Here is a 576,716-nt window from a genome sequence, read left to right on the forward strand (position 1 = left end):
CTAGTGTATGGATGAGTGGAGGAATGGGGATAAAAACTAAAGGACAAATGGGGTGGGATGGGGGGATGATTTGGGTGTTCTTTTTTCACTTTATTTTTTATTCTTGTTCTGGTTCTTTCTGATGTAAGGAAAATGTTCAGAGATAGACTGTGATGATGAACGCATAACTATGTTATCATACTGTGGACAGTGGATTGTATATCATGGATGATTGTACGGTGTGTGAATGTATTTCAATAAAACTGAATTTAATAAAAAAAAAACTGATGGCAGAATGCAAAAAAAAAAATAATAATACAGTTTTCATTTGTTTTTAGGCATTTACATAAACCAATTGTGTATTTTTTCTTTTCTCAGATTATGACTGCAAAGAACAAGTTATAAAACCAGATTGCCACAAAGCTGCACAAACACAGTGTATAATTAGATTTAAAATTTATTGAAATTCAAGTTTAGAATTTAACAATTTAAGACAATATTTATTGACTACTTCATATTTTCTAACCAGTATGTTCTCCTACTGTACCTGAGTTCTTGTTATAATTTTCAAGAACTGATGCTTTCTGCCTAACATTCTATGATATGCCAATTATACACTCATTAAAATCTCAGATACTTCCCCAATTATTATTCTAATATAATTTTTAAAAATAAGATCAAATATTGAAAATTTAAGACATCAATTCTATGTTCATGTTAATATGGAAACGAAAAAAATCCACAATCTTAACTGTTTAAAACTGTTATTAACATTTTTTGTTGTAATAGAGTATGAATTTTTATCATAATCAATGAATTTCTCATTAAAATGTTCAAGCATTTCCTACTGGTCTGTCCAAAGTTATAAAAAAATCTTCTGTTTCAAATCATCCTACACTGAATTAGTCCAAAAAATAACTGTGGCACTCTATATAAGACTTTATTCTATTGCATATTTTCAAGTACCTAAGCAACAGCCTGGTCAACAGCAGGTTACTGGGAAGAAAATGCACAGTTTTCTTTAAGGAGTGAGTCGTTTGGGATCACGGGGGAACATTGAGGTCTGACGAACATTGTGTAATCCCAAAAACAGCATAGTCACTCGTTCCAACCCTGGGCAAAATAAAATAATTATTAATTCCTATTCTGAAAACCTCTCAGGTTCTTACTTATTTAGAAGTACCAACATACTATCATTATTGAACAAAATACTCTTCTAGTTATGAAAGAAAATGACATTAATATTTTGAGTTTACTCAAAATGGAATGTTTTCAGTATTGATTTAGAAATTTAGATCATGCTACCTATGGGAAGCACTACATGGCATATACTTAAGTAGAATGCAGTCTGTGAAATGTGAACTACAAATATGTAAAAATCTATATAATATTTGTCCAAAATGTTTAAACAATAGAAAGCACAACTTTATAAGCCTGTATGTTTTCAAATGATACCAGACTCTAATTATATAGTCCAGACCATCAATATTAGTGTCATAAACTTGTCCAAGGAAATGTCAATGCAAGTACCAGAAATTTATTATAACTTCACTGCCATGTAACATGGTGATCCCTAGCATAAAAGGTTCTAAAGTACATAATTATACTAAATGTTTTGAATGTAGAAAACAAAGTCTGATTTTGACATATGACCCAAATACTATATTACTTACCACCTAAACACAACTTAAGAAGCAGAACAGAACCAGTTAATGAAACTTTTGCATGCATTCTGAAATCTATATTTCACTAAAATTGTATAACACTAACATTTAATATATGGAAGGCAAGGTCAAATAATATTTTTATACTGCAACAACTTTTATTTTAAAGACTTTAAAGGAAAGTCTTTAAAATAAAGACTTTCCAAAACAGAAATAGAAATAAGAGAATTAAAAATTTTATTGCTATTACTCACCAAAAACGCTTCAGATGTAAATTCAAACCTTTTACTATAATAATCTAATTTCAGACTAATCTAAAATCACTATATATCTCATCTTCCTCTCAAGCCTTAATTATCAAAAAAGAGATGGTATTTTAAATTTCCCCCTTTTTTTTTTGGCTAAAGCAGGCACATAAAAATCAAGTATTACCATTATAGTTTCCTTTTTCACAATTAAGGTTAAAATTTACAATGTCAGTCACAAAAGTTTATAAAATATTTATGAAAATGCGTATTACTGAATACCCTACAGGAATGTAGACCTAAATTACCCATTAAAATTTAAATTATACATTCAATATAGCACTATTTGTAGTAACGAAAGGCTGATGATAACAACCTGTATTTCCATCAATAGGAAGCTAGTTAACAGTATTATGCTATATCCTTTCAACTGATTCTATACAGAGAGAAAAAAAAAAAGGAATGAAAAAGCTCTTTATAGAGAACAAGGTACAAAATACGTTACATGGTATGCTACAATCTGTGTAACAATATTTAAAAGATGTGTGTATGTGTGTGTTTAAGATTATCTTTGTTAAGGTAAGCAGAAAACTGGAAACAATGGTTTCCTGTAGGGAAGTGAATGAATGTGTACTCTTTTATTCCTTTTTAGTTAGAACTGAAGGATTAATTTATCAAATGAAATCTGAGTTGGAAACCAACATGACATAATATGAAAAGAACATTACCAATGCCTCCACCGGCATGAGGAGGGGCTCCAAAGCGGAAAGAATCAATATAAGCCTTGATTTTCTCCAAATCTACCAACAAAAGAAAACAAAACAGAAAATGTACATAATTTGTCATCTTATTTAGCTGAAAAAATTATAAAAGCAATTATTGTTCAATGATGATAAAATATTGACTATGTTACTGAGAAGTCTTTAAAATAAAAAAAATTCTTATTTTCAGAATATATACTCTACTAAATATATTTAAGTTGTTTACCAATTCCATGATGTAAGGCTCTCTCTGTCAGCAGCTGAGGATCATGTATTCTTTGAGCTCCTGACAGTATTTCTTCCCCTCTCATAAACATATCATAAGAGTTGGACTGTTTCTGCAGGAAAAAACAAACAAAAGCACAACTCTTCATGTGGCTATCATCCTATTTCCCTTACACACAGATGTAAAAACCTGTTGCATGAAAAGCGGGTCTATTTTTTTTTTAGTGATGCAATCTGCTCCAATAAACCTAATTTGTTTCTATAAAGAAGGACTATACTAACTGAGGATTCGACAGTAACTTCTCCCATTTTTGTGTTCCCATTCTCCCACAACCCCCAAAGCAAGTCAGAGCACCACACCTAATTTTTAAGAAGCAGTGCTGATCCTTATTTCACTTTATCATCTGGAATGTTTTTAGTGTCGTATGGTTTTGGGTCAGTTTTGGAACTTAAAGTTTTCAACAGGAGTTAACCTTTTTTAATTTTTAAATTCCTTTTTTAGCAAAGTAAATCGAAAATCAATTTACCACAGTTTAACCTGTTCTGTATCAGGTAACTCATAAAAGCAGTTTTAATTTACTTCCCCTGTCTTTCAATAAACCAGTGGTTCTAAAAGTGCGATTGCTGGACAAGAAGCTTCAGCATTAGTTGGGAACTTGTTAGAAAAGCAAATTCTTGGGCCCCACACCAGACCAGCTAACTAGAAACTCTAGGAGGGGGGGTCCAGCAATCTGTGCTTTAAAAAGGTTTCCAGAAGATTCTCATGTACATAAAGTTTGGAAACCAGTGCGATGAAACAACACTACAGGCCACAAGACATCATTTAGACTATTATCTCCCAGTACAGGAAGTGAATTACCAGTCCAAAGTCAATGCTAAAATGATTTGCTAAAGTTCGTAAATCTAGTAGTATACTATTTATCATTTATATGGCATTTTTTCCTCATTAGTTTTCAGAAAAATGATCCATGAAAAGGAATTTTAATAAGGGTTTTCACAAAAAGTTGCTAGAATATTCAATTTCACAATATCATTTTGATGTGTATTGACAGACACCAGTAATAATCTGCATAGCAATGTGTCCTTTGAAACAGCAAATTATTAATGAAAACCATTATTCCCATTAAACAACTGTTCATAGTAATAATAAAGTTTTCCTTCTCTCCCCAAACAGGTTATTTAAAACCAAATTACTTACAGGATTTCTTGGGTCAGGCATAGTATAGAAAGGTCTTACAGCCAATGGATATTTATCAAGAATATAAAAATCTGTATCATACTATAAAAAGAATAAATGCAATTAAAATAGGTTTTTAAAAGTTTAATACAAGTAAAAAAGAGGGTAACATTTTGGTAATTAACTTTCTTGTTTTTTTTCTTCAAGAAGTACTGTAATCACAATGTACATAAACTGATATTTGCTATTTTCATGTAACATCTGTATCCTAAAGCATTTTGCCATGAAGTCATAAATTCTTCAAATTTTTTGAGGAACTGTTTACTATTCAGTCATGGTTCAAATACCCATTTTTCTAGTTTCTGGACATGTTATCTCTTTCTAAAGTCTCTCCCATCATAAAGTAAGCTGCAATAAACATCTTTGATTTTCTTTCTTTTTTTCATTTCTTAATCTAGCTCATTTAGTCTTTCAAAAGCATTTTATGACTGTTTTGGTAAATTATCCCAACTCCCACAGGGTTTAACCGAAAGTACATTAAATTTATAAATTATTTTGGGAAGAACTGATACCTTTTATGATATTCATTTTCAAAAAACTAGGCATATTTTCCTAGTAACTTAAATTTTTTTTAGATGTCAAAATAAAGTTTGATAAGTTTTCTTCAAATAAAAACTGCAACTGAAATAAAATGCACATAAAATTATGACATTTTTGTTAGAAAAATACTTAAAATGTGACCTAGATTTAGTTAAAAAGAAATCAATCACATTTCAATTGTTTTTGACTTGAAATTCTTTTGCTAATCCTGGAGATTAGAGGGAATGTCAACAGAGTGGACAAACTGGAAATGGTCCTTCTGAAACAACATTTTTAAGGTGTAAACAGAATAGTGAATGATTTCAGAAATAACCTGAGATCCCCCGGTCAGTTTAATAGTTTTGAATGAAACCAGCAGGAGGAGCTCAAGAACTGTTTTCATTTCATTACCTAATTCTTTTAGGTTTCTGGAGAAAAAAAAAAGACCACATTAAGTTTAGCTTTTATCTTCTTTGGACTTTTAGAAAATGAGATAGGAAAGGAGCTTTTACGTAAGAGGCAGAAAGGTGTCTCATTCATCTTCAAGCCCCAGGAGACAGCAGGAGTACCCAGGGGAGACCATTTCCAAATAATTTCAAAGCACCATGGTCCTTTCTCTACCTCATCTGACACAGGTATCACTTTTAAGAGACACCTTATTACAATTTAGTACAAAAATCAAATACTGAGATAATCAAACTGAGCAGAGCCTGATTATCTTTCAATGTTCTAAGAGTTTTAATTTTTTAAAAAAAATACTGTCCTTTGGTTTTTGTTTGTATCATACTAGGAAGATTAGTTGCCTCTGCAATTTTCTGTACTACCAGGATACATTTCAGATTTAGAAAAAGAAATTCCGCACGTACAAGAGTCCTACCTTTTCCTTTACCAAACGACCAAGCAGTTTTTCATTTGGTGTACTAAAAAAGGAACATAAAATCAGGTGTTTAAAGATCAAACAGCAACTTAAAAGGGTTAAGTTTAAAAAGGCACCTCTTCTATATGAAATTCTCAAAGAATAAAAAAATTCAGCCCAAACACATGGTTGTCTATCCCTGCTCTTTTTTTAAAAAGCAAGTGCTATTGAAAGCCTCTCATGAATGTACCTGGTACAGTGACTTAGTGCTTAGTAGGTGCTGCTAAGTAATGTTTAATTAAAACTATATATAGAATTTAGCAACTCAGTGATTCAGAAATATCATGGATGAAATCATGTCCTCTAATTACATATAAATGAAAGTTCACAATATCAATATGGTCTAGTCCTGCCAATAAATGGTTCCACTTCTTAATGGTCTCCCCTTGTTTGTTACTCTTTATCAAGGGTATATAAAATTAAAATCGGTTATTTCCAGGTCTCTAACCCATAATAAGATTTATTTAAACTTAAATTTCTATGGCTAAAAGGTAACTAGTTTAGCTTCTATCTTCTTTAAGAACAATTTAGCCCAACTTAAAGTAATTAGGGAATTTAACGGTTTGCATTAAAATGTCACCTAGCCTTATAGCTAGAGTTTGGCAGCTATGGATGTCAGTATTATCCCATACAGCAGCTGTTAAAAAAGCTGAAAAAGAGTTCAGACTTCAATTAGAGATATGAATGAAGCTGATCTGGTTAGGACTAAGCCAGATCAGACTAAATGGTAAAAGATGATATAGACAGTGTTTTAAAACTTCAACTTCTGTGTGCGACTGAATTATCTGAGGCAAAATCTGTATTTTCTGTAGCACACTATCTAATTTAACATGTATGGTCAGTTTATTCAAACACCATAATTACACGGAACTCTGAATAGAGAGTGAGAACTGGTTGGTTTTTGTACAGGTTAGTACAGGTTAATGTGAAGCCCCAATATACCCCAAAGTAATCTGGGCAGAGAATAAAAATGTATTTGTAAAGCCCCCTTGAGTTGACTGGGGAAAAATGTGGAAATATTAAACTTCCCCATCTGGGGAATTCCTGATATTCTTGCAAGCACTGGGGACTACCTATTTGAGAAGGCCAAGCCCTCAATCTTGGGGCTTGCCCTTACGAAGCTTCTTACTGAAAAGGAGGGCTAAGCCTACTTAGAATTATGCCTAAGATTCACCCCCAAAGAACCTCTTCTGTTGTTCAGATGCGGCCTCTCTCTCTAAACCACCTCGGCAGGTAAAAACTACTGTGCTCCCCACTAAGTGGGGCATGACTCCCAGGGGTGTATATCTCCCTGGCAACGTGGGACATGACTCCCTGGGATGAACGTGGATTAGGCATCATGGCATTGAGAAAGCCTTCCTGACCAAAAGGGGGAAGTGAAATGAGACAAAATAAAGTTTCAGTGGCTGAGAGATTTCAAATGAGGTTATTCTTATGCACTACATAGATATCCCTTTTTAGTCTTTAGTGTGTTGGAATAGCTAGAAGGAAATACCTGAAACTGTTGAACTGCAACACAGTAGCCTTGATTCTTGAAGATGATTATTTAATTACACAGCTTACATGGTGTGACTACGTGATTGTGAAAACCTTCTGGCTCACACTCCCTTTATCCAGTATATAGACAGATGAGTGGAAAAATGGGGATAAAAAGTAGATGAATTATAGGGGGGAATGGGATGTTTTGGGTGTTCTTTTTTACTTCTATTTTACTTTTTTTTCGAGTAATGAAAATTCAAAAAATGATTATGGTGCTGAATGCATAACTGTATGACGGTACTGTGAACAACTGATTTTACACTATGGATGACTGTACGGTATGTGAATGTATCTAACTAAAACTGAATTAAAAAAAAGAAAAAAGTCAGCTAGCATTGTAGGGGCTGCTTAAATTCTTATTATTCCTCCCTTGTTAAACAGACAAAACTAAACAAATAAAAGTTAAGGTTTTAGAATGAAATGTTTTTAAAAATCCCTAAAAAAATGATAATAATCACCCCCCCTTTCCCTCCAATATATAAGTATATTGTTGTGTTTGCTTAAGTATTTTAACCTAGGAATCCCTGAATAAAATACAAGCAGATAATAATTTTAATCTTTATTAAATTACATAATTTGTTTCAGAATTATAGGTCATATGGTATGAATTTAATATAATGTATATCATATGAAGGACAGTGATTTTTATACTTTTTTGGAGCTCTTAACAGTTTTATGCTCTAATCCTGTATGGGGACAGATTTAGATTGTCTATCTTCAAAATCATTGATTTAGAAAGAGATGTAACATATTTAGATGATAAAATCACAGGCAAAATTCCCTGTACATTTTTTAATGGGCTGCAAATATGAGGGGAAAAAATGAAAAATGATACCTATAAATAAAATTATTGAAGTCTGTGCAAACTACATTAAACACAGTATTTTACTTCAGATCACACATCGAACAAAAACAGCATCAGACTATATCCCAAAGTTAATAAAACTGAAGCTTATGAGCTGGGTGATAAAATCATATTTCATTAAAGACAGCTATTCTTTCATACCTTAAATCTAATTACTAAAGTTTTAAAAATCATAAAGACAAACCTCAGATCTTCTTCATCTCCCATTTCAACTCCAGCTTCCCTAAGCATGGCCAAAGCTTCACAATACTCTAGTCTTAAAGTTGGTTCCAAAAATTTGAATGGCTCACATGGGAATTGCTTATTCACCATCTGAATTTCAGTCTGAAACCTATTTGTACAATGAGAATTTAGTTAAAAATGTGGGAGTTAAATGTTTTCCCCACATGAGGTCATTGTGGCAATATATAAAATCATTCTTTGAATCAGTATATGCACCAGGAAAAGCGTTATCAAAAAAATATTTAAGTTAACATTTAAATACTTAAGATATTTAACACCATTTTTCAGTCTCATGTTGTTTGTCATCACAGTGACAACTAATATTGTTAGAAACATAAATGCTCATTTCATGAAACATTAAATATCTGACTTTTTACTTCCTTAACATAACTTGTTATCAAATTAATAAATACCTGCCTTATACTTCCCACTCCCATTACATTGTCAGTTTATTGGGGGAGTGCCAATTTCTTTCTTGTTTTGTAATCCCTACTGTTAGTGCCTACTCTATGTACAGTAGGCACAAGACAAATGTTTACTGCGCTGAATTGAATTTCTGCTGTGGAGGAGATCTTACCAAGATTTAAAAAGTACACTTTTGCTGAAGTATTTATGGATGAAGTAACAGCTAGCATTTGCTTCAAAATAATGGGGGGTTGAAGTGGGGGAAGTGGGTAAAACAAAATTGATCATGGGTTGATAAGAACTGAAACTGGGAGTTCATTAGGCTAGTCTCCCTACTTTCAAATATGCTTTGAAATTTTCCATAATTAACAGAATGAAATGGCATGTTTGTATTCTATGAAAATAATATAAATAAAAACACTATCACTTCCTGACTTGAAGACTTTCATGGAGGCAATAAAGCTTATCCACTGATTTATTCGTAACTTGATATAAGAAGGATTAAGAGCCCAATGATGAGTTTTAGATTGCTTTTCTTTAATTGGGTATTACCATTAACATAAAAATCCAACTATCAATACTTTAAAACAAATTTGTATACTGTTCTTGTATGAGAGATAAATACTAATGATAAACACGAGTGGGACATGACACAAGCCAGGTAACCCAATTTACAGCTGACACAGAAACTGAGACTTCCCATATGACTCAGAATATAGAAAGATTTTATTTCCAAATCACCACCTTCAATCTACTGAAAAAGTCCAGTGATCATGTGTACAGGTCTGAGTGAAGATGTGATTAATCTGAAGGGCCTAATTCATGCTTGGTTTGTTGTTAGAAAAACAAATGTAGAAATTTCATACCTCACTATTAAAAAAGAAGAGCTACCAATACATAAAATTAATAGGTTTCCAAAACTTTCTTGAATTATGAATGGGAAAAGAAAATGTTCCTTCATCATAGTTGCAAAGGATATTCTGTTTTATAAAGAAATGTTATTAGTTTATTCCATGGACTATTTGAATGAAACTTGCTTAAATTAAACTGCTTAAATGTTTCAGAAGACAAAGGTATAAAAAAAAAAGTCTGTTTGTGATTAACGAGTTATCAAAAGTTCAATGGAATGCAGAGAATACCTGGAAAATACTGGTGCTTATGCCACACTCTTTTTATACAGGATCAATGATTAATGTCTGGGTTCTTGCAATGGTGTTAAGAATTATCATATTTTTGAACTGTGTTTAAATATTAACGAAGTGCATCCAAATATATATATGATGAGTAGTTTAATGAGTGGTCTTCAAATAAAAATTTCAAATATGGTCCTTCATCAGTTGTGAAAGAACTAGCTTAGTCTTTTATAGCTTACCTAATATTTGAAAGATAGTCAAATTTATAGAGAAAGAAGTAAAAGAAACTCTCTTGATCCAACTTAATTTGCTTTCCATTTTCTTTTGCTATTTTCTCCATGTTAAACAAAATGACAAGTAAATAACTTTCAATAACCTCCAAGGGAGAAACTATTTGCCGTGTAGATGTAGCTAACGTGGACATTTTACATAATTAAATTTTCTGAACATTCTGAACATGGCTGATTATTTTCTGTAAATGTTCTTTGTCAATTCACCAGACCTAAACAGGTAAAAAGTCCCTTCAGATTACTAGTTTTTAACCTTTACTGAATCTCTCCATGTGTAAATTAACCCTGTGTCAGAAACGGTTAATTCTTAGATTAACATGGAATTGCTCACTACATGCCGGCACAATTTAAGCGCTTTACACCTGTTAATTTATTTAATTCTCACAACAAACCTCTGAGGTGGATATCTCCACTTAATTGTTGAAGGAAGTGAGTCACAGAATTAAATAACTTCTCCAAGGCCCAGACAGATAAAAGTAGCAGAGATGGGATTTGAACATTTGCACATAGCTGAATCCAAGCTCTTAACCACTACACCATACTGCCTCCCAAATACTAAACTGATATAAAAGTAACATATGCTCTATTTCTCGATATTCAGGATTTCGGTATAAAGTGAAAAACAAATATAGCTGGGCTGTTCACAATCTGGTAAACTTCATCACCAAAAAGAGATTAACCAGTTGAAGTCTCAATTGATCCGGATCCAGTAGTACTATTTTGAGTGTGGAGTGTCTTCACTAACTAAAATTGATCATCTGAAAAGTTTTTAAATATATATATATATGCGCAATAGAAATAGAAGCTGAGTTTACATGTCTTAAATCAAGAATTGCTTTTTTGTTTTAAAGAACCCAAACTGATCTAAAATTAAATCTACCTAGGGAATTAAAGACTTTTTACCTTTCTTGAAGTCCTTTGAATATTTGTACCAAGGTGTCAGCAATTTCTTCCACTACTTCATGGTAATGGTAATTAAAAGCCATTTCAATGTCCAAACCAACAAATTCAGTTAGATGTCTGTGAGTGTTGGAGTCTTCAGCTCTGAATACTGTGAAGTTAATAAATGAAATACATAGCAAATGGTGTTTTAAGTTTTGGAGAACCTGGGACTTAAATACAAAATTCTATATAGTAGTACACAAGTGATACTATTTTCATATAATTATAAGGATGGAAGGACCTTTGATAAGCCATCTGTTCTAGCTTCCTCTTGGATAGCAAGTTCATTACAACTCCTATGCTCACATATTAAAAGCAGTACCAAATATAAATTAATAAATGAGACTCACGAGAACTGAGGGAATGCAAGATCCTGAGATGACTTCCCGATAAATTAAAAATAGATTCAATAATGACCAGTATTGTGAGTTCTTCTCATTCTTATTAAAATCTGACTGAAACTAAAAGAAATTCTAAAATGAAGTGACATTATGCATATTCTAGCCATTACCTCAATCTAGCTCTTATTATCCTTACTGTACTTTCCTCCTTCTCAGTCTTCCTGACTCTAGCTCTGCTCCATCACTGGCATCACTGTTGGATTAATATTCCTATAATACATTTCTTGCTCAGTCACTTACAATGGTTCCCAAATGACTACTGTAATAAGACAAAAACTGACAAGAAGTCTAAAATCTTTATGCCTTCACAATTTAATCCTAACTTACATTTCTATCTTCTTCTTACTAACTAGTCTTATTCTTACTTTCTCCCATAGCCCATGTTCTTTATTTACCCTGCTTCCTCTTATTAGAATGCCATCTGCATTGACTATATATCCTACTCTGTCCCTAAAGCCCATTTCAGTTTGAATTTTCTTTTACAGTGATTCTAGCAAACTCTACCTTCTCCCTCTTTTTACACTTACTATCAATACTACGTAATTAACACCAATCTGCTGACTGTACAGCACAATTTGATTATTTGCTGTCAAAATCATTTGATTATTCCCTGTGACTGCTTTATGTATGCAAGGACAGTGTTTATTCCCTTGTCACTCCAAGTGTGGGCTGCCTACCAGCAGCATGGCAGTATTGTGAGAAATGCAGAATCTCGGTCCCACCCCTGATCTACTGATCAGAATCTGCACTTCAACAAGACCCCAAGTGATTTATGTGCACACTAATGTTTGAGAAGTGCTGGTTGATTCTTCTTTTATGTACGTGGTACCTAGCACAAGGCTATATATATGCAGATGTTCAATAAATAACTGGTTAATAAATTCAAAGAATTAAGACACTAAACAATCTTGTCAGTTTCTCTATTAGCAAGTATTTAATTTTTATTATTAAGCTATCAAAAAACTCACATAAATAACTTGGCAAATTTTAAAGAATGAACTAGGCTGATCTTTGCTTATAATTCGCTTCATGAAAGAATTTGCCACTTAATTATGTAGAAGTGCTTGGCTTTTAGCAGATACATCTTTAAAATCACGTTAATATATTACATATCAGACATTTGTTAGTAGTTTCTAACGGATTTTAGCATATTGCCAATACTAAGGATAGTACCAACAATTAACAGAAACAGCAGCTCTGGAATAAAACTAGGAGCAAAGCAGAAGTACAGGGTAAACTTACAACAATAGTTAGGGGCTATAAAGGACAACAAAACACTTTGGAAGACTGCAACTACCTGTTCCTTAACATTGATGGGTACTGAAAAGACAGTCCAAGTGGGAGTTAATTCTGTTCCAATTACACTTAGGTATAATAAATAATATACTTGTACAGTTCAGAGGATGTATATTTCAAAGCATGCATTGTTAAAATGAGATATTCCCAAGATAAAAATTTTTCTTCAGCATTCTTCTGTAGGAATATGTTTATGATTCTATTCTCATGAATCATGCTCAACTGTTTAAAGAGCTGTTGAGCATACTTTTTAAAAAAATTATCTACTCAAGCACATTGTCATTTCTACCTCAAAGTCTAGTATTTATGTAGTCAGCAGACAGAAAAATTTAAGCTTTCAAAATAGCTGTACATTATACATGCAAAAGATGTTTCTGAAACTATAACTACTGTACAATTAATGATTTTCAACAAAATAGTATCTGCCAAAACCTTACCTGGTCCAATACAGAAAACCTTCTCAAAATCAGCACAAATACACATCTGCTTATACAGCTGTGGAGACTGAGCCAGGTATGCATTATTTTTAAAATACGACACTGTAAATACATTGGCTCCTCCTTCACTGGCAGCTGAAATTTAAATATATTATAAATATATAAATATATTTATATATTTATAAATATAAATATAATTATATTATCATAATCAATTTTAAGCTTATCAATGCAAACTTCTAATAAAAAGTTTATACTTTTGATTCAAGTAGTTTACTAAAAAAGAAAAAAAAAGAAAAGAGAATCTGAAAAATCAAGAATTGCAGTCAAATCATATTGGATCAGTTTTGCTCTTTTAATGCCTGATTCTGAATAGTTTATAGTTTTTTAGATATATATTCCTTTTAATTCCATTCCCTCCTTTCTCCATCAATTTCAAATCCATTAGAGCTACTTTGGGGTTGCAAAAATTTAAAAAAAAAAAAAAAAGAAGAAAGAAAAGATATTTTTAACTACTCTTCTAATCATCAAGAATGCAATGCTCAATGTCTTTTTATTTATAACTAAATGCCATTTGTAACACTTTTTAGTGTTACTCTAAAAAGGGTAAATTGATAAAAGCAATGTTCTCACATAAAAATGACAATTAATGAGATTTTCCCATTTAGTGATTTTACAATGCAGTCTGTACAAAACGAAACTGCAGTATCGATTTCAAAAGAAACCTACATAAAATGAAAACAGTTCCTGATGCAACTTATATAAGAGGAATCTTCCTTTGTGTATTACTGCCTCATTTTATAATCATTATCACACAATGACTCCTGAAATAAGATGTAATATTATTGAAGTTAGTGATATGTAACTGCTGCTCTAGTATGGTCTTCAAAATAAGTATTCTCATGGCAATAAACCCTAAGGGTCAGTAGGGATTCTCAAAAAAAAAGAAAAAGAAAAGTGTGTATATAAATAAAATAACTTTGAGTAAATTTATTTTTAAAAACTAAGAGAACTATTTTGAAGCATACCTGAAATAATTTTGGGAGTTTGGATCTCCACAAAATCTTTGTTAATTAAAGTTTCTCGGAAGAGATGGCAGATACCAGACTGGAGACGGAAGACTGCTTGACTAGTTGATGTCTGTAAGATAATAATAAAATACAATTTGTGGTGGTTTGGAGCTATGTACCCCAGAAAAATATGTTCTTAGACTTGGTCCATTCCTGTGGGTATGAACTCTTGTAAATGGGATCTTTTGATGAGGTTACTTTAAGTTGGGGCTCAGCTAAGGCAGGATGGTCTTAATCCTATTACTGAAGGCCTTACAGGAAACGTCACAGAAACAGAGAAGGCCAGAGGGAGCAGCCAGAAGAGGCCATGTGCACTACCATGTGACAGAAAGCCAAGGACAATGGTGGCAGGCAGCTAGCCCCAGAATGCCAGTCTTCTGGGACAAATCATCACCTTGATGACACTTTGATTTGGTCTTCTAGCCTCAAAACTGTAGCCAGTAAGTTCCTGTTGTTTAAGCCAACCCATTACAAGGTATTTGCTTCAGCAACAAGGAAACTAAAACACAATTAAATAAATCTGATACATTTACTGAGCACTTACTATGTGTACTAGGCAATGCTGGCAACCTAAAGGCAAATAAAACTGTTCTTGCTCTCAAAATTTAAAAAACCAAATAGTGAGAAAGAAAAAAAGATACAAATAAATACAATACAAGGAAGGTAATAAGGCATGCTGGAATGTAATGATTATATATGATCATTAAATTCAGTAAGGGAGAGTATAAAACTATTCTCATTAGAGATGCTTAGTGAACAGATATCTTTAATTTGTAAGAATGAAATGAAAAAATATTTTTTAACAATTAATGAAGCACCTTACTTGTGAATTCTCTTAGGGGTTTTTTGTTTTGTGTTTTTTTTTTTGTAAGCCAACCCATTAAGTGAGATATTTCAATGTTTGTGCAATATACCAATGCTGACCTAAGGAAAGTAAAATTTAAGAATTTGGTAATAAAAGAATAAAGCCATCATGTACTTTTTTTAAAAATTTGGTTTTATTGAAATATATATATCATGTACTTTTATCTTAACCATTAGTAACCATAGATTAATTACAGATAGTTAAGTGCTTATTACAATTAAATTTAAAAGTTCAGAGAAAATCAATAAAAGGGGCAGGCATCCTATGACACTGATTTCCCAGAATGGTACATGAATCGACTAATACAGTACTCTCACTTTCTATCACAGTCACCTTTTCTTTCTCAGGTTCTCAATCCCCCTTATTTTACTTTTAGCCTTAGCAAGTTGTGATGACTGACAAAAAGCTCTAGAAGTAATTATCTCTGCTCTACATTAATTTGTCCACTTCCCTGGTCAAAGGAAGTGGCTTATCTTTAGGTTCTTGCTTATCACATTAAAAGAAAAAAAAAAAAAGACAGTTATCTTATGACTGGACAAGTGTTTAGTAAAATACCTGACCTCAAACTATAATTTAGCTGAGCTAGTTGGGCTAGGTGAAGAAGCCCAGTCTTGTGTCTAATCCTATTACAGGAAATTTAATACCTTGCCCCACAGCAAGGGGCTTGCTCCTGACTTAGTGCACAGAACTTCTTCATTTAGACAGCAACACTCTTTGAAAACACTCAGTGATGGGAGGGCTATTCTATATTTCTACTCACTGTAAAGAATGCTATTTAAATAACCTTGAATTTCTGCAATTAGGGTTAAAAATTCATGTAAACTGGGCCATACATATAATTTCAAACTCAAAGATACAAATCAGTTTCTTACAAAACAATGGAGGGCATTTAAAATAGTTTTATAATTTGTTAGACTACTTATATGTTTTCAAGATATCTACATTTTAAACTAGATAGAGATTTGTGGCTTTTCTTTTTAACATTATGTGGTTTAGTGAAACATTTGGTTCATCCAATCAAAACAGACTGCACAATCTTCTGCTTTCAAAAACCTAGCAACCTATTTAAAACAAAAAGTCAGTATCACAGCTACTGAGATACACAGATATATTTTACTTCAGTAAAATATACAAGAGCCAAGAGAGCCACTGAACAAATTTTACTACCTCTTGCCTCTTTTACCCAGTCCAACTAAACTCACTTCCATCCTCTCATCAATGGAAATTAAACTTCTGAATTGGTTGTCACAGCTTATACAGTATTCACAGAAATTTCACTAATTATGCTTTTTAAGAAAACCATACTGTGCCCACATTTTTAGCTTTCTCATTATACAAACAGGCATGTAAATGTGTAGCATTTATTGGAAAAATGGTTCTATGTAATATAAAGAAGCAGCATTTTTTCCCCTTCATTAGGTTCTTCAAGGCACTTGCTAACTGCTAGGAAGACAGGTACTTACTTGACTAGATTAGAGAGTGAACTCTTAGTTACCTGGATGATAATCCCAGTATGTTCTAATTTCTCTCTGGAGAATATTCTCTACCAGGTTCTAACTTTTAAAATGGTTTAATTTGAGAGATGGCAATCATAGAGTAAAGATTCAAGATAGGGAAAACAGTTCATCAAAAAGGAATTAGTAAATATAAGACACTCATTAAAAGCAAATAACAGAGAAGCAAAATATTTCAAAACAATCCTTAACTATTTTAATTACTTATGCTAACAAAATTATACATTACTGCAAACAGAATCACACTGTGCTGGTAAATCAGGACTGGTTAGAGAAAGATAAGGAGATAATATTAGAAAGTTTGACTATCCCTGTAAGCCCTTAAACTTTGCCCAGAGGAAAACATCGTCCTCAAATTCAGGTTGGTCAGTTAATATAGCAGAGGAATAGTACGAAGCAGATAGCATCAGAATCTGAGAAACTTTTATGTTCCTATTGCTGGGTCTTCTTTGAATGTTTAATTCCTCCTTCAAAAAGCATGATCTTTACATGAGAGGACAACACAGAGTGGTTAGAACGTAAGAAATAGCAAAGGAAATTTTTCTTGTTCTGGGCAAATCAAGTCATTCTGGGCAGAATGTATCTAAAGAGAACCAAAATAATTCATTTTACAGACTCATTTTTTAACAGTTTCCCAATTAACATACCGATTGCTACAATCTATCTTTTCTCTACGTATTTACGAATTTGACAGTTAAGATAAAATATAATAATGATCCAACTTCCCAGTAAGATTACAGAATGTGTAACAAAAGCAATATATGTTTAAAAAAGTCTTTGTGCATTTTACCATATTTCAAATTGCTTCAAAAATATTATATAAAGTTAATGCAATGCATAATGTTAATTTCAATGTTCAGTGTATCTAAACTTTTCAGAAATATAAAATACTTTATAGAGTTAATTTCCCATTACTACACTTATCCCTACTTTAAGATACAGAAATGAAAGAGAAAAAAATCTTTCTTTAAAGTTTAAGTCACCAATCATATTAAGGATGAATTGGAACTCTCCATAATGTTTAAATCTAAAAATTGTTTTGGGTCAAGCAAAGATCTTAATAGTAGGTATAAAAATAGTAGTTCCTAATCACTCATTAAACAAGTATTTATTATGTGCCTACTATGTGTCTGGCACAGGGCTAGGTACCAGATACACAGTGGTGAAAACAGTGACATGAGGCAGAAGATAAACTAAATAGAAAATCAGAAAACCAATTTTTCTATACTTAAACAAAATTCATCATGGGAAAAATAAAACAAATCCAGTCTCTGAACTTTAACTCTCAAAAAGCTGACATTTCTTTTATTAAAAACAGTTTTTTAAAAAAGCAAATCTTCCAAAAACATGGTTATTAAAATAAAATGCTGACATTCTGAACAACTTAAAAGACTTGCAGTAAAGAAGAAAACCAATATTCTCTATTTACATAATTCCTTTCCCTGAGGTCTTCATAGTACTAAGAAACAGACATCAAACTTTTTTGGGGGGTAGATGGGGGGAATAGTGTGTGGGAAGAAGTAAGGTTGTTGAGAGGGAGAACTCTAGTAGAAGACAAAAATTCAAACAAATCAAAAATTTATAACTTCATTTTTAATAGTACTCAGCTCCTTCCAATTCTCACAACAAATTACTTTATGCTGTATTGGCCGTGGCTTTTAGAAATACCTATTTACAGTTATCATCTTAATTGTATCTATCTTAGCTTTTGCTTTTAGTGGCCAAAGAAGAAATCCTGTCAGTTTATGGTTTATAGTCAGTTTACAGACATTGTAATATGCTTCCATTAATTGTAACAAAGGCAATATACTGAAGCTAAATGTCTATAAGAGGGTGATATAAGGGAGGGGTATGGGATTCTTGACCTTGGTGGTGTTGTCTGACTTTTTTATTGTATTTACAGTCAGTTTACAGAGACAGTACTGTGAAGCTTCACCAAGGATCAAAAGAGATAGTAGAAAAGGGGGTAGAAATACATTTCTGATGTGAATTCCAAAAAAAATTATTTTAAAAATCAGATTGATACAGAAATTCTAATTAAGCAAAAGCAGTTTCTGTGAGAAATAATCTGAACTATTTGCAACTGCTATTATGACTGTCATGAGAGGATTTCAGTAACATTCCAGTAAACTCTGTGTCAGGGCCTTCCTGCATAGGCCCGTTCTAATGTATGACAAGAATGCTAGCAGATAAAATACACATGTCCTACAGATGAACCCTGTGATACATGCATCCTATTTGGGCATCCCAAAGAGACTTTTATGATTAGACATGTAGTTCTGATGCCTCCTTTGACTATTTCAGACAATCTAAAATCTACTTTTGTGGAACACCTATAGCTGTGGTGATCATACACTTATGATTTTCACAGCATTCCCAAGTTTCCAATATTCTTTTCTACTACTGACACAAACTAGCATTTTTAAAACTTGTCTTTTGCATTCTACTATCATTTCTTCATATTGTCTATTATTTAATTTTTTCTTTAAATCACTTTTTAAAATATGGCTCATCCTAAGCCAATATTATCCATGAAAACATGGATTTTATGAACTGGTTACATTACGTATCTATTAAACTACAAAATGTGTACCTGCACAACATCAAAAAATCATTCGTGTCCCTCAAGTGACCATACTTGGAAAAACATTGGCAAAATCACTGAAATGTCATATAAATTTCAATATGTTGCATTAAAAACTACATTGCTAAGCCAATCCCTTGAACCACAACAGCACGAAAATTCTTTAGGAGTATGGATTTTGATTTTTGGTTTGGAAAAATTTTATTAATAGCAGTGAGCTAGGAATGAGTTAGAAGACAGGCACCCGACTATAAATCATCTAATTGTTCTCTTATTGTTTCAGGATTTTATGACTTTGTTGATGGACTGTGTTGATGGATGGCAAAGAGGCTTATTTTCAATTAATCAGTGGAGGCTGCGTGAAGTGCTGTGCTGCTACTCTAAACTCCTTAGGAGAACATGCTGTGACTGACTACGGATGTTTGCCACGAAATGCAGGGGAAGAACTGTCTCATGTATTTGCCATCTTTGATTTAAGGGATTAATAGTTTGTACAAGTTAAAAGAACTGTGGGTGACTACATGGATAAAGATAAAGGTGACTAATTTCAAAGCAAAAGATACGTAAGATTGATGAGAAGAAATCATAACCATAACAACAGATACTGTCCATATAAAGCCCCTGGGCTCAATGTGGGGTACACTGCTGAGCAATACACATGATCAGACAGTTACTTTCTTAAGGATCTGCTAACTTCGCACATCCTCTCCAAATATACCCAAGCATATAGGAAGGAATATGCTATGTAAATATTCATGGACTATGGTTGGTACTGTGGTCTTCAGAGGTAGCACTGAGGATAACACGGTACTTCAGTGAAGGAAGGCGACTTCGAGATGGGGTCTCTTAAGGGTTAGATTGGCTGTAATTCCTGAATTGCCTATCCCCTTCGCCATGTCAAACCAAGTGGCAAAAAGAGCTAACATGATACACCTTTTAAAATGGGTGTCTTGATGCATACTAGAAATCCAAGGGAGGGCATGACCACTCTAAGAAGACCCAGTACTAATGTTTACCCAATAAAATTAGGAGTTTCCTGAAGGTGGCCAATATAAATTCCACAGTGCTTGCATAGTATGAAATGTATAACATTAACAAAATCAATATTTTGTAGACCAAACTGATAAGCTTTAGTAAAGAGGGTTTAGATAAAGAAATGGATGGTAGTTTTAAACCAACTAAGGTAATCGATTGCTTGTCAGAAAAAGTACTTCCTTGAAGAATGATTCCAAAAGAAAAAAAGACTAAATATCTACTACTTTGTCTACTTTCAGCTGCACCAAATAATGAGGAGAAATAAAGAGAATAATTCTGCTTCAAATGGCTCTTGAACAGGTTCCCAGAAAATCCTCATAATAATCTGCTATCCTACAAGGCTGGGGCTAAATTTGCCTTAGCAATCTACAGAATACTCATAATTAGTGGTGTGTACACAAAGGGTACCAGGTAAACACATTTTAATTCAGATTTTTCTTGGAATGAAAATTGCTTTAATATTTTAACATTCTTGGGAGACAGGAGATGAGATTATTTTCTAATCAGGCCACCTGCAGGGAAAGTTCATAGAGAAAATAATTCATTATGCAAGAGAAATGCTGGGCTACACTGGAAATCAGTTAAAGATATATCTTTGATTTTTTCATATTATAGAATGAGAACGGCAAATAGGCCCTTTATTTCCAACCTCTCCAACTCCTATCTTTGCTAAATGAGTCTATAAAAGAGCTGAGTTTTGGGTCAAATTTGATGGTTTAGACATAAACTAAGGCGCTTAGTTATAAAAATTACTATTGTATACAATACTTCCCAAAATGTAAAGTCAAAGTAGGGGTTAAAAACATGAATGCTTACAAGGGCCAGACAAATAATATAAATAAAATGAATCAATGATATTTCCTAGGAGGTACAGGGTAAAAACGACAACATAATGCCCCATCTAAAGTGCTAGCTGATGGTTGCCATGTGGGCTCAATATTGCCAGGTTATCCTCCAACTTTTCAAAAAAGCCATTTAGATTTTAAGGTGAAAAATGCCGTTTTTGAATGGTAGCAATGAATTTAAATAAAAAACAAAACGTGGGAGGGAAAAAAAACTCGAGCCAAATTCTAGAGGCATAAACCAATAAAAATTTGTGTGAACAAATGGCATGGGCAAAAAAGTATGATGTCTAACTACTGTAGCCAAAATATTTACGAAAAACCTGAGGTTTCTAGGTAGTATATCCAGGGGATTTTTGATTATTGCTAGTCCTTTCTACATACTTCAAGTTAAAATGGAAAAGGCAAAAGCAGGCAAAAAGCAACTCATCAGGAATGACATATGAGTGCATAAAGGCAGACTCACAGGACTGTACAAAAGTTGGTCCTGTACAAAAGTTGGAAAGAACTTTTAAGGTGACAAAGAATTTGAGCTTTAGGTAGAATATTTAAATAAAGGAGGAAGATGTGGTCAAAACATTAAGAAAGAAAGATGACACTGGTTTTACTACAATGATGAAACCACTGAGCTCTTTCACCTGCAACCAAACCAGAGAAGGAAACAAGTCTCACGAAACTCCTGTCTAAACCACTAGGGCCAACTACTTTTTTATTATTAATTCTGAAGTTGGATCCAATATCAAAGGATTGAGGCATTACTTATATCCACCTGGACATTCCAAAATGTCCATATAATTTCTTTCACAATTTTGCAGTGATGTTAATGGTTATGTTCCCACTTGCTGACTAACTTGTCCCAAACAGATGACCTGGAAATAAGCTCATTTATTGGCTTCATGTTCCTCTGTCATTTAAAAATGAATAAAGTCAATAGCCTCAGAACTATTACTTGACTGCCTCTGTTGCCTGTAGTTCTTTTTCAGGGGAAGGATCAGTCAGAAAGGTAAACTGTTTCTTGTATTACCATATTTACACAAAGGTAAATGCCAATTAATTTTATAAGCCTGAAACAGGTATAGCATCCCTGATTATGCTGATTTTGGCACAATCATGTCATTTAATACACATAGAAGGCATACCCTAAGATCAATGACTCTGTTGTCTAATCTTGTATCCTGGTTAACAGTAGCTCTTCCTTCCTAGAAAAAAAAAAAAAGATGAAAAACCAGATTTTACTTTTTTCAAGAACACAAAAAACACTTTTAAGAGCATGTTTACTTTTAAGTGAAAATCAGGGAAGGGTGTGCCAATATTATGTCTCATTCAAATTCCCTATAATCATGTTAATATTTACTCAGTATAACCTCTTCCTGCCACAAGATCAGGGATCCAAGAAAATGGTAGACACAATTAAGAAGCAGGGCCAGAGACTAGTGGTAAAAGAGAGACAGAAGGAAGAGTAATGGGAATGAACAGATGTTAATGGTTCCTCCACCCTAAGCCTTGCCCCATTATTATTGGGACATCAGAATACTGAGAGTAACCATCTGCATTTTTATTGATTCCTGGATTCTACCCACTCTTCCCAGGTTGAAGGGACAGATAAAGGCTGACAAAGAGTAGCAGTTGTCAAAGCATGGTCTGAGGACCCCTGAAGGTCCCTGAGACCCTTTCAAGGAATCCATGAAGTCAAACCTATCTTTTATACTACTACTTTTTCACTCTCATTCTCTCATGAGTACTGATTTCCAGAAACTACATGGTGTATGATATCACTATACAATGAATGCAGAGGTAGACATGAGAATCTAGTTGTCATCTATTAAGACAGACATTACAAAGATTTGTAGAATGTAAAACAATGCCACTCTAAATTATTTTTTGTTTTGGAAAACAGTTATCTTTCATAAAAATGTTATTGTTATTATTATTTATATAAGAATAATATATACAAATAAGTAATATATTATTACTTTAATGGATTACTATTTAAAAATTTCTCAGTTTTAATTTCTAATACTGTGAATACTGATAGATACACCCACAAAAAAACAAAAGCTTGAGGGGCCCTCAATCACTTTTTTTTTTTTTTTTTTTAATCATCATTTTATTGAGATATATTCACATACCACGCAGTCATACAAAACAAATTGTACTTTCGATTGTTTACAGTACCATTACATAGTTGTACATTCATCACCTAAATCAATCCCTGACACCTTCATTAGCACACACACAAAAATAACAAGAATAATAATTAGAGTGAAAAAGAGCAATTGAAGTAAAAAAGAACACTAGGTACCTTTGTCTGTTTGTTTGCTTCCCCTACTTTTCTACACATCCATCCATAAACTAGACAAAGTGGAGTTTGGTCCTTATGGCATTCCCAATCCCACTGTCACCCCTCATAAGCTACATTTTTATACAACTGTCTTCGAGATTCATGGGTTCTGGGTTGTAGTTTAATAGTTTCAGGTATCCACCACCAGCTACCCCAATTCTTTAGAACCTAAAAAAGGTTGTCTAAAGTGTGCGTAAGAGTGCCCACCAGAGTGATCTCTCGGCTCGTTTTGGAATCTCTCTGCCACTGAAGCTTATTTCATTTCCTTTCACATCCCCCTTTTGGTCAAGAAGATGTTCTCCATCCCACGATGCCGGGTCTACATTCCTCCCCGGGAGTCATATTCCACGTTGCCAGGGAGATTCACTTCCCTGGGTGTCTGATCCCACGTAGGGGGGAGGGCAGTGATTTCACCTTTCAAGTTGGCTTAGCCAGACAGAGAGGGCCACATCTGAGCAACAAAGAGGCATTCAGGAGGAGACTCCTAGGCACAAATACAGGGAGGCCTAGCCTCTCCTTTGCAGCAACCGTCTTCCCAAGGGTAAAACTTATGGTAGAGGGCTCAACCCATCAAACCACCAGTCCCCTATGTCTGTGGTCATGTTAGCAACCATGGAGGTGGGGTAGGCGAATACCCCTGCATTCTCCACAGGCTCCTCAAGGGGGCACTACATCTTTTTTTTTTTTTTTTTCCTTGTTTGTCTTTTTCCTTTCTTTTTTTTTTTTTTTTAACTTTCCCTTCTTTCTTCAAATCAACTGTATGAAAAAAAAAGTTAAAAAGAAAACAAACATACAATAAAAGAACATTTCAAAGAGACCATAGCAAGGGAGGAAGAAAAAGACAACTAACCTAAGATAACTGCTTAACTTCCAACATGTTCCTACTTTACCCCAAGAAAGTTACATAATATAGCAACATTTCAGTGAACTTGTTCCTACTACATCCATCAGAAATTAACAGACCATAGTCATTTCTGGGCATCCCCAGAACGTTAAATAGCTTATCTGTTCTTCTTGGATTATTGTTCCCCCTTCCTTAATTGCTCTCTACTGCTAGTTCCCCTACATTCTACATTATAAACCATTTGTTTTACATTTTTCAAAGTTCACATAAGTGGTAGCATATAATATTTCTCTTTTTGTGCCTGGCTTATTTCGCTCAGCATTATGTCTTCAAGGTTCATCCATGTTGTCATATGTTTCACCAGATCGTTCCTTCTTACTGCCGCGTAGTATTCCATCATGTGTATATACCACATTTTATTTATCCACTCATCTGTTGAAGGACATTTGGGTTGTTTCCATCTCTTGGCAATTGTGAATAATGCTGCTATGAACATTGACGTGCAGATATCTGTTCGTGTCACTGCTTTCCGATCTTCCGGGTATATACCGAGAAGTGCAATCGCTGGATCGAATGGTAGCTCTATATCTAGTTTTCTAAGGAACTGCCAGACTGACTTCCAGAGTGGCTGAACCATTATACAGTCCCACCAACAATGAATAAGAGTTCCAATTTCTCCACATCCCCTCCAGCATTTGTAGTTTCCTGTTTGTTTAATGGCAGCCATTCTAACCGGTGTTAGATGGTATCTCATTGTGGTCTTAATTTGCATCTCTCTAATAGCTAGTGAAGCTGAACATTTTTTCATGTGTTTCTTGGCCATTTGTATTTCCTCTTCAGAGAACTGTCTTTTCATATCTTTTGCCCATTTTATAATTGGGCTGTCTGTACTATTGTCATTGAGTTGTAGGATTTCTTTGTATATGCAAGATATCAGTCTTTTGTCAGATACATGGTTTCCAAAATTTTTTCCCATTGAGTTGGCTGCCTCTTTACCTTTTTGAGAAATTCCTTTGAGGTGCAGAAACTTCTAAGCTTGAGGAGTTCCCATTTATCTATTTTCTCTTTTGTTGCTTGTGCTTTGGGTGTAAAGTCTAGGAAGTGGCCTCCTAATACAAGGTCTTGAAGATGTTTTCCTACATTATCTTCTAGGAGTTTTATGGTACTTTTATATTGAGATCTTTGGTCCATTTTGAGTTAATTTTTGTGTAGGGGGTGAGGCAGGGGTCCTCTTTCATTCTTTTGGATATGGATATCCAACTCTCCCAGCCCCATTTGTTGAAAAGACCATTATGGCTCAGTTCGGTGACTTTGGGGGCCTTATCAAAGATCAGTCGGCCATAGATCTGAGGGTCTATCTCTGAATTCTCAATTCGATTCCATTGATCTATATGTCTATCTTTGTGCCAGTACCATGCTGTTTTGGCAACTGTGGCTTTATAATAAGCTTCAAAGTCAGGGAGTGTAAGTCCTCCCACTTCGTTTTTCTTTTTTAGAGTGTCTTTAGCAATTCAAGGCATCTTCCCTTTCCAAATAAATTTGATAACTAGCTTTTCCAAGTCTGCAAAGTAGGTTGTTGGAATTTTGATTGGGATTGCATTGAATCTGTAGATGAGTTTGGGTAGAATTGACATCTTAATGACATTTAGCCTTCCTATCCATGAACATGGAATATTTTTCCATCTTTTAAGGTCCCCTTCTATTTCTTTTAGTAGAGTTATGTAGTTTTCTTTGTATAGGTCTTTTACATCTTTGGTTAAGTTGATTCCTAGGTACTTGATTTTTTTAGTTGCTATTGAAAATGGTATCTTTTTCTTGAGTGTCTCTTCAGTTTGTTCATTTCTAGCATATAGAAACATTACTGACTTATGTGCATTAATCTTGTATCCCGCTACTTTGCTAAATTTGTTTATTAGCTCTAGTAGGTGTATCGTCGATTTCTCAGGGTTTTCTAGATATAAGATCATATCATCTGCAAACAATGACAGTTTTACTTCTTCTTTTCCAATTTGGATGCCTTTTATTTCTTTGTCTTGCCGGACTGCCCTGGCTAGCACTTCCAGCACAATGTTGAATAACAGTGGTGACAGCGGGCATCCTTGTCTTGTTCCTGATCTTAGAGGGAAGGCTTTCAGTCTCTCACCATTGAGTACTATGCTGGCTGTGGGTTTTTCATATATGCTCTTTATCATGTTGAGGAAGTTTCCTTCAATTCCTACCTTTTGAAGTGTTTTTATCAAAAAGGGATGTTGGATTTTGTCAAATGCTTTTTCAGCATCTATTGAGATGATCAATTGATTTTTCCCTTTCGAGTTTTAATGTGTTGTAATACATTGATTGTTTTTCTTATGTTGAACCATCCTTGCATGCCTGGAATGAACCCCACTTGGTCATGGTGTATGATTTTTTTAATGTGTCTTTGGATTCGATTTGCAAGTATTTTGTTGAGGATTTTTGCATCTATATTCATTAGGGAGATTGGCCGGTAGTTTTCCTTTTTTGTAGCATCTTTGCCTGGTTTTGGTATTAGATTGATGTTAGCTTCATAAAATGAGTTAGGTAGTGTTCCATTTTTTTCAATGTTTTGAAAGAGTTTGAGTAAGATTGGTGTCAGTTCTTTCTGGAAAGTTTGGTAGAATTCCCCTGTGAAGCCATCTGGCCCTGGGCATTTATTTGTGGGAAGATTTTTGATGACTGATTGGATCTCTTTGCTTGTGATGGGTTGGTTGAGGTCTTCTATTTCTTCTCTGGTCAGTCTAGGTTGTTCATATGTTTCCAGGAAATTGTCCATTTCTTCTACATTATCCAGTTTGTTGCCATACAGTTGTTCATAATATCCTCTTATAATTTTTTTAATTTCTTCAGGATCTGCAGTTATGTCACCTTTTTCATTCATTATTTTGTTTATATGGGTCTTCTCTCTTTTTGATTTTGTCAGTGTAGCTAGGGGCTTGTTAATCTTGTTGATCTTCTCAAAGAACCAACTTTTGGTGATATTTATCCTTTCTATTGTTTTTTTGTTCTCTATGTCATTTATTTCTGCTTTAATCCTTGTTATTTCTTTTCTTGTACTTGGTTTAGGATTGGTTTGCTGTTCATTTTCTAGCTTCTTCAGTTGATCCATTAGTTCTTTGATTTTGGCTCTTTCTTCCTTTTTAATATATGCGTTTAGTGCTATAAATTTCCCCCTTAGCACTGCTTTTGCTGCATCCCATAGGTTTTGGTATGTTGTGTTCTCATTTTCATTCGTGTCTATATATTTAGCAATTTCTCTTGCTATTTCTTCTTTAACCCACTGATTGTTTAGGAGTGTGTTGTTTAACCTCCAGGTATTTGTGAATTTTCTAAGTCTCTGATGGTTATTGACTTCTAATTGTATTCCATTGTGGTCAGAGAATGTGCTTTGAAGAATTTCAATCTTTTTAAATTTATTGAGGCTTGTTTTATGTCCCAGCATATGATCTATTCTGGAGAAAGTTCCGTGAGCACTAGAAAAGTATGTGTATCCTGGTGATTTGGGATGTAATGTCCTGTAGATGTCTGTTAAATCTAATTCATTTATCAGATTGTTTAGGTTTTCAATTTCCTTATTGGTCTTCTGTCTGGTTGATCTATCTATAGGATAGAGTGATGTGTTGAAGTCTCCCACAATTATTGTGGAAACATCAATTGCTTCCTTTAGTTTTGCCAATGTTTCTCTCATGTATTTTGTGGCACCTTGATTGGGTGCATAGACATTTACGATTGTTATTTCTTCTTGCTGAATTGCCCCTTTTATTAGTATGTAGTGGCCTTCTTTGTCTCTCAAAACATCCGTGCATTTGAAGTCTATTTTATCTGAGATTAATATTGCTACACCTGCTTTCTTTTGGCTGTAGCTTGCATGAAATATTTTTTTCCATCCTTTCACTTTCAGTTTCTTTGTGTCCCTGTGTCTAAGATGAGTCTCTTGTATGCAACATATTGATGGTTCATTTTTTTTGATCCATTCTGCGAATCTATATCTTTTAATTGGGGAGTTTAATCCATTTACATTCAATGTTAAAACCGTGAAGGCATTTCTTGAATCGGCCATCTTATCCTTTGGATTATGTTTGCCATATTTTTCCCTCTCTCTATTAATATCCTTTATTGTACCCATACCGAATCTCTTTAGTACTGAACCTTTCTCCAAGTCTCTCTGTCCTGTCTTTGTTTCTCTGTCTGTAGGGCTCCCTTTAGTATCTCCAGTAGGGCAGGTCTCTTGTTAGCAAATTCTCTCAGCATTTCTTTGTCTGTGAAAAATTTAAGCTCTCCCTCAAATTTGAAGGAGAGCTTTGCTGGATAAAGTATTCTTGGCTGGAAATTCCTCTCACTCAGAATTTTAAATATATCGTGCCACTGCCTTCTCGCCTCCATGGTGGCTGCTGAGTAGTCACTACTTAGTCTTATGCTGTTTCCTTTGTATGTGGTGAATTGCTTTTCTCTTGCTGCTTTCAGAACTTGCTCCTTCTCTTCTATGTTTGACAGTGTGATCAGTATATGTCTCGGAGTGGGTTTTTTTGGATTTATTCTATTTGGAGTTCGCTGAGCATTTATGATTTGTGTATTTATGTTGTTTAGAAGATTTGGGAAGTTTTCCCCAACAATTTCTTTGAATACTCTTCCTAGACCTTTACCCTTTTCTTCCCCTTCTGGGACACCAATGAGTCTTATATTCGGACGTTTCATATTATCTATCATATCCCTGAGGTCCATTTCGAGTTTTTCAATTTTTTTCCCCATTCTTTCTTTTATGCTTTCATTTTCCATTCTGTCATCTTCCAGGTCACTGATTCGTTGTTCAAATTCCTCTAGTCTTGTACTATGAGTGTCCAGAATCTTTTTAATTTGGTCAACAGTTTCTTTAATTTCCATAAGATCATCCATTTTTTTATTTAGTCTTGCAATGTCTTCTTTATGCTCTTCTAGGGTCTTCTTGATTTCCTTCATATCCCGTACTATGGTCTCATTGTTCATCTTTAGTTCTTTGAGTAGCTGCTCTAGGTGTGTCTCTTCTGGTCTTTTGATTTGGGTGCTTGGGCTTGGGTTATCCATATCGTCTGGTTTTTTCATATGCTTTATAATTTTCTGTTGTTTTTGGCCTCGTGGCATTTGCTGAACTTGATAGGGTTCTTTTAGGGTTTGTAGACCAGTTGAAGTCCTTATCTCTAATTTATCAGATCTACAGCTTCGTGGAGTACACTTTCTCTAACTAACCAGCAGGTGGCGTCCACGAGCCACCTGTTCTCCACAAGCCAGATCTCCCCTGCTTAGCCTTTTTGGTGAGTGGGGGAGTGAGTCTTGTGGGGCCCAATTGGTGTACCAAGCTTGCGTGTGTAGTTGGTGTTGCCTGCCCTGTATGTGGGGCGTGTTTCTGGGCAGTCGGGGAGGGGGGGTGGCCCCTAACAATCAAATCTCCCTGATGATCCTAGAGTTTTAAAGCTACTGCAATAGTCTAATCCTTCAGTTCAGTCCTGCCACAGTTTGTCTCTGCTACTGACCCACAAGTCTTTGGTATTGGCGTATGGCTCCTGAGACTTGCAAGTGGGCCCCTCTTCCAGGCTGTGCACCCCGGGTCCTCTGTTGAGGGATGACTGTGCTATGTCACAGGTGAGTGCCGTCCCCCCAGGGCAGTTCTGGGCTGCTGGGCTGTGTTGGGAGGCTCCCAGTCTGCTCAAATGATGGCTGAATGGGGCTCTGTTAACTCACACTGCTCCTCCTTCCCAGCTCTGGGACATTCAGCTGAGGTTTCAGGGAAGGCTAATGTCCACGCCCAGTTTTGTGGTGTGTGCCTGTTATTTGAAGCACTTCCGTCACACTGGGTTGTCTGGGGCAGCTCTGGGCTATGGGGCTGGCGATGGGCAGGAGTGTTTCCTGTCCACCAGGATGGTGGCTGTGAGCGGACACCCCCCTTTTCTTGGGAAGTTGTGTTGTTTAGTGAATTTTCTCAGCCACTGGATTATTGCCTTTTGTCTCAGAGCTCTCTTAGTTCTGCTCTTGACTTGACGTGCCCAAATTTCAATTCTTTGAAGCTTTCTGTATTGAGCTTCTTAGAGTAATTGTTTTAGAAAAAGCAAAAAGGAAAAAAAAAAAAAAAAAAAACGGCCCTCCTCAGAGATCTAATGGGTTATTGAAATGCTAACAGACAAAGCAACCAGGGCCATTAAGGAAAGGTCCACAGGGCAGAGAGATCAGCCTTGCTTCGGGATTTGCATATGCGCCTCAAGGCCTGATCTCCACCCTTCCCCTTTCTGTGTTCACCAGAACTCCAAAAATCCTCTGCTTTTATTTTGGAGTTTTTCGTGTTGTTTTTTTTCTATGCCTGTCTCCTCTCTGCTGGGCTGGCTGCTCTCAGAGTCTCTGGTGTCTGGTCTCGGTCTATCTATGGTTGGAGTTTGAATCAGTAGAATGAGTTTCCGATAAGAGCAGCCACTGCAATTCTCCCTTCTCCTTCCTGGAGCTGACAGCCCCTCCTCCCCCGGGACTGAGCCTGGCAGGGAGGGGCGCAGGTCCCCTGGCCGCAAAAACTTACAGATTTCGCTGATCTCAGCAGTTCCACGTTTTCATGAGTGTTGTATGAAGTATGCCCAAAGACAGATTGCTCTGTGGTGTCCAGTCCACGCAGTTCCTGGCTTTTTACCTACTTTCCTGGAGGAGTAACTAAAACATACAGCTCACCAGTCTGCCATCTTGCCCCGCCTCCCAGTGCATGGTAGCGGGCACGGCAGCCAACGAATCCTGTCGGCCTCCGCGGATCTCCACAGTCAGCGCCGCTCCCCCGCTCGACGTGCGCTTTGCCCGCCGCCTCCCTTCCCCAGTCCAAACAAACACCTCCCCTCAATCACTTTTAAGAATATAAAGGTTCCTGAGACCAAAAAGATTGAGAACTGTTGACATGAGTAAATTTAAATAAAAATGAAGTTCAAATCAACATAGAGGCACTGTTGACACAAAAGCAGAGCATCAACCTCTCTCTCTCTAACTGAGCCATCTCGACAGGTGAACTCGCTGCCCTCCCCTCTACGTGGGACCTGACTCTCAGTGGTGTAAATCTCCCTGGCAATGCAGAATATGACTCCCGGGGATGAATGTGGACCCGGCATCGTGGGACTGAGAGTATCTTCTTGACCAAAAGGGGGATGCAAAATGAGACGAAATAGTTTCAGTGGCTGAGAGATTTCAAATGGAGTCGAGAGGTCACTCTGGTGGACATTCTTATGCACTATATAGATAACACCTCTTAGGTTTTAATGTATTGGAATAGCTAGGAGTAAATACCTGAAACTACCAAACTCCAACCCAGCAGTCTGGACTCCTGAAGACAATTATATAATAATGTAGATTACAAGGGGTGACAGTGTGATTGTGAAGACCTTGTGGATCACACCCCCTTTATCTAGTGTATGGATGAGCAGAAAAATGGGGACTAAAAAAAAAAAAAAAAAAAAGTAGCGCATCAAGTTTTCAAATATTTTGCAAACTAAACATACAGAGGAAGCACAGTATTTCAAAAGTATATTTTTCACCTCTTCTCCTTCTACCTCAGGCCGAATGGCATCATCCAGCTGCAGGGGCAGACGGGGTTCAGCCAAACTGATCACATAAATCTGAAAGGGAGATATTACAAAAAATGGTATGGAAAACACAAAACCTGATACATTTTGTTAAAAAAAATCTAGAAATGACTTAAAAATGAAGCACACTTTATATACATCTTTAACTGAAACTACTTGTTAAAATCAAACAAGATGATACACTTTTTTTTGTTTATAAAACGGGGATTAAAATTACTTCTTGCCTACATCTCGGGGTTGCTGGAACAGTCAAATGAGGTAACACTGATATAAACACTTTTAAAATTCTAAAGTGCACACAAATGTAATAAATAAGTAATAACTGGGGTTAAAGTACTGGGCTTAAAACCTAGTTTGGCACATAAAAGCTGTCCCTAGGCAAATCACTTAACCTTGGCGCGTCAATGTTCCATCCTGTAAAATGAAGTCCGCTGTAAGAATCACATCGGGCAACAATGTGAAAACACTGCTATTTGAAGGGGCCAGTAACATATTAGTTATTGTTATTAACAGCAGTTGGCTATTTGGCCATTTCTGCCACTAGTACCAAATTCAGTCCAACTCTTTATACTTCTTTTTTTTTTTCCATGTATCTCTTCATTGCCTTCTCTCATCAATCTTGTTACATTTCATTTTCTGCTGTTCTCCTGGTTATAAGCTGCCAAAGACAGTGTGTTCCTTTATGTTGTTAAAATCCCTAAACAGTCACTCACACGACTTACATTTTAGTGATAAAAAGTGGATAGGTCATAAAGTCTGGCTAGGGTTTTTGGCTCCCTTAAAAAAAAAAGTTACTCTATTAGTTATCTCCAAATATATCTGGAAAACCTGTGAAGGCACAAAGGGAAAAAAGAAATTATCTATTTAATTCAGGAAAGGAAATTAAATTCTTCTAGCTGGTAGACCATATTTAGCATTCAGCTCACACAACGCTTAAAAAAGTATCAGACAGGGTACTCCAATCCTCCTCACAGTGAAACGAAATTACATGTTACCACCCTATATACCTAAATTATAGGGCTTTTCTCTGATGAGTTCACAAAAACTTGATTTCCAACCCAAGCTGGAGAACTGGACAGCTCTAGTTTTGTAGCTAGTGGAAATTCACCATCTCCTCCTTCAGGTTGTGAGTGTTTTGATCCCTAGAACTTCATATAGTGCCTGGAATGATGTATATATTCAATAACTGTTTGCTGGCTGAATAAATACATGGTAATGGAGAGTCACTGCTTATTTTAAGATTCTAGATAGCATACAATTGTTCATGCTTTGTGACATACACTATGATTATTTTTATTAAGGCAAAATTTGCCTGTAAACTCCTTTGACTTTATAATTATTAACATTTATTAATGCTGTACTGTATGTTGAATAATAAGAATATTTTAGAAGTACTTTTCCTGCTCTATTCACTAAAATTTTATTTATTAAAGTACTGAAAAAGAAATGTTACTTGGAAGATGAGAGGTTGACTTGATCAGCATAAATGGAGTTATTCATTTTTTATCTCTACTCTTATCCTCTGGTTGGTCTGCCTTAAATAGGTTACAGACTTCTGGTGGGTCAGTATGAAATGATACTTATACAAAGAGAACAAAGCATTTGGCGAGCTAGATCAGGAAAACTTACAATATGTTCTAAGCCTTGCATGTGTACATACAGAGGGGTGAAGACAGAAGAGGCCATTCTGCCTTAAAGATTACTCAAGAAAAATTTAATGATGCTTTTTGCAGACACAAACTAGGCCTCAATCTGAGAATTACAGGTTCAAATTTGCAGGGTTATTTCAACAACACTAAATATGTGTAAATTCACTCATGGTTATCTTAAAAGCCATTGATGATGAACACTGCCAGTTTTTATGCCTTTTTAGAAGACAACAGATGGAGGATAAATCTTGTATGAAAAGAAGTTACTGTTGGAATAAAAGACCAACATGGTATTGTCTCTTGTGACTTCTCCATACTATAAAATATCAGCAATATAATGATTATAATGAAATATAGATAAGAATCAGCAAAAATTCACCAACCTTTAGCATTGCATCCTCAGAAGAAAACATATTACGAGTCATGTTTTATTCCTGCAATAATTCCTCCTAACCCTTTATGCATATCCCTTTGCGAAGATGTTGCCTCTCCTCCCATTAAGAGGTGGAATCTATTTTTCCACCCCTTCCATTTGAATTTTGCCATGTGACTTGCTTTGGCCAACAGGATATTTAGCAAGAGTGACAAAAGCAGAAACTTGAAAAGTGCTTACACAGGAAGTCTTCTCTCTCTTGTTGGGAACCCTCTGACATCATGTAAACAAGCCTGGGCTTGCCTACTGGACAAGGAGAAACCACAGGGAGAGACGCCCCAGTATATCGGTGAGCCCAGTCAATGTCACGTGGAACAGAGACGAGCCATCTCAAATGGGTCCAGCCTCAACTGACCAACTCACAGAATCATGAATAAATAAATGAACATTGTTTTTAGCCACTAAGTATTGGGATTGTCTGTTACATAACAAAAGCTAACTGATTTAGTAATCAACTTATAAATCTCAATATTTTACATCAATTCTAATTATTAAGAACACATAGATTTGACATGAAAAAATTATAAGGAACTTTAAAAATCTATTTCTGTGCACAATTTTATATTCTGAAAAAAAGTTACCTTTTGAACATGTAACTCAACATCCTGCTGTGTACAGCTTCCAATTTTCTGATTCACTTTTCTTACAACACCTTCTACATCCACGATGCTCTCTTTGTTGATGCTGTCAAAAAAATTTTTTTTCCAACTTTAATCATCACGTCAGAGCTGTCAGAACTCAATTTGGTTATTTCAGCACTAAAAGCTGAATACTCTTCTTTAATACAGTAAGCCCTTGAGATAAAGCAAGTCTATTTAACCTACTTTCAAGAAGCTGTTAGGTAGCATAACTTGTGAGATTTCTTGAATAGGGATTTTTTAGATGCCATAATTTACTTACCATTTATAAAATACTCGGACATAAAAAGCAACAGTACTGGGACTAAACTGTGAAAACTGGGAATCTTTCAATTATGTATAAAGGAACATTTCCCTCCTCATGTTTGAAATTTACTAAGATCAGCATTTCCTATAACTAGAAACACTGGCTTCAATAAATGCAATTACTGGCATGTAATGGAATTAAATAATACAAGAAGATCAACTGAAAAGATTTCAAGGTATTAAAGATGACATTAGGGTGTTCTTTTACAATTAAATCCTCATCACCTATAGACTATTAGAATGGGTACTCTCACTCATGGATATAGAATGCCTATATAAAGCTTAATATACCCTGAATGTAAAATAAATGCAATCTCCCAGTTTAATTTTGTAACAAACTTGAATTTTTTTAGTGTTCATTTTTTTTAATTAGAGAAGTTGTGAGTTTACAAAACAATCATGCATAAAATACAGGATTCCCATACAGCACCCCACCAAGAACACCTTGCACTGGTGTGGAACATTTATTACTACTGATGATAGCACTTAAAAAAAAAATTGTACTTTTTTTTTTAACAGAAGTTACCTTTGTTACAATTGATGAAAGATTATTAAAATAGTTCTATCATCCATTATTTACATTAGGTGATATTTTTTCCATATACCACTCTACTATTACCACCTTGTATTAGTATCATATATTTGTTAAAACTCATGAAAGAATATTCTTATACATACATTAATTATAGTCCGCCATCTATAATAGGGTTCACAGTGCTGTACAATCCTATGTTTTATCTTTTAATCTTCATTCTAATAATATAGTCACCCTAAAGTTTCCTCTGTTAGCCACATTCACCTATATTTCAGTGCTGACTACACTCACAATAATGTGCTACCAACACTACCACCCATTTCCAAACTTTAACTATCATCCTACATAAGAAATTCTGTACAAGTTAATCATCAACTACCCATTCTCTAAACCCAATCTATCTCCTGGTAACCTATTGTTCTGGTTTGCTAACATGCTGCTGTATGCAAAATACCAGAAATGGATTGGCTTTTATAAAGGGAATTTATTAAGACACAAATTTACAGTTCTAAGGCCATAAAAGTGTCCAAACTAAGGCATCAATAAGATGATACTTTCACTGAAGGATGACTAATGGTGTCCGGAAAACCTGTTAGCTGGGAAGGCATGTGGCTGGCGTCTGCTGATCCCAGGTTGTGTTCCAGCTCCTCTCTCAGCTCCTGTGCGTTCATTATTGGTTCTTTCTCCCAGGATGTTTCTCTCTAAGTGCCTGGGAGTCTGTCTTAGCATATCCTGGGGCATATCAGTGTCAGCTCTTAGCTTCTCTCAAAAGTCCTTCTAAGCTATAGCACTGAGCTCCTCCTGTCTGTGAGGGCTTATAGGACTCCAGTGATTTAATTAAGACCCACCCTGAATGGGCAGGGTTTACATCCCCTTGTAAATATTCAATCAAGAGGTCACACCCTAATCAAAAATATTAATCAATCTGCCCCCACGAGATTGCATTAAAGAATATGGCTTTTTCTAGGGGATATAATATATACAAACGGGCATACCTATATTCTAGATTCTATCTCTACGAGCTTGCTTACTATAATTAGTTCATAACAGTGAGATCATACAGTATTTGCCCTTTTATGTCTGGCTTATTTCACTCAACATGATGTCCTCAAGGTTCATCCATGTCGTCACATGCATCAGGACCTCATTCCTTTTTATGGCTGAATAATATTTCATTGTGTGTATATACCACATTTTGTTTATCCATTCATCAGTGAATGAACATTTGGGTTGCTTCCACCTTTTGGTATTGTGAATAATCCCACATGAACACTGTTGTGCAAATGTCTGCCCAAGTCCCTGCTTTCAGTTCTTCTGAAGATCCGGGACTGCCGGATCATATAGCAATTCCTGAGTTCCTGAGGAACTGCCACACTGTCTTCCAGAGCCGCTGCACCATTGTACATTCCCACCAGCAAAGAATCAGTGTTCCTATTTCTCCACATCTTCTCCCAAAACTTGTAGTTTTGTTTTTTTAACAGTGGTCATTCTAGTAAGTGTGAAATATCTTGTAGTTTTGATTTGCATTTCCTTAATAGCTAGTTATGTTGAATATCTTTTCATGTGCTTTTTAGCCATTTGTATTAGCTCTTTGGAGAAATGTCTATTCAAGTCTTTCGCCTATTTTAAAATTGGGTTGTTTGTCTTTTATTGTCAAGTTGTAGGATTTCTTTATATATTCTGGATAATAAATTCCTATCGGATTTGTGGTTTCCAAATATTTTCTCCCATTGCACAGGCTGCCTTTCCACTTTCTTGACAAAGTCCTTTGAAGCACAAAAGTATTCAATTTTGAGCAGGTTCCATTCATCTATTTTTTCCTTTTGCTGCTTGCACTTTGGGTATAAAGTCTAAGAAGCTATGGCCCAAGACAAAATCTTAAAAATGCTTCCCTACATTTTCTCCTAGGACTTTAATGGTCCTGGTTCTTATATTTAGGTCTTTGATTCGATTTGCATTAATTTTTATATAACGTATGAGATAGGGGCCCTCTTTCATTCTTTTGGATATGGATCAATAGACAGTATTTTTGTGGCAAGAACTGACTAATAAAATCATAAGCTTAAGAAAAGTTGTGAAATCTAAAAAAAAAAATCCTTAAATTCAAAGCTATCACCTGATCATAATAAAGGGATCTGAAATTAGTAAAAGTTTATTTGTACTTCATCACACACATGCTGTAAAGAAATTTTAAAAAACAGACACACAAAATTTGACTATGAAATATTAAAGCTGACTTCAAATGAGTATTGCTCTCTTCAAAGTGACTGCTCTAGGGAGTATCAATATCAGCACTACTCAGAACAATCTGAGCAACAAAAAGGCTCTCTGGGGGGACTCCTAGGCACAATTATAGGTATGCTTAACCTCTTTCTTACAGCAACAAGCCTCACAAGGGGCTCGGCCCACTAAACTGGTAGTTCTCAATGTTTGCGGGAAAACCAGCAAGAGTCCTGGGGAAGTCCAACATTTCCGCATTTCTCCCAGTTCCTCAGGGGGCCCCCAAAATACACTTATACTCTCTGCCCATATCACTCTGGGATGTATCAGGATTTCACTCCAGCCTGTACAAACTCACCAAATCCTACTTGGGACTGTCTTAATTCCTCATTTTTGAAAGACAATTTTGTTGGACATAGAATTATTGGATGACAGTTTTTTGCTTGCAGCACTTTAAGAATGTCATCCCACTGCCTTCTTTCTGATGAGAAATTGGCAATTAATCTTACTGAGGCTCTCTTGTATGTAACACTTTGCTTCTCTCTTGCAGCTTTCAGAATTCTCTTCATTTGGCCCCTGACAATTTCATTATAATATGGCACACTGTGGGTCTATTTGGGTTTATGCTGTTTGGAGTTCACTGAGTATCTTGGGTGTGTATATTCATGTCTTTCATTAATTTTGGAAATTTTCAGTCATTATTTCTTTGAATACTCCCTCTGCCCCTTTCTTTCTTCTCCTTCTGGAACTCCCACAATGCTTATACTGGTACACTTGATGGTGCTCCACAAGTTCCTAAGGCTCTGCTCATTGTTCTTCATTTTCTCTTCTACCCCTCAGCCTGGATAATTTCAATTGTCTTATCTTCAAGTTCATTGATTCTTTCTTCTGCCAGCTCCAATCTGCTGCTGAATCCCCCTATGGAATTTTTAATTTCTGTTACTGTGGTATTCAGCTCTGTCTTTTTTCCATAACTTCCATCTCTCTAATGATATTTTCTTAGTGTTCATCTACTATTTCCTTGATTTCCTTTAGTTCATGTTAGCCTTTAGCTCTTTGAGCACATTTAGACCATTCTAAAAGTCTTTGTAACATCCCAGGTCTGGCCCTCCTCATTTTTATGGTTTCTGATGCTTTAATCTTCTCCTTTGCCTGGGTCATCACTTCCTGTTTCTTTGTAAAATGTCCAAAACCTTTTGATAGTTTAGCTGGTTTTAAGTATGTAAATTTAAACATCACATATCCAACCCCCTCCCTCTTTCTATAATCACTGTTTACTGATTGATCTGTATTTTTCCAGTTTTTCCTCATTCACAGAAAATATAGAATGCTTCATAAATTGTGTGTCATTCTCCTTCTGTTGCACTCAATTTCTCTGTACTGTTTTTAAATTTTTTAAATGCTGAATAAGCTGGCACAGTTTTTCTTAGCTTAAATGCAAATGATCTTAATATTCAAAGTATTATTATTTCCATTATCACTCAGCAATTTCTTTTTATGTTCCATTTCCTGTGTGAAGTGCTTTACACCTATACCACCTCATTTAAACTTCACAAAGGCCTACAAGGTGAGTATTATCACCATTTTACAGATAAGAAAACTGAGATTCTAAAAGGTTAAGTAATTAGTCTAAGATCAGGCAGCTAGTAAGATTATTTAATGATTATTGCATTGGACAGTTCTGTTATGGACAAATTAGTTCCAAATTTTAAACACCCTAAAACACATTATTAACCCATTTTGAAATAACTCATTCTCATTCTTAGAAGCTCACAAGTTTCTACATTCCTTTACAGTTCATGCAAAAGTAACCTAAAATAATAGGCCCATCACTAATTGTTTCCAAAATGCCCAAGAGTTATACTGTCTTCCCCAGTAATGCAAATGATCTTGACTGTGCTGTTGTTTCCAGTCTCAACAGAGATTCAGCAAAATGAAATCACCCATACAATTATATTTAACCTAAAAGAATTCAACCCATAAACCATCTCTGAATTTTTGACACAAGGTTTTAGATCTACTGTTAAGCACATTTTTATCTTTACCCAAGTTTTCAATACATATATTGAATTGGACAGGACTCTAATAGATAAGGACCTCATTCCAAAAAAATCTAGGTACAGTTGTTCAAAGAGTTGCAATACACAGTAGTATAATGACCTAGCCTATGCTTACCAACTTACTCACATGGATGCCCAAGAGGTACCACATGCCCACCTCCCTCAGCACCTCAACCACAGCTAATATACTGGCTAATATACTCCTACCACAACACCTGTAAAATGTCCCTGCATGCAATTATATATCTACATTTTACCCTCACCCAAAATTAAGTTTCTTAAATGACATGCGTCATACATATAACTTTGTATACACAAGTCCAGCAGAGTACCTGGACAATTGAAAGTGCTAAATAAAAGTTTCCTACATAAATGAGACTTCTGAATATCATTTTAATATTTTCCAAGTCTAATAATTAACGTAACAAACTAGGCAATGCAGTTAACCAGGATAACTGACATTTTAACCTACCACCTAGTAAAATATCTATTTTTAGCTAAAAGTTCTAGAAAGGAAAGAAAATAAAAAACCTTGCATGTATCTAGGTGACTCATTAAAGAATGACAAACATACTTGTGACTCACCAGCTACCAACAAATCACTTAACCACAATGACTAATATGAAGAAAAAGAAAATAAAACATGAACTCCAAATACCAGGACTGAATAAGCCTTATATTTGGAATCAAAATATCTCTATGTTTGTGGTGGGGGGTAAGAAGGACATTTAAGAACAAACAGTAAAATATCATTTTAACTTTTAAAACTGATGTTCAAAATAGTTTCAGTGGCTCAGAGATTTTAAATGGAGTCCAGAGGTCACTATATATAGATATCCCTTTTTAGTTTTTAGTGTATTGGAATAGCTAGAAGGAAATACCTGAAACTGTCAAACTGCAGCCCAGTAGCCTTGATTCTTGAAGACGACTGCATGACTGTAGCTTACTTGGTGTGACTGTGTGATTGTGAAAACCTTGTGGCTCACACTCCCTTTATCCAATGTACAGACAGATGAGTAGAAAAATGGGGACAAATACTAAGTGGAAAATAGGGTGGGATGGGGGGGATGAAATGCTTTGGGTGTTCTTTTTTACTTATATTTTTATTCTTATTTTTATTTTTATTTTTTTGAACAAGGAAAATGTTCAAAAATTGTGGTGATGAATGCACAACTATATGATGGTACTCTGAACAGTTGTTTATACACTGTAGATGATTGTATGGTATGTGAATATAGCTCAATAAAACTGGATTTTAAAAAAACAGCTGTTCACAATAATTGCAGCCCTTTTAGTAGGCACCATAAAACTTAAGCTATAAACTTTAAAAACTGGAGTTCACATTCATTGTAGTCTTTTATAGTAGTCAATACAAAAAGGCCTAGAGGCTACCTCTAAAAAATTTTGTCTTTACAATACTCAACCTCAACTAACATACACTATTTTGTTAGTAACTTATTCTGCTTTAAAATACTAAATAAAATTAACTATAAAAAGAAAAAAGGAGTGACTTCTTGCCTAAACTGCAACTAACAGCTACTAAATGTTGGATAAGTAATGTCAATATAAGATGAGAGCTCAGAAACACAGGTCTGCATAGGAATCCTATACTGCTGCTTTTAGACAAATTTCATTTAAAGACCTCAAGCTATTTCATACATACAATTAAGAACCTGTTCTTAAAGAGCTCTAGGGAATGAGATGTGCCAACCTCCCTATGTAACTCATTCAGTTGCTTCATTTTTATATGCATTCAACCATGAGAAAATTGGTCTTTCCAACAAAGTGATTAAAATAATGTGTTGGAGAGTCCTGTGGCACTTAAACCCAATTAATGAGTCAACTTTTTGGACTGGTATATTGATGAATCGGTTATTCTTAGGACAGATAATCTGGAGAAAACAGGTGGCTCCATATTAAACTCCAATGTTGCTTTTAAAGAAAATATTTAAAAGCTAGAAACTGCTTGCAGTACAATCTAGTAAGTATGATCAAAGACAGGCACTGCAGCAGATTTAATATCTAAAGTAAATGGTACGATAGTTATCCACTTAAGATATTAAAAATGACCTCATCTTTTGCGTTTTAAATGATTAGGAAACCCCAGCTGGAATGATCTGACTTGATATTTTTAATAGTGGAGCCCCTGCTTTTTTCCACCTGATATATGGCCAGAGGGATTTGAGTTAAATGTAGGACCTCATGGAATTAACATATAAATGCCACTATTTTTTTCAATTTTGTTGTAAATGATCACATGTTTTAAATGTCCATTCTCTTTGGGTAGTACCACTCAAAATGGAAACAACTTGAGAATAAACAAAGAATCCTAAAGCACTTTCCCAGTACTAAAGATCATTGTAAGTATTTCATATATAAAAACTGATTAAAGAATGAAAATTAAATAAGGATTAGAAGTGGCCTTTTTCTCACAGACACATTTCAATCATACTATTTTCCAAACCAAAGACTCTGGCAGAATGGTTAGTTGGCCCCACTAAGCTGCTTGCTTCCTGAACAGAATTCAAATATTCATTTGAATGACTCCAAGCTTCACTAGTAGTAAAATTTCTAGAGTAAGCTGAAAACATCTATAGGTAAGGATTTTTGTTTTATTTAACAAAAAAATCCACCAGAATTTTAGATCTTGTTATATGTTGTTTTAAATCATAATAGAAGGCTGATAATATATTAAGGAATAGAACTCAGTTTTTTCCAAATTTTTCCTTTCTAGCTCAACTTAGAAACTAAGGGATAAAGAGGAAAGAGATCCTGAAGAGTTCAATGAAACAGTGAAAATGGAGGCACCAGACTTTAACCCTTTATTTTCATTATTACATAGAGTATACTATTGGGCCCAGCTGAGGAATGGAAATCAATCATGGTGTCACAAATAAAAAAATACACTCTCTAACTTCAGTGTTAGATCATGGCATCAGGAGCTTGTAAACCAAGGGAGTTTATAGAGCATTGGTAGGGTAAGAAAAATAAAAAGACAACGCAACAGTGGATAAGAGAATAGTGAGAGCAGTTCTAGGAATGAAACATGGGTTGTGTGCAGTCAAAAGGGGGCTGACCACTTGGCAGGTAAATCCACTGCCCTCCCCACTAGGTGGGACCTGACTCCCAGGGATGTAAATCTCCCTGGCAACGCAGGACATAACTTCCAGGGATGAGCATGGACCCTGCATCACAGGATTGAGAAAATCTCAACCAAAAGGGGGAAGCAAAATGAAACAAAGTTTCAGTGGCTGAGAGACTTCAAACGAAGTCGAAAGGTCACTCTGGAGGATATTCTTATGTGCTACATAGATAACCCTTTTTAGTCTTTAGTGTATTGGAATAGCTAGAAGGAAATACCTGAAACTGTCCAACTGCAACCCAGTAACCTTGATTCTTGAAGACGACTGTAACTATGTAGCTCAAATGGTATGACTTTGTGATTGTGAAAGTCTCATGGCTAAAACGCCCTTTATCCAATGTATGGACATATGAGTAGAAAAATGGGGACAAAAATTAAATGAAAAATAGAGTGGGATGGGGAATGGAATGTTTTGGATGTTCTTTTATACTTTTATTTTTATTCTTGTTTTTATCTTTTTTTTAGAGCAATGAAAATATTTAGAAATTGACTGAGGTGATGAATACACAACTATATGATGGTACTGTGAAATGACTGTACACTGTGCATGATTGCATGGTATGAGAATATATCTCAATAAAACTGAATTTTAAAAGGGGAGGGCTGAAAATACTAGTAGAAAATGGGGAGACTGATTAAAAGACTAGAAGTCTTGATATGTCCAACAGGAGATTAGAAGCCATGGAGAGGTATAAGGGTGGAAGTAATTAGAGAGAATGGCCACTGGAGTTTAAAATGGTGAAGTTCTGAGGAGCAAAATCCAAGCACAGGATGACTGTTAAGAAGGAGTAATAGTGAAGATACAGTGGAGGAAAAGTAAGGAATTGTAAAGCCAGGGTCTTCCATGTGGACACTCGAAAACATTTAGAATGAGGGGACTGGGAATACTGTCAGCCAGAAAAAATAAAGTGGTTTTCAGTAAAACAATCTGTTTCTGGCTTTGAGCTCTCCAACTCAAAGGCTGGAACTTCTGTCCAATTTACTCAACATAGACAAACTTAGCAGATACTGCCAGCTGCCTATCAAAATCCACTCTTCCTTTCTTATTTGCTAACACAGCTCTGCTTCTGTTCAGTATCTACCCTTCATCTGGTCAAGTGCTCTAAGGAAGCCCAGGCCCATTCAAGTTCTAAAGCAGATCATGTTAAATCCCAGCCCATCCTGGAACATGGATCCAGATGGATGGTGTTACTTCTCAAACTAGAAGCTTCCAAGTCATTTTCCCCTTCTTGCAGTCAGCAAACAGGGCTTGTTTTTACCTACTCACTGGGTAAACACCAAGACCTCTACTAGTTCTGCTGTAACACTGGTGAAATTGTTCCAGTGTGACTGCTATATAAGGGAACAATTTGAACATAATGAGAATTTCTTGTTTTCTTATGCCAGAGTTCATCACCAAGAAATACTAGGTGAATGCAGACAACTATATTCAAGTGAACCAAAACACGTAGGAATACAGAAAATGCACAAACCTCAAACATTTACTACAGAGCTATGTTATGAGCCACAGCCATCCACATTTGGTGTTACAACTTTCCTTCCAATTTCAGATAAGCCCTCCTTCTACCATTTCACAATAACTTACAAGCTGCAACTCTTCCAATGTCCATTTCCACAATCAAACTGCAGGTCTTTTTCAGGTAAAGTGTCTTATTTATTGAAGTATTTACGTATTTCTTAACCATTCGACACTAGCTTTTAAAATTAGATGTTTATCTTTTTTTAAAATGTGTCACTGATGAAGTTTTTGAGTGTTCTGCTGATAATACCATTTTTCCTATAAGCCTTGTGGTTTTTATTGCATAATTTTGCATACATGATGATGTTTAGAAATACATGTCATGTTATAGCAGAATTGCATGTATATCAACTCCATTCTTGAAAAAGCTAAAAGGACAACCATATCTGAATGTCCCAAGATTTCTTCTCCCTTGCTGAACATAGAGCAATTCTGTATAAGTGCAAAACAAAGAGCCTGAAATATGATGTGCTAAGGAACAGATTCAGTCATCCAGCCAATCCCTTTCATTTTCTTCCTGTGCCCAGAATCTTAGTAAAGGGTACATTCTTATTCTAAACTTGAGTCTGTGGTCTAATTTTCCACACCAGTGGCATACATCATATGGCTGCTTTGATGAATGACTTCTCATAAAGACAGTGATAGTGTGTAAGAAGCACTGTGTTAATGACAGTTCTGATGATAAGAAAAAGACAGCTTAAATAAAAGTAAATGCAATTAATTATTAGATTTGCCTAGTGATGTTTAGGTTTCCTGTTTATAACCACAGCAAATATTTTTATTATTGAAGTTACCCAGGAAAAATAACTGTCACTGCAAATATGAAACCTCCAGTTTTTAACTCCCTTTCCCCCCACTGTTTTTATAGTGATTTTTAATAATGGGGTGATTCCTTATTTATATCATTTATAAAAGAATAGACAAATTCCTTAGTAACACTAATAGTTAAGATTTTTTTAAAAATTCTTTCTGTAGAACTGTTTTTAGCATCAATGTATGACTCAAACATAAATTTTATTTTATAGTCAGTTATACTTTTTAAACCTAAATTATTTTTTCACCAGTTTTGGCTTTCAATAACTTGTAGTAGTATCTAAAAATCATTATCATGTGCAAGAAACAAAACATTATCCTATTCCTTGAGAATAAGGGCCAGAATGAACTGTACACTCTAAAAAAGACACTTTTGAAGCAGAAAGCAATGGGTTGTCCCTTTCCCAGTCATCAGTACATTTCTCGATATAAAGGTCGTAATCTAAGCAGAGATACATTGTGGAGGGCTTTGAACTAACATCATTATACTATATACTATCTCACAGAGAGGCAGATAATACAGAGGTTAGAGTTGTGTGAGCCCTAGAGTCAAAAAGGCCTTAGTCAAAACACTTAATATTTAAAATTCCAGTTTCCTCATCTTTAAAAAGGAACAGATCAAAAACAGAGAGTAATAGTTAGTTATTAATTTTTATTAAGTTATTACTCCTGAACATAAGGTGGGGAAGATGCTGGATGCTGGCTGTTATAAAGGGGGTTTATTTGATTACAAATTTGGTCTGAAGGCCATGAAACTGTCCAAGGTAAGGCATCAGCAATAGGGTACCTTCACTGACGTATGGCCGATGGCATCCAGAAAACCTCTGTTAGCTGCAAAGGCATGTGGCTGGTGCCTGTTTGCTCCCAGGTTGCATTTCAAATTGGAGCTTTTCAAATTGGTGTTCTCCAAAATGTCAGCATCAGCTTCCAGTGGCCACCTTCAAAATGTCTCTCTAAGCTGCAGCTGTTCTGAGGTCCTTCTGTTTGTGAGCTCTTTTATATGATTCCAGTGATTAAATCAAGACCCACCTTGAATGGCCGGGGTTGACATCTCCATGGAAATAATCAATCAAGCAGTTCACTTGCAGTTGATTGAATCACATCTCCATGGAAACAATCAAAGGATTCCAATCTAATCAACACTAATACGTCTGCCCCCACAAGACTGCATTGAAGAACATGGCATTTTGGGAGAAATAACACATCCAAACTGGCATATCCCTCTACCCTAGGAAACAATTTCCTCAGGGTCCCAGGAATTGTACTGTATGTCCTACAGCCAGCAATCTCTTGTCCCAGGCAGTACGATTTGACTGTTCTCTGAAGTATTCTGTAGAAGAGCTTTGTGAATTGCCTTCTACAGGCAGGGTGAGTTCTGGTACAGGGATTCCCTTAGGCCACCATAAGATAGACTGGGCAAATATATATGCTCTCAGTATGTGCACAAAGGGTACTCTGCTCCCTCTGGAACCGGTACCAGGGATCTACACTGAGAGCACAGGCTGGCAAAGCAATGAACAGGTGAAGGGTGAGGGAGGGACCAGCCAGGGCACCAAGAGATCCTACCGCTTTTTAAGTAACCTTTTTCTTGACTTGGTGCTTGCCCTGTTACTACAGTCCTTTACTTGTTTTCTGGAGCTTTGAGAAAGATGTTTCTGCCAATTCTTGCTGGTTGTTGAAAGCTTCTTTAGGGGATAGAGCCCTGAAGTGTCTCACTCTACCATCTTGATCATGGCAGGGCCTAAATCACCTTTTTTTTTTTTTTTTTTTTTTTTGCAGGAATTTACTTTTTAATTTATTTTTTTTTATTAGAGAAGTTACAGGTTTACAGAAAACTCATGCAGAAAATACTAGGTTCCTATATACCTGCCCTCATTATTAACATTTTGCAATAGTGTGGTACCTTCATTATAACTGATGAGAGAATATTATTATAATTATACTATAAACTATAGCCCATAGTTTACATTAGGGTTCACTGCATGTATTGTACAATCATATGGGTTTTTAAAAAATTCTTACTCTAATAACGTATATACATCCTAAAATTTCCCCCATTTAATTACATTCATACAAATTTTTCATTACTGACATTTTAATTTCTGGCATACGTTTCAGAGTCCCTATGTATCTCTGACTGTGGATTACATAAAACAATCTAGAAAATTTAGAATGGGATAAATTTCAGGATATTAAACGCATGGACCAAGACGGCTTAAATCATAAGACCTCAAGTTCAGGATGTGTTGGTCTGTGCCTCATAGAATGCCTAAGACTTTAGATTAAATCAGTGTCCCTTAGTTTAAGGTGACATTACCACATATCCTTGGCAGAAAAAGAGTAAAAAGGAGTCTTTATTTGCCAGTTTGGTCTTTGTCTTTTGGAAAGACTAAATCACCTTTTGATAATAAAAATTTATATTCCAATTCTAAAGCACAAACTTGGTTTATAAGACTGTTAAGTATCTTCTTTCAATTATACTGAATTAGCATCGTATTACATCTCAGACTTTTATATTTCCTAAGCAAGCAGAAATACAGATATTTTAAGAAGGCCCTTGCCTCTAAAGAAAGAGGTGTGATTAGCAAACAGTAAAGGACTTCTTAAATCATATAACTAGTTAGTGGCAGAGCCAAGGGTGCTGGTTTGGATGTATTATGTCCCCCAAAATGCCATGTTCTTTTATGCAATTTTGTAGGGGCAGATGATTTAGTCTTGATTTGGTTGGCACCTTTGGATTGAGTTGTTTCCATGGAGATGTGACCCACCCAACCGAAGGTGATAACTCTAATTGGATTATTTCCATGGAGGTGTGGCCCTGTGCATTGAGCATGGCTCTTAATTACATCACTGGAGTTCGTGAAGAGCTCAAACATGAGCTCAGTGCTACAAGACAAAAGAGACATTTTCGAGATGATCACTGAAAGCAGACTTTTGCTGACACTTTGCCGGAGAAGCTAAGAGAGGACAAAACACCCCAACAGCAACATTTTGAAGAACGCACAGAAGCTGAGAGATGAGCTGGAACACAACCCGGGATCAGCAGATGCCAGCCACTTGTCTTCCCAGCTAACAGAGGTTTTCCAGACACCACTGGCCTTCCTTCAGTGAAGGTATACTTGTGTTGATGCCTTAATTTGACATTTTCATGGCCTTCAGACTGTAAATTTGTAACCAAATAACCCCTCTTTATAAAAGCCAATCCATTTCTGTTATTTTGCATAATGGCAGCATTAGCAAACCAGAACACCAAGTCTTTAGTTTTATTATATTACTTAAATACTTACAAATATAAAACTAGTATAAATGCCTTATGCTTATAGCCTTTAACTATAAAATCAAAACAAACATATAAAAAACAATAGAATTCAAATTAACAATATTTATTTAAAGTTTTATAAAAACTTTATTGCTGACATTTGGTTTACTACATAAAGCTGTAGCCCCAGACCCAGTTCTATATTTAATGTTTCCATATTTTGACTTCAATACTAGTAATGTGAAAAACACCTTTTCACAATTATATAAAACATTATCTTTGAGGTTGGTTCAGGATAATTAAGCCTCATATTTAACCAAAATTCTGCAAAGAGCAATTCACCAATGATAATTTTAATAAAGTTAACAGTTGATAATTTTATAAAACTATCTTGTTCCTGTAAAAGTTAATAATTAAGCATTGTTAACTGAAATTTGCGTCAAATGGTTACCTAATCTGATAACTGCTGAAAATGGAAATAGAAACATTTTTGCCTGCACAGATGCTATTATACTATTAGTGATCTGCTGCCCCTATACAGACAAAAAAAGGATTCAATATATCTACTTTAATGGTACAGACTTTTTTGAGTTCAGGATGCCTCTAAATTACTAAATACCACCTAGTAACCCAACACATTCTGAATGTTTCTCTATTCAAACTACTGTGAAAACTTCATTTATATAGAATATGGACATCTTTTCTTCTTCAGTTGGCATGAACACATTTGTAAATCAACAGTAAATGTTAACAGAAGCCCTGAATAGACATTGTAGTTGTCAGTTATGTGTTGGCCTTTAAGATGAGGAACTAGCAATAAGACTTTATTGGTTCATGGTTTCAAAGGCTAGAAAGTCTTTTTTAATCCTGGGGTCAGTATCTTCTGGCTGTCTGGCAACCTTTTCCATCACATGGCAATGCACATGGTAGAATCTTCTTTCTCTTCTGGATTCCACTGACTTATCCTATTGACTTCCTGCTTCTGGCTGCTCCCAGGGGCTTCTCTTTCTGAATTCCATTCTGCTCAAAAAGGACTCCAGTAATCTGCACTGAAGCCCAACCTGATTCAGTTAGGCTATACTTTAAGTGAAGTAACATCTTAAAGAGATGTTATTTACAGTGGGTCTACACCCACAGGACCAGGAGCTGCAAACTGAATGTGCCTTTTGTAGGAGACATGATTCAACTCCTAACAAATATATATTTCATAACTTCAAGATTATCGTCAAAATGTACAGCAATATTTTAAAAATATATACAGAAAACTCTCACACTCCTAGGACCATATCTGTGGACACCAAAGAAATGGAAAGTGAACCTATGAATGAAGATCAAGAAGGAAGTGGACTTAAGCTAAGTGATAACAAATGAGGATTCAGTGAATAAAGCCAAAGCCTTTTAAATAAGAAGTAAAGTGAGAAGAGAGGACATTGCAGGCATGAAGAGTCTGCCCAGTCTGAAGAGTGTGTACTGGGAAACAGTGGGAAACAACACTATTAAATAGTCAGGGAACCAGCAGGGAGAATTAAGATTGGACATGGTTGGAAATAGGATACCATTAAAGATTTAGACAAAATTAGCATTTAAAAAGCAATTTCTGGCAAGCATGGACTTAGGGTAGGAGCAGAAAGAATATATATCCCTCAATAAATACTAGTTTAACAAATGTTGGACTATTTTGTTCCAATCCAAATAACATATGGCAGCAATCATAAAGAAGAACGGTAAAAAGAAACAAAACAAAACAAAATAGAAGCCAAATATTTTTAAAAACTCACTTGAAGGAATAAATAAAATACTCTCAGATATTAATCTTAGATTTTTAGTTAATAATGATATTATTACTTTCATTCTGGTGCTATATCTAAAACTGGATTATCTTTTATGCTTAAAAACACAGAAAGTCCATGTGAGCTTATGTTTTTGCTATATGGTATAGCAATAATAAATGATAAATAGATAGACCATAGCAGATAAGAAAAACTCTTATTTTACATCTGTTAATGTTAAATAGAGGAATTTCTTCTTTTCATTGTTATTTATGAGTTAACAATAGCTTTATATGTTAAATTTTTTTTTTTTTTTTTAAACAACCATCTAAAACTTATTTGAAATACGAAGTTTAGTAATCTGGAGCAATACAAAATAAATTTGCAAAGTGAATGGTCTTTACAACAATTATAACCAGTTAGAATATAAAGTGGAACAGACAAACCCCATTCACTAAAATAATAACAAAGTAAAGTAAAATAAAATACAATAAAATAACTAGCATGGAATTAATAAGAAACATGCACATGTAAGACGAAGAGAGCAATGAAATCCAATGAAAGACATTTCAAAGGCCTGAATAAATGATGAGAGAGATATTATTCTCAGATGATGTTACAGAATATTGTTTAATTTCCAAACTCAAGGATTTTCCAGGTATCTTCTCTTGTTGACATCTAGTTTAATTCTGTTATGGTTAGAGAACATACTTTGTATGATTTCAATTCTTTAAATCTGTTGAAATTGTTTTATGATCTGTAATATGGTGACCCCCATACCTTAGATTCTTATTTAAAGTGTCTGTTCACCAGGTGCTTATGTATTACCAAACAGTACTGCCAGAGAAACGATTTGAAGAATGAACGTATGAAAGCTACCTTAATACTTTATATTCACAATGGAGCTAATGCACACCCATTTTAAATAAAGCACACTATTTATACTAAGCCAAGCCAGTAAAGACAATTTTTAGGAAAGGAATTTTAAAGGATGAAGAAAAACAACCACACATCTTTTTCCTAAATAAGTTCCAGAAGTTCTTTAGAATTGGAATTATAACTTCACTTGATTTATTATTACTCATGAAAAGAGCAGGTAAGAATTTTCAAAGTAAACCTGTCCTCTGCTTCATTTCCTTCTTTAAAAAATGTGGTGCTTTGAATATAAACATCATACTACTGGATGCAGGCCTTAGATGTCTATTATCAAGAAAGGTAAACAGTGTAGTCTAAAATCACATTAAAAAAGACAAGCTAACTGACCTATGGGGAGAATGAAATCACGTTCCTAAAATTATCTTACCAACCAACCACAAAAAGTAAAAACGCGTCATTTTTCACCAGTCTTATGTGCATTTTCCTTTTTCACAATGTAGCAAAAGCCATTAACACATGTACTCTTTATTACTCAGACTCAATTTTTAACATATGAGTAGTGCCAAAAGTTCAATAATTATAACCTAAGAATAATATGTTAAGCCTATTGTATAAAACTGCCTCCATTCAACGGTATACAACCTGTCAAAGGCTTTATATTTTTCAACACCTCTATTATGAAACTACGTTTTCCCACACATTACTAATTATAGCAAGCTGAAAATTCTTAAGGGACTAAAAATAACTACACATTCTTTTCTCTTTTTTTAAAAAAAAAGAAAGAAAAAAAGAAAAAAAAAATCCAAGCCACAACATAATTGTTAAGCCTGAGTTAACACATCTTGATTGAATTCCACTTCAGGAATTATATATGGAATCAAGGCAGAATTATCTAAACCCTTGCACTGTCTTACGGAAAGATCACACTTATACCATCCCATTTGGATGAAAGTTGTTCTTTAATTTATATATGATGATGGCATTAGTGAACTAAGTTCTGTTTGGGAGAGACTTGCAAATAGCTGTTTCAGCTAGTGAGCTTTGGTTGACAACTGGCACAGTCAACTACTGTTACTTAGTGAAGTCCTGGGCATTTCTGAAAAGATTCAAATTAATGAGAAATAACTATTTGTGGATTACTTTAATGTGCCTACTTTTAAAGGCATCACATGGATTGACTTCCCTCTTGTCGGCAGAATACCTTTCAGTGAATTTTTTTTTCTTTTTTGAGTGACAACACCACATGCCTTTATAATGGTAGGGGACAAACATGAATAAAGTTTTAAGTCTGTGTTTTTCACACTAATACTATTTCTCAAAGGCTTAAGACACGGAAAAGAATTTAACAAAAACAACAGAATCATCATCTTTGGGTTTTTCTTCATTAGAAAAGAAATTAACTATTCATACTAGAGTCACAAAAGGAAATGAACATAATCTTGCAATTCTAGAATACAAAATAAAACTTCATGGTAAGGGATTCTTAAATTTTCAAAAATTCAATTCTTAAATGAAGAAAAAAATTGAGAACCATTTAGGACAGTGTTTCTCAAATTTACCTCCTTCCACAGACATATTCTTGGGGGAGGGAGCTACAAGACTCCTACGAGAATTTTTAAATTTTGCATTCTGACGATACTTCAAAATAATACACACTCATTCAGGATTACCTGGACAAGCATCTTATATAAGAATATTGCCACATGACTGCAATACCTGTACTTGTGTCTCCAACCTTTGCGGCACCAAGTGAAGAATAACAGTGCTTAACTTTTCCTGCAGTTTCTCAACTTGGGCCCTCAGACGTTTCATGGAATTACTGCATATTTCCCATGAGAACTCTACGTTGTCAAGGTTGTGAACACCGGCTCAGAGCAATGACTCTCAAAATGGGATAAGGTAGGGGGAAGATGGTGAAGGTAGGGGGAAGATGGTGAAGGGAGACATGCATGTAGTTAGAAAAAAGCACATTTAAGAAGCTATTGATTTCATAATGCAAACTCTAGAAAGTCAAGCTCAGGAAAATAACTGGCTGATGGGAAGTACCAAAGGCCAAATATAGATCCATCCTGGGGGCTTGGAATAAACATGGTTGCTGTTGAGAAACACTGGTTTAGAGGTAGAGGAGTACTGGCACATGGAGAACAGTCAGTAAGAAAAACATGTCCAAAAGAACATCTTTTGGGTCAGTGGATGAATCCTAAACCAGCACCTGTCACGGTCTTTTGGAACCCAAAAGGCCAATCCAGAAGAAACCCAAGACGGTCCATCAATCTTTTCAGCCCCATACTGTGGGGACAGTTGGTCTACTTTTTAACACTGATCCAAAAGAAGACAAGCTTTCCCCACTGCCCATATTTCACCACTCCCCCTATCAAAAATAATAATAACTATTATTTTGATAACTGTATTTCATAATAAACAGTTGCTGTAGCTGGGTAAGAATGGCCACAGATCCATCTACCAAGAAGTGTCCATTGGAGTCTGCTCTGAAATTATTTTAGAGCTTCAATTTGCCATAGCTGGGTCTTCAGTTCCCCACTCTTTTGCATACTTATTAGATCAGAGCACCCACCTATACAATCTTTTCCAATGAAGACCCCTGTGAGTGCTTGGAAATAATCTTGAATTGCGTTTGTGTCACTGGTGGCTGTGGTATCGACAAATTCCAGAAGCCCTTGTTTGAAGGGCATTTAACAGAGGATCTACTGGAGCTTTCTGCAGTAGGTGCAGGTGGGCTTGATGAACACAACTACCTTCCCAGGGTGGATTTTGCTATTTACAAATTCCTGAACCATGCTGACAGGCAGCCGTCTTCCCAGGAGGAATCAATTTCAGGTATTGCTCTGGGTGTAAAACACTCTCAACGAATATTAAGACGAAGTGGAATTTTTCAAAAGATTTTGAGACAAGAATCTTTCCTTTAGCAATTCAACACTGAGGTTATAATGGAGTTTAATGGAAAAATACATTCTATATAAAACTGTCAGCTTCATAGATTAGTTTTCAAAATCAAATAAACATAAAGTTTACTTTTCCCCAGTGTTTTTCACTATATTAAATATAATTTAACATACATATCTATTGTTTCCAGGGCAACTTTTTCTCCTTTTATAGAAAGTTCCCTTGTGTAGATACCATTTATTTCTAGGGACTGAGCTCCATTTGTCACAGTTCACAGACTACAGACTGACCTTAAAGGCTAGATGACAAATACATTGCACAAACAGACTCTGTTACAGACTATGAGATGAAAACAAGTAAACTTATTTACCAGAAGATTCTGGTAGAATAGACAAAAGTCTCTAGGCAGCAGGATTAGGAGACAGGGAGAAGTGGGGCTACTGCATTAGTAGTACTGATACCACTGAATTTATCATTGAATTCATGCAATTCATGGCAATGGATTTTTAAAACCTGAGTGCACATGTTACTATGATAAAATATAACACTTTAACAAATAAATCTATAAAGCAGGATGAGTTGTTGAGCATCTACTATTATGTAAGGCATGGTGCTGGGTGGTCAGGGAGGGCCCAAACATAAATTAGGATATTAAATTAGACAATATTTAGTTTTCTTTCAGTTCTAAAAGTCATAATCCATCTATATAAACTCATCTTTGAAAGCATACACCTAAAGAACAGAAATTTAAAAATCAATAGAAAAAATATAACATTTATTCTATACTGAATTTCTCTTAAAAAACATTTATACCTATGATGTACCCCACTACATAAAATGTAAAGACTGTATGTTTTCTCATGTCTGATCAATACCATGGAAATAAAATTCAGATTGAAGAAAATATACAAAAAAAAAAAATGAAACTAAGCAACTATCAAATAAAATCAATCTCATTACTTAGAGCCTACACAATCACACTCCCATTATATCTCTATGCTCTGCCTCTTGCAAACTGAATACACACAAAAAAAGCACTTCCAGGGGAACCCCGAGCCAGAAAGCAAGACTTTTGGGGGGGGGGGGGAGCAAAAGCAATATATTCTTTACTATTTTTTTTAACCCCTTTGGTGTCAAATGTTTAAAGGTTGTAACATGTTATAACATATGTTTTTACTTCCTTCAACAGAGAATCATTTTCCAAACTACATTCTTTTATTTTATATACTTTTATTATTCAGTTAGAAAACTTGTTGCTCATATGCAAATCTCAAACTAAGGAAGGGGAGGAGGAAAGGAAATTCAACAAACAACAAAATAAAGTTGCTCTGCTATGTTGAGGCTGCCAGGCTTTTTGTTACTCTACTTGAAAGTAAATGTGACTTGTCTGTAGAGAGTGCTGCTTCAGCAGTTTCAAATGAATTTGAAGCCTGTGCTCCATATTTTCTCTTTTGTAAGTTTAATGTATTCAGCAACACTGAAATGACAATTTAAAGAACTACATTTTTAAACAAAGGAAGCATTGATGTTAATGTATGAAAATGGTCCAAACCCTTGGGAGTCTTGGTTCCCACCATTGTTTATTCTGACAACAGGATATAATAGCTTACTTGGCAGCAAATTTAACCATCTGCTTGCTTGCATGGTCTCCCACAGCCACAAGAGCCTGGACATTAAACTGCTGCTGGCGTAAGACTAAGAAACACTGCTTTCCTGAAAAAGACAGAAAGAACACAAGTGTATTAAGAACATGCTACTTCAGGTTTTACAAAAATGGAAAATTCTCCTCTACTTCAAAATCAGGCCAAATTTTGCTCTCCTCATCAGGTACATACATGTGTATCCGGCTTCCATAGACAAAATGATCATACTCAAATTAACACTTTAAAGAAACTCACGTTCTTATATGAGTAACAAGACATACTTTTCACATGTTGGTTGGTTGTTACTATAACACAAACAAATCACTTAATTAAAAAATATTATTACAAACCAAGAAAATTATTTTGTCACGGCATTGATTTACCAAACACATTTCAAGTAACTTCAGATCACCTTCAACATTCACTCAACTGCCAGCATATTCTACAGGCAACGGCAGTACTAACTGCCATGGCAGATTCAATCACGTAACGACAAAAGTGCTAATAACAAGAACACAAGCATTCTACGGGGGTGGTCCATCTATAGGGTTCTTATTTCCTATCAAAGTGCATTTAGAATGATAGGCTAAGTTCCTTTTATGTTCCATTTCTTTCATTTGTCCTATGTCATCTTTATAATCCTCCACACTTTATAACAGCTCCACATTTTTTTTTACTCCAAATAATTTACTTTGTCTATAAAAGATCATCCTCTTTATGCCCCATAACCAATTTTTTTTTTTTAATAAATACACCCTGAGCCTTTGCTTCTCCCTTACTCTTATCCTTATTCTTAATCTGCTGACATATTATTCACGACAGATTTTGGTCACTATGTATTCTGTGCTATCCTCTTTCCTCTAAAGCACATCTTTTTAAAGTCTCTGACCTAATTCTGGAAAACTCATAAAATTAGTTAAATCTTTTCAAGACCTCTTCTCATCAGATTGTCTTACAAAATATCAAAAGATTTTGGTTTTTAAACTGAGAATTATCTTTTAAACTGAGAATTGGCCTTGCCAAAAGAAAAGAAAAGAAAAGAAAAAAGAAAAGAAAAGAAAAGCCAAAATGCAAGTGGACATTTATTACTTTCAATGTGTATAGTATTTTGAAATGCAAATCAGTTAGCAATCAGAAGTAAAAAAAAAAAAAAGGCTGCAGATAAACTGTCAACACAGGTAATCTACAAACTTTTGAGTCATATCTGATCAACAAATTTTTACCACTAAACAGACGATTTCTAATTTTCCCTTTTCCTTTAGAGTGTGATCCAGTCATAAAATGAAATCTTAAAAAAGAAAGCTGCAGGACATTAAACATATTCAAAGGGATTTTAAGATCCTGGATGGACAACGTTGTTACCACAGGGAACTTTGCAGATGGATCACAACTGACATTACCCTAGGCACTACTACCACAGCCAGACATTATCCCACTTAGAACAGGATGCTGGTATAACATGGAATGTAACATGCGTTAAAAAGCACCAGGTTAAGCCATGATTTAATAGGAGTATTTTAGTAGCTATCATAATGCAGAAAAGAAGCACAATAGACCTAGCTGCACTATAAGCCATCCTGTGATGAAGATTCTGAACTTCAATGTTCAAAAAGGATCTTGAGAGAGAATGGAGAGCTCTACAAGATTTACAAGGGTAAACACAGGAAAACATCTGTGGGTGAGCAGTGGGGGTAACATTTAGTGTAAGGGTTTGGTAAAGAGTAAAAGTTCCAAAATCAAAAGGCCTGGGATCATTTCCTAACACTTCCAATGAAGGGGCCTACAGGAAAATTATTAAACCACTTAATGCCTCAGTTTCTTCATCTGTAAAATGGAGAAAATGATAAACTCACAGTGTTTTCTTGGTGATTATAAAATATGCTTAGAATCATGCCATGCTATTATTATCAATAGCACCACTACTGCTGGCTACTTACTGAGGATTGGTTATCATCCTATTTTGCAGGTGAACAGCTATGTGCAAAAACTATGCTGGATCCTGGGAACAAAAAGGTAAATATTTGGTAGACACCTATGAAGAACTTTACCTGAAAAAAGTGATAAAATCTCTGAGAACATAATCCTGCTTTTGTTTATGTAAAAAGTGGAAAAGCTGTAGCTGCAAATGGTGAAATTGTAGGGAATTAATTTGTTCTTTGTATTTTTCTGCATTTTTTGAATTTTCTACACTATATCCATATATATATATATATACACACACACAACTTTCCTAAGTGGAAAAAAAACAAAACTTTTTTAAGAGAACAATAGAAGTATGTATAGAAGAAAGGTCAGGACTGAAAAGATATCTTAGCCATGTTCAATATTCAACCAAAGGAGTACACAGAACCTGGGAAGTTCTGAGGCTAAATATAGAAGCAAAATGCACATGCTTGCTATGGAAAAGAATAATGAAACCAATGGTTACAGATGAAATGAACAGAATTTGCAGGCTGCAGCTGCCTAAGAATAAGAATGTTCAATGTTTCCTAATATTTAATGTATTCATTATACATAACTAAAAATTAAACCTCTTATTAAAAAAAAAAAAAAAGCCAACAGATGGAAGAGGATGAAGCAGTAAGACCAGTCCCACAAGCATATCATATCATAAACCTACAGTACATATAAAAATGTTTCACCAGCATTCAAAATGCCAGGTCAGAGCATAAGACATAATTGAGAATAGACCTTATTAGGTAAGAGATTACAATTCTAGATGAATCAGATTTAAAGTTAAAAACCAACTCATAAAAAACTGAGTAAAAAATGGAATTGAATATCAGAAACACTATACAGGAGTAAAGAAATTACCAAGTTTAAAAATGATGGAATGTTTATATAAAAATATTAAAATACTCTGGGGACAATATTTGATTAATAAATGATATATAATCTATATAAAAGTTTATATCTTTCATACATAAAGATGATAAATATTTATGAAATAAGAACATTGAGATCCCAATACACAACTGGACAATGAACCAGAACAGATAATCTGAGCTCATATAAATGAGCTGACAAACACAAGGAAATCAGTGCTGCTGTGAGTGACATTTTGAAGAGGAGCTACAGCCAAGAGGGACACTTTGAAGAAAGCACAAGAGCTGCAGATGAGAGCCTGAAAACGGCCACTGAAAGCAGACTCTTGCTCTGGAGGAGCTAAGAGAGGACAAATACCCCAAGGGCAACTAAGAGTGACATTTTTGAGGAAACTGCTGCCTATAGAGGAACGTCCTGGGAGAAAGCCATTTTGAAACCAGAACTTTGGAGCAGAAGCCAGCCACATGCCTTCCCAGTTAACAGAGGTTTTCTGGATGCCACGGGCGTGTTACCTTGGACACTTTATGGCCTTAAGACTGTAACTGTGTGCTTTTATAAAAGCCAATCCACCTCGGGAGTTTTGCATTCCGGCAGCATTAGCAAACTAGAACAGATGTACTAGTAATAAATGTAATACAGGTTGAAGCAAACAAAGATCACACTTTATTTACCTCTCAAGTTATCAAAGATTTTAAAATAACAATATTGGATGCTTGGGAGAATTAAGTGAAAAATGTTTTCTCATAAATTGCTGATGGCAAGGTAAACTTCCCTTTATACTTCAGGGAACAATGGGCATTAAAAGGCTTACAAAGTTCTCTTTAACTTAATAAACCTACTTCTTAGAATATATTTTAAGGAAGCTAGATTTGGAATAAGTCTTAAGCACAAAGACGTCTGTAACAGCATAATTTATATAAAATAGCTGAAATTCTATTACCACCTACTTAACATTTACGTAGTCTTTACTGGTGGGACAACCCCCAGAGTCTCTACTGTTATAACTCCAAAGCTTTCTGTGTTCAAAGCACACTTTCAAATACTAGAACCTGATGGCCACTTGAAAGGATTTTTAAAACACTCAAAAGCACCTGAAAGGATTTTAAAATACTCAATAGAAAACATTCAGCACTGGCTTCTTAGTAAATAGAATTGTCCACTCAGACTACCTATTTTAAATAATTTTGAGACCATGTTCTTGCTAGGTGTTAGTAAACAAAATTGTCCTTTCTTTGGCTCTGGTTGGTGATAACCGAGCACTGCAGGATCTGCTTAGTTAAATGTTAGGCAACAGACACTGATTACAGGGAGGAGGGTGTGCATGATCCTTTTTGTGTAAATTTTTAAAACAAAGGATAGGATTACATACACCAATACATGCTTATAAATGCAATTTTTTTTTCCTGGAAGGATACAAAAGAAACAATAGTGATAGTTATCTTTGGGGAAGGGGATCGTGGTGGGATGGAGAAGATACGAGTTGTAAGACTTCTATTTTTCATTTTATATCTTTCTGCACTACTGGAATTTTTATTTTTACCCTGTCCATATATGGTTTTTTTATTCTAAGAAACAAAAAATAAATTTCTCAAGTTAGTAAAAAAGTTCTCACTGACAAGTTAATACAGGAACTTTAGAAGACAGATTTATCACCTGCTCAATATTATTCATCTTTCTTCTGCATGGACCTCTCCATAACAGGAGACAGTTTAATGAAAGAAGAACAAAGTCAATGATCAAAACGAGTTAAATGAATTCACCATTTTTAGATATTTTGCATTTCATCTCCAACACAAAATTTACATTACATTTTGATTAAGTTTTTAGAAGAGGCAGTTTACTTCTTAAATTTACACGAGTACTGTTTCAGAAAAATTTCAAGTTGGAAACCTTCCTTTATAGGAGTAACAGGTGCAATCTTTATTTCTGAGCTGAAGAACAAACATGGGAAGTAGTCAAACAAAAGGTTTACTCTTGTCTATTATTCTGACTGCTCAGCAGTGAAGTGGGCTTTGGGACAGATCTAGGTTATCAAAGACATACAGCAATCCTATGTTTTACATCTGTTCCCACCACCTTTTAGGTTGCCAAGCTCCTGAATTCAATATTTAGATAATGTACTTTAACTTAATACTCAAAATTATTACCTTCCCTCATTGTTTACTAGTTGAAATACTACACTAAACATGTACATGTCAGAAACACCTATTTACAAAATAAAATGTATAAATATAATTGAAATGACCAAGCTAAAATTATTTTTTAAAGCTTAATATGTGCAGATGAGAATATCAAATAAAAATATACAAACTATAGGATAAGCATAATTGGCAAATTAATAACAATAGTGGATGATGTTAATCAGAGAATGAAACAACAGAGACCTAAACATTTTTTTTAATCATTTTATTGAGATATATTCACATACCATGCAGTCATACAAAACAAATTGTACTTTCGATTGTCTACAGTACCATTACATAGTTGTACATTCATCACCTAAATCAATCCCTGACACCTTCATTAGCACACACACAAAAATAACAAGAATAATAATTAGAGTGAAAAAGAGCAATTGAAGTAAAAAAGAACACTGGGTACCTTTGTCTGTTTGTTTCGAGACCTAAACATTTTAAAATAGTTTCCATTTACCATTTCATAGTAAATGTTCTTACATGAATGATATGGAGGCAAGCTGGAATTCTGACCTTTGGTGTTGAAAATCCTAAATTATCTGAAAAAACTAGTAATTTTGGAAGTATAAATAAGGTTTAGGAAGAACAGGAGTGCAAGAGAATTATTCTGTGCCAATGACTTCCATGTAGTATGTATAAAACTCAAAAGGAACTACACTCTAATTACTCTTTTAATACGCAGACTTAATTAAGCTCATAAGCTTTCGTGCTTGGAAGAAACTAATTTTAAGTGTTTCAAAAGTTAATTTCTCCTCCCTCCTATCTAAAGATACTTCGTATTTAGGAATGTTACACATTCAGTCTACTGTAAGAAACGTGATTTTGATTTTTAAAAATGTTTAAGGCATTTCCCTTCATCTAGATAAAAAATCTGCACAGGTATTTATTATATAAATAGACATCATACTTTGCATAAAAAGATTCTAACTATCATACTTTTGACACTATAATTTTAAACTTCCATATCCATATCATAGTTTATTCAGAGTGTTGCTCTCCTTGAAATTGCCAACATGGGTTGCTTCCCCAAGCCCAGTTTTCATGTCTTACTATTTCTGGAGTTAAAGCACATAAATGGGTCCAAATAATGTTTATCAATATAAGTTCTTCCTATAAAAGATACAAGAAGGGAGTAGCATCAATCAAGCTCTTGCAACTTCAAAGCACAAGATTCTAATTTATTATTTTTTTAGATAATCTAATTCAGCAGAAATAAAAAGCACTAACAATCACTATAGGCAAGGATATGGAGAAATCAGTACTGTTACATACTTGTGGTAGTATAAGTGAGTATAGCCTTGGGAAGGGTAATCTGGTACCAACAAAATTCTAAATATGCATTTGCATACCCTTCCATCCAGTAGTTCTACTTCTAGGTATCTATTTTGGAGAAATACTTCCTCATATAGATCTATAAATAGTTTCATGAAAGGATCTCCAAGAAACACTATCAACTGAAAATAAGAAAAGTGAAAGGATAGTATGTAAAACATGTCATCTATGTAAAACAAGACAAACTGAAAACTCACAAAAAATAAAACAGTATGTGTGTATGTGTACATGCATGCATTGTTAATAAAGATTTGGAAGGACACTGATCAAATCATTAAGAGACTAGGAAGGGCTGAAGGCAGAGGAGAGGCAGTAGAGAAGAAAAAATGGAGTATCACTATTTTTGTATTCTTTGAAAAACTCACCTGAATGTATTAATATATTTCTTGGGTAATTTATATAAGCATGGAACTTAAAAACAAAATAGGATTTTCCCATTAAAAATTATGAAAACCAGATTACAGATGGAAAGTTAAATATATATATTATCAAGAATTAACCCAACACTGTAATAAAATACCACAGTTTTGCTAAATAGTTTTTATTCAAAGAATAGTTCAATACTATGAAATCCATTAATGTCAGTCATTGCAATTATATATACATACATTTAAAAATTTTTTATTATATGGAAAATTTCAAAATATACATCACTCAATGTGATTATATTTTGAGGGAAAATATGCTGGAAAAGGGTCTGATGAAATTCAATATCTATTCCTGAACAAACAATTAGAAAACCTGGACTAGAAGAAAATTTGTTTTAACCTATTTTTAAGGTTTAGAATTGTTTTCTAATGACACTTTATACAGAACCCCTTAAATCATGGAAGATCAACTGTTTAAATTTCTGTTTGTGAAAAATTCTTAATTGTGTGAATTCCTTAAATACTGGAGAACCTACTAATTTTTGCAAAAGAAACAAGAAATGAGGTACAAATATTTGAAAGCAAAGGACCAAATAATAATTATTTGGAAATATATCACTGTGTCTGGAACCACCATGTTCTACAATAATGGGGCAATAATAATGGCAATTTTTCAGCTTTACCCCAATCTACTTAATCCTCACTTCCTGTACTATTTTGAAGCAAACCCCAGTCACCATATTATTTCATCTGCACATAATTCAGTATGGATCTCTAAAAGATAAGGTCTCACTTTTAAAATGTAACCACAATACCATTATCTCAACTGAAAAAAAGTTACCAATTCTTTACTGTCAAATATCATTCCTCAAATTTCCAGTAGTCTCAAATGTCACAATTTTTATTTTACTGTTTAAATTAGGATTCAAGTAAGTGACTGGTTGAGAGAACCTATTAGTACACAGGTTTCCCCTCTCCTTTCCATTTATTTGTTGAAGACACCAGGTCATTTGCCCAGTGTAGCTGCCTACAGTCTGGATTTCACCAACTGCATTCCCATTATCGCTTAATATGTTCCCCTGTTCTATTTTTTTTTTTTTTTTTTTGTAAATTGATAATTGGATCTATGAGATGAGACTTAGGTATAATTTTTTGATCAAGACTATTTCATAGGCAGACTATTTCATAAGTAGACAAAATGTTTCTAGTGGTCTCTGAGATGTTAATAACTAATGATCAATGCTTAGGGGCAAAAATGGTGATGTTCTAATATTCCTTCTTCATTTTATTAGCTGGAATACTTCTCATTTACCATTTGGTTAGCCAGAGATATACAATTCATATAGAAATGATACTTTCCCTTTATTTACCAATTTTCAAAATAATTAAATGTTTCATTGGTGACAGGTTTTGTTTTAGTATTATTATAAAATAATTTATGGATTTAAACCTATCTATGTTTTGATTCATTGCAGTTATTATCTTTCTTGATACTCAGAATGTCCCATTTTTGGCCTGTGGTATTCCCTTCAAGTTGGTCCCTCAGATCTACTCCTGTAGTTTTTCATAGTTTCCTTGCTACCTGTTAGGACAAGATATTCTAGGTTCATTTGTACAATTTCTTCCCAAGACCTGAAATCTGTTATTTGTCCAAAAAGCCCTGGTTCACTTTAAGGGCAGACAGCATTTCAAAACCACAATAGAAAAAAACCACTTTGGAAAAGTATGGCAGTTTCTTATAAAGTTAAATATATACCTAACCTAGGGCCCAGCAGTTCCACACAAGAAAAATAAAAGCATATGTCCACACAAAGACTTTTACATGAATGTTAACAGCCCCTTTATTTATATCAGCCCCCAAAACTGGAAACCACCAGATTGTCCATCACATGTGTTTGTATAAACAAACTATAGTAGAGCTATACAATGGAATACTACTCAGCAATTAAAATGAAGAAACTACTGATACACTTAAGGTATACAGAAGATGACATACTACGTGATTCACTCATATTAAGTTCTAGAGCAGGCAACCCTAAGCCCATTCCCTCCCCTCCAGAAAACTTAAACACAAACAGGCTAAGAGAAACATATTAGTTCTTATATAATAAAAAGATGAATCACATGACAAGAACACACAATAGACAAAAGAATATTTTTTAAATAGCTAACATATCATGAAAAGTAATCTGACCAGTAACGAATGAAACATAAATTAAAACAACAGGTAAATCTTAATCTTAAAATTAAAAAAGTGGCTAAATAAATATATTATAGTCATACCATGAAATATTAAACCCTTAAAAAACAATGAAATACACAAGAAGTGAACCCTAAGTTAAACCATCAACTATAGTTAAAAGTACAATTAACAAATGTTCCACACCAACACAAGGTGTTAAAAGGGTGGTATATGGGATTCCTGTATTTTATGCATGATTGTTCTGTAAACCCAAAACTTCTCTAACAAAGAGAACAGAACAAACAAGAAACAATGAGGTAGGACTATATAGGTGCATAAATATGTTAAGTTGTACAGAATATATTAAGTGAAAAAAGTTCAGGTTAAAAATAGTACATGGTGGCTTCTGGAAGATGACAGTTAGGAGAGACAGGGCAAAAAAAAAATCTCCGTGAAAAATACTAGATAAAAGATAAAAAGTGACCCAGAACACCAGTTTCAGCGATGCACCAGATGGACAAGATCTGCTAAATCCACAGGGACTGTGCACTTGGTGAAACCTGGAGTCTGCGTTCTGAAACGAGTGAGCCTGCTGGATAACTGGCAGCCATGCTGTGGTCTGGGGAAACCAGGGTTGGCGTTTGGAGTTGGGCTAGTTTTAAAAACCCAAAAGTGGCTGCAGATATGGCAGCAAGAACCACACAGTGAAGTGCAGCGGGAACTGCGTCCCCACAACCCGTGGACACACCTCAATATCTGTTGTGGATGACAGTCTTTCACGCACCTGCTGCTAATTGTCTCACAGCTAGGAAGGCAAGGTTTAGTGAAAAGGGGAAAATAACCATGCCCATACAGCCATCTTTCCAGTGGGCTGGGAACGCCCCTGCCCAGCAATGGCGCCACAGCCCAGAGCTGCGCCAAACAACCCAGTGCGAGGGGATGTATTTCCAGCAACACGCACACATGCCACAGTATCTGGCATGGACAATAGCCTTTCACGCACCTGCAGCTAACTGTCCCAGAGCTAGGAAGGCAGAGGTGTGTGAAAAGGGGGAAATTTACACACCCCATACAGCCATGCTTTCAGCAGGCTGGGAATGCCCCTACATGGCCTGTGGCCCGGAACTTCCCTTGAGGGACAGTGCTCACTTGTAACATAGCACAGTCTTCCCTCAGCAGAGGCCCTAGGAGGGCACGGCTTGGAATAGGGACCCACTCGGAAGTCCCAGGGACCATACACCAATACCAAGGACTAGTGGGTCAGCGGCAGAGACAAACTGTGACGAGACTGAACTGAAGGTTTACACTCTTGGAACAGCTTTAAATCTCCAGGAACATCTGGGAGGTTTGATTATTAAAGCCGCCCTCCCTCCCTAACTGCTCAGACACATGCCCCACATTCAGGGCAGGCAGCACCAACTACACACGCAAACTTGGTGCACCAATTGGACCCCCACAAGATTCAGACCCCCACTCACCACCAAGACAAAGTTGGGGAGAACTGCCTTGAGGGGAATAGGTGGCTCGCAGATGCTACCTCCTGGTTAGTGAAAGAAAGTGTATGCCACCAAACTGTAGATCCGACAAATTAGAGATAAGTGTTTGAATAAGCCTCCATATCCTAAAAGAACCCTATCAAGTTAAGCAAATGCCAAGACGCCAAAAACAACAGAAAATTTTAAAGCATATGAAGAAACCAGACAACATGAATAACCCAAACCAAAACACCCAAATCAAAAGATCAGAGGAGACACAGTACTTGGAGCAATTAATCAAAGAACTAAAGACAAACAATGAGAGCATGGCACAGGATATAAAGGACATGAAGAAGACCCTAGAATAAATTGCAAGAGCAAATAAAAAAATAGACAATCTTATGGAAATAAAAGAAACTGTCAACCAAATTAAAAAAAATTCTGGATACTCACAGTACAAGACTAGGAAGCTGAACAGCGAATCAGTGACCTCGAGGACGACAGAATGGAAAGTGAAAGAACAAAAGAAAGAATGGGGAAAAAAACTGAAAAAATCGAAATGGACCTCAGGGATATGACAGACAAAACGTCTAAATATAAGAGTCATTGGTGTTCCAGAAGGGGAAGAGCAGGGTAAAGGTCTAGGAAGAGTATTCAAAGAAATTGTTGGGGAAAACTTCCCAAACCTTCTAAACAACATAAACACACAATCATAAATGCCCAGTGAACTCCAAATAGAATAAATCCAAATAAAAATAGTACATGGTATTATACAACTTTTGGTTAAAATACATATACACACATACACACACACAATTCCTCACTAATACAAATCTTAACAGAAGGATCAGTTGACTTTCTACTTTATACCTGATTTAATTATGCACTTTGGAGTATTTCACAACAAACTGATATTACCCCTATAATCCAAAAGAACAAAGTGATTCCATTTTGCAAATTAAAAATATTTTAAAGATGACATAGAACTGTATAACTGAAGACACAAGTATGGAGTACTTAGTTTTGTAAAAGAAAAATGTGGAAAGGTTTACTTTAAAACAACTTCTACTATATATTTCAAACTTTTAACAGTGTTTTCCCCCCTTGAGGACTAGAGCAAGAAGTCAATCAAACTTGTTTTATTCTTAAGTTCCTGTTCTGTTTGCATTTCAAATTATTGCATGTGTATTAGTTCTTAATTTAAAAAGATATTTCCATCCAACTCCTCCAAAACTCATAAAACCCATAGATGTAAAAAAATTTTTTTTACTAGAGAGCTAATTTAACACAAATACAATATACAAATAAAAACTGATATGAAATTCCAAAATACTAAAAATTCCTTTAGAGAGCTTTAAATCTTTTGATGTGTTCATTCATACTGACATGCATAGATAAGTCTTTTTTCTTCCTATCAGCTTGTTATCATTCCTATAAAGTCCTTGTAATTGCTAAAGACAGAGTTTTAGGTAGGTACAATCAATTAGAAGGCTAAAATAATTTGTCACTAGAAAAAAAAAAGACTAACAGATTATATGTTTTCACTTATATACAGCTTTATGACTGTCTTTCAATTATTTTTTTACCTTATGCAGAATAATTTATTGTATGTCTTTCCTCCACCTATTATATATCTATTTACCACTCCTGGATTTTTACATGTTGAATTTTAACAAGGCCTGCCTTTGAGGGGTGTATGTACGTGCGTGCGTGCGTGCGTGCGTGCGTGTGTGTGTGTGTGTGTGTTGTTACTGTTGGTATGTTGGGACACAAAGCCAAAGCTGGAGAGGTCCATGAGCAAGGAAGAGGGAAGAGGTGTAAGCCACATCATAAAATCGCAATGTCAGTATTAAAGGGTATTGACTGAGAGCAAAGACCAGGAGGCAGACTGGGCCACAATGTAGTCTCAAATGCCAGGATAAGGAAGCTCTATTTAATTTGGTAAGTCTTGGACAGATTTTAGCAGAGCTTCCAAAGTCCTTCCTGCTCTGCCCTCCACTGGTCTTTCTAGCCTCATTCCTTATCACATCCCCACTTGCAGGCACATGCCAACTGAACTGAACTACCTGCAGTGAGAAACTACTTGCAGTGTACCTCTCGGCCTTTACCTACCCCGCAACCCCTGCATTTCTGATTAACCGCCACTGAAGGAGGGACTGTGACATGTTCACCACAATATTCACTTTGCCTAGCTCTAAAAAAAAATTTATTTACAGAAAAAACATGCAGAAAATATAGTTCCTAATTACTACCTACCGCCCACCCCCCCACCATGCAGAGTTTTCTCTATTATTAACATTTTGCAGAGTGGGGTGCCTTTGTTAAAACTGACACAATATTATTATAATTACACTATTAACTATAGTCCATCATTCACAATAGAGTTCACTCTGTTTTTTACAGTTCTATGGATTTTTTAAAAAATTTTATTCTCATAACTTACATAATCTAAAATTTTCCATTTTAATCACTTTTCAATATACAATACAGTGGTGTTAATTACATTCACAATGTTGTGCTACCATCACCTTCCAATTTTGACAATACATGCTTGATCTTCTCATTCAGAGAGTGAGCTATGGACAGTATATACAAGACCAAGAAGACTGCTCTTTTATATATGAATAAAACACCTAGTTTAGTACTTAATTATTAGTTTAGTACTTAATTATTCATCCACTAGTATTCTTATTAGGAACTGGTAACATAAAAAGAAATAAAATAAGCAGTAATGCCTTTCTAAAGGAAGGGGTCTACAAGAGGAAAAGATATTTACACACAAAAAAACTACAGTAAAAGGCAAGTAAGTAGGTGCCATACTCATTAGTATACTCAATTACTGAGGGCTTATTTGCATGAATCACAAGTGCTAAAGTCTTTACAAATATTATTTCATAACATTCTAAGCTAGGTATTTCATATGAAAGACATCGAGGCCTGCAAATGTCAGGCAATTTGCCAAGGTAACAGATTATAAGCGCAGACTCAGGATTCACTCCAAAATCCCAATTTGTAACCACTGGGAAATATTCACCTACATATTTTAAGTGCTCATTAGAAAGAGACATCAAAGGGATGAAGCAAAGCGAGGATTGTGAAGGGAGTCATTCTTGGTTCAGTCCCAGAAGGTAGCACGCATTCTATCTTTTAATAAATAAATATATTTGGAAGATGGTGGAATAGGAGCAGTGGAGCAAACTTCTCCTCCATGAAAGAAACTAGAGAAAAGGCAGAAAATGCAAGGGACAGCAGTTCCAGCGTACAAGCGGCCAGAGAAGGACCCCTACGATACATAGAGGGGACTTGAATGAAAAAGTGGAGAAACTGTGTCTGAAAGGATGGGGCGAGTTTATTCAGCCGGGACCACTGGGGGCTGGCCAACAGTGAGCTGTTCGTTGAGCAGTGGAGGGAACGGTTCTCTACTCCTACACACCCATGTCAGCAATTAGCTGGGGATATAATCCTCCTTAGCCCCGTGGCCAGGAAATCCCAAGAGAGAACTTGGAAACCAGTGGACCCGTGCTGACTGCATTTACTCTTCCTCCACAGAATTCTGTGGTGTGCACAGGAGAGAGGCGGTGATAGGCAAGGGTGCCATACAGAAGCACAAGGAACACATCCACCACCCCAGAGGCTCACAGGTACACAGAGGGCAGGAAGCAGGGCACGTTTGAGCTACAGGATGAGACATGCAGCTGCATAGCCCAAGAGTGATCCACGTGGAGGCATGGGAATCACCAGCCCCATGGTGCCCTTAAGTGGACTTCCTGCCAAAATGAACAGGACCCAGTGCACACAGAGAACTGGTGCGCCGACTGGATTTCCATCTGGTTTGGACACCACCCAACATGCAGGCACAGGTGGGGGAAAGCTGGATTGAGGATAAGAGGTGGCTCAAGAGAGCCATCTGCTGGGAAGACAGGGAAAGTGCACTCCAACAAGCTGTGGTTCGGCCAAATTTAAAATAAATGTCCAAGTAGTCCTGCATTTCCAAAAGTAACCTTATCAAGATATGCAAATGCCCAAAGTCAAGAGAAAATCACCAATCAGAATCGTCCATGTACTAGCAGGGGCGGGGCTGCAGAGGTAGGAGGAAGATGGCTGCTGGGTTGAGGTATTTACAAAAGAAATAATTCCAGATTGATGTATGAAATTTTAAAACAACAACAGGAACTTCTGGGTTTAGATTGTTCCAAATATTCACCAGAGTTTGCAAATAGTAATGACAAAGATGATCAAGTTTGAAATTGCCAACCCTCAGTGATAGTACTGTCTCCAGAAGATGGAAAAGTAGATATTGTGAGAGATGCAGAGGACTTTTGCCACTCAGTAGCCCAGCAGCAAAAGAAATACACAGATTTGGATGTAGATATGTTAAACAGTTTACTTAGTTCACATTGTTTCTCTGATCCTGATTTAATATTGAAGTTTGGTCCTGTGGACAGCAGGTTAGGGTTTCTTCCCTGGCAAAACAGACTGATTGAGATTGTGTCTTTGCCTTCCCATTTAAACATCAGTTATGAGGACTTTTTCTCTGCCCTTCATCAGTATGCAGCCTGTGAACAGCGTCTGGGAAAGTAGTGATCCCTGGTTGCATAATTTGATTTCAGGCTTTTGGAGAAAAGGACCCAAATGACTCTAATGTTTACAAAGCACCTATGAAACCCTATACACACCCAATTCATGATCCTCATAATTTATCAACAAACACAAAAAGTGTCTTACTTGAGAGTGAGAGAGTGTATGTGTGTAGGTGAGCTTAATGCGCATGCCTATGTACATGTTTGTGCATGTGTATGTACAGAAAAACTTATAAAAATGTGGGAAGCATTAGAGAAGGAAATACACAGACCTGCAGCTTTGAGCTAATGGGAGCAACATTTTAGGAGTTGAAATTTCAAATTTAATGGCTTCAGCCCCAACTACTTCCCTGTTTTTGTGGGGAGAAGTGGGAGGTAATCAGAGCTGTTTATTGTTGTTTTGGAGTGAGGGTAATAATTTTTGTTCAGTCTTTTCTAGTGACCAAACTTTACTTTTTAAGAAATACATTGACTCTATTAAATGCAAACATTCTGAGTTTGAGCAGTGTCCAGAGAAGTGGAGTTCTGTGCTGCTCACATGTTAAAAGCTTGCTCACTTTCAACAGAGGGAATACCTATCTTCAGATGTCTGTCCATTTCATCTCCTAGTTCATTATAGTCAAATGATATGACTTGAGCGTGGTGTTGTGATGTTTATGCTCAGGGTTGTTAAAATCATTAAAAAATAACTCATTACATTGAAATACATAACTTAAAAAATTTAAATATTGAATTTGACAGTCAAGAAAAATGTTGGGGGGAGCTGTAATCTTAAAAGTGGAAAATTTCCTAAAATGAGAAAGTTTTTATTTCTTTTTTTGTTTGGGGATAGTGTGTTAGATAGTATCCAAAGTTGGTTGAAAAGTGATTGCACTAACTTTTTATTTAAAAGAAAAATGAAACAAACAAACAAAAAAAAATTTGAGGAAACTTACCAGTGAGTTCTTTTCCTCAAAAGTAACCTGTTCCACTTTGGAATTGCACATTAGTGCCATGTTAATATCTAGGAATTTTACTCAGTAAATCCTGATGGTGACTATCATAAAAGATCTTAAATAGGATTGAAGCTGTGTTGGGAGTAAAATCTACAAAGTCTACAAAGATAATTTAATTTTACGTGTTCTCTTTTGTAAGGAAAAATATTACAGTTTCTGTTATTTTGAAACCAATAAATGATTTTTTGAAAGGTATTTAATATTTCTTCCCTCCTGATCCTTGGAGAGAAACCATTCTTTATATTTGATGAAATGTTTCGAGAAAACGCTCTTATCAACAAGCATACAATAGCTATCTAAATTCTACATTAAGAATGGAGTAGTTTAAATTTGAGGTCTCTGAAGTTTAGAGTAAAGAAGTAAAGAAGAATGGATAGTAAAGAAATGGATAGTAAAGAAGTATAGATAGTAAAGAAGTATAGATAGTAAAGAAGTATAGAAGTATAGAAGTAAAGAAGTATAGATAGTAAAGAAGTATAGATAGTAAAGAAGTATAGAAGTATAGAAGTAAAGAAGTATAGATAGTAAAGAAGTATAGTAAAGATAGTAAAGAAATATAGTAAAGACAGTAAAGAAATGGACAGTAAAGAAGAATGGATGTGGAAAGCAAGGTCTGGAATTGCTTGTCAGATTCTGAAGAATAAATGTGTTTCAACTTTGGATTATAAAACCCCATTTACGATTTTAAAGATACACTTGCAATAAAAATGATTAAACTAAATTTTGGTCCAGTGATATTACTTTGCACTTCATAGTCCTTTTTACATTGTAAGACTGTTTTTTTTAAGTCTTAATTTATTGCTAAAAGTTTCATGTGAAGCCACAGAATATCTCCAAACTTTACTAGTGAATTTCCAATTTTTCTTCCCTTGAACTGTGATCCACGTTCTGCTGAGGCTTTCTAGCCTTAGGTGAAGTCAAACTTATGGCCTTTATAAATATGATAAATATAAGTCATCTTTTATAAACATTCTGGAGTATGCACGGCTTTTATAATTACTGGGTCCTGTTGAAGTGAAGGGACTTAACATTTGTTAAATGAAATTAGTGAAATAAATTACACATGGCCAATAGTACCCCCCCCCCCCCAAAAAAAGAGAAAATCACAACACACATGAAGACCTAAGGAGATATGGACAAGCCAAAGGACTGAATTAAAAAGCCAGAGGAGATGCAGAATTTAGAGCAATTAATCAAAGAAGTACATACAAATCTCCAAAACAACTTCAATGGGTTGGCTAAAGACATAAAAGGCATCAAGAAGACTCCAGAAGAGCATGAAGAAGAATTTAAAAGAGTAAATTAAAAAATAGCAGATCGGAGGCGGGGCAAGATGGCAGACTGGTGAGCTGTAAGTTTTAGTTACTCCTCCAGGAAAGTAGGTAAAAAGCCAGGAACTGCGTGGACTGGACACCACAGAGCAATCTGTCTTTGGGCATACTTCATACAACACTCATGAAAACGTGGAACTGCTGAGATCAGCGAAATCTGTAAGTTTTTGCGGCCAGGGGACCTGCGCCCCTCCCTGCCAGGCTCAGTCCCGGGGGAGGAGGGGCTGTCAGCTCCGGGAAGGAGAAGGGAGAACTGCAGTGGCTGCTCTTATCGGAAACTCATTCTACTGATTCAAACTCCAACCATAGATAGACTGAGACCAGACACCAGAGACTCTGAGAGCAGCCAGCCCAGCAGAGAGGAGACAGGCATAGAAAAAAAACAACACGAAAAACTCCAAAATAAAAGCAGAGGATTTTTGGAGTTCTGGTGAACACAGAAAGGGGAAGGGCGAAGCTCAGGCCTTGAGGCGCATATGCAAATCCCGAAGCAAAGCTGATCTCTCTGCCCTGTGGACCTTTCCTTAATGGCCCTGGTTGCTTTGTCTATTAGCATTTCAATAACCCATTAGATCTCTGAGGAGGGCCGTTTTTTTTTTTGTTTGTTTGTTTTTGTTTTTGTTTTTAAATCCTTTTTTCTTTTTCTAAAACAATTACTCTAAGAAGCCCAATACAGAAAGCTTCAAAGAATTGCAATTTGGGCACGTCAAGTCAAGAGCAGAACTAAGAGAGCTCTGAGACAAAAGGCAATAATCCAGTGGCTGAGAAAATTCACTAAACAACACAACTTCCCAAGAAAAGGGGGGTGTCCGCTCACAGCCACCATCCTGGTGGACAGGAAACACTCCTGCCCATCGCCAGCCCCATAGCCCAGAGCTGCCCCAGACAACCCAGTGTGACGGAAGTGCTTCAAATAACACGCACACACCACAAAACTGGGCGTGGACATTAGCCTTCCCTGCAACCTCAGCTGAATGTCCCAGAGCTGGGAAGGTGGAGCAGTGTGAATTAACAAAGCCCCATTCAGCCATCATTTGAGCAGACTGGGAGCCTCCCTACACAGCCCAGCAGCCCAGAACTACCCTGGGGGGACGGCACTCACCTGTGACATAGCACAGTCATCCCTCAACAGAGGACCCGGGGTGCACGGCCTGGAAGAGGGGCCCACTTGCAAGTCTCAGGAGCCATATGCCAATACCAAAGACTTGTGGGTCAGTGGCAGAGACAAACTGTGGCAGGACTGAACTGAAGGATTAGACTATTGCAGCAGCTTTAAAACTCTAGGATCATCAGGGAGATTTGATTGTTAGGGCCACCCCCCCTCCCCGACTGCCCAGAAACACGCCCCACATACAGGGCAGGCAACACCAACTACACACGCAAGCTTGGTACACCAATTGGGCCCCACAAGACTCACTCCCCCACTCACCAAAAAGGCTAAGCAGGGGAGAACTGGCTTGTGGAGAACAGGTGGCTCGTGGACACCACCTGCTGGTTAGTTAGAGAAAGTGTACTCCACGAAGCTGTAGATCTGATAAATTACAGATAAGGACTTCAATAGGTCTACAAACCCTAAAACAACCCTATCAAGTTCAGCAAATGCCACGAGGCCAAAAACAACAGAAAATTATAAAGCATATGAAAAAACCAGACGATATGGATAACCCAAGCCCAAGCACCCAAATCAAAAGACCAGAAGAGACACAGCACCTAGAGCAGCTACTCAAAGAACAAAAGATGAACAATGAGACCATAGTACAGGATATGAAGGAAATCAAGAAGACCCTAGAAGAGCATAAAGAAGACATTGCAAGACTAAATAAAAAAATGGATGATCTTATGGAAATTAAAGAAACTGTTGACCAAATTAAAAAGATTCTGGACACTCATAGTACAAGACTAGAGGAATTTGAACAACGAATCAGTGACCTGGAAGATGACAGAATGGAAAATGAAAGCATAAAAGAAAGAATGGGGAAAAAAATTGAAAAACTCGAAATGGACCTCAGGGATATGATAGATAATATGAAACGTCCGAATATAAGACTCATTGGTGTCCCAGAAGGGGAAGAAAAGGGTAAAGGTCTAGGAAGAGTATTCAAAGAAATTGTTGGGGAAAACTTCCCAAATCTTCTAAACAACATAAATACACAAATCATAAATGCTCAGCGAACTCCAAATAGAATAAATCCAAAAAAACCCACTCCGAGACATATACTGATCACACTGTCAAACATAGAAGAGAAGGAGCAAGTTCTGAAAGCAGCAAGAGAAAAGCAATTCACCACATACAAAGGAAACAGCATAAGACTAAGTAGTGACTACTCAGCAGCCACCATGGAGGCGAGAAGGCAGTGGCACGATATATTTAAAATTCTGAGTGAGAGGAATTTCCAGCCAAGAATACTTTATCCAGCAAAGCTCTCCTTCAAATTTGAGGGAGAGCTTAAATTTTTCACAGACAAAGAAATGCTGAGAGAATTTGCTAACAAGAGACCTGCCCTACTGGAGATACTCAAGGGAGCCCTACAGACAGAGAAACAAAGAAAGGACAGAGAGACTTGGAGAAAGGTTCAGTACTAAACAGATTCGGTATGGGTACAATAAAGGATATTAATAGAGAGAGGGAAAAATATGGCAAACATAAACCAAAGGATAAGATGGCCGATTCAAGAAATGCCTTCACGGTTTTAACGTTGAATGTAAATGGATTAAACTCCCCAATTAAAAGATATAGATTCGCAGAATGGATCAAAAAAAATGAACCATCAATATGTTGCATACAAGAGACTCATCTTAGACACAGGGACACAAAGAAACTGAAAGTGAAAGGATGGAAAAAAATATTTCATGCAAGCTACAGCCAAAAGAAAGCAGGTGTAGCAATATTAATCTCAGATAAAATAGACTTCAAATGCACGGATGTTTTGAGAGACAAAGAAGGCCACTACATACTAATAAAAGGGGCAATTCAGCAAGAAGAAATAACAATCGTAAATGTCTATGCACCCAATCAAGGTGCCACAAAATACATGAGAGAAACATTGGCAAAACTAAAGGAAGCAATTGATGTTTCCACAATAATTGTGGGAGACTTCAACACATCACTCTCTCCTATAGATAGATCAACCAGACAGAAGACCAATAAGGAAATTGAAAACCTAAACAATCTCATAAATGAATTAGATTTAACAGACATATACAGGACATTACATCCCAAATCACCAGGATACACATACTTTTCTAGTGCTCACGGAACTTTCTCCAGAATAGATCATATGCTAGGACATAAACAAGCCTCAATAAATTTAAAAAGATTGAAATTATTCAAAGCACATTCTCTGACCACAATGGAATACAATTAGAAGTCAATAACCATCAGAGACTTAGAAAATTCACAAATACCTGGAGGTTAAACAACACACTCCTAAACAATCAGTGGGTTAACGAAGAAATAGCAAGAGAAATCGCTAAATATATAGAGACGAATGAAAATGAGAACACCAACATACCAAAACCTATGGGATGCAGCAAAAGCAGTGCTAAGGGGGAAATTTATAGCACTAAACGCATATATTAAAAAGGAAGAAAGAGCCAAAATCAAAGAACTAATGGATCAACTGAAGAAGCTAGAAAATGAACAGCAAACCAATCCTAAACCAAGTACAAGAAAAGAAATAACAAGGATTAAAGCAGAAATAAATGACATAGAGAACAAAAAAACAATAGAGAGGATAAATATCACCAAAAGTTGGTTCTTTGAGAAGATCAACAAGATTGACAAGCCCCTAGCTAGACTGACAAAATCAAAAAGAGAGAAGACCCATAGAAACAAAATAATGAATGAAAAAGGTGACATAACTGCAGATCCTGAAGAAATTAAAAAAATTATAAGAGGATATTATGAACAACTGTATGGCAACAAACTGGATAATGTAGAAGAAATGGACAATTTCCTGGAAACATATGAACAACCTAGACTGACCAGAGAAGAAATAGAAGACCTCAACCAACCCATCACAAGCAAAGAGATCCAATCAGTCATCAAAAATCTTCCCACAAATAAATGCCCAGGGCCAGATGGCTTCACAGGGGAATTCTACCAAACTTTCCAGAAAGAACTGACACCAATCTTACTCAAACTCTTTCAAAACATTGAAAAAAATGGAACACTACCTAACTCATTTTATGAAGCTAACATCAATCTAATACCAAAACCAGGCAAAGATGCTACAAAAAAGGAAAACTACCGGCCAATCTCCCTAATGAATATAGATGCAAAAATCCTCAACAAAATACTTGCAAATCGAATCCAAAGACACATTAAAAAAATCATACACCATGACCAAGTGGGGTTCATTCCAGGCATGCAAGGATGGTTCAACATAAGAAAAACAATCAATGTATTACAACACATTAAAAACTCGAAAGGGAAAAATCAATTGATCATCTCAATAGATGCTGAAAAAGCATTTGACAAAATCCAACATCCCTTTTTGATAAAAACACTTCAAAAGGTAGGAATTGAAGGAAACTTCCTCAACATGATAAAGAGCATATATGAAAAACCCACAGCCAGCATAGTACTCAACGGTGAGAGACTGAAAGCCTTCCCTCTAAGATCAGGAACAAGACAAGGATGCCCGCTGTCACCACTGCTATTCAACATTGTGCTGGAAGTGCTAGCCAGGGCAATCCGGCAAGACAAAGAAATAAAAGGCATCCAAATTGGAAAAGAAGAAGTAAAACTGTCATTGTTTGCAGATGATATGATCTTATATCTAGAAAACCCTGAGAAATCGACGATACAGCTACTAGAGCTAATAAACAAATTTAGCAAAGTAGCGGGATACAAGATTAATGCACATAAGTCAGTAATGTTTCTATATGCTAGAAATGAACAAACTGAAGAGACACTCAAGAAAAAGATACCATTTTCAATAGCAACTAAAAAAATCAAGTACCTAGGAATCAACTTAACCAAAGATGTAAAAGACCTATACAAAGAAAACTACATAACTCTACTAAAAGAAATAGAAGGGGACCTTAAAAGATGGAAAAATATTCCATGTTCATGGATAGGAAGGCTAAATGTCATTAAGATGTCAATTCTACCCAAACTCATCTACAGATTCAATGCAATCCCAATCAAAATTCCAACAACCTACTTTGCAGACTTGGAAAAGCTAGTTATCAAATTTATTTGGAAAGGGAAGATGCCTTGAATTGCTAAAGACACTCTAAAAAAGAAAAACGAAGTGGGAGGACTTACACTCCCTGACTTTGAAGCTTATTATAAAGCCACAGTTGCCAAAACAGCATGGTACTGGCACAAAGATAGACATATAGATCAATGGAATCGAATTGAGAATTCAGAGATAGACCCTCAGATCTATGGCCGACTGATCTTTGATAAGGCCCCCAAAGTCACCGAACTGAGCCATAATGGTCTTTTCAACAAATGGGGCTGGGAGAGTTGGATATCCATATCCAAAAGAATGAAAGAGGACCCCTACCTCACCCCCTACACAAAAATTAACTCAAAATGGACCAAAGATCTCAATATAAAAGAAAGTACCATTAAACTCCTAGAAGATAATGTAGGAAAACATCTTCAAGACCTTGTATTAGGAGGCCACTTCCTAGACTTTACACCCAAAGCACAAGCAACAAAAGAGAAAATAGATAAATGGGAACTCCTCAAGCTTAGAAGTTTCTGCACCTCAAAGGAATTTCTCAAAAAGGTAAAGAGGCAGCCAACTCAATGGGAAAAAATTTTTGGAAACCATGTATCTGACAAAAGACTGATATCTTGCATATACAAAGAAATCCTACAACTCAATGACAATAGTACAGACAGCCCAATTATAAAATGGGCAAAAGATATGAAAAGACAGTTCTCTGAAGAGGAAATACAAATGGCCAAGAAACACATGAAAAAATGTTCAGCTTCACTAGCTATTAGAGAGATGCAAATTAAGACCACAATGAGATACCATCTAACACCGGTTAGAATGGCTGCCATTAAACAAACAGGAAACTACAAATGCTGGAGGGGATGTGGAGAAATTGGAACTCTTATTCATTGTTGGTGGGACTGTATAATGGTTCAGCCACTCTGGAAGTCAGTCTGGCAGTTCCTTAGAAAACTAGATATAGAGCTACCATTCGATCCAGCGATTGCACTTCTCGGTATATACCCGGAAGATCGGAAAGCAGTGACACGAACAGATATCTGCACGCCAATGTTCATAGCAGCATTATTCACAATTGCCAAGAGATGGAAACAACCCAAATGTCCTTCAACAGATGAGTGGATAAATAAAATGTGGTATATACACACGATGGAATACTACGCGGCAGTAAGAAGGAACGATCTGGTGAAACATATGACAACATGGATGAACCTTGAAGACATAATGCTGAGCGAAATAAGCCAGGCACAAAAAGAGAAATATTATATGCTACCACTAATGTGAACTTTGAAAAATGTAAAACAAATGGTTTATAATGTAGAATGTAGGGGAACTAGCAGTAGAGAGCAATTAAGGAAGGGGGAACAATAATCCAAGAAGAACAGATAAGCTATTTAACGTTCTGGGGATGCCCAGAAATGACTATGGTCTGTTAATTTCTGATGGATGTAGTAGGAACAAGTTCACTGAAATGTTGCTATATTATGTAACTTTCTTGGGGTAAAGTAGGAACATGTTGGAAGTTAAGCAGTTATCTTAGGTTAGTTGTCTTTTTCTTACTCCCTTGTTATGGTCTCTTTGAAATGTTCTTTTATTGTATGTTTGTTTTCTTTTTAACTTTTTTTTTCCATACAGTTGATTTAAAAAAGAAGGGAAAGTTAAAAAAAAAAAAAAGAAAAGAAAAAAGACAAACAAGGAAAAAAAAAAAAAAGATGTAGTGCCCCCTTGAGGAGCCTGTGGAGAATGCAGGGGTATTCGCCTACCCCACCTCCATGGTTGCTAACATGACCACAGACATAGGGGACTGGTGGTTTGATGGGTTGAGCCCTCTACCATAAGTTTTACCCTTGGGAAGACGGTTGCTGAAAAGGAGAGGCTAGGCCTCCCTGTATTTGTGCCTAGGAGTCTCCTCCTGAATGCCTCTTTGTTGCTCAGATGTGGCCCTCTCTGTCTGGCTAAGCCTACTTGAAAGGTGAAATCACTGCCCTCCCCCCTACGTGGGATCAGACACCCAGGGGAGTGAATCTCCCTGGCAACGTGGAATATGACTCCCGGGGAGGAATGTAGACCCGGCATCGTGGGACGGAGAACATCTTCTTGACCAAAAGGGGGATGTGAAAGGAAATGAAATAAGCTTCAGTGGCAGAGAGATTCCAAAACGAGCCGAGAGATCGCTCTGGTGGGCACTCTTACGCACACTTTAGACAACCCTTTTTAGGTTCTAAAGAATTGGGGTAGCTGGTGGTGGATACCTGAAACTATTAAACTACAACCCAGAACCCATGAATCTCGAAGACAGTTGTATAAAAATGTAGCTTATGCGGGGTGACAGTGGGATTGGGAATGCCATAAGGACCAAACTCCACTTTGTCTAGTTTATGGATGGATGTGTAGAAAAGTAGGGGAAGGAAACAAACAGACAAAGGTACCCAGTGTTCTTTTTTACTTCAATTGCTCTTTTTCACTCTAATTATTATTCTTGTTATTTTTGTGTGTGTGCTAATGAAGGTGTCAGGGATTGATTTAGGTGATGAATGTACAACTATGTAATGGTAATGTAAACAATCGAAAGTACAATTTGTTTTGTATGACTGCGTGGTATGTGAATATATCTCAATAAAATGATGATTAAAAAAAAATAGCAGATCTTATGGAAATAAAAGATACTGTTGATCACATTAAAAATATACTGGAGACACATAACAGCAGATTTGCACAGGCAGAAGAAAGAATAAGTGAACTAGAGGACAGAAAAATTGAATGCAAATGCACAAAAGAACTAATGAAAAAACAACTGAAAAATTTGAAATGGATCTCAAGGAAATGGTGAACAACTTGAAGCATACAAACGTAAGAATCACTGGTATCCCAGAAGAAGAAGAAGTTAAAGGGCTAGGAAAAGTATTTGAAGACAACCTTGGGGAAAACTCAATCCTTATAAAAACAAACACGTGAATCAAAGAAGCCCAACAAACTCCAAATAGAATAAATCCAAATAGACCCACTATGAGACACATACTAATGAGACTGTCAAATGCTGAAGAGGAGAAAGTACTGAAAGCAGCAAGAGAGAAGTGATTCACCACAAAAAAGAGAAACAACATAAGAGTAAATACTGACTAATCAGTGGACAACATGGAGGCAACAAGGCAGTGGTACCATATATTTAAGATTCTGAAAGAGAAAGATTGCCAGCGAAGAATTCTTTATTCAGCAAACCTCTCCTTCAATAGTGAGAGAGAGCTGAAAATGTTCACAGACAAAAAACGCTGAGACAATTGGTTAACAACAGATTTGCCCTGCAAGAAATACTACAGGGAGTTCTTTCAGCTGATAAAAAAAGAAAGGAGAGAGAAGTCTGGAGAAAGGCAAAGAACTGAAGAGTATTAGTGAGGGTAATTTAAAGGAAAAGAAGGTGGGGGGGGGAATAGATTTGACAAATAAAAACCAAAGGATAAGATGGTTGATTCAACAATTGCCTACACAGTAATAACTTCAATTGTGACTGGATTAAACTCCCCAATTAAAAGATATAGATTGGCAGAATGGATTTAAAAATATGATCCATCGATATCCTTTTTGCAAGAGACTCATCTTAGAGCCAGCAACACAACGAGACTGAAAGTGAAAGGACGAAAAAAAAATACATATGCAAGCTACAGCAAAAAGAAGGCAGGGATAGCTATACTCATTTCAGACAAAATGCACTTTAAATGCAAAGGACACTATATATATTAATAAAAGGGACACTTCACCAAGAAGAAATAACAATCATAAATGTTTATGTACCCAATCAAGGAGCTCCAAAGTACATGAGACAAACATTGGGAAAACTGAAAGGAGCAATAGACGTTTCTACAATAATAGTGGGAGACTTCAATACACTACTCTTTTCTACAGATAGGACAACCAAACAGAGGACCAATAAGGACACTGAGAAGGAAAACAATGTGATAAATGAATTAGACTTAACAGACATATATAGATCATTATATCCCAAGGTATCAGGGTATACATTCTTCTCTAGCACTCATAGAACGTTCTTCAGGATAAGGCATATGCTGAGGCAAAAAAAGTCTCAGTTAACTTAAAAAGATTGAAATCATCCAAAGCACATTCTCTGACCATAATGGAATGCAACTAGAAAGCAATAACCACCAAAGAACCAGAAAATTCACAAATACGTGGAAGTTAAACAACACACTCCTAAACAAACAGTAGTCAAATAAGAAACTGCAAAAGAATGAAAATGAGAACAGAACATATTAAAACCTATGGAATGCACTGAAGGCACTGCTGAGAGGGATATTTACAGCTCTAAATGCATACGTCAAAAAGCAAGAAAGAGCTAATACTAAAGATCTAAGTGAAAAACTGAGGAGGCTACAGAATGATCAGCAAACTAACCCTAAAGCAAGAAGAAAACAAATAAAAAAAGAAAACAAATAATAAAGATTAAAGAAGAAATAAATGATCTGGAGAACAAAAAGCAAGAGAGAGAAATAAAACCAAAAGGTGGTTCTTTGAGATCAACAAGATTGACAGACCGTTAGTTAGAATGACAAAGTCAAAAAGAAAGAAGACCCAAACAAACAAAATGAGAAACAAGAGGGGGGACCGTGGTTCCTGAAAAATTTTTTAAAAATTTAAAAAATCGTATGAAGATACTATGAACAACTGTATGCCTGTAAACTAGACAACTTAGAGGAAATGGATAATTTCCTGGAAACACATCAACAAACTAGACTGACCCAAGAAGAATAGAAGACCTCAACAAACTAACCACAAGTAGAGATCCAATCAGTCATCAAAAATCTTCCTACAAATTAAGCCCAGGACGAGATGGCTTCACAGGGGAATTTTACCAAACTTTCCAAAAAGAACTGACACCATTCCTACTCAAACTCTTTCAAAAAATTGAAGAAAAAGGAACACTACCTAACATCACTCTAATACCAAAACTACATAAAGATACTAAAAGAAAGGAAAATTACAGGCCAATCTCCCTAATGAACATCGATGCAAAAATTCCCCAAAATACTTGCAAATGGAATCCAAAGGCATAGTAGAAGAATCATACACTATGACCAAGTGGGGTTCATTCCAGGCATGCAAGGTTGGTTCAGCATAAGAAAATCAATCAACATAATACCTAACATTAACAAATCGAAAGGAAAAAATCATGATCATCTCAACAGATGCTGAAAAAGCATCGGAAAAATTGAGCATCCTTTTTTGATAAAAACACTTCAAAAGGTAGGAATTGAAGGAAACTTCCTCAATATGATAAAGGGCAAATATGAAAAACCCATAGCCAGCTTAGTACTCAATGGTGAGAGACTGAAAGCCTTCCTCCTAAGATCAAGGGCAAGACAAGGATGCTCACTATCACCACTACTATTCAATATTGTGCTAGAAGTTCTAGCCAGAGCAATTTGCCAAGACAAAGAAATAAAAAGCATCCAAACTGGAAAGGAGAAGTAAAACTGCCATTATTTGCAGATCATATAATCTTGTATTTCGAAAATCCTGAGAAACTGAAGACAAAGTACCTGAACTAATAAATTCAGCAGAGTGGTAGGATATAAGATTAATGCACTTGACTCCCAGGAATGAGTCTCGCCGTGGCAGTAAGGGTCTGAAAATGCCTACTTGAGAAAAAGGGGGAAAAAGAAAGGTAACATGCTGAGGTTACAGTGGCTGAGAGATACCAAATATAGTCGAGAGGCTATCCTGGAGGTTTCTCTTATGCAAGCTCCAGCTAGACATCCAAATGGCCACAGTATGCCATGCCTTTACCCAAAGGAGTCCCCAAATACCTGGGTCCCTACCTGAGATTCTACAAAAGATTCACTCAATAAGTTTTATCTCTCAGAAACTTAAATCCACCACAGTGTTCCTACACCCGACAAGCCATAAAACCCAGAAACAAAAGCCTCTTTAAGAATGAGATGCAGCTCCCTTCCCCTTATTGTCGATACCCCCTTTCAATTTGAACAAGTTAGGGTGCTTATTGCCTAGACATCCCTGAAAATGGAGAAAGAGATCAAGTGAGAGGAAGGGGTAGCAACAAACAAGAAAAAATTTAACAAAGGTCTATGAATACTGAAACTTTATATAAATACATATATTTGTTTAGATGCTGGGGTATTAGAATAGCTGCAAGGAGGTAAATGATATGATAGAACTGTAACCTATAACATCCTTTGAAATTTGCTCTACAGCTACTCATTGACTTGTGCTTTGAAAGCCTTCACCTTTCTGTATTTACCCTATATTGCAAAATAAGGAAAGAACTGAAACTGTGGAACTGTAACCCGTAACAATTTTTGAAATTACTTATATAACTGTAATAGGTTGAGCTATTACAGTTGAGCTGTACATCGAAAGTTAACACCTTTCTGTATGTACATTATATTTTACAACAATGGAAATGGCTGAAGTTATGGAACTGTGACCCAAGACATTCTTTGCAATTTGCTCTCTAACTACTTGTTAAATCATATTTTGAAAGTTATCACTCTTATGTATACATGGTAAAGTTCACAATAAAAAAATGCATTAAAAAAAAGATTAATGCACTTAAGTCAGTAATGTTCTTACATACTAGTAATAACCTAACCGAAGAGGCAATCAAGAAAAAAATTCCATTAGCAATTGCAACTAAAAAAAAATCAAATACCTTGTAATAAACTTAACCAAGGATGTAAAAGACCTCTACACAAAAAATGACAAAACTTTAATAAAAGAAATCAAAGAAACCTAAATAGGTGGGAAGATATTCCATGTTCATGGATAGGAAAGCTAAATGTCATGAAGACGTTAATTCTACCCAAACTAATCCACAGTTTCAATGCAATTCAAATAAAAATTCCAACAACCTACTTTGTAGACTTGGAAAAGCTAGCTCTCAAATTTATTTGCACAGGAAAGGGGCCCTGAATTGCCAAAAACATTCTAAAAATGAAGAACGAAGTGGGATGACATACTTCCTGAATTTAAAGCCTAATAGAAAGTCATAGTGGTCAAAACAACATGGTACTGGCCCAGAGGCAGACATACCGATCAATGGAATTGAATTGAGAGTTCAAAAGTAGACCCCCAGGATCTATGGTCAACTGATTTTTGCTAAGGTCCCCAAATCCACCGAACTGGGACAGAACAGTCTCTTCAACAAATGGTGATGAGAGAATGGAATATCCATATCTTAAAAAATGAAAGAGAACCCCTATCTCACACCTTACACAAAAATTAACTCAAAGTGGATCAAAGACCTTAATATAAGAGACAGTACCATAAAACTCCCAGAAGATAACACAGGGAAACATCTTTAAGACCTAGTACTAGGAGGTTGCTTCTTAGATCTTACACCTAAAGCACAAGCAATGAAAGAAAAAATAGATAAATGGGAACTCCTCAAAATCAAAAGCTTCTATACCTCAAAGGAATTTGTCAAAAAAGGTATAGGCAGCAAATTCAATGGGAGAAAATATTTGGAAACCACATATCTGATAAAAGACTGATATCTTGCATATATAAAGAAATCCTACAACTCAACAATAGTACAAATAGCCCAATTATAAAATGGGCAAAAGATATGAAAAGACATTTTTCTGAAGAAGAAATATAAATAGCTAAAAAACACATGAAAAGATCTTCATCTTCACTTGCTATTAGGGAGATGCAAATCAAGACCACAATGAGATATCATCTCATACCAATAAGAATGGCTGCCATCAAAGAAACAGGAAACTACAAAATACTGGAAAGGATGTGGAGAAATTGGAACTCTTATTCATTGCTGGTGGGACTGTATAATGGTACAGCCACTCTGGAAGACAGTTTCGTGGTTTCTCAGAAAGCTAGATACTAAATTACCCTATGATCTGGCAATTTCATTCCTTGGTATATACCCAGCAATTCTGAAAGCAGTGACGCGAACAGACATTTGTACACCTATGTTCATAGCAGCACTGTTCACAATTACCAAGAGATGGAAACAATCCAAGCGTCCTTCAACAGACAAGTGAACAAAATGTGGTATATACATACGATGGAATACTATGCAGCAGTAGGAAGCAATGAGGTCTTGAAACATGGCAACATGGATGAACCTTGAAGATATAATTCTGAGTGAAATGTCAGACACAAAAGGAGAGATACTGTATGTTACCACTTCTATGAACTATCTGAACAATGTAAGATCAGTGTCTTATAAGAATATTGAGGATCTAGTGACAGACAGTAGCTAGTGAAGGGGAATGATAATCTAATATGTTCAGATATATTAATGGCAGTGAATTCAAAGGTATGGTAATGGATGGGCTGACAATTATTTGTTAATGGGATTGTAAGTATCAGAGCTGTATTGAAGCCAAATAGGAATGAAAGAGGTTGTTTAAAGGCATGTTTCCTACAGATCAGCACTACAAATATAGATAGGTACTTGCATGATATACTTCTAAGGTATAACACTAGCACAGTTGACAACAGAAGGGTACATGGGAAAAATCTACACACTGCATACTAGGGACTAGAATTAATAGGAATACCATACTAGTATTATACAAATACTAGGGACAAATAATTAAGGGCTGACAAGAGTTATGAGACATTTTGGGTTATGAGAATTGCTTAAACTGGAGAGTGATGAGGACTGTACAACTAAGTGAGGATACTGTGAGATATGGATGGATTATCATGGATATAACAAACGTTATGTGAACCTAGGAACCTCCTACTTTATAAGTCAAGCCCTCAATATTGAGGCTTGCTCTGGGGAAACTTATGGCTGTAAAGAGGAGGCTGAGCCCACCTGTAATTATGCCTGGACATCATCTCCAGAGAACCTCTTTTTTTGCTCAAATGTCGACTCTCTCTCTAAGCCTAACTCTGCAAATAAATTCATCACCCTCCCCCCAACGTAGGACAGGACCCCCAAGATGAATGAGCCTTCCTGGCCATGTGGCACATGGATTCCTGGAATGAGTGTGACCTTGGCATCAAGAGATTGAGAATGCCTTTTTGATCAAAAGGAGGAAAAAGAAAGGCAATAAAATAAGGTTCTAGTAGCTAAGAGGATTCAAATAGAGTTAAGAGGTTATCCTGCAGGTTACTCCTATGCAAGCTTCACCTAGATATGCCAAATGACCACAATGTGATAAGCCCAAGTCAACAGTAGTCCCGAAAACCTTAAAGAATTCCTGGATCCCTATCTGAGACTCTATAAAAGTTTCACTCACTAAGTGTATTCGTCAGAAACTTAAATCCTTCAGAGAGCTCCTATGCCAGCTAAGTCCCAAAACCAAGAGGTAATAGCCTCTTCAAAAACATCAACTAGATATTTCCTTTGCTCATAAAATTGACACACCTTTTCAACATGATCAGGTTAGGATGGTCACTGTCTAGACATCCCTGAAGATCAGGAAAGTGATTAAACTAGAGGAAGGGGTAGCAACAGATAAGATGGAATTTAACAGAAGATTATGAATACTGTATCTTTGTATAATTTTCTTTTTCTTAGTTGCTGGAGTATTAGAAGAGTTAGAAGGAAAGAACTGAAATGGTGGAACTATAACCCATAGCACCCTTTGAAATTTGTTTTACAGCTACTTGTTAAACTGTAATTTGAAAGCTACACCTTTTGTATATACGTTATATTTCATAATAAGGAAATAACTGAAACTGTGGAACTGTAACCTATAATATTCTTTGAAATTTGTTCTCTGCTTGTTAAATTGCATTTAGAAAGTTATCAATTTTATGTAAATATGTTATACTCTACAACAAAAAAAAAATCATAAAAAAATTAACTCAAAGTGGCTCAAAGACCTCAATACAAGAGACAGTACCATAAACTTTTAAAAGATAATATAGGGAAACATCTTCAAGATCTAGTAATGGGGGGTAGCTTCTTAGACCTTACACCAAAGCACAAGCAATGAAAGAAAAAATAGATAAATGGGAATGCCTTGAAATTAAAAGCTTCTGTGCCTCAAAGCACTTTGTGATATAGGTGAAGAGGTAGCCAGTTCAGTGGGAGAAAATATTTGGAAACCATATATCTGATAAGAGACTGATATCCTGCATATATATAAAAAAATCCTACAACTCAACAAGGAACAAACAACCCAATTATAAAATGGGCAAAAGATATAAACAGACATTTTTCCTAAAAGGAAATACAAATGACTAAAAAGCACATGAAAAGATGTTCATCTTCACTAGCTATTAGGGATATGCAAATCAAAACCAGAATGAGATATCATCTCACACCAATAAGAATGGCTGCCATTAAACAAACAGGAAACTAAAAATGTTGGAGAGGATGTGGAGAAATTGGAACTTTTATTCATTGCTGGTGGGAATGTATAATGGTATAGCTGCTGTGGAAGACAGTTTGGCGATTCCTCAGAAAACTAGGTATAGAGTTACCCTACAATGTGGCAATTCCACTTCTCGGTATATACTCAGAGGATCTGAAAGCAGTGACACAAACAGACATTTGCACACTGATGTTCACAGCAGCACTGTTCACAATTGCCAAGAGATGGAAACAATCCAAGAGTCTGTCAATAGATGAGTGCATAAACAAAATATGATATATACATACACTGGAATACTACTATGTAGCAGTGAGAAGGAACTAGGCCCTAAAACATGACAACATGGATGAACCTTGAAGACATAATGCCCAGTGAAATAAGTAAGACACAAAAGGAGAGATATTGTATGTTATCACTGATATGAATTCCCTGAACAATGTAAAATCAGTAACTTATAATGTAAAATATAGAGGACCTAGAGATAGACAGAAGCTAGTGAAGGGGGAATGAGTACCTACTATTTACAGACCCATTAATGAGAGTGAACTTAAAGGTATGGGAATGGACAGGGGTGATGACTGTTCGTTAACGGGATTATAGGTATCAGTGCCACATTGAAGGCGAGCATGATTGAAAGGGGTTGATTAAGGGCATGCATTCCACAGATTAACATTACAAATATAAATAAGTGCTTGTATGATCTACTTCTAAGATGTGACACTGGTACAAAGAGTTAACAACAGATGGTACCTATTGCATATTATAGATCATAATAGGAATACCTTACCAGTACCACACAAATACTAGGGGTAAATAATTAGGGGCTGATAAGAGCTTTGGGGTGTTTTGTGTTATGATACATGTTTAAAATTGAGAGTGCTAATGATTATACAACTAAGTAAAGATAATATGAGACACTGATTGTTTACCGTGGACAGAATATATGCTATGTGAAATCAGGAACCCCCTATTTAATAAGTAAGGCCCTTGATCTTGAGGCTTGCTCTTGTGAAACTTGTAAAAGGGAAGCTACGCCTACCTATAATAATACCTAAGAGGCACCTCCAGAGAACCTCTTTTGTTTCTCAGATGTGACCCTTCTCTCTCTAAGCCCAACTCTGCAAATAAATTCATTACTCTCTCCCCTATGTGGGACATGACTCCCAAGGGAATGAGTCTCCCTGGTGACATGGGACACGACTCCCAGGAATGAGCTTGGCCCTGGCACCGAGGGATTAAAAATGCCTCTTGACCCAAAAGGGGAAAAGAAAGGTAACAAAATAAGGTTACAGTGGCTAAGAGATTTCAAATAGAGTTGAATGGCCACAGTATGCCAAGCCCTAATCAACAGTGAGATATATGTATAAAATGCTGGAATTTTAAAATAATGGCCTATATTAATTCTGTAATAATAAAAAATGCTTTAAAAATATTTTAAAAAATAAAATTAAATAAAAATAAAATAAAACACAATATAAGAAACACTGTAACATGGAAGACATTAAATTCCATGGAAGCAATTAATTCTGCTTAGAAGATAGAAGGCGGATTCTGTTAGTAATTCCACAAATTACTATGTGATCTCGGGCAAGTCACTTTGTCTATCTGTACTTCAGTCTCCTCATTTATAAAGTAGAATAGCAGTACCTGTTCTGCCTACTTCAAAATTTTGTGGGGATGATCAAATGTCAAAAAAATGTGTGAACAATATGAAGTTATAAACTAATAAAAAGTGCTTTCTTCTCTGTTGTTAATACTAAATTCTTAGCTCAGCACTGTCCATTTTAACTTTCAGCAATGATGGAAACATTCACTTAATTGTGATGTCTAATATGGGAGCTAATAGCCATATGCGGCCAATAAGCACCTGAAATACAGCTAGCATAACTGGTGAATTTTAAATTTTATTTAATCTTAATTAATTAAAATTGAAATAGTTATTTGTGACTAGTAGCAATTTTATTGGACAGTCCAGTATTAGCCTTATCTCTCTTTTACCTTTCTCTCATCTAAATAATTGCAAGTAGAAGAATATTAATAAACAAGAAACTTCTCAAAAACACTTTTCACTTAAAATAATTAAACTCTTGAGAGATGCTAGAAAAGTACCTTAAACTCTTAGCTATCACTGAGTTTTCAAGGTCAAATAATTTTTAAGGATGGAACCTAAAACTGAATAACCATGGACTATATACTTTACAATGTTTAAGAAAGAAAATAAAGATTTTTATTTTTAATGTTTACTTTGGTCTATGAGAAATTTGCAAGACCAAAAAATTCACTGAAAGTCCTTACCAAAGGATATCAGGCATTAAGCAAATCTTACCTTTAGCTCTGCTTGTATGAACCCTTGCACGCACCCAAACAACTTCATCAACTTTTTGTACTGTCAAGTCTCTGACCCGAACCAAAACTCGATCTGCAGCAAATAAGTGAAACAATTTTGTAATTCAGAATTTACAAAAAGATATAATTATTTCAGTTTGACACCTACTTTAAGTATTTGGTATTACCTTAAATAATTCTCAATCTTTAACAAAGCCTTCTTCTCCAAAGAATTCCATATGCAATTCACCTCAAGTTTTGTGAATTGTAGATCTAAAAAATTTACTCAATTCTCTACCATCATCACTGCCACTACCCCAAACCCAGATCCTAATATCTGTCGCATAAACTATAGCAATAGCCTCCTGACTGGCCATTGGTCCTCATTTAATTCAGTCTCTATACTGCTGAAAACACTTCAGTAACTTCTAAGGTCAAACACAGCCTGTCCTCACCTGCCTATGCCTGAAGTGGACTTGGTATTTTTGTCTTCATGCCCACAATTTGTAAGTCAGCAGGCCACAGGGGAGGGATGTCTGCCAGGCCTGGACAATCACAGTACCCTACTTCCCACAACAGTTACTGATCCAGGAAGATTGTGTTACTAAAACTGGGCTAATCAAAGTCCTTCACTAGGAATGAAATGCCTTCTCCCCTGGGGACACCAAACTGAGTGGTACAGGCCCAGAGTTGCACCCCCATCTTTCTCACATGAGTTTGCCGGGAGAATGAAAACAATATGCTAAAGGAAACAGGGCCAAGAGGTGGTGACACAGAGTCCTGAAGGTTATTCCTCAGCCCCAACATGCTTGATGCCATCTCACATTTTGCCTCCTAGTCATATAAGGCAATAAATTCTCATTTTGGCTGCAAATGAGCCCCGACTATTATTCTCCCCAATACTTCCAACAAAGCACTACAATCTATCTGGAGCCCTCAAAACAGGAACACTGTGACAAAACAACTATTACATGAAGATAGCAATACAAGGCAAGACCCAGAAATCATTATTTTTCTAAATATGAAAACAACGTGAAAAGTAAGAGAAAAATTTATTTAAGTATTAATTTAAAATACAATAAGACATGACATCACAATATCTAGAATAATAAAAGATCCCTGTTCTCAAGGGTTATGCTGCCTAACCCTATCAATAGCATATCAATGAAACGTAACTAAATACCAAAAATACCTTTTTTGGGTGGGGGGAGGTATTATAATGAAATCTAATTTTACCTTAAATAATTATTTAAATATAAAATATTATATTTTACCTGCTTTATCTAAATGTATTTGTAATTTGTCTCTTGAAAGAAAGACATACCTTAGAGAAAATACAATTTACAGGAAAATACCATGGTTCCCTTTCCAAAAGCAGAGAATGAATTTGAAATGTTAATGCCACTGGGCATCATGAGAAATATTCTTCAAAACACTGCCAAAGACCTCCTTATGAGTTAAACCAATTTCCAAGTCTGCTGTGTAAACCCCAGCAAAACAAAGTGTGAACAAGAAAAGAAAAAGTAACGTAAGATTTTAATAGGTAGATACGAAAATGCCAAGGTTGGAAAACAAACAAACAAAGCAACCAAAACCAGGACAGCATAAATCTGAAAGAGTAGAATTATAAATAATGTGATAATACGGGTAATTTTAAAGCACTTAGGAAAAAAAAAGGTTAACACTCCTTTTTTCTTGGGGCATTCTAACTAATTAGTATAGGAGTTTCAACCTTCAGCACATCCCAGCATAACTGAGGGGTTAATGCCACATCCACCAATGAGTGGCTGAGATGATGACTAATTGTGGTGGGGTTCTAGTTTGAAACACTACGTACTCCACACTTTTAAGAGTCACTGGCATTAGAGGGAAGGAATTTGGAGAAAGATGGAAAAAGAAGCTTTATATGGAACAAAGTGTTAGGATTTTAGCAGAGGTAAAAACCAAAGGCAAAATTTCACTATATTACTGTACTCAGATTAAATACATAGTTATCTTTCCTTAGGATGGAGGGAATTTGTAAGTGGAAGAACACAGTAATCTGTGGATTTGCTTGCAATTATGTCAACAGTTTATTTGGGCCCATGTAAGAGATTCGAACTCCTGTAAGTTTGTTTTAGAACTCAGGGAAGTCCAGTTCAATCAGACCCTGATGCTGAAAACAAAGTCTCAAATGATCCTTCCTGCTTACCCTGGCAGGGAAATGTCATCGCTTTACTACACTACTCATAGCCCATTTTTTTTTTTTTCGGATTTTTTTTTTTTAATCTTCATTTTATTGAGATATATTCACATACCACGCAGTCATACAAAACAAATCATACATTCAATTGTTCACAGTACCATTACATAGTTGTACATTCATCACCTAAATCAATCCCTGACACCATCAATAGCACACACCCAAAAATAACAATAATAATAATTAAAGTGAAAAAGAGCAATTGAAGTAAAAAAGAACACTGGGTACCTTTGTCTGTTTGTTTGTTTCCTTCCCCTATTTTTCTACTCATCCATCCATAAACTAGACAAAGTGGAGTGTGGTCCTTATGGCTTTCCCAATCCCACTGTCACCCCTCATAAGCTACATTTTTATACAATTGTCTTCGAGATTCATGGGTTCTGGGTTGTAGTTTGATAGTTTCAGGTATCCACCACCAGCTACCCCAATTCTTTAGAACCTAAAAAGGGTTGTCTAAAGTGTGCGTAAGAGTGCCCACCAGAGTGACCTCTCAGCTCCTTTTGGAATCTCTCTGCCCCTGAAGCTTATTTCATTTCCTTTCACATCCCCCTTTTGGTCAAGATGTTCTCCGTCCCACGATGCCAGGTCTACATTCCTCCCCGGGAGTCATATTCCACGTTGCCAGGGAGATTCACTCCCCTGGGTGTCTGATCCCACATAGTGGGGAGGGCAGTGATTTCACCTTTCAAGTTGTCATAGCCCATTTTATACGCCAGTATTTTAACTTCACTCTCTTCATCTTTTGGAAAAGGTTTATTTTGAGCAAATTACTTTGGTCTTAAAGTTGGGAAGGAAAAGTTATTTTGTGATCAGGCTGTAAATCAAATTTGAAATGAAAATAAAATTGACCTGGAGGTGTATTATTTCCAAAGCATAAAGTTCACAGGCAGGCCTCTAAATCAGAAGCACTTAGTACTTCCAATAGGCCAGAATTTAAAGATCTGTCATTGTACCAAAGACTGAAAGACATAATTTGGGGTGCCCCAAAAGAAAAAAAATTGTTAAATAGTTGAGTAAGATAAATTTGTTGAAGTTACATATGTAGAATAGAAATAAAGGAGGGTAATGTTTACAAATAGAAAACCTGTAGGTCCTGGAAAAAACAATTAGCATGCAACAAGTCTATTTCAATGAATTATTATAAAGTTTTAAAAATGTATTAATAAAATGGGAGCTGTAATAAGAAAAGGTAGTCTGGTATCTAAGAACAATTAGTTCCATTCCCAGACACTTAGACTTAAGAATAAACAAAATGAGGGGACCTCTACAACCTAAAATACAGTCACTGCCAAAGGAGCCAGAGATGATAGAAAGATCATGGGCTCTGAGGTCAGTTGCTGCAGGCCCAATTCCGAGTCCAATTTTGGCCATGTGCAGCCAATTACTGAGCATGTCTCAACTTCGATTCCATCTAGTTTTCAAAGACGTTGTCATGATTCAATAAGAAAGTGAATGTTTGGAAGAGCCTAGCAGTGTTGCACTTTAATAAATAGCCAAAACAATCAGAGAAGTCAAAAAGGATATGGTTTCATTAAAGCAGGCAAAAAGGAAGCACATGATGATGCCAGTAATTATCAGCCACTCTTCTTTTATCCCCTCAACTAGAGTTAAATCTTTTGCTTACCTAATTACTTAGGAATATTGTTTTTAAAGTTTACCATTTAAAATATACCATTTAATCTACAGTATTTATTTAACATACTTTCTTCTTTTTCTAGCCTAGGGATCCTAAACTGACAATGTTTAGAGAAATGCTGGTATTACTCAGGGTTATAGCATCTACGATTATAAGCGTGATTTAAGCTTTTCAGAGTTAAGCAAGGAATCAAACCTACTTTACAACTTTATGTAGAACTTTTCTGGAATTATATAGGGAAAAAAAGCTTAATTTATTATGACATAGCTACTAACCTGGTTTTTCTTGTGATTGTATCATTGAAGATACTCCATATCTTTCTTTAGCATAATCCTACAAAAAAATTTTTTTGCATTATCACTTTCTATTTAAACACTAAAAGCACAGTATGCACATAAATACAAAAATCAGAGTATAAGGTGAATTTGTTTTAACTTTCAGATCATTTCTTAAATTCAGAGGATCAGTAATTTCACACTGTGAAAATCGGTCACATAGCATTTATTTATGCACTCTGTAGAGAAAAAGTGCCCACATTTTCTGGTTTGTTAGTTTGTTATGAAGATCACCCTCAGATAAAATCTACACACATGTACAAAACGTTTTAACTACCTTCTTCAAAATCTGGGATTAAACTAACTCAAAGCAAGGATATAAATTTCCTCTGTGAAGGGAGAAGGATGAAGTACCACAATTTTATTAACTTCCTATTTCAGGAAGAGATAAGAGAATGAACTTTTTGGGTACCCTTTCTGAGCATCAGCTGTCCATAGTTTTTAGAAATCAGAAATGCAAGATGTAAGTTAACTGTAATTTTGTAAAACATCATCAAAAAATTTACCAGCTTCCAGTTTCTAAAAACTGGCTTCTGCATATTAGGTTACAAGCTGTTCCATATTGACAGCATATAAAATTCCTTGTTATGGATGTTAAAGTTAGGAATAGGAAACAGGAGACCTGGGTCCAGTCTATTATGAATAAACTATACTTGTTAAGGTAAGTGACCTTTTGTCTTAATTTCATTACTTAAAAAATGATCTCTTAAGATCTCTCTCGGTATAAAATAACACAACTCTGCTACAATCTCTACCTTTTATCTAGACCTATGCTATCTCTAAGAGGGCACTTCTAGTTTACATAATTAATCAGATGAAGAATACACAAAAATAAATTTCCTTAGATTTTATAAGGTAACTAAGACCTGCATAAAAAATTAGTTTCTGTTCTTTTACAGCTACCTGCTGGAATCCTCTCCTTTACATATTAAGAATACTGGATTTTGTATTTCACCAAATAGACCTCATGGTGCTGACTGAAGAAGTCATTTTTTTGTTTTGTTTTGATGAATATATACACACACACAACACAAACACCCCTGAAAAAGATACATAGCCCTAGTAGCGATTCAGTCACACTATGTAGCTGAGGGCCCCATAAAAAGGTTCAAGTGTATAAAGAGAAAAATAGTGTCACCCATTCGTATTAATGTTATTATTTCAGCAAACCCTATTCCATTTAGCTTTCTGTGCTAACCTATTTCGTGTGCAGCTTACCTCAAATTCGGAATTCCTCAACAGAAAAAGTAGGAGAGCGGCAGGGATTTAAGGCTCAATATTACTACAGCACACACAACTTGGATGGTTTTAAACTTCCATTTTTGAAAAGCACTCCAGGAGCACTGGGCGTTATGAATGACACTCCTGATTTTGGGTCACTTCATCTCAAATGTATTCTCTGCAACCTTCCCTACCTACTTCACTGGGTCCCTGAGTGGGAGAATGGAAGTAACAAAAACAACAGGTGTTCTTTAAAGCTGTCGTATTGAACAGGATCACCCGGCAGACCGTTCTACGAAGTAATATCACTACTTTAAAAATATTGGGACCACGACGGTTAAGTAGATACGGATATTTAAAATTTTCCAAAGGGAGGGAGGACGGGTGCATTACGTGAAGGACGCGCCGGAGGTTAGGTGTGACCCCGCCGCTCCTACTTCCGGGTCAGTTTGTGCTTCGCTACCACCCCACTCTAGGGACAAACTTCCTGGAGGCCAGAATGCCCAGGCCCAAGAGTCCCTTTTGGAAATGCGAACCAGAGTGGATTTGGCCAAGGTCCTCAAGCCAGACCCTGGAGGCCCCGTGGAGTCTCTGGGCGCCTAGAGCCCAGGCCCGCTGCCTACGGGCAAAGTGTCGATAGGGACCTCAAAGACAGGGCCGCTCACCCTACACCCTCCCTAGGGTCTGTCCTCGCGGGACGGGGGGAAGAAGGAAACCCACTTCCGCCGCGTCCATGATCTCCCGCGGCTTCTCCTGACTCTTGCGGCTGGCGCTGGCGCTGGGCATCTGGACAGCAGAACGTGGTAGCGGTCACCACCCTCCCTCGCAGAGTTCCGAAAGGCAGACCAAAGGCGCTTCTCCCTCCCGCACAGTCTCCGCCCTCCCAGCACTCGGTCTCAACACACGCGCTAACACTCCGCGCGGAGGGTCGGCTCCAAGAAGATCGCGATACCCGCAGCTGTCTCGAGATTCCAGGGCGCGGTAAGACGTGCGGCCACGCGCTGCCGACTCCTCCTCCTCCTGCCTGGCTCCTCCTCCTCTTGCCCCGCCTCTAGGAGTTTTCCCCGAGTTGGAGGGAATCCCTAGGAATTCACTACGATCTCGCGAGGTTGGCTCTGAGGGACGGAATTCCACGGTAAAGGGTAGTGCATACCGTGGCGTTCTGGGTCACGGGGTTGGATTCCGTATCCCTTCAGCCTTATTTCACCTACGGCTTCTGTTTTGCCCTATTTCCATTTCTCCCAAACCCTTCCAGCTTTAATCGTAGTCTATTCAGTAAAACACCCAAGCTCGGGCATTGGCTTTTCCTCCTTTGGACTTTCCGGCATTCACTCTTTCCGGCAGCGGTATCACTGCTGGCGTCTTCGCAAACCGCTCCTCGGTGGGTTGGAATGTGGAGTACTGGGCTTGGGGTAGGTCGCTTGCCAAGGCGAGATGAAATACCGGTACCCAAGTAAGAAATAAGGTCCAAAAAAATGGCAAAAACAAACAAACAAAAACCCCACACCTTTGCGCCGAGTGTCTGGACCTGTTGCATTTGTAGAGGCAGTACATATCGTTGGTTGTTCAGTGTATAGATCTCCCTAACTTCGGCTTTTTTTTTTTTTGGCGGGGGGGGGGGGTCATTCATGAGCCTTTTACCACAATTGAAAGTAATTTGGGGGCTTGGTGAATGCTTCTTCCCATGAAGGACTATCTTAGTACTGTCTTAGCCTGGCCCAAAGGGGTTTTAATCAATTGTTAAAAGAGGACGGGTAGGCCCAACACACATTAAAATCCTTTGGAAATTCCCTCAGTCAGGTCCTGGGATACAATAGTTCGAAAACAGATGTGGTCTCTGCCCTCGTGGAGCTTACTATCTATTTGTGAGTATGGTAAGTGCTATGAAGGAGAAGTATCTTGTGCTATGAAAATGTTTCTTTGGGGCCATTCACCTCAGGCTTCCCTGAGGAAGTGGTATTTCAGCTAAAATCTAAAGCAGGAGTAGGCATCAGCCAGGTGAAGAGGAGCAGAAAGAATATTCAAGGAAGAAGGTTCAGGGAGGGAAAGATCAAGGCTCAGTTTTGAATGTAGCGCGTATGAGAAGCCTTTCACACGTTTGAAGGATATCACTGTCCAAGTAACCGCTGGCCATGTGCAGTCTGGATCTCAGAAGAGAGGTCTGGGCTACAGATAAAGATGAGTGAAACAACCGCAGGTAGATGGTAACTGAAGCCCTGGGCAAGCCTGAGCTTGCCTAAAAAAGAGGGAATAAGATGAGAAGTGAAGGTCTCGGATGAGGCTTCAAGGAACACCAATACTTAAGAGGTCAGGTAGAGAAGCAAAGAGGATTAACTTGAAAAAGTGGCGTAAGAAGCAGATAGGGAGGTACCCGAAAAACCAAAAGCATTTCTTTGTCACAAGCCAGGAAGTAAATGTTTCAAGAAAAGAGTGTTTACATTATCAGCTATTGCTTAGACCTCAAGTAAAGTGATGACTGAAAAATGTCTGTTGAATTTAGCACCATAGAGATCACTGATATACATAGTAAGCACTCTTTATGGTAAAATGACGGGGTCAGAATGGGCTGAGAAGTGAGTCAAGAAATGATAGTTACAATGATAATAGCAAACCCTTATGTGAGAATGAAATTAAGTTTAGCTTTCACACAGAATAGGTGTGCCTTGCAGGGTGGGGCAGTTAAGAAATTGGTAGAAGGTTAAAAAGACAAACTGTAATCCACAGTCAGTCCCCCTGCTTATCCGCCCACTATCTACTATCCTTGCAAGGTGGAGACTCAGGGTAGAGATTCCCAAAATAGCCTCATAACTTGTTACCAGACTAGCCCAGACTGGCTCTAAAGAGGCCTGGGCATAACCATTATAGTCAGGGGTGGAGATTTGTTCCAACTGTTCCTAATGTTGCAAATTTGCGCAGGAAAGGTATTTCAAATGTTTCCAATTTGGGTGGGCTGCCTGTTTCAAATTTGCTGGGCTAGTTAGGCTTGTCAAATAGAATGTAACCTCTGGAGTATCCAGCCAATGGAGAAACAGGGGAGGGACTTGTGGTTAGGTGTAGGGAATAAATACTGCTGGTTCTATTGTTCTGCGCACCAACCCCCACATTTTGTTTGGGCGCCCGTTCTTGCAAGATCGTGAATAAATTCTTTTCTTCTCCACAATCGGGTGAGTGTTTATTCCTTTTAGGAATAGTGCTTGTTTCTCACACTTATATAGCACTTACTCTGTGTCATTGTCAGGGCTTTACATATAATGACTCATTTAATTCTCATAATGCCACTACAAGGGAGATGTTATTATAATCCTTTTATATATGGGGAAATTGAGACATAGAGAGGTTAAATAACTTGCTGGTGGTCTCAGGGCTATTAAATGATATATTTCAATTCAGATAGTATGGTGCCAGAATCCATGTTCTTAACCACTGTACTACACTGCCTTTCTTGTCTTACAGAGACGGAAGGTAGCATGTGAGGTGAAGGAAAGATATAGTTGGTAGCTAACAGGGAATGAGTGAACTGAAGATTTTTTTTCAGGGAGAGAACACTTGAGTGCATTTAAAAGATAATGAGGATGTGTTCAGAAGACAGAGCAATAGCTGATGAATGATAGAGAGGGAGGGAAAGAAAGAAATGGTGGTGTGACAGGATGTTAAAGTTGGTGGATGGGGGAGGGAGGTCAGGGTATGCTGGAGTTCTGTGTATGGGTTTTATATTGTTTTTCCAACTGTTCCTGTAAGTTTGAATTTATTTCAAAATAAAATTAAAAAAAAAAAGATAATGAGGAAGATTCATGCAGAAGATGATGAACATATGAGACAGAGAAGGGTTCAGAGATGGTATTAAATTTTTTATAAGAGTGAGATAGAATTCAAAGCATGGAAGTGGGATAAGGGGGCTCTAATAGAAATTCCACAGCTACAATTGAGGCTACAATGTGATTGAATTTGCATTAGTGCACTGTCAACCTCCTGGATCTGACTCTTGTAGGAGCCAGACTGGTGAAAATAGGGATGTATTGGAGATGATCATCCATTATGTCTTTAAGGGTGGCATGAATCTCTACCGTTTCCCCTTGGGATGTGACATTGTTAGTGATTTACTGTCTTAGTTTGGAGTGGGGAAACAATTGTAGAGACTTCTAGTTAGTTTTAGAAGCCCGATAGCCTTATCCCACAGACCAAGAAACTCCATGGGAGCAGCCCTGCCATGTTGCCCTAGCCACCTTGCACATATCCAAATAGGCCACACAGGTAAAGCTTGAACTGCAGCTAATCTGAGTCTTGGAAGAATGCATTGTGATCTTCCTGGAACGTGAGAGGATGGGAGGCATCTCCCTGTCTCTCCTGGGAGGCTGTCAAGGGATGGTTTCTCATTACCTCCAGATTCTGAGGAGGTGTGAGACTTTGTGCCCTGCCCCACTCAGAGTGGAGCTGGAGAATATAAAACTGCTGAGCTGGGGTCTAGAATTGGCTCCTCAGCAACTGGTGTCCCACAACTCGTGCTGCTGTCATCTGTCCCTACCGGCACTCCTTTTTTTAAAGCATAACTTTTTGAAAAACTTATTTTGAAATATTTTCAAATTTACAGGTCTCTTGAAAACATAATACAGGCATACCTCATTTTATTGTGATTTACTTCATTGTGCTACACAGATACTGTTTTTTTTTTTTACAAATTGAAGGTTTGTGGCAACCCTGAGTCAAGCAAGTCTATTGGCGCCATTTTTCCAACAGCATGTGCTCACTTTGTGTCTCTTTCACATTTTAATTAAGGTATGTACATTTTTTTTAGACATAATGCTATTGCACACTTATTAGACTGTGTATAGTATAAACATAACTTTAATATGCACTGGGAAACCAAAAAATTCATGTGACTTGGCTTTATTGCAAAATTCACTTCATTGCAGTGTCTGGACCAAACCCATATCTCCAAGGTATGCTTGTACAAAAATAATATGGATAACTCCAATAAACCCTTTACCCAAATATCCAGGTTTACCAACTTTTAACATTTTGCATATTAATTGTATCATTCTTTCTATCAACCAATTATTTTCTATACCTTAGAGAGTAGGTTGCATACATCATGTTCCTTTACCATTTAATACTTCCATGATTATTTCTTAAGAACAAGATATTCACTTACATAATCACATTAAGTATAATCATCAAGTTCAAGAAATTTGACATTGATGTAGGACATACAGTCTATATCCCAATTTTTCCAATTGTCCCCACAATGTCCTTTTGGGCATTTTCTCCTCCATTATCAGATCTAGTCCAGGATCATGTACTATATTTAATTTTCATTGTCTCTTTAGTCTCTCTCTTTCTCTTTTTAAATAATAGTGGTTACATATATTCAACATAAACTTTCCAATAGCAACCAGTCTCAAGCATATGGTTCAGTGGCAATAATCACATTCACAATGTTGTGCTACCATCACCACCACCCATTACCAAAACTATTCCATTCTGCCTGCCCTCTTTATTCATTAACTCTCCGTCTTCTCTCCTTCTCCCCAGCCCCCTGCCCATGCCTGCTATCCAGCGAACTACTTTCTGTCTCTATTAATTTGCAATATTCTAGTTATTTCATGTAAGTTGAATCATATAATATCTGTCCTTTCATGTCTGGCTTATTTCACTCAACATGATGTCTTTAAGATTCATCTATTTGTAGCATGTATCAGAATTTCATTCCTCTTTTAAAGCTGAATAATATTCCATTGCTTCTCTATATTGCATTCTGTTTGTCCATTGATCTGTTCATGGACACTTGGGTTGCTTTTACCTTTTGGTTATTATGAACAATATTGCTGTGAAATTGCTGTACAAATATCTGTTCAAATACCCACTTTCAATTTCTTTGGAGTATCTACCTAGAAGTGTGATTGATTGTTGGGTCATATGGCGACTCAATGTTTAACTTTTTGAAGAACCATCAAACTGTTGTCTACAGTGCTGCACAATTTTTCATTCCCACCAGCAATGAAGTGTTCTTGTTTCTCTGCATCTTAGTCAGCACTTGTTATTTTCTAATTTTTTTTAGCAGTAGCCATTCTAGTAGGTGTGAAGTGGTAACTCATTGTGGTTTTGTTTTGCATTTCCCTAATGGCTAATGATGTTGAGTATCATTTCATGTGCTTATTGACCATTTGTGTATCTTCTTTGAGAGATGTCTCTAAAAGTTCTTTGCCCATTTTAAAAATCAGGTTATTTGCCTTTTTGTTGTTGAGTTAGAGGAGTTCTTTCTATATTCTGGATATTAAACCTTATCAGATATGTGGTTTCCAAATCCTTTCTCCCATTCTATAGGTTGTCATTTCACTTTTTTGAGAATGTACTTTTCGCAAAAGTTTTTAATTTTGATGATGTCCCATTTATCTGTTTTTTCTTTTGTTGCTTGTGCTTTTGGTGTGAAGTCTAAGAAATCATTGCCTAATACAAGATCCTGAAGATATTACCCTATGTTTTCTTATAAGAGTTTTATGATATTAGCTTTTGTGTTTAAGTCTTTGATCCATTTTGAGTTCATTTTTGCATTTGGTGAGAGGTAAGGATCTACTTTCATACTTTTGCAAGTTTGCCCAGCACCGTTTGTTAAAGAAACTATTTATTCTCCATTGAATGGACAAACAACCCAATTAAAAATGGGCCAAAGGGGACTACCAGCTTGGTGGGCTGAGCCCTCAATCCTGGAGCTTGCCCTTGTGAAGCTTGTTTCTGCAAAGGAGAAGCTAAGCCTACTCATCATTTTGCCTAAGAGTCACCCACAGAGGGCTTCTTGTTGCTCAGATGTGGCCCTTCTCTCTAAGCCAACTTGGCAGGTAAACTCACTGCTCTCCCCCTCTATGTGGCACGTGACTCCCAGGCGTATAAATCTCCCTGGCAATGTGGAATGTGACTCCTGGGTATGAGCCTGGACCCTGCATCAGTGATTGAGAAAGACTTCTGGACCAAAAAGGGGAAGAGAATTGAAACAGAATAAAGTTCCAGTGGCTGAGAGATTTCAAATGGAGTTGAGAGGTCATTCTGGAGATAACTCTTACACATTATATAGATATCCCTTTTTAGTTTTCAGTTTATTTGAATAGTTAGAAGGAAATATCTGAAACTGTTGAACTGTAATCCAGTATCCTTGATTCTTGAAGGTGATCGTATAAATATATAGCTTATATGGTGTGATCATATGATTGTGAAAACCTTATGGCTCACACTCCCTTTTCCCAGTGTATGAAGAAATGAGTAGAAAAATGGGGATTAAAAAGTAAATGAAGAATATGGAGGAAGGGTTATGGGACATTTTGGGTGTTCTTTTTACTTTTATTTTTATTCTTATTTTTATGTTTCGGAGTAATGACAATGTTAAAAAACTGACTGTGGTGATGAATGTACAACTATATGATGATACTGTGAACAGGTGTGTTATACTTTGGATGATTATATGGTGTTCTAGTTTGCTCATGCTGCCGGAATGCAAAACACCAGAAATGGATTGGCTTTTATAAATGGGGGTTTATTTGGTTACACAGTTACAGTCTTAAGGCCATAAAGTGTCCAAGGTAACATATCAACAATCGGGTACCTTCAATGAAGGATGGCCAATGGTGTCCAGAAAACCTCTGTTAGCTGGGAAAGCATGTGGCTGGTGTCTGCTCCAGAGTTCTGGTTTCAAAATGGCTTTCTCCCAGGACGTTCCTCTCTAGGCTTCAGCTTCTCTCCAAAATGTCACTCTCAGTTGCTCTTGGGGCATTTGTCCTCTCTTAGCTTCTCCAGAGCAAAAGTCTGATTTCAAAGGCCATCTCCAAAATGTCTCTGTAAAGTGCAGTTCCTCTCTCAGTTCCTGTGCATTCTTCAAAGTGTTCCTCTTGGCTGTAGCAGGCTCGCTCCTTCTGTCTGAGCTTATATAGTGCTCTAGTAAACTGATCAAGGCCCATGCTGAATGGGCGGGGCCACACCTCCATGGAAACTGTCCAGTCAGAGTCATCATCCACAGTTGGGTGGGTTGCATCTCCATGGAAACACTCAAAGAATTACAATCTAATCAACACTGATACGTCTGCCCACACAAGATTACATCAAAGATAATGGCGTTTTAGGGGACATAATACATTCAAACTGGCACATATGGTATGTGAATATATTTCAATTAAAAAAAAAGTAAGGTGGGCAGAAGGGGTATGGGATGCTTTGGGTGTTCTCTTTTACTTTTATTTTTATTCTTATTTTCATTTTTATTTTTTTGGAGTGATGAAAATGTTCAAAAATTGATTGTGGTGTTGAATGCACAACTATATGATGAAACTGTGAGTATATTTCAATAAATATATTTCAATAAAATTACATTAAAAATAAAAATAAATAAGAAATTTAAAAAATGGGCAAAAGAACTTAAATAGACATTTCTCCAAAGAAGATATACAAATGGTCAATAAGCACATGAAAAGACGTTCAACTTTATTAGCCATTAGGGAAATGCAAATCAAAACTTCAGTGAGAAACTAATTAGAATGACTTTTATTTAAAAAAAATGGAAAATCATCAGTGCTGGCGAGAATGCGAAGAAATAGGAACCATTGTACGTTGTTGGTAGAAATGTAAAATGGTGCAGCCCCATTGAAAGCAATTTGGCGTTTCCTCAGAAAGTTCAAGTAGAGTACAGGTTACCAGGGAATGGGGGGAATGAGAGTTTTTGTTTAATGAGTACAAAGTTTATATTTGGGGTGATGAAAAATTTTATTAATGGATACTGGTAATGGTAGCACAATACTCTGTGTGTAATTAACAGCACTGTATTATACATGTGAAAATGTTAAAATGAGAAGTTGTGTGTTTATATGTGTTACCACAATAAAAATTTTTTAGAAAAGCTTCCTGATCTTTTGTACATGTATGAAATAGCTTCTCTTATCTCTGAGCATATTAATGAGGATTTTTTTTTTTTAATTTAAGTGTTCTCTCTACACAGTCCATTTCCTACAAGTTGCTTTTATTCCTATTTGTTTTGGTCTCCATCTTCTGTGTTAGTTGGAGACCTAGCTTGGCTGTCTGGTGAATTCTTGACTGTTTACTTATGTTAACAGTAGGGCCTAAAAACCTTATTAGAAGTTCTGAGCATTTGGATGGAGTTTGTCCATTTTGAGTTTTATTGTAGGATGATTTGGGTGGGCCATTTGATGGGTAGCCTCCAGTGTTAGTATCTTGAGATCTTTCCCCTTGGATGATCAGATTGTTCAGAAAAAAAAATGTCTTCTAATTGCCTACCTAAAGAGTAAAGGTCTCACTCCCAGTGGTCTGGGAATATACAGCATTCAACATGTATTTGGTCACTTACTCCCCCCACTTTTAGAACAGTATTCACACTGTCAATTATTGTGGCAGTTTCTGAAGTCCAAAGACCCACTTTTCCATAGAAGAAATCACATCAGGGTGGAGAGGACTCTCCAGTGAGTGGAGTAGGGAGGGGTTGCAGGGATCACACTTCTCAGGTAGCTTTCCTCAAATATTCTTTATGATAACTCCCTCTCCTCACCTCCATTTCCAGATGAGTCTTTTGAAGTTTTTTGGGGCTGAGTCTTTTGAAGTTTCTTTGGTATAATTAGAATGTTTCTCAGCTTTCTTGACTGCTACCTTAGGATTCAGCTTTTCGTATATGCTAAGTAGGATACCACTGTCCGTCTGCTTTCTAGCTTCTCACATTTGGGGGATTTTATTTCCTTTCCTGTTCTTCCAGTTCCCTTGATTGTAGTTTTTGTGGGATTAGGGCCTGGAGTAAAATGAGATCTGCCATTTTAGCTCAGAAGTCACTTTTTATGTTTTATGTTATAATATCTGTGTATACAGATATTTCTAGCAGATGATTTGTAGTTACCTTAATAAACACTAATGTTTATTCATCATTTAACAAATATTTATTGAGGGCCAACTATGAGTCAGGCATTATTCTAGGCATTTGGGGTACATCAGGGAACAAAGTAGGCAAGGATCCCTGCCCTTGTGGATCTTATATTTTAGAGGGGGGATACAGACAATAAATGAAAGATCTAATAAATAAAGTGTTTTAACATGTTAGGAAATTATAGAAAAAAAAAAAAGTGAGGTAAGGGGGACAGAGAATCTGGGTTGCAGAGGGTGGGCTGGGTAGACCTCATTAAAAAAGTGACATTTGAAGATTTTGAAGAAGGTGAGGGATGTGGCCACGTGGATTTCTGGGGAAAGAGCATTCCAGGCAGAGAGAACAGCCAAAGGAAAGTCTTTAAAGTGAGAGAACAATAAGGAGGCCAACATTCTATGTAGAGTCAAGTCATGTCTTCAAGGCCTCTGAAGTACATAGGGTTCTTTGTCTCTATCATCAATGACTCTGGTTTGTCAAGCTTTTTGAATTCTTGTACTGCAAATTGATTGTGTCTCCAGCCTTGCTGTTGTGTCGTCAGCGATTACTTCCCTTATGCTTGCATGTACTTCAAATCTTAGCACCTCTATTTACCAACTGGATCAGAAAGGGTGCCTTTGGCTGCAAGGAAGAGAAACTCTGACTTAGACTGTTTTCAGTCAGTAAAGGAAGGTATTTGTGGGGACCCAGGGCCTCTGGCCCCACCCCCTCCACCATTATGAGCTGCACACAGCCACCTACTACATGACCAGGAAAGACATTAACTCTCTTAATCACTGTTAATAACCAAATCTCATCAGACCTTGTTGTAACCAAATCTCGCAAGTACCTGTTGTAACGAAATCTCAAGAGACCCTGTTGTAACCAAATCTCATGAGACCCTGCTGAAACTCCATTGTCACAAACCTTTATGAGCCCCCTACCCCCACCCCACCCCCTTGGCACTCCTCTCTCTCTTTCTGCGTGGAACGCTGACTTCACTTTCTCAACATGCCACCATGAAGAATCGTCTCCTGTTTTGTATTAAATTAAAATTTGTCTCCTAAACTCATGGGTAACTCCATGCCAGGCGTGTTCTTGTGTCTTGGGGTAATCTGGGTTGGAACAGTGTTGCTAACATATCAGAAGTTTGGAGAAAGGGAGAGTCAAAATTTGGTTAATCCAGCTATTCAACAATGTGTTGAAGGACCAAGAAGTTAATGCTTCTCTCAGCTCTGCAGGCTTCGTCCTCAGGTTGGCAGCAGGATGGCTGTGGCTAATTCAGGCATCACATCTAGTCATGACAATGTCAGGGAAAGAGAGAATCCTTAACTTCTTGTGCCTCTCTCTTAGACCCAAGAAAAATTTCCTCAAAATACCTGCAGCAGGTTTTCTTTCAAATCTCATTGATCAGAATTATATTACATACCTATCCTTGTACTGATAAGGAGAATGGGATCAACCAGGCCTACCCGAAGAATTTAAGGGTGAGGGGAGGGGTATTGTCTTCACTGACACACATGGACACTTGGGAGAAGGGTGGATTCCCAAATAGAATCCTTTCTGTTAGAAAGAAGCAAGACAACTGACAGTATTCTCTATCTGTGTAATTTGGGGAAAGTTATTTAACATCTGAGATCCTCACTTTTCTCTAGACAATGAGGATAATGGTGTATTTATCATGTAAATGAAATAATAATTGAAATGAGAAAACACACATAAAGCAGCCTGGACAGTCCATGACAAATAGTATTGTCTGGTTCAGTGATTGTCAAATTGTGGTCTCTGAACCAACAGTATCAACATCAGCATCCCCTGGGATCTTGCTAGAAATGTAAAGTCTCTGGCCCCACCCCAGACCTTTTGAATTAGAAACTGATTGATGGGGCCCAGCAATCTGTCATAAAAACCCTTTAGGTGATTCAGATGCACACTCAAATTGAGAAGGACTGGTTTCTAGTTATTAAGGATGTAGGAGCCTGACTAGCCTGGGTTCATAGCCCAACTCTATCATTTACTAGCTGTGTGACTTTTGGTACATTTTTTACCTTGTCTGTGTTTTGGTCTCCTCATTTGTAAAGTGGGGATAATCCTTGTCCCTACCTCTTAGGTTGCTATAGTGATTAAAGGAATCCATCCAGATAGAACGTAGAACAGTGCTTAGGGCATAGTTAATGTTCAGTAAGTGAAAGCTATTATTATAGTAGAGTACATGTAAATGCTGAATCTGAGTTTTTTGCCTTTGGAAAAAGAGATAGCCAAACTTATTGGAATTATTTTTAAAGTGAGGACCTGAGGACTTTACCTTAAGTGAAGTTGAATAGTCCAACCCCTATTTTGGCTGCTTGAAATCCTTATTTCCCTTACTTCCTGGTTTCTGATTGTGATGTGGATAATGTCGATGGTGCCAAGTTCTTCTGAGTTTATGCACATAATACATAGCACACATTGTTAAGTTGTTCTTCATCCTCTGTGAAAGCCTATTGTCATCAGTTTTATATCCTGTTCCCATGAGAACTTTACCTTTCCCATTTACATTCTGTTCTTGATGGATTGTCTAGTTTCTCACTTGGACAACTTATTGTCTTTCCCTGATGCCCACTTAAAAGCGCCCTCTATTTAAAAAAAAAGTTTTCCATCAAGGCATCTGGATATTCATTTCTTTTGTTTTTTAATCTGCCTTCTATCTGAGGTGATTCCAATTGTTTTACAGTATGCAGCTGCTACTAGACACTAATGGTATTTTCACTGGGCCAGTTGTATTTCCCAGCCTTGTTTGTGTATATTTGATTGTCTTCAGTATTTTATGTGAGTTGTAAACACACTGGTAGAAACAACTCAATAAATGACAAACAGTAAAATGAATAATAAAAAGTTATAGTCTCATAAAATGAAAATGAGTGGGGCCCCTCTCTCAAATAGAAGTTAACCAGGAATATCAGTGTGTTATGAAAATGCCAGCTGGCTGCTACTTTCCCTTAAAATATTCTTTCAGTCACAAACTCGTTTTTGTAATCCTCCTCTGCAAAACACAATTTTCTTTCCCTTCTACTCACTTTTTTAATCACTCTAGGAAACACAACCATCCACTTATATTCCAGGCCCCAAATCTTGGTGTTATTTCTTATTGCTTTTTCATCTTCCCAACATTCAAAAATCTACTGAAAGCTTTCTGCTTTTATCCTTTTTAACATTCCCTAACTGTAATATCAGAGACCTCCAGTGGGGAATTGGGGATTTCAGGGTAAAGAATAATGCATTTGGCTAGATTATCTCCATTCTTAATTTTTTAATTCCATGTATGACTACACTCTTATCCAGAAATTCTGTAAAGACCTTTAAAAAAAATCCACCCCTAATAAATTTGAAATGTAAAATACAAAGCAAATTTTACTTTTTACGTTGTACTTTTTGAAGGATTGTACATTGGTGTGGAGGTAGAGAAAAATAAAAATATGGCAGTTAAAAGAATGGCCTCTTGCTTCCTAGCTTTTCCTGTTCATTATTCAGGCTCCCTTTTATTAACTGTTGCTTTGCTCGCTTTGACATATTACCCTTGGTTTTTTCACCATAAACTCACTGTTATTGCTCTTCAGGGAATATATGGTTTATCATCTACCTTTTCTTTAAAGAAAAGTTTTACTTTTAGAAATGCACCTTGCAGATAACAATTATTTTCTCTAACCTCATGCCCTTTATCTACTCATTAACAATTTAGACTTTAGACCAGAAGGAACCATTTCCATATTCTGAAAAATAAACCTATTTCAGTCATGTATAAACAAGTTGTGCTAAATTAAAAACATTTAGTTCCATTTTATTCGTCATTTTTAACACATAACCCTATGATCCAAAACTCAAATAAATCTTAGAATCACTCAATCCAAATGTTAAGAAAATCTCGTTCCTCAGTATACCCTTGGATGTGGTAGATCATGTTTTCAAAGATGGCTGCACCAATATCTCCCATCCCGTATGCTCTTTTGCAGTGTGACCATACCACTTCCTCATCAAGAAGTACAGTCTGTTTTCACTCCCTTTGAATCTAGACTAGCCTGTGCCCTATTTCGACCAATAGAAAGCAACAGAAATAACGCTGTGCAACTCCAAAGCTGAGCCTTAAGAAATCTGCAGCTTCTGCCTTCATGTCTTGAAGAATTCTTTCTCAGAATCACCTGCCTTGTTGTGAGGAAGCCCAGGGAGCCATGTAGAGAAGCCACATGGAGGAGAACCAAGGACCCCAGGCAACAAGCCTAGCTGAGTTCCTACCTGGCATATGAATAAGACCATTTTGGACCTTCCAGCCCACTCAGAGTTCCAGCTGATGCTCTGTGAACTAGAATAACTGCCTGATTAACCCATAGAATCATGAGAAATAAAAATTGTGTTGTTTTAAGTCACTATGTTTTGAGGTGATTTGTTATGCAGCAATATCTATTTGGAATAGTAGGGCTCCACTCATCCTATTTTTGAGTCTTTCTACCAAGTTCACCTGCTTACCATATCACCCATCAGGCCTTTAGACCTTTGCAAGGAAGTGTAATTTACTTTTGGGTCTTGAAAATCACCTCTTGCCTTGATAAACAAAATGGCTCACTTTTCAGGGCTTATGAAAATGACCAAATAAGAATCACAATGATGATGAACACTTATGATGTGCCAGGCACTACTCTAAGTATAATATTTTTATTAATACATTTAATACTTAGAAGAACTTTTTGAGCTAGGCACTATTATTATTTTCCTCATTTTGTAGATGAGAAAACTAAGACACAGAGAAGTAAACTAATGTGTACAAAGTCAGACATAAGGGAGAAACACAATCAGAAACAAAGCATCAGACTCCAGAGCTGCATGCTTCTCCACTGCCATGTCCTGCCTCCTGTAAAGAATGACTAATGATAGAGGTACTGCATCCTAAAGTGACCTAGGTGAGTGTCGTGTTATTTCTTTAATTTACGTTGCTTAATCCTCTTACTTTAGTTAAGAAAGTCCTTTAAGGCTTTGATTGCTGCATTCATTTGTTCTAGATTCTGAGCTGTGTCCCATGCTACCAATTACATTTAGAAAAGTTACACCACACTTGGCCAGGTTCATTGTTCATGGTATGATGGGGTCTCCTCAGTTTCCCCATCCCTGTGAGGCCACTGCAGAGGGCAACAGAGTAAAGGCAAGCAATGAGGTGGAAGGGGAGGAGGCAGACTGATTGAGTGGAAGGGGTGGTCCCTGGTGGGCAGAGCTCTTTATACTCCCTCACTCAGATGGTGGGTGAGGGCCTGGTGGGTGTGCAGCGCAAAGCTCCTTATGCCCACTGACGACAGGAGGGAATGCCAAACTTGTGCCAGTCAAACCTAAAGCTAGGAAATTATTATGCAATTGCAGCTTTAAGACTGCTTCTGGTGCCACTTTCCAATTGTACACTGCCTTCACATCCCTCCTAGGCAGCTGTTCTAGAACTGCCACTGCAAGATGGGGGAAAGAGGGAAGGGTGCTTTTGCTTCAAGTAGCTTTGATCCTCCTATTTCCTCTCTGCCTGATGACTGCCTCAGTAACTCCTAGAAAAATATGAAAGCCAATTATAAAATTCAATAGGTCTATGTTCTCTTGCTGTATTAAGATCAAGGTCTTTGGAGACAGACAGACTGCCTGGGTCAGTCCCATCTCTGCATTTTACTAGCTGTGTGGCTTGGTGAAAGTTGCTTTGTTTTCTGAGCTCCACTGTCCTTAGCCATAAAACGTGGGTAAGCATAAATAAGTCATAGGCCTCATGTATCAAGCAAATGTAAGGGTAGCTTATTATTTATGTATAAGGAGTATAGCGTGCATCCATACGATCATTAACGTGCCACGTGGCTTTCAAATGTGAGCTGCAAAAACCCTAATATAGAAATATAGTTTTAAATCTTCTACTAAAAGTAATTTGGAGTCCTTTCCTTGAATTCAGACAAAGCAGGTGCAGCTTTGGAAAGCACTGAAAATGGATCCTGTCTTTTGGCCAAGGACCCCAGTGTGTCCCTAATAGAGTGGGGAGGCTGGCTGTTCCCACTTGCACAGGTAATGCTGTAAAGATGAGAACCACATGGATGAAGAGATACTGTCTTCTTTAATGACAGCTAATGAAGACAAAAGCTCAATCTCAGCTGTACGTTCTGTCTCTGGGAAGTCACTTATGGAGGAGTCCTATAATTGGGGTTTGCTCCCTAAAATAATTCTCAGGTTGATGAGTATCTAAATTGTGTCCCTGGACACATGTCTGAGGCAAAAGCCCTAAGGGCTGATGGCCATAAAGGGAGAAGTATAGTATTTTTCACTCAGTGGGGATTACTAAATGAGGATGATATCACTAAGAATCGCAGAAGGGGCAAGTGTCCAAGAGGCCCTTTTGGCTTCTGCAGTGGGACCTGAGAACTCTGCACTGGGCTCCATAATTTATCTGTTCAGCACAGAACTCACACAAAGCAGGCATGGCTACATCAGCATTTGGGGATTTAAAGCAGGCTTCTCTTATCCACAGACCCTCTCCTCAAATCCTAAGAATGATTCAGCTAATTGATTTCACTTTATTTTTAAAGAAAATTATTGTTGGTGTGTAAACTAGTAAAGTCAATGAAAATGCAGTATTGGGGCTAGGGAGACTCAGAGTAACTTAAAAGTTCAGTGGATAATTACTATTTTTGCATTGTTATTATTACATATTTTTAACAGATAATCCATGAATTATGTAGTGTACAGTATAAGCCTAGTGGAATATATTAGGCAAACATTTTTGATCCATGCAAATATAGATAATCTGTGGTTGCACCTGTTCCTAGTCATGTCCCGGGAATATTTGAAACTCAGGCACAGGATGAACGTCTGTTAGTGTCAATATAACAATAACAAAACAGAGTTGGCAATGGGGTCAGGAAGTCTTTTGTGGGCTGGGAGCCACTGTCTGCAGCCAGAGCCCAGCACGGCTGTGTTTCCGATGCCCATCGACCAGGAAAAGGAGTCTTGGGTTTCCAAATGATTTTCCCCCTTCACAAAGCTGTTGTAAAATAAAATACAAATCCTTCCTGAATGTTCCTAGCTTTCCTTCCTTTAAGAAGTTTTCTGTCAATGGGAAACAAAGCCTTATTCAAAGGATTAAAGCCATAGTCATTGTATTGTTTACAGCTTCAATAATGTGGCTTTCCTTCCAGGGACAAAATTTTCAATTCACAAATCATTTAAAAAACAGGAAATTTTTGGAAAACATGTGCTTGTAACAAACAAGGGATCCATCATGTGGTACAGAAGTTTATACAAAGAGGCGTTTGATTTTAAGATTTTTTTTTTACTGTGTTGGGCTTCTGAATGCATTCTAGGAAGATTATTCCTTAAAAGAAAAAGCCATATGGCTTTTAATGTAAAACTACTCAGTTCCAGCCCCCAGAGGTGGGAGGAGGAAAAAGGGAAGAAGATTCTAGCTATATTTCCATGGCTTCACCCCACACAGTATTGCAGGGGCAACAGTCTTGTGCAATGCCTTCTCCCCCTGTTGTCCTTAGTTTTCTGCTTTTCCTCTCATCCCAGCCAAGTCCTGGGCCCTCACCTGGGGAATGAAGGGAGAAGGGTTGACAGCACTGGTTAGGGGAACTGGAGAGTATGTGCAAGGGGGTCAGTGGCAGCTCTGAGCTCCAGCACTGGGCAGTAACCATAGGGAGCCACAGAAAGTCATGTCTTTTGCCAGCAGGGGGAAAGAGGGCTGATGGAGGGCAAGGATGAAGCAGCAGTGCTAAGCTGTGGGGAAACTCACTTTGGAAATTTGGAAATAAACAACTGAGAATAGTATTTAGATTCCTCCTTTTGGTGACCATCTTTTAGTTCTTTTATCTGTATGCTAAAAGCAACATCATAGATCATCTTGAATTATCATTTTTAGTGTGTGGAATTCCTCAACATCATGATTTTTCTTTAGTTGCTGCCTTCCCCCATTTTCTTTAGCTTTTATCCCATTCCCAGGGAAAACATCACTTTTCCCTAATAGAAGGATGACAAAACCTATTTACTTCCTAGCATTTTCTTCTATGCGCTTGCTACTCAAAGTGAGACCACCACCAGCAGCATCTAGTTTGTTAGAAATGCAGAGTCTCAGGCCCCTTTCCAGAACTGCTGGGTCAGAATCTGCATTTTAACAAGATCCTGAGTGATCAGCATACACATTAAAGCTTGAGAAGCTTTGGCCTATACTATACTACGGACCTGGCTCATTGTCCACACTCCCCAAGGCCCACTTCTGACCCTGCCAACTTCTCTGTCTCATCCCATGTCACTCTACTTCTCATTCACCACTTTCAGCCTCACTAACCCTGCTTGTTCTTGCCTCCAAGCCTTTGCACTTGCTGTTTTCTTTACCTGGAGTACTCGTGCCCCATCTTAGTATGATCGACCCTTTTATTTTATTGCTGTTTCAGCTTAAATGTTACTTCCTTAGAGAAGGCTCTGACTATATGAAGAACCACCCCCACGCCCAGCCACTCCCTATCCCATTACCTTATTTCATATTCCTTTTGGCATTCAACAATATCTGAAATCATTTCATTAATTCATTTTGGGGTCTACTTTATTCAGGGTTATATTCCCAGTGCCAAGAGCAGGGCCTGGCACATAGAAGGTGCTCAGTATATGTTTACTGGATGAATAAAGTTCTGGGGATCATGAATGGTGATTCTGCTCAAGTATTCTCTACTCTGTGAAGCCTTTCCTGAGGACTCCTTTGTACAGTGGACTGTACCTTCCTTTGAGCTCCCAAACTACCATGTACTCTGCCTTCATTATAGTACCTTTCCTACTAGCTTGCTTGCATTTATTTCTTCTTCTTTATCAGAGCATGAACTCGTTGAAAGATGGGAACATATCTTGTTAATCTTTGAATCACCACTGCCTGACATAGAACCTTGCCCATCAGAGATACTCAAACATTTGTTCAGTAACTACCTGGCTAGAACTCTGGATTCCAGAGATGGCTGAGTGTAAGAACTAAAATGTCTTGAGCAACTATTATGTGTGAAGAGCTTAACATCCATTATTTATTTAATTTTTATAGATACTATTTTGAAGTGGGTGTTATTCCAATTATATACATACCCTCGGATTCAAAGTATATTATTTGCTTGAGGTCTCACAGTTAGCAAATGATGGAGCTTGAAGTTGAATCCAGGCTTTTTCTAACTTTAAACTCCATGTTCTTCCCTCCATCCCATGCTGGCCCCCAGCTTTTTAGCTTAGCAGAAGCCATACATTTTAGAATGATTTCACACTCTGCATTATCTATAAAAAGCAGTGGTTGATACCATGTATACTAGGTAGTCTCCAAAAATGGCCCCAATGAATCATGCCTACTGGTATTCATGCCCTTTTATAGTTCTCCACCCAGGTATCTAGGCTGCTACCGTGTAGCTAATAGAATGCAACAGAAGTAATGCTGGTTGGCTATCAAGTTTGGGTCAAAAGAAGCCTTGCAACTTCCACTTGGAACACTTGCTCTGGGGATAGCCAGTGCCATGTTAGAAGTCTGACTCCCTGGAACCACCACACTGTGAGGAAGTGCAAGCGTAGGAGGTATCTGGCTAGCCTCCAGCTGTTCCAGCCATCCCAGGTCAGGCACCAGACTCGGAAGTGAAGAAGCCATCTTGGCTGTCCAGTCCCAGACCTCATCTGACTGCAAATGCATGAGAGATCCTGAGTGAGAACTGCCTAGATGAGCCTACTGTTTTTGTCATTCTCTTTTTGTCATTCTCTGTCATTACAGATAAATTATTGCTTGAAACCACTTCAGTTTTGCAGCAGTTTGATATGCAGCAATAGGAAACTAAAACACTATGGTTTTTTTTAAGAAGAAAATAACCATATATTCATAAACACACACAGCTTTTCAGCTTCCCTTATTATTTTCCCCTCTATATAAGTATACTTTGTGCTATAAGGAGATTCACACTCTGCCTTTAATAAGGTTTATAATCTTGAGCAAGTCTCTATGTAATAATGTCACTGAGCTTCACTTGCCTCAGTTCTAAAATGAAGGGTTGGACTAGTTAATCACCAAGGTCCATTCCAGTTCCAAAATGCTATCATTCCCTTCAAACTATCAGAGAAAAATTGAGTCTTTGTCTGACAAGTTGTAAGTTGCAGTAAATTTTACTGGCCCAAGAATTTTAAGCAAATGCCATAGAAGTGCTGACTCAGCAGCGAGGGCACAGCTCATCAGTGAGGGTAAAAACAGTCAGGAGCAACTGTAAATCCTCTGTTAGCTCCTTCTCCCCGAAGCAAAATTCAAAGAGATGATTATCTGTGACAAAAGACTTGAAAGAGGACTCTTACATTTCTCTTTACAATCAAGTCCTTCGGCTGACTTCAGGAGTTTTAACAGACTAATCAGATTTGTATAGTTGAATCAGTCTCCGGCAGATCCCTACCCCGAAATGCTAAGTTTAGGGCAAGTGTAAAGGGTGATTCCTAGAGGAAGTAAACTCTAGCCTGAGAACAACAGCTGGAGTAAAATCCCATAAGCCAGGAAAACAGCTACACAATCACAGTAACAGGTGGTTGGTTTCAAAACAAATTTCAAGGTCTGACTCGGCCGGCACCTGCTCTAGAAGCACAGGCGGCTGTGTAACTGTGCCCGGTCTGGTTAGGTCATGCCTGCCACGCTGTAACTACCTTTATTAGCAGAGCTAAGTGCTTGGTAGGTTAGATGACCCCCTCTCTGTGGGAGTAACACTTGTGTTCCCTGTTAGAAAGGGAAGAGGGAAAGAGAGAGTTTGGGAACCAGAAGGGAACTTGATGATTAACTAGTTCACTCCCCTGGATAGCTGAGGGAAGTGACGCTCAAACAAGTTAAGAAGATAACTTGCTCAAGGTCACAGGACCTATGGAAATGGTAAATACCCTCTCCCCCATTTTATTAGGAACAATTTCAAACACACAGCAAAGCTGAAAGACAACTTTTGGGGAACTTTATGGGGAACACTGAAATACCAATTACCTAGATTCTATTGTTGACGTTTTATTGAATTTGTCATTTATCTATCCATCCCTCTATGCTGCCATCTTTCCACTTTTTTTTTTTTTTTTGGTGTAGTCTTTCCCTTAAAGTAGCAGTTTATTTTTCTCATTTTTGTCTAATTATTTGATAACTCAGTTTTACACAAATTATAGACCAGAAAAAAGCAAAAAGAAATCACTGGGCCTGATAAATGTAAATGTAAATTAGCATCAGCTAGCCTGAAAGGGAACCCAGCTCTCTAAGCCCCTACCTCCAAACCACTCAAGTATTCTTACTAAGAGCAAATTCCAGAGATAGCAGAAATACTAGTCAAATACTCATCACTGCTATGCTATTCCCTCCATCTGGAATCCTACTCTTTCCCTTCTCCTGCCACCTGCTGAAATTTTCATTCCTTCAAGAATGATTGTAAGTGTTTACAAGGAACATTACTGCTATACATGTACTCTTGTTTTCAGAAAAAAAGTTATTAAAAAATCTGAAATGCTACCTTCTTCCCAATGCCTTTCCTGAACGCTGAGTTTTAATCTTTCTCATTTGAATGCCTACAGGCCTTTGTTGCCACTTTCCTCATCTCATTTTCCCTTGTTTCGGTACCCTGTGTATTTGTTTTATTGGTACCACTTCTATCACTACTACTGCTACTAGTACTTACGGTTAATTCTTTTTAAAGGACTTTATTTTATGACTTATTTCTGTGTCTCCCATAGTTCATTGCACAGAGTCAATGCTGAATATTAAGTAATTTCAAATCTATTTTCCCAATAAAATCATGTTTGAGCAGCTTTCTGAAAGTAAGATGTTAAGGACTCCTGTATCAGAGCCACTTGAGGGGCTTGTTCAATAGTCAGATTCCATCCCCACCCCCCCACTCCCCACCTCTCTCTGGCCCAGTCAGAAATGCTGGATCAGTTGGCATGAGGTTAGCAGGGTCTTGAAAGCTGAAGGTCTAGCAGGCGCCCCTGGTGATTCTGATGCTGGGTGTGCAGGGACCCCCTTGGAGAAATCTGCTCACAGGTCATCAGCATCACTAACCCTACTTTGTGTTAGACCTTTAATCACTTTTAAATCAGTGGCCCTAATCTTTCCAACCCTCCATTGGATCCCAGGTAAAGGCTGGCAACCCAGGGTGCATGTCCTGGTGGGTGTGACAATGCTTGGCTGGCATCACCCCTCACCACATCATGTGCTGCCAGGCACCACTTCTGCTGCTGACACCAACCCTCAAGTTTCCCTTTGTCACTTCCCCCTTGCCACCACCAACCGCCACTACCTCTCTTGCCCATCACCCTCCAAGGCTGAGTCAGATCCAGTGTTTGGAAGACAGGACAAAGGTGTTTCCATTCTACATTCACAATCCCATGTCTGGGAGCAAAGGAACAGCAATTTCTGTGTCTGGTTTCTTAAGAAGCTCTGCAAATCTGTTATTAAGTTGGGTCTGTGGTTTGAAGTTCCTGTCGCCTTTGATTTTACAATGAGTGCAAACTGAAGTTGAGTAACAAGTCTCTTGCCCAAGCATTAAGGGCCACCACAAAATATAGAACTCTCTCGTGGCTGGTTCCCTCATCTAGGCCAGACCCTTGGTATAGGGAATGCCCGCTGTAATCAATTCCACTGTCTGGTCTTACCAAAGTATTTTTATAGATCCTAAAACGTACTCTCTTTTAGGTGCCAAAAGATAATAGTAAGAACTATGGACTAGAAAGTTGTTTCATGAAGCATAACCTGATTTATGTTTAGTGTTAAATATACTTGCAATCATTTTCTCTAAGACATTCACAGCATTGTCATTTTTAGCTCAACCTATTTCTTTATTGTAGGAGTTTCCAAACTTTAGCAGACATCATATTCACCTAGAGGGCTTGTTAAAACACAGATATATGGGTCTCATCTACAGATTTTCTGATTTTGTAGGTCTGGGGAGGGAACGATACTTTGCATTTCTAACAATTGTCAGGTGATGCTGAAGTTGCTTGTCTGGGGACCACACTTTGATAATCGTTGCTTTAAGAGAAAGTGAAATGGTAGAACTTATTAGGCCACCTGCCAATCTCTCCGCCTGTTTCTTTTATCACAATGGCACATAGCAGTGGTTTTCAACCCTGGCTGTCCATTAGAATCACTGGTGAAGCCTTTAAAACATACAGATGCCCAGACCCTATCTTGGATCCAAGTAAATCTGCATCTCTGGGTATTTTTTTAAAAGGATCCCCAGGTGATGCCCCATTAGGGCAACCAGGATTGAGAACCACAGGAGTACAGCAAACTCTGGCCCTGGTTTGTGTTCACATATGATTCTCATTTGACAAATATGTATTGATCATGCAATATATGTTCTAGAAAATGATAAAGTGTATAAGGAATGGTCCTTGATTTCAGGCCAAGATAGATCACATACCTGAACATTTAAACAAAAAGCTGGTGTGTTGTGAGTGCCAGTTAGAGGAACAAACCATTACTGAAAGCAGAACAAGGCTAGATGATCCAAAGTCAATCAGGTCTGTACTTGAGCCTCACATTGTTTGTGATAAGTTGTGTATGCCTCTGCCACATGTGAAACATTTCCCTTTGGTGGGGGAAATTGTTCATTTATTGGTTCATTGTGGATGCTCCAACTGATTCACCATGGTAGGTATGTTTAAACTATGGAAATGATGGAACATTAAATCAATAGCTAGTCAGCTGGTGACTATTCCTTTGCTGAGTATGCTATTAAGGTTCTGTTTCAGAAGCCCTGTGCTCAACAGAAGTGAACCTTTTCACTGGAGAGGAAAAAAAAACAAAAACATGAATTATGTTTAGAAAATACTTCAATATGAGGTTTAAATAAGCATTCCTTAAATATGTTTTAAAAAATCCAAATTCATTCATGAATCAAAAAAATAAAAAAACACAACTGTGTCCAAAAATCAAACAATATTTAATTCACTTTTACGAATGTACTTATTTGCATTCTCTAGAATACAAAATTATTTCATGATTCAATGACAGCTGTCCCATGTAGGGAAATTTCTAGAAAGGAGGAAATATTCTTTGGGTGTTACTTATGTATTAAAGGCATTATTTCATTCATTGCATTATTTAATTTGGTTATATCATTTTTGAGATTTTGTTTTCATATTGGGGAGTTTTTCTATGAATAAGAGATCCCATTGACTATAAAAGAAAATTGTTTTAAAAAAAGGAAATAGATACTTTTAAAACTGTTACATTTATTTCAATTCAAAAATATCAAAGCTATCATGTTAGGCATTGCAAGAGATAACACGTGAATAAGACAAAAGTAACTTACTCTCAAACAAACTTATAATCTAGTAGAGGGGAAAGATAAGTACATATGTAAAGCAAAATATGATACACGCCTTTAAAGAGGAATAAATTTTAATGAGACTTCAAAGATCTGAAGAAGAGGAGGTCAAGGTTCAAAGAGCCTAAGATGAGGCACGGAGCTGTGTTCTGGTGTAATGCACTATTGCATGGCCAATTTTCAAAGGCCAGCTGTTCCCAGTCAAAATGAAGTCGAGGGTAGATGCAATCAATGGGAAAATCAGGCCACCTCCTATATTTTCCTAGAGATGTAGTTTTCAAGATCAATAGTTTTATAATCTCATTTCAGAAAATAAAATGAAAATGAATCTAATGCATTCTTTTTAGTTCACGTCTTAATAATAAAAATACAATTTAAAGGATTTTGTGTGTTGGCAATATGGGTACTAATATTTGATAAAAATGTTTAGTCTCAGTAGTAATTTAGGAATGAATATTGGAAGGTTAATACAATAATTGGTTTTGGTCTATCAAATTGACAAAGATATAAAAATGACTACCAAAACCCAGAAGGGAAAGGAAGAGATGCTGCCATGCGCATTGCCTTGTGACAGAAAAGCCAAGAAAACCCAATTGCCAACAGCCAGCCCCAGAATGCCACAGTCTTCAGGGTGAAAGCAATGCCTTGCTGAAACCTCGATTTTGTACTTCTCCTAGTCTCAAGGCTGTGAGCCAGTAAATTCCCACTGTTTAAGGCCTCCTCCTGCAAAAATGACTACCAAGTGCTGAGGAGGTTGAGAGGAACAGGCCTTCTCATCCTGTGTCTGTGGACCAGCCCTTGGTTCATTATATTGGGAGGGCAATAGACACATCAATTCTTCTTGAAATACACTCCATGAAAATATGGATTTGTTTTAAACTCATGTACAAGAATATTCCCCTCACAGCTTTGGTTATTTATTATTGGAAAAAATCAGTAAAGAAATAAAATGCCCAACAACAGGTTAATAAATATATTAAAGTATTATGCTGGGAAGGGAACAGGGAGGTCCACTATTCCTGGAAACTGTGCCTCATGGCCAAGAAAAATCTTCCTGACTATGTTAGATAAGTCAGGTCAATCTCCTGCACTCCATTTCTTCCCCTTCATATATTATGTAGTCCTGCCAAACAGGACCACCTGCCATTTGTGGCCTGAACTAACCCTGTACACTTTCTTGCAGTCCTTGCTTCTGCCTTTGTCATTCATTTCCTACCGTCTGAATGCCTTCCCTTGACCTCTGAGGTCTCACATCTTCAAGGCCTGGTTTGGTCAGCCACCTCCATGATGTTCTCCTTCATCACCCAAACACAAGGGTTTCCTTTAGAATTATCTGAATGATTTTCCCCCTATTAGATGTGGAGCAACTTGAGGGCTGAGGCCAGTCTTGTTCATATCCCTCGTAGTCATACAGCATTCTGGATAAATGTTTGCTGAATGAATGAAGAATGAGTGAGCACAGAAGAAGTGTACTTGGAGTCAAGTGCTGATGTCCTTCTCAGACATGGAGTAATCTTGACAAGTGCTAATGGTGCTCTTTGGTCCTCTCTTTGAGTGGTGTAGGACTTTCCATCTGAAGAAACCTTCCATCTGATGCCCATGGGAATGAGCATAGTGAAGGCTGGGACTGCAAGGGCATGGTCTGAGAGGGCAGACTAGGAAGATAAAGCAAACTGCAGCTCCTCCCTCCCCCATTTCATGGAAGAGGGGTATACCCGAGAAGGGAACTGCTCAAGACCTTTGCAAAGGAAAATAAGTAATTCTGGTGTGTTATCAGTCCTTTTACCATCCCAACAAAATCTGTTTTAATCAACAGGTCTCAAGGACAGCATATTTGTCAACAAAATGAAGAGATGAGAATTATCTAAATAAACGAAAGGCAAAATAAAAGGTTTGTATTGGGGAAAATGGATTTTGAAAGAATTTTAATGATGCACATTAGTCTAAACATTCTCAGATTTAGTATGCATAAATTCCATTTATGCCAATATTATGCCTTGACACTGTCAATGAGGTATTTAATAAGCTGACAGTTGAACTACTGTTCATACAGTTAAACTTAAGCTTGCTAAGGTGTTTTCTATCCCCCTGTAGTATGACTGTACCTCTGTATCCTATTATACTTAGCAATATACCTGCTGGCTTTCATGAGCTTTCAGGAAATGCCTTTACTTCCTGAAGAATGCAACAAACTGCCGCACAAAACACTATCACAGTCAGATGACACCAAACTGTGAACTGTGATTCCCTTCAGGACAGGCTTAGGTACTTGGGTGATTACTATTTGCAGAGTGTGCTGTGGCCAAGTTCACAGAAGAAATTTATATGTATCGAGAACCCACACAGTATGGATTCTACTATGAATGTATGTATGTATGAATCCATGTATGTGTATATGTATGTATTAATAATTTGGAGGAGGAGGGACGACCATTCTTCTTTTTAAAGCTTCCCAGTGTGGCAAAATTTAGCCTCACAGAAATGAATTATTTTTATCAGTAAACAACAACAAAAACTGTTTTTCACCAAAGGTCCACACCCTCTGCCAAGTTGCCTACGTGTGAATGAATGGGAAATATATTTCCAGGCTCGGGTAATGAATAACCTCTGAGGGACTGCACTTTTCTCCATTCCCACGGATTGTATCTACCAAGCAGTGCACTTGCTCTGAAAGGAAGAATTTGCCCCGGTTTGGAAGGAAGTGGAATAAATAGAACTGGAAGTCGCAAGGTCACCTTTAATATCATATGAACTACCTCCTAACAAGCTTCACAATTGCTTTGTTTCTTCCTCGCCAAGTGCTATAAACAGGCAAAGTCAAAGCAAACTGTTGGAGTACACACAGTGCTTGGAGGAAGCTCCCAGAGCTGTGAGGATGAGGCTGCAGGCCTAATGGGGACCATCAGGCACACCAGGGTTATGATTGTATTATGGTGCGGTGGCCAGAAGGGAGTACTGCTTGTTTTTAAAGCAAGGAATTATATTGTCTTAAATTCCTGTGTATAAAATATAGGGCAAACAAGTTACAGTTGGAAGTTGGAATATTTAGTTGCAGTAGGTACAGTATATGGAATATTTGCTTTTCACTTGGTTTTTCCTTAATAATTTTAAATATTGTATTATCATATGATCACATAAATACAGAAATGCTGTTTTCAAAGCCTTTCACCCTAGGACCCTGTTCAGTTGGTATTTAAAACACAATGCCATGGAACTTTGAATAGGAAGTGAGATACGATAGGTTAGTATAGGCTGGAGTGAAATAGTGACACAACCCAGAGTAATTTGGGCAGATAATAAAAAATATATTTACAGCCTCCCCCTCCCCAGCCCCGAGGATCTGGGGGAAGGTGTGGATGTGTTGGACATCATCACCTGGACTGGTGTTGATGTTGTCACAAACATTGGGACTGGCGATTTGATGTGCTGAGCCCTCAAGCAAGGGACTTGCCCTTATGAAGCTCATTACCACAAAGGAGAGTCTAAAGTTGTATGTAATGGTGCCTAAGAGTCTCCCCCTGAGTACCTCTTTGTTGCTCAGATGTGGTCCTCTCTCTCTCTAACTGAGCCATCTCGACAGGTGAACTCGCTGCCCTCCCCCCTACGTGGGACCCGACTCCCAGGGTTGTAAATCTCCCTGGCAACGCAGAGTATGACTCCCGGGGATGAATGTGGACCCGGCATCGTGGGACTGAGAGTATCTTCTTGACCAAAAAGGGGATGCAAAATGAGACGAGATAGTTTCAGTGGCTGAGAGATTCCAAATGGAGTCGAGAGGTCACTCTGGTGGACATTCTTATGCACTATATAGATAACCCCTCTTAGGCTTTAAAGTATTGGAATAGCTAGAAGTAAATACCTGAAACTACCAAACTCCAACCCAGCAGTCTGGACTCCTGAAGACAATTATATAATAATGTAGATTACAAGGGGTGACAGTGTGATTGTGAAGACCTTGTGGATCACACCCCCTTTATCTAGTGTATGGATGAGTGGAGGAATGGGGATAAAAACTAAAGGACAAATGGGGTGGGATGGGGGCATGATTTGGGTGTTCTTTTTTCACTTTTATTTTTTATTCTTGTTCTGGTTCTTTCTGATGTAAGGAAAATGTTCAGAGATAGATTGTGGTGATGAACGCATAACTATGTTATCATACTGTGGACAGTGGACTGTATACCATGGATGATTGTATGGTGTGTGAATGTATTTCAATAAAACTGAATTTAATTAAAAAAAAAAACAAAAAAAAAAAAACACAATGCCAGCTCTTCACTGGGGGTCTGCTTCCCTGAAAACTTTCTTATTTTCTTTCCAGGCTCCTTCATTCTCATGGTGTTGGGTATCCCCCTGTCTCTCCAATCCATTGTTGCCCAATGCTTGTTTCTGACTGTCTCCCTACTGAGGGGAGAGAAGACTGTCTAGAAGTACAGGAAAGACACTAACAAGTTTGGGATGTCCAGAGGGTTGGCAGCAGACAGGATTGGAATTTCTGTGTACTGGCTTTCAGGAATTCTTAGATACTCTATATGTGACTCACCTTGGAAGAGAGTTTTGTGTGAGCAGCACTGTCATTACCAAATAAAAACAGAACAATTTAGACTGGGCTTCCAGTCTGAGCTAATCCCACATGGTTTAAATGCAGATAATCAAAGAGAGCATAAAACAAAATTGAGTTGGTACTTTGTAGATTGTTACCTATCCTTTGATGTGGATTCTCCACTTTTGCCAAAGTTGTTTAGGAAAACCTTCCCCCTAATATTCTGAAGGTGTCACAGAGCTGTGAATTGTAATTTCAAAAAGTATGATTACAAGGATGTAAGCAACATACAATAAGAGTCTGTAAAGGGAATGTAAAGGGCAGTCCCTGTCTAATCTGAATTTTGGCTACTTCTTTACAATTCCAGAACAATACGAGCCCTCCGCATTGCAGATAATAAATCAGAGCTCAGTGATTGTGGAAACTGCTAGGTGGAGCTAGACTTGTCATGGGGCCGAATATTTTCATCTGTGGCTATCAAGAGATTCCGATCTCTGGTAGGTGTCTTAAGTATCTGGGAGCAGACATTGAGGCATCAGTCTAGAAATTCTAACACATGTGCTCTACTAAAAATGCCATGCCAGCATGGGCCTGACCAAGCTAATCATGCTCTTAAGTGCCTCCTGAGCTGTAAGAAAGCTACAAGACATTTTCTCCCCAACTGCATGAAGGGTGGGGTGGGGGTAAGATGAGCTCTTCCCCTTGTCCTGACCACCTAGAACAGCATGGCTAGTTGGCTTTGTCTAACATTAAGAAATCTCACACTTTATTAAGCAGTGAGTTTGGGTGCTTGGGTGTGCACACATGCAGGCTCACACTTGCTTCATACCTTAACATTTTTCACCTTTTAAAAAAAAATACGAAAGCAGTGAATCCAGATTGAGAAACTTGCCATGCTTTTCAATCAGATATTCCCTTTTCTCTGAGGACCACAAGACTTTATCCAAATGTGTCAACTGTGCGGTGGTGCTGTAATTTCATTTCAGGTGGCAAAATAGCAACACATTCTCCTATGATGATGAAATCCAGTTTTATTTTTATTTTCCCTTCCAGTTCTGCTTCCAGCAGAAATCTGACACCATTTACTCCCTGGGCCCAAAGTCCCTCAAGTCTGAACTATAGTGATTACATGATTGTTCCTCCCTGTTCATTAGGACTGCACCTTTGAAATGGAATTGATGAGTTTTCAGTGGCCATTCTTGAATTTCGAGATCCATAGGCATGAAAGCTTTGATGCATGGCCCTTTTCTCAGTGGGCTCCTGTGCAATAATTCTCATCTGTCTTGGTTAGAAAGTAAATTAATCTTAACCTTGGGCTCTAGGGTGTGGTTCCCTGTCCTCTTACACATCTTTAACTCACTTCTTTAGAAGAAGCACTTCTTGTTTCTTGCCCAGGCTCCTCCAATTTCAATCACTTTCAGCCTTCTATCTTTAAATTGTGTTGCTTTGATTTTAGACAAAATCTATATTTCTAGTATGATATATTGTATTTCTAGAAAATTCTCATTCTGAGCTGTAATTTAATTATATGGATCATAAATTAAAGCTTTGAAGGATACTTTGGGGCAGAAAGGGACTTAACAAAGCAAAAGTTATTATTAGGAATTACAAATCACTTGGCATTTCAACATCACTGTCGGATGTGGGCATTTTGTTGAAAGAGACCTTGTTTTGAACAATGACAGTGCATAAGACCTATGGAAGAAACTAGCTTCCAACTTGATGTCTACCAGTACAGTACAAATAGGAAATCATCAATTATATTAATAAGGCAGTAGGTTTAGAAATACTATTAGCAGAAAACTTGATGTATTAGACAGGGCTATGCCACCTCAATCCAGCTCCTCAACTATACTTATTTCATACACACTTTAGATGCAAATGAAATGGATGTGCTTTTAATGGATATTTCACAATGAAAGTAAACTTGCCAGATATCCTTGTTTACATCTTTGGTGGACTGAAGAGTTAAATTATGGCAGCATACTATTGGTGAGGAAGGTAGTGAAAGCTTCCGTTAGTTTAAGATTATGCTTAGTAGCAGACTTTAGTTAAAAGCTAAATTTAGGGAGAAGTTACCCAACTTAAAAATATTTGAACCTTACCATGCCTCAGAAGGTTAATATTGAAACACTGTAAGATTGCATTTATATTTCCATCATATTTTATTGAGTATACATATTCATTTTTGTGCCTTAGGCAGTGGCATATTGAAAGTAATGCATATCTGAAACCAGGAACAGAACAGTTTTTCAGGTACACAGAGAGTCGACATGACTGGAAAATCATAGGAAAGTGCTTAGTTACTTGTGTCAAATTTAAAGTTCTCTGGTTCTGCTGATAGGCCATGCAGAGCAAATAAGAGTAACAGAATGGTATCTAATAAGGACATTTGCTACCACTGAGCCCCCACCACATGCCCTCCCAGTATGCCCTTACTTCCTAGATGCCCTTCTGTCCAGGAAGAGTTCTGAATAGGAAGGAGAATAAGCTCACCACTACCTGGCCTTCACAATGGCCACCAGTTCCATTTTATATGGCTATAAATTTTGAAAATAATGGGTATCATGGAGATTGTTAATACTGAGTTGCAAGTCAATAGTGGTGTTGTCCATGGAATGACCAAGTTCTGTGATAACGTATCCACAAAGAAAGAATAGAGATAAATGTAATAGTACTTAGAATGTAATGTTGTAATGTTGATTTTGTGCCATCCCAGCAGAGCAGGAAAATGGATTGACAAGGGGAAAAACAAGATAAATTGTAATTGATGGGGGGAAGCATGCAAATAGGGAGTAGAGGAAAAAAAAAGATTTGAGAAGGACCAGTGAAAAAGGGGGAAAGAGGTGTGTGTTGCCAACTCCCAAAGGATAAGTGGAAAAGAAGAGATGTTCTTTTGAATAAAACTTCAGGCACATTCTAAGTATTAAAGAAACAAGAAAAGAGACATAACAAAACATATTGAAAGTTATGGTTATCAAAAAAGAGAGGGAGAGGGTAGAAAGAAGCAAAGTAGGAAAAGACTATATACCAAGTAACTTGTAAATTCATGAAATATTTCTCTTATTTTACTTCTTATAACTCATCCCTTAGAAAAAAAGTCCCTGCCTTATTAATTCAGCCAATTATAGATAGCTGGCTCATAGAAGACTTGAAAAAAAAACAGCTTCTTCCTTTTTCGAGCCTAACCGGACTAATCAGGTTATTTAAAAATTGCACCAGGGTGTATAATTTCCCCTAAATTCTAAGTTCTCCTAAACTACTTCGAGGAACTGAGAGTATATTTTTATGTAATCTGCACACCAGAGTAATTTGTGGAGCCCTGGAAGGGAAATGTGAGTTCTGATGGTATCTCAGCTTGAAACAGTTGAAGCGGAACCAGAGGTCACACTAATAACCTATCAGGAATTAAAGGAAGTGATTCCACTTGAAAGACCCTAATGTATGTGAAGACTGGAGGTGATAGGTCACCCCCAGAAAGGGGAGAAAGGGAGAATATTGATAGAGAGATGACCACGAGGGAAAACAGATCTTTGAATTGTGCCTTTGGAAGTGATTATCCTGTGTGTCCTAAACTCTGGGTCTGGATGTCACTGATACTATGCTCAGAGTTCCTCTGAATCCAGTAAACTGTTAACTGTTGAAGCCACTGCTTGGTTCCTTGCACCAAGCTCACTGTGTAGATCAATAACGTGTTTTTATGGGACCAGGATCTCTATTGCTACCAGAGCTGAAAAGAGCAAGCCGAGGGAAGATGAGACTGACTCCAGCTAACTCCAAACCTTGGGGAATGTTGTGCTGTGCTTTGCATTTGCCACATGCAACTTCCCAGGGTATTTCTTCTCTGGCAGCAAGTCCTTGCTTTTGGTTAATTTTTGGAAGAGCATGGCCTGGATTTGGAACTAGTTGTCCCTCCTCTGCCTCCTTAGATCCCGTGCATAACTCTGATCACTTCTGATGGCATCAGGACCCTGCTAACTTATTAGCAGGCAGATTACCAAAGTGCCTTATTAAGAGTGTGGCTTCTGGAGCCAGACTTCCTTGTTAACATATAGGTTCACTGAGTATTAGACATGTGACTTTGGGCAAGTTACTTAACCTCTCTGAGCTTCAGTTTCCACATCTGCAGAATGGGGATGATCATATCTACCTCCTAGGGTTGTTGTCAGAATTCAGTGAGTTCATATATGTGTAGTATGCTTGGAACAGTTACTAAAACGTTAGTTATTAATATTATTCTAAATCTATCTTTTCCACTAGATTGTGAGAGTCTAAAAGGCAGGGCAAATTTGTATGTCCAATCCCTAGTGTAATAGATATTTAGTGTTTACTGAATGTCACAAGATACTTTAAATAGGTTTGGATATTAGAGATATAACCCACTATTCACTCATTCATTCTTTTTGTCAGTCTCACAACAAATGTTTCTTGAATTCCTGTTAGGTGCCAGGGATCCTGCTAAAATGGAATATAGATGGCAAACCAAAGAAGAAGGTCTCTGCCCTTGGGGAGCTTAGTGGAAGAGACGGTCTTAAAAGAATAAACACAGAAATACCTTTTGTATTACAATTTGTCTTACATGCTTGAAGGAAAGACTAGAGAGCTATGGAAGATGACCAGTGTTTTGTTTTCAGGGCCCCAATCTGAAATACAATGGAGACAAAGAGACCAATACAGATTTTGGAAGATGGAAGAGAATTTATACATGTGTTCCTCATATTATAATATAAATGGATGAGAAATGACTATCTAATTGATCTTCTGCTGGCTCTTCATATGCTTTGGCTTAATCAACACATAATGCTCTCTCATGTCTTGGCTGATTAGCTCATTTGGTTAGCTAATGAGGTCAAGGTCAGAGGTCAGCATGGGTCAGTAAGCTTTTTCTCCTTTCTATGGCCAGATTGTAATCTTAACCTCAGCCATCTTGCAAAAGTGTGTGTTTGGTCACAAGAAGTCTAGGTCAAGAAGGTGTGGATGGATGAGCCCCCAAATTACCCCAAATGCAAGCCTCACTGATCATAGGTCTCTGACGGCATTCTTCATATGTTAATGATAGCATGCTGTTTTTTTTAAATTAAATTCAGTTTTATTGAGACATATTCACATACCATACAATCATCCATGGTGTACAATCAGCTGTTCACAGTACCATCATATAGTTGTGCATTCATCACCCCAATCTATTTTTGAACATTTTCCTTATACCAGAAAGAATCAGAATAAGAATAAAAAGTGAAAATAAAAAAGAACACCCAAATCACAACCCCCATCCCACCCTATTTTTCATTTAGTTTTTGTCCCTATTTTTCTACTCATCCATCCTTGTACTGGATAAAGAGAGTGTGATCCACAAGGTTTTCACAGTCACACTGTCACCTCTTGTAATCTACATTGGAGTTTGGTAGTTTCAGGTATTTACTTCCAGCTATTCCAATACATTAAAACCTAAAAAGTGTTATCAATATAGCATGCTGTTTTTATTGTTCTCTGTCACTAGAGACTAGTCCCATTTTTGACTGATGTGATCAATAATTTCTACAGATTTTTCCCAAGAAAAGAAAACTGCCTTTTCAAAATAAGCAGTCCACTTTTGAACATTATCCCTACTGTATGGATGCTGTAGATCAGAGCAGTGACTGTCCCACAGTAACATGCATACAAATCACCCTGAAGTCTTGTTAAATGCAGAGTCTTAGACAGTAGGACTGTGGGTGTGGGGCTCTAGATCCTACATTTTTACCAAATGCCCAGGAGTTGCTGTTGTTTCTGATCCATGGACCACACTCTGAAGAGCAAGGAACTAAACAAACAATAATGAATCAAAACTAAAAAAAAAAAACTAAAAAAAAAAAAAAAAAAAAGATTTTAAAAGTACAGCAAATACTAAGCTGGTACATAGTGAGGTTTAACTGCTGGTACAAAGTGCTCGAACTGTTTACTATTTCAGGCACATCATTATTTACAGATAAGCTCACCTCATACAATGTTCCTTTCAGTTTTGTTTTTTTTTTTTCTTTAACGGTGTTCTGTTTTCTTGGGAGAAATATATAGGCAAAGTTTAAAGGGCTGGAGCTGGAGCTAATTCCAAGTTATGCAACATAAAAATGTCTTTGAAACACACACAAAGCCTTTTGTTTTATGGAAGAGATTTTAGTTTCATCTTCAGCTTACTCTACCATGTGTGACAAGTGTGGTAAAAATCTTTTGTGCCTTCTGTATTTATTTTTGGTAATAAAAGCAGACAGTTTCTTTTTCCCACTGCCAAGAGAGGCCCATTCTCCTGCTGACATGTCTGCATAATTCCTATTGATACAAAGACAACATGAGCGTGAAGTTGGCAAAGACACTGCTTCTGTGAGGAAATTTCCATGCATGTGAAATCACGGGAATCAAAATTGATGGGAAAGTCTCTCCAAACTTGTGAAAATTGCTAGGATTTTTATAGGAAGAGCCTAGAAATACCACAATTCTCTCTTTTACCATTTAGCAAGTTGCATTTCTACCACCTTTGGAGAAAATCACCAAATCCTTTGGATGGATATACAATTGTAAAATTTGAATTTTCATATTTTACATTATTTAACCCAATCTCAGCATTTAATAGGCAAGAGCACCCAAGTACAGAGAAGCTTAATGATCTTTTCAAGGAGCTACATCCAAATTAGAGGCAGAACCAGGATGCAAACTCATCTCCTGGTCTTTTCCATTGAACCTTGATGCCTTGGGTGCCTATAGATAGTCACAAGAGCAGAAGCTTGAGAACCTATTGATTGGAAGAAAAGTTTAGGATTTGCATGGATATTTATTCCTAAATTTATTTAAGCAGACACACAACAATAAATATTTAATTAGCTTCTGCTATGTGCCTAGCACTATTTTACTTAATGTAAAGTAATTTAGTATTTATTTATTGGTTCATATTTTTTATTGGTAAACTACTTAGGGGTGAGGTAGGCAGTTTTGGTTGCTGAGTTAATTCTTACAGCCCATTTGAAGGCTATTTATTATAACAAGTTTCTACTGTAACTTTGAAAGCTCCATCACTTTTTGCTCTGCTCTGTCTCACATCCCCCACATAAATCAATGGCTAAGATTCTTTCCCAAGTGTCACTTGCATCACTTCTTTCCTTTCTTCATCAGCTTCTCTTGAAGGCCCTATTACCCAATTGCTACCTCCGGCCTGTGGGTGAGGCTTAGGGCCTCTCCTCCTGGAGAGTCCCCATACCCCTGACAGCCTCTTTTCTCTTTTCCCTCAAAACATGCTTACCCTGTATTTTCTCCACTGAGTTTGCCAGGTAAATGAAGCTAGTTTACTTCATCACCCTAACTTCCTTCTTATAATCGTTGACCTAGACTTCTGCAAATGAATCCTATTCAGTGCCCTTAATTGCAGCATTTTTTTTTTTTCAATTTGTCTTGCATATGGCTACCAAAAACATGTTTCTAAAATGTGGTCATTTGTATGCATGACCTTTCTTGACCAGAACCTGAATCACTGTAGGCAGTTAATAAATGCCCCCCTCTTCTTTTTCCCTTTATCCTACATATACAAAAGCTGGAAGGAGTCTAATGATTGTTTAGTTTCCGTATATGTAAACTGGGCATAATAACAGTACCAAATATTACATAGGGTTGTTGGGAAAGTTTGGCTAGTATTATTGCTGAGAAAAATTCCAAACTATGAATAGCTTTATTGTCTTCTATCATTTGGTATCATTTCATGTATGCTAGTTTCACCTTTTTAGTCAATGAGTAAATGTCTCAAGGAAAAGACAATGTTTGACCTTTTGGAATCTCCCGTCTCCCCCGCTCCAATTGCCTGGCATGGTGCTGTGATCCCAGTGGGTGTCAGGAACACTGTTCTGTTGCTTCATAACCATGCCGGCCAGCAGCCAGGCTCCGTTCTCATTGGTGGGGTGTCCTCTACCCCTGGCCTGTGGATGGTGGTGCTGATGGAGCCCACACTTGGGAACTCTAGCTGAACAACAGGCATTTCACATTGATAAAAGTATTTTCAAAAGCCAGGTAGCATAGTGTTGACTTCGTGCCCTTCTCAGCAAATAAGGATTGGTGTCAAATAGCTGAGATAATGCTCTTTGTACACGTTACACTGTTGGAGAAAAATAAGCTCATAGCTTGGGATTTTTCCTTTGGAAAGAGACCTCTTACAGCTTTTTAGTAATTGCTCTTAAATGAGGCTTAAAACTCCTCTTCCCAATTCACCATTGACTCCAGACATGATGGTGACCACTGGGTCATGTGACGGAGAATGTTGAATTAAATGTAACTCTTCAGACTGGAGGACAGGAGAGGGTTGGGGAATCCCAAGGACTTTGCTTTGTCCTCAGCCTCTGAGTTGGGGTTTTTGGCAGGCATCATAGAAAAGCTCCCTTCATTCCTAAAGTTGTTGGCGTTCCATGGCAACCGTGGCCTTAGAAACTTGGGCAGGGATGCGAAGGGGAGCAGGATGGAGAGGGAAAGAGAAGGGGTAGGGGGAAGGGAAAGGGAGGGGGAAAGGAGAAGGAAGGGGAGGGAAGGGAAGGAGAGAGGGAGGGAGGAAGAGAGGTGATTGAGAAAGATAAGAAAAGATGACCGAACAGGCCTGGGATTGCAGCGCTTAACTTGAGGGTGAAGGGAGAGGGTGGGGAGGAGTACCCAAGACCACCGCGGGAGTGATCTCATACCAGCCAAAAGGCAAACGAGGGCTTGGATGCCATCTGAAAGGAACAAAGGCGGGTGGGTGTGTCCAAGGTAGGGAGGGGGACAACTCGCAAACGATTGTGAGGTGCTTGAGTCTGCGTGACAGGCCAGGAGTTCTGGCACTGGGAGGGAACGCATCCCAGCCCACCAAGGCTCCGGCCTTAAGAATGGTCTAACGCATAATTCAGTGCAGACCTCGTGACCACACTGGAGTTGGAGCTTTTTGTGTTAGCTGCAACAATGGAGGGGGAAGAATCGGGCCACAGGCTAGCAGCGCAGACAGGCTGGTGCGGATGTGTCTCGGTCCTGGCGGCGACTGGAGTTACTCTCCGACGGTTGCCGGGCAACCGGACGCCCGCCTGCGCCTGCAGAGCCCATTGAAAGTCCCAGCAGCCGGGACAGAGAGCCACGCTGTTCACAGGCCTGACTGGGGAAGAGCCGGAGGAAACAAAGAGCGAGAGTTGAGACAGGGATTACGTGGGAGCAGGGGAGGACACACACCGTAGGAAGTGTCCTTTTCTGAAGGGGCCGAGTTGGTACGCTGCCTTGGCTCAGGGCATGGACTACTTGAATAAATATAGCTCTTCCTCCACCTTCAAGTGTTCCAGCCCAGATGTTGTATTAAATTGTCTGCCTATTGTGTAAAACATGTAAACAACCGTAAACAAACAACAAAAACAAATGTTCAAGTGGCCAGCTGACTTTGATTTGTTAGATAGGAATATTTTCCAAAACAGGATTATGCACCTGGTGGATAGACAGGCTCACTATACAAAGTGAGCTAAATGCTAAATGCAATGTAGTATCCTGGATTGCATCCTGAAACATTAGTGGAAAAACCAGAAAATTCATATAAAGTCTATAATTTTGTTACTGGTAATGTACCAGTGTTAATTCCTTAGTTTAGACCAAGAGTCAGCATACTTTTTCTGTTAAGAGCCAGATTGTAGAGACTTCCAGTTTCTATTTCAGCCTACTCAGTTCTGCCATTGTAGCGCAAAGGCAGCCATAGGTAATACATAAGCAGATGGGCATGGCTATGTTTCAATAAAACTTTATTTATTGACCCTGAAGTTTGAGTTTTATATAATTCTCACACATCATGAAATATTCTTTTTATTTTTTTAACCACTTCGAAACATAAAAACCCTTCTTTGCTTTCTCGCTTTGCAAAAACAGGTGGCAGGCCAGATTTGTCCTGTGGGACCCTGTAGTTTGCTGTCCCCTGGTTTAAACAAATGGATCGTAGTTATATAAGATGTAACATTAAGAGAAACTGGATAAAGGATTTATGAGAACTCTCTGTACTATCTTTGCAACTTTCCAGTAAATCTAAAATTATTCCAAAATTAAAACTTTATTTTAAAATATTTATGTGTAAAACTCCTCTTCAGATGAAGTGTTTGGAAAGAGTTTTGTTGAGGGGAGGTGGGTAATTCAGAGCTAGTAGTGAGCAAGTGGTATGCTAGAGACATGACAGAATGCTTTTCTTAGTACTTTATTGACTTATGGCACTAAGACCTCCCAAAATGAAACTCCGTGCCATACTGTAATATTGGTTATCAAGCCATTAACATCAAACATCCTGAAAACAAAATGGCATTCCAATAATACAGAATTCTTTGACCCTGAGAACTGAGAGAGTTGTATTTCCAGCTCCCACTGAACCAGGATGGGCGACACCAGGACTAGGAATCAAATCCATTTTGTTCCCAAAGAAAACTAGAAAATTCTTGGCCAGCTCATTTTTAACTGTACATGCATGCATGAACACACACACTCCTTTTTTTTTCTTGCCTAATCTGGCTAACATCTATACCAGTTATAGCATCTACAAAACTTGGCTTTACAAACCAGGATCTGTATTCTTTTCTGGATTTTGCTAGTTGTGGGACTACATTCCAGACTTTCCTTTATATTTTTCTAAAAGTGTTAAAGTTTCATGAGAGTTTTTCACGAAGCTGGTACCAAAAGAAAGAAGGAAACCCCTGCCCCTCCCAAAACCAAAGCCAAAGCAAAGTCTTTGAAAGTCAAGAAGGCAGTACTGAAAGTCATCGACAGCCACAAAAAAAAAAAAGATCCGCAGTTCACCCACATTCCGACAGCCCAAGACACTGCATCTCAGAAGACAGCCTAAATATCCTTCGAAGAGCACCTCCAGGAGAAACAAGCTTGACCACACATCATCAAGTTCCCCCTGACCACTGAGTCAGTCATGAAGAAGATTGAAGACAGCAACACACTTGTGTTCATTGTGGATGTCAAGGCCACCAGCACCAGATCAAACAGACTGTGAAGGAGCTCTATGACATTGACATGGCAAAGGTCAACACCCTGAACAGGTGTGATTGAGAGGAGAGGCATATGTTTGACTGGCTCCTGACTATGATGCTTTGGATGTTGCCGACAAAATTGGGGTCATCTAAACCAAGTCTAGTTGGCCAATTTGAAATATAAGTTTTTTGACCATTAAAAAAAAAAAAGTTCCATGAGACTGTCTCCTTGCATCCTTTCAAACTGAGCTCTAAAACATTCTATCTGAGGCTGAGCACTACCAAATTAAGAATGAATGTTGAGGAAGTACAGAGGAGCATTGAACATATGGCTCATCTTCCTATCTACAATTACAGAAGGATGTGTGATGTAGTATAAAGATGATATAAAAACTCACAAGTTGTTGTAACCCCAAGTGTTCTGGTTTGCTAATGCAGCTGTTATGCAAAACACCAGAAATGGATTGGCATTTATAAAGGGGGTTTATTTGGCCACAAATCTACAGTCTGAAGGCATCAACACAAGTATACCTTCACCGAAGGAAGGCCAATGGCATCCAGAAAACCTCTGTTAGCTGGGAAGGCACATGGCTGGCATCTGCAGAACCCAGATTGTATTCCAGCTCCACTCTCAGCTCCTGTGCGTTCTTCAAAGTGTCTCTCTTGGCTGCAGCACCAAGCTCCTTCTGTATGAGCTCTTAAGACTCACGCTGAATGGGTGGGGCCACACCTACATGGAAATAATCCAAACAGAATTATCACCTACAGTTGGGCAGGTCACTTCTCCATGGAAACAACCCAATCCAAAGGTTCCAAACCTAATCAAGACTAAATATGTCTGCCCCTACAAGAGTGCATCAGAGAACATGGCATTTTAGGGGACATAATACATGCAAACCAGCACACCAAGCATGGTGGGCAGAGGGAAGCTCAGTAATGGAAAGTGATGATGAAAGTGAAGGAGAGATTCACAAGTGTCCCTTGGAAAAATTGGAAGCAATTGGAAATTTGTCTTCTGGGATTTTTCATCACCCCTGCCTTCTAATTCTTTTCCTGGCTTTCCACTCTCAACTGCTCCACATTACAACTTTTTTTGATGTTTGCTTTTTCAGTCAGAGATGTGTCAGGACTCATTCATTCAACTAGTTTTATCAAGCAAAGGCTTACCCTGTGCCAGGTCCTGGAACAAGGCTGGGATATGAAGATGAATTAAAGATGGCTTCTGACCTTAAGTGCTAAGGGTTCAAAGTATAGGCAAATGGGAGTTCTTCAGTGTGGTTGGTGGATACCTGCATCAGAATCACTAGGAAGGTTTTATTTACAAACACAGTCTTCTGGACCTACCTCACACTTAATTGAATCAGAATATCTGTACAGTCCTAGTGAATCCATATTTTTAGCATAATCCTCAAGTGACGATTTTTCCCACTAAACATTTGTGATCCACTGGTAAGGTGACTAGATGTGCAGTTGTCTTAAGTCTAATGATGGTGATATGAACTGGTTATTACAAAAGCATGGAAGAGTGGTGGGGTGGAGTCAAAAGGGCAGTTCCCTAAAAATAACATTTGAGCATAATGTTGAAAAAAGGGAAGACATGAGTGGGGGTGAGGTTGAGGGATTGAGTATTTTCCACTGAGATAACAGCATGATAAAGGCAATGGGGACAGGAAACAGATTCCTAAAGTGTGAAAAACCACACTTCCTTAACATTGCTGGAGTGTAAGGAGCAAGAGGAATGAATGCCTAATGGTGGACCTTCAAGCATTGTGATAAACATTGGAAAACTTATTTTGAGCAAGGAACCCTTCTTTATATCACTCTAATTAGAAGTTTAAGCCCACTCCCCAAATAAGGGTATGTAATTTTTGGTACTGGTTTGGCCTTTTTCCTCTGTGACCCAGGCATCTGGAATGAAATGTGCTCCGTATTAGAGGATGTTACCAGATAAGGACTTATCAGGTCATTAGGCCACCCTGCTTCCAGACTGAAACATTCCTGGAAGTAGAGCTGACTACCTTTTGGCTTCAGTAGGGCAGTCAGCTCTGTGATGTGTAAAGAAGGGAGGATCTGGGCTTTGGCTATCCTTCAGAACTTTTAAAAGAAGGCAGGCATTGCCTCTCTCTCTTAGGGAATGGTTATGAGGTAGTTTTGGCAAAAGAATGTGGTCTCTCTTGCCCCTGCCTCTATTTCTAGTTTGGCCTATCATTGCATCATCAGCATTTCTGTCTTCTTCCAATGTTTAGTTTCTTGAACTTCAGCATGAGGCCTTGGCATTGTATGCCTTTGATTCTTCTGAAAATGAGATGATTAGGTGGGCAGTTTCATGTTTCCTTCCAGGTTGACCTGGTTTCTTTGACTACCCTGTTCTAGGAATGAGGCATTTTGCTTGGTTGAGTGCATGAATTAATGCAGCCAAGGAAGCTAACTCAGACAAAAAATACACAACATACACACCCCTCAACAGCTGCAGAGACCATTATCTATGTTGTTTTTCTTCTCCAGCTAGAGAAGAATCTCAATTCATCAAAATAGTTGAAGAAACTTAAAAAGTTAGCACTTACCATTTGGTTCCTTAAAGAGAGAAGCATTTGTTTTGTGCTAAAAGTGACCCTTTGGGTCTTTCAGTAGGAAGCTGAATGGTGATCAGTTATACAAAGGTAGATTGTTGAGAAGTGGAGAAATAAGGAAGCAAATAAATACATTTCTGTCTCATCCTTACACATCTACATCCATCCTCATTTCCACAGAGCTGTTGTGAAAAAAAAAACAAAAACAAAAACAAAAACACAACTATAGTGCAAGAGTATCTTAATCTTAGCACTATTGACATTTTAGGCAGGATAATTCTTTGTTGTGGGGGGCTGTTCTGTGCATTGAGGGATGCTTAGAAACATCCCTGCCCTCTACCCACTATAAGCCAGTAGCAATACCCCCAATTGTGACAACCAAAAATATTCTCAGATATTGCCAAATGTCCGCTGGCAGGGGTGGGGGTGGGGGGGTGGGTGGGCAAACTGGTTCCTAACTGAGAACCATTGTGCTAGACAAATCCCTTACAGCTTTAATAAAGCCAGCAGAATCCAAAGTGTTTATGGCAGTGTGAGAGGGCAGGATGCTCCAGTGGCTGCATATTTGTGGTTGGTAGCTTTCATGGGCAGATCCGGCGTGAGTGGACATGGAGCATAGCTTCACCCCAAGAATGTGACAGCCACAGCTGTGAGTTGTAGGACAGTGGAAAGAAGCAAATCCTTTTGGATAGAATATCCTGTGAGCATAATATGTGACATTCATTGGTTTTTCAGAAGTAGCTTTAAAGTTTTTTTCTTCTGAGGGTTTGTGTTGTTGCTGTCCTCAAGCATATAATTTCAATTCTTCACAGTTCATAGGAATTGCAGGGGAAAGATTTTCTCTCCTTTTGTGTAGTTGGTGGGTCTCCTTGACAATGTGCTGGTATCCATAAAAAAGAGAAATTCACCTGAACTTCTGACTTGTGGTTTCTTTTTTTACCCAGATTCAGAGAATGTTCCATACCCCAGGTACCATTAATCTTATGGTGAATATTAAGCTATAGTCTGGTACATCTTAAAGTAGGAAATTCCCATGGTTACAGGCCCCCAGGGTGGGTCCCTGTGCTGATTCTGAAGGAAATCCATACTGCCTTCTCCAAACTGTGTTAAGCCTTTCCTTTGCTCTTATCAGGCTCGCCCTGCCCTTTAATACAATAAGACCCAAACAATGAAAAAGTAATGGTGAGATGTAAACCAAAAAAATCACAAAGGAAGGAAATTTTGAATTACTGCTTTCACTCAGGCTCTTATTCACCAGGACCAGTGTTATCAAGAGATCAGGGAATCATGTTATACATTCCCCAACATATAATTATCAACAGATTTACTATTATGGGCTTAGATTCTTACAACATCTCACCCCCTGAATTGTTAAGTAAAAAATTCCAGCTTACTAGCCAGGAAGTCTTTGAAATCCTGGAAACAAATTATGGGTAAATTTGTAATTAAACTTAACAGAATTCAGTTAAGATTGGTAGTTACGGTATCTCTAGTCTTTGATTAAATTTAATTTGGTCTCGACTTTAACACTGGGCTTAGATATCCTGACCTTCTTCCATTTTTATATTGGCATATCCAAATATGCATTGCCATATTGAAATTAAAACGCAGGGATCAAGTTGCTTGCATCTTGTTCTATTTTGACATTAGTTATATGTCCTTTAAAGTGGCAATTTAAGTCTGTGATTTTTATTTGCTGTTAGTTGGCTGTAAATTGGCGATTGTAGTTTTAACTCTATTCTCATGAGGGTAACTTAACACTGTAGGGTTTGCCTTGGCATATGAGATAGTCATAATAAAACTAAACTTCAAAATCTCTAGGACAAAACCTAGGGTTTGAGTTTCCCTAACTCTTTGCAGGGCTGTAACTTAGCTGGAAAATTACATTTCAATTGAACATTCGCTAATGCTCTGAGGTATTGCAATAAATGAGTGTGGAAAAGCAGAGCACGTACCAACTTAGCACTTCTTATTAACCATGTAACATTCTTGAGTGAAAGTAACATTGCAGAATAATTTGATTATTAAGGTAATAATAGCATATCTCGTCCTGGTGATAAAGTTACCTTTTTAAAATAGTTTTCTCTCTCATTTTAACAGCTGAATTGAGAAAGGTGCATAATGAATTTTCTCTAAACAGACAACTGTTCCACATTATTTTCTTCTATCTGATTCTACCACGATGACTAAGGCTAAATGACAGAGTCCCATTCTTAGGGCTAGTAAATCAAAGATTGCACATAAATATTTCATAAACTAAAGGTGTCGTAAGTCAGACCTAGAAGGATATATTCCAAGTGCTTACCCATAGGTGGTAGAAGACTTTTTAAAAACATTTTCTTCTTTGTGTGTATCTGTTCCTTCAAAATTTGCTACAATTAATATGTATGAGTTGTATATTTCAAAAGCTTTATTTTAAGAGGGTTATTAGTAGACTCATTTTCCCAGTTGTTTCAAACTATTCAACCACAGAAATCCAGTATAATTTTTTTCATCTCATGAAGATATTTTAATTTCATTTCATTGCTTGAAAATGCATAAAGACAATATTTTCACTCCTGAAGCTTGTTTAACAAAGAAAAAGCAGGTAATTCTTAGGTTTTTAGTTTGGGATGCTCCTAAGAGGTTGTGAGCATATTATGTATTAATTTAATCATCTCAGGATGATCAAATTGAAACAAAGGAAAAAAGTTCATTATGAATTCAACTGATTTGCTTTTTTAAGATAAATAATGCTTGGAATGTATTTGGATACATTCCTGATAACTATTTCTTATTTGATTAAATATGATTTAAGAAGGTCACATCTATAGAACAGCAGCCTTGTATTATAAGGGTATGGGAAAATGAGTACAGCTACCTGACACATGAAATTTGCTCCCAAGTTTCATGTTCTTTCTCTGCATGTATTATTTTGCAGTTTAAAAAAACCCCACAGGTAGAAAACAAAAATGCATATTTGTAGCCAATTAGTCAACAATGTCTGTTGAGCACTTACCACATAAGAAGTTATCTTAGTGCTGTGGGGAGGTCAACATATAAGTTTCCTACCATCATAGTACCTGACACATAATAGGTGCTTAATACATGTGAGTTGAGTCGATTCATGAATTCATGAAAGATAAATCATGATGATGAATAGATAAATGTAGAAATTCAGAGAAGGGAACTTTGACTATAGTTTGGGAAGTTTCACCCAGGATTGGTACCTCAGCTTAGCCTTGGAATATGGCTGTTTCCTAGATGGAGAAGACAGAGAACAGATGCCTCAACTAAGGCCCTGGATTCACAAAGATCAGATCCTTTCAGAGTAGGAGGGGAAGTTGTATTAGGAAGAAAAAGAGAATGTGGTCAGATGAGGGAGGAGCTGCTCAATTGCAGAGGTGCACCCAGACCTGCTCATTCTATGACCAGGTCAGGTGGGCCACAAATTCCATCTTAGGGGGTATGTGAACTTCCTGGCTGCTAAAACAGATACCATGTGATAGGTTGGCTTAGACAACCAAAATTTATTAGCTCATGGTTTTGAGACTAGGAGAAGTCCAAAATGAAGGCATCATCAAGGCAATTCTTTCTCCCAAAAGACTGGGGCATTCAGGGCTGGCTGCCAGTGATCCTTGGCTTTTCTGTCACATGGCAATGCACATGTAGACTTCTCAGCGGCTTCTCCTGGCCTCTCCATGCTCTTCCGGTTCCACTGGTTGCTGTTTCCTCTGTGGCTTTCTCTCTGTCTGAATTTCATTTTGCTTGTAAAGGACTCTGATAATAGGATTAATATCCACCCTGATTCAGTTGGACCACACCTTAACTGAAATAGCCTCATCAGAAGTTCCTATTTACAATGGGTTCATACTTACAGGAATGGATTAAATTTAAGAACATGTTTTTCTGGGGTACATAGTTCCAAGCCACCACAGTCTACCCTCCGGACCCCAAAAAAACATGTTCTTCCCACATGCAAAATACAGTCATTCTACCACAACATCTGAAAAGCCTTAAGTCATTTCAGTAGCAGTGCAAAGTACAAAGTCTTATCACAATCAGTTATGGGTATGGTTTGTTCTGGGGCACAATTTCCCCCTGCGTGGAGACCTGTTATACCTGGAAAATAAGTTACCAACTTCTAATATACAATGGTGGGACAGGCATAGGATAAACATTCCCATTATAAAAAGGAGAAATTGGAAAGAAAATAGGGGTCACAGGTTCCAGTGCAAATGCCATTAGATTTCAATGTCTGAGAGTCATCTATGAATCTATGTTTTGTCCCCTGGGCCTGATGGGCAGCAGAGTCACCCCTTCCAAGCACTTGCATAATGACTATGCTTTCCTCAAACACTGGAGTGAAGGCACCACCTTCTCAAGTATTGGGATGGTGGCCTGGCTGTTTGTGAATGCTGGGACATAGGCCCCACCATCTTTGAGCACTGGGGTAGCAGCACTCGCCCTGAACTTGGGGCACCAGGTCTGTGTACTGTTATGAATCTATTACGTGCCCCAGAAAAGACTATTCTTTTAATCCAGTCTTGTGGGGGCAGACCTGTTGTAGGTGGGGCCTTTTGATAGATTGTTTCCATGGAGATGTGACCCCATCCATTCAGGGTGGGTGTTAGTTCCCGAGCTGGAGTCCTCTTTGAGAGGATAAAAGGCAGAGACATTCTGAAGAGAGCTCAGAGAAGCTAAGATAAATAATCCAGAGTTTGGCCCCTGGGAGAGCTAAGACAGAAGCCCAGAGACATTTTGGAGAAAGCCACAGAAACCAGAAGCTAAACCCAGAAAAGGACAAGCAGACTCTAGCCATGTGCCTTCCCGTGTGACAGAGGAACCCCAGATGCCCTTGGCCTTTCCTCAGAGAAGGTATCTTACTCTTGATGCCTTAACTGGGACATTTTCATGGCCTTGGAACTGTAAATTTGTGACCCAATAAACCCCCATTGTGAAAGCCAATCCATTTCTGCTATATTGCATTTTGGCAGCTTTAGCAAAATGGAACACCCATCCCCTCCGAGTGCAAGGAGTGGGCCTGCCATCTGTACCCGAGACCTCAGCTTCCAGGTTCTGTCCTTGAAGTCATTCTTTCTTCAATTCATCCCTTCTCTGTCCCTTTCATTTCAGGCTGGCAAGGATGCTGCTCATACATATTTCACAAGAAACCTTGTTGGCTTTGTGAGCGTTTTGTAGGGGTCTAAACAATGAGACAATAGGACTTTACACAGATCCTTCCTGCATAACTGCTTTTCCAATCCTGACTCCCACTGAAATGGCTGACTGGATTCATTCATGTTCAGTTAAACCCTCACATGAACCCTCTTCTCCAGGGGCTTGCTTTCTGGAAGCTCAGGTAAGTCCCTGTTAGAGTCCGCTTCTGTCCCTAGTCTCAGAACACACTATCTGGATAGGCTCAGAATTTTCAAAACCATCAATTTCTGGCTTCTTTGTGCTTAGGAGTTCAGTTCCCAGCTTATCCCTTTCCTCTCACATTTTACTATAAGCTGCAAGTTGAAACCAGGCTGTACCTCCCACACTTAGCTTGAAAATCTCCTCAGTTAAATATCCAAGTTCATGGCTTTCAAGTTCTGCCTTCCCTCCAACATCAGAACTCAATTTTGCCGAGTTCTCTGCCACCGAATAACAAGGATCGCCTTTCTTCCAATTCCCAATAACACATTCATCATTTCTTCTAAGACCTCACCAGAAGTACCTTTAAGGTGCATATGTCTACCAACATTCTGTTCTTGACCAATTACGTATTCTCTAAGATGGTACAAACTTTCTCTGCCACTCTCACTCATTTTTGAGTTCCCACAATTCTTCCAGCCTCAACCCATTACCCAATTCCAAAGGCATTTCTACATATTCATTATCTGTAATAGCAGCACCCCACTCCCAGTACCAAAAACTGTTTTTCTGATTACATAATTTCAAGCTACCACAGGGGGACTCTTGGGCTGGTTTTCAGCAAGTTCATTGAGATTGCTAGCCTTCAGTTCAGTTACTGGTTCTCCTCTAGTGCCTCAGCTCCACACAAATCTAAGTCACTCCTACCTCAGCTGGGCTGACCATTAGGAGGCACGACAGGGTTCTTCTCACAGGTGTGACTTAAAACCTCCTGCTGCTCTGAGCCTAATAAAATTGAGTGGAGAGAAAAAAAAACAAGGGACAGCTGTCTGAGAATTCCTCTAGTTAGTGGTGTTTTGATCAGTGATTCATGGAGTGAAATTATTTTTTGCATATAGATATTCAATTGTTACAGAATTATTTTTTAAAAAACTATCCTTTTCCCACTGAATTGCCATTTCACCTTTATCAAAAATTAGTTGTCCATAAAATGTGTGAGTTTATTTCTGGATTAACTATTCTGTTCCATTGATTTATTTGTATATCTTTATGCCAATACCACACTGTCTTTATTATAGCTTTATAAATAGTCTTGACATCAGGTACTATTAGTCCTCTAATTTTGTTTTTTTTTCAAAATTCTTTTGACTATTCTAGGTCCTTCATGGTTCTATATGAATTTTAGAATCAGCTTGCTAGGATTTTGTTTGGGATCACTTTGAATCTATTTCAATCAGTGTGAGAACTGACATCTTATCAATATGGAGTCTTCTCATCTTGAATATGATACATTCCATTTATTAGGTATTCTTTAATTTTGCTCAGCAGTATCTTGCACGTCTTTTGTGAGCGTTATCCCTAAGTATTTTTATTTTTGATGCTATTGTAAGTAGCATTACTTTTTTTAAATTTCAATTTCTGAATTTTTATTAATAGCATATAGGAATAAAATTGATTTTGGCATATTGATCTTGTATCTTGCAACTTTGAGACACTCGTTCATTAGTTCTAGTAGCTTCTTTGTAGATTACATTGGATTTTCTCCGTAGACAATAATGTTACCTGCAAATAAAGATGATTTTGCTTCTTCTTTTCCAATCTTTATGCCTTTTATTTCTTTTTTTTTGCCTTATTGCAGTGGCTTAGAGCTCACAGTACAGTGTTAAATTAAGGAGTAAGCCCATTCTACTTTTGATCTTATGGAGAAGTCATTCAGTCTTTCATCATTAAGAATGGTATTAGCTGTAGATTTTTTTTGTAGTTGCCCTTGCCATGTTGAGGAAATTCCCTTCTATTACAAGTTTGCTGAGAATTTTTACTAGGAATGGATGTTGGATTTCTTCAAATGCTTTTACTATGTCTATTGAGATGATCATGTGATTTTCTTTTTTAGTTTGTTAGTATGGTGAATTATTTATTTATTTATTTTCAAATGTTAGATCAGCTTTGCATTCCTAGGATAAACATTTAGTTGTGATATATTATCCTCTTTTGTTTACTGTCATATTTTATTTGCTGATAGGCATGGGGTTTCTTTTTGGAGTAATGAAAATGTTCTAAAATTGATTGTGGTGGTATATGTACAACTCTGTGAATATACTAAAAACCATGGAATAACACTTTAAATGGGCGAATTACATGGTATGCAAATTATTATCTCAGTAAAGCTGTTTAGGAAAGGTATATCTATAATTAAGATTCAGAAGAGAAATATACTATTTGAAATATGTAACTTATGAAATGTAAGTGTAAGTAAACTATGTTGACAAAAAATAAAAATCCTTTTCTTTGGGAAAACAATTGGATGGCAAAGCCAGCTCTTTTGGCAAGAAAAAAATTGCTCAAGCTTTTACAAACCTACCTATGTACTAAACAGAAGACTCCTATTAGGATGGAATACCAGTGTTTTTGCTAAGACAGTATCATTTTGGGGACATTGTTATTGAGCTTTAACTGATGACCACTTCCTACAAAATTGGTGGTCTCACCTGAGCACTATCTTTTACTAAATCTTATACTGTTTTATTCAAATATGCATCCAAATCTTGTCTTTCAGTCTTTGCAAATGGCCACAGTAGTCATTACTTCCTGCACTGGAACATGATCATCCCGAGATGGATAAGGTGGACTCTCAACATAAGGAACAAGCGCTTGAGGCAGACGAATCACGAGGCAGGCTTGAAGATCAGATGTGATGAATACTCCCCTCAGTGTTCCACACAGGCTCTCCTGACTATGGCTATCCCCAGTTAAGTGTTAGATGTCCTTTGTGCAAACTGCAGTCGATGTATGCCTTGAGTTTCCTGGATAAAAATACTCAGAGAAATAGGAACTGTTTCAGAGGATTCCAGACCAATTTAAAAGATCATGTTAGTTACATGTTGAAGAAAGCTTTATACTCACAAAGTATGGCAGCGTCAGTTGGTTAAAGTATTGTAAATATACATTTTTGATATTATTACTACCTACACTAGTGCAAGCAACTAGATATTTAACATCTTTTCTCCTTCCACATGTATACCTTATCAGTAGAGTGAAAACATAAGCTGTTTTAACCCTTGCTACTGGGAAGAGTTTAGGGTATGAATTGGGACCTTTTTCAGATACTATACTCAGTAAATAATATATTATCTTATCCAAATTCATTTTTGATGCAAGTGTATTAAAGACTGTAAGTAATATACTGCCGAAATAGAATCATGTTTATTCTAAGAATTTTTATGGAAAAAGTGCACCTTGCTGGAAACCCATCCTGTTTTATTTTATTAATAGTGTACTATGAGGAAGGGTAACTGTTCCCCTCTGAGAGCCAAAAATACAAATGAAAAGAACTTTTATTTTTGTTTTTTTTAAAAAACTAGCTTTATCTTAGGGTGTAAGTAGTAAAAGCAAATCAAAGAGCTGTGTAGCAGGGAACCTCTTGGTAAAGTAATTAGCTTTGATGTTAGTTTTCTGATAACCCTTAAGATTTTGGGTAGAAGAAAGGATAGCTATTCAGGACTTGCTTCTTTTGACCAGGGTCTGATAAACCTGGAAGCTCTAATCTTACGTGGTGACACCTAAAGTCCTAGGGTTTGCCTATGATCAGGCACTTAATAAGCAATGGGGAAAACATACCATATTCTGTTGAAAACATGAAAACAAGGAAAGGAAGTAACAAAAAAATAAAACCTGTGGGAGTAGGACACATTAGAATTTTGGGTTGGAAGAGAGCTTGGAGATAATCTCATTCAAGATTTTAATTTTGATCATGGAGGAAAATGGGTCCCAAAGAAGTTAAGTGAAATACCCAAGTTCAATAGGAAATTCATGCTAGAATCAGAATTGGAAGCCAACTCCGTGCACTGTTTTTTGTTTGTTTGTTTGTTTGTTTGTTTGTTGTTGTTTTTTTTAATGGTCAAAAAACTTATATTTAGAATTTGCTAGCTGGGCTCAGTTTAGATGATTACAACTTTGTTGACAACATCCAAAGCATCATAGTCAGGAGCCAGTCAAACATATGCCTTCTTCCCTCCATCAGGCCTGATCAGGGTGTTGACCTTTGCCATGCCAATGTCATAGAGCTCCCTCACAGCCTGTTTGATCTGGTGCTTGTTGGCCTTGACATCCACAATGAACACAAGTGTGTTGTTGTCTTCAGTCTTCTTCATGGCTCAGTGGTCAGGGGGAACTTGATAATGGCATGGTGGTCAAGCTTGTTTCTCCTGGAGGTGCTCTTCCGAGGATATTTGGGCTGTTTTCTGAGACGCAGTGTCTTGAGCAGCCGGAATGTAGGTGAAGTGTGGATCTTCTTTTTCTTGTGGCTGTGGACACCTTTCAGTACTGCCTTCTTGGCTTTCAAAGCCTTTGCTTTGGCTTTGTTTTTGGGAGGGGCAGGGGCTTCCTTCTTCGCTTTCAGCACCATCTTCCCATGCAGTGTTTTTAATCCTATTAACAGTCATTTATCCATTGAACATTCATTCATTCAGCAAATATGTAAGTTCATGCAATCCTCTAGTGCTGTGGTAGGCACTGGGTTTAAAATAGTGAGTAAAACAGAAAATGGTTCCTCCCTTGTGGAACTTTCAGCTTGGTAGTAGAGACAGATATTAAATATTTTTCTCTGTCTCTCTCATTTGCATGTGTACAAGCACACACACATGCACACACACACAATTACAAACTCTGAAGGGTAGAGGCAGAGTGCTATAAGAACACAAAACAGGAAAGCCTGGCCCAGTGGGAGCAGTTCAGGATTGTCCCCACCTACATATAAATCACCCTATCTTTCTTGTCCTCCATGTCTGTCTCCCTGTTATGGCTTCGATGTCTGATTGCTTCTGTGTTCATGTTCTCTCTACCTGAAACACATTCTCCTCATTTCTTTATGTGGCCAACATCTACTCATCTTCCTTGGCCCCCCTTAAATGTCATTTCCAGAAGTCCTTCCCTGACCCACCAGACTAGGTTTCATACCCCCCGTCACACATTCTTTTAGCACACGTACACTTTTTCATAGGGGCACTTCCCACAATTAATTATATGGGTATTTAATTAAGATCTGGCCTCCTCAATAGATTCACAGCTCCGTGAGGGCAGAGACCATGTCTACCTGTTTACTGCTGTGAGCAGTCCCACCATGTGGTAGACTCTCGATAGCTATTTATTGAATGATTGAATGAATGACTGTCTCTGGGGTGTCACTGACAATGGTGACCACTCTCTTCTGTGAAACCTCGAAAGTCCATGAAGCCAGAAGCAACATGATTCATATGAAGGATGCCTTCCCAATTGGCCTTACCTTTTTCCTTGCTTTTCTCTCTATCCTGAATTTTTGTAGTTCTTGACTAAATAATCCTCTCCCTAGATCTTGTCTTCCTCTTTTGGTCTCTGGAAAGAATCAGTTGAAAGGAGCCAAGGGATCTAATTAGTTTTGGTTGCAAACAAGAAGTTTCTTATTAGAGGTTTATCTGTCTGTCTACACACCTCACCTGTGTGGCTGACAAACATGGTCTGGAATAAAGAAATCTCCAGCTGACAATGTTATGAACATTCCTTCAAAGTGTACATTTCCTTGAAATGCCTGGGCTGGGACATGTTCTGATGATAAGGAAGTTTTGTCAGCCTTATACTTGTCTATGCTTTCCTGAAGTGGCCTGACTTCCTGGTACAGATAGGGACACAGAGGAAAAGTGCAGCAGAACAAAAATAAGTTTTAAAAATGAGAAATATCAAGAATTATATTGTTGGAAAAAGCAACATGCTAAAATAGAAAATGAAATATATATATATGTACTAAAAGTATACATAAACTGATTTTCATAGACTATCCAGACTTATTGGTTATGTTTGTTTAAGGAGAAGGTCTTCATGCCTCTTGTTTTGTTTCTTCAACTCAGTTCCATACATTAATGAACATGTGTTGAGTACAGGATGGTGGAATTGAATAAGACCATGACTCCCTTCAGAAAAACAGCTGTCTAGTGGGGGATATAGATATATGTTTATGACTATAATGCCAGGTAAAAGACAGTGTGCCCCAAATGAGAGGCATAAACAAATGTAATAGGAGCTCAGGAAGGCGCATGGTAATTATGACCAAGAGTAATCAGTGATATTCTTTGTGGAGCATAGCCTTTAATTAGGCTAAAAAAAGTGAGCTTTAATAGTCAGAGATGGTAGAGCAGAGAAGGAATGGTACAGGAGAGTGTCCAAGGAATGGTACAGGGAGAATGGGGATCATGAGGAATGCTGTTCCAGGCAGAGATTGGCTTGACAGATATCACAGAGATAAAAAAGTTATAGTACTTTTGGAAACAGCTGAGTTGACTTGACAGTGTAGGTTATGAAGCTGGAGAGATTTTGTAGGGGACGGGAGTAGAGACCAAACTGTAGATCTTCAATTCCATGCTAAGGTGACTGGACTGGGTTCAAGTAGACTAGGAGCTTTTGAAACTTCATAAAATTTGAAGTGCTTACTCATCCTCGAAACCATAAACTCTATGGACATCTGTTTTAATTTATTTTCAACTGTCCTTCTTAGGTATAATTCATAGGATGAATGTTGTTCACTTCTCCCAGGGTCTTGTTTACTTTAACACCACACATCACCTCACTTTCCTACAAGTGACCAGTTTGGACCATGCAGGCTAAACCAACTTTCTCACTAGCCTGTGTTTCAATCTATCTGGATAATCAAACCAGATCTCTAATTTGTCTTGCATTTCTGGGCATAATCAATTTAAGTTCTTTTGGGATTTTCCTTTGGATTGCCAACATCCTAGACAAAAGGTAAGAAGACAGTTAACCTATATGATTGGAGACAAAAAAGAAAACTTTCCCACCATGAGCAGTTCCTTCAGTTCCTTTTATATTCCTGATAATTGCTTTAACCCTATACTTCAAGTTGCCTAACTTAGTTTCCACATTTCAAGGTCTGATGCACAATTCCTTGGAATTCAATTGACATGTTAACTTTGAACCTTCAAAGAAGAGAAGCTTTCACTCCTGCCTGGTCACATATGCCTGAATGGCTTGTCTCCTTACATATAGAACAGGTTTGGTTGCTTTTACAGAAAATTAAATAACTTATCCTTTTTATGCAAATGCCAAACATCAAAAGGGCCAACTACCTACTGAGTAGTGTTCAAAGACCAGCTTAAAAAAAATCAAGAGAGGAATGAAAGCCAAGGTTTCTGAAAAGCAAATGCTTGCAAGAAACCTCTGGTAGTCATGGAGTAAAATCCCGTTTTCATAGTTTCACTCTCTGCTTTTAGAGGTACTGGACCAGGTTTTCTCATTGCTTCTCCTAGTCCCTTTAGTACTTTTGGAAGTGGTGTTAATTTAGGCCTCTCTGATGAGATGTGTAGTAAAGATTTATGATTACGCTGATGTCAGGGGAAAGGAGATGACAGTCCTAGAGGAAGAATGGAGTAACCCACAGTGTGGCTGAGTCTGTGGAATGCTTTCCATGGATCAGGATTGTACCACAGGAGCCTGTTGGATTAGTCCAGCTTATGCCATCCATTAAAACCTTGTCTTCCATGAAACCATCTCTGTTTCCCATTGGTTCTGGGCTGGGTGGGGAACTGGCTAGGATCTCACTCCCCCATGACTTTGCTTTCTGTCTGCCCTCTCCTGCTAATGTCTTTGTCATCAACACCTGTGTGTGCCTGTCAATGACAATAACCTCTTGTTCCTTTCCCTCCCTCCCTCCCCTCCCTCTCTCCCTTCCCTCCTTCCTTCCTTCTTTCTTTAATACTTTCTTTCATAGCAGTAACCAAAGGCCTTTTTGAAAATACCTTGTATTTTATTTGCATATTTCCAATAATAACAATCAAAACAGACAAAAAATATTTGGTTTGAGGGGGAAGGAGCAGAGAAACTGCTCATGGATTTCTCCATCTTTCTGCTCCCAACAGCTGCGATGCTAAACGTATGTGTCACTGTGCCTGACCAGCTGACTCTTCCATGCATTACTCTGTTGAAGGGACAGCTCTGAATGGTTAGGTTTTATACCACATGACCTTACCCCTCAAGTGTAGTTGATTGGACCAATACTGCTTACTTGTGCCAAAAAAAGACTGCCTTTAGGCTGACCAGTGACCCGTGGTATGGCCTGGCAGGAATAGGTGATCTGGGTCAACTATATCCTCTCTTTGTGGATGTCAACAGAGAAATACTGAGATTTTCTGGTGGGAACAGAAGCTGGAATATCATTAGATTAAGAGAGGCTAAGGATACATTAAGTGAGCCATATTTCTGAGGAAGCTGAAGAGAGAGAAAAGATACAGAATTGAGCACTGAAGTAAAGACCTCTAAAATTACTAGTGAGAGACCCTACAGCTACCTTGGATTTAGGGCTGCTGTTCAATTCAGGCTCTGTGGAACATGGCCCTGTTCTTAAAATTTTATGAGATTCTATCTCCCCTTTAGACCTGTGAATGCTTATAATAAATCCTTTGCTTGTGCTAGCCTTAATGAGTGCATATGTTAGAAGTGCTTTCCACTACAAGTAATGGAAAACTCACTTAGCAGGGTCTTAAACATAAAGACATTTATTATTTACTTTAAAATCTCAATTTTAGTGTTGGTTTGGCAGCTCAATGATGTCATGAAGGATCCAGGATCCTTTGCTCCTTCTTCACAACTTCACAAGACAGTGGCCAAACAGATGGGGAGAGATGTGGGCAAAAAAGGCTTTCTCTTTGATCCTTATGATAACTTTTTATCCCTAGGGAGGAAAATCTTCCCAGAAAGCCCTGGGCAGGCATTCCCTTGTGTCTCATTGGTCAAGATGGTGTCATATGCCCACCCCTGGGTCATTCACTGGCAAACAAGATTGAGATTGCCATATTGGATTTCCCATTACAATTCATGTCCTAAGGTTGGGTCCATTGCTGCCCACAAAAAATTGGGGTGCTGCTAACAAGAAGAAGAGAGAATGGCTGTTGGGTAGGCAACCAGTTGTTGCAGGTTGGGTTCTCTGGAAGTAGATAAGAAGATGGAATTTGGGGTGCAAGATATTAGGAGCAAAACCTGTGAAATGAGGGGAGCCTAAAGAGATATGACAACTAAATGTAATGTGGTGTCCTGGATGGGAACCTAGAATAGGAAAAGGATATAATGTAAAACTAAGGAAATCTGAATAAAGTATGGAGTTTAGTTAATAGTAATATCTCAATATTGCTTCATTCATTGTAACAAATATATCAGACGAATGTAATAGGGGAAACTGAGTGTATATGAGAACCCTCTGTACTATCTTCTCAATTTTTCTATAAATAAAAAACTGTTCTAAAAGATAAAGACTATTATAAAACAAACCAACAAAACCCTGTTTAAGGAAGGACAGGTAAAAGGATTGGGCAGAAGAAAAAGTTAACTGCAATGCAGGCCCAAGAGAATCTCAGCCAACCAGTGGGAGCTCTGGGAAGAGTATTGATTGTCTGAGTTTCCCATGTTACACCAAACTGTCTGGCCCTTTACCCCACTGCTTCACTCTGTCACTAGGTGCAGACTGTGCCAGGAAGGCATGATCTTGGGCTAAGTGGCTGTCTGTAGTGGACGCCAACCCCAAAGGAGTGGACAACTGGAAACCATCTGCTGACCACACACTTTGAGGCTAGGCAGCCTCCCTCCCTGACTAGGGGGTGGTGGGGGTTGTGGTGGATCTGGGTGGGCCATCTCTATGACCACCACACTGGTGGTGTCTACCTCAGTGAATCTCTATGGTGGACATGGAGATGAGCCACCCAGATCCATCTTCAAGAAGAACTCGTTGCCTCAGCTGCTGGAAGTGCAGCCCTTCAGACATTTGTAAGGCCAAAGGTAGGAGAGACCTCAATGAATATAGAAAACACCCTACCATACTGAAAGCCATTGCTTGTACACATTGGATGGATTGTATGGTGGGTGAATAAAGCTGCTTTTAAAAAAACAAACTAAATAGAACCCTAATTAAGGATTTTCAAGATCATCCAAAAGACATTTGTGCATATAATGTAACTGATGTGTGTGATGGTTGGGTTCATGTGTCAACTTGGCTAGGTGACCCAGCTGTCTGGTCAAGCGAGCACTGGCCTGACGATTGCTGTGAGGATATTTGAGGCTGGTTAATAAACCAACAGGCTGGTTTGTTGGATCATCAGTCAATTGACTGCAGCTGACTGATGACTCATCAAGGGGAGTGCCTTCCACAATGAGAGAATGCAATTGGCTGCATTTGGTCCAGGTGATCAGCCGGTTTGTTGGATCATCAGTCAATTGACTGCAGATGACTGATGACTCATCAAGGGGCGTGCCTTCCACAATGAGAGAATGCAATTGGCTGCATTTGGTCTGGGTGATCAGTTGAAGGCTTATAAGCCAGACGGTTAGAGAACCTTCACTTCTTCTTCAGCTGTCCAGTGAAGCATTTCCTGGGGAGCTCGTTGAAGTTGCCGGTTCGTTTCCTGAGGAGTTTGTCGAAGTTGTCGGTTCGTTTCCCAAGGAGTTCATCAGACATCTTCCTTGGAGTTGACAGTTTGTTACATCTCTCATTGATTCTGTCTCCCTAGAAAACCCTAACTAATACAACTTGGTACCAGGAGTGGTTCTTGAGAAACAGAATCTTAAAATGGGCTTTTACAATTTGTTTTCTACTCTGATTAGATTCAGAGGCACTAATGACTCTATTTCCAATAATCAAGAGGGCACTGACAGTCCATGGCAGGAGTTGGCAAAGGAAATACGCAAAATAGCACCATTTGATTCTCCTAATCATACTCTAGTATGAAGCAAGGCTCTGGGTGACAGTGTTTTCGACACCTTCACGGAGTTTTGCAGTATTAAGAGGTATAATGATGTTGGCTGGCTGCTCTTAGATACTTTGGATACAATTGTAAGAGAAAGGGATGAGCTAAAGGCTTCAAATTCAAAACTTAAACACCGTATGGCAGATGTAAAGGGTTCCATGTGTGCCCTGAAAGAAAATCTTATTTCCTGTGCCCGCAGACTGGAAGTTTCTGAAAATCAGACGCAGTCTCTCATTGTGCGAGTAGCACATTTACAACATAAACTAAAATCTCAACCTCTCAGGGTGTCTGCTGTTAAAGTAAAGGCATTGATTGGAAAAGAATGGGATCCGGAAACTTGGGATGGGGACATATGGATTGATAATAATGACAGTGAGGACGTTGGAACCCTGGATTCTGCTGCGTCATTGTTAGATTTACCTGTGGAGGGCTGCCCTGGGGAAACAGCTTCTCTACCTCCAGTCTGCCCTAGGGAGCCTGCCACCCAACCCCCACCTAGGGAGATTAACCCTTCAGTGCCTGCTAATCCTGTAATCACCTCCCCTGAGGAAGCAGCACTCACTCCTTTGTCTGGAGAGATTAATCCTGTTTTAAGAGATGAAAATGGCTTGAGAGATAATTCTAACTCTTTTCATGACCCACCCCCACCACCAGTTTTTGCTTCAAGACCTATAACTAGGCTCAAGTCCCAACAAGCCCCAAAGGGTGAGATACAAAGTGTGACCCATGAGGAGGTACGCTATACTCCAAAAGAACTGTATGAGTTTTCCAACTTATACAGACAGAAACCAGGGGAATATGTGTGGGAATGGATATTACGAGTATGGAATAATGGTGGAAGGAATATAAGGTTGGATCAGGCTGAATTTACTGATATGGGCCCACTAAGCAGAGATTCTGCATTCAATGTTGTAGCTCGAGGGGTTAGAAAGGGTGTTAACAGTTTGGGTGGCTGGCTGAAACATGGATCAAAAGGTGGCCAGCATTACCAGAGATTGAAATGCCAGAACTGCCCTGGTACAATGTGGAGAAGGGGATTCAAAGGCTTAGACAGATTGGAATGTTAGAGTGGATTTATCATGGAAGACCTGCTCACACAGCCCTGGAATGTCCAGAGGACACACCTTTTACCAGGACTATAAGGAATAAATTTGTAAGACTAGCTCCAACATCCCTGAAGAGCTCTGTAGTCACCCTTCTCTGTAGGTCAGATATTACTGTAGGAACTGCTGTCACTGAGCTGGAATCCTTAAACACAATGGGGATAATCGGGTCCCAAGTGGCTGCAGTTAATCGCCACAGACAAGGTGGGCATGGCTTCCATAATGGAAAACAGGCTCAAAGCAGCAATCAAAATAATATGACTCGCAGAGACTTACGGCGTTGGCTAGTGGATCATGGAGTACCAAGTAGTAAAATAGATGGGCAATCGACTAAATTCTTGTTTGAACTATATAAGCAAAAGAATTCTAGGTCACGTGAACAAAAGTCTCCCTTGAATTACAAAAACAGAGAGTCACGGCCCCTTAATCAATTCCCAGACTTGAGACAGTTTACAGACCCAGAGCCCCTTGAATGAAGAGAAGGCCAGGTACCGTTGGGGAAGGACTCTGTTACACTGCCAAAAATTTATACTGTTAATCTTCCTCCCAGCCTTCCCCAGGGGGACCTACGGCCTTTTACCAGGGTGACTGCATTGGGGAAAAGGAAATGATCAGATATTTTGTGGATTATTAGACACTGGGTCAGAAGTGACATTAATTCCCGGAGACCCAAAACGTCACTCTGGTCCACCAGGAAGAGTTGGGGCTTATGGAGGCCAGGTGATTGATGGAGTTTTAGCTCAGGTCCATCTCACAGTGGGTCCAGTGGGTCCCTGGACCCATTCTGTGGTTATTTCCCCAGTGCCGGAATGCATAATTGGAATAGACATATTCAGCAACTGGCAGAATCCTCACATTAGTTCCCTGACTCCTAGAGTGAGGGCTATTATGGTGGGAAAGGCCAAGTGGAAGCCACTAGAACTGCCCCTGCCTAGCAAAATAGTGAACCAGAAGCAATACCGGATTCCTGGAGGGATTGCAGAGATTAATGCTACTCTTAAGGACTTGAAGGATGCAGGGGTGGTGATTCCCACCACATCCCCATTCAACTCTCCTATTTGGCCTGTGCAGAAAACAGATGGGTCTTGGAGGATGACTGTGGATTATCATAAGCTTAACCAGGTGGTGACTCCAATTGCAGCTGCTGTTCCAGATGTGGTATCATTGCTTGAGCAAATCAACACATCCCCTGGTACCTGGTATGCAGCTATTGATCTGGCAAATGTTTTTTTCTCAATTGCTGTCAGCAAGGACCACCAGAAACAGTTTGCATTCAGCTGGCAAGGCCAGCAGTTTACATTCACCGTGCTACCTCAGGGTTATATCAACTCTCCAGCCCTATGTCATAATATTGTCCGCAGGGATCTTGATCGTTTCTCCCTCCCACAAGACATCACACTGGTCCATTATATTGATGATATCATGTTGATTGGACCTAGTGAGCAGGAAGTAGCAACTACTCTAGATTTGTTGGTGAGGTATTTGCGTGGCAGAGGATGGGAGATAAATCCAACAAAAATACAGGGACCTTCCACCTCAGTAAAATTTCTAGGTGTCCAGAGGTGTGGGGCCTGTTGAGATATTCCTTCTAAGGTGAAGGATAAGCTGCTGCATCTGGCCCCTCCTACAACCAAAAAAGAGGCACAACGCTTAGTTGGCCTCTTTGGGTTTTGGAGACAACATATTCCTCATTTAGGTGTGCCACTCCGGCCCATTTACCGAGTGACTAGAAAAGCTTCTAGTTTTGAGTGGGGACCGGAGCAAGATGAGGCTCTGCGACAGGTCCAGGCTGCTGTGCAAGCTGCTCTGCCACTTGGACCATATGATCCAGCAGACCCAATGGTGCTGGAAGTGTCAGTGGCAAATAGAGATGCTGTTTGGAGCCTTTGGCAGGCTCCTATAGGAGAATCACAACGCAGGCCCTTAGGATTTTGGAGTAAAGCTTTACCATCCTCTGCAGATAACTACTCTCCATTTGAGAAACAGCTGTTGGCCTGCTACTGGGCCTTAGTAGAGACAGAACGCTTAACCGTGGGCCACCAAGTTACCATGAGACCTGAGTTACCTATCATGAGCTGGGTGTTGTCTGACCCACCAAGCCATAAAGTTGGGCGTGCACAGCAGCACTCCATCATAAAATGGAAATGGTATATACGAGATAGAGCTCGAGCAGGTCCTGAAGGTACAAGTAAGTTACATGAGGAAGTGGCCCAAATGCCCATGGCCCCCACTCCTTCCACCTTACCTTCTCTTTCCCAGCCCACATCTTGGGGAGTTCCTTACAGTCAGTTGACTGAGGAAGAGAAGACTCGGGCCTGGTTTACGGATGGTTCTGCACGATATGCAGGCACCACCCGAAAGTGGACAGCTGCAGCACTGCAGCCCCTTTCTGGGATGTCCCTGAAGGACAGTGGTGAGGGGAAATCCTCCCAGTGGGCAGAACTTCGAGCAGTGCACCTGGTTGTTCACTTTGCTTGGAAGGAGAACTGGCTAGAGGTGCGTCTGTATACTGATTCCTGGGCTGTTGCTAATGGTTTGGCTGGATGGTCAGGGACTTGGAAGGAACATGATTGGGAGATTGGTGACAAAGAAGTCTGGGGAAGGGGTATGTGGATAGACCTTTCTGAGTGTGCAAACAACATGAAGATATTTGTGTCCCATGTGAATGCTCACCAGAGGGTGACTTCAGCAGAAGAAGGTTTTAATAACCAAGTGGATAAAAGGACCCGTTTGGTGGATAGCAATCAGCCTCTTTCCCCAGCAACTCCTGTCATTGCCCAATGGGCTCATGAACAAAGCGGTCATGGTGGTAGGGATGGAGGTTATGCATGGGCTCAGCAACATGGACTTCCACTCACCAAGGCTGACCTGGCCACGGCCGCTGCTGAGTGTCCAATCTGCCAGCAGCAGAGACCCACACTCAGTCCCCGATATGGCACCATTCCTCGGGGTGATCAGCCTGCTACCTGGTGGCAGGTTGATTACATCGGACCACTTCCATCATGGAAAGGGCAGCGATTTGTTCTTACCGGAATAGACACATACTCCAGATATGGGTTTGCCTTCCCTGCACGGCATGCTTCTGCCAAAACTACGATCCGTGGACTTACAGAATGCCTCATCCACCGTCATGGTATTCCACACAGCATTGCTTCGGACCAAGGAACCCACTTCACAGCAAATGAAATGAGGGAATGGGCACATGCTCATGGAATTCTGTGGTCTTACCATGTTCTCCATCATCCAGAGGCAGCTGGGTTGATAGAACGGTGGAATGGCCTATTGAAGACTCAATTACGGTGCCAACTAGGTGGCAATACCTTGCAGGGTTGGGGCAGTGTTCTCCAGGAAGCTGTGTATGGTCTGAATCAGCATCCACTCTACGGTGCTGTTACTCCCATAGCCAGGATTCATGGGTCCAGGAATCAAGGGGTGGAAACAGGAGTGGCACCACTCACTATCACTCCTAGTGATCCACTAGGGAAATTTTTGCTTCCTGTCCCTGCAAGTTTAAGCTCTGCTGGTCTACAGGTCTTGGTTCCAAAAGGAGGAGTGCTTCCACCAGGAAACACAACAATAATCCCATTGAACTGGAAGTTAAGACTGCCACCTGGCCACTTTGGGCTTCTTATGCCTCTGAATCAACAGGCAAGTAAGGGGATTACTGTACTGGCTGTGGTGATTGATCCTGACTATCAAGGGGAAATAGCACTGCAACTACATAATGGAAGTAAAGAAGAGTTTTCCTGGAATACAGGAGATCCCCTAGGGTGTCTCTTAGTACTACCATGCCCCATGATTCAAGTCAATGGAAAACTGCAACAACCCAATCCGGGCAGGGCTACCAATGGCCAAGAAACTTCAGGAGTGAAGGTTTGGGTCACCCCACCAGGCAAAGAACCACGGCCAGCTGAAGTGCTTGCTGAGGGTAAAGGGAACATGGAATGGGTAGTGGAAGAAGGTCATGATAAATATGAACTACGGCCACGTGACCAGTTACAGAAATGAGGACTATGATGACATGAATATTTCCTCCTCGTTTTGTTATGATTATGTTTGTATTTGTTTGTAAAGCAAATATCTTTGCTTTCTTCTCTGTCTTATCCCCTTATCATATGGCATAAGCTGTAATGTTCATTTTGAAGGTATGGTTTTAGGTGATGTGTACAACTGCCAAGTTGACAAGGGGTGGACTGTGATGGTTGGGTTCATGTGTCAACTTGGCTAGGTGACCCAGCTGTCTGGTCAAGCGAGCACTGGCCTGACGATTGCTGTGAGGATATTTGAGGCTGGTTAATAAACCAACGGGCTGGTTTGTTGGATCATCAGTCAATTGACTGCAGCTGACTGATGACTCATCAAAGGGAGTGCCTTCCACAATGAGAGAATGCAATTGGCTGCATTTGGTCCAGGTGATCAGCCGGTTTGTTGGATCATCAGTCAATTGACTGCAGATGACTGATAACTCATCAAGGGGCGTGCCTTCCACAATGAGAGAATGCAATTGGCTGGATTTGGTCCGGGTGATCAGTTGAAGGCTTATAAGCCAGACGGTTAGAGAACCTTCACTTCTTCTTCGGCTGCCCAGTGAGGCATTTCCTGGGGAGCTCATCAAAGTTGCCGGTTCGTTTCCTGAGGAGTTCATCGAGCACATTTGTCGAAAATCGCAGTTCATTTCCTGAGGAGTTCGTCGAAGTTGCTGGTTCGTTTCCTGAGAAGGTCGTCGAAGTTGTCGGTTCGTTTCCCAAGGAGTTCATCAGACATCTTCCTTGGAGTTGACAGTTTGTTACATCTCTCATTGATTTTGTCTCCCTAGAGAACCCTAACTAATACAATGTGTATCTTAGAAGAAAAGTGTACAAAGATTTTATTTTTTAACTGTAAGTAAATAAAGTTTGTATTTGGATGCCTAAAACAAACAAACAAACAAACAAACAAACAAAAACACCCTAGCAACCAGTGTGGTCACCTCAGAGTCACTAGGAAGCTGTGACTTCACAGAGATGATGCAAAATTTTCCAAGAACTATACTACAGATTCATGGTCTCAGGCTATTTATGAACTGCCTCTGTTCCAAAATTTTGTGTGGAGGTTGGTAGTTTGGAACCCTCAATACATCTTTTCTCTAGAAATAATAAGGAATAATTAGACTTCCTGGCAAGCCAACAAAAGGCCACAGTGTACCTGAAGTATAGTATGACTTCAATTTGACCAATAGCTATTTATAAAACTGTGAGAAATCACATTCTGTATTCCAGGAAGGGACACGTCTCCCATCTCCACTATAGGTGCAGCTCTTTATCTCTTCATTTACATAAGAGAATCAGAGAAGGTTGGATTGGGACTCAGGACCTCTGGATTATAGTTCTTAGCTTGCCTGGTTTGTTAACACTATTAGGTTGTCTTTTTTGTTCTGTCAAAGGGTGGGATCTAAGTTAACCATTTCTAGAGCCCCTTCTGTCCCTAGTATCTATCCATCTCTTTAGGGCAGTCACATAAATAATCTGAATTAGGAAACAAGACATTTGCATTCAACAGGGTAGGACATGGTCACAAATTCACATTTTTTCTGGGACTTCTTCATTTGCACAGTCCGACCCAGTGACATAGTTAGTAAAAATGGGCCTCCATGCTAAATCTAAGGTGGATTCCATTACATATCACAAAAAGGGCTCGGTCTTTCTCCAGAGGACTAGGCTTGGTCAAAACAGAACAGCATCTTAGTCAGGGAACAAGGTGAAAAGAATGACACCCCTCCCCCAACCCTGCCTTCTCTCCAACCTTGCCCATGATTTGAACAATCTTTCCACAGAGTAGAAGGCCATTCCTCAGTGCATAGGAAATGTTGCTTATAATCACTTGCGATATCTTGGGAACTGCCTGAAGTCTGAGGAGAAACTGAGACCCACCCATTTGCTCAGGCCTTAGCCTGGACCCTCCTGGACTTGGTCTTCTTCAGCCCCAGGTCCTCAGCGTGGTGACAGCATCCCCACTCCTGCCTTGGAGTATCTGATATGGGCATTCAGCGCTCATGGGACCTGCGGCAATGCCCTGGATACAGAGACTTATACAATCATTTGTTTAGGATAAAGCTTGTATTGGTAATTTGGGGATATTAATACTCATACTAGAGTATGTAAGCCATAAATTAAACAATTTACAGTTGTCATTTGAAGTTTCCATGTAAGGTTATTTGTAGAACCATGGTTACAGTTATGAATTCCAAAGACAGTTCAGGTTAATATGTCTGCCTTTGCCTGCGTTACCTGGGAAATTAGACAGAGCTGACATGCTTCAGAAAAATAAAATATATACTCTACTTAAACATATGGTCGCAGTTCTACTGCCTGAACTCATATAAAAATTTCACTGATCACTGATCTGTGTGATGTCATTGAGTCTCCTTGAGACTTAACGTGTCAATGATACAACTTTAGCTTCAGCTTCATTCATGACATCAGGGATGATAAAAAGGTTCCAAAACAGTGGAGTGATTTTATATTTTTATTTTTTAGTCTTTTGGATGGTAGACTCAATTCTTTGTGAATACCTGTTATAGTACGAATCTACATCTAAATTTCCCTCCGATTTTACTTTAGCCAGTAGTTTCAAAGTTTCTTCTCTGATGCGTCTTTTTACCAATGCTGATATCTAGTAAAAAAGTGTTTATGTCTATATTATTCAGGAAGAATCAAATGAAAACCCATTTTTTTCAGTTATATCATCTAATGCCAAAATCTCGTTTGATTCTCTCTCCAGTGTGTAATTCTCTTTTCTGTTACTGAACAGAATGTAGTGTGATCTAACACAACATGGAAGGAGCTGGGGGTTCAGGCTGACCCAGCTGATAGGTTTGGCTTTGTCACCAACTAGCTTGTGAATTCAGCACACAGTGGGTGCCCATTTAATGTTAAATGTAAGTTTCTTAAACTTCCTTGGCTTCAGTTTTCTTATTTGTCAAATATGACAGCTTCCATCTGTGGCAGATACTGCTGATTAGCTAACCCTGTAGTTTCAAACCCCCCCTTTCTCTGCCTGCTTCTTGGTATAGAATAGAGGGTAAGAAACGGAAATATGCATTCTCTCAACCTCCTTTGCAACTACACCAGGCTCATGTGACCAAAGGGGCCCTCTCCTGGAGGAATTTTCTGGGAAGGGTTATCTTCTAGGTAAAGTGACAGAGAAGAAAGCTTGCTCCTCTGACTTCTGCTTGCTGCCTTGAAAGAAGTTGCCACAGAGAGATGCCTGGAGTCGTGAGGATCACCTTACCACCATGTGTAAACACGCATGAAGATGGAAAGCCAATAGTCTGAGGATGGCTAGAGCCTAAAGACAGCATGAGCCTGGGTCCCTGGGTCCCAGCACCAGCCTCAGAACTGCTTACCCATTGACTTCTTATTATGTGAAGTCATTACATGTTTTTAGTTCTTCAACAGTCAGATTTTCTCTTCCTTGCAGCCAAAGTCACATCTTCAGGCTTCCTGCTGCTGCATAGTGATCTCTAAAGTCACTTTGTTCTATGATTCTTTTCTCTGCAGCATTGACCTAATCAGATGTTTTCTTAGTATTGTATACTTTTTCAGTTTCCTTTACTTTCTTGTGTTCTCTAAGAGAGGTGCTAATGTGAAGTGAATTAATAATGAAGATGATTTATAAGATTAAAAAATGTAGAGAATTAGGATTTCAACCCACATTTAACTACTCGGGAAATAAGCATTAGGAAAATACACTAAGGAAGCTGGGGTGCCTTTGGAGGATGGGCAATCCCCGTTTCCTTTCCCCCATCCCTGAAGACTTAAGATGCTTCGTGAGCAGGAACATAATAGGAATTCAGCCTATACAACCCTCTTCCCAAGTAATCTCACATAATTCAAGGAAAAGGGCGACTTCAATAAATGGGGTGAAATATCTTGGGAAGAAAATCACATCAGGACAATGCAGAAAAGTCTGGTTTTGGATTTATACCATGTCTCTAATCCTGGTATCTGCCATCCCTTTACAAAGTCCAAGAAAATGGAATTGAAAAGAGACTGTGGAAGCACCTGTTCAAAGCCATCTTTGAGTGGCCCATGTGGGGTACTAGCTAGTGTCTTTTTGGAGGCAAATGCTCCATAGCATAAAGAAGGACAGTGGAGGCCTGCCTGAGAACAGACTTTGCACCCCAGCATCTTTGCCCTATTTGAGTTGCTGAGAATAATAGGGGCTTTCCATACACATACATTATACCCATAGATAACACGTTGACTAATACAACTCAATTGCTCTGGGGTTCTTCCTGTAATCCACCTGACCTGATTCAAAAACTCAGCCTGTGCCTTTTGGTAAGTTCTTAAGTTTGAGTAATCAAAGCCTTTTAAGTCTCACCAAAAAATGTGTCTGTGTGTCTTGATAACTTTTAGATTATAATTTAAAAATTGGATTAGTTGGCAAAATCATTAATAAAACACAATTGTGTTGGAAGAATATTTGTCAACCATGCTGTCTTTTTTTCTCTCTCTAATCTCACCTACACACAAAGGTGTAAATTTTATCTCTTTGGGTGCATGTACATCAGGTCTAACATTTGTCTAAATTTATAGTCAAAGAAGAAATGCAGTAACTCTTGAGGTTGGTGCAAATGTAAGAACTCAAGCCCAGAGAGGTGACCAGTAGAAGGGGCAGCAAATGAAGAGTCCCAGGACTATCAGGCAATTCCACAAAGACTGCTCCTCAGCCAGTTTTATTGCCTCTCTGGACCTGAGTCCAGAGAGGAGCAACTGCCCTAAAATTATCATTAGGATGATTCCTTACAGCTCTAACATGCTGTGATTCTGTTAAGAGTCTTCTGAATATAGCTAAGGCTGTTCATTATTTTTCTTCTAGAAACTTTTTTCAACTCTAAAAATTATTTCAAATGAAAGAATCCCTTGTAACTTCAAAAGAATTTCAAATAATTGCTTTTTTACCAGAGTTTTCCATAGGCATTGTACCTCTTGAACAAGGACTCACTGTATTCCTTTGGTACTCAGTTTCTCTTGTAAAATATTGATGGCTGCTGCTGTTTATAGCATGATAGCCGTTTTTAGGATACTACTGAAGTCAAGCCCTTCTTGTTTGAAAATAGCTTTAAACACGCATTTCAGTGTGTGTATTGATAATGAGACCTAGGTATTTGTTTAAAATATAAACAAGATGCAAAACCGTTTTTCAGCTTTTTCTAGCGTATCATGTTAATTGGTAGGAAGCATTGGAATTACATGATGATATGTTTACAAAGCCCATGTTAGCTTTTATAAGAGAAGCTGGGAATTTTTTTTTGGAAGACCTTATAAATATAAATAAGTACAGTAATAACTATCTTTTAAAAAATTAAGTTCTAGCACTAGGCTAAGTACTCTATAGAACATAGAAGAAACCCAACTCATGATGATGAGAATGATGATGAAAGTTGCTATCACTGAGTTCCTACTACGAGTTGGCTGATTCTTATATACAGCATCATTTCTAATTTCTGTAACAGTAAGGTAAAGAAAGTATTATTAGCCCCATTTTACAGATAAGGAAATTGAGACTCAGAAATGTTAGGGAATCGCACTGGCATTTGTAATCAGGTCTTCCAGATCCTTCCATCATGCCAGGCTGACAGGCTTTTTCACTGATTGCTTTTGTAAAAATCAGATACATTAAGAAGGCCTGTTGGAGCCAAAGCATGGTATGGAAAGCTAAAAGATAAGTGATCTGAATGAAAGCCCTACTTTAGTAGAAAAGAAAACACTAGAGAAGAGGAGAGGGACACAAATAATAATAGCAAACACTTGTATGGTGCCACTGTGTATGAGGTCCTGTTCTAAGTACTTTATGAATATGAACACATTCAGCTTATGGAAGGGGTGTTGTTGTCATCATCCTGGTTTTCCAGGTTAAGAAACAGGCATAGACACCTCGGCAGGTGAACTCACTGCCCTCCCCCCTACTTGGGGCCTGACTCCCAGGGGTGTAAATCTCCCTGGCAACACAGGATATGACTCCTGGGGATGAATCTGGACCTGGCAGTGTGGGATTGAGTACATCTTCTTGACCAAAAGGGGGATGCGAAATGAAACAAAATAGAGTTTCAGTGGCTGAGAGATTCCAAATGGAATCTAGCGGTCACTCTGGTGGACATTCTTATGCACTATATAGATAACACCTCTTAGGTTTTAATGTATTGGAATAGCTAGAAGTAAATACCTGAAACTACCAAACTCCAAACCAGTAGCCTTGACTCTTGAAGACGATAGTATAACAATACAGCTTGCAAGAGGTGACAATGTGATTGTGAAAACCTTGTGGATCACACTCCCTTTATCTAGTGTATGGAAGGATGAGTAGAAAAATGGGGACAAAAACTAAATGAAAAATACGGTGAGTTGGGGGGGATGGTTTGGGTGTTCTTTTTTACTTTTATTTTTTATTCTTATTCTTTCTGATGTAAGGAAAATGTTCAAAAATAGATTGGGGTGATGGATGCATAACTACATGATGGTACTGTGAACAGTTGATTGTACACCATGGATGATTGTATGGTATATGAATATATTTCAATAAAACTGAATTTAATTAAAAAACAAAAAAAGAAACAGGCATAGAGAGGTTAAGTAGCTTGCTCAAGGTCCTCTAACTTGGTCCCAAGCAGCCTGGCTCCAGAGTCCATGTTCTTGACCCCCTTCACTCTGCTGCCTTTGTCTTCTGTTTCATTGCCATTATCAGAATAATCCAATGGCAGATCCTACTGAGCCTCCTGTAAATCAGGGCTAGATGGCATTTGCAGTTCCCTCAGATGTCCACATTATTTCTTGCTTAGAGCTGAGGGAGGCAATACCTCTCCTCCTGGGATTGGAAGATTGCTGTGTCACCAGACAATGTCCCCATACCGTCTGCCTCCTCTGGATGGGCTGGGTGTTGCCATGATCTAATCTCCCTTTCTCTATCCAGTCCCCTCCTGCTCACCTCCACACCCTTCAAGCAGGAAATAACCAGCACCCCACTGAGTTTTGTAGTAGTTGCCATTAGGTATATATAAAAATGAGATATGATCCCTGTCCTCTGGAAGTTCAAACAAAAGCACGGGATACAATTACACAGCATTAAGGGCCAAGAGATGAGAAACCATCAGTGTGGCCCCAGGAGGGTTTCACTGGAGAGGTACCAATAAGCTGGGCCTTGAAGAAAGATTGCAATTTTGTCAGGTCAGTAAGGAAGGGAAGGATGGTTCAAAAGGTGGAATGAAAGAAAGAGGGCAGAGAGGGGCTTGTGGTTGTAGCGACACCCTCTTTCCCACCCCGCCCCTGCTGCTGTTTGTGGCTTGTGTGTAACTGCTGCTAAATGTCTCTGCTTTAGCCTCTCTATAGTCCCCGTCTATCCTTGGGCTCACAAAAATGGATAGCTCACATATTCCTGTGTGCAAAATGGGCGATCTAGGCCCAATGAATCATTCTTTCTTCTAGTGAGTTTTTCCCTACAAGGAAATGAAAACTCTATATTTGAAGAAAGTCAAGGGAGTAACTAAAATACAACTAGGCATTGACACGATGGCTGGATGGATTGCAGCCTTAGGCTATAAAGTCCCAGTAATTACATAGTGCAATAACATGAAATTGTTCAGGGGCTACAGTTTATTCTGCACACAAGAGCTAATGACTACCATGGCATTCCTTCATAGAAGTACACAAAGATGAATAAATTTTGCAGATTAATTTTCTCATCTCTAAAATGGGGATAAGAACTGTATCTACCTAAAGTGTTGTAAAGATTAATTGAGTCCGTATATGTAAAATGTATAGATGAATCCCTGTTGATATTATGTGCTTTGAGAAATGTTCTGGCTAGAAGTGATATAGGCCATATGCGGAAAATGTATATTGAAAGAGGTAACCTTCGGAAATGGACTCCAGAGGGACAGATTCTTTCCAGGGTAAGGGCTCCATTTCTGTTACGCTGTAAAATAAGCGACTTTCTTTCAGAACTGTCATGTGAACCAGATTTGGATCATTCAAATACAATAGGGTATATAGGAAATAAAATTTGCTTAATGTTGCACATATTTTTAACAAACTAGTGGTTGTTTAATGAAGCTTTATTACATTTAACATGAAACAAAAATCAATGAAAGACTGTGAAACAATGATCCCAGTATGATGACTCAGTGGCTCTCATTCTTTTTGAAAATTATCTGCACTTTGGGAAAGGGGGAAAATGAGATCAGAAGGATTACAAAGGGGGCTTCAATTGGATCTATAACATCTAATTTCTTAAAATAAAAGACTTGAAGCAAAAGGCATAATGTTAACATTTGTTTCATCTGGACACTGCTAGATTATTACCTCTACCATTCTGCATGTTTAAAAATTTTCATCTTTCATCTAAAAACATGTATCAGCTCATTTTCCTCTTGCCATGTATACGATTTTGCATCATATTCCCACCACCTCCATCCCCCCTCCCCACTTGGTTCCACAAATCTTTCCATCCTACTAGAAACAGTAGAGTGTTTTTGCATCTTTGTGTTTGGGGATTTCCACTTCATCCTGATCAGTTTCGGTAAATACTCACGCCACTTTTTCCTTTCATCTCAGCCAGCTCACTTGGTAACAACTATTTTCAGGGCTTCATTCGGGGGTAAGGTGTCTCCTCCCGCCTAGCAAATAAGGCAGCTGACCTGAAACCCAGTAAAAACGAAACTTCAAGGGCAGCCTTGACACTAAGGACAGTGATGGGTAGAAGTGTAGTGGGGGGAGCAAGGCAGTCAAGTGGAGGAGGTGAGGGAAATGTCACAAAAGGACAACCCGGCGACTTGAGCAGCTGTGAAAGGGGACAGGAGTAGGAGGACAGGGGCTTCACAGCAGTTCCAGGCCTACCTTGTTGCCGTGGTGACAGGACGGCAAGCCAGGAGGTGACTTGTTGATTGGTTAGGATTTGGTCCGATGACTTGTTAGCCAGCTGGCCTTCTGCCTGATTGATGCTGAGTCAATCTGCAACTTCAACTTGACAGATTCTACAGAACAACGTGGTCCCCCAGTTGCTGGCTCTGAGGCAGCTGCACGGTGCTAGCTAATCTGTGTCCCTAGCATTGAGCCCAGCTCATTGTAGGGCCTCAGAAATGCTTGTTGACCTACTGATTATTATCAATGCTGATGCCCCTATTATGTATAAATATCAAAAATCGTAGCCGTCTTTTGCTGCATACGGACTTACTGATGTCCCTACTTCCCTGTGGGTTATGCTCCCTGACTGAAATGTTAGGCCATGTGAAAACAAGCTTGAAGCTTGTCCTTTCTCCCTCACGATCTCAGTCGTCCCTTAAGTTCTCATGGTGAATCCTTTTTTCAAATATAAGGCCCTGAAAGAGAGGGCCCATATCTTCTGCAAACTCTAGTATGCCCTGCCAGGAATTTGTGGGCTTTCATTAAAAATCACTTGATGAGTTCCAGTTTGTTGGTTGATTAAAAAAACAGCTGTGATTTCCAGAGAAGGATCTCTGTGACTGCTGAAATCTGTTTTCTTTGACTCTGCCTCGCCTTTTTCTCTTGCTTTAGATAACAGGCTTCACCGCTTTGCATTTTACAGGCTAATAAACTAATTAAGGATCACCTTTTGACTGTTTTGCTATCTCAGTGCACTCAATTTGAGTTGCTCCCTTCAAATAGTTTGCTTTCAATACTTTAATTATGAACTCCAAATAGCATCTTAAACTTGCTTGAGAAAAGGGAGTTGAAAAGGAATTTTTGAAAATGTCCAAATTGCTATTCATAGATTTACTCTTTTATTCAGTAAAAATGTAAACAGTTGCTTCCTAGCTGTGCCATCCTGGACCAATCGCTTACTCATCTCTCTGCCTCAATTTCCTAATGGAACCAGTAATAGTACTTATCTTATAAGGTTGCTGGAGGGAGTAAATGCTCAACATAAATTACTTGCCCTCAAGATTGTGACATTCTAGTTGGAGAAACATTGATTATAAATAGATATGAAATGACAATACAGAGATGAGTTCCCAAGTGAGTGTATGGATGGTAAATACTCTGGCACAGTCAGCCCTTCCCTAACCCAAGCCCTTCTCTCTAGCTCAGAAAGGTTATTCTCTTCTCAGTCCCACCCTTGCTCTACTCCCAGCCCAGGCAAAATCTCCTGCAAAGCCCGCACTGGCTGAATTCCCTCCTCATCCATAGATCTCATCTGCTCCCAATTCTGGTTCCCAGCCCTGCCTAAGCAAGCAGCACTCAGGACCAAGCCCTGAGCATCAAGCCAGTGGTGTCCACCTTTCCATCCAACTCGGGCCTCTCCTTCTCTAAAAAAAGGTCCCTCTTCCTCCCATGCTGACCTAAGGCTTCTCTAGTAAGAAAATCTCTGGGTTGTCAGAGGCAATATTCTTTCTTTTTCTCTAGTAAAAACTTGAAAGCAGCTCTAGCCATTAGCACAAGAACACCAACTAGAGAGTGCAGTGCTAGGCAAAAGCAGTGTTATTTGTCCCACTGATGGCACAGGACAATCAGCTTTATATATATATATGTATTTATGTGTGTGTGTGTGTGTGTGTGTGTATGTGTTTAATTATTGTGGTAGCAGTAGCATCTATATAAACACAAAACTTCCAATCTTAACTATTTTAAGTGTACATTTTCAGTGGAATTACATTTACAATGTTGTGCTACCATCACCCCCATCCATTAGTAACACTTTTTCATGACCCCAAACAGTAATTCTGTACCTATTAAGCAATAATTCCCCATTCCCCTCTCCCTGTTGTACCCGGTAACCTCTAATCTACTTTGTCTCTATAAATCTGCTTATTTTAGATATTTTAGATAAGCAGGATTATGTAATATTTGTCCTTTTGGACAATCAGCTTTTGATTAGTCAGGAAATAAGTCCCTCTATAGTCTAAACTTGTTTAACCTAAATTTATTTTAGTCTTTTCTCTTGCACTTTGTACTTGAGGTTGCCAATTTTAGACATTCCTACACTTTGCTCTTTAAACCCAAACTACATTAATTTTCTGCACTTTCATTTTTTTCTTAGCTAGTCATTTTATTCCTTTACATATTCTCAGTAATCTCTAATGCCTACCCCAGGGCACTCTGTACCAATATCTTTATTACTTTCCTTAATGTAGTTCTGCCCCCTCTTTTAGATTGCAAAATGAACAAGCCTAGTTTAGGAGTGAGTTTCTTATTACCACAAAGCATAAAGCATTGGAAAAGTATGGTGAATGACAGCTACAATTTAAAAATTAAATGGCTTGTGGCACTTGTCTTTCCGTTGGAGTTCAGCAAGAGTCCATGGTGTTTCCATGGAGCCTTAGCATCAGGTAGAGGCATAGATCTGTCACTTGACCAGAAGATGACTATGAAACAAACAGGCAGATGAGCTAATTCCTGCCTCTGCTGTAGCCATTGAGATGATGTTTGCTTTCCAGTTTCCCTGGAACTGGGAGGAGCCATCCAGGGAGAGGACGCTATATTTCTCCTTTGATACCACCCCCACCCCCAAATATGGGCAAACTCTGGTTAAAAAAAAAAAAAACAAAAAAACTCAAGAGCAAAAAAGGAAATGCGTCTGAGAAGTATGGGCAAAGGCTCCTACATCCTGCTGCTGAGGAGGGAGCGTGCTGGCAGCGGCCAACATGTGAGCAGTGCTTTCTTTCTTCTTTCTGAGTCTCTGTGGGAGGTCTGGACTCAATTTCCACATATTTTGACAGGGCATGTCTGTTCAAAGGCATATAGTAGAGCTGTAGCACCGGGGGACATTGAGCTCATTAACGTATTCTAGGGCACACATTGGAAAACCCATAAGACGATTTGCATGCCTGATGATGGAGCTCAAGCCCCACTGCCCCAGTGAACCAGTTGAACGCTTCCCCGGTTAACTCCAAGCCTCTCCTGATGTCTCCCATTTCCGATCCCCTGTAGCATCTGCTCTGAATCACATACCCCTACTCTAGTTATCCACAGCCCTGAAAGTGCCCATGTTCAAGTTGAATTAGCTATTGTATATAGTTGCTTGTGTACAGATCACTGCTCCCCAACCAGATTTTAAAATCATTGCGTACAGGCAGGATCCCTATTAGTCTTCGTATTCCTGAAGCACCTAATCCAATGCTCAGGGGAATGAAAGCAGAGTTACAGCATTAATCCCTGTCTCCCAGATAAAACAGCTTAAATGAGAGAAATAGGAAGAAGAAAGAAGGTGTGTTTTCAGGGAGACAGTCTTTCCAGGGCACCCTGCCTGAAAGGTATCCCTTCCAAAGCCATGGTGCTAGGAAAATGTCCTCTCAGTATGGCAAGATAAGATGGCATGGTTCCCAAGGGCCAGGGCAAACCAAAACTGGGACACTGACAGAGCCCATGTATAAGGGTTGCTCAGATCAGAAAGATGTGTGCTCAATGAAAGGTTACTGGTCAGTGTGACTTCAGGCCTTCAGGGGGCCCTTGGTGCTGCCCAGTGATCCCATTACATTTCTGATCAACTCATTCTCCCATTCTCATAGATGTCCATTTTATACCTTCTCTCTCCTCAAACTGCCAACCCCTCCTTAGCCTTCCTTACTCTCAGCCGATGACCCTGTTTCTTATTTCACTACGAAAATAGAAGCACTCAGAAGGAAATTTCCACAAGCTCTCACCACCTTTACTACCCATCCAATCTGTATCTGAGTCCATCTTCCCTGCTTTCCCTCTGGTAACCATGGTGAACTTGCTGTGCTTCTGTTTAAGACCAATCCCTCTCTCCATCCCACATCGTTAATTTTTCTCTCTTTACTGGATCATTCCCATCAGCCTGCAAATCAAAACAAATCTCCCTTGACCCCATGTCCCCTTCTAGCTATCTCCTTGTTTTTCTACTCCTTTTTATAGTAAAACATTCAAAAGAGTTGTATTTCATCCTTGATTCCATTTCCCTGCCTCCCTTCTCTCTCTTGAACCCACTTAAATCAGACTTCATTTCCACCATTCACCAAAACAGCTCCCTTCCAGGTCACCAGTAATCTCCACATTGCTAAATCCAGGTCAGCTCTTTCAGGCCTGTCTGATATCATCTGATAATTCCCTAATTCATATCTCTAATTTATACCTACGTGACATCTCTTGGACGTATAATAATATCTTGACTTAACATTTACAGAAATAAACTTCTGATGTCTTATTCCTTTGTACATTTGTCAAGCCACAATTCTCTCTTCCCTAAACAACTGGAATTGCCTTTTAATGGTTTTCCCTGCTTCCACTTTTGCCTCTACGATGCATTCTCCACACAGCAGTCAGAATAATCCTTTAAAACATGTCAGATTGTGTTATTCCTCTGCTCAATCTCCCCAATGATTTCCCATTTCTTTCACAATAAAATTTGAAGTCCTCACCATGGTCTCCAGCGTCTCTTTTGGTCTGGCCCTCTGCCACTTCTTTGATCTCATTTCCTTTCCCCCTCCCCTCCCCTAACCCCCCATCATCCTCGCTCCACTCTAGGCACCCTGGACCTCTTGCATGAACACTCTAAGCATTCTGCCACCTCAGGACCTTTGCCTTCACTGTCCCCTCTGCTCTTCCCCCTTACATCCTAATGGCTTCCTTCATGTCTTTGCTCAAATGCCATCTTTGCAGAGATACTTTCCCTGTTACCATCCACTCTATATCCACTAGCCCTCCTCTCCTTATTCTGTGTCACTCTCTATCCCTTACCCTGCCTTATGTTTTTTATAGCTCTTATCATCTTTTGGCATTAGTATGGGACAGGATCTCAACTCTAGGAAACAGATGACATGCTCATTGGGATAATTTAATGAAGGAACTATTTTCAAGGATGTGGGTAGATTTAAGAGAACCAAGTATGGATGGTTAAGCATCCAGGATTAGAAATAGCGGGAAGCTATTTTAAGGAAAGCTAGGTGGCCCTTAAGGGGCAAAGGAAGGAAGCTAATATTGAAACCCAGAGAGAGCTATAGCTCTCGTGGAGAGGCCTTCCATCAGGAGATGTGGCCTTCGGTAGAGGAATACAGCCTTTGTCAAACCACAGCCTGGTAGAGAGGAGACCAGGAGAATAAATGCTCTGACCTCTTTCTAGTGCTGACCTCTCATCTCCTGCTGATGCCCCACATTGGCCATATCCAACCAGAAGCCAGAGGTCAAGGAGGGTCAAGTGATGAAGTAGATAAGGTTGGCCTCCTGGGGCATAGAGCAAAGTGGAAAAGGGTGGAAGCAGATCTGGAGCAGCACAGTGAGTCCATCCAGCACACATTATCTATCTGTTTATTTGCTGATGGTCTTTTTCTCTCATCAGATTGGAATGTAAGCTCCATGGGAGCAGGAACTAAAACAGTGCCAGAAAGAGAGTAAGTGCTCAGTAAAAAAATTTTTTATTGTCGTAAAATATATATGACATGAAATTTGCCACTTTAACCATTTTTCAATGTACAGTTTGGTGGCATGAATTACATTCACAATGTTGTGCAACTGTTACTCCTATCTTTTTCCAATTTTTTTTTGTTATTCCAAATAGAAACTCCTCACCTATTAAGCAATAGCTCCCCTAGCACCTGGTGACCCCTTACCTACTTTCTGTCTCTTTGAATTTGCTTGTTCTGGATATTTTATATAAGTGGAAATATATAATATTTGTCATTTTGTGACTGGCTTCTCTAACTCAGCACTATGATTACAAGGTTCATCCATGTTGTAGCATGTATCAGAATTTCATTCCTTTTGATGACTGAGTAATATTCCATTCTGTAGATATACCACATTTTTGTCTATCAATTAATCTGTTCAAGAAATATTTTTCAATTGGAAATGTAGTCATGGTGGGCGACAACGTAATAAGAATGAATGTGATCTGTGGGTCCGTGCCTCCGTGACCATGTAGTTGATGGTGAGAGTCATTTAGAGAACTGGGAAATCTGACACCCATCTTCAGGGGCAAATGATCAAAGAATGGACACAAAGCCAGAGTAGGCATCACAAAGGAAACCGAGCCAAGTACGACATCATGTAGGACACACAAATGTGCTTAGGCTTTGAGAGGCCACCAGCCTTGGCAGCAACAGCAGTTATGGCAGAGAAAGTTTGCAGATAAAAGGGGAAAGTTCTTGCTTTATAATCACTAGAAACTGAAAAGCATAGAGACTCTGAGAGCCCTGTAATCATCCTGGAAGGTTAGCATAAAAAGCCAGAAGCAGGTAAACTGTATCCCTTTTGTGGCACACCATAGTTGGGGTATAGGAGTCCCTTTCATTTACATGGGCTTGGTACTGCAGCAGTGGGTAGACCTGGCCCATTTATAATTTCACACACAAATAAATCGAATTATAATTCATGTCTTTGTGACTTAAAAAAGGTTCTACTGAAAATTTCATAGGGAAAACAGAGGAAGTAATTTATGTTGCATGCTACGTAGCAAACACTTTTGCAAATATGGTCAGTCGACAGGTTCATTTGCCCAAATTCCTTTCTCCTTCTGCACACCTTCCACCTTTTCTACTAGGCAGTTCAGCCAGCTCCCAACTTGCGTACCCTACTCAGGAAAACAAAGGCCCTCTTTGGAGGGTGGTTTAGAGGGTCCCACCCCAAACTCCAAGGAGCAATTTAAATATTTCCTTCAAGTGTCCGCATAGCCTTCCTGACAAGCAGACCATAAATGGGAAGTTCTCCAACTCATTACATACATATGACAAAGTTATCAGGGGACATAAGTTGATTGTTAAACAACCCATACATAGGTCATTCATCCTCTTCTTGTGGTCCTTCCCATCTCATTCCTTTTGTTGCTTCTAAAATCTCAAGTTAAAGAAGTCCTATGGATACTGTCAACCAGATGTCCCAAATTGGGTGGACTTTATGTACCGCCCAGCGCTTATGTATATATTGTGCCAAGGCAGGGCAGTCCTTGAGGCTGCCAGTCCGCCTGTGACACAGATGTCCAGTACAGCTCGGCATCAGTTGTGTTATGTTGGAAACAGCTGGAGGATTCAACAGAGCAAAAGACACTGCCCTGTAAGAACCTTCAGTTCTCTCTTCAACACCAGCATGGAAACAAAAGATTGAGTATCAAAATGCATGATAGAGACAAGATGAGTAATGCTAGGGAAGGGAGATAGCAAGTGAATAAAAATAAACAGGTTGGAACAGACTTCTAGAGTTTGTAAGTAACCAGGGTTGCAAGATGCAGTTTATATGAGAAAGTGTGGTGCAAGGAGGGTGTTCATTTATCCTGTTGGGGAGACATCTGTGCCCCCTGAGTTGCTGAAGAGCTTATTGCGTTCACAAGGCAGAGGAAAGGCTAGTCTGGCTGAGGCAGTGGTCAGGAAACGTCTACCAGAGGGCCAGGTGGTCTGAAGAGGCCAGTGATGAGGATGCTGGGGAAACTGGCAGGACAGAAGGACATTGCTATTCTGACCTGCCTCTGCATGGCCTTGACAGTGGCATCTCATCTGACTTCAAGGGCCACATTCCAGAGGGGCAGCATAACACAAATTTGGGTCAAGTCATACTTCTCTGAAAGCACCCTTAAAAATCCAAACATTTTCTGGTTTTCATGATTTTTTTTTAAAAGACTTTACTGTAGGACCTGTGGTTTTATTTGTTCCCTGTGATATGAATGTACCTTCTTTCAACAAATTCACAATGGCCACTTTTTCCTGTAGGGTCGATACAGATGTGCTGATGTTTCTGTGCTCCAGAGTGTATGACTAGCCATCAAGTCCCTATAACTGGCTTGCATTTTGGGCCTGTGTTGAATCAAAATAACTCTAGAATCAAATCAGTGAGTACTTGTAAGATAGGTGTTGCCACTGGTGGTAGATGGAGGAGCCACAACTGGGTGTAAATTCCTAGGGGAAGCAGCAGTTGTTGGTTTACTCCTGTTGGCTGATATTCCCGAGCACTGGAGGATGGAGGGAAGCTCACATCTATACTGTACTTAGCTGCCTTGAACTGTGAGAGCTGGGGTGTCCCAGGGAGCTAGCCCTTGGAGGGAAGCAGAAGAATCATTCCACAGTTGAGTGACCTTCCCTTAGATGGAGACATAATCTAGATCCACATGTACCATCAGTGAAATGGTAGAGCCACTCATGGGATGGTACATGCTGTGGATGGGTGAATTCATGAAGGCCAAATTCCATTAAGACGCAACACCGCCTCATGCTTCTAAAGCACCGATAACCTGAATTTTGGTCTGGGAGACAGACTCTCAGTGACTGAGTTTCAGCAAACACCTTTGAATTGTTGCAAGTGTCTGAGGCAACTATCAAGGGGAAGCTGTGTGGGCACTCGATGGACTAACTTGACCATGGGAAGCTTTCAAACTCTACCCTGCACACAACTGTTCAGTTCAGTGCAGCTGCTTGGAAAAGAAAAAAGAAAAAAAATAGACACCACAAGGCTCCCTTATGGCTTAAGATTCTCTTTGCCTCCTGATCTGACACAGCTCCCCCACCTCCACCCCGCACTGGTATGCTGTGCTTTGGGGCATGGTTCTTTGAGTTTTCACCCATTCCAGGTATCTTTGAAGCTAACTCAGCATAAGCCAGTCCAGGCAAGGGGGCAGGTTGGAGCTTGATCTTCATTCATATTTACAAAGGTTGCTTAAAAAACAAAAGCTAATTGTGGAGCCCCCTATACCCAGGTGAGGTGAATGCTACTACAGACTGCCTCCTTTGGCACAGTACTGCTGGATGGTCTTCTGTGTTTTATCCTTGTTCCACCTTACCAATTTCTTTAGGCTGTCTTCTTCCCTTCCTCCCTTTCCTTCTTTTGTCCTTTTCCTTGTTCACATATTTTACATTGGGCCTGACCCTGTCACTACCCCAGGTTTGATTAACTTAGACAAACCCTTCCTTTTACCCAGCTGCTGATTTCAGATGCAGAGTCAGGAGATAAAAACTGTCAAAAGGGGAAAATGGATGAGCAGTGGATAAATGGAGGAGCTGCAATTTGCTCAGGCACAGCCTGCCACTTGCCTTGCTTATAATTAAAGGCATAAGAAATGCGTTTTTCCTCCCAGATTTGGGCTCTGTTTTTCTTTTTTTTTTTTTTACAAAAACATCTGAATCCTGTCTTTAGTGTGAGCTTGTGCTATTTTGCTGGCAGAATAGAACAATAGCCACCAACATAGGGGCAGCCTAAAGAAGCCAGATAGTCCTGCCAGAGAAAATGCATTCCTGAACCTGACATCTGGGTCCTGCAGCTGGAGGGAAGGAGGAGACAAAAAGAAACAGTCCTGAGTGTCATCAAAGGCAGTTGATGGTGCCAAGTGAGTACGGAAATTACATACAGTGCAGATGCCATTTTCAACATCAGACAAATAATGCAGCTATTTAGGAAAAACAAAGATGTGCTTAGAAATTGATCATCCTTGTACGTGCGGTGAAAATGTTCTTAGCTTCCAGGGTGTGATAGGTTTGGGCAGCATGTTGGTTTAAACTATTCACAGTTTTCTGACTGTGGTTCTGAAAGGGTAAGGCTGAAGTAGTCAGATTATTCCCCCTTTGTGAAAACAGGAGGGGAACAAAAGTAACCTGAAATTGAGCTTTATGAACACTTTCTACATGGATATTTAAGTTCCTCAGATTTATGCCAGCTTTCCTTCTAGGCAGCATTTTAAGTTGCTGTGTGTGACAGACAAGAGAATATGAAAGCAAAAAAGTTATCTACAGGCCATGATCAATTGCAAAGAATTAGTTCATTGTGCTGAGATTTGAGGGAGGAAGAGTGGTCAAAGAGGAAATTGGAAATGCTAATGAGCATAGAAGCACCTTCTCCCTCTTTCCTTTGTTTCCTCATCAGAGTTAGATCTGTTCAAGATTAGAGGCTCTGGGATGCTTAGAGCGAAGGATAGCCAAGTTAGGGGCACTGTACAGACTCACTGTGTTGGTTTTTGCAGAGTGAAAGTTGGAGGAATTGTGGACTAAATGCCAGCTCCAGTGCCAGAAACAAACATTTCAGAAAAAGAGCTCTATTACCTTGTGTTATTTCAAAACAATAACAGGCAAGAGACCTTTTCTTTCTGAAAGTTTTCTGCAGAGGGGAAGACTGGGAGTAGATAGGATTCTTTTAATGTAAAAGATGATTTGAAACTGGAAATTCCATGCTTCAGTTGGAACAAAGGTTTAAGTGGTTCTTGTTTTTAATTCTAACCCTTTAAAAATCTTATTTTTATTGATGTTTAAAGGGAAATCACAATTTAGCAGTATAAGTGATGTGCCAGAACCGGGAATTAAGCTCCGAGCATGCCCAGTGGCAGCTCTGGAATTTCTTTATAGGGAGGCATGGGGGGTGGGGGTGGGGCAGATTTGTTAGAATAAGGGTGGTTGGGGGACTTGACTTGAAGCTGTGCTTGTGTAGCCAGTACACTGTTGTCACTTAAATGTATAATTATTTGGAGTGGCTTGGAGAACTGTTGGAGCTTATAGGGAGCTAAAGCTTCTAAAACATCCCCTTGACACCACCCTTGATCTTGACCTAAGCCTGTGTTCCTTAATGTGGGCATCACTGGCACTTTGGAAAGGACTGTTCTTAATGTGGGGCTGGTCTGTGCTGCAGGACTTTTAGCATCCCTGGCTTCATTCAGTAAATGCCAGGAAGCAAGGGGTGGCCATTGTGATGACCCCCAAAAAATCACCCCCACATTTCTAGATGCCTTTGTTGAGAACCATTAGGTCTATTTCAATTCTCAGGCAGATAGACTGTTTCTTTAGAGGAGTGTTTGGATGAAAAATGAATAAATGTATGCATGAACAAACCAAGTCACTGGGGAGACAGCTTTATTAGTAACAGTGGTTCTGCATTTTTCCCCACTTCTAGACCGTTCACATGCATAATGCATGTCCTACAGTCAAAGAACTCATTAAAAGAAAATATTTCCAACTTACTTTTTAGGTGGGATGTGCGAGGGTGGGGTGGGGTGGGGTTGCAATATGAAAAAGTCTTTGCTTAGATTCAGTACCCATAGGGGTCTGTACCTACCCACTACTCTGATTGACTGTCCCTGGTCAAGTGAAATAGCATGGACTAGGAAGCCAGTTTGTCATTAAATAGCTTTTATATTATATGAGTATATATTTTTAACCTCTTTATGCCTCAAATCATCTATATCATGGGGGTAACATAATAATCATGTTCTATCTGCATCAAAGGGTTGTGAAGACAAAATTATATATATAAGAGTGCTTGGAGGAGTTGAAAGCATGAGAGAAACAGAAGGTATTGTTAATGATAACAGAGGTAGGGAAATAACAGGGTCACTTACATATTTCCCAAGTTGGTTGAGTTACATTAGTGGGTGCCCTGCCCCTGGATTTCTCCCATGGGTCAGGCATCTCGGAAAGTTTCTAGTTCTGCTTTGTGAAGGTCATAGAGCTTTCCTGGTAGAGCACTTTCAGGGACACAAGCACATGGCAAGTTTAGTTTCAGTTGCTTCCCTGTTTGTGGGGGAGAAAAGATAATGAATGTCTTCCCTTATTTCTAAGTGAACATTCCTTTTTAATTTTATTTACAAAATTTTTATGCAGGTACATATATATAACACAGAACTTCCCATTTTAAACAGTTGCATGTGTACTTCTCAGTGGTATCAGTTACATTCACAATATTGTACCACTATCACCACCATCCATTACCAAAACATTTTCCTTCCTCCAAACAGAAACTCTGTACCCATTAATGACTCCCCATTTCCCCTCCCCTCTTAGCCCTGTCAGCTGTAGCCTGTAATCTATTTTTTGTCTCGCTGAATTTGCTTATTCTAGGTATTTCATATAAGTGAAACCATACATGGTTTGTCCTTTTGTGTCTAGCTTATTTCACTCAACATCATGTCTTCAAGTTTCACCCATGTTGTAGCATGGACATGCCTTTTTTGAGACTTTAGCTCTTCATGACCATTCCAAACCCACCTGCAGCACCAGTGCAGAATTCTGGCTTTTTAACAATCCCAAAAGGACAGTGGTGTTTTGAGCAGGTTGAGATTGTATGTGCCAAGAATCTGCTAGGGTAGTGCTGCTTCAACTGAGGATCTTAATAAAATGCACATTCTCATTCAGTAGGTCGTGGGTGGGGCTGAGATTCTGCATTTCTAACATCCCTAGGTGATCCTAAAGTGCTGGTCCACTTTGAGTAACAGGAGCCTAGGGCACCTGCTGTGACTCCTTGGACTCAGTTTCTGAAGATTTAATATGTGTGGTGTTAGGGGAGACCAACCTTTTGCCTTAGAGGGGTATGGTGAAGGTGCCTCCCCTCCCCCTTATTTAGAAAAGGTCCATTCCCCAGGTGAAGGAGGCAGCTATGATCATAAGGATAAGGAGAGTCAGAGAATTTGTATTCTAGAGTAAAAACTTGGGCTATCTGTTTGGCTTTAGGGAAATTGCTTCATCTCCTGAGACCTTGGTTCTCATGTGGATATTGGATTCGATCAAGCACTCACGATATAGGAAGAACTATTTTGGGTTTTCCAAGCTGGGAAAGTTGTTACCAAAGCAGTCCCAGAATGGAGTAGAGGAGGGTAAAGGTCTACCAGTAGACCTAGGGAACCCATAGGTCAGAATATCTCCAGTGTCATATCTAGCTTTCTAATCTAACAAAAAAAATGACCTTGGGTAACAAAATCACAGATTCTCACTGTTGGAAGGAGGTTAAATGCTACCTAGTCCAACCATGTACAATGGTTGTTAACTGGTTTAGGTTCAGAACCTCTTTGATAATTTGAGGGAAGCTATGGTCCCTCTCCCATAAAACTTTCACATGAACACTCAACATTTTGAATTACAATTTCAGAGATTCATGGGCTCCCTGAAGTTTATCTGTTGACACTGTAAGGTCCCTAGACCCCAGATTTAGAACTGTACAACATCCCCACTAAATGATTATAAAGTCTATAATTAGAAGTCCCTGTTGATGGGAAAGTCAGTACCTCCTAGGGAGATGGAGCATACACTGCTTGTTTTCCATCCAAAAGCCAATCCCTTTTTCTTCTTTGTTGTCAGAGCCCTGATTTTGTTCTAGTATCTGTTTTCTTCACCTATGTGACTTAAGGACAGATGATTCTATCTCCAGCTCCAGGGATAAATTCTGATTGGGCCAAACAATCTTTGTGGCCTTGTTCCCCTTGTCAGGGATTGGTTTTCAGGCATGATCATGTGTCATAATTTTAGCCAATAAATCATGAGGGAAAATCCAGTAGGAAAACATCTGGGAAAGATTTTCTAACTCGTTAAAAAAAGGACACAAGGAAGAGACAGCTGCTTTTCTTCAACTGGAGTTGTTGGGATGCATGGAACTGTGGAAGACGTCTTGTGAGAGAAGGGAACTATCTGGAAGATGATCTGACCTACTGAGAGTGGCAAAGCAAAAGGAACAAAAGAACCTGGTGTCCTTGATGACATTGCTGAGCTGCCAATTTAGCCATTCTTGGAGCTACTTACCTCTGGACTTCTTAATATGTAGAATAATACATTTTTCTTATTTTAAATCCAACTGAATAGAAATATTTTTACCTTATAATTGAAGTCATCCTAAATGATGCGGGAGCCCAATTCTTCATCTCTGATATTTAAAAATCATAGTAATGTTTACCAGAATTCTCTTTCCCTGCTTGTCAATTCCTGAACATCATTTTTTTTTTTTTTCCCCAAATAGGCTGGCATGACAATTGATATCAGAGCTAAGTGAGATAAAAGATGCACTTTTCAAGATTGACACATGTGATTGAAGAGATTTGGTTTACTCTGCTGCATCAATTAGGGACTTCAGAGGTCCTAACCCCCCATTATTGTTAACCTGACAGCTTTTCATAAAGCATAAATGCAATGACATTTTAAAAAATTAAAAGACCATCTCTTTCATGAATATGACCATGGAACACAGTGAGATGATGGGCATGAGGTCCAAGAAAGCAAGAAAGCAAGATTAAGAACTAAGATATGTAAGGTGAAATATCTTAGGGGAAAAAAAACTCTTTTGTAGAGGAATACATGAGAAATAAAGCAGGAAGGAAATTAATTTAGAAAAGTAGTACTTAAGGGGAAATAGACTCGATTCTCCTAGGAGGTCTTTTTCAAAAGACACAGGTCAGGGTTCCAAACTATAGATCACAGAAGCCCCTCTGGTTAGCATAGGCAAAAAGGGAATATACTGAAGGATATCAAGGACCTCATCTAATGTACAGGAAGACTGAGAAACCAGGTTTGAAAATAGGCAGGCCTTGGAGTAGGCTATAGAGTCATTATCCCCAACTCACACTAAACTATAAGGCTCCACTGTCATTGTCACTGCTGCTGGGCCCTGATCCCTGAGCCTGCAGCACTGTCTCTGGCTTTGATGCCCTGATTTCTAAACCCCTCTGGCTCTGATGCCCTGAATTGTAAACCCTTTCTGTGTCATTTGCTTCAAACCCAATGTTCTCAGTAGGAGCACCAGGTTGGCCGAGCTCAGCTCATGTGCCATAGCTATCAGAGGACAGGAAAGTCAGCTCCTGGCATTTTCAGCTTTGTAGTGGAAACCAGGCCCTACTTTCCACCAAGACACACAGTGGGGCATTTCCCAAACAGAGGAAGGGATCTCAGATATTGAGCAGTCAAAGAAATGGCAGAGGTCTGCTACGTATGGTGTTACCCCTAACCCAGCAGAATGTAAGGATAGGGATGCAGGCACGTGATGTCAAAGGAATCCCCCAGGTGATTCTCATATCACTTTCCTTCCATGTCTACTCCCATAATTGTGTATCTTGCAGTTTTAGAGGCAATGGTTTTGGTAATCATTGTATTCTATCTTCTTATATCCAAATAACTATGAAAACATCATCAGGGGCTCTGGCCAATAGTGGGAAAAGCTGCCTAAATTCTGACTTCACTTTCAGACCTGACCTTGTGTGGACTTGAATGAGGATGCTCTCAGATCTAAGAAGCAGAGAACAACTCTAACCATCTTAATTAATTTATTTGGGCTGTATCAGGAGCTTATAGAATCTACAAAAGGACAACAATGTAGGTTTGGGAATGGATGGGAAACAAAGCCAGCCCAAGGACTGAAAAGCTGAAACATGACCCTTGTCATTCAGCAGAAACAATTGGGCCTGGATACTACTTCCAGGGCTGCTGGACTCTGGTGTAGTCAGCTCCACTACCTTGAGAAGATTCTAACAGCGTTGTCTTAATGAAGATTTCAAGTTCATGAGCCTAGGACACTTGCCTGAGCCTTGATTCCTGAGGGTGGCAAGAGGGAAGCTCTGGCCTTAGGCTTTCCCTTCCCCTAAGATTATTTATTTGGGAAATTCCCCCCGGATAGGAAGGGAAACTAGATATGGTACAGTAAAACAAAACAAAACAAAACAAATTAACATAGGACACACACAGGCATACACAGATGGACCTGACTACTCCTCTAGCGAAGGAAGCAGATCCTGCTTTTATTTTGCATTGGCGTCTTTGATCCTGCATTGCCCTGTTTCACTCTAAAATTTAGATGATCTGTCCCTGTCTCTTTTACTGGTTCTTATTCTTCCTCTTGTCCCCTGGGGTAGTTATCAATGGATTTCCATTTCTATCCCTTTTGGGCACATGACTGAATTATTCTTTTGCCTCCTCTTGAGGTTGAGTGTGGACATGTGTTTTATTTGGGCCAATAAAAAGCAAGTGGAAGTGGCTTCCATGTGGGACCTTTCAAAGCCTGAGGATGATTTGTTACTGGAACATAACTTAGATCAGCCTTACTAACCTAGCTGATACATTCCCCTCTTCCCACCCCAACTGGGTTTTTCCCAAGATCCGGGCTCTTCTTCTTTTCCCTTCACACCGCATGTCCTTCTTCCAGCTTCAGCTTTTACCTACCTCCATACATCAGAGTTAAGCTATATTCTTTGCCTCCGACTTCAACTTCTAATTTCTTTTTATAGGCTCTACCTTTTCAAAATGTGCAGAATCGAACTCTTCCCAGAGTTGATTCCTTGTCAAACCTCTCTATCTCTACTATGTCTCCATTAATTTTCTAGCCACTGACTTTTAAATCTAAACAATATCTCTGACTCATTCTTTGCCTTCACTCCCACTTCTAATTAGTCACCAAATTCTCTTGTATTTTCCTTTGAGAGGTCTCTTGATTTCATTCTTAGTGCTACTAATTGCACCCAGGTCTGAGGTGGACAGTTGTCATGTGTTTTTGGCTATCTAGCGTCTGAACCTCTTTTTACATGTTAGAAAAATCCTTCCCATTATGAGTATTGTGGGGAGCAAAGGCCCCCGACCCTTTTAGGAGCTGGAGATGAATGGTACTCACTTCCCAGGCTCCCTTGTAGCTAGGATAAGGGCATATGACTCAGCCTACCAATCAGACATTCTGGGGCCAGGCTTTGACTCAGAAGCTAGTGAGAAAAGGATACAGTTCCAGCAATAGGGGCAGAAGCCAAGATGATATGGGCTTCTGGTTCAGAAGTTACTATGGGGCTGGCAGCACTACTGATTATCATAAATTTGAGTTCTGGGCTCAAAATTTGCTCAGAAATGGCAGTGAAGACTGGAATGCCTGGTGCTTGGTGGTAGTAACTGTGGTTGTCTTGTCAAACCAGTTCTGCAAGGAGGTGTGTATTATTCCAAGAAGTCTAGTCTGGTTATTCTCCAACCTTCTTAACAATTCTATTTTGTCTTATGTATATGATGTTTATGGTACATGAGTAATATAATATGGTTCTTGTTGCTTATTTGGTGTTTTAGTTTGCTAATGCTGCAGAATGCAAAACACCAGAGATGGATAGGCTTTTATAAAACGGGGGTTTATTTTGTTACACAGTTACAGTTTTAAGGCCACAAAGCATCCAAGGTAACACCTCAGCAATCGGGTACCTTCACCGGAGGATGGCCAATGGTGTCCGGAAAACCTCTGTTAGCTAGGAAGGCAGCTGGCATCTGCCCCAAAGCTCCGGCCTCAAAACGGCTTTCTCCCAGGACGTTCCTCTCTAGCAAGCTTGCTCCTCTTCAAAACATCACTCCCAGCTGCACTCAGTTTTCTCCCCCCAAGTTAGCTCATTTATATAGCTCCACCGATCAAGGCCCACCCCAAATGGGCGGGGCCACGCCTCCATGGGAACATCTCATCAGAATCATCTCCCACAGCTGGGTGGGGCACATTCCAAGCAAATCCAACCAGCACCAAAACCTCTGCCCCACACAAGACCACAAAGACAATGGCATTTGGGGGACACAACACACTCAAACCGGCACATTTGCTATAAATGATTAGTGTAGGTATAAACACATCTATAGAAAGTGTTTTGGTCAAAAGGTTTTTGCCTCCTTGAAATAATAGTGATTCTGATACTTTGAAGAACAAGAAAGCATCTTTATAGTTGAGCTTATCTACATCTTAGAAATGGCTTGACCAAGTTGTGGAGCCTGGGTGTCCCATGTCCTTTAAATAAACTCCTTTTCTACTCACTCATTTAGATTCAGCTTCTACTGCTGACAAATCTTCACAAATATTGCCAGATAAATATTGCTAAAACACCGCTGCCATCATGTCTAACCCATAAATTCTTTAGGGATATTTGGCTAGTACTATCTCTTTTTTCCCCCCTCAGATGCAAGTATTGGAAAGCTAATTCAAACTTGATTAAGCAAAAAAGATCATTTAGAAAGAGAGAAACAGATAATTATAGTACAACATGGTATGAGAAAAATGATACAGAGATGTTGGGAAGGTGCTTACATGTGGTAGCCAAAATTAAGAGAACAGTTGATCAAGTGTCATGGTAAAGGTGGTGTCATGTGGTAAGAACAGTAGTCCAAGAAAGAAACCCAGGGAACACAAACATTTAAGGGCAGTGTGAAGGAAAAGAAGCCCAGTAAAGAGACAAGGAAGGAATAATTAAAAAAAAAATCTTTTATTGGCTGACATAGCTATGAAGTCCAAAGGGGTAGATAAAACTTCAGGTATTCAGGTACAGCTATATTCAGGGGCTCAAATTATGTCCTTAGGCTGTGTCTTTCTTCCTCTCCCAACTCCCTCCATGTGGCAGCAGAGATAAACCCTGGCAACTTGACAGTTTGAAGGAGAAAGAGATGGATCTCATCCTTTATGTGTGTGGGGGGATCTCTTTCTCTCTCTGTCTCTCTGCATCTCTCTGTCTTTCCATGTCTCTCTGCCTCTCTAAACAGAACTCTGATTGGGCCTTGGGTGAGTCATGTGTTCTTTACTAGACCATTCAGTGTCCAGAGGGATGAGGGCCTAATTTAGGGGCCAGCCTGAGCTGTGTGCCAGCTGCTAAAGTAGGAGAGGGGGAAAAGTCTCTCAAGGTTAGGGGGAGTCAGTTCCCCAAAGGCAAAAAAATATCTTGATGGAAAGCCCTTGGTGGGTAGTATATTCTCTACCCCTCCAAATCCCACTGGCTGGTTTCCTGTTCGCTGGTGGGAGGTCAGCTCTGGTGTTCTGGCACCAGTGATGACACTGGACTTTTCCCAGTAGAAGCTACTCTGTGCTTGAGGGGAAAAGCTTTCTCTAAAAGTGAGTGAAGATTGTCGTCCTGAAACAGAGAGCTGTCCGCATGGTCTCTGCTCTTCCACCCTAGGCCACTGCTTTTGAAGGGAAACCTAATTCACTTTTCACTAATGCTGAACCCCTTTTTCCACTCACAGCCACCACCACCCCCAACCAGGAGGCCTTATCTATGTGGTCTTTCACAGCCCACTCACTGCACCCAGAGAGAATTGGGCTCATTGTTCCATGGGTTTCCTTTAGGCTAATCTGAGGAGTGTGAAAGAACCTATTTAAAAGGGTCTGATGAATAAGAACAAAATAAAGATCAAACTGAGGCACAATCAAAAGCTATTTGTTAACAGGCAAGATGTTCTTCAAAGCTTTTATCAGGAGTGAGGGGAAACTTATCTTCCAACATATGTGGAGAAAGTAGGCGGGTCTGAGGGCATTCATTTGAAGTTCTAAAGAGATGACTGCTGACCTGGCAGCTGGGCTGAGAATTATCAGTAGTCCTCTTAGGTTAAGTGGGAAGCTGGTAGATAAGAGTCTGGGAAAAATAACAAGTCATCCAGTAATGTGTAATGTTTATTGGAGAAATCCTCCAACCCCACCCCCACCGCCACCCTGTCCTTGCACTCACTCCCACCAAGATGCCGCATGTGCCAATTAGAGAAGTCCCTTCCTAATCTTGGATCCCTGGTTTGGGAAATTGAACTATCCTGGTGTCATATAAGCCTTGGACCTAGTTTTCAGATGGTCAACTAATACACAGAGGCATTAGCTTCCCTACACCAACACAAGATAGAGTGTGATGGTGCTTCCAGGGCTGCTCTCTGAACTGATGGTAATGATTATAGGTAGCATTCTTGAGTGCCCATCACATTCCAGGCTGGCACTGGACTCAAATGATCTCATTTGATCCTCACCACAGCCTGGACTCCTATTATTTCCATTTTACAGATGAAGGACTCTGAGAAATTCATATAATTCACTAACAGTTCCATAGCTAATACATAGTAGAGCTGGGATTTGAACCTTTATGGCTTGCTAGATCTAAAGCCAGTCTTCTTAATCTCTTTTATTTCCATTCTAACTTGAACCATCAAGGACTTCATCTCCTTTTTTCCTAGAAAGTGGGAACTGAGGTATCTCACTCCAGACCTCAGTCCTAGATAGACTACTACACATAGAGTTCTCACCTGGAACTAATAAGTGGTTCATAGAATTGACAATAAAGCATGGATTTTTTTTCTTCTTCTAAAAGACATTAATCAATTAATGGCAGAAAGAGTCACCTAGTGTCAAGGGATACTCAGTTACCCACTTGAGGTAATATATGTCATGGTTCCTATCAGCATACGATGCATCTTAATAGCAACCCTTAAAGCAAACCTTGTTGCCCCAAACAGTAGCCACTCACTACATAATATAAATAAAATAAAATAAATTTAGTTCCTCAGTCCTACTGGCCATTTTCAATAGCAGATTTCCACCATGGTGGAAAATTCTTTTGGAAGGTGTTTCAACAAACCTCCCCTGACCCATGTTCTTTGCCAGTCATTGCCCTATTGCTCTGCTGTTCTCACAGTAAAATTCCTTGAAAGAGTTGGCTCTATTTGTGATCTCTACCTCTTCCCCTCCCTTTCTCTCCTCAGGCTTTCAGCTCAGCCACTTCCCTGGGTTCTCTCTTTTCAGAGTTGCCAATGATCCACATTGTGCCAAAGCCAGAGGCCAATGCCTTCACCTCACTGAACCTCTCAGCTGTATTTGACGCTGTTGGTCACATCTTCCTTCTTCAAAGACTTTCTTCTCTGAGCTTCTAAAAGACCATGCAGCATTGGTTTCCCTTCTACCTAAACGAGACCTAGTCTCCTTTATTTGTTTCCCCTCCTTGACAAGGCCTTTCAATTGTGGGGTCCCCAAGGTCTCAGTCCTCAGATCACCTCTCTCCAGGTGATCCCATCAGCCAGGGTGACTTTTCTAAAGCAGAAAGCACAACACAGAGCTCCCAGGCTTGACGCCTCCCAAAGACTTTCCGTTACAACTACAATGAAATCCAAGGGCTCTAAGTGTGGCCCTCAAGCCCCTGCCTGAGTTAGCCTCTGCCTCCCTCTGTCTCTGCTCTATCCACTTTGGTTTTCTCTCTGTCATTTGGGCAGGCCATTTGTTCCTGGCTCCAGCCTTTGAATTAGACTACTTTCCCTGGTTTCCTGTCATCATTTGGGTCTTAAGTCAAATATCACCTTCTCAAAAAAGTCATCTTTAACCACTTTAGATAAAGCAGCGCCCTCATCACACAGTAAAATATCTTGTCCTATTTTATTTTATTCATGGCACTTATCACCAATTGAACTTTCCTCATTTATTTATGTTTTTATAGTCTGTTTTCCTGATATTAGCATATGAGCTCCTTAGGGGCAGGGCCTCCAGCTCTCTTGCTCACCAGTGTATCCTCAGTACCTATGACAATGGCTGGCACATAGTAGGTGCTCAATAAGGATTTTGTTTGTCTGTTTGTTTTTTTACTTTAAATGTTTGCTGACTAGCAATTTGGCCGGGAGTAAGAGTGAGGATATTAGGACTTCCTTAGGAGTTAGTCAGAAACAGAGGAGGAACCAATTATAATGAGTAGGGAGAAAAGGAGTGTACTGCATGGAATGGAGAACTTCGTTGAATGAGCTTTTTGCCCCTGGCCAGCTGGGCATGACCCAAGTTTTAAATCAATTTCCTTTGTATTAAGTGGCTCTGCCTGTACTTTAAGAATGTCAATTTCCATTTTTGTTGGTTTCCTCTGAAAGATGTTAACTCAACATCAGTATGACTTTGAACAAACCATTCTTGGATCTTGGTTCCCCCATCCACAAAGTGGTTGATAATTCCTAAACTTTCTTTCAGCATGATGTTTCTGATTGTTTGATGTCACTTTAAAGAACATTAAGCTACATCCTTTCTGAAAAGCAATTTAACAATAATTTATAAAAACTTAAAAATAATTTCCACTTCCAGGACTTTATCTTAAAGAAATAGTCATAAATTTGAATAGAAATTTATTCTCAACTATGTTTATCTTAGATTTATTAATAATAATTAAAAAGTCAGAAACGACTTAACAGTTAAGAACAGCTAAATAAATTAAGATACTTATATATGTTTGAATGTTATGCAATATTGCAGATGATTTTTAAAAATGTGATAACAAGGGATAATGTTTACAAAGCCTGTGTTGAATTTTTAGAATTCCCGTTTATAAAATACATATACTCATGGAAAAAAAATGGAGATAATACATCAAAATGTTCATAATTATCTGCAATTTATTTATTTTCTTTATATTTCATTATTTTCCAAGTAATCCTCAATGAATATATACTCCTTTTTGCAGCTAGAGAATTGTACTTCTAGGCAGGAATGGATTCCAGTGCCATAAATGTGGAGTCAGGAGTCTTGGGTTTAGTACAATTTAGTTCGTCAAACATTTACTGAACACCTTGTATGAGTCAGGTGCTGTGCCATGAGTTGGGGATGAAACATGGAGAAGGCAGACTATGGCCCAAGAGACAGACTGGAAGTGATGGAGATAATCCCAGGACACTGTGGAAATACCAGGCAAGGGGGGATGGGGTGTTTGGGAGAGAGGGGTGAATGGAGACAGGGATTCAGAAGCAGTCTCCTAAAGGTACGGGTTTAAGTTCTAGTCCCACTTACTCTTTGCTTGTGACCTTGGATCAATCGTTTGACCTTCAACCTCTCAACTATCCCAACTGTAAAATGGAAATAACACCACCAGCTCTCCCTACTTCACCAAGTTGTGATTTTTAGGATTATATTGAGATAAAGTATAGAAATGCTTTTGGAAACCAGACTTTTAGAAACTGGGAAGTGCTATCAGGGGCTTAGGGACTTAACTTACAGAGGACAGGAAGGAATTGTGGAGAAGCCTCCACAGAATGATTAACAGAGTGCAAGACCTGGGACCAATTGGATAACTATCCTCTTGTGTTCTGGGTGAGGTTGCCATTTCTTCCTTCCTCCTGAGACTAGCAGGTCTTTTGTGGTGTGTTATTGCTCAAAGGAAGTGCAAAAAAGCTTATACCAGGATAAAATGTGTCTCTGTGGGAGATCCTTGGCTTCCACTTTGTGTCCCCACAACCCCTGCCTGGCTTCAGCTCAGGGGGGCTATCTTCTGAAATCACCAAATTTTATGACCCAAAGGAAATTGTGCTGCAATTCAGGAGCCAGTCCCTATTTTGAAATTAACAAACTGGGGTATTGTCTGAAATTAGACTGGGGGACAGGTTGTCTGGGATCACTGATGTTCAGTCTGCAGCTGTTTAAGCTGGATTCTTTTGTGTCTGTAGCATCTCTCTTTGGTCTCAGTGTTCAATCACTGTGCATTTTAGAACAAATGGGAAAGGCTGCAGCTTTTCACTGCATGGCCAGATCTCAGACCTGGTCAGATATCTGCTTACTCAGAAAGGCCGTGACACCAGAGATGGGATTTGGCAGTTCCCTAAAACAGGCGGGTTGCCTGCTTCTTCTTCTGGGGTAGTGCAACTTATTTATTCTTTTCTAGGAATCCTTGCATGTAATAATTGGTTATTCTCTATCAGATTCTCTCTCTCCCTCTCCCCTTTCTCCCTCTTACCTCCTTTCTTTTCCCTCTCTTTCACTTATTCATTTTCAACAAATACTTATTGAATGCCTATTATGCATCTGGCATTGTGTTAGACACTATGAGGAAAACAAGTAAAAATGCCACCAAAAGGTTTAGATAAATACCATGGAACTTTTAGAGAGCTATTACTACTAGGCAAGTTGATCAGGCAAAGCTTCACAGGTGTCTTTTGGATAAGGTTTCAGGCGTCTTCTCAGCTAAGTTTTATAGGAGAGCTAGAAACAGAAGATACAGAAAGAAAGTGCATTCTAGGTGGAGAGGATAGTCCAAACAAGGGCAAGGACTGTAGAATGTGTCTGCAATGGGGTGGAAAGCACAAACAGAAGCCTGCCTGATGTTTTTTCTCTTTTATGTCCTATGGTGTTTTAGTTTCCTACATGCTAAAACAAATACCATACAATAGGTTGGCTTAACCATAAGAATTTATTGGCCCGTGGTTTCAGAAGCTAGAAGGCTTGCTTCCTCTGGGGTCAGTATCTTCTGGCTGGCCAGTCATCTTTGTTGTTCCCTGGCTTTCCCACAACATGGCAATGCCCATGGTGGCATCTTCTCCTTTCTCTTTCAGGTTCTGTTGACTTCCAGCTTCTGACTGCTTCTGTGGTGTCTCCTTCCGTGTTCAATTTTCTTTGCTTATAAGGATTCTAGCAACATTGGATGAAGGCCACCCTCCTCCACTGGGGCATACCCTAACTAACAACATCTTTAAAGATCCTGTTTACAAATGGGCTCATACCCACAGGACCAGTGGTTGGGACCTGAACATGCCTTTTGTGGGGGACATGATTCAATCCCCAGCACAGGGGGTGGATAAAACCTCACCCAGCCATGAGAATTCTTTTGACCTGCCAGCTAAAGAATCTTGGTGAAAAATATGACAATACCAACATTGGTACCTTCAGTTCAAAGAGGGTCTTTTCTTCTAAGTTACAGAAAACATTAAAATCATGGTTAGCAACACCCATGTTTTTTACAATCCTGCTCTGTGTGACACTAAATAAAACTTACATTTTATAATTGCAGCCCCTAACTTTTAAGATTTATTATACACTTCTATAAGAAACAAGTGCCTTGAAGACAGGGACTGGGTCTTATTTATTTATTTTTCTTTTTTATTAGAGCAGTTGCATGTTTATAGAAAAATCATGCAGATAGTACAGAGTTCCTATATACCACCTGCCTGCTACCCCCTCCAGTTTTCCCAATTGTTAGCATTTTGCATTAGTGTGGTACCATTATTACAATGGTCTCATTTATTTTTGTAATCCTATTATTGTGCTTCATAAAAGTTTACTGACTGGCAATACTGATGTGTACAGGCACAGAAGGGCATGGATTCTGAATAAAGTAGAGTTAAGAATAAGATGTTAGCAGCCCCATTTTCCAGGAAGACAAATTGGGACAAAGCACATGAAAAGATTTGCTTAGCCTTACTGCCAGAATTTTCTGGAGCTTCTCTTGGGAATGTCTGGCCCTGTGGCGAGCTCTGCATGGCCTTGGCAGAGTGGGGCCTGTCGTGTCTACCACCTGGCTGCTCTCCTGCAGTGCCGAAGGATGAGGCCGTTTGGAGACAATCACCTTCTGTCCCTGGGCTTTGACATCTGGGAGGTGGACAACCAACAGGCCTTGGCTGGGCCTCCTGGCCCTTCAGCTTGCCGCATGTTTGTTGGAAGCCATTTTTCAAGAGCAAGCCACAGCAACGAAGGCCACCTTCTGGACAAATAATTCTGGTCCATTGGCACCAGATGCAGTAGGGATTCTGAGGCAATGACAAGAGAAAATAAGATTTCGACAGAGCTGTGGTTACCTTTTGCTCAACAGGACTGGCGCTCTGTAGAGAAGAGACTAAGAATGGCTTGGTTAGAATCCAATTTTAGTAATTAGTTCTATTCACAATAAGGCCTGTTAATAGGTCCCACATTGAGCAGGCAGAGTCCCTGTCTTAGGTGCCAAGTGCCAATTAATGAAATCAACATTTGGGTCCCACAGGTAAACAGCCATTCTGTTTTCATTCTCTTAGAGCCATAGGCAGGCATTTCCCTCATCAGTAGCTCGATTATAGATAAATAGACTATAAGCTCTAAGAAGACAGGGGTCATGTCTGTTCTGCTCACCAGTATATTTTCAGTTCCTGGCTTACCCACAGGCACCAATGCCAGATTGCAAAAATGGCCATAATTTCCCCCCTACAATGTCACTGTGCAGTTCCTCCCATCAGATGGTCAGTCTACTGTTCTACCCCCTTGAATCTGAAACAGCCTTGAGTCTTGCTTTGGCCATACAATGTGGCAATTGCTACCTGGTGTCTGTTCTGGCCTAGACTTCAAGAGACCTTATATATTTCTGCTCTTGCTCTTGGACCCTGCAGAGCCTCCATGTGAACAAGCTCAGGCTGGCTGGCTGGAGGGTTGCCCCCGTCGCTCCAACCCCCAGAAAATAGCTGCTGAGATGACCAGGAGCTGACCGTGCATCTGAGTGAGTTTAGCTGAGAACAAAGAATTGTCCAGCTGAGCCCAACCCCAAAGGTCACCCAAGGAATTTGGACTAAAGAAATGTGATAGTTCTAAGCCACTAATATTGGGGTGGTTTATTATACTTCAACAGCTGAGTGATAAAGCCCCCAATAGATATTTATTGAGAGATGGGTGAATTATTGATTAAATGTCACCCAAACTTAAACAGCTTGCTCAGTCACACTTTTTTTTATGTTATTGTTTTATTTTCTTCTTAACTCTTATGACAAACAGAAATTTTCTTGTTCATTTATTGGTTTATTTATTTACAATCTTCCTTTCTAGTATGTAAGCTTCGTGAGGATAGGAAGAGCTCTTGTTTATCTTCATCACCTTTAAATTAATATTTTTGGAATGAAAAAGTGAATGATTTCATTAATATAACTTCTGGAGAAGCTAACTGAGCAAAGATGTTGGAAGGTGGAAATTACATACATTGGTGTGAGGGCCCATGGCCCGGGCCCCACCCCCTCCTCAGTTACTGAAATACATACAGCTGCCTGCATGACCAGGCAACAGGCTTCCCTGCCTGGGGGGAAACATTAAAACTTCACTCCCCTAATCATTGTTAATAATCAAATCTTGGGAGACCTTGTTGTAACCAAATCTCATCAAGATCCTGTTGTAACTAAATCTTGCAAGAAACGCTATTGTCACAAACCTTTATAAGCACCCCTCCTCGGCACTCCTCTCTCTCTCTCTGTGGAATGGCAGAACACTAACTTGACTCTCTCAACCCGTTGTCATCGGGAAAAATTGCCTCCCATTTTGTAAGTCCCTAATTAACCTCATGGTTAACTCCATGCCAGGAATGTTCTTTCGTCTTGGGGCTAATCTGGGTAGAACAATTGGCTTGGGTGCCTTTTTCTCTCTGTGTGTTTTTCTTAATTCCTTTCTTTATAAATTTGCAATTAGATGTCTGGAAGGGAAAATAAAGGACCTTTCATTTGTGGAGTTATTGTTATATTTCCTTTCTTCTACCTTAATTTCTAGGCCTCTGCTTCCCCTTCCCCAATAATTTTTAATTATCTGCATTTAGATGTAGAGGAGACCATTTGTTTTGCTTACATTTTCTCCATTAAAAATACTACTTCCCTAACAGCAACAACAACACACCTTTGTTTCTAGGATTTCCTTTCTCTTCCTTCCCCTACCCTTACTTGAGGTATTTGTCTTGAACTTTCGATATTTACTTTTAACATTTCCTTTACTTATTCATATTTGTTTTCTATTTTAGCTCTAAGAGGATGGTGAAGTTACACACACACACACACACACAAAACAATTGAAACCAGATTTGCATCTTAAAATCAGAATTATATTTATCAGAATTATATTTATATTATTATTGTTAGTCAACAATAAACCTTGAAAACACTCTTTTATAATGTGACTAACACCAAATGCAGTCTTTCTCTTATCTCTCACCAACTATCATTAGCTAATTTCTAGGCTATATAAGGAACAAAATGTATAATTAATATTTTATTATACAACTTCATTTTGAAAAAAAACTACAGCACAGGAAGTGAGTATATCTGGACTAAGGTTGGAGTCTTTTTGTAAAATGGTCAAACAAGGTAGATTTCCTTTTTCCTTTAGGGTCAGGGACTTGAGCATCTAAACACCAATTGGAAGAAAGAGATGAACCTTGGTTTTCCCAGAAAGATTTTGTATATGTTCATCATATCTGTCCTATCATATAGGGCTTAAAACAAATTTCAAGTGTCAAAGGAATGGATGATTTTCTAGTGTAGATATTTCAGATGTTTTCAGCATTGTCACAGATTATATCATTTTTACTTTAGGAAGGGCAAAGGGAGGGGAGGAGAGTCTACCATTTTGCCATCAGATTACCCTCCCAGATAACTGCCAACATGGTTTCTCCTCCAGCCGGCCTCTGACCAGGAGCTACATATGTCATGTGTGGCATAAACTATGTGGCTGGCAGGGTCGGCTAAATCCCTCAAAAAATTTTTAAAGCAGTTTTATTCACACACCGTACAATACATCCAACGTGTACAATCAGTGGCTCTCAGTATAATCACAGTTGTTTTCATCACCACAATCAATTTTAGAACATTTTCATTGCTCCAGAAAGAAAAACCCCTTACTCCTTATGCCCCCCGATTATTGACTCTTAGCATTAGTCTGGTACCTTTGTTAAGCATATTATGATATTGATGGAAGAATATTATAATATTACTGTTAACTATAGTCCATGGTTTGCATTAAGTGTATTTTTTCCCCTATATATCACCCTGTAACACTTTGTAATAGTGACATACATTTGCTCTAGTTCATGGAAGAACATTCTTATATTTATACTATTAACTACCTTTATTGTCCACAACAGGGTTCACTATATTGCACAGTCCCATGTTTCATCCTCTAGCTCTCCTTCTAGTGACATACACGACTCTAAACCTCCCCTTTCAACTGCAATCATACACAGGATTCAGTGCTGTTAATTATACTCACAGTAGTGTGCCACCATCACCTTTATCCATTTCCAAACATTTACAATAAACCTTATTAAACATTCTGCACAAATTAAGCATTGGCTCCCCATTCTCTACCCTCATTCTATCTTCTGGTAACCTATATTCTGGATGTTAAGTCCATGAATTTGCTCATTATATTTAGTTCATATTAGTGAAATCATACAACATTTGTCCTTTTGTGTCTGGCTTATTTCACTCAACATAATGTCCTCAAATTCCTTCAATTTTTAAATGACGTGTGCTGGCAGTGTTGGAAATTTAAAGTTTGCTAGCATCTTTCTTTTTACTCCTCCTTTCCACGTGGGGCTTGCATGTATAGTTTCTATTCTCTGTCGGTGTCTAGGACTGCATCTTTGGCTTTCAAATCAGCCAAATCAAAAATGGGACACTGACTTCAGGAGTGCGTGAGAAGAAAGGAATCTAAAGGAAGGTTCACCTGCACCTCTTTCTGTCATTGACGTCATCAAAAGGGATTTATTAAGCACTGACTTGGGCTTAATCTCCCCCAATCTAATTTATTGTTGAGAAATCTCAGACCTTAATGGGTATCCAAATGTTTAGGATTCATTTACAGATTAACCTTAATGGTGATTCAAGTGTCTGAAGACAGTGTTCCACATATTTTTCTCATGTTTTTATTCAATTCCTACCTGCAATTATGGATTTACAAATTGAGTGCATTAGACTTACACGTGCTGAGTAAATTTTTATAAAGAATTCATTCTAGAAAGATGATGTAGGTGGCATTTTTAAGCTAATTCTTTTCCTCTAGATAGCACACCCAGCCTCTGCATCATTGCCCTGACCTGCTAGTAGCCAAGACATCCAGCTCCTGGAAAGCCCAACAACAGGGATCAAATGTGGATGACAGGAAGCTCAGCAGGAGGATATTACCACTAATTAGAATACTTCTTCCTGACCACAGATAATGATCACTTTCTTTGTTCAGCATCCTAAGTAAATCCCTTCGCTACAGATTTCCACACTCTGAACCAAATCCGAGCATCTGGATGGAACTGCTGTTATGACCGAATTAGTCATTCCAATTAGAGAAAGTAGTGAGTTGCCTCTGTGTTTCGATTCCCCAATCATCTGCATTAACTGAATTTAAAGGGTAGGGGAGGGATGTATGAAGCTCTTCCTAAAAGGTAAAAGCATTAACCATGACAAGACCTATTAAGCATGTGCAGAAGTTATGAGCTCAGGAAGGATAGGGACGCACATAAGTATTTTGAATTGACACTTAATTTTTTTTTCCCTCAATGCTCTGGCTCTGTGCTGAATTAATTCCACTTTTATCTTGCTTTTAAATAAAAATTTATGAATGGCAGCTGAGGTCCTTGTTAGGGTCTTTATGATTTGGGATTAAAATCCTTAAATGCCTGAGCAACTCACTAGCATGAGCACATTAGCCTCTTGGATGTTGTCAGTGGAGGAAAGGAAATGGGGTAGGGGAAGGGGGACAGATTAAAAATAGGTGGCTATTTTCAGATAATAATGATGATGATGATGGTGATTTTGCTGGAGCAATTTAAGAGTCTCCTTTAGGAGCTAAAGATAGCACGCTACCCCAAATATGGCAAAATAAGCATCTTGGCCAAAATTTAAACTCATTTTGGAAGCAGGAATTTAGACATCTAATTTAAATACTAAACTCTGAATTTTTACAAATATTAAGAAAACAATTGAACATACAAAGAGACAATATTTTACCATACAAAATTCCATTGCAACTTAGTTGAGCCCCTAATCAAAACCCATATCCCAAATGCTTGCATGCCAGACAGACTCCTTTCCACCCCCTGCCACTGATGAGGTACCAAAGTGGGTGAGCCTCAGGATGCCCTTTCTTCGGCAGATTCCCTGCCATTGCTGTCTCCTGCTGGAGCAGCCCTGTGCAGAATTGGTCATGTAGATTCATACAGCCATGGAGCACAAGGAGTTTATGTTGGCCTGTCCTTAATATTTGGGGTACTAGATCAAAGTGCAAATGGGGGCTATAGGCCGCCCTTTTCTTTCCACTCTCAGTCCATCCCATGCCTCAAGGGCCTTCTCCCCAGATGCTGGGGACACTCTAGTTGGCATATCCAAGCTCCTTTTTCTTCCCCACCTTCAACAGCTGTCCCTTGGCTGCCATTGGGTCTAAGAATGTGCATATTGATGGTGTGTTCTGTCCCCAGGAGGATGACCCAGGAATGAGGCCCTCCTAAGCCCTGGAAGTAGGTTCAGAGCTGTTAGGACATGGGCTTCAAGGCCCTGGGTCCCAGGTGCATTGTTGAGGCCACCCGAGGCATGGGTTCTGTATGGGCATCTTCCATGGCCCCATGGACTCCTCACCAAAGGAGGGCCACAGTGAGGCCGTCTCCAGGGCAAGGGTCCCAGTTGCCCAAGTGTAAAGGCAGTACTGGGTCTGAGAACTGCCACTCTGTTAGGTAGTTCTCGAACCCATCTGTTGTCCCTGAACTGCACAGCTGGGTCAACATAAGCTAGCACCACACAGTTTTAGAATAGCTTCTTAATAGTGTTCATAAGGATTGCTCCCAAAAGGAGATTCCTTGGCCTTTTCTTGGTACCTTTGTAGTGTTTAGTTTTTCCTCTTCTCTGAGCTGCACCCACCCTGCAGTGATCCTTCCACAGCACTGAAAACAGATACTAAGATGATTGAAAGACAGTTAAGAGCATCTCAGGTTCACAGCAAACATTTATAAATCATCGTTTGGATATTTGACCTATCTCAGTAAGATTCATAGAAGGCTATTCATAGAGAAGAACTTGATAACTCCAAAAAAGTTAAATATACTTATTTACTCAATATAGTTTACACCAAATTTGACATAATTGTTAGTATATGAGCAGAGGGATTGTACTGAGGCAAGTAAAAGTTAGTTCATGCATTGGCAGGTGACCCTATTGCTTTTAAGAACAAGATCAGTCAAGATGAGGCTTCATTTTATTTCTGTGTGTATGCTTCAGTATTTCTTGAAAAACTGGCACATAACTAGACATCAGGAAGGGAGAGATCAATCCAGATTCCAGCTTCTTTATTATAATAAAGTCCCCGAGGACAGGGCCTCATTTTGTTCATAATCATTGAGCCTGACACGAACCAGGTGCTTAATAGATGTTTGATGGGAAACTACAGGAGGAGCTGAAGTAAAGGGATGGTTAGTGAAAAGTGCATTTAGTGAGGCATGTGTTTCAGTGGTGCTCATTGATAAGGATGGTGGTCGAATATTAACTTGCATTCTGTTTTATAACAGAGAAAACATTTTCATGTTTCACTTTAGATTTCTCATGTGAAAATAGGAAATTTGAATCAGATATTCCAAAATGCTAAGAATATATTCCCAATTATTGTACTCAGGCAGTATTATATTTGTACTCAGTCATTAATTATTAGGTGCCCACTGTCTGGCTAACCCTGTCAGCTTATTGGGGTTATGGAACAAGTATAAGATGGTCTCCACCCTTAGGAATTGGAGAGAAAAATAACACACAAAATGCAGTGAAAAAAACAATTTAGTGTTCGATGGTTGGTTCTAAGAGTAAAAAATGGCTTCAAGTATGGGGGTGCTTTGAAGAATGGTCATAACTTTGGTAACTAGATAATGGTCAGAAATGTCAATCAGATTGCAGGAAGAGTATGCTCAAACGTCGGAACCAGTTGACATGTTTGGAGACTCTAAAGACATGAATATGAGTTTGGAATGGGAAATAGATGGGCTAAAAACATTAAGACTTTGAAAGGAAAGCATGAAAGTTCAGACTGGATTTGACAGGAAGAAGGGATACAAAATCAGTTTCTATGTCCTCATTTTACTAAACCTCGGATTAACATTTTATACAACAGGCTGTCTTTCTGGAAATGCTCTCTTCTCTTGGATTCTGTAAGACTACATATTTTTGGCTTCTCTCCACCTTTACTGATCTCTGACTCCCTTGAAAGCTCATCCTCCTCTACCCAACCTCTAAATGTTGGAGTCTGTATTAGTTAGGGTTCTCTAGGGAAACAGAATCAATAAGAGATATCTATCAATATAAGATTTATAAAAGTGTTTCATGCAACTATGGATATGCACAAGTCCAAATTCCATAGGGCAGGCAGAAAACTGGCAACTCCAATGAAGATGTTCAATGAACTCCTCAGGAGACGAACTGGCAACTTCGATGAACGTGTTTGATGAACTCCTCAGGAAACCAACTGGCAGCTTCGACGAACTCCTCAGGAAACATTTTGCTGGTCAGCCTAAGAAGAAGTGAAGGTCCTTTATCTGTCTCACTTAAAAGTCTTCAACTGATTGGATTAAATCCAGCTGACTGCATTCTTTCATTGTGGAAACACGCCCTTCATTGACATCATCAGTCACAGCTGCAGCCAACTAACTGATGATTTAATAAACCAGCCTGTTGGTTTATTAACCAGCCACAAACATCCTCACAGCAACAGTTAGGGCAGTGCTTGCTTGACCAGACAGCTGGGTACCATCACCTGGCCAAGTTGACACATGAACCTAACCACTGCAGAGTCCCTCAGGGCTTATTTCTTGGCTCTCTTCTCTATCTACTGCACTTAATTTTATCTAGACCCATTGCTTTAAATCCTTTGTGCATGAAAATAACTCTCAGATTTGTATTTCTGGCCCCATCCTCTCCCATGAGCTCCTCAGACTCATAACTTCACATCTCCAACTTATGTATCTCGGAAGAACCTCCTACTTACATATTCAGTATTCCCACTTACGTATTGACTATTCCCCAGTGTGGCTGAGGCTTGCTGGCTGTCCACCAATATCTTTTTTTACTCTTCTCCCTTTAATAAAAGAATATTCAAATTTTAGCTTGGTGTATGGCTGCCGAGCCAAAGGCTACATTTCATAGCCTCCATTTCAGGTAGGTGTAGTCGTATGGTTAGGCTATGACAAATACGGTGTAAAGAGAAGAGATGTGTTGTGGCCTTCCAGGTTGTGTGGCCCTAAAAATTGCATTCTCCATGTTGGCTGGGAAGCAGTTGTGAGGGCTGAGGCTGGCACAGCCAAGTTAGATCCAAACCTTGCATATAGGATGGCAGATCTTCCCTGCTAGCCCTGGGCACTCCCTACTGTGGTTTATTACGTGAGTGAAAAATTTCTGTCTCCTTTGAGCTACTGTATTTTGAGACCATTCTGTATGGTAACTTTGATTCTACTCCTAATTAATCCACTCCGTCTTCCCCATGTCAGAAAATGGCATCTTTATTCACCTAATTTCTCAAGCCAGAATGCCTGTTGACCTTATCTTTCTTCAGATTCAATTTATCAGCAAGTCCTGCCAATTGTCCCTAAAAAAAATATATCTCAAATCCATCCAACCCAAATCCATGTACTACCTCCTAACTGGTCATCTCATTTTATTTTTGGCCCCATACAATCCTTCTCCTGGCTACAAACATCTTTAAAAACTTAAATTCATGTGTCATGCTCCTATTTAAACTCTTTCGGTCCTTTCTCATTTCATGCAGATAAAGTCCCAAGTCCAGAACTTGACCCTCTATAATCAGGTCTCTACTTTCTTCCCCAGCTTCCTCTTATGTCAGTTTCTCCATCACCAGGCTTCAGTCATGATGCCCTTCTTTTCATTTTATTTCCTCAAACACTCCAACTTCTTTCCCACCCCCAGCCTCTGCTCGTGTGTTGTTTCTACTTGGGAAGTTCTTTCCTCTGTTGGTTTCTAGTCATCCTTCAGGTGTTGGCTTACCCCCTCTTCTTCAGATCTCTAATTGTATTCATAACAACCTATTCTTTTCACATGGAATACATCACAATTTATAATTATATATTAGAAGGAGGCTCTGTTTAATGTTTGTCTCCTCCTCTAGGCTGTAAGCTCCATGGGGACAGGGCCCCTCCTGGCACTGTTCCCCTCCATCCTGCCAGCATTATCATGGCACCTCTTACATAGCAGTTTCTCAATAAATCAAATACTTCCTGAAATGAAAAAGTAGGAGAGGAACATGATGAAAGCAGAGTCTAAGGAAAATTTATCTGGAGGAAATACGTAAAATGGATTTTAGTTGGAAAGACATTGGAAGTATGAGGAAACCAATTTTCAATGTTCCAGGCAGGGGGTCAAAAAAGCTGAAACTATGTTGGTGGTGATTTTCAAGAGGAAAATGATATTTATGAAATGACAGACCCCAGAATTTTAGGGCTGGAAGAGACTTAGAGATATTTAAGTCTAGTGATTCTCAAGCTAGACTTCTTATCCCCTTCAGATGGGGTGTCTCAGGGTGGCCAGGGAGTGGGAGAGGTTTTCGGGATCTAATACCCCTTGTTTAAGCAGAGCAATTATAACTTTATGTTTTAATACTGGGCATCTACGTAAGATTTTGTTTGAAGACTGGTTTTGCTGTAAATCTCGTCAAATCTCTCATTACATTGATCAGGAAATTGCAGCCAATTAAAGAACAAGACAGTGATTCTGAAACAAATTGTACAGTGTGGATTGTTGGATTTAAAATTTGAGGGGAAGGCAGCCAGAGCAGTAGAGAAAACTTTCATGTAAGAGAAGGCATTTAAACCTAATGGCCACACTTGAGAAATAAAATGAGAAAACAAAGTTCACTTGTCTTTGTTCCTATTAAGCAGAGTTTTTCTGGACAGAGACCAAGATGCAGCCTGTTTCTGGAGGGAAGATGCAGGACATGGTGGAAGGAGCCAGGAGACATGGGTGCAGGTTCTGTCTTGTCCAGGTTACCTAGTGACAGACTGGACAGAGGGACAAAGGAGAGGGAAGTGCCACAGGTGACATCCAGTTTTCTAAAGCTTTAATGAGGAGACAGGGAGGTGTGGAAAATGGGAGAAAGGTGGTTTGAACACAGATCCAGATTATAGAGGACTTCTTTCTGTTTTTTTGACATATTGGGTTTGAGGTGACAGTGGAAAAGTAAAACTCTGGTAAGTAAACCCGGAAGATTAAGTTATTTTATGTGTCTATTTTGTAGCCCCCACAGTGTTCTGTTTTCACTAACAGAGTAGTGTCTGCTATTCCATAGTGTCCTCCCCAGAATGCCCATTTCGGAACACACATTGTGGAGATTAAGAAACATTGTTCCATGACTGACCATCATCTCTCACCTGGACCACACATGTTTTTCCTAATTGGTCTTCCCAAATCTACATTGGCCCTTTTAATTTCTTCAGACTGCAATCAGAGTTACTTCAAAACCCAAATCCTATCCTGTTTCCCACTTCTGCTTAAAACACTGCCCGCCGTGCTTACAGATCAAAATCCTTGATGTGCTGATGAGATTCAGCCAGGTCTGACCCCTGCCTTCATTCTCTGATCTCACCTAGCACCACTTCTTCCTCTGGCCCTGGAGATCTGGCCAAACACTCTTGATTTCTCTGACTTCTTCCCGCCCCAGGGCCTTTGTACATGTCCTTCATGCTGTTGCTTCTTGCACTCCTTACCCTCTCCAAGCACACACTCCTACTCACCCTTAAGATGCCAGAACAGTCAACACTTCTTAGGGATTTCTTCCCTGACTCCTAGTTAAGGTCGCCTTAGGTCAGTTTCCTTTGTTTCTCTTGGAGCACTAAGTTCAGTTCATAAATATGCATTTATTTCCCAGGTTATACATTTAATGTATTTAGCTCTCCTATTCTAGGTTCCATACAGAGCAGGGGCTCTGTATGTTTTGCTGTGTTCAGCACATGGCACCATGCCTGGAATATAGCAAGGAAATTAATGAATGACTCAAAAGCTAAATCTCTAAATAGTTGACTCCTTTAGATTCTGAATCCTATTTTTTTTTTTTAAGCAAACACTGCTTTTGCCTATAGGGACACAACTATACTTCAACAAAAATTTTAAATTTATATCTTTTATCACAGTGTAAAATATTTGGCAAGTTACAATCATATCAGCATTAAAAATATATTTCCTTAACTGAAACTGTGGAACTGTAACCCATAATATTCTTTGAAATTTGCTCTCTAATTACTTGTTAAAGTGCGTTTGGAAAGTTATCACTTCTATGTATATATGTTATATGCTACAATAAAAAATAAGATTTAAAAAATACATTTCCTTAAAGACCTAGATTTTGGTCAAGAGAGCACTTGCTAGGAGATATTTGTATATTTAAAGTATAGAGGAATTGCATGTACTGACTTTGTAAATTGTCTCTAGAAAGCCGGGTCTCTATATTACTTTTCAAAGACTGTGACAATTATGGAGGTATGGCTCAGATCTTCTTTCAAAAAAGAACTTGCTGTTAGCTGGCAGTCTCCAGCTATAAGCGACAGAGAATTGGCCTGGACTTTGGAGCAGAAGCTGTGCAAGCTCATCGTGGGCAGCCCCAGCCAGTGATGCACACGGCCAGTACCAGGGTCTGGTCTTTTCTGCCCAAGTAGGACTTCTCTAACAGGTGCCTTTTGCTCTGGATTAGATGGCCAAAGCTTTGTTGGGTCTGATCTGTGGTCTGAGACTCTCTCTTCTCAAGATTGCACTCTGAAGTCTGTCTCTGCCCAATCCCCCTTCATCTTTCACGGGCGATGCACTCCAGTACCCCTCTTGTGCTCCTAACTCTGTCTCAGCATCTGCTTCCCAGAAGATCCAACTGACTCAGAGACCTTTAAGCAGCATAGTGATATAAAATTAAAATGTTAGGCTTTTATTTATTTTGGGTTTTAAAATTTTCTTTTCCTATTTCCTTCTCTCTCAAGATTTTCAGTTGCCCTGTTTCTCAGGCCTGTTTCTGAACTGAAGAATAATTCCAGAAGAAGGATCATTCCTTTGCTACTAGTATGTAAGCTCCATGGAGTCTGAGACATTATTTTGTTACTGCCATATACCAGCACTTGACACATAATAAATGCTCAATAAATATTCATTGAATGATTATATGTGTAATTTAAGAACTATTTCTTTTTCTTTTTATATTAAGTAGAAGAGACAAGAACAAGATATATTACAGTAACATTTTAGGTGCCATAAAACTGTACCAATAAGCAACTGTTTGGTTTAAAATGTTTTAACTTGTGTTGGACACTACTGGAAATAAAACTGCAATGCAATACAATAAAATGAAAAATAAAAAAAATATGACATAAGGCAAAGAATTAATACCCCTTCCCAAATATCTAATTTATGGGCAAAGAATTACATAAGCATGTCTAAAACACAGAAAATGAAGGCTAACAGCAAAATCTCTTGGTAATTCCTGGGTGGATTTATAATATTCCATGAGGTAACTCATAGGTTATAAAAAAGAAATGAATTTACAACTCATAAATGACTGTAAACTTGAATATATCAGCAGAGATTTACCATGTGGATTTAAAATCTTACATCAAACCAGGTAATATCTTTGTCATTAAACCTATACTTATTTGAGGTGCTTATGTATTTACAGTAGAACAATTTGTTTCCCATAATAATAAAATGGTTAAATTATTTTTTGTTAAAATATTAATATAAAATCATAGAAAAATTTTAATTTTTTTCTTTCTAGACTCAGTTTTCTATCTGACTCCTGAGCCCATCTCAAAATAAGAATAACAGACTTGTGGTATTCTCTCCACAAAAGTGAACACTGGTCTTTTTCTGCTGGCATTTCCCATCTCAGAACCTTGCCTTATGTGACATGCTGTAAACCACCATTGTTGTGGGCTACTGTGCTTGGGGGACCTATTAGAATGAAGGAAGCCTTCCCCAACATGACATTTCCTTTGTAATACAATACAAAAATGGAGTGTTTAGGATTGACCACTTACACATTGTTCCCATTTCAGCCCGCACACCATTGCCGTCATGTATGAATGGCCTAACCCTTTCAGAGATTTCCTTTAGGGTTTTCTAGTATGTTTACCTTCCTGTGTATTTTGAAAGACTTGACCTCTTGGGGAGAAGCCCTGTGAGAGACCCTAGATTCATATCACCTCTACAAAAGCCTTAATGGGCAAGTCTTCTAAAGTTGGTGCCATGACTATGTGTGATTTGGAACAGGTTCACTGGCCATCAGCTCGGTCTGGCCAGTGGCCATTGCCACACAGCCCTGAATTCCATTCTCCTGTACTTTTGGCTTTCTCTAGAATGCTTCCTTGAGAGCATGAGCTTCAGTTCAGAAACACTGGACTCTATCAAAGGCTCTACCAGGAATATAATGGTAAGATTTCTGCTGCTAGTAAACTCTACTACTAGATTCTAAATACTTCGAGAGTATTGTATATGATCTGATATATATGTATATATATCTCCCCCATAAATTCCTAGTTCAGTTCAGTTCAACAATAATTTATTGAGTAGCTACTTGGGCCCTGTCCTATATAAAATAAGCTGATTATCGTTTCATTTCATTATCCACATTCATTATAGTAAGGTTGGAAACTATAGAGAAGTCAAAAGAAAACATTCTTTTTAAATCACCCAAAGACTTAGTACTCAAACAACTACTGCTAATAACATTTTGATTTATCTTCTTTTTAAAGTATGCAAAAACATAAAAATATTTATAATTGATAGTATGCGTAATTGGAACTTGGTTCTTTCATTTCATATATCATAAACATTTTCTAATAGTCTTCATAAACATCATTTAAGAAGCTGGATAATATTCCATTGCATAGATTCATCATAGTTTCCTTAATGCTCATTTTGCTGCCGGATATTTAGGTGATTTCCAGTTTTATGTTATTATAAATGCAAAAGTCAACTTTCTGCATAAAACGTTTTTAATATGAAGGGTTGTTTCCTTTATTTAACTGTCCAGAAATGGTCTCTCTGGGTCAAAGGGAACGAATGTATCAAGGCTTTGAGGGTGTTTGCCAAGTGGTTTCCGCAGGGTATGGCCAGTTTGCACCTGCACCAGCTTACCCTCAGTGATCCTTGATTCACTGGCACATGAGGCATTATTTCTTTGAAAGTATTTGCTAGCTTGATAAGTGAGAAGCAGTGTGTTCTTATGATTGTTATTTATTTGCTTGCCAATGAAGTTGAACATTTCTTCATATTTTTTGTTTATCAGCTTTATTTCCTCTTTTATGAATTGGCTCTTCATGTCCTTTCCCAGTTTGCTTACCATTTCCCCTACATCTCTGCTCTTTTCCACTGCATACTGAAAAGATTTCTATCCTTCAAGGGTTTTTTCCCAGGGCCACTTAGCTGGGATAGCTTGTTTTCTTCCATCCTGGCCCATGGAGACTGAGCAGCCATTCTGGCATTGTCATACAGATAACAGAAAACCCACCTAAAAACAGAAAGCACTTTGCTGTTCCTTCAGCTTCTCTTGTCTTTTGATCTGAGACAGAAGTTGGGCCTCTCTCCTTGGGGAGAGCATTCTGTAATGTAATGAAGTTCACTTGGAGATGTTTTTAGTAAGAAACACAATAGTGGCAGCCTTTGGAGATTAATTTTGACATTCCCAGGAGGGACCTGAAGGCTAAAAGGAAATAGAATTATCATCATTCCCCCAAAAGCTGGGGTCAGGTCCAAAAATGCTTTCTGCTCCATTGATTTTTCTTGGGCTTTTGTGGCTCAGCTTGTGGCTGTGAAACACTATTCACTGCCATGGATTATGGCTTTTTCTTTTGTCCTGTTTACCGACTGTCTAGGGAGCCGCTGCCAAAAGTTGTGAGTGGTGATTATCACTTTGGAGGAGCAGAGCTTATGTTGCTCAGACCCAAGGCAGGCTGGTCAGCTTACCTCAACAACTTGTATTAGAGCACTGTTGCTGTTACTAGTTACAGGAAGTATAAAGAAGATCCGAGAGATAGGGTGGCACAGAGGTGGATAAAAAGGCAACTCACTTATCCCAGAAAGAAAGTCTTCCTGAAATAGTAGATCCAGCAAAGCAGCAGGACCTTGCCAACAACTACAGCATGAACCAGCACACAGACCCACTTTGAGGCCCCACCAAGAAAGCATTAAAAATTTTTTTTTTCTTCTGGTAACATATGGACCACACAAAATTCCCCATTTTAACCTTAACATGTGTAGACCCCCAGTGATATTAATTACATTCACAATATTGAGCTACCGATAGCACTACTTGTTACCAAAACTTCTGAGAAAGCATTTTGTGAATGGTAAAGTGCTTTATGAAAGGTGGGTGGATAGCATACCTAAATGCAAATAGATGAACAAGGCCCCTGGTTCACTGGGGTTCTTGGTGCCCTAAGAGTAAACATTCTTATATTTAGAGTTCTACTTATTCATTCGTGCTTATTGACTCTTAACTATATTTAAACATTGTTCTAGACTAAAATCACCAAACTATGGCCTGCAGGCAAATCTGGCCGGCCACCTGTCTTTGTATAACCTGGGAGCAAAGAATGATTTTTACATATTTAAATGGTTGAAAATAAATCAGAAGAATAATATTTTGTGATGTGAAAATTATGTGAAACTCAAATTTCAGTGTCCGTGAAGTTTTATTGGAACACAGACATGCTCATTCATTTATGTGTTGTCTGTGTCTGCTTTTGTTCCACAAATGGAGAGTTGAGTAGTTGTGATTAAAACAATAAGACCTGCAGAATCTAAAATATATACTCTCTGTAGATTTACAGAAAAAGTTTGTGACTGCTGTTCGAGACATTGTAAATACAGCCGTGAACAAGACATAGTCCTTGCATTCATCAACCTTACATTTCTGTGCAACATTGCTTCGAAGATATCCCCAGCAGGACTCATACCCATGATCCTGGCTTTAGAAATATCAGGTTCTAACAAACTGACTGAACCTTGTATGCTTTTAGCCAGCATTGGCACATCCTTATGGAATCTGATAATTTTTTCATCAAATTAAATTGAGTATCTATTAATTAACTATGTTAGACTACAAAGGTCTCTGCACTTGAGACATTAAACTAGTTGGGAAGCAAAATTTTTGAAAAATGAATACAAGAACGATGATAACAATGCATACAATAACTGCTTTTAACTTTTCAAAAGCCTTTATTTGTATGAGTGTACATGCTGCAGACTTCATGCCCTAGGAATTTAGGAGGAAAAAGCTCACTCAGGGCTGAAAGAGATAGAGTAGGCTTGCCAAAGGAAATGGGATATGGCCCAAAACGATGGTCTTGATTTCCTTTTTCAATCCCAAGGGCCTAACAAGTTGTCTCCTGTGGACAGAAGGCTGAGAAACTGCCTTCAGGGCCTCTTCCCATACCCTATGGTTTGGCAGAATTTCTGCTCTTATCCTCATGATGTAAGCAGCTTCCCCTGGGCTGATGAAATAGGAGGGTAGAGTTGGATTGGAAGCTTCTCACCCAGCCTGCGAGATAGGGAGCAGTATGTTCTCCTTTAAGTGGGGAATCAGTGGAAGTAAGACTGAAGAGGTATTAAGTAATAGGAAAATTGGGTGGGTGGACTGGAGGCTTTGATTTCTTAAAATGTAAGGAAGTTGGAAAGCCTGGGAATCCTTTAACTAACTTTCCAGCATGCCTAGAACCCTAAAAGATTACATCTTCCACTAGACTGTGAGCAGCTTTCACACCTGCCTGGCTTGAAGTATTGTTCATAATAATAAATGGTTGAGGAATGAATGAAAGAATGAAGGAAGGAAGGGAGTCAAATCATATACACCAATCCAACATTAATCAGAATGCTTACAGAATGGTGTACTCTCAGGAATAGAAATTTATGGGAGTTCATTCATTCGCTCATCCAACAAATATTTAATGAGCTAAGTGTTCCAGACACTGTGTATCAGGGTAACTTGAAACCCATTTTATTTCAACCACTAATAGTGAAAATCTTTCTAAAATGTCGGTGTCTTCTTTGTTACTTTCAAAAGTGACAATCAGATGAGTGTTCAATATTGAACCCTGTGGAGTATTGAAAGAGCATGAAGGATCTTTTGACTTCATGGTTATATTTCTGAATTTTGGCTAACATCATAGAAAGCAGTAAAGTTACCGTAGTGCTTGAAAAGGCATACTTGGGTGCCAGAATACCTGGTTCAAAGCCAAGTTTTACTAGTCATTAAATATGTGCTGTTGGGTAAATGTTAAACTGGGCTCTCTGCCTCGGTTTCTCCATTTGTAAAATGGGCATAATAATAGTACCTACTTTACAGGGCTGTTGTGAAGGTGAAATAATCACTGTACCTTGGTGTTCTGGTTTGCTGATGCTGCCGGAATGCAAAATACCTGAGATAGATTGGCTTTTATAAAGGGGGTTTATTTGGTTACAAAGTTACAGTCTTAAGGCCATAAAGTGTCCAAGGTAAGGCATCCACACAGGGTGCCTTCACTGAAGGATGCCGATGGTGTCCGAAAACCTCTGTTAGCTGGGAAGGCACATGACTGGCGTCTGCTCCGGAGTTCTTGTTTCAAAGTGGCTTTCTCCTGGGACATTCCTCTCTAGGCTGCAGCTTCTCTCCAAAATGTCACTCTCAGTTGCTCTGAGTCCCTCTGTGAATTCCTTTATATGACTCCAGTGATCCAATTAACACCTACCCTGAATGGGCAGGGTAACACCTCTGTGGAAATTATCCAATCAAACGGTTCACTCATGGTTGATTTTGAGTCACATCTCCATGGAAACACTCAATCAAGGAATTCCAGTCTAATCAACACCAATAATGTCTGCCCGCACAAGACTGCATCAAAGAACATCGTGTTTTGGAGGACATAATACATCCAAATCGGCGCACTCGGCATATAGTAAGCCTTCAGTAAATGATAACTATTATTGTTACCATGTAGGACTTGATCAAGAAATAAAAAAGAAAAGATTGGAGGGAATATATAGAGAACTTGAGGACATGCCTCAGAACTTGGTGGTTCTGTTTAATGCCATATATAGTTTACATAGTGGAAAGCGCATAACCCCTTCTTTGTTTGTAGTTTGACTTTTTGTCTGAAAATGGAGATAACAATCTTTAACTAGTGGGAGTATTACGAGAATCATGTGTATGAAAGTGCTATTTAGTGAGCTTTTGATAAATATTATTTTCCAACTCACAGAGTCAAACATGAAGAAGCAATTCCATTTAATTGAGTGTTGATGAGTTAGGTTCTAGTTAATTGAAGGGTGATATGTAAATCAACTTTACAGTGGACCAGTTTAGCCAGATAAACACAAAGCACCTGGCATGATTTGGTTGCACACCTTTGTATTTGATTTTGAAAAATTCTTTCTTCTTTGGCTTCTTAACATTTTGGATCCTTCAACTCTGACTACAACCAGCATTTTTAGTTGAAAGGATTTTCAGAAGGTTTTAGAAGATTTTAATTGTTGGCATTAATAGGATCGATTTAAATGAAATCAGTTGCAGACAATGCCACAACAGGGTGGTACCTCATTGCTCCTTGTTTATTTTTTAAATAAAAGGAGAAAAACGGGAAGTGTTCCAAATTGACTCACAGGGCAGTGGAGAGGATTAAATGAGTAAACCTCATGGTTTTTAGATAGACAGATACTTGATGGGAAACTAAGAGAATCCTCAGAGTCATCCTTTTACCATTTCGTTACTTTGTGGGATGACTTCCTAGCATGGTATGTGGAAGTCCATCAGGAACTAGAAAAGAAATGAGAGTCCCTGCCCTTGAGAAGCTGATAATCTATTCAGAGAAGAAAACAAATGAACAAACAGAAAGATGTATTCATGATCACAAGGCAATGATGAATTGAAATAAGAGTGAAAGAGAATTGTGGGTGTTGAATAGGAAGGCACTGAAATGAGACCAGGTAAAGGAGTCTGTAGGAGACCTTGGAACCCTGTCCAGTGATACTGAGCTCTTCATGAATCCACGCTATTTCATAGAGTCATATTGGTTGGATATACCTTTGCTTTGATCATTATTATCACTCCATGGCCCTTTAAAAAAGGAGTTCTCAGCCTTGAGCACTGCTGACATTTTAGGCTGGATAATTCTTTGTTATGGGGGCCGTCCTGTGCACTGTAGGATGTTTAGCAGCATCCCTGGCCCCTACCCACCAGATGCCCCTAGCACCTCATCCTCCCACCCCTTGTAATTCCCCTAAATGTTTCTAAATATTGCCCAATGTTCCCTGGGAGGCAAAATCAGGCCCTGGTTGAGAACCAATTTGCTTTGAAAGAGTGCTTTTCAACTTCTTTGCGGTTCCCTGAGGCACCAACCTCTTTCTTAAGCTGTTCTCAGGGAAGATCAGCTGTTCTAGGGGAAGATCATTCCTCTAGCTACTTAAGTGATCTCCCCAGCACTGATTGGCAACCAGGTAGGGGACCTCCTCAGAGCAGACTGGGTGAATCCTCATGAGGCCAGGCTGCAACACCACATTTCTAAGTACTGGGGGATGTCTGGATTATTTTCTGAGGTGATCTGAATTTTGTCTCCAGAGGTCCTTACCCCTCCTACATGACTATTACATGGGAATAATAATAATTCTATTCTGTTTGTGGACTCTATTAAATATCTGACCATAAGCTAAGAGACAGTCTTGAACACTTAGTTGAATTATTAAAATAAACCTGAAGGGGATCCCCCTAAAAGAGTATCCCAGAATTATCATTTTAATATAAGCACAACCACAAAAGGGGGCTGGGAAGCCCTCAGGGGAAGGTGATTTGCCAAGTGGCATTTTACGAAAACAGAAGCTTTGTAGGATAAAAACATCCACTTTCCTCCCCAGCTACAGGCTTAATGTTATTAATAACTCAGATGTCATTTTTATGCCACTATTGGAAGCATGCATACAATTTAAATATTTTAACTTCCATTATACAACTGGATCTACATTACTGACCTTCAAGGGCCCCATTCATAAGGGACAAGGAGAGGGAACAATCAGCTGCTTCATGCAGGATGGCCTGCAGACTGGGTTTCCCCGGCATTGCTGGAGAAACCATGACACTGGGGACGCTTTGGAGCCGCTGGAACATGGCAGGGTCAGGAGAATGATGGGGGAAGGAGGGAGCAGGACACCCTTTTGGGGCAGAGTAAAGGGTTTTTTCCTTTTGAAAAGAGATCAACCACCTTTGTTCCAAGGGAGAATGAAATATCCATTGAGACTAAAGAGACTGGGAATTTTGTTTCGGCTCAGTTCCTTTTGTTGTGACTCCTCGGCACAGGGAATGGAATCCGGGGCAACCAGGTTTCACACCAAGATGAGAGAGAATGAGAAGTCCTTCCAAGGATTTCTTGTATTGTCTCCTGGAGAATAAATATTTATAGAGAAAGTTCAAGTGAAGTCTTTTACAATGGTCATTGGTTAAAGACTAAGCCTGTGAAAGAGGACATGTAAAACTATGCTTAAATGAAGGGTGATCCAATTAGGCTTCCCAGGGAAAACCAAAAAACCTCAAGATAATTTCCTATCTGAAATCTAATTGTGTTCTCAAGTAGAATAGGAATACCACTCTGAATTATCTCAGATCCATAGACTGCAGCAAAATGTACAGCCAAATTGGATTCTGTTTAAGTAATTAGGTTATTTCCCTCCACAAGATCTATAATTTGCCTTGAATAAATGTGATTTGCCTCAGAAAGATAAGGCATTGCAATTTTTCCTCCAGAATGGATTTTCTATGCCAGAAACAATTACTACAAGTAGCTCAAATATTGCCTTAATTGTATCCTGGTTATTATCTTTGAATGCAAGCCTAGAGTGTCCCATTTGTATTCCAAAGTGAGGTAGGTATGGCTCCTGCAGTTTAGAAATAATCTTGAAATGGAGACTGGAGCTGAAATTTACTCAAGAGCCTAGGGCTTGCACAATGGTGGTGTAAATAGCTATGGGTTATGTTACACAAGATTCCAAAATCTTGTGCAAAATATGGGCGACGTGGAGCTTGCTTCAGGGGCCTTCCCTCTGAGGTTTGATAAATCAGTATTAACTTTTAGCCTCTCCGCTGAGCCCTTGGGGAGGTAGGTTTTGCAACAGATTAAGAATAAAAGTGTTGAGATTTGCATAGATGATATTGCAAGAGGAGTATTTTGGGCATGGTTAATTTTATGAAGAAAACATTCACTTTTGGCTTTATTTTCAATAACAATTCATTTATGACCAGGTGTTCTGGGGGATGATGGTGGGTAATGATTAAAAGCAAGGGCTGGGAGTGAGAAATGGCTCGAGCGTGCATGTAAACTGCTAAATTATTTCAAGTCTTTGAACTTGTTTCCTTGTCTGTGAAAAGGGAGTAATGGTGCCTCTTGGGAGAGGATTAAATGAATAAAGCATACACAATGCCTATCATGGCTGACAAGGATTGTGCAGGAACAGTAATAAAATCTAAAACACTGTATGGCATACCTTTCCTTCTTTACCAAATTTATCCTTCAGAAAGATGATCTTTCATAGAAATGGATATTGGCTGGAAGTTTCTAAACTTCTCAGCCAAAAATGGTAAAACCTTCAGATTCTTGTCACATTCATTACCTGGTCTCAAATATTGGCTCTATTATGATATTACATGGCTTTGACCAAGTCACTTAAGGTTTCTGGTCCCTCAGTTTCCCATCTAAAAAAATGTAATAAAAGAATCAGAACCTATATAGAGTTGTAATAGGGATTAAGTAAAATATTACAACTAAAGGATGTAGGACAGTACACATGGCATGCCATAAACACATCTATTATTGTGGTTTTCTGCCAGCCAAAGTCAAGTCAACAGAAATCAGAACATAACACTAAGTTTATCATGTACTTTTATTAACAACATAATTCAAGACTGTACATTGTAGGTTCCGAAATCAACCCACTTCTGAAAACTGAAAAGCCACCATTTTTATACCACTTTAGGCTTTGGTTATAAGTGCCATCTCCTACAGCAAAATAACATAGTGTAACCAAACACCTGAAGAACAGGAAAAAAAAATGTTCCACTGGAATGGAGACATTATTTATGCACAAACAGCTGAGGATCATTTCTAGCTTTAAGCGATTCACTACACACTCCCGAATGTTCAGTTCCCTTTTCTACAGTCCTACACCCAGACATATAGCAACTAAGAACTTGGCCACAGGTCCTGCCCAGACGCTCAGCAACACGAAACAAAAAAAAATTTATATAAATAAGTCATTAAACCTAACAAAACTAAAGGAACACAAGACAAAATCCAACAGTCAATAAAAACTGTACAGCTTGGTCAGTCTTTTATATCTGAAAAAAGGCGTAACTTAAAAAAAAGTTCCTTATCATATAAAAAAAGTCTTTTAAATCAATGTTAGCTGGAGTGAAAACTTGAAGATTCAGATTCGGTAGAAACAGAAGAATGTCCACCTCGCTTTCCTTTAGAGAGTATCTTGAGGCTGGACCCTCTGCTCACAGAGGTCAGTGTATTCTGGGCAGAGGTTTTAAATTTGGCCCCCAGGAAAGCGTAGAGGATGGGATTCAGGCAACAGTGGAAAAAGGCTAGAGCCTCGGTGATGGAAATCCACATGTGCACAGTGTTCTCGAAGTCACAGCCTTGCTTGATGAATTCCAGGAGGATGAAGGAGTCAATGCTGATGCCAATGTAGTAGGGCAGCCAGCAGGCAAAGAAAGCCAGGATGAGAATGACTGTGGTCTTGAGGGCTTTGCGCTTCTGGTGGCCCTTGGAGTGGGATAGCTTGGAGATGATAATGCAGTAGCAGGACAAGATGATGATGCCTGGTAGAATCAGGCCCACCATGATGTGCTGAAACTGGAACATGACCATCCACAAGTCACTGGGGTAGAAGCGGTCACAGATATACCTCCCTTCCACTTCACTGACATTGGCAAAGATGAAATCAGGAATAGTCAAGAGGAGAGCAGGTAACCAGACGCCAACATAGACCATCTTTTCAGCCAAGAGCTTTCTTGGCTTCTGACTGTTGGTGGCATGAACGATGGCCAGGTACCGGTCCAGACTGATGAAGGCCAGGATGAGGACACTGCCGTACAGGTTGACCGTGTAGATGACATGGACTGCTTTGCATAGAAAATTCCCAAAATACCAGTTTGCCACAGCATCAACTGCCCAGAAGGGAAGTGTGAGGACAAAGAGGAGATCTGCCACTGATAGATGCAGCCTGTACTTGTCTGTCATGCTTCTCAGTTTCTTCTGGTAACCCATGACCAAGATGACCAATCCATTGCCCACTATGCCGGTCAAGAAGATGATGGAGTAGACAGTGGGCAGAAAAATACGGTTGAAGTGGGCATTTTCTTCCCGGAAGCAGGGTTCCTTTATGGAGTCATAGTCACCTGAGCCGCCCAACTCCTCAGTGTCATTTTCTGAAGTATAGAGCTGAAAAAGAGGCAAGGGAAAGGACATTCAGTTCCAAGTTCAGCAAGTATTATTCAAGTTAAAAACTATTTCTGGGGTCAAAAAAAAAAAAAAAAAGGCAATTTATAACACCCAATACAGCCCAGCCTTCTTCAGGAAACTATCCTCCCACTAAAATACTGGGGTAAGGGGACAGAAGAATTATTTAGAGAATCCTACAGTCTTCCCCCCATCTTCATCTTTAGTAGAATCTATTACAAAACTCTCTGTTTAGAACAAAAGGGCGCCGAGACCCTGAGGGTTCCAAATCCACATCTTCGCTAACTCTTCCGCCCCGCCCCCCCCCCCCCCCCCCCCGCCTACTAGAAGAAAAAAAAGCACAAAGGGGCCACGCCCATACGGCGTGGGCAGGGGTGGGGTTGGTGGGGTGCGGGTGAGGGGAGTGGCGCCGGTGAAAGCTAGTGTACGGTGCAGCTGGGATTAACGTTCCCTATGAAGATTCGCCAGGCCAGGGAAAAGGGGAGAGAGGGACACTGGGGGGGGGGGGGTCCCGAAGACTCCTATTTTCCTAAAGCACAAAGCATTGTTTTTCCCACGCTTATCTAAACACAACCCATTGGGTACTTAAAGCAACATGTGGGTGGGGAAGGAGAATGCGGCTTGAAAGTGAAGGACGTTTGGTCTTTGGGGTGGGCGTCAGTATGCGCGAACCTGCACCCATCTTAACCTCCTTCCTCAGAGCTGGCGCTCTTCGGGGGCGTGGGTGTCTCCCTTCCCATACCCATGTTCAACACTTGGGCGTTTTGGGGACGTTAGAGAGCGCGGCATTTCCCTGGGTGGGGAAAGTCACGGCGTCTGGACCCGTGGTCCTCGCCCCAAGTTTCATTTCCTCACTCTCCGGGGTCTCTTCCCACCCCGCGAACGATCCGGTGAATGGGTTCGGAGATCTGCATCTGGAAGACTGCAGGCAGTGGGCTCGCTGGGAACCTGGTCGTCCAGCTCCGGGCCACGCGGCTGCCCACCACGCCCATGCCCACCGCGGGCGGGCAGCGGTCCAGGGATTCGGTCGGGCTAACCCGCTGGCTCAGTCTCGCAGGGTGCTGGCGAGACAGTGGGCGGCTCCGCTCCGAGTGCCTTTGAATTGCGCGCCACGGGAGGAAGCGAAAAGCCTCCCTAGCCAGGGGCTTTCAAAAGGCTCCAGGAAACCACCGACGGTTAAACGGCGCGGTTGGGCTGGGAGGGAGCCAAACAGTCTCCCCACTTGCACCTGCCCGTCTGCCCAGGTGCCCTCCCAATCCCCCCGAGTCCCTCGCTGTGCGCACCTCCCGGCGCGACTGCTCGGTGCCTGCTTATACTCCTTGGACCTCTGCACAATCCCAAACTCCCGGATCCCAGGGTCCACTCGCGGCCGTGGGGAACCGGCACGCTCCGGATGTGCGGGACGACCTCCACTCAATACCAAGGCAGCTCGGGATACTCCCGATCTCCTCCCAGCTGCTGCCACCACTCGGACCCCTGAGGCGAGCAGCGCGGTGGGTCTGGCCGCCTTTCCCGCCTTCTGCCCACTGTGCCCGGGGGACTGACACAGCTTCGCACTTCGCGCAGAGTTTAGCAAATGCGAGCCCAACGGCAGAGCGGTTCCCAGACACCTTTGCCGAAAGTTAACAGTGTTGCAGTCTCCCTCTGGGATTCAGCCCGGGTGCACCGCCCACCGCCTCTAAATTTAGATAATGGAACTTGCTTCAAGAAACGCACGCCTTTCCCGGGGAAGACTTGGTCTGAGTCACGGGGTAGCGCGCGCCTTCTCTACACTGTGCACAAAATGTTCCTATGTTTGCAAACACCGTGCAAGCCCAGCGCGCGCTCAAGGGCGAGACACATGCAGCCACCGGAACGACCGTTCCAATCTTTTCTCCTCTACGGAGAAAACTATTTCAATCCTATCTCCCGTGCAGTTCTACGCAGGAAAACTCCTCCTCTCCCGGGCACCCGCCCCTCCAATGGTCAAGTAGTTTTTGTCCGTTCCAAGAGGCGCTGTGCTCTAAGTTTAAGTATCTGTATATTTTAAGAAAAAGAAGGCTGAAGTTGGACTTACATTGAGCCCGTCCATGGTAACTGCTTGCTCTCCGGCGCACAAGCTACTGCAACACCCAAAACGTCAGATTCAGTCTGCTACCTGCTACCGCAGCCAACAAACTGAAGTTTCTGGTGGAAGCTGGACTTATATAAAAACACGCTCAGCCGGCGGCGCATGCGCCGCTCGGGTGGGGCGGGGTAGGCGGGGCAGGCGGTATGGTGGGCAGAGCGGCAGACGCGGGGGAGGAGGTCGCGTGGGAGGGGGGAGGAGTGCGGCGACCCCAGCAGAGTTGGCCTGGGAAGAAGCCCGGCAGCGGCTGCCGCTCTGCGCGTGATCACCTCATGGTTCCGACCCGGGAGGGCTACCGCGAGGAGCTCCCGAACTTGGGAGAGGGGAATGAGCCTGGAGGGAGGTGGGAAGCGCTGGCGAGGGAGTGATGCGACCCTGTGAGGAGCCTCAATCCTTGGTCTCTTGGATGGAATTTCATACCCGGGAATGCTAGGAAGGGAGACACTAAGGCCCAGGGAGAGAAAGTGACTTACCCGAGTTACCCAACCAGTAGGTGGCAATGCTGGAAATGGGGCCTCAGCGTGGGACTCCGTTCCATGCTGCTTCAGCACATTGCGTGCCTTCAGAAGAAAAAATAAGATCTTTTGTTTTTGTTTTTGTTTTTCTGGAGCCCCACTGTATATAACCATACGTGCATATTCACAGTTATAGTACCAGGATCTGGTATAGACAGTCATGGGAACCCTTTCAGAAGAAGGTAGGATACAGCATAATTCTGTAGAGAGACTGTGATTGAGAAGTAGATGTGCGTTCTCAGCAGTAATGTTATGATAGTGGTATCCAATTCATGGATAGTACTTTTAAAATAATTATAAAATTTAGCGAATAGTGCTTTTGTAATAGATCACGAGGTATTTTCACAGCACTACCCATTCATTCTCACAACCTTTGGGGAAGATTTCACAGTTACACAGATGCATTTATTCAACATATATGGACAGAGGGCCGACTAGGTGCCAGGAGCTGTTCTAGGCGCTTGGGATGGAGCGGTGAAACAAAAGGACAAGGTCTCCATCCAGAGGAAACAAACCCGGGGAGATAAAATGCCAGCGATGGTCAAGGATTCCCAGCCGGGAATTCCACATTCGACTTCTTCCACGACTCTATACGGAGGATAGCTTTGCTACGGATTAATAACCAAGGTTGAAGAGCCCAGTGGGGCGGGGTGGAGGGTTGTTTGGATGCCTAGAGGCGTCCCAGACCGAGTTGGGTATGCAGTGGGCGCCCAGGCAGTGCTTTCAGGCCTCAACCGCCGGCGCTGGGGCATGGGGGGGCGGGGGAGCGGGTGAGGGGCCGGGCCGGAAAATGGTGCGACCGCAGGCGGGGTAACCGCAGGAGTGATAGCTGGGGACCGAGGTGCGAGCGTCTGCCGCCAAGAGAAATGGCTGCGCCGTGGACTCCAGACGTACCCACACGCACACCTCCCCCACCCCGCGGGACTGTCCCAAGGAGAGGATTTGCCCAGACTGGACCCTCAAGATACCCCTCCTTTTTGCCCAAATGAAATCCTCCAGCCTGGAGAGGTTCCAGAGGTAGTCCGGAAGCTGGGACCGTGTTCTCTACAAAGCATAATTTTCCTCTTTTTTCTGGTCCCCTTCCTAATGTTTGTCGGTGTAGGTCCTCATCGACCCTGCTCTTTCACCAATGCAGGAAAGCTTGTATTAGGGTCAGGAGCTGGGACTCTCAGAGGTGGCCAAATGAGGACGCAAGATAATGACCAGATAAAATCAATCATATTACATTAAGTAGATTAAAAAAAAAAACTTTTTAGAAAAGCTCTTTTACTTTAATTAAATTATTAGAACTTAGGTAGGGTAGGCAACCTATTTGTTGAGGAACCCGAATTTCAGACAGGTTACATTTGACTTGCTTTTCACAAGCTTGAATGTCAGCTGTCTTGCACCTCAAAACTCCTCTTTTCAGGGGCTAAAACCTGAAAGGTGGAATCTTCAACGCTGCTGGAAAAGGGAGAGAGGACAAAATCGGGAGTAAAATGATTTGCACAATAAATATTTGCTGATTGTTTGCAGACAAAAGGAAGCTCCTTCCTTTATCTGAGGACTCCTGTTAGATCCTTTTAGGTATATTGCTAAAATGAAGTAAGATAATTAAAAGAACAAAGAAATGCTATTTTGTGATGATCAAATTAGGCAAACTGTTTTCTTTTTTAAGATAATATTCTGTCTCAGGATTTGATAAGAGCAGCTGTCTTTCATGTGGCTGGTGGGAAAGTGGATTGGGACAACCTCTCTGGAAAGCAGTTTGCCTGTATTTAGGGGAACCTCAGAACAGTAATACCACCCATAGGAACTTACCGTAAGGAGATTGGATTTATGTCACAAAGGTGTTCATGGAAGCATTATTTATAATAGCGAAATGTTAGTGGAATAGTTGAGATTTGGGTACATCTGTATATGGAATTCCATGTGGTCATTATAACTGGTGTTTGTGAAGAGTTTTTAATGACACGGGAAAATACTCATGAAATGTTAAGTGCAAAAAAGCAGGATTAAAAAATGTGTGCATAGTGTGGTCTTAGTTATGTTAAAATATGCACTAGGAGAAGATTGGAAAGAAAACCAAAATGTTTACAGGGGTTTTCACTGGGTAAAGAATTATAATGGTTTTTATTTTCTTCCTTTGCATTATCATATGCTTTCCAAATTTCCCATAATAGACATGAAAATTTTTCATATTCAGGGAAAAAGTAATAAATATTATGTTTAAAAAGGAAACAGAAAGCCTCCTTTCTCATACCTTTCCCCTTCCTAAATATCCACTAGATATGAAGACTTTTCCTGAAATAGACACCATGTTTTCAAGGAATGGTCTCCGTTTATTTTCCCCTGGACCAATCCTACTGAAACTTCTATCCTCAACTACCCCATGATTTTCTTTAAAAAAACACAAACAACCCAAACAAACAAAAAACCCAAACTCAAACACTTATTGAGGGCTGCTATGTGTATCTGACCTCATGTAACCCCCTCAACAACTCTGCAGGACCAGCACCATCATCTCTATTCCACAGATAAAGGAAACTGAGGTCCAGAGAAGATGAAATTGCCCATGATTGCACGAGGAGCTACACTCGGTCTGGCTCCAAAGCCCAGGCTTGCTTCACTATACCACAATGTCTCTTTTCTCTGATGATGGCAACTCACCCCTCAGAAAGCTCCCTCCTCTGAAGGGTCATTAGGCATTTACTGACATACTGCTTTGAGTGTCATCTCTTACGATGTTAACTTCTAAATGAGTGTATGTCTTTATTCCTCTCCCCCAAATAATCTGGGTTCCTTAAAGTGAATACCCAGATAGCCTCTATCCAGCCACCCTGGCCAGCTAAACAAATAATGGGCTCCATAATCGTTTACTGAGCCTTTATTTAAAGAATTAATGACTTTCCTGTGTGGCTCTGGCAACAGAGCCAGGCTTAGGGGTTGACAAGGCTTTGGCAGGGGCCCTAAGTTCTCAGGTTGGCTTTAGCCCAGGGAATAACTGGCTTTGGCCACAGCTCAGAGAGGAGGCTTACAAATCCAGTGACACTGTGGCAAGCATCCTGCCACCTCCTGTTGCTCGCTCTGCAGCTGGTTGATTTGTGTGTGTGTGCACGTGTGTGTGTATATGTGTGTGGGTAAGGCAGAAAGCTGTAGGCTGTCCCAACATAGGCTGGAAATCAGTAGGAAAGAAGGCTCAGGGACAGACTTCCTCCTGATGGTTGGTGGCAGGAGGCAGTGGCATTAAAGGATGCCACTAGGTCCTGCTGTCTGTTGGCCCTTCCTCTGTCTCTTAAAAGATATATGGCCACTTTTGTTTCTGAGAGAAAAAGAGCACAAACTTCCTTAATCTCAATGTTTTCTTGAGTGAAAAAAAAAGGAGGCTGTTTCCAAAGGGGCATGTAATTCTAGCAGAGGGTTACAAATTTCAAGGAGACAATAATATCAAATGTCAACTATTTCTAAGCTGTTGTTAGGTGGGAAAAATGGTCCCCCCACCCCAAGGCACCTCAGCTCTCTCTTCCTTCCCTAACTCCTGTCTCCAACATCTATAGGTGAAAATCAACTTTGAAAAATAAACTAAGCCATCTCTCTTGCAACTCTATACCAGTTAAGGAACATTATTACTGGTTTCCTAGGTATCATAAATTTTCACTCTAAAAATCTCAGTCATATCTTGAATTTCTAAAAGATCTGTCTTAATCGAAATGAGATCATTGGTCAACAAAATTTCCCACACAAAGAGAAAAGCAAACTGGTAAACAAATACAGCCAATTTAGAGTCACCCTGGTAAATCATTTTAACAAAGAAGCCACTTAATTTAACAATGCAATGATCATTACTTGACTAATTCCACTGCCAGAAGGATGAATTGCTCTAGAAGTTTGCTCTGCTCACGTAGCAGGTGTGGTGTGGCTTTGTGGGTATGAAGAACAGCAACCAACAGACTTGCTGCTGTTGCCTCAAAAATTATGGTGTCAGCTGGCAAGGAGGGCATGACTTTAGGAAATAATTGAGTGAGCAAACCCTGTTCTCCATGGAAAAGGCTTGTCATTGTTTTCCTTAAACCAGTAATTTATTGGCAGTGACCTCAGGCAGCTATATTACTAGAGGAAGCGCTTGGAGCCCCGTGGGCAGTCGGCTTTCTAAGAGAACTGTTCATCCCATGGCAGAGCCTTGGTGCTCCTAGGAATGTGGTGATCTGATTGCCCAGACAGATAGAGGGACAGGGTGGGAAGTATTTTGCAGGGTGGGTGTGGAGGGTGGGATCCATGCCATGTGCTTGCTTGAGCAGTTTTCTAAACCCAAAGGCACAATTATGTCCTTGGAGCTGCTTGTAGGTTTAAGGCATAAATGGCAAACTCTAAAATTTTGCAGATATTGTAAATGAGTGAGGCAATAGGGAGTAGTGAGGACTATGGAACTGGAAGATGCATATCCTGTCTAAAGCAGCTGCTACCCTTCATTGCCTTATGTGGGAATTTGGTCCGGATCTTTCCATTTTTTAAGAGAAGCTGGAAAACCTGATTTTTAAAGTGAAATCTCTCAACTTTAAAATGTTGGTTCAAATAAACAAACAAAAACTCTACAAGCTTCCAGTTTACTGAATATGGCCCAAGGTATGGGCACTAGGAATCAAAAGAAAGGACAAGATTAGAGTGTTGTGGGACTTCAACGGTTGGAACAGACACACACATGGGCAGCAATGGAAATGGCCAGAACTGACCTCAGAATCCTTTTGGGGTGGACTCTGCCAGAATTCACCTATTTTTCCAAGAATGAGTTTAGTCACTTTGGATTGCCTGCATTGATCATCCTTTGCAGCTCCCATTGTACTCACATTAATATTTGGGATCCTGGGGGAATTACTAAACCTCCTTGTGGCTCTGTTACATTTGCTCCATTGCTTTCCCTTCCCCAGGCTCTCCAGAAAGCCAGTTTACCAGCCCACCACTGGATCTAGACTTTGGGCAAGCATTTCTGTATCTCAGTTTCCTTGGCTGTAATATCTAGATAATAATAGCATTTCATGTTTCAGATTGTTGAGAGGATTGAATATGATAATACATGTAAAGCCTTTGGCACAGTATGGGGTTCATATTAAGTGCTCAATAAACATTAGTCAATACTAACACAGTCTCATATCTCAGCTGCTTTAGTGTCTTTTTGTCAATGGAGGGTTTTGATTAACCAGGCAAATGGCTTTCCTTACCATTACCCACAGAGGCAAGATAAAGGGAAATGGAGTCTTAAATAAGGTGTTAAATGTTCTTGCTTTTAATTGTGGGGAAGAAGAGAGACATGTGTGACAGGGAAAGGAAAGAGAAGTAATAAAGAGTTTTTCATATGTGCCTTGAAAGCCCCCTCCTGTGGTTTCAGGGTCTCAGATTCAGGGATGGAAACAGTCTTAGAAGCCATTTGGTCTTCCAACCATTACAAGGATTTCCCTCTACAACACCGTATGGGATGGTCCAGACTCTGAACACTCCCAGGAAGTGACAGCCCATTAATTAGAAAGGGAGGCCATGCCACTGCTGGGCAAACCTGATTTTAGACAGTCCTTTCTTCTAGGATTCTGCCTCCCCTATTTTCTAGCCACTGGGTCTAATCCAGCTAGCGCTTGGCTGGATGAGATGATGTGAGAGGAAGCCAGAGAGTGACAGCAAAAACCATCCTGAGGCAAAAGCAAAACCTGCCCTTCCGAGACGCTTATTTCTGCAGCCATGAGGATGAGCTAATGAGAGCCCTCTTTGTTCCATTAGTGAGTTTGAGAAGGGAGTCAAGCTAGGTTAGTTAGTATAAAGGAAATTACCTCCAAACATGGAAGATTTGGGGATTAAGTGACTCAAAAGATTTAGTGCTGACTTTTTAAGGTCTCTCAAGACTTTCAGATGTACTTGCTGTGGAGAGAAAATGTGGGAAAGCAGCAGCTTTGAAAGTGGGCAAAAAAAAGAACCAGATTAATCTCTCTTTGCTTGGTATTCCATTAGGTAAAACCAGGTTAAAATGAATACTTAAAAAACTGTCTAAAGATACATTCGTAAATGGATTTGTTTTTAGCAGGCGTGAATGGCTACCCTAAGAATATACTGCTGAATCTTCTAGCTTCCCCACCTGTTCCCCCCCCCCGACCCCCATCAAAAGCTCAGGGCAACTCCTGGGATCTCTCTCTTGGGGATTGCTCTGTGTTGGAACAGTTTCTTTTTAAATGGGGGAAATAAAACCGTTTTTGATCATTTAAAAATACCAAGGTGGTGTGTTTCAGGTTTTCCTCCTTGCTTTTCCACTCATTTTTCCCTGTGGCTAACCGGTTGCTGCATAATCTCCTGGGCTGTGTTTACCCAGATCCCAATTTGCTGCCCTCCGTGGACCTGCTTGCTGAGGTGGGGCAGCCCCTCAGAAGCAGTGGGGCCTCAAAGGACCCGTCTGCCCCCTTGTCTCTTTACGGTTCACATGTGAGTAGTTTATTGCTTGTTGGGGGGCAGAGGAGACAGAGCAGCCTCGATAGAGATGAGACGCTTTGAACAACTCGGAACAACTCAGGTTAATCCTTTCCACAAACAGGGCTCCCTCTGCATGTCCAGATCGCTAAGAGCTTTATCTTTGGTGATAAATGGGGTGGGCTGGGGCATTCCAGCTCCATCTTCAAGCTTCTCCCCACACTGATTGAGATCAGGCTCCTCAAGACTGAATAGGATTTTGTTCTCTGCTGAGTAGCTTTTTACTGCAGGGTTAGGGTTCTGGCACCTGGTTTACTTCTCTGAGGGGGACCCCCCCCCTCACTGCCTCTCATGCCATCCCATACGGGGTGTGCTTAGGTTTTCATCATAAATAGGCCATTTGCCAGGCTCAAAACAAGCACACTCCTTCCTTCAACCAGCGCCCCTCCCCCATCCCCTCCCCTCCCCCATGAGATCATAACCAACCACTCCAGAAAACAACTCCTCTAGTGCTTCTGAATTTTTTGATGCCCCAAGAAGTCCCTGCTTTCTCTCCTTTCTGTCATATGTCTCCCCTGTGTTCCAGCCTCAATTCTAGAAAGGTAAAGGCCTGCTCACACATAGCTACAGGGTTCTGAGTTGTTGAGTTTGGATGTTAGACTGGTCTAGAAAGTGAGAAGGCCCTCCCTGGTCCCCGAGAGGCTCAGCCCTCCTTAGGCCCCTTATGCTAAATGTAAAAATCAGTCCTCCTTTCTGACAGGTCCTCCTGGGAAGTCTCGGGCAACCTCCTTGAAAGCTCATGAATACAAAGATATTTCTTCTGCCCATTTCCCACCAGCCAAAAGGATTTTATCAAATTTTATTTACTTTCTGTAGTTTGCATTGTGAAAATAATAGGTTGTTTTCCAAATACGAAAAGGTACTTTATTGGATATGTTGTTTCAAACTGTACCCTTCATTTTCTCCTTAATCTCTGCTTTATCACCACCTTGAATCGGAGTGAGCCATTGAGAATGCTCTGATCTCTGGACCTGTTTGTACGTTCCGGCCACTGCACTTTTGTGTCTTCTGGGACACTTTTGTATCCTCTGTGAATAGAATAAACTGTCATGAATATATTCTATAGAAGAACAAGCTGAAAATAGGGGTGTGTGAGGCCCCCTGCAAGAATCAGGAATTGGTAAAAATAAGCCAACACAAAGTGTAAGTTTCTCTCCCCACCCCCTTGCTGCCCCACTTAGTTGTAAGTGCCCGAGCACAGTGTAAACAGCTCCCCTCTCTTCTCCTGAGAGCAAGGGAAGTGGGTTTTACTATGCAAACTCCCCTTTCTCTGTGTTGCTGGGGCAGGGTGTGCTGGGGGCAGATGTGTGTATGTGTGTGTGTGTGTGTTTCTTCGCTGGCTAGGGTCCCATGATCTCCCTGGTCCTGGGTTCTATTTCAGAGTTTCTGTGGGGCAGCCACAGAATACCAGATGTGCCTGTCTAGTGATGGTTCCCCTCTTCCTGGAGAGTCCCCCGGGTGATGCCACTCTGGTCCTCCCTGCTATAACATCTGGCTTCTGGGATTGAAGATTTTAAAGGATTGTAAAGAATTCTACCCAGAGACTCATATTTGCAAAGCCACGGAAGACATGGAAGTGGCACCCTGTATTCTGAAAACTGGAGTAGATGAGTTTCCCTTGATTGTATGTTGTCATTAAAGTAATAATGGAAATGTAAGTGACACCAAATGAGATGACAGTGTATGTTATGATGAGGAGCTTTGCAGTCTATAAAGTATGAGAAAGCTTTCAGGGAATTCTATTAACTATTTTTCTTGCAGTATTGATATGAGGACCATAAAGGGTAATCTAGAGGTTACTTAATAAACTGGAATAACATTAATTAAAAGTTAATTACTATAGAGATAAAATTTTTATTAAATCTAGATTAAGTACAAGACAAAGGCCAGCTTCTACCTATTGGTTTCATAAATTATAGTGACCAAGTTTTGACCTGGACACTTCAGTCCTGCTCTGAGATGTGGGAAAGGTAATAAGATTGAGTGTGTCACTGATATCACATCAAGGTTGGTGTCAATTCCTTTTGTGGTGCAGGCAAGTTCCCATGGTCCTTCTCTCCTGAAAATCTGGTACACACACTCTCTCACTGCCCAAGATCTGTCCCTCAGCTGCCCCTCCCCCCATTTCTTTTTATGACTTACCTCTCATTCCTTTCTCTTGCTGTCTCTGGCCCTTTCTGAACACTTTCTCTTTGATTTCTGAGGCTTTATCATTTCCTTCACTCATTCCTATTTTCTTCCCTCCCTCCTTCCCTCTCTCCCTCTCTCCCTCCCTTCCTTCCTTCCTTCCTTCCTTCCCTCCTTCCTTCCACAAAATATATTGAGTACCTACAATGTTCAGAGCTCTGCTAAGCACCAGGATAGATACTAGATGAATCGCATGCAGTCCTTAGCCTCAAGACACTTAAATTCAGCATTGGAGATAATATAGAAACATAAATAGTTGTAAGAAAAGCCAGAGCAGGATGGTTAACATAAAAGTACAAACAAGGTCTTGAAGGGAAGGAGGAGGTTTTCACAGAGGAGATATATATGAAGAATGGGTAGGCTTTTGTCCTGAAAAAAAACTGGACAAGAAAGAGGACATTTTGACTGAAGTGAGAAAGCATGGATAAAAGCTTGCAGCCAGGAACAGGGATCAGCCAGTTTGATTGCAATATAGGTTGGAGTTCTGGCTGGAGAGATATATTGAGGCTGGAGCATAGATGGTTTTATAGGCAAAACAACAGGAAAACTGAAGGTTTTGAACTTGAGAATAATACAGTCTGAGCTATGCTTTAGAATAATTAATCTGTAAGGAGAGAGTAGAAAGGATTGGAAGGAGGAAGCTGCACTGGAGAGACTAGACAGAAATCTACTTGGAAAGCTCAGGTGGGGGATGGTAAAGGTCTGGACTAGCCTGATAGTGGTGGGAACTGGAAGGAGGCTAATGGATAGAAGTGATCTTCGGGAACTAGGCTAGCATCTGGTGACTCATTGATGTAGGGTTAAAGGAGAAGGAGGAGGTCAGGATGACTGGAATTTCAGCTAGGGTATGATGAATGGAGATAGGAGGAGAGGATTTTTGGAGGGGGAGATGATGCTTTTTGGAGAAAATCTGAAGGTTTATCCTTTTATTTTTCAAAGTTTGGATGTTGGTTTCTTAACCAACACCTGCATTTGACTTGTGGGCTTTTGTGCAGCATAAGGCGTCCAGTGACATCCTGTTGTTGATGTCATTGAGGAGACTTTGTCTACTTGAACATCCTCAAAAGATAATCATGAGACGTGACAAAATTTGGCACCTAAAATATTTAGATTTCAAGATTCACCCCTTTCACTTTTCAGACCTCTGCCTGGATATGATTCGGAGTTGATTCTGTGGGAATGGACACTATGTCAGATCAAGGCAAATCAATATGTGATTATTGAATACTAATTAGAGCTAGGTACCAAGAGTGATGGGAGAAAAGGCAGAAGGAAAGAAGCAAAGGTCCTAAGAAACTTAAGTAACTCTTCAAATCATCATCTGTAATTTAATAACAATTCAAATACAACCATAGGTCGCTTTTATGATTATGGATGAATTATAGAGAAAACAAGAGTTGATGGCGTCCACCCTCCTTAGACTTACTGGATCAGAATTCACCAGGATTGGGACCCAGCAGTTCTGAGGAAGCATGATTAATTTCAAATCATTGTGCCCAGGGAAAGCGTCAGAGAAGAGATGGAATCTGAGCTGAGCTTTGCAGAGAGGTTGAGCTGCCACTACACCACTCACCTCCTGGTTGGGCACATTGTTGGAATGTCATAACCAATATATCTGAAATTAAAATAATTTCAGGGTTCCTTAAATGCAAGCATAGTTTTAAACAGAACATTGAAAATAACTAGCTCTATACCTGTGGATTTATTTGTAAAGCGTGCCACAGTCATGTTAACTTCAAGATCTTTACTCCATTGTAATAGCCGCTCTGCTGAGTGCTCTCGTCTACCTTTGGGTGTCCAACTTTGGTTCTTAGAGTGTGGCTCAAGTCTGCCCCTAGTTATAATTTGCCGTAGGTAGAGTTTGTGTTCAAAACCTTCTTGTTTTTATTTCTTGACCTCAGATCACATTTCTGACCCTTTAGGTACTAACTGGTGGCTCATCTCAAACATTGCTATTACTGTAGTTGTGTTTTTGTGTGTGATATTTACCAATCAGGCGCAAGTGAATACCGATGGATGGGCCACTGGACTTTGACCCTGACAGGGTGATACATGCTGGTTGCCAATCCGTAGGCAGCAGATTCCCAGGGGAGTTATTGTAAAGGGTCCACATATTCCAGAGTCCTAAGTTGTGCTGTAGACTGAATATATAATATGCTACAAATTTTCAAATGCATGTTGATGCTCTTGTGATTAATAAAATATCTGTTTTATTTAGAAGAGTCTTGAATTCAGAGGTGTTTTTTTTTTTGTTTTTTTTTTTTTAATTCTTGGTCAACATATGTTAGAAGCATGGCCAGCTTTCATCTGGTGGTTCATGAAACTTTGTGGTTGTTAAAAGTGATCTTCATATCTGTAAAGGTCAGGAACCATAGTTTTGGGCAGAGGAAAGGCAGCCCTGGGGTGAGCACAGTCCTTATCTGGTGCCTACAGCCTACCTCTAGTCAGGCTGCCAGGGAGACATATTGGGAGATGATGACCAGTGTGGACTGGGATGGAGGAAATATCGCTCTATACACTACTACTCAACTTGCAGCAGGAAACTACCAAGCAAGAACCAAATAAGAGGCCTGTTATTTGGGAGGGAACTTTCAGGTCCTCTAAACCTACCCCCTGCCCTGGGCAGGAATCCCTTATGGAACCTCCTGGAAAGATGAACATCTGGCCTTAGCTGTAGCCCCTGCCCAGCAGGGAACTCACTGCTAGGTAAAATCCAGATCTGTGGGCTTCAACCTTGGCATTTCTGATTGGGTAGGTCTGGGGTGGGGTCTGGGCATTTGAATTTTTAAAAAATGCTCTAGGTGATTATAATGCCAGCCAGAGTTGAGACAGAAGACTGTTACAGAAGACAAAAATACTTCATTACAATGCTTTTTGTTTGTGAAGGGCTCACTAAAGCGTGAACGGCGTCACATTGAGAACCTGTGGGCTTTGTATTTACTCCCCTTTCTTACTTCTCACACCCACCCTGGTAGATAGATCCCTATTTAAAAAACGAGCGAATTAGGGCCCAGGGAAGTGAAACCAGTGTGCGGGCTGGGGAGTGACAGTTGGAGACCCAATGTACAAAAGAAACCAGAGAACAATGGGTGTGATGAGCTCTTCAGGAGGTACAAACGGTTATGACCTCAAACCCACAATTGAGATTAAACATAAAATAGGCACTTGTCCAGTGGTAGGAGACTGACACTGATGAAATCAAGGAGAGGAAGTGCTGCCGAAGAAGCGTTGAAGATACAACTTTGCTAATTTAAAAAAGGAGCTTTGGAGACACCTGACTCCTTGGTCTCTCCAATCTACCTTTGGCAGAGGAATACGATCTTAAACTGTTAAGAACATGGACTCTGGAGTTACAGACCTGCATTCATTAGCAGGTTACTCAATGTTTGGGGGCCTCAGTTTCTTCATCTGCAAAATGGAGACAATAATGGTGACTACCTCTGGTAGTCAGTCTAGTTATCAACATCAACATTTGTGGTGCACCTGTCTGTGCCAGCCAGGGCTGGAAGCTGCCAGAAGCCTGTGTAGAGGATGTGGGGGAGGGAGGAAGAGTAAGGTGTCAGACACTCACCTCATTCTTTACGTGACAGGGTGTAGGACCAGAGAAGGCAGATGTTTACCTGCTCTCTCCTGCCCCCCCACAGCAGGTGGGTGCTTCCCTGGGTTCTCCCAGAGGCTGGTGGTAAGCAGGAAGGCAGTGGCAATCCATCTCTTATGGGTGACAAAGGGTTGCTTACAATACAGCAGCCCACTCCCATGCATTATGGATTGAATTGTGTCCCCCTAAAAGATACGCTCAAGTCCTAACCCCTGTCCTGTGAGTGTGATCCTATTTGGAAATAGGGTCTTTGAAGATGTTATCATTTAAGATGAGGCCAAACTGGATTAGGGTGAGTCTTAATCCAATAAGACTGGTTTCTTTATAAATAGAGGAAATTTGGACACAGTGGGAGACAGAGAGAAGATGGCCATGTGACAGAGGCAAGATTGAGTTAGGCCACAGATTGCTGGCAAGCCACCCCAGAACTCTGTATACTTCAGAGGGAGCATGACCATGCTGACACCTTGATTCCAGAACTCTAGCCTCCCAAACTGTGAGATAATACATTTCTGTTGTCTTAAGCCACCTAATTTGTGATACTTTGTTAAGGCAGCCACAGTAAACTAAGGCACCATGTCTCCTCCTGGTCTCTGAAGAGTGTGGGTCTGATTAGGAGAGGCTCTTCTTGTGATCCCAAAGATCTCTGGGACTTAGGTTGGTTGAGTTGCCACCTGGAAGTTCATATCAATTCCAAGATGGGCCCCGAGAGAGGGAGGGCTCTCACAGTGAGGCCAGTGCTTGTGGTATCATCCCCAGTACGTTAGCTTTGCTAACCTGCACCGTGGTGTCTCTGCCTTTGGGCTGCTAAGGTCTCTAAACCTATGACCTCCGTGCAACCTTCCACTGGGGAGCAGCAGAACTATCATGAGTCTGTCCAGGGATCTTGTTTGTTAGGGATGAGTCAAACTTTTCTACCCTAGTCTGCTCTAGGTTGGGGGTTAGGTCCACCAAAAGTCCGGGGCTGCCTAGCAGCAGGGTGTCCTTAGGAATAGACTTCCTCTCTCTTCTGGGCTCTCATTTTCCTGGTACTTCCTCCAAGTTAATGTCTTACCTTGAATGGAGTTTCATATCCTATGTCCCACTGTCCTTGATGACTCTGTTCCTCCTTCACCCCCCTTTTCCAGACAAATCATTTTTCTCTTTGATTTTAATAACCCTGTGAGCAAGCCATAGATGTCAGAAACCAAGCTGTCTCTGCTGTTGATAATTATAGTTGCTCTTCTCAGAACTCCTTTCTTTTTTGCAAATGCCTAACAGGTGCCCCCAAGTGAAAGATGATACTCATTTGTTTGGTAAAGTCATCTGGATCAAGTGTCAGAATGAACAGCTCCCCAAAAAGAAGTGGTTTCCTTGGTCACTGAGTTGCCACATTAAACACTCATCCTGACTCGCTGACCCTGGCTGGCTGGCTGAAATGAATCAGTGGTCCTTTCAAAATTCTCTTTAGCACAGTGTTTCAAAGAAGTTTATGCTTGAGATTGTGATCTGTTTTTTCTTCACCGCAGCTGACTATTTTGCATTTTCCCAAGGTGAAACTCAGTTTGCCTTTTCAGGTGTTGAGAAAGAGAAGCAACACTTCAAAGTTGAGAAGGAAAAAAAAAGCTACCAAAAGGAAGCCTGCTTGAAAGTTTTCTTTTCAAATGTAGGGAAATGCTTCCCAAAATCAGGTTTTAAAAATGACCTGAGTGGTTGCTGTATGCAGTCTTCTCGTGGCTTGGATTTTCTCTCCTAATTCTGTTCCTTTTGAAGGCAAACACATCTTCCTTCTGGCTGGCCATTCTCCTTCGCATTCATCACCCCCTGAGTCTGGCCTCACTTGACTTATCCAACAGTACCTTCCTGCTCTTCTTCATCAAAGACGACTGTTACATTCAGGGGCGTTGGCTCACCAACCTCTTCCCAGAGCGGATCACAGGCATTCCAGATATTTCCACAGAGGAGGAGTGTTAGCCTCTATTTCTGGGCCACCTTCTGCATTGATAGAAATTCTTCCCATCTTAGAGCCCATTCCCCCTCCCTGGCTCAAAGCTTCCTGATGGACACTCAGGTCTGTCCTGCTACCATCATTTACTGAGCACTTACTGTGTTCCAGGCACTAGATGTAGGGATTCATCAGTGCACAAGGCAGTCCAGGAACATGTCCTCATGGAGCTCATGGGGATCCAGACAAGTGAGTGCACAGGCACAGGATGGATTTTACCAGCCAGCCTAAACCAAATCAGGGCAGGCTTCCTGAAAGAGGCAAACCAAAATTAAGGCAAACCACGTAAGTGGAAGTCAACCAGGTTGCGGGAGTAAAGAGGGAGAACATTTTGTTTTTCCCTGCATGTATGTATGCTAGAAAGCATCTTCTTGCACCCTGCTTTGCATTAGCTTTTATTGTTTCTATGCTGTGCTGGTTTGAATGTATTATGTCCCCCAGAAAAAGCCATATTCTTTGATGCAGTCTTGTGGGGCAGACATATTAGTGGGGATTAAGGTGGATTTGGATTAGGTTGTTTGCATGGAAATATGCCCCACCCTACTGTGGCTGATGACTTTAATTGGATAATTTCCATGGAAGTGTTACCCTACCCATTCAGGGTGGGTCTAAATTAAATCACTGAAGCCATATAAATGAGCTGACAAACAGAAGGAACTCAGTGCAGCTGTGAGTGACATTTTGAAGAGGAGCTACAGCCAAGAGGGACACTGAAGAATGCACAGAAGCTGAGAGAGTAGCTGCAGATGAGAGACAGTTTGAAGACGGCCGTTGAAAGCAGACTCTTGCTCTGGAGAAGCTAAGAGAGGACAAACACCCCAAGAGCAACTGAGAGTGACATTTTTGAGGAACTACAGCCTAGAGAGGAATGTCCTGGGAGAAAGCCATTTTGAAATGCAACCTGGGAGCAAGCAGACGCCAGGCACGTGACTTCCCAGCTAAGAAAGGTTATCCGGATGCCACTGGCTATCCTCCAGTGAAGGTACCCGATTGTTGATGTGTTACCTTGGACACTTTATGGCCTTAAGACTGTAACTGTGTAACCAAATAGACCCCTTTTATAAAAGCCAATCCATTTCTGGTGTTTTGCATTCCCACAGCATTAGCAAACTAGAACATATGCCTAATATGCACATGTTGTTACCTCAAGATATTGTAACATCTTGAAAGCAGACTCTTGTGCTATTTTTTCCATTTATCTTTTTCAGTGCTTCTTAGCACAGTGTTGAGTGCTTTGCAAAGAAGCAAAGTAGCCTTCATGGAGAGCTGCTGTGTGCCAGGCTCTGCTTCCAGCACTTTGAAACTTTTAAGTTACCATGTTACTGAAAGGAATTGGAGGTAGTATGGCTAGGGCAATCACCACAGCTTGGGAATCAGGATGGCAGTTGTATTTCTTTTCTGCAGCTGAGTGGTTGTGTGATCTTGGGCAAATCTCTGTACTTCCTCAGGGCCCCGGTTTCCTAATCTGTGGAATGAAGAGATTCCACTCCAGCTTATCCCAGCCCTGGGATCTTTCTTTTCCTGGGTCCTCGCTAAGGCCACCCACTTGTCGTTATACCAGCTAGAAAACAACTGCAGAGAAGGTGGTTCAGGGGTTAAGTCAGGAAACCAACATGGAAATGAAACTGCAACCCCAAATGCTTGGTTGCTGGGCCAGTTGGAGACCATGAAAAGGATGTTCCAGAGAAATAACCCCAACGCGAGCTCCAGCTCCTCAGTCTTCTGCTTTGTGCCCGGTACCAGGAGTTCTCGCTCAGGCTGCCAACCATGGAGGGCCCATCCTTGCTTGGGCTTTGTTCTGCCGGGCCAGCAGCGCTTTCACTATGTGTGCATGTGTGCATCAATACCTGCGGTCTTGTTGCCTAGGTGACAGAAACAGCAAGTGGGTACGCAGAGGGCAAGCTGATGAGATAGGTAATACTGGGTACGGCCACTCATGGTGGAACTTCAGTGCTAAAAACACCTAGTTCGGGACATCATGTACTCATTCAAGGGTGGCCCCCCTTCTATCTCTCTCAAACTTTTCAAAACAGGAAGAAAGTTTTGTTCAACTGCAGGCACCAGTAACCTAGGTCTTTCTAGAGAGATCTTTCTGGAAGCCATCCAAGAAAGCTACCTTCACTGGGCGATGCTAACCACTTTTTTTTTCTTCTTCTTCTCTCTCCTTTTCTTACTCTGGGCTTCTGGTAGCAGTTTGAAACATTGGCACAAGGCCATCTGAAACTACTGTGGGGTGTTAAGTAATCATGTTCTCATTAAAATGCTGTTCTGTGGTTTATTTTACAACGGTTTCTTTACAGCTTGGAAACACACATACTATATTTTTGAGGCAAAGAGAGATGACTCTGTTATATAAGCAAAAAGGTGGGAAGATGGGCTGGTCATAACACACTTCCTTGTGTGTTTCCAGAAAACAAACAGCCACTTTTGTTCTAGGAAAGGCAGGCTGAGCATCAGGGTACTTCCTGGAGATTGATGATATTTAATTGACTCTGGGGACAGATGCCTCAAAAATAAACTAAGACCTTTCCAGACTGACAATATAAAACAGTAGCTGTCCATGATTGTTCATCCATTTAGTCGTTGAGTTGAGCACTTTTATTGAATGCCTACCAAGTGCCAGGTGGAAGCCACTGCCCATGAGGAAATTGCCACCAAGTGGGGTGGCAGATGAGTAAAGGGACAATGCAGTATAATGGGTAAGTGAGCAACGTGTTTGTTCCCACCCTCACCTGGGCAGAATTCTCACTTGGGGCCTTGTGGATTTCATCAGTGAAGCTAACCAGGGCTATCATTTCCTTTTAAAATAAGAGGATGGTGAAGCATCCATATGTTCCCATTTCCACAAAAAATGTAGGACTTTTTGGCCTTAAGGTTGCCAGGTTTTCAGTTCAATGGTTGGAGTGTTGCATTCTTACAGAAGGACCAGAAGATCTGTCATTAGCAGCACTGCAGCATAACCACTCTCCAGTGTGACCAGGGTCCCCCTTGTCCCCTTCTCCTTCCCTTTTGGCCAGCTGGACCCCCTCCCCCACCTCCCACCTGCAGATGTCAGCAGGCTATTTAAACAATCTTCTAGAAACTGTCCCTGGATTTCCCAGAACCCTCCTCCCACCTCTGTCCCAACCTTCCTGATCTGCTCCCACCTGACAGAGACCTTGACCTTGATCCTTGACTCCAAGGGCCACTCCTCCTCTGCTGTTTATACATTCCCAGCAATAAGATCTTGGCTTCCTTATTATTTCTTCTTTCTGACTTCAGCTCCCCTCACAGAACCTGGGCTGGCCCCTGTCCTATTCCCTCAAGGCAATAGACAGAAAAGCACAGGTGGATACTGTCCAGGTGTGTTGAAGATGGCCCCAGGTGAACTGCATTGACCAAATTCTGCCTAGGTTAGCTGAACTGGCCAAATTCAGCCCCGAATCTAATTTGTGCATCTCATATCAGATGAGCATTTCAAACCAGACTTATGCCAGTAATAGGTGAAAATTCCGCCTGTTACAGTAATAGGTGAAAAACCTCCCATCTATCATTGGACCTTTTCTTCCCTCTGACTTTCTCTCTTTTCTCCCCATCTATCCTCATTCATGGGCTGTTTTTCCTTTCTTTCTTTTGTTTGGCAGTGTTATTGTATGCATATTAATGGATAAATTTGCATATTTACTTCTGGTATTTGTTTTGAGGGGGCTCAGGTTTTCACAAATCACTATGATAGGTTAAAATCTTGAAGTAGCTTGTTTTTTTTCTCTCTGGATCATTAAATACTTGACTGGATTGAGGCATTCAGGCAGGATTTCTTAACAACACTTCCAAATGAACATGAAAGCTTTGAATTTAATTGTAAACCCTTGCATTGGTGAACATTTTTGAGGCAAGTGAAATGTGTTGATGCTTTAGTGGAAGTCCAAAGGTGAGTGTGGAGTGAACTGGACTGATTTAAGGTTATAGTTTCTTAAAACCTTGACATTAAAGCAGGTAAAAATCACTGTGGTTTTCTTCATAGGGGGTTTCGCTTTGACTTTCAGTACTGAATCTGAGGGTTTGATGAACCCAGAAATGCAAAGTGAAACTTGGGAGTGTGAGTGCAGGTCAAGCCAAGCAGACTTCTATGAATGGAAACTCTCCAGTTGAGCTTCTTATCAGCACATACCATTTGTTAGATGCCACTTTTTACATACTCTCCAAAAAATATGGTCTTGTTTCTATGGAACTTATATTTAAAGTAAGATGTTTTGTCAGCCGGCCATATAGGAAGGTGTTTTCTCACTCTTCTTTCAAAGTTCCATGCTTATCTGAATGGCTTTATTTAAACCGGATGTGCTAGGCTTTCCTGCCTTTTGCCTTCTGGAAGATTGGAAGAAGACGGAGAGTGAAAGGTGAGTCTGGCAGAGCACTTGTCCCTAACGTTGTCTCTGTGGCAGGACACACTGAAGGATACAACCTCCACCCTGACCCCCTATCCCACCTCCTTTGGCTGTGATGGCCCCAGAAAGCAGTGGAAAGGCGGAAGGGTGTGGTGGAAGGAGGCCCTAGGCTGCCAAAAATGCCTTCTCCTGTCTTGCCACTTAAAATGTTTTATTGTGCTAATGTATATATAACATACAATGTGCCATTTTAACCATTTTTGAGTATATAATTCAGTGACATTCATTTCATTTACAGTGTTGTGCTATCAGCACCATCCATTATCAAACTTTTCATCATGCAGAACAAACACTCTGTACCCATTTAGCAATAACTCCCCATTCCTCCCTCCTCCCCGCCCCCTGATAACCTCTCACCTACTTTTTGTCTCTATGAATTTGCTTATTCTGGATAATTCATATCAGTGGGAGCATACATATTTGTAATTTTGTGCCTGGCTACTCAGAATAATATTTTCAAGTTTCACCCATGTTGTAGCATGTATCAGAACCTCATTCCTTTTTTGACTGAATAGTATTCCATTGTGTGTATACACCACCTTTTGTTTATCCATCCATCTGATGATGGACACTTGGTTTGTTTTCACCTTTTGGCTAGCATGAATAATGCTGCTATAAACATTGGTGTACAAGTACAAGGTATCTGTTGGGGTCCCTGTTTTCAATTCTTTTACGTGTATATCTAGAGGTGGACTTGTCCAGTCCTATGGTAATTCTGTGTTTAACTTTTTGAGGAACCAACAAACTGTTTTCCACAGTGGCTCCACCATTTTATATTCCCACCAGCAATGAAAGAGGGTTCCAGTTTCTCCACATCTTCACTAATGCATGTTACTCTCTGACTTTTTGATTATTGCTATTTTAGTGGGTGTGAAGTGATATCTCATTGTGGTTTTGATTTGCATTTCCCTAATGGCTGATGATGTTGAACATCTTTTCTTGTGCTTGTTGGCTATTTGTATATCTTCTTTGGAGAACTGTCTATTCAGTTGGGTTTTTTGTCTTTTTGTTGTTGAGTTGTAGCAGTTCCTTATATAGTTTGGATATTAATCCCTTATATCTTGCTACTTTTGACATACTGGGCTCAAGTAAAATAAAATAACATAATGGAAATCCACAGCAATTGCTCTTGAGTTCACATTCAACATTTTGAATGCTTCATTCACTCAGGTTCCTGAAAGTTTTGTGTAAAAAGAGGAAAATGTACAGAAGAATCTTTCATTGTCTATAATAGTTTAAGCAGATTTAGAGTTCAAGGTGGGTGTCTGGATGTTTGCCTGTTTAGTGAATGCCATCCTTAGTTCCTTAAATCCCTTGAATCTAGATACCCAAGTCTGAAAGGGGCTCTTTCAACCATCCCCCCACCCAATTGCTTGCTTACGGTTGTTAAAGTTGAGCTGAGGAAGGATTACAATCAGTGATCAAATGGCAAGGTGCTATTGTACAGGCTCTGTGAGAGAGTTTGCACATGCTCAGAACAGTAGATGTGATTGACAGAGGAGTGTGTGTGAATCAAACTCCTTGTTCTACTTTGCAGTCACAAAGAACTCTGTCCCTTTGAAATCCAAGAAGGTCCCCTTCTGTAGACTTGTGGAGGGAATCGGGCAGCAAATAACCATGAACATTCTTAAAAAATCTGTTAAGACTTTAATTGATACAGAGTTTATGGGGCATTTATGCATTTCAGGGTGGTGTTTTTAACCCACCTTCCAAATACAGCCACCTGTGGGGTGGTATTAATACTAATAGGTAAATGGTCTTATCAACATCCTCTGAGCTGACCTTGGCTGTTATTTAAACTTTAAATAAATTTAATTTTATCTAATTAGATGATATTAAGAGAAAACTGATCAAAGTTTCTTTTTCCTTCTCCCCCTCTCTCTTTTTCCTGATAATAATTCACAACAGATTCCTGCATGGAGGTGAGTGACTGTGGAACAAAAATTTTGTGTTTGACTTTCAGAAACGGTTTGCAAATATTCAACTTGAAAGCCCTTAAGATGGAGGAGTTGACAGTCCGGTAGGGCCAGGTGGACCTGAGCTGGGATGAGAGCTTTCTTGGCAGGGAGCCCATTCTCATGAAGAAAGCTGGAGAATTTGCTTGGGGAGAGTAATCTAATGATACGAAAGGATTAGGCAGGCTTATGTTTAGCAAACTCTAAACTGCAAATCTGAGTGTGGCATCTCTTCCTCACACAAGCAGCTGCTTTGCTTGTAAAATAAGAGCAAGCAAAATTAAATAAGAGGAGAAACTAGAGAGAAGATGGGAAGAAGGAAGCAGTGGGTGTTTCAAAATAATACTGCATGCATCAAACCAGGTTTGCCAACATTAAGTAATTCCTGGTCAATGCTAACAGAAGACTCATATCAGTGAAGACAAATGCTCCCCAACATCACCCCAAAGACATGTGGAAACTTCTACTGCCTTGAACCTGCACAGACTTCAATTTCACCTTCATACCTATTGGTCTAGTCACTTAATTATTTTGCCTCTGATTAGTTAGCTATTACTGACACTAATTAAAACCTGCCTTGCCCTCAGATATATTATGAAGCTGTTTGAAAAATGCTGTGAAGGCAAACTGTTCCAAGAGCTATTAATTCTGGCAAAGGCCATGTCAGCTTCAGTTATATGCTCATAAATGCAAACCCAACCTGGTCAATAATCTCCAGGGATGGTCTAAATTGCACAGCTGGCTTTTAAGAAAATGTGTGTGGAGGATCATGAAAAGATTGTTGAAAATGCTTGAATAAGGTTAGATAATAAATGAGACCATATTGGGCACAGGAGAGCAGAACAAAGAAGTTATTCTTGGGCATCAGCTATGTACTGTACTGTACAAAGCGGTGATTTTGGCTGGGTAAGCAAGGTATTTGGGAAGAGGTTATTAAAACATGAAGTCAGCACAAAGCATAACATTGACCGCACAGGTTCCTAGCAGTGCCTGCTCCTGATGCTCTTTCTTTCTTTTGCTAGCTGTCCTTTTGTCATCACCATCTGAAAGAATCAGGGAAATGATGGAAGATGGCTCCTCTAGGTACCAGTTTGTTGGGTTGATGGACTCTCCCCTTTGGACTCCTCCAGAATATTATTTCACATAACATATGCTATATTTTAATCTACCAGGTAGTTAACAAACCTATCTCACCAGAATGTATGGCCTTCTCATATGGTGAATGCATAGGTACATGATGGATAAATAGGTAGTTGGATGGATGGATACCTAATTACAAGCTTTAGTCTTTCACTTATTCAACAAATATTTATTAAATACCTATAATATATGCCTGGCATGGCTCTAGGTGCTTGGGGTACAGGAATGAAAAGACAAAGTCCCTGTACTCAGTAAGCTTATATTTTTAGTGAGGGAGCCATACAACAAAAATCAATGTACGTGATAGTGATAAAATGAAGATCATGAAGACAATAAAAGAGTAACATGCAAGAAATTGATAGAATAACTAGATAGATTTATAGCTTAACAAAAAGGCTCCAGATAATTTAGTGTTGTGGTTTTCAAACTTGATTTTAGCAACAAGACCTTTATTTTTCCAATTGAAAATACATCTCTGATGAGGAACCCCCAATATATTCTAGAGGTAAAAGCACATTTGGTTCTAGTTGATGTGTAGAGGGGTGTATGTTTTTATGGGGTTGTAAGGCCCTATATACCAGTTTAGATGAATTATAACAAATTAATTGCAAAATTGTATTCATTGCAAAATAAAAATAAAAACCAATATTAACAATTAAGTTATAATTGTTTCATTGCAATGAGATGGCTGATGTTGGCAGTCTTTCACGAAGACATCCGTATTCTGCTTGTATCAGCTGCTTGAGTCATAGATCAGGGTCTGCAGCAGGTCAGTTTCTTTACTTATTCTTTGTTTCTTCTCATCTTTTCTTAATTGTCTTATTTCTTTTCTTACATTTTTATTTCTTTTCCTGTTTTTATTAAATTGGAAAACCATATCTCACAACGTTTGAGGAAAGGTACATATATTTGGTTCTGGCTAGTTAGATCATACACAGACCCAGAAATTATGGACAGGCCACTCTCTGAAGACTACGTTGGATGCCTTGTTAGATGCTAAGGGGATGAGCTTAACACACTCAAATGTGGGATGTCAGATTAGGAGATAATGGCAAACAGACTTCTAATCTAAACTTGTGTTTCATTTCGTTCTGAAAGTATTTGTGTTTTGCTGCCACATTTGGATATGTTTGTAAATATAAAAAAAATGATACCTATTGATTTTATTTTCCAATGAGAGAGGAAAACCATCAAATGTTGGCAATGAGTCAATTTTGGGGGCATTTTTGAACTGCTTGAGATAAAAACCCCGATATCTATCTTATCCTTCCCATGACCATGTAGGTTCACCCTGTTCGAGATTCTGAATATATCAAAGAGATACACCATTATAGCAAGCCACTTGAGATCATAGAGGTGGTTGTGAAGCAATTATTTTTATCTCATCTCTATATATTTCAAAATCTCCTTCCTCATGAATAGCCAACATATGTCACTATCTACTCAGTGACTGCTCTTTTATCATATTTCCAATTCTTATCATTTCCTTTGTGGTGGATGTTGTGATAGCCACTGCCCAGATCCCTTTTCAGGAATGAAGGACTTATTCCCCTCAGCCCTGACTGCCTAGATGTTGGGAATGCTATGGGAAGATGGCTGTCAGCTGTCAACCCTCTTTGTCACTTGCCTTGGCTGAAGAAAAGTGCTTACCCAAGGTCACACCACTTTGCAGGGACAGCCTCCATCCAAAAACTGATCAGTGTGGGGATATAGAGGCCCAGCCTCTTCACCCTACTCTGAAGGGTCATCCTAGATCCAGAATTCCCCATGGGGTTGACTGTGGACTCTACCATCATTCAAATTCTCCCTATGCTCAATCCTGCTTCCTTTCTCTCCCTTTCACAGGTATTTATTCCAAGAGTGAGCACCAATGAGTGTCCTGAATGTTAAATATCTGTTCCTGGGTAACCCAACCTGTGATAGCTGGTATCAGAAGATATCCAAGAAAGTGGCCCCTGGGATGGGATTTTGGATCTAGATCACATTCTGTCTGGTGGCAATGAGGATCCCATCGCTGGTAGGAGGTGGAGTACAGATACTCCCTGGCTCAATGTGGCAGCACAATTATTAAAACTCTTACTAGTGATGAACTGGGATGGCATACAGGAGGAAGAGAATGCTATATAGCTCATGCAACATAGTAGGCTTTTGAGAAATATGGGGGAAATGGTCACTTTAAGGACAGTGAAATGTGGTGCCTAACCTTAACTCGACTCTGGAAAAAGATAATGAAAATCTGAGAGTGATTAACTGGCAATTTAAATCCAAGTGTGGAATCCAGAGGGCCTTCTTGGTAGCTTATGAAGAGGCTTGCATCTCCTTCAGCAAGAGGGCAGAAAAGGCTGAGGATTGGGCCCTGGATTCAATAAGAGTAGCTGAGTTCTAAAGAAGGTTAAACTTTCAACCAAGTCTAGCTGCTATTCTGGGTGTAGGGCCTTGGTTGGGAAAGAATAGGATCCTGAGATCTGGGATGGGGACATCTGGGTTGATGCATCCAAAAATCTTGACTCCTCTGAGCCTGCAGCAGTGGCTCATTCTTTCCTTTTAAGGGACTGCTTCTTCCTGTTAAGGGCTATGCTGAAGATGATGTACAAGCCTTGCCCTGAAGGGCAGCAGGCACCTTTTCCCCTTAGGATCTACCCTCTCCTCCTTTCCTGCCCACTAGGCTAATAACTAGGGCTAAGTTACAATACTACCCAGATGGGGACATGCTGGGCCTGCCCAGGAAGGAAAGGACTATTCCCTAAAGGAACTGCAGGACCTAGCCAACTTATAACAGCAGGAACCAGGAAGAACTGGATTCTGAGGATGCTGGACCAAAGTGGACAGAACATAAATTCTGATAAAGGAGAGCTTATTGATATAGGAACACTTTCCTGGCATATAGGATTTAACACCCTGGCAAGGACCTCAAGAAAATGGTTCAAGCATGCTACTGTATTATCTCCTAGAAGCATGGAGAAAGTGATGGCTCACCTTGATTGACGCAGAAATGGCAGATGGTGGAAGAAGGAATTAAAAGGCTCAAAGAAGTGGCACGTGACAGTAGAAACACCAAGTAAAGGGAAAACCCCACCAATGACCATGTTCTGCAGAAGGGTCAGGAGGACTCACTATTGACCAAAGCAATAAAGAATGGCCTGTCATTGGGGCACTGGCATCACTGAGATGCTCAGCTGTGGCTGCCCTCTCTAATGGGAGATGCTGTTACAGAACTAGGTTCACAAATAACTATGGGGGTCATGGGCACCCTAAGCAGAAGAGGCCCAGTGGCATCACTTAACTGTCAAAGCCAGGTGGGTACAATTATTGCAATGAACAGCAAAGTCTGTGGCATCCAAGAGGCCCAACCCACAGATGGTTGTGGAAATAGTCAATAGACTCCACTGTCCTCAGGGCAAAATATATGGGCCACCAACAAGGGTACTGCTCAAGAAAAATCATGGGTGGATGATCAGGAGGCCGAGAGCAGTTGCCCCAATAAAAATTCATGATCCCTTGCCCAATTTCTGGACCTGAGTCAGTTTTTGGACCAGGAACCCATCAACTGAAGGAGCATTCAGGTCTCCAAGAGGAAGGCTCCTGTAACACCATAATATAAGTGTGTTTAGGAATGAGTTCCTCAGCCTTTCCCCAAAGGGACCTATGGCCATTTACTCTGGTAGTTTACTTTGGGGAAAGGAGAATACTGAAACATTTCAAAGACTGTTGGATATAGGGTCAGAGTTGACCTTGCTATCTGGAGACCTGAAGCATCATCACAGACCCCTTTTAGAGTTGGGGCATAGTGGAACTAGGTAATAATAAATATTAATGAAGTCCTGGCTCAGGTATGGTTACTCTGGGTTCACTGCATCCGTGGACCCTACATATTATCATTTCGTCAGTCCCTGAAAGTATAATTGAATAGTTATATATGGTAGTTGGTACAACCCGACACTGGGTTCTGGGCCTGTGGGGTAAGAGTTTTGGTAGTGAGGAAGGTCATTTGGAAGCCTCTGAAATGGCCTCTCCCAACCCTACCCACCAACAAGATAGCAAATTAAAAATAATACAGCATTCTGGAAGGGAATGGCAGATATTAGTATTCCCCTTAAAGGCTTAACTGATGCAGGGGTGATGGTATCCATCATAGCTCCTTTTAATTCAGATTTCTCCATTTAATTCACCAGTCTGGCACCTGCAGGCAGCAGATGGATCCTAAAGGATTACAGACAATCACTGCAAATTTAACCCAGAAGTAGACCCAATTACAACTTCTTTGTTGAGCAGATTAACATAGCCTCACATATAAGATATGTGGCCATGGATCTGGCTAATGCTTCTTTTTTCAACCTTATCAGAAAAGAGGATCAGAAACAATTTGCATTCACTTGGAATAGATAAGAGTATCTATTTACAGTTTTGCCCCAGGGCTCTGTAAACTCTCCTGCTCCCTACTATAATGTAGTCTGACTGTCTAGACATCCCACAATATACACTTTGGTCCACTATATCGATAATTCCTTGCTAATCAGATTGGACTAGCAAAATGTGGCAGGTATTCTGGATACCTTGGTAAGACACATGAAGTCCAGAGGGTGGGAGATAAACTCTACAAAGATTCAGGGATCCACCAAATCAGCAACATATTTAAGTGCTCTGGCTCTGGGGCATGCCAGGATATTCCCTCAAATGTACAGGACAAATTATTGCATCATACACCTCCCACCTTATTGCATCACACACCTCCCACCACAAAGAAGGAAGCACAACTCCTGGTAGGCTACTTCTGGTTCTGGGGGCAGCATATTTCATATCTGGGAGTAGGATTCTGGTCCATACAGTGGGTGACATGAAAGGCTGCCAGCTTTGTTGGGGCCCAGAGTGAGAAAGGGCTCTGCAGCAGGTCCAAATTTGTGCTCTACAATCAGCAGACTGTATGGTATTGGAGGTACAAGTGGTGGGAAAAAGATGTCTTGTGGAGTTTATGGCAAACTCCAATAGGAGAATCGCAGGCTAGATCATTAGGTTTCTGGAGCAAGGCCATGTCATCTGCAGTGGAAAACTACACACCTTTTGAAAAATAGCTCTTGGTGTGCAGCTGGGCTCTTGTTGAGACCTCATGCTTTACCATGGGACACTAAGTGACCATGTGGCCAGAATTGCCCATAATGAGCTGGGTTCTGTCACATTCATCAAGGCATAAAGTTGGGCACACTCAGTAACAGTCCATAGTAAGATGAAAGTGGTATGCCCAGGACTGAACATGAATAGGACCAGAGGGCACAAGCAAACTGCAGAGACAGGTAGTCCAGACATCCACATCAAATACTGTGGTTGCCCCAGTGCTCCGTCCTAAGCCTACTCCTATGACTACATAGGGATCCCTAAGACCAGCTAATGGAAGAGGAAAATCCTTGAGCTCGATTCATGGGTAGGTTGACCTGGTATGTGTGTTTAAGCTGAGAACAGATGGCAGTTGCACTTTAGCCTTTGTCAGGGCTGGTCTTGAAAAAAAGTGGTGAAGGAACATCATCCCTATGAGTAGAGCTTGGAGTGGTGCACCTTTGTGTGGAAGGAGCAGTGGCTTGAGGTTAGGCTATATACAGACTCAAGCTCAGTGGCAAATGGCTTGACTGGCTGTTCAAGGGCCTGGGAGGAGAAAGATTGGAAGATCAGGGACAAGGAGGTCTAGGGTGGAAGCATGTGGAGGGATGGATGGATGGGAATGTGCAAGAAGGGTGAAGATCTTTGTTTTTCTTGTTAACAGCCACCAGAAAGCATCCACCATGGAAGAGGCACTAAACAACTAGGCAGACAAAATTATTTGGCCAGTCAACACCAGCTGACTCTGTCATCAACAGCCCACTGGGGTCATGGATACAGTAGCCATGGAGTAGGGATGGAGCTGTGTGTGGGCCCAACAGCATGGAAATATTTGCTTCTTGTGCCCATAAGTCTGGGCTTCATGGTTGAGATATCCTGGCTCCTAAAGGAGAACACGAATACTTCTGTCTGGGAACAGAGCAAGGTGTCCAGTTGCCTGGACACTTCAGACTCCTGTGCCAAGGGATTAGCAGGCAAGAAGAGGGATCACCATCTTGGCTGGGGTAAATGACACTGATCATCAGGAGGATATAGGGCTGCTCTTGCACAATGAAGGCAGAGAGAAATAAGGCACCCGGGTGATCTCCTCGGGTCCTCTTTGAATCCCTTTGCCCAGTTTTGATGGTAAGTGGACAAGTGCAGCCACCCTGTGCTGTAAAGGACCTGGTTCCAGGGTTTCAGACCCATGCATATGCTGAGTCATGCCACCAAATAAGCCACTGAGACCAACAGATGTGCTAGCTGAGGGTGAAGGGATTCTAGAAAAGTTGTAGAGGAAAAAATTAGTTATCTTTTGCAGCCCTGAGACCAACTGAAGTGATAGGAGTTATGGTTCATCTCACCAGCCTTCCTCTCCTAAATTTCCCCCAGAATCCTGAAGGAGCTGCTTCCAGAGATTATGCAAAGAAGAGGATCTGAGTGATACAAGGTTTGTAACGTGCCTGACACCACGATGCACTTCCCAGATCTCCTTTTAGGAACAAAGGACAAACTCCTTTCCCTGCTGGGAATGCTGCTGGAAGATGGCCCTTAGCTGTTGCCCTTTTGGGGATTGCCTTGGTTGAAGAAAAAGTCTTTGACCAAGGGGCAGCCTACATTCAAGGAAGGATCAATAAGGGAAATAAAGGTTTGGTTCTCTCACCCCAATTCAATGAAACTCTGAAGATCCCCAGACCAGGAGCTCCGTCAGGGGTTGGCTGAAGACTTTCTTGTGTTATATAGCAGCGCCATTTCTCTCTCTGTCCAATCTTGCTTCCTTCCCCTCCTTCCAACAGCTGTTGGTCTCAAGCATATTCCCTAATAAACATCCTATATGTAAATCTTCATTTCAGAGACTGCTTCCTGTGAATGGCCTTCAAAACTGAATCAAGATCAAAAGGCATGTTGCTGACAGCCAACTGATCTCTTTGAGTGAAGCAATGAATAGACTGATAATGCAGAAGGTCTCTCCTCAGTTCACTGGGAATGTACACAGAGATGGAATTTTGTCAGAAATGATGCCAAGGTACTTTCCTGCTTTATATCATGGTTCACAAAATAAGTGTTGACCAGATGAAAATTGTCTTCACTTAAAGCATGGATTTTCAATGATAAACAAGCAGTTATCAAGTAAATTATGGCTCAGTTAAAAATAAAAAAAGTCCTGGGGAAAAAGTTATTAAGTACTTCTCTTTGTGCCCCATCAGAACTGAATTTTTTCCATGTATAAAGCAAACTATCTGCACAGACACAATACTACTTTTCTCCCACATTGTATATCACTGGGATTATGCAACTTCTACCAATGTCTTTTGATAAAGAAATTTTACTAATACTTTGTTCTGTTTCTCTCCTAACATAATATAATATTTACCAAGACTTTTGCAGCTGGCTTTGGCAAACTTCTTGGCAACAGTGTGGCATATACCTGCAATAGTGTGGCATGTACCTGTTTCCTACAGGGCATGCATACTTTAAGATGCCTCTGTAGTTTTGGCTTCTTTATGAGCAACAAAATTCGTCAATCTTGTACTGGTAAGCATTCTCAATTTTTGCACTTGTTCTGGAAAAACCTATTATTCTATCGGAGAAGCCATTGTTCTCTGTTGGAAAATGATACTGAAGCTTCCATAGTTTCCTGATGTTATTAGAAAAAGAATGTTTAAAAATGTTTACAACAGATGCTACCCTGGAGTGCTAGGGGAAATTTATCACCAGTCCAATACAAGCCAATTTTCAGATTTTTCTGGACATACTTCCTATTCTTGAATTTTATTTTTGTTAGCTTGTAAAAGATCATCACAGTCATGTTCTCACTTCTTCCAGCACTTACTGCTTCACCTCCCTCACCTGTCCTTGAGTAATGAGGACACCTCATTACTTCACCTCCCTCACCTGTCCTTGAGTAATGAGGATGTCACCTGTCCTTGAGTAATGAGGATGTTATCCTGCATTATGATATTTACATTACTATTTTCATTTTCATCATTCCCACTTTTGGGCCATGGATTCATTTTTGTAAATTAGGGATAATAATGCTATTAACAAGTAAAAATACAAATTCAATAAACACAATTAATGACATATGTTACTGTGCTGGTTTGAATGTATTATGTCCCCCAGAAAAAGCCGTATTCTTTGATGCAGTCTTGTGGGGATTAAGCTGGAACTTTGGATTAGGTTGTTTGCATGGAGATGTGCCCCACCCAGCTGTGGGTGGTGACTCTGGTGGGATACTCCCATGGAGGTGTGGCCCCACCCATTCAGGGTGGGACTTGATCAGTGGAGCCATATAAATGAACTGACTCAAAGAGAAGAAATGGAGTGCAGCTGTGAGTGACATTTTGAAGAGGAGCAAGCTTGCTAGAGAGGAACGTCCTGGGAGAAACCATTTTGAAACCAGAACTTTGGAGCAGATGCCAGCCACGTGCCTTCCCAGCTAACAGAGGTTTTCCGGACGCCATTGGCCATCCTCCAGTGAAGGTACCTGATTACTGATGTGTTTACCTTGGACACTTTATGGCCTTAAGACTGTAACTGTATAGCCAAATAAACCCCCTTTTTATAAAAGCCAATCCATCTCTGGTGTTTTGCATACTGCAGCATCAGCAAACTAGAACAGTTACCTGAGACAAAACTACATCTTGTAACTGAATTTTGGCCTAGATAAACTGACGAGTTGCTGGGGTAACCAGGGGTCCAAAGATCTCATTTTGAGCAACTCTGGTCTTTTCTCCATCCCTCATCCTTTCCTTACTTTCTTCCCTTTGTTGGTCCCAGCTTGACTCTTTACCCCACCTTCGTCCCCTTCTCTCCCTTCTCCGTTCCTCTGTTTCTTTTTTGAGAGTTATGGAATAGTAAAATAGAAAGTGAACTTGCAGATCTTTAAGTCCTACTACCTCCTTTTACAGATGAGAGGGACAATGAACCTACCCAAGTCAGAGGAAACAGAACCTGGCCCCCTGGCTCCTGTGTTCATGCAGCCATGTTTTTCTATTTTGTCATGAAGCCCCTAAGCCTTGTTCTTCAGCTCTCCATCCTGCTGCTCCCTTGGTGCTGACAGTGGTTAACCCATAGTGATTAAAGTTGTTTGTTACCAGGGCTAGGAAAGGAAGGGTTTAAAGGAGTCAAACTTCCCTCTTCTATCTGCCTCTCCCCCCCACCCTCCCAATTTTCAGTCACTCACAATTTCTGTGCATTCTTCCTTCTAAATTAGTTGTCACACTTGCACACTCTTTTCTAAACTGATACCATTGCCCTGGTTCAGACTGTGGTCCTCTTTCTCCTGGCCTATTTCAACAACCACTTTTCTATTCTCTTTGTTTTTAAGAACCATTCTCTACCTCAAGCTCCAGCCCCAAATATCCATTCATCCATCCCACTGTTGCCAGAGTGATCTGATAATGCTGCTCTCATCCCTATGAGATAAAGCTCAATCTTTTGGTAGGGCATGTGACAGACAAGTCGCTCTGCGGTCTGGTCCCTGCCCTCCTGTCAAGTCTCACCCCATCACCCTGTGTGTTAGTCGGGCTAAGTTATGATATATTAATAAGCAACTCCAAAATTTCAGTTGCTTACTAAACAATTATACAAAGTCTTCTAAGGTCTGAGTGGCTCTCCAGAGGACCTGTCTCCATGCAGTGACTCAGCGATCCCAGCTGCTTTGACCATGTGATTTTACCATTGCATCTGGAAGTTTACCCCACGATTGCCATGGAGAAGGAAGAGAGAGCCAGAAGGTAGGCTTCAGCTTGTAAGCTGGCCAGAGTTTTTCGCCTAACTGTAAGGGGCTGGGAAATGTGGGGAATGTTTGGTGAGCACTGCTGGCTCTGCCAGTCTCTCCTTTCAATCAAAGCTCAGGATATACTTGACTACTTGTTCCCTGAGTATAAATTCTTTTCAGCATCCACATCTGTTTTCCTCGCATCCTCTTCACCCATTGCTGAGGGGATTCCCATCCTAGGGTTCTGGGGATGGCTGAATATACAATACCTGACACTGGAGAGATGAGATTTGCAGCAGTTTATTAGTTATATGTACTCACAGCTCTGGGGAGGAGGACACGGCACACCACACAGGGCCTCACGGGTTACATTCATGGATTGTGGGAGGCAGGCGTTGCCCTCTCATGAAGGTAGGGTGACCCTAGTTCCTGCAAGAGGATGTGATTGGTTTGTTTGAATAATTCCGTGGGCTGGCAGGGAACCAAAGCCCACTCCTCAGTGATAAGCAGGCACTGAGCCTACTCTCTGTGATGAAGAAGGTTGTTTGGCTAGGCCACGGTATCCACTGGAGCCCGGGGGAGAGGAGCTTGTAATGAAGCCTTATGAGTCCCTCCCAACTTTACTAGATGTCAAGGCAGCACTTGATATTGAAACTTAGTTTTAGGCCTAACACCACAAATGTCTTTGCACCAAGGCTTGGGGTATCCTGCCTTAGGTGTACCCTTCCTGCTGACCTGCAAACTTCTCCACACCCAAGTCTCTACCTATAAGAAGCTATTCCTGACTTTCCCAGGCTGACTTAGGGGTTCATTCTCCAATGTCCCCACTGCACCTTGTAGTCTCCTCCATCACAGCACTTTTTGCTGTCATGTCTACCTGGTTGTTTCTCTCTAAACCAAGATCTCTCCATGGGTAGGGAAAGGATATTTAATCTTCAGATCCTCAGTTTTAACCAAATGGTATCTAGAGACAATTTATGATTGTGGTTGAATGAATGAATGAACAAATAAATTAAAGAATTGACCACAGAAATATCTAGTTTCTTGTATTCCATCCCCCCACCATCACCCTAGCCCAAGACACTGACTTCTCTTGCCTGAACAACCACATAGCCCGTTCCTGACATCACTCTTCCATTCTTGTCCCTATCCAGCCCACTCTCCACTCAGCAACCGCATGAGTAGGAAACACAAATCAGGATGAGGTTTCCCATTTCCTTAGAATAAAATCCAGCATCCAAACTCCTTCCCATGACCCACAGGCATTTTCTGGCCCCAGCCTGTCAATCTGGCCTCAGCTCATCCTGCAGCTCCCACACTGGCCTGCTCTTAGTTCCTTGAACACACTAAGATTTTCCTCCCTACTTTCTCAGGCTTTCTCAGGGGTGGTCCCTGTGCCTGGAATGCTCCTACTTCCCTTCTTTCCTGTTAAGCTCTTTCTCAGTCGTTAACTCAAATGTCACTCTCTCTAGCAGTATGGTTCTTTTGTTTTGATTGCAAGTGAGAAAATCCCACATGAATTACTGTAAATAATAAAGATAATTTACTGACTCCTGTATCTCCCCAGTCCAGAAATAGAACTGGCTGCAAGAGAGGCTTTATCTGTGTCACTGAGGACTCTATTTCTCTCCTTTTCTGCACAGCTCTGTCTCTTTCCTCAAGGTAACAAAATGGCTTTCACAGGTCAAGTCTCACATGCTCACATCACAATTACCAGAGGGAAGAAGGAAGAAAGAAGGTCCCTTCTGGTAGCTCCCGCTTAAGTCCAGGGATTCATTTTCTCTCATTGACCTAAATGGAGCCACATACTTATGTCTAAACCAATCATGGAGGAGGAGAGGGAAGGTGTGTGTGTAGGGGAGGGATTGGATTTACTTGTGCCAAACAGGACTCACCCCTGGAGGTGCGGGCGAGATCATACATAAACAACATAGCTGCATATGGGGACGGTTTAAATCTCTAAAGGATGAAGAGTACTTTTGATGGGAGATGAGAGAAATTCATATTTGGGAAGCAACCAAAAATGCCCATCACACTTTCTCAGAGGACCCTTAACTGCCCACCCCATCTAAGAAAGTCTCCTATGTTATCTTGTATCACTGAATCCTACCCACTTCCCTCATAGACCTGCTATATCAATATTTATTTTATTGGTTTACTTGTCCCATTAGCCTCATAAGGGTAGATGCCATGTCTCGTTTGTTCACCTAGTGCTGGAACATACTAGAAAACGCAGTAAATATTTGCTGAGTGGTAGAATAAATTAACAATTTTTTAAATTCTAATTTTAGCCCTGAGTTTTACTAAGGCAGGTGGGAGAGGAGAGGTTGGGAGGATAAGAGTGAGTGTTAATTTGACTTTTTTTTTGTCTTGAAGCCTAGTTTCTCTTCCAATAATCCCTCAAATCCCTCCTCCCCAGATCATTTCTTATTAGTCCACCTGCTCCTGGCATTCTGGTAATTTGGTGTCCCTCTGATTTTTTTTTTTTTTTTTTTTTTTTTTTTTGACCTACCTTGAATTAAGTCTCAATAGGAGGCTTGGTTTTTAAAAGACAATTAGTTAAATTATATATTTTCCAGAGAGAAGGCAGAGACTAAGTCTCTCTTTGTGGTTTCCCAGTTCTTACTGATGTAGTGGGTGTGCTTTACTCAGTGAAAGTTCAATCTTCCTCACAGATATAAAGACTGATGACAATGCCAGGTAGTAGAAAGAGAGAAGAAAATTGGGACCAAGCCAGGAAAAAGAAGAAGCCACCAGGGAAGAATAAAGGTTGGCAAATGATGGAGTGGGAGGTCTCTTGGGTGAAAGGGACATAGTTCAAGAGATGGAGCATTAGAATGATCTTAGAGAATGAAGAATAAAGAACCTACAGAATAGAAATAGAGCTGGAGGAAACTTCCTTCCTTCTTACATTCACCCATTTACTCCTTGGCAATAATTGAGCACCTACTATGTGGCAGGCCTTCTTCTGGGAGCTGAGGATACAAGGATGGTCAAAACATACAAGTCCTTGCCCTCAAGGAGCTCACACCCTAGTGACAGAAGAGAGCCAACAAGCAAAAACTTGCATGTGGAACGCAGATGGCTGGATACAGATGGCAGACTGAAAACAACATCTACTTTTGCTCCTTCCTGAAATCTCACAGAATGGCAACGAAGACATTTTTAAAAGGCACAGACCTTCATGGATAAGGAACAGGGGAAAGGAGACAATAGGAACAAAGCTGGGTGCTAGAGCACAGCTGGAGAAAACTGCATCCAGGGTGCACTGAGGAGAAAGCTGACAACCAGCATGGTTGACCCCTAATAATCACCTCTCAGAAAACAGGAGTGGGTGGTGTCGGGTGAATCTGGAACGGAGCATGTGTATTTGTGTTTGTGCACACACACACACGTGTGTGTGTGTGTGTGTGTGTGTGTGTGTGTGAAGGGAAAAGAAGATAAAGAAGAGCATTTAACAGTTTATTTAAGAGGCCATCAGGTGGATGGATAGATAGATGGTGGATAGGTGGATTGGCTAGATTGATCAGTCACAAGATGGATAGATGGATAGAATGATATGGCAAATGTGGCAAAATGTTAAAAGTTGGTGGATCTGGGTATCTGGGTGGGAGGCATATTGGAGTTCTCTGTATTTTTGTATTATTTTTGCAACTGTCCTGTAAGTTTGAATCATTAAAAAAACAGTTAAAAAAAAAAAAAAAAAGGCAGTCAGCTCCCCAGACCTTCTCCTCTTCCCATAGAAGAGAATGGGCATCCCTGGCAGAAGACTGGAGGCTTTTTGCTGTAAAGGAAGCAGACCCAGCTGAGGGAGGAGTTCTGGACAAAAGGTGAGGGATTGGTGAGTGAATGAATACTGCAGGCTGGGGAGCCCACCTCTCAAGAAAGAGGCAGCCAGCCTGTACCCACCAGCAGGGGAAGAAGTTTTCTCTGGAGAATCTATCTCAACAGAAAAAGACCCAAAGATATCGATGTTGGGGTTTTCCAACCAAATGTTCCAGCCAGATTACCCCACATAGTGAAGCTCTCCAGTCAACAAGCCCTGCCCATGCATTCAGAACTACCAATTAGCATTTAGTTCCCTGTTCTTCAGAGGAGCAGATGGTCAGGGATTACCAGACATCTGAGGAAAGTTTCTAACAAGGAACACTAAACGAAAACCAAATAATCAGAAAAAACAACTTGGGGGAAGCAGATTATGCAGAGAGAAGAAAACTTAAAAAGAGAGAAAGAATGAAAGAGAGGGAGAAAATAATCATTTATATACTCATGAAGATATTTATATACTTGTGAAAAGATACATAAAGATAGCAAAACTATCAAATAATAATGGGATGCTATATAAAAAGTAATATTCACAGAACAAAAAGGAGCTGTTTGAAATTAAACATATGATGATAAAAATGAAAAATTCATTTAAAAAATTGGAACGTTGAAGAAAGCTCCAAAAAGTAGAATGAAATAGACAAAAAAGAAGGAAAAGATAAGAAAATTAGAGGAGGAGCCCAGGAAGTCCAAATAATAAGAACTTCAGAAAGAGAAGAGAGGAAAGAAGAGAGATTTGGAGTCAAAAACCTCAAAAAATTGGCTAACGGGGTTGAAAGTGGTTTCTTTTAGGTAGGGGAAATGGAAGGGGTGGGAATTACTGCTTCTCAGAATAAACTTTGTGGATCTAGCTGTCTGTTAAAACCCTGTACATGATTAACATTGAAAATAAAAAAGACCAAAAGAAAGGAAAAAGAAAATACTAGAAATAAATATAACATATTAGTCATTTATCTCTGGGTGATAGCAAAATGGATTATGTTTATTTTCTTTTTACTTTGTCATATTTTCTACATTTTCTAAAATGAACATGGTTCATTTTTAAAAATTATAAAACATATTTTAGGTTAAGGGGAGAGAGAGTTTTAGGTAAAGGTTCTAGTTGCAATAGGGAGATTTGGGAAGCCTTCACTGTATGTGACATTTGGCCTGAACTTTGAGGAAACAAGCAATGTGGGTATTTAGCACCCAACTTCCCCTACATCTCAAAAAGCAACTTTGAACTGTGAAGCAATAATTTCAGTTTGTAAACAGAGGAAGAGCATTCCAGAAAGAGGGAACAGCATATGCAAAGGTCCTGGGGTGGGAGTGTGCTGGGAATGTGCTTGGAGCTTGTGAGAAACATTAAGAGGCCAGTGTGGCAGATGTGGAGGGTGAGAGATGAGGCCAGAGGGGGAGCTGGGGCAGACTAAGTAGAACCTTATGGGGCAAGCTAAGTATTTTAGATTTTATTCTGACTGTTACAGGAAGGAGAAAAGGGATGTAATCCAATTAGCATTTTAACAGGGTCACCTTGGCTTCTGGTGTGTGAGTGGGGGTGGGGGTTGTGGTAGGCGAGAGTGGAATCTGGGAGACCAGTTAGGAAGCTACTGCTGTTGTCCAGTTAGGGGAGTTCTTCAAGATCCCTCATCTATAAAACATGGATGTGAATCCCAAAAGTGAAGCTGTTTTAATTAAAATAGTAGTTGGAATCCAGAGCCCCCTGCCCCCACCTGGTCCCCCTGGAGAAGTGCCTTTGAAACTACAGTCCCGTGGATAGGCATTTAAAAATTCAGATGCCACCTAGTTCCCTCCACTCACTGAGGAGTCTCCATGCAGGGAGGAGCTGGACCACAGGTAGGGTTTGGGTAGGAGGGCTTCCCAGGTGGGGAGGTAGAAAAAAAAGATCATGCTCCATGCCCCAAAAAGGAGAGCTTTTATAGGAAGAAAGAGCAATACTCCAAGCATCTCTGATCCAGCTCAGGGTGCTTCCCACTGACCACACTGCCTCTGGCTGCTTTTAGGCAGAAGTGTGGTACATCATATTTTTACTGTGTTTAGCCCCCAGGGGACATGCTTTGATTCAGCTTGAGTCCATAAGACAAGACGTGGGAGTGGGAAAGAGGCCAGGGAGGACAAGGGATAAGGGATCATGTCACTAGGATCCTGGCTTCCTCTAACTTCCCCATCTCTGTGGTGTGCTAGGAAATGTTTGACAACTAGTTCTCGGTTGTCAGGGGAAGGGGGAGGAGGATGGAGAAGAAAGAAAAAAGCCCTGATCTGTAGCAGTTGCAGATTTCCATGGTGCATATAGTCCCATTATGGCCGATTTAAAACTTCCACCCAGTCACTGAACATAAGTTGGGAAGAGGTGTACACTTAAACACCACTATAGAGTATTCCCATCACACTGACACAGCAGAGGAAAATAACTTCCAGAGCTCAGATAAGAGTAAAATGTAGCTGCATAATTTAAAAGTGATGAGTTTTGATTATTTATTTTCACTTTCACTTTAATTTAACCCTTTAATGACTGTGTTTAACAATGGGCCTGCAGAATTTCTGAAAAGTTGACAATGCCTCCCATGAGTCAATCTGAGCCAGTCCCAGCACCCCACTTCCCCTACATCTCAAAAAGCAAATTTGAACTGTGAAGCAATAATTTCAGTTTGTAAACAAACTGTGGTACATCCATAAAATAGACTAGCACTCAATAATAAACAGAAATGAGCTACTGAATTACACAACACCTCGAACGAGTCTGAAAGACATTGTTATGCCAATGGAAAGAAGCCAGTCTTAAAAGGTTACATAATGTATGATTCCGTTTTTTTATGACAATCTTTGTGCTGGGTGGAGCTGTTATATACCCCACAAAAGGCCATGTTCTTTTAATCCATTCCTGTGGGGGCAGACCTATTTTGGATGGAACCTCTTGGTTCAATTGAGATGTGACCCAGCCTATTCAGGGTGGGTTTTAACCTCTTTACTTGGGTCCTTTATGAGGATAAGAGAGAGATATGCCCAGAGACATTTGGAGACAGCCATTGAAGCCAGAACCAGGAGAGAAGGACCAGCAGATGTTGCCAAGTGCCTTCCCATGTGACAGAGGAACCCTGGATGCAGCAGCCTTTCCTCAGAGAAGGTATCTTCCTCTTGATGCCTTAATTTGGACATTTGCATGGCCTTAGAATTGTAAATTTGTAATAAAACCCCATTGAAAAAACCAACCCATTTGTGGCATGTTGCATTGTGGCAGGTTTAGCAAACCAAAACAGACATGAAAGAAAAAACCATAGTGATGGAGAAGAAATCAGTGGTTGCCAGGAGTTAGAGATGGCAGAAGAAAGGGACTGTAAAGGGATAGCACCAGAGGATTTTGGGGGGTGGTGGATGATGGAACTATTCTGTGTGCTGATTGTTGTTGGGATTACGTAAATCTATACATGTGTTGAAATTCATAGAACTTTATACCAAAAACAGAGTCTATTTTACTGTGATAATTTTTTTTTTTTTAAAGGGAAAAAGTCAGCATATTGCTAAAAAAATGATAGACTTTCAGTCTGAATTGGGTCAATCACTCTGCTTCTCTGGGCCTTCTTTGAATCCTCTGTGAAATGAAAGGTCTGGGCATCAGGAGTGGCACGTGCAAATATGGTAACATAAATGGAAGGCAATAAGGAGTGGTGGGAACTGTGGAGAACTGGTGAGTTTACACCTCCCTACTGGCTTCAGCTTCAGCCTTAGCTGAAGGCTACCGTGCTAGAATGTGGGCCTAGTTTATCTGGAATATTTAAAGGTGAATTTTCCTTACTTTAAACACCACAAGACTCCAACAAAACGTGTCTGAATCACATTCAACTGGGGGGCTGCCAATTTGAAGCCTCTAGATAGCATGCTCTGTACCATCCTTTTGAGCCCTATGGGTCAGTGCTGTAAGCCCTGCTCAACTGTTTTACCAGGTTCTTTATCAGAGATTGTGAGAGAGATTTGGAAGTTACTTTGAAGGTTCTTGCGCCACCAAATGTAAAATTGAGCCTCACTTTGCCCCATTTAAAAGTTGTGCAATTGAGGTATACCAAGTGTTATTGTGGTCATCAGAATGCACGTGTCAGAAAAAGAACCCAGGCCTGAACTGGACTCAAATGGCTCCGTCCCCACTCCTCAGTGGTCCCATGGGAGCACTTAGAAATGTGTCATTTAATCTGTTACAGATCATAGCCTCTCATAAATGGGCCTGATTCATCTACACACATTACCGATTTTGTGATGATGAGCGAGAATGAGGCCATCTTTCATCCACATTGCAAACCATGATTGATGCTCTCGCATAGTTAGATTTACACTTAGCAGGTAATGGAGGGAAGGCCCATTATAAGGGCTGAAAAATGACATCTGAGTAGGAAGGAACATGCATCCAGAGCAGGAAGCTGGGGAATGGGGTGCAAATGTGAGGAGAACAAATGAGCCCATGAGTTGGAGGCTGCGGTCTCAGGCTGTGGTCCCAGTAACATTTACATACTAGCATTGCACCCCAAGGGAAGAGGTGGGTTTGGGGGTCTGTGGGACAGGTCTGGGACTGGAAGGGCAGTGGGAGGGAGCCGGCCTGAGGGGGCTGTACCCCTCAGGGTTGCATTCCCAGGAAGACCAGTCACAGGCTGAAGGAGGGGAAAACTAGTAGGAAAGAATCCACAGGTTCAGGAGTTCACTCCTGGGGACTCAGGACCCAAAAGGGAAAGCTGGACCTTTCCTGCCAGGAACTGTGGCAGCCAGAGCTTTTGCCCAACATGGTTTCCTTTCTCTACTTCATCTATAACCAAACCTTTTTTATTTAGAGGCAACCCATTCCATGTAGTTTGGGAAGAAAATGGATCCCTCTGTCTCTTCCAGATAAGGGCCTAGAACTAGCCTGCTCTAGTTGGAGCACCTGCCACCCCAGTCTCAGGCATTAGTTCAGGGATGGTCACGTGACTCCAGCTGGTATAACCTGAGTTCTTCCTGAGGCTCGTGCCATGCTAGAGCTAAACCAAAAGAGTCATTCTCTTTTCTCTGTACTAGCTGTAAGGATAATGTAAGTGGAGCATCTTGCCATCACATGGGAAGATCACATGAAAGGAAAATTGAGCTAAGTGTGTATAAATGGTTTTGATGCTAGTGGTTGAGCTCCCAGATACATGCCTACCTGAAGTCTACTTCTTAACATTTTACTTACATGTACCAACTTTGTCCTTCTTTCCTTCCTAATTCCTTCTTTTTCACATATCTTAACCTAGTTTGAGTTTAATTTCTGTCATTTGCAACCAAAAGAGTCTTGAATAATATATTACCTATGTGCATATCTAATGCTAACATGTTGAACACATAGTGAGTATATTAATAGTAAATTAAATCGCATGGAGCATAAGATTCAACTAATGTATACTATGCACCAAAACTATGCAAGGTACTACAAATCAAATTATGAATAAGACAGGCAATATGGTCTACCTATACCATATTGGCCTTATTTAATATTAAATAAGATATTATGTGAATACAATCATTCAAATTATTCACTCCACTGTTGGCTACTATGTGCCAGGACTATACCAGGATAAAATAATGAACAAGACAAATGAGGTTCTTTTTCTCATGAAGCCTAATTCTCTGCCTCAGTTTCCTCATCTGTAAAATGGGTATTTAAACAGTACCTACTTCCCAAGTTACTGCGATTAAATGAGATATATCAAGTTCATAGTATAATGCCTGGCACATTGCAGGTATCCAATAAATGGTAGGTGGTAGTTTTTAATACAGAACTTTTTGGATATCCAAGAGTCCTTTTTAAAATTTGACTGTTTTCTACTGCAACAAGAAAGTAGTCTCCAGGGTCAGACAGAACTGGTTCATACCCTGCTTCCTCTACTAACTAAAGACCTTGGACAACTTATTTAATTTCTCTGAGTCTCAGGTCCTCATTGGTAAAATGAGATAATAATATCTTCCTCATAAACATATATAGCTGGTGCTTAGTTATTTTTATTATTAATCATTCCACAAAAGTATAATGAAAAAACTGCTTGAGAAAAATGAACTCAGAGGACATAGGAATAACTGTTATTTTTCTAAATAGGATTCAGAATCACCACCTAGTACAATTTGCATATTTTTCATCAAAATACTTGTGGGAGCAAAAGAGGGAAAATTATCCCGAGGGTGGGAGTCTGGGGAATTCCTGACCGATAGTGGCCTCCTGCAAAAGAGAAATCTATTTGTGTAAATGTGTAGATTTTTGCATTCCAATCTATGGTACATTCAGGCCTCTTTTATTGTAAAGAGGTTTTAAGTTACCTCCCAGTTAAATCATTTCAAACCCTCGTCTCCCTACCTGACATTCCAGTAAGTAGTGGCTGTTTTATCCTGTGGCTTCCTAAGCTTTTCACATGGAGGGGTCTGTGCCCCCAGTTTGCCAAGCACAGCCTCAGAGCCTTCCAAATGGCAGTGGCTCAATGTTGCCAAAAAGGGGTGACCCAGTGAGAGGAAGAGGGTGGGGGCCCCAAGTCGGGCTCTCACTGCCTAATTTGGTAACCTTGTTCTAGAGGCAACATACATTACGCAATTCCTGTCACCGAGAAGAAAAGGCAGGGTAAAGATGTGGAGAAGTACATCAGTCAGGACAATAAATGCTGAGAGAATATTCTCCCCACAAGGCTGCCAGGAAAGATGCTGGCAGAGAGAGCACCAGACCAGAAAAATCAAGAGTGAAAGTAAATGGGCTGAGAAGAGGGTGCCAACAGAGCAAGGCAGGCAGGCAGGCTGCTTGGTCTTGAGAGTGAATTGCACGCATTTGGAGGTGCAGGGGGTGATGAAAAACCTTTAGAATTAGGCACCCCAGAGCCTTTTAATCCAAGTGGATGCATGAACATCGTATTTGCTGGAGTTGACCTGGAGCTGCCTGCATGGGCCATATGGTTTTCCTGATCCATTAAAGCCACTAAGTGAGGAAGTAATTTATTGCTAGAGATCACTGTCCGCACCAGAATATCCCAGTGTGTTCGCTCCATTGTTTCCTTAATAAGGGAATAGAAGAGCCAGGCTTCACTGAGTGGAGAGGGGTTGGGGTGGGAGGTGGGAACGGACAGGACGCCTTTGGGTTATTTATTCTAAGAGTTAGACCACATTTATTTGGGGAGGAGGAAGACTCCGAAGAAGCCTGAATGTCCCTGCAGCCCCATTCCACAATGGAAATGTTTTTCCTACCCAGCAAATTATGGGAGAGGGAGAGCTGGGAACATAAAGAGAAAAAAGGGGTCACGAACTTCAAATGCATAACTTGGGATTTGCACAGACAGTTTGAAGACAAGACATTTCAAAAATGGTCAATTATTCCGGAGCCTTGGAAAAGAGGCCATGTGCCTTAATTAATTGGTGTCAGATTAAGAAACATCAAAACAATAGTTGCTGATAACCCTTTCCTTGGAAGCTGGAATTCCGGCAGTGATTCCTTTGCTGTAGTAGCTGCCCTGTTTAACAACGAGCTTCATACAAAGGCTCGGAAGCTGAGTGTGAAGACTAGGTTACAGGCAAGGGAGCTACAAAAGTGGCTGGTACAAGAGTCTTTTCTTCTTCTTTTTCATAGCCCCAGGCTTTGCAGCTACAATTATTTCAGTGATTGGGTTCTGGGTTTCTTACCTCAATCTTATCTGAAGATGTTATCTGTAGGGGCTTGCAATGGGAACATTGCTCCAACACCTTGTCTAAGCTGCTTCTGCATTTAATATAAAAACACATGTAGTGGTGCTTAAGAACATTATTGACTTTCTCTGTTTTTCAGGCTGTGTGAAGGCAGGTGGTGCAGAATTTCTATGTAAACAGTAACAAGAATGCTTTTAGAGTACCCCAGACTAGCCCCTCATTTTCATCACATGGACTAAATGAACCCTGGGATCTTTGTCAGCCCTCTGGCGGGTAGGAGTTTAAGAAGCTAGGCACCTAAGAGCCTCTTCCCGAATGCCTCTTTGTTGCTCAGATGTGGCCCTCTCTCTCTAGCTAAGCCAACTTGAAAGGTGAAATCACTGCCCTCCCCGCTACGTGGGATCAGACACCCAGGGGAGTGAATCTCCCTGGCAGCGTGGAATATGACTCCTGGGGAGGAATGTAGACCTGGCATCGTGGGATGGAGAACATCTTCTTGACCAAAAGGGGATGTGAAAGGAAATGAAATAAGCTTCAGTGGCAGAAAGATTCCAAAAGGAGCCGAGAGGTCACTCTGGTGGGCACTCTTATGCACACTTTAGACAACCCTTTTTAGGTTCTAAAGAATTGGGGTAGCTGGTGGTGGATACCTGAAACTATCAAACTACAACCCAGAACCCATGAGTCTCAAAGACAATTGTATAAAAATGTAGCTTATGAGCGGTGACAATGGGATTGGGAAAGCCATAAGGACTACACTCCACTTTGTCTAGTTTATGGATGGATGAGTAGAAAAATAGGGGAAGGAAACAAACAAACAAACAGACAAAGGTACCCAGCATTCTTTTTTACTTCAATTGCTCTTTTTCACTTTAATTATTATTCTTGTTATTTTTGTGGGTGTGCTAATGAAGGTGTCAGGGATTGATTTAGGTGATGAATGTACAACTAAGTAATGGTACTGTGAACAATCGAATGTACGATGTTTTGTATGACTGCATGGTATGTGAATATATCTCAATAAAATGAAGATAAAAAAAAAAAAGAAAAGAAAATAGAGTATGACCCCAAAGAGTCATGAGTATTAATCAATTAAAAACAAAACTTTTCAAATATATGTATATTGTATAAAAAAAAAGCTACAGTACCCAAAGTATAATTTATTTATGCAAGTGTTTTCAAAATATGACAGCTAATAATCATTGAGTTACAGAAATATGTAGATCAGTAATAATATGCCAGAATAATGCTGTCAGAACACAATATAATCAAGAATCCAAGACTAAATAAAACTGAAACATATTCAGATTTTCCAAAGCAACTTTTAACATTATTGACTTCTACTACTTTTTAAATTGGTCACCATCACTTATATGTCACTTGCCAAAGAGAAAAATGGCACTAGTTTCCCAACATTTTTCTCTGGAAATGTTTGCTATCATGAATATCTACTTAGATCTTTATTTTAGACAAGAATAAAATGGAACTCCTAAAATTAAAGAATTAAATTCCTCATAGGTTCTTATGCTTAATAAATAATCAGTAACTGCAGATATGTGGCAAATATAGCATGAAATTTGTCATGTAATCTAATGAAATATTTGTCAATAGTCTAATTAGAAACCAAAGCTTAATTTTTATTACTAACTTTTGTAATACATTCTGAAGGCCCCAGAAAAAATATATTTACATTTGTATAAAAAGTTGGCAAACATATTTTTACTTTGTGACTAAATACTTTAACATTATAAAGAAAATGATGTTTCATAAAGATGATGCAAATCTTAAATTCCCTTGTCTTATAAATATCGTTTAAACTTGTTTATCACCCAAATTTGTAATTGATATGAGGTAGCATCTTCCTGGGTCACATAGAAGAAAACAAGTTTGGGAAAAAAAGTAAAAATCATACTCACTTTGTAACTAAAAGTTTCCATTTCAAAACAAGAAATAGTTACAGCAGCAAAAATACAGGTTTTATGGTTCCTTTTTTTTTGAATTTGACTATATAAATTATCATTTTACTTGCCCTGGTTTCCTAAAGTTAAATCATCAACAATAAAATGAGGGAGTCCCCCCCCCCCAAAAAAAAAAAAAAAAAAAGCTAGGCACCTGTAAAAATGTGTCCAAATACAGCTCAAAATCACTATCTACATGGGCCTTTATAGCCTGCACAAATGGTACTGCCTTTGTCTTCTCTTGCCCTTCCTCTCTCAAGTTGAATCATACTAGCCGCTAGTCCTCTCAGGCGCTGCACATGGATCTTTCCAGCTTCAGGTAATTAAAGAACCAGGTACCTGAAAGGCTTGTACCAGGAGAATATGGACTCCAGCCATACCCTTAAAAGGTGGTCATTTGCCCCTGAGGGTGGTCTGGGGAGTGGGGTGTGGGGTGGTGCTAGGATCACTGTGGATCTCAAAAGAGGGGGTGAGTGTTTTAGTGCTCTCTTCTGGGGGTGCTTTAGCACTTACAATCAAATGACCTCCCCAAAGAAGCTGTTTTGCTTTGTGACAAGATTAGGGGCTATGGAATCCGGAGACCTGGCTTTAAATCCCAGCTATACCTTCACCTAGCTGTGTGACTGTGGATAATTTTCTTAGCCTCTCTGAGCTTACGTTTCCTAAGCTGAAAAGCAGAGCCCATAATATCTACCTCCAATGGGTCATCGAGAGGATTAGAGTCTGGGGCATGTCTGGGGAGAACCTGGGATGAGTCCTTCATGCCTGTTCCAGCAGGGGTTCCCCTCTTTCTCTCCATAAATGAGAGGCACCAAGGCCCTATCCATTTAGTCTATCATCCCTCAACCCAAGTCCATGTCCCTGAACTGTCCTTGTCATAAAGTTTCTCTTTCTAGGGGTAAAGCTCCAGAGACTTCCATCAATACAACAAATATAGTCTTTAAAAGAGATGTCATTCATTGCACCTTAGCTTGAATTAGTTTAGAGACAAGCTAGATTGACAATGAAAAAAAGAGAACCATCCATGGGTAGCAGAGGGTAATGGAGTCAAGTGAAGGGTTTTCCAGGACTGGGAGCCCTGTTCTTAGCCGTGGGTGAAGGGGAGGCAGTTAGTGGGGACGGACTCAAGACCATGTTCGGTAGAGAGGGAGAAAGTGAAGAGTCAAGAACCATGAGAGAATGGGAGAGGAGCCCAGAGGAGGCCATGAAGGGCAAGATGAAGAGAGGAGGCATGGGGGTCAGGGATAGTGAATCTAGGGAGAAGCTGGGACCTGGCAGACCCCCTGGGGCAGGTTAGAGGGTAAAAGGTAAGGCTCTGAACTCAGTAGGCATAGATTTGCTCCTTGTCTCTGACACTTACTGGCCATCTCATCTTGGCAAATCTTTGTATTTCCAGTGATGATCAGTTTTCACACCTATAAATGGTGATAATAATGTCTGCTTTGAAGAGCTGATTAAATGAGATACTACACAGTGCACATGGCAGGCTCTCCATAGCCTACCCTCAGCATATCATTCTCATTTTCGTCTTCATCATCTGCTGACAGTGGAGGACTGTGGGTGGCCTGTAGACTTGAGGAAGAGATACTAAGAGAGGGACAAATTTGGAGGAGCCACTGTGGACAGAGTAGCAAAAGGCAGCAAGGACCTTTTGTGGAAGTGAAATGACACCGATTAACAGTGGACTATGTCCAAGCAGTGCCCCCCAACACACAGGATCTAAAACAGAGAACACAGAACCAGTGAGGGGTTACAGGAGTGCAGAAGAGGCCTTCCTAAAGGGCTTGAAAGCCAACAGCTGCACAAGGGGAAGGCAGAGGGGTCAACTCCAAAGATGTCTTGGTGACAGTGATGAGCTAACACCCTGGGAGTGGAAGGATGCTGTGAGGAGGCAGAGGGCTCAGCTGGGCTCTCAGTAGGGAAGCAGCGCAGAAATACTAATGCAAAATGAGGCTGTGATCCAGGGACTTTGGGGTCAAGAGGTCTGATGTGTTGTCAACTGGGATGATGAAGACTTAAGAATCACTGGGGGGCCAAAAATAATAAGGACTGAAGTTATCCAAGAATGAAGAACTGGGTTATAGGTAGGGTCAGCAGTCAAGAAAAGCCATGATGTGAAGAGATGGACTTGCTAGACCTTTAGCAAGTCCACAAGGGAGAGACATGCTTTGATGGGGGATATGAGGGTAGGACCTTGGGCAGAGCTTGCAAACCTGGCAGCCCACATGCATTTCATACCCACAGACATGTTGTGTTTGCATTGCACATTATTTAAAAACAACTGAGCCAAAATTTAAAGATTTTCATGAAAAAGAAAATCTTGGTTTCTGATTTCTGTAGAAAAATAGGATTATCTGGCAGTCCTGTGTCTGTATTCCTATATGTCAAAACTTTGCCATCCCTGTTAAAAGGGGATATGATTTTTCAATTTGTCACATTCCCCACCATTCCTTATTGTGCCCAATGCTGAGCTTAAGTGCCGTTTGCTATTTGTCTTTGAATTGCTCTTTGTTTTTCTGGCAGGGAAATATTTTTATGTGTATGTGAAAATATGCATCTGGAAGCATTTGAGTTTCTATCATTGATTTGGAGCAAGGGATGCACCAATGAAGCTGGGTCCAGATCCGGTAGAAGAAGAGAGAACCCTAGTTGTTCTAGGAGTACCTCATGGTGGAGAACCAGGTGGGGAAGGTGCAGAAGGTGAGAGAAGTACTGTGTCATAAGAGACAGAAAGAGGGTAAAGGAATGTTATGAAACACTTCCTAGGGCTACTTGCTTAGATGCCTTGAGAATTTTGTTCACTCAGAGAGGTTGTATTTAGCTCCTGTGCCAGTTTGTGTGTATTGTGTCCCCCAGAAATAGGCATGTTCTTTGATGCAATCTTGTGGGGGCAGACATGTTAGTGGGGATTAAGTTGGAACGTTTGGATTAGGTTGTTTCCATGGAAGTGTGCCCACCCAACTGTGGGTGATAACTCTGATTGGATAGTTTCCATGGAGGTGTGGCCCTACCCATTCAGCATGGGCCTTGGTTAGTTTGCTGGAGATAAGCTCAGACAGAAGGAGTGAGCTTGCGACAGCCAACAGAGACACTTTGAAGAATGCACAGAAGCTGAGAAAGGAGCTGCAGATGAGAGACAGTTTGAAGATGGCTGTTGAAAGCAGACTCTTGCTTTGAGTTGTTGAGAGGACAAACACCTCAAGAGCAACTAAAAGTGACATTTTTGAGGAACCGCAGCCTAGAGAGGAACGTCCTGGGAGAAAGCCATTTTGAAACTATAACTGCCCCCCTCCCTGACATGAGGACTGAGCTCATGGGACTGAGGAGCTTGTGGCAGATCCTTCCTGTTGCCTGCCCAACTGAGTGCTATGACTCCATCTCCCCATCTTCCTTGCTGGTATAGCCTCCTACCGTAGAAACTGAAGATAAGAGATTCTCCTTTTTCCAGCCTCCTTTGCAACTAAAGTCTTGGGTATGGGGTCCAATTCTGGCCACTGGGGCTTGAGAGAAAGTTTCCTGGGGACTTTTGGGAAAGGTTTTCTTCCATCATAAACAATCACTCATGAGAGGAAGCATCCATTGTCTTCAGCCAGATAAAAAGTTACTGTATTTACACTGCATCCCTAAACAGTGACAGCTGTCTTGTGCCCATGAGAGGGCAAACCTAAGGATCTAGCCAGTAGGCTGAGGCTGGCAGAATAGAAAGCTGCCAAGAGCCTCAGTCCTTGATGACATTTGTGAGGCGCTGAACCAATCTTGGACCATCTTCCTCTATAATTTTTTATATGTAGCAATACGTTTTTCCTTGTTGCTTGTTGTTTAGGCTATTTTAAATTGTATGTCCTGTTACTTGCAGCTAAAAGCATTCTAGACTTCATCCAGAGCAGAGCTTCTTATTGGATCATATGGGCCAGTGTGCTGGGGGATACTTGAAGCCTCTACCTGAACCCGGTATGTTTTTCTTAATGTACCCATTTAACTCAATGATAGCATAAAATAGTACTTCCATATGAGAACAAACTGGTATAGAGTATAAAATCCACAAGATAAGACAGGAGTCTTGAGGCTGCTTCCAGGCAGGGATCCTGGAACATTATTTTGCAGAAAAGAGTTAACATGGCAGGCCTGACTGCTATCCACAGAAAAGCCAGTTTGCAAGATTGACACTTGACTTGTGTCTGAGAATCTAGATTTTGGGAGGTTACTTCCCTAACTGATGAAAGTGGCTCACTGTGCCTAAACCATTTGTGCAAAGAATGTGGTTCAGGCTGAACACCTGCTTTCATTTTGGGAGTCTGAAAGTTTGGTACATGCCAGGCAGAGGGTGCCTATGTGACTGGCCTCCAGTAAAAATCCTAGGCACTGAGTTGCTAATCATCTTCCCTGGTGGACAATAATTTCCCCCGTGTTGTCACAACTCAGAGAATTAAGCATGTCCTGTCTGACTCCACTGGGAGAGGACCCTTGGAAGCTTGTGCTTGGTTTCCTCTGGACTTCATCTCACGTGCCTTTTTCCCTTTGCTGATTGTGCATGGTATCCTTTCACTGTAAGCAATCATAGCTGTGAGTACAACTATCCGCTGAGTCCTGTGAGTCCTCTTAGTGAATTACTGAGTCTCAGGGTGGTCTTGAGAAATCCAGACACACTTGGGTAATATAAGATGTAAGTAAATATGTTTGTCTTCCTCTTGAGCACAAGACACAAGTTAATGAAAGCTATACTGCAGCTGGAGAGATTTGGGTTAGACAAAGAAAAGGACTTCCTGATTATTAAAGGGATTCTAAATTGGAAGAAAGACAGGACAATGGCATCTCTTAGCCTTGGAAATTTTAAAGAGAGGGGTACTGTGGTTTAAAATGCAGTTTTGCCTGGACTAGTTTTCTCTTTTTTCTGGATTCTCGTCAACGTCTTACCATTGTTTTGTATTTGTGAAGAGTAATGATTTTTTTTACATTTAATAATTGCATTCCAGGCCCTCCAATGATTCTTTGGTGATTTATCCTTTGTTTTAATTCAATATGCTACTCAAAATGCTGTTCCAGAGTTTTCCTTTAAGTAGTTAATGTGAATGAAAGCAGAAAATTGCCAGGAGTCAGCCAAATGTTCAGGCAGATTGTAAATACCTGTAGGGAAAGTATTTAAGCATTTCCGATAGGAAGGATACTGTAAATTTTACACACACGGGCTCTGCATCAAAGTCCAAATCCCAGCTTTTCTTCCCACTTTGAGACTTCTTAGTCAAGGTCAGCACAAAGGATCCACTGTTTCCACTGGCATTTACATCACCTCTTTATCTTGTTATTCCTGATTTCTTGCCAGTCATACTGAGAATTTCTCAAGGGAAGTAAAAAAGAATAATCAAACCAGCTTTTCCTCCTTGACAGTGAAGAATAGAAAGAAAAGGCTCTCTCCCAGAGAGCCGTTTCTTTTCTTTCTAGTCTTTATTTTAGCTGTATGTTTTAACTTGACACTGCCTTTCACAACCCCAGGAGTCCAAGCTGATGAAAAGCTGAGTTAATTTTCACTTCCACAGCTCAACCTCACATTAAATAATTTTTTTTTTTTTGAACAGTATTTTGGAAAGGCATGGGACTAGGGAATAGGCCTGTCAGATTTCTTGACTGAGTTACACACCCATACCCCAGGTCACTAGACTGAGGATGTGGCTGCCGCCTCAGGTTCTATCAGCAACAGTGAGGCCAGTGGTTGAAAATGGGTGAAACCAGGGTCTGGGAACGTCTCTGACTCTCTGCCTTCCACAAGCATCTGTTCCCCAGTGGAAGAACGTTTGTCTTGTGCTAGCTGGTCCCTCGAAGTTAGACCTGCTCTGCTCTGGTACTTTTCTGCTTCAGCTTTAGCCTCTAGCAAGCCAGTATGGGTTCCTTTTTTTTTTTTTTCCAAATTTTATTGTGGTAAAAAATATGTAGCATAAAATTTCCCATTTTAACCGTTTTCAAGTATATAATTCCATGGCATTAATTTTATTTACAATGTCGTGCTGCTAGCAACACCATCCATTACAAAACCTTTTTCATTCCCCAAACAGAAACTCTGTACACATTAAGCAATAGCACCTCACTCTCCCTTCCGCCAGCCCCTGTGAACCTTTGATCTACTTTCTGTCTCTATGAATTTGCTAATTAGATATTTCGTATAAGTGGAGTCATACAATTTTTGTCCTTTTGTGTCTGGCTTATTTCACTTAGCCTAATGTTTTCCAGGTTCATCCATGTTGTAGCATGTCTCAGAACTTCATTCCTTTTTATGGCTAAACGATAGTCCATCGTATGTATATACCACATTTTGTTTATTCACTCATCTGTTGATGGACACATGGATTATTTCCACCATTTGGCTATTGTGAATAGTGCTGCTGTGAATGTTGGTGGTTCCTACTTCTTTATCTACTCATTCACTCTTTGAACAAATTCAGTCATTGTCGTAATAGCTACCATTCTGTGAGGACTTTCTATGTTGTCATGATGAGAAGTGGCATGGAGTGGAGTGGTTAGGAGTCGAAAGCCCAATTTCCTGGGGTTGGATCCTGGCTAGCTGAATGACCTTGACCAAGTTATTAAACCTCTGTAGGCCATAGTAAGTTCATAATTATATCCAACCAGCTTCTTCTGAGGATTGAATGAGGTTTTGTGAACACAGAGCTCAGCCTAGTAACTGGGAGGACATAAGGAGCTGGTAGATGGCCATTGTCATCATTGCATTATTGTTATCATTGTCACTGGTGTTCAGGAGCTCGCAAACGTGGTGGCCCTCCCCATGGTCCCCTTTTATCTTTCCAGGCATTTTCTTATCCTTTCTCCTTCCTGAGCCCACTTCTGCCCACGTCATGATTCACAGGTGAATATTCAACGAAAGCCAGGAGCCCACACTATGCTCAATTTTATGGGACAATAAAAGGAACGGGTGTCATCAGGTTTTCAAGGGGGCCTGCCATCTGTATGGAACCGTATGCTGATATGAAACACCAGCAAGCAAAACCAGCATGATACAATGTGTGCTGATTTGTGTGCTAACTAGTGGGAGGGCGAGAGCCAGGGGGAGTCAGCATGTTAAGAAGAGGCTGGGGAAGAGGACTGGATCCCACCCCTGATTTGCAACAAGACCTTGGGTAAGTCATTGCTCCTCCTAGGGCCTCAGTTTCCCCACATGTCAAACCAGGGGGTTGGTCACAGTTTTAAACTTTTTAGACCAGGACATACAGTAATAAGTGGTTACAATTTTACATGGTGACCCTTGAAACCACACACATAACTGAAACAAAAGTTTTATGAAACAGTCTTCTTATGTAAATTCTCAGTATTTTCTGCTTTTTAAAAAACTGCTGGTTGTATTGACTTCCTGACCCTCTCCTTTTTCAGTTTGAAAAACACTGGCCCCTACGAGGCCTTCCAGCTTGAACTTTCTGTAATTTTAGATATATATGGACTGTATGGGTTTAAGAGAGGAAGGAATAATTAATCTCTTAGGGTAATGACTGGCTAGAGTCCAGCTAGGTTAATTTTTTAAAAATTATGTATATGGTTGGCTCCCATACCAACTTTCTGGAATCCAAGGACATGGTCTAATGGAAAAGAAGAGGCTAATTTTTGGGATTCATTTTCTTGTGGAGGATGAGGCTGCAAACAGTTAAAATGTGCATTGCTTATATGAATTGGGTTTTCACTTGTGGAAAGAGAAGAAAGAATCTTGTCATCAAAGTTTGTTCCTGCTCTGTAGAGTATGGGAATTCTGGAAGGAATCCACTCTCCTCAGGGGCGGGGGAAAGCCAGCTTGTTTTAAGCCTAAATGGATACAGTCCTGTGAATTAGGGGGCTTGGGAGAAACGACTTCTCTGCCTATGTAAATGTTTGTTTTTACCCTAATGTGTTTGTCCATTTGCTTGACTGCTCAGGAGATAGTCATCTAGAGACGCTGGCTTCAGAAGAAACTTAAAAAAACACTAAAACAAACAAAACCCTCCACCCCAATCCCCAAACAAAAATACCAACCTGCAACTTCCCACCCCACTTCCTCAGGCCGCCCATCAGTTCACTTTTTGTAGGGAGGGCTCTACATCCCAGCAGCCCTTTCGGAACCATGCTCCATGCTGAGGCTTGAGAACATCCAGGCATTTCAGTTAAGCACCTTCAAGTCATCTTGAATCAATTAGAAGAAGACTCTCTCTCTCTCTCTCTCCCTCTCTCTCTCTCTCTCTCTCTCTCTCTCTCTCTCTCTCACACACACACACACACACACACACACAGAGATGTCTCTCTCTCTGTACCCTACAGAAACTTCTGGAATTCTCAGTGACATTTTAAGATCAAATGGCTTTTTAAACATCTCAAGCCTTTCAAAGTGCTTCCTTCAGTCTGGAGCAACACCTGCGGGGACAGACTCTTTGGAAAAATGTCAGCCAGAAGGTTCATGAATGCAGACTTTGGCCTGTAGAAGTCAATGCTGCTGTTTGCTCTTCCTATCTGCTGTCTGGCTTAGATCTTGGATAGGATTCAGAGTCAGTGGATTGGGCAAGTTACTGAGCCTCCCATGGATGTGTGAAATGTGGTATATAATAGGACTGACCTTATAGAATTAGATGACTTAATGAATGTAAAGGGTTTACAACTGCAGGGTAAGTTATTCAGTAATTAGCAACCATTGGTATTATTGTTGATCCACACATTATTCCAGGAAGAAGGTGGGAAATTCAAAAAATGGAGCTGGAGAAAATGGAATGAAGGAAAGTACCACTGGCTTAAGGCCACATTGCAAGTCAAGGAGGATAGAACCAAGATGGTGTCCAGCAACTCTGAGCCAGCCTATCCCTCTGTGTAATGGGAGGAAGTGGCCACAGAGTTTTGGTCAAAATGGGACAAGAACAAGGCCTTTGGGAAATGGGGATAGAGATACCAACCTTGCAGTCTTGCTAAATACATGAGCAAACTAGTGGATACCGCACTTGACCCGACCCTGGCACCTAGTGGGTACTGGATAAACAGTGGCAATAATAATCACTTTCTCTCACCACACCTGGGCCCCAGTGTCAACGCTTCAGGCTTTCTGAATTCAGAGCCTTCCTCAAGGTAAGGAAATGGCAGTTTTCTTGAATACAATGGTCTTTTAAAGGCAGTTCAGATGTTTATCTTATCCCAATATTTACCTTATTGAATAGGATTTGGGTGGCTCATTTTTCCATACCTCTGGGGAGTGAGGTTTCACTGTGTTAAGTTGTATATCAGCTTTTAAATGAAAATGTGGATTAAGCTGGGGAAAACCCTTTTCTAACCCAGGGGAGAAAAGGGCCCTGATAAAATCTGGCCTGGATTCTTGTCCACCTGCAATGTTGGGAGCCCAGGGGAAAAGCTTGAAGGAGGCTCAGAAGGATTGGCTGAAACAACTACAAAGATTTGGCAGGAACCACATCCAGATCTGTGGCCAGCAGCACCCAGGATGTTCTAGCATCTGATTGTGGATCAGCAGATAGGCATGATAACTTGACCTGAATGCAGAGAAGCTGTTGATTGAACCAAAGCTCCCGTCCCCAGGTGGCTCCACTCAGGCCAGCCTTCTGTGGCCAGCTTTTACGTTGCACATGCCGATTCGCCCTGAACCTGGGGCAAACCCTATCCCCATTTATTTTTCTTCCATTTTGGCTGAAATTAGCTACGGGAAATAGGGTCTATGATAACAGTTTCTTCCAGCGAGAAGGGCAATGGCCCACTTAGCCTTGTGGGGGTAGGTATGTGTTCTGCTATCAATACCTTTCTTTAGAATGGAAGACTTTAGTTTACAACATCCTTCAGGACCACCAAATGTGTAGTTTTCCTTTCAGATAAAACTTGAGATAAAAAGTGCATATTCAGAATATTGGATAGTTTTGAGTGTTTCTTTGCCAGATATTATATATCTATATTATGTGTATATAAATTTACTTGTTTTATCCTCTCAACAACGCTATAAAATAGGGTTTTACAGACTGAGAAACTGAGGCACAATGAAGTTCGGTCACTTTGGAATTAAATAGCTAATGAATCAGAGCCAGGTTTTGAAAGTATCTTCATGAGTCTGAAGCCCATATTCTCAACACTGTATTCTTCTTTGAGCAGTTTATGGAAACTAAGCGTATCATGGATGTATAATGATGGTAGGTTTTATTGACCTTGGGAAGTTTCTAATTGCCTAAGAGGGACAGGACTGGCCAGAATAAGATGGAGAAAAATATTGCTTGTAAGTTTAGGATTTATATCTCAGCACATGTTGCCTGAGTGCTACCAGATACGTTCTTCAGATTTCTAAGATCCTGGGAGACAGGGAGGACACACTGCCACTTCTACCCCACCTAAGCAATTTCATTTGTTCACTTTAGTAGATGTGGGAATCATGTAGCAAGCTGTCCAGAGAGAAAAGACTGGAGAACACTAGACATTGAGCATCTTTCTACTCTGCACCTTTCCTGGAGACTGAGGCTGTGTAAAAGGTGAACATGAGCTCATAAGAATAAATATTGCAAAGCAGGCTTAGGGATTGTACCTTCTACAAATTTCTACCTCCTTAAGAGAGAATCTCCTCAATGAAGTCTAGCCTACAAGTACAGATTTGCTGACTTTAATTCAGTTCATAGGTATCTATTGAGAATCTTCCATGTGCCAGGCACTGCTCTAAAAGCTGGAGATTTATAAAGATGGACAAATTTGATAACATTAACAACAACAAAACTGATATAGTGAAAGATGGTACAAATGACATTAAAAATTAAGAGTAGGAGAAAATAGTCGTACCATATATGCCAGTTAATGGGTCAGTACCCATAATACGTAAAGAGCATCTATAAATCAACAAGAAAAAGACACATCCAATATAAAAATGGTCAGAAGATTGGAATAGGTTATTCCTAGGAAGAAAGGCCCTTGCCTTGGTTTCAGGATTTAGCAAGGTGATAATGCTATGAACAGAAGCAAGAATCATTTCAGTGGGGTCTCATCAGCTGTGGATTAGTTTCTGAAGGTCAATGGCAGCAAAAATCACCTGAATCAAAATTACCTTTAAAATATACCTAAATCCAGTAAGTACAAAGTATCTGGTTTTGGGTTTATAAGCCTTCCCTTCCAGTGTTGAGAAACACTGGAACAGGAACAGGTCTGCTGCAATCTGGAGACTCAGATAGATTCTTGCCTTTACAAATAATGGAGGTGACTTTGGTTTCTGCTTCAACTCGTAAAGGGATTGGAAGTTATCACCCCTATCCTCACAACAAGAAAAGTGCTGAACAAACTAAAAATTGGCAACTCTTCTTATATCCATTAGAAAATTGAGGTTTCAGTGCAAACTGATGCCGTCAAAACTGAAAGATGGGGAATTCAGAAAATCACAGATAAGGGAATACAGAAAATCAGAGCAGAAGCTGTTGGGGCCAGGAAAGGATAAAGATAATGGAGGGCATGGGTCAGTTTGAGGCCTGTTGTGTTTGAGATACCCTGAGACCTCTGGCTGGAGCTGTCCAGCGCTGAGTTGTAAACACAGACCTACGCATTAGCCCAGAGCTGGTGAGAGAGAGGCTGGACTTGGCGTTAACAAGCAGCAGCGACTTTGAGTAGAAGAGCCTGGAGTGAGGAGAAGAGTGAGGAGACTTGGCTCCTGCTTCATCGGGTGTTGAGGTCTTCAGTGACCTTATCTCTAAGGTCCCAGAAGGAATCCTAATGACTAAGTGTGAATGAGCTTATCAGTTTCTTCAGCCTTCTGAGGGCAGAGTTTCTGGAGGCCCCTGGGTATATGGCCCAAAGCAGGAGGTTCTGAAAGGAACTGAGAGGGGACCTTGGAAGACACTGCTTGGCTACTTTTCTCATAAGTGACCCTGCCTCTACAAAGGAATTGGAGATTTTGGATGATGGAGCAAGGTGAGAGGAAGGAGGACAGAGACTCACTGTGGCTTGCCAGTCATTTTAGCCCAGACTGTGGTCTGGGTGCCTGTGTAATGTGACCTCCTTTAGGGTCTCCAAGAGCTGAAGTGGGGAGTCTCAAACTTTAGTGTCCATTAAAAATCCCCTGTGATTTGATAAAATTAACAACAAAAACAACAAAAATCTTCAAAGACCTTGAATCTGCTCTTAGCATGAGGTCCTGGAATCTGCATTTTAATAAGCATCCCAAGTGTTACTACAGCAGCATTCAAGGTGGCTTAAAGATATATGCAATACAGACCCATATTAGAAAATACGGAGGAGAAAAAAGAAGGAAGATGATTCTTTGAGAAACTCTGGTCCCAAAGACCCTCCGAAGAATATAAGCCACCATGTGTGGATGATTAATAGTGGGGATGTCTTTGAAGGGTGCTTTGGCTTTTTGCACTCAGCCTCACTGAGAGATGTTAACAAAAGTAGTGCGGAGAGAATGGCTGTTGTATTTGCTGAAGGACTGCTGGGGAGGACCCAGCACAGCACATCTCAGTTTCCCCAATGGCGACACATGGGCAAAGTGTCCTTTGTGTCCTAGTGCTTCTCCTGACCAACTGGTTTGCTTTCATCTCATGGATTATGCAAGTCTCCTAACTGATTGGGCTGCTTGGTCCGCTCTCTCCTGGGAATCATGGCCAAATCAGATGGCCACTCCTTGCAACTACAGTTTGTACCTGTGTGATAATCAGTACAACACCCCTTCATGTTAATCTCTTGCCTTTTACTTTTCCTTCATGCCTCATTACTATTTTTGAAAAATATACTATTCTACTGTATATAGTGTTCAGCCATCTCAAATGCTTATTGTACTAATGCTGTGCACAATTAAAATATGTCTGTATGTCTATGTATGTATGTATGTGTGATTCATACACAATCAAAAAAATAATTGAACTCAGATAATAAAGTGTGGATTCTAAGTATTCAGAAAGTATCAATTTATCAGTTGTAGTCAGTCCTAAGTATCTCCTTGGTTCCCACATCTCACTTCGAGGTCAAGGCCATCTGCGGGTGGAATCTGCTTCGCTCAGGAGCTAAGTGCTCCCTGGTCCACCGCTGCCCACCAGCATGGCCACCTCTTCCTCCTCAGAGGCAAGAGCAAGAAAGGGGGAAGAGTTGGACTGCTCTTTCCAGGTCCATTTACCCTCTTCACAACAATGGATGGGTTTCAATTAAAATGAGGTCATGGGCTATTAGGAAGACAGCCAGAGTCTTTGGGGGCAGCAGTCATGTGTGTGCATGTGAAATGCCCATGGCTGTTTTGTAGAACTTGGGCTCTAGTCTCTGTTTCCTTCTGGGAGTAGGTTTAAAAATGGGCAGCAGAGGCGTCATTGGAAATGAATGTGCTCCTTTGCGGGATCCAAGATCATTCCCCTGCCTCTACTTTCCCCCTTGCTAGATTGACAGAACGGAACCATGTGCAAACAATGGAGAAAAAAGTGGCCAAACTGCATGCCAGTTGGCAGCGTTCTTGGAGCTCTCTACATGCAGAGCCTGATCTAGACCCTGGAGGTGGGAAATAGGGGCAGAATCAAGGTGTGACTGGGCACTAGGTAACTTTAGGGTCATGCCCAGTTCAACCGTACCCTGCCTGGTCAGGAATTCTGATGGGCAGGTGTGGGAGAGCTTGCCAGGCTGTTTTGTTGGCTGTTGACTGCTGACCTACTTTCTCTGGAGCATACCAAGGGGGAAGGATGCCAGACTGGTCTCTGTAAAAGGATGTCCAAGATCATTTCAAGGCATTTAGAAATGGGCCAATTCCTTGTGGCTTTTTTTTTTTTTAAGGGAAATGAGGCAAAACTGCAGTCCTGTAATGAGATCACTCAGAGCCTTCTCTGTACACGTAGCATTCCAGGCTGACTGAACTGAACAGCTGGCTCAAGGGGGCAAGTTTTATGCCCTGATGTTCTCTGAGACCATCCTGCCTGGCTAGATGCATCCCTGCCCTCCTTGTGAGCAAGGCGCTGATGGAGGAGGGCCTGCCAACTCTGGGCTGGTTGGGTTGGTTGCGTTAGGTCTCTGATCAAACAGTAGGTGTGAAAATTTGGATTCTTTAGGGATTTGAACTAGGACATTGATGTTCCAAACTGGGGTTCTGCATCTCATGGGAAAGAGGGCAAGTTGAGTTACAGACCATCAGAGATAGCCCAGGCATAAATTCCAGAGGGCCTGAAAGTAAATGCCAAATGTAAAGGCCCAGAAGCTGGCCTGAGGGTTGAAGTTCAAGGTCCCAGAGCCAAGACTTGGGGTTGGAGGATTAGCAATCAAGTAGGACTCAGAAAGAAAGAGAGAGAGAGAGAGAGAGAAAGAGAGAGAGAGAGAGAGAGAGAGAGAGAGAGAGAATGCATACACACACACAAAGAGAGTGTTCATGTGTGTTCCCAGGTGTGTGAGAACATATGTAGGCTAAGTGTGGTGGGTATGTTTATATGTGTATGGAGGGTTTGTGTGTATAGAGTGTGCTGGGTGTGTTTACGTGTTTCAGGCCCCGGTATGGAGTATGTATGTGTGTGGGTGGGCCCTTAGAACTTTCGTGGACTTTGGTGGGTGAACTTAGAGGCTGGTAGATGTGGAACGATATTCAGGTTGTGGGTTGAGGTGGTTATGAACTTGTACCTCACATGGTTGAGGCTGCTGTACTCAGTGCCTTGCCTTCTGAGGGATACTGTTATTAAAGGGCTGTTTAGAAGAGAGAATTCAGGGTTGCATTTACACCTTTCAAAGGTACTAAAATTAATGCAGCAGTGAAATCCACTGCGAGAGGTAAGGAGAATTACTGGGACTTCAATAACAAACATGTGCTGACAGATCTCAGGGAGAAATTTCTCCCTCAAACCTCAACTTTCTAGGGGTCCCTATTCTGAGTTCAGATGTCTTCAACAGGCTATAAATTCAAAAGTAATCCATAGGTTTAAATTACATCTTCAACTGTCAGTAACTCTGGTGGGGTTCACTGAGTGGGAGGTGGGCAGGAGGAGAATCAGGGTTATCTTAGGGTGGTTCATGCCCTGGGGTCCTGTAGATGGAACTCTTGGCCAGGAGTTAGGGACTCTGAGTTCCAGGTTGGGCTCTGCTGGGTGAGCGTGGATGGATGAACATTTCTGTTCCTCAGCCGTCCCACCTATAAGTAAAACCAGGGTGTTGGGAATGGGTTCTCCAAGCTCCCTTCCAGTGTGGCAGTGCTGGGATCGCAGGCTGGGGCAGTGCCCCAGTTCCAGGCTAGAGGGAGAGTGTCTAGCAGCATTTGCTTCTCCTTTTCTGCCACTTTGAAAAATGTAGAAATGCAGGTTTCTGGGAAAATGACCAGGTGTTCCTAATGGAAAAGGTCCCTTACTTTCCATGTCAATTGATACATATTCACAAAATCAATAATTTTCTATAAATGTATGTGTTTTTAGGTGATTTGGGCCAGGTTAAAAGACCCAGCTGAATTGACTGTCTTCTTGAATACTCCGCCGAGCTGTTGAACTGCCTCCCCTTTGCAGGCATGACCCTGGGTTGGTGGTTCCTCATTCCCACAACACCCACAACTGTTATCCTTGTTTGAAAAGGAGGTACTGAGAGGTTAAATAATGAAAGCTTGCATGCTTCACTGCTGCACTCGCTTCCCTTCTCTTAGTTTCCTGAGGTCTCGGTTACAGAAGATGCCTTTCCTGATCTAAGAATAAGCAGGTGAAACATGATGCTGTCATAGATGCAAAGGTAGGAAAAAAAAAATAAAAGCACTTATTCTCTGCTCAAGCCGCATAACCATACCCAAACATATAGAGGTAACTAAATGTTCAATTTCTACTTTTTAAAAGTCATGGGCATCTCTGCAGAGCCAGCAACCCCGGGCATTCGCATTTTTCATTGCATTCCCCAAGCTCCTGTCCTTTCAAACATGTATGTAAATGAGGGGGCCCAAAGAGCTATTAATGCAAATTTCTTTAAGTAAGGATCCGGAACACCAAAAGCCTATTGGTGGTTTCAGAAAATATCTTGCTGGAAAAGGCTGTGTCCATAGTGAGCTGTCGCTGCTTGACCCTGGGAAAATTAACTTGTGTGGAGGGAAAAACAAAGAGCCGGGCCTGACCAAGACACCCCAATCATTCTCAGGACACAAAACTATGCCGCTAGGCTGGTGGGAGGAACGTTTTGAAAGGGTGTAAGGAGGGCATTGATTCTTTTTCATGGACTTGAGGATTATTCTTTGACAGCAAAATGTTTCTAAACATCATGCTTAAAATCTATTAATAAATACGTGAAAGGGTCTTTGTTGAAAGGATGAAATCCCACCACCTACCACTGAACCCGAAAACACTGTTCTGTTAGTAGAAGGCTTGGAAATCAAAGGTCCAGCTGGCCTCACCCCCACCCAAGTTTCTCCCCCTGCCTTCAGGAGCTCTGCACCAGTTGTTGGAACCTGGTAATGGGGTTTGGCTGTCAGAGCCATTTGTGGCCTATGGTTTTCAGGCTGGGGTACGGGAACTCGATTTTATCACTAGCTGGAATCTGTTGAGAATTTGCTTCTCCCTCAAAACACAATGCATTTCTCATCACTTATTCTTGGGTCAGGGAAAAGATCTTCTGGTTTTCCAGAAGAGAATAAAACTTTTGTGTAATGGTTTTTCTGGGGGTGGGAGAAACTTAGGGCATTAATTAAGACCCATTAAGGAATGAAATGGAATGTGTTGTCAGGAGCCAAAAATGTTTTGTAGCTAATGTCATATCTGATTTGGCCCAGCATGTTATAAGGCAAGATTTTTATGATTTATGACTCTGAAAAAGATGGACTGATGGGTCAAAAAAAATGCCAATTTTTAAACCAATAATGTTTTATATTATTTAGAAACTGGGCTAGGTTGATGACATTTGTGAAGTCCTGTTGAGACAAAAATGTAAATATGTGTTGAGTTTCATGCAGTAGATCCTGGAGTAATTATCAAACAAAAATTATAACTTATTCCAAGTTATAAATGGAAAAAAAGCACAAGGGATTATGTGGCTCCATTTTTTAAAAAAAGAAATCTGAAAAATAAGATGGAAATACAAATTCAAATGGCATGAGGGTTTTAGTCAAGTTGAATTAGATTAAAACTGGGGTCTAGGAAACCCCAAGGAGTCCATGTTTAGAATTCAAATTATCCAGGAATTTGGATAGGACAAAAATTATATCTCTAATTGAAAACTGGCATTTCTTTAATTATGAATTAGGTGACACACCACAGTAATATTAACTGTACCTGTGATTTCTCAGCAGTAGAAATCACAGATATTTCCATAGCACATTGAATTTGTTGCAGATATCTCAAAATATTATTTACCTCACCAATTAGAAATTATGGCAGTTACCTGGCCAGGCCCTAGATCTTGTTTTTTTTTGTGTTTTAATATATAGTAATATATGCCAATTGCTATATATTACTAATGTGGTGGATTGAATTGTGTTCCCCAATTTGGACATGTTCTTGGTCTTGTTTGCATTCTGGTGGTGTGGACATATCATAAATAAAATCTCATCAAGACATACTTCAGTTAAGGTGTGGTCCAACTGAATCAGGCTGGACTTTAATCTGAGTTATTGGATTCCTTTATAAACAGTGAATGTCAGACAGACAGAAGCCACAGGGAGCAGCCAGGAACTGGAAGTCAGCAGAAACTGGAAGAGAAAGGAGAAGATGCAGCCAGGTGCATTGCCATGCAAGGGAAAGGCCAAATCGCCGGCAGCCCCAGAACACCACAGTCTTCAGGGAGAAAGCATTGCCTTGCTGATGACTCGATTTGGTTTTGGACTGCTCCTAGCCTCCAAACCGTAAGCCAATAGATTCCCATTGTTTAAGCCAACTCATTGCATCATCTTTGTTTTAGCAGCTAGGAAGCGAAAACATACTATATTACAAATTTGTTTCTTAATATTTTTATGACTATATTTCAATGTGGTTTGTTTCCTTTATAATCCTGGGCATTTTATTTTGAAACTTTTAAAAACATTATTCTGAGAAGAGGTTCCAAGACTTCACAGATTGCCAAAGGGGATTATGGCACAAAAAAGAGAAGCACTCCTTAAACCTTCCTGTGTTGTCGATGGAGCTTGAGGGGCAGCGGGGGCCAGGATGCACAAAGGGCAGGGATGAGAGGACACAGAAGTCAAATCCACCTGCACATGCTGTCTCTGAGGCCAGGTGATTTGGGGCACCTGAACTAACTTATAGTCACCTAACCTCATAGTTTCTGGGAGGCCCAGATTCTTGCATATGCTAAATTACTCAAAATGATTTCAGATTTTCCCTTCTTGCTAGGTTAAAGCTGATGGAAATTTATAGCAGCTCCTAAATATGTGTTCAATCCAATAAAAATAAAATTACCTCCAACCTAGCTTAGAAGTCTATAAATTATTAAGACACGAATGGAAAACCATTATTAAGCGTGTGTTTAGAGAGAATAGAACTTGTCTTCGTTCCTATAATCTTTATTTGGGCTCCATCCACTTACTCATCTACTTAAATCATCATCCTTTTTTTGCTAGTAACTTGAACTGTCCAGGCCAGTGGTTCTCCAGGTGTGGTCTCTGGGCCAGCAGCATCAGCATCACCTGGGAGCTTGTTACAAATGCATATTCTCTGGCCCCACCCCAGACCTACTGGGAATTAGAAGCAGTGGTGATACATTATCAAGGGCCCCAAGTGATTCTAATGCTCCTTAAAGTGCGGGAACCAGTGCTTAAACCATCCCTCATCCCCCTTCCAACTCTGGGACTGATTATAAATTGGAGACAGCTGGTCTCCTTACTCCCTAATTGAGGTAAATTATCTACTTGCTCTTGGTTGCACCTGGGAAGATCTTGGCTTCCAACTTATTTGGCCTTGGCTTGGTTGTTGGATCATCTACTATTTTTTAATCTATTTTTCTAGGCTAAAAAACCTTTCTCTTGAACTGGTTGCCTTTATCACAGCTACAGGTAAAGTGACCCTCTTAGCCGGACTCCGACAGCGGAAGGGACGCCTGAATGTAGGGGAATGGGAGGGAGTGGGGGATTGGATAACACCTTTAGAGTGAGCAACTCATTCCGTCCTCCTAGCTTTGCCATTGCCCTTGGCATTCTCCTACCTTTGCCCTGCCCCAGCCCACCTGTGTGAGGGCCAGAGTCTTCAGCCTTTAAGTGTCTCCTTTACTGTCTGACCCAGTGCTTTGAGTCGTTAGTACTTGCTGACTTCCTGATTTTCAAAGTAGATTAATTCATCTTTGTGTCCCCAGGGCTCATCTCAGCACCAGGCAGATGGTAGGCACTCAATAGATGTTTGTTGAGTCAAGCTGGTGGATTAAGTGTTTAGAACAGTCACACATGGAGCCACAAAGACAACTGTCCTTAAGAGGGTATTTCTAGGCTTTCTGGAGATAGGTGCCCTTGTTCAGTACTAAACTATTAGTTATCTGAAGGGTAACAACACAATGGCTCTCCCTATTATCATACAACCTTGCCAGAATAAAACAGGGTCTGAGGGCAAAATATGTAGGATAAATGGAAATTAAGGAAAAAGCACTGGACTAGGAGTCTAGAATCATAGTGCTAACTAGCTATGGCACTGGACAAGGCATAACCTTCTTGGGACTCAGTTTGCTCTTCACCGTGGTATACTGGGGAAAAAATTATATTGGCTTCAATGGAGTTTGTTTGAGCCACTTTATTGGCTGTATGGCTTGGGGCAAATTGCTCACCCCTTTTGAGGCTTTAGTTTCCTTATCTGTAAAAAGGAGATGACAACATCTACTCGCTGGTTGTTGTAAATATTAGAAATAATAATGGTAGGGCAATTAGCACAGTATCTGGCACATAACAGGTGCCCGAATATGGTTATTATTATTCAATAAAATGATAATGGTAATTCCTGCCCAACTAGAGGATGGCTGAAAAGGTTAAATGAGGTGATGCTTATAGCATCATTTCCCTTCATTCAACACATTGTTATTGAGCATAGGCCTTGTAAAGCTGGGTGTGCTTTACCAATATAAGTTGGTGGTGTTATCGTGGTCTGTGGTTTCTACAGGTTATAAAAGTCTGAATCAGTGGCTGTTCAGAACAGAATAGAGAGGGACTCAATGTCCCTTCTCACACTCAGTGGGAGAGACAGCAGGCCCACGGGCATTGGAAGGGATGAGGTGGCCCTAGCTTGCTGTTAACACAGTCTCATGTAACTGAGATGGACAGGATGTTGCAGGGCAAACCAATGTGGAATCATGTTCTCTGTTCAGTGGCACATCTGAGGAGAGGCATGCATCACATTGTGTACTAAAGCCATACCAGCTTGGGAGTGATTGTTGAATAGTCACGAAATTTTTCCAGCTGTTTGTAGCTTGAAAGTGGCCAATGGTGGAATTATTTACATCATGGAAATTGGCAAATGCTATAAATCAAGTTTGCCTTTTTTTCTCCAGAGAGTCAGTTTATGAGCACACCTCTGAATACACTGGCACTTACTAGTTTGTGTGAACTTGGGAATGTCACTCAACCTCTCAGCTTTCACTATGCAAAACTCAGAAAATATAAAAAGTCTAGGTAAGAGAATAAAAGTCATCCATAATTCTACCACTCATAGATAACCACAATAAATATTTTAATGTGTTTCTCACTTTCTATGATGTGCATTTTGTTTAAATATTTGAGATGGTATCTCATCTTGTGCATCTTGCTTTTTTGAAAACAACAATCATATCATAAGCATTTGCAGTATCTTTGATATGGATTGAAAATATATTTTTAATGGATGCATAATATTCTACTCTTTGGATTAAACAATTTACCTGATCTGCATTATAGATAATGCTCAATGTGGTTTTTTTTTCCTGCGTTTTCACTGTTACCTTAGATTAAATTACCAGAAGAAGGATTACTGTGTCAGTTTTTGAGGCTCAAATATGTATTTCCAACTTGTTTTCCAAAATGTTTGTGCTAGTTTGTATTCTTCCTAACAGAGAGCATTTCTTTTAATTTTGTTCACTGTATCGACCAAAGTAAGAGCTTTGTTTTAACTCAGAAACCAGCATTTTGGCATGTTTCATTTGGATGTGTTTGGATGTGTGTTTGTTGCCTGATACTTTACAAGGAGATGACCAAATTTGGAGTGTTAGGGAAAAAAAATGTGGCATCCAGACAATTCTTGAAGCTTTAATGGTGGAGGTTGGCCAGCTTGAACAAGAATGATACTCATGCTCTTTTAATGCATGAATCCTTTGTAATTATGATGCACTGCAATGAAATTTGAACTGTGGGTACAGGTTATGTTTATGACTGGTATCCTTACTCAAGTAAGGATAATAGTGGCAAGAGTTTATCTCAGAGAATGGTACCTGGGGTAATTAACTGCCTCCTCTATTTATCTTTTCCTGGAGACATGTAGTCCTCCTCTTCCATCCTAGTTGGTGATAGGGTGGGAAGTGAGGAACAGGAAAAGGGAAGGAGATGTATCCAAGAGTGCACCTTTCCTTTTATTAATTAAAAATGTAAAACAACAGCAGCATCATTTATTGTTTTAAAAGGACTATATTGTTTTTAATAATATAGTCAATTTAAAATAAACACTGCTTTTCAGCTGTATTCTTCTGGTCTTTTTTATTATGTACTTATTATGTACACAGTTTTTATTTTTAGCAATGTAATTTTAAAACAAAAAGGCATGCTATACATGTTATTGGGTACTCTTCTTTTACCACCTTAAACTTAATAGACTGTAAATATCTTTCCATGTTGTTTGGCAGTCCTATAAACATCCTCTTAAATGAATGCTCAGTGGTCTATATATGGACATACTATTTTTATTTAAGCCATCCCTTATGGTTGGACATTTTTTGCATCATGTGTTTTACATTATTGTCAATAATACTTTTTGTCCACTGAGCTCTTGGTTTGTAGCTAGCAGCCTTGTTTGGAAAAGTTTCAGAGAGAAGCTGCGTCAGTCTAAGAAGGTTCCCGCCAAATGACTTCAAGATGGATGATTGCGCCTGCTCTTTCCATTTCTTCTTTTCGTTCTGCTGTTCCCCTCTCTTTCTTTCTCAGGTCTATAATGGAGGGAAGTTTGGGGCTCTCTGTCTTTGCCCAACTTAGCCTGTCTTGTGGTGACTCTCAGGAGCCCACAGAGCCTGACGTTGACATCCTCTCACTATTCCATGCTGTCCTATTTGTTTAAAGTAATAAGGGGCACAGACAAAGAGATAATAGAATATTAGGAGTCCCCCGCACAGAGATAACAACATCACAAAGTGATGCGCTATGGCCAAGAAAAGGAATTAAACCATTCTACTGATCATTGATAAGACCTGTGATTTTAGTCTTAAATGAGAAGATTAGAACAGTCACCTGCCTGACTCCTGCCAACCTCCAATTATCTGTCACTCCATGGTGGTAAACATTTATATTTTTTTACTTGTTTCTTCCGCTGTTTATCTCCATATTTCTAAATAATGTTTATGCTACAAATTTCTATTTTTTCCATATTACATTTTATCTATAGTTTTCCATCTATAGATTTAGAGTAATTAGAGAATAGTTAGAGAATACTCTCAGCTTTTTCTAATTTCCCTACTTACATTCTGCTGATAATTATAATTTTAGTTAGATCAATATATAGTATTTACATCCCTATAAACATTTTTCACAGCTGAGCCAAGTAGTGTACTACAATTACAATTCCTTTTTTTTTGGTGAAGATTTTTGTTTTCCCTGTAGTTAATAATTGTCTCACTTTTGTTTTCATTTGCATCCATTAATACTGTATCCCTAAAGCTTCTACCAGAGTTTTAAGATGCCTCTCAACATGGTTGAAGGTATCAGACAATTTATCAGTCTTGTAAGCCCCCATTTGGGAGAGATATTTCTTCTAGATCCCTCTTTCCGCTTTCTCTTCAGCTGTCCTGGATTTCTCTTCATCATTATCTTTGGAATTCACTTACCTTTACTCTTAAGTGGGAATCCTGTTTCTGGAATCCCTTATCTTTCTCTTTCTTAGTTGATTCCAGTGATATGCTGGCAAATGTTAACAAGCCGCTGGTTGTGGGGTGTGAAATCCTAGTTTGAAGTGTTTGGTGATTTCTGTGGTATCAGTATTCCCACCATGGCTGATTTCAAGTGACCACTGTGATGTCACTAAAGTTAGGGTTGGAAGAGATGCTCTTGTGAACAAAGTAGCAGTCAGTTCCAGAGCATCATTGGTTACTCTCTTTTTGGGTGGAGCACATCTTCTAATAGCTTCCTGAGAAAGGGTGCATGGGAGATAAGTTTTTTTAAAACTTCCATTTCTGTTCTCATACTCTACTGACTTAATCTTGATGGTGAAATCTAGGTGAGGAACAGTTTTCACTCACTTAGAGTGTTGGGCCATCATTTTCTGGATTTCAGCATTGTTGCTGAGAACTCCAGTGCCTTCTTGGTGCCCATCCTTTGTATGTAGTTTGTTTTTCTTCTCTGGAAGCCTCTAGGATCTTCTCTTTATTCCTGTTATGAAATTTCATGGTGGCAATTTCCCCCTCCATTCAACATTTTGTATCCTTACAGATCCTTTACAATCAGGAAGCTTATGTCCTTCAGTTCTGGGAAAACTTCTTATGTTTCTTTGATGATTTTCTTTCTTCTACTTTTGCTCTATTCCTAGGTCTTCTGTTAATTGGATGTTGGATCTCTTGTTTCAGTCCTTTAATTTTCTCCCTGATTTTTCTTTTTCTTTTTTCCCTCAGAGTTTAGGACTTTTAATTTGTCCCAAAGTTGCTGAAGCAAAAATCATGGTATGATTTTTCTTTTTTTTTTGTTCTTGAATGCTGGGAGATTTTTCCCAACTATGTTCCAACCCTCGATTTAACTTTAGATGATCCTATCAGAGTGATGGCACCTTGAAACTGGGGCTAAGTCATATATCTGTGTCTTCTTCAGAGTGCCTGCCTGGCACAATACTTGACAGAACAAAGAGATAGGAAGAGCAAAGACTTTTTGATCCAGGTGGATCTTGTTTTGAATTTCAGAGCTGAGGGTAAGTCATTCCATTGGGAGGCAGGATACTGGAAGGCTGGAGGGGTGGTCTACCAGATATAGTTAAAGGAGGACATTTTCTTACACTTTCTTCAGCCTGCATTCAAAATAATGCAGTTTAATCTTAAAACTAAAATTTCATGTGAAATTTTGTTACTTTTTATGGTTCCCAGTGTCACATAATAATTCCTTCTTGTTTACAAGAAATATTCTGATATTTTAATAGGTTTATTGGTTTTCAATGCTGAATTTCAATTGTCTTCATCTAGCTGCCTTCCACATCTGATCTCCCTGAACCACATTAAAGGCATTTATAATGGCTAAAATTCATTTAGCATTTACCACATGCCAGGCCCTCTTTGAAGTGCTTAACATGCATTAATTTATTTAATCCTTATAACAACCCAGTGAGGTGGGCAGTATTATTATTCCCATTTTATTATCTATCTATCTATCTATCTATCTATCTATCTATCTATCTATCTATCTAATCTAATCTATCATCATCATCATCATCATCATCATCATCTTCCCTCTCTCTCTATCATCATTCCTCCCTGAGGAAATGGAGGCTCAGAAAGGCCCACGGTCACAAAGCTAGTAGGTGTCATGCTGGAATTTAAACCCTGATAATCCAGAGCCCAAGCTTTTATTCATTTTACTCTGTAAAGACCAGGTCCTTGGCTTTGATTCCCAGCTATAATTCTAGCAGCCAACCACTTACTGAGGAGACTCTCCAGTATTCTGACCACACATTAAGACAGTGATAACTATCCCCATTCTATTATCCCCAGTCACACATTCATTCATTTATTCATTCAACAAATATTTATTGAGCAGCTTTGATTTTCCAGGGGGCACTGGTAATAGAATGGTGAGCAAAACCAACATATATACTCCCTCCTCTCTCTGAGCCTCAAAATGGTAGATGAGGTTGTCAGTCAATCATGATGTGATTTCCTGATTCTCCTTCTATCCTCCCTTAGCATTGACCATCTACCCCTTTCATTTGGCTCAGTTAAATTTTATATTTCTCGAACGCCTGCCATGGGTCCTGAATATTATGTACATTATTATATTAACCCAGCAAGACTGGTGTTATCATTTCCTTTTTACTGATCAAAACCCCAGACCCAGAAAGGAGAATCTTGCTCAGGGCTGAGAGAAAGGGGCAGGGGCAGGAGTCAAACCTGGTTCTGTTAGACCACAGGGCCTGTGTTTTCTCTCATGCTTCATGGTTTCCCTGTATTTTGGTTTGCTAAAGCTGACAAAATGCAATATATCAGAAATGGGTCGGCTTTTACAATGGTGATTTATTAGCTTACAAGTTACAGTTCTAAGGCTGTGAAAGTGTTCAAATTAAGCATCATCCAGACAATACCTTCGCCAAAGACCAATTTCCAATGAGCTTGGGCTCCTCTGTTGTAGCAAGGCATATGGCAGTGTCTGCTGGTCCTTCTCTCCCGGGTTTCACTGGCTTCAGTGGCTTCCTCTCTCAGCTTTTGTGGGTGCTCTCTTAGTTTCTCTAGGGCTTTTCTCTAAACTAGCTCTCTTAGCACACACAACTCTGTGTGCTTCTCTGAATTTCATCTGTATGTGTTTTATCCTCTTATAAAGGACTCTAATAAGAGGATTAAGACCCACCTTGAATGCGGTGGGTCACATCTCATTTGAAATAACCTAATCAAAAGGTCCCACCTACAATAGGTCTGTACCCACAGGAATGAATTAAAAGAACATTATCCTTTCTGGGGTACACACAGCCTCCAAACTACCATATCCTGGGTTGTTGTCTTTTCCCACCTGTGTTTTGTCACTTTAGCCAAATTCTTAGTGTGAGGTTACCATATTGAATATATCTTTATCTCCCTCACACAGGATCTAGCACAATGCCAGAAACATGGGGACCACAGAAATCTGTGTTTGAATACCAACTCTCCTACTGTTAGCTCTATAACAAGTTAGCTAATTTCTCTAAGCCTTATTGTTTTCATCAGTAAAATGGGTATACCTACCTTAAGGATGAATGAAATAAGATAGGTAAAATGAAGACTATAGTGTCTAGAATACACAGTTGATTCTTGTTATTTGTGGTAATTATGCTCTATAAAGTACCTTGAATACTGAATTAGTGAATACCAAACCATTGTTCCTAGGGAAAATATAGGGTTAGGTTCCTGTGGTCACAATATTGTTGTCAACTGGCCAATACACAACCTTATTTCTGTTTAAAGACAACTTACTTAGTACATGTGGTAGTTTGAAGCTATACGTACCCCAGAAAAACATGTTTTTAAATTTAATCCATTCCTATGGGTGTGAACCCATTGTAAGTAGAACCTTTTGATGAGGCTACTCCAGGTAAGGTGTGACCCACCTCAGTCAGGATGGGTCTTAATACTATTACTGGAGTCCTTTGTAAGAGAATGAAATTCAAACACACACAGAGAGAAAGCCACATGAAGTAAGAAGCTGAAATCAATGAAACCAGGAAGAGAAAGAGACCAGGAGATGCCACCATATGCCTTGCCATGTGCCAGAGGAATAAAAAATCACAAGCAGCTAGCCCTGATATGTCACAGTCTTTGGGGAGAAAGCATTGCCTTATTGATGGCTTGATTTGGACATTTTTCCAGACTTGAAACCATGAATGAATAAATTCTCATTGTTTAAGCCAACCCATTTCATGGTATTTGCTTGCACAGTGAAGGAAACTAAAACAATATATATTGTCAATTCATTAATGTTGAACTTACTGCCAATAGCACTATAATTCATGCCAGAATGGAGCTTATCTAACACATATATTTTCTCAGTAAGGAACATCATAGCCTTCTTGGACTTACAAACATTAGACAGCAGTTCCACACTATGTTTGGGGGGCCATTTGAAAGAGTGAAATCACCAACAAACAGCACAGAAGTGAGAGAACGTGTCACTGAATACACCATGAAAATTACACTTGCTTACACTATGAGAGCTGAAACAAGAAGGCAGAGCATGGCCTTGTTCAACCTCAGCTGGGAATGTGTGTATCTGGTGACTCAAAATTTTCACCACTCTGCACATGTACATTAATGAACATGAAAGTCATGTGAGTATTGACTTAGGGGTTACAAATAAATTTTAGCCAATAGATGACTTAGTAAAATATGGCATCTGTGAATAGTGGGGATCGATTGTAGTCATGCTCCCAATCAGTGTCAGTTCTCTCTTCTCCTCCACCCATTTCACTCCCCCTGGCACATGTTGGGGACACAGCAAGAATTTGTTGATGGGGCACTGCACTCTATTGTGACACTGACACTCTACTGTGAAATTAACTGTGGATTGGATGCTATAATGAAATCTTTATGGAGTGATTTCCACATGTGGGTTCCTCACTTAAGGGAAGCCAGAGGGCCAGGGAGGATCTCCCTAGTGAGGAGTCTGAACATCCCAGAGCCCAGCTCTAAGGCTGGGTAAGAATGAAGAACAGGCCTTAGTACATGTGGTTACATTACTTAGTAGATGCCCCAACCTGCAAGAGGGCTCTGAGGGGCCACACCCTCATTACAGCCATCCCCGAGAGCAGCCTCAACAGGCCCGGCTAGCAGTGGGGACTTTCTTGTGTGGGTGACCGCAAGCACTAACATACAGTTTTGCCTCAGTGGTGATGCTCAACTCCCGGCAGTCCTTGTTTAAGCAGGCGGTTTGTAACAGCTGGGGCTGGCTCAGCAGAGCGTGGGGGCGGTGAAGGATGCTCCGAGTGCAGGTGCCTGTCTCTGAATGTGCAATCATGCAAATCCGAGGACCCAGACTGATGTGAATTGAATGCCTGATGTTTTCAGTTCTAATAAACAAAACTGTCTATTGCCGGAGCAACCCAGACTGGTAGTCCTCAACTCATCAATTCAAATGAACATTTCTGGTGATGGAGGAAAGAAGTGTGGGGTGAATTCCAATCAGATCTCTCTCCCTTTTGGGCAGGCAGCATCTGGGAAAGGCTTTGCAATAGAAGACACCTTTCTTTTCGGGAAGTAATTCTCACAGGAACTGGTCATGAGATAGGAGGTGTTGTAGGAAGAAGGGGAGAAAGAGATCACACCTTCTTGTCTTGGGATTTTGGAAACCACTTGATTCTCCTTCCTCTTTTTACAGAGGAATTAAGTGAGTGGCCAAACAGGTTAAGGGACTTGCCAGAAGGTACACAGTTCGTTAGTAGATGGACCTCCTGACCCTGAGTCTGGGTCTTCTTTAGCTATTCCACTCACTAAACTATCTCTCTATTTCACTTCTTTGAGCACCACATCACAAGTGGGTCCAATACTTACTAACAACTCTCTTCCTGAAGCCATTTAGGGAAACTAGTGATAGACCTAGTAAAGAACTGAAAGGACTGCTTGAAGCACAGAAAAGGAGAAGCTGGGGAGGGCTGGTGGTAGAGATGTCTGGGGACAGAGTGACTCAAACCCCAAGACTTGTGAGGCTCTCTTCTGACCTCCTCTTCCCATGTACCTTCAGAAAGAATTTTTAGTATAAAAACTCTGCTGTGGAAGTACTGGAAAGCAACTCCAGCTAATAAAAACCAAACACAGGGGCATCCTCTCCCCATTAGCAGATGAATGTTGTCTTCTTTGGTCCACCTGGCAGATCCTGAGTACCTCATAGCCCAGAGGCCCTGTGGCACACACCCCACAGTCTGCCAACCCCTCTCCCCCACCTCTAACTGCCCTGCTCTGATCTCCAAAGTTCATGTCAGTGTTCTAGAAATGAGGCTTATTCACTTCTAACTTACAGTAAGTACCAGGATCATGTTATTAAAATACCACAGAGGCCAGTGCGAGGGAACGAATGAAATGGTACAAACTTTTTAGCTCTGAACTACCAATCCTGGAAATTACCTTCAATGCCATCTTTAAGCCCACCTGCCAGGCTTATGTGCCTAAGTTCCCGCACCATTCCCCCCAAGCTAGGCAAATCAGGAGGGAGGCTGTTTTGACACCAAATGGTCATCATACAATTCATAATTTTTCATCTCCCACCTTCACTTTGTGTATGGCTAAAGGAGACACCAGAGGAGAAATGAAAAGATCTTTTGGGAGACACACATAAGCAGTTGAGGCTCTGTAGGAAGAACATCTCCCATTTTAAAGTCCGAAGGCTAGAAAGAAAGGATAGAGGTTGAGTAGCAGTACCCTTCAACCTACAGTGGCCCATGGACACTTAACTATTCCAGTACTAGGTGGAAATTGACTTGCAGTCTCTAAATCTCAGTTCCGATTCCCGGGAGACTGATCTGATTGGCTCTCCGCGGGTCAAGTGTCTCTCCTCGGCCCAATCGTCGGAAGGGGCGTGGCCCCCAACTTGGCCACTGGGCGGGCTGGTGAAGCCTGGTTGGAGGACGGTTCTCCAGAGAAACGGCTTGTGGCGGGCGAGCTGAGCAGACACCTGAGAAGGTCCACTGCCCAATTAAACATTCAGGTTAAATGGTTTTTCTGTCACCAACTATTATATTTGCGTCTGGGGGCTGTTAGGCAGTTTTCCCATGCCAGACCACCTCGTATTAAACCAGCCCCTCAGGTCCAAGTCTCCATAGAGGCAGGGCCGGGGTGCGGGTGGGCAAACCTTGGAGTCGAGAGTGAGGAGCAGTGCCCTTGCAGCCGTCTCCTAACGAGTCAGACCTGTAGGCTTTGGTCTCATCCCTTGGTTTTACAGATGGAGAAACAGGTTCAGGGAAGAGACAAGACGTGCTGAAGGTCAGCCCACCCTCAGCAGGCATTTGGTAAAGCGGGGAGGCTGGAGGAAGCAGCGCGTTAAATCCTTCAGTCATCAGCACACTATGGAAATGCTGACGGGATAAATACAGTAACTCCGTGGCAAGATTTGTGGCCCATGGAGGCCTTCCTGTAACAATGCTTAAGGAGGTTTTAATGATCTGCCTACTGGGCATTTCTGAAGCATTCATTTTCTCGAAGGCCAAGGTGCTCAGACCATAACTTTGAAGCTAATTTCTCCCTGGGTTCTCATGCCCTGGCAGCAGAGAGAGTGAAGGAGGAGAATGACTAGGATTGCACCAGCCCTTGTCCTTTTGACCTTGTGCTTCAGCAAAAAGATGGATTCCTTGTGACTTTTTAAACACCTGCTTAAAAAGGTTATTACAGAGGGGATAGAAGAAGGGAAGGGGCCCACTGCTTCTGCCTGCAGAATGTGTTCCTGTGGTTCTCATGCTCTTAACCCTGAGAGCAAGCTACTGTGGGGACTAGTGGAGCTAGTGAGGTGAGCTGGGAGTGGAGGTGGTAGTGGGCCCGTGTGAAAAGAGGGCATTGTCACAGCTTCTTTGGGCCAGCTATATCCAAGTTCATGAGAAAACGGAAGGATTAGGGAGGAGAAGATGAAAGGCAAGCCAGGGAAAAAAGGTGAAGGAAGTAGTTATTAAAGTAAGAGGTGACATTTTCGGGAAACAAATCCAATGTTTTGTCCATGCTCAACTGGATTAGGAATATATAATGAAAGCAAATAGATTTAATGGGATGGGGATGATTAATAGTGTCTTGCAGTACATCAGGAAATGACTTTGTTCAGGAGGAGTTGAGGGTTACAAGAGGAAATTGAACTTAATTCTTATCTCTTTAGGATGTTTTAGGTTGCTTAACTTCTTAGTACACACCTGTAGAACCAGAAGGAAAGAGAGGCCCAAGGTTTAATAGATTGTTTGGAAAGTAACTTGAGATATGAATGTCTAGAATATGTGCTTCAGCTTTATCAAAGACTCAATTTTTTTTCTAGCCAGTTATCGTAATAGGTGGATGTCCCCAGTGGTGCCGGTGACTCTAGTTAAAAGTCACCTTTCAGTGAAAGGAAAGTACAGATTCTTTCTGTCTATTCAGTCCAGTGGGTTTTTGGCTTCCCAGAACCCAGGTGAAGTTTTATCCCCACCATAAACTTTATAACAAATCCTCCCTCCTTAGAATCCTCATAGTATTTCCTTTGTACTGCATCCTCTATGGTCTTGTACTACTAGTGCTCTGTGGTAGGATTTGAATTTTCAGACTTCTCTAGTAAGGGGATTTAGAGCAGAGAATAATAATTTTGCCCTCCTGACTTTTAATAAGGAGTCCCTTTTCCCCTTTCAGAAGACACATGGTTTCCCTGGCAACAAGATGTGACTGACAATGGAATGTGAAAAGAAGTTCTGTGTGCAGCTTCCGCAATCATTCTTTAAAGGGAAATTGCCTGCCCTCCATTTTCTCCCTCTTCACTTTCTGACTGGCTGGAAGTTACACCAGCACATACCTGTGGGGATATTGGAAGAAGAGTAGGGACTTGAGTCCCTGGTTGGCCTTGTAAGATACTGTGGCCTGCCTGCTCTGCTCTGCTCTGTGGCCCACCTACCTCTTGATATTAAGAGAGAAATAAATTAATGTCTTTTTTTACCATCTGTATTTTTGTCCTCATTGCAGCAGCTTACCTATATCCAAACTAATAAAGAAGTGAAATGTTTTTCCTCCTTCCCTTTCTTTGCTGGAATGCAAATATTTCCCCCAAACTGCTGAGAGGATGTGAGGGTTTTATGTTCTTTTTGCTCCTCAGGAAAGGGTGACTGATTTTTCCCTTGTTTGAGCTCTGGGTCTAATGGGTCATCAGGGTTTATTGTGAAGGAAAAAGAGAAGTTTTGAGGAGGAGGTAGAGGGAGAGAAGTGCTTTGGAAAATTAGGCTTTCTTCCATCAGTGCTAAAAAGGATATTGGGTGGGCCAGAAAAAGAAGGAAGGAAGTTACTAAGGAGGGAGAGGGTCTGCTTATGGGGAGAGCTGTGAGAGTGGAGCTGGCAGTAGACCACCAAGGCTAACAGTTGTTCAAGTCCTATGTGGAAACTGAGCCACAGCACAGATGTGGTCCAGCCTTCCCTCTAGATGCTCCCAGGAATTGTGCTAGCTGAGCTTTCTGTAGGTCTTTGGTGAGGCCTTCCCTTCATCAGCCATTGGTATCTTGGTTTGTAACTGCCTGATCAGAGTAATATCTACCCATGATCCAAGACTTGGCCCAGTCCTCCTTGATTACCTGGGGAGTTCTCTGAGTTCACTACTCCAGGATACTGCTGAACTCAAGAAAAGGCCAGTGGCAGCATAAATTCTCCCAGCATCTGAGCTTGGTAGGGTTGCCAGATTTAGAACAACAACAACAAAAAAACAAAAACAAAAACAAACAAACCCAAACAAATGAAAAAGGGTATCCAGTTAAATTTGGATTTCAGATAAACAATGCATAATTTTTTTAGTTTAAATATGCCCTTTGCAATAATGTGTGCCTTTTTTCTGGCAATTCCACTTCTACTTGGGGAGGTTGCTGGAAATCTCTGGGGCGAGGCCTGTGATAATGGCACCCATATTACGTTAATCTGTCATGAGTGTAGATGGTGCAACTCTAAAGTAAGATTGATTTCCAGTGCTACCCAAAGCATGAGTATGAAGTCAGGGTCCCATGTCTGATTTCCCCAATGTGACTGTACGCTTCCTGGGGGGCAGGCACTAAGTCTGACAATCTGAGTTTTTCATTAAGTACGCACGCAAGAATAGGCTCAGTGTTGGCATTTGGTGAAGACTTGCTGCTGGGTTGACTTGAATGGCCTTATGTTGAACTGGAGGGAGACTGGAGTGGGAGTCAAGAGATGGGTGCTTTTCCTTTGCCTCGATGTAGAGTATGCCCTGGACAAGTTTACCTCACTGTGCCCTGGTTCTTTTAAAATAAAATGAGGGAGTTGGATTAGAATTTATGGTTTTTAATTTGAGCCCTTTAGGAAAGGGAGGAGATCTTTGTCGTCAGCTTGATGCAGATTGCCATTAGCAGCTTCTGACACACATTCAAATCTCTCTTAATGATCAGTTAACGTGACTCGGACCCCACCCGTCCCATTGAATGAATATGGAGAAATTAATTTTCCTGTGGTTCTTCTCTCAAGGTGTCCTCGGAAACCTCCAGGGTTGCCTACCCAGTCCCTGACGTCAGCTTGGTTATTGTGGTCAGAAAGTCTGGTCTGCTCTCCTCTACGATCAGGACTGTCGTGAAACTTGGGTAGTCTGATTCAATGGGCTATTCCTCCACTCATTGCTGCCCCTACTACCCTGGCCCCAGATCCTCGGGGCACTGTTGGAAGAACCAGCCTCTTGGAGCTTCATTTGCTCCATGCCCAGACATAGTCCTCTATCTGCTCCCCTCTTCCCCACAAAGTCTAACTGAGGATAGACTCCCATGACCCAGACAGGTGGACCCAGACAAGGGCAGACTCCATGACTCAGACATTGCCCTAAGCGTTAGGAATCCACTCTTAAATAACCCTATCAGGGGTAGGGAATGGGCAGAGTTGATAGTCCAGTATGAATATCTCTCTGGATAAAGTAATTTTTCTTCTGCTTTTATAAGCACGGTCTGGCTTGGGATTCTCCCAATTTATAGACCACTTTTTGTAGCTCATTCATATAAATCTAAAGAGACCTCACAGATTCTTCCAAGGACAATGGGTGGGTACTTGTCTTCCATTGATACAACTGAAAGGTCTCTGAACTTCCCAAATAAAGGAAGTGGGCTCCAAAGCAAATGATAACCTCTGCTTCTAGAAACCAAAACTGCAAGTCATTCCCCAAATAACAACTCCTTCACTGAATTTTTTTAAAAAAATCTCAGATACCTCTTCACTAGACTCTACTACATACACAGTGTCCTTCTGTTTTATGTTTTTTTTGAACAAAGTGTTTTAAAAGTTTGAAAAACATTAGCGGTTTCAATTATAGTAGACGGGGAAAATACTAAGAAAATTAAAAATAGAGGGCCCAAGACTCCATGTACAGTATTAGAAGCAGCCCTGGGTAGTTGGGAAAGGCTTGGGGCATCAGAGAAGGCTTCTTGCAAGAAGATGAAATTTGAGCCAAGTCTTGCAGGTTGACTTTGCTTTGAGAAAACAGAAGGGAAAACATTCAAATACAAAGTCATGACAAGTGAAGATGAGGAAGTAGGAGTGAGAGTGTTATGTTTATGGGAAGGTGAGGAGACCCAGAGAGTAGCACCAGGTGTCCCTATTCCTTTTCACTAACTGGAATGGAAAGAGAGTTCATCTCTCATAGCAACTCCAATCGACTGGTAGTGGCTACCTGGAGTGCTATGAGAACAGGGTTAAGGTCATAGTGTTCAGCTGGGAAGAGTGCTGGCATTGATTAGCAACGTCTGCCATAGGTGCAGGAGGGGAGAGGAGTCACGTGTGTTCCAACAATATGCCACTTTTGCCTTAGAAACTGTCTTATCCATGTTCCAAAGAACCTCCAGTGTGGGGAGGATTTCCTTTCTCCTCTTTTGAAATGAAGTTAATGAATGCTAAGTGTGAATTTGTGACTTTGTAAATCTTATTACGTCTCTGCTGAACACTCAACTGCACCAACTCTCTTCTGTTTCTTCTCAAGCTGCTTAGAGAGCTAGGGTTCTTGTCTACAGGAGGGTGCACAAATACTTTTGGTTCAAGAGAAGACAGGCTGGGGGAAGAGAGTTGGGGAAATTCTGGTCTGTGGACACTTGCTGATACTGACGTCTGTGTGTTATTACACAACATATGGTACCCCGGTTTTGTGTTGCTTCACGAACCCAAGCCTTATCTTGCTAGCAAGGTTCTGTGTCCCCTGAGGTCAGAGACGCAGCTACTCCTTATCTTGGGTTGTAGCAGAAGTGGGAACTGTGTCTATGCTATTTGCATCCCATGGCACTTTGCATATGGCGGACACCCTGTCCTTTCCCGTCTTAGATGCTTATAAGATGACTGTGAGATTGCATTGAGAGACCTGCTGATGGTCTGTGTGTTTTAAAGAAAAAAATTGAAAAGGGGAGTGGAAGGAGAAGATTATGAAATTGAGCTGTGGTCCTAGAGTCAGAGCAATTGGCAGAAGATAACAATGTGTCATTCACACCACCCTTTCTGGGCTTTTTCTTGACGCCTGAGCCTACTGCCCTTGAGGTGGAGGAGAATTGTGTGTGAACAGAGGAGGGACTGACTGGATAGTGCACTTTGGAAAATATTTTCCCCAGAGCCTATAGAATGATATTTTTCTGTTTGCACTGAAGTTGCCCAACAGATATTTTCGAAGGGTGGATTTCTGGAAAAATGGAGCCTGGAGGGTGACTATTTAGGAAGTAGGCTCTGATCTTTGAATCTTTGATCTATTTTAAAAACTGCGCACTAGCAGGAAGATTGTGTTGCTGCAGCAGCAAAGAAACATGGCTTGAAAAGAAATGGTGAGCATAACTCCACTGCATTAATGATGAAGTGGAATGCTGAGGGCCCCATTGGTCATGGAGAGTAAATTAATTACAGTTATAGCAGATGGAATAGAAAGCCAGGCTAGCCCAAGTGCAAATGCTTTGTAAAATTAGAAATTACTTTTCAATGTGCATAGTACCTAAATTTATATGAAAAGTGACATCTATAGAATATAGATTTTATTATGTGGGATTTTGTGTCTGCGACTTCTTAAACAATGGATATTTAAATCTTTGGTGAGAGAGCGTTATATCAAATAAGACTAGGAGAACTCTCCTTGCTCTCAGATTTTGCGTTATAGCTCTTTTCCCAAGGGGGATTGAGAGATGACTAAAGGGTTTAAGCAGGTCACCCAGAGCAGGAGTTTAGAGCTTAAAGGGAGTGAGCTAATCCCTAACTCCACTTCCTGTTATGGATGAGAACAGTGAGACCCGAATCGTTCAAGTACTTTAGTTGGTGGCCAGACTCCGGGCTCCTGCCTCCAGGTCTGGGGCACCGTCCATTCCACCACCCTGAGCTGTGAGAGGACAGGAAGGAACTCAGCTGGCTTTGGTTCCTCTGAAGCCCTTGCCACTGCTCTGCTCTGAAGTGTAATCCCAGTGGGCTGTTGATCCCACACCATCTGTACAATGAGCCCAGCGCAAGGTGACTGGCTCACACCTACAGTCAGAACCATGAACTCACCACAGCAAAGGCATTGAGTGATGGGGGGCTGTGTTAGTGGCAGTATGGAGATCATGTGCATGGCCTCTGGACATGTTTTGTGACCTCTTTGTGCCTTGGTTTCCTCATCTGTAAAATGGGGCTAATAGCAGTATCTACATGCTGGGGATTGAATCATGTCCCCCACAAAATGCATGTTTGGATCCTAACGCATGTTTGGTCCTGTGGGTATGAATCCATTTGTAAATAGGACTGTTTATTACTTAAGGTGTGGCCAATAAATTCCCATTTTTAAGCCAACCCATTGGGTGGTATTGGTCTTAGCAGCCTGGAAACTAAGAGCCTATTGGGTTCTTGTAAGGATGAAATGAATTAAACATACACACACATTTCATAGCCCTTACAGTGCTGCCTAGTACATAGTTAAGTACTTATATGGACACTTCGTAATACTTGTGTGTGTTATTACATAATGTGTGGTATCATCTTGGGTTGCTTCGTGTACCCAAGCCTTATCTCCCTATCAAGATTGAAAGTCCCTTGGGGTCAGAGACTGTGCTTCTATTTATCTTAGAGCATTGAAGAGAAAGGAACTGTATTAGCTATTATATTATTTATAATATATCTTTCCAAATAGTTTAGATTGTTGCAGCTCTGATTATGGCAGCAATCAATTATTGGGCAGCCATTATATTTGCAGAGTTTTATGTACAATAGATTGTTTAATGTCCTCAGTGTCCATATGAATAAGGTATTATAACCAGTTTAGTAGCACATGCTCTAGGTACCCCACACCTTATCCCTTCAGTCTTGGTGATCCGTTTTCCCCTCATAAAGTTTTCCCACCCCAAGTGCTTACTGATCCCCCCATTTTTTTTTCCTCAGGAATTTCTCCTAAGCTGTGGCAGGCTGCTTAGCCTGGAAATGCAGGAGAGAGAATGCTCTTTCCACCAGCAAAGGACAAGATTCTTCTTCTGCTCCCAGGTGATGCTGATGGTACTGGCCCATGGACCACACTTTCAATAGTAGGGTTCTACTTGGTTTCCTTTGAAGATCCCACAGGGGTTTGAGTCACAGTCGCCCACGGTGGAACCCAGCTCAGTTATATACTCTTTATCGGTTTTCCCTTCTTCTCTGTCTCACCACCTCCCTCTGGCTTCCCAAGATCACCTTCCAAATAAATGCCCTGTCCTGCACCCATGTTCTTGCTCAGGTGTGCCTTTTGGGAGAACTGGGGCTGACAATCCCATGTTACAGATGTGTCTTATTGATGGAGGTCACACAGCTCCTACAGAACTGGGGCTCTAGTCAGATTCTGATTCTCAAGCTCTTTGTACTGTACCTCCTGCCTCTTTAGTTGCTGACTGCTACATGAGAGCTCTTGGCAACTTGGAGAGTGGTGTGGTAGGGAGAGGCCAAGAGGTCTTGGCATCATTAGTCTCTTTTTAAAGAAGCACTTGTCCAAGGCCTTAGCCAAGGAGAGTCTGATTCAGAGGACTGGGGCAGGACCTGGTCATGTATATTTTGACCCATCAAATGTCCAGTTTAGTGAAAGACTAGTTAGTATTTGCCCCAAGACTCTTGTCCAGACCCTTTATCTCTGTCTGACATGGCCTAAGATTCTACTAAATCCCCCAACCTTGAGGGTGGGTGACTCTGTGAGTGAGTGAGCCTGGCCTAACAGGGAACCCACAAGACTCTTGCTGTAAATTATTCACTACTTCTCAATATACCCTTTAAGAACAACCAGGACCACAGTCTTCCTCTGTCCCAGCCATTCTCTTATGCCTCCCTTACTCAGGACCTTTGCTCAGTATATATCCCCTCCCTAAAAGCTTTCCCTCCACCCTTTTATTTCGGTAGACCTAGCAAACTTTCCATGGCCATTTGAATGCTCCCTTCTCATTCTGTCCCTTCCCAAACTTGGGCATTTGATTACCTCCTTTTTTTTAAAAGTTAATGCTCTCTGACCGCAAAGACTGACAAGTTCTTGCAGCCTGAACTTGCCTCATTTTGTTTGTGCATTCATTTATTTAGCCTTTTGCTGCTTTCTGTGTGCTGGGAACAGTGCTGGTCACTGGGGAGAACAGTGGAGAGCTGGACTGTCTCTCTTCTCCAGCTTGGATCCCTGATCTTCTTTGCTGCCAGGAGAGAATGTTCAGAGATGTACATGGATCATGCTAGTTTTTCCTTCTTAAACCCCTTGTAAACCTCTCATTACATGTGTACATATAAAAGACTGGCATTTATAACCCTCCATGCCAATGTGCTTATTCAACTTTCTAGCTCTGTATCCCACTTGTCTTTCCCATCTCCATATATCCTCTTGCTCCTGCCATGCTGGTTTATTGGCTGTTCCAATCAAAGCTCCCAGATAGTCCTTCAGAACAAACTCTCCCTCCTCCATACTCCCAGCTTTGTTTGTGATGGATATATGTGTGAGTGCTTGCATATGGATGGGCCCATTCTTTTCTCTGTCACAGGGTGGGCTGTTAGCTGTCCTCTGGGGAAGGGAAAGCCTATGGCTGCTTTGAGTTTTGAGTTCAGCTGTAGATAAATGGAAACTCAAATAACAATGGCATAAACATAATTTATTTTTCTCATGTAAGGAGAAATTCTTAGGTATGATTGTTAATTTGGTGGCTTGGGTTTTAACCTCTCTGATTCTCTTGGCATTTCCTTCACGGTTGCAAAAGAGCTGCCATATCTTCAGCTACCATGTCTGCATTTCAGACACGAGGAAGGAAGATGGTGGAATGTTGAAGGGCAAAAGGGTGTATGACAGCTGAGAATGTCCCCTCCGTCTTTATAGGAACTTTCTTTACTTATCTGAAATTTGCACATACACTTCAAAGGCTAGAATTTTCATGTGGCTATTGCAATCTATAGAAAACATAGGGAAAATGTGTTTGTTTGTTTTTTCTAAAAAACTGGTATACTGCTGCCCCAAGATAAATTGACTATAGCCAGTCATTCCTAGGAGATTAATTGGGGGTTTAAGGAGTTCTTTCTGAAGGACTTTACATGATTCTTCCAAATCTTTCTTGAGTCAAGTAGGGGGTGAGCTGGGGAGGGAAGTGGTAGTGGCAGAGGAGGTAAGGCACTGTGTCCAGGTCTAGACATCTCACTCCCTGGTGTCTTGCAAGGGTGAACTCTGACTCTGGGGATTTTGGGGGCCCATGGTGGGGTTTTAACTCTAGGCTGGGTTGGTTTTTTCCTAAAGCATAAGAACTCAAATATAGTTTACAACCACTGGGATTAATTTCTTTCCAAAAATACCCATCTGGTCAACATGAGAAATTCATATTCTTCCTATTAATACAATCTTAACCCTATTTCTGGCAGAACAATAACCCTGGCCTTATTATGCTTAGAGGATGTCACCCCCTCCCTGCTTTGCGTTATGCTTCAAAGCTCTCTAGCATTGACTCATGTTGTCCCCAGCACATCTGCCCCTTGTGCTCCATGTCTCAGCCAGGCAGCCATTAGGGTTATGAACATCTGCAGTACCACGTCTTAATTCTTATTTATATTCTTCCAAGTATTTAGACTGTCTAGAATAGTCAACTAATTAATTGACTTGGGATATAGCAGTAATAACCCAGGTCTCTTTTCCCTTGGAACTTGGGATCTTTTGCATAAAATAGGGGCTTAAAAATTACTGTTGAATTGAGTTAGTCATTCAAATAATGATGATATTTTAAATATAGAAGGGTCCTTGTGCCCTGTTTTTCCTCTGGGCTTTGGGATGAGACAGCTTGGCTATACCACTCAGTAACTGCATGAGTTCCGGCAAGTCAACTCACCTCTTTGTCCTGAGCTTCCTCACCTATAAAATGGAGCTAATAAGTGTGTGTTGAGTACTTTTATATGCCAGGTGCAGTTCTAAGAACTATATACATATTAACTCATTTAAATTAATATATTGTTAAGTTTTTATGAGGTATAAGTGAATTCATACCTGAAAAATACTTAGCTTGGTATCTGGCATGTGAAAGCATCTGTATATATTAGCAATTGTTATTACAATTCTCAGTCCTTGCTCAAGATTATTTTTGGATTCGAGGTCTATCTGCAGCATACATTTTCTTCTTTTGAGATTCAGGGCAATATTTGTACATCCTCCAGGCTTCTAGAACTTCTGCTCATCTGTATGTTTCAGCCACTCACATCGGTTGCTCTGGTCTTGCTCCAAATTGCCCTCTTACTCTACATCTCACTCCTCCTCTCTTGATGGTGGTGGCATAAAGGGGTAGGTATTCCAGGCCCAAATGAAGGCTTTTCAAGGCTCCTTAAATTTCACTATCTACATAGTCTTTCCGAAAGTTTTTCTTGTCTCAACAAGACTGTAGAAATCCTTAGATGGGAAGTATTGGGCAGAAGGAGGCCATTGTTATAATATTAAACTTATGAAGTGATCTGCAGTGTACAAAGCCCTTTCACCTCCATCTTCTCCTTCAATTCTCCCAGCCAGCCCAGGTGGTCTTCACTGGAATCCTTGACCCAGAATTGGCCAATCAGTTTCAAAGCAGGTCTCAAAAGTGTAGGATAACTGCCTTAGACAGTCATCTGCTGGATTCTTGGTTTAGACCCTGGGAAAAGCCTGAACGTGGCCACCGTGGGCAGAGAAGGTGAAGTGTGTCCTGGACAGTGAGCTTCCTGAGGAAAGGGATGACGTCTTTTGTGGAGCATCCCCAGGGCTTGGATCAGTAAATGTTTGTTCAGTGAATAAGTGCATTAATAGTGAGAAAGAACTTTAACTTTTCATTATTTGAATAATCACAACCAAAATTAGCTAAGTTTTAACAGTCTAAACTTGTTTATTTCTCAATGAGTTGTCTTTTGTAGTGATAACCAAATACAGACTGAGGACTCATAAGTCTCCCTCTTCAGGGGCTTGAAGTGTTTATGTTGGAGAGGGGAAGAGATGGCTTTAGGCAAAGGAAATCTTTGTATGGGGTCTTTGAAAATCTGGGTGCAGTTTTCAAATTGTATGTACAAAGGATTTGCAAAGAAGGAGTTCTTTACTGAGACAGGGGAATGGGGGCCAAAGAAGGAGAGCCAAGAATGTTCACAAACTTGGCTTGAAGGCAGGGGATGGGCCTCCCGACTGTCTAACTTTGGAATTCTTTCATTGTGTACCGTTTTACATTTGACCTAGTTTCCTGGGAAGCCTCTTAATGGTTCTTAAGTTTTTTTTTTTTTTTGTTTGTTTGTTTTTTGTTTTTTGGTGGGGGGAGGGACCCTTGGGAGAGACTGATGACGGTTATGCATCCCCTCTAGAAAAAAGCACACGTGCACACATACAGATGGCTTTCACCCCAAATCAGAGGATTCCTGTCAGATACCTCCTGTTTCTCACCATGCTTTCCAGAAGGCATCATTGATTGTCTTTTTTAATAAATGTTCTAAATTTATCCTATTCTCAGCTTTGTTGTCTTTCTGAGAGTAATTATCACTCCACTGCCCACATCACTCTTTGTGCTATCTCAGGCTGTCTTCAGTTCAGCACTTTTGTACTGAACTCTAACAGCTGTTGTAGAAAGGAGGGATTAGACTATCTCCAGTAGCTCTGTTATCTGGGAGCTGCCTCTAGCTTGCCCTCTCTCCACAGAAGTAAACATATTCCTTAGCTTTGGCCACATCCCTGGGAGTATAAAGAAAGGGATGAGGTTTCTTCCTGGAGAATTCAGTGAGGAAATTTAGAAAGCCAGCTGTGATATTTGGGGGGAGAGTAGATCCAGAAGAGCATTGGTGTGGAGGGAGGGGAAAGAGGTGAATTATATAATGATTGATGGCTGAGGACATCACTGTGATCTTTCTCACATTGTCCTTGCAGAAGATAATTAATCAGAAGCATATGAGTTCCACCAAACTGATCCCTTTCCTCATCCTTATTTTAATTCTCCTGTACTGATCTACCAGGTTGTTTTGTGCATATTGACTTCCAAGGTTGAATATTTTTGGCCAGTAGAGACAAGGCATGAAGCAAACCCTTATTACTTCCCTTCTGCTGGATCTGTTGTGTGAATTTCCCCAGATGGGCTTTTTTCCTTCCAGAGCTATTGATTGGCTGGATTTCCTGTCCCTGCGGGGGGGGGGGGGGGGGTAGGGTGGGGAGAGAGAGAGAGAGAGAGAGAGATCCGAGAGAGAGAGAGAGAGAGAGAGAGAGAGAGATCCGAGAGAGAGAGAGAGAGAGAGAGAGAGAGAGAGAGAGAGAGAGAGACAAAAGGAGGGAAGGGAGGGAGGAAGGAAGGAAGAAAGGTTTGTCGGTTTCAGTCTTCCTCACAGGTGCTTAGACGTGTTCTGTGAGTTCACTGTTCTTTTTCTTTTGTTTACCTTTATAAAAATGTCACAAGGACATTTAGTTCACAATAATAACTCTACACACATTGGTAATGAAAGCTTATTTCTAGTGAAAATAATCATACTAGAATATTCATTCAAACAGTGGTGACCAGGATCTACCTTTAGCAAGACAGTATGCTTAGCTCAAGGAAGCAAGCTGTTGGAGAGTTCACTATTAGCTTTAATGTGTTATTTCTATGTGAAGAATGCTTTGAGAGACCTACAAATGTTTCCACACTTCCTTCTTTTCCTATCCATCTCCCAGATAATTGAGGATCCCCTTTGATTTATATGTAACCCCCAACTTGAGTTGCTTCCTTGTGTTGGTGGATCTGTTTGGACTCCACACCTCTAACTCTTTGCATCTCAGGAGCATTTACCTTTCTCCAGTGTGTTTTTCAGTCCACTCACTTGACTCAAGAGTAGCCATTAGTTAGTCATCTTGAATTTTACTTTGCATCCAGTTTCAGAAATATCACATTTCTAGTTCTTTTTTGTGAGGGTCACCTCAATATCCAAAATGGTCTCCAGAGTTTATTGAGGCACCCAGGGTTAGAAATATGAGCTTGGCTTTTGGTTGGGCTTGACCTATTGACCTAGGAGAGCAGCTGGTATGGTTCCTACAGCTGCCCTCAGCTTGCGGAGCCCTTTAGCAAGAGGAGTACCCTTGGATGGACTTCTCTGGGAGAAGGGCTGTTCCTGAATGTGTTTCTCTCTGAAGGCCCTAGGCATAAACCTAGGCCCAGCAGAGAAAATGGCGATAAGGAGAAGGCAAACAGAGTCGAGGAATTACTTCACGACAACAACAACAATACCCATGAGAAAAACTGCTTTGAAGTGAAGTCAACCCCTGAACTTTACTAGTTATTCTACCATAATTGGAGGGAATGATGAAGGGTTGTAGCTTCCCATTCCCCCAAACTCTTTTGGGTTGTGTGGGAGAGACTGCTTCCCTCAAGGTGGCAGTCCAGCAGAGGAGTTCATAGCCGGCGTGCATGACTGATGTGGGACTTTGTTAGGAGTTACCCCGAGAATGCCAGTTGCCCAGCTCCTCGCCCCCACTCTCCCCACTGGGTTCCATTCAAATGTCCTTCAAAACATATATCTGCTGAGCACTTTATGCTAAGCTGGTTTGACTTCCCTGGCCAGAGAACTCCTCAAAGGGAAGGACCTTGCCCTATTCATTCATTTAATTTTTTTTTTTTTTTTTGAGATTTCCATACTTTATTGAAAAATATCTAAGATGAACAATTATATTTCAGGGCACAAATTAATAAGATAACCAAACAAATGAAGATATGTACATCTAGATTCATTTGAAATAATTTGAAGTGTATTAGACTTCAGAAATGCCTATAAACCAGACATACTTCTTCAGTTCTTTCTTTTTTAAACTTTGCTCATTAGCTTTATTGAATTGAACTAATCCAGTCTTCTCCGTAATGTTTTCTGTTTTTCTTAATGAATTTTTTATTGTGAACTTTAACATATATACATAATAGTGCTAACGTTCAAAGTACGATTTAACAAGTAGTTAGAAAGCAAATTTCAAAGAATGTCATGGGTCACAGTTCTACAACTTCAGTTATTTCCATTATTGTAAAACATAACATACATACAGAAAGGTGTTAACTTCTCAAGTACAGCTCAACAAGCGGTTATATAGGTAATTTCAAAAATTGTTACAGGTTATGGTTCCACAGTTTCAGTTCTTTCCTTATTATGAAATATCGGGTATATACAGAAGGTAAAGATTTTCAAAGCACAATTCAACGAGTAGTTTTCAAAGAATTTCAAAGAATGAAATGAGCAAATTTCAAAGAATGTTATAGGTTACAGTTTTACCATGTCATTTACCTCCTTCCAGCTATTCTAATACCCCAGCATCTAAAAAAAAATATATTTTTATATAAAGTTTCAGTATTCATAGACCTTTGTTAAATCTTATCTTGTTTGTTGCTACCCCTTCTTCTCACTTAATCTCTTTCTCCTTATTCAGTGGTGCCTAGGAAGTGAGCATCCTAACTTGTTCATATTGAAAGGGGGTGTCGACAGTATGGGGAAGGGGCTGCTGCATCTGATTGTTGTTATTAAAGAGGCTGTTGCCTCTGGATTTTAGGACTTGTCTGGCATAGGAACACTGTGGTGGATTTAAGTTTTTGAGAGAGGAAACTTAGTGAGTGAATCTTTTATAGTATCTCAGGTAGGGACCCAAGTATTTGAGGTCTGCTTTTGGTAAGCTGCCCTATTCATTCTGAATCCCTAGGGCCTGGCCTAAGGTCAGCCCCAGTAAACATTTGATAAATGCTGCCATCTTGTCCTGTACCCACCACCATCCCAATGCCCAAGTGTTGCAATTCTCCTTCTCTGCCTTCCCTGTTCTGTGTGAACCCAGGAAGCCAGGAAACTTTTCTTCTTTTTAAAAATTTGTATTGTGATAATATACATGCAACACAGAATTTCCCATTTTAACCACTTTCTTGTGTACAATTTAATGATATTAATGACATTCACAATGTTGTGCTACCATCACCACCATCCATTATGAAGACCTTTTCATGACCCCAAACAGAAACTCTGTACCCATTAAGCAAAAACTCTCCATTCGCAACCCCACCCCAGGCAGTCCCCTGGTAACTTCTAATCTACTTTCTGCCTCTATGAATTTGCTTATTCAGGATATTTCATGTATATGGATTCATACAAGATTTGTCCTTTTGGGTCTGGCTTATTTCACGCATTATAATGGTTTCAGGGTTCATCCATGTTATACTATGTATCAGTACTTCATTCTTTTGTATGGCTGAATAATATTCTATTGTACAGATATTCCGCATATTGTTTATCCGTTCATCTGTTGATGGACTCTAGGGCTCCTTCCACCTTTTAGCTATTGCGAATAATGCTGCTATGAACATCAATGTGCAGCATCTGTTTGAGTCAGGGACCATTTCTTAATGCCTTCATTCTCAGAACCTTTAGGAGTAGCCAGGGCTTAAGAAGTCTTAATCAGCATTTGGGGACTATACACTAGGCATAGACTGAACAGCAATTCCTCTAATTGTGGGTGACATCGTAGGTGAGTCACTCTACCACACTGGGCTGTGAAGTCACCTTTACTGCTGTAAAAATTCTATAAAAACTTGAAATTCAGGCAGCCGTTATAGATCTCCCTGGTGGGGTGGATTGAAGTAATAATTATGTGTTAGAAAGTCTAGGCTCTAGTTATCAACTAATTTTGTGTGTGGCCTTGGGTAAGCCATAGAAGGTGGGGGCAATAGTATCTGTGATATCTGCCTCCTTGAATTTTTATCTTTTCTATTTAAAGAAATATAAAAGTAATACATGCTTGTGATAAGAAGTAATATATTACAGAAGAAAATAGTGTGAAAGATCCAAGCTCCATCATTCTACCTCCAATCAACCTCTCTTTGACCCTCTAATTTCCACAGACAACCAACCACTCGACTGGGATCTTTTGGTCATCCATAGAGAACCAACGTAATGTAGAAAGGAATTGGTGTGTAAATGTATAATATTTTACACAACTGCAAAGTATTACTATTTGCGGTAGTAGTAGTTGTAGTTTAAGATACAGAATTTGTTTTTGTTTGTGAATTGGGAATTCCAACGTGAACTAGTTGGGAGTTAGGGTAAATGTTAAATGGTGACCCTCATTTACCAAGCAATAATGTTCTCCTGTAAATGACCAGATTGGTTTCAAAACATCCACTGCCAAACCCTTCCAGTTAGGAGGCAGAAAGTGATTCAGAGGTTGGGGTCAGGATGCCTGCGGGCACACCCCATTGCACCACTCTTCACCATGTGACCTCTGGAAAATGCCTTGACCTTTGTGCCCAACTTTCCTCTTCTGTAAAATGGACATAACAAAGTACCTTCTTAACAGTGCTGAGACAGGGATTAAATGAGTGTGTATTCTTAACACCCTTAGCACAGTGCCCGGTTGATATACAGCAATTGCTCAATAAAGATTAGCCTATGATCAGTGAATCCCTAACAGACGGCCACAGAGGCGCTGCCCAGAAAGATATTTGCCAGCTATGTCAACTTTTAAACCATATTGGGATTCAGTGCCTTCTGATGGTTCAGCAAATATTTCAGAAGAAGAGATTCTAGGTTTCTTGCATTTAAAAACAGCCCTCCCTAGATCAATAAGGGTTCTCTTGGGGATTTCCATTTTCAATACTCCTTCACCTCATCCTCCTGCACTCTTTTTCACCCTGCATAATTGCTCTGCTTGTGAAACTCAGTGTAAATTCACCCTCTTCAATAAATGTACCCAGAACTTGCTTTGAGGAAAATCAGTGGCCACCTCACAAGATGGCCTCTTTTACTTTTATTTTTTCATAGAACAAGAAATTAATTTGATGAATGGATAGTACCATTTGTCAGTGTGATGCCGTTCCTAATTAATTTATCGGCTTTGGTTCACACAATGTAGGTTTCCTTATTAAAAATGTTCCGCTGGAGGCATGTCTTCTGCTCCTTGGGTTTACAAATGAGATGTTACCCTGACCGATATTTTTCTGGGGGAGCCCTTCCACCTTTTACACAGCCTCTATCAATTTCCCTGCTCTTCAAACTGCATCTTGAAGTCACAACTTTCCTTGCTGTAATTAAAGAAGTTTCTTTCTCTTACAGCTTAGCTTGGGGTAGTGGGGAGGACCTTGCCTAGAATTCTGGGGGTTCAGACAGAGCTGGAAGGTGGGGGCAGACTGTCTCCTCCCTTATTTCTCCCTGGCAGGTGCCTGTGCTGTGACATTCCGAGGTCACTGGCTGTTTGTTTGTTCAGTTTCTTGGCTTCAGTGGGGATGTTATTACATTGTTTCCTGTTGGCTTCCCTTGGCCTGACATCAATTCTGACACCCACACCTTCTAGGTCTCTGTTTTGACACACAGTATGTGGTTGGGAACCCCACAATGTCTTGAAAACATTTGCTCGACCTGACAGGGCCATCCTTCTCTTTTATGGCCACCTAGGGACTGCCAGAACACGAGGGCTTGAGGCCTTTGGGCCTTCTCAGCAGGGTCGGAGTTCAGACTCCAAATCCAAATGTTGCTGCTGCCTCTCCCTAACTTCTCTTTCTTGAGAATCTGTGCTCTTTGGCTAAGAACTAAGGGCCTTGGTGGCCTCCCTTCACAGTTGTTGTCCATGGAAATTTAAAATCAGCTATGAATTTTGCTTCTTATAATGAACAGAGCCCAGAAACTCAGCTTTGCTGGCAGTTAGACAGGGATTCATGTGAGAACTTGAGGAGGGACTGGTCAGGATATTAATCTGCATTTTCTGGAAGGCCAAGCACAAAAGCCTTAGGAAAAGCCTGTGTTTTGCCCTGACTGCCAAACAGGTGCTGATCCAAGTCTTTCTTACAGCTGCCCAGAGACAGGGCCCAAAGGAATTGGCCATTAAAATGGGTGATGATTAAGTTGGTGCTTCCCATCTTTTGGGGATCACAAGTCCCCTTTGGGAAATGGATGAAAGCTATGGAGCAGCTTTCCAGAATGTGCATCAGCATTCTCCACACTTCATTCTAGATACTCATTTCCATCTCAGGAGACCCACCTGACTTGTCTCTGGGGCCATCACATCTTGAAGACAAAATGCATCACACACATCATTTCCTAGCTTCCAACACAGCATCTGCTCTCCTCAGGGCCACGTCTGTGCACTTTGAGCGGCCTTGGTTAAATCCCAAAGCCAAATACTCATCAGATGCAGGAAGCACCCGGTCACTCGGCACTGAGGAAAACTTAATACGGCCATAAACATTTATATGGGTCTTGACCATGGTTATTTAATTAAGTTTCATGTTACTGTGCTCCAGGAGAGCCGTACTGTGCAGCTGGATTACAGATGGACAGACTTGGAACAGAGGGGGACTGTTACGAGTTCAGTGTGTTTCAATGAGCACCAGCTTTGAAGTCAGACAGTCTAGGGCTTGAATCTTGGCTCTGCCCTGTAAGTGACCTAACTTCTCGGAACCTTACTTTCCTTACCTGTATGATGGGATCAATACAGTATGAACTATAGCATCATGAAGATTCATAAAAATGATGTCTTCCAAACACGTTCCTGGAGCTCACCCCTAGGGTTTACTTGTAGCCCCTGGCATGTATTTGTGCCTGTGATTAGTGGTAGCGTGTATCATCCCAGTTTTGATGTCAGTCTCTGACATGGGACTGGCAGGTATGCTTCCTGCAGTTCATTTGCAGGTTTGCTCTTCCTTACAAACTTACCCAGTTTGGTATTCAGTGTTTGGCAATGCCAAGAAAATGCCAGTCTCCCTAAATGAAGAGGATTCTATGGTTCTTACTGGGGGTGTGTGGGTCTGGAGGCAACAGGTGTGGATGTATGTGGATTCATTCCTTATTTCTTTCCTGGAGGTTACTGGGATCATGCCCTCTCATCTGATGGAGGCAGCTAGCAGTGCTGGAAGGTCATGTATGACTAGAAACCAACAGGATGAAGCCTGGCCTTGCTATGTTCATGCATTCAACAAATGAGCTAGGGGTATAAAGGCACAATTCAGGAAATCCCCATTTCCAAGTACTTTTTCATATTCTGTGGATTCATATATAAAGGTTAAAGGAAACTCAGAAGGGAAAACTGAATTCATGAAACAGATAAATTAAAGGGTTTTAAGTTACATGTTCTCTCTCTTAAAGAAGAGGCTCTCCATGTCCAGATAGATGTTTGTTTATATAAATATCTTATCATGGAGAGAAATAACACTCTTCATTGAGTCATCTCCCCATTGAGATTTTGTCTGTCTGTCCATATGTCTGTCTGTCCGTCAGTCCATCCATCCATCCATCCATCCTTCCTCCCACATCCATCCATCCGCCAATCTTTCCTTCCTTCCTTCCTTCCTTCCTTCCAACCATCTCCCATCCATCTGTCCGTCCATCTGCACCTACTATATTCAAAGTACTGTGAGGACTAAAAGCTTGTAAGTAGCATAATTGTCTTTTGTATGGAGCCAGGTTAGGGTAGTGTTTAAGTTCTTAGATTTTGAGTCTGACAGCCTTGGTTGGGTCCGTAGTCCTGCTCTTCATTCACTAACTGAGGAAATTTCAGTAGGTCATTTACCTATTGAAGTGCTAGTTTCTTCATCAGAAAAATGAGAATAGAAATATCCTCCTTTGAGGAGCAAATGAAATAATATGTATGAGGTATTTTACCGTGCTTTGGACATAAATTTAATCTTCATAACAGAGTTATGGGCACAATGTGTGACTATAGTAAATGCTTACTAAATAGAATACAATTGCATAATTGGTCCAGCAGTGAAGACAAAGCTCCTCTGGAATATTTATATATAGTTTGCTAACATTCAACTTAGTTACAGATTTCAAGCAAACACTATATTTTGTAAGTGTGTGTGTGTGTGTGTGCGCACACACATGTATAAATCAAAGCATACATATGCTATGGGACAAACTTACTCTATATTCTTATGGCGATAAATTCTCTAAATGGATTCTCAAGTGGGAAATTTAGAAGATATTGCCTTCCTCCCTTTATTAGTTTCTTAGGTCTGCTGGAACAAATCCTCACAAAGTGAGTAGCTTAAAACAACAGAAATTGTCTCACAGTTCTGGAGGGTGAAAGTCTGAAATCAAAGTGTCGGTAGGTTCATGCTCCCTCTGAAGGATCTAAGGGAGGAATCTTTCCTTCTCTTATCGAGTTTCTGGTGGTCCCAGGTGTTCCTTGGCTTGTGGCAGTATAACTCCAATCTCTGCCTCTGTCTTCATATGGTCATCTTCTCCCTGTGTGTCTCCTCCCTCTCTGTGTCTATATTTCCCTCTTTACAACAGTCCTATTGGATATAGGGCCCACCCTAATCCAGTATGACCTCATCTTAACTTGGTTCATCTGAAAACACCCTATTTCCAAAGAATATCATATTCACAGGTACTGGGGGTGTTAGGACTAGTACATATATTTTTGTGGGGGAGACAGTTCAACCCATAATACTCCCTAATACCAGTTTTATAATATACAGGTATAGGGCCTTTGGGAATATATATTTTAGATTATATGCTTTATACAGTCTTTGCTGTTAGTTGTTCTTATATTGCTTAGTTGATGCCATTCTTTGTAAAGAGCATTGTCTTTTGTTCTTGGAGTGCCAATGATTGTAGCTATTGACAACGTATTGCACTTAGTTATAAATTGGATATTTTTCTTAATAAGATCTTTATTCCTGTCATGGTTTTATTCAGTCTATCTACATGCATTTCTAAAAAATATTTTAAAAACCCTCAGTATTCAGGCAAGTGAAAAAAAAAAAAAAGAAAATTGACTCTCTGGGAGTAAGAGTAAGATTTTAAATGTCTTAGTAAAGGAGACTCTAGAAGAGGCTTCATCTTCAGTTGGAAACTGTTTTATCCTGGCATAGTCGTCACTGGAGGGGAGATCCTAACTCATACACCAAATATTTCCCATTTATTCCTACAGGTTGGTTCCGATAGATATATAATCTCATGTCTTCATAACAAATCCTAAAGGCATATCTATAGGATTATTTAATAACATCTGGGAGCACAAACAAGAGAGATGATATAGGAAATAAAGCAAACCAAGGGAATTGAACAAATCTGGGACATGGCATCCCAGGCCCTTTCTAGGAATGGATAATGGTGCTGTCAGTCCAACTGTGGGGAAAGGGATTAGGAGAAATAAGCTAAGAAACAGACCACCCAGGATGAGATGTGTTCATTCTTGTTTCAGGATTTAAAGTGTTATGGAAATCTAAATAATTTCTCAGGAGAGCACCAATTCCTTTGTGTATGGGAATAAACAGTGGGTCAGATGTGTCCTATTAAACTCAGTTGCAACAACTTGATTCTGTGCTGAGGTTCCCAGCATGGAAAAGCAACTTCCCTGGTTCCACTGTGTGTTGACGCGGAGCGGAGACCAGGGCGCCTGGGGGTGGCATTCACTAGAATCTGTCTTTTAGGCCTCACTGATCAAAGTAGCCTGGCAGTGTCCTTTCAAGTCATGGATGAGATGGAAAAGGACCAAAGTTCAGGCCGAGGGAAACGTGGCTGTGTTGGAAGACATTCATTGGTGATTTAAGGACTGTCCACTCCTCTGGTATTCAGTGTACAGGTGAAGCTGAAGAGGATTTAGGGAATGTGTGCAAGGAGCATGTGCAAGAGTGTTCACAGCAGCACTGTTTGCAATAACAAAGACTGGAATTAGCTTCAATGTCCATCAGGAAGGGACTGGAGAGTATGGTATATACCTATATGCTGCTATCATATACTGTATGTGTGGTGGTTTGCTAATATAACCATTTCAATAAAATCCTACTGAAAAAGCAAAAAAAAAAAAAAAAAAAAAGAGAGACTGGATACATGAATTGGAGTGTATTTAGAAATGGAAGGATAGACTACAGTGACAAAGGAATAAACTAGCTCTACAAGTATTAACATGGTGCTTCTAAACTATACAATGCTGATGAGTAAAAGAACAAATTGAAGAGAATGTATGGTTTGAAACTTATTTATATATAAGTTTTAAGAAAGTGAAACAATGCTATATATTGGGTACATATATATGTAATAAAAACGTTTAAAAATGAATGGGAATAAGAGCCACATTCAGTTGGGTGGTTCTCTTTGGGGAGGGGGCTGTGACCAAGGATGGGTACACACGAGATATCAGTTGTGTTAAGTTTCATCTTTTATGGTGGCAATAGGTACACAGGTGTTTTGTTACATTACTTCTTACTTTTTTTTTTTTTTTTGGTAGGTCTGATATATTTCATAATAACATCCATCTCCCCTCCTATACACACAAGCAGAATGTATTGAGAATCAAGAGGGAAGTTTTGCTCAGGGAGGGTAATGGGTATTGGAGTATTGTAAAGGGAGATAAAGTAGTGTAGGATCTTGCAAGAATAGATGCTTAATGTATGTTTGCTGAATTAATGAGTGTTGGGAAGGAAAGAAAACAGACTTACAAAATTATAATAGAGAAGGTGAATGAGATGAAAGGGGTCTGGGGAGAAGAAAGGTTGGAGCCAGTGATGTGTGGAAAAGAGCAGCACATGCAATAAAGCAGAGCTGGAAGATCAGTGAGAGCTGAATGGAGGCTGAGCTGCTGCTGTGAAAAACAGCAAAATGCCTCACTTCATTGGCTCCAGGAAAAGAGGAGGTTGGAAAGAGTTTCCAGTGGTGCTTTGGAAATTTTTGCTGCCAGAGGGTCATCTAGGCACTGTCCACCGTAATGTCTTAAGTGGTTTCTTAAAAAATCATTATTGCAAAGAGAAAGGGAGAAAGGAAATGCACTTGGGTTTGTCCCTTCAAGAAAGTAATCAAAAGATGTTGATCGGCATCATGATGAATGATCTGCTTTACATTAATGACTGTGCGTGATAGGTTTTGGGAATCACATCATGTGTCTCCATTATTATTATTTCTTTGCTTGGGTGATTTATTCTCCTGGACTCTGAGAACACAAGTTGGGCTTTTAGAGTTAGCAGGGAGGAAAATGCTCATTTTTTACCCTACTTAAAACCGGTTACTCAACAAAGTCCACTGTGCCCTGAGTTCCTTTGATGTTGCTCGGTAGACGTTGCGAAATGCCTCAGACAAATTCATTTTTAACTCTTCACTGAGGGCTTTGTGATTATCATCTAGTTGTTGTTCTGACCATTTGGACCGACCTTTAGTGAACAATGTTGAATTAATCAGGCTGAAGAGAGCCCCTCTCTCCCCATTCCTTTTGTCTGGATGGAGTGATCCCTGGACTCAAAGCATGCAGAATTCTGGGGCTGTGTTTCTGCCTGTGCTTTATTTTATTTTTTATTTCATTTTGCCCCCTTCCTCTTCCATGGCTCAGATTATTAAAGGTAGTTTCAAGGAAGGAAATGCAAAAGAGCAAAAAATAGTTCTGCTTGCTAATGGCCCAGGCCCTTTTGCTTTCTAGGTTAAAAGGACTATTTGGGGGAAATGAAGTTCTGTCTCCCTAATGACATTGTTTAGTTTTGCATCCTATTTTAGTTGGAGGATGAAATGAACCAGATCTGTTTCTAGTCACTCTCACTCTTTGATTCCAGTTTGAGGCATCTTCAGCAGGGTTTTATATCCCACTGGAATGTGAGGCTATTTTAGGAAATCCCTGTTGTGTTGAGAAAAAGCAGTGTAGTGTAAGTATGGTGACCAAACTGTATGCCCCAGATTTTCCAGGATGGTCTCCAATTTCATGCAATTCACTCTTTTCAATAAAGGCAGTTCATTTTGTGTGCCTCAACACAGAGTCTAATAAAGGGTGTATTTGTGTGTGTATGTGTGTGTGCGTATGTAATAGGTACATATGCTTATATATTATATATAAACCCGCATACATATATGACATATATATATATTTTTATCCCTGACTTGTGGGTTTATTTACATGAAGTCTTCTTTTAGATCTTGTGGTTTTAGAACATGAGGTCTAGTAAACATTGTGGAAATAGTTCTAAAGGTCCTAACTAGCTGAGTGAACTTGAACAAGTCATTTCCCGTCTCTCGGTGTTCTGATCTGTGAAGCATCAAACTGGTGTTGGTTCCTCATTACCCTGGCACACAGCAGGATCTCAGTAACTGTGCTGGAGACAACTGATCTTTGGTCTTTGTCTTCTAATGGAAGCACCCATGGCCCTGTATGTTGTACTTGCCTCAGCCTAGCAGTCTTCATATTGCATGATGTTTTACTGTTTCCTTGTATGTTTCCCTCACTAGGCTGCAAGAGCCTTGAGGGCTGGGATGGGTCTTTACATTTATTGCTCTCCTTTTTTTAGCATAGTATCAGGCAGATATACAATTTTAAAAATGTCTGGAAGGAAACACATCAAAAAGGTAACAATGATGAGCCAATGGATGATAGTAAAAATGTTATTCTTTATCTGGTTCTATATTTTCATAATTTTTTTGCCATGAATAGGTATTACTTAGTCAGAAAAATAAAAATATAAATGGTGTTTTTTTTAATCACTCAGGGTCAGAGAGGCGCTGAATAACATACCACAGATTTTATCTGCTCAAGGCCATTGTGGTGTCCTCTGCTTCAGTTTCTGACATGCACTAGCATCTAGTTATACCCCAGGCTTTGCCACAAGCCAGGTCACGCTGCTTTGTCAGATGGCCCCGTGGGGGTCAGAGCTGTAGGTGGTGTCTACTGTGGGGTCTTCCCTTTAGGGATTGATTTGAACTATTCCATGTTCTTCAAGGACAAACCAACGTTTATGTTGAAGGTTTCATATATGAAATGTCCCAACAGGTGGAAGGCACTCAATAATCTTGCTCCCTAGACTGCTCCCTCATTGGGGGCTGAGACAGGTGGTGGGCTAGGCCCTGGGCTAGGTGCACAGGTGCCACAAAGGAGCCAAGTGAGGTTCATGCCCTCTAGAAGTTTGCAATCTACTTGGGATAACACTTTATATACATTAGAAGAGGATCAACACCACAAGGCAACTTTGAGCTTCAAATGAATGACAAAAAAGATAAAATGGGCCATGGGAGGTTTGTAGTACTGAGAGACTATGGAAAAGCTATTAAGAATGTGGTGTTTGAGATGGGACTTGACACAGGATCTCTGACAGTGAAGAGGAGATAGGCCTTCCAGGAAGGTAAGAGCTTGTAGAAAGGCGTGGTAGTGGGAGTTAAAACTCCATTGAAGATGCCTCAATCTGGAATCAAAGAGTGAGAATGGCTGGAAACAGATCTTGTTTCTGTTTAGTGGGTGGGGGTATGGGGCAGGGAGAAGAAGTCAGGAATGGTGAATATAGGGAAGAACACGCCCAGCCTAGAGTGGAAGGCCAAGTTAGGGAGACTGGGAAATTAGAATGGACACATGGGAGTGAGCCAGGTCTGGGAGGGTGTTGAGACTAAGGAAAAGGCCCAGCCTTGAATTGTGAGGTGGTGGCAAGCCCTTGTGTGGCTCTCGGGTGTGGAAGTGATGCAGTGTAACTGCTAAGGCCACCGATTCTTAGAAAATGGTTCAGAACATGGGTTGGGCATCATGCTGTCTGACCTGGCTCCAAGCCGTGTGAATCTGGGCAGATCATGTTACTTGTCTGAGCCTCAGTTTCCCTATCTGTAAAAAGGGGATAATGAAGCTCCATCTCATAGAATTGCCTGAGGATAAAGGAGATAAACCATGTGGAGTGTTTAACATAATGTCAGTCATCTCGTGTAAGTCTAATAAACAGTTGTTATATGCAAATGGATATTAGTATCCATTTCATTAGTACGGTAAAAACGGTGATAATCCTGAAAAGTCAAATACTAAAAACAACTGGAAATTTTTCCATTAAGGGTTTGAAGAATGCTTCGGGCAGGTCTTTTTTGGAAAGCCCCACTCCAGCACCACTATTTGGGCCTATTGACTGTCATTTAGCTTTTGTAAAATGTTTTATGTTGGCAGGTTACTTAACTATAATTTTTGTTCGTTATCCCCCCAAGCTCGGTGAGGAAGATTAGTTTATCTTATATTGCAGAAGACTCACAGAGCTATAAACACAATGACATTTAGTTACAACATCTTTTCCGTCAGCCTTTACCACAGTTATCAGCCCAAGCTTTCCTCAATGGGGGCAAAGGGAGTTATTTGAGTGACACCATGAAAAATTAAGTAGGGGAAAATTTGAAGGGATTGGGGCAATTTCTTCTCAGCCAAATTTTTAAGACCCAGTTCTTGAAGATCAGGAATGACCAGAATTGCTAACACAGAACTGGCAAAGCCAAATCAAATACCTTATACTCTTTGCAACATTAGGTCAGTATTCCTTTGGATGCTGTAGTTTTAGTGACCTATGATTAAAATATAAATACCTTTGGGAGGGGTGATATTTTAGCACCATTATCAGCAGACTTCTTAGTGGAGAACTGTATTCGTAGCCAAAGGACAACATCCCAAACTCGCACAACCCTGGCATTCATCTGTGCAGACTGGACATGCTCTTTTTAACTGATAACAATGGTGAGCTGAGGAGGCCCCCCTGTGGGAGGTGACTCAGCTTGAATGAGATGCACAAGGAGGCTCAATCCAACCCTATTGTCTTTTGTGTAAAAGGCTTCACCATGCTCCAGCTGGAATATCAGTGGAATTGGATTGGATGCGATGGAAGGAAAGGTATTCAATGCCTATGCTCTTTGGGACACCTGGTGGCACCAATTACCACTACAGGGGATGGCCCTGCGTCCATGTGTGCTGGCTAACATCACAGACGATGATGGCCAGTGCCCATCAGCTTAGGTGGGTTGTGCTGCAGGGTTGATGTTCATCTGGAGTTCCCAGAGAGGAAAGTGAAAGACAAGCCTGAATGAGAAGGGGGTGGATGCAAAACATAGCCCCTGCCACAGTCAGGGCACAGCTTTAGTAATATTAGATGCCTTCTAGGACCAGGTCCTTCCCATCTGTCTGAGTTTGCCCGGGTTGCTGTAGCAAAGTACCCTACACTAACTGGCTTCACCAACAGAAATTTATTGTCTCATTGTTCTGAAGGCCAGAAGTCCGAAATCAAGGAGTTGGCAGGGCTGTGCTTCCTGGTAAAGGGGGCAACCATTCCATGCCTCCCCCCTGGCTTCTGGTAGGTGGCCAGCACTCTTTGGCTTGGGGTGTCATAACTCAGTCTCTGCCTATGTCACATGGCCATCTCTCTCTCTGTGTCTCTCTTCTCTGACTCTCTCTCTGTGTCCCTCTGTCTAAATTAGGCCCACCCTAATCCAGTTTGGCCTCATTTTATCTGATGACCTCTTCAAAGATCCTACTTATAAATAAGTACATATTCATAGGACTGGAGGTTAAGTCTTGAACATGTTTTTTTGGGAAACACAGTTCAACTCATAGCACCCTATATGATGATGAATACTTTCCATACCCTGCAAAGCAAGTGTTGCCATTTGAGATGGGCTGAGTGCCTGGGCTGAGCGTCACAGCCCGGCCTGGGGAGTTGAACATCTGTGTGCTCTTCACTACCCCATGCTGCCTTCCTTGTAGGGGGTGAGGCTTCTGTAGATTTTTTTAACCTCAATTTGAGAAAAGAATTACTTTTTCTCCTTTTAGAAGGAGACATGCTATACATCCCAGTGTTGAGCTCTTTACACTTGGCCTGAAGGCCATTCAGTGTCCATTTGTTGTTTCTTCTGTCACTCATCCATTTCCCTGTCATCAAGAAACACATTTCTAGTTTTCCTTTGGGTCAGCATCCCTCCACCAGTCTTGGCCCATTCGGGCCTGGTGGGGCTGACCCCTCCCCCTGAACCAAGGGTGTATGAACTAGGCCTGGCCAGTTGGCATTGTGACACTTGTTTCAGAGATGGACACATAAGTCAAGCTGGGACAATTGGTATTAGCTCTGGGATTTTTAATGCAACTATTGGCAAAGAGGTGCTTTCTTTCCTCTGGGGTTGCTAACTTGGTAGGATGTAAACTTGGAACTGTTGATGGATATCTAAGGGAACAGGTAAGAGAATAAAGTAAAAACAAGAGATAGAGATATATAGCTGAAGACATCATCTGAGCACCTGGATCCAACTGTACTTAAAGACGTGATATAGGCTTTTTAGTTATAAGAGCCAATAAATTTTTTTTTGTTGCTTTGTGTTTTTGTTTAATCCATGTTGAGCAGGGGTCCCTGTCTTTGGCAGCCTAAAGAATCCTGGATAGAAAAAGGCCACATTCTAGAACATCAAAAAGTTGTACAATTAAATTTATAAACTTATATTTTTCTGATTACTGTGTCTTTGCATATCATCTCTTGTATACCAGCAGCCTGCCACCCATACAGGGACCAAGAAATCTTGGATAACTTGGAAGGACAGTACTTCTGCATCTCCCATACCTGAAGCTGTTGGCCACCTGGACCCAGAGGAGAGTCAGAGGGAACAGTTAAACATCTTTCCTGAATCAGGATTTTCCAGATAACTTGCATTATTCCTATTTGTATTCCATAATATTAAAGGAATCTCCAGCAAATACTGATCCTCTGGGCTATGTGGATAAGGTGTAGAAATCATCTGCTATAGTGGAAAGCAGAAGGATGTTACAAAGTTTTGAAATAATAATTTTAGTCCTGGCCTGTACCCTTAAGTATACCTAGTCCACCCCCCTCATTTCAGATGAGAAAACATTCAGAGAGGTGAAGAAACTTGGCTAAGGTCTCAAACTAACATTGTTGCAGACCCATATTAGTATAAACTAAAAGGAAAGGAGAGAACATCCCTCTGAATAGCTCATGGAGACCAGAGACTAAACTGTTTGCTTATTGAATCAGGGCTCTGTGGTTGCAAGTGACAGAATCCCAACTGAAACAGGCATTTTGTTGCTCTCCCAATCAAAAGTTCAGGAGTAGGTCCAGCTTCAGGTAAGGATGGATCCAGAGTTCATAATTATATCATAAAGTCAATGTTCTTTTCTCCCTATGAATTGTACTGTTTTCCTGTGTGTTGGCTTTAATTCTTTAGCAGGTTCATCCATGTGGTGGCTTCTGGCAGCTGTGAGATTTTATCATACCAGATTAGCAACTGCAGTTCATAATGACCTTATATTTCTCAATAGTTCCAGCAGAATCCCAGGTTTGATATTCATGGGGTCAAAGAAAGTCACATGCTTACCCCTGACTCAATCCTTATGGTCAGTGGGATGGTAGTGCTTGTAGCATCATGTGCCATTTCCAGACTTCAGCTCCTCAGAGAAGTCAACTCCACTCAAACTATCTGGACTGAGAGGGAGGGTAGAGGAGGGGTGAGAAAAGTGACCATTACCTGAATAAGGAAGAATAGTTGCTAGAAACAATAGAAGTCTACTGCTCTTGCCTTTGTCAAGAAGGAGGCCAGATCTTTTATTTTGCAAGCTAAGTCCCGGTCTGCAAGTTACATTTTCAACCTGACAATATAACCTTTGGGTTTTACTCAACTCCAGAGGTGAGCTTTTGCAGAAGGGGTATCAGTTTGGTCATTTCTTGTTGCCACAGTCTTGCCTCTGATAAATATACATGTCTTGGATGGGCTCCTCCATTTTCTGGCCATGATAGGGCACCAAGCCAACTCTATCTCAGAGAAATATCTGTATTGTTTGTGGTGTGATTGTGACTTCCTGTCTTCCAATTTAGTTTTCTGTGTTGCTTTTCACCGTCTGGGTCATTTGATATTACATCTGGTGCTTCCTGTTTTTTAAGCCTCTGACTCTAGTCATCCGACTGTAGAAACCAGGGGTCAACTTCTCCATACGTGATGCCCGCTTTAGTCACTTGTTTTGATATACTAATTGAGATTTGCGTAAGAAAAGCTGTCAGGTGTCTGCTGGTTTTCTCAGCCTCAGACACTTCCTTATTTATGAGTTTTTGTTTTTTCAGACGTTGGGACTTTCTCTGCCTTGTGTGGACGTGATGAGTGGGTGACCGCCAACAACAAAAACAATTCATTAGTGGTTCTCTCTCCGTGAGACAGAGCTCCCAGTTCCCATGGGTCCTGATCCTCATGGGTCTGGTCCTCAGAAGGAGGCTGCTTTGGGCATGACACGCTGTGCCACCCTCTTGGTACCTCCCCCTGTCTCCTTTCCTAGTCCTTGAGATCGCTGTCTCCCTTCCCGTCTGCTTCGAAGTTGTCAGCTCTAATTAAATATCTTTAGTCAGGCCAGCAAAAAAAGCTGCTAAATACAGATTCACTTTTTCTCTTCAAAGAAAGAGGGTAGTTTTAATCACTAAATGTTCACTTCATTTAATTTTTCTTTCTATGGAATGGTCTCGTGATGAACTCAGCCCTTTATGTTCTTCATAAAACCAAGTTGTTTATTGAAAGCAGGGACTCAAACAGATATTTGCACACCAGCGTTCATAGCAGCATTATTCATGATGGCCAGAAGGTGGAAACAACCCAAGTGTCCATCAACTGAACAGATTAACAAAATGTGATATATATACACAACGGAGTATTACTCAGCCATTTAAAAGGAATGAAGTTCTGATACATAATGCAACAGGGATGAACCTTGAAAATATTATGTTAAGTGAAGGAAGCCAGACACAAAAGGACAAATATTATGTGATTTATATTATATATATAACATTTATATTATATCTAGAATGGGCAGACTCATAGAGACAGTAGATTAGAGGTTACCAGGAGCTGGGTGAGAAGGGAATGGGTAATTATTGCATAATGGGTTCAGAGTTTTTGTTTGGGATGATGGCAAAGATTGGGTAATGGATGTTGGTGATGGTAGCACAACATTTAAAAAGTGATTAATGCCACTGAACTGTACATTTAAAAATGGTTAAAATGGCAAATTTTATGTTATATGTATGTTACCACAGAAAAATGAAAAAACAGAAAGGCCAAGTGTTTACTTACATTAGTCTATTAAAAGAAAGGCAATACAGGTCAATGTCATGATTTAAAAAAAAAGAAAAAAAAAACGTATTAGGGTTCTTCAGAGAAACAGACTATATATAGTATATGTATATATCGGTATATGTATGTATGCACATTTTAAGAGATTTATTATAGGAATTGGCAAGTACGAATTCCATAGGGTAGCTTCAGGTTGGAAACTCTGATGAAGGTTTGGATAAATTCCATAAGAGAAGTGTGGCTGCATTAAAGATAGAAATTCTTCTTTCTTATGGCTGAAATCATCATTTCTCTTTTAAGGGCTTCAGCTGTCTGGATGAGACTCCTCTCATGCTGAAGGCACTCTCCTTTGTTGATCGTAGATGTAATCAGTTGTAGATTCAGTCATCTGACTCATGATTTAAATCCACAAAATACCCTTACAGTAACAATGAGGCCAAACAACTGGACACCATAATCTAACCAAGTTGACACTTGAACCTAACCATCACAACCCAACAAAATCCCAAACCAAAAAAACCCCAGAACTCTGTTTTTTGTGCAATGCTTTAACTTTCTTCAATGAATGACCTTGTTTCTCCTCTGAAGCCCCCTCATGAGGACTCCTGGGAGGACAAGCGTCACTGAGGTGTAGGTGAAGAGGGAAGTTAGTCGTCCCGTGTGGGCAGGCCCCTAAGTCTGTGATGCCTTTGGCGTTCTTGGGTTTCAGTTTTGGTTAACAAAAGAAACAAAATAAACAGACAGACAAAACAGCCTCTGACGCAGACGGATGAGGTTCAGAAGGGACTGGAGGTGTTGGGGAAACAAGCCACCCAAAGCAGACAAGGTTATCTCAATGTTACCAGTGCTACTAGAGAGGGGCAGAAGCCTAGGGCATCACGGGATTTCTAGAGTCCCCTGAATTCCTGCTTCTGTGCAGGAAGGTGTCCTTCCATTCCTGTCTCTGTAGCCCTGGCACAGTCAGCCAGAGGCTTCAGGTGTCTTCTGGGTGGCTTGCAGAGAGGCCTCTGTATGCCCTCTCCTTCCATCTCACCTAACCCCAAACCAGTTCAGTTTCCAGACCCAGTGGAGACATCACCTGGAAATACCTCGTGTGTCCAGAAGATCTGGAAGTTCTGCTCAGTGGTGTTTCTTGTGGGAATCTTTTGTACTGCAGCATGTTAAGGGATAAGGACTCAGAGCCATGGGTTCAAATCTTGGCTGAGCCATTTTTATGTATTGTGATGGGACTTCAGCCCAGACACTTAATCTTTTTCAATCTTACTGGTTTATATATAAAATCGGTGTTTTGTGTTCATTATGAGCACTTTGCATAGTACCTGGCACTAGTAAGTGCTTAATACAAGGAAGCTGTTGTTAGCATCCTGTTGGAGAACTAGAGTCCAATTTTCCTTATCCTATGTGAAATTCCAGCAGACTACTACTTTCTATTATATTACAGGTTTGTAAGTCCTCAGATACTATTTCTTTTAAACCTTTTCTCTTTCAACAATATATTTGCATATAGCTTGGTGTTAGAGTGAATTATCTGGAATGATACAGACCTGGTTTCATTTTCTGGCTTCACCATTTATCTGCTGTGTGAACTTGAGCAAATCACTCTACTTCTCTGAACCTGTTTCCTCATCTAAAAGTTGGGGCTAAGAATAGCTCCTTCAGAGAATGTGAGGATTGTGTGAAAAAGGCTCAGTGAATACCCACTGTATGCTCAGTGTTTTCTCACTTGATTTCTTATTTTGTCAACACAATAATCTTATGAGGGTAGGTATTATTGCCATTATATATATATATATAACTGAGACTCAGAGAAGTTATGTTACTTGTCCAAGGTCACACAGCTAGGAAGTGGTTGAACTTGAATTTAAATCCCAGTCTAGGAATTCTTCCCTACTGCACAACCCCCCCCTCCCCCCATGAATCCTGCATGGCAAATGTTTTACCCCAACCTTGGGATCCCAACCCTCTCTTTAGCTTTTGGCATTTTCAGAATTCTGGGTGTGTGGTTCTGTCCTATGCTGGGATGTTCAGAGACTTCTTATCTTCACCTTTCTACTTCTGTGCTTGTCTACCCCACCAGACTCAGGCATCCTTGAGGATTGGGGCTCGGTCATGTCCCTGACTTCTCAGGGCTTGCCTGGTCCACAGCAGATTTCCAACTAGTGTGTGTAAAATTAGTAATTGATGAATGCAAGGAAGGCAGCAGCTGCAGGGGGTGGGAATGGAGTGGTAGGGTATGGGTGCCATCCCACGCTGTCTGCCTGCCTTGATCTCTGTATTATCTGGCATAGACAGATGTCCTGACAGTGCCTGTGGCCTGGGGACTCCACTTTCCCCTGAGTCATCAGCACTTATGCTCCCTGAACTCATCTGCCTCTCACTGGCAGGATGACCTGGGCCCAGTGCCTGGCATTGGACTCCACTTCCTGCTCCCATCCTGCACACCCATTGTGTGGTACTAACACACCCAGCATTTCCTGGCCACACTGATTCCCTTGTTCTCTGTCCCTAGGTGCTTACCGCTGACCACAGCCACATGCAAGCTTCTAAACATGACTTCAAGCATGTATTCATCCATCCATCCATCTCTCCATCCATCCATCCATCCATCCACCCATTCACCCATCCACAATCACCTCACTTATCTCTAGGGATGCACAGACAAATAAGGAACTAATTGCAAAGTGTAGGAGTCTCCCAAACCTGGATTTGCGTCACCCAGCAAAGTTTTTATGAATACAAATTCCTGGACCCACATGAGAACTCTGGAAGCAGAATCTCTAGGAGTAGACTTGTAGGAATCTGTATTTTTAAGATGCTCACTCAATTAGTTCCATAAAAATAAAATGATGCATAAGAGGAAAAAAAAATGCTCACAACATGATTCTGAGGCACAACCAGTTTGGGGAGCTTGTACTCTGGGAATTCACTGCAAATGAGACTAGGTTGCTGGAGTGGAGTGTTGCTGAGTTTCGTCCCTATTCCTTTGTATTTGGGCTCAATGGCCTCTAACAATCCTGTGGTGTTTAGTAATATTCTGGGGGCCACTGTATATAAACTGCTACCAGGTCTACTCCTTACTGTTTTCCTCACTGCTGTGTCCACAGTGTTTACAGCAGGGCCTGGTATCCAGCATTACATGCAAATAGCTGTTGAATGAATGAACGAATGAACAACTGAAGGCATTCTGATTCCCTTTCGATGCTGGATAGGCCCCTCGGTTTGTTGTTTCCGTGACTCGGAGTGTGCATCTGTGTATGAGGTGGACAGGGGAGAAAACCACGTTGAGAGAGGCCTGCTCAATTCTCCAGTCCTGCGGGCCTCCCTTGGGTCCTGGCCTGATAGGAGGATGGGGGCTGGAAGCGGAGTCTGTGTGGCCGGGAAGATATGGGAGGAAAGGTCTGGACCCGGAGCGGCCTGGCCTTCTGGGAGGGGTGCAGTTGGCCAAAAAACCAAGATGGGCCAGGGCTGAGATTGTGAATGACTGAGAGGCCAATGGCATGGGGCGGTCGTTAAGATGGCAGTTGACCTCTGGCAGCACGAGTGGGGCCCTGCAGCCCCCAGGCCCCCCAGGTGGCTGCTCACTGGGACCCTCAGAGAGAAGCCCATCCATCACTGGACTCCCTGGAGAGGGCTGCGGGCATTTTTTGTCCAGACAGTTATGGGGCCCTGTTTTCAGCACAGATCTTGTCAAATTCAAGCTGTCAACTGCACAGGCCCTGAAAGCCTATCACAGACCCCTGGGGACGTGTGGGCTGCAAACGGCCTTGAGGGGTCTCTGCTGAGTGTGGGGCTGTGCTGATAAGAGGGACAAATGAGAAGAAGCCACCTGGGCCTATTGCCCATTGTGCTGGGCCACACCATCCCCTTTGTGTTTGTCCTTGAGGGAAGTCTGGGCTAATGCACTGAATACATATATTTCCCCCCTTCGCCTTTGGTGCCGTCTCTTGTAGGGAGTGGGGAAGGAGGCAGTGCACTGAGTGAGTGGGTTAAGGACACAGACTGGCTCTGTCACTTAGAAACTGTGTGGCCTGGGACAAGTTACTTCATCTCTCTGAGTCTATTTCCTCAGGTTATGGTGCAGATTACCTGAGACTATATACTACGAACTAAACTCGGTCTCTGGCACATCGTAATTGCCCAATGATTTTCAGCCATTATTACCATTTTTATAGAGACGAGACACTGAAATGAAGGAAAACCAGAGACAAAACAGTTTGGATTCGTCACTGGTTTTTCTTCATTTCAGTAGCATTTTAAGTTATGCATTTCAACTCCACTTGGCCTCACATTTACAGATGAGTAAATGGAGGCAGAGCTGGTATTAGAGGCTGTGTCTCCTGCCTGTGCTGTTTTTTTGTTTCCCGTCTTGGTCTTCAGATGCTCTGAAGGGAATGAGGGGCCGGCCAGCTCCGCCAGCCCTATCGCCGATCCAGGCTCTCTTCGGAGGCGCACCGGCTGGGCTCTGTGTGTGGCTTTCTCCTGTCCTGTGGCTGCAGTGTCCACGGCTCCGGCCAGAACCTGCTGCCCTGGAACACAGGGGAGGGCAGGGGCTGGTTTGACTGGTCAGGGGAGGTCAGGGGATATCTCGCTGGGGTTGCCGGGAACCCTAAATCTGGACCATAAATTGAGAGTTGAAATCACATTAGCTGAAAAGAGCCTTCTGAAAGGGCTGTGAAATACGAAGAAGGCCAGGAGCAGAGATGGAACTTGAGGAATCTGAGTGCTAGGAAGGGGAGAGGAGCAGCAGCAAGACTGAGTGAAATGGGAGCTGCCCATGGATGTCTGTGAGAAGGTTGTTTTGACCTCCTGCAGTGGCCTGATTAAAGGGTCTGGAATATTCTAGAAGGCTCCTCTGAGGAGAAGGCAGGGCCACTTCACCTTGTACCTGTGGAGAGTACTGGCTGCTGGGACTGATCCCAGATCTCCTAGCTGGAGGAACATTCTAGACAGAAATGGCGGGATTCGCACATCCACAGAATGGCTGTTCACCCGCCTTTATTGAGCACCCTTTGGGTTAGAGTGGGATACAAAAAGTTGCCGGACAGGGGCTTAACATTGGCTGGACCCTTCCTCTTCCCTGGAGGGTCCCCACATGGGGCCGAGCCCAGGGCTTGTTTATGCCCCCTTGGGGGCGTCTGTTTTCCTTTGATTCTTCCCAAGATCAGGCAGGACAGCTGGGGGAGGGGCAGTCAGAGCCAGGCTGTGAGCAGAGGGGCCCTGAGCTGTGGGCAATGGCAGCTGCCACCCTGAAGCGGGGCTGGTGGGTGGAGGGGCGAAGGGAGAGGCGGTGGTGGCCAGCAGGGATGGCCGGCCTGGGTTATCTGAGGACATGGGCCGCCTCCATAATTACTCAAAGGCACAAGTTGCACTTCCTACTGGCCCTTTATAAAAGGCAGCCACCTTGTGAAATGCCAGGGCAGAGTAGAAACCCAGAGTGTGTGACCGACAGCACTCCTCCCGTGTTGACAGTCATGCAATCTCCGGTCCAAGCCTGGGTGACGTGGGAGCTTGTTTATGTGGGGTCGCCACATTCCCCCCATGCCCATTCTCCCACACCACACACCCACATAGCTTTCTGAACAGCACCGGGCTGCCTCTGCCGCGGATCCACTGGTGACTGGACCCGTCCTTTATCCTCTCCCTGGGTTTCAGTTTTTTCACCTGCAAAACAAAGCAGTTGGAGTAGATCTGTGTTTTCCAAAATGCAGTTTGTGTACCACTGGCAGGACACATGCCAAATTCTGTGTGTGTGTGTATACACACACATTTCAATGCTTATTAGAAAATAATTTGATAGGATATCAAACTTATGATTTCATGGTTATTATTGCCATGTAAAAATGGTGAGCCAAATGTAAAGAAAAAAATAAGGTAAGTAATAGTTTAGGTCAGTGCTGTCCAGTGAAAATACAATGGGAGCTAAAAATGTGAACCATGTGTGTAATTTAAATTTTTTTTACATGAGCCACATTAAAAAAGAAACATAAAATTAATTTAATATATAGTTTGCGTAACTAATAAATCTAAAATATCATTTCAATAGGTAATGAATAAAAAAATTATTGAGAGATATTTTATAGCTTTTTTTTTTGTAGTATGTCTTCAAAATCTGATGTGTGTTTTACACGTTCAGCACATCTCAATTCAAACTAGCCACATTTCAAGGGCTCACTGGCCACATGTGGGTGTGGCTGCCTTACTGGTAGTGCAGGACCGGATGATAGATGGTCATGCCCAAACTGTGAAAGTGGAATGCGAACCTCTGCAATCTGAGACCCTCCGGACTGTGGTTTTATGGCCTTTCCAGCTCTAACATCTATGATTCTCCCCCACATTCATTCTCTCATCCATTCAGAATTGCTCTCCGAATCAGGACCCACTTTCTTACCTATACTCTCTCCTGTTTCCTCCCTTACCAAGAAACATACTTCGTGAGTTGCCTCAAGAAGTTTTATGTGTGGGAAATTTGTTTTGTGTGTGTCTAATGAATTGTTTGCAAGAAATAAATCAGAGAGTAGCCCCTTTTGAAAGCCGGATAGGAATACCCTCCATCTCTGCTTCCGTCTCTTAGTCTTAGGCTGATGGCAACTTGCATGTGTGTGTTCACCACTGAGGGATCTATTCCCTCTAATTCATCTGGCAGGTGGCTTGAGGGGCTGGGGCAAGCTCTTCTGCATGTCCCTTAACATCAGTTATTATCAATCTTTTATATTCATCATAATTGTCTGGGGAGCTTCTTAAAAATGCACATGTTATTTGCTGTTGGATGGGCATATGGTTATGATCCTGTGTATGTGATGTTTATGCACGTGAAAGTTTGAGAACCATTGCCTGAAATCTATTCCTACAGCACAGAGGCAGATAAGGGCAGTTGGAGAATCCAAAATTGAGCTGTTAGAGGCCTCATCATTTCAGATACAAGCACTGCAATAGAAAACATGGATTCATTCCACCCCACGGTCCTCACTGAACTGATTGGAAATGCTCCTGAATTTGCTACAAAGGATTGGGCACCAGCCCCAAATTGCCTTAGATGAAATACCTACTGAATTCTAACCAAGCCAGGCATCAGGCCCTTAATGACTCTTATTTCCAGAAAGAGCTGTTTCCCTTATGCCCCATTTGTTTTCTCTGCCATTTTATCCCCTGTAATGCTCTTCAGGGACCAATTAATATTATCCGAATGGAAGTATGACTCATTAATGGGAGTGAGCTTGTCCTGGATCAGGTTTCTGTGCATGTATGCTGTGTGCAAGATTACGTTGCAGGGAAATCTGCCTGATCTCAGAGTCTCAGGTCTCTTCAAGAAAGTCATCCTCCCATCCTAGTCAAGGAACAAAGCCCTTGGGTTTTATGGAGTCCAGATGGAAAAGTAAATGAACTCACCTCATGATAAGGAGGGGAACAGAAGAATAATCCCAAACACAATGGGGTTAAGACCGCAGCCGAAGAGAAACAGTAGAATCCTTAAAGGGGGAGAGAAATTAGTTTCATTTAAAGGCAACCTCTGAACAAGGCATTTAACATTTGTTACCTTTTTTACCCCATAGAGTGTATATATTTTAGTCCCACTTAACAGACTAAGATGTTGAGGCCCTAGGTAACTTGCCCCTTATTAACCAGCGATAAGTAGTAGAGCTTGAGTCTGAACAATTGGAAGATGGAGTCAAAAGGTGGTGTTTTATCTGAAAGTTGAGTGCTCTCTCATGAGAGCTACCACTCAGCCTCATTCTGGGTTCCCTAGGGATCTGCTGAGTTACTCTTTGGGAGGAAAAATGAAAGACAAAAAGAAGGAGTTAAGCTATATCTCTGTTGATGACACTATATGTGGCAGTGTCTCTTCTAGGGTTCTGATGTCCCTGGAGGAGCCTGACGCCTCCCTGCAGCATCACTTCTCAGTCTGGGAGCTGCAGCATCACCAGCTGAGTTCATGTACCTATATCAGCAGTGGACCACTGGGAGGCAGATGGCACACTCAAAGAGATAATGAAGCAGAGATGAATGAAAAGACAATTTATAGAGGTGTGGATAGGGTGAGGAACCCACAAGGGATGGTGAAGGGCCAGGGGCTAGTTACATGGGGAAGCTTTCACCACCCCTGGACCTGAAGGGGCAAGCAGAGGGAGTGATTTCTGAAACCCAGTGAAAGCTTAGCCCTGGAGAGGGCCCCCTGGAGAGAAGCGGTGCACATAGGTAGAGGCATGTAGACACTGCAAAAACAGCAGGGGCATAAGCACCCCAACCTTTCTCCTCTCTCTCTCTGATCCTGACCCTCCACAAACAGGGACAACCAGCACACTAAAGCCCCTGAAACAATACCTGGCACATGGTAAAGGCCATGTAAGTGCTGATTCTCATTCCCATCATCGGTGACTGTATCCTGTAGCCTGGGGCCTGCCTAAGAACCAGCAGCAAGTTGATCTGGAGAAGTGGATTATGCTGCTAGAGCCTAGTATATGTCCTCACCAGCCCTCTGGCTATGACCTTATTGAAGTTCATGAGGGTAACTCCATTTTGGTTGACTCCTGAGTTCAGTGACTCTGAATTGGACTATCTTCCCGTTAGGAAACACAGAGACTGACCCTGGATTGGGAGAACTTGTGGTGTGAGTTGGTTGATCAAGAAAGGATTTGTGCTGAGCTTGCGGCGTGTGCCTTGTGACTGAGGGGCATGACTGATTCATACAGAAAGTAGCGTGGTATGGAAAGAGAGCCGCTCTGCTAGTTATTCTCCATCTGCTACCACTCCCCTCCCCCCAGCCCCTGCTCTATCCTCCTCTCTTCTCCACCAGCTCTGGGCCCAGTGGGTGCTGACCCTGAGGTCTGCCCCTCCCAACCCCCTGGCCAGCTGGCTTACAGTTGGATTTAGCAAATGGGAGCAGGAGAGCTGAGGGCGGGAGGAGAGATAGGTCAGAATATTTCTTTCTGAATCCCTCTCTTCTTTGAGTCTCTGACAGTAGCTGTGTTCCTCCATTACTACAGTTCCCATCAGATAGCTGTCCTCCAAGTCACAGCTCCCACTGGGTTCCAGGAACACTATCTCCTTCCTGTATCCCTTCAGTCCTAGGTGTGTTTATGGCTTCTGTTCTAGTTTGCTAGTGCTGCTGGAATGCAAAAAACCAGAGATGGCTTGGCTTTTATAAGAGGGGGTTTATTTGGTTATACAGTTACAGTCTTAAGGCCATAAAGTGTCCAAGGTAACGCATGAACAGTCAGGTACCTTCACTGAAGGATGGCCAATGGTGTCCGGAAAACCTCTGTTAGCTGGGAAGGCATGTGGCTGGTGTCTGCTCCAAGTTCTGGTTTCAACATGGCTTTCTCCTAGGACTTTCCTCTCTAGGCCACAGCTCCTCATCAAAATGTCACTCTCAGTTGCATTTGGGGCGTTTTTCCTCTCTTAGCTTCTCTGGAGCAAGAGTCTGCATTCAATGGCCGTCTTCAAACTGTCTCTCATCTGCAGCTACTTTCTCAGCTTCTCTGCATTCTTCAAAGCATCCCTCTCAGCTGCACTTCAAAATGTCACTCACAGCTGCACTGAGTTCCTTCTGTTTGTCGGCTCATTTATATGGCTCCACTGATCAAGGCCCACCCTGAATGGGTGGGGCCATGCCTCCATGGAAATATCTCATCAGAGTTATCACCTACAGTTGGGTGGGGCTCATTTCCATGCAAACAACCTAATCCAAACGTTCCAACTTAATCCCCACTAATATGTCTGCCCCACAAGATTGCATCAAAGAATATGGCTTTTTCTGGCAGACATAAAACATTCAAACCAGCACAGCTTCCCACTAGTGGCTGGGCCCCAGGTGCTTCACCATCCTGATCTGTTCCGTCTACATGGTCCACACCTCTACCAGGGGTTCTTTCTTTAAAGATTTGCCATTGGAACCATCTCTGGTGGTTTGTGTGCTGCATACTTGTTGACTCCGACCTTCTGTAGGCACTTCTAGTCAACCCAAAGCAGGTGCTCAACTAAGAAGCTTGAATGGAATGGTTCTGTGGCATTGGGCTATTTGTGAGCATGCCTCAAGTTCTTATGTAAGAGATGCTGCTGTGGTGTGTGTGTGTGTGTGTGTGTGTGTGTGTGTGTGTGTGTGTGACAAATGCATGAGTAAATGGGCTCTAAAATTTATTTCAAAAGAAGGTATTCTAGTGAGGTTTCAAAACTGAGAGGAAGAATTAGAAACGACCAACAGTGTCATGCATGGCCTTGTCACTCAGAAGCCATGAGAAACGTCGTATATCTTGTATATGTTTAATCTTAAAAATGTCAAAAGCTTGGGTCTGTGGAATAATTACAAACACTTCTTCATGTTTCTAGAGTTTTATTCAATTCTGCCGATTTTGGACTGTGGGCTTCATCCCATTTTATACTCCCATTGAGGGTCCTGGTTTCTTAGCCCCTTGAGATGCTATTATGCAGCCATGCACAATTTTATTCTATGCCTGACTCTTAGGAGTCTTCCTTGGCTATTGTCCTTAGCATTTGGCCCTAATTAAAGCAAAGTGAGCTGAAGGGAAAGTTGGCTTTGAAACTGTCGACCCTTTGAGGTTATAGTGGTTTCCTGTCCCTATTAAGAAGAACCGTATCTGTCACACATGTTGATAGATGTCTCTGCTTCTCAGAGTCTTGCCCGGTAAAGAGTGTAGAGATATATGGAATTCCCATACTCTCTGATGCCCCCTCCCCAAGGAAATGAATTTTTCCCAGAAAATTCCAGTATCTTTAATATGGAAAACATTTTTTTAGTACACACGCCTTGAAGTCAGTCTGTCAATCTGGCTTTATTTAACTCCCTGAGAAGTAGTGCTATGGGAAGGACTGTTAAATATTTCCAAAACATGTTTTGTAAAGAAGCCACGAGCAAGAGAAACAATTTGACCAAAATAAATCACTCCCCCATTGTATTGCTTTTGTTGTTTGCTGTAAAGAAATGAAACCCCCAAACCTTCAAACCCAAGTGTGGCCTACATTTTATGGCCTGCTGACCTGAGGACTTTCATTTAGAATGTACATAGACCTATGTAGGACTCTTGGTGTCTAAAGTGGAGAGTGATGGCAGCCAAGGGGATGACAGCATCGGGCTGAGCTGCCGGGGCTGCAGGGGTTTTTACCCTTCCTTCTTTTCTGCTCAGCTGCCTCAACCCCAATCTTGCTCTCTCTCCAGCTGCCAGCTGCAAACAGCTGCCCTTTTTCTCAGGAAATAACTTAGACTATTTCCCACCAATTCCCAGTGTGGTCTGCTTTTGTCAGTCTCTCTGATTCAGATTTCTGACTGTCCTGGCTGCTTCTGTACCTGTGTTTGGCCCCTTTTGGGCAACTACTTGGCCTGTCTTTGGGGAGGGAATTCAGCCTTCTGTTCTGATGCATTCCACCTGTGCATGGCCCTTGGGTGGAAAATCTCTGCTCCAGCCCTGGATCTCTGGAACCTCACTGTCTGGGCTCATCCCCGGCCTGCACCCTTCCCCCTGCCTCCACTGTGTTTGCTGAGAGGCAGGGAGGAGCTGGAATCTTTTCTTGGCTTCAAAAAATATAACTGGTTTCACCATGATAAGGGACATGAAAACTGAAACAATGAAACACCATTCACATCTACCAAATTAGCAAGAATTAATTAAATCTGTTGACAACAAGGTATGGTGAGATGTGGGCATACGGGAACTCTCTGGTAGGAGTGTAAATTGGTACACTCACTTTGGAGAACAATTTGGCAGAATCTATTGAAGTCAACAATATGTTCCTGCTACAAAACAGCCCTTCTGCCTCTTTGTATATAGCCTGGGATAAACCATCATAGGGATGCATGTATTTGTGTTTGTGTGTATGTTTATGTGTATATGTGTATACATACACATATACACATACTTATATGTATGTATACACACAAAAGAACGTTGGCTGCACAATTCACAAGCTGTGGTTTATCATGGAATTGAATACTACAATAAGTAGTAATTAATATAAATGAACTGAACCAACTAATTCACATGTATAAATCCTAAAAACATAAAGTTGGAGTGAAAAAGGCAGGATGTAAGAGGATATATGTATACACACATTCATACCTATGTTGACATTTATATTAAAATGTAAAACAGCATATTTTAAAATTAACTAATATATCTGTATTTATTTAAAAAAAAACAAAAACATACATGGGAGTGATATAGGTTAACTTCAGGTTAGTGGTTATCTTTGGGGAGGGAGAAGAATGGGGTGCAGAAATGGGGCTTCAGCTGTATCTGGACGATTTGATTTCTTTGGGAATAAAAGAGAACAAGATCTGAAGCCAGTATGGCACAATGAGTTTGATCTTGGTGACATAGAGGTCTAGTTTATTATTTTATCTACTTTTTAGTATGACTGAGAGGTTTCATATTTATAAATATAAGAACTAAGAAAACTATCTCTTAGACCTGTCATCGTCATCTTGGATAACTGACGCTAACTCGAGAGTTCATAGGTGAGGACCCGGCTTTTGAGAACATCTCTGAGAGATTCTCATCTATGACTTCCCTATGGCCCCTTGTAACATTTGCCCTGAGGGATCTTGAACCACTGGGACTGCCCTGAGATGGAACTCTTGGGAAGTTATTGCTTACACTGAGCTGAAATCTGTCTCCTGCTGACTTTAGACATTGGTCCCAGTTCTGTTCATCTGTTCTCAAGATTCCAACCACCGTGGACCAGGGAGCTGCTAGGAATCAGTGGCCCTGGGGCCAACCTCACAGGGGAACTAGGGAAGAAAGAGGAAGCTGAGCGGCGGGAGCCAACCCCCAGGCCTTCCCCTTTGGAAAGGTTGGCTTGTGAAGGGACTTGCCAGGACCCATGCAGAGAGGAGGAAGCCCGGCTTTCAGGCCAGAATTCCGTTGATATGCAGCAAACTGTGTCTCTACCCTGCCACTTTCCCAGGCCTCACTTCCCCAAACAGGGGCACGTGAACAGCTGCATAGGCCTGGCGGTAGTACCCTGGGCTCTTTAAGGCCAGGCCAGCAGAAGTGGGTGGGGATGTGTGTGTTTGTGTCTGACCCAGTGACTCACAGGGACCCTCCAGGGTACCCTCCTCTTCTCGGTTTTCTGTGAAGTCAGCTGGAAAAGATCACATGTCTGATTCCCCTCTGCCCTTGACAGCCAGGAATAGAAATTCTGCTCCCCACCCCGAAGATTCCTTTGATTCTCTTGTGTCTTATTAAAATGTAGCCAAACTCAAAGCCTGGCTAAAAGGTAGGGAAAAAAAGGAATTATAGGCACAAATGAGAACCTATGACTCCATATTGTGAATAAAACAGTGACACTCTTGATTTTGTAGGACCACCATCTCTGTGCTTTTGGGAAGCTGGATTTATTTTTTATTTTTTAGATATTCCTCTTTTAGCAGAAAATGGTAAAGAATTTGGTATCAATCAATCAATCAATCAATCAATCAATTAGCTGCTAGGGTAAGGTCTGCACTTAGTTCAACTTTAGCCTAACCTCTTTAATTCTGTTTGTAATGAGAGCCCTTGAGATTGCTGGGAACAAGGGCTGCCCTGTGACAGGTCCCTTCTCAGTGGTGAAATCAACCAAGCAGGGAGATGTGGGATGCTGCAATGGCTCTAAGCTCAGCTGCTTGAGGGTCCTTGTCTCACCTGTCCTCAGTGATTCTCAACTTCACTGCACGCAGAACTCCCGGGGAGCTTTATAAAACCGCAACATCCTGACTACGGCTTGGACCAATTCAACGAAAATCTTTGGGAGTGGGACCCAGCATCAGTATTTTTTAAACCCCCCTGCCCTGGTTATTCTAAACCAACTAAGTGTGAGAATCAGTGGTTTGACTTGGAACATCCGGGAAGTGTTTTTAAAGCTTTGTGAAAAGCAGCAAACACCAGGATTTCATTTTATTAATAATAACACCGAGAACACTGGGGGGCTCACTATTTGCATGTACTGTGTCAAATGTTTTGCCTGGATTATCTAATTACATTTCAAAACATGTTGAGGAACATTATTTATTTCATAGAAGAGGAAGCTGACCTTCAGATAGGTTCAGGAACTTGCCCAAGGTGGTGCAGCAGAAATCCAATTTGAATGTAAGGTGCATGGCACTGCTGGACCATGTGGCCTTTTGGGGGGATACTAACTAAGGTGGAAAATTATACTCACACACAACACACACACACACACATATTGTTAAAAGTTCTTGCCCACTCAGTCCTCTTCAGTTGATAGATAGAGAATTCAATTCTCAGGCCATCACAATCCTTGAGTTTTCTGATATTTTCTGATATTGGAGATTCACTGAGTATCATACTGAGGCAGGTGAGGCATCAGTGTCTGGGATTTGGAGGTCAGAGGTTGCTTTCACTAATGCTAGCCACGGAAAGGCAGAGAAAACAATGATCAGAATACCCACTTGAATTTAGGAGACCTGGAAAGTTGATGAAGTTTCTCATTTTTCAGGACAGTGTGATGATGTAATGGAAAATACAGATGAGATCATGGTTCCAGTTTTAGTTCTGCCACTTATGAGCTGTGTAACTTTGAGGAAGTTACTTCCCCTCCCTGGGCTTCAATTTCCTCATCTGCAAAATAAAGAAATTGAACCAAATGTCTATTAAAGACCTTCCTGCTCTAACTATGATCTGAGGGTAGATACCATTAGGGGAGCCATTGTATCCCTGATTCTGGAGTCTCAGCAGGCTGGTCTGTTGCCATTTGTCTGTACCTTCACGCCCGAGTTGCATGTTTGCAGGGACTGATTTCCCCAAGCTTATGGTTACTGATGTAAAATCATAATCACCATCAGGCAATGGACAGGTCACTCAAGTAGCAACACATGATCCAGGAATGATTGGAAAAGACATGCTTTGTTACATAGTGAAGAATTGTATACAGACTTTAATTACATATGGATGAAAGTTGAAATAAAGAGAGTAAGTGTAAGGAAAGTTAATCCTATGCCAGATTTCTGTACCTAAACTGGATATAAGGCTTGGTATTGGTGCAGCTTGGAGGGGAGTGCTGTTTGGTGGAGTTTGCGGGAAAGGCCAGCTGTCTATCAGGGCCTGGCACTCAATCTTGTGTCTCCCAAGACCCAACTCAGGGGACCTGCCTTGAAATAAACAATCATAAGCACCTGACAATCTTGTTAGCTTACAGTGAGGGATCTTTCTTCTCTTGGAAGGAAAAATTTACATGTGCCATCCTGGAAAAGTCCTCTGCCCCAGCCCAGGGAAGCTGCATTGGAAGTGGAAGGTGGCCTGGGGGAGCCTGGGGTCAGGGCAGAGGCAGAGGGATGGCCTCGGAGGACATCCCCTCAGACCGTTGTGGATATTAACTGTGTAGTGACTATTCCCACTTCCCAGCAGCACTCCAGTCCCTTTTAGGGACTTTTCTCTCCCAATGGCCTTCAGGCTTCTGGAGTGGTTGGTCCAACACCTGTGATCTTATATTAAAAGTGATAGACTCCCCTGACAGAGTCTTCCGTTGAGAGGCGGGCAGATGGCCTCCACTTGAGCCATCATAGTCTCTCTCCTAGGACTTCGAGTCTTGAGCGGTAGTGAAGATGGAGTTTGTTTATTCCTGGGACACATTTGGGTGAGGCTGTGCAGTAGCTTCTCTGGCCCAGAGCTTCAGGAATGGCCTGCTTCTCATCTATTCCAAACCTGATGTTCTAGCCCTAGTTTCTGTTCTTTATGCTTTTCCATATTCTCCCTTCCAGTTGACCCCTCTCCCAGCTTTTCCCTTGAAATTGACCAGAGCCAATTGCTCTGCTTATAGCCCCTTGATAGAAGCAGGTCCTGGTTAGACTCATGAGCCCTCCTTGCCTCACAGAGGGCACACCCTCTAATGACAAGGCTCTGTCCAGCTAATTATCTGTTTCTTTCTTGGAAGTCATAGGTGAACCCTGCCAACCTCTGACCCTGCTGTTTTCCTTATTCTGTGCTCTTGCCCTCTCTCTGTTTATCCAGAGCTTCTCCAGACAATACACAAAACAGCTGATTCATTTCCTATTTGCTAAATCCAATTGTATTTCAATCCCATCACCCTGAAGGGAGTCTTCGGTGTCTCCAAACCCTTTGGACACACAATTGCAGAAACTCTTTTACATTTGTTTGTTTGTTTAGTCTAATAGCTAACCTCATCCCATTATGCATGAATTTCACTAATCTAACACTTCAAGGACAATTGCAATTCCAAGTTCTTGGAAGTCACCTCACTCCCATTCCTTCTGCCACACCTAAATGTTTAAATTCATCTTGAAGTGATGGATATCCCTTTGAAAATTCTGTCATCCATGCTTCCTGACTCTGCTTCATTTGAGCCTGTGGATTAACTCTTTTATTATACTCTATGTCAAGCATGACAAGAGGCACTATAGGGGACATAAAGATATAACAGGCATGGTTCCTGCCTCTCCGGGTTTGCAAACCTATTGGAGAGGCGACATTTGTTCACACGAAATAATTACAGAACAACACGCGCCTTTGAGAACTCCCCAATGGCCTGTGACAGTGATTTACAAACTATGTTTCTGAAGCCCTAGTCGGTTGATGCACCTCAGGGATTCCTGGGAGTAGGGTGGTGAGAAGGGGCCCTGTCCTACAGGGTTTCATTGGAGCAGAGTTCCAGGGCTAACGAGGGTTTGAGGACCACAGGATCTAGTCTTTGGCTGGAGTACAAGGTTCTTGACCTCCCCACAGACTTTGCTCCAGACCCATCTCCTGCTTCCCTGGACCTCTGGGGGAGTCCTGACTATGCTGGGTCCTCCGTGCCTCCTGCCCTTCCACATGCCGCTCTCTCTGCTTTGTGCAAATCCCTGGCACCCCCAAACCATGCCCCACCCCAGTTTACAAACTCTTCGAAGCCAGAGACTATTTTTCATCTATACATATCCCCAGTAACTAGTCCAAGACTGGGAATGTGTTTTGTTGAATTAAGGACTGGATTTCATAGTGCCACCTGTAAGTGTTATAAGAACTTGGAGATGAGGAAGATCATTATTGGCTGGGGTGGCCTGGGAAACTTCCTAAAAAATAATCAGGTTTGTATTAGGCCTTTGGGAAATGTGGCATTTAGATTCATGGAAAGGAAGAAGGAAAGCGTTTCAGGTACGAGAAGCATCTTTAGCAAAGGCCCAGAGCAGGGTTTATGAGAATCGCATAGAGCAGTAAAGAACCACAGGAAAGAATCGAGTAGGAAGCTTTTAAAATATTCTGATGCCACTGCAGACTGAATGAATCAGAAGCTCTAGAAGGACCTTGGTCCTTTTAAAAACTTCCCTACTGATTCTAATGTGCAGCCAAGGGTGAGAACAGTCTTGGTACTGTCAAGTCGTATAGGAATGGTGTAAGGAAAGGTTGAGTTTGAAGAATGGAGACTCCTGGTGGAATTTCTCCCATTTTTGGCCAGCAGCTTTGGAGCCTAATAGGGTGCTTTTCATGTCTTGCAAACTAACTTTTATAGTAAGTTAATCTGTTTCAGATTCAAGTTGAAAGAAGGGAGTTGGAGGTTTGTAAAATCAGATAGCTGGATACACAAAGGTCCAGGAGACAATGCCTGCACTTAGGTGATGGGGCAAAGAGGGGAGATGAATCTAAGAGATATTGAACAGGAAGAATTAATAGGACTTGGTGACCACTATGAAAGATGAAAAAGTGAGGACGTGTTTTCTAATTAGGTGCAGCAGCAGTGATAGGAATCTCTTCTTATACAAATGGTCCAAAAATTATGCTGGTGAGGATGTTGGGAATGGTACCTGAACTCTACACCCATAGTACTCCACCCCCATATTCCTGGATATTGGGATCACATTCCTTCTTTTGATCTTACTATCCCCTAAACCATCATTGCATTCTATTTTGCTCATTCCTTTCTTGAGAAACTTTCTGAAAGAGGAATCTGTGCCATTGTCCTCACTTCCTCACCACCCATGCTCTCTTTAACCTCCTACAATCTGTCATCTTCCCTCAGTCTCTCTTGATGGTCTCTAGTGACCTCCTACTTTCCAAAATCCAATGATCTTTTCTCCCTGGGCCTCATTCCATTGCACCCATTGGCTGCATTTGACTCTCTTTCTTAAAGCTTTGACACTCTTGGCTTCTGGGCTACCGAGTGTTCTTGATTCTTCTTCTGCCACTCATATATTCCTTGTGTTTTTCCCTCCAGTTTTGCCCAGGATCCATCCTTCGGCCCTTTCTTCATTTCCCTCTCTTGGCAAACTCCCATCTCCTCCATGGGTTCCATTTTGTCATTTCCAACAGTCACCTGGAAATTCTCACATTTATGCCCCATAATCACCATTATTACAATCAGCAGTGTTTGCGAAGTTTTCTATTGCTTAGAAAGTGCTTCACCTATAGTGTTTCACTTGAGTTTCATTTTCCTCTCAACCCTGCTTCTTTCCTTCTGCTCTTCCCTGTATTTGAATCTTGGCTCTGTAGCTTATTAACTGAAGTCTCAGTTTCCAAATCTTTAAAATGGGATAAAGATTTCATATACCCATGTCATAAGGGTGTTATGAGCCTTTAAGGAGAAAACCTCTGAAAATGCCACACTCACTGTCTGTCACAGTCCCTACCTCTTCTCCTTCCTTGAAGGTGGGATCTGGGTTTTGTTCTTCTTCTTTTTTTTTTTCCTTTCTCCTCTAACCCTCAAAGGAAATACCCCTCAAAGAATGGAATGAAAACATTCCAAACACTAGAAAAGAAGTTGCGTAAGTGATGATTTGAATAAATTTTGAGGAAGTGGTAAATTTCAACCAACCTAGATCTGAACTTATTTTTCCTTCTGAGTACCTTCTCAAGGGGTTGAGGAAGCTCCAGGTGTTCTGGACTAGGTGTAACTGGAAAAGTCTGGTTCTTGACAATGTTAGCTCAGTGTGATGTCTGAGATAGTAATGCAAGTACTTTGCTGTTCTTGGCCTTGTGTGTCACGGTGAGGTTCTGTCTTATCAAAGGGGCTCAAGTGTCTGTCAGCCTCTGAGTTGGAAAATTTGATGGCAGGATTTTTACCATATAAGCTTGCTGGCTAATTTCTTGTCAATTTTCATTGATGTGTTGTTTCATATCTTTGAACTGCTGAGCAAAACTGATCTGTGAGTTACTACTTGGATTGCTGCCTGCACATAATTTGGGGAACAGGTGGCTGTAAAGTGATAAGGTCCCAGAGAATATGGTCAATAATCAGACAACCCCTGTGATGGGGCTACAGGCAATTGTCTTATAATACGAAGTTCTAGCATAACTTTAAAAATTTCTCAGCCTTGAGGCCTGAAATGCATTTAGGATTGTTCAAGAACTATAAATACCAGCTGGCCTGTTGCTAACGCATCATTCTTAGTTTACCTTTTCAACTGCCAACAGTGGTTTGAGAATATTGTAGTCAAAGCCTTTTCAATTTTGGTTCCAGAATTGCAAAGGACCTGCCATATTCTTTTGGTTGAAATTCTTTGGCAGATTTTGTGAAGGTACTGGATCCAATATAGTATAAAGGAAGTGGACTGTATTTCTATTTTTGTCTGTTTCACATCTGGGAAAAACTAAAAGCAGTTTTCAAAAACCTTCACTCTGCTTAATCACAATGTGTGATTGTGGTTAGAATATCTTGTTTTCACTATGCAGGTGGATTTTCAGTGAAATAGACATAAACACTTGATATTGGTGACTGAATGGGCTAAGGAGGTTGTGGGGGTTGATGATGTTAGGATATGCTACAAACAATTTAAGTTCAATTTAAGTGATCTTTGCTACCTTTTGTATTCATAAGTGGGATCTATTACCTTACCTCTGAATCTGGGTGGCCCTTGTGACTTCCGTTTAGCCATAGAGTGCAGTGGAAGTTGTACAACTTTTGAGCCGAGTTCTTAAGAGGTCTTATACCTTCTTTTCTTTGCCTTCTTGGGTTGCTGGCCCTAGTGAAGAAGCCCAATTTAGCCTATTGGATGATGTGAGGCTACATGGGGTGGAGATGAACCAGCCAAGCTGGGGCTTTCTGGACCCACCAGCCCACAGCCAGCATCAACCTCCAGACATGAGAGTGAGACTCTCTTGGATTGGGCCATCTTAGGTCAACCAACCCCAGTCAAACCACCAGATAACTGCAGCTGTATGAGTGACCCAGGTGAGACCAGAAGAGGAACTGCCCAATGAGCCCAGCCTAGATTACTAAACCAGAGAATCAGGAGCAAATAAAATTTTCAATGGTTGTTTTAAGGCATCAACTTTTGGGGATTGTTTGTTATGTACCAATAGATAACTGACAATAGAGGAGAAAACTGAGAAAATGGGAAAATATTACTATTAAATTTTAGTTTTTTATAACTTAATTAAAAAATAAAACAAGTAAAATGGATAGTGAGTTGTTAAGTCCTAGAAGTTTAGAGCAGGAAGGGATTTCAAAAGCCATCCCTTCAATTCTTTTGATCCCTGACCATATTTTCACAGATTCATATCTTGCCTTCCCCATGCTACTAGATGCTCTTTAACAGCTGGGCCAGGTTTTGAACTTCTTGGTGTCCCTCCAGAAGGCTCAGAGCCCAGGCCTTGCGTAACAAATTCTCAGTAAATAATTGTTGTATTTTGGTTTACATGAGTAGTGGCACGAAGGTCCCGAGGCCATGAGCTCCCGAGGGTGGTGGGGGGTGGTGGTGAACCAGGGTATGTCTGCTGCTTAGCTTTCTTGGTTGCTGAGCTTTGTCAGGCATCTCACATACTCTTCCAGTGATGTGTTTTGGAAATGTTGGCTGGAGTTGCTGAGGAGAACATGATTATACACTTTTGTATGTTGGTACCCAGGGAGTCCAAGGGGGTAATCTTTTTTTTTTTTTTTTTTTTGAAATAAATTCAAAGTGATAGGAACAGTTGCAAAAACAATACAAACCCCATACACAGAACTCCAGCATACCCTGACCCCCCTCCCCTGATACTCCAATCCACCAACTTTAACATGCTGTCACACCACTATTTCTTTCCCTCCCTCCCTCCCTCTCTCCCTATCTATCATCCATCATCTATTGCTCTGTCTTCTGAACATATGAGAGCTAGCTGCACACATCCTTGACAAGGGGGCAATCTTTAACCCTTTAGAACTTCAATTTGAGTATCACTCTTTTTCTATAATAGCCACCTTACTGATGCCTTAGTCCAAACAAATACACCAAGGTGTCCCTGTCATCCATATCCATAAAGGACATTAAGGACTCAGAAGCTCAGTCAGGTCAGAACCCAGAATCCTAGAGGGACCCAAACTATTAATGGCCATGCACAGTTAAGGGAAGTGTGACAGTTATTGACCTGGGGCTGGGGTAAGAGTGTTCTTCACAGGCTCTTACAAAGTGCTTTTAACCTTTCCAAGAACTTTCACATTTGATCTTCACTGCAGAGCTGGTGGGAAAAAAAGGGGGTTATCATCTATATTTTAAAGTTGAGGAAACAGGGGAAACAAGTGACTCTTTCTCTGGGATTAATTCCTGGGCCTCTGCCATCAGTTCAGGCTTCCTTCCTATAGACCAGGCCCTTTTACTACCTTTCTGGCCTTGGACCCTGTGATTCTATTATATGCCTGGCCCAGTATTTCACACTGAGTCTGGGATTCTGGTTCTGCACCTGTGGTAGACACAAGATGCAGTGTCCAAATGTCCAGACTGTCCTTCAAGGAAGGATATACTGCTCAGCTAAGTGGAGGGTGATGAGCAAACAACCTCCAGCAGTCAGCTCCGTCAAGTGTTGTCTTCAGCTGCTAGGAGCTGCCTTGCCCAAGGTCAAATGCTTTCCAGGCACCCAGTATCCTATAACTGAGCAAGGTGGGAATATGGAAGTCCAGCCATCTTGGCCTGATGTGGAACAATTCTGACAGGCAATATTGGTCCAGAATGCTCTACCAGATTCAGAGGTTCAGGCCTTCATCTCAGTTTGGCCCCTTCCTCTGCTTGATCCTGCTTCCACCCTCTTCCTTGCACAGGGGTGGATCTCTAAAAAGCATCCTGCACCTCGCATTCTGCTTCAGCACTGGCTGCTGGAGAACACCTGCGACAATCCCTCTCTATTCATCATTTGACACAGATCACTGTTAGGGTTTATGGAGGTGACAGACTGTAAATGGACAGCCCATTGACATATTTTGATTGACCTGCACAATGTTTAAAAAAATGAGACAACAAACAAAAATTGGGAAATCACACCTAAAATCTGATTTTCTAACGTATATTAAAAAAATCAGATGATCTGCCAACATTGGCCCTTTATTCTTGCGCAGGGACTACTGGGTAGGGTAGAACCGTGGTTGTCCCTTTAGAGAGGAGAGTACTCCAGTGTGTCACAGTCCCCAGAACTTCCTACAGACATATATCTGTCTACTTCCCCCATTTATATTACCTTCCTGACAGCTTCAGGCATCTCCGTTTTCCCCTGACAAAAACATAAATGGCTTAATAGGTAGAAGGCAGAATCTTCCCTGACCCCATCCTATCTTACCTAACCATACATGTTCCCTTAAAAATTGGGTTCCCCTTGGTTCAAGGTCATGAAAGCCTTTTCCCTGGACCCTGGGGTTTAGCTAAGCAGGTAGGGTCCCCATTGCTGTCCCAGCCTTACCTTATGCTTTGCCACCAGCACCCCCAGCAGAAGGCATTCTCCTCAGTGAGGTTCACGTCAGGCAGCACTCACAGCCAGAAAGCACATTTCTCTTTTAAAAGTTTACTAAATCTTTTGTATTTCAAAAGATGTGCTTGTTATTGAATGTTTGGAAGAGAAGCCCCTCACAGGTTGTTTTGCCAAAATCATCCAATCAATCTAGATAAATAAATAAATCTATATTTATCAAAAGTTTTCTCAAAAATATTTACCCCTAAGTGTGCACTTAGGTTAATGGTGGACTCCTTGAGCCTGAGGAGCAGCTAACCTGCCAGAACTCTTCAAACAGGGCTACTCATCTCCTCTTGTCACTAATACTAACCTTGGGCCAGGTGTCCGAGGCTGCTGAAATCCCCTTGCCAGCCAAGTCTGACCCTGGTCAAAAATAAATAAATAAATAGATAAATGCTGCTGCTTCAGGAGGGGTCATAATTATATAAGACTTGCTAATTATATAACAAATTGCTTTGCAGTGATTATTTAACTTATGTATTGGCAGGAATTGAAGATTTGAATGTACTGAGTTTCATTGGTTATAAAAGTGTCTTCTCTGAGTGGATGCAGTAACTGCCTCTGTCAGGTTGCTGCTTGAAATACAGGCCAGCTGGAAGACTGCAAAAATGGAAAGTGTTTGAATTGCATTCAAAATATGTGAGGGGGTTGGCTCCCTTCATGGCTTCTGTTACTAGGTGATAAAGGTCCCTTGAATAGATTTCTGGTCCCAGTGTGGGGGTGGTTGCTCTGGCAGGGTTCCTGCAAGGCCTGCAGCACCCCCCCCACCCCACCAGAAGGGTCCCTTGGCATCCGGCAGTCAGAGTACCAAGGTGCCCAGGGTCCAGGCCCCGCTCTTCTCCCAACCTGGTCGGACCGTTTGGAGAAGGAAGCGTGGGTCTGGTGGGCTGTGTGCTTTACTAAACCCTCCATGGCTTCCTCGGTTGAGGGGCTGACACTTAGGGGTGGTGGGTGCCAGGATTGTGTTGGAATGTCTGTTTGTCTGGCATGAATTAACACCATGGGATACTGCAGCAGGCTGGAACAGACGAATACTCCTGTATGGCTCAACTGAACAAAGAATTAGAAGCCCAAACCTCCAACTGTGAGCCAGCCATTCCCCCCAGGTTAAAAACAGTCTTAGCTCAGGGGCAGTGAAAAAACAGGCCTCCAGCTGAATTTGGCCCTAGGGTCATAGTTGCCCTCCCAGCCTGTTGTAATGCATTCTGTGACAACTCAAAGGATTTCTTTGTTCTCCACATGGAAGCCATGGGAGATCTCAGGAGAGAACCCAGCAGTGAGTCCCAGATCTGGTCATACCTCTTGGGTCCTCTGATCCTCTGACCCATCCTCCAGTCCATGATAAGACCAGTCTCTTCTCCTCACTATGCCTACAGCTCCTTCAAGACCTTCATTCTTCAGGAACTTCTCATCTGTGGGGACTCTTTTCCCCCTCTGCAGCAGAAGCCCTTTGAGGGCAGGAGCAGCAGGCTTTCAACTGCTTCATCTTTTATCTGCACTCAGCACCAGGCCTTTATACAAGGACTGAATAATATGGTCACCGAATGGATGACCCATGTGCTCCTCAGGGTTCCCATCTTTTTTCCCTTCCCTGCTGGTGAACCCTAGGGGGTGACCAAGTTTAAGATATGTTGTGCTTTGTGGAATCTTTGGCAATGTGTGAATGTGGGAGGGTGTCCTTAGGCCATTCTCTGGGCTCTGTATGTTGCTTCACTCAAACCTAATAGCAGCCTTTCTGATCTGCTTGCAGTGGAGTGGGGCTGCCCCTTGGTTGGGAGGAAACCAGACAGAGGTCTGGTCAGGAACCCTCCTGAGCCATGTTGTGGTACTGACCCAGATGTAGATTCTGCAGATCTGCGGCTCCTTAGGTTTCTGGAATTGTTGGTTAAGAAGCCAGGATTGCAGCACAATCAGGAGCTTTGGCTGCTCCTTTCCAAGACCACTTTTATCTCTTAGTTACTGGCTTCACTCTGTGCTTGCAGAAGTGTTTGTGTTTGAGTCTCAGACTAGGGATTCTCATTGATCTCAGGATATTTTGATCTCTCTCAGAGATTATCTTTTTAAGATGGCAAGTTTGTCAGAGTAGTTTTGGATGCTAGCAATGGAAATCACTAACTCAACTGTCTTAGACAATAAGGAATGTTAATTGTCTCACATAACAAGAAGTAAGTAGCGTGTTATAGGGTTGGTTAATTCAGTTGCTCCAGCTTGTCATCAAGGACAAAGTTCTTTCTTCTCTTCTCTGCCATGCTCAGCATGTCAGCTTTGCTCATGAATGCAAGTCTCCAGGTGTTACATCCTCATGACAACATCCAGGGGGCCGAAAGGGGACTGTTCACCCTCAGGCATCCTATTTGGTCCTCAGGAAAACTCTTTTCAGAAGCCTCTCACTGACTTTTCCTCTTCTTGCATTAGCTGTACCATGTCCTGTGCCCATGGCATGGGGCATGAGCCACCATGACAGGTTTAGTACAATCGTGTCATCCTCTGGGGCTAGGGCCAGGCTTCCCAGCAGCACAAAGGCCTACTGAGGAGAGCCCTAGAACAATATTGGGGCTCTGTTGGAAGGAAATAGGGGAATACCCAAACACAGTATCTAGTAAAGGTTCCCCAGAACCTTCTCTCCTTGAGATGCTTAAGGCCTCAGAGCCTTCTAAAGTTCTAAAAGAGAACTTGTAGAGAAAGCTATTTGAAAAACACCTATGGAAATACCTTGAGCTACCTCATCTTGCTCCATCCAGCTTTTAGGCAGCCACAAAACTATCCAATTCCACCCTGACTCTTGGACTCATGGCTTTGAAGATAATTATGATAGCGTTGTTTATTGAGCACCTACTATGTGCCAGGCATAGTATGATGAACTTCATACACAGGGTTTCTAATCATACAGCAACATTTGGGAGGGTCATGTTATCATTTCCATTTTATAGATTGGGCACCTAGAACCCACAGAGGTAAAGTAGCTTGCCTCTGGCCACACAGTCGGTGAATATGGCTAAGCCAGGAGCCAGCAAGCAATATTGAGCATGTCTTTGATTCAGGCACTGTACTAGGTGCCGAGGATACAAAGAAGAAACAGACCTGGTCCCTGTCCTCAGGCATTGCATGGCCTGCCCCTTTCTGGAAGGTCCTTCTGGATTATTGAATGCATATCTACTGTCCTCTCTCTGGCTCCTGCCTGGTTTCTGAGTCTTTCTGTCCCTTCCTCCCTGTGCCATGCCGCTCATCAAATCCTGCTTTGAGTGGGTGAGGAAATGAGGCACTGAAACTTGTCTTCTACCTAAAGCCTTTCTGCCATGAAGCCCAGGAGGCCTAAACTTTGCAGGATGACTTGGTTAAGGGAATAGGAATGTGGGCTTTGGTGCCAGACTGCCTGCATTCAAATCCCAACTCTACCACTTGGGTGAATATTGGCAAGTTACTGACCTCCCTATGTCTGCCTTGTGGGCTGCAGTATGTTTAAATGAAAGAGGACTTGTAAAAGGACGGAGGGAGAGCTCAATGAAGGTTAGCAACCACTATTACTGGTTTATTATAGCTCCTAAATGCACTTTTCTTACAGAGCAAAGATTGTCAGAGGCCAGCCTCTCCCCCTCCCCCAGCTTTGGGCACCAGTGTCTTAGATTGCAGCTTGCAGCTTGCTCCAGATGGCACCGACCACTTTGAGGTACTTGATGCACACTCTTTAGTGTGAATGGCAAGCTTATCAGCCAGTTTCCTCCGAAGCTGTGATTTCTTTCTGATGCTGGCTGCAGAGGGAAGCGACAGAACGGAAAACAATCACTGCCTCTCTGGGGGCATTGGCCCACCGTTTGGGTTCCCCATGCTGTTTATAAGTACAGCCCGCTGTGCTGAGAGTCCCTGGACAGCCTCCTGCTCCCAAGTAAGGGAAACAGGTGGCGAAGAGTGGGCAAGGAGCTCTGCAGCGGAATCATCATGCTGGGTCCTCGTTATAGACAGGCTGTGGCATTGGGAAGTCCCCTAGCCTTGGTTTCCTCTCTTGTGAACTGAGTGGCCCTTATCAGCCGGTAGCCTCAATGAAAAATCCCCTGGGTGATGGAAATGGAGGCGAGTATCTTTGAGAAATAGGGCAGCCCTGTCCTGCCTCAAAGGTAGCTGGTGTTGATCAGGGTGCAGTCTGCTGGGTGTGCCTGGTCCCCAGCCTGCTCTGAACCTTGGGCACAGCTCATTCATCCACGTGGAAAGGCAGAGTGGTGATGCCTGCCGTCCAGGAAGCAGAGGGGTCTACTCCATCTTTGGGAAATAATTAAGCCCTGCAGAGCCTGGTCAGGCTGTATCAGCGCAGGGTGCTATTAAGAACAAGATAAATGCTTAGAGCCTTGATTGAGTCTTGAAAACAAAGCCCACCCAGGCATTTTTCTTTGTCATGGTGTCAGGAGAGAAAGGAGAGTCACAGAAAAGAGGGAGGCAGATGAAGGGGCAGAGGAGATGAAAGCAGTTTTTGAGACAAGAGACAAGAGACCCTGAGAAAAAAGCAAAAACTTCTAGAATTTCCTGGGGATTTTTTTTTTGTTTTTTGTTTTTGTTTTTGTTTCCTTTTAGTGGTAGAGAGGGAGAACACTGCAGCACCTGAGGTACACAGTCATCATCACCAGCATTCCTACAGCAGGAGTTGTTCCTTCAGAGGGAAATTCTAGGGTCTTTTCTCCTTCTCCCAGTTGCCTGCTTCATGGTACCCCTGGCTCTTGGGGTCTCTGTGCTGTCTGTGGGGAAGCATCTGCCCAGTGGAAGGTGCAGCAACGGAGCGACTCTCCCCCTGTCCCTCAGAACTTTATTGTGTTTTTGCTCTCTTTTTTTACTGCTTGGCTTTGGCAAAACCAGCTCTCAGGGCTGAAATCCAGCCAAGGAGATCTGATTTCTCAAAAGCCATTTTGATCTTTTCACTTCAAAGGTCGTTCTTTTCATGCCCAAGCCCCAGTTTGGTGACCCAGAGCTGCCCTTCTGGGCTGTGTGTCTGGACAGGGCCTGCGGTCTCTTCTTTATACCCTGTCGGGAGCTCAGGGAGCCGGCACTTAGGGCCCTCTTAGGAAACCTAGATGTCCTTGGTGTCTCTGGCATGACCCGAGGCCCTGCCTTTTTCCTCTCTCCGCTCCTGCCCAGTTTCTGAGTCGTTCTGCCCCTTCCTCCCTGTGCCATGCTACTCATCAAATCCTGCTTTCTGGAATGGAACTGACCTTAACCTTGGGGTCTCCTCCTTCAGAAAGCCTTCCCTGATGGCTCCTACTCCTGCCCCCACCCTACCTGAGATGAGGTGCCCTTCCGCAGGGCTCCCACCATATTCTGTAATGCTCTGTAACTTTCCTCTTTAGTTCTTTTCACATTTTGCATAATTATCCTTTTCCTGCCTCTGGCCCTCATGAGAGGTTGAGGTCCTTGAATGAGGCTGTCATCCTTCCTGGTGTGGCCCTAGCACAGGACACAAAGGCAAGCCCATAGTTGGCTCTCAACACATGTCTGATGAATTAATGAATTCCTTCCTGCAGCTCTTTGGAACTGTCCTAGCATTTGGCTCAGGTGGCTCAGAGGCATTCAAGCTTAGTGGGATGGAGTGGGGGCAGGCAGGGGAATTAGAGGGGCATTTTCCTCTCCCACCACCTCCCACCCAGCAGACCTGGCCCCTGCTTTGTCCACAGCAAGCCTACTTTCATCTATTCTAAATGTATATAAACTTTATATTATATTATATTATTATACACATTATGTTCAATATACATAATGTATATAATATAATATGTGTGTAATATACATATAAAAATATATTACAAATTATGTTTATACACAATATGCATATAATATGATATATACATATATGCATATATATATAAAGATATTTTTGTCAAAAGGGTTCTACTTTTTAAAAAAGTTTGAAAACCAAGGGCTTGATGAGATTTTAATTCTAAAGGCATTTGCTTCTGAAGTCATTACTAATTACCGTTTGAACAATGGAAAGCTTTGTTCCAGCTGAAGAATTTTAGGCTTTTACCTCGCTAGTGGAGGTTCTACTTTTTGGACAGTGACTTCTTTCTGATGTACCTATCTCCTTCCCCTTCAACACACACAATCATATGCAGTCCTGACTGGTATGAAGGAACAAAAGGAAAGCAATGAAGAAGACATTGGATTTTCTGAGTTCACAAAGCTATTAATGTCATTTATTTCTAAGGTTTGCTTTTTTGTTTTGTTTTGTGTTTTGATTCAGCATCGTATCGAAGCCGGTTGACTGGGTTGATGAAATGAGGGGTCAGAGGCCTGAGGGAAAGTGTTTGCCTTTCCCACTGACCTGCTAGGTGGCAGCTGTTTTCTTCCAGCTCCCCCACCTCCTTTCCTCTGAGCTGTGCCCCCTCCCCTCCATACCCCAGCGGCTGAGGTGGTGTCACTCTGCTCTGCTTTCTAGATGTTGATTCCTTTTCCCATGAGATGCCTACTGGGCCCTCCTTTCCTAGTGCAGGAGATGGAGCTCTGGCCTTCGTTTCCCCCTTGGTGAGATGTAGCCAGAGCCTGAATTGAGAGTCCCAAAACCTGGTCTTGAGCCTTGAATGACTCATTCGTTAGCTGCGGGACCTTGGGTCCATCACTAATTCTCTAGAGTCTCAATTTCCTAGTATGTAAACAGGAATAATCACCCTGGCCTTTCTACCTACAAGGTGCATGTGAGGCTCACATGAGACCAAAGATCAGTTTTTCTTGGTCTTTTCTGCACATTAGCACCTCCTGGGGAGCTTTTATATCTCAATTCTCAGGCCATGTCCCCAGACCAATTAAGTCAGAGTTTCTGGGGATGAGACCCAGACATCAGTATTCTTTAAAGCTCCCCAGGTAATTCCAATGTGCAGCCAAGGTAGAGAACAGAGTTTTTAAAAAGAAAGTACAATTGGATTCTGAACTTTCATCCCTACATTCTTTTCTGTTAACTAATCTGCCATAGTTCTCAGTCCTAATTTCATTCAGAATCTCTTTAAGAATCTCATGGAAGTCATGTACCTATTTCCTCAAGAGAATAGACATACTCACAAAATTTTGCATATAATGTCATCGCATATCATCGTCATTGTACTGAGGCCTTCCCTGACCACCCTATCCAAAATGGTAACATTATGCCCCCCCTCCCGCCACTGCCACTGCATTTCCTATGCTTCTTCCATACTTTACATTTTCTCTGTAGCCTTTATCATTATCTGCATGGACATCCTGAAGTCCATCCCTAGTTTTTCAAAGTGTGGTTCCAGGACCACTTTCACTTACATAATATACCTGGGAGGGGACCCAGGAATCTGTATATTCAGGAGCTTCCTGGGATCCTTTTGTACCCTGAAGTTTGAGAGGCAGTGGGCTAGGTCCCTGGATTCCAGATTGAGGATGCCCAGGGTAAAACCTATTGACTATCCTCTCCAGAGAGCCTACTTGCCCCCCCAGATCCTGCTCTGTAGATGGGAATCCAACTCCTTCAGCACATCCATGGTCTTGGATAGAACCTCTAATGTGGTTTGTGGGACTATAGCTGTCTTGATAGTATGATTTGAGGAGCTTGGACTAAGGTCCCCTATCTGATAAAAATGTGTCGACTATTCCCTCCCCAGTCACGGAACTTGGCATCAGTATTCCAATCATTCTGCTTGAGCTCTTCAGTGATAATAGACGGCGCCCACCACTGACATGATGAATAACAAAAACCATGAGCAGTGGGCATATTGGATCCCATCTCTATGCTCAAAGTTTTCCATTGGCTTCCTGTTACCTACAGGGGGAAGCATATCCCTATTTTTAAGTTACCAAGTGGCTCTTCCTGTTCTAGCTCACCTTTCCAGCCTCCCTCACTTCATACTTTAGCAGGACTAAACTGCGGGTGGTTAATGGGGCACCATGCACCCTTTCCTTCCCTGTGTATCCTCTGTCCTCCTGGGTTGTTCGCACATCTCTTTATACATGTCACTCCTCTCCCCAAACTCTCAAATGACCCTCCATCCCACATCCCAAGTCTTCATGTGACCAAAAGGTCCTACCTGATCTATCTATCAGAACTCATCTCCTGCTTCTCCCTATTCGTTCATTCTGTTTTACTCACGTTGGCCTAGGGTTGCCATGTGATCAGTATATAAAAATGCAAGCTTCCCAGTTACATTTGAATTTCAGGTAAACAACAGATGATTTTTTTTTAGTTTAAGTATGTCCAAAATGTTGCATGAAACAAATTTTTTTGTGTGTGTAAGTATGTCCCATTCAATATTTAGGACATACTTATACTTTAAAAAATGCCTCGTTGTTTATCTGAGATTCAAATATAACTGAGCGTCCTGTATTTTATCTGGCATCCCTTACTCCTTGCTGTTCCCTGAACTTTCCAAGCATGCGCCCACCTCAAGGCCTTTGCACTTGCTATTTCCTCTGCCTTGAAGGCGCTTTCCCTAGGTATCTGGGGTGTTCATTCCTTTATTGCCTCCAGCAAGGCTATTACTGGACACCCCTCCCTCATACCTGTGCTTCCTATCCTCCTTTCTTGCTTTTTTTTTTCCTGCTTAGCCCTTATCACTGGCTAACATGATATATTTTACCTACAGGCTGTGTGTATTGTCTGGCACTCCCAACAGAACTTCAACTTGATGCTTTGTTCACTTCTATCTCTAGAGCCTAGGACAGTGTCTGGCATACAGTTGGTGCTCAGTAACTATTTATTGAATGGAGGAATAAGTAAATCCTTTCACTTTCACCTCAAGTTCTAGGAAGAAGGAATTTGTTGGTGTTGCTTACTTAGGATCCACTCTCCTTTCTGGTAAAAATATCCCTCCTTCACTCTTCACTCTCAGTTTAAGTGGTTTGGGAGGTCCTGCCCTGAACCCCAGATCCTGAGTGGAAACATGATCCAGGCCACTTAGATAATTCTGTACACTTGGCCATGGTTATTAGTATAGGGATGGGCATGGGACCCCATTAGGCCTAATCAGATCCTCTCCATAGGTGGCTCGCATTATGGCAACTGACTTTCCTCAGAGAGAGAGATCCAAGATGGAAGTCACAGATTTTTTGTAACCTAATATTGGAAATGACATCCCAACACTTTTGCCCTTTTCTATTTTTAGCAACTAGTCACTAGGTCCAAACCACACTTGAGGGGACATTATTACACAGTGGCATAAATACAAGAAGATAAAGATCATTGGATCATTGGAAACTATCTTAGAGTTAGTCTACCACAACTACCTCTGGCCCAAATGGTTTACATCCTTCCCAACATGCAAAATAACACTTCGCCCCTCCCAAGGTCCACAAAAGTCTCATCTAATTATAGCATCATCTCAAAGTCCAGAATCTCATCAACTATATCAAATTCAAGTGTGGATGTGGTGCCTCAAATGTAAAACCTTAAGTAGAGCTCCGTGAGTGCAGTTCCTCTTGATGTGTAGACCTGTGGAGCTAAAGAGGTAGGTTACCTGCTTCACCTTCACCATTCCCCACTCCCCACCCCCCACCATAAACCAACATACAATTGTGGGTCAGGCATAGGATAACTGCTATAGACATTCTTGTTCAAGAGGGGGAAATTTGGAGGTACAAGTAAGTCACCAGTTCATAGAAATTCTGAAACCCAGCTGGACAGATGTTGGACATTCCTTGATTAGATCCCATGGCCTAGGATAGCACTAGGCTCCATTTTGGGATTTTAATTGGTACCTCTTAGTCATCTTTCCTTTTTCATGGAAGATAGTGCATGTTTGCAGCTTAGCAGCTCTTCAGTCTGCTGCCTGCCAGTAGAATTCTGGGAGTCCAAAGGCCTCTCCTCATTCTACTGTCTGGCCCACTCAATCCAAGTTGGAAATGTTTCTGGAAATATAAGCCTTTTAAGAGACTTTTGAGTCTCCTGTGAATCTTCTCGGGGCTCACTTTGTTGGGGAAAAGCCTCATCTCTTTGAGCTAGGCCTACCTTTTTACCTTGGGCACTTGCTGAGATGGCTGAGGTTCACACTCTTAGACTTCCTACAGGCCCTATTATTTGATTGCGAGGATTTGTGAGGCACATCTTTAATCTCTTTAAAGGTTTTTTATGGACTGAATAGATTCCCAGGCGCCACCTTTGCTCTTTCAGAGTCTTAAAAAGGTTTTATATTTATACCCTCAGCTTCATTTTTAGACCATGTTTTCCTAGAAGTGTCCAGGGTTTGCTATTTGCTTGGGAGCCATTTCTTAATTTTAATATTGTTTGAGGTCTGGAGAGGCTGAGAATTTTCTAAACCACCCAGTCTTGGATTTTTTTTTTTTTTTTAATGTAACCATTTTCCCTTCAATTTATTTCTCTCCTCTTGCATTTTACTATAAGCAGCAAAGAGACACCAGGTGGCAACTTTAACACCTTAGAACTCTCCTTAACTAGATAACTGAATTCATTAGGCATGTTTCCTACTTTTCATGTAACTGTAGGTGACAGTGTTGCTAAACCTTCTGCCATTACATAATAAGAAACTGTCTTCCTCCAGTTTCCAATAACGTGTCCCACATTTATTTTGAGCCCTCACCCTCAATGGCAGTGTCCTCAAAGTCAAGATTTCTACTGACAGTCTGTTTTCTAACCTGCTCCTCAAATTCCTCCCAGCCTCTGCCCAAGCTCGGTTCCCGACACTTCCAGGGAGCAAAATATGTGTTTATCCCCCTTTTTCATCCTAATTCCAAAGGCAGCTATTCTAATATGTTTAGAGAATATCATTTTGTTTGTCAACACATAAACATTTTCTCTTGTTTTGTGGGCATACACTTTTACTTTACTAACTGGTATTGCTTTATATGTCATATTCTGTTTGTCACTATTTCACCTGTCACTGTGCTTTCAGGATCCATCCATGCTGTTATGTGGCCTTCTAGTCTGTTGCTTCAATTATGCATAGTACATCATGGGTTGCTCCCTCCTCCCATATTTAATCTTTCCATCCCCTGTGGGCACACAGATTACTTCCAGCTCCATGCCATCATCACAAATAATGCTGCAGTGAGTATCCTTATGTATGAGTGAAGATTTCCTTGTGATATATGTAAATTCAGAATTGGGATTGCTGATGTGTAGGTTACACATCTACTTCATTTGACCAAGCAGTGCGAACTTACTCACTAGTAAGGCTGCACTAGTTTTGGTTCCCACCAGCCTTATATGAGGGCTCCTCTATCCCACATCTGGGCCAACAGCTGGTATTATGCAGTTTTAAAATTTTACCAGTCCATTAGGTATATAATATATATACCTAATATATAATCTATATAATATAATATGTATAATATAATATATATACTATCTCTTTAATATATATTTAACATTTTTATTTTGGTAAATATATATAATATAAAGTTTGCCATTTTAATCATTTTGAAGCATGCAATTCAGTTACATTCAAAATGTTGTGCAAGAATCACCACTATCTATTTCCAAAACTTTTTTAACATTAAGTAATAACTCCCTATTCCTTCTTCCCCCCACCCTTGATAACCACTAATCTACTTTCTGTCTCTATGAATCTGCCCATTCTAGATATTTTATGAGTGAAATTATATAAAATCTGTCCTTTTTGTGTCTGGCTTAGTTCACTTAATATAGTGTTTTCAAGATTCATCCATGTGTAGCATATATCAAAACTTCATTCCTTTTTATGGTTGATTATATTCCATTGAATGTATATGCCACATTTTGTTTATCCATTCATCTGTTGAAGGATACTTGGGCTGTTTCCGCCTTTTCGCTATTGTGGATAATGCTTCTATGAACATTGATGTACAGTATCTGTTTGAGTTCCTATTTTCAGTTCTTTGGGGTATATATCTAGGAATGTAATTACTGGGTTATATGGTAATTCTATATTTAACTTTTTGAGGAACCACCCAACTTTTTCCATAGTGACTGCATTATTTTACATTTCTATCAGCAATAATATGTAAGGGTTCATTAATATTTTAATTGTATTTTCATTGATAGTTGTTGAGTTTGAACATCTCTTCATCTACATTTGAGTTTCCCTTTCTACAAATTGTGGGCTCATATCTCCTTTAAGATCAGAGATCAGGTATGACTTTTTCTGCATCTTCCATTGCTTTCAGAACATTGCTAGAGGTTGATTGATGATTGATGAGAAGGTCAATGTGGCCATGTTATTTGAGCTTCTGGATTTTAAGGCCTTCTTTTCAGTTTCCTCTACAGAGCCTGAGGCATTTGCCTTCATTCATTCAGAACAGATTTATCAAATGCATGCTCCAAGCAAGTCTTCCCATGAAACTCTTCCTTCTGGCAAAGCCCAAGTGACCCAGCAGTCATTCCATCGCTTGAACAGGAAAATGAAACTGGCTGTACCAGTCGTCTGGCATCAAGCAGATTTCAGTACCATTTTAAATGCTCTTTTTTGGATTCTACCATCCTACCCTCCTCTGATTCTAACTTATTGACTGATTGTTGTTTTTCTTTTGTTGTTGTTGTTATTAACTGCCACTTGCCTGAAGCAGAGCAAGACCCAAGGAATCTTGGATATGGCGGCTCAAAATAGCCTTTTGTTAAGTTTCTCTGCTTGTGAGGAGCAATCCCACATCTCAGTGAAGGACAATTGCTGATAGATTTCATGATTTAATAGTCAAAATGTAAACTTTTCTCCTCACTGCACCCTATAAAAGTCTCCAGCCCCAATATGACAACATTTATCTACATTATCAGGGAGAGGAAGGGTTCTCAGCCCTGGTCTAACTACTCCCACACCCACCCACCCCAGGGCAGAATTAGGTGTCCAACTGTTTAAGTCTTGGCTGTAACACCTCCATCTTGTATTGGAATTATCTGTTTATCTGCCCCCGCCACCCACACACGCATCTGGAACACATTGAAGACACAGATTGTGTTTTATTCATTTCTTTATTTCCTGCACTTAGCATGACACTTATCACATAGTGGGTATTCAATAAACATTTGATTGAATGGACATATGAAAAAACATTTATTGAGCACCTGCTTACCATATACTGTGCTAGTTGCCAGGAATGCAGAGATAAATAAGACACATTTTAATGATAAAATAGTGTGGAAAATGTACAGGGAGGGGCACTGCATCCTGTGAGGAAATGACTTTCAAATGAAGTGGGGACATGATTTCTAGCATTCATCTTTGTCTTCACCAAGAGTCCATCTGCCCTTGAATTCAGGATTTGACATATTTTAACTGTAGAAATAGGCATTCTCTCTGCGTGTATCTGTGTATGTACATGTATGTGCTGCCTCTGTGACTGTGCCTGCCCCATCCCAGCCTGGAGTCAGTACAAGATGCTTGAAAGTTGTTTGTCCACCACCCAGAGGGGCTTGGTCAGGTTTGGCTGAGATAACTATACAACTAGTGATATTGGACACACACTCCTTTTGAGTGTGAGCCAACAACTGGGAAAATCGGAGATGGCCCAGGGGTAAGCTTTCCCAGCTCTATCCCAAGTCCATACCAATTTTCAACTCTTTGGTCAGTCCAAAGGAACCTGAGACAAGTTCTGTCCAAAGGGTGGAGGTTTAAGGGAGCCTTAGAAATACAGGTCTACTGTAAGGTCCAGTTATTTACCTCTTGGAAAGTAGAGCAATAGAATTCTTCAGGGACCATGTCTCACTTCATATCTGACTCAATGAGCAAATTTTAACAGTGACTTCTAAAATGGCCATTAGCCATGTGGCCAAGTCAGGAATTATGCTAGATTTGTCCTTATGTATTCCAGGGGAAAACAAAAACCCATTTCTTTGTTCTCATTTTTAAACTTATTACTTATAAAAAGATTTCTTTGTGAAGAATCACTTAATAGTTGGTATTTGATCAAGCAAAACAAATTTGGGTTCTCCTGAGATACTCTCTAAAGAGATTTCCTTCATTTTCATATCTGTAGACTTTGGATAGTAGAGCCTGATGTGAAATGATCTTCAATAATTTTTTTTTCATTGACATTCCACAAAGCAGAATTCTTTTATCTTTATTTTCTCCATAATCTTGAAGACTTGCCCAATAACTACATGTAGGCTTCATTTAAATATGCAACTGCTGCTGTGTCATTATGTTTTTAAGTTATTGGACTGGTTTGCTGGTGTGAAATTGTTAAATCTATCTTTTATGTATTTGGTCATCTTGTAACCAGGATCTAGTGCTTGTGAGTTTCTTATAAATTTTTTGGGGGTAGGAAAATGTGAGATTCTCCACCATAAGCCAAAGTTTTCAATAGCAGGTGAATTGATGAGTGTTTCCACTAATAATAAGGGCAATATGAGCACAACCCCAAGAGCAGGAGTAGGCAAAATGTTTCTGTAAAGGGCTAGATAGTAAGTATTTTAGACTTTGTGGGTCATATGGTCTTTGTGTTGACTATTCAACTCTGCCTCTGTGGTGCCAACACAGCCATGGACAATACATAAATGAATGGGCTATGTTCCAATAAAACTTTATTTATAAAACAGGCAATGGGCCACGGTCAGCCTGTGGGCTATAGTTTCTTGAGCCCCTAGTATAGAGTACGTGATAGAATCAAACAGCTCTAGCCGTGAAAAATATCTGGCCTACCCACTGGCCTTTGAAACTCATTTTGAGCTGTCTCTTAGCATATGGTACCTGCTCTCCAGTTTTGGTTCTTGAGCTTTAGATTTACAGGTAGAGGCAGGGGTTAGTGTGAGAGTGTTTACAGTGGTATTTTATGGCAGAAGCTCTGAATGGTGCCCTGCTCTCTTGTTTTCAAAGTAAAGCCTCCTGTTCTATCTTAGGTGGGCCACAATAATGGTCTGAAATGGAAACCAGGCACCTCACAGAGAGTCTGTTTCCCTTGGGAGTTGGAATTTGGGGCTTGGGAAGAAACAAGAGACATGCTTTTAGGAGTAAGCTAGGAGCTCTATTCTCCAGCATCCCAGAGGTGAGCAAAAGAGACCAAATCCCCCTGGGTGCAAGGTTTGTTAGGGTTTTGAAGGGCTCAGTGTTAGGGCACATCACCTAGGAGGACATACCCAGATTTAGCCTGCTGATTTATATTTCATTGGTAAAGAAGATCCAGTGGTAGTTCAGTTGCAGCCATTGACAGCTGTGAATGCTCCATTGCCATGTGGATTCCTTATAATATTTCAGTGTTTGCTGAGGCAACAATTCCATTTTCTGCATGTGATTTTGAAGTGAAGCAAGCAAGACCTAAAAGAAAAGCAAGAAACCAAAGCTCAGGTATCATTTGCATGGAAGACAGCAAGTACATATATTAATGAAGGGAGTGGATGTTGCAGCCAAGACCCAATTCCAAGACTATGGTTAATTTTCTCTCTGCCTAGAGTAGTTCTATAATCTTCTTCTTTGCTCTATCATATTTTCTCAAGTCTGAGCAAACACAAGCCATCATTGAGTTCCTGATACACACTTTCAGTGGCTCTGTCACTGATAAGCTTCTGAGTGAGTGGCATCTGCTGACTGGGGGTTTGTGCCCAAGATGTTTTTAGAGGACTGACCCTGCACTGGTGTCAGGGCCACCAATTAGACAGTGGAGAGAGAAAGCCACAAGCAGTGATGAGGTTGATAATTACACACCACAGTATAGTTGACCTCCAAGAGCAGGTGGCGGGAGCAAGTAAAATTCCAGGCTCTGTCACTCAGGATTCATTTTCACTCTTGTGTTCAGGCCTGAGGGGATGCTCATTGATCTGGAAGAAACTGTCTACACTATTTTGTTAATAATATGGATAATAAGAAAACTACGTATTTCATATAAAAGGATATTATTTTTCCTTCCCTATTAGTTGTTTAAAATTTGCTGTTATCTTTAAAACCCCTATTTCTCTCTGTATCTCTCTGTCCATTTCTCTCTCTATAAATGCACAATGGTGAGAAGATTAGAATCTATATCTTTCATTTGAGTTAAATATTTAATGCCTCCATGGAACTGGCCCTTTGTTAAGAGTTTTTCACTCCTAATATTTCCATTTCTTCATAATTGTCTCCTTTGAGAGAGGTACCATTATTCCTGTATCAGATCTGGAGAGATGGGGGCCCCAGAAAAATGGAATAAGACACAGAAGTCTTGGCAGCAGATCTGGTGAATATCCTCCTACTTTCCCAGTTCAGCTTACATTTTTCAGTTTTACTCTGAGCTGTGGTTCCTCTCTGTTCCCTTTGTTTCCGGGCTTTCTCCTTCCCTAAGCTTTGCTTGTTGTCTTCAGTGGGTTGAGATCTGTGAGTTGCTCTGGGTAGCTTAGTTCAGCCTTGAGGCACCCGAACACAAGTTGGGAAGCAGACAGCAGCCACATAAAAGTCTCATCTTCCTTAGCTTTTGAGCTGAGTCAGATACTTCTCACAGTAATAGACCTTGATGGCAGTTGATTCAAGAGGTAGATAAGGGCCTGTCAGGGCCCAGGAGAGACAGAGGTTTTGGTAAAAGCTGAGATTACTTTTCAATTTCACTGAGGTTATAAAAATAATATTATTGAATTTCATTCCTAGCATTCATGACCCTGAGCATTTTATTTTTCCTTTTTTTTGTCACTCTCTTCTTTGAAGACCAAGTCACCTATTCCTACTGCTTGAGATAATGTTTTAGGTGATAAGAAAAGAAAACATCAAACCCCAGAGGTGCCAATTATCTATCCCTTTCATGCTAACAACTTGTATTTCTATTAGTTTATAGACAGTATAAACTGCACAACATGCTTTGGGGGGCTCTCTTTGTGCCAAAGTAGTGAGATCTGACTTTTTAATAAGTGAGAGTAAAAAAAAAAAAAAAAAAAAAGTAAATTGACTTTTTACAGGGAAACAGGCCATTCCTCAAAAACTATTAAAGATTCTATCATACAAAATACCCCCATCCTGTTGACCTTATTTACAGATTTCATGAAAAATACATCATCATAACATTGATATATGGACCCTGTAGCATCCAATTTCTTGAAGGCATCTGTACATGATAAGGATGCTGGCCATGCACTCATAAACTCAGGGGCAATATAAATGAGACTGTACTCCATGGAATATAATGCACACAAATGCTTGTCTAAAATACACTCATATCCTTTGGAAATAAGGCAATTTGGCTCTCTACTTTGGGTCTGAATGAGATAATGTTCCATGAGGGGGAGGCAGGTAATAAAAGCGACAATTGTGAAGTGTTACTGGCAGTTTTCTCATTTTTACTGCAAGCTGGGCCTACATTTGTCTTCATTGTCAAAGTGCTGGTGTTGTTTACAAGTTGGAGACAAGGAAGCAGGAAAGCTTATTCAGTTTTCTTGGCAGGTGAAACACCATTTCCTCATCACGAATCCAAAACCGCATCTAGAGGGAGAATTAGGTGGTACTCGTGCTTTAGATTTCATTCATTCAATTTGGAAGATTACTTGGGTATTTGCCTCACTTGCCTTACATGTTTAAAATGCCTGGTCATAGTTGCTGTTAGCACATGGTATTGTAACAAACATGACTGTTCCTGCCACTCTAGGTTTCAGTTGGCTGGATGTGGAGAATGGCTGTGGGGTCCAGGTTTTGGAAGTTTGGAAAATGTTCATCAATTTTTTGCCTCTTTCGATGGGGAAAAAGTGGATGAAATAATTTTGGAGGCAGTACACAGTGATGCACTTAGAAAAGCTTTATGCTGTATCCAAGACTCCATCTATCCACCAATCAATCTTGATTGGCAGGACAAAGTTCAAAACTGGTAGTCACTCTGAGCCCCTCTCCCATGTATTAGATGACGAAGTAGAAGGAAGCTGTTACCTTTCCTTGTGCTTTTAAGGAAAACCAGTCCAGCCCTGCCAGTCGGAAGTCTTTGTTGGGGGAACACAGCTGGAAGGGAAACACATACACACATATACATCCCCAAACAAATCCAGAATGTAAGGGACTCAGGATGTGTAAACAGGGATTGAAAACCCAGCTCGGAGCTTGCAAATCCTTAGCAGCCATACAGCAACCGTCTGCGTGCCTCATCCTTGTTTATGAACAGTCAACAAAGCAACTGCAGGTGATCTTGGCTGATGCCTCTGAGGCCTCTCAGATGGCCGAGCCCCTGCAAACTTATTCACTGCCTCATTAAAGCAATTTCAAAATCAATTCAGGATTTGACAAGCCATCAGTGCATTGTTGCTTCTCCTTGATGGGAGTGACATGCTAACAGCAATTAGACTTTTGCGCACGCATGTTGGTGCCTATTCAGCATATTCTTTATTAGAAGAGCCTAAAAAGCATTATTATAATCATCTAACCTGGGGTCATAGACACACGCTCTATGAACTCTGCCTCTGTCGGTAGTCCCTTTGGTGAAATTTTGCCTATTGTCATAGAGATTAAAAGGAAGTGCTTACCCCAGATGCGATATTGGGAAATCAAAGGTCAGAGCAAAGCTTGTGGCAACCTCCATGTTTTTTAATACAAGTGATGAGAGCAATCAGATTAGCATGAACAGATCAAATCAAAATTGCTCCTTCTAACAGATGGAACAGGATTCTTATGCAAACGAGGAAGGACAGGCTAAGATCATTTGGTGGCAGTATTCCGGGGGCGGGAGCCAGTATTCTTTTATTCCAACTGGGGTTGGCTGGCACTCAGGCAGCATAAATGGCAAAGGCTGGACTCCAGATAAGCAGGAGCATATTAGCCCTATATCGCATGGAAAACCAGATCCTTCTCTAATAAAACCAGTCTATCCTGTTTGAAATGTTTCCCTTTGCAGCCAGCTCTGTTGGCCAATTGAGGTCTGCAATAGGAGCCGTTTTCCCCTCTGCTTCAGGAGCTTAGCAGAATCTACTGAAAAAGAATAGTGTGACACAGTCCTTTATCCAATGTCAGGGGCTCTCCTTATACTTCTGGGGGGTAGTCTCCAAAGAGAGTCTCCCATGTGCCCACAAACAGTTCTCTCCTGGTCTTCTCTTCTGATTTGCTGGCTACCATTTAAGAATGATTTTTTATTTTTTACCCAGTGTCCAGGGTGAGTAAAGCCAGTATCTTACAACAATCTTTCAAGTAAGTACTTTTATTATTCCCACTTTGACGATGAGGAAACGGGCACAGTGAGTTTAAGTCCTTTACCCAGGATAGCTTAGAAAGAAAGCAGGAAACAAACTCGGGCAGTCTAGCTTCAGATTTCTCAGGATTAACCATTTCCCTATGCTGCGTATTGAGCAAAAGCTGATCTCCACCCAAGGGGGCTGCCTCCCCCAAACCCCAGACTTCTAAAATATTCAACAACTGACTGATTAACTAAGTGTATGAATGAATGTTTGACTTTATGGCAAGTTATAGACCATTTCAAATTCCCAGACTCTTGGGTTTGCGTAGCGTGACCAGCCTACTTAAATTTGCAATCTGCCTTCAACCCTGCAGTCCATATTCCCTTCCCTGCTTTATGTTTCTCCATAATGCTTATCACCGTGACATATGATATATTTTATTTGTTCATCTGTCTCTCCCACTAGAATATAAATTCCACAAGGGCAAGAATTATTCAGTGTTTTGTTCCTTGCTGTGTCCTCAGTACTAGAACAGTGTCTGGAACAAACTGGGGACTTGATAATTGTTGAGTAAATGGAAGAAGTTATTTCAGGCATAAGTAGGGTAGAAGATACGGCCTAATGTTGGTTTAAAAATATATCCATTGACCTAAGTGTGTTAATGATGAGAATTTTGGCATGGAAAATCTGGAAGGAACTTTAGAGCTCATCTCGTCCACTTTGTCGCTACAAGAAGTCACTTGCATTCGGTAACTGAGCTGGCAGCAGAGCAGAACTAAAACTTCTGGTCTGGGAGCCTTCCCAACCTGCATCCTGCCAACCTCGTGTGACCAGATCTCGGCTTTCTTTTTCTGCTTCTATCTTTTGTTAAAGGTGTTCTTAGAAAGCCTCAATGGAGCTGCTTTTGTCCCCTACCCCCAGTGTGGGGTGCTTCCGGATTGGCTCACTGCAGGGCCTTAAGAGTGTTCCTGTTGTTTTGTTGAAGCAGGTTGCTGCTGTCGCTTTTGAAAAAGGCTTTTGAAGCAGGCTTGCTCATTGCTGATTTCCTCAGGCATTTGTTTTGAAGCCAATGCTTCAAAAGCAAAGGGACATTTGAAATTCCTCAGCTATTCAGCCAGTTGGAGAAGCTAGATGCAGACCCTCAAGAAGCCATTTGTTACTTCCATTGGGTTCAGAACAGGAAGCCACCATTTGGGAGGATAAGATGACACCCTACCTGGGGCATGTGTCTCCACAGAGGGTTTGCTTGGGGTTAATATTTTGATTTGCAGTCTCTAACAGCGAGTTTAGGAAAATAGTGTGGAAATTGCCACTGCGTGTGTGTGTGTGTGTGTGTGTGTGTGTGTGTGTGTGTGTGTTGATGGCGGGTAGGAGGATGGTTACAGAAGAAATCTTAGCATTTCTGGCAAGAACTAGTAGAGTATTAATTTAATTTTGGCTATGGGTCGTTAATTTTCTTGGGGTATGGTAGGAGCATATTGGAAGCAATGTAGTTATTTTAGGATATTTGTTTTGTTTATTCCTTTGTTTTGTTTTAATTTTTAAAAAAAAATTTTTGATAAATAAAATTAAAAAAATAATTTTGAGAACTAGTAATAAAGTTCTCAAATTGTGGTTCAGGGACCCCTGTGGGTTCCAGAGAGCCTTTCAGTTAGTTTGTGAGGTCAAAACTATTTTCATACTAAGACCTTATTTGCCATTTTCACTCTTGTTTTCTCATGAACATATTGGGGAGTTTTCCAGAGGCTGCATGATATGCACCATCACAACAGAATGAATGCAGAAGCAGATATGAAAATCTATCTGTCTTCAATTAAGCCAGAAATTAGATATTTGTAAAAATTGTAAAACAATGCCCCTCTTTTCCCTTATTTTTTTTGTTTTGGAAAATATAGCCTTTTTCATAAAAATAATATTTTTATGTTGTATAATAGGCTTATTATTTTGAAATAAATTAATAAAAATATTTTAAAAATTTGTCTGTTTTAATTTCTAGTACAGTAAATCTTGATATATATAACCCACTGTAAACAAAAGTTCTTTAGGGTCTTCAAAAGTCTTAAAAGAGCAAAGAAGTCCTGAGACCAAAGAGTTTGAGAACCATAATATAGAGCTTTCAAAATTCAGTTCAAACAAGGTCATAGAAGATCATGTATCTCAGAACTGGAAGGACCCTTGAAAGATGATCTGGCCTGGTCCCCTTGCTTGCTCAGACAGGCTAAGTTTTGCCCCTTTTAGAGAAGGGACAGTTGCAATCCGGAGGGTTTAGACTTCCCTAAAGTTATACAACTTTGAGTGCAGAGTTAGACAGAGGAGTGAGGCTGAGACAGGACAGGGACCCAGGTCTTCCTCCTTCTGACACAGACATCTGCCCACTACCCCACATTCCCAGGGAATGTGAATGGTCTTTGTTAAGAAAACAAAAATAAGCCACAAGCCTATCTTCTTCCATTCTTCTTTTTCCTTGGCTGTCAAATTTATCTTTGGTTAATTTGTGCTTAAAAGACCTGAAAGTGATGGAAAGAACCATTTATTTGCTTGGCGCTATTGGGTTGAGAAACTGTTGGCTGTTATGGGTAATGTGGGAACTACCACCTGTGATCACTTCAAGACAACCTGGGGAGGATCCTCTTCCCAGCATACTGATCGCAGGTCCCAGGCCTCAGCTTCTCGCTGGCTGTTGTCTGGAGACACCAGTTCCTAGTGTAGCTCACAGCATGACTGCTGGCTTCCCCTGGAGTGAGTGAAAGAGAGAGAAAGGGTGCCCAAGAGGGGACCCACAGTCTTCTTGCAATCCAGTCTTGGAAGTGACATCCCATCGCTTTTGCCGTATTCTAACTGATAGAATCGCATCACTAGGTCCAGCCCACACTCAAGGGGAGGGGATTGCCCAGGGCCCTAATTGCAGGGGACAATGCTCACTGGGGGCCATACTGGAGGCTGCTTAATACAACTTCTAAACCTGAAATAGCATTCTCTCACTCTTTGGGTGAATTCACATCGTCATACAGTGCCTTTCAAGTGTAGTAAGTTGTGTTCACCATCTGTGGGCCAGTCGAGGGTTAGGGTTTAAGGGCATGGATGCTGCAGCCTATCTTCCTGGGTTGGAATTCCAGCTCTATCACTGCCAGCTGTGGACTTTGGCAAGTTATTAACCTCTCTGTGTCTGTTTGCCACCCATAAGATTGGGCTGACAATAGTTGTTCCTTCCGGGGGTTGTTGTGAAGCATTAACACATAATGTAAAGTTCTTAGAACAGTGGTTGGCATCATATAGGTTACTATTACCGTGCACCAGATGACCAGATGCATTATGTGGATTATCTTATTTATTGCTAACAATATCCCCACAAAGTAGGTATTTCCACCCCATCTGACAGACAAAAAACTAGATGATCCTTACAGGTTTGCATGCCCTTACTTCTGGCCTTTTCCCAATCTGCTACATCAGAGAATATGTCATGGAAAGGAAATGGCCATGTTAGAGTTCAGAAAGAGTAAGCTAAGAATAGACTTAAAAAACTGTTGACATACTTATGAATTAAAAGGGAGACACTTTTTGATCATCCCTATGTATAGCAGTGGGGGATTTTCCAGGCATATGCTTGAATGAGGATAAGTCTGACTTTTGGAAGCCTGACAGACTCAAAAATAACCAGACACTTAGGCTATAATTATTCACCATGTGATTTTCCCATCCTCTTCATGGCACTTACCTTGCAATTAAATAATCAATAGTTATCCTGTAAGTAGCGAATATGCCCATGAAATTTGTGACCCAGAAAATCAAACATTATGAGAATGGAAGTATTAAATGGTCTGGAAATGATCAGAGATATCAAATCCATACCAGTGGGCAGGTAAACCTGCCTCTTCCCTTGGACACATCCATCCAAGGCACTAAATTTAGGGATCCCAGAGACTATGAATTGGCACTGCCTCCAGGCTTCTCCAAGAGGGAGCAAGAACTGCCTGAAGCAGTGTCTCCTTCTAGGCTAGGAGCTTCTCCTTATACACTTTGATGGTTAGGTTCATGTGTCAACTTGGCCAGGTGACGGTACCCAGCTGTCTGGTCAAGTAAGCACTGGCCTAACGGTTGCTGCAAGGTTTGTGGCTGGTTAATAAACCAACAGGCTGGTTTATTAAATCATCGGTCAATTGGCTGCAGCTGTGACTGATGACATCAGTGAAGGGCGTGTCTTCCACAGTGAGAGAATGCAGTCAGCTGGATTTAATTCAATCAGTTGAAGACTTTTAAGCGAGGTAGAGAGAGGAACTTCACTTCTTCTTCAGCTGACCAGCGAAGCATTTCCCGAGGAGTTCGTTGAAGTTGCCAGTTAGTTTCCTGAGGAGTTTATCGAACACGTTCCTCGAAGTTGCCAGTTCACTGCCTGAGGAGTTCATCGAACATCTTCATTGGAGTTGCCAGTTTGCTGCCTGCCTTACAGAATTTGGACTCATGCATACCCACAGTTGTGTAGATGCTTTTATAAATCTTATATTTATAGATATCTCTCATTGATTCTGTTTCCCTAGAGAACCCTAACTAATACACACACCAAAAGAGGGAGGGGCAGTTCTTTTGATCCATCCAGTAAAAATTCCATAATCCACTTTCAAGCCAGTGTATGACTAAGTGTAGCCAATTTGGCCCTGGGGCCAGCTGAGTGAGCTTGATTCCTTGTGGCCTCCTTGGAAGAGAGAACTTTCAGAGAAAATAAATGTCTGTGGATGGGCCTTGGGGAATTGGAGAGCACCTGCCCTCTCTACCATCAGCGCAGGTAGACCATGCTGGAGAGAGGGCAGCCACTGAGGATCTCTGCCTTCTCTCCAAAAAGAGATACTTGATTCCACAATTACCCAGGGGTAAGGAAGAAGGGCATGATTGGTTCCCATCCCTTATGAACTGGCAGCCTTATTGGGGATTCATATGAGCCAAATAAAGGACAATGCTAGGCAGTGGGACCCTGTCAACAGAACTGGGCATGAGAGGGTCTAGAACATTCAGCCAACACCTAGAGGGAAAGGTAAGGTCTGAGCCAGGCCTGGAAGGTTTTGGCTAGGCAAAGAGGAAGGAAAAATCCAAGTTTAGGGCTTCAGGATTTTACCTCTCTAGTCTCAGATCCAGGAAGGCAGCTTGGTTTAGAGAAGGGGGAAGGCTTTGGAATTGAGAGGACTTGGCTAAGAGTACTGGATCTGCTACTCATGAGTTGTTTTGATCTAAAGAAAGTCATTTAATCTCTTTGAAGCTCTGTTTTTCCATCCCCCAAATAGGAATAATAAAACCTACTTAGGGTGATGGTGAAGATCATATGAAAAACATATGTACTTGCACATGGTAGGTGCTCAGTGAATCTCATCAGATCCTCTACAAGACCTCTCAGGCCTGCAGGCCAGTCAACTCAATCTCTGTCTCTACACCATCTCATGCCAGTCTGGGTCTCTTGAGACCCTCCATCAAAGCTTCCATCAAATGCCACCTCTTCCATGAAGCCTTCCTCAGCCCCTCCAGCCATATTCATTCTATCAGGCTCTCATCCCACTGTCACTAGATAATTGCTACTGGAGTTACTTGGGCATATGCCTCATCTTTCTTACTAGGGAATAAGCCCCTCGAGGGTATTGATCATATGATGTTCCTCTCTTTAGATCCACAGTACCTAGCACAGTGCTGAACCACAAAAAGTATTCAGTAAGTGTTTGTTGCATTACCACTTGAAGGGGTGAAAAGGGCGGAAAGCAGTTCTGGAAGGGAGGTCACAATGACACCAAAAGCATGGACATGGGCATCGGCACAGCGTGCTCATGGGCAGTGGCTAGGAGCCACGTTTGTGCTGGAAAAGTGCAAACCTTGGCAGTGCGGGTCAAGGCATTTGTCCCATTTCCCCTTGCCTTCTTGAACACTGTCGCCCCCTTCACTGCATTGGGGTTGACTTGATATAAATCTGTGTCTAGTTCACTTTTATCTACTTAACACCGCAACTGAAACTCTCTTTTTCCACAGAGCTAGTTATACGAGCTCTCTGGAGCAGAAGTGATATATCTGGGTCACAGTTTTAATTGTGACAGTCAGCTACATTGGAAATGCCATAAAAGAGGTTGGGGGAGACGGAGGGAGGCGTCTGTCTCTGACAATAAGAGAGCAGAATCAGGTGACCCCCAGTCTTATGTCTAGTGCTTATTAAGCCCCTAGCACAGTTCACATTGTAATGTGGGGCACTCAATATGTGCTTGGTCATAGAATTAAAACCAAACAGAGAAGAGCAGGGCTGCTGAACCTCCTCCGCCAAAGAGACTGATTTCCTTTCCAGAGCCGGGATGCAGCACTCACAGCTGACAGTTGATCACAGGAGCATGGATGGGACAGAGAGAAATTCTAAAATAGATCTGAGGCTGATGGGGTGGGGAAAGGGCTCAGGTGGGGTGGGCGCACCACTTCAGTTAGAACTGGAAGAACTAATGCCAGGTGATTAGATACGGAGAGCACATTCAAGTTGAGCATCATATTAGCCAGACAGAAGGTGCCTGTTTGTTTTTAATATTGTCTGAGTTTCACAGGATCCTACAATTTTCAGAAAGGACTTTAGCAATCATACTCATGTCACAATAAACCTAAGTTCACACAACCAGTTGGTAGCCGAACTGAGCCTAATAATAATAATATCTTCCATTTGCTTTGTGATTTTAATAATTTTAAAGCCCTTTGACATACATTTAGTTCTCAAATCCAGGTCTGTAGGGATTACTATCCCATTTTAAAGATACGGCAGTTTAGGTTCAGAATCAGAGCCAGCTAAATGGTGAAACTTGCAGCTAAGAGCTGCTTTCTCTCTTCCTCTTTCCTCCCGTTTTGACTTATTGAGGGAGGTTGAAGTTAGTGCTGGAATTAAGTATAGGCAGCTGCTCCTGTGGGTCTCTGTTTACGTGACAGGAAGAGAACCTTCAGGGATCTCGACCACCTTGGGGAATGTCAGGAGCATCATTTATTCCTCTCTCAGCCCTGGAAATCCCCAGGCTCTTCAGCCTGGGCCACCCTCGTGCATTCCCCAAGAAGTTCCTCCGACTGCTACACTCCCAGAGTGGTAATGAAAAACCTCAGGTACATGTTTGCAGACAACTGTTAGCCGGCCACAAAAGTTCCCCAAGGTGCCTGGTAAACCTTTGTCAAATCAGACTTTGTGTGGGCGGCTGCGTTTCATCAAGAGGGGGCCAAAAGCAGCAATCCCAGAGGGTCTCTGCCCTCCCTCCGTGGTTGCTTTGTAATCCCCTTTCTTAAATGTAAACATTGACAAAACACCTATATATTATGCATGCCTTTTTATTTGCAAGTTTTGCCAGCATGTATGAGATATCTTCTCTAAGTTTGTTTACAGGTCTTAGGGTCTAAAATTCAGCAGAATTATATGGGAGGGGGAAGCTGCTGTGGGTTCTATTCGTTCTTAAAAGACATTGACACTCTGGGTTCAGTAATTTTTCCTAATGATTTCTGCAATTGCTACTGAAATGAAGGAGGATAGATGTAGTTTTAAAAACTGGATGGGGGAGAAGTTTGATAAGAATACATTTACTTGTCTTCACTTTTCATTTATTTTAAACTCCCGGCTTTCTAAAGAAGTTGCTAGATGTTACTGGTTTCACCAACTTAAAAATAAAAAATGCCACTCTTTTGTCCACACAGTGTGCTGCTGGTAGCTAGGGTCAGACCCTCCAGCACTGTGACTTTCAGAGACAAGCCAGATGGCTTCATAAACAAATTCCCTGGGTTGTTGGGGCAGAGGTGAGGACAGACAATGGAGATGGGGGAGTGTAAGCGGTGAAGCTGGAACATCTCTCGAAGACAGGCATGGGTAATGGGGAAGCAAAACATCTGACTTGCTGTTTAAGAAAGGCTAAGCAACCAGGTTACTGGTAAGAGACTGTTAGTCCTAACAGAGCACCTCAACAGACACATGTTTAGAGTTCCTGTAAGCCTCGGATAGATAAATCCTCTTTTCTTCCCCTCAAAATGTGTATATTGAGAAAAACCACAAAGCTTTCAGCTGGTACTGGTTGGCCGATTTAAGGTCAGATTTTGCATAGTAGATTCAGAGACAGGAAATACACTGGCGTAAAAACAACCCAAGAGGTCACCTTGAAATAATACCCTCATTTCCAGTCTTCACACCCAGATATGCTATGTCATCTGCAGACATTCTTTTTTGATGGTTTGTTTGCAAAAATGACGCCAGCACCTTAGCACTGGCAATGCGGTTCTTGTAAAATCCTGCGGAATGAAAGGAAGGGGGCCTAAGCTGTGCAACCTGGAGTCCATCCTCAGTTAGAAGGGAGGAGGAGGAAGCTGCTGGTCCAACTGATGATTTTGTATAGAGATTCCCACAGTTGAACAAAATAAAATATTGGCCCCTTCTCCCATTAGGAGTGGTGTCAAAATTGTTCACAAGAAAACACTACTGTGTTTCCATGCACTTTAATAAACAGACCTTTGGGACAGCATCTTCACCTTGTGCCTTTAAAATTTGTATGCCCTTAAAGCATCATTCGTCTCTGACAATGCTGCCAGGCTGCTCTGTTAAACTTTAAACTATCAAATTGTCATAATCCTTTGGTAAATGAATATTCTCCCAACTGACTGTTACTCTTGAGAACACTAGGAAGCGATCTGAAAAAGATGAAAATTTATGGTAATATAAAGCAAGAGCAATTGTTCTTTTTTGGTTAAAGAGTTTACCGAGTTGAACTGAAGTCCAGGGACTTGAATTTCTAATCTGTATTATCCAGTGTTAATACTTTCTAGACCAGTTTTACTATTGGTAAAACTTTCATTTACTAGATATTAGAGTGGATTTCCTAAGAAGAATTAATATAAATATACTAGTCAACTGTTTCACAGATTATTTCTTAAAATTTTAAATTGTAATAATATGTATTATCAGGTGTAATCTGCTTTCAGATTGAAGAGTCAAAGGAATTTCCAAAGATATTTCCCTGTTAAGAAAACATATGTAAATATTAGAGCTGATGACATCATCTCAGGAATAAGATCGAGGTGATGCTTATAAACAACATCCAAAGATCTCTACTCCCCATCAAATCATACATATTCCAAATCATTTTAAAAAGCACTCACGTTTCACATTAAATATATATGTATATACACACATATATACATACCTATAATTTTATATATTTTTATAAATTGGATTTTAAAATGATATCATTACTTGTAATTTATCTGTAGTTAGCTGTAATTTCATGGTCATGATCATGTATAATTAGAAATTCTTTTGAAGTAAGAGAAATTTAGCTTTCAAATTGTTTTGGAATGTAACTATATTTTTATAAATATTAAATTTAACAATCAGTGAAATTGTTGTGTCTATTATATTTGTAGACATTGAATAAACATTTGTTAATTTAGGTTTTGCAATTTTATTTTTTGTATTTTGGAACCAATACATTTTTCCACCTGATCTCCAACATTTTTATAGAATCTTGAGAAGCACTGTGTTCACAATGCCTGCTATTTAAAATGGCTGTGTTTATAAAATCCTTTAAGTCGTAAACTATTTTAAAAATTCACAGGACATCAAACAAGTGGCAATGTTGCATTACTGCTACTTTCTGTCTCTTGTCTCCAATAGATAGATTGCACAGGTTCGGGAATCAAGAGTTGGGGGTTGAATTGGCCTCTCTTATCAACACTCCCAGTAACCCACTTGTGGAATTCATACTTCTTGGCTTTCAGAACTTAAACTCTGCTGGATTAGAAGTTCCAGTTCTAGTGAGAGGGGTGGAGCCCTTCCACCAGGGTCCCAGAAAAGGTTTTACTGAACCCGAAGCTATGGCAACCTAAGTCCAAACCTAAGTCCGCTTAGGTTCCTTATGCTGGTGGGTCATATTGCCAGGGGTCATTGACTGGATTATCATGAAGAACTAGGATTGCTGCTACACAATGGGGACAGGAAGGAGTATGTCCTGAATGGAAGTGACTCTCTGGGGTGTTTCTAGGAGATTCCAAAACCCAAAGCTAACTGTAAATGGGAAAGTACAGCAACCACAGCCCAAGAACACTAAAGCAGTTGAGGATTCTGATTCTTTGGGCTTGAAGTTCTGGGCCACCAGGGCAATGCTGGCTGAAGGGAGGGAAATCTGGAACTAGTGATAGAAGAAGGAGATAAAAGATAGCAGCTATGATATTTGGGACCAGCTGCATCATCAGGAACTAGAGCTTGTACCATCAAAGCTTCTATATTAAGGCTTTTATAGAAATTTTAGTTGGCCACTACTTTGAAGGTTCTGTGATGGTTTGGACTTAATATGAGGCATGAGCAGAGTAAGGATGAAGTGTATCAGACATCTCATGTGCCCTGCTTCGTATCTTCTTGGCCCATCTTTTTAAATCCATCATTACTATGGCAAACAACTGTATATAGGTAGAACCTGAGAGCACCTTTCTTCAAATCTGCCTCATTCCTCTTACATTCTGCCCTGGGACTTCTCCATTAATGTCATAGGAGATGCTCAGCCATTCTGATCCATTCAAAAATCTGGAAGTGTGAGAATGTTATCATCCTGTGGGGGTCAGCTTCGACAAAGACGAGAGAAGCTTATGGATAAATGCTCCTCTCTTTTGTTTTCAGTTGGACAATTCTAAATGCATTTTACAAAGACCTTCAGAGGGTCCCCAGTGGGAACTACCTCCAGCTACTCACAGTGATGATGGGCATGTATTGGCTTTCCCTTTTTCTCTGCTTCATTTGTTCAGTCCCCTACTCCTGATCCCTGGGATCATTTTCTAAAATAAACCACCTCTACCCAAGTCCTTACCTCAGGCTCTGCATTTGGAGAAACTTAGACTAAGAGAGGCCCAAACTATTTTATTTTTCTAACTTGGATCTATTGGTGTTTTTTTGTTTTGTTTTGTTTTTTGTTTTTCTTTACCTTCTGCAAATTATGTGTGTGGTGTGTGTGTGTATGTGTATGCATGCACACAGAACATAAATTTATAAAATTAATTGACTTCTCTGAGACTTTGCAGTCAGATATTGAGAGACTCAGTTCCCCAAACTGGCTGATCATTCAAATTATTTGGGGAACCGAGAAGAAAGGCAGATGAGTATGAATTTTCAGTTTCTGTGTTCTGTGAGACTTCCAACAAAATCTTGCTTTATTTACATGGGATGGCCAATATTTTGCTTTGACTTATATAAGCATTTTGTGAAGTTAATAGCTGGTTTCATATTTAAAGTTGGTGTGACATTGTTTCAAAAGTTTATTTCTCTTTCCTCTATGGATGATTATACCCTCCTTTTCTTCTGGAGGCTGTGCATTTGTTCTCAAAGGTAGGCAAGTCCATGACAGAGAGAGCAAGCAACAAGAACACCACATTTCCATTTGTTCAAGGTCTTGTGAATATTTTCAGTGGGTAAATTCCATGACATTGAAAACTCTTTCTCTAAGGTTATCAGCCTAAGAACACAAGAGAAGGTCCCATTGATCCTGTCTCAGAGAGACTCTCAGAGCATTTTATAAACAGGGCCATTTGTCCACTAGGCACCCAGGCACAGTGCCAAGGGCCCTCAAGCTTTTAAAGGGTCTGTGAAAATGTTGCAGGTTGCCTTTCCCCTCACCAGTGCATTCCTTTTGCGTTAGTTAAGGGTGTGCTGTCTAAGCCCTTTGGGAGAATGTGGTCTCGTGGAAGATAATATGGTTTTGCATAATATTTCCACTTTCCTGAGCCTTTCGATCTCCTCCCCAGTATTCTGCCAAGACAGTCTGGCATCTCGACTGCATTTCTTCCCATCATTGTGTCTGAGCTTCAAGAACCATCCTAGCAGTGTAATAGCAGGTGTTCTCATCAGGATGTTAAACATACATTCATGGCACTATGCTCCAATGTTAAGAAAATTCTCCCCTATCCAGCCCTTATATTCAGCTTTTGAGATCCATTCTCATGTGCTTCCCCAGTTCCTGCCAATACAGATAGCCAGGTCTTACAGTCTTTTGGTTGTATATGCTATTCCCTCCCGCAATAAGGATTGATGTCCTCACTTGGGTTGTGCTACATCCTTCCTCTGCTTTTTGGCCTGGAGGCAAGGAGGGGAAGCAGGGTGATCCTGAAGAGGACAAGCTTCATCTTATAAGGTACCTCCCTCAGGTACCTTGAGTACTCCAAAGGAAAACAAAAAGAGTAAAAACAATGAAGAAAGAGAAACAAGTGAAAAGCCAACTGCCCAAAGGCCCTAATGGAAGGAAAATCTAATCTCGGATCATGTCTGATTCCTCTCGAAGAAGATAATCTCACCCTCTATCCTGTGAGAACTGCTTGCTTCTCATCCTTCAGTTCCCAATTCATTACTCCTCTGTGGTTCCCCCCAACTCCTTCCACCTTCCCCCACTCCACAAGTCCCAAACCTCCCCACAGTTACTTGCTCTCCCAGCTGTGCTCACAAATACCTTTGTCACAAAGCTCTGTTAGAATACCTGTCATATGGTTCTTTGTGTGGTCTTCCTAATGGATCAAGACCTCCTCTTATTTTTTACCCCAGGTGTCTTTTCCAGCATCTCACATGAACCCAGTTGCTGTATCCTTCTCATTTAATTGATCAACATATGACCTTTCAGGGTCTGCTATGGGCCAGACGCAGTGGGAAATATACAATTTTTTGTTAGACTCAGGCCCTATCTTTAGCAGGAGGTAGAGAAATCCAGTGGGTGGGCTGGAGAGGTGGCTGATTAAAAGTCCAACTCCAATAGTAAAGCCTTGAATTCTAATCTTAGTGGTTATATGGATGGTCCTGGGCTGGCAAAACCCATGGGGTGAGCCAAGCAGATAATAGTTCCATTAGAAGCCAAGACACAGAGTAGCCAGGGATTTGTGCATACAGTTCCTACTTCATGTAGGATGGGTGAGAGGGTCACAGAGTTGTTAGTCTACCTGAGCCTAAGCAAGCCTGGGAAGGGGAAGAGATAGGAGTCAAGGGTATGGACCAAACCATACTTTTAAAACCTGTCCAGTTGCATTCAGAAAGGAGGAACTTGTAGGCACCATTGTTAGAACAATAGTGCCTTGGGATCAGAGAAGCAATTTGAAGAAGATCTTCCTTGCCTGTCTCAACATAATGTTTTCCCCAAAAACTCCACTTCACGTTCACTCATTGTCCTTCTCAGGCCAAACTCTCTCCCAGAAGAAAAGTCACTGGGAGGAAGAGAGCCCTTCTTTTTGAAGTTTGCTAACTAGGTCTTCCAGGCTGGGGCTGGCCACACAAACCAGACCTGTGGGTGCTTCAAAGAGAAGCACCCTGGGAAGAAAGAGTGATTCAAAGACTTTTGCTGGCAGTCTGCATATCAGGTCTTAGGTCAGTTTCAGTTCTAGGTCAAGAGTTGCAACAGCCCAGACAAGTGATCCACCTTCCCACAAAGCTGAGCGTCTCTAAACCTGTCTGAGGTTTCTGGTCAGGCACTTGAGGAAGCTTGTTTAGGCCTCACCTTTCTTATGGTGGGGGGTTCTGCTAACCTGGAAATTTTTTTGTGAATTGTTGTGAAAGTGTCGAGGCAGGTCCTGCTTGACTGTGGGGAGAACAGTGGCTGTCTGATGCGCCACTTCTATTTTTTTTTTGCCATCTCTCAAGATCCTGGATGTTGAGGAGTCTGAAGGTGAAACTGGGTGACTAGGGCCATTTCGTGTTCTTCAAGAGGAGAAACAACTTGTGAAGAAAGTGAAGACAGTCCCAAGGTGTGATTCTCTACATTGAGGCTTTCAGATGAAACACACATTTAGCTGGGTAGTGGTGTCTCCTTCTTCTGACTTTGTTGTTAAGGAAGCGTGGGAGAGATCTTTGCAGTATTTAAATTTTTTCCTGTTTAAGAGAAAATGCTCATCTTGAACTCCCTTTGTGGGGCTGCCTTACCTGGTTAGACAGTTTCTTAATGCTCCTAAAGAGGACTTTTTTTTTGTAAGGTACACATAACACAAATTACCATCTTACCCATTTAAAAGTGCACAATTCAGTGATGTTTAGTACATTCACAATATTGTGTTCACCATCACCCCAGTTCCAGAACATTTTCATCATCCCAAAAGGAAACCCTGAACCCATTAAGTAATCACTCCCCTTTCTCCTCATTCCCTCCAGCCCCTGGCAACCACTAATCTCCTTTCTGTCTCTATGGATTTGCCTATTCTGGGTATTTCATATAAATGGAATCATATAATAATTGATCTTTTGTGTCTGGCTTATTTTACTTTTATAATATTTTCATCCATTTCATAGCACATATTGAAACTTAATTCCTTTTTATGGCTGAATAATATTTCATTGTAGACATAGACCACAATTTGTTTATCCATTTACCTGTTGATAGACATTTGAGTTGCTTCTACCTTTTGCCTATTATGAATTATGCTGCTATAAACATTTGTGTGCAAGGTTTCGTTTGAACACCTGCTTTCAGTTCTTTGAGTACATATCTAGGAATGGAGCTGCTGGGTCATATGGTAATTCTATGTCTAACTTATTGAAGAACTGCCAAACTTTTATAAAGTAGACTTTTTAGGCAACATAGAAACACAGTTGGTGAACACAGGTTCTCCAAATCTCTAAATATAAATACAGTAAGTCCCCAGGACTCAGACCATGTAGGAGATAGACACCTGACTGTGTGATTTGGTGTTTGGATTTGGCTTGTCTCCCACTCTGGGGGACTAGATCTTCATCTTATCACCTGCCCACCAGTTGCGTCAACTAGTTGGGGACCAATAAATACAAGAGCTACCTGCTCTTTCCCTGACGTGTTTTCTCACCCAGCCACAAATTGCAACAAGGAGATGAGATAAAGAAGAGGAACTTCAACAGAGGGGACCTCATGTAAACGGTGGGTTTGCTGCCCAACGGGAAGAAACCAGCATGAGAAGAGCCAAACTGATGCACAATTGGGCATGGTTGGGAGGAGGCAAAATCATCCATACTTGGGGGGAGACTCTTGTGAGGCCGTTAAAGCTGAGGTATCAGCCAGGTGGAGGCTCCCCTTTGACTTTAAGCCATGTGGATGACCCCTTTGACTTTATTCCCAGAAAATGGACTCCTGATATCATGGCTGAGTTTCCCTAGCAGATCTCTAGAATAGAGGAATTTTCCCCAGAGTCTGTTTACCTGAGGGAAGTACTTATAGTGAAGCCAGGGTTTGAATCTGTTAATTAAAATGAGATTAGTGGAAACAACACCTTTGTGGGGCTACAAGTGTTATTGCTGAATTGGTAGCTGGATATAATTGACTGTTCATGCTACTCTTAACTTTAAGCTCCTCTTAGGGTCTCAGCCCCTTTCTGGGACAGCCTACAAGTTCTCCAGCAACTCTTTATTTATACCCTACCAACACTGCAGTGTGGTATGGTGGTAAAAAAAGTGGAACAGGAGGCAGAGACTTGAGTTCTAGACCTAATTCTTGCCATGGGTAAGTCATTTGCCATCTCCATGTTTTAATCTCTAAAATGAAAGGAGCAGGGGAGGTGTTCCCAAGGTATGTTCTTCATATACCAACCCCTGTTAATCATTGGTTGAGGGATGCTGTTGGGGAGGCTTGATTCCCCTAAATCCCCAGCCTTGCCTTGTGCTTGGAAAGAGGCTTCTAGGAACCAGGGGAAGTCCTTAGATAAAGAAGTGTAGGTAAATCAGGCCCTGAGGTGGTAAGGCCTGAGGAGATATTTGCCAGGACTGGTGGCATGAATTTCCCTATTGTGATAAATTTAGGATGTTGTCAATTTTCATGATATTAAAACTAATGGTCCTGTTAAACACAGAATTAGCATATAACCTGGAAACTCCCCTCCTAGGTATATACCCAAGAGAATTGAAAATAGGGACTCAAACAGATACCGGAACATCAATGTTCATAGCAGCATTATTCACAATAGCCAAAAGGCAGAAACAACCCAAGCCTCCACCAACAGATGAATGAATAAACAAAATATGATACACACTCAATGGAATATTTTCCGATAATAATAATAATTCAACTTAGATGAACCTTGAAATTATTACGCTAAGTAGAATAAGCCAGATGCAAATAGACAAATATTGCTTGCTACCCACTTACATGAAATATCTAGAATAAATAAATTCAAAGAGACAAAAAAGCAGATGAGAGGTTACCAGGGGCCTGGAGGAATGAGGAGTTATTGCTTCATGGGCACAAATTTTAGTAATGGGTGCTAGTGATGGTGGCACATCACTGTGAATGGATCGGATTAACACACTGAGTTGTACACTTAACAAAGGTTAAAATCTTGGGTTTTATATGTTACCACAATAAAGTTTTAAAAAATAGTCCAATTGAACAAAAGCTTAAATTATTATTATTATCTTTGTTATTTGGTATTTAGTGTTCTTTCCTTAGTATTGAATCCCAAAGTGGAATTGCTTGGCCTGTAGTAGGGGACAATCCAAGTGCAGCCTCTGCCTTTCCCTGTGACTTACAAATAAACCCTGTGCTGGGGACTAGATGTGTTAGCCTGGTTCCTAGGACAGGATGATAAATGTGGGCACGTCCCCTTGCATATAGGGACCTGCCGGCACATTCCTTCCCCTTTTGTCCCAAGCATGTGTAAACATCCACTGGAGACAGCCTGGCTAGAGTAGGTACGTTCTATGGCACCTGGCCCACCCCTGATGCTCTATCTGTATTGGCAGGGAGGGAGTAGGTCCTTCCACTGTGGCACAAGAAGGGAGTGCAGAGATCATCTTCCTGCAGTTGTTGGGATCAAGTACCGCTGGCCATGAGAGGCCAACACCCACTAGTGAAGATGATCTTGCTTTGTCTCTTCTCTATGTGAATACACATTGTTCTATCTAGTGCCTGTGTGAGTTGTGCTTTTGCTGGTGATCCCAACACCTGCAAACCATGGAGTGGGTTGGGACTCTAGGACTGTTGTTCCTGCTGGCAGGCATTGGGATGCTCTTTGCTACCCTCCATGCAGTGAGACCCCTCACCTGGAGGTGGTTAACTGTCTCTCCTTCTGACCAATAGTTTGGTGCAGCAAGCAGGGTGCTGACAATTATAATTTTTTTAAAAAATTTGGTATTATAACTCCTTTCTTAGGATTGAGTCCTGAAGTATAATTACTTCATCAAAAAATATTTTAAGACTTGCAATAGTTAGGGCATTGGTTAAATTGCTGTAATTTATGCCCTAAATAAAGTGAGAGCAAAACATGTAGTGACTTAATAAAGAAGGAAGTTCTCTCTCATAAGACAGACCAGAGGTAAGTGGTCCAGGGCCAAGGGCTGACAATATCATGTCCACATCCAGCTTCCATCTGTGGGTCCAACATGTCCGCTCTAGCTCTCACCATCTCCCAGCCAACAAGAAGGGAGAAAAATGGCAAGAGAACACTTGTGCTTCCTTAGTAGGGCAGGTCTCAGAAGTGGTGCACATTCTTTTACTCATGTCTTATTGGCAGGACTTTATCACATGGCCACATAGTAAGCTACAGGAGACTACAAAATGTAGTTTCTGGCTTGGCTGCTTGCCTACCTAAAATTCAGGAGTTTTTTAAAGATGGGGGGAGTGATCATTGGTGGACAACCAAATTCTCTGACAGAAGACTTGTGCTCATTTATTTTCCAAAATGACATGTGCCAAAGTTCATCTCTCCAAGATTGCATAAGCATGCCAGCTTAACAGGCATTTACCAGGGATTTCTTATTGTATCAAACCCCCAGACACCATGGGGATATTGATGTAGAAGATGGAGGAGACAGTTTATTTTTACACAGGAAACAGCTAGAGACAGGGATCAATTAATTGCTGCATTAGGTGGTTCAGACTTTGATGTCATGGAAAGAGTGAGGAAAGCTAGCAGTAAGCCCTCTTGGAGGAGCTGCCTCCAAGCTGAGTTTGCAGGATGGTATTGCTCACCGTCTCGTGACTATCTCTGCTCATAGGGCCAGAGGTGACTAAAGAAAGTCCCCATTTGACCCATAATGTCATTGTAGCCAACTCCTTAACCTTCTTACTAAATCTTTTCATTGGCAACAGATAGCAAAATGGTAGGATTTTGAAATGTATTCCTTTTCCTGATCTTGAGTGGAGTCTTGAAACACAGCTGAAGGACTCGAAGGGGCGGCAGGGAGAAGAGAAGGAATTGTGTGTGCCTGAGGAATGGAAGGCTCCTCATAGGCTCAGAGGATTGTGGGTCTCCGGCTGCTGAGGGCACGTGTCTCCTCCATGCCACACTGCAGCCCTTGTGGAGGGCAGGTCTCTAAAGACCTATGCTTTGGCCCAGTTACTGAATTTCTTTAACTAGAAAAAATTCCTTCTGGGTCCTTTTCCTTTACATTCCATGAGTTGGAGAAGGGTAGGAATTAGTGTAGTAGTGTATGAAGGGGTGAATGAAATGATACTAATTGCTGGTTAAAGATTCTCTGTGCACCTGAGGTGTGACTTCAAAAGACAGTTGATCGGAGGAGAAACTAAGATGGCAGCTACGTGAGACAGGGCAAAGGGACACCTCTGTGAGAAACACTAGATAAGGACCAGAAAGTGACCCAGAATACTGGTTACAGCGATGCGCCAGCTGGATGAGATCTGCTAGTTCCCAGGGGCTGTATACTTGGTGAAACCGGGAGTCTGCATTCTGAAACGAGTGAGTAAGCTGGCTGGAAGTCCTGCAGCCACGCGGCAATCTGAGGAAGCCAGGATTTGGCATCTGGAGACCGACGGACTCTTTTAATAATAAAAAAATAATAATAAAAGGGAAAAACCCAGGAGCGGCTGCATCTGCGATTCTGGGAACCACGCAGTAAAACACAGCAAGAAGGGGCTTGGCCGGCCTCTTGGTGTCTGGCCTGGAAGATAGCCTGCTGCAGATATCCCTGGGGCTGGGGGAACGGAGGGGAGATCCAGAAGCCGAAAGAAACCCCGCGGCTGGCAGCTCGCTCCTGGGAGGGCTGGATAAACTCCTGCCCGGGGCCGTGCCCACAGCCCAGAGCCCTGCCAGTTGTCCCGGAGCTGGGAAGGAGGAACTGTGCGAGGTGGAGGGTGTGGAGATGCCCCGTTCGGCCATTTTTGCATCAGGCTGAAAGCGAGCCGGCATGGCCCGGCGGCCCGGGGCTTCCCTTGAGAGATGGCGCGCACTATTGACGTAGCCCGGCGGCCTGGGGCTTCCCTTGAGGGATGGCGCACACTGGTGATGTAGCCTGGCGGCCCGGGGCTTCCCTTGAGGGACGGTGCACACTGGTGACTTAGCACAGCATTCCCTCCACAGAGGTCCTGGAGGATCGCGGCTGGGTGGAGGGACCCACTTGGAGAACCCAGGGACACTACACCAAGTCCGGTGGTTTGTGGGACAGAGAGAGAGAGGTGCTGGGGCTGAAATGAAATGAAGGCTTGGACTCTTGCGGCGGCCTTGAATCTCCGGGAACCAGGGGGATTTGAATATTGAGGCTGTCCTTCCTCCCTGGCCACCCGTACAAGCATCCCGCATTCAGGGCAGAGGGCTCCAGCAACACACCCAGGCTGAGTTCTCCAGCTGGACCCCACAAGAATCATTTCCCCACATACCGCAGGGACAAGGTGGAGAACTGACTTGAGAGGTATAGGTGACTCACAGACGCCATCTGCTGGTTAGTTAGAGAAAGCGTATGTCACCAAACTGTGTTTTTGAAAAATTAGATAGGTTTTTTTTAAAAATTGAAAGAACCTTGTCGAGCAGAGCAAATGCCAAGAGGCCAGAAACAACAGAAAATCTCAATGCATATGATAAAACCAGACAACATGGAGAATCCAACTCCAAACACACAAATCAAGTCATCAGAAGAAACAAAGTTCCTCGCAGAATTAATCAAAGAAATGCAATCGAGGAATGAAAACATGGCAAAGGATTTAAAGGACATCAAGAAGACCATGGCCCAAGATATAAGTGACATAAAGAAGACCCTAGAAGAGCATAAAGCAGACATTGCAAGAGTAAATAAAAAAATAGAAGATCTTATGGAAATAAAAAAAACTGTTGGCCAAATTAAAAAGACTCTGGATATTCACAATACAAGACTAGAGGAAGCTGAACAACATCTCAGTGTCCTAGAAGTCCACAGAACAGAAAATGAAAGAACAAAAGAAAGAATGGAGAAAAAAATTGAAAAAATCGAAATGGATCTCAGGGAAACAATAGATAAAATAAAATGTCCAAACTTAAGACTCATTGGTGTCCCAGAAGGGGAAGAGAAGGGTAAAGGTCTAGAAAGAGTATTCAAAGAAATTGTTGGGGAAAACTTCCCCAACCTTCTACACAGTATAAATACACAAAGCATAAAAGCCCAGCGAACTCAAATAGAATAAATCCAAATAAACCCACTCTGAGACATATTCTGATCAGACTCTCAAATACTGAAGAGAAGGAGCAAGTTCTGAAAGCAGCAAGAGAAAAGCAATTCACCACATACAAAGGAAACAACGTAAGACTAAATTGCGACTACTAAGCAGCCACCATGGAGGCGAGAAGGCAGTGGCATGACATATTTAAAATTCTGAGAGAGAAAAATTTCCAGCCAAGAATACTTTATCCAGCAAAACTCTCCTTCAAATTTGAGGGAGAGCTTAAATTTTTCACAGACAAACAAATGCTGAGAGACTTTGCCAGTAAAAGATCTGCCCTACTTTAGATTCTAAAGGGAACCCTACCAACAGAGAAACAAAGAAAGGAGAAAGAGATACAGAGAATTTTAACAGAAATATATAGTACCTTACATCCCAAAGCACCAGGGCACTCATTTTTCTCTAGTGATCACGGATCTTTCTCCAGAAGGGACCATAAGCTGGGACATAAAACAAGCCTCAAGAAATTTAAAAAAAAAAAAAAAATGAGTATACTCAAAGCACATTCTCCAACCACAATGGAATACAAATAGAAGTCAATAATTTTTGAACTGTAACTCCGCTATTTACTTCCTACATGATATAAATTACACAAACTCTAATGACAAATCAGTGGTTTTGAACTCAATGTAAAATATGTAATTTTTGAAAGAACTATATAAAGGTGGGGGAATGGAGGAGTATAGGAACATAGTTTATGTGTCCTATTGAAGTGAAGGTGGTATCAAAGAAAAACAAGATTGATATGGATTTAAGAGGTTAATTTTAACCCCCACAGCAAATACAAAGAAATTATTGGAGAATATAACCATAGAAATGAAATGTAGAGTTTGGGTTAAGAGAAATGGGGGAAGGGGCAATGGGGAGTTAAGAAATGAGGGTGGAGTTGCTGTTTGAGGTGAAGGGAAATTTCTAGTAATGGATGGTGGAAAAGAGCATTACAACATTCTAAAGATGATTAATCCCACTAATGGAAGGCTAGGGAGGGGGTGGAATGGGAAGATTTAGGCTGTATATATGTCTCCACAACTGAAAAAAAAATAAAAAATAAAAAAAAGACAGTCTAAATAGATGATGATTGAATGCCAAGGATGAACTTGGATGGGATTGAAGGATAGAGGAGAGGTGGCTCAAAGGGACACAGCTGAGACATAAGGAAAAGGAAATATAGAATGTAAGCTTTGTATCATTGCTGAATCTCTTGTACTTCATAGCTGCTCTTAATGGGATTGCATAAAAGAATGTTCTTGTTCATGGGAAGTGTATACGTGAATTATAGTGTATGTTCAAGGATGCGTGCAGCTAGCTCTCATGTTCAGAAGACAGAGCAATAAATGATGGATGATAGATAGGGAGGGAAAGAAATAGTGATGTGACAGCATGTTAAGGTTGGTGGATTGAGCTATCAGGAGAGGGGGGTCAGGGTTTGCTGGAATTCTTTGTATGGGGTTAGTATTGTTTTTGCAACTGTTCCTATAACTTTGAATTTAGTTCAAAATAAAAAAAAAAAAGACAGTTGATCAAAATCGTGAAGGTGGAGAGGAAAAAGAAGATATTCATTTTGTTTCACCTCTCTCAGGATTTCCATCTCTTTGTGATTCTCCACCATTGTCCTCGTAGTGATCTATACTTTCTCGTCTCCAAAATGTGCTCTGTTTGGCAGTATCTCATGCTGTCTGTTTTTCTCTTCTCACCTTGTTATCCCTACTGTGAATTACATGTCCCACATCTTCTGGACTCTAAGCTTGCCTTCCATCCTTCCATCTCTCCATCCCTTCGTCCATCCACCCGTCCCTCCTTCCCTCCATTTAGTTATCCCTTCATCCTTCCATGCATCCATCCACCCACCCATTCAGGTAAGCTAATTTAAACTACAGTGTTAATGACTTAAAAAAAAATCTCAACACCAAACCTTCCCCAAATGAGGGAATTTTGGGCATGATAACACACTAATGGGGTGGATGTTTGGGAGAGAACATATCGTAGATTCGGCTGTCTCGTTCTCTACTTAATCCTAGAGCTAGCTAGTTTAAATCTGTTATGTCAGGACCAACACATATTTGAAGATGGGTCTGCTCAGTCCGTAGTCACTTCTGCCTAATTGCTGTCATTACAGAATGTGAAATAACCTACAGTCCTGGCTCACAGGAACCACGGTGGTGTAGCTGAAGCTGCGAGGGCCCAGGTTTGTAGCAGGCATGGAGATCTTTATGAGGTGTCTGCCCTAGGGCTGGTTGCTGACCTCCCAGGAGCTTTCCTATGAAGGGGTCCTCCTGTGGTCAGGTCACTGGGATTGTGAGTACAAACTGTCCTGTCAACACTTTCATTCTGATTAGCCGCCTTCGGAAAGAACTTACGGCAGCTTTTCACAAACATGGGTCAGCGTGGGAAAATCAGTTCCTCTGCATGGGACTGATTTAATCTCTTTGCATAGAGGCTGATCTTGGGGAAAAAAATACACTCCTCACGTCAAACATACAGGACATGTCAGCCCACAAGCACTCCTGATGCATGTTGGGTTTTCTCAGTGGGGAGAGGCCAGTCCTCTTAGCATCTCTGGGATAGAGGTGTCTGGCTGGCTTAGCCCTTGATGCATCAGTCACTGTTGGGCACAGTGCCACCAGGGACCAGGTGTAATCAAACAATCTGCAGTTTAGCGGGACATCCTGCTTGCTCCGGGTGACTCAGAGCTTGCCAGCAGCTGGTTGAAGTTGTGTTTACAGCAGTGCCGCCCACTCACTCCCCACCCCCCATCTCCATCCCCCACAGATGGGCCTGACTTTTGGTGTGAATAGAAGTTTGTCAACTGTTGCTTTCTTGTTATATTTTTATTTTTCTTGACTTATCTAAACAAAATTAAGCTGTGGGAGTTCATTAATAAAAGGTTACTATTACAAAATTATTGGCACTTTGCAAGGCACTTTGGAGGAAAGAAGATCGATATTACCTAGAATAAAATAGCAGAGCAGACAGTACTCAGGGGAAATAGGCTCTTAAATATTCAAAGAGGGATATAGACCTCCACCGGTGCAGTCAATGTTTGAATATGATGAAACAGCGTGTTAGGATCGGTGGTCTGGTAATTATTTGAGAAGTCTTGGGGAAACTCTAAATGTGCTTAAAAAAAAAATTAAAACCTCAGCTAAAGCTTCTAAGAAATAAAGAGCAAGTATTTTCACAGATGACCAGAAACCAAAAAATTTAAAGCATTATGAATCTATTGGATGACAAAAATGCAGAGTATTTTATTAATTTGTATATGTATCTATGGCCACAGAAGTGGTGTGAAGACTGTTTGCTTGGAGACTGCCAGAGTGCTGAAGGGAGAGGGAAGATGGAGAGAGCAGGCGATTTCTAGATGGGGGCAACTAATGAAAAGCCATTCTTCTTCTTTAAGCCCGGGTGTTTCACTTGTCTCTGGGAAGCTTTGTGAAGACAGGTAGGAGGCTCAGTGGATTTTAACCAAGAGCGGATTAATTTAATGTAGTGGGGTTAACTCTCTGTCTCTGTCATGTGAGCCAATTAACCCTTGAGCTGGTGCAAGGCACCCGGCAGCTAATTGTGCCATTGTTGGAACTGTTTGCACCCTTTTGGGGGCTGAGCAACACCCATGGTACCATCTGCAAATTGCTGAGATAGGGATTTCTGGTTGGCTCCCACGATGAGGCAGAACTGAGTCAGTCACATCATGGTGGATGACAGCTCTCAGGCCCAATGTACTGCCTGGGGACCCCTGGGAGATCCCATGCATTGTCAGGGAAGGTGAGCCAACGGAAAAGGGAAATGAAAGGGAACCCCCAGATTAAGAAAGGCAAGTGAGAAGGAGGGAGGAAGGGGAAGAAAATGAAGAAAATATAACGTTATTAGATGCTGCCTTTGATGTACAGCCTCAGATAGCTGAAGAGACCTGCACCCACTCATGGAAGAGAGCTTTCCCCAAAGTGTATTCAGAAGGGTGCTTCTGTCCTGTAAGATGTTAACTGGTGTTTGACGGGGGTCAGGGGGGTGTGAAAAACAGAGGAGAGAAGTGCAATTGTCTTAACCTTTTGGGAAATGTATGGTTTAACAAGTTTCTTTAGTGCTGTCTTCACAGAGCCTCCAACAAGCTAAAGGGCATTGTGGGGCTCAAGGTGGGCTGTAGTTTACAGCCTCTCCTTAAATTATTTTATCGGGGGATTATTTATTCAAGAACCATCTCCTGAGATAAGCATTCTGAGGAACGAACTCCATGAATTAATGATTTAGGCCAATCCCCTGCTTCCAGGCCATGACTAAACATTTTCCATGCCAGTTCTACCCTCAGCCTTTTAATTTGGGCCAACCCCTGTCATCATCCCGTGGCCTGAGCATAAATGATACCTGTGAGAGAATGTTCCAGAGCCAGTGTTCATGGACACCAACACTTCATTCTTTCATTCATTGATGTATTCATTCATTCAGACTCCATTTCTGTTTGCTCTTGTGCCACAGGTTCTGCCTCCAAGCACTTAGCTCTGTCCCCAGACTTCGACACCCACGTCTGACTCTCATCCCTCCAGAGTTGGGGGACACCCTGATCTCTCTTGTGGCATTTTGGCATTCAGCGTTACTGCATAGTCTTTGAGGTATTCTTTGGCTTTGCCTTATCCTCCTGACTCAGTGTTTCCTGTGGTCCTCAAGGTCAAGATCATTATCCAGTGCAGTCCCTGGCCTTCTATAATCCACCTCTTGATAGTTTTCTCAGCCAGGATAAGCCCAAACCCTCAGCTCACCTCCAGAGAGTGTGGGTTTGTATACCATCCATCCTCTGTGGCCTCTTCCAGTATCTCTGCTACTTCCAGGGTCAGGCAGGTTTCCTTTGTTTCTTCCAACTGATGAGTAAATTACTTCTTCTTGCTCTTCCTGAGGGGCCATGGAGAACAAAGAACACTGCAGAGGGGCATTGGGTGTTGGTGTGTTAGTGTTGAGGAGGGCAGGCCCCACTTTGCTGCTTGGTGGCTCTGCCCTCTTCTTCCTGGAAGGGAACGGCTCCCATAAAAAGTGCAGCTCCCCCTCCCCAAATACCCTCTAAGGACCTCCACTTGGTGGGGAAAGGGAGCTGACCACCTCCTCTCAGGCCGTGCCCTTGCCATCCTCTCCTTGGTGATGCCAATTAAATGGTGCTGACCCCTAGAATTCCTGAGAGCTCCTTCTAGAGACGTTACAGAATGTATCCCGCTTCCCAGGAGAGAATCTGGCTGTGCAGGCATGTATGATGCTACCTGAAAAGTCTTAGACTTTTCAGTCTAAGTGGATTCACCATTTCCCCTGCAGGCCCACAGTGTCCACTTTTCCCTGCAAAGGTATTTACTCTACCTGTTTTATAGGAGATATGTGAATATATGGCAGGAAAATTACTCCTACCTGGAAGCTCAGGGTAAATAAATACAGGGACCGAAGCACCTAAGTTTCCCTTGAACCCCGTCCATGAATCTGGTAGGAATTAGTAAGAATGACTAATCATTAACAGTTTCTTAGATCCACTTTCTTTCATTACACCAATGGGGTTCCTCTTCCCATGAGCCACTGGGGCCAAACTGGAGCAAGTGATGTGGGGCCATACACATTTTTCTGGCTCCAAAATTAATAAGAAAAATAGGCAGTGTGGAAGGGAGGACATGGAAGAAATTATGTTTTTAGAAGGTTAATTTATGTTTCCCAAAATACAGTTGCTCTTTGCTCATTGTAGACATTTTGGAAAAGACAGAAAAGTAGAAGAAGGAAAATTTGTCTAGATAAATGGGAAAAATTTCACACCAATACCCAGTGCCCCTCTGCAGCATTCTTCATTCTCCACCCCGCTTCTGGAAAAACAAGAGGAAGTGACTTAGCCATCAGCAACAGAAATGTGGTAATATTCTTGAGCAACTGCTGGGTTTTTACTCCCAGACATGGTTGCTCTTGTATCTAATCATGTCTCCAACTTTGTAGCAGTTGCTAGAAAACTCTGTGATGTTCATTTGTGGAATAAGGAATTACTCATTTAACAATGGTTATTGAATGCCTACCATATGCCAGGAACTCTGCTAGGTCTTGAGGATATAATAGTGGGCAAAACAAATGTAAGTTGCCTATGTATATACCACACCATTCCTAGTGGGGTGATCTGATGGAATGCTGTTCTAACACAGTTGTTGAGTGTGTAACTAGCACAGTGTATACACCTTGCATATGTTTCAGGAAAATTTAATTCCTTCAATTTATGTGTATTTTCCCAGCACTTTTTCCTTCTCACCATAGGGCTGGGCTCCTGAGGGGCACCATGCAGAGTCAAACCCACCATGGCACATCCAGGGAGGCATAGGAGGGAGGGAGAGGGGTCCTTTCCTTACCTCGCAGGTGGTCCTTTGCTCCACCCTGTTGTAATCACCCCCCTCCTACAATCTCTCCTTGGGGAGCCTGGTCTCTAGGATCCCAGATCCTGAAGATGCATCTGCAGGTCTAGCCAGTTCCCTGGCTCCATCTGTGGATTCAGCAACTGCCCAGTTGGTTATAGACACAGAACCAGCCAATGTAAATTGACTTCCATCCTTTCACCTTTTTAACTGCCCACAGCCAAGCCTTTGCTTCTAGCCTTCTTGAGGGGAATGGCATTGTGGCAGAGCAGCTTTTTGGAGACATTAAAGAGGACTGCCAATCTAAATCCCTGCAACTTGAGTAATGAGCAGCTAGCCAGGGTAGAAACCAGTGGTTGTTTGTAAGTGGTGGGATTATGCATGTTTTTTTTTTTTTTAAATAGTTCTTTGTTCTCCTGTGTATTTTTGAAATCCTCCAAATTGGGTACTTTTTGAATCGGAAAAACAATACATGATAATAATGAAACAACCACCACAGTTTGATGAAATCCTGCAGGGGTGGGGTGGGGTCAGGGTAGCTGGAACAGTAGTTCTAACAGTAGCCAGGGGGTCAGTGGCCAGCGCTGCCGCTGCTGCAGCCCACAACTGGGTCAATTTGGCTCTGGCCTCCATTGAAGGTCAATGTTCCTAACCTTAACTGGGCAGCTTGCAAAGACCTCCCATCAAGGGGATTTGAGGAGATCCAAGGAATTGATCAGGGAGTGTGGCCACATCAGCATAAATCCATCAGCACCATAGCAGTTCCTTGCTTTATGTAGTAAATGGGTTTCTGAAAAAAAAAAAAAAATGATGAGAATCACAATTCTAAATCAAAAACCTTTTTACATGCACCAGGGGAGTTTCCTGAATAAAAGGCTCCTATTGTGATATTTTGGGTAAAGTGAATAATCTCTCTGCATTTTATCTTTGGCATAAATCTGGATTTTCACGTAGGGTGTTTTAGGTTTGCATTGAAATCCAGATGACAGATGTATTGGAAAACCATATCCTGGGCTTCTGCTTAGGGTTAATCACAAATGGCTTCATCTCTAATTAGGACAGCCAGGCTGAGTTTTGAGTCCAGCCCTGCCCCTAACACACTCTGTTGTTTGCATGTACTGCTCCTTCTGCATTGGATGCTCTCCCGTTAGATATGCATTGGCTCCCTTCTTCCTGTCCTTTGGGCTTTTCCTCAAATGTCACTCACCTTCTTATTGAGGACTTCCTTATCATCCTATTTAAACCCCCCATTCCTCCTGCCTCCCTCCCTGCTTTATTTCTCTCAGTGGCACTTAGCCATAAATATATTTTCCTGATTTTGTTGACTGTCTGTGTCTCTCACTGGAATGTAAACTCCATGGGTGCCAGCATTTGAGTTTTCTTTATCCACTGCTGTATTCCCAGTGCTTACAGAATAGTGCCCCACAGAGAGTCTGTGTCTCAATAAATATTTGTGGAATGACTTAAAGGAATGAACTTATGCATGTTACTTAAATTTTCTGCATGTATAAAATGTAAATGAGTGAAGTAGGCAACTGTCTCTTGACTGAGTGTGAAGGAAACAGCAGGAATTGCAGGGGCTGTGGCCATTTGCAGAGGACATGTCCCTTTAGTCTAAGGGAGCAGCTGCTTCTCAGCTCCAGCAAACTTGTCATGAGGGAAACCTGGCCCAGTAGTGCCAGATTTTAAAGTTTTGGTTTTTTTTTTTCAATTTTAGAAAAGCCAGAAAGTGGAATTTTTTTTTTTAAAAAAGTGAAATTATTTGATTTTTAAATGTTGGTAATGAAGTAATATTTAGAAACAAAACAAAACACTGTGCAGGACAGACAAAGCACATTTGTAGGGCATATCTGGTACTGGGCAGCCAGTATGTGACCTCTGGACCAGAGATTATCCCTCTAAAATTCTATTCTACTCCTATTCTATTCTATTCTATTCTATTCTATTCTATTCTATTCTTTTCACTCCACTCCATCTCCCAACCCCTCTCCCATCCCATCCCACCCCATTCTAAAGTTCTGTACTTCCATTACATTATTTCCATCTTTCCCATTATAGTGGGACACATAGACTAATCTAACACAAACCAGATTATTTAACCAGATTAACTGGTAAAGATTGGGCTGTCTTATTTATCTCTCCACACTTACTGGGGAAAATTGGCTCTCTAGAAAATCACTGGCTGGCACAGAGGGAAAACAATGTGCATTGTGGAAAGATCGGTTCAAGGAGCAAGGCATCTGAACATCCATCATGTTATTTTTCAGGTTTATAAAATGTGGACAGTTTCCTCCATGCAAGATAGTAACTCCACCAGGGCCCTGTCTCTGGGCTTATTGGGTGGCCTGGAGGAAAAATATAATACCTTTTTTCCACTCTGTCATTCCAAAAATTTCAATTTATACAATGTATTTTATTCTCATATAAAGCTTTTTGCTCCTTGACTGCTATTAACAACCCTTAATGTGTGTATTCGATAACTTGTGAAATGTCCCAGCGAGTCCACCAAGATCTGTAAAGGACTGTGAGGAATCCATGGCTGAAACAAAGAGGAAAATGTCCCACAAATGGAATTGCTCTAATGACCAGCACCACCATGATGGATGACCCCCTTCTGCCAATTATATGGGTTGTAATTGGACCCTTTCCTGTTGCAGACCAAGTTCTTTTATGACTGTGATATGTGATATGGAAATAAGGGCTTATGGAGCTGTAAGATGCTGGACAGGGTCAGACAATAAGAGGTGAGCCAAGAAATGTTGGTACGTGCTAATGCAGAGGTAAAAAGTATATTGGAGAAAAGGGAGGTAAGAAGGGATGGAAGGCAAGAAAGAGCAGTCATCATGATGCACAGGGAAGAGCCCTGTTTTCAGATTCCCAAAGATCTGGGTTTGAGTATTGGCTCAATTTCTTAGCAGCTGTATGCCCATGGGCAAGTTGCTCAACCCCTCTGACTCTCAGCTATAAAATAGGGCTGGTAAAGCCTTCCTCTCAGGGTTGATATGAAAATCAAATGAAATAATGTTTATGTGGTGCCAGGCAAAGCATAAGTACTCAACGGGACCAACTCCACCAAAGATTTGGGGCCTCAGCAGCCCCATCTATAAAATGGGTAGCTGGGATTGAACAGACCAAGGGTGCAGACTTACATGCTGACAGAGTTGAAGCAGAGAATGTAAATGAATGAAGGTAGCCAGGGATAAAAGCTACCCAGATTGGAGAACTGGGCCAGGACTGCTGAACTGCCTGTCAGTTTTGCTATGTGTTCCTAGATGTTCATTTTCAAGAGAAATCCAACTCTGATCTTTAAGTGAAACCTCTGATTTATAAATGTTGGCATCAATGCTCCTTTTATTAAAAAAATATACTGTTTAGGCCAAAAATGTGTATACGGACAAGACAAAACTCAGGTTTCCAGTCTGTGAGCCCTCATTTTGCAGCCTCTAAACAGAAGGATTTGGAAGGATTGTAGAAGAATTGCCTATCAGGCCTGAGTAAGTAATTCTGGATTCAGATGATGACAGAGATTGTAATTTTGACTTAGAACCCAAGCTGGATTCAGATGATGACAGAAATTGTAATTTTGACTTAGAACCCAAGGCCTAGAATATAACAGAAAATCCAGGAAACCTGACTGCTCCAAGATTTGGAATTCAGAGGAGTACATTCTCTGTGGACTAGGGGCAGAAGTGAAAAAGCTAGACATATGCACTAAATAAGTGGTTTTCAATCTTCGACCAGTTACAACCAGAATCTCCAAGGGTGAGGCTCAGGCATCAGTATATTTGAAAGGTTCCCAAAAATTTCCCTGGAAGAGTCAATGATGTGGCCACGATTGAGAACCACCATAACAAACACTTTCCAAAGGAAATCTGCAGCCAAATAGAATAGTAGTTTATCTAGAAACATAAATTTTGTGGAAGAAACAATTTGTTTCCTAAGAACTCTTTATTTTGTTTTGTAATCACAGCCCTCAAGTTGGGAAACAATAAAATAGTCTGTCCTCCCTTCTCATCTAATTATTTTAACATCTTCGTCTGCATAAAAGTGTTAACATACCTGTAGCTGTGTGACCATTGATGTACAACTAAAAAAAATTGTTAGAGCATTGCATTTGTATTTTCTAAGAGTTTTTAACTGTGGACACTGTAAGTACCTTGTACTGTAGACTGAACTTGGTCACATTATCTGCAGCAACTCCCATCAAGAGGTGAAGCCTATCCACACTCCTTGAAGCTGGGCTGGCCTTCTGACTTGCTTTGATGAATAGAATATACTAGAAGGTATCTGTGACTTCTGAGCCCAGGCCTCCAGAGGCTTTGCAGCTCCCATTCTTGCCCTCTTGGAACCCAGCTTCCATATGAGGAAGCTGAGCTATCCTGCTGGAGAGGCATGGAGGAGGACCCAGTTGCTCTTATTTAGAGCCCAAGCCACCTGTCAGACATGTGAGCAAGGCTTTCCAGGACCAGCCGGCTCCCAGCTGACCTGCCAACTGACTGCAAACCTAAAGGGAGCCTAACTGACCCCATGTGGAACAGAGATGAGCTGTCCCAGCTGAGCGCAGGCCAAATTACTGATCCATAGAATCATGAGAAAATAAGTAATTGTTGTTTTAAGCTACAAAGTGTTGGTGGTGGTTTGTTACAGAGCAATGTGGTTTTCTTTTTAATTTTTTTTTTTTAAGCCATAGGGAAGGTTTCAGAGTTGGGCAAATATTCGTTATTTTCTGAGAGACTGAGAAATTGGTGAAAAATTTCAAAAGCAATACCTAAGGCTGCGATGTTATTTCTGCTTTGAACAATGAGAAGGCATCTGAAGGAAGAAAGGAGGCTCTGGGATCTGGAGAGGCTTTAGGTTCTCTGGGTAGAATTAGGTAGGGTGCTTTCAGCTGTAAATAGCAGAATATGCAAGTAAAGGTTTTGTTGGGGAATGTGGACATCTATTATCTCACTTAAGAAGTCTGGAAGTTAGTGAATACAGGGAGCCCTGTCACCCACAGTGAGTCGACATTGATTCTCATGGTCTCTAGATGGTTAGAGTTGCAGCAACTTTACCTTATAATAACAGTTTTAAAGGAAGGGAAGGTGGTGGGGCAGAAGGTCTCTTCCTGTGTGGCTCTTTTTTTTTTTTTTTTTTTTTTTGGAGTTCATCAAAATTAAAAACTTTTATTGTTTTAGTGCTTCAAAGGACACTCAAGAAAGTGAAAAGATAATGCACAGTATGGGTAAAAATATTAGTAAATTATTTATCTGATAAGGGTCTAGAATGAGAATATATAGAGAACTATTAGATCTCAACAATAAAAAGATGACCTATTTAAAAATGGGCAATGGATTTGCATAAACATTTATCCAACAAAGATATACAAGTGCCAATAAGCATGTGAAAGTTGCTGAACATCAATCATTAGGAAAGTACAAACCAAAGCATGAGATATCACTTCCTACAAAGATAACTATGATAAAAAATAAAGACAAATGTTGGGATGTGGAGTATGTAGAACCCTCATACATTGTTGGTGGGAATGTCAAATGGGACAACTGATTTGGAAAACCATTTTGCAATTCCTCAAAAGTTAAAGATAGAGTTACCATATGACCCTGCAATTCCACTCCTAGGTATATAAGCAAGAGAGTTGAAAAGATATGCTCACACAACAGCTTGTACACAAGTGTTCATAGAGCACCATTCTTTTTTTTTTTTTTCTTTAAATGTGATTTTTTTAATCTTCATTTTATTGAGATATATTCACATACCACGCAGTCATACAAAACAAATCGTACATTCAGTTGTTCACAGTACCATTACATAGTTGTACATTCATCACCTAAATCAATCCCTGACACCTTCAATAGCACACACACAAAAATAATAAGAATAATAATTAAAGTGAAAAAGAGCAATTGAAGTAAAAAAGAACACTGGGTACCTTTGTCTGTTTGTTTGTTTGTTTCCTTCCCCTATTTTTCTACTCATCCATCCATAAACTAGACAAAGTGGAGTGTGGTCCTTATGGTTTTCCCAATCCCATTGTCACCCCTCATAAGCTACATTTTTATACAATTGTCTTTGAGATTCATGGGTTCTGGGTTGTAGTTTGATAGTTTCAGGTATCCACCACCAGCTACCCCAATTCTTTAGAACCTAAAAAGGATTGTCTAAAGTGTGCATAAGAGTGCCCACCAGAGTGACCTCTCAGCTCCTTTTGGAATCTCTCTGCCACTGAAGCTTATTTCATTTCCTTTCACATCCCCCTTTTGGTCAAGAAGATATTCTCCGTCCCACGATGCCAGGTCTACATTTCTCCCCGGGAGTCATATTCCACGTTGCCAGGGAGATTCACTCCCCTGGGTGTCTGATCCCACGTAGGGGGGAGGGCAGTGATTTCACCTTTCAAGTTTGCTTAGGTAGAGAGAGAGGGTGTGTGGCTCTTTTTATGAGAGAACTAAATATTTTCTCATGACTTTCTTAGCAGAGTTTTCTTAGGCTTCATTGGCCAAAATGGGATCACTTGGCAACCCTCTTGCAAGGAGGCTGGGAAGACAGCTGCCTGGTGTTTTTAGTCTCTGTTGCGAAAGGCAGACTCTGCCTGCAGGGAAGAAGGAAAAGGATGGCTGTTGGGGAGGCAACAAGTAGAAGTGGGTTGCCTTTTCCCTCCCCACAGGGCAAGTGGAGAGAGGGTCGAAAGCCTGAGGATTGTGAGGTTGTGCTATCAATCCAGAGGCCTATTTGGGCTACACAACAAACATGATATGCAGAGCTCATAAATATGTCCCCAAATTATCTGAGATCTTAGATCTATGAAAAGTGGTTAAAAAAGGGGAAAAAAAAAAAAAAAAGGAAAAGAAATAAAGCAAGAATATTGTAAAGTTTGCCCCAAGACTTCAAGATGTAGCTATTTCATAGCTATTTGTCTTTTGTGTGAAGTGCTTATTTTGAAATTCCTCTAACCATAACACAGAGACTTGCACTCTTTTGGTAAAAGGGCCTTGAGAATTTGATGAACTGGCTGACCACATTAGTGGAATTGGGGGGTGTTGTTGCAGTGTGAAGTGGAGGCTTCCCCTTAATCCTTTGTGTCTCCATGGCAGAGTCAGAGACAAAGGGAGCCTTCCACGTGGGTGCTTTGGGAGGTTGGGTCCAAACCCACATGGTGGCTGAAAGTGATCTCTGTGTCTTGAATTATGTTAGAGAGGGGCTTATTTTCCATGTCCTTCAAAACAATGTGCTGCTTAAGGTTGCCTGGTAATGGAGAGCCAGGTGATTGGTACATTCCTCATTCAGGGGTAGACTTGATTTAGGCTATCAGAGAGGGACATGGCAATGGTCCTTCCAGACTGGCTTGAGACTTGACCTCTTCAAGCCAAGGCCTGCTACTTGCTTCAGGCCGGCTTCCTTATTATTTTTCTAAGCAAGGTGGTAAATTTTCACTAATTACTTATTAAAATTGACCTTTTAAATTTCACATCTAGAACAATTTGTTTAGCCTTTTCTTCCCTCCTACTTTCAATCCCTTGAACTTACTTGTCTCTTTGGACTCTTTCCTGACATCTTTGTACATGATATTCACTGCCTGTGATGCTTCTAGTGGTCTCCCATATAGAGTGTGCAACCAATGGCCAAATGGCTAGTACCCTACACGATATTAGCAGCCAACTAATATCTGACCGGAGCAGCAAAATTAACCAGTTTGACCATTCTGTGGCCAATCTAGCAGCTAGTTTTTTTTTTTAAAAAAAATGCTGTCTTCTTAAAATTTAAAAGATATGGACTAGTAAAAAAAAAGATAAAATAATTTATAATCTTAGTTCTCAGAGGTAATTGTCCTTCCATTTTGGTGAATATTCTTCCTATCTTTTGGGGAAAAAGTAGATTTTACAAAAATGGAATCACACTGAACAAACTGTTCTATAATTAGCTTTTTCATTTGTCAATATCTCATGAACTGCTTTCCATGTCATTTAGCTATTTAACAGGAGTTTTAACACGGTTATGCCATAATATGTTTGTTAGTCTTTTATTTTTAGACATATCAATTATTTCCATTTTTTTTTCTATTTTAATTGATGCTATGATAATAGACTTAGGGCTAAATATTTGGGGGTACATAGATGATCATATTTTTAGACAAAGTTCCTTGAAATGGCATCAATGGGTTGCCAATAAATTGCTGTCTACCATTGGCATAGAAGGACAGGGAAGCAGTGGTGCAGATCTTGGCCAACTGCCAGTCGTTCGGGGCATTTGTTATAGGGTATACATTGGGGATATCAGGGACAAAATGGCTGCATGGAATCTTCCAATTAGGTTGGTTAAAGATAGTCAAAACTCAATGAATTAGGTCTATGTATGTTCTTTCCTTTTTTCTTTCTTTCTTTCTTAAATTTTTTTAAATTAGAGTAGTTGTAGGTTTACAGAAAAATCATGCAGAAAATACTGTGTTCCCATACTGCCTCCCCTCCATTATTAATTCCTTGCATTAGTGTGGATGTAATGCAATTAGAATGAATGCAATTAACAGCACTGAATTAAAACAGCACTGGTTAAAAGGGGGAAATGCTAGGTCATATATATAGAAATTAAAAAACAAAACAAAACAAAGAGGACTGTTTAACACAAACGGTGAACCCTAATGTAAACTATGGACTATAGTTGATGATACAACTATAATAATATTCTTTCATCAATTTTAACAAAAGTAACACACTAATGCTATGTATGCTCTTAAAGTAAATTCTGCTAAGTTAATTTCTGTTTCATGACAGATGGCTGCTTGACCTTAGCTTTGGACTGTGGTGACTAGTGGAGCAAGAGTCATATTATGGAGTCAAATATAGATTTTTTTTCCCTGAGAGTCTCAAATTTATGGCTGGAAACAGAAAGAAGGAAAAGCTGTCCTTTAGAGGAGCCAAAGGCCAGAAGACTTAATGCTCAGAAGGATGACTAGGTTACATTTTTGGTCACAAGCCTAGCTTCAGTTTGGTGATTTCAGTATTATAATCCAGGGCCCATGAATTTAAGGGATCAGTAATTCAATAATATAAAATAGAAATTCAGTCATGGTGAGGGTGGCTTCTGGTCCTAATTATTACCATTCTCACTTGTTGTAATGTTTTTCCTTGACATATTCCCAAATTTAACCATGGCTTGCTTTTTTATGCCCTTTGTATTCTGTCACGTGTTCTAGTGTAATGTATAATTTAGTAAGAGATTTGCTGGTTAGTCCCTTGGGACATTTAATAGAAATGGATAAAATTAAATTAATAATTAGCTTGGATCTCTGACTGGGAGGTTTTAAATCTACAGAGGGATGGGCATGGAGAGTTAATAGTATCTAAGTTTCTTTTTATATTTTTCAAAGCACAAACATAAATGATTTAAAAGAGCATATTTTCCTCCTCCTCCTCACTTTTTTGAGCTCCCAGAAGGATGAAAAGTGACATGAAGTAAAGAGAGGAGTTGGGGCTCTGAAGCCAGACAGACCCAGCTGTGAGTCCTGCTGTCTTAGTTTTCCAGAGCTTCTATGACAAATGTCACTCACTGGTTGGCTTAGTGACAGGAATTTATTGGCTCGTGATTTGGGAGGCTGGAAGTCGGCAAGGCCATACCTTCTCCCTGAAGTCTGTCACGTTTTCGTGCTGGGTTGCTGATGTCCTTGGGTTTCCTTGGCTTGCACATGGAGATCTGCTTCATTCTTTCCTCCTGTAGCTTTCTGTGACTGACCATATCCACATTTCTTCGGCTTATAAAAGGTCTCCAGTTGTAAGAATTAAGTCCTGTCCTTATTCATTAGGCCATACCTAAATGAGGTTTTAGAAGAGCCTTTTCACAAAGGAGTCTGCACCTTAGCTGATAATACATCTTCAAAGGGTACTATTTGCAAATGGATTCACACCCACAGGAATGTGGATTAAGATTAAGAATGTGCAGTCTGTGGGCAACATGATTCAATCTACCACACCTGTCTTGCTGTCTCCAGGCTGGGGGTGGGGGAGCTTGGGTTGTCATTTAGTTCCTGAGTCAGATGAATTGGGGGTTCCACTAGAGTCATGCGAAAAGGGGAAAGGGTACTTCCCCAGCACCAAGGGGGAAGAGGCAACTAGTTATCAGAGGGAGGGGTTTTGGGTACGCCCATGCAAACCCAGAATACCACCTCACAATTCTTGTGAAGATTTCAGATTCCGTATTCAGAGTCCTTGGTGTATACTATGCGCTCAATAAACAGTAGGTCTGTGGTTACTATTATCAGAATTTAAGCCCAAAATTGCACAGTTAAGCCCACAATAACTCATTCAGTTAGTAAGTGATCAAGGATAAGAATGGAGGGTTTTTATTTTCCCCTTTGAATCCTCTTTTACACCACATTTTTAAAAATACAGATTTCCTAAGCCCCTTCTCAGACTGACCATATCAGATTCTTCATGCGGGTGCGTCCTGGGACTCTTCTTTTTAACAAGCAACCCAGGGGGTTCTTGTGCACACTAAATTTTGAGACCCACACTCTTACTGATTAGGTGGGAGGATTTGACTCCCTTCTTGGGAAGCATTTTGGAAGGAGAGGTGTTTCTCTACCATCACAGCTGTGGAAGACATGTTTTTTGCTTGGGGGAGTAAAATAACCTAATCAGACTGATTGGTCTATAAGCTGTGGTTCTCAACACTGGGTGCACATTACAGTCACCTGGGGAGTATTTAAAACTACTGATACGTGGGACCCATCTCAGAGATCCTGGGCATGTCTAGTTCCCACCAGCTTCCAGATGTTTTCAATATGCATCCCGGGCTGGGAACTGTGGAGACCCCATGTCCTTTTAAATTCACTGTGAAAGCGCATTGGTCTCTGCCTTCTGGGAGATGGTTAATGATGTGTAGAACTTTAAAGTTTCAAAGCATATTCACTCCAATCACCTCATTTGATCCTTACTGCAACCCAATCCTAAGGCAGGTAGGGCAGGCATTAATCTTCTGCTTTTGATTTTAGAGATGAAGAAACTGACAACTCAGCAATATTCACTGACTCATGACTCCACCGAAGTTACACAGCTCAGGAAAGGCGGAGCCAGAACTGGGTCTTTTTCTTCTGGCCCCAGGCTCAGAGCTCCATCCACTTCCCCTTCACAGGCTGGAAGAGAATTCAGATTTTCCAAGCTTTATTTCAGTTACAGGCTCTAGGAGACCTCAATATGAGCTCCCAAGCCCTTCACAAGAGAGCTTACGTGAAAGACATCCTTTGGGGCCTTCAGCCACTTGGTGGGAGGTCTTTTAAGTCTTTTCTTTGATTCTGCTACCCGTGCTGAGCAGTCTGCCTTCTGGGGGTTCAGAGAGTGAGGGTTGCGATTATAGCTGTACCGCCCATGCCAACATCCCATGGAGGAGGGAGGTGTCATTTTCTGAAGGAACATTCTCTAATGGCTGTAAACTCTGCACCAACAGGAGCCTGCCTTAGATATTATTTTTTCCTCCATACTGCACTGAGCAGAACACTTAAGCCCAGTGAATTCTTGATGATTAGATTGTGACACATTAGGGATTTTCTCACCTTTATGACTTCTGCATCTGCTACCTTATGACGACTTACTTAAGCTTGATATTTCATTATAAAACTAATACGTAGTCACTGAAGGATGTAAAGAAGTACAGAAAATGAGAAATGAGAAGGAAAGACCCATTCTTCATAGTGACAAGTGGTTGTTATACACACTGCCTGTCTAGGCTTTCTTATTTAGTCTGCACCACAGTCATGTCTATGCAAGAACTTCAGAACCTGAACTCTTCACCACCATCCAACCTTCCCATAAACAACTTGCAAGGAAAACAAACAAGCTCTTGTCAAGGCTTGAGGCATTTTCTTCTGGACCTCCTTCCTGTGTTTCCACCTGGGCGAGCCTCTTGCTGTTCCCAGAAGGAGGGAGGTGTTTGCTACCCTGGATCATTGCTCTGCTGGGCTCGACATCAGGAATATGTTCCCCACTCCATCCACGTGACCATTTTGTGCTCTCCTATTGTAGTCAGTTGAATGGTGTCCCCCAAAATGATATGTTCAAGTCCTAACCCCCAGCCCTGTGAATATGATCTTATTTGGAAATAGGGTCTTTGAAGATGTGACTAGTTAAAATGAGACCAAAGTGGATTAGGCTGGGCCCTAATCCAATATGACTGTTCTCCCTAAAAGGAGAGGGAATTTAAACAGACCCAGGGGAGAGGGTCTTGGAAAGATGGAAGCAGATTCATGTACTGAAAGCCAAGGAATTCCAAGGATTGTGAACAAATACTAGAAGCTGCGAAGAAACAAGGAGAGTCTCCCCTACAGACTTCAGAAGGAGCCCAGCCTTGCTGTTGCCTTGATCTCAGACTTCCAGCTTCCAGAACTGTGAGACAGTCAAGTTTTGTTGTTTTAAGCCACCCAGTTTTTGATACTTTGTTACAGAGCCCTTGGAAACAAAGACTCTATCAAGGCACAGTCCTGAAGTAACCTATCTAGAGCCTTTCTTGACACCTCACCTTCAGGTAGAACTAATACCTTTTCCTTGACACCCTCACCAGGTTCTGTTTATTGAACTGTTTTCCTATCTGTTGTCCCCTCTGACCATAACTTCCTTGAGAGACCATGGCTGCCTCATTTCTGCATTTCCAGCAGCTATCCCAGTGCTTAGAAAAAGGCATGTGAAAGAATGAATGACTTGCAGCTATATGCCATTGCCTGGCAGTGTCCTAGGCTCCTGCTCCTGGTAGATTGATTCATGTACGCCAGAGGTGAGGGACTCTGGAGATGGAGAGGAATTGGACAGAAGGGCAGGACCTGTGGAGTGGTGATTGCCCGAGACCCCCACACACTGCTTCCCCTCCTGCTGACTCATATGCTTTAGGACAGTCCTGTGCTTTGCCCCCTCCCTGCCTGGGCTTCCCGCTCCCACCCCTCGCTTCCACCTCAGTCTGCCACTTAATCACATGCAGAAGATGTGAGATCCCCAAGGCCCCGTTGTGTGGTCCTCTGCTCAATGTCTGTTTCCCCACCCCAATTTCTGGAAGTCCCTTTGGAGGGTCTGACAGGCACTCTTCCTTTCCCACCCCCTCCAGCTGGACAGCTTCGGGGAACAGAAGGAGTTCTCTGGGAACAGACCGGGGTTGGGAGGAGCTGGGAAAAGTGACAACAGCACCCGTTGGGGCTTCCTGTCTTGCTCTTGCTCCCCAAGCGCTTAGGACAGGGCTTTGGGCCGCCTCCAAAACTGTCCACCGGTCATGACAGGGGCAAGAGAGATTGCTAATAGAGTCAGGCTGAAGCACAAGCGGGGCCCACCTGGGATTCAGCCCCGATGGAGGATGGAGGATGGCCCTTGGAGTGAGCTGTTCTAAGTGACAAAGAAGCCAGGCAGACAAGCCTGGCCTAGGATCAAAGCTCTGGGCCTCTGCGGGTGGCCGGGTCTGAGGATGGTCTGGATTTCACTGCTGGGTCAGTGCCATGAATCGGTCAGCAGGGAGCAGGGTAGGGCTTGGCACAATGCAGGGCAAGGGCACTGGCTCCAACTTGTGGGCTCCCAGGGCCTGGCCATTCAGGCACCCTGGGGGCCCCTGCAGTGCTGAGAAAGGGTCAGAAATGGGCAGCAGGGGGCGTGGTGCCACACATATGGGAGATGCCCCGAGAGGGTGGGGGGTGGCCCGGGAGGCAGAGGCCACTTACCCAGCAGGCACAGCTTGGGGCCCATGATACTTTTGGGACCCACAAAAATATTTTACTTTCTTTTAAAATCAGAAGGGAAAAAAAAAGAATTTATAAGACACAAAATGTTACATACTGTGTGATTCCATTTATATGAACTATCTGGAATTGGTAAATCCATAGAAACAGGAAACAGATTATTGGTTGCCAGGGATTAGGAGAAGGGGAGATTGGGGAGTGACTGCCTGTTGGGTATGGGGTCTCCTTGGGGGGTGATGAAAATGTTTGGGAGCTTTGGAGAGGTGGTGGTTGCACGACATTGTCAATGTCCTTTATGTCAGTGAATTGTATGCTTTAAAATGGATGATTTTTGGTTATATGAATTTCACCTCAATTAAAAACAAAAAAAAAACTTTTAAGACTGAAGAAAATGTTTTAATTTTGAGTCCAGCCTAGATTATAATTGTCTTCATACCAACAGAGTTATAAAATATATTTTTCCATATTTTTTTAATGGAAGAATGGGCCTCCCTGTGGCCTGACAGGAGGTAGGGTAACTGTCCCACGGTGCAGTCATCCCTTTGGGCAGACCCACTGGTGTCATGAGCTTGGCAAAGCGCATCTTGTGGCAGAGGGAAATGGTGACTGGCCAGCCTTGTTTGGGAACGCATAAGACACCTCCTGGGATTTCCTGAAACCATTCCGGGGTTTGCTGGGGTGTGGGGTCCTGAAATGGCAGGTACAATTGAGAGCCATAGAAAATATGTGTCATCATTCTTAAAGCAGACTCATCTTAACCGCAGGCTGGGGTGGCCTGTAGAAACATTTTTATTCAGCTGGACACTGTTCTAGGCAGTCTCCCTGCAAAACAGCGGTCCTTATTTTACAGATGTGGAAACTGGGGCTTAGAGAAGGCAAGTAGTTGACCCATCACACAGCAGGTAAGAGGAAGAGCCAAGGGAAAGTGTGATTGCCCAGATTTGGGTCTCTGGCTTTTCCCACCACACCAGTGGCCTCCTGAAAGGGGAATATTTAGTTCTTAAACAAAAGAGTCTCTCAAACCCCTTAACCCCTGAGCTTCTGCTAATAGTCCTAATGGGTTCATATGGGCAGTGCCTGCTTGGAGTCTCTGCAGACAATCTTGTAGAGACAATAGGCCCTAAAAAATTTCACAGATGATAATGGGGAGCACAAATAGGATCAGAAAAATCTGTGGACCCTTGTTGGGGGCATTTTCTCTCCTTAAACTGAAATCACCACTGATCAGTTTCACTTGGGGATGGGCAGCTGCTCCCTTTCTGATCTCATTAGCGGTTCTTGGGTTTAAGTGTATTAGTGAGTCCAGCGAGTTGGGGAGGGAAAGAGGTTTAGCTTCAAACAGGGGAGGGCTGGGGGAAGTGATCCTCACACATTTGGCTCTTTTGGAAAGGTTCCTGTGCATCAGTCAGTTCAGAATGTGCTTGAGTAAAGTAAGGGGCTTGTAAATCTGACGGAGGGAGTGGCCCTTTGGGAGGAAGCAGTTGAAGAGGGGAGGGAACACTTTGCTTTCAGACCTGATTATGTAACCAAACAGCCCCCTTCCAGCCCAGCACCTGGGGCGACTTGGCTGCTGCCAGAGGGTGACCTTTCGAAGTCCAAGCCCAATCACCCTGTTAAACAAACAGAGCCCCAGGAGTCTCTCTGGAATCCACATTCTATCATCTTTGGGCTGTGAACAGTGTTTCCAAGAATGCTGTCCTGATGAAAAATTGCTGGGTGGGAGAGAAATCAGCAAAAGGCGCATATTTGTAAACAGAACCTTGAATATTCATTATTTTCCCTGGAAATGATATCTACCACCAGGGGATAAAAATGGCTTTGACGGTTAGAACTGTCACCCTAATGACAAATGTATTTTTCTTTGCTGCCCAGAGCCAGTCTCTTGACACACTCTTTGAAAAGTGAGGGGGTGGGGGACCTGAACTGCCTAACCCTAGTGGAAACAGCAGAGTGCTAGCAATGCACATATTTAATAATAGGATCTGCACCAGGAGGGGTTTGTCTAAATCCTCTCTCAACTGCCTTTTCTCCATAGGGCTCCCTGGAGAAAATGGGGGGCAATTAGAAAAGACTACTGACCTGGGGCAGAGCTAGTTAAGAGATGGAACTGTTACTTATTGGGGAGGGGGTAGCAGGTTCTCAGAGGAGTTGGCTGGGGGAAGAAATGCAGGTGGGCCCTTACAGGTGTGGATAGCACAGGATCTAAGTTGGAAGTAAAAGTCCTCTGCTTTGTCATGTCCACCTCTTCTTCTAACCCAGGTCACTGAGGCCCCAGGTTCCCTCTCTATTCCATGTCAGAGTGTCTCAGATCATGGAGTGTGGCGGCTGGAAGGCAGCAAGGAGATCATCCAGTCAGGGATGTTGAGTATTTTCCTCCTAGGCCTCCCAGCCCTGCCCCTGTGCCCATAGCAGACAATACTAGTTGATCAGGCTGCTTGCTCTTTTCGATTCAAGAAGGGGCCTCACAATTCTTTTCAGCTCAACATGTCAGAAAGACACCAAAAATTGGAGTTTGTATCCTAGAGATGAAACCTGTTTTCCAATGTTAGTTTTGTCTAACCTTATCTCATTTTTAAATTTTTTTGGTTTAAATGCATTTCTTGTTTATCTTTCATTTGCTTAAAGATTGCATATTATTCTTGATTATTATTATTATTATTCATATTGTTCTTGATTTGCTTTTTTCTCCATCCCTGACCCTTGTCTTTTTATAAATAACAGGTTTATTGAGATATAATTCACATACCATAAAATTCACCCTTTTAAAGTGTACAATTCAGTGGTTTTTAGTATATTCACAAGGCTGTGCAACCATCACCACTATCTAATTCCAGAACATTTTTATCACCCTCAAAAGGAATCTGTCTCATTAGCAGTTACTCCCCACTCCCTGGTTCTCTAGTACTTGGCGACCACTGATCTCCTTTCTGTCCCTATGGATGTGCCTACTCTAGACATTTCATGCAAACAGACTCATATAATCTGTGGCCTTTCAGGTAACATAGTGGTTTGAAGGTTCATCCATATTGTAGCATGTTCCAGAATTTCATACCTTTTTATGACAGAATATTATTCCATTGTATGGATATGCCACAATTTGTTTATCCATTCATTCCTTGGTGGACATACATTTGGGTTGTTTCTAGTTTTTGGCTGCTATGAATATGTTGTTGTGAACATCCACGTACAAGTTTGTGTGGATGTATGTTTTCATTTCTCTTGGATATATATCTAGGAGTGGAATTGCTGGGTCATATGGTAATTCTATGCTTAACTTTTGAAGAACAGACTGTTTTCTAAAGCAATGGCCCCATGTAACATTCTCAACAGCAGTGTGAGGGTTCCAATTTCTCCTCATCCTGCCAACACTATTATTATCTTTTTTATTGTGGCCATTCTGGTGGGTATGAAGTGGTATCCATCTCATTTTATGAATGGATAAACTGAGGCCCAGAGAGGAGACGGGACCTGTTCTGTGACATTGTGGCAAGGTCATAGACTGCAGGGTTAGGCTCAGGACAGCAAATCTCTTTAACTCCTGACATTTGATGCTTCTTCCCATCAGAGCAGGTGTCTTTCTCTTCAACATTAAAACACCAGGAAATGACACTAGCATAGAGTCAGGCTCCCCTCACTAGCTTAATATAACCCCATGGGCTTGCCATAAGTGGAGAAGAGCAGCAGCCAGCTCCAGGAGAGGGGCTCTTCTCACCCACCCACAGTCTGGCTGGGATTTGCAGCTAGATTTGCAGGCTTAACTTTACTTTCTGAACTTTTCTTTGATGGGAGGGAGTTTCAGCAATATCATAAATCTGCTTTGCCTGCACTTATGTTCAGCCGCATTTATTGTGAATCTGTAAGATGTTAGTCATAGTTGTACACCTTGGAGGTACAAAGGTAAATAATGATATGGCTTGTGTCCAACACAAGTGTGAACAGCAGAGTGTAAATGCAGGTCACCAATCCAGTCTGGATAAGAAGGGGGAGGCAGGAGATGGACTTAGAGTGATGGTGAGAAGGCTGCGAGGTCTGCTCTGCAAAAGCAGGTGAACTGGGCAAGCAGCTGTTCTGGAATTGATGAGAACAGCTCGAAAATCAAATAGAACACGCAACAAGGCTACAACCCCTTGGAGCATTTCCACAGAGCTGTGCACAGCTGAGAAACCATTCTCACTGCCTATCAACTTGGTGGGCAATGTAGCACACAGAATTCAAGCCGAGGGTTTTTGGACCAGTAGTAAGGGGTGGAGTGAGAAATGCAGCCATTGACTAGCTGAACAGATAGTGTTCACAGCCACAAACCCAGCCCTGCACTTGAGTGCGTACAATATGGAAAATGCTGTAAGTATCAGCACTTGCTGATCACACCTCCCCTGCACACACTGTGGCTACTGTTTTTCAGTTATGAAGGTAAGGTTAGATCCCCAAACCACGATACAAATAAAGAAAAATGGGCTTCGATTCATCTTTTCCATCTTGGTTTGCGTAAGATACTTCTTTTTACATTAGCTTCTGGTCCTGTGGTTTTTGCCCAGGCGGGCCTGAGTTAAATTGTGAAATAGGTGAGGTTTCTTCCTTGGGCCCATCTAAAGCTGGTGTAAATCCACCTCCTCAGCATCTGTGTTGGAAAGTGATGCGTGCAGCAACATAACTTATGTGCTGTTTGCTGTCAAGTTGAATACGCTCTTGATTTTACATCTTGGTTTTGAAATCTTTTCCCTGTCAAAATTGTATTTCCCATATTCTGTGCTGGAAGGAATATCCACCATGTTAGTTTTGAGGGTCTTTTAAAATGAAAAGCCCAGAGATCTGGTGACCAGTGGTGGTGGCACATAAACATGAATGTTACGGAGGCAAATTTCAACTAGTATTGATCGGTGGGAAGAATCTTGGCAGGCTCTGGAGTGTCTACCTCGGATATAGGACCAGCAATCTTACTGAGCCATAAGAGGGTGGACAGGAGGGGACGTATATGAAGTTTAAAAAAATTTTTATTTTGATTATATATTACTGATTGATGAAAACACAACAGTTTTTTTAACAGCTATTTTTCATCTCATTTTAAGTAAAATTGATGAGATGAAAAGTGTCCATGATACAGAATGTTATTGCTTTGAAAAGTTGAGATTGCTGGGCGGGTGCTCAAGGCCCTCTGAAGGATCATCACGGCACCCTGCAGGGAAGAAGAAATGCTCTCTTCCCTTGAAGAGAATGACAGTGACTTTCCTCTGGTTTTGGAATAGGCCCAGCCTCTGCTCCATTAGAATATGGATGCACCTATATGACCTGGTCCTCTCTTTCCTACTCCAGAGAAGATGGAAACCTTGTGGAAGGGTTCTAGAGAGGACTCTTGTTTCTTTGTTCCTCTCTCCCACCACTCCTGGGGGCATGGGCAGTGGCAGGTACAAGACAGGAGGGGAGAGCTGAGGAAAGACTGCACCAATATGGTGGATTGGAGAGGAGAAAGGCTGGAGCTGTGCCATGGGGGAGGAGGTCAGGTGAAGGGCTCCTGGAGTGAGCCCATAGAGAGGGGTGAGAGGGCTCCTGGGTGAGCTGGTAAAGGGGGTTCCCAAGTGAGCACGTGGAGAGGGGTTGGGGGGTGCTCCTGAACTAGCATGTGGCAAGGGGGTAGGAGGGGTCCTGGAGTGAACATGTGGAGATGGGTGAGGGGGCTCCTGGAGTGAACAGTGGAGCCGGGTGAGAGGGAATCCTGGAGGGAGCAACCAGAGTTAGGAGGAGGGGGTGAGGGACATCTGGGTTTTGGCATTTAAGTTAACCCTCCCTCTCTTCATGCCTTCCCTCAATAATTTTTTAATGAGCACCTACTATGTGTGGGAGAATGCGGAAGGTGCTGGAAAGATGGGTGACCCAGGGATTCTGTACTTTCCAGAGCCTGCAGTGGGTCAAGTGGGCTGCGTCTGAGAAGAGCAAACTGCATTCTGGGGGTAGGGGTGGGGGATGGGTATGCACAGGACATGTCCTACTTGTTTGTTTAGGCAAAGTGCAGTGGTTTATAGACTTGCATCTACTTGTACTCCTCTCTTTCCCAGAATTCAGTTTGCTCCACCAACTGCTGGTTTTCCCAATTCAGCTGGAATATAATTTCTCTGCAAAAAGTTCCTAACATTGGATACAGATGACAACACTCATAGTGCTCTGTTTACCTTTTTGCCTCCTGCTTCTAGACTGGGAGGTCCTTGAAGCCTGAGAGCATGACTTAATCATCTGATATTCCTGCTGTCCAGGGCGAAGATGTGCAGCAATTGCCCTTGAGTGAATGAATGAATGAATAAGCTTCTGGTCTTATATTTTGTTTCTCAAGCACTGTTTGTTAGATTCATTTTCTCCCCTGTCTCTAGCCTCCCCGACTCACCACCAGACATACAGTTTGGAAAAGGACCTATAGAGAGGGCCTGAAAATCTGTTTAGAGAGTATTTGGCCTGTGCATTAGGTTCCTATTACTGCTGTAAAAAATTACCAAAAATTAAGTGGCTTAAGCAATAGGAATTTATTATCTCACAGTTTTATAGAGGTGGGAAACCTAACCCAGGTCTGACTGGGTTAAAATCTAGGTGTCACCAGGGCTCTGTTCCTTCTGGAGGCTCTAAGGGCAAATTCTTTTCCTTGCCTTTTCTGGTTTCTAGAGGCTGCTTGCATTCCTTGGCTCATGGCCCTCTCCCTCCATCTTCAAAGCCACAACCCAGGAAGATCTCTCCTTCTCAAGATCAGCTGATGAACAGCCTTGACTCCTAACTTAATCAAATGTGCCAGAGAGTAAGGCATGGACATGTTTAGGGGAAGCATTTTTCTGCCCACCACAGCCTGACATACATTTCAGATCCCAAGCACGGAATCTTCTGGCTACCTACCCAGAGCTCTCTTCCATTGCTGCTAATAATTGAGAGAAAACTGCTTTAGCGTCTGCCATTCAAGCCAAAGACCACCGTAGTTGGGAAGCAGGCAGGTGCTGTGAGTGAACACCTCACTCCATAGACCTGGGAAGGATTGAGCCAGTGTGAGGCTGTTGGCCTCTCTGGTTCTCAGTCATGACCCCAAGGATGCACTTGAACACAGATCAACTATTCCTGGGTTGAGAAAACTGTTAGTATGTCGGGAGCTCTTTTGCATGTATCATTTCAATTACTACTTTCCCTGAAGGGCGGGTATTATTGTCTCTGTGGTTCAAGTGAGGAAATGGGGGTTGAACTGAATTAAGTAACTTGCTCTAGGTCACATAATAACTGGCAGAGCTGGGTGCAGCTCCTGGGCTTACCTGATTTCACCCCATTAAACATCAGCACTGAGGAAACCATTTCTTAAAAGTCCTCTTGATTTCTTTCTATTAGTTCTTAGGGGAAAGGCTGAACATTAGAAATACTGGGTGTGCTTTAAAATATATCAATGATCTGCTTCATGACAATTACAACCGAGTCTTTGGAGGTGGGGTTTGGTCAACTATATATATATATATTTTTGTTCCCCAGTTATTGCAATGTGTGGTTAGGGTTAAGAACCACTGCCTCAGGGAATGTCGTGTGGGCTCACAGAGCCCAGCTTTGCATCACTCTGTGCTCTTAACCTCTGTCAGGAATGGCCCTCCTGGTTTTCTGTGGCAAAGGAGGGAGAGTTCAGCAGGTTGGGTTTCTCTAATTCCCTGTGGCTACGTGGCCCCCCAGTTTGTCCGCAGACTTCTTGGTTAAATTTGCAGATTGACAGAAGCCTCTCTACCTGACTTTGCCATTTTCTCGACTTGGCAGCCGCATAAGCAGATGTCTTTGCCTGGGCATTGTGTCCACCCAGGTGAACAGGGAAGCAGAGACAATGGCCCCACAGGATGCAGAAGTAATACTCTGCACTTCAGAGGAATAAAAGTACTTCATTTTCGCTCCCTCACTCCCCTTTCCCTCATTGATTTTATGTTGGAATAAGCTCTCAGCACCAGCAGAAAATAGTCATTTGCAAAGACGGTGATTTAAGTTTCTCCCCTGACTTTGTGTTGCTTTAGTAAATCCACATTACACTTTAGAGTGGAAATAACTTGAATGCCTGCTCAGAATGGCAGACGTGCTGTTTTCAGAAAGAGTGGGCACTTGGGATGGAGGGGAGCTGAGTTTTAGCCACATTTTTGCCACAATTTTGCACTATGATCCCAGAAGGTGATTGAAACTCTGCTTTCAGCACATATGTGCTGACCCCGAGAGACTGTTGGGGATGCAGTTGGGAATTTCTCAACTTTCTAGGTGAGATGGTGTGTTAATACATTAAAAAAAAAAAAAATTGTTTTTTAAATTCATGACACATTTCAAAAGTAAAGAACATTATAAGATATAACAAATGCCTGTTATGAAGTTTAAACAATGGTTATTCTTTTGTCATATTTATTTTAGATCTCTTAAAAAAAGAAAGATAAATTAATATGTACACAGTATTTTTCTCCTTCTCTCCCATCTTTTTCTCCTTTTCTCTCCTCCCCCAAAGGTAATCACTCACTTGAAGCTGATACATGTTATTCTCATGCATGTTTTATATTTTAACTACATGTGTATGTATTCATAAATGATCAAACCATAATTGTTTTGTGTCTATAAATTATCTGTATCTTCCGTCTCCTTTTTTTTTCTTTTGGTGACTTGGGAAATCCTGCCCTGTTCCAAATTCATAAGAGATATTCTCCTATGTTTTATTCTAAAGGTTTTACAATTTTACTTTGCAACATACAGGTCTTTAATCCATTTAGAATTAATTTTTGTGACAGTGTGAGGGAGGGACCTATGTTAATTTTTTCCATCATTCTCTGCTGATTGTGAAGGCTGCCTCTATCATATGTCTGGCTTTTTTACATGTAGATCCCTTCTACACTCTGTTTTCAGTTCCGTTGGTCTAGATGTCTATTCCTTCAGCAACATCATAATATTTTAATTACTATAACCTCATTAGTTCTTAATTATTATTTCATATTGAGATATAATTCGCCTACCATAGAATTCACCCCTTCAAAGTATACAGTTCAGTGTTTAGTGTATTCACAAGGCTGTGTAACCATCACCACTGTCTAATTCAGAACATTTTCTTCTTCCAAAAAGTAACCCACAACCCATTAGCAGTCAGTCCCTCTTCTCTCTGCCTCATCCCCTGATAACTGCTATATCTACTTTCTGTCTCTATAGATTTGGCTACCCTGGATATTTCATGTAAATGGACACATAACATAGGTGGTCCTTTCTGTCTGGCTTATTTCACCTGCAGGATATCTTCTAGGTTCATCTATGTGGTAGCATGTATCAGAGCTTCATACCCTTTTGTGGTTGAGCAATACTCCATTATGTGGAAATACCATAATTTGTTTACCCAGTTCTCAGTTGATGGACATTTGGGTTGTTTCCATTTTTTGACTATTGTGAATAATGTTGCTATAAACAGCCATGTACAAGTTGTTATGTGGGCATTTGTTTTCATTTCTCTTGGGTATATTTCTAGGAGGGGAATTGCTGGGTCATATGATAACTCTATGATTCACCTTTTGAGGGACTGCCAGACTTTTTCACCAGTGATGTATTAGGCTCCCAATTTCTCCACATCTTTTTCAATGCTTGTTATTATCTTTTTTAATAGAGCCATCCTAATGGTGTGAAGAGGTACCTCACTGTGATTTTGATTTGTATTTCACTAATGACTGAAGATGCTGAACATTTTTTCAAGTACTTATTGGCCATTTGTATATGTTCTTCGGATAAATGCCTATTCAAATCCTTTGCTTCATAATAAGTTTTGATATCTAGGAAGGTACTTCCTTCTACTTCTTCAAAATTGTCTTGACTATTCCTGGCCCTACACTCTTTCATGTGAATTTTGTGATAAGATTATCCCATAAAAAATTCACTGGGCTTATAATGGAACAAACTTGAATTGATTTGGAGAAAAGTGATTTCTGCATAATATCTATAAACATGGATGTGGCAAATATTATTAGTTGCAGAAAGTATACAATGGGGGTGTATGCAGACATCATTTTATAGTTTTAGTTATATTTGATATTTAATATTTGATATTTTACTTTTTCTCCATTATTTATTTTTAGATTAATTCAAATAAGTCACCAAAACCACAGATCAGTTTTAGAAATTCAATAAAACTCTTAAAGGAGTTATCAGAGCAGCTGCATTTTAAATTCGTTTTAAACAGCTGTCTTTATCTGAAATAAATTAAAGTAATAAAATTATAAAAACACTAACTACCAAATATTTTTTCAAGAAAATCATATTTTAAAGATATTAAGCTTTTGATGCAAACACTATATATTTAGATAACAGTCTTCTAGTTTTCCTTCTTGCTTTTGTACTTTGATAGGAAGACAAATGTAAGTTTTTCCTCTGGTTCCTTTTAGTAAGGGTGCTTAATCTGAAGGTTTATTTACTTAGAGAAAAAGCATTGTTTAAAAAATGTTTTAATACCCAAATTATTCTTTGTTAATGCTTATTTTATAAAATTAATCTTGGAAATAATAATAAAATAAATGTTTGTTGAGTTGCACTTTAAAAAAATAAAAAGGAAAGACTATCTTCACAATAAATATATTTTTGTTGGTCTATCTTCCAGACCATCTCTGGATTGCCTACCTCCATGTGACATGAGAGAGAAATAGACCGCTTTTTGGTGGTCTCTTTTACACTCTACCAAATCCATATCCCAAGTAATAAATGGCATAATTTTCCATTTATTTAGATTCTTTATATTCTTCAATTTTTAAATAGTTTTGTCTATAAAGGTTTTCACATCATTTGTTAGAAATCTTTCTATGTTCTTTATAGTGTATATTTGTTGTGATTGTTACATGCATCAATTTCTACATGCTTGTTGCTAGTTGTGCTAGTTTGTATATATTATGTCCCCCAGAAAAAGCCTTATTGTTTAATGCAGTCTTGTGGGGGCAGGTGTATTAGTGTCGATTGGGTTGGAATCTTTAGCTTAGGCTGTTTCCATGGAAATGTGACCCACCCAACTGTTAGTGACACCTTTGATTAGGGTGTGACTTCTTGATTGAATGTTTCCATGGAAATGAGGCCCTACCCATTCAGAGTGGGTCTTGATTAGTTCACTGGAGTCCTATAAAAAGAGTTCACAAACAGAGAGACCTCAGAGCAACTGAAAGTGACATTTTGGAGAGGAGCTGCAGCTGAGAGAGGACAAAATGCCCCAAGAGCAACATTTTGGAGAATGCCATTTTGAAACACAACCTGGGAGCAAGTGGATGCCAGCCACGTGCCTTCCCAGCTAACAGGTTTTCTGGATGCCAATGGCCATCCTTCAGTGAAGGTACCGTACTGTTGATGCCTTACCTTGGACACTTTATGGCCTTAAGACTGTAACTTTGTAACAAATAAACCCCCTTTATAAAAGCCAATCCATTTCTGTGTTTTGCAAAATGGCAGCATTAGCGTTTAAGAACGTTATTGATTTTGTGTATTGTTTGCATACTAACAACTTGACTAATGCTCTTATTAGTCCTTTCAATTTTCTAGACCTTTCTGACTTGTCTTTATTGATAACACATTATCTGGAAATTATGACATTTTTTCCTTTCTAATTTTTATATTGTAAAATTTCTTACTGCACTGGTTACTGCACTAACTGGTTAACATTGGCAGGAAAAGTTTAACAAATTCAGTGACAACGAGCATTCTTAGATTTTTCCTTTCTTCAGAGGAGAAATCTCTAATTTCGCTATTAATTGTGATGTTTGCTATTTGTGATGATTTTCTTTATAATTTAAAAAAAATCCTGTCTCTTTCTACTAAGAATTATTCCTCAGTGATGGGAGTTTAATTTTACCATATGCCTTTTTCGAGTCTATTGAAATGATCTTAAGTTTTGTTTTCCTTATTTTTTCTTATGGATTGCATGAATAGATTTTCGAACATTAAACCTTTCTGGAAGTCCTAGGATGAAATCTAGAGTCAGGGTTTTTTTGGTACATTGCTAAATTTATTTTGCTAATACTTCATAAAAGTTTTTCTCTGCTTCTGTTTGTGAGATTGGCCTATGGTTTTCGAGTCTTACCCTGTCTTGACTAGTTTGGGCACCAAAGATATGCCGTACTCATAAAATGACTGGGGAACATTTCCTCTTTTTTAATTCTCTGAAGCAATTTAAATAAGACTGAAAATATATGTTCCTTCAAAGTTGGTACCATGGAATCATTTGAGGTTGAGTTTTTTTGTAGGTATATTTATGTATGTGTGTATGTGCATGCTTGGGAGTGAATACATTTTAATCTATTCATTCGGTTTTTTTAAATGATCACAGATCTATTCAAATTTGATACATTTTCTTGGGCAGTTTTGATAAATTATATTTTTCTTGACTATTATGTCTTTTTTCTTAGGATTTCTTAAGTCTCCACTGTATTTGTAATTAAGGTACTTTTTTTCTCATTTCTTCACTGGTGGCTTATGTGAGTGTGTGTGTATGCATGTGTATTTTTAAACCAATCACTGATTTCTTAATCAGTCTTGTCAGAAGTTTGTCTGTTTTACTTAGCTGTTTTTCAAATACAGACATACCTCCTTTTCTTGTGCTTCACTTTATTGTGCGTCACAGATGTGCGTTTTTACAAACTGAAGGTTTGTGGCAACCCTGTATCAAGCAAGGCTATTGGTGCCATTTTTCCAACAGCATGGTCTCATTTCATGTCACTGTGTCACATCTTGGTGATCCTCGCAATATTTCAACTTTTTCATTGTAACCTGTGGTCTTTAATGTTCCTATGGTAATTGCTTTGGGGCGCCACGAACTGCAGCCATATGGGACAGTGAACTTAACTGATAAATGTGTGGGTTCTGACTGCTCTACTGACTGCTGTACCCATCTCTCTCCCTTTCCTGGGGCCTCCCAATTCACCGAGACACAACAATATTAAAATTAGGCCAATTCATAACCCTACAGCGGCCTCTAAGAGTTCACATGAAAGGAAGAGACAATTGATGTGGCAAAGTTTATTGTTGACTTTAGGAAATTGCCACAGCCACCCCAGCCTTCAACAACGCTACCCTGATCAGTCAGCAGTCATCGACAAGATGACTTTTTGGTGGAAACCAGCAAAAAAATTCCAACCCACTGATGGCTCAGATGATGGTTAGCATTTTTTAGCAATAAAGTATTTTTTAATTAAGGTATGTACATTGTTTTTTTTTAAGACATAATGCTGGTAGACCATTTAATAGACTACAGCATAGCATAAACATAACCTTTATATGTACTGGGAAACCAAAAAATTCAAGTGCCTTGCTTTGTTGCGATGTTTCCTTTACTGCAATTGTCTGGAACTGAACCCGCCATATCTCCAAGGTTAGGCCAGTAATCGCTTTTGGGTTTTTTTTTTTTTTTTTTATGGTTTCTCTTTTCTTTTTATTAATTACTGTTCTTATATTTGTAATTTCTTTTATTATCCAGTTTTTGATGGAAGGGGTTTTACTCTGTTGTTCTCTTCCCACCTTTTTGAGTTGGGTTCTTAGCTCATTAATTCTCAGTTTTTCTTACATTCTAATATATGCATTATATAAATTTTCCTCTAAGTGTTGCATAAGCTGCATTCCCCAAATTTTAATATATGATGTTTTCATTTTCTTTCGTGCAAAATACTTTCTAATATTCAAATTTCTTCTTTGACCTATGAATTATTTCCAGACACGCAGGAGTTTGGGGTTACTTTTTTTGTTACAGATTTCTATTTTGATTGCATGATTATCAAAGAACGTGGTTATGTGATATTAGTGGTTTCATATTTGTTGAGATGGTTGTGAATCTTTATACTGTGTGTTCTCCAATTGTTAGATGCAAGGATCTATATATGTCTCCTAGATCAAGCTTGTTAATCATACACTTCAGAACATCTACAGGTGCCTGCTATTATACTTTCCCAAGGTTTCTTTTCTTTCATTAGATATTTACTTATTTTAAATGCTGTATAGTTATTTTAAAAAATCTGTTTCAGGTTGTAATTCTATTACCTCATATTTTGAGAGTCTACTATAGGCTTTAAAGTGTATTATGCCTTTTTTTAATGGTGGATTTTGAAATTTCACATTGGGAGCGTATCTTAGGTTAGCCTTTTCTCTTCCATGCATCCCTTGTGGCATTGATAGTTTTGCTTTTTCAGAGGCATCACTTGTCTAGGACCAATTTTTATGCTAATTTCTCAACTGAGGAGTTCCTAGAAAATGTGGGTAGTGTAAATTTAAACCCTGGATCCACCTGGGGCTTCTAATCACCAGCTAGACCTTTTGCTCATCAAAAACTCAGGCAGAGACAGACAGAACTTCTTGTTACTTATCTGTGCTAACAAATTTTGTTCTAGTTCATGTTTTCGTTGAGGTTATCATTTTTTGAGGGATCCAGTTTTGTGCTGAGGCTTTAATTCCACTCCCCACCTTGCATGTGTTCCACATCTTGTCTATTATAACACTCAAAACCATTCTGTTATTCCCCTTAGAGTGACCACAGTATTATCAGGCCCTAAGCTATGACTCTGCCTTTATCCTTCTTGATGCCTGGAAATATTCACTTTTTTCCTTGTGAGCTTAGCCATATATTTAAAATTATTTTTAGTCTATTTCATCAGCAATTCTTGGTTTTTGAAGCAAGAGGTTTTGTTTTTGTTGTTGGTTGTTGTCGTAGTCTTCCACGTTTCCAGAACCGAAATTCATCCTGAGAGTCTTTTAACTGTGAAAGAGGGAAGTTTCAGTACACCAGGAGCCCATGTTTCACCTCTGGTTTCCCAGCACTATTTCAACAGCATCATTGCTGGCTTGGTGATTTGTGGAAGACCTTGGTGGGAGCCAGGAGCTTCTACTGAACCACTGGAGGGAATTTCCAGGCTGCTATCTCTTGTTTAGGGGGAAGATTTTTTATTTCTTTTTTAAAATGCCTTTTCCTGGGCCAAAATAGAAGATCCATAGTGAAATTTACTTGAACTGCTTCCCCTGGTGAAGTGCCCTTTGACATCTGCCCATGAGGAGACTCTGTTATGATTTTTTTTTTTTTGCTTATTCCAGAGGAGAGAAACACATTTCAAACAAGAAAGGAAGCAGAATTTCCAAATGAAGGGCCTTCAAGAGATGATTTGCTTATGTTGTTCATTCTTATGGGAGAAATGTACAGGTTCATTCCTTGCTTGAGAAAAATGATCAAATTGTTTAGAACTCTCTGTTTCTATAAAAAAAGGAACAATTATTACATAGCAGATGCCAGGAGATTCAGGCCCTATGTGGAGATTCCCCTGTGGTTCTCCTATAGTAGCCGGGAGTAGTAATAAAACCGTAGAGCTACAATTTCAGTGTCCTTAAGTATTGTCTTGGTTCTAGGAATAGTGAGATAGAATAAGGTGGTCTTTGCCCTCAAGGAGCTCAAAGTCTAGTGGAGGTAAATATACAATCACTAGAGACTTAAAATAGAGTGATATAATTCAGAAAAGCAAGTAGTAATGAATTGTTTTCTCTCAAAATTAAAAACTTCTGCTCTTCACATGAAAATTGCTCAACATTGTTAGCCATTAGGGAAATGCAAATCAAAACCATAATGAGATACCGTTTTACACCCATTAGAATGGCTACTAAAAAAAACCCCAGAAAAGTACAAGTGTCGGAGAGAATTCAGAGAAATAGGAACACTCATTCATTTCTGGTAGCAATGTAAAATGGTGTAGCTGCTGTGCAGCAGTTTGGCGTTCCTCAGAAAGCTAAGTATAGAACTGCTATATGACCTGGTAATCCCACTACTAGGTATATTCCCAAAAGAATTAAAAGCAGGGACTCAAACAGATATCTTCACACTGATGTCCATGGCAGCATTACTCACAGTTGCTAAAAGACAGAAGCAACCCAAGTATCCATCAACTGATGAACAGATAAATTAAATGTGGTCTATACATAAGTGGAATATTATTCAGCTATAAAAAGGAATAAAGTTTTGATATATGGGACAACATGGATGAACCTTGAAGACATCATGTTGACTGAAACAAGCCAGACTCAAAAGGACAAATATTGTATGATCTCACTGATTTGAAACAATTAGAATAAGCAAACTCATAGAGTTAGATCTAGAAGGTAGGTTACCAAGGGATGTGGGGGGGATAGTGAATGGGAAGTTAAGGCTTAAAATGGATAGAATTCCTATTTGGAATGATGGAAATATTTTAGTAAAGGATGGTGTTGATGGTAGCATTGTGAACACAATTAACAGCACTGATATATATATATGAATATGATTAAAAGGGGAAATATTAGATTGTATATTTGGTAACAGAATAAAAAATTTTAGAAAATCCATCCATAGAGCTACACTACCCAAAGAGTGAGCCCTAAGTTAACTATGGACTTCAATTCATAGTACAATTATAAAATTGTGCTATAATCAGTTATAACTAATATTCCATACCAACGCAACGTGTTGGTGGTGGGGTGGTTGTGATGGTTGGGTTCATGTGTCATCTTGGCCAGGTGATGGTGCCCAGTTGTCTGGTCAAGCAAGCACTGGCCTAACCATTACTGCAAGGACGTTTGTGGCTGCTTAATCAACCAGAAGGCTGGTTTATTAAATCATCAGTCAGTTGATTGCATCTGTGGTTGATTATATCAACGAAGCGAGTGTCCTCTACAATGAGAGAATTTTATTCAGTGGATTTAATCCAATCAGTTGAAGACTTTTAAGGGAGAAGAGAGAGAACTTTCACTTCTTCAGCCAGCCAGCCTCTTCTGGGGAATTCATTGAAGACCCTCATTGGAGTGCCAGCTCGCAGCCTACCCTAGAAATTTCTTTTTAGCCAGCCAGCCTCTCCTGGGGAGTTCATCGAAAACCTTCATCAGAGTTGTGGCCTGCCCTATGGAATTTGTACTCATTCATCCCAACAGTTGTGTGAGATACTTTTACAAAATTTCATGTTTACAGATATCTCCTGTTGGTTCTGTTTCCTTAGAGAACCCTGACTAATACAATGGTGTATGGGAATCCTGCATTTTATGCATGATTGTTCTGTAAATCCACTTCTCTAATAAAGACAAATAAATAAACAAAATCAAAACAAAACAAAAAAACTTCTGCTTTTCAAAAGACACTGTGAGGAGAATGAAAGGAAAACTACAGATTGGGAGAAAATATTTGCAAATAATAAATCTGATAAACGAACTTGTGTCAAGAATATAAAAAGAAAACTCAGCAATGAGAAAACAACCTAATTAAAGTTTGGGCAAAAGATTTGAAGAGACATTTCACCAAAGAAGATATGTGCATGGCAAGGAAGCACATGAAAAGATGCCCAACACCATTAGTCATTAAGAAAATGCAAATTAAAACCAGTGAACTATCCCTACAGACCTATTAGAATGGTTAAAATTAAAAAGACTGACAATATCAAGTGTTGGCTAGCATGCAGAAAACTGGAAGTCTCATCCACTGCTGGTGGGAATGTAAAGTCACTTTGGAAAACTGTTCAGCAGTTTCTTTAAAAAAGTTAAACACATACTTGCCATATAGCCAGCCAATCCTCTCAGACATTTACCCAAGAGAGCAAAGGAAATATATGTCCTTTAAAAGACTTCTACACAGGAGAAGCTAAAAGAGAAAGACACAGAAGCTGAGAGAGAATGCCATCAAAACAGAGAGGAAGCCACTAAAGTCAGAAGCTGGAAGCAATGAAATCCAGAAGAGAAGGGAGAGACCAGGAGACACCATCATGTGCCTTGCCATCTAACAGAGGAGTCCAGGTGTCGTCCTGATGATGCCTTGATTTGGACATTTTCATGGCCTCAGAGCTGTCAGCCTATAAGCTAATAAATTCCCATTGTTAAAAGCTAGCCCATTTCTAGTGTATTGCATTTTGACAGCTTTAGCAAACTAAAGCAGATTTTGGTACCGAGAAGTGGGGGGCTGCTTTGCAAATACCAAAAATGCTGGAACAACTTTATAAATGAGTAAGGGGAAGATTCTGGAAGAATCATAAGGAGCTTGATAGAAAAAGCCTAGACTGCTTTGAAGAGAACGTTGGTAGAAATATGGACACTAAAGATAACTTCTGATGAGGTTTTAGACAGAAATGATGAATGTGTCCTTGCAAACTGGAAGGAAGGTAATCCTTGTTTTAAAGTGGCAGAGAATTTGGCAAAATTGAGTCCTCATGTCTGACGGAAGGCAGAATTTGAAAGTGATGAGCTTGGATATTTAGCTGAGGAGATTTCCAAACTAAATATGGGAAGTGCAGCCTGGTATCTCCTTGCAGCTTATAGTAAAATGTGAGAGGAAAGGGATATGCTGAGAACTGAACTCCTGGGCACAAAGAAACCAGAAATTGATTTTTTGGAAAATTCTGAGCTTCCAGAAAGCAACTCCTCAGAGAATAGTGCCCCATGTGAGGATTTAACTAAACATGGAACCAGCCAGCTATTTCAGTGTGAGTCAGGATTTGAAATTCAGTTATCTAGGAAGGATTTCTGGAAAGTTCCATCGTCTGACTGTTGGGACCCCTGTGTGCTGCATGTGAAACCAACAAGTTTTTTGGGAGATCTGTATGAATGGAGCCACTGCCAGCCTGGACTAAAAGGGACAGAAAAGGGACAGATTGAAGGAAAAATGACTTCAAAGGCAGAACCATGGAAGCTGAGGTCTGGGGTGAAGACTTCTTTTCTGGTGAAGAGAGCAGGCCCACCCATGTGTGTGGAAAGGGTGAGTTTGCCCTGAAACTTGCAGAGGGCGGGCTTTCCACCCTGTTGTATAGGAAGAGTGTTGCTGCCCCACACTTCAGAGAGGGTGGAGCACATTCCCCAGGGATTGGGGAAGAGTCTGGTTGCCACTCCACTGTTCTGAGAGTGTTGAGCCTGTGCCCATGAGATTGCAGAGAGCTTGACAGCCATCCTGATACTTGAGGATGGTGGGGCCTAGAGTCTGGCTGCCACTCCAGTACTTCTTGAGGGTGAACCCTGGAGTTCGGCTGCCACCAGGATGCTCCTTGATGAGGGTGGAGCCGAGAGCATGGCTGTCACCCCAGTGCTTGGAGATGTTGGAGCCCTCACCTCAGTGTTTGGAGGGAGCAGGGCCTCTGCACAAGCCCTTGGAAAGGGTGGGGCCCTTCTCCATCAAGCCCAGAGGACAAAGCATCATTCCATAAATGACTCTCAGACCTTGAAGTCTAATGGAGTTTGCCCTGCAGGGTTTCAGAACCATTTGGAACCTGTAACCCTGTTTTCCTTCCAATTTCTCCCTATGGAAATGGGAACATTTATACTATGACTGTCCCTCCTTTGTATATTGGAAGCAGGTAATCTGTCCACAGCCAGATAATAGGTCCACAGCCAGAGGGGAATTGAGCCCCAGGACAGACCACATCTACAACTGATTTTGATGAGACTTTGTACTTAATATTATTAACTAACTGATTTAAGCTTTTTCAGATATTGTGATGGAATGAATATATTTTGCATATGGAAAGAACATGGCTTTTAGGGGTCCAGAGGGTGGAGTGAGATTGTTTGGAGACTTTATGGACCCCAGAAAAGTTCATGTTCTTAAAGCTAATCCATTCATGTGGGTGTAAACCTATTGTGGGTGGGACCTTTTGATTAGGTTATTTCAGTAATTAGTAAATATTAAGGTAGGTCTTAATCCTCTTACTGTAGTCCTTTATAATAGGATGAAAAACAGAGATAAAGACACAGACACTAAAACACAGAAGCTGAGAAAGAAAGCCACAGAAAGAGAAGAAGCCACTGAAGCCATAAGCTGGAAGCAACGAAACTGAAGAGAGACCAGTAGACGCTGCCATGTGCCTTCCCATCTGACAGAAGAGTCCAGGTATTGTCTTGATGATGCCTTGATTTGGACATTTTCAGGGTCTCAGAACTGTAAGCTTGTAAACAGCTAATAACTTTCCATTGTTAAAAGCTAAAAAAAAAAAAAAGACCTGTACATAAATTTTCATGGAAACTTTATTCATAAAAGCTCCAAACTGGAAACAACCCAAGTGCCTATCAAAGGAGATTGGATCAACCAACTATGGTATATCTATGCAATAGAATATTATTCAGCAATAAAAGGGATTGAACCATTGACTCATCCAATGTGGATGAATCTTATGCTGAGATGAAGGAAGTCAGACAAAAAAGAGTACATGAAAAATGAAACTGATCTATAGTGATAGAAAACACATCAGTGGCTGCTTTGTGACATGGCTGGAGGAGGTGAGAGGAAGGGAATACAAAAGGGCACAAGGAGACTTTCAGGGATGATGGATATGTTCACTATCTTGAATGACGTGATGGTTTCACAGGTGTAGACCTAGATAAAAATTTATCAAATATGAACACTTTCAATATGTGTAGTTTATCATAGGTCAATTTTACCTCAGTAAAGCTACAGTATCTAAAATAGAGATAGGTGCCTTGGAAGAAGTCAGTTCAGGGTATTATCAAGACAGTAGCTGGGAGCCTCCTTTAACTGAAGCTACCCAGAATTCACGGAAGAGGGGGGGATGCCTGGCCTTGGATTTGAAAATTGAGTACGTGCTATTCAGGAAAATGGGTGAAGAAGGGCGGGGAGAGCTCTCCCTACTGAGGCGACATCAAATGCATAGGTTCTAAAGCATGAAAGAGTGTGGTGTGTTCAAAGATCTGCAAGTGGTTAGCATAACTGAAACAGAATACTCTTGGAGGGGAGAAGGAAGGAGAGATGAGAAGAAAAGAGGGGCTCCTTTCCAGCTATTTGAGTTTATGAAATACTCATTATAAGATAATTGTGTAATCTTTTTGCCCAGGCACCCCCATCCATGACTACAAAATGGGGTCACATTTCCATTTATGGGCAAATGACAATTATACTATTGTTTTCTTAATCCTCTGCCTGTACAATCAGAAATTCGCCCTCTTCAAAGCATCCCAAGTTATTTGGGGGAGTCCCCAGATGGGGTCTTATATATGCTCACAAAGCAATCTGCTCTGTTCTTCCTTTCCTTCCCAACTCACACCTTTAGGCACCTGCTGCCTGGAGAAGCTGCACTGATTTTCCTGTTCAAAGCACCTATTGGGAGAAGGTCAGAGATTCAGGCCAAGTTTACTGAACTATTGACTGTGTCCAAAGCCACCAGTGTTGGGGCCCAGAACAAGGAGAAAATCTTGTGGTGGATCTACATTGTGTCAGTTTAGGTGAAAATTACCTTTCATAGAATTCCTTTTTGTGTAGAGGGCCAGCTGAGCACTGCTCACAAGAGACATTTTGGGTGAGATTCAGAAGGTGGAAGTAAGCACCACTGTGACAGCTTGTGCATGTTTGTCACTCATCTGCTTTTTGGCTGGGGCAGCTCCCACCAGAACCCCCTGGGGGTCAGCGTCTCCTGCATATCAGCATGACATTGAGATTAGAGGGGGTGAGAAACAGATGCAGGCTCCGCTTTGTCCTTGGGGGTCCCAGATTGTCCTTGTGGTTTCCATTTTGTCCTTGCCCTTGTCCAAATCCAGCTTTCCTTCCCAGCTGCTGTTCTAGCTGACCTATAGAAACTTCAAGGTCAGCATTGGACACAGAGGCCACAGGTTGCAAGGAATGCTCTCCCCCAACTGCAGAAGGTTTAACCCTTATAATATATCCTTTAATTCTATATCATTTGCTGCAGTCTGCTTTTCTGATTGAACCCTGACTAATTCAGGTGTCTTATCCAACTTTGTGCTATCTGGGCCCAGGAGAGCAGCTCTGCTTTGCCAAAACCTCTCATGAAAGCACATTGGCCAATTTCTGACCATGGCCCTTATAATCTGAGACTCAAACCACAGGGCTGCATGGGGGAGAGGTATCAACGCAATGTTCTCCCAGCCCCACCCAACCAAATGCCTTCCTCCTCCCCCAATTAATAAAAACAAAAGCTTCCTGCTCTTCCATGGGTGTGAACAGATGTTCCGTGTGGGCGTATGTGGTCGTCATGGAGGGGTGGTTTGCTGTCTGTACCAGCTGCTCCGGGGCCCTGCTCAGACAGCCCCCAGTGCCCTCATAGTCACCATTAACTCCTCCCAGAGTCTTTGATTCTTCTGCTCCAAGAGTCCCAGCAACTTGACCCTTTTCTCAGATGTCCTTGTTTTCACCTATTTCCTCTCCAAGGCACTTTGCCAGGTCTCTGAGATGGGTAACAAGGCCTCCATGAGGATCAAGCTGATGGGAGGAGCAGAGAGACAAAGAGGGATTTCCTAACCTTTATATGCCAGGCAATGCTATAGCAGCAAAGTCTGAGTCTATCAAGCCCACAAAAAGTGAGAAAATTCTAAGGATGAAGCAGGATGGACGACTACATGTGTAATTAAGGGACCGGAGTTTGATTCATCCTGTCTGAGTCTCTCAGATTCTGGACAGGTCTCTTTGTATCTTTCTTCTCTAAAGAAGTTCCTGTAGGCTTTTGATATTTTCTTCCTACTGGGCCCGCAGGGCACCATTTGATGGGGAAGAAATTGTTCTGAGCTCTAAAAAGCTGTTACCTGGTGCAGTCATTTCTAAACCTAATGGATCATCTGAACTCCCTCATTTGTGTTATCATTCTTAACATATATATTAAAAACTAACACAACTTGCCAGATCTACCACCTCTTTCCCCAAACTCTAAATCAGTAGGTTGGGGTTTGGCATGTAAATCTGTACTTACAAAAACAAAACAAAACAAAACCCTCAGGGGATTCTGATGTTAAGCCAAATTTGGGAACACCTGATCTAGTGAATAGTAGCTGAAGAAAGGATCTTACAAGTTTAGGGGTTCTGTCCATAAGGTGAAGGAAAATTGAAGCAATTATCCAGATAATTTCAGCAAAGAGATGCATTGTCATCAGAATTGCATGGACCATGAGGAACTACATCTGAGATATTAGGGTCAAAAGCACACTGGCGAAGCAAAAAATCTCACCTGTGTAAATTCAGATTAAGCCTCTGGAGGAGGTGTCAGTGGTGGGAGGTTGAGCAGAGATGGAGGAGTTGCATTTCCTGACATTTCTACTCTTTTTATGGCTGCTGTACATTCTGAATGTTCTGGGAGTCTCCTTAATTCATAAATGCTGATTAAGTACTCTCAAATCTTGCAAACCACAAATCCCCATTTTTAATGTGGAAATATGATTCCTGTTACTTATAATATACCATGTTCTGGCCAAGCATCATAGAATAGATTTGGGGGCAACTTTCAGTTTGCTTAGGATTTTAAAATGTTAATGCATCTTTAAATTTATATTTATTTTTACATCTTCAGCAGCTGCCTTGCAACTAAGATGATCACATATCCCAGATGTTTTATTTGGGGGGGGGGTGGTTTCTGCATATCTACTGTTCTACCCCATTGTGTGCTTGGTACCATGTGACCAGCCATTGCCCTGGTTCCTAATTTGAGTGTGGGAAATTAGGGCTCTGTCTTTAGATACTGGATGGAATGCGTACAACCCTGTTTTGGGTCTGCATTTGCTGGATGGAGAATTTCTTCAATGTCAGGTTTCCTGTGAGGAAAGAGCTGTAGTCTATTTTCGTTCCATCAGATCTGTTAGTCCAGTGTTTATTGTCCTGCTCTGCTTAGTCACCCCAAGAGGAATGGGGGCTCCACAGGCCCTGCATTACATTTCCTGTGAACACTGACCCAGTGCTGCCACCTCGTGGCTGGGCAAATTCTAAAACCAGGGATGTCAGAACAACCTTCTGAAGAGGAATCAGATCTTCATTTTCTCTGTCTGCTCTGCAGAAAAAATTTACCATAATTCCTAACAACTGTGACATCCTAATTTTCTATTTCCTGAATGAAGAAAGTAATTTCTATCTTACTAAGGTATAGTGAAATCTTTAAAGGGAAAAGTTTTCATTCTTGTTCTGGTTTTACTTATTTTGGGATCAGCCCTTAGGCAATATTTTGAGCCAACGTTTGAAAAGTTTGGACTGAAGGCCTTGAAAATAAGTATAGTATTCAAGGTCAGAAAGAGAGATTGAAAGTGGAAACAGGTGAGTGCTCCCTCTGGGGCAGATTGCTAGCAGCATTGGCCTTACCAGGGAACTTGGTAGAATGTCTCTTCTTGGCCCCCAGTTCAGATCTACTGAATCTAAATCTCCTGCGGGGCCCAGAAATCTGTGTTTTAAGGCAATTCAACTCAAGTTAGAGTTGAATAGAATAGAAGCCATGCCTAAGCAAAATTGAAGTGGATTTCACTCAGGGTCCATTTGGCTCTTTATCGTACTCACTCTTCTTCAGTTCCCTCTTTCTGTGTTATTTATTCGATAAACCACATGTATTTATTGAGTGACTACTATGGGCAAGCTACTGTTTCAGGTGATAAGGACATAGGGGCTGGTAAGAGCTAAGGCCCAAGAATTTGCATTTCCAACATCTTCCCAGGTGCTGCTGGTGCTGCTGATCTCGAGATGACATTTTGGGACCTTGTTCTCCACCTCAGAGCAGCAGGCTATGAAGCCCATGTGGTCTTCATATGGAGAGTGCAGATCAGGCTTTTCAGCTTCCATGTGGCTGGGAGATCTGCTTATCAACCCTTCCTGCCGTTTACTGGGGCACTTAGGAGATGCCATTACTTGAATTGAACACCAGTCTATTATAAAGAGATTAAAATAACCTGCTGTGATTTCACCACCCAAAGGTTAGGCAATTCAAGAATGAAAGCAGACATGTGATTATTAAAAGGCCTTAGAGAAAATTGTCAATAGTCTGAGAAATTTTGGCCATACGTTAAAAGACCTGCTTTGTGCTTATCAGTATTAACTGTATGCTAGCCCATCCATCTCCTGTTTAATTTGCCATTTATGTTTGGTTGGTCCAATGAGTATTGTGAAGAATAAATAAGCAGAACAGCAAACCAAACTGCATTTGTGGGCACAGTTATAGAGTAAGAAATCTCAGAGCTGGGAGCAGAACCCTAATTGCAGATCAGTACAAATGTTTGCTTGTTTGTCATATGCAGGCTGTATTATCTGCTGAATATAAACAACAACTTTGATCAATCTTCTAGCCAGCATTGCCTGGGAAGGTAAGGGATGAGTTTTGCTTTGCAAAAACTTCAGTCTTATACTGAGGGTGGGTGAGGCAGCCCAGTGTGGTGGAAAATACTTATGACTTTGGGGTCAGGCAAAGCTGATCTCAAAATCTTTTGTACCTTGTAGGAAGTTATTTGATCTTCCCAAATCTCATTCTCTTTCCCTGTAAACTTGGGACAGTGCATCCTACTTTGTGGGGTCAAATGACATATGATTCTACTTTTAAGGATCAAATGACGTGTGCACATAAGGCACATAGTAGGTGCTTAATATAGAGTAGCTATTCCTAAGCTCCCAGTTCAGAGGGTTGGGGCCAGGAGAGGCCGTGTGCTAGTTTCCTAGGGCTATTATAACAAAGTACCACAAACTGGGTGGCTTAAAACAACAGGAATTTATTCTCTCACAGTTCTCAAGTCTGGAAGTCCAAAATCAAGGTGTCAGCATGGCCGTGCTCTCTCTGAAGCCTCTAGGAGAGGATTTTCCCTTGCTTCTTCCTAGCTTTTGGTGGTTACTGGAAATCCTTGGGATTTCCTGGCTTGTGGCAGTATAACACCAACATCTGCCTCTTTCTTGACATGGCTGTCTTCCCTCTATGAAGAGGCGACTGGGAGGAGGGTTTAGGCTCAAGCAGCAATGGTCGGGGAGTCACTGTGGGGAATGGTGGGGGGTGGGACCCGGACCCATGTGGATGGGAGGGAAAAAAAGAAGGGGTGCTCAGAAAAGTAGGGATGGTGGATAGAGGACACTGGAGACTGACTGATTTTTCTGAAGCCAGGCTCTCTGGGTGAGTTCCACTGTGAAGCACCTTTCATGGACCATGGGGCTGATTCTTTCACCCTGTGGCCCCACTCCTTAAGGAGTTTATAACTGAATATGTGGGAATCTGGATGAGGAAAAAAATCATCCTGGTAGTGACAACTGGATAGTTGGAAGAAATGCTCAATATAATCCTTTAGCTGGAAAATGCTTAGTATAGTCTTTGGTAGCTAGAAATGTTTATTATGATCATTTCACTCAAGCAGCCTTGAGTTATTTCAAGCCTAAAAGTTCTTGCTGGCATAGTTTGCTGTTACCCATCTCAAAAGTTTACTCTGCCCTATTCCGTTACATTAATGAAATCCTCCCCAGCTCTGCTTGCAGGATAAAACACCATATGGGGTAATATCATCATCTCTCTGCCTTTGAAAGACAAGATAAAAAGCCTGAATGGTCAAGAGAGAGAGAAGGGCCTACAAAGTAACAGGATATGCTGACCAAACAAAATGAAGCAAGTGACTATTACTCAATTTTTATGAATGCTGTGAATTTACATAGTTTTTTCTTCTTTTTTTTCTGCTTTCTTCTGCACCTTGACCATTCCTTTGTCTGTTATAAAAGCCCAAATCACCCTTCTCACTCCAAACTGATCTTGGAAAGTGTCTCCTCCAGTCCCTTACATGGGCATCTGTACTAAAACTCACTTTCTCACCAAAACAGAGAGACTTTTTTCTCTGTTTGAGTGGGATTAGGTGGGCCGAAGTATTGAAAACCAAGTTAGCTGATAGTAAGAGTAGCAGGGTGATGGGTGATGCTTATATAGGAGAAAGGGTTTAGGCTATGGAGTCAGGTTTTGTCCTGAGTTAGAATTTGGATCTGTGACCTGATGCTGAATGACTTTGGGCTAGTCATGTAAGTAATCTGTAAAATGGGGTTAATATTCTATCTCATAGGGCAGTTGTGAGGAATTGCAGGGATAACGCATGGGAACACTTACCGTAACACGTAGTTTATGGCAAGTAGGTAAATTTTAACTAGGTTCCCTTGTATGGGGCTTTAGCTGTGTGACCTTGGAGAGGTTCACTTAGTCTTTCTGACCCCCTGTGGCTTCAGCTCTTAAAAACCAGTATAGTCCCAGGTGTTAGCAGGTGAGAGCATGGCTCAGATGCATGTTGTAGGGTTCTGAATATGCACAGACAAGGCCATTCATTTTGAGACTGAGTTGGGGGTGGACCTGGATTAGGGTGTTTTCTTTTTTTTTTTTTTTTCCTTGAGGGGGATGCCCAGGAGGGGGGTGATGCTCATGTAGGGAAATTCATTTGGAAAGAAGCACATCTTCCACTTTGACTGAGAGGAAATGGGGAGGGGATGTGGTCTAGCAGGCCCAAGACAGGCTTGGCTGATGAGACTTTGTGGTTGTATTTCTCAAAAGGAAATAGGACATTTTCACCCTCCATAACTCCCACCGGCTCAGGTCCAGATTTTCTGCCTGGGCTATGTTTGCACCTGTCACTTATGTCCTCACTTGACTTTTGGTTAAGCTGCCATAGCAGCCGCAGCAACTGGGGCCTGGAAGATGGCCCTGAAATTGCCTGGAGCCACTTTCCAAATTTTGTCAAATTCCATTAATTAATTCATTGGATATTTACTGAACACTTACTCTGTGTTTGTGCTGAGGATTCAGCAGAGAACAAAATAGAGACCAGTCTTGTTCTCAGAGGTCTTTCCATCCTTTAGGGGATAAAGGCAATATCCAAATAGTAGCCTACCTACATGTATAATTAAGAGTTTTGCGGTGAAGTAAAAGTTCAGAATACCATAAAACTGTACAATAGGGTTAGAATCTAATTGGATTGGGGGTTCGGGAGTAAGAAGAAAGGAAAAGGGAGTGGGGTTCAGACAGACCAGGAGAAAACAATATTGGCTTGAAGTGGGGTAGGAAAGATAAGCTTTTTTTTCTTTTTAAACACAACTCCCCCTCCCCTTCACAAACAGGCATTGGCCATGGGAAAAGCAGTTCCTCTGCTTCCTGATATTATTGTACTCTGAATACATGCACCCATTCATTTGCGTCCCTTCTTCACTCGCTTTTGTTTATATGAGTTTTAACTTTAGGCTCAGCTCTTGTGCCACGTCTTTTATGAAGGCTTCCTGACTCTTCTGCTCTCACAGTTCTCTCTTCCTGTAGACTTCAGTCAGGGTGTGCCTGAGTTGTTCCTTCAGCCCTGATTCCCTTCGTCACATTGTTAATTCTGTGTGACGCATGTTTGTTAATTTCCCCAGTGAGACTACTGATGAAGTCATAGAAGGTTAGAGCTAAAAAAGCCATTATAGATCTTATTCTCCAACCTGTTCATGATGAATAAGTTAAAACTTAAACCCAGAGAAGTTAAAGGACCCCACTTGCCACTAGACAGAAATCTAGGACTATGATCAAGTCTTATTTTATCTTTATATCTCTCCACTGCATTTATCAGAATGTTTTTTTCCAGAGTCAGAATTCAATGTGTATTTCTCACTGACGAATTTTTCCTCTACTTCGACCACATATGTGCATCTCATGTCCTTCCATTGCTCAGTGTAGGCAGTAGGTGTGAGCCAGTATTATCATATAACTCCTCCATGTGGCTTGGTTACCTTGTCTGTCAAGTAGATAGAGTAATCCCAATGAACAATATTTATTAAATACCTACTGTCTGTTAAGAACTTTGAAAAGCAATGGTGATATAAAGCTGATAAGACAGATATGATCCCTACCTTAGGGGAACACAAAGTGGTAGAACTTGGTGAAGAAGTAATTGCAATACAGCAAAAATATCTGTAATTAAGATTTATGCAACATATGGAAATGCAGAACGAATGAACCAATTTTGTCTGGGGGATAGGAAAAGCTCATTAATATTTCTCTACTTAATTCAACTTTGTATTATGAGATTCCAATGAGATAATGTAGTGAAAGTGTGATGAAAAATGTATACAACACACTATCCAAATTGATGGTATTGTAATTTGGGAAGGTTTGGAGCGTGGTCAAAGAAGAAAATGATGGCTGGGAAAAGGAGAGGAAAAGTCCTCTCTTCTGATGGGCCAGTAAATTTTACACGGAGAAAACTCAGGTCTGTGGCTATAGACCATTTGAGCTATAGCTGCCCAGCTGGTACATTGAGCTTCTTGTCTCAGGAATGACCAAACCTACTCATGCCTTTAACACAGCTAGAAACAGCTGGAAGCACTCTGTGATCTTGGGTGGAAGGCACCACTATGCTCCTGTTGTTAGAAGGAGACGGTTGGGAAGACTCCTGAGAGGCGAGCAGATGACATGTTGGTGGGGATTGGACTTTGGAATGGGAAGCCTGTAGCTATGTCCGTCTAGACAGAGCATGAGTCCTAATGGGCTGGTGAGAGATTCAATTCCCTCTCCTTGCCCCCTGCATCCGTAATCATGGATATTTGAATACTATGTTGTCTTGAAATAAGTAGTTTTCAAACATGAGCAGCTGACACAATGAAAACTCAAAGTTCAGAGACTTATTCCTTGGTTAGGATTCACCATAGCATGGCTCAAAGGATTTTGCCCAAAGCAAAATAATTATATATGGTAAAAATCTGACATCATCCCAGGAGACATTCTTTAAAAAAAAAAAAAAAAAAAACTCTCGGTATTAATTTGTGGCACTTGATGCTTCTGGTACTGTTAAAACTCAGGCGGGACCATCAGCACTGAGAGTAAGAGGGAAAAGTGACCTCAGGGCCCCCTCTGGTGGTGAGGCAGACCCACTGAGTTTTCAGTGTCCGGGGTGTGGAGGGACATCTCCTGCCCATCTAGATAGTGTTCTAAGGGTCTTATTTCTGGGCTGTGAGGCAATAAAACAGGAAAATAAGGTTCATTATTGGAGTGAACGGGTTGCCAGAACAATCCCACTGTAAAAATCAGTGTGACAACCGGCCAAGTAAACCAGAACTAAGGGCTCTCTGCCTTCTTTGCTTCCTCCACTTAGCTGACATTAAGCAGCAAGGGGTAGTCTTTCTTTGAAGTTGCGTCTGTGCTATACTGCTGTGATAACAGCAGTGCTTGTGGCGACTCCCAAACCATTACTGAGGTCTCCTCTTTGTGGCTAGTGTGTCTCAGGAAGTGCAGATGGAAAGAGGAAGGCTAGAAAGCAGATAATTCAAACAGCCCACCCGTGTCTTCTCACTCAGGGGTAATGACTTCACTACTGACCAATTCACAGATGTCCCCTCGACTGCTGGCATAAGTCCCTTGTGTGACAAAGGGCCTGTGATCTCTGGGATCATGTCTGGAGCCGTCCTCAGCTCACCTTCACGGTGGTACTTCATGATGCCTTAACTGCAGTAAGAGTGGGAGGAGAATCTTCTCAAGCAGCGGCACCTCAGTGCTGCCAGGTTTCATATGTCTTTGGTTAAAAGTGACTCCAGACACCTGAGGCCAGCTGGAGATGACCCCACTGACAATTCAACAGGACACACTTTCACAGTCTGTGCCTGTGCATCCTTGGTCATCTGTATGATCCTTTTAGGCTGATCATTTTTGTGGCATAATGCAACAGCAAAGCCAGATCAGGAGGCCTGGATCTGACCACCCCCACTTGGTGAATAACTGGGGCAGACCTGTGATGATTGCAGCAGATATTGAGATGAGTATTGGGTGAACCCCATCTTGAACCTGAGATAGGAAGTTCTGCATGCCTGGGCTTCTTGTTCACCTGGTGAGTCCCTCAAAATCTAATTAGTCATGACAGAGAGCACACAGTGCCCAGTAGTGTATTTCATCATCACCTCTGTTGCCACCACCCCTAGCTCCTCTGAGCAGCCCCCAGGTGAGTTAGGGAGGAGGACATGGAGGGAGGGGATAAGACTATTCCTGGATGGCAGAGTCTCACTGCCCCAGAAGCATTTTCAGGCAGTCCATGAGCCCACAGGACTTGGGGTCTGGTTCCACCTCTCTTGAAGCAGAGGGAACCAGGGATTCCTTTTCAGAGACAGCTCAGAGCCAGTGACTCTTTTTGGATAGTGAAATAGGGGGGACTCATGGACAGATGGTGAACTTGTGTTGGAAGGATACCCCACAGAAAATCAATCACACAAGTGTTTTAGACACACAAACACACACACACCACCACCACCTAATCCAATACAAACATTTTCAGCACAGTATAATTTGCACTGTACACACTTTTAACCTAAACATAACAAACTCAATGCCAATAGTTGTTACATTATTCTAAAACCACTTTTATAACCAATTTCATTTTTAGTTTTTTTTTTATATTTTAGTATTCAAACAACTTGTGCTAATATACAATGAAAATCATTGCTTCAGAACATTTATTCATAACTTATAGACCTTCTGAAATCATTAAAGGGAAACATATGAACCTGTCAGGAGTGTCCTGGTCCTCAAGGGGATTTTGCTGTTGCTGTTTTGAGGAACAGTCCACCCCATCAGAAGTTCCTTCCCTGGAAATCCTTAGTAAAATTGCTTATTAAACAGGTTCTTGACTGATGCCCATGGAGAGGTGGGGGCCTTGGGCAGGTTGTACTGAGTGAGGTGGCATGTGCTATAATTTATTGTAGACTCTTTATCTCTAGGCATTAGAGCACTAGGTAAAGTTGCTAGACAGTTCCAGATGACTCCCCTTGTGGGTAATTACTTACGTTGAGAGCTTTGAACTGTGCTGTCCTGCTGGGCACCTGGTCCACACTCTGGGATACTGTGTCATCCTGTGACCTGATCAGCAAAAAGAAATACTCTTTTGATGTCAAAAGAGTTGGCAGAGCATTCAGAATTGCTCTTTTAGGCTTTTAAGAGCCAAGGCTGAGACTGAGACTCCAGGGCTGAACATATGGGTGATCCCACACCATCTAATCTAAGGAAGCCCAGGGTTTCCTCTGTGAGGGGTGAAGCACAGCTTTGCAGCATACTTAACTGGCGGGCACTCATTGAACAGTCGCTCTCATTTGGGACATTTCTTTCATTCACTCAACAAATTCATACTGAATACCTTCTATGTGTCAGACAGTGAGGATACAAGAGTGAGCAATACTTCAGTATATTTTCTCAGATATTTTATTTTAATTATTTATTGAAGTAGTAATAGAAAAGTGGAAAGCAGTGTCTTTTGCCTCATCATTATGCTTTCACAGCCCATGCTTTGCTCTATTTATGATTTAACTCTTCTGGTGGTTGCCTTCTTATAATATGCTATACCTGTATTTCTTGATTTATTAGTGTTAGATCATTTCTTTTAACTCCCACTATGAATAATAAGGATTTAGCTCCTTTACATTATGCCCAACCTCACCTCACCTCACCTCTCCTCTTTCTCTTTCCATCAAATATTGGATAGTTATTATTGTATTAGTATGTTAAATAGGCTCCCCAACCCTCACTGGAAGCTGCAAAGCAGAAAAAAATGGATGACAGATAACCCCACCTTCTAGAGATGCTAGACGATATACAAATAGGATCTGCTAAAAGAACATCCCCATGGAATGTGGCCCATCACCACCTCCTAGTGATAAATGGGAGCAGGGAAGAGTGGTGGGAGATTTCTTTGGGCATGGGGGTTGGTGGATGCTTCCATCCCACCTCAGAACAAGAGAAAGGAGTCTTTAAGGTCACCACTCAAAAAGGGGTTCTCTGCCGGAAAGAGGGATTGGAAAATGTTTTCTACTTTAGGAATCGAATCTTTCTCAGTCTCCTTTTTTTTGAGAATGTTGCTTGTGGTTGCTCTCTGAGGACCTAAATTCCAGAAATATGGCTCCAGTGTCACCTTTTTTGACTTGGTGGCTGATTTAGACCCCTGCCCAAGGATGTACACATTGACTTAATTTTCTGTCAATCACATGGAACCATGGCTTCGCCTGGTGTGCATCACATCTACTGAGAACTTTTTCTTTACAAGTTTATATAAAGTTGTTTAGAAGCAAGGTCTTTGTGAATAGGGAGAACAGGCTTCTCCTCAACACCAAGACCTCAAGTTTTCAAATTCTTCTTGAATCACAATGGATTCCCCCCAGCCGTTCCCACTCCCCTATTTTGACTAAGTTATGCTCTCTAGCTCCCCAACTGTTGTCTCTTCTCCCAGTCCAAGGACAGCCAATAGTTTTACCTTTGGTGCCAATTTAATCAGTTGTTGGTAGTATCTGCCATGAGCGCTGTGAAAAATTAGATTTCTGTAGGGGACACTATGGCTGATTCCCCAACATCCAATCCAGCCCAGATGGATGAGTCTAAGGCAGCCAGGATCATCTTTCTCCCCAGGAAAGGGCAAGTGGCCAACTCTGGACATTAAGATGGGATGGGAAGATGATGTCACTTTTCCCTCTGGAACTTGTCAGCCTGAATGTGATCCCTAGGATTGCTGCAGCCATCTTGCAACCAATATGAAGATGAAGCCAACTTCAAGGATGGCAGAAAAGACAGATGGAGATAGACCAGCTCATTGATGACTTCAATGGGCCACTGAAGCAACCAACCCTAAAGCACAACCCCCTTCTGGCTCTCTAGAGTAATGTTGTATGAGTTAATACACTTCCATATTGTTTAAACCAGTTTGAATTAAGGTTTCTGTTACTTGCAGCTGAACTCAAACTAACTGATACAATTTCTAAAGTCATTTCTGGAATCAGTGGGGAAGGGTGTTGGGAGCCACTAGCTGTGTCTGTCAAAAGTGGGGGTTGGGCATTTGCCATCCTGTGCCCTTTAGTTCCTTCCTAGCATCTTGTACAGGGTTTCTCTTTCTTCCCCCCTTTTTCTTACTACCTGAAATGGCACTTTTAAGGTGCATAAACAGTGATTACTGCATAATATGAATACCCCTGCTTGTATGTCTCCTTCTAGGTTTTAGCTTCTTGAACTGCCCAGTGTGTTCTACATCTCACTTTTTATTCTGTTCCTTCTGACTCCTGTGGCTACCGACCTTTTTGCAACGTAGACTCTTCCCCGAGGCAGGGATTTAAAAATCCACTTGGAGACAGGACGAGGAAACAGTCCCCAGCAGCATATTTAAAGCACCATATGCATGGTGCTGGCAATATCAGATGTGAGGCTGGTCTGGCTGCTGTACCTGTGACCCATCAATAGCTCGTGCTGATCTGGCCAGTCCGAGGGACTAGCCTGGTGTCCCTTTCCAGGCCCTCGCTGACTGGTGGGCAACCCTCCAGAAGCTGTAGACTCTGTCAAAGAGGATGACCTTCCCAGAGAAGTAAGAGAAGTCCTTTGGTAATGGATATGCAAATACCATACCAATGACAGGCAGAAACACGGCTTTTGAGCTCCCCTGCTGCTGACATTGTATTATGACCTTTTCTTAGTTTCTGGAGTCTTTAATGCATTTTCTAGGTCTAAAAATGAGAATGACTGGAAGTTGAGTGGAAACATTGGGGCTGCCATTTCCCCAGTCTTTTATTTTTTATTTAACTTGGAAACAACTTGAAGGGACTCAAACCCAGTGATGCTTGTAAATTCAACAGAGAACAACAATGGGCAGTGTGCAGAGGTGTGGCTTGTGGAAGACTTCCTGGTGTCCCTTGGCAACAGACTCACACTTTTATCCTGTTTGCTAATTGTTTAAAAACCACATATGTATTGCAAAGCTCACTTATTGATGGAGAGAAGAGTGGAAAGGGTAGCTTCTCTAATTAAAACTGATTGGAGCTGTGAAAGTTTAATTAATTGGATGCATGTCACTTCATTTCCATGTTATGTTGTGCACAGCACTCTGTTTTCATAATTAACATGTTGTGTCGGCGTGGTGAGTGCCTCTCCAATTACCAGTCTGAGGGGAAAGTGAGCAGGCAGAGTGGGTTTAAAAAAGTCCCAGCCAAAATCCACAGTCTCTTTTCTCTTTGGCCTGTTTCTTGCCATTTCCCATCACCTTTTGTTTAGTTAGTGATTTTTTGGAGGCTCTTCCTGGAGACTACTGTTTATTTGGTTGTTTCCATCAGAGGATAGGGAGGCTTCCTGACACTTCCAGAGATTGTAGGTGAAACTCCCACCCGGCAGAGGAGGGTTACATCAGTCAGAATTATCCCTGCACTCTCTCCGCTCACACCTTGCTGGGCAACCAACCTTTGCCCACTTAACCAAGATAAACCTGCTCTGCGGGTCCACTCTGTGCAATGTATGGTGATAGGTGGTTGGGTCCAGATTCCAGCTTCTTACTAGACATGTGACCTTGGGGAAATTACTTAAGTTCTCTGTGCCTCAGTTTCCTCATTTGTAAAATAGGAATACTAAGACCTTCCTCTTAGGGGTCTTGTGAAAATTAAATGAAACAATGTAAATGTTGTGCTTAGCACATAGTATTGTTATCAGCTTATGTTTATTGAACAGCCCTCTCACTTTTCTATATAGCTTTTTTATTTTTAAGTCCTTATTGGAGTGGTGCTATTGTAGGTTGTAACTCCTAATGGACCTCACCCCAATGTCCACCTCAAATCCATATTCTTTATTGGACACACATGCTTTTTCTAAAATGAAAAGCTGATATGTGAATGCCTTGGTGAGATCCGTATAGTCACCCTCTTGCCAGGCGACGGAGTTTAAACTCTGAAGCACAGGAATCCCAGCTCCTGCCTAGCTGGACCACGGCTGGGTGGCAGCCCCACCTCCCACAGCTCCCGTGTCCTCGGCCTCCAGCCTCGGTTCTCCCATCCCAGCCCCCAAATGTCCTCACTCCTGAAGTCTCTGGGACATCGCCACATGCCATTTCCTGAGGACAACATGCTCTTTTTCTTTCCCATCTTTTTCTTTCTTCCCTTTTCTCTGTCAAGAAAAATCCTTTCATTTTTTTTTCTGCTCAAACGTCTCCTTTTTGGTGAAGTCATCTGTCTCCCCACAGTTCGGAGTCTCTCTTCCTGACAAGACAGGAAGTTCTTGTGGGCAGGGCTGGGTTCTTGGTCATTTTGTGTCCATAGTGCCCAGCAGAAGTGTGTACGAAGAAGGCTTTAAATAAGCAATTGTTGAATGGCAGGAAGAGCCCTGGTTTTCTTCTTATGGAATTACTATTTAGTATCTGTCTTCCCTCAAGGCTGTTGGCTCCATTCGGGAAGGGAGCATTTCTGTCTTGTTCTAGATTGTTCCCTGTGCCTGGTACATGGTAGGTGCTCCATCAATCAATAAAATTGGCATAACACCTGTTTTATATAATGCATAGGTTTTTTTGTGAGGGCAAGTTAATGATGAATATAAAAGTTCTTTAGATTTAAAAATGATTGAAAATTACAGTGTTATTTTTAATAGAACAATAATTGCTATTGACATTATTACTGTGCTAATTTATTATTATTATTGGAAAGAGTGCTCTTCCCCTAGATTTTCTGAGGAGCAGTGGCCTCTGGGCCCTGCTCTGGTGGCACCCTGCAGGGACCCCAGGCTGCCCTGATAACCCTCAGGGAGGAATCCTGAAAACTTTGCCTAGAAAAACTGCAGCTGAGCTGCTTGTGCATCTCATCCTGTCCCTTTAGAAAAATCTTATAACCCTCTGGTTTCCCTAAAATGAGATTCTTCTACCTTAGTATCATGTATAATAAATAATGTATTCTGGTAATTTTAGGAAATCATTTTATATCCAGGCACTTGTATCAAGTCTAATCAATATTTATAGTTATTCAAGGAGTTTTTCTTTCTTTCTTTTTCTTTCTTTCTTTCTTTCTTTCTTTCTTTCTTTCTTTCTTTCTTTCTTTCTTTCTTTCTTTCTTCTTTTTTTTACTAAGAAAGGTTTCTTTTTTCTTCTTATGCCTGTTTGACCTTGTATCAAATAACAAGTCTTTTCTCTAGCGCAAAACCCAAAAAACAAAACCTAGCCTTGAAGATTTTCATCCTCACTCCTTCTCACTAGGGAATGCTTATAGGAACTAAGCCACCATTCCTTTTTCTGCTTTTGCTAGCTTTTCACGCTTGAATATAGTTCAGAAAACTAGATTGTGGACCAGGTCTGCTATCTCCAGCCCAATGTCAGTGTGATGCTATCAGCAGTATTTACAGTGCTGGGAGCTTGAGCTCATGAAGACCCAAGATAAGTAAAAATAACTTTGGAGACCAAAGGTCCCCTTCCTCCAAACCAAACTTTAATATTAATTTTAAAAATCAGATCCTGAACGATTTCCCAGGTTGATCTTGAATCTGCTCAAAAAGCAATGAAAGCTGGCCTTGGGAAATTTGGCTAGGGCAGGAAATGTAGGGCCAGAAGCCCTGGGACCCGACTTCCTGGGCTCTTTGCTGGCTCTGGCATTGGTTGGGGTGTGACTGGGGGAAGCCGCTCAACTTTCCTGGCTTCCTTTCCTTGTGGGTTGGATGAAGACGCTGGCCCTGAGGTTCCATGTGAGTCTGTAGTCAGCCAGTCCACAAGAACACTTAACTGCGCTTCTACCGCACTGGGCACTGGGAACCTCGATAAAGGAGACTTGCTGGCTAAGATCCTGTGCAAGACATGAACGTGCTCAGAGCTCAGTCCCAAAGCACAGGGTGCCATCACCCATTCCCTTTCAGCTACTTCCATGTCCCAGCAGACTGGCATCCAAAGTAGTGAAGGTGCTAAAGGTACCTTTCCCAGAGCAAGAAATGGAAAATATAGACTTCTGAAAATATCTATTGAAAATGGAGCAGCGTGTGACTGGGACACGTAGTCAGCCTTCAGATTCCTGAGGTAAGAATTACGATTCCTTTATTCTACCTCTGCTGGAGGACAAACAACCATGCTGGATATTATTGAGATTAGATTCTCAGAATGCCAGGGGTATGAATGGATATTCATTGCATGGTTTCTAGATGATTCTCATGTCCATCAAAAAATGTTGTATGCAGCAACAAGAGCAACTCTGAAGAAGGAGTTTGGAGATGGCCACATTAAAGATGAAGTATTTGGAACAGTAAAGGAAGATGTGTCATTATATAGATATAAAAATATTTGCTATCACAGTCTTCCCCTGCCCCACTGACTGCAGCTGAGGAAGAATTACAACGGTTTAGAATTAATGAGGTACAAACTGATGTGAGTGTAGACACAGAGCACCAAACAGTACAAGCAGTAGCATTTCCTATTTCTTGAGAAGCTTTTCAGGCTTTGGGAAAATTGAATAACAGACAGCTCAGCTATGTGCAGTTGGAAATAGATATAAAAAATGAAATTATAATTTGACCTTACAGAACTAAAAGATTTGCCCAAGAAGATTCCCAAGGATTCAGTTACCATTTCTTTCTTTATAAAGAGTCTCATGAAGGAAACTGTTTGGAATGCGCAGTTTTTATTTATTCCATGCCTGGATATGCATGCAAGAGCAATATAAGAGAATAGATGTAAGACCCCTTGGCTAAAAGTTGTAGAAAGGCAACTACAAATAGATGTAATTAAAAAGATTGAGATAGATAATGAAGATGAATTGACCGCAGACTTTCTCTACGAAGAAGTATACCCCAAGCAATAGACTCATAAGCAAAGTTTTGCAAAATCTAAAGGTCCTGTGGGAAAAAGGGGAATTCAAAGACTAATTTGGTGTCGAGCTGAAACTGAAGCCACTACTGATTGAAGTCATTATGTTACTCATTACAATACTAGTTTTTTTTTTTTTTAAAGTTCAGTTTTTAGTACAGGAGACTTGAAATCATCCCATGTTGATATATAGTAGAGAAAAACATTGTAATTTGAAAAAAAAAAATAGCACTTTTCACTTCTGTGTGTTTTTAAAATTAATGTTATAGAAGACCCATGATTTCTCTTTTTGAGTTAAAGCTAGAAAAGGGTTCAACATAGCAATATTTAATTTTGGCCCAGTTTTCAGAGAGCGATGATTCCACACTTTCACTTATTCTTAAACTTTTATATAGTAAGGCCAATTCAATAAAGTCAATGTCTCAAAGTAGGATACACTTCCTACGAAAAAAATTTATTAACAATGCATTTATTAAGTGTGCATTCCATCCACATCAATTGAATTAGCTGCTTGTACTTAGAGCTGGGGGGAGTGACAAGGGAATGAAAGTTTATGGGCTGCATTGATTTTGCATTCCCTCCCTTCCTTCCTTCCTTTCACCTGTAACCCATTCAGGGAAACCTTTAGCCACGTGAGGGTGAATCCTTTTAGGATGTGTCTGTAGGAGGTACAAATCGAAGGCTGAGATGATGCCTGCCTATCTGCTGGCGGCGGGGGGGGGCGCTCCGGAAGCAGGAAGGCATTAGAACAGGCGTTTCCCCCCGGGGTTGGCTCGGTGGGAGTGAGGGGCCAAATTTGTCTTTCAAATCAGGGGAGTGTAAATGTTCACCAGTTGGGCAGTTGAACTTCAGTAACTGCTGAGCACCATGGGGCCTGAAAGAGTTTTCTGGCATTGTTAGGTGCTGTCTCCTGCCTCCAGGGAAGGCCAGACTCCTTGAAGATCAGTCCTAGCAAAAGGGTGAACGTGGTAATGTGCCGGTTTGAATGTATTATGTCCCCCAGAAAAAGCCATATTCTTTGATGCAATCTTGTGGGGCAGACATAATAGTGGGGATTAAGTTGGAATGTTTGGATTAGGTTTTTTGCATGGAGATGCGCCCCACCCAACTGTAGATGATAACTGATGGGATATTTCCATGGAGGCGTGGCCCCACCGATTCAGGGTGGGCCTTGATCAGTGGAGCCATATAAATGAGCTGACTCAAAGAGAAGAAATTGAGTGCAGCTATGAGTGACGTTTTGAAGAGGAGCAAGCTTGCTAGAGAGGAACGTCCTGGGAGAAAGCCATTTTGAAACCAGAACTTGGAGCAGACGCCAGCCACTTGCCTTCCCAGCTAACAGAGGTTTTCCAGACGCCATTGGCCATCCTCCAGTGAAGGTACCCGATTACTGATGTGTTACCTTGGACACTTTATGGCCTTAAGACTGTAACTGAATAGCCAAATAAACCCCCTTTTTATAAAAGCCAATCCATCTCTGGTGTTTTGCATTCCGCAGCATTAGCAAACTAGAACAGTGGTGAAATGTATCCGTGTGTCTCTTCCTTTCCTTGCCCTCTCTTAACACTCAGGGCTTGTCTGTCTTGGAGATCCCACTGTCCCTCTTCTGCCCTGTTAATGTTCTGGCTTTATGTGGGTCTGACAGCTTTCCCACAGTCCTGTGCTCTGTGCTTCCTTTCAAAGTGTATGTGTCCAGTGCCCTATGCCTTCAGGCATTCTCATCTTGGCCAACTTGGCAAACAAGGGTGGTTCTCGTTCTGGAAAAATGGGCACAGACTCTGCACTGCCTTCCCAGATAACCCTTGCATTTACCTTGAAGTGGTTGCTCCTGGCACAATGACAAACTGGATGGCAAAAAGGACCTCCCAGTTCCCTAGAGTCTTTTTCTGGTTCTGCACGGGGCTGGCCCTGACTGTTTATAAGCCATGTAGACTTTTTAAGAAAAGAGTATGCACTTCCCAGGGAAACCAATCTCATGTATGGCATCTCACACCAAACTCTGTCTTTTCCTGGACAAACTTTCCTCTCCTCTGGAGAGTTGTTTATTTATTTCTCCTCTCTGTTTTTCCTTTAACTTTTTAAGTAGGTAGTACTTTTAAATAAGTTCAACTTCACACAGATAAAAACATGGACAGTGAAAGTCTCGTACCTTTGTCTGTCCCCCATCTGCCCAGTTCACTCCCTCCCCATCAAAGAGGACCGAGGGGTAGAGCCAGCTTTCCCAGATGGCTGCCTAGTGGTCTCAACTCCATTTGTTGAACAGTCCATCTTTCTCCACTGATTGGAGACAATAGCCTCATGTCTCACATCTATTTGGATCTATTTCTGTACTTTCTATTCTGTTCCCCTGTCTGTCTATTTCTATGCCAGCATCACTGAGAAGTGAAGGCAGGCAGCTCTTTAGCCCTAGAGAGAAGTGTGCAGCTTTCCTCTTCCTTGCCCTGGTCACGACTTCAGTTCTCCTCCTCCCTTCAGACTTAATGCTGATACTAGCGAGAATATTCTTCATGGTGATCGTTCATACTTTTGATACTGCCAATAAAGAAAATGAGGAACAGAGAGGTTTAACTGACTTGCTCAAGGCCAGATAGCTGGTACTGTGGTAGAGCATGAGCTACAAACGCAGGTAGTAAGAATCATGAGCCAGATGTTTTAAGTAACATGCTATACTCTTTTTTTTTCGCAGAATAATATTGTTATAATGAACATCGATAGCTATTACTTATTGAGAGCTTACTCTGCTAGGCGTTGTTTTGAGGGCTTTGAGTGCTTTGCATATGGTGCCTCCTTTAAATTACTCTCCATAATAACCCTACAAGATAGATATGATCATCAGATGTGTTACGGACAGGAAACTGAGGCTCAGAGAGGTTATACAAATGGGCAAGGTCACCTGGCTAGTATGTAGCTCCAAAGACCATGCTCTTAACCCTCTGGCTTTATTGGTTCTCCCTTCTCACTATCAAGTATTTTTCCTTATTCCTTTGCTGTTACTTCCTTTGTCAGCCCCCAGCCCCCAAGTACTTTCCAACGGCACAGAGGCAGGGAAGAACAGGGGTGGAGGACTCCTTAGAACTCTTTCTTCTCTGACCTCCTGAGGCTGTCCCACTCTTTTGACACTTTGGAATGTTTGCTTTCTGAGGCTGCAAAGTTCTCTCAAACAACATGTAAACTCTCAGTGCAGGGTCTTTGTGTTATTCTTAGTTTATTTGTTTGGAAGTCCCAGGATTTAGCATCTGTTAAACATACTAAATACTTAATAAATGTGTTAATGTTGAGAAAACTGGATGGGTAGGTCCGCATTGGGGAAAAGAAGAGTTAAAAGGGTGATGTCTGCTAATGAAGGACCTTATAACTCAAACAGGGAAATTCAGACTTGATGGGCAGACTGTGGGGAGCCACAGAAGATTCCTGAGCTGAGAAATAACATACAAATGTGGTGTTTAAGGAAATGTAGTCACAGCTCATTGTGTTGTCTGTATAATACCCTGCAAATAAAAGGAAAGATCCAGGGCAACTACTAAATACAGTGTTGTTTTTAAAGTCTGTGATCTTCAGGGGGACTTTACTTTATCCATCTTATCTAAACACTATCTCATCTGAATGTCTCCATACCTCATTATTTTTCTCTGTAGTTAAGGGTCTCTGCATCCTAACAGTCTAAGAAGGCATGGAAAGGCTTTCTCTTTAGATCAATTTCTATATGTTAAAGACTGGGGGGAATCTTAGATAGGCCTCATAACCCTTAGCTCAGATGACAAGATTCGTCATGATCTGGCCTTATCTCTCTGGCCACTTCTTTCTACCTTTCTATGCTTTGCTAGCAACCCTCCATCTGGACCGTACATTTCCAGTTCCCAAATGCATGATGTTTCATTTTGCCCCTGAGCAGTTTCCTGGAACATCTTTGGTCCTTTTTTGACCCTTTTTGTCTAACTTCTTCTCTTCTTTCTTTAAGTCTTGGCTGATATGCTCCCTCCTTAAGGAATCCTCCCTGGGTTCTCCATGGTGGTTTGGATACTTCTTCTATGGCTCCCCATGCCATAGTATCCTCTCCCAGGTGTGCTCTGCCGACTCTGTGACGGTCTGATAACTTCCTTGTTCCCCTCCATTCTGAGCTCCTAATGGGAAGGGCCCATGTCTCACTTGTCCCAGGGCCCGGCCTTCAGCAACTGTCCAGAAAATGCTGGCACATGAATAATGAAGGAGCATTGCCATGGGCCAGCTGTCCCCATCTGTTTCACCAGCTGACTAGTTGGTGGTTCTTGGCTCCTTAAATCTCCTTCTTGTCATCCCAACAGGAAAACCTTTGCTTCCCAATCAGAGGCAAGGAACCCCTCCTTTCCAGGAAGACCTTCCTTCCTGGGTTCCTTACTTCCCTTCTAGGTCATAGCTTTCTCAAAGTGCCCCTTCTCTCCACATGGCCAGCAGGGTCTCTCACAGGCTCCTTTCCTTGGGCCAGTAAATAAAAAAACCATACCTTCATTAATCATGTGACTTTCTGAAGCAACTTTGTTCACCTCTGCCTTGAGCTGTGTCCTCTGAGACGCCACCTACTTTGCTTCCCCACATCCTTCACATCTCATTCTCCTCTTAGTAGCACTTAAAACTTTCCTCTCTCTCAGTTTAATTACTCCCTTTCCTTTGACTTCTGTGATCCTTCAGCATTTGGTTTTCCTCCCCTTCTATTTTCTCTCCAAACAGGTACTTTTCCACCCACTTGTTAAATATAGATTTTTTCCAATTGGTGTCTTTAACTCTCTGCTCCTTTCACTCTGAGCACACTTTCTTTCCAGTAATTATGCTCCTGAGCCCTGAACATGGATATAGTTGAAGTCTGTTAAACAATGCTTGTAAGTACCTGGGAGCCCAAACACAGGAGGTGTTATCTGGCATCAGTACGGCCTGTGCTCCCAAGATCAGGGTCTCCTCATCCCTTGGGTTGATGGGTTGGGCCTCAGGTGTCCTTCAAAGGGTGGTCTGGATGGAGTGAGGTCTGCGGATGTGGCCTGTGAGCTGACCAGGAGCCAACCCACCACTTGGTGCTCAGTAATGCCCAGTTCCCTGACATCCACTAGGGTTGTCAGCTGCAGGGATCACCACTGCCCATGAGAACGCAAGGGCTCAGGGAGAGACTGGAGTTGCTAGTGTTCCAGGTGCCCAGGTACCCAGGGAGTGGTAGGAGGAGCCATGTTCCAAGTGCCAGGGGAACAGGATGTATTGCCCAAGGTGAGGGCCTGGCAGGTCATCCTGGTGGGTACAACTCCAATAGTCTTCACATGGGCTGGATAATTTTCTCTGCAGCTTTGATACCCTTTTATTGGCATTCAAGCCAGCTGTAGGCTGATTGTTCTGATAATTCATATACATTGTACAGATGTACACATCATCATTATTTTGAAATACTTGCCATGAAAACTTTGATTGAATTTGAAATCTGTTTACATTATCACAAAGACGTCAGTGTTACTTATATGTCAGTGAAAGAAAAGAGTAATTAGGTTGTTCAAATATGATTCCAATGCAAACTTTTTTCTCTTTATTAGTAAAGTTGTAGGTATACAGAACAGTTATGCATAAAATACAGGATTCTCATATACCACCTGTGCTGGCTTGGATGTATTATGTCCCCCCAAATACCATATTCTTCAATGAAATATTGTGGGGGCAGACATGTTAGTGTTGGTTAGGTTGGAATCTTTGGATTAGATTGTTTCCATGAAGATGTGACCCTCCCAACTGTAGGTGATACCTTGATTAGATTATTTCCATGGAGGTGTAGCTCCACCCATTCAGCATGGATCTTAATTAAATCACTGGAGCCCTGTAAGGGTTCTGACAGAAGGAGTTCGGTGCTACAGCTAAAAGAGATATTTTGGAGACAGCCATTGAATGCAGACTTTCGCTGACACTTTGCTCTGAAGAAGCTAAGAGAGGACAAAACACCCCAAGAGCAACATTTTGAAGAATGCACAGGAGCTGAGAAAGGAGCTGGAACACAACCCAGAATCAGCAGATGCAGCCACATGCTTTCCCAGCTAACAGAGGTTTTCCAGATGCCATTGGCTTTATTTGGTGAAGGTATACTTGTGTTGATGCCTTAATTTGGACATTTTCATGGCCTTCAGACTGTAAATTTGTAACCAAATAAACCCCCTTTAAAAAAGCCAATCCATTTCTGGTATTTTGCATGATGGCAGCATTAGCAAACCGGAACAGCATCCTATTATTAACACCTTGCATTTGTGTGGTACATTTGTTGTAATTAATGATAGCACATTTTTACAATTGTACTACTAACTATAGTCCACAGTCAGTGTAGACTTTTGAATTGCTATAGAAATGACTTTAAAAATGTGTATTACCTTCTGTTGAACATAGATTGTTATTGATGTTCTTACTTATGGTGACTGTATTAGTCAGGGTTCTCTAGAGAAATAGAAACAACAGGCTATGTGTGTGTGTACACACCCACACACAATATTAAGAGATTCATTTTAAGGAATTGGCTTACTTGATTGTGGGGACTGGCAAGTCTGAAGTCTGTAGGTCAGGCTAGCAGGCTGGAAATTCTGGTAAGTGTTGCTGTTCCTTGCAGTTGTGAGTCTAAAATCTGTAGGGAAGATCAGTAGGCTGGAAATTCAGAGAGAAATAGCCATGTAGTCTTTATTATTGTTATTATTTTGTTTTTAATGCAATTTTATTGAGATATGTTCACACACCATGCAATCCATCCAAAGTATACAATCAATGGCTCATAGTATCCTCAGTAGTTGTGCATTCATAATCATGATCAGTTTTGGAACATTTTCATTACTCCAGAAAAAGAAATAAAAAGAGAAAAGAAAACCCAAAACATCCCATATCCCTTACCCCCCTCCTCCCATTATTTACCCCTAGTATTGGTGGTGCATTTGTTACTGTTGATGAAAGAATATTAAGATATTACTGTTAGCTATAGTCCATAGTTTGCAATAGATACGTTTTTCCCTTATACCACTTTATTATTAACTCCTTTTAATAGTGTGGTACATTTGTTCTAATTCGTGAAAGAACTTTTTTATATTTGTGCAGTTAGTTACAGTCATTGTCCACCACAAGATTCACTGTGTTATATATTCCCGTGTTTTAAACTCCAGCTTTCCTTCTGGTGACAAACATAACTCTAAATTTCCCCTTTCTACCACATTCACCCGCAACTCAGCACTGTTAATTATGCTCACAATAACATGCTACTGTCACCTCTATTCATTTTCAAATGTTTAAATTCAACCTAGCTTAAAATTCTGCACATAACTAAGCCACTGCCCCCCATTCTCGATCCTCGTTCTATCTCCTGGTAACCTATATTCTAGATTTTATGTCTATGAGTTTACATATTATAATTTGTTTATATTAGTGAGATCATACAATATTTGCGTCTGACTTATTTCACTTAACATAATGTCCTCAAGGTTTATCCGTGTAGTTGAGTGCTTCAGAACTTCATTCCTTCTTACTGCTGAATAATATTCCATCGTATGTATATACCACATTTTGTTTATCCATTCATCTGTTGATGGACACTTGGGTTGTTTCCATCTTTTGGCAATTGTGAATACTGCCACTATGAACATTGGTGCGAAAATGTCAGTTCGTGTCCCTGTTTTCAAATCTTCTGGTATATACTGAGTAGCGAGATCGCTGGGTCGTAAGCTACTCTATAGTTATCTTCCTGAGGAACTGCCAAACTGCCCTCTACAGTGGCTGCACCATTTTACATTCCCACCAGCAGTGGAGAAGTGTTCTTATTTCTCCATACCCTCTCCAACACTTGTTTAATAGCAGCCACTTTGCTGAACTTGTTTATTAGCTCAAGTAGCCTTGTCCTGTTTTTTTTTCCCTTTTTGATTTTTTAGGATTTTTAGAATCATGTCTGCAAATAGTGAAAGTTTTACTTCTTTCTTTCCTATTCGGATGCCTTTCAATTCTTTTCCTAGCCTACTTGCTCTAACTAGAAGTTATAGCACACTGTTGAATAATAGTGGTGACAGTGGGCATTCTTGCTTGTTCCCAGTCTTAGAGGGAAAGATTTCAGTCTCTCATTGTTGAGTACGATGTTAGCTGTGTGTTTTTAATATAAGCCCTCTATCATGTTGAGGAAGTTTCCTTTGATTCCTACCCTTCAAAGTGTTTTTATCAAGAAAGGATGCTGGATTTTGTCAGATGCCTTTTCTTTATCAATCGAGGTGATCATGTGGTTTTCCCTTTTTGATTTGTTAATATGGTGTATTACATTAATTGATTTTCTTGTGTTGAACCACCCTTGCATACCTGAAATAAAACCCACTTGGTCATGGTGTATAATCCTTTTAATGTGCTATTGGATTTGATTTGCAAGTATTTTGTTGAGGATTTTTGCATCTATATTCATTACAGAGATTGGTCTGTAGTTTTCTTTTCTTGTAGTATCTTTATGAGGCTTTGGTATTAGGGTGATATTGGCTTCATAGAATGAGTTAGGTAGTGTTCCTCTTTTTCAATTGTTTGGAAGAGTTTGAGCAGGAATGGTATTAATTCTTCTTAGAATGAGATGGTGTAGTCTTAAGGCAGAATCTGGAAACCAGAGGTCTTATTCTTAAGGCCTTCAACTGATTGGCTAAGGCCCACCCATATTGTTGAGGATAATGGCCTTAACTTAAAGTCAACTGATTGCAGATGCTAATCACATCTACGAAATACCTTCACAACAATATCTAGGCCAGTGTTCAACCAATATAAAAACCAAATAACTGGACACCATAACCTAGACAAGTTGATGCATAAAATTAACCATCAAAGAAACCATCAAGAATTTGAAAAAAATTGTCATTAAACGGTATTGTTCAAGAATTACACAGGACCACTTTCAACCTACATTTCCAAGAGAATGATTTCCTCATCCCTTGGGGAGAGGATATAAAAAGTGCTCATGGAACCAAATTCAAGTTTTTCACTTAAATATCTGAAAATATTCAATTTGGAAATTTTATATAGATTGAATATTTAATACCTTTCTGAAAATTTTGTGTTTACTTTTTCTTGTCACAATCTTATAAAGTATAATGATTTTTTTCCCCACTAAATTCTAAATTTTCTCCAGTTTACTCCAGGGTATGGTACAAATGTTCTGTATGCCATAACATAAAAAATGTTGAGAAGTTTTTTTTTTAACATCTTTATTGAGGTATAATTTACTTACCAAACCGTTCACCCATTCACAATTCAATGAGTTTTAATAAATTTACTGAGTTGCACAACCATCACCATCCAGTTTTAGAGCACTTTTATCACCTCGATAAAAAGGGAAGCTAGTTTTGAAGGAGGCTTAGAAGGGACTAGAAAGCATTCCTGGGAAGGGCAGGCCTTTGTTTCCTGATCAGTGGAAGACAAGTGTGAAAAGTGCTGAATTCCTAGGAAAAGGACCTAAGAGACAGCCTAGAAGACCAAGGAGAAGGATAGTTCCCAGAGGAGGTTTCTGTAGCTCAGCTCAAATATAACCTCCTCCAGGGAGGCTTTTCCAGCTCACACAGCAGTCCACTGCTTCCTTTCTGGTGCTTCAAAGCATGGCAATTACTGGCGGAGTTTTGGTTCATTCATGTGCTGTCTCTGGTAGACTGGGTTCTCCCCTGTGTCCTGAGAACTCAGCTTCATCTCTGGCAGACCAGAGAGGCTCAATTGATGTTTGCCCAATGCAGAAGTGATTTCCAGCCCTTTATCCTTCCCTCCAAAGTTGCAGTTCTCCCAACTTACAGCAGTGACCTAAGCAGGGTCAGATCTTTGCAATGATGTGCGATGACAGAGAATGGGGGGATAGGGAGACTGGGGCTGGAGCCCCAGGTTCTTATCTGGTTCTGCTTCTGACCATTTGTGACTCTGTGCTGGTCATTGCTACTTTCAGCTGTTCCCTCACCTGTGAAATGCGACTGCTGGATCATATGCTCTCTCAGTTGCCTTCCAGCTATAAAGCCCCATGGCTCCATCTTTTTCCCATTGCCTAGTGGAGCTCCTGCATTTGATGGGACAATTTCTAGGGCCAAGCAAGTCAACTGCACTGGCCCCCGGGCATCCCTGGCTCTGCTTGGGGACTTGCGTCATATGTAGTACTCGCCGGGTCTGCTGCAGCCGTCTCAGATACAAGTGAAGGCAGCAAGCAGACAAATTGCCTTCAGAACCTTAATAAGCGGGCATATTGGTGAGATGGCTTCTTGAGGTGCGGGAAAAATGAAGAGGTTTACAGCCTGCACATTAAGCTGCTTTTGAGTGCACTTAACAGCTGCCCAGACTTGCAATCCCCTTTTAAAAAGCAAAGTTACTTCACTAATAATAGAGCACCATTATTCTTTATCACTCGGCTCTCAGCTCTGCTCCATATTTCCCCTTAGTGTTCTCCTGCTCATGAACCCATTTATCCTGTCTTTTAAACCTACACTTAAGACCTACATAAAATACAGCTGTGATGCCTTGGTAAAGCTTTCCTGTGGTAGCTCGAGCTAGCAAAGTGATTGTGGTGGTGACAGAGCCTCCTCCTCCTGACTATTTTTGGTCCCAGGTACCTCAAGTTGGTTTCTAGGTTGGGGGAGGGAGCTGCTTCTCTGAACTCACTTAAAGGGATTTTAGGGCCCCTGGTCTCTCCTAGGGCTCTGGTGCTGATCCCTTGGAATTGGGACAGGAGGCAGCCCCCTGCCTCCCCATTCTCCCATCCCACTCCCCTTATTCCAGGACCAGTCGGGGCACCCTGGGACAGATCCAATCTAACTATGGTTTTCCTGTCTAATCATGTTGTTAATTAACATAACAAATCTTTACAGCTGGTGGCTGTTGTTCTCTTCTCACCTCCACTCCCCCCCCACCCCGTACACTAATTAGTGCAAAAACAGGGAGCAAATCTTCAAGCATTGATTGTAGTAACAACTGATTGTAGTAATAATTACTTTGGGAGCAACTCAGCCCCATCTAAGCTGATAAACTCCCCCAACCCTGCACCCTTCCCATACACCTTCCTTCCTTGTAGATTTTTGGCTTTGCTAGGCGAGGGTGGGGAGCCCAACTGTTGAAGAGAAGAATAACACATTTGTCTCTTCTGGTTTGAAAAGACAGAAGGGATTGGGGGGGAGGGAGGGGTGCTGGGGGGAGGAGAGAGAAAATGCCAGAGGATGTGACTCATTTAAAAGGTGTCTGCTTGTCTTCTTTTCAAAAAAGTCAGCCCCTTGAAGGTGGAAACCTAACACCTTGCCTCCTAGGAAGTGGCTTACACCTCAGCTCTGCTCTCTGCTTGCTGGCTTGTCAGCCTCATTGGGCCAGCACCTTGTGTGCCACCCAGCAGGGACTGATGCTGGCCTGTGGACCTGGGATCCTGTACGGCAGCTGCCTGGAGGGGCATCGGAGACAGAAGGGTGGAGTGATTTCTCCTCCACAGTTTTGGAGGCTGAGGCAGAACTTCAACCAGGTCTTGGGGTCCAGGTGAGGGCTTTTGCCAAAAGACAGCCCTTCCTCTGTGACTAGTTGGTCCCCTAGTGATGCAATAGAGTAATACAGCGACAGTACAGGAGTATTAGGCCTTCTTCTCACTTAGAAGTACTTTAAAAAATAGACTATAGGTTACCAGGAGACAGGGTGGGGATAGGGAACGGAAAGTGGAGGCTTAAAATGTACAGGTTTCCTATACAGAACGATGGAAATGTTTTGGTAATGGATGGCAATGATGGTAGCACAACATTGTGAATGCAGTTAATAGCACTGAAATATATATATCTGAATATGATTAAAAGGGGAAATGTTAGATTGTATATATGGTAACAGAATGAGCGTTTTTATAAAAAGTCCATGGAACTACTCTATACAGTGAACCCTAAGTTAAACCATGGACTTTAACAATTTAATAATTTTTAAAATGTGCTGTCATTGATTGTAACAAATGTTCCACACCTATGCAAGGTGTTGATGGAGGGAGTGGTATATGGGAATCCTGTATGTTATACATGATTGTTCTGTAAACCCACAACTTCTCTAATAAAGAAAAAATAGACCATGATGTGTTTGAGGGGGCTTCATCCTACCTGTCGTGTCTTTTTTCTGCCTGGTACTACTTTCCGTCTTCGGAGGAGAATCTCCCCAGTTTCTCCCCCACTCTCATTCCTTCTTTCCCTCTCCCAAACACACATACACATAACCCTAACCATTTCCATCTCTCCCTGTCTTCTCTCACACTGTCCTCTCCTGTGTCAGAGGGTCTGGGTATATGTGGAAGTGTGGAGTAGTCAGTTAGTGTGGGGTGCCATGGGGTGGGGCTCATCAGTTATCAGTGTCTGTCACAGGGTGGGGCTGGGAGGCAGTGCCATCCCAGCTATGCATCGTCCATCCCAATCCCCACCTCTTTTATTTTTAATTTTATTATTATTTTTAAATACATTTTTAAATTGTGAAATTCAAGACATATACAGAACAGTGATAACTTTCAAAGTACAGACCCAGCAAGTAGTCACAGAGCAAACCCCAAAGTATGCTATCGGTTCATTTCCACAATATCAGCCATCTTACCATGATATGTGACACATATTCAGGAAGGTGACAACTCCCAAATGTTAGAAACAAGCATTATACCTTAAAAACGCTCACCCAGTTGTGGAGGAGAAAAGAATTTATTCATGATCTTGCAAGAACGGATGCACAGCCGGAAACATGGCAGGCCCGCCCCCAAAAAAGCATGGTAATAGTTATATCCTACACCTAGTACCATGTCCCTCCCCTGTTTCCCCATTCACTGGGTACTCCAGAGGTTACAGCCTATCTGAGAGAGCTAACTAGCCTGCCTTTGAGATTTTGAATTGTACAGCCTGTCAGAGAGTTAACTAGTTCAAATGTTTTGCTGAGAGTCCCTGCCTTTGACTATACACCCACATTCTTTTACATTCCAGTAACCCTGGTTATCTCTCCCATATAAGGAACTGGAGCTGATTCTAGACTTAGGTCACAGTGCTCCCTCTCTCTCTTTCCTTCCCCTGACCACGGGGCTAGTTTAAGCCAGATCTTCTGCCCAATCTCTCTCTTCCCTATTCTATGTGACCTTTATGTGAAAGCTAAACTTAACTCTTTCTTACACAAAGCATGACTCAACAAGCAGTCATATAGGAAATTTAGAAGAATGTTATGGATTACAGTTCCACTTCCTCAGCCACTTCTGCACATTGAAACACAAGATATACACAGAAAGGTGACAACACTCAAAGTACAGTTCAATGAGCAGCTACAGATCAAACCCCAAAGAATGACATGGGTCACAGTTCCACCACTCCAGCCACTTCCGTCTAGCTATTCCAACACCTCAGCATCCAAAATGTATATTTATGTCTATAATATGAAGATTCAGAATTCTTTTTCAAAGACTCAAGGATCTAACCCAGTGGTTTTCAACTCTGGGTATATTAGAATCACCTGAAGAGCTTTTGAACAATTCTGTTGCTTAAATTCCCACCCTAATTAAATCTGAATATCTAGGGGTAGAGCCCAGTGATCTAAAGCTTTGTTTTCCAAATCCACTGCAGCTCAAGAGTCAGGGGAACATTTTAAAAATACAGATTCTCTGAAGATTGAGATTAGCAGGTCTGGGTGGGGTCCAGAAATCAGTTCTTGTAACAAAGGGCCCCTGGAAATTCTCATGATGAGGCATTTTGGAAATTACATCTAAATCATTAATTCAAGGTCACTCTAGCTTCCACAAGGTCTCTATTCCTTGGTCATAAATGACCTCAGACTCTTTCTTAGTTACCTTATGTATCTTGGTCTTATATCCCCAACAAGATTGTAAATTCATAAAGGTGTAGGATTTCTGAACTCAGAGATGCCTTAGAGACTAGATAACCTGTTGGACTGAGTCCACACATCTAGTCGATTTCAGGGCTGTGTCTAGAAGCAGTTCAAACACTTCTATTCAACTATCATTTAAAATTTTGTTTTCCCACAGTGCCAAGGTAAGTGAACTTTACATTTAAGGAAGACCAAGTGTTATTATGCAGGTTCTGGTGAAAGATTGGGTGCTTATATGTATATATCCCCTGCTGCTCTGACAGACCCCTGTCAATCAATGATTTGCACAGGGTTCATGAAGTGTGAGGGATTGGAAGAGTCAGCTGGATGACATTATTGAAAAGCCTGGTGTTTCTGCCATAAACTGTGCCTCCCATAGCACTAGGTGCCAGATAAATTGACTTGACTTTTTCTGCAGGTTCAGGTCCACAGCAGCTGTGAGACCCAGGAGCAGAAGGTGACTTGGCAGAGGTGAGTGTCAGTTTCCTTATCTGCAAAATGGATGTAATTATGCCCTCTTCATTGGGCCATTGTTAATGAGAGTTTGCATTAATTGAACATTGGCTATGTGCCAGGTGCTATGCTAAATGGATCACATGGGTTATTTCATAGAGCTATGAGGAAACTAAAGCTTGGAAATGTTAAATGACTAGTCCAGGGTGACCTAACTAGCAAGTTTCAAGGCTCGGATTCAAAGTCGGGCTGTCTGATTCTCAGCTCATGATCTTAATCACTGTGCTGTTTTGTGATGATGAAAAGAGATAAGGTAACAGTGTCTAGTGCATTAGAGAAGCTCAGTAAGGGGCAGTGATAATCGTTGTAATCATTGTAATATTAATAGCAACCACCTCTTATATAGCTTTTATTATATGACAGGCACTGTTTTCAGCACTTAATATATATTTATTTTCAAAATAACACTATGAGGTAGTACTATTACTGCAGATTTTACAGAGGAGGAAATTGAGGGACAAAAAGATTAAGTAACCCAAAGTTACATAGCTACTAAGGGGCAGAGGTGGGATTTGAACTCAGGGAGTCTGGCTCCAAAGTTAATGCCGTTAACCAGGAAATGATGCAGCCTGTGCAGGGTAAATGGTGAATATTAAGAATAGTGGTTAATAATAAGGCCTTCAGGTTCTTTCAACACAATATGGGCAATAATATTTTTCTACATGCTTTCCTTGTAGGCATGCCATTAAGATAAAACAATATGAAAACAGATTCAAGTCACCCTTTTAAGGACTCTACTTTCTGTCTTCTCAAAAGTCTCATATGGTTCATCTGATTTCCTAGCCATTTTGGAATTGACATTACATTTTTTGAGCTGAAAGAAACGTTTAGGATTTTCTAAGGCAGAGGTCTTTAAAGTAAAGTGTTTGGCCCTACAGAATGCACAAGGTTATCCACTGGAGGAGGGGAAGAAAATATTAATAGAAAAAACAAAATGAATTAAGAGCCATAGCAACCTCCTTGGTAACTCCAGGGGGCACAGTGATGGTTAGTCTTGTGTGTCAACCTGGTTTTGCTGTAGTACCAGTTATTTAATCAAACGCTAATCTAGATGTTGCTGCGAAGGTATTTTGTAGATGTGGTTAACATCCATAATCAGCTGACTTTAAGTAAAGATCACTTTTGATAATGACAGTGGTCTCATCTAATTAGTTGAAGGCATTAAAGAAAAGAACTGAGATTTCCTGGTGAAAAAGGAATTCTGCCTCAAGACTGTAGCATAAAATCCTGCTTGAGTTCCTCCCCCCGCCACCACACGCATGCACTTAAATATCCTATTGGTTCTGCTTCTCTGGAGATCCATGACTGATATAGACACCTCATGGCCATGATCATAGCAACCCCGAGGCCCCAGTTGTCCCTGCTGGCCCTCCGTTCTTGAAGCATTCTCCTCCCTTAACCTAGTGATGCCACACTCTCATGGCGTTCACCTCTCTCTGGCTGCTCCTTCTCAGTCTTCTGTATGAGTTTCCCATTCTACCCTACGTTTAAAACATTTAAAGAAATTAATACAGAGGTTGAGATGGCAATGCTCTATGCATCACAGGGCCACAGGTTCCATTCTGAGACAAGGGTGAGGTTCTACACCATGGAGCAAGTTGCCCTCCCTGTTTCATTTCCTTTCTATATATTTACATGTGCCTACCTAGGTAGATTTATGAATTCTGTTTCCCTGTTTGAATAAAACTATTCTTCACAAAATGCAAAATCTGCAAAGACGCCATGGTTTGAAGATAACAGCTCTAGTGCAAGAACAAGCTGATGGCAGGGCATGGTAGCACTGCCCCATTCACCAGAGAAAAACAGATGGTTCCAACAAACCTGATAAGAAGCTAACCAAAAATGTCTTGAAATTATCAAGATTTTTGATCTCTAGATAACTTCTACTATTTATGATGAATCAATCTGGCCCCATTTTATTTCGTGCCTTGAAGTATGAACTGATGATAGTATCAAGCCATCAATAGGACATTTATAATATTTATAAATTATAAACAGAACATTTATAATATTCCTTATTTCATCTTTACCTCATCCTTTAAAATATTTTATTTTTATGCTTTTTATTAATCTATACACTATTTCTACATTTAAGTGTGTATTTATGTTTTATAAATGAAAGGATAAATAAATGCACATATACTGGCTATTTGTGCTCATATTTTTATTGATGAGGTTACTTGATCAAAGTTTGGAGTTCCCTGATTTAGTCAATACCCATGTCCCATTTATGCATGAGAAAAGAGGTCCAGGGTGGTTATGTGAATTAGTTGCCCATGGTCAGAATGTGGACTTGATTCTTCTGACTGCAAGCTTCTCTATCACTCTCTCTTTCCCTCAAAGATGTGGGATTCACACTTTCCTTATTTTAGCACTGTGGGGTCTTGGGAGTCTGATCGAGGTACATCTGTTCAGCAAGTCTTGTGGTAAGCAGAGACGTTCCAGTAGGGTCAGGCACAGATGGGCTTGAATCCTGGCTCTGCCACCTGCTAGCTTTGTGACCTGGGGTAAGTACCTTCACCTCTCTGATCCTCACTTTCCTCAATTAGAAGATGTGGAAAATTGTATTTGTGATATATAATGTCAACATGAAACTACATGCTCCTTAAGGCCTGGTTGTAATCGTTATGGTTGATGATACTGTTGTGATTATGAAGGTGAAGAGGATACAGCTCGGTCTTATTTGGAAGTTTCTGGGACTGATGGACCAGATTTATGTCCAGATGCAAATATGGCTTGTCTGGCTGGTATGTGGCCAGCCAGGGATGGGATGGTATGGTGCTGCATGGTGCTCCCAGCTTACAAAGCCCAGTGATCCCTTCTGTGGGCTGATATTAGCTGGTATGAGACCTGCCAAATCCCACTACCTTTACCTATGCCTGGGTCACACTTTTGGATCTAAGAAACCCACATGACTGATGGGGATCATATAACTTCTCTTGTCCTGGTCATAGGTAAATGTCTTGATAGACACCTTTACCCACTCCTCAATCTACTGTAATCTGCTTTTGACCCCTCAGTTCCCCAGAAGCTGCTCAACCAAGGACCCCAGTAACCTCTGTTGTTAGGTCCAGTGGACCTTATTGCTTGTTACCATAGCTTCTTGGTACTATATATCACTCTTGACCCCTTCCATCTTTTGAAGCACTCACCCTCTGTTAACCGGGGAACACCATGCTCCCGTGGCTTTCCTCTCTTGGCTGCTCCTTCTCACTCTCCTTTGCTGGCTTCTGTTCTGTTGCCTGCATAAACATGCTGAGGATTCTCATAGTTCTGCCCCAAGCCTTTATTCTGACATTCTTCCTGAGTAATCTCATCTATGGGCTTGGCTTCCACTTTCCTTGGCATTATTGATTCTCAGAGGGAGAGCTGTCCAAATCACCTGCCAGGAGGGGGTTTTTCAACTATGCATGCTGCAGTAGGGGTTCTGGTAATGCATCACATGTCACTGACATTCACTGTCCATAGCAAGCCCTTTTTAGGGATAAGGTTCTCAGTTGTGTGTATGCATGTGTTACGTGTGGGTTTTGAGATGCTCTCATTTCTATACTGACTTATTCCAATCTGTTACAAGCCATATTGCATTCTTGAGTTGCACACCTGTACATGTAGGTGCTACTGTATACATCCACTCAGATGTCCTATAGACCTATAGACACTTCACACTCAACATGACCCAAGTGACACTTAGCTATCCCACATACTTGCTCTTTTTCTGAACTCCCAGTTTCAGAGACACCACCATTCACACAGTTGCTCAAGCTAAGAACATATTATCATCCCTGACACCAACAATCTATTACCCAGCCTTCTGAAAATCATTTGCATCAGATCATTTCTCTTCTTTCTCATTGATGCTACCCTCCTCACTTCCCCCATCTTCTACCCTCTCATCCATTAACCACACTTAAACCTTTCTCAAATGCAAATCTCATCATGGCTTTCCCCTCTTGAATGCTTTAGTGTTTCCTCCTTGCCCGTGGCATCCAGTTGGGCCCTGCCTAGTCTTCAGTCTCATTTTTGCCTCTTTTCACCTTGCTCAGCACACTTGGGTCATACTTAGGGAGACCTATAGTTGCCGGTCCAGACCAGAATACATTTGAGAATGAAAGAGGGTGCCACTGATACTTACTCTGAGACAGCAAGAGAAATCCAGGGCTCTCCTAAGAAAACCAGGAGATGTACTCAAAAGGTCACACTGAACCTTCAGTTCCTCAAACGTGCTTCGCTTTCTTATATACTTAGACCTCTGCATGTGATGTCCCCTCTACCTGGGGTCCTCTTTGCCTTGGGGCAACCCCTTCCATGAGTTGAAAGAATAATACAAGATTACTCATTTACCTTTTGCCTAGGGTCAACATTTATTAACATTTTGCATTATTTGCTCTATTATGTATTTTTGCATATGATGAGGCATTTGAAAGTCAGCTGCACGCCAGTCATCCTGACTTTCATTCCTAATTCTTCAGTATGTGTCTCCTAAGAATAGGGACATTTTCTTACAATATGACAACAAATTGAATTTATCACACCTAAGAAACTTCATATAATGCAAAACATGTAGCTTCTGACACATTCTAAATATTACATTTAAAACAAAACTATTACATTCTTTTAAAGTTATCCAAAATAATCTAAATGCTATAAGGACTTGATACCCATCATTATTCATTTATAAATAATGAACAAGCTCTTCTTTAGCATTTGAACATTTTACATCTTTACTTTCCTTGAATTTGTGTGTCTGTTCAGCTTACTCTACAAAAGCTTATCCTAATATGTAATCATTTATGCTTGAAAGTTTTTATTGATCATCCTGTTTTTCAGAAACAAAAATGTGTTGTTTAAAATGGAATGCTTTTCTTTACATTCTATGATTATAAAAACTCTAAGTATTAAATATTCTTCCTGACTGAGTTATCATTATTATTATTAGTATACAAATAGACTATTAGTACTTTATTGATCACATCATAATGTATCACAATTTTGATATCAGTTATAAAATGTAAAAAAGTTTTCAAAAATGTATCTGTTAATTGATACGAATGAGGCTTTAACAAATAATTCATGGATGAATATTACATATTGCTAGAAAGAGACCAAGTGCAATATCAATTCTATTCCTCTTTTTAATAGATGCAAGTGAAAAAAATATTCACATAAAAATAAATGGTAATGGAAGAACTTTTGCTATACCAATTTGAATTCCGTTGGGGTTTTATGTCAACAATCAGTCATATATCACAAAAATTATTTTAATAATTTTAATAATATTTCAGTAGACAACTCAATTAGGTCCTCCTTCAATTGTATTAGAAGCAAAGAATTGAAAACAGTCTGAACTGCAAAAGATTTGTTATCCCATCATTAGACTTGTTCACTCTCTTAATTTTTTGGAATTATATTGAAATGAATTTATCAACCTTTGTCAAATTATTATTAATTATACTCATGTTTTCACTTAAAGGCATCATCTTTTACCTGATATACCTGAAAATTATTGAGAAAATAAAAATATTGGTCATTGCAGTATACCTTTGCCAATGCAATATTTTTTATGAAATGCAAAAGCATTACTTATATTTGTGTTAAGTCTTGGAGCTACAGATTTAGCCCATTTAATTTTTGGAAAATGTCTACCATATAACATCACTGGCAGAGCCCCTGCTCATGGTCACGTCCATCAAGCCAAACTACTTACTTCCTGCAAGAAAACATCTGACTTCATTTTTCAATTCAAATACACATATCTGTGACAACTCTCACTTCCGATTCTAATTGTAAGACAGAAAGGAAGATAGGTAAGTGGGAGATGGGGCTTTGCTCGGCGTTTGTTACCTGATGAAGTAAGAGCTGTGCTACGTTCTTGACTTTGCTCCTGCCTCAGGGAGCCTCGAGTTCATTGATACAAGTGGGGAGATGGAAGAAGTCAGAACATTAAATAAAAGTTCTGAATACTTGAATTCAGAGCTTCCTTATGTGGCCAAAATACCTTGTTCCTAATGCCACAGTCTGCTCTTAATAGAATACATTTAACACCAGGAAAGACAAGAAACTCTGTGCAGGTGCTTTGCCTGGACATGGCATCTTGAATTTTCCCTGAGTAGACTGACACTGGAGAGGGATATCACGCATTTATAAAGTGAGTGAGGGATGATTGTGAGCCCTGAGATGGGAGAGGAGGACTGACTGGCAAACCTGTGTAGAAGTGGCCCCAGGGAGATCAATTTTAGAAAGAATGGAGTTGGGAGTTAAAAATCCAGAATCTGATTTTCTTAGAATTATCCCTGGCTGGGAATTCCTTTGAGAGCTCTCTGGTTCCCCCAGGGGTGTGCTTCCCCCAGATGAAGACTGCAGCACTAGCAGATTGACTTTGCTGGAGTCCGGGTAGAATATGAAGTGAGGGAGAGGGGAATCCAGTATGGAGTGACAACAAATGTCCCTGCTCATCCTGTGTGGACTGGGCGCGGCCTCCTGACTGCTCTGGCAGACTCCGGGAAGTCCTGGGTCCTGGTCCACTATTCCAGAAGCTTCCATATGGCCTGGAGGATCTCAGTGGAGCTGTAGGGCTGAACTGGCTGATTCTTTCCTGGTGGCTGAAAATGCCATTGGTCCATTTAGGCAAAACTTTTGACTCTTGTATTTTCATGGGAAATTGTCAAGCAAATCATTAACATTTAATTGAGACTCAGCCAAGACTGTGTATGGACAGAGCAGTTCCCACAAAGTGCCTATTGAGAAAGAGCTGCTGATGTGTAATAAATCTATTCTGAACCTCCCTCAATCAGCTCTTCAATTAATCTCTTGTCTTTTTTACGCTTGGTAAAACTTGAACAGTCTGCTCCCCCTCTTTCAGCTTTTCAGGGATATACCGAAGAAAAAAGAGAAACTCTCCCTACCCCTCCCCTCCATTCTAGCCATTTTCAGAGTTTGATTCAAGGAGAGCTCACAAACTGATGTCATTTGTGTATTTTGCTCGGCTTGACGAGTATGCTCATTATTTAATTAAAAAGATTCTTTTTTCACATATGTAAAAATCAATAGATTTCACCTTCTCTCCTCAAAATTCCAATTTCAGGTTTCTCTTTAAAAAGTGAAGTTCTAGCAGTGATGTCACATGGCAGTGATAGCTTGGCGCTAAGTAGTGGCTGTCCTTTTTAGATGGTGACTTGAAGTCTCCGGTTTGCCATGGTCCTTACCCCACCTTTGACATTTCCTGCCTGTTCCCACAGGAATTTAGATTTGTGGCCTCTAGAGTGAAGGATTATAGAAGCTATTCATTTCACCAACAAATATTAATTGAACACCTTTGGTGGCAAGCCATAATCACAAAAATCTCTGCCTGCATGGAGCTTCTCTAGTGTGGGAAGCCAGACAAGAAATAAATAAGTGAATTATAGAATATGTTAGATGGTGATTGTTCGATGAAGAAAATAAAGCAGAGAACAGGAGAGCAAGTGTGGATGGGTGCAATTTAAAAATAGGATTGACACGGAAGGGCTCACCGAGACTTTTAAATAAAGACTTCAAGGTGATGAAGGAACATGCCGTACAAATAGGTCTTGGGGAAGACCATTCTAGGCAGAAGGAACAGCAAGTGCAAAGGCCCTGGGGCAGAGAAATGTTGTAGAAAGAGCTGTGATTAGGGAGATAGACACTGCTGTGTGCTGTAGATGAGTTGCTAGCCCTCTCTGAGCCCAACTTTATCTGAAAAATGACTGCTAGAGCAAGGAAATTCCCAAGGTCCCGTTCAGCTCTAACATTTGCTGATTCTATGGCAAAGCCCTTCTCTTAGGATAGCAGGAGGCTATTTGCCAATGTGGATGTGCTCATGGAAATGAAGTCTTTTGTTATTTCTCTGAGAAGAATGGGATTTGCGAAAGGTGGATTTTGCTCTGGACTCCTCTAACAAGGGATAGAAAAGTTATGCTGGGATTTGACAGCTGAAACATGCACACTTGTGCTCTGCGAGGGCTGAATTTCTGAAATACTTACCTGGGTTGCAAATTGAAACAAATGGACAAATGGAATTGGCATGGGCGAGCACTATCTTTTTTTTTTTTTTTTTTTTTTTTTTTAATTGCTGTTCAGTATTTGATTTCTGCTGCAGCCCAGCAGATGACAACAGATTGCTGGGCATGACCAACAGTAGATTATTTCTTATATGATCCTTCTTTGTGTGTATTTGGGGTGAGCAGAGGTTTTTGATATTGAAAAGTAAAACAGTATGGACTACTTAGCCTGTTATTTACAGTCCCATCTCCTTAACTTTCTAGTTCTTAAAAAAACAAAAAAACAAAATCTGGCCATCAGCAGGTCTGCCTGAGAATGCTGGAAGATGAAAGTTGGGGATAAACTTATGTCTTCCACAGCTTTTGGATCCCTCTGGGAACCTTTGGGTTTGACGTGTTCTCTTTTTGTTTGTGCCTCGTGTGACTGAGTCCCAAGGGCGCCATCCATTACCACGGGAAAGTTTCCTTTAACCAGGCCATGCCAAGCGTTTGGTCGTGGCAGGGGGCTAGGTGCCTGGAGGGATTATTTGTGCAACTATTTTTTTCTTAAAATTACTTCTTAAAAATATACTTCTCAGAAGAGAACTATCCTGAGTTTCCTCTGATTTAGGCAAAAAGGATAAAAATCTCTCTCTTTTCTGGGGATGATTGGGAGCTAAAGCCCTGGTGTTTACATTGGGAGGTGTGTCAGGAATGGGGGGATGGCAATAAGGAGGGAAGGAACTGTTAAGACCATGAAGGGCCTGGGATTTTACACTATTTGAAGCCAACAAGTTAGCCTGCCACGGTTCCGTGGGTGCTAGTAGATTCTTGAGTCAGAGACCACGAACTTAAATATTCCTGACAGAAGCAGTGCCTAGAATGTCGGCATTTGTACCAATTCCCACAGGGTGACACGAAGGGGACCAGATAACATCTGTACACACAGTAGATTGCATTATAGGAGAGAAACCCTGAGCATTGGGAACCCAAATCTTTTATAATATGTAGTATATATATGCCTACCTATTGCTCTAGAGGGAGACAGTGTCTTTATTATACATGTAATAAGCAAACTTTCCCTTTACTCTGGAGAGAGAGATGATCTCTATCTTTCAAGCCTGTTTGTCATACAAAATCCCTGAAAAAATGTAGTCAGGAAAAAAGGCAGTCAGTGCTTCTGCTTGCAATATGTGCAGAAACCTGAGACCTGAGGAGAATTATCTTCCTATAACAGGGATTCTGACATGTTTTGGCACTGGCACTAAAGTTGCAGTTCTCCCACTCAGCCCCTAGCTACCTCAGGTGAGTTCACCCCTGGCTTTGGATCATAGCAGCTTTTCTTCTCTAATTTCTAAGAAAATCCAGGGAGACAGATTCCTGCCTGAGCTCAAGGCTCAATTCAAACTCTTCCTAGGAGCAAAGGCTGAGCAGAATTTTAAAAGTTCTATTCACTTTATGAGCAGAATCTCTCTTTTACCTTGCTGCTCTTTGCAGGGTAATTAGACACTCCAACTACTGGAAACTTTAGAAATACGTGAGACTCCAGGTTGTAACCTGATGCAGCCTTCCTTAATTGAAGCAGGTTTTACATTTTAGGCAACTAAGGCTGTGAAGAATTGCATGTCTTGTTCAAAGTCATTCAGTAAAGATGTAGTAGAGCCATGATTCCAAGTTAGGTCTCTGGAAATTTCCAGTAAAGTTCTTTGAAGAGGGCTTACCCAGTTGGCAGGGCACTCTATACTTTCCCCCTCCCGCTTTCTTCCTGCCTGAACATAGCTAGGATGATGAGAGCCACAATGGCAGTCTTGGGATCACAAGGAGACCTGTGGATAGAAGCACAAGTTACAGATGGTGGAGAAGAAAGATAGTAGGAGTTAGGGACATTGTGAACATCATGGAGCCACCACAGTGGCCCTGAAGGATCTATCTCTAGACTTCTGCAATGTGAGAGAAAAATGACTCCCTGTTTTAAGAAAAATTTTCCCATGGTATTTTTGGATAGCAGATGAAGGTGTCTTCTAACAAATACTGGGTGTTTACTGAAGCCTACTGTGACACCTGAATGTTCACTACATGTGGTTGGTGCTTTTTGGTTGCAAGTCAAAACTAAGTTCAGCAAATATTAGTTTCCTAGGGCTGCCCTAGCAAATCACTATAATCTGGGTAGTTTATAACAGTTACGGAGGCTAGAAGTTCAAAATCAAGGGCTTAGCAGGCCATACTCCTGCTGAAGCCTGTGGGGGAGCATCTTTCCTTGCCTCTTCCAGCTTTTGATGGCCCCAGAATTCCTTTGCCTGTGGCAGCATAACCCAAATCTCTGCCTCTGACTACACCTGGCTGTCTTCCCTCTGTTTCTGAATGTGTCTTGTCTCCTCCTCCACCCTAATCCAGTATGGCCTCATCCTAACTTGATTAAAATGGCAAAGATCGTATTCCCAAATAAGGTCAGGTTTACAGGTACTGGGAGTTAGGACTTCAGTATACCTTTTTGAGGGAAAGAATTCAATCCATAAACAGGGACTACTTATCCTTTAAGAATTTTATGGGGTTGCTCACAAACAAAGAATTAGGCTTGGAAGTAGGTCGGAATGGAATGCTCTGGAAAGTCTTGGTAGCAGGCCCTGCTCATTGATCTCACCAAGGTCCTGTGAGAATAAATGAACCCTAATTTCCTGCCAGTCCTTTTGTCATTCTGTCAAGATTTAACATTTCAGGGAAGCAAGCATTTGATTGGCTGAGCCAAGGTCACATGACTGTGCTGAGTCAAGGTCACATGATACCCTGTTCCAAGTTGGTGAGAGAAAGCACAGGGTAGAGGAGCCTCTTGGGACCCCTCTAGCTTCCACTGTGGAGGGCAGGCACTCGATTTGTTGTCCTACAAGTACTGCACCCAGTGAGGGGAGAGGCAATTCTCTAAAATTTACCCCAATAAAAAAATAATAGATGTTTAAAATAGCAGAGGATTTGGGAGTTTCTGTGATGAGGTGTATTGGTCAAGATAAAAAGCCAGGACTGTTACACCATGAAAGCTTCAGGGATGAACAGTTCCTGACAGATACTCCCTTCTTGGGAACACGGATTTACAGTAATGGCAATGCCTTTGAGGAGGGCAAATGCTTTCTTTAAAAGAGCTCTTTTAATCTTCTTTGGTTTATGGTAAGTGATATTTTGTGGTAAAAATTTTAACACATCTATTTCCTTGGTCACCGCTGCTGCTTCTCTTACTTGGGCTGTAGCTGCTGATTCAAAATCATTAACCTCCCTCTAGCAATTCCAGGTCTTCAAGGATCTCCCTAAGTGGTGGCAAGTTATTTTGTCCCCTGGAGTGGGACATCTGACTCCAGAGAGATCAAGTGCTGTTCCTGAGACCATGACAGTGTGATGGTAGTGTGGTGAGGTAAAAGTAAATTACAAAGTAGCTGAGATAGAGGGAAGGTTGTCAGTTAAGTGACAGCTGCCAAGGAGAACTGACCTCAGTATGAAGTAGATCATGAGCTGGGAAAAGGACATGGCACTCTATCCCTGGACATTCTAAGTTTGCATGAAATACTAGTGAAACCTGTCCAAAAATCCAGAAAATCAGAGACTTGGGTTCTCCAGGTCCTCACCAGACTTCGGTTTCTTATTGCAACCATGTTTAATATATATCCCTGAGGGAAGCTATTAGAAGGAAAGCAAAAGCAGAAGTCTCTCCCCTGCTTAAAACTCTCCAGTGGTTTCCTAGAACCATTTGAAAACATCCAATCTCCTTACCACAGCCTATGAGATCCTTTGTGATCTGACCCTGCCATTCACTGTGCTCATCTCTCTCCCTCTGACTCCCTCTCTGGCTGCACCATTTCATCTTCTTTCGATTTCTGGAGGCTTGTTCCTGTCCCTTTGCATTTGCTGTTTGCACAGCCTGGAATGTTTAGCCTCGAGAACCAAGCTTGGCTGACTCCGCCCTACCATTCGGATCTCAGCTGAGATGTTACCTTCCATAAGTGGGGACCATAGCGCCCCACTGCCTGGCTTCAAATCTTAGTTCTGCCCAGTGCTGGCTGTGTCACATTCAGTAAGTATTTAACTTCTCTGCACCTCATTCTGCTTAGCTGCAAATGGGGATCATGGTATCTTTACATCACAAGGCTCCTGTAAACTTTATACAAGTTAATATATGTGAATCCCTTAGAACATGGTCAGTGGTAGGGGGCACAGTCAATACTCCATAATTGTTAGTACCACTGTTATAGGACTACTCACTCCAAGTTACTTGTCCCAGAACCTGGTTGGCTTTTTTAATAGCACTAATCACTATCTGAAGTTGTTTCCTTTTTTAAATCTGTCCCTTCCAGACCATAAGCAGGTTGAGTAATTGAAGTACATAGAACTCAAAGTTTATTCCTTAGATGGGCGAGGATGGAGCAAAAATGTCACCAATGGCATCCTCATGTGCCCTCTCTGGACTGGGATTTTCCCACCTGTTTGGGAAGAGGAGGGACCAGATCTGTGTTTCTCAAATGTGCATCAGAATCACCTGGGAAGCCTGTTAAAGTTCAAGTTCCAGCATTATAATCCTATTTTGAAGATGGTGCCACTCATTTGGATGCCTCATCCCCAACACGTTTATTAAACAGTAATCTCCAGAAAGAACTGAGATAATTTGCTCAAGAGGACTGTTTATAAAAAAATTCACATGCCAAATCATTCATTGGTTGTTTGGACCTGTAGTCTAAAGATTAGAATGCATGAGCTTCTTGCACCAGGTCTTCGGTGATAGAGGAAAGAGGATCTCCATCAAAAAATAAAAATTAAATGCTTCTTAGTTTTATGCCTCTGATGAGAAAGGCACTTTCTTGCCTCAGCTATTTTTTTGGCTTTTAATATACATTCTGAGTAATACACTGGGGTAAGTGGGTCATTTACATTTGTAAAAGCTCCCTGGGAGATTGTGACACCCACCAAACTTTAAGAACCACTGGGAGGCACCATCTTTAAAGATGCGTCTGTGATTTGGCTTTAGGGCATTGAAAAGCGTGCACCATTCCTGATTGATAGTCTTCATTCTACAGAGAACAAATGATCCCCCAGTCTTCTCATGGGTTCACTTCAATTTTGCAGATTAGTCTGCTTCTCATCTATATTCCCATCTCTCGCTGCCCTCTCTCACTAAGGGGAGAGTGATAATCTGTAGGAACAGTGGGCTTTTGGAGCCAGCCCACCAGGATGTCCTACTCGTAGTGTCCACAAGGTGGCAGGCCAGGCACTTGGATTTGAGCAGCTAAGCAAGCGCGCAGCCTGCAGCACCGGGCGCAGAGGCAGTTCCGCGGAAAGGTGAGGGCCCTGCGCCTTTGCACCGTTCAGGTGGTTCCCGCTGATGCCCAAGCTAGAAGGAAATTTGTGGGTAAGTTTCCTGGGAACAGTGCTGCTCTTATTCTCAGGCGAAGGGTTTGAGCAAACTCCCACTTACTCCTAAAGCCCCAGCCACTTTTGGGCATGCAAGAGCATCTCTCTAAGGAAGGTAGAAGTTTGAGTAGTGTGCATGAGTATCAGGGTGACCAGAAAAAGGGAGAAAAATGTTTTGGTGATATTTTACTTCAAATAATTAAAAGAACAGAAGCTGAAGAGATGTTTTATGTTTGAAAACTCCTAAGTGATTGGGTGGGTTGGGAAGGGGCAGGACTCCAGTTAAAAACATGCACTCGATGTTGGCTATTTAGTGGGCCTCTTAAAAATATAGAGTTGTTGAACCACTTCAGGCCTTGTTCCAGCTAGGGCCATGGTCTGCGACAGTAAATAACTCAGTGTGTGGTTTGACCCATCACTGAAATGCTTTTTACATGATTTTAGCATGCTGCTTGTTTGTAACGCAACCTGGGACTGTGGTTTTCAGTAGGTGCAAAATGTTTGCACATAATTCAGGGTTCCTGGTTACTGTGAAGGAGAAAAACGGCAAGTCAGGAGATAGCACACTGCAGGCCAGAGAGCCCAGTTTTTGGCCTTTGAATGGGTGGGGATTCCACCTCAGCTTTTCCTAAGCTCAGAGGCTCGGGCAAGTTCCTCATCCTAAGGCTTAGCCTCCTCCTCTGTGGAATGGGGGTAAGAACACCAACGCCATGGGGTTTGAGGTGAGGAGTACATGAAATGTGGACTCATGCACTCACTCACTCATTCAACAAACATACATTCAAGACCTACTATGTGCCAGACAATTAGACACAGACTCCACACCAGGTGGGCAGGCAGGTAGTTGGAAGATGCCTTCATTCAGTAGGAGCACGCTAACAGAAGGGTGCAGCTGATGCCCTGGAGCCTGGGGCATGCACTAAGTGTGGTTTCCCAGAGGAGATGGTGCTTCAACTGGATCCCAAAGTCTGGGTCCAAGTTGGTCTCTGAGGGAGGGGTGAAGGGAGAGGGGCAACAGGGCAAAGGCAGGGAGGGTGAGAGACTATGCTATGTTCAGGGAAGGTGTGGAGGGAGACGGATGTTGTTCTGGTTTACTAAAGCTGTGGGAATGCAATATACCAGAAATTAGTTGGCTTTTTCAATGGGGATTTATTAGGTTGCAAATTTACAGTTCTGAGGCCAGGCAGATGTCCAAATTAAGGCATCAAGAGGTAGATACTGTCTCTGAGGAAAGGCCGATAGCATCTGGGGTTCCTCTGTCACATGAGAAGGCACATGGTGACATCTGCTGGTCCTTCTTCTCCTGGGTTCTGATTTCAAAATGACACTCTCTCTCCAAAATGTCTTTGTGTGTTTCTCTCTGAGCATCTCTAAGCTCTCTTAGTTTCATTGATCTGTTATCCTCTCATAAGAAGGACTCCAGCAAGGGGATTAAGACCCACCTTGAATGGGCTGAGTCACATCTCCATGGAAACCACCTCATCAAAAGGTCCCACCCAACAATAGGTCTGCCCCCAGAAAATTGGATTAAAAGGACATGGTTTTTCTGGGGTACATAATAGGTGCAAACCAGCACAGATGTATAAAGCAGATTGGAGTTCAGGGGTGTCCCGTCCAAAGACACATGTGGTTTGGATTATGCAGTGTTAGTTACAGTGATGTTTTCTTTTTTTTTAAATTGAATTATTTATCATTTAAAAATGGAGAGATTTCACTGGAATTCCAGGTTTCCTGCACATCTGGGGAAAAATAGACTTGGCTACACTGAGCTGATATTTCTGATGAAACAGTTTCTGGAGCTAAGTAGTGGCTGCCCTGTTTCATAGGGTATGTGCCTGATGGATGCTCAAGTCTACTTGCTTCCCAAAGTTCACCTGTGGGCTTTGAAGGGTGCAGCCTTTGCTACAAAGTGTCTAGAACAGTGCCTGGCACGCAGAGTGAGTACTTAATACTTGTCATTTTCTTCCCTTCTTGAGGGCTGAGATGGCTTTGCAGGCTGTTCCCACCCACATGTGAGAAGCATGGAAAAAGGGCTGAATGAAAGAAGAATGAAGGAAAGAGACCCTTTTCAGAGCCCTGTAGATGGAGCCAAGGGTGCCTAAAAAACATGGAGTCTTTTTCATTTTGGGGGGTGTGTGGTGGGTGTCCTTTCATATTTGGAATGAAGTGGTCCTGGCTGTAGCCAGAGACTTGTGTACGTCTGGGAGGCAGGCTGAAGTTAGTTTACAATGCTTTGATTGCCAGCCACATTTGGCTCATTTTAGAGAACCAAATGCAAATCCCCCTCCAAGGTACATTTCCTCAGGAGTAGTAGAGAAGTGTTGTGGGGAGGACTGTGGGCCTGGAGTTCTATAGTAACAGCATTTTCATGAAGGAAAATCACTTCCCCACAGTGAGCATCTTGAAACCTACTTTTGAGACATTCTGGTTAAAATGAAGCGTTATCCCAAAAAGAAGATGAGGCTGGGCAGGCAGGTAGGAGGGATTTGCAGGAAATGAGTAGGAAAAAACCAATCCATCCATTCATCCATCCGTCCATCCATCCAAGGATGATTAAACTCAACCATGGGGCCGCTATGAGGCCCTGGCCTCACCCTCCTAGCAGAGGGCGAAAATGGATAATTCACCTGCCCAAAAGAGGGAGATAAGGTAGAATGGGGGTGGGTGGGTGTGGTAAAGCAGAAGAGGGAAGGTGGAAAGGAGTCTTCCACTGTGAGATACATCCTCACTTGAAAACTCAGGAAGAATGGGAGATTGCTCCGTTGTAGGTGGGCCCCACTCTGTATTGGGAATCAAGAAATGGGGAGACAGCTGCCGATAATGGGGGCTTGGGACTGAAGAACTGGAGGGAGCCCAGGGAGTCCCCCCTCAAATGCTTAACTGCCTTTTTGTCCCCTTTGCATTAAAAAACAACAGTTCTCTTCTGCAAATTATCAAACATACTCATACTTTAAAGAATAGTATAGCCCGGTGGCTCCTTAACTTGTCTGCAGATTAGAATCACTTGGGGATCTTTAAAAATTCCGAAGCCAAGGCCTCCTCCCTGACCATTTGAACCACAATCTCTGGGGGTGGAACCCAAGCAGCAGTACTTCTGAGCACCCCAGATGGTGCCAGTGGACTGACAAGTCTGGGGACCACTGTTCCCCATCCCCCAGCTTCCATAATTATCAACACCTGTCTAGTCTCATGGCCCTGGGTCTCCCAGTGTCCAACAGGGGTCACCTCGGATTATTTTAGAAAGAATACCAGACTTATGTTATCTCATCCTTCAGTGGTCTAGTATGCAATAAGATTCTTAGAAAAACATGAACACAACCATATGACTCCAAAAATAATTAACAGTACTACCTTCTTATCATCTAATATTCTGTCTGTCCTTGATGTTCAGTTTAGCTTTTGAGACATTCCTTCCTCTCCTTTGTGTCATTGGTTTTTAATTTGATTCCATAGAGCTACAGAATTTTTCTTTCTCCTCCTTTAAGGTAGTGGAGTTGGTGGGGAGGGGCATACAGTTGGCTCACGACTGGTCACCTGCACCTTGTCCTCAGGGACAGCCCTGCCCACGTTTTTGGTTAAGGATGCTCATGTGCTCATTCAGCAGTTGTTAATCGGGGGCCTCCAGTGTGTCCAGGCATATGTTCCCAGCCCTGCATTTAGGTGCTGGGGACTGCATCTGTCTTTGTCACCATTATATTCCAGTTAGCACAGAGCCTGATACTTAGCAGGAACTCAAAAAATATTTTGCTTGATGATGAAAGTGTGTTTTTCTTATTACCATCAGACGGCCCATTGCTGATCTACTGGGTCTCTGTGTGCAATACTCCTTTACAAGCCACATAAGAATAAACTTCCACATCGTACCTCTTTATTCGAGGATCCATGAGCGGTTTGTTTTCTTTTAAGCAGTTTTCACTACAACCCCATATGGGTTTCCCGAGTGAGATGGAACAGCCTGGAAGAATTAAATCAGTAGCAGGGAGCAAGGGCAGGCTGAGTAGATGAAATGCAAACATGCCGTCTGAGCCTCATTTCAGCCATGAGGTTTCAGCCATCCTTTACTATCGAATTTTTTCAAAGGAGCTGCCAACATGTAGCAGAAATTGATTGGTTTGGAGCTGACCTTCTTTTATTTCCTTTGCCCAGCATCTTAAGTGCAATACTTAGAAACTGAACAGTAAAATGTCCAGAAAGCTGCCAGTGATGCTAAGGAAGAAAATGGGATCTGAGTGACCCACAAAATTTTTTTTGAATATTTTTTTCTGTTTTTCACACATATTTATCATTGAAAAAATTTAAAATATAGAAATATATAGAAATGATAATCACCTGTATTTCCCCACTCAGCGATAACAGAGGTAATTAACCATTTTGGTGTATTTACTTCTAGCCTTTTTTTTTCTGCCTAAAGGCTCTATTCTCTGATTCAAGTAAAGTTATTAATTTCTTTAACTTATTTATATGTAATTAGACTTATGCTTTTAAAAACAATTTTGGTTTTTTTTTCTCCTTTATTTCTCATTATAATTCTATAAGGATGTAGAGAAGACATTATTCTAATTTTATAAGAGAAAACTCAAGACCCCAGAAGATAAAGCAATTTTTCTCAAGGCCACACAAATGGCCCAGGATGCCTCACTTGTAATCCAGGGGTCTTGCTGCCTGACCCCAGCCCCTGCTGTTTATAGAAGCATGAACCATCAGTGGGGATTTTCCTTGGATTATTTATAGTGGTGGGATCTACTGTTATTTCTTTCCCAATCTCCAGAGGTTTCAGACAGAGGGTAAGTAGCCAAATGCTTTCTGGTGCAGCCCAATTATGGATGCAGTGGTGATGGTGGTGTTGGGGTGTAGAAGGAAAAGTGTCATTGTTTATGTGTGGTTATCCCAGGTAAGGTACTTTGCTAGACATTTTTTGATTGTATCATATATTATGACCTTTGACCTTCAAATTCTTAGCCACCCCACAGCCCCTTCTCAGGGGGCTGCCCCAGCCACCCTCAGTGCCAGGGGTGCCCTGTGCCTCAGCCCTATTTGATCGGCCCACAGTGTGCCTGACACGAGCATCACTGGGCCACAGTGGATTGTGGTCTGGTGTCAAGAAGATGAGCAAGGGCAATCAACTGTTCTATGAACTTAACATAAAGAGAATTTTCTGGTTATCTGCTGAAGCAGTCAAGATACAATCATGGCTGGAACCATGTGTAAGATGAAACTCTGAGGGAGCAGAAAATATGAAAATATGCAGGAAGCCAGTTGGCAGAGAGAAAAGAACTGTGTGGATTCACAGAGAGAATCCGAGGTGCAATGAGGGAAGTGGGGAGAGAGAGCCCATACCTCCAGAGAGTGAGAGAGCGGGCCAGACCCCAGAGTGGCTTCTTTCTCCAGTTTCAGGTTCTTGTCCAATCTTGTGCATCTGACAATACTTTTCTTCACCCCATCACCTCTCTTAGGTTACTTGCTTGGGGTTTCCTCCTTGTAACCAAACAAGGCAGATCAGCATAGCTCACACATCCACAGCCTGATAGACTGCAAGGGACTTCTGAGATGGCTTTGCTTGGACCTCCCAGTTTTGCAGATGAGGAAGCTTAGGTTGTAGAGGTGAGAGGACTTGCTCTTGGTCAGCTGGTCTTCTGACTCCAGCCCAGGTTTCCAGGTGCTTCCCTGACACTGTGCTCCTTGGGATTCTTCTTGGATCTCAGTCTTGGCTTCCAGCAGTATCACTAGGCTGGAGAGCAGGACTAATGCTTTCTACATCCTTTTCTTCTATTTTCTTGGGTCTGTGTATTGCTCAAATGGGGTAGGTGCTTGATAAATGCATATTAAATTAAGTGGGAGGATACTCTTTGTTTGCAGCATTGATTAAAACTCCCTTAATTGTCAGGTAGACAGGCAGGCATTTTGGGTAAGTTTGAGACAGGACCCCTAGGCTCCTGTGCGGTTACCCATCTTTGAAGTTGGAGGTGGTTTTTCATGCAATGGATTGACCACAGCAAAACTGAACGCAGCAAGTGGTTTCTCTTGTGTGTCTAGAGACAGCAGGCTTAGAGAAAGCCTGCACATTTTATTGGTTCGCACGTCTACTGGACAGAAAATGATGTGATGCATGGCAGTTACTGATAGTTTCGATTCTCTGAATAATTTTTTTTCAGCAATTTAAGCAGGATTTGACTTGCATGAAATAAGTGGGGGAGGAGAAGAGTTCAAAGATGATATTTTAAACTGCATTGTTTGATTCAACAAGTATTTCTTGAGCACCACCTCTGCACCAGGCACTGTTTTAGATGCCAGGAACATGGCAGTGAACCAAACCCATGAAAATCCCCACTCTCCTGGAGCTTACATTCTACTGGAGGTGAGAACTTGTGAAAGGAGACATGGCATAAAGAGAGGTGATTCTGATGGTTAAAGAATTGCCGTTTGTAAAGGATAAAGGCTTTGTGTTGCTTTTCCGAAACCGGGGAAGGGTTGCTGGTCTGCCCATGATGCCTGTGGCTAGCACCTGCCTGGAGGGGGAGTGGACTTCATTCAGCAGAGTGGTCTGGAGTTGCGCATTCGGTAATTTCCCCGGTGAAACTAGCCAGGCCTCATGAGACCTGAACTGCTGACCTGGACTTAATTAACACTGTGTCTAAGCGACTGCAAAAGAAGCCTAGGCCTCTTTATATACATGCATCTATATGTTTTTTTAGCAAAGCTTGCTGGAAATAAGTGAATTCATTTTCAGAAAAGATGACACATGGTAGCACTGTAGCCATTCCACTTGAAAGCATTAAAGCCATTTGTTTTTTTCCCTTAATCACCTCCTATTTTCCTAATGGGATTGGAGTGTGTGTGGTTCCTGCTGTTTTATATGCTTTGTTGCCATGTGGCTCATTGGTTTCTCTTTTCATTTATGCTTTTGTGGTTTTACTGAACAAATGACCTTCTGTATCATAATGAATTCCTGGATCTCGGCATGCCTAGCGTGAATCTGCTAAATCTGGAAAACTCCTGGCTATGGCAGATTCGGTTTGACTTTTGAAATAAGACAAAGGTGCTGAAATAGTTGGTCAATTCTGCAGGAGAAGAAGGTCTTATAGTCCTCTGGAGGCTTTGACTCAACATATACCTGGACCAAGTTGTTGTGTGTGGGGTGGCTCCATCTACCAAATTGGAAAAACCATCTGTCTGCCATTCTGACAATAACGGTGTCTCACAGGCACCCTGGGACTAACTTGTTAGCAAAGAGCTTTTGTATGGGCACTGAGTCACAGAAGGTGTTGGTGAAGCACTAAGAGGCTGTGTCATTTTCTCCAAAGCAACTGATTGAAAAATAAAGAATTTAGATAAATCAGGGGAAGCAGTTGAGTTGACTAGGGGCAAGATTAGGAAGAGATATTTTCGTTGGTTATTTCTGTGCTCTTCTTTTTATTGCCTTTAAAAAAATCTTTGTAAGGACTTTTCTCTATGGTCATTGATCGATTCTGTCATTTCTGAATTTGTTCATTCATTCATCAAACATTTACTGATATCCATTAGGTACCAGGGACTGGGGATATAAGGATGAGTAGGACACAATCCCTTCACTCAAGAAGGCCATGTTACTACAGGTCCCTGGAGAAGCAGTCACCAAGACAGGATTAAATGTGCAAGGATTTTATTAGGAGAAATGCCTGTGGGTTGGAAAATAGGGAGGGAGCTGGGAAGGCTGGGATAGCTGTTGGTGTTGTAAGCCTGACTCCAAGTGAAGGAGAGAGGGAGAGAAGGTTGGGTGGAAGCTGTGCTGTCTAAGGAAGGTTTGACAAAGCCATTGGGGAGCACTTGAACCAAAGCTGGGCAGCAAAGGAGCCCTGTGTCTCCCAGGAATGGATCTGCCTTAATAGCCTCACTGTATCCAGTCATTGGTTTGGAGCAGCCCAGGGGAGATGTGGCTTTGACTTCAACACTCAGATGGATTTCAAAGCCCAGGAGCTGGGCTTCTTAGTCAGCAGGAGATCTATTTGGCCACTGCAGAGCCAATGAGAGGAGATAAAAATGTAGACAAAATAATTACGGCGCAATACGCAGAGGGTAGAGATACGGATGTAGTACCAGGGAGGCATTTGTTCTGCTTGGGAAAGTCAAGACTTGACAGCTGACATGCAGCCAAGAATGAATAGAAGTTTTCAGGCTGGCAAAGGTGAGGGGTTGATTGTGAGAGGCACATTGGTCTGCAGTAGCTGGTAGGCTTGCTGAGAACGGTCTGCTGAGATTCTCCCTTCATCCATCATGGCCAGTAATGTTCCCCACAGCTTCCAGGACCCTCCTGGTGGTGGAGTCTCCTTGGGCCCTGGACAGGCCTCTGTACTACTGGCCTGGTTCACTGTCATCAGAGCTTTCCTGTGCTAGAGGTAGCGGGCAATATGAATTACCCAGGGTTCTCGTCAGTTTTATGTGTCATCCTGGCTGGGCGTTAGTCTCGGTTATTCAGTCAGACACGAATCAGTGTATTGTCGGGAAGGTATTTCATAGCCGTGATTAAGGACCCTTATCAGTTGACTTTAAGTTAGGAAGATTATCCAAGATACTCTGGGTGGGCCTGATTCGGTCAGTTGTAAGGGTTTAAGAGCAGAACTGAAGTTTCCCTGAGGAGGAAGAAATTTGGCCTGCGGACTGTAGCATCAGTCTGCCCTTTCTGATGGCCTGCTCTACGGGTTTTGGACTTGCCTAGACAGCCCTGACAATCTCAGAGATTAATTCCTTGCAATAAATCTCTTTATGTGTCTGTGTATACAAACACACATATATATGATGTGCGTGTGTATATATATAATATGTGTTTATATATATACATTTGTATATCTTGACTGATACAGCCAGATAAATAAATTGTTGCTCTTGCTTGACTTTAAGGGAATTCGTCAGCTCCAAGGAGTGACTCTGGAGTGGCAGGCGGAAGGGAGCTCCTGTGAAGCCTGCCCTTGACCCCTGCCTACATCACCTGTGCATAGGCCTGTCTCCTCCTCACGGAGATTTTGCCAAGGCTGAGTCCTGGGCTTCGTTCCCTGGGGTGTCTGGGCCTCTCTAGGTGCTGATGACGTCCCTGAGTCATCACCTGGGATGCCCCTCCCCCCTCCCCCACCTGAACATGCCCGGGGGCACCAGACTAGTCTGAAGACCTGGGGGATAATAATAAAATGCAGACTGCACAGGATTCCTATGAGGTCTCAAAGATAGAATGCTTTGTAAATTAGAAACGTTGCAGAAATGGACAAGGTTATTACTCTCTCTCTGGATTCAGCCTTCTTGTCAAACACCACCTCCCTGGTTTCACATTGTACCTTGATACCGAGTGCCTCACTCTGTCCTCTCACCCTAAGTTCCAGTCTCCAATTTCCAGCTGCTTACAGGCAACACCTCCTGGCTCCCCAAACTCCGCATGTTTACACTTACGCAGTCCACTCTCCTCTAGCCCCAATTGGTCCCTCCTCCTGTCTCCTCTAGTTCCCTTAACTGGTCCCTCCCCTTCCCAGGCACCCAGGCTAGAAACCATAAGCATTTTATCCTCCTCTCTCATACTCCCTCAATAATCAACCCAGTTATTCACCAAGTCCTATCCTTTCGTGTCTGTATAATCTCTCCTAACCATTCCCTTGAACTGTGCCAGTGCAGGTCTTTCTTCTCTGTTGCCTGGGAGGTTTTGTGGCTTAGTGACTGGTTTCCCTACCTCTAATATTTATCCCTCCAGTTCAACCTTCACACCCGGGGTTATCTTCCCAACTACAGTTAGGATCATGTCTCTATCCTCTTAGAATTTTGTCAGTGGCTCTGCATTGGCTACAGATGAGAGTTTGGCTTCCTTGGCTTGGTGATTGCATCATTCCCCCACCCGAGCTCTACTCTGTCTTCCATCGCACCATTCCACACACTCCACGCCCTCCCCACTGGGGCACAGATGCCTGTTTACACCATCATGCCTTGGCTCATGTGTTTTCTTCAGCTTCTTCTCTGTCTTCTGTCTCTTGAAATAGTTATCCTCCACAGCTCAGTGTAAACATCACCTTCTTGGTGAAATCATCTCTGATCTCCACTCAGAATGAACTGTTCTTCCCTGCTGTTGATGATAGCTCTCTTCTAAGTTCTGCCATTTAGTTGGTGTTTACATTCTTCCCCTGTCCACTGCAAGCTATTGAGTGGATAGAACAAGTGCTGTATCTTCCTGTCTCTGTAGCCTGGTGCTTAGCAAAATTCTTTGCTTGCATTAGGTGCTCAGTAAGGGGTTACTGGGTGATGACTGTCACCAGCCTATTAGATTTTTCCTCTGGGAGGTCCCACCATCCACCTTATGCTCAACATGTCCAGAACTCTGTTCCTGAGTTCTCATCCCCAAAGGGGCTCTCCTTCCCAACTCCCCTAATTCTGTCTGTGGCTCTGCTATTTAGGGGCTGGGCTCAAAGACTCAGCCATCCTTGATTTGTCTCTCTTCTTTCTGCCATAACACCTATTAATCACTAGGCCTTGCAGATTTCACTTAAGATATGACAAACATCTGCCCTTTTCTCTCTGATCTACCTGACCCTTATCACTTCCTGCTCAGTTTATCGAAGTAGAATTTTAACTGGTCTCACCTGGGTTCAGTCTTCATAGAGATAGTTCAAAGTAAGGACATGTTGAACCAGCCATAGAACAAAGCTCTTTGAGAGCCAAGAGCCATGTCTACATTTCAGTGAGCACAGGGAGAGCCTCACTATCAAAAAGTATTTTTTATAACTTGTTTTGTCTTATCAAAACAGCAATATATATTCACTATAGAAAGTTTAGAAAACATCAATAAGAAAAATGGAAGAAAATAAAAATGCATATTATCCCACCACCATAACATTTTGATGTATCTCCTATTATTCTTTTTTCCTTTGTGTACCTGTGTGTGTTTATGCATGTGTATCTGTAGTAGGTACCCCAACAAAAGACATATTCTTAATCTTAATATGTCTTCCTTTAGGTGTGAACTCATGGTAAATAGGATCTTTTGGAGATGTTATTTTTAGTTAAGGTGTGGCCCAGTTGAATCAGGATGGGTCTTTTTTGTTTCTTTCTGATTTTCAATCATTGAATTTCAGTTTTTATAAATACCCTTAGAACAATTCAGGTAACTAAGGTTTTGGGGGAGAACAGTTCTTATGCATAAAGAACTCTATTACATGCTCCATTTGTCTGCAAATAACTCTATTAACTGGATTAACAAACACTATCATAGAAACAAAGTATTTTTTAGAGCCATAGATTGATGCATTTATATTTACAAAAAGTCATAAACAAACATGTACTTCTCCTTTATTAGGAGATTTGAACAGATGTTTAAACATTGAGGCAGAGATGATTCTAAATCATAATTAAATTCTAAGTTAAGGCTTTGTTTGTTTTGAAACCCGTGTTCATAGGCAACGGTGACCAAAGCAAACTCTTTTGTCTACTAAGTTGAGTTCATCTGCCCAGGATATATGATATTTACCTGTTACCAAAGTTTTCCAGAATACTGCCTAGAGGCAGGTGAGGGCCACTGTCTAAAAGGAAGTATAAGTCTGTCTGTGTATCAAACATTTTAATGCCTAAGAAGTTAGCATTTCCCCTACAGCTGTAGGACTGAGCAGAGATGTCTGTAAGTAAAAAGTCAGTTTAGGTTTCCAAGACTGGTTCAGTGGGAATATTGTTAAGTTCACTCTCTTCCATTTGAATTTGGATATTTAAAGCAGATAATAATTCTTCAATACCAAAATCTATTCCAGGATTCTGGGTTGGGCCAGATGGGGGCTGTGTGTTGAGTCCAATGTTCGTGTCAGACAAAAGATTGTGATTATCCAGCGTCTGACTTGGCAGGTTTCTTGACAAGATGTTTTCTAAATTGCTTAATAAATCTATGGTTTGGGTCTGATTATCTCTCATGTTTTGTGAATGAAGCATACTCTTATGTTCAAAGAAGTTTATAATTAGTGCAGATTTCTCAGTATCTTGATTTAAAGTCTTAGGGTCATTCTTAGGTAACAAACCGTGAGTTACAGTCTCTGATAACAACCTGTTACTTATAATACTGTCTGTAGAAACCCTGTGTGATGAAAGAACATTTTCAAAAATGCCTGAACACTTTATCACTTGGCCCATGTGTACTTGGTCATCTATAGAACTCTGCACTTCATTGGTTTGAGTTTCTCTGGAGACCCCACCTGACTGGAAACAAGCATCTAAAAAAGCATCAGTCTGAGTGGCTATAGATGAAATTACTTTAGAACTGGGTAATAATGTTTGAGTATGAACACTAAAGGAGAGTGAAACTTGAAAACCAAATGTCAAATCTGTTTGAGAACAAGATGGTCTGGAGGAATCTGGAGAAGCCCACTGTGCAGAAGTCATGAAGCTTGGTGAGGCATAAGACAGATCTGTCTGCATGTTGATGGAATGAATGCTGTTCTTCTGACTTGTTTCCCCTGGTTGTTGTAAAGTAGTAGGTGGACTTTTACCCAAGTTCACTTGAATACTTGTATTAATTGGCTCAACAGCAACGGGACTCATAATTTTTGAGAGAGGCAGGCTATACTTAAGAGAGCAAATCTCTGAAAACGGGCTGAGTGTCAGGGTTCCTATGGACAAGGGAAGTAAGTGAACAGTGCCCATGGCAGAGCCCCGTTGATTGACACCTACTGATGATTGACACCTACTAGCACAGGCTTAGCCAAGGTGTCGGCCGTTGGAGGCACAAAGACAGGCATAGGAGAAAACTGTGTAACAGGCAGTTTAACCAAAGCCACTTGGGACTTTGGTAAAGGCAACTTCCAAGGATATCTCGGATGGGTTGTAAGAGTCTGTTTTCTGGCATTAGAGCTGCAAGAGTCTTCAAAGGAAGCTACTAGCTTTATTTCTGAAGTTTCTATTTCTTAAGTATCTGGTCTGGAGGTTGGTTTATTGATCAACGATTCAATTCTTTTTTGACAACTTCTGGTTGTTTATGGAGTTCTCCATTTTCCTTTTCCTGCTAGGTGGATCCCTGTGCTCGGCAGGGATATCACGATCTCACATTCAGTTAGGTGGATGTGTGACTACAAGGCAGTTCTGCTGGCATAAGGACAGCCACATGTGCACTGAAAGTTCTTGTCACAATCCTCCCTGTGTCTTTTCAAGTCCCCTTCAGTACCATCTGAATTGCTGCACTTATTACATTTATGCCTCTTTTCAGCATGCATTTTCATAAAGTGCTGTTTTGCAAGAGAGAATTGAGAAAATGGTCCGTCAGGGCCTCTAGGGCCTCCTTCAATTGGACAGCAGTAGAATTTCGGTAGAATTTTCAAATATTTCCTTATGGTTGGATTTACTATGCTGTCCTGCATAGACCAGGTGCGTGTTGAAGGTGGGACTGATGGGCAAGATCTTGCCTCATCCATGCACTGTGCATGGGATGTTGGTGTGCATCTGGGACAGCTCCTCACGGACGGCTGGATCAGCTCCAGGGCAGGCAGCGCCGGAGCTGCAGGTTGCTTCCTCGACACCATGGATTGTGGCTGGCTGCCTTTCAAACGACCTGGGGGACCCCATGGGCCTGAGGCGGTGGCTGCTCTACTCTTGGCTGCCGGGACAAATGGGGTGCCCGAGCCCAGAGCTGTGAGCCACCTCAGAGGCTGCCATGGCTCCCACATGGATGCAGGGCCAGGATGGGTCTTAATCCATATTATTGGAGGCCTTTATAAAGAGAAGGAACTGGAAGCCAGAAGTCAGAGAAAACCACAGGGAGGAGCCAGAAGCTGCAAGTCAGTGGAAACTGAAAGAGCAGACACAAGGAGAGAGAGATTGCCATGTGATGGGAGGCAATGATGCATGCTAAGGAACCCAGACTGTGGCAAGCCTGCGCTAGAATGTCGCAGACTTCTGGGAGAAAGTGTAGCTTTGTTGATGCTTTGATTTTGGACTTCGAGCCTCTGAAATTGCGAGACAATAAATGCTAATAAGCCAGCTGTTGGGGATTGAATCATTTCTTCCACAAAAGGCATGTTCAGGTCCCAATCCCTGGTCCTGTGGGTGTGAACCCATTTGTAAATAGGACTTTTGGAGATGTTATTAGTTAAGGTATGCCCAAAGTGGATGAAGGTGAGCCTTAATCCAATATGGCTGAAGTCTTTGTAAGCAAAGGAAATTGGATGCGTGTGCCAGTTTGGATATATTATGTCCCCCAAAAGCCATGTTCTTTAATGCAATCATGCAAGGGCAGACAATCTTTTGATTGAGTGTTTCCATGGAGATGTGACTCAATCAACTGTGGGTGAAATGTTTGATTAAATTATTTCCATTGAGATATGGGCCCCACCCATTCAGGGTGGGTCTTAATTTAATCCTATAAAAGAGCCTGCAAACAGAAGGAGCTCAGAGCAGCTGAGAGTGACTTTTGGAGAGACACTCAGGAGCTGATGCTTTGAGATGCTAGCCTAGAGTTTACTCAGGAGAAGCTAAGAGGGGACAAAATGCCTCAAGAGCAGCTGAGAGAGACATTTTGAAGACATTTTGAAGATGGCTGTTGAAAGCTGTTGCTCAGAGATGCTGGGAGTTGCAGACAGAAGGACATTTGGAGATGCTAAGCTAAGGATGCACAGGAGCTGAAACACAACCCAGGACCAGAAGACACCAGCCATGTGCCTTCCCAACTGACAGAGGTGTTTCAGACGCCATTGGCCCTTCTTCAGTGAAGGTATCCTCTTGTTGATGCCTTAGTTGGACACTTTTATGGCCTTAGAACTGTAAGCTTATAGCCAAATAAACCCCCTTTATAAAAGCCAATCCATTTCTGGTATTTTGCATAATGGCAGCATTAGCAAAACAGAACAATGTGGAAGGGGAAGCCAGAGGAGCAGCCAGAAGCCTGGAGTCAAGGGAACTTGGCAGAGAAAGGAGAAGATGCCACCATGTGCATTGCCATGTGAAAAGCCAAGGAACCCAAAGATTACTGGCCAGCCAGAAGATACTGACCCCAGGTAGAAGCAAGCCTTCTAGCTTTTGAAAATGGTGAGCCACTAAATTCCTGTTGTTACGCCAACCCATATTTGTTTTACCAGCAGGGAAACTAATGTACTGACCCATTGTGTGGTATTAGTCACAGCAGCCTGGTAAACTAAAACAGTAGGTATTTGTGCTTGTGTGAATGTCTTACTGGTTAGGATTGCATTTGGCCTTAAGTGAGAGAAAACTCAACTATAGCGTCTTAAACAAATAGTTTATTTTTCTCACCTAACAAGAGGTATGGAGAAAAGGGGGTAGTTGGTGAGTTCAGTGGCTCAAGATTTCATTGTTGGTGTCTGCAATTCTCTTGGTCATTTTCTCAAGAATTTAAGATGGTGGCTGCAGCTCTAGCCATTTTAGTTGTGTTTACTGCAAGAAGAAGGTAGAAGGCACAAGGACAGCTGTGGCCAACCATTGGATAGAACTGTGCCACAAACTACCCCTAGCTGTAAGAGAGGCTGTGACAGTGAAACTTTAGTTTTATAACTTTACTGTAGAACAGGCAAGAGCAGGAGGCCTGAGTTTGGTGTTGGGTGGATTGAACTACAGTATCTGCTACATAGACAATGATGCATTCAGTAACTCTTAGATAAATATTTGTGTATAGTCAGGATTGTCATTTTAGGATAATTTCTAGACCTGAAATCTATGGGTCAAAGGGTATAAAATCTGAAAAAAAAAAATTTAAAGAATTGCTTTGGACTATGTTGATAGCAACAGTGATGCATGGCTTTTATTACCTGTGTAGCAGACATTGTGAACAAACCTGACTTGTGGGGATACAATTAAGTGCATCTTTATTTTTGCCTCTCATTGCCCCTTTAAAATGTTATTGGTTAGGGGAGAGGGGGAGTGAATTTCCTTGTCTGTGATGAAAACTCGAGGAGGTCCCCTGGCTTTTCTGCTCACTGTTAGGCAACAGACAATCCAATGGTTATGTTTCAGTTCAGAAATTAGAATATCCAGACTCCAAAACAGACAATAAAATCTGATTTTAATTAACATCAGATTGTGTCCCTCCTGCAGCTGGATCCCACTGTGGCTGACTCCTTGCTAGAGAGGAGATGTGTCTTCCTTCATTGTCTGCTCCTCACCTGCACCTGGTAGCTGCTCTTACTTACCTCTGGAGTTGGAGGGTGGGAAAGGAGAAGGGGAAGGAGGGAAAGCAAAGCTCTTCCTTGAATGCTGGATGCTTCATACTCCCAGACCTGGCAGGTGATTTTATCTGACCCTTTCCCTTGATGCTCTGGTGGGCTCCTTGGGAATTCCTCTGCCAGGGAACCCCACTGCTGCTCCTTTGTGCAGGCTCCGCAATTCCTCTCCTTCTGTGTTACCCTCTTAACCGTGTTCTCAGTGTTTCTTCACGTATTATCTCATTGTTGGAGGCCTTGAACAACCCAGGCAGTCTTTTTGGGTGGGATTTAAAAAGGGATCCAGGCTGGCTCTCTGTCATAGTCCACATCTTTCCCCCATAAATCCTATGGATATAGGCCAATCCCAGCTGTCCATTTCTCCTGCTGCCACATGCTGTTCCAGCTTTCTGTCCAGCCCATGGTGTCTCTCATTTGCTGAGACAGTCTTCAGGGTCTTTGAATGAGCCAATGGAAGCCCCGTCCCTAGGGTTGAGGTGACAGCAAGTGCATCTTGTCCCCTTCACATGGCAGGGTAAGGTGAGTCTCACAGCATCTTGATAGTACTCATCAGAACAATCATTTGACGCATCCCCCCTCCACTCTCTAAAAGTTTTATATTCCCAAGCAAATAAGTGTCACTGGCTAAGAGGCTCAAGAGTCATGCAACTGGTTCCCGACTATTTTATATCAAGGCTACATTGGAGTTGTCCTACACTCAGTTTGCTGTTATCTGAATCTGTGGTATTGGCATCTCTGTTGGAACAGACAGGAAAGATTCTAGTTTGGCATCTTCTTTTGGTTGAATACAAGGCCCAGGACCGCTAATGAAATTCCCCTCCAGATATCGCTAAAGTTTAGACAGAGAAGGTTCTGGTTCTTGCTAGAATCAAAAAACAAAAAGTCAGCAGCTGTCCTGGTAGAAGTAAGTATGTGTAGTGATTTGCCTAATCCAAATGACTGTGAGAACCAAAAACCAGCTCATACAAGAGGTGAGGCAAATCCCTGCTAAGGAGTATGTATAATGCTGCAAACTGTCATTGTATATTTGTCACAGAAAGTGCCTTATGGAAGAGGCAGTTGGAATTGCTGTGTTCTTTCAGAGAATAGAGTATAATGGCTTCTCACACTTAGGGTTACCCAAAAGGCAAATGAAGCTGATGCTGGAGAGCATGCTTGAAGCCAATAGCGGGTTTCTGCATCGTAAAGAAAGATGTTGATCTGGCCACAAGATCAGGAGTTGGCATTATGGCTTTCCAGAAGCTCCTGCAAAGTCTCCCACTGTTGCATTTGGGGAACTCCTTCCATGCTTGACATAATTCTATAGAAGAATATGTGGCTGGCTTTCTGCCTGGGGGCTTGGAGGAAAGGGTAGACTTTGTGTTGGGGGACTAAAATAGTCTCTCTCTATTTTAGCTCACATCCTATTCCCTTCCCAGGGATGCATCCTTGTTCTCCCTCCATCCATACAACCTAACCGTCTTCTGAGCCCACTTCTCCATCAAGTGGGCTCAATGCCTGAAAGCCATCTCTCCCTGAGGTCATGTGGCACCACTGTTGTTTCCATCCTTGCTTTGTTGCTGTAGACCCTGTGTGAGGGCATCTCTGGTGTTACTTTTATGCGCCTTTGGGAGGAGGTGAAGATGCCCACCTGAAAGACTAGAGGCCCAAAGATCTGTAGTTAGAGTCAAGATGCAACAAGTTACTGATGGGGCTTTGACTCCCAGGGATCCTGCACTGTGGAATAACTGAACTTCACCCTTCTCAGTTTGAAGGATTCTGATCATTCCGTTGCATTTATTTACCTTCAACAGATGTTAACTGAGCACCTACTATGTGCTAGGCTCTGAGCTAGGCCCTGGAATTCTTTAGGAAAGGCTATGTTATGATTCACCCAAGAACTCAGTCTTGTGGGAAGCCTGGCATGTGTGTACGTGTCTTGAGGTGGAGAGTTTTGTTCATTCAATTCCAAGGGGTGCTTTCTGGCAAGGTGAGCATTCAGAGTTTCATGGTGGGCTTTTATTCCCCAGGGCAAGGGCATGACAAGGAGAGTTTTCCAACACAAGCATGGGTTCTGGAGCAGAGAAAGCTGGTGTGGATGGGATTGATAGTGGATTGGAGCTGGGAGGGCTGTGAGGAAGAGCTTTTGGCTACTGTTGAGAATGGGAAGCTTTGAGGAGACGGTCAGATGTCTAAAGAGGATTTTTGTGAGGCTTTTCTGTGGATCATAAATCCATACCTTCCCCTAGCCCTTTAAGGAAAACATGGTGGATTTGGGAACTGGCAAGTACTTTGGTTTGACTGGGCTCGAAGTGTTTCAGGGTGGTGGCAGGTGGTAAGGTTGACCAGGAGGCCCAATTGGCTCACCTCTCTGTTGGTGTCACTATTGCATCCTGTTGTTGTTGTTGTTTTATCCATTACCCATTGGTTAGAATATGCTTTTAGCCAAATTTATGCATTCTAAATTATTTTATTTCACTATTTAATCTTTCTAATATGCTCCATTAGCTAATATTATCTACTTTAGCCTTTTTATCTGTGGTTTTTATTGTATTATCCATGTTTTATCATGCAATCTTCCTATTTTATCTTGATTATCTTTTACAGTTTTAATGTGGTAAGTGCACTGTTAAACTCTGTATTTATTTTCCAGCACTCTTCACATTTACTGGTTTTCATTCCAGCATGTTTTAAGCTAATGTTTACTTATGACTTTTGCTTTTTATTCTCTTTCAAAACTGTTTTTTGTCCTGTTAGCCTATTTCATCTTATTACTGTCATGGATAGCTGTGCTGACATCTTGCCTCGTGTTGTACCTGCCTTTTCATCCTCCCACCATGGCTGGCAGTGCCGTGGGCAAAATGGGTGGCCCTGAGTTTTTACTGAGAGAACGACAGACTGCTTGATTCATTTAGGGCTAGTCAGTCACTGGGTCATGACCATTTTACCTCCCAAACATTTTAAGTCCATGTCTTTATCCTCTCTGCCACCATTGCTTACCAGGATCCTGCCACAGCTTCCTGACGGCCTTCCCATCTCCTTTCCCCTCCTTCCCATTTACTGTCCATCCTACATCAGGGTGATATTTCTTAAATGTAGGAAAAATATCCAAATACCTCCCATTTATTTTTGGCTAAATGAACTAAGATATATACATTTTTATAAAAAATTGCAAGAATTTAGTATAAACTCTTCAGATCTTATTTTTTATTTTTATTTTTTTACAATTCACGGTCTTTTAAAAAGCATTTCTACAATGGAAAATTTCAAACTTATGTGAGAGCAAACAGTATAATGAACCCTCATCTACCCATCACTTGCCTTCAACAATTATCAACAGTTCACCATTTTTTTCATCAATTCTTCTTTTCATTTTTGTTTTTATATTCTGCTTGAGCAGCAAATTTTTGTACTCTCAGACATCACGTCATTTCATTGCGGTTCTTAAACACAAACCTGGAACATTCCACTGTCACCCCAAAGCTGTGTGGACCGGATGCAAATGCTTTAGCCCACACGCTCAGGCCTCGGCTCATAGCAGCCTCGTCTCTTGCTTCCCGTCTCTCCCATGCCCAGCCACACGGAACCCCTTGCTTTTCCTCCAGTTGCCATTATCTGTCTGCCTGCAGCCTTTGTACTTGCTAACCTCTTTACCTGGAATGTCTAATCCCCTCACCTCTCCTCACCCCTGTCTGCCTCTTGTTTTCTTCTTATAGTTTAGGTCTTGGCTTCGAGGTCCCAGGATCTGGGAAGCATCCTGACACTTTTCCAATTCCTCTCTCTACTTTCTTGTCCACCTGTAGCACCTTGTACTTCTGCTTAGAATTAAATTACACTCTACTGAATTGCCTGCTTTCATATTTACTTCTTTCCTAGACTCTGAGCTCCTGAGGGGGTAGCTCATTCATTATTTTATAGGGAATAGTGAGTGAAGAGGCAGCTGTCCAAGTTCTTGGAAGTGATCAAGCTCCCTGGGATTGGGGTGCTCCTTTCTCCCCTCTGTCACCCATTTTGTGGCACTTTGCAGTTGCTCAGCCTGGGGCAACTCTGGTAACAAGTGAGGGCAAGTCTAGAAGTATCCATGGATCCACCCTCCCTGCTTTCCTGCCAGCTTGGGGGCTTTCTGAGAATATGAGAGGCTTGGGTGGGCCCCAGAGTGTGGGGCTGCTCTGTGCCAGCACCCCGTCCTCGTCCTGGGACCTGGGGATGGGTGGCATGGGCAGGGTCTGCCCTTGTAGGAGGTGAGCCGAAATGGGCAGAGTCACAGGCCAGCTCTGCTTCCAAGATGTCCCAGGTTGCCCTCCAGCATTCTGTCAGCAAGTCTGACAAACAGATCTCAGTTCTCTGTGGAATTGCTTTTTGTTAGAGGCATAAAAGTTGGACTGCTCACCGATTTGGCCTTTGTGTAATAACAGCCGGTTTTCTTCAATGCGGCTATATTTTATCCACTTGCCTTGCACACATTTATATCTGGATGGATTAGATGAGCCCAGTGAATAGTCTCTCTGCTTCCCCAAGATAGGGCAGATTTTTACACCCACACATAATCTCTTTTCTGAGAATACTGTCCTGAACTAGGTCATCTATTGTAAAGGAAATTAGGCTGTAATTGAATTTAACTGGAAATTACAGTATTGGCCGTTTCATTTTTAGAGGGAATATACCTGCCTAATTACTTTATTGCTACAGTTACACTGGCTGGGTGGTTGTTTTTTTTTTTTTTTTTTTTTTCCCCCAAGGGGTGGTGGAACAGGTTGTATTTAAGATGTTAGATGATGAATTTTGGACTTGGATTCTTAATTGGCAGAGTCCCACCTTGAAGGGCGAGTTCTCTTTCTTTGTGCCCTTCGCAAGTCTACCTGACAGAAGCCAACTTGGTTTCCCCTGCAAAGTCATTCAGCTCAACCTTGGGATATCTTTCGGCAGAAGAGCTATGCAAGAGCTAGCTAGAGAAAAGCAGCTGGTTTTGGTGGGTTCTGTTCACATATGCAGTCAGTTATCACATTTAGATGGCATATGAGAGATGATCTACCATGTCCTCCCTCATCTTGTCTTCCTGATTAGGAAGGACACACAGAGGTGAAGTCCTGCCAAAGGCCAGCCAGCTGGCCACAGAGCTGATTGGAGACCCCAGTTAAACAACTCTCTGTTCAGCATTTGCCACTTGCCACCTTTTGATAGGGGAGCACTGAGTCAAGAAGTCTGGGGAGGGTTGAGCCCCAGCTGGGATTGGACCTTGCCTTGCCCATAGGAAATGCTGAATGAAAGAACAAACTGGGAAAGTCCCGCCAACCCTCGGCAGGTGGGAGAGGTGGGCTCCTTGCATGCCTTTTAGATTTAAGATTCATTTGGATCACCCTCATCCCAGGAACATTTCAAGGTCCACACTGCTGACCATTTGCTTTCCACCCTGCCCTTTGCCATAAATGTCTTCGTCATGAGGTCCTCTTCTTCTTGCTCTATCTGCTTAACCATTCTAGAGAAATTAACAGAATAAAGACAATTAAAGTTCCCAGAGGTGCTCATTCACATTTTCATGTGGCTTCTTCCCTGAGTGCTGTTATCATTAGTATTTGTGAGTAAAACCTACCACTAAATCCACAGCTCTCTGTTTTCCTTAAGAAAAAGTAATTTATTTCTTCTGAAGGCCCACAAATGTGGCCAAATGAGCATTTCTTAATAAGGGCTTTCTGTGCTGACTCTTCCTTAATTGGGTGGTGCAGGTGACCAGGCAGCCAGCCCAGTAAGGTTGTTCTCATGTGTGGATGTCACCAGTTTATAGAAAGTGAGTGGAGGCTGACTTTGAAAACCTTGCCGAGCGAGGGCCGTCCCAGGTATTTCAGTCCAGGTTCTCTAGCAGGATGTATGTGTAATAATGTGTGTGGTTATGTGCACACACAGGTATACATACACAACACGTTCATGTATGTATACACAAATATATAATTACACACATGATACATTATACGTTAATATATATGAAGAGATTTATTATGAGGGATTAGGTCACATGATTGTGGGGGCTGTCAAGTCCGAATCTGTAGGGGAGGCCAGGAGACTGGAAACTCAAGGAGGAGAGGAGAATATAGTCTTGAGGTAGAATTTCTTCTTCTTCTGCACACCCTCTTTTCTTTGCATTTAAGGCTTCCAACTGATTAGGTAAGGCCCATCCACATTATGGAGGATAATCTTTACTTAAAGTAAACTGACTGTAGAAGCTAATCCCGTCTACAAAATACCTCCACACCAACATCCAGGCCAGTGTTTCCACAAACACCTGGACACCATAACCCAGCCAACACACATAAAATTAACTGTCACACCAGGGTGTGCCTTAAAGCCCATCTCACCACCATACATATGGGATCTGGTACAGCCGAAAAAGTTTTCCAAGCAAGGAGAAAAATCACAAACAGCAACATAAGAGCTTGGCTCTTGAGATTTCTTAAAGAGTAAAGAGTGATCCCACAAAGCACATTTTAGCTGGTTAATAAGGAAGCCAAGTGCAATGGCTTCGTATATATCCTGCTCTCACATTATATCAATATATAATTACCACATATTTTCCAATCTGCCCCTGGGAGATGTGGCAGGTAAAATAGATTGGGAAGAAAATAATGGAACTTGCTGCACAATGTGTTAGATTGATATCTGTTAATACTTGAGCAGGCTCCTTGCAGGATGAATGGAAGGCCCTGAGTGCATGCTGTTTAGCTCTTTGTTCTTTTAAATACCTTTGTACATGCAGGCCCATGTGTAGAGTGGGCAGAATGTGTAAATTTATTAAGTCTTATGTGGAAAAATTATTTGTCACCATCTTCCCATCCCCCCTACCCATTGCAGGGGCAGCAAATGGAGAATTTTTTCCCCTTTTAGGGTTGCCTGGGTGCCTTGGGAGGGTGGCTAGAATTGGAGAATACAGGGTACCATTAGACCAAAATGGTCTAGAAACTCCATTTTTACCTCTTTCTTTTTCTTCTTCAGTTTGAAAAAACAATTATTTAATTGGAAATAAAACTACCTAGAATCTCACTACTTTACTTTTGTTTTTTTTTTTAATTGGTGAATTACCTTTTGGTTGTTGCTCCTATAAAAATAATATTCTATATATGGCTTTACAGTTGAAATCAGTGTGTAGCTATTATTTGAAATTCTGATTTTACCCCCACATAATACATCACATTTCCCCCAGTGTGTTATAGATTTCACACTAGTTATTTTGCATTAAAGCTGCCTAACAGTTCATCATGGAGATAAATCAAAATTTAAATAAGCACAGATGTACCTAAGAGGCACCCAGCACAGTGACTCTTGTTTCTTTATTCATTTGTTTCTTCATCCATTGTTCTAGTTTGCTAATGCTCCTGGAATGCAAAACACCAGAGATGGATTGGCTTTTATAAAGGGGATTTATTTGGCTACATAGTTAAAGTCTTAAGGTCATAAAGTGTCCAAGGTAACACATCAGCAATCAGTTACCTTCACTGGAGGATGGCCAGTGGTGTCCGGTAAACCTCTGTTAGCTGAAAAGGCATGTGGCTGGTGTCTGCTCAGAAGTTCTGGGTTTGAAATGGCTTTTTCCCAGGACGTTCCTCTCTAGGCTGCAGTTCCTCAAAAATGTCACTCTCAGTTGCTCTTGGGGCATTTGTCCTCTCTTAGCTTCTCCGGAGCAAAAGTTTGCTTTCAATGGCCATCTTCAATCTGTCTTTCAGCTGCAGCTACTCTCCCAGCTCCTGTGTATTCTTCAAAGTGTCCCTCTTGGCTGTAGCTCCTCTTCAAAATGTCACCCACAGCTGCACTGAGTTCCTTCTGTTTGCCAGCTCATTTATATGGCTCCAGTGATTTAATTTAGACTCACCCTGAATGGGTGGGGTAACACCTCATAGAAATTATCCAATCAGAGTCATCACCCACAGTTGGATGGGGCACATCTCCACAGAAACACTCAAAGAATTACAATCTAATCAACACTGATACATCTGCCCACACAAGATTACATCAAAGATAATGACATTTGGGGGGACATAATACATTCAAACTGGCACATCCATTCATGGGGCAAACATTTCTCAAACATCTGCCCTGTGCCAGGCATTGGAGAGAAGGAGGTAAATCAGACCTGGCCCTTGTGTTTAAGGAGCTCCCAAGCTAGTGACATATAGACAAAGGATGGCCATCCAGGTGGAGAAGCTCAAGGACAGCACTGTGTACTCTTGGTGGCCGGTGGATCTGTGGTTTAAAGGATGGGATGATCTTACCTTGAGTCATCAGAGAAGGAAAAATGCTTGAACTGGTTTTGGCAGACAGGTGAGGTTTCTGCAGATGCAGGGGGGGCAGCAAAGGAATCAGCATGCTTGGAGGACATACCAGCCTGGCTCCCTCTAACTAGGGTGACTATGTACTTTATTGTCTAAACTGAGGCACTCTTGAGATGGAAAGAGGTGTTGTGAATAATTACATGGGACAACAGGCTTTAACTGAGCCAGGTGCCAGCAGATCGGATGCATGGTCGTTCTCATTCAAGTCCTCTTATGAGAACCACCGGTGTGCTAGAGCTGGCAGTTGGGGTGGAGGGATGGGGTAGTGTGCTTGTTACAGGGCAGCTTCAAGGGCACTGTCCCCCTCCCAGCAGGTTGGAGCAGACTGGTCATCTACATTTTAACAAACACAGGTGATTTTACTGTTAACTGTAGACTAGTTTGCATTGATTGTGTATTTTTCCCAATACCATCCCATTTTTAACACCTTGCAAAGTTGACATTCATTTGTTCTCCCTCATGTAAAAGCATTCTTATATTTGTACATTTAATCACAATCATTGACTACTCTAGGTTTCACTAAGTTATACTGTCCCAATCTTTATCTTCTCTCTTTTCTTCTGGTGTCCTACATGCCCCTAACCTTCCTCTTTCAACTGTACTCACAGTCATCTTTGTTCAGTGTACTTATAACATTGTGCTACCATCACCCAATATTGTGCTATCCATTTCTGGATCTGTACAATCAATCTTGTTGAATATTTTGTACTCCTTCAGCATCAAATGCCTGATCTTTACCCTCTTTCTATCTCTTGGTATCTTCATTTCTACACTTTTCTCCAACTCTCTCTCCTGTCATTTCCTGTCTGTCTGTAGCACTCCCTTTAACATTTCTTACAGAGCAGTTTACAAACTCTCTCAGTGTCTGTTTATCTGTAAATATTTTAAACTATCCCTCATTTTTGAAGGACAGTTTTGCTGGATACAGGATTCTTGGTTAGCAGTTTTTCTCTTTCAGTGTCTTGAATATATCATACCACTGCCTTCTCACCTCCATGGTTTCTACTGAGAAATCTGCACTTAGTCTTACTGAGTTTCCCTTGTATGTGATGGATTGCTTTTCTCTTGCTGTGTTCAGAATTCTTTCTTTGTCTTTGACATTTGACAATCTGATTATTAAGTGTCTTGGAGTAGGTCTATTTGGATCAATTCTGTTTGGAGTACACTGCATTTCTTGGACCTGTAATTTTATGTCTTTCATAAGAGTTGGGAAATTTTCATTGATTATTTCCTCTATTATTTTTTCTGCCCCCTTACCCTTCTCTTCTCCTTCTGGGACACTGATAACACATATATTTGTGTGCTTCTTGTTGTCATTCAGTTTCCTGAGCCCCTGCTCATATTTTTCCATTGTTTTCTCTATCTGTTCTTTTGTGTGTAGGATTTCAGATGTCTGTCTCTGGTTCAGTAATCCTTTCTTCTGCCTCTCCAAGTCTGCTGTTGTATGTCTCCATTGTGTTTTTTATCTCTTCTATTGTGCCTTTTATTCCCTTAAGTTCTGCCCATTGTTTTTTCAAGCTTACGAATTCTTCCTTATTGTCAGCCAGTGTCTTCTTTATATTCTTCATCTCTGTTGTCACATTTTCTTTCAGCTCATTGATTTGATTTAGAAGATTTGTTTGAACATCTTTAATTAGTTGTTTCAACTCTTGAATCTCAGTTGAGGTGTTAGTTTTTTTCTTTGATTGGACCATATCTCCGTATTTCCTGGTGTGGCTCATGATTTTTTGCTGTCTAGGCATCTGATTTTCTTGATTAGTTTATTCTGGAGGTTGTTTTATCTCTTTTGCCTTGGGTTTTCTTGTTGGTTTTCTTTGATCTCTTTATTTATTTGCTTCTCTTGCTGGCCAGTTGTCAGATTGGCTGTGACCCCCAGTCTTCCCACCAAATCAGTCTCCCACCTGCCACAGGGATGGGAGGTAGGCACTGGGCACCCCAGCAAGTTCACTGTGTGTGGTAATATAGATCTACTGGCTTCCAGTGGTGCTCTGTTTTCTTCTGGTTAGCAAGACCTGAGTTTGTTTCAGAGCCCTGCTTTGACAGTTGGATTGTCCATATTTCTCAGCCAAAACTGGGGTATGTAGACCAGCTCCTGTGGTCCTAATAAAGGGTCTGAAGCATCTTTTTAAAAGGGTTTTGCACTTTTCTGGAGTGTCCAGTAGATGGCGCTGTTCAGTAACTTAATCGTCCTCAGAGGTTGCTTTGCCTCTGAGCACAGGCTGGGTCTACACAGGTGAACTCAAACTGCGGGATTCTATAACCTCCCTTTGCTGGCCGAAATCTATGGCAGCGTACTCCCTCAGCTGACCCAGTACTCCAGCCTTCCCAAAGGCAAGGAAACGGCCACTGATAGCTGCTTCCCTCAAGGGTAGGAGAAGGGTTTTCAGACTGAGGGCTGGAAACATTAGTCTCTGTCCACATTTTCTCAGTCTCTTTGTCCCTCACTGACCTGGGCCTTGAAATGTCCTCCCCTGTCTCCCGGGTCCTCAAACAGTGGGGTATGTCTCACTACTGTGAGAGACTTTAAAATCTGTGTCCCTGGTGGGAGGGTTCCCGTCTGCTGATTGCATGCCTTTCCCGCATTGAGCACAGGGGAGGGGGAGGGGAAAGGTCCGGCTGGTCTGGGACGGAAGATTCCTACCTGATATTTCTTCTTTTTCTTCAGTTCAGCATCTGCAGGGCCCTTCTCCAGTTTGCAACCTCCTCCAGAGTTTCAAACAATTCATTATTTCCTCTTTTTTTTGTTGAATCTCTGGAGAGGAGTTTTCAGTAGCTATTTATGTCGCCATGTTGATGATGTCCTGTCAGCACCAGGTGATTTAGATGCACTGTTTCATGGACTGCACACTTACTTAAGAATTAGAAGCCCATCTTTATTTATTTATTTTTTCTTTTTTTTTTTTTTGAGTCTCGAATAGTTTATTATTATTATTATTTTTTTTTATTAAATTCAGCCTCATTGAAATACATTCACACACCATACAATCATCCATGATATACAATCCACTGTCCACAGTATGATAACATAGTTATGCGTTCATCACCACAATCCATCTCCGAACATTCTCCTTACATCAGAAAGAACCAGAACAAGAATAAAAAATAAAAGTGAAATAAAACACCCAAATCATCCCCCCATCCCACCCCATTTGTCCTTTAGTTTTTATCCCCATTCCTCCACTCATCCATACACTAGATAAAGGGGGTGTGATCCACAAGGTCTTCACAATCACACTGTCACCCCCTGTAATCTACATTATTATATAATTGTCTTCAGGAGTCCAGACTGCTGGGTTGGAGTTCGGTAGTTTCAGGTATTTACTTCTAGCTATTCCAATACATTAAAGCCTAAGAGGTGTTATCTATATAGTGCATAAGAATGTCCACCAGAGTGACCCCTCGACTCCACTTGGAATCTCTCAGCCACTGAAACTATTTCGTCTCATTTTGCATCCCCCTTTTGGTCAAGAAGATACTCTCAGTCCCACGATGCCGGGTCCACACTCATCCCCGGGAGTCATACTCTGCGTTGCCAGGGAGATCCACAACCCTGGGAGTCGGGTCCCACATAGAGGGGAGGGCAGCGAGTCCACAATGTTCGCTGCGATCTCAGCTTTTCCTCCAATTCCAAACTTGTGTCCAATGTGTGACTGGTTACTGGAGACCCCGAAAGCACTGTTTCATATAGTTCTTGGGTAATTGCCAGCTGCTCTAGGGGAGAGACGAGATTCTGCTCCTCACCACTCCGCCATCTTGCCCCGCCTCCTTATTTATTTTTAAAAATCTCTTTACTATGGAAATAATTGAAAGTATATAAAAGAGAGAACAGAATAAAGAACCCTGTATAATGCTCACTCAGCTTCAACAATTGGTAATACATTTTGCCAATCTTGTTTCAGCCACTTATCCCACACTTTTCTTTAGGCTGGAGTATTTTAAAGCAATTTTCAGACATTATTTTACCCATAATCAGTATGGCACCTCCTCTTTTTTTTTTTTTAACATGACCACTGTACCAATATTACACTTAACAAAATTAATGATAATTCTTTAATACTACTACCCCATCATTGTTCAAATTTTCCTGATTGTCTCAAAAATGTCGTTGTAAAATTGGTTTGTGAAGATCCAGGAAAGACCCACACAATGTAGCTCGTTATCTTTCTTGGTCTCTTTCAGAGGCCTTTCTCTCCCTGTGCTGTTTAGTTATTGAAGGAAAATGGGTCATGTGTCCTGTAGGATTGCACAGATCATATTTAGGTAACACTGATCTTGCCTTCCTTAACTTATTAACTCCATTTCTTCATAATTCTGTGATGATCTTGGTTTACCCTTTGCACAGACTCACAATCATCCTGGGTTAGGATGTCAACCAGGTGGAGAAAAAAATTTCTTGGAAGACTTTCTCTCTCCCACGTTCGTTCATTCTGTATTCATTCCCTTTTCCCATCAAATATGTATTAGTATGTGGCAATCACTTCAGGTTCAGTGATGTAAAAGAAAGTTCCCATCTTTAAGGAGTGTGAAATCAAACCAGGACAGCAAAAGCGCAGTAAAGAATTCTGGATGCTGGGGATGCTTTGTTAGAGGTCAGTGGGAGGGGAGGAAGTACCTGGAATTAGATATCATTTCCCCCACTTTTATTATTATTTTTAAACTTTATCATGGTTTTTAAAACCATGATAAACACTTAGGGTAAGTAAAACAATACAGAGCTGAATAAATGCAAGTTGAGAATTTCCCTCTTACTGCCTTTTAATATCAACTTTTGAAGTCATCAATATCAGTAGTCTGGTGTGTGCCTATTCACATCCTTGAAATGAATCCTGTAAGCTGGGGGGGAATTCTCCACCTGGCCAAGGGGGCAAGGGCCTTTGGCAGGGGTCTTGCTGAGGAGGAGTCCCTTTAGCCTGGGGGTAGTAGGGAGCCACTGAAGAACCTTGAGCTATAGAGGAGCATGCTTCAGATTTATGCTTGGATTTACATGGCCACAGTATCATGCAGGGGAGATGACGAGCACCTGAGCTAGATCAATAGCTGTAGGAAGGGAGAGAGAGGACACATGTGGCAAAGGAGGTGTGGAGCATCCCTTTCTCCCTGGGAGTCTCTCGTCCCTACCACCTCCACTTCAGACACATTGTCCTAACCACGGGTGTGCCTAGGTTTGCTCACCTGCCTTCTGATAGGGGCTGCTCACAAGCCCTGCTCTCAGGAGGGTCCTAGGGTGGATTCCAGGCTCAGCCAGAGCTGCAATTATTAATTAGCAATTAATGAGCATAGAAGGGAATAGCAGCGTGTGTCCAGCTGCCAGACGGGTGGGGCGTGAGGGCCCTGGTGGCTGAGCTATATTAACTTGTGATGCTGCAAGAGCCATATCAGCCAGATGGGGAGAAAGAGCATAAGCTTTGAAATCGGGAATATCTGGGTTCAAATCCAGGCTTTAACACCTGTGTGGCTCTGGTTGCCTGACCTCCAGTTTTCACATCTGATAACTCCTGCCCTACTGAATTCTTGGGATAAGGCAATGAGATGATAGACACATGGCGCTTGGCAAGCACAGTGCCCAGCAGGCAGTGAGGTGGGTCTTGTTCTTTTATGGTGTTTTCTCATCTGACCCTCCCACACCTGTAACGTGGGATGGATTTGAGACCAAATGGACCTGCGGAGCTGAAGGGCAGATGGGAATGGTTTGGGCTAATGCCACCTTCCCGCCTCTCTAGTATCAAGTCGTGGCCCTCCTTTCTCATCCCCTCCCCACACCCAGGCTAGCTATTGCTCTGTTTTTCCCTGTTTGTCCTGCCATGCAATCTTCCATGTGCGTTTTAATGAGATTCCACCCAGGGCAGGCTTGGCTGCGAGGCTTGCACTTCCTATTTGTCTGTCTGTCAATCCATCAGACCCGACAGCAGTAGCCATGGGTGCCCACCAAGAGTCCTGCTCAGCTCTGCGCTTGCTGTGATCCATGAATTAGTGCCCAAAGGAACACAGTATTGATAGCATCGTGTCTATTTTCCTCCTGCCCTAATCTTCAAGCAGTGGCTTTAACTTACTTTGTTCACCTGCCCGGGGAACAGTGGGCTGATTGTCACCATCCCTTTCCCCACCCTGTTCAATTTCTCTGCAAAAGGAACCTCTTTTTCTCCAGGGAAGAACGTTATCTCCATTCGCTCACACCCTGATTGGAAATTATGCCTTTTGGGGAGGCAGGCTCTCTGGGGGTAGAATATGCCAGGGGGTCGCAGTCTGTCTCTCCTGGAGCAATTGCTAGTGCATGGGGTTGGGAAGAGAAAGAAACCTAAATAGCTGTCTCCCTCCTTGTGGGAGTAGTCACCCTTGTTATTACTCAATTGCTTGATGTGGCTTCTTGCTTGGCATTTTCCGGTGTTCAGCACCTTTTTCCAGTTCCAGAATTCTGGGATATTAAATCAGGTCTCTTGTAAGACTTGCCCATGTACCTGCTAGAACTTGCTGGGACAATGTCTGGCTGGAATTGTAGTGAGAGGGGAGCCTGGAGGGGTGGACAGCACATTTTCTAGTGGCCTCTTTCCTATAATTGATCTTTCAGATAATGTATTGGCATGATGATTGATAAGATTATGTTGAGAACACCTTTGGGAAGCAGTGTGAAATAAGTAGTTGAAACACCAGGGGGTGGACGAGCAGATGAGGAAAGAGGGTAGCCCGTGGAGATCACCACTTTTATGTACCAGTTGCCCACCAACCACCAAGCAGGCATGACCCAAGCTCTCTTCCCACATCTCTGCAGGTACCTGTTTCTCAGGGTGGTCTTTTTCCCATGTGTTCTTGGAGGCATTGAGAAAAGCATTGAGCTTTTCTTTTTCCTTTCCAAGAAGCTTGACTGACACCTGATGTTTTGTGTAATTCTGTGCTGGAGATGAGAAATTCAGCACAGGAGAGGAAGGGCACAGGAGCTGGGAGAGGTGAGAGATCCAGCTTTGAGCATTGGCGGGATTGGGTGGGGGTCTGTACTCATGGGCCATGGAGCAGGGCAGACCTGGGTTTCGTCACTGCTCTGCCTTCAGAAGCATTGCCCAGTTCCAGGGGGCCCTGTTCACATGTAGCCCATGAGCCCACGAGTCACTGAGGCTGTGACTCATGGAGCTGTAGGCAGCAGCTCTGTCTGCCACATCCTAGCTAATGATCTTAGGAATTACTTAAAAACTGTTCTGTGCCTCAGTTTCCCTATCTATAAAATGGAAATAATACTAGCACCTGCCTCATAGGCTTATAAAGTATTTAGGCCAATGTCAGGCACCATTGTAAGCCCTCAACAACAAGAACAACAATAATAGTAATTATTATCATTACTGTAACTGGCATGTTCTACCTCACATGTATGGGATATTCATGGAGTAAAATTTCTTTTAAAAATCAACTTACACTGGCTCTGAGCACCATGGCCCCATCTCATTGCTGGTAGAATGCTCTTCCCTTGCATCTTTCCCCTGCCACTGCTCATTTTTGGGGCTGGAGTCAGGCCTCAGTGTGCCATCTGAGTCCAGAGGAGGCCGCAGCCACCCTGGTTCCCATTTTGAAATCAACCATTTTGCGCTAAAGCTGGTGATTCAGGTCAGGCAGCTGGAAGTAGTGAAGGACTTTCAACCATCTCTCGATGTGGCTGCCGATTCTGTTCCAGGAATCACATGGAGAGAGACCTGGAGAATCTGCTCTCCCCGCCCCGTGGTGTTACTGTTAGTGATGCACCCTGCTGCCCGGCTGGGACCATGGGTTCTTGTCAGTGGAGGTAATGACTGATGTCTCTATGGATCTGGGGCAGGGTGGAGTGAAAGGAAGCTAAGGAAGGGCCTGCCTCCGCTGCCAGGCCTGGGCTCTCAAGATTCAACTTTCTTTCATGCTAGCAAGGTCATCTGCGGTGGGCAACTTCTGAAACGGCTCCCCACAACCTTGACCTCCTGTTATTCATGCTGTCATGTGATCTCCTCCCCTTGAGTGTGGGCTAGACCTAATGACTTGCTTCTCACAAATAGAATATGGCAGAATAGACGGCCTATCACTTCTGAAATTAGGCTGCAGAAGACTGTGACTTCAGTCTTGCTCATCTTGCTCGCTCCTTGGCTGCAAGCGGTTGCACTGGGAGCCTCTCCATTGGTTGGAGGAACTGAGGTGGCTCCAGCCACTGGCTAGAGAGGCCTCGAGGCCCCAGTCCAGCAGCCTGATGGGAGGTGAGTCCTGCCACCTGGCACATGAGGGAGCTTGAAAGTGGCTCCTCCTACTGTAGAGCCTTGGGATGTCTACAGCCAGAGGACACCTTGATGGCAGCCTTGGGAGAGACCCTGAGGGGAGGGCCCAACCAAGCTGTGCCTTGACTCCCACCCCTCAGAAAGTGTGAGATAACACATTTGCTATTTTAAGCCCTGAAGTTTGTGGTCATTTGTTATGCAGTGAGAGAGAACAAATGGAATGTCTACTGAGTATGAAGAGGCCATACACAGTGCTCAGAAACATTTCCCCCAACCCCCTGCCCAGCCCAAGTGAACAACCCAAACTCCCACCTCCTTCAGGGTGGGCTCTCACTTGGCAATGGGATGATAGTGGTCATGGTTGATCAGTCAGTATAGGGTAGGTTGTGCTGTGGTAACAAATAACTCCCCCATTTCAGTGGCTTGACATAACAAAGGTGTATTTCTGTTCTAGTCCATGCTACATGCCCTTTGAGGGTCAGTGCTTGTTATGAGAACTCAGGGCCTCAAGCTGACTGAGTAGCCACTATCTAGAAAGTTGCTGGTCACTTTGCCAGAAGGAAAGAAAGTTTGGGAGGGTCTTGCACTGGCAATTAAATGTCTCAGCTTAGAAGCGACATCACTGACTAGAACTAGTTGTATGGGTTCATCTTGTAACCAGAACATGTAGAGACAGGAATATGTGTCAAATAGCATTAAAAACTACCCTGGGGGAGGTGGGGAGGGGCCTTGCTGCTCATCGTTGCCCACTGATTATAGTAGTAACAACCACATTTTACTAAGTGTTTAGTATATGTCAAGCATGATGCCAGCTTCTTGATATAAATTCTCACTTATCTTCCCAACAACCCTATGATGTAGATAAAATCTTCCCCATTTTACAGAAAGGGAAACCAAGGCACACAGGGTTTAGTAATTTGTTCAAGATCACAGTAAATGGTGGAAGCTAGATTGAAACCCCAGCATCAATCTTCAGAGCCCAAGCTCCCGCCACCACAATTTGCTGCCTCTGTGATTTGAGTCAGAGCCACTGGATCCTTCAAAGATGTTCTAAAAACACTGAGCTTGAGAGAAACATGGGTCAGGGTCGTGGTGTGTTCTCTCCAGGGAAACTCCTTGGTTCCTAAGATAATTTGCTGCATCTCTGCCTAGAGGCCTTCGAGCTCCACTATCAAGAGGAAAGGGGTGTGTGGTGGGTGATGGGATGACCATTTTCAAGTCTTAAGAATATTTTACGTTGCCAAAATGAAACAGTATCCTTTATCAAGTGCTTACTATGTGCCAGGCTTGTTCTAAGTCCATTACATTTATTTAATACTCATAACACTCCTAAGAGGTATAAGTATTGTTATTATTCCCATTTTACAGATGAGGAAGTTAAGTAAGTTAAGTAAATTGCCCACGTTCACGTGAGTAGGAAGTGAAAGAGCCAGGAAACCTTTGGAAAGTATAGAATTGAAGAGGGTTAGAGTTTACTTTCTTGCTTCACCCTCAATATGGTATCACATGATTTTTAGGAAGGGTATTTGTTTTTCTGTTCAAATATGTTTCCAGATTTTTAAATTCCGAGTTAGAGGCAGCAGTGAAAAGGAAAAAAGGGGGAAATTTGAGAGTTGGAGGGAAATGGCCTCTAAGTGGTGTTTAATAAAGGACCTCTGTTATTGCTTAGAGGTGGAGTGTTTAGTCTCATTGAATTTGGATATTGTCAATAAATGTTAAGATCTTGAAAATATTTGGTTCTCTGAAGTGTCTCAAACCATGCCTTTTAATCTTATTTACTTTAATTTGCACTGCCTCTTCAGAAAGGGTCTGCAAGGCACAGCTCAGCCACAACTGCCTCACTCTGTAGTTACCAGTTATCCTAAATTCTGATTTTGTGGCTTTGGAGTCAGTGAGGTTATTTGTTTATTGAACCGATTTCAAATATAAAGAAAAGTTGCAAGTACATTAGGGTTCATTTCCTGAACCTGAGAGTAAGTTGCTAACATAATGTTGTATCACTCCAAATACTTTAGTGGTTTTTTTCTGCAAACAAGGATAGTCTCCTACATCAGTGGCTCTCAGAAGAGGGGCCTTGAACCAACTGCATCAACAGCACCCAATAACTTGTTAGAAATGCAGATTCTTGGGCCCCACCTCAGACACACTGAATCAGAAACTCTGGGGGTGGGCTCTCGCATGTGTCTTACCTAGCCCTGCTGTGATCCTGATGCACATTCAAGATCGCAGGCCAGGTATTTTGTAGAGTATCCTATGTTACTTCACTACAACCATCAGGAAATTAATAACAGTACATATACTGCCTTCCAGCCCTCAGAATCCATTTACAGTCTGCCAGTGTCCCCAATTTCCATGTCCTTTATGGCAAATAGGTCACGCCCAGAATCTCCCATTGCTTTATTTATCATGTCCCTTTAATACCTGTCATTTTAAAACAGTTTCTCAGTCTTTTCTGGACTTCTGTAACCTTGACACCTTTGAAGATGCCAGGCCAGATATTTTGCAGAATGCCCCTCAATTTGGGTTTGTCCGATGTTTTCTTTTGATTAGATTCAGGTTATGTAACTTTGCAGGAATATCACAGATGTGATGCCGAGTTCTTCCCATTGCATCCCATCAGGTGGTTTCTAATTTCAGTTGGTCCCATTTCTCATGAGAAATCACTTCACTGAGGTGATGTCCACCAGCCTTTTCCCCTGTAAAGTTTCTTTTTCCTCTTTGTAATTAATAAGCATTTTGTGGAGAGAAACTATGAGATTAGGTAAATACATTGTTTCTCACCAAACCTTCACTTTATTTACTTATTTACTCGTTCAATTTTTTTTTTATTAAGATTTGAACTTTAATCGCAAAGAACCAAATTCATTTTTTATCACTTTTAAGGGTTTTCCATGCTATTTACTTTACCAGTTCAATTGTCCCCATATTTGAAAATATAAAAATATTCAGATAAAAAGTTTCTTCAAATCTTGAAGCCAGGTGAATACTGCCTGCTTATTTGGAACTGAAGTAAGGAATATCTAAATCCAGATTTAAATCTAAATCTGTCCAATCTATGGTAGTATAAGAAGGTATTCAGTCCTAAAGATGACTTTGTTAGAATCAGAGGATTGGGAACTAGATGTAAATAGGTGAATGTAGTATCTTATGGCTCCTTTACCAAAATCTGATAGACACAAAATTTCCTTCTCTAGACGTTGTTCCTTTTTAGCAGTGACGATCAGGAAAAGCTCCTATGATAAAGTCTGTATGTGAACTGGGGTTGAGGGGACTGCAGATTATGCATAGCTGTTATGGGAAGGATACAGAGTAGGGAGGGCTTCTAATGACTGCTCTGTCTCTTGGCTTAATCCAAACTGATTTTTTTTTTTGCTCTTGGAATGCAGCAGTTTTATTCTTTTTTTTTTTTTTTTAATCTTCATTTTATTGAGATATATTCACATACCACGCAGTCATACAAAACAAATCGTACTTTCGATTGTTTACAGTACCATTACATAGTGGTACATTCATCACCCAAATCAATCCCTGACACCTTCATTAGCACACACACAAAAATAACAAGAATAATAATTAGAGTGAAAAAGAGCAATTGAAGTAAAAAAGAACACTGGGTACCTTTGTCTGTTTGTTTCCTTCCCCTATTTTTCTACTCATCCATCCATAAACTAGACAAAGTGGAGTGTGGTCCTTATGGCTTTCCCAATCCCATTGTCACCCCTCATAAGCTACATCTTTATACAACTGTCTTCGAGATTCATGGGTTCTGGTTTGTAGTTTGATAGTTTCAGGTATCCACCACCAGCTACCCCAATTCTTTAGAACCTAAAAAGGGTTGTCTAAAGTGTGCATAAGAGTGCCCACCAGAATGACCTCTCGGCTCCTTTTGGAACCTCTCTGCCGCTGAAGCTTATTTCATTTCCTTTCACATCCCCCTTTTGGTCAAGAAGATGTTCTCCGTCCCACGATGCCGGGTCTACATTCCTCCCCGGGAGTCATATTCCACGTTGCCAGGGAGATTCACTCCCCTGGGTGTCTGATCCCACGTAGGGGGGAGGGCAGTGATTTCACCTTTCAAGTTGGCTTAGCTAGAGAGACAGGGCCACATCTGAGCAACAAAGAGGCATTCGGGAGGAGGCTCTTAGGCACAACCATAGGGAGGCCTAGACTCTCCTTTGCAGCAACCGTCTTCCCAAGGGTAAAACCTGTGGTAGAGGGCTCAACCCATCAAACCGCCAGTCCCCTATGTCTGTGGTCATGTTAGCAACCATGGAGGTGGGGTAGGCAAATACCCCTGCATTCTCCACAGGCTCCTCAAGGGGGCACTACATCTTTTTTTTTTTCCTTGTTTTTCTTTTTTTTTTTTTTTTTTTTAACTTTCCCTTCTTTTTTAAATCAACTGTATGAAAAAAAAGTTAAAAAGAAAACAGACATACAATAAAAGAACATTTCAAAGAGACCATAACAAGGGAGTAAGAAAAAGACAACTAACCTAAGATAACTGCTTAACTTCCAACATGTTCCTACTTTACCCCAAGAAAGTTACCTAATATAGCAACGTTTCTGTGAACTTGTTCCTACTATATCCATCAGAAATTAACAGACCATAGGCATTCCTGGGCATCCCCAGAACGTTAAATAGCTTATCTGTTCTTCTTGGATTATTGTTCCCCCTTCCTTAATTGCTCTCTATTGCTAGTTCCCCTACATTCTACATTATAAACCATTTGTTTTACATTTTTCAGAGTTCACATTAGTGGTAGCATATAATATTTCTCTTTTTGTGCCTGGCTTATTTCGCTCAGCATTATGTCTTCAAGGTTCATCCATGTTGTCATATGTTTCACGAGATCGTTCCTTCTTACTGCCACGTAGTATTCCATCGTGTGTATATACCACATTTTATTTATCCACTCATCTGTTGAAGGACATTTGGGTTGTTTCCATCTCTTGGCAATTGTGAATAATGCTGCTATGGACATTGGCGTGCAGATATCTGTTCGTGTCACTGCTTTCCGATCTTCCGGGTATATACCGAGAAGTGCAATCGCTGGATCGAATGGTAGCTCTATATCTAGTTTTCTAAGGAACTGCCAGACTGACTTCCAGAGTGGCTGAACCATTATACAGTCCCACCAACAATGAATAAGAGTTCCAATTTCTCCACATCCCCTCCAGCATTTGTAGTTTCCTGTTTGTTTAATGACAGCCATTCTAACCGGTGTTAGATGGTATCTCATTGTGGTCTTAATTTGCATCTCTCTAATTGCTAGTGAAGCTGAACATTTTTTCATGTGTTTCTTGGCCATTTGTATTTCCTCTTCAGAGAACTGTCTTTTCATATCTTTTGCCCATTTTATAATTGGGCCGACTGTACTATTGTCATTGAGTTGTAGGATTTCTTTGTATATGCAAGATATCAGTCTTTTGTCAGATACATGGTTTCCAAAATTTTTTTCCCATTGAGTTGGCTGCCTCTTTACCTTTTTGAGAAATTCTTTTGAGGTGCAGAAACTTCTAAGCTTGAGGAGTTCCCATTTATCTGTTTTCTCTTTTGTTGCTTGTGCTTTGGGTGTAAAGTCTAGGAAGTGGCCGCCTAATACAAGGTCTTGAAGATGTTTTCCTACATTATCTTCTAGGAGTTTTATGGTACTTTCTTTTATATTGAGATCTTTGGTCCATTTTGAGTTAATTTTTGTGTAGGGGGTGAGGTAGGGGTCCTCTTTCATTCTTTTGGATATGGATATCCAACTCTCCCAGCCCCATTTGTTGAAAAGACCATTATGACTCAGTTCAGTGACTTTGGGGGCCTTATCAAAGATCAGTTGGCCATGGATCTGAGGGTCTGTCTCTGAATTCTCAATTCGATTCCATTGATCTATATGTCTATCTTTGTGCCAGTACCATGCTGTTTTGGCAACTGTGGCTTTATAATAAGCTTCAAAGTCAGGGAGTGTGAGTCCTCCCACTTCGTTTTTCTTTTTTAGAGTGTCTTTAGCAATTCGAGGCATCTTCCCTTTCCAAATAAATTTGATAACTAGCTTTTCCAAGTCTGCAAAGTAGGTTGTTGGAATTTTGATTGGGATTGCATTGAATCTGTAGATGAGTTTGGGTAGAATTGACATCTTAATGACATTTAGTCTTCCTATCCATGAACATGGAATATTTTTCCATCTTTTAAGGTCCCCTTTTATTTCCTTTAGTAGAGTTATGTAGTTTTCTTTGTATAGGTCTTTTACATCTTTGGTTAAGTTTATTCCTAGGTACTTGATTTTTTTAGTTGCTATTGAAAATGGTATCTTTTTCTTGAGTGTCTCTTCAGTTTGTTCATTTCTAGCATATAGAAACATTACTGACTTATGTGCATTAACCTTGTATCCCGCTACTTTGCTAAATTTGTTTATTAGCTCTAGTAGCTGTATCGTCGATTTCTCAGGGTTTTCTAGATATAAGATCATATCATCTGCAAACAATGACAGTTTTACTTCTTCTTTTCCAATTTTGATGCCTTTTATTTCTTTGTCTTGCCGGATTGCCCTGGCTAGCACTTCCAGCACAATGTTGAATAACAGTGGTGACAGCGGGCATCGTTGTCTTGTTCCTGATCTTAGAGGGAAGGCTTTCAGTCTCTCACCATTGAGTACTATGCTGGCTGTGGGTTTTTCATATATGCTCTTTATCATGTTGAGGAAGTTTCCTTCAATTCCTACCTTTTGAAGTGTTTTTATCAAAGAGGGATGTTGGATTTTGTCAAATGCTTTTTCAGCATCTATTGAGATGATCAATTGATTTTTCCCTTTCGAGTTTTTAATGTGTTGTAATACATTGATTGATTTTCTTATGTTGAACCATCCTTGCATGCCTGGAATAAACCCCACTTGGTCATGGTGTATGATTTTTTTAATGTGTCTTTGGATTCGATTTGCAAGTATTTTGTTGAGGATTTTTGCATCTATATTCATTAGGGAGATTGGCCGGTAGTTTTCCTTTTTTGTAGCATCTTTGCCTGGTTTTGGTATTAGATTGATGTTAGCTTCATATAATGAGTTAGGTAGTGTTCCATTTTCTTCAATGTTTTGAAAGAGTTTGAGTAAGATTGGTGTCAGTTCTTTCTGGAAAGTTTGGTAGAATTCCCCTGTGAAGCCATCTGGCCCTGGGCATTTATTTGTGGGAAGATTTTTGATGACTGATTGGATCTCTTTGCTTGTGATGGGTTGGTTGAGGTCTTCTATTTCCTCTCTGGTCAGTCTAGGTTGTTCATATGTTTCCAGGAAATTGTCCATTTCTTCTACATTATCCAGTTTGTTGCCATACAGTTGTTCATAATATCCTCTTATAATTTTTTTAATTTCTTCAGGATCTGCAGTTATGTCCCCTTTTTCATTCATTATTTTGTTTATATGGGTCTTCTCTCTTTTTGATTTTGTCAGTCTAGCTAGGGGCTTGTCAATCTTGTTGATCTTCTCAAAGAACCAGCTTTTGGTGATATTTATCCTCTCTATTGTTTTTTTGTTCTCTATGTCATTTATTTCTGCTTTAATCCTTGTTATTTCTTTTCTTGTACTTGGTTTAGGATTGGTTTGCTGTTCATTTTCTAGCTTCTTCAGTTGATCCATTAGTTCTTTGATTTTGGCTCTTTCTTCCTTTTTAATATATGCGTTTAGTGCTACAAATTTCCCCCTTAGCACTGCTTTTGCTGCATCCCATAGGTTTTGGTATGTTGTGTTCTCATTTTCATTCGTCTCTATATATTTAGCAATTTCTCTTGCTATTTCTTCTTTAACCCACTGATTGTTTAGGAGTGTGTTGTTTAACCTCCAGGTGTTTGTGAATTTTCTAAGTCTCTGATGGTTATTGACTTCTAATTGTATTCCATTGTGGTCAGAGAATGTGCTTTGAATAATTTCAATCTTTTTAAATTTATTGAGGCTTGTTTTATGTCCCAGCATATGATCTATTCTGGAGAAAGTTCCATGAGCACTAGAAAAGTATGTGTATCCTGGTGATTTGGGATGTAATGTCCTGTATATGTCTGTTAAATCTAATTCATTTATCAGATTGTTTAGGTTTTCAATTTCCTTATTGGTCTTCTGTCTGGTTGATCTATCTATAGGAGAGAGTGATGTGTTGAAGTCTCCCACAATTATTGTGGAAACATCAATTGCTTCCTTTAGTTTTGCCAGTGTTTCTCTCATGTATTTTGTGGCACCTTGATTGGGTGCATAGACATTTACGATTGTTATTTCTTCTTGCTGAATTGCCCCTTTTATTAGTATGTAGTGGCCTTCTTTGTCTCTCAAAACATCCCTGCATTTGAAGTCTATTTTATCTGAGATTAATATTGCTACACCTGGTTTCTTTTGGCTGTAGCTTGCATGAAATATTTTTTTCCATCCTTTCACTTTCAGTTTCTTTGTATCCCTGTGTCTAAGATGAGTCTCTTGTATGCAACATATTGATGGTTCATTTTTTTTGATCCGTTCTGCGAATCTATATCTTTTAATTGGGGAGTTTAATCCATTTACATTCAACGTTATAACCGTGAAGGCATTTCTTGAATTAGCCATCTTATCCTTTGGTTTATGTTTGTCATATTTTTCCCCTCTGTCTATTAATATCCTTTATTGTACCCATACCGAATCTCTTTAGTACTGAACCTTTCTCCAAGTCTCTCTGTCCTGTCTTTGTTTCTCTGTCTGTAGGGCTCCCTTGAGTATCTCCAGTAGGGCAGGTCTCCTGTTAGCAAATTCTCTCAGCATTTGTTTGTCTGTGAAAAATTTAAGCTCTCTCTCAAATTTGAAGGAGAGCTTTGCTGGATAAAGTATTCTTGGTTGGAAATTTTTCTCACTCAGAATTTTAAATATATCGTGCCACTGCCTTCTCGCCTCCATGGTGGCTGCTGAGTAGTCACTACTTAGTCTTATGCTGTTTCCTTTGTATGTGGTGAATTGCTTTTCTCTTGCTGCTTTCAGAACTTGCTCCTTCTCTTCTGTGTTTGACAATGTGATCAGTATATGTCTCGGAGTGGGTTTATTTGGATTTATTCTATTTGGAGTTCGCTGAGCATTTATGATTTGTGTATTTATGTTGTTTAGAAGATTTGGGAAGTTTTCCCCAACAATTTCTTTGAATACTCTTCCTAGACCTTTACCCTTTTCTTCCCCTTCTGGGACACCAATGAGTCTTATATTTGGACGTTTTATATTATCTATCATATCCCTGAGGTCCGTTTCGATTTTTTCAATTTTTTTCCCCATTCTTTCTTTTATGCTTTCATTTTCCATTCTGTCATCTTCCAGGTCACTGATTCGTTGTTCAACTTCCTCTAGTCTTGTACTATGAGTGTCCAGAATCTTTTTAATTTGGTCAACAGTTTCTTTAATTTCCATAAGATCATCCATTTTTTTATTTAGTCTTGCAATGTCTTCTTTACGCTCTTCTAGGGTCTTCTTGATTTCCTTTGTCTCCCGTACTATGGTCTCATTGTTCATCTTTAGTTCTTTGAGTAGCTGCTCTAGGTGCTGTGTCTCTTCTGGTATTTTGATTTGGGTGCTTGGGCTTGGGTTATGCATATCGTCTGGTTTTTTCATATGCTTTATAATTTTCTGTTGTTTTTGGCCTTGTGGCATTTGCTGAACTTGATAGGGTTCTTTTAGGATTTGTAGACCAATTGAAGTCCTTATCTCTAATTTATCAGATCTACAGCTTCGTGGAGTACACTTTCTCTGACTAACCAGCAGGTGGCGTCCACGAGCCACCTGTTCTCCACAAGCCAGTTCTCCCCTGCTTAGCCTTTTTGGTGAGTGGGGGAGTGAGTCTTGTGGGGTCCAATTGGTGTACCAAGCTTGCGTGTGTAGTTGGTGTTGCCTGCCCTGTACATGGGGCGTGTTTCTGGGCAGTCGGGGGGGGGGGGGGTGGCTCTAACAATCAAATCTCCCTGGTGATCCTAGAGTTTTAAAGCTGCTGCAATAGTCTAATCCTTCAGTTCAGTCCTGCCACAGTTTGTCTCTGCCACTGACCCACAAGTCCTTGGTATTGGCGTATGGCTCCTGAGACTTGCAAGTGGGCCCCTCTTCCAGGCTGTGCACCCCGGGTCCTCTGTTGAGGGATGACTGTGCTATGTCACAGGTGAGTGCCATCCCCCCAGGGCAGTTCTGGGCTGCTAGGCTGTGTAGGGAGGCTCCCAGTCTGCTCAAATGATGGCTGAATGGGGCTTTGTTAATTCACACTGCTCTACCTTCCCAACTCTGGGACAATCAGCTGAGGTTGAAGGGAAGGCTAATGTCCAGGCCCAGTTTTGTGGTGTGTGCCTGTTATTTGAAGCACTTCCGTCACACTGGGTTGTCTGGGGCAGTTCTGGGCTATGGGGCTGGTGATGGGCAGGAGTGTTTCCTGTCCACCAGGATGATGGCTGTGAGCAGACACCCCCCTTTTCTTGGGAAGTTGTGGTGTTTAGTGAATTTTCTCAGCTGCTGGATTATTGCGTTTTGTCTCAGAGCTCTCCTAGTTCTGCTCTTGACTTGACCTGCCCAAACTGCAAGTCTTTGAAGCTTTCTGTATTGGGCTTCTTAGAGTAAATGTTTTAGAAAAAGAAAAAAGGATTAAAAAAAAAAAAAAAGGGCCCTCCTCAGAGATCTAATGGGTTATTGAAATGCTAAGAGACAAAGCAACCAGGGCCATTAAGGAAAGGTCCACAGGGCAGAGAGATCAGCTTTTCTTCGGGATTTGCATATGCGCCTCAGGGCCTGAGCTCGGGCCTGGGCTCTGCCCTTCCCCTTTCTATGTTCACCAGAACTCCAAAAATCCTCCGCTTTTATTTTGGAGTTTTTCGTGTTGTTTTTTTTCTATGCCTGTCTCCTCTCTGCTGGGCTGGCTGCTCTCAGATTCTCTGGTGTCTGGTCTCCGTCTATCTATGGTTGGAGTTTGGATCAGCAGAATGAGTTTCCGATAAGGGCTGCCACTGCAGTTCTCCCTTCTCCTTCCCGGAGCTGACAGCCCCTCCTCCCACGGGACTGAGCCTGGCAGGGAGGGGCGCGGGTCCCCTGGCCGCCAAAATTTACAGATTTCGCTGATCTCAGCAGTTCCACGTTTTCATGAGTGTTGTATGAAGTATGCCCAAAGTCAGATTGCTCTGTGGTGTCCAGTCCATGCAGTTCCTGGCTTTCTACCTACTTTCCTGGAGGAGTAACTAAAACATACAGCTCACCAGTCTGCCATCTTGCCCCGCCCTCAATTATTTTTGAGCATGGGATTCAAGGATTCCTGTTTTATTAAGTGGGTAATCATCTGTTACTATTGTCATTCTGATGCTCAAATTATCTCAGATTTGGCCAGTGGAAGCCCTTTCAAGCTGGATTCTGTGTCCTTTGGATATGTGCCTATCATTTGTTGAATTCTTCTGTGCTTTCTGGTACGGCAAAATTTTCCAGGCTCATCTTGTATTTTCTCTCCCCCAGCCCTGGAATCAGCCATTTCTCTAAGGAGTACTTTTTTTTTTTTTTTTTTTTAAGAGATAAAGGGTATTTAGAAATGAAGATCTGGGCACTAGATGTGTGCCCTTCCACACCCGTTCAGTGGACAGAGCTGGGGAATACATACACACATATTATACATGTATATATATGCATACATAAGCATACATTTATATTTATTTCAGTATTTAGCTATATATATTGAAAACCATGAGTTCATACTGATATCTCCAATTCCATCCAACACCATTTAATTTATTCTAGTTTTCTCCCTTTCCAGAACTGTAACTCCCAGCTGTGATGGTGAGTAATCTGATTCCTCTTCTCTTTAATATTTAATGTCTTTGAATAACCTCCCTGTATGTAACTGGTCTCTCTCACCCCACCCCGTGCACGGACACCCTCCCCATCCTGCTTGGGCTCTGGCACCCATAGACTGGGCCCCGCCACTGCTGTATCCTGCACAGATGCCCTCCTCACCTCACTCAGCCTCTGACCCCACTTGTGCAGCTCCCAATATCCTTGTTCCTCTGCATGGATGCCCTCCTCACCTCACAGAAGCTCTGACACCCCCCTCTTTGCTGGGCCACTTTCCTTCATGGGTGACCTCCTTGCTCCATTCAGACTCTGATGCCTTGTGCGGGGCTGCCCCTCCGTCCACGCATGGACCACCTCCTCACCCAGCCAGGGCTCTGATACTCTCTTGGTCCCACATGGGCTCTGTATTAGTTAGGGTTCTCTAGGGAAACAGAATCAATGAGAGATATCTATACATATAAGATTTATAAAAGTGTCTCACACAACTGTGGGTATGCACGAGTCCAAATTCTATAGGGCAGGCAGCAAACTGGCAACTCCAATGAAGATGTTCAAATAACTCCTCAGGAAACGAACTGGCAACTTCGACAAACTTCTCAGGAAATGCTTCGCTGGGAAGCTGAAGAACAAGTGAAGGTCCTCTATCTGTCTTGCTTAAAAGTCTTCAACTGATTGGATTAAATCCAGCTGACTGCATTCTCTCATTGTGGAAGACACGCCCTTCATTGATGTCATCAGTCACAGCTGCAGCCAATTGACTGATGATTTAATTAGCCAGCCTGTTGGTTTATTAACCAGCCACAAACGTTCTTGCAGTAATGGTTAGGCCAGTGCTTGCATTGACCAGACAGCTGGGTTCCATCACCTGGCTAAGTTGACACATGAACCTAACCATCACAGGCTCCAAAATCCCCCTTTGGGTGGGATCACCACTCTTCCCTGACCCCCTTGTGAATGCTTCCTCATCACACCTGGGCTCCAGAGACCACCTTGGACAGCCCCACCGCCTTGGCTGTCCTCCCTACCTCGCTGAGGCTCCTGCACCTCACTCTGGGCCACCTCAAATTCTTTCTCCATCCAGGGCTTTTGGACTGAATTGTTCAGGACAGAAAGGGAAGGGGAAGAAGAAGAAAAGGCAATAACGTTTTAATATACTTTAAAAATCAACTTCAGCCACGATGCCAGTAGAATTTACTTTAGCAGTTGTTTAGGCAGGGCACAAAGATACATCTGTTTTATCACAAAGCTTATGAGCCATACACCCTTCTAAGATAATACTTCTTTTTAATAAATATCATGTTTTAGAGGCATTCCTAGTGTTTTTCCTGCTGACTAATATGGTAGGGTAGAAGTAATATTTTCTCGATTCTCTGAGAATTCATGATTTTAAAATCTGTGCAGTGTTCTTACTCTTGTTGTTTTTGTTTGTACTATAGTTGAATTACATCTGTGCATTTCCTCTTTATTCCTCTGTCCCTCACTAGACTGACTAAAGTCTCTGATTTGTGTCCTGAGGGCTTTTCCCCAAAGCCTTTTGTCTGAAGAACTCAGCTCAGGGGACTTTGGTCACCACTTCAGAAGCGTGAACTAAGGGTCTAAGATCCTTTGAAGGAAGCTGCTAGTAAAAGTATCAGGTGAAAGAGTCAGGTGCAAAATTTGGAAGCAGCCTTGCAAAATGAATTTTCCTCTTTCCATAAACTACATGAGACTAGATTGGGGAAGGAGGGTTAGGAATCTGAAGGATGGAGAGGAGAGAAGGAGTGGGTTGGGGTGGGGTATGGATAATGAAATGGACCTCTGTGGAGATAACAGGGAATCCCACAGAAGTTGACTCACTGTGCCTCTTGTTTCTATTCCCAACATCCCGTGGCCGGCCTGTCAGCCACTCAGTGTCTGGGTTGGAGTGACTCTTGTCAGTCCTATGGAGATTCTGTCCAGTCTCTTTCCCTACCCCAGTTATAACCTGCTGCTGATCATGGACCATTGTAAACCTTTTGGGGATAGACACTGGGGAAATTGTAGCCCTAGTGGAGTTGAGATGGTAGCTTGAAGAGAAAGTCTAGCTTCTTGACCATGATGAAGCCAAGGGGAGGATGTATAGGGCCAGTGGGAAATTGCCCTTTAGACCAGGACAATGGTGAACTAACAATTCCTGATATATTATTGTTATTGTAGTAGATATATATGAAAATTAAAATGCCAGTACAGAATGACACAGTGTGAAAAGTAAAATCCTCTGCAACCCAGTTCTTTCGGTTATAGAAGCATAAATATAAATAATTAACATATACCTCAGTTTTTTGATTTATCAACTTTAAATTGTGTTTCTTCACTAAAGCAGATGAGGATGTAGTTCACTTCCATTTCCCTTTTTATCTGATCCCTCCTCCCAATTTTTAATTAAATTTTAATCCCCTCTTTGTAAGATGAGAAATTTATTGCCTCAACACTTGCAATCATATCTTCTTCCTCCATCTCTCCGCTTGTCAACTATACATACATTGCTTTTGACAAGGTCTCTAACATTTATATTACCCTACATTTTTTTAAATTCAGTTTTATTGAGGTATATTCACATACCATACAATCATCCATAGTGTACAATTGACTGTTCACAGTACCATCATATAGTTAAGCATTCATCACCTGTCTATTTTTTAACATTTTCATTACACAAGAAAGAATCAGAATAAGAAATAAAAGTAAAAAAGAACACCCAAGTCATCCACCTCATCCCACCCTATTTCCATTTAGTTTTTGTCCCCATTTTCCTGCTCATCCATCCATACACTGGATAAAGGGAGTGTGATTCACAAGGTTTTCACAATCACACTGTCACCTCTTGTAAGCTGTAATGTTATACAATTGTCTTCAAGAGTCAAGACTTCTGGGTTGGAGTTTGATAGTTTCAGGTATTTACTTCTAGCTATTCCAATACATTAAAATCTAAAAAGTGTTATCTGTATAGTGCATAAGAATGTCCACCAGAGTGACCTCTCCACTCCATTTGAAATCTCTCAGCCACTGAAGCTTTATTTCGTTTCATTTCACATCCCCCTTTTGGTCAAGAAGATGTTCTCAATCCCACAATGCTGGGTCCATATTCATCCCTGTGAGTCATACCCTGCATTGCCAGGGAGATTTACACCCCTGGGAGTCAGGTCCCACGTAGTGGGGAGGGCAGTGAGATCACCTGCCCAGGTGGCTTAGTTAGAGAGAGAGAGAGAGGGCCACATCTGAGCAACAAAGTGGCACTCAGGGGGAGACTCTTAGGCACAATTATAAGCAGGTTTAGCCTCTCCTTTACAGCAAGGAGCCTCACAAGGGCAAGCCCCAAGATAGAGGGCTCGGCACATCAAAACGCCAGTCCTCAATGTTTGTGAGAACATCAGCAACAACCCAAGTGAGGAAGTTCAGCACTTCCGCATTTCCCCCCAGCTCCTCAGGGGGGCCCTGCATTATATTACCCTACATTTTAATTAAGTAAAATATGAAGATCCAGTAGTATTTATAATATTATATATTACAGGACTGGTTAATATTATGAGACCGCTAGAAAAGGATATCATTATACTTGGACCATTCAAAGGAAGATGCTCCAATCTTTAAGGTGTTTCACTTGAGGTGCTTTCATCTCCAAGAATTTATTATGCTAATGCTACCTTCCCCAACAAGTTCCACTATCTGATCCCTAGCTATTTGGGAGTTATAGTCTGCAACTGATTGCTAATTTAGATAACAGAGTGCATTGGCAGCCTCAGATAAGGGGGCACATACCACAAAGATCTGGTTGGCAAAGGCTTTGCGTTTGTAAACAAGGGAGCAGACAGTGAAGGAGGATGGAAAACACATCTTCCAAATTTCTCAGCTCCTCTGTTTGGTACCAGGCAGTCGCTCATCTTTCAATTTGGGCCCTTCATTTGTATGGCAGTATCTTGACTCTTGTTTTTGGTTTCAGTGTTAGAGTCTTCATCTTTTCTTGGAACATATCTTCTGAGTTGTATTTATGAAAATATGGGAGAGGGCATTTTCATCAGAAGCTCCATTTGTATTATAATATTGGTGATTTATGGTGGCCATAGTAAAATACTGGATATTGGGACAGTTTCCAGAAGATCTAGGATACAGGGTCATGAAATACATTAGGCCTTTCTCTTGCCCACATAAAGTACTTGTTAACCCGTACTCAGCCTCTGTCTGCCAGATTGAGGAAGTCCATAGCTGTTGCTGGATTGGACTCTTATTTCTGGGATCTACTGTGGTGAGATGCAGGAGAAGTAGAAGGCACAATCCTTGCACAGAAGAATCTTTAATGTCCTTGGGAAGAGTGAATATTTATACTTAGAGCACATGAGACCTAGTTGTGCAACCTTTGGCAAGTGCCTTAACATCCTCAAATCTCCATCTCCTCCTTTGTAAACAGTGTAGTGTGATGGGCATGGAGGATGGAGAATAACAGTACCTCCCTTGGGAAGTTGTTATAAAGATTAAATAAATTTAACACAGGTAAGGGACCCAGCATAGTTCTTGGCACGTAATACATGCCTAACTAACGTTTTCTTTTCCCTAAAAAAGTGAGATTTAAAAATGAGAAGATGGAACTCAAACCAAACATTCACTTTCAGCATGACTAAGCTGTACCACCCTTTCTCCTGAAAGACAAATGCTCTGAAATGAAGAAGGCATAAGTAAGAACATTTGTGAGTGGATTTTGCTGTAGATCCTTGTCTGTGTGGTCAGATGCTGATTAGCTCTAAATCTGAGAGGAGACTAATATATTACACATGTGTAGACTGTGTTTCTCATTCATTTAATTCTTTGTCAACCTATGTTTTAAAAGTATGGTAAAGTTCCCATTATCTAAGCCTATATTTACCAGGTATGCACTTGTGTGCACACACACATACTCACTCACACATACATGATTTTCATGCTTTGATGATTAAAATGCTTATGTAAATTTTTGTCATAATCTTTATCCTCTTGCCTTCCAGAAATCATTTTTATGTTTTGACTAGGCATAAACTACTGTGGTCTCTTTGGGTAAGAATTGTTAACTGCCCAGGTAGAGAGTTTGAATAATGATTCTGAATTTTACTGCTCCTTCAAGACCTTCCCTTGAGTTGAAGGCTCTTCCATGTTTCCATACCATCCTGTGTATTTATCTATCATTTTGCATCCAAAATTGTATTTAACTATTTATGTGTCTGTTTCTCCCAATAGATTGTGAACTCCTTGAGAGAGGGACTGTTATGCATGTCTCTATCTTTACCATCCTGTACAATACCTGATCATGGTAGGTGTTCAGTAAATGTTTGTTCAGTTTTAACAATGACCTCAGCCTTTGCATTGACTTAGTTATCTCCGTTTTCTTTCCTTTTGGCTGATGTTGAAGAGAATTATAACTACCCCATAAAAACAAGCTAAAACTTTGAGTTGGTCATCACTGGATATGAATCAAATGATTCAAGAAACCTTGGGTGTGGTAGAACTTTTCTTCCTTAGTTAGAAATCATATTTAGAATTTTCCAAACAGATCTCATTCACGTTGATAACTATTTTTTTCTTTCAGTTCCTCTAGAAGAGTCTAGCTCTAGAAGCGATATTGAGTAGATGGATTTATCTTGTCTCCAGAAGATCACATTTCAGAGTTGGCATAGTCTACCTTGTAGGAAAGCCCTAGAATGGAATCTTTTAGGCTTTTCGGTAATGAAACCCCATACAATAAAGTGCAGGCCAGAATCACCTCATCCTCAATTCTGTCCTCCTGTTACAAGATTTATGATAAGATTATAGCATTCTGACAGTGAAGATTTGAGATAGTATGATTCCCTACCCCCTTTCTAGTTGCTCTCCTTGGGTGAGAGTGAGCTAATGTTTGCCGATAGAATTATGTGTAGTGATTTCTAAGTGGCTGGACTCCGATGGACCTCAAGTAAGGTCTGCTGTTTTTAGCAAAGGAGCTAAAACTGTGAAAAGCCATCCATAAGAAAACTATTTTTCCATTGCTTTCTTTCAGCATGAAGCAAATACTAAACCCATAATGTTGAGCGAAACAAAACAAAAGAGAACACAATGAAATCCTAGTAACCCATGTTTTGACTTCACAAATGTAAGATATATTGGAGTTTAGTGTTGGCAAAGGAGTAATCTGTTTTGTCAACATCTGAAGAAGGGCCAGCAACAGAGAATCCAACTTTGTAGTGTCTATTAGATGTGTTGGAGGAATTTACTACTAAATTATAAGCAGAGACTTCCATAAATCCCAGCATCCCAGCATTTTTGACCCCATATTGACTACCTAGACTCAACTCAGAGAAATGAGACAGCTCCATCTGAGAAAGCAATTTCGGGAGAAAGCCAATACAATCCTAGAGACAAGGATTATTTACTATATACCATTGCACAATGAAATAATAATTGATCAAAGGGGGGAAATTCCATCAACAACTAAAATAAAGAGGCAGGAAAGGGTAAGGGTCAGATAGCAAGAGGAAATAATCCTTCTTTGCTGGAGAACACTGGGATTTAATAAATGACAAAAAGAAAATTCTGGATTGCTATAATGTAGGAGGTGTAGGGTTAACAGAGAGGTATCCCCAGAGCTCTCTGAGATAGGCTAGAAAAATCAACCCTATATTAGTGAGATCAGATATCTGCAGAAGACATCTTAAAAAATCAGGTCCCAAACCAGAAGAGCAGGACATGGTTTAATATGTCCAAAGAAAGGCTGTTGTCAAGAGAAGTGGACTGTTGTCATGGATTTAGGGAAAGGGGATCCAAGGATTCCGAATTCAGTTGGTTTACCCAGGCCATTCATGGGATAAAGACAACATCTGGGGTCTTTAGCTATCCAGCCTCCCTGGAAGTGTGTTCTGCTGTGGAACAGGCTTCAAGGGCCCCGTTGTGGTCTGGGTGGATGTCTCCAGGAAACTGTTTGCACAGTGCCTTTCCATAATGTCCATGTCTGTGAAGCCCTCATTCATCTCACCCAGTCAAATTATTTCTCAGGTATCATTTTACCTGTGATTATAACTTTGCCCCTCTTCAACCAAAGGCTTTCACCTTGATTGCTACTCTCAGTTGAAGCTTTAAGGTATTAGGCACTTGAAAATTTTTTTTTTTAGATTTTTCAGTGTAGTTTCTTCTTTAAGCATTCCAAGAGGTTCCCACAGGTGAACATTAGTTACTTTTGTAAGAAATAATAATAAATGATTTGTTAGCTTATTCTTTCAACAAACGTATCTTGAGTGGTTGTTGTGTAGCCAGGTTGTAAGAGAATAGGGATCCAGAGATAAAAGACAGGAGGTCATGACCTAGTATGGGAGATAGACAATTGCAGTAAAGTTTGAGAAATGTTCTGATAGAATACAGTAGAGGGTGCAAAGAGGAGGGAGCAGTTAGCTTAGATTGCTGGGAAGGCTTCTCGGAGGAGGCGATCTCTGAGCTGAGTTCTGAGGGACAAGTAGGAGTTAGGGGAAGATGAGTGGTATGTATCAGTATGTATCAGCCAGTATTTCAAGTGCTGGAGATATAGCACTTGCCTTCCTGTAGCTTACACTCTAGGAGGCAAGGATATAGCCTATAGACCATTAAGTCAAAAACTGATATTATTTTAGGTAAAGGGACTATGGAGAAAATAAAATATGGCACAGGATTGAGAATGCCTGGATTGGGGCAGGAGGGGAGGGGTCCGGCACCTTAGCTAGAAACAATGCGATGGGAAGGGTTTCTCTGATGTGACTTAAATGATGAGAGGAAGGCTTGTAGGAAGAGAATTCCAGGTGAATAAGCATTAATTGCATGTTTGAAGAGGTGAAGGAAGCCAGTGGATAGGAGTACAGTGGACTGGGGGTGGGTGGGCAGGGGATAGACTGGGGCTAGGAGATGTGTTCAAAGGGTGCACACGATGGCATTGTGGGCCTTTATTCTAATGTCCATGGGAAGCTTGGAAGTTTTAATCCAAGGTGTGGTAGGATCTGATTCATGCCTTAAGAAGACTGCTCATGCTGCCACATGGGAAAATAGGATGTTGGGCAGGAATGGAAGCAGAGAGATCTGTTGGAAAGCCAAATGGCAGAGGAAGAGGCCTCTTAAGGATGCATTTTGGAGGCAGTGCCAGTGAGACCTGAGAATGGATTGCATATAGGGAGTAAATAAAGACAGGAATCAGGGATGACTTCCTGGGTTTTTATAAATACAGAGAGAAGTAGGGGCCTTAGGGCAGGACTTGTAATAGCTCCCACCCCTGTGTGTTTCTTGTCATCATGCAGTGCAGAAGTAACATGTACTATTAAAAATCGTTCTGAAGCCCACCGTAGATCAGCCCTGATGCCACTTCTCTTCCTTTTAGGTCACCCGGGCTAACACAATAGCAAAAGAAAACTTGTCAATTTGCTAAAAAATTTACAGCAGGCATTTACCCTCGGATGTTTTCAAAACAAAGATATTTGTCCTTCCACGCTGTTAGTTGCTACAGAGTAAAGTCTTCCAGAGCTCTTTCTTCTATGAGGAGAATCAAATTTCTTGTTGTGCTGTCAGTCTCCCACCATATCATTTTTAAAGGAGAGCCATAAAGTGTTTTTCTCTACTGTTGCTGCAAGGAGGAAAACTTTATTAGGGGAAAAGTAGTGCAGTTTGAAAGAGTCCTGTAAATTCAATATCTGTTTAGGGCACTTAATTCTGGGGTTTACAAGGCATCAATGTCTTTCTTTGCATGTCAATACACAGCTCTGCAGCTCACTTGTCAGGAGGAGCATCAGCCTGGGTGACCGGGCTGCACTGATTTCCAGGCATGGTGGGACATTTGAGAGGGGAAGGTGTTAGTAAGGTTTATCTCACCTGTTTCTGTGACCCACAAAAGTACTGCCCTGAGAACGGACGGGAAACATGGGTGGAATCAGTGCTCGAGTAGGTAATGAAGCTAAGTATGCCTGAGCCCAACCTCAAGCCTTAATGTCTCCCCCTTCTCTAGCCCCTCGATCTCATTTCAAGTTTATAACAACTAGCCTGGTGATTTCCAACAGATTAGTGGTTTTTACTTGTTCTTTCTTCCACCACCAAAACAACCACAATTCCCTAAGCATTATAAAAGGAATATATATTCATCATAGAAAACTTGGAAAATACTGAAAAGCAGAGCGAAGGAGGAAAACAATTAGTTATAGTCTAATCATCCAGAGATGGCAACTAATTGTGTTGCTTTTCTTTCAGGTTTTTTTTTTTTTTTTTGCTGTGCATATTTTTGGTCATATTGTATATACTGATTTAAAAAAAATCGATTTTTGTGTTATAAAAATGATACATAAGCTTTGCAGAAAACTTGAAAAATATAAAAGTATAAAGGAGAATATATTTTTACGTAAAATTTTACCACCAGAGATACATGTTATTGTTTTATATTATCATATAGTCTTTTCCTATGTACTTTTTGATGTATTTGTTTCAAAGTTTAAAATATAATAAATGCAGGGACATTTGTAACTGTTAGGTGGAAGATGGTGATAAGAGGGATTGAAGAAGGTATCTGTTGTAGACTAATTTTTTATTTATTCTTTACCAATTAAACAAAATAACTCAGAGACTTGGGTTACTTATTATGAGTTTTTAAGTTGCAGACAATCATAACTTAAGTTCATTGGCAATGAAAATGGTTATTATGTTGCTCTACACAGCTTTACTTTTATGAAAGAATAAAGAAAAAATACTTCAGTGATTCTCTTAGGACAGCATCATAACCATCTAAATAGAGCAAGTGCTGGGACAGAATAATGTAGGTTACTTTAAGTGGTCATCAAACATGCAAAAGCTTTCATATGAACTTTAGGATAAAGGATAGAACTTAAGAAACGTATTTCCTGATATTGGTAGGATTGAGAAGGCAGCCAATGGTGGCGTTTCAGGCCCTTGCATGTAGAATCCATCTGGGAACACAAAACTGAATGGATATTCCTAGATCTCAGGCTCAAACTGAGCAAAAACTAACCCTTTTTTTTGAGCTTTTAAATTTTCTTCTTTTCTTCGTTCCTGGAATATGTTTTTCAGTGACTTGTTTTCCCCACCGAAGAATATATTGTAGCCTAAATTACCTTTATGCTTGGAAGAGCATTTGGCTGGGTGTAAAATTCTTTGCTAAAAACCTCCCTCCTCAAAATAGTAATCATAAAATAGTTTTAAAATTAGAATACAAGTATTAATGTTAATAAACCCACTGAGTAGTTTGGAGATTTCTTTGCAAGTCTTTGCCTTTAGAACATATATATTCCTAAGGATGTATGATGAGGTTTGTATTCAAAGCAATTTAAAATACTTATTTCCTGTGTGTGATTATAAATTTTTTTCACAATTAAATAACTTATTTTTAATAAAATACATCATTCTGTTAACATGAGCTAAGCAATCTAAAACTTTTAGATATTAGGTAGTGCAGGTAGAGGGGAATGTTTGATTCAATAAAATGTGAGTGTTAATGAAAAACACATTTTAATCTAAACTTTCACAGTGAAAAATCATGAATCTGGATTCACTGTACTTCATAAGACTATCATTTAAACAAGATCAATCTAGAAGAAACAAAAATTTCCCAAACTCAGGAAAAAAATTAATTTTAAAATTTGTAAAATTTTTACATAGGAAAACACTTGGTTCCATAAAATGTAGTTCATTTAACTAAACTTTTACATTTGTTTCTTGATTTTCTTACATATAAAATTATTATATAAGGAGACAAAATGTGAAAAGGTGCATAAGGGGTGGTTATAGTAAAAATTATTATTTTATGTAACTTTTTAGATTACTTTCTTTTTACCTTGAGCCTTACTAAAGTATTACAATCAATGTCAATTTTTCTGTCTCTTATATTTCTTTGTTATGCATTGCGTTTGTCTTTTAAATATTAATTATACAAATGATACATGCTGATGGTAAAAATTTTTTACAATCTGTGAGTAGAACAGACAGGTAGTCTGCTTCAACCCCTAATTACACTCTCCTCTCCAAAGGTAGTCACTTTTCACATTTTAGAATGTGTTTTTCTCTAAAGGGTTGCATGCATTTTTGAACAAATATCTGTGATGTGATTGGTGAATGCTTTTTTTAGTCATTCATTATATTTTCATGCCTGAGCATAATTCTCAATAGCTCATAAACATGTAAATGTGCTAGATTTTGTCTGTAAATAGATACAACTTTTTAAATACCTAGTCAATTCCCCAACTTTTATGTCATTCTTCAAAAGCATCAACCTTCTCAAGGCAATTAATATTGCACTTTGTGCCAAACAACTGGTTAATTTCAGTGTTTGGAATAAAAAATGGTGGGCCTGCATGTTTAGTTGGATCATAAGAAACAACGGATGCGAGGTAGTGGAACCCTTTTCTTGTTAGGGACAACATTTTATCAACATAGCATTCTCGATCACCTGAATTAACAGCAACTGAGGTTCCTCTATCCCAAATCCTGTCAAATTTGCAAATATTTACTCTGGAAAGATAAAAAATGCTGTGACAGTACAATGAAATTTTCCCTGAAGAACTCTTAAATACTTTGGCTCCAGGAATTTCAGCAACTGGTTCTTCTGAGTAAGAAAGATTCTGTTCTGTAAAAAATTCTCGAATCCCAAGTTCACTGATCTCCACACCAACTGTGCTGTGTCCCAGGTCTGCAAACCATCCATCTCAACTGCTTTTCCACAAAGAGGAAAAAATATCCTGAGTCCACTCTTGACATAAAGAAAAGTATCCAAATGTTTCTTTAATAGCTGATGTCCTTGTTCTTGTGAAATGCAGTGTTGTGGCTCACCCACTGTTCTTGCCATTCTTCCAGAGTTAGTACTTGGTTTTCTGTACCTCATTACTGGGATACTCTTTAATTTCGAGTAAAGTTCTTGTATCTTTCATAATTTTGTAGACACCTTTGTCTCACAAGCAGGTATCTCCAGTGCCTCTTCAGCCACCTGCTGCCTGCTGCTTGTGATTATCAATTTTATATGTAGTTAGGTTCATTTGTTTTGGCTAGTGTATGATTTTAAGATTATTTTTGGTTTAATTTTTAAATATGTAAAATTTACATGCTTCAAAAATCAATATTATATACAAAAGTATATTTAGAGATGTTCCTATCCCTATCTTCTCTATCCTGTTCTCACCCACTGTAGGCAACCATTAGTTAATTGCTTCATTTCTTTGAGAAATAAGTAAATTATGTGTATATGTGTGTGTACTCATTCCCCCGTTTTTCCTACATAAAAGATGCCAAACTCTATATAATATTTAGCACCTTGATTTTTTTTTTACTTAACCATATATCCTAGAAGTCTCTCTATATTAATTCATAGAGATCTTCATTCTTCTATATGGTTATATGGTTCTCCATTGTGTATAATATTTAGCCAATCCCCTATTAAGGGGCATTTGAAATTTTCCAGTATTTTTCTATTACAAATGACAAGCCATAAATAAACCTGTGCATGGCTTGTTTCATATTTGTGGAGCTTTATCTTCAGGGTTTTGGGCATTGTCATTTTGTTCAGGTGGTCTCTGCCTGTGGAGAACCCCATGGTTAGTTTTACTCAGTCCAGCTCCATTTGCCTAATAATGCATGTAAATTGTTTTCTGATACTGGTATTAAGTAGATATCAATTTAGACTTCAGTATTTTTGTCTTTTATTTTGTCATAAATACAGGCAGTTCTCTCCTTATACACATAATACCTTCTTGAGAACTTGTACAAGGGCTGAATGTGGGAAAGCTAGACAATGGATTTGTTGCTATAAAGGAGGTAATATCCTCAGAGAGCTAAAAAAGTCATAAAATCCCTAATTACACCTCATTTTTTTTCAGCGCAGTCATTCATGATTTATTGTCAGAATTTGGTACATGTTCTTTAATTGCATTCTTTACCTTCACAATTAATTGAACACACAATTGACCTGCCTAAGTCCAATGAGAATTTGATTAAGGTGCAAGATTCTCAGGCTGCTTAATGATTTTCATCTGTGTCTCAATTGTGTTAAGTTTATATGACCAATACCTTTTATCACTTGTATCAGCAATTTCATTTTTCTATTTTTTACTCATGTTTATAAAATAATAGGACAAAATATAACAAAACATCCAAATGACTGTACAAACATTGTTGGACTGAAACACAATAATTGGCTCTGATGTAACATTGCTATGTGATAGCTAGAATAGAGCATTCCTTAGCTGGTGAATGAAATTCAGAATTTGGCATACAAAGAGATTTGAAGTGACAATATATAATGTGCAAACATACGTATTGTTTGGAAGTCTAACATGAGGAGCTCTGTATCTTGTGTGAAGTTGGGAGAGGCTGCATGTGCACCTGCTATGTGAAGGGCATTTTAAACAAGCAATAAAAAGGCTGAAAGGATGTGTACAAAATTGCATGGCAAAGTTGGCAATTTAATATAAGGTCCAATTTTCACTTTCACCTCTCTCATACCCTTTCCTTCCATCCCCACCCACCCCTAGGTTTTACTTGAATACTGAGAGGGCTTTTCTGGGTGGAATGAGAACAGGTTCATTGACACAAGGAGTAAAATTTTAAAAAGCGTGACTTGGAGGCACTTTGGTTCTCAGTCTATACTCACTGAGTTGTATAGGGCAGGTGTTTCTACATCTGCATCTTGAATATGAACTATGGCCTATGAATGGCATTAAAACATATGGAATCAACTCTGGGTGGTGCTTGTAGGAATAATTCAACTAGTGTGAGAAAGCATAGAATGGATGGCAGAGAAATCCGACTGCCTTATTAAGGAAATGTTGTCTGGCCTGGAGCAGGGTCACAGATGACTCAGGACGGGCAGAAGGGCTTCAGGCAGTACACAAAATGTCCTTAAGTGGATCTCCTGAAAGAGGGGAGGAGCACTCCAGAGGGCATGGCTCAGCAACTGTGAGCCAGCTGAGCAACCCATAGGCCTGTTTTTGTCTACATTTTCCCAAGGACACATATGTAAGGCAAGGATTGGTTAAATAAGAAAGCAAGGAGAGGAAAAGCCGACACATGGAATGAATGTCTGGGGGAATTGAAGCACATGGAATACTGATGAGGTTCAGTGTTTTAGAAGAGTAGTTTTCAGCTATTCCATAGAGCTCCTTCAGCGTGTCCAAGGTCAACGGGGGTGTTTTTTTCCGACTGTTCTAAGGTCAGTGGGATGGTAGGAGAGGAGAGGGTAGGAGGGGAAAGATGTCCCATGATGGGAGGCTACTGCTTCCCACCTCTGTTGGAACACAACAGTTCTCCTCTGATCTATTTTCATATTAGGGGGTCGGTGTAAGAATTCATTTGGAAAAAAGTTCTGCTCCCAAAAAAAGTTTGGGGAAAAAAAACCTTCCAGTCTTATATGATAAACATGAAAGAATTGGTTTAAAAAAAAAGGAAAAATAAAGAGCCTCAGTCTTTTTGGGGGGAATTCAGAGAAAGCCAGTTATGCTGCAATTTGATGTTTAAACATCAGGTAGATAAACAGGAGGGGGAGGTTTATTGAAACTGCACAAAAGGGGTGGCATGGGCATTCATTCAAGAACTGTGAAGGCAAAGATAGGTCACGCGGGGGCCACTAGCTTTGGGAGAGCTCCATCGGTAAAGGGTTAGCTTACGTAATTTCACTCACTCAAGGATCAGTCTCTTTCACTGATGACAAGATTGGGTCTTGTTTCCACTGTGTCTCCAGCTCCTCTAATAGTAACAGGCACATGGTGGGCACCCAGCACATATGTACCGAATGAGGGAACGATGATGCCTAAGCCCCCTCTATGGGAGTTTCTTTTTTTTTTTTTTTTTTTTTTTATCATCATTTTATTGAGATATATTCACATACCACGCAGTCATACAAAACAAATTGTACTTTCGATTGTTTACAGTACCATTACATAGTTGTACATTCATCACCTAAATCAATCCCTGACACCTTCATTAGCACACACACAAAAATAACAAGAATAATAATTAGAGTGAAAAAGAGCAATTGAAGTAAAAAAGAGCACTAGGTACCTTTGTCTGTTTGTTTGCTTCCCCTACTTTTCTACACATCGATCCATAAACTAGACAAAGTGGAGTTTGGTCCTTATGGCATTCCCAATCCCACTGTCACCCCTCATAAGCTACATTTTTATACAACTGTCTTCGAGATTCATGGGTTCTGGGTTGTAGTTTAATAGTTTCAGGTATCCACCACCAGCTACCCCAATTCTTTAGAACCTAAAAAAGGTTGTCTAAAGTGTGCGTAAGAGTGCCCACCAGAGTGATCTCTCGGCTCGTTTTGGAATCTCTCTGCCACTGAAGCTTATTTCATTTCCTTTCACATCCCCCTTTTGGTCAAGAAGATGTTCTCCATCCCACGATGCCGGGTCTACATTCCTCCCCGGGAGTCATATTCCACGTTGCCAGGGAGATTCACTTCCCTGGGTGTCTGATCCCACGTAGGGGGGAGGGCAGTGATTTCACCTTTCAAGTTGGCTTAGCCAGAGAGAGAGGGCCACATCTGAGCAACAAAGAGGCATTCAGGAGGAGACTCTTAGGCACAAATACAGGGAGGCCTAGCCTCTCCTTTGCAGCAACTGTCTTCCCAAGGGTAAAACTTATGGTAGAGGGCTCAACCCATCAAACCACCAGTCCCCTATGTCTGTGGTCATGTTAGCAACCATGGAGGTGGGGTAGGTGAATACCCCTGCATTCTCCACAGGCTCCTCAAGGGGGCACTACATCGTTTTTTTTTTTTTTTTTTTTTTCCTTGTTTGTCTTTTTTCTTTTTTTTTTTTTTTTTAACTTTCCCTTCTTTTTTCAAATCAACTGTATGAAAAAAAAAGTTAAAAAGAAAACAAACATACAATAAAAGAACATTTCAAAGAGACCATAGCAAGGGAGTAAGAAAAAGACAACTAACCTAAGATAACTGCTTAACTTCCAACATGTTCCTACTTTACCCCAAGAAAGTTACATACTATAGCAACATTTCAGTGAACTTGTTCCTACTACATCCATCAGAAATTAACAGACCATAGTCATTTCTGGGCATCCCCAGAACGTTAAATAGCTTATCTGTTCTTCTTGGATTATTGTTCCCCCTTCCTTAATTGCTCTCTACTGCTAGTTCCCCTACATTCTACATTATAAACCATTTGTTTTACATTTTTCAAAGTTCACATTAGTGGTAGCATATAATATTTCTCTTTTTGTGCCTGGCTTATTTCGCTCAGCATTATGTCTTCAAGGTTCATCCATGTTGTCATATGTTTCACCAGATCGTTCCTTCTTACTGCCGCGTAGTATTCCATCGTGTGTATATACCACATTTTATTTATCCACTCATCTGTTGATGGACATTTGGGTTGTTTCCATCTCTTGGCAATTGTGAATAATGCTGCTATGAACATTGGCGTGCAGGTATCTGTTCGTGTCACTGCTTTCCGATCTTCCGGGTATATCCCGAGAAGTGCAATCGCTGGATCGAATGGTAGCTCTATCTCTAGTTTTCTAAGGAACTGCCAGACTGACTTCCAGAGTGGCTGAACCATTATACAGTCCCACCAACAATGAATAAGAGTTCCAATTTCTCCACATCCCCTCCAGCATTTGTAGTTTCCTGTTTGTTTAATGGCAGCCATTCTAACCGGTGTTAGATGGTATCTCATTGTGGTCTTAATTTGCATCTCTCTAATAGCTAGTGAAGCTGAACATTTTTTCATGTGTTTCTTGGCCATTTGTATTTCCTCTTCAGAGAACTGTCTTTTCATATCTTTTGCCCATTTTATAATTGGGCTGTCTGTACTATTGTCATTGAGTTGTAGGATTTCTTTGTATATGCAAGATATCAGTCTTTTGTCAGATACATGGTTTCCAAAAATTTTTTCCCATTGAGTTGGCTGCCTCTTTACCTTTTTGAGAAATTCCTTTGAGGTGCAGAAACTTCTAAGCTTGAGGAGTTCCCATTTATCTATTTTCTCTTTTGTTGCTTGTGCTTTGGGTGTAAAGTCTAGGAAGTGGCCGCCTAATACAAGGTCTTGAAGATGTTTTCCTACATTATCTTCTAGGAGTTTAATGGTACTTTCTTTTATATTGAGATCTTTGGTCCATTTTGAGTTAATTTTTGTGTAGGGGGTGAGGTAGGGGTCCTCTTTAATTCTTTTGGATATGGATATCCAACTCTCCCAGCCCCATTTGTTGAAAAGACCATTATGGCTCAGTTCGGTGACTTTGGGGGCCTTATCAAAGATCAGTCGGCCATAGATCTGAGGGTCTATCTCTGAATTCTCAATTCGATTCCATTGATCTATATGTCTATCTTTGTGCCAGTACCATGCTGTTTTGGCAACTGTGGCTTTATAATAAGCTTCAAAGTCAGGGAGTGTAAGTCCTCCCACTTCGTTTTTCTTTTTTAAAGTGTCTTTAGCAATTCGAGGCATCTTCCCTTTCCAAATAAATTTGATAACTAGCTTTTCCAAGTCTGCAAAGTAGGTTGTTGGAATTTTGATTGGGATTGCATTGAATCTGTAGATGAGTTTGGGTAGAATTGACATCTTAATGACATTTAGCCTTCCTATCCATGAACATGGAATATTTTTCCATCTTTTAAGGTCCCCTTCTATTTCTTTTAGTAGAGTTATGTAGTTTTCTTTGTATAGGTCTTTTACATCTTTGGTTAAGTTTATTCCTAGGTACTTGATTTTTTTAGTTGCTATTGAAAATGGTATCTTTTTCTTGAGTGTCTCTTCAGTTTGTTCATTTCTAGCATATAGAAACATTACTGACTTATGTGCATTAATCTTGTATCCCGCTACTTTGCTAAATTTGTTGATTAGCTCTAGTAGGTGTATCGTTGATTTCTCAGGGTTTTCTAGATATAAGATCATATCATCTGCAAACAATGACAGTTTTACTTCTTCTTTTCCAATTTGGATGCCTTTTATTTCTTTGTCTTGCCGGATTGCCCTGGCTAGCACTTCCAGCACAATGTTGAATAACAGTGGTGACAGCGGGCATCCTTGTCTTGTTCCTGATCTTAGAGGGAAGGCTTTCAGTCTCTCACCATTGAGTACTATGCTGGCTGTGGGTTTTTCATATATGCTCTTTATCATGTTGAGGAAGTTTCCTTCAATTCCTACCTTTTGAAGTGTTTTTATCAAAAACGGATGTTGGATTTTGTCAAATGCTTTTTCAGCATCTATTGAGATGATCAATTGATTTTTCCCTTTCGAGTTTTTAATGTGTTGTAATACATTGATTGTTTTTCTTATGTTGAACCATCCTTGCATGCCTGGAATGAACCCCACTTGGTCATGGTGTATGATTTTTTTAATGTGTCTTTGGATTCGATTTGCAAGTATTTTGTTGAGGATTTTTGCATCTATATTCATTAGGGAGATTGGCCGGTAGTTTTCCTTTTTTGTAGCATCTTTGCCTGGTTTTGGTATTAGATTGATGTTAGCTTCATAAAATGAGTTAGGTAGTGTTCCATTTTTTTCAATGTTTTGAAAGAGTTTGAGTAAGATTGGTGTCAGTTCTTTCTGGAAAGTTTGGTAGAATTCCCCTGTGAAGCCATCTGGCCCTGGGCATTTATTTGTGGGAAGATTTTTGATGACTGATTGGATCTCTTTGCTTGTGATGGGTTGGTTGAGGTCTTCTATTTCTTCTCTGGTCAGTCTAGGTTGTTCATATGTTTCCAGGAAATTGTCCATTTCTTCTACATTATCCAGTTTGTTGCCATACAGTTGTTCATAATATCCTCTTATAATTTTTTTAATTTCTTCAGGATCTGCAGTTATGTCACCTTTTTCATTCATTATTTTGTTTATATGGGTCTTCTCTCTTTTTGATTTTGTCAGTCTAGCTAGGGGCTTGTCAATCTTGTTGATCTTCTCAAAGAACCAACTTTTGGTGATATTTATCCTCTCTATTGTTTTTTTGTTCTCTATGTCATTTATTTCTGCTTTAATCCTTGTTATTTCTTTTCTTGTACTTGGTTTAGGATTGGTTTGCTGTTCATTTTCTAGCTTCTTCAGTTGATCCATTAGTTCTTTGATTTTGGCTCTTTCTTCCTTTTTAATATATGCGTTTAGTGCTATAAATTTCCCCCTTAGCACTGCTTTTGCTGCATCCCATAGGTTTTGGTATGTTGTGTTCTCATTTTCATTCGTCTCTATATATTTAGCAATTTCTCTTGCTATTTCTTCTTTAACCCACTGATTGTTTAGGAGTGTGTTGTTTAACCTCCAGGTATTTGTGAATTTTCTAAGTCTCTGATGGTTATTGACTTCTAATTGTATTCCATTGTGGTCAGAGAATGTGCTTTGAATAATTTCAATCTTTTTAAATTTATTGAGGCTTGTTTTATGTCCCAGCATATGATCTATTCTGGAGAAAGTTCCGTGAGCACTAGAAAAGTATGTGTATCCTGTTGATTTGGGATGTAATGTCCTGTAGATGTCTGTTAAATCTAATTCATTTATCAGATTGTTTAGGTTTTCAATTTCCTTATTGGTCTTCTGTCTGGTTGATCTATCTATAGGAGAGAGTGATGTGTTGAAGTCTCCCACAATTATTGTGGAAACATCAATTGCTTCCTTTAGTTTTGCCAATGTTTCTCTCATGTATTTTGTGGCACCTTGATTGGGTGCATAGACATTTACGATTGTTATTTCTTCTTGCTGAATTGCCCCTTTTATTAGTATGTAGTGGCCTTCTTTGTCTCTCAAAACATCCCTGCATTTGAAGTCTATTTTATCTGAGATTAATATTGCTACACCTGCTTTCTTTTGGCTGTAGCTTGCATGAAATATTTTTTCCATCCTTTCACTTTCAGTTTCTTTGTGTCCCTGTGTCTAAGATGAGTCTCTTGTATGCAACATATTGATGGTTCATTTTTTTGATCCATTCTGCGAATCTATATCTTTTAATTGGGGAGTTTAATCCATTTACATTCAACGTTAAAACCGTGAAGGCATTTCTTGAATCGGCCATCTTATCCTTTGGATTATGTTTGCCATATTTTTCCCTCTCTCTATTAATATCCTTTATTGTACCCATACCGAATCTCTTTAGTACTGAACCTTTCTCCAAGTCTCTCTGTCCTGTCTTTGTTTCTCTGTCTGTAGGGCTCCCTTTAGTATCTCCAGTAGGGCAGGTCTCTTGTTAGCAAATTCTCTCAGCATTTCTTTGTCTGTGAAAAATTTAAGCTCTCCCTCAAATTTGAAGGAGAGCTTTGCTGGATAAAGTATTCTTGGCTGGAAATTCCTCTCACTCAGAATTTTAAATATATCGTGCCACTGCCTTCTCACCTCCATGGTGGCTGCTGAGTAGTCACTACTTAGTCTTATGCTGTTTCCTTTGTATGTGGTGAATTGCTTTTCTCTTGCTGCTTTCAGAACTTGCTCCTTCTCTTCTATGTTTGACAGTGTGATCAGTATATGTCTCGGAGTGGGTTTTTTTGGATTTATTCTATTTGGAGTTCGCTGAGCATTTATGATTTGTGTATTTATGTTGTTTAGAAGATTTGGGAAGTTTTCCCCAACAATTTCTTTGAATACTCTTCCTAGACCTTTACCCTTTTCTTCCCCTTCTGGGACACCAATGAGTCTTATATTCGGACGTTTCATATTATCTATCATATCCCTGAGGTCCATTTCAAGTTTTTCAATTTTTTTCCCCATTCTTTCTTTTATGTTTTCATTTTCCATTCTGTCATCTTCCAGGTCACTGATTCGTTGTTCAACTTCCTCTAGTCTTGTACTATGAGTGTCCAGAATCTTTTTAATTTGGTCAACAGTTTCTTTAATTTCCATAAGATCATCCATTTTTTTATTTAGTCTTGCAATGTCTTCTTTATGCTCTTCTAGGGTCTTCTTGATTTCCTTCATATCCCGTACTAGGGTCTCATTGTTCATCTTTAGTTCTTTGAGTAGCTGCTCTAGGTGTGTCTCTTCTGGTCTTTTGATTTGGGTGCTTGGGCTTGGGTTATCCATATCGTCTGGTTTTTTCATATGCTTTATAATTTTCTGTTGTTTTTGGCCTCGTGGCATTTGCTGACCTTGATAGGGTTCTTTTAGGGTTTGTAGACCAGTTGAAGTCCTTATCTCTAATTTATCAGATCTACAGCTTCGTGGAGTACACTTTCTCTAACTAACCAGCAGGTGGCGTCCACGAGCCACCTGTTCTCCACAAGCCAGATCTCCCCTGCTTAGCCTTTTTGGTGAGTGGGGGAGTGAGTCTTGTGGGGCCCAATTGGTGTCCCAAGCTTGCGTGTGTAGTTGGTGTTGCCTGCCCTGTATGTGGGGCGTGTTTCTGGGCAGTCGGGGAGGGGGGGTGGCCCTAACAATCAAATCTCCCTGATGATCCTAGAGTTTTAAAGCTACTGCAATAGTCTAATCCTTCAGTTCAGTCCTGCCACAGTTTGTCTCTGCCACTGACCCACAAGTCTTTGGTATTGGCATATGGCTCCTGAGACTTGCAAGTGGGCCCCTCTTCCAGGCTGTGCACCCCGGGTCCTCTGTTGAGGGATGACTGTGCTATGTCGCAGGTGAGTGCCGTCCCCCCAGGGCAGTTCTGGGCTGCTGGGCTGTGTTGGGAGGCTCCCAGTCTGCTCAAATGATGGCTGAATGGGGCTCTGTTAATTCACACTGCTCCCCCTTCCCAGCTCTGGGACATTCAGCTGAGGTTGCAGGGAAGGCTAATGTCCACGCCCAGTTTTGTGGTGTGTGCTTGTTATTTGAAGCACTTCCGTCACACTGGGTTGTCTGGGGCAGCTCTGGGCTATGGGGCTGGCGATGGGCAGGAGTGTTTCCTGTCCACCAGGATGGTGGCTGTGAGCGGACACCCCCCTTTTCTTGGGAAGTTGTGTTGTTTAGTGAATTTTCTCAGCCACTGGATTATTGCCTTTTGTCTCAGAGCTCTCTTAGTTCTGCTCTTGACTTGACGTGCCCAAATTTCAATTCTTTGAAGCTTTCTGTATTGAGCTTCTTAGAGTAATTGTTTTAGAAAAAGCAAAAAGGATTTTAAAAAAAAAAAAAAAAAAAAAAAAAAAACAAAAAAAAAAACGGCCCTCCTCAGAGATCTAATGGGTTATTGAAATGCTAATAGACAAAGCAACCAGGGCCATTAAGGAAAGGTGCCCAGGGCAGAGAGATCAGCCTTGCTTCGGGATTTGCATATGCGCCTCAAGGCCTGATCTCCGCCCTTCCCCTTTCTGTGTTCACCAGAACTCCAAAAATCCTCTGCTTTTATTTTGGAGTTTTTCGTGTTGTTTTTTTTCTATGCCTGTCTCCTCTCTGCTGGGCTGGCTGCTCTCAGAGTCTCTGGTGTCTGGCCTCAGTCTATCTATGGTTGGAGTTTGAATCAGTAGAATGAGTTTCCGGTAAGAGCAGCCACTGCAATTCTCCCTTCTCCTTCCTGGAGCTGACAGCCCCTCCTCCCCCGGGACTGAGCCTGGCAGGGAGGGGCGCGGGTCCCCTGGCCGCAAAAACTTACAGATTTCGCTGATCTCAGCAGTTCCTCGTTTTCATGAGTGTTGTATGAAGTATGCCCAAAGACAGATTGCTCTGTGGTGTCCAGTCCACGCAGTTCCTGGCTTTTTACCTACTTTCCTGGAGGAGTAACTAAAACATACAGCTCACCAGTCTGCCATCTTGCCCCGCCTCTCCCCACTATGGGAGTTTCTAGAAATAAGACCTTTATAGCAAGGCTTCTGCTTTGCTTCTTTGCTTTTTTTATGGGCTGCTTACCTCCCTGGAGGTAAAATCGGATCAGGCCAACCACCAGCTGGACAAACTTGGAGAAAGGGCCCCTTGGAGAACCCTGGGTTTAGGATTCAGGGAAACAAAGTCAGATGTCTGTTGGAGCCAGACCGGTAAAAATGAACCAGCCTGGCTGGGTGGGGATAATAGCAAACAAGGAGGATTCATCTTGTCTAAAAATGTCTGCCTCCGCTTGGCACCTTCCGAGTTTAAACATGCGGGAACGCAGGCCTGCTGTTTAGAGACCTTGTGAATTTCTGAAAGAAGCTGGCACCCTGGAGGGTTAAGTAAAGTTTTCCAATATTTAAATGTTAGCCTCTATGAAAACAGTTTTGCAGGGATGCAAAACTGAACTTTTTGTGGACTGACTTCAGTCCTTGGGAAGCCAGTTTTGGCCTCTGGTCTGTGTCATCTCCTTAGATCCTTTCTGGAAGTCTCTTTGGGTCTACTGCCCCCTGCTTTCCCGGACCTTCCTCAAGACGGATGTCTAAGGAATGGGAGGAAGGTATAAGCCTCCACACTCAGCCATCAGACCCCGCAAACTGGGTCTTAGCATACCAGTTGCTCTCTGAGTGAGTGTCTTCATTAAGAGTCATCTGTAGATCTGAGGAGGGTAATTGTGTGAGGACGTTTGGGCATAGAGCTGATTGTAAGTGCAGCCGCAGGAGCCAACGTGCTGATTAGAACTGAGCATCTGGAGCCAGATGAATTAATAATGAGGTGAAGGGGAAGAAGGCAGATTCCGACAGGGTTTGTATTTATGTTAAAGAGAAGTTTTAGGTGCTTTCATTTTAAAAGAAAAAAAAAATTTTTTTTTCTCAACTTTAAATCACTGATGGGTGCCTGGAGTAATTAAGCTTATTTTCTTGGAGTATGACCCTTCAGCAAAATCCTTTTCCTAAGCACCGTTCACTGCAATTTGCACAGAATAAAGAAATAAGGGTTCTTGGTAGTGCAGGTTATAAAAAGGGACAGGAAAGGGAACACTGAAGGATTATTGCATGCTATTGTAAGAGCTATTGCTTAAGAGTCAAACAGAAATTATATTCAAAATTCCAGGAAAACACCAAAATGCAAACCACCTAGATTGGTATTATTTAAGAAGCTATTATCCTTGATTAAATCTAAGTATAACAAAAAAGTTATCCAGTTTCTTCAGAAATTAAAGATAGCCTGGAGTTGGGTAAGGTTAGCATTTTGCAAAATTCCGTAGTAGTAGCAAACCCCATATTTACTTGAAATTGCTTAAATTTTTATGCCCCTCCCCCAGCTCTGATTGAGCTAATTAGAACCCATGGGGTATTATGTAGATAATGGTGGGAACTGGGAAAGTATAAATATGCAATGCAATTAGCTCCTGTTCCTTTTCTGTGTGTGATGCAATCATGGAGCTCATCGGTTTGCTAAAGGCTTGGGACAAAAGGAACCACTGATACTCAAGCTGCTAGGGGAGTCTGTAATTATGATATAATATCTTGCCAGTCTCTTGCACACAGAAAGGTAGAATGGAATATGTATAAATAAAACCCAGCAATCTTCTCCATCCATAATTCTTTATATCAATAGCATATTTTCTCTTGTCTCTTCTTGTTTTTTTTTTTTTTTTCCCCAGAGAGGATAGGAACTCACTTACTTGAACTTTTTATGTACTATGCAAGGATAGATTTGGTTTCTGACCAGTTAAATGAAAGATTTTCTTTGTGTTATTATGAGTTGAAGAAAGCTACTCCACAATGCCTTCTGCCTATCATGAGCAGATTCCTTTAGTGCATTTAAATTATAATTTGTTTTGTAAAAACCAACTTCTTCCTACCCTCTTGCCCCAAATGAGGAATGCCTATGCTGGGGAACAAGCATTGTCATATGGAAAGATTTCAGGCTTTGCAGTCAAACAGGGGTTGATGCCTTTGGGGATACTGAGCCTCCTTGCACCTCAATGTCCTCATCTGTAAAATGGAGACAGTAATAACTGCTTCATGGTGATAAGGGAGGGTTTAATGTCATGAGGCTGTGGAGTAATCTACAGGGGCTTAGTGAATGTTGTCTCCTTTTCTTGAAAAACAAAACATATTTTCCATCTTCTTCCCACTTCTCTTAAGGCTTTTACCATGAGAAATTGCTTATTTTATACCAATGGAGCTATTTTATCTGTTTGATACTTCATAAATTTCTGTTACTTCTAGCTTCTTATGAATATATTGATAAAGAGAGGAAAATATGACTCATTGATTTCAATATTTTCTTTCTACCCTAATAGTGAAATCCCAGAAATGAGCACTAAGAATTTGGGGGACGTGTCAGAGTCATAGAATCAAATAATTTTTAAACTGGGAGGCATTTTGGAGATAGTCCTAATAGCTTACCTTCAGAGAGGGCTTTCTTCTGTGCCAGGCAGTATTCTAAGCACTTTTCATTTATTACACCTGGTAAACCTCACCAGGAGCCTTTGAGGGAAGTCTATCATTGTCTCTGCAGAGTTACATAACTTGGCCATGGTCACCCTGCCTGGCCGTAGGACCCACACCCAAACTGTCTTAATTAAGATATGTTCCAGTTCCCCAGTTTTATAGGTGATAAACTGAGATCCGCAAAGAATAATTGACTTGCCCAAAGTCAAAGACATGTAGTTACTCAAATGCAGGTTCATGACAGGAACCCCAGTATATCCTGACCCCCCACTCTCCACTCAGTCCAAGGTTTTTTTCCCACTCTCCCCAGAATTACTGGCAGGATTGACTCATGAGGGTTGCAAACTGGGAACTGGCTGAACTAGATAATAGTATTTCTATTCCTGAGTCTTTTACTAAAGATGCATGATTTCTGTAATTCTTTCCTTTGATAGTAATTGCTATGTTTTGTCTTTCAGGCACCTGGGAAGGAGGAGATAAGACAATATACCTGCCTGTTGAGCCTACAGTTAAAAATAATCATAAAGAATGTGGTGATGACTGTCAGGTAGTGGGATATTTTCAAATCATACTTATTTTTGGTTACATTATTCAGTTCTAATAAGGAGGAAATAACTATCGATGGAATGGAAAGAAGAGTGGGAAAAGAAAAGCCAAATGTTCACTTGTTTCTTTTGTGGAAAATACCCATATAAAGGTAAATGAGATGAAGTTTGGACCTATAGGCTAATCAAAGTTATTTATTGATTATGCGTTCACTTTTCCAAAAATGATTTGGTGTGTACAATGAGACTGGTAAACAAGTTTAGTAATCTACAATGCAACTGTGAGAATAAAAGAAAGCAAAGATGCCAGCTGTAAAGGTCAACACCGTAGCTGTGGTTGAGCAAAAACTTGTGTCTGAACTTCCTGGTGACCATGATGAAGAGGGGGACATTCTTGTAAATCAGAAAGAAGGAAATATAGCAATGGTGTTTAGGGTAGGGAAAGTTTATTTGAATTAAATTTAAAAAGCAGTCTCTCCCAAAAGCATTATATAGGGAATATTAACCAATGGCAGAACAAACCTCCCTTGAAAAAAAAAAAAAAAAATCTTCTGCAGTTCTCTAATTTATGACATGGATGAAAATTGGGATGCTGTACTAGTAGATATATATATTATAAAAAGAGTTCAAACTCATCATTTACATGTAACAAACAGTCAACGAGGGAAAATGAAGATGTTTTGATGAACACAAAAATATGCAATAAGGGGTATGGATGGCATTTGCAATCTTACATTAGCCTCAGGGGCCCAACATCTGCATTGTGGTTTGATTACACAGTACTGAGAGAGTCTCACAGAGAAGTAGCTATAAAATGTGATTTTTGTGTGTGTATGTGTGTGACTTGCTTTGATATAATAGAACACCTGACCGTTAAACAATTTTGGAAACTGGGAAGAAGAGCAACAGGAAATGTTTGTTCCAAAGTTAGACCACTGATGATACTGGCTCATGTCTGACTTCTAAGAGTCAGAGAAAAGCACCAAGGACTTAGAACAAGCTGTAGAGTGACTCCATGTCCTAACTTGTTACGTTATGGTGAAGCTCTTAGAGGATCCAGTTCTGAAGGGATGAGCCTGATTATTCCCTTTTAAATAGGAGGCACAAAAAGGTTAAAGAACTTGCCCAGCCCTCCCCTCCACAGTTGTCGAGTACAGGAATTGAGAATGAACCAGGCAACTGACTCTAAGTATCTTCCAAGGTCCACCCAACAGCGAGTTTTCTAGCACAAGGTAACATATTGAACAGTCTGCAAAGAGTTAAAATTAGATATCTATTCTCCCGAGTTTTTAAAAACTGGTTTTCTAAGTTAGGAAAAAATGTAGGAATGTTCCATTCTTACAGAAGCGAGAGTTGGTTTGGAAGGCCCCATCCGTTTGGGATGCTCATCTGAAGTCTGCTGAAGCCTGCCCCACGCGGCAGCCTGCAGGGAGCCCGAGTAGGTCCACTGCTTCACTAATCTGGCCTGCCAGTTGCCTGTGCGATCAGGTTCCTTGAGGCCACTCAAGACCAGAGCTGATTCTTATAGCTGGCTATTGCGTATATGCCCAACCCTAAGTATTCCTGAAAATAGCTAAAAGCCCATAAGTAGTTTTTGGTGACCCAAAGTGTGAAGACCCCATTTGGAATATGGTGGGTGGGGTCATGGTGTGTGAGAAGTGTGACCTTCCCCAGGTGTGGGGTCATGGACAGAGGCACACATGTCCTCTTCTCCTTTTGAAAGGCCATCAGAATGGTGTGACAGAAAGAGCACGCTGCTAGGGTAGACTCTTTGGGCTATCTTCTGCTTCCCAATTGTCTTTCTGACCTCAGAGATGCTATGTAACCTCACTGTCTTTCAGTTTCCTCACCTGCAAAGTGATACTTTTTTAACTCGGGTCTTTATCATGTGCTGTCCATGTGTGGGCATTGCGGGGCACAGAATTCGAAAATACAGGGGTCGTGGTGGTGAAGAGTACAGCAGCTGACCAGCAGCTGCCACTTTGGCAAGTCCCCGAATGTCTCTGTGCTCATCTGTAAAAGAGGAATCGTGATGGTAACTACCTCATAGCGTTGTAACGAAGATATAACAAGTTGATAATGTAAAGCATTTAGAGCTGAGCTTGACACATACATGATATGTAAGTGTTCGTTAAATAATCACCCATCTTTTTAAAGAATTTACCCTATTGCTAGGTTGGAAAAACTTATACTGATGAAATAATGAGACATAATTGCTAAACTGATACCATCATGTTCTAGGAAAGAGCATACACTGGGGACTAAGGGATTCAGAGAACAGAGAGGAATAAATTCTTGGGTGGTCACTGAACCAGGGACTTTGCAGGCATTTTCTCTCAATCTTCAAAAAGAGCCTCGGGGGTGAATATTATCATCCCTATTTTACAGCTGAGAAAAGCGAGGCTTCAGAGAGGTCAAGTCTGGTACTTACATCTGCAAGTGGCAAAGCCAAGATTCATTGCAGGTCCATCGGAGTCGGGGGCCTTTGCTTGGCAGGCCAGGAGGAGGCAGGGGTGCCAAGGGCATGGCAGGTGTCCCACGTCATCAGAGGAGTGGCTGGACCGTGGTGGTCTGGACTCACTGCCGTGTTTTAGAGGGTGCCCAGCCAGATGCCTATCCTGCCTCCTGCAAAGCCCTCCTTAGACTGAGAGGGATCTCAGAGGTCCCTCGCTCTGCTGCTCATTTGGATTTCACTCATTGCTGTGGCAGTCATCCAGTGTCAATACGTTACTGAGTGATTTGATAATACTTTGTTCCAGAGGCTTTAAGAAAAGAGCGTTTTCTTTTTTTTAAAGTTAATAAATAAATGCTTTAGCTCATTTGGAGTGAAAGAATGATGCTCTTTGTTCATGGATTTCTGGAATTATGTTTTTGTTAATTGGACTTTTCCCCTTCTTTTGGCCTTCCTCTAATGTAGAAAATAAAATCTGGGGTTAGCTCTCTCCTACTGATGGATGGCACACAGGGGCAATACAAGCATTTTTCACTAGTCTACTTTGTTTTTCCAGAAGTCTCTGAGTGGCCGTTACATATGTCTAGGGAACCCATGGTCAACTTCTATTTATGTGACAGATTTCTCCCGCTAGTTTATTTCACCTGAAACTCTAAGGCAATGGTTCCCAGGCATTCCCAGTGCATTTCATGCCTGATCTTGTTTAACTTTCTCTGTAGCCCTGTTAGCTCCATGTTGCTTTTATCTCTGTTGTAGGGATGAGTCGACTGAGGCTGAAAGAAGTTAGGTTGCATGCATAGGTCCCATGGCTAGCTACTGGTGGTGATGGAATCCAAACCAAGTCCTGCCTTTGGAGTCAAATTCGATTCTCTTTAAATGTAGCTCTAGCAGAGAGTGGGTCTCAAATAATTCATGGAGCACAGTGGTGTGAGTTTGGGGTCCCCAAAGCAAAGGAGGCAAGTCCTCCTGAGCTCGGAGACCTTCATTGAGGCCAAGAACAACATCTCGTGCCTCCTTGTATACTCAGGGCCTCAAGAGGGCCTTCATAAAGGGCAATCCAAAGTTTTGGATTGTGTCAAGTTTTGGTAATGGGTAATGGCCATGGCCACACTATATTGTAAATGTGATTACTATCACTGAATTGTACACATGAAAGCAGTTAAAGTGGGAAATTTTGTGTTGTCTATATGTTTCCACAAGAAAAAATTTTCAAAAAAGTGTGTGTTGTCGGTGATGACTTAGAACAGGTGACTGTCCAGTCCTTCCCTTAGAAAACAATGGCTCTGTTTCTGAAAATGCTCTATTCCCTGGAAGAGACCTACAGGCATACAGAAAAATTTTATCCTCGGATGGGCAGCATAATATGACTAAGAGCACCCATGGCCTTTGGAGTCACATTGTCCTAGGATTCCGAACCCTGTAAGTCAGCTTTTAAAGAAGATCATGGACAAGTTCACTTTTCTGACCTTCACTTCCTCAACTATAACATGAGCTTGTCATTTTTATGGGTGATTGTGGCTGTACGGATTAATCATCATATAGTACCTGACACATAGTAAGTACCCAGTAAATGGTATCAATGAAAAACTTACACCCAACCATTCAAAACATAATGCGGAGAGGCCATTAAATGTGTGGAGTTGGAGGAGAGGAAAGGAAGGAAGTGAAAGAGAAGCTGGAGCAACTGGGGTGTCTGGAATTTGGAGGCAGGGGTCTGGGAAGATGGAGGTGGGGAAAGGAGAAGGAAAACTGTCTTTTACTTATTAAGCTTCTGTTTTGTGCACTAGATATTTTGCATATTGCATCTCATTGAATCCTCAGAAATGTCTTAGTCCCGTATTTTACAGATACTGGCACTTTCCTGTGGGCATAGTTTATAAGACAGAGCTGAGACCCACTCCAACCCTATATCATTCCAAAGTTGTGTTTTCTCTGTTTTGCCACCCTCCCTTTCTTGTCCAAGTCCAAGTGCATGTGTGCATATGTCATAAATACATTTAAAACTGAACTTTCTTTGCATCTCTAAACGGTTACTCTATCTCATCTGATTAGAAAGTCTGTATGGGGATGGGTTAAAACACTCGCTTCACCTGGAAGTTCCCTCCACCCTGCTTTGAATGTATTGCCTTGTGCAAATATAGGATGTATTTGTAAGGAACAGAAATCCTGCCTAAAGTAGTTTAAACAATTAGAAAATTTCCTCCTCTTCCTTGGTGTTGGAGGAGTAAATTCTTTGTGTGTAACATCTGGTACAGCTTGGACATGATCTATCAGAATTTATAGCAACTGCAAACAATCAGGAAGTCTGTCTGGTGTGTACTAGCCGATTATCAACCCTAGATACCCAACCACAACGTGGGTTTTGTTAAGAAGGAGGAAGAGAGGATGGAGCCTTGAATGGCTGTTAGGGCTTATATGTTTCTACTTGGGTGTGTGGCTTTAATGGACAGTTAAGGTAATCCCCAGTATCTCAGCTTTGCAGCTTGACAGTCCAATATCTGTGTACACAGTGATTAGGCATTCTTTACTTTGAACCTGCTCAGTTTAAATTAGTCTCATCCAAAAGATGAACTCCTTTCCTTCTGGGGTACTAGTAGCATACCATTTGAGTTGCATCTGGGTTTAGTGCCAGAGCAAAACATAGCTCTGCTTAACACATAGACAACCAGAGTAAACCTACATCCTCCTAAGGTGATTTCCATCCCCAAGGGAAACCCATAAGAAGCCCCTAATAATTCTTTCCTCTGGTTTACTCTTTCTTTACAAATCCTGACTAATCGGGAGCATAGGCAGTTTAATACAGTGGCAGGTCTGATTATAGAAGATTTTAAGAGATGGGCAGTTATATTACTTTCAAGTGCAGGTAGTAAATCAAATTAGATTGTGGAGTGATGTCTTACAAAGCTCCTAATATACATATATAAGAATGATTTATAATGAGCTTATCAATTATTTGTATGTAATTCTCTGCTTTGAAAGTACTTATGGTGGCTTAACACCAGTGTATTCTGTCAATTACTTTAAACTTTCCCCCAGAAATCTTGTTTGCACTATTGATTTGGACTATCAGTGCAGGGTCTGAAATAATAAGGCTTTGGCCTATTCCTGATTTTGCAGGGCAGATTGAAATCTTATGTGTTCATCAGGTTGATATATTTTTTTTTTTAATTGGACACACAAAAGAGTGTTTGGTCTTTTGATGCTAGTTATTTGGAAAGAGCTGGAAAGAAGAACTACATTTTGCCAATATTATTATTTTTTTAAGGTAAAATGTGGAAACTTGATTGCTAGGGTACATTAAATGGAAGTGCAGGTGAGCAGTTTGTACAGACTTAATGTGAACAGTCAAATCAATCCAGGGAAATAAGTGTTCTCAGTCTTGACAGGGTCGTCAAGACAAAAGAGCACTGGATCACAAGGAAACTTGTGTTTTGCTCCTTGTTTGCACTACCTGGCTGTGTAACTTTGGACGAGTCATTTAACTTCTCTGGGCCTCAGCCAGCTTACCTAGGGTTTTTACTAATACCAGCAGTGATAAATACTCAAGCCCACAGGAGCCAGACAGAAAACAAGTCTCCCTCCCTCCTTTTCTTCTTCCCTTCCTTCCTTGCCTTCCTCTCTCCCTTCCTATTTCCTCCCTCCCAAGATTTTTATGTGAAATCTTTCAGTTGCTTAATATTGGATGAAACAATAAACCTGTGTGGACCAACACTCTGTGAACAAAACAAAATTCTTCCTTGGGCTGAATCCACCTTGCGGTTGCTAATTTGCAGTGCCGGGACAAGATGAACTCAGAAATCTGCTCCAGGTGTGGAATGTTACGGTTCTGTGAGTTTGCTGCAGAATGTCTTCCTGCGGTCACACCATCGCAAGGTGGAATAGGTCTCAGTGGGTATGTGGTATGCACCATCTCTGACAGTTGTTACCTAACCCTTGTTTAATTATTCCACAAGACAGTCGTTTCGGCTGCAAGGACTTTATTTGAAATTACTGAGAAGAAACCTGTGGTAGATTGAATTATGTACCCCAGTTTATGCATGTTCTTCCTCTCAATCTGCATTCCTGTGGGTGTGAACCCATTGTAAATAGGAGCTCTTGAAGAAGTTACTCTAGTTAAGGTGTGGCCCATCTGAATGTGCTGGGCCTTTATGCCGAGTAATGAAGAGAAAGAAACCGGAAGCCAGGGAGGAAAAAACGCTGCCGGGAGGAGCCAGAAGCCGGAAGTTAACGGAACTTGGAAAGAAAAGCAGATGTCGCCTGTGACCTGAGGCAGAGATGCAAGCCAAGGAACTCCATTGACTGCCAGCACCCAGCACCCAGCACCAGAATGTTGCAGACTTTGGGGAGAAGGCATCGCCTTGCTGATGTCTCAGCTTTGGACTTCTAACCTCAAAAACGTGAGCCAACCAATTCCTGTTAATTAAACAAACTCTAGTGGTATTTGTCATAGCAAACTGGCAATGTGAGACAAAACCCCTGGCCCATCAATTCTCTCATTGGTTGAACTTCTGTCATCTGTTGCAACACAGAACACATCTTTGGTCTCTTAGAGTTTTAGACCTGATGAGTTTTAGACCCATTCCCCAACACACACGAGAGAGAGATTTCATAGGCAGAGTCATGGCTTGGAAAGTCTGCTTGGATGAGCTAGGAGTTTTCCTGAAAAAGCATTCAAATGAAACCCTTTCCATCATTTCTGAGTGCCATGGGTGGAGGAGCAGTTTGGCCTGACTGAGCCAAATTTCCCAAACTTGAGGGAACTCCACTTGGGGGGAGGGGTACGGAGGCGATTGGGAGCTGTGTACTGGAGGTACACAGCCTGTGGGGAGGAAAGGGGGTGAGGGTGAGGGTGCGGGAGGAATGTGGATGGGGCTCAACATATCTTCTGATTAGTAAGTGCTGAGGGTCAGATGGAAAGATCCTCTTCCTCTAGGGAGGGTCAAATTGGGAGGTCCTGTTTTTACCTAGAGGGTGGCCCTGTGACCTGTATCCACTTCTCACCTCATCCAGTATAACCCTAGGATACTTATCCCCACATAGAAAGACTGAGCCTGGAATCACTTTCTCCTGCCCCAGCCCCGTCTGTCTCTTTAATATAGCAGCAGAGCGTAGGCTTCTTCCTGCTGGAGGGAGGAAGGTGAAGTTTCTGCTGCTTGCAACGTTGTGCACGTGGTTCAGGGGCTGCATGGGAGACTGTACTGGGAAATGGGCAGCAGAGCCTTAAAGAGAAGAGGGACTCAGCTGCTGTTCAGACAGAAATGCTGTGGGGTACAAAAATGCTTCTTTCTGAATGTGACTCTGTATTATAGTGGAATCTTCATGACATGTTGTGGAGATAATCTTTCATGTGCTCTGTAATTCGACCCATAATGCCAGAGCAGGGAAATTAACTAGGTGTAATAAATAATATAGAATCTGGTGAATATTTAGGGTCTGGTAATGATGATAAATCAGGTTTGATATGTTTCTTGAGGAGATTGTGAGATTCTGAGAAATGAAGCCAGGAAGATTGATTAGAATTTTTGCTGTTCAGAAAATCTACTGCAAAAATACAGGGAGGTATTTCTAAGCTAATAGAAAAGGGGAATACAGTCCACTTTGGCCTCTAAAAATCAAATGGGTGTAATCAACAAATGTCATTGCTTTTGTGGACGAGTGTATAAGGGAGCCAGATACCCCAAAGGACCCAGAGCAAGGGTTGTTGACTTGATTGGTAGTAGCAAAGAAAGACGATATTGGGCTTTCTCTATGGTATTTCTTTCTTCCAGAGCCTTGTTTATTAATTGATTCATTTGTTTGTGCATTGTTTATTTATTTATCTGTCAAATTTTAAAATAATTTTTATAGAGATATAGGTTTACACAAAAATTGTGCATGTAATACAGTTCCCATATGCCATACCCACCCCCCAACAAAGTGTGGTACCTTTGCTACTATTGATGAAAAAATATTATTATAATTATAGTATTAGCCTAGTCCACAGTTTACATAGGGGTCACAGTTTGTGTTGTACAGTGCCATTTTTTTTAATTTAACTTTTATCTGTTCAGTTTTAAGGAAAGACCCCTATTGAAGAAATAGAGGTTATGTTTTTAAGTTTGTGCCACTAAAACCTGTTCTTTTGGGGGTTGCATTATTTGATTTTCAGCTCTTGGTGTGAAGATTCATATCCTACATTTGTTACAGAAGCTGTACTGGGTGACAGGATTACTTTAAATGCTTTAGGGATAAATCGTCCCTTCCCCCCAAATCTGGCCCAACTTGATGGGTGAAATTAGCAGTATCTGAAAATAGCAATCCAGCAGAAAGCCCAGAGTTATTATATCATCCCCCTCCCACAGTTTTTCTTGTTATTAACAGTTAGCATTATTAGTGTGGTTCCTTTGTTACAGTTGATGAAAAAGATATATTTCTCTAAATATACTATTAACTATAGTCCATTACATCAGGGTTTACTGTTTGTGTTGCACAGTTCTATGGTTTTTAAAAATTTTTATTCTGATGACATATATGCAACCTAAAATTTCCTGTTTTAACCACTTTCAAATGTACAATTCAGTGATGTTAATTACATTTGCAATGTTGTTCTGCATACATTTTCTGTAAACCTACAACTGCTCTAACAAAAAGGAAAAAAAAAATTAAACCTTTTTTAACTTATCTGGGAAGACAGTAACCCTAATCTTGCAGTTAGACAAAAAATAGGCAGACAGAGTCTTGCTGTGAATAGAGGAGGAAACATAAGACATTTCGGGCTGAGCTGCAGGTAATAGCCAGCAGACCAGGGATAAATTTGCAATGTAGCAGGAAGAGTATAAGTTTTGGGCTCATACGAGCCTGAGCCTGGGTTCATAATCAGCTGTGTGACCTTGCACAAGTTACTTCTCTGAGCTTTAGTTTTCCCTCTGTAAAAGGGGGTAGGATAATTAGTATCTCATGGGAATTAAAGGAGAGAACGTGTGTCATGTGCTGGTCACTGTGTGCAGCTCATGGTGTTCCCTCCTCCTCACCCAGTGGCCTTCTGTCCTCACATATACCTTGTGCAGTCCCTTGCACATAGGAACATTTAATGTTTGTTAATGTGCAGAACCAGGGAGTCAGAGCATTGTCCAGAACCTAGAGAGTCTGCCTCAAACATGGATCTCTGGTCTGTTTTGTTTAAAGAGACTAGAATAAATTATGGGAGCTTGGTTGAACATCATGCTGCAGGGCAAATGTATTGTATGAGACGATCTTTACTCTTCTGCTGCGTACACACACGCGCACACATGCACTTATACACACAGTCTGTGCTGCGCAGAGCTAGGCTGATGCATATTCCAGTATCCACCTGCCAAAGTGAAGAGAGTTGATACCAGTGAACTAGGTTCCAAATTAAAGACTAGGGACATCAGAAGCTTTTCTTTCCTCTTCCTTTTCTTTTTTTAATGTGAAGTATGAAAAGAAATGTTGAGTCCATGTAAATAAATTATTTGATTAAACAGGACATCCATGTGCTCAATGGTTAGACTTGCTGAGAAACATGAGGCAAGCTGATAATTTACTCCAGGATAAATAATGCAGGAAGCTCATCAAATACATCTGCAGATAGATTTAAATGAATTAGATCCCCAAGGCTAGGGAAGTGTTGGTGAAGGAGGAAAACTGTTGCCACGAAGCTGGTTTTCTGCTACAGGAATCTGGAGCTGCAAAGAGCTATTGTTAAAATCACATCACAGATCTGAATCTGACTTAGGCCAGAAAAGGAAAGTGAAAGTTAAAGAGAAACTTCCCTTTCAGCCTGGGTTCTATTAAGCAGCTTCCGTACTGGGTGGTCTGTTTAAAGCCGCTGTGCATTAGTGAAGCCTTCCCCAATGGGCCATCCTGCAGTGTGACCCCACTGTTTGACAGGAAGTGGATTACCATAAGAAGGATTCTCAGAGATGAACAGTGGTGTGTCACTGTAAGAGCTTCTAAAAATACGCATGCAGTCTTCAACTGACTGCAAATTGTGGCTGATTGAGGGTACCAGGGGTATTTTATGACATAGGACAGATAAATATGCAGCTAAGACATGTGGTCCCTGGAAGAGGATGGAAGGAACAACTGCCTTTGGAATGTATTTTGCCCTCAAATATTCTTCAGACTGAATCATCATGTAACAGCCCTGGAATATTTCTACTGGTCATTTCTTTGAGGTTAAAGGGCTCTGGTTTAATTCAAACTTGTTAATGAAAAGATACCTGTGAACCCATAATCATTCATTACACCTGAGTAAAAATTCATTGATTAGTTTAACTCTGTCGTCTTCTTGGCCCTGAGGGAATAGGGAGGTGGGACACCATCCAGCATGATTTTTCCCAGAAGGGGAGAAGGTTAAATCCTGGATTTGGAGATTTTTGTCTTCCGTGAACAGGTGGGAAAAGCAACCACTAGTAGGAATGGGTCTGTGAAGAACACCTTAGACATCCTGTACAAGTTAAATATAGATAACTGTGAAAGTTCAGGTTCATTTCTCTCCTAGCCTTATCTGGATGAGCCAGACCAAAGATGATCAAAATGTTTCTAAAAGAATTAGAAAACTGTTTTGCTCCCTCCTTTCTTCCTTCCCTCCCTACATACAAATATGTGCCAGGCACAGTTCCAGGCTCTGGAGATACAGCAGTGAACACCACACAAAAAAAGTTTCTGCTCTTATGTTATGGTGCTTGTGTTTCTCTTTCTCTGTAGTGGGGAGGCAGACACTAAAGCAAATGTGTTTGTAAGTTTGTATGTGTACATGTCATTCCTTTTACACTAAATATAGCTAACTATGAAAGTTCACAGAGGACAGACAGAGTTAAACTAATCGATGAATTTGTACTCAGGTATAATGGATGATTATGGGTTCACAGGTATCTTTTCATTAATAAGTTTGAATTAAACCAGAGCCCTTTAACCTGTCATCAGTTAGGAATTAGAAGCATTTAAGGCACCAAAGATTTTTCCTGAAACTCCCTACTACCTCAAAGAGTGGTAAAGGGGGAAAAATTACAAAGTGTCTGCTGTTTGTTTTCTGAATTTATGGTCCTGGGCCACCTATGGGTAGGAGGGTTAGGTGTCAGCCTGAGGGATAGAGGGCAGTTGTTACTTGGATTCCAAAATACCCCTGAAGGAAATCCTGAAGGATTTTGCAGGTCCTGGAAACCACCTGCAGTTCCTTGCCACACAGGCTTTCCCACCATGGCTACCTACTGCATCAAACCAGCAAAAAGGGTCTCCAGAGCTGTCTGCTAGCAGAACATCGATTTATTAACATCCTTAATCACAGGAATGAGATCCCATCACCTTTGCCGTATCCTGTTGGTTACAGGCAAGTCACAGGTCCTGCCCGAAGTCAAGGGAAGGGGATTACACGAAAGTGCACACCAGGAGGGGAGGTCATGGGGCCACCTTAGAATCTGTATCCCTCACCTGGTTTGCTTGTTATAAATGCAGATGGCTGGGCTCCCCCTGGACTGACAGAATCTCTGGGGTGGGCCTGGGAATCTGCATTGAAACAGGCTCCCCAGGTGCCTCCTGTGTACATTATTATAGGAGAAGCCGAGGGAGCAGATGGATTTGGGATAGCCAGACACCCCACTCAGCAGCTTGGGACACCTGGTGGTGTCCTGCCAGTGCTCCTGAGGCCCTCCCGAGCCAGTCCTAGTGCTGACCAGAGGCCATGTGGTGATGAACTCTGCAGCCAGCCCAGCATCTCAGGATGGATGTGAAGTCTGTCCATAACTCATTCATGCACTGTGAGCCCAATGCTCACTGACCATTTAAAAATGGGGCCTGTACTTAATTCCTGTTTCTCACCTGAACTTTGCTTTCCTTCACCTATCCAGGGAAGATCTTTGTTAAAAGCCACCTTTCTTCTTTTGCCACCCCCACCCCTTGGGAAGGAGGATGTGGCTTGGGAAGGAGGTCCTGGCTTTCCTTTTTTACAGTAATGGTTCTCCACCTGTGATTAGGTGAGAGCTTTGGCCATAGAAACTCCAAAAAGCTGAGGAATGGAGTTTCTTGGGGGGCAAAGTGGGACATGGCCTGTTCTTATCCAAATGCTATTGTCTATAAGAACAAAAGGAAGACTCTGAAGGCTTGCCCCTGCATAGCCTTTCCTTACCTCCCACTGAACAATTACCCATAGCATGACAGGTTTACTTCTACTGCAGCATCTTCACCCGGATGAGTGTGGAGTCAGGGTGTGGTTATCTGTCTTTGTCGATAGACCGTGAAATTGTGGTGGATCAGTGCCCTGTCCTATTCATCTCTGTACCGCTAGCTTGGAGGTGCCCATCAAGCACTTGTTGAATAAATGAATGATTGAATACATGAATGCTGAACCTGACCTTATTATTGTCCACTTCCACTTGGAGGGAAGACACAGTGGTTCTCTAGAAGAAATCTTACCTGGCTTTTTTTGTCAAGATTTATTTCTGAAGGCTGGAATCAGTGTGAACATGATACTGTTTTTTTTTTTTTTTCTTTTCTTTTTTCCTGATTTGCATCTTAAGAATATGCCCTAGTTGGGCAATTCTAAGGAAAAGTTAAGAAGAATATTGGGCTGGAGGTTGGATGAAGAGAGTGTACTTAGATATTTGGTTATGGCAGTTTGTCCCCTCTGGTTTTTGAAGATTTGGAAAAGGGCTCTACAGTCACACTGAAGTAAAGGGTTAGGCAGGAGCCCTGGTTTAATTGGCATCTGCATCATTTCCGGAAACTCAGGCAGACTCTGCCCCCACCCCTCCCTTGATCTGTCTTTCCAGTGGACCAAATCATCTGAGATATTTTACAAAAATTATTTTTGATTGATAAATTGAAGCTGCATTGTATCTTCTTGGCGGCTATGTAAAGCCAACTCTGCATGGAGTAAAAATCACTTCATTCCTTCATTGTTTCAAAAATTTCACCTCACAAGTTCTTGGATAAAGTGCCACTCACTGGATGAAGAAAACCAGCAGAAATATCAAATGGCTGATTGTATAGAGGAAAGAGGGTTGGGTTTGAGCCACCTAAGGGTGCTTGCTCCAAACATCAGTGTAGGTCACTAATCCAATTAGCCTAGAATCTCATCTGTGAGCAACCAGCCTGGCCAGGCAGTGGTCCCTGGGTGTTTTGGCCGCTTTGGAACTCTCTTGCTGGTGGTTTCATGTGATTAGAAATGGAAAGTTAAGTGGACTTGTCCCTTATTACAGCTCTTCACTGTATTTCAACTTGTGTTCCTCTGGGACATGGGCAGTTGGGGTTACTTGCCTTGATGACCACCAGGACTGATGGTGCTGTGGGCTGCCTGGTAGGTCTTAGGAGCCAACCATTGGGGTTGGAGGTTGGGGTTTATGTAAACAAGACACTTGATGAAGAGTATGTTTAATATCACTGTGAGATGGGGATGGTAGTAGAGCCTCCAGCTGAAGTGTTAGGAACCAAAGTACCAGATACTCTTGTGGGCAGTTACTGGACTGGAGACCCCAGTGGGGAAAGGAGAGGGGGTGCCTAGAGTTATTGTAAGAGATCTGCTAGTCCATAGACACAGGAAGCATTGTTGACGGAATCAATCCTATGTGTGTAAGTCATGTAAAAACCTGGCATCCAGAATAATCAGAATAGGAATTTGTGTCTTCCGCCATTTCTCTTGAAATGTCAAAGGTGAGGGATGGTTTTTTGGCCAGAAATCTTGCTCTGTCCTCTCTGTAGACTCCCACAGGCCTTCTCTGACATTTAGCCTGAAGAAGTTCTACCACCACCATTACTCTTTCTTGATCAGCTCTTTATTTTGTACAAGTTCACCTGTCCCCCCTGCCCTCCCAACCCTTAGCTCATTACCAGGGATCTGTCCATACCGCAGAGAAAAGCACTGGGCTGGACCAGCAAGCTAGAATTCTAGCCAGAGGCAGGGTTTGGCTATGTAACAGAGAAGGGGGAAAGATTGCAACCCTTATAATTTAGAAGTATTTTATTTTATCCTATGACATGTGTTTGCTATATCTCAAATGTGTGTTAAGTGCCATTATAATTAAAGTAATAGAAATCTGGTTAAAGGGTCACTGAATTCATGGAAGTATTTTTATCACTTACATTTTTCTAGTCAATAGATGTTAAAAGGACAACTAACTACTATCAAATAGGGGTCTGTGACATTTTTAATTATATAAGCAGAGTCCTTGTTCTCAAAAAGGGTAGGGACATTTGTAGGTTAAAAACTACCATTTTAGTTTTTCTGAATAACTAAAGTGTTTTATTGCTCTTAAGAAATGTTTTGAAATTTGGTGTTGTTTTTTTTTTTTTAATTTAGGTTTGCCATTTCGAGGGTAAACTGTCTCTCCCTATGGTGTACTTATGACATGAAAGGATTTATTAACCAAAAAAAAATCCTTAAAGGAATAGTGGCTCTAGGCAATGGTTATCCATGGCTGGGTGAAGGTTCTTGGGGGAACTTTACAGTGAGTGGACCAGGCTGACATCATCAGAATCCACTGAGCATCACTAAAAGTTGGACAACTAACCAGACATCATATGCCTCCTGAAGTGATGCAGTAGGAACCACACAGCATTAGTTATAGCATCTTGTTGCTGAAAATATTGAATCTATATGTAATCAAGTCTCTGGATTCAACTACCAGTTTAGAGAAAATACATATGGAAGGGAACCATGTTGAATGGCACCCAGAGGATGCAATCAGCCACTGGAAAATGAGGAATTTTTTTCAGCAAATAAATGGCATGGGAAAGAAAGTTGCTCTGGGTTAGGAAATTTAAAAGACTAATTAAATAAATGCTATGTGGACTTTGGATCCTGATATGAATAAGCCAATTATAAAAATACATTTTTGAGACAATCAGGGAAAATTAAAGTAAGTTATTAGATGATATTAGGACAACCTTGTTAATGTTGTTGGATGAGGTAACGGCATTGCTGTGATGTTAAAAAGGAAAAAGTGCTAATCAGAGATACATACTGAAGTCTTTATAGGTGAAATGATAGGAGATCTAGAATTGGCTTTGAAATACAGTAAGAAAAAAAGGTGAGTGATTGAATGAAATCAAAATGTCAGATTTGTTGATCATTGTTGAAGCTGGTGATAGGTAATTGGGTTTTATATTCTTTTCTTTGCAGTTTGTATATGTTTGAAAGTTTCCATAAGTGGTTAAAAATATAATTGAAACAAGTTCTAGATTTTGTTTTGTAGGGCTCAGAGAAATGAAGCAGAGGACATAAATAATGGAAGAGACTATGGCTCTCTTTGATGCTTCTATTTTTCTTTATTTCTCCAGGATGTATTTTGTGGATGACTTTGGGATTAGGAGCATGGGAATGCTATAGAGACAGGTTTGGACTTAGCTCAGAGGAACAGGGATCCAGAGGAGTTAGTACTGGCTAGTCATCTGGGAGAAAGAAGGGCGGGCCAGTGCTAATTTAAATGCTTGATGGTTTTGGAGCCATGCTTACTTCAATGTTTTTCTTTTTTCTGCTAAACTTGAAGCCAGGGACTATGTCTTAATTGTTGACCTATCCTCAGTGTCTATCAGTATCTGGACAAAGGCAAATGTCACCTTGATGACTCATCAAATTTTAATTAATTGGCACCAACTTTTTGTATGAGTGGCCTAGATAAGGCTGTAACAAATAATAAACACAATGAGTAAGTTGATCTAAACAAATCTTTGGTCTCGAAGAGAAAATGACTACTATTAGGTGTCAGGAACATCATGCCAAATAAATAGAAATCATCTTCATTATAGTCTGGCATGAGGCTGTTTTGGAGATGGAGTCACTGTACCTGCTTTGAGCTTCATGAATCCTCATTGTGATCTTCCTGGTTATTACAAACAAGTATAATGCTAAATATACTCCTTTCTCAGGGACGGTATTACAGGCATGGAGACACGAGATTACTTGCAAATGAGGAGACAAAAGGTGCTTCAATAAAATTACTTCCTATCAAGTGTAATAAGTATGTACAATAAGTTATTATTAAGGACCTTAGAGGCAGGCCACATTAATGAGCTATGGAGACAAGTAAATGAGGTTTTAAGTAAAAGAAAAAAAAAAAGAGTGAATAAAGATGAATGTAAAGAATAGAAGAAAATGGAAAATGAGGAAAACAAAGAGGAGCAGGTATGATGAAAATTGCCCTGCCATTCTGTGGCAAGACTGAAAGCAAATCTAATGAGTTTCTCTGCTTTCAGTTTTAAAAATAAGACACATTTCTCAGATATGAAATGTGGGCCATTATCTGTCCATGCTGTTCTGAGTTGTCTTCATGCAGCAAATATATGCCATAAAATAAACTTCCAGCTCCACCCCATATCCTTTTTAGGGGTGTCACAAATCCAGCCTGTTTGGAAAATTGCTGTTGATGACAGTTTTTCTATCCTTGCTAGAGAAACTCATTGACTATTGTGATGTGTGCATGTGTGCATATATGCTACAGTTCATGGATTTTTACGATGAACTTTTTTTTTTTTTTTAACATTTAACATCTCTGAAACCAAGATGTGTATTGAGGTTCAATTCACAGCATTTTTTTTTTTTCCTTTCTTGGTTCCAAAACGAATGTTCCTGTTATAATCAGCAACATCTTAAATTGTAAATTTGATTTATTTTGTGGGGAGGAGGAGTAAGAAGAGAGAAGAGATGGGAGAAAATGTGATGTCTTGTATAAGGGCATAATTATCGAACAATTCTTCCCTATTTCAATTTCTATTATTTGTATGACTACTAGGGAATAAAAATCACATTTGCTTATATTCTATGGATCCCTCCATGAACATCGTTACGCTCTTCCTTTGCTTTTTTCTCCTACTCCTCTGTCTCTCATATGCTTGAAACTTTGACCTGGTGAAAGCTCCACATTTACAACTTTCCAAGAGGTGCACACATGACTTAAATCAACTATGGTTTCGAGAAGAATCAGCCATGACAGGATTGAGAACAGCACTCAAATCTGTGCCATGAGGTGGACAGAGATGACTCTTAATATCTTAGAGAAGCCCATTTCTGCTAAGTGTGCCCTCCAGGCTGTTGCTTCTGTTCTTCACAAAGTTCCCTTCAGCAGCCGTGAAATAAAGGGGCCTTGGCTCTTTCCCACAGAAGGGGATTGCTTTTAACCCTTCAAAGTGATTCTACTTGTTCCTTTCTGCAGCCATAGGTCCTGTAGACTCTTAGAGGCAAGCCGTCCATCCCACACAAGGAGGGAGTGTGGCTGGAAACCCAGTACCTGGCTACCCTCAGGTCCCCAGCCTGGAGTGCTGAGTTTTGAGTCATGATCAGGCATCTCTCAAACTCGTTTTCATCCCCTGACGCAACCGAACTCAGAGGAACGGGCGATGGAATATGGTAGGATTGGATCACCAAGATGGTACTGCTGGAAATGGTGGGAGGCAGGTGAGAGGGTTCTATCTGGATAATACTTGCCAAAGTCAGGTGCTGAGTTTGGATAATGGGTAACAGAGAGAAAGCTGTAGCATAGTCTCTGGCTATATCTATTACCCAAACAATCAGCAAAAATTCATCAAATCAACTGAGTCAAATCCGTGCAGCAAGGTTAAAGAGTTCTGTGCAAACACATGTTACAGACAGCTACCAAAACAGCCTCTACTTGAGAAATTTAGTGAGGTTCACTTATATCTATGCAAATGTCCCTTTATACCTCAACATAGTTACTGGTTTCATCAGATCCAATTTTACTTTGCCAAAAGCCAAACAAGATGTCACCTTCTCGGAGAGATTTAGTCATTGACAGAATCATAATTTCACTTATCCAGCGAGGAAAATGTTGACACTGACAAGAAGATAGTACCTTTTACCTTCAAAACTGTTTTATAGGAAACAATTTAAGCTAAAATAGCTTTTTCTCCCATTTTTCTCAGTTTTATCAGCACTGATTACTCCCTTTGCTGCTCCAATGGCTCTGACATGTCAACTCACTTCCACAGTACTTGAGACTGATCTGATCAGATTTCTGGCTTAAAATGAAGATTAATATCTGCAGGTCAGGTCTTAGAGTTGGGGCACTTATGGGAGTTGTGGGCGAGAGTTTGGTGTCCTGGCAAGGCTAATCTTGTTGCTGTGAGGGCTTGGAGGGGATGGGGAAGCTCAGTGCAGTGTCTCCAAGGCTAGGGTTGCCTCTCTTATCAGCACCACACTGGACAAGATCACCACGTGCAGAGCTGAGCCACCACTTGCCCTGAGCATAGGCGAAGACGGGGCAGGGGAGAGGATAGGTTAGGCAGGAGAGAGCCAAGGAGAGTAAGAAGGGACTGGGCTTCAAATCTGTGTCCCTGACTAGAGGTGGGTTGCTTTGTGGTTAGGGGGCCACCTTGCCAAAGCTATACTGACTACCCATTACACACCACTGTCCTCCTCACTAGCTCTGCATCCTTCTGTGAGCAATCAGTTCTCTCCTAGCCTTAGTTCCCTCATCCGTCCAATGAGAATACTAATAATTCCTGCACTACTGCAGCCTTTGATGATAATGATTTACATCATTTAGCTTAGTTCCTGTCACATAGTAAGTGCTCATTGAATGTTAAACTAGCTCTTTCTTTCTTCGTCAATCATGTCTATCTTCCTCATCAGGCTGAACTCTTCTGGGATGAATTCTGTCTTATTCATCATTTACCTGATTCGTCATTTTCTACTCTCGCATCTTTCTTCACCTCTCAGCAATACTGGCACAGTCCTTGAGATACCCCTTCCATTGCTTCCTCGAAGCAATTCTTCTCTTTCATTCTCTCCTGGTTGGCCCCTCATCTCACTAGCTGCTGCTTCTCAGGATTCTTTGCTGCATCTTCCTCCCCAACTTGATCTCTAAATGTTGGCTTCTTCCTTGGATGTTTCTCTCATTATTCTTTCTCCCTACTCCAAAATTGTTATCTCCTGTGCCTTCCTCTCCTTTGAGTTCCAGACTCAGCTGTTTTTTTTTTTTTTTTACTGGGCATCTCCATTTGGATGCCTCATAGGCATGTCAAATTTCAGAGACCAAGAATTCAAAATTAAAACTTTTGTCCCCCTCCTTCCCTTATCAGGTCGTCTTAACATATGGCTCTACTATCCAATGAATTTCTTGAGTAGAAATCTAGTAGTTAACCCCTTCTTCATGTCCCGTAGCCAACCTTTAGAGTCCTTTTTGTTCTGCCTCCAAAATTTCTCAGAGACAGTTACTTCTCTTCGAATCTGGGCCGTGCTCAGCTTGTTCTTGGACTGCCGCAGAAGCCTCTTGACTTAGTTCCCCCATCCCACCCTTGACCTCCAATGCTTCATTTTCCACATTTAGCCAGAGTAATCTTTTAAAAACATAAGTTGGAATGTCCCTTCCTTGATTGAAATCCGTCAGTGGCTTTCCTTTGTATGTAGCATTAAGCCCTGACTTCCCCAAAGAGCCCACAAAGCCCTGCAGGATTTGGTCCCACCTATTTTTTTAAGCACCTCTGCATCCCCTCTTTTCTTCACCCTTTATTCTCCAGTCAGTCAGTCTTCTTTCAGCCTGTTGCATGCCTGGGGTCTCTTCATGGGTTGTTCCTGCTGCTTGGAATCCCTTTCTGCAAGCGTTCTCGACTGGTCCTCTTGTTCTTCAGATCTTGTCTTGAATGTCACCTTCCCAATCAGGCCTTTCCTGATAGTTACCTAATTCAGGCCACCCTTCTCCTCTTTCTCTCCATCCCAGCCTCCTGTTTATTTCCTTCATAGCACATTCCACAATTGCAATATGCAATTCTTTTTATTTAATCGTTTTCTCACGGTGGACAGGGCTCATATCTGGATTGCTCACTGGGAAAGCCCTAATGCCTGCCACTTGGTAGGTCTCCATAAATGCCTGGTGAGTTGGGGAACCAACAGAGCACTCATAGTTGTGCATTGAATGACTGGGAAAAGATAGTAATACCTTTAAGTGTGTGGCTCTTTGTAGGGGTGGTTGCATCATCCCTAAGAGAGAGAGCATCAAACCCAATGAAGGAGGCATGGTTGTAAGGGAAATGTCAGGGACTTTGTGGCAGAAAGATAGAGGCTTGAGTCATGGCTCTGTCTTTTATTAGCTGTGTGACTGTGGACAGTGTTTATAAACCACTCCCAACTTTAATTTTCTGCACCTGTAAAATGGGGATTAAAATCTTTTCCTCAGAGTGTGTCATGAAGATTAAATGAGAGTGCGTATCAATCTACCAGCATAAACCTCATAATGGGGTATATATTTGGAAGATCTGAGAGCAGGGACATGAATGGACATTTGCACACTGGTGTTTATGGAGGTGGTATTCATGATTTGAAATGGATGGAGGTGGACTAAGAGTGCATCAACTGATGAACAGAATGGTGAACTCTGGTGTGTGCATTTAATGGAATATTGAGCAACTGCGAGAAGTGAAGCTGTGAGACACACAACAAGGTGAACAGATCTTGTGGACAGCATTTTGAGTTAAGTACACCAGAAATAAAAAGACAAACATTATAATGCCTCACCAATATGGACTAACTACAATGTGTAAATTCTGAGAATTGAATCTTAGAGCACAGCTTATCAGGGGAACACTTACTACAATAGTCCCTAGATTGTAAGCTCTTACAGCAGTCACGTCTATTCCTGAGTTGTAATGGCTTTCTCCAAATTCTGAAATGCTGATCTTTGTGTATAACCTGGTCAGTCTCTGGAACTTTGGGTATCTGTGTGACACCTGAAACTCAGAGCTAGAGCTTGGCAGCTATGAATGTCATTATTAGTGTATACAGCAACTGTTAAAAAAGCTGAAAAAGAGTCCAGACTTCGATTAGAGATATGAATGAAGTGGATCTGGTTAGGACTAAGGCAAATCAGGCAAAAGGGTAAAGGACAATATTGACTGTATTTTAAAACTTCAAGTTCTGTGTGAGAGCAAGGGAAGAGATGTTTATTTGGTGCAGGTTATACATTTTCTGCAGCACACTAAATAATTTAACTTGTATGGTCAGTTTATTTAAACACCATAATTACATGGAACTTTGAATAGGAAGTGAGATCTGTTAGGTTTGTACTGACACATATCAAAGTAATTTGGGCAGAGAATAAAAATATATTTGCCGAGCCCCCCTGGGGAACTGGAGAGAGGTGTGGAAATGTTGGATTTCCCCACCTGGTTATTGCTGATATTCTCACAAACATTGAGGACTAACAATGTAGTAGGCTGAGACCTCGATCTTGGGGCTTGTCCTTATGAAGCTTGTTACTGCAAAGGAGAGGCTAAGCCTGCTTATAATTGTCCCTAAGAGTCTCCCCCAAAGAACCTCTTTGTTGCTCAGTTGTGACCTCTCTCTCTAAGCCCACTTGGCTGGTAAACTCACTGCCCTCCCTCCTATGTGGGACATGACTACCAGGGGTGTGAATCTCCCCGGCAATGCAGGATATGCCCCCCAGGGATGAGCCTGGACCTGGCATTATGAGATTGAGAAAATCTTCTTGGCCAAAAGGGGGAAGTGAAATGAATCAAAATAAAGTTTCAGTGGCTGAGAGATCTCAAATGGAGTCAAGAGTTCACTCTGGAGGGCATTCTTATGTGCTATATAGATATCACTTTTTAGGTTTTAGTGTATTGGAGTAGCTAGAAGGAAATACCCGAAACTGTCGAACTGTAACCCAGAAGCCTCGATTCTTGAAGACAATTATATAACTATGTAGCTTACATGGGGTGACAGTGTGATTGTGAAAACTTTGTGGCTCACACTCCCTTTATCCAGGGTGTGGACAGATGAGTAGAAAAATGGGGACAAAAACTAAATGAAAAATAGGATGTGATGGGGGGGTAGAATGATTTGGGTGTTCTTTTTAACTTTTATTTCTTATATTCTTATTTTCATTCTTTTTGGAGTAATAAAATGTTCAAAAATTGATTGTGGTGATGAATGCACAACTATATGATGGAACCGAACAGGTGATTGCACACTATGGATGATTGTATGGTATGTAAATATGTCTCAATAAAACAATTTGAAAAAGAATGTTAAAAAATTGTGGTGATCAGTGCATAGCTCTGATTATACTAAAAGCCATTGATTGTACACTTTGAATGGATTGTATGCTATGTGACTATATCTCGATAAAACTGCTCTAAAAAAAAAAAATCCACCAGCACAGAGCTGGCATGCGGGAGGCCCTCAATACGTGGTGATTCATTTCTTTCCTTCTATGAAATACGAAACTGTGGAATTTCAGACACCAGTGAGCTGGCAAGAAGGTAGTTTTGGAGGAGAGAGGCCTTCTAGGGGCCATCTTCTCCTGCCCCCTACTCCCCACCATCAGGTTGTATAGGGATCTCAGACCAGTGTGGGAAGTACTCTTTTTCTAGTAGTTGCCATTCACTGTGGGGCATATGGGCCAGGTTAAGTACCTTTGCTTATCCTTCTTGACGTTGCAACTTTTAGATTTAAAGTTTTTAGATCCTTCTGTTCAAAATATGGCTATATTTTTAGGTGAGGCATAGTGCTCTTTTTTTTTCTAGTTTTCTCAACCATTTTTCATAACACCTTCCTCATCTCTACCCCCTCATGTCTGAACAGCCTGCTCAGATGGTTACCTGGAGGCTTCAAGGAACTCCTAAATGTATTTGCATAAGCAGCACCATGCGCTGTTGTCCCAGTTTCTCCTCTTTAAGATATCTTATTTGTCTGAATACCTGCTCTCTGCTAATCCTTCCGTTCCCTTTAGCCAGTGCCGGGAGCTTTTCCCGGGATCTGCTTCTCCTCACTTGGCTTTTGAACAACGCTCTTTTCCTTTTCCCATCTCCTTCCTATTCTTGTTCCCACAGTCTTGCCCTTTCTTGCTCCATCTGTCTCTAGTCCCTTATTCTCACTGCCTCCCCATTTAATGTTCTTCTCATCATCTGCTCTGTAGGCCTCGGCTAGTCCATTCGGTAGAGCAGATGCTTGGGTGCCCACGTCACTTCCTGGGTCTGCCTCCGCTTTCAGCTGCAGCTGTGGTAGACAGTTTTGGGGCACAGGTTTGGGCTCCCCTTGCTCCTCTCTGCTTCTCTTCGCTTCTCCGTTTCAGGACCCCTAAGCCAAGGAAACCTGCTCTGCCCTTGTGCAAGTGCAGCCTGGAAGTACAGGGGAGTTTTCAGCTCTCGGTCCCCCCAGTGGAGGACCAGCCCTGGCCCTCTGGCTCTTGGTGACTAATTTGATCTGGGGTTTGAGGGAGTCAGAGGACTGTGGGGTGACTGCCAGGTTGCTGAGGTTGGGGAGACTGGGAGAATTACTGGGGTGGTGCTAGCTGTGAAGGCAGAGGATAGAGGAGAGATAGCAGGTGAGGGCTGCGACTTCAGGACAGGGATCTTACTTTATTTATTTTTGTATTCCTAGCACCTAGCATTGTGCTAGTTTCTAAGTGTTCACAAACTGTTCACTGAAAATTGTGAATAAATACATTTCTTCATGTGCCGGTGCCTTTAGGGGAAACTGTTTTGTTGGTACAGCTTTCTTAGGGAAGCCAGGCACAGTGATGTTGTCCTCAAGATATTGATAGATTTTCCTCTTTTAATATTTGTGCCATTACCACACTAAACATCAGTATCAGATTCATAAAACTGCTATTTTCTTGTCATTTGTCAACCCACTTTTGAAGTCATTTGCTTTTTTGGGGGGGTTAATCTTCTGAAATATCAGTATTTCATGATATTTCACTAAGCATCCTAAGTGGTTCAGCAACTGTAAATTGTTTAGCATTTATATATCACTTATATTCTCCAGGAGCTCAACATTAGTTAATTCTCATGATACTTAGATATCGTTGTCATTTCAAATCATGATTTGTATAGGTTTCCAGTTTATAAGTGTTTTCCACCTACTTTTTTGGTCCATAGCTGTTTCACTTTCTACCTCTAAGACTGCTGTTTGATTTTATTTACTGCACTCTTTGTGTACTGGGATCACATGGAGACTTTTGTTTGCTGCACCGCTGTTGTTTGAATAGCCTATGATTCAAAGCTGATCTCAAAGGTCCTATTTCTGCCTGACCATTTCCCTCAGGGCTAGAGGGAGACCCAGAGGCAGGGCAGAGACCAGGAAGTTGCTTTATGAATGACAGAGTTGTCCTGGGTTCTAGCTCTTTCCAGTCTCAGGGGAATATCCAGCAAGATTTACAGAGACATCTGCCCAAACTCCTTGAATGGAGGAAGTATGAGCATTAGCCAAGGAGTGGGACCAGTGTGCTTCCCTGGAAGATGTTTGGCTGAGTAATGGGAGGTATTGAGGAGGGGCCTCTGCTGCTGGCAACAATCTCAGGGAGCCTTGGCTACCTACCCCTTCAAGGGTCTTGACACCAGGAGGATGGGAGGTAGCTGAATGCTCCCAGAGAAAGCTGCACACCACTGAGGCTGAGGCTCAAAACCAGGACCGGATCAGACATGGGACCCAGCAGTAGGAGCTGACCGTGGGCACTGCCCCTTCCTAATCCCCGTTCCTAATCCCATGATGTTACAGGAGAATCCCCTTGTACCTAGATGCTTTCCAGGGATGGAAAAGTGTGAGGGGTGAACCTTGAGTTTAAGTAAACATTTATCTGCAAAGTCTTGAATTAGAGAAGACTTAGGAGAGACATACTAAAGGATTAAAAGCTGTCTACTTTCAGCAGAAATGGATGCTTAAGAGCTAAGCTGAGATTGGTTATAAATAAATTAAAAAAATAAATTTTGCAAATTTTAGAGACTCTCATGACTGTCAACCTCTGTCAGTTATTTTATTATTATCCCATTTAGTGAATGAAGAAAGTGGGTCTTAGAAGTATTACATTCATTCAGAGGCACCCAACTTGTAAATGGTGGTCTTAACCTTTATCCTAGTGGATGCTTAGAGCTTCCTAAGATTTTCTACCAAAGTTCTCTTAGGGGCAGAGGAGATCGGAAATGTAGCCCTCCTGTGGAGAATTGCGGGGAGAAGTGGGGACAGTTAGGGGTTCAATCAGATGCCTTAGTAGACTTAGAATTTCTTTGAGTCTCATTTTTTTAAAATCATATTTGATATGAAGAAATCATTCATTTTGTACCCTGCTACATATCACTGTGTTTTCTCTACTGTTAAAATATTTCAAATTACTTAACGTTTACAGAAATGAGTTATCTGGGATGAGCCATGTTTATCTTCTGGTTCCAAGTATCTGTCAGCAAACCTTGGTGAGCCCTCCAGGGTACAAACATCCCAATATGAGAGTCAGAGGAAAGCCTTGGAGACATCAGACATGGATTGATGTTAAAAAAAAAAAAAGAAAGAAAAAAGAAAAAAAGAAGGCTAAAGCAAAATAGAAAATATTTTTACTATTATGTGAGGAAACAAAGAAAGTATATATATGTGTGTTATAGAGACCGAGGTAGAAAGAGAGAGAGAAAGAAAGATTGATTGATTGACGGACTTCCAGTTGGCTCAAAAGTTTGGAGTGTTCAGGAGACTGAAGCTGTTGGTTTTATGCCTGTAGGCCTATGTCCTGGCCATGTGCGGCTTGGTGAAAGTGGTCTCAAGACAAATGGACCTAGACAAAGATGTTTTCAGTGTTTATTCAGGATACCCAAGGGAAGGGGCTCTGACTCTATTTTTTGGTCTCTCGCTTCTCCTTTTTGTCTCTGGGGATAAGTTTAGGTTTATCAAATAACCTTCTGATTATTAGTTTGTTTTCTAGTAAGGGGATATCCTAGATATTAGACATGACTGTTTTCATTATTGAAAAGATTACATTTCTTCACTGCAAATTGATGAATTAGCATCCTGGTTTAGCAGTCCATCTTCTGCGAATTTCCTTAGCGAACATCTGTTCCCTGAGCCAGATTACACATAGCCAAACTGAAGATGTTGGGTCTCTGTATCTGCAGAGCTGAGGCACAGGCCCTGCAACCCGTGGTAGAATCTGCAGCTGTGAAGATGAAGTTTCTCTCGGAAGCCAGGCCTGAGCAGGCGGCCAACCAGTCTGCATCACTCTCTTCTGTGCCGTCTCTTCTGTAAGAGTCATCTTGTATTTATGGGTTATTGTTTCTAATTAGTTAAGTTGGATTTTAAATTGGGGCCCAGGTGGAGGTCACGTGCGACACAATGGGAAACTGGGACGATAATAAGTGAGAAAAGATAGTTTATTATTCACAGGTCCCAGGGAGAGAAAGGGGTACGATGAGGGGTCGACAGGAAGTACGGTCAGCTCAGGGGGGCTCAGCTAGCAGGTGGGGAGCACACAAGCAGAGTGAGAGGGATCCACGGACTTGTGCCCTTTTTGTGGTCCAGGGGTGGAGGTTAGTAGATTTCTCTCCTGAGTCAAGGATTGGTTAGTTTAAAGCAAACACACACATGAAGGGAAAGGGGAAGGGAATGGAACTCTGAGGGTGGTAGGGATGGTCAGCTTATCATTTGGGGCCAGCTGTGGGATCTGGGTGAGACATGAGGGTGGTGTGGTTAGTGGCTACAGGTGCGATTATCACCCAGCAATGGAAAACTGTTCTTTAACTAGACCAAAGGTCACTGCTGAGGCAAGTGGCTTAGCCAAAGTTAGACAGATTGTGAGGTAGCATACACAGAAATTTTGATAGGACAGTTATGAATACACATATGGAAATGCTCAATCTCCTTAGTAATCTAAGAAAGGCAGTGAGAAAAATGGCAGGGCATTCTTTCCTTAACAAATTGGCAAAATATCAGAGAATAATAGTACTAGGTGTTGGGGAAGGCCCGCAGAAAGCTGCTCTTTCATACTGCTGGCGAGAGGAGAAATTGGTGCCATTTTGCATTTTTTTCTTACATGTGAAAAGCTTTAAAAATGCCTATACTCTTTGATTCACCAATTCTCCATCGAGGAAATACTCCCAAGGAAATAGATGATAATTGCAGTATTGCTTATAACAGTGGAAATACCCTTAGTGTTCCTCAGTAGGGGGGTGGCTGAGTAAATTGTGATTCCTATCAAGATGAAAGACAGTATGGCCATTAAGATGATCTTGTAGCATGTTCTGGTTTGCTAATGCTGCCGGAATGCAAAACACCATAAATGGATAGGCTTTCATAAAAGGGGGTTTATTTGGTTACACAGTTACAGTCTTAAGGCCGTACAGCATCCAAGGTAATGCATCAATAGAGTACCTTCACTGAAGGATGGCCTTTGGTGTCCAGAAAAGATGTTCCTCTCTAGGCTGCAGTTCCTCACAGATGTCACTCTTATTTGCTCTTGGGGTGTTTGTCCTCTCTTAGCTTCCCCAGAGCAAGAGACTGCTTTCAAAGGCCATCTCCAAAATGTCTCTGTAAACTGCAGTTCTTCTCTCAGCTCCTGTGCCTTCTTCAAAGTGTTCCTCTTGGTTGTAGCAGGCTTGCCCCTTTTGACTGAGCTTATATAGTGCTCCAGCAAACTAATCTAGGTCCATGCTGAATGGGTGGGGCCACACCTCCATGGAAATTATCCAATGAAAGATCTAGCCCACAGTTGAGTGTTCACATCTCCACGGAAACATCGAATCAGAAGTCTCCAACCCAATCAACACCAATATCTTTCCTGCCCACACAAGACTGCATCAAAGATAATGACGTTTTGGGGGACATAATACATTCAAACCGGCACATCGCAGTACATTCACAGACATGGAAAGAGGTTCCTGATCCAGTTGAGTGAAAAAATATTATATGTATTATATAGCATAATCCCATTTTGAATATATGCAGTTATATATGTGTGCATGTTTGTATAAGTGCATATATAGATGTTTGTATATATGTACATATGCATGTGTGCAGTGATCATCTCTGGGAAGTGGGACGGTGAGTGCTGCCAACAGAAACCCAGCTGTCCCTTTACCCTTGTTGTGACATCAGAAGACCCCTTGGTGTTAGACCACACAGACTTCCTGACTGCCCATGACCCCTGTATTTTGATGGCATGACCCTGGTGTTTTATCCCTGGCCAAGAGGGTTCCTGCCTGCTGCTCTCAACTGCTGCCTGCTCTGTGTTTGTGATTATTCCACCTCTGCCTCACATCCCCTCCTCACTACTCTGATCCAAGCTCCTTAGGATGCTGGGGTTTGATTCTTCACCAGTTGGTGAACACTCTCCTTTACTTCCTGGCTGTGTTCTTTGTCAAGCCTTGTGCCCTTGGGGACGCGGTTTCTTTACCTTGCTCCTGGTCCTCTCTCAGCTGCACATATGCCCATATGGCCAGCTTGCTTCTGTGGTTTCTTAGCCACCTACAGTGAGGCCATGCCTTCTGTTTGGCTTTTGCTAGTCTTTGACATGTGTCTTCTGTCTCCCATTCAATCCCTGCTGCCCCCATGCCTTTGGCTCCCCATATGCCAGAGTGTGTTACTCATTCCTGGAGAACATCCAGGGTGGTGGGGTTGATGGCAGTGTGTTCTCCTTCCATGTGGGTGGACTGGCTGAGGTCCAGGCGGCTGTGCTGGTGACCCTGTCCTGCTATTCTCTGTTAAGCATGGTTTATGCTTGGCACGGATGGCCGTGTCTCTCCACAGAGGGTCGGGCTTAACGTGTACATGGAAAATGGCCTCACTGAAGGGTAGAACAATGGGGCTTAGGAATAAAAAGTTCCAGAAATCAGGAATGGTCTAGTGTTGTACTTGGAAAACATTACCCAAACTCTCTCTTTCTTTCTCATTTAGGACCTCCACTCTTTCCAGATAGCCCCGAGAGCTCACTGGAAAGGAGGTGCAAGAACCATAGATTTCCTTAGGCAGTTTCAATCCTGGTTCTATTTCTTCTAGAATGTGGCAATCTTCAGCAAGTTGCTTACTCTTTTTAATCTTCATTTTCCTCACCTGATAAAAGGAAGCTTAGTAATGATAATAGTTATTGCTATAAGCCAGCTACTATGCTAAGTCCTTTCATTTAATCCTCCTGACAACAATATGGTAGGAACTATTAATGTTCCTTTTTATAGGTTGGGAAAAAGAAGATTTAAAGAGCTTAGCTGTCCAAGTTCACATAGCTCTCAAGGTGTGGAGCCAGTATTCGAACCCAATCAGTCAACTATGGAGCGGTTCCTCTAACTCCACACCATTTGCCTCTCCCAGAGAACCAGCACAGGTGCAGCATCTTTTTCCTGGGGGCATCCTGGCTTAAGTTAAGGTCAGGCTTTGGAGCAGAGGTTCTCTATTTTATGGATATCCCAGGACTTTACAACTAAAACCCAGGAGGGGGGTTGGCTGCAGCTGTCTATCTCATATTTGAGGCCTTGGGCTGAATCTTTTATTCCCTGTATGACAGGGAGCAATGAAACTCCAATTTATGATCTCCTACTCTTTTTATGAAGCCTCTTTTCCCAAACCCCATCAATCATTGTCACTTTGAATTTTTTCAGGGTCTGACAAAATCAACCTATGTTGATGTTTCCATTGTTTAAAGCTCCTGCACAGAAGATCTCTGCTGGTCTTCTCTACCTGAATTGGGCACTATACCACGTAGAATCATCAACAACAAATCCTCAGCAACAATTACTTCAATTACACCAGTCTCTAGTTCCATGAAATTAATATTAACCAAGACCCCAACCACGCAGGGCACCCACCATTTGGTGCACTAAGTGTGGAGCCTAGTTTCCTAGGCTGCTCAAGAAAATACCATGGAGTGGTTCGGCTTAAACAATGGTAACTTATTTGCTCAGTTTTTTTTTTTAAGAGAAGTAAATTTTTAATAGTTAACAAAAGAAGGCAAGATATGTTTCTAGGAATTTTTCCACATCTAAGTTATCTAATTTGTTTGACAATTTTTGAAAGTATTCTCTTATAATCCTTTTTATTTATGTAAGGTTGGTAATGTCACTACTTTCATTACTGATTTTAGTAAATTGAGTATTTTCTCCTTTATTCTGTTTTAAATTCAGTTTTATTGAGATATATTCACATACCATACAGTCATCCACAGGGTACCATCAACTATTCACAGTACCATTATATAGGGGCATTCATCACCACAATCAATTTTTGAACATTTTCCTTACTCCAAAAAAAAAAAAAAAAAAAAAGAATAAAAATAAAAGAGAATACCTAAAATATTCCATTCCCCCCAGTCCCACCCTATTTTTCATTTAATTCTTGTCCCCATTTTTCTACTCATCTGTCCATACACTGGATAAAGGGAGTGTGACACTCACAGTTTTGAGGCCAGGAAAATGTTCAAATGAAGGCATCATCAAGGTGATGTGTTCTCTCTGAAGACTGGTGTTCTGGGGCCTGGCTGCGGTGATCCTTGGTTCCTCTGTTACATGGCAAGGCACAAGGCGGGTTCTCCTGGTCTCTTCCTTTTCTTTGGGGTTCAGTTTCAGCTTCTTGCTTCCTGTGGGTTGTTGCTCTGTCTGAATTTCGTTCTCTTATAAAGGACTCCAGTAATAGGATTCAGACCCAGCCTGATTGAGGTGGGCCACATCTTCTTAGCGGAAGTAACCTCATCCACAGGTCCTACTTACAATGGGTTCACACCCACCAGAATGGGTTAAATTTAAGAACACGTTTTTATGGGGTATATACCGCTTCAACAAGCCTGTCTTCACAGGTGTCTAACTCACATTCTTGGTAGGCCAGGCAGGAGCCTTGATGGTCTTGGCTCATCCAGATCTGATGGGCTGAGGTTCTGTGGCCTGAACAAAGAAGAGCCAGCCCAGTACTTAGCTCTGCCTGAATGCTGCTGTGCTGGAGTACAGGCTCAGTTTTGTTTACAATTTCCCAATGTAAAAATGTTGGCAAATAGTTATAATTAAAACAAAAAGAAATCCTCATCTGTGGGCTGCACACTACTTGTCTTTATGTCCTCTGACCTAGCCTACCTCAATAACTGGGTGGACAATGCACAATAATAACAGTATAAACCCTGACCCTGAGATAATGGATGTAATCAAAGGTTTTATCTCTCAGAGGTCACTAAAGAACCATTCCAAGGCCACTGCCATGTTATGCTGCAGCCCAGGACTTCAGAAGGGCTCACCAATTTACTATACTAATTGCTCTGGTTTCCATGCCAATTCCAGGTTCCCATTCTGGCTTCCTCATTTTTGTTTTCTTGGCTTTAGCCTTCCTTGTCCTCACTTCTGGCCTGATCTCCTTCTAACTGACTGCAGACTGGGCCTGGTTCTCCTAAGTGATTCCCCTGTTGGCTTTGGTGCCCTCCAGGTCCTTCTATGAAAGCAACTGAGGTGTTTGTGCAGGCTGAAGCTCTGCCACAGGCAAGCCTTTTACCAGCTGGGCTCCTTAAGCCCCCAGTGCCTCTTCCCTTTGATACCTGTTCCGCCTGCTGGGCTAGGTTCAACACATCCCTGGGTGTCTTTGGGGTGGAAATCAATATATAGATTCTAGCCATGCGATGCAGACTCTGTGTGTCCACACTGGTCAAATAGCACAAAGGACCCTGAGCAAAGATCTAAACCCAGTGCTTCTGGGTCCCCAGGGGGCCTTCAAAGTCATCACAAGATACAGCCCAGCCTTGTGGCTACGGTGATCGCCATCATGCTCTTAGCCTGGAGGCTCTGAGCAGCTCATTCAGAATGGGACTGTGGGCATAGATGATTCCTGATCTGTTTGGCTTCCTTCTCTGGGACTGAGATGAATGCAATGGGGAACATCAGACACTGGAGGCCATGCACAACTGGGAGAGTTTGACTGTGGAACTGGAGGGAAAATCCAAACTGGAGTCAAGAGGCTAGGCAAGCTTATGTTCTGATAGGAGAGGAACCATGTGGGGTCACAGGTGGTTTGGGTTCTAGTTCATGGAATGGGTTGGAATAGGTGGTTTAGGATCAAAGTTGTGAATAATGAGAGGATATTAGAGGCCTATTTTGTGTCCGCTTAAAGGGTTGGGAAAGACCAACTTTAAAAGTGTCTGGTCTTGATTGTAAAAAAATGTAGCTTATGAGGGGTGACAATGTGATTGGGAAAGCCATATGGACCACACTTCCCTTTGTCTAGTTTATGGATGGATGAGTAGAAAAATGGGGGAAGGAAAACAAACAAACAAACGCACCCAGTGTTCTCTTTTACTTTAATTGCTCTTTTTCACTTTAATTTTTATTCTTGTTATTTTTTTGTGTGTGTGGTAATGAAGGCGTCAGGGATTAATTTTGGTGATGAATGCACAACTATGTAATGGTACTGTGAACAATCGAATGTACGCTGAGTTTTGTATGACTGCATGGCATGTGAATATATCTCAGTAAAATGAATTTAAAAAAAGAAAAGCCATTCAGATACAGAAGACCAATAAAAAAAAAGTGTCTGGTCTGTTACAGTTGATTGCATTATTATGGTTCATTTTCTGTCAGATGAAACCGTGTATTGAAGTGTTCTGTTTGAAGAACACTTACAGTGTCTCGATGTCTTCCCAACATCTTCATTTCCAGTTGGTTTGCATTCTGTCTCGACCTCTTACCCCTATTGATCAGTTCTGAAGTTAGCCAAACAAAAACATGCTGGTTGAGACCCATGGAATTCACATTTTCTGGGAAAAGACAAAACCACTGATCACAATTGTTTTTAAATCTGAGAGCTTCCAACAAATAAAGTCCCCTCTTGTTCCTGGCAAAGCTTTAGAAGTCACTCGAAGCAGCCAGTGGTTGGCCATGCAGCACAATTAGCCGACTGTTGCTTCTTGGCTTTGCTGAGCTTGGCAGGGACAGTGTCCTGTGAGGCCTGTTCTGCTGGGCACTTCCCCATTGATCGTGTCTTGGCCCTGCGAGAGCGAGGAGCTGGGAGGGACAGCATCTCTGGCCTTGCAGAGGCTTCAGGCTGCCGGTTTGCATTTACCGCTGCTGACAGTTTTCGTTTTTGACAAGTTAAACAGGATTCCTGTTGTATTGGTGATTCACTGCAAGGCATTAGAGTAAGTCTGTGTGGAAGAGAAAGTTCACAACATTGATTTGTTGAAATGAGGTAAGAGATATGCTGGGTCCTTAGATGAGCGGGTCTCTTGGTCCAGCAAAATTGCTGATCCTGGGCTCATGAGGAGAAGGGTAATGAATCATGGTGA

At 41.0% G+C, this 576,716-nt stretch overlaps 2 protein-coding genes, 3 long non-coding RNA genes and 5 pseudogenes across 9 annotated transcripts; 5 read left to right on the forward strand and 5 right to left on the reverse strand.

The window, feature by feature from the left end:
- Positions 1-418: 418 nt before the first annotated feature.
- On the reverse strand, positions 419-97,115 carry DARS1 (aspartyl-tRNA synthetase 1). Of its 3 annotated transcripts, none has more exons than XM_037850532.1 (16): positions 96,816-97,102; positions 94,815-94,872; positions 90,663-90,755; positions 55,500-55,602; positions 34,430-34,532; positions 31,719-31,799; positions 22,126-22,185; positions 14,105-14,216; positions 13,077-13,211; positions 10,904-11,051; positions 8,135-8,281; positions 5,508-5,550; positions 4,073-4,153; positions 2,876-2,987; positions 2,617-2,688; positions 419-1,092 (listed from the first exon to the last, which is right to left on the reverse strand). In XM_037850532.1, the coding sequence occupies exons 1-16, from the start codon at positions 96,879-96,881 to the stop codon at positions 1,001-1,003; spliced, it is 1,506 nt and encodes a 501-aa protein (XP_037706460.1). In that variant the 5' UTR covers positions 96,882-97,102; the 3' UTR covers positions 419-1,000. The 3 variants fall into 3 exon arrangements, with proteins under 3 accessions (XP_037706460.1, XP_037706461.1, XP_037706462.1); XM_037850533.1 differs by lacking the exon at positions 96,816-97,102 and adding an exon at positions 96,093-96,739; XM_037850534.1 differs by lacking the exon at positions 94,815-94,872 and having other exon boundaries at positions 96,816-97,115.
- On the reverse strand, positions 53,481-53,965 carry LOC119544939 (annotated as a pseudogene).
- Positions 69,638-70,491, forward strand: LOC119544471 (annotated as a pseudogene).
- LOC119544940 lies at positions 96,483-249,619 on the forward strand. 3 transcript variants are annotated; one of them, XR_005218969.1, is made up of 6 exons: positions 206,585-206,905; positions 240,166-240,179; positions 243,198-244,648; positions 247,105-247,444; positions 247,812-247,869; positions 248,273-249,619. It is a non-coding gene; the product is annotated as an uncharacterized LOC119544940 (long non-coding RNA). The 3 variants fall into 3 exon arrangements; XR_005218967.1 differs by having other exon boundaries at positions 247,105-247,869; XR_005218968.1 differs by lacking the exons at positions 206,585-206,905; positions 240,166-240,179 and adding an exon at positions 96,483-97,076 and having other exon boundaries at positions 247,105-247,869.
- On the forward strand, positions 110,737-123,633 carry LOC119544941. The gene is made up of 3 exons (XR_005218970.1): positions 110,737-110,903; positions 122,122-122,196; positions 122,837-123,633. It is a non-coding gene; the product is annotated as an uncharacterized LOC119544941 (long non-coding RNA).
- CXCR4 (C-X-C motif chemokine receptor 4) lies at positions 215,358-219,136 on the reverse strand. Its single transcript, XM_037850536.1, has 2 exons — positions 219,016-219,136; positions 215,358-216,941 (listed from the first exon to the last, which is right to left on the reverse strand). Exons 1-2 carry the CDS (start codon positions 219,028-219,030, stop codon positions 215,895-215,897), a joined length of 1,062 nt encoding a protein of 353 aa, XP_037706464.1. The 5' UTR covers positions 219,031-219,136; the 3' UTR covers positions 215,358-215,894.
- A 1,442-nt stretch (positions 249,620-251,061) lies between the features above and the next one.
- On the forward strand, positions 251,062-257,972 carry LOC119544590. Its single transcript, XR_005218868.1, has 3 exons — positions 251,062-251,158; positions 254,886-254,972; positions 257,953-257,972. It is a non-coding gene; the product is annotated as an uncharacterized LOC119544590 (long non-coding RNA).
- A 186,522-nt stretch (positions 257,973-444,494) lies between these two features.
- LOC119544778 lies at positions 444,495-445,532 on the forward strand (annotated as a pseudogene).
- Positions 445,533-484,623: 39,091 nt separating this feature from the next.
- On the reverse strand, positions 484,624-486,800 carry LOC119543687 (annotated as a pseudogene).
- A 41,969-nt stretch (positions 486,801-528,769) lies between these two features.
- On the reverse strand, positions 528,770-529,507 carry LOC119543688 (annotated as a pseudogene).
- Positions 529,508-576,716: the final 47,209 nt, after the last annotated feature.

This window comes from Choloepus didactylus, chromosome 9 (genome assembly GCF_015220235.1).
Source record: "Choloepus didactylus isolate mChoDid1 chromosome 9, mChoDid1.pri, whole genome shotgun sequence".
Lineage (NCBI taxonomy): Eukaryota > Metazoa > Chordata > Mammalia > Pilosa > Megalonychidae > Choloepus > Choloepus didactylus.

Excerpts from the sequence above, each read along its gene's own strand:
- DARS1 (XM_037850532.1), bottom strand. The coding sequence starts at position 96,881 with ATGCCCAGCGCCAGCGCCAGCCGCAAGAGTCAGGAGAAGCCGCGGGAG. Across the intron at positions 13,212-14,104 it reads AACTCCCAAAATTATTTCAG|CTGCCAGTGAAGGAGGAGCC; the intron begins GTATGCTTCAAA and ends TTTAAATTTCAG. Across the intron at positions 11,052-13,076 it reads GGTTTTCTGTATTGGACCAG|TATTCAGAGCTGAAGACTCC; the intron begins GTAAGGTTTTGG and ends TTAACTTCACAG.